This window comes from Peromyscus leucopus, chromosome 8b, assembly GCF_004664715.2.
Source record: "Peromyscus leucopus breed LL Stock chromosome 8b, UCI_PerLeu_2.1, whole genome shotgun sequence".
Lineage (NCBI taxonomy): Eukaryota > Metazoa > Chordata > Mammalia > Rodentia > Cricetidae > Peromyscus > Peromyscus leucopus.
In genome coordinates, this window is record NC_051086.1 from 62627094 (window position 1) to 63203809 (window position 576716).

At 44.9% G+C, this 576716-nt stretch overlaps 7 protein-coding genes, 2 long non-coding RNA genes and 5 other non-coding genes across 36 annotated transcripts in view; 5 read left to right on the top strand and 9 right to left on the bottom strand.

Moving 5' to 3' along the window:
- Positions 1–24393: 24393 nt before the first annotated feature.
- Wsb1 (WD repeat and SOCS box containing 1) lies at positions 24394–42926 on the bottom strand. Of its 3 annotated transcripts, XM_028866914.2 has the most exons (9): positions 42585–42926; positions 36493–36661; positions 34033–34301; positions 31569–31700; positions 29953–30053; positions 27499–27671; positions 26786–26899; positions 25923–26030; positions 24394–25489 (listed from the first exon to the last, which is right to left on the bottom strand). In XM_028866914.2, exons 1-9 carry the CDS (start codon positions 42622–42624, stop codon positions 25330–25332), a joined length of 1266 nt encoding a protein of 421 aa, XP_028722747.1. In that variant the 5' UTR covers positions 42625–42926; the 3' UTR covers positions 24394–25329. The 3 variants fall into 3 exon arrangements, with proteins under 3 accessions (XP_028722747.1, XP_037057510.1, XP_028722748.1); XM_037201615.1 differs by lacking the exons at positions 31569–31700; positions 34033–34301; positions 36493–36661; positions 42585–42926 and having other exon boundaries at positions 24570–25489; positions 28955–30046; XM_028866915.2 differs by lacking the exons at positions 29953–30053; positions 31569–31700; positions 34033–34301; positions 36493–36661; positions 42585–42926 and adding an exon at positions 28016–28765 and having other exon boundaries at positions 24570–25489.
- A 31849-nt stretch (positions 42927–74775) lies between these two features.
- LOC114691524 (crooked neck-like protein 1) lies at positions 74776–77107 on the bottom strand. The gene has a single exon (XM_028866917.2). The coding sequence runs from the start codon at positions 77038–77040 to the stop codon at positions 74959–74961; it is 2082 nt and encodes a 693-aa protein (XP_028722750.1). The 5' UTR covers positions 77041–77107; the 3' UTR covers positions 74776–74958.
- Positions 77108–155018: 77911 nt separating this feature from the next.
- Positions 155019–411823, top strand: Nf1 (neurofibromin 1). 12 transcript variants are annotated; one of them, XM_028866918.2, is made up of 60 exons: positions 155019–155481; positions 169488–169588; positions 194672–194815; positions 197763–197846; positions 201186–201376; positions 206668–206774; positions 225120–225187; positions 225415–225490; positions 226223–226380; positions 232288–232461; positions 233124–233246; positions 234225–234299; positions 235824–235853; positions 240542–240673; positions 247679–247813; positions 252510–252623; positions 259410–259489; positions 260683–260806; positions 263417–263578; positions 265465–265714; positions 266209–266282; positions 266500–266583; positions 268667–269107; positions 269487–269626; positions 269898–270020; positions 270637–270720; positions 271475–271591; positions 272357–272538; positions 273241–273452; positions 284896–285057; positions 285189–285292; positions 288467–288602; positions 293042–293104; positions 298197–298355; positions 299199–299296; positions 300630–300776; positions 302463–302609; positions 304198–304308; positions 367615–368047; positions 369208–369548; positions 373414–373616; positions 376744–376937; positions 377703–377843; positions 378412–378691; positions 379169–379383; positions 380014–380075; positions 380208–380322; positions 380990–381091; positions 382347–382487; positions 384877–385003; positions 386477–386608; positions 387485–387620; positions 390545–390702; positions 395038–395160; positions 396079–396206; positions 396531–396631; positions 399247–399389; positions 399730–399776; positions 401055–401271; positions 409618–411823. In XM_028866918.2, exons 1-60 carry the CDS (start codon positions 155445–155447, stop codon positions 409758–409760), a joined length of 8631 nt encoding a protein of 2876 aa, XP_028722751.1. In that variant the 5' UTR covers positions 155019–155444; the 3' UTR covers positions 409761–411823. The 12 variants fall into 12 exon arrangements, with proteins under 12 accessions (XP_028722751.1, XP_028722752.1, XP_028722760.1 ...); XM_028866919.2 differs by having other exon boundaries at positions 263420–263578; XM_028866924.2 differs by lacking the exon at positions 169488–169588 and adding an exon at positions 173687–173846 and having other exon boundaries at positions 155466–155481.
- Positions 189870–189974, bottom strand: LOC114691617. The gene has a single exon (XR_003734229.1). It is a non-coding gene; the product is annotated as a U6 spliceosomal RNA (small nuclear RNA).
- On the bottom strand, positions 309799–317831 carry LOC119087031. Of its 2 annotated transcripts, XR_005090461.1 has the most exons (4): positions 317773–317807; positions 316665–316711; positions 311802–314544; positions 309799–310846 (listed from the first exon to the last, which is right to left on the bottom strand). It is a non-coding gene; the product is annotated as an uncharacterized LOC119087031 (long non-coding RNA). The 2 variants fall into 2 exon arrangements; XR_005090460.1 differs by having other exon boundaries at positions 316665–317831.
- Omg (oligodendrocyte myelin glycoprotein) lies at positions 333334–336756 on the bottom strand. The gene is made up of 2 exons (XM_028866932.2): positions 336316–336756; positions 333334–335389 (listed from the first exon to the last, which is right to left on the bottom strand). Exons 1-2 carry the CDS (start codon positions 336319–336321, stop codon positions 334061–334063), a joined length of 1335 nt encoding a protein of 444 aa, XP_028722765.1. The 5' UTR covers positions 336322–336756; the 3' UTR covers positions 333334–334060.
- On the bottom strand, positions 346009–355144 carry Evi2b (ecotropic viral integration site 2B). The gene is made up of 2 exons (XM_028866931.2): positions 355006–355144; positions 346009–347750 (listed from the first exon to the last, which is right to left on the bottom strand). Exon 2 carries the CDS (start codon positions 347732–347734, stop codon positions 346370–346372), a length of 1365 nt encoding a protein of 454 aa, XP_028722764.1. The 5' UTR covers positions 347735–347750; positions 355006–355144; the 3' UTR covers positions 346009–346369.
- On the bottom strand, positions 359285–363535 carry Evi2a (ecotropic viral integration site 2A). 5 transcript variants are annotated; one of them, XM_028866937.2, is made up of 3 exons: positions 363283–363535; positions 361139–361197; positions 359285–360515 (listed from the first exon to the last, which is right to left on the bottom strand). In XM_028866937.2, the coding sequence occupies exon 3, from the start codon at positions 360493–360495 to the stop codon at positions 359812–359814; it is 684 nt and encodes a 227-aa protein (XP_028722770.1). In that variant the 5' UTR covers positions 360496–360515; positions 361139–361197; positions 363283–363535; the 3' UTR covers positions 359285–359811. The 5 variants fall into 5 exon arrangements, with proteins under 5 accessions (XP_028722770.1, XP_028722768.1, XP_037057319.1 ...); XM_028866935.2 differs by having other exon boundaries at positions 361134–361197; XM_037201424.1 differs by lacking the exon at positions 361139–361197 and adding an exon at positions 361473–361527.
- Positions 411824–424841: 13018 nt separating the features above from the next.
- Rab11fip4 (RAB11 family interacting protein 4) lies at positions 424842–537274 on the top strand. Of its 4 annotated transcripts, none has more exons than XM_028866938.2 (15): positions 424842–425079; positions 453657–453744; positions 455125–455213; positions 520676–520905; positions 525723–525917; positions 526442–526576; positions 526730–526765; positions 527252–527351; positions 527603–527706; positions 528775–528915; positions 531682–531763; positions 532387–532524; positions 532604–532759; positions 534157–534300; positions 535190–537274. In XM_028866938.2, the coding sequence occupies exons 1-15, from the start codon at positions 424921–424923 to the stop codon at positions 535304–535306; spliced, it is 1914 nt and encodes a 637-aa protein (XP_028722771.1). In that variant the 5' UTR covers positions 424842–424920; the 3' UTR covers positions 535307–537274. The 4 variants fall into 4 exon arrangements, with proteins under 4 accessions (XP_028722771.1, XP_028722772.1, XP_028722773.1 ...); XM_028866939.2 differs by having other exon boundaries at positions 424906–425079; positions 525792–525917; positions 535190–535306; XM_028866940.2 differs by lacking the exons at positions 424842–425079; positions 453657–453744; positions 455125–455213 and adding an exon at positions 498258–498569 and having other exon boundaries at positions 535190–535306.
- Positions 428870–428975, top strand: LOC114691609. Its single transcript, XR_003734222.1, has one exon. It is a non-coding gene; the product is annotated as a U6 spliceosomal RNA (small nuclear RNA).
- On the bottom strand, positions 469378–469484 carry LOC114691610. The gene has a single exon (XR_003734223.1). It is a non-coding gene; the product is annotated as a U6 spliceosomal RNA (small nuclear RNA).
- LOC114691612 lies at positions 474229–474335 on the bottom strand. The gene has a single exon (XR_003734225.1). It is a non-coding gene; the product is annotated as a U6 spliceosomal RNA (small nuclear RNA).
- Positions 537275–549212: 11938 nt separating the features above from the next.
- On the top strand, positions 549213–549284 carry Trnat-cgu. Its single transcript has one exon. It is a non-coding gene; the product is annotated as a tRNA-Thr (tRNA).
- Positions 549285–572566: 23282 nt separating this feature from the next.
- Positions 572567–576716, top strand: part of LOC119086942 — a 4395-nt gene continuing 245 nt past the window's right edge. Inside the window, exons 1-2 of one of the 2 annotated variants that reach the window (XR_005090355.1) lie at positions 572567–573746; positions 575338–576716. The exon at positions 575338–576716 is cut by the window's right edge and continues 245 nt beyond it. This is a non-coding gene — a long non-coding RNA (uncharacterized LOC119086942). The remainder of the gene's footprint in view (positions 573747–575337) is intronic. The other variant, XR_005090354.1, reaches the window with a different exon arrangement.

Consider the following 576716-nt stretch of genomic DNA (forward strand, 5'->3'; position numbering starts at 1 on the left):
CAGCCATCGCAGGGCCTTTGGCCCTTCTGTTTCTGCTAATTACTGTTGGCCCTTGCATCATGAATGCCTTAACTGGATACACAAATTCCCATCTGGGTGACGTTAAGGTGATGGTTATTAAATCCCAGTATGAACAGGTGCCCACCACAGACTCAAGGATTTGACTCAGGATACAACTCAAGGGGGGAATCTGAGGGCTACAGTTATGTTTTAATTACTGTACTTAAGAGATCTAGAAAACAAAAGTGTCTCTAACCCAGAAGCCCCACCTGCCCAAGGACAGAGAACTTTCTGGAATGCTGGGGGCTGCTGTTCATGTAAGACAACAGCCTCCATGATTTTGCTTCTGTAAACAAGCTTGGTTGCACCAGCTGAAGGCAGGAAGTATGTAGCCTTGTGGGTTTTGCCTTTCTAAGCCTAGTTAAATTGGTGCCATACTCTGAGAATCCCGGCCAGTGTCCATCATCCTGGCCAGGATTTCATAAAGCTTGCTTCAAATTTGGCTGAAAAAAATGTGGTAATAATCTTATCCTTGCCGAGTGGGATTACACTATCCCCCAACACACACACCATCCCTCCCACACACTCACACATTCCCCCGCTCATGTTCACAAATAATAATAATTTTTAAGTAATTAAGATTGGAATAAAAGAGCCTGTGCGTCTTTGCCAACTGTCAAGAGAAATTGAGATGAGTTGGCAAATTGCCACCAATGGAACCACCATAGATTGTGGGTTTTTTTTTTTTGGCATTTAACAAATTCTGGCATTGTGAGAAGTCGTGTGTGTGTGTATCTAAGTTTCTAACAGCACACTCAATCACACAACTAGCTGCACACTCAAAGTTGGGTGTTCATCTTGGGACCGACTTCATAAACCCTTCAATCTGCTTCTGGCCACTAGGGGGCAGTGCTGCACGGAAACCCAATTCCAGCCACCCTGAAAAAGGCCCCTTTCTCCTCCATCCCACATGAATCCAGCTGGGCAGGTCTGGAAGGCCTCTGTCCCAGGCGACTGCGGAGAAGCTCCTGAGTCACCATGGATGCTGGCTCTGGACCCAGTGCTGCCCCCGGGGCTTGGCAGATTGCACTGGAAAAACTGGGTCAGGCATGTGGCCTAGTTTGCTGGTTTGTAGCACAGGCCAGGGATGGACCGGGAGTGCGAAGGGCGTCTTAGTTTACTCCCTGGCTCGATCAAGTGACAGATGTCTGAGGAGTCCCTACGAAGTGCCAGGACTAGGTGGGTGAGGGGACATGCAGACAGCCGATTTCAGATGAACTTCCAAAGCCCAGGTCACATGAGTTCACTGTGTGTCATCTCAGGATCCCAGGCTGGGCTGCCTGGGCAAGTCACCAAGTCAACAGCCTCCCTTTCACATCTGCACTTTGAGTGCCCAGTGTGCAAGGGTGGTCTTGGCACCGCAGCTGTACCCCATTCTTGTCCAACTGAATCCCAAATTCTTTAACTCTCTAGGGCAGCCCTTTCCCAACGGAAGGTTATTTGAGCAGAAATAGTTTTACTCAGGGACCAGTGAAGGCAAGAACTTTCAAGTCAGACAGACAGACAGCTGAGCAAGTACACATACCAGCAGACGAAACCGTGATACCTGCTGCTTTCCTAGGCTAGGGAGGGCCAGGTTCATAAGGAGGAAGGACACTTAGGGATTTTCTGGAGTCAGAATTCAAAAAAGAAATTATTGAGTGTGCTGGCTGATCTTGGTTGCAGTTTGACTCCATCTGCAATCAGCTAAACCCCAAGCCACTGGGCATGCCTGTGAGGGGCTTTCCTGACCAATCACTTGAGGCGGGAAAACACACCCTAAATCTGGGCCACACCTTCTGGGTGGCAGCCCACTTAAAGGGATATGGAAGAAGGAAGCTTTTGCTTTTTGCCTGCTTGGCCTCACTCTCTATGGCAAGCTCATCTGTCCTGTTGCTGAGGTATTCCTTGGTATTAGGACCTGCTTCTTGGGGATTCCAGTGTAGACAGAAGACCAGCAGCTCCTTAGGAATCCTCCAGGACTCCAGCACCAGATCGGGACTGCCGAGATGTGCCGTCTTGTTAACAAAAAGGATTCTTGGCCTTCCCGAAGGGAGACAGCCATTGTTGACTATCCAGAACACAGTCTGTGAGCCACTCTAATAATTCATATATCGCTAAGGGGGTGCACAGCCTTAATCCCAACACTTGAGAGGCTGAGGCAGGTGGATCTCTGAGTTCAAGACCAGCCTGGTCTACAGAGTAGACAGCCAGGGATACTGCTGTGGGATGGTCTATATGTTAAACTGCTCTGTTTGGTCAATAAATAAAACACTGATTGGCCAGTGGCCAGGCAGGAAGTATAGGCGGGACTAACAGAGAGGAGAATTGAGGGACAGGAAGGCAGAGAGAGACACTGCCGCCATGACAAGCAGCATGTGAAGATGCCGGTAAGCCACAAGCCAAGTGGCAAGTTATAGATTTATAGAAATGGATTAATATGAGATAAGAACAGTTAGCAAGAAGCCTGCCATGGACATACAGTCTGTAAGCAATATAAGTCTGTGTGTTTACTTGGTTGGATCTGGTGGGTTAGAGAGATTTGTCCTGACTGTGTTTGCTCCAGTCTCTGGGGTTGCCATGGAAACTGTAAGTTGTCCTGGTAATGGTGAGTGGGAAAGAAGGGTGTGTAACTATGAGCTGGGTCTTGAACAGCTAGCTGGGGTCCTTTTGCCTTGTCTGAATGGAAATCCCCAATACACAAAAGACAGCCTTCCTCGGGGCTGGCAGTTCTGGGCCCTTGGGTGTCCCACGGGCTGAACTAACAAAGTGAGAGGCTTACGGCTCCACACTGTAGAGAGACTTAGCATTTCTCCTGCCTCTACGCCCTGGGTGCTGAGATTACAGCTATACTACAGCACACCTAGGGTACTTGGTGCTGGCAATCAAACCTGGGGGCTGGTGAATTTGAGGCAAACTCTTGACCAACTAAACCACAGTTGCAGCCTACTCCTGGTTCTTAGTATTAGTTTGGAATAAACGTAATTGCATTTTGGTCTTGTTTTGTTTTTTGAGACAGGGTTTCTCTGTGTAACAGCTCTGGCTGTCCTGGAACTCACTTTGTAGACCAGGCTGGCCTCAGACTCACAGAGATCCGCCTGCCTCTGCCTCCTGAGTGCTGGGGTTAAAGGTGTGCATCTTAATAAACAAAATTATGTTAATACATCATTTTAGTAAGGCTCTCTCAATTTATGTTAATTACTTTGTTTTTTTATTAAAATGTAAATTACTTGCTGTTTTTTAATATTGATTTTATGCTTTGAAAATGATGCAATCTTGCCTTATTGGTCGTGGTATTTGTTTTCACTCTTTTGGGGCTCCCGAAACCCAGCTACACAGCAAGCCACAGAGACAGAGTAAGATTTACAGAAGTAAGAGAATAGGAAAAGTCCAGAGGCAAAAGGTAGACAGGATAAGTTAAGTTAAGGAAAGCTGGCTAGAAACAAGCCAAGCTAAGGCTGGGCAGTTATAGTTAAAAATAAGCCTCTGTATATGATTTGTTTGGGAGCTGGGTGGCAGCCCCACCCCCAAAAGAATAAAAGAGTAAAAACCCCCAAAACACATTGGAGTTCAAAATGATTGTAGCCAAAGAGCTGACTGCCAGCACCAGCACCACCCTTGGCCCTGGGGCTGCTGATGGCCAGGCGGTGATGGCTCCAGAAGACTTTCAAAGGAGATGAGTGGCCGGCAGCTGCGGGTTGGCAATGTCCGACTGAGAGCAAGCCTTGAAGCCGATCTTTGACCGTGGACCAGTCAAAGAGGGTTCAGCATTCAGAGCCAACTGTAACGGTGAGAAAACCCACTAAGGGGTGGAGGACCTTGTAAGCTGACTGAAAGTTTTAAAAATCTTCCTTTTCAGCTTTCATCTGCTCTCTCTTCTCCCCCCTCCCTTCTTTTTCTTCTCGTTTATTTATTTGGACTGAAGAGATGGCTCAGTGGCTAAGACTACCAGCTGCACTTGCAGAAGACTTGGGTTCAGTTCTCAGCACCCACACAGCAGCTCACAACACCAGTCCTAGAACATGCCACGCCCTCTTCTAGTCTCCTTGGGTACCAGGAATGTACGTGATACACAGACATGCATCCAGACAAAACAGTCATCTACATAAAAATAAATCCTTTTTAAAAGATGTATTTATTGTTATTTTATGCATGTGTTTATCTGAATATAGCTGTGTACACCACATGCCTGCCTGTGGCACAAGGAGCCCAGAACAGGACGTCAGATCCCTGGGGCTGGAGTTGTAGACAATTATGCACCGCTATGAGGAGGGTGCTGGGAAGTAAATCCAAGTCCTCTGCAAGAGCAGCCGGTACTTAGAGTTGAGCCAGCTTTCCAGCCCTTGTCCACTCTTATTTTAAGGAACAATGAACCATTTTTAAGTCAGACTATAACACTAAAATGGGTTGTATACAACCAGCATCCATGCCAGGTATGGTGACACACCTTTGATCCCAGCACTAGGGAGGCAGAAGCTGGCAGACCTCTGTGAAGTCAAGGTCTGCTTGGTCTACATAGTGAGTTCTGTAACAGGCCCCCAGACAACGGACTCCATGGTGTACCATTCAGACCATAAAACTCAGCACGTAGACAACACCACCTGCCAAAATGAAAACAAAGACCTAATCCATCAAAGTCCATGGTTCTGGGAAAATCTCTAAATGTACTAACCGTGCTTTTTGGCTTCTTGTAGTTCTGCTCCTGACTAACTGTTCTTGTGAACTGAAGTATGTTAACCCAGGATGTGTGTGTGTGTGTGTGTGTGTGTGTGTGTGTGTGTGTGTGTGTGTGTGTGTGTTTAACTTAAAAGCTCACCCTGAGAAGGGCTCAGGGCTACACTGGGATCCAGAACATCAATGTAGCCACTAGCCAGCTAATTAAGACTTTCTATTGCCTTAAATCTGTGTTTGCGTAGTCTTCTCTGGTGGATACTTCACAACTCCAGGACAGCCAGGACAACATAGAGAGACCCTGTGTAACAAAACAAACAAATGAAACCCCCCCAAAACAAACAAACAAGCAACCAGCACCTTGACCAACTCAATGCATGGACAGAGAGGACTTGAAAACACTTCAAAGCAAAACCCATCACGCTCACTGTTTGATGGTCTGACCCTCGACAGCTGCCTGAATCCTGAGGTAACTTTGCATCTGTCAGCACATCAGAGGGTGAACACTGTACTGCCTGCAGCCACGTGGCTCATCACAAAGAACCCGATCATCTCTATGACAACACCAAGTGCAGATCAGCTTCAATAGCTAAGCCTTTACCTCCTCCACACGCTCACCAGACCTCTTGGAAACAAGTCAGTGACCACTTCCTGAAGCATCTGGACTGCTTTGCATGAGGAAAAGGCTCCTACATCCATCAAGGTACAGGAAGCACTTTCCAAGGGTTTGTCAAATCCCAAAGCATGGATTTTTTTTTAATAAATCTTTTAAAAAATAATTTATTTATTTTCATTTTGTTTGCATCAGTGTTTTGCCTGAATGTATATCTTGTGTGAGGATGTCAGACCCTGGAGTTGCAGACAGTTGTGAGCTGCCATATGGGTGCTGGGAACTGAACCTGAGTCCTCTGGAAGAGCAATCAGTGCTCTTAACCACGGAGCCATCTCTCCAGCCCCAAAGCATAGATTTTTTTTTATACTCCAGGAATAAATTATTTCCCATAGGCAAAAAACTACGTTGGTTGCAATGATTCCTATTTTGACGAATAAAGAAGTGAGCTTAGTTATGAGTTACTGTTCACAGTCTGAAACCACACCTTTGTGTGTATGCCAACCAAATAAATAGCTGCTGCCGCTCTCTGTGGTCCAGTGCCCACATGTTCTGCTCTTGGGTCTAGTGTGTAGCTGTTCTAGCTATGACCTTGAAGCACCACCCCTAATGAGGTAGCAGGTAACTGTTACTTACACTTGCCTATGACCTTGAAGTACATGCCCCTGGGGTATGGCTGCTCCAGGTCTTGGCTCCCTAATGGTTTTGTTTGTTGGAGACAGACCAGGCAAAAGAACGGCGTGGGACTGTGCCTCAGCCTTCCAGGACCCTGCAATAATTCCTCTGTTCTGTATTGTGAGTTTTTCTTCTCTAATAAATTCCTTTGCCCTTTAAGCAGACTCTGTGGATTGCTGGTGATATTTCTCCCTTTACTTCGGCGTTGGCCTCTCTCTGAAAGTCCCGTGATGGGAGCCTGCTGCTTCCTTCTCTCCCACTTCTCAATTCCTCTGCAGCCGCAGCCACCCTCTGCCCACGGCATCATGGGTAGGCAAGAAAAAGACATTTGGGAGAAATCTTTGGCTGGGCCTTACGTTGCAACGCCAGGGGACAGCACAGGAGGGCATCTCCAGCTGGTCAGCCGAGCCTGGAGTTCTAGAAGGTTCTCTCTGATAATACGCAGCTTCTGTTGTGCAGGAAGCAGGGGTGAGGTCATGGGAGATTGAAATGTGATCAGTTTCATGGGTTTTTGCTTTCTTTGTGACAAACTGGAAAATGCTGCTGGGGGTGGGGTGTGAACGGCACAGCCTGGGTATCTGGCCGCGAGGAATGTGCGGCCTGCGAATGTGGGCACTGATAGCTGGCACCAGCCACAGCTGTTTCCCGGAATTCTTTCTCTTTTAATATTTGTATTTGTCCGTGTACTTTGTGTCTGTGTGTGTGTGTGTGTGTGTGTGTGTGTGTGTGTGTGTGTGTGATGGATGAGTATATATTCTCGTGTGTGTGAGTACAGGTGTGTGAATGTGACCACAGAGTGGCTGTGCTGGTCACAGGTCAGCCTTGGGTATCCGTCCTCTCCTGCCCCTTGTTTGAGGCAGGTGTCTGTTGTTTGCCAATGCGCCGCATATTCCAAGGGGGCTGGCCCTCAAGCTTCCAGCAGACTCCTATCTGCCATCTCACCCTAGGAGTGCCGTGATTACAGACACACACCATTGTGTTCAAGTTTTATGTGGGCTCTAAGGATCCAAACTCCGGTCATCAGTCCTGTGTGGTCTGAACAATCCCTTCAACTTTTTTTTTTTCTTTTTAGAGGCCGAGTTTTGCTTGGTAGCCCAGGCTGGCTTCAACCTAATGGGCTATCTTCCTGCCTCAGCTCCCCAAATGCCAGGGTTACAGGGATGAGCCATCAAGCTCATAACACTACCAGCTTTATCAAGACCAGTCACCATTAAGTTAGATCCAGCCCTCCTATCTGTCAATCACAATCCATCTGTCAGTCACAAGCTTTTCTCTGAATCACTAGGGGAGTGTTCTTACTCCTTTAAACTTGCTTAAACAGTCTCTCCTCCAAGGTAGGGTGGGGCTCTGTGAAGCGGCTGCACACAAACCATTTAAAATTCATCCCGGGGGCTGGAGAGATGGCTCAGCAGTTAAGAGCACTGGCTGCTCCTCCAGATATCCAGAATTCTGTTCCCAGTACCTACATGGCTGCTTGCAATGTCTCTAACTCCTGTCCTAGGGGGTCCAATTCCCTCTTCTGGTCTCTTTGGGCACCAAACACATACACGGTGCACAGACATATATGCAGACAACACACCCATGCACATTAAATAAATAAATAAATAAATCTCATCTAATCTAGTATTGCCTAGGTGAAGTCACATGGGTGCAGGCTGTGACTGAAGAAAGGCCACCTGAAATCAGAGTTGTGTCTTCGACGGCTATCATAACAATGTCCCTTGTGACCAGAGTGCAGCTCTCTGTGTACAATTCCCCTTCTCAAGGCCACCAAGCCCAGTGGAAGCATCTGTCGACCAGCCCACAGCTCTGCAGAAAGCCACTAAACAGGACTGGGGACCAGGCTGGGCTGACAGAGTGCTTGCCTAGTCACAAAAGCCCTGGGTTTCAACACCCAGCATTGCATAAAATAGGCGTGCTGGCACACTCGCGTAAAATCCCAGCACTCTGGAGGTAGAAGCAGGTCATTCTCAGCTTTATAGCAAGTTCAAGGCCAGCCTGGTATAGGTGGGACCCCAAAAGGGAAAGTTGGGGGGGCTTTGCAGATGCTGCTGTCTCCTGCAGCTTTTTGCTGCAGCCCTGGCTGATCCAGCTCTGCTCCTCAACATGGCTCCTTCGAGCTGTTCACCAACAAAATTGCAAAGACAACAGGAAATGTCTGCTCTGAGCATAGGCAAGAAAGGATTTGGTTGTAAAGGTCCCTCCTTCCCTTCACCTAATTACTTCAGGACTCAAGGGCCAGGGTGATGACTTCCCAGGCCATGATGACACTCACTGGTGGCAAGTCTATCCATAGTGAGGCATTTGGTGATGATAACATCCTGAAGAATCTAGTCCTGGTACCTTGTCCAAGGTGAATGCTGCACCAAACACGAATGGGCCCCAGTTTTTCGTCTCACTGCTAAGCCTGAGTAGCTGGTTGGATAGCAGTCAAGTGGTCTCTGGGAAGGCAAAGGATGGCGTGAGCATCATAGAAGCCATGGAGTGCTTTGGGCCTAGGGATGACAGGACTGGCAAGATAGGTACCACTGCTGGCCGTGGACAGTTCTAATGACCACTGCTGACTGTGGACAGCTCTAATACTCCACTGCTGACCGTGGACAGCTCTAATACTCCACTGCTGACCGTGGACAGCTCTAATGCACCACTGCTGACCGTGGACAGCTCTAATGCACCACTGCTGACTGTGGACAGCTCTAATGACCACTGCTGACTGTGGACAGCTCTAATACTCCACTGCTGACCGTGGACAGCTCTAATGACCACTGCTGACCGTGGACAGCTCTAATGACCACTGCTGACCGTGGACAGCTCTAATGACCACTGCTGGCCGTGGACAGCTCTATTGACCACTGCTGGCCGTGGACAGCTCTAATACTCCACTGCTGACCGTGGACAGCTCTAATGACCACTGCTGACTGTGGACAGCTCTAATGCACCACTGCTGACCGTGGACAGCTCTAATGCACCACTGCTGACCGTGGACAGCTCTAATGCACCACTGCTAACTGTGGACAGCTCTAATGCACCACTGCTAACTGTGGACAGCTCTAATGACCACTGCTGACTGTGGACAGCTCTAATGACCACTGCTGGCCGTGGACAGCTCTAATACTCCACTGCTGACCGTGGACAGCTCTAATGCACCACTGCTGACCGTGGACAGCTCTAATGACCACTGCTGACCGTGGACAGTTCTAATACTCCACTGCTGACCGTGGACAGCTCTAATGACCACTGCTGACCGTGGACAGCTCTAATACTCCACTGCTGACCGTGGACAGCTCTAATGACCACTGCTGACCGTGGACAGTTCTAATACCCCACTGCTGACCGTGGACAGCTCTAATGACCACTGCTGGCCGTGGACAGCTCTAATGACCACTGCTGACCGTGGACAGCTCTAATGACCACTGCTGACCGTGGACAGCTCTAATGACCACTGCTGACCGTGGACAGTTCTAATACCCCACTGCTGACCGTGGACAGCTCTAATACTCCACTGCTGACCGTGGACAGCTCTAATGACCACTGCTGACCGTGGACAGCTCTAATACTCCACTGCTGACCGTGGACAGCTCTAATGACCACTGCTGGCCGTGGACAGCTCTAATGACCACTGCTGACCATGGACAGCTCTAATACTCCACTGCTGACCGTGGACAGCTCTAATGACCACTGCTGACCGTGGACAGCTCTAATGACCACTGCTGACCGTGGACAGCTCTAATGACCACTGCTGACCGTGGACAGCTCTAATGCACCACTGCTGACCGTGGACAGCTCTAATACCCCACTGCTGACCGTGGACAGCTCTGATGACCACTGCTGGCCGTGGACAGCTCTAATACCCCACTGCTGACCGTGGACAGCTCTAATGACCACTGCTGGCCGTGGCCAGTTCTAATACTTTTGACTCTACGGCATCTTAACCATTAGGCCAGTCCTTCTGTGGCTCAGGAGAGAGCCCCCACCCCCACCCCAGCTGCTTGAAACATCCCATAATCTTTGTGCTTTCACAAAGACTGTAGTTCCTTAGATGTTTCATTTCCCTCATTCCCCTCCACATCTAGCTGCATTGAGAAGTAAGTTTATGATTATAAGTAAAAACTGAATGAGAAAAAGGCCATTGAGAGATGGCTCAGCAGGTCAAGGGGCCCGCCCCAAAGCCAGACAACCTGAGCTCCATTCCCGGGTAGGAGAGAACCCAACTCATACATGTGCTATGGCATACATGAGGTTCCCCCCATACATCAAAATGTAGTGAAAATGTTCTTAAAAGAAAAAAAAGACTTAACAAAATTTCACTAACATCGTCAATGACATTTAGCACATTGTTCAGCAGTATTTAACAGTGAATGACTCCTGACCCAGTGGCCTCTAAGAGTTGAATCCCTTTGATCTAATCTTATTTATAAAACAGGAGGGTGACCAGTGGTCAAGATGGCAGCCATGTTGGTTTGACCTGGCCTTGTTCTGCCTGGCCTAATAATCTTCTTTCTTTATAGAAGCATACCACTGTGAAATAAGCAGGCGTTCTCTGTGCACATGCTCAGCATATGGGGGTTAGCTTGGGAGCCAGAGCTCCAAGCTTCCGGTTAGAAAGTGAAGAGGAAAAGTAGGGATTCCTGACAAAGCCATTGGTGGTCTGACCAGTTCCCATCGCCTTCATTCTGCCTTACTCCGTATTCTGTGATTTGGGCCCAGGATCTGAGTCTGTGTCCCAGCCTGCAGTAGCCACATACATGCCAGTCATGTTCATCTGGGGCCCATCACCTCAGCCTGGAAGTGTCTTGGGAGTGGACATTCCTTTTCCTCTCCCAAATTCTCAGCCTTTTCCAAGAAAAAAGGACACCGTTTCCACCTGGCGCAAAGTAGGATGCACTGTCGGATGTCAGCAAAGCCAGAAGCAGCCTGCATAGACCAGGTCTGTTCCGCTGGAGAGAGGAGGACAGAAGATGTCTGGAGAGACCTGGGAGGGGCGGAGGTGGGGGCTGCAATGGTCTGAGTGGTGGAAGATCACTGTTGCCTGATGGGAAGTCAGTTGGAGACTGATCACCCTGACTTTCCCTCTAGATGCCTCCTTTTCTGCCTCTTTTCTCTCCAGCCCACCCCTCTCCGGCCCCGCCCCTCTCCGGCCCCACCCCTCTCCGGTCCCGCCCCTCTCCGGCCCCGCCCCTCTCCCTGCCTTGAGGTCGGACTTTACGGGCATTTCCGTGTCCTGTCCTGCCTCGGCCTGCACTCCCATCTAGCTGCTCCCTCATCTGCCCCACCTGCTCACATGTAGGTCTGAGGCTAACCACCTCCAGTGGTGGTCAAGGACCGTCCCCCATGGAGTGCCTCAGCTCCCTACCACAGCCTGTCAGAACTGTGCCCAGCCGCTCCGGCCCCTGACGTTATGACTCAGAGTTCTACTCAGGAAGGATCAAATACCCAACCCTAATTACTTAATTTAAAAAAAAAAAAACCCACTCTATTAAAAACAGCATATGATTATTTTAAAAGGCTTAAGAGGAAGCAGGAAAGCGGGCTACATGGTGAAGGAGGACCCAGTCCAGGAGGCCAGGGCTCCAGAGAGGCTGTTCAGGGTCCAGATGGACTGGGCCCAAAGCTGTGGGAAGTTTAAAGAGGCCCAGCATGGGTCTGATTTGCATTTGAAGGGATAGAGTGGCCAAAGGCCACTGAGGACAGCATCAGCAGGAGTGGAAGCCAGGAGCTTATATCTAACAGAGAGCTTGAGAACAAAATTTGTACTCATCTTTCTCTGGGAAAGACTCAGATTCTATCTCTGTAGTGTGTGGGTTAAGAGGAGGCCTCCCTGGCCTGGGATGTGGCTCAGGAGTTGGGTACTTGAAGTTTATAAGATGCCCTGAGTGAATGGGGGGAAGCAGGCTAGAGTCTCCCTCAACGACTCACCTTAAAAGGAGAGAGATACACAGACACTTCCAGGAGGCAGCTGGGCCAAGTCCTCAGCAGCCAGCTCCCCGCTACAAGGAAACCCTCTGCTTGTGACTCTTGGCTTCCACTTTGACCTCTCTGGCTGGTTTGATTCCTTGTGTGTGGATGCAGCCTTGCAGCCATGCCCCCAGGGGTCTGAGAGGCATCATTCCAGCTGTCCTCTCTCCTCGGGCATGTGTCGGAGAATATTATTTTAAGGTGTGTTGCTTATGCTTATGTTGCATTTGTATTACGGTGCCTGTCTAAAACACCTGATGGTCTAATAAAGAACTGAATGGCCAATAGCAAGACAGGAGAAAGGATAGGCAGGGCTGGCGGGCAGAAAATATACAGAAGGAGAAATGTGGGAGGAGAAGAAGTAGCCAGAGGAGGAGGAGGATATAAGGGGCCAGCCACCCAGCTACATAACCAGCAACGGAGAAACAAAGAAAGGTTTATAGGAATAGAAAAGGAAAAGCCCAGAGGCAAAAGGTAGACAGGATAATTTAAAGTTAAGGAAAACTGGCCAGGAATAAGCCAAGCTAAACCCGGGCATTTATAGTTAAGAATAAGCCTCTGTGTGTGATTTATTTGGGAGTTTGGTGGCAGACCCCCCAAAGAGCAAAGAGTAAAAAATAACTAACAACAGGCATGCCTCTGCCAAGAGTGGGCACCCCCATTGAGATGTAAGAGAGGGGACTTGGCTGATAGCCCTGTCAAGATGCACCCCAAAGCCTGCTTCCTATGGGAAGCTCTTTGAACAACTTTAAGCCTAGAGGAGAGACCTCTAGCCTGGCCCCTTGGACATCTATGGAGATTTACACAGCAGAGATCTGCCAGAATTATTTAACTACACTGTCAGGTCTCGAAGTGCCTTTCAAGCAGATGTTACCCAGGTTCATCTTGTGCGCCTAGCAGAACTATGCTCCTGAGAGGCCCTGCACTGCCCACATTGAGCTGCCCTTTAGAGGCATGTTCTTTGATATGGGGATGGGCCTAAGGGCTGATTGTGAGTCACGGTTGTCTCTTTTTGCTATGGGGATGGGCCTGAGTGAACGGCAATTTTTTAATAAACATTAGCAGAAATTTTCTCAGCAACCCCAAACTTCAACTATGGTACAGAGGTTTTTTTTCCTCACAATTTCTTTCTTTCTTTCTTTTTTGTTTGTTGTTGTCTTGCTTGTTTGTTTTTCCAGACCAGGTTTCTCCGTGTTGCCCTGGCTGTCCTGAAACTTGCTCCATAGGCCAGGCTGGCCTCAAACTCACAGAGATCCACCTGCCTCTGCCTCCCAAATGCACCACCACTTCCCAGGCCTTTCTCATAGTTTCTAACAAGCCTGGTTAGTACACTATTTATCTTCCAGTTGTGTTGGAGGCAAGTACCTAAGCTAAAGTCAACTTTGTGTAACAGTATTATCCTTTACAGCGTTGTTTAGCACTTCAAGTTTCTCCTGCATCATATTGAGTATAGGGACGAATGAATGAAGAGTGCTGAGGCAGAGGGATGAACAAGATGATCCACATGAAGTCCAGGTTAGAGGAGCCAGCAACAGGGCACAGGCTCCAGTCCAGACCCGGGGGGGAGGGGGGGGACTGAGCCCTGTCCCTTTGTACTTAAGGGGCTCCCTAAATCCTCAACTTGCCTCAAGAAGTTCGTTCATGTAGTTGTTTGTTTTTGTTTTGTTTTGTTTTAAGCTTTTAAAAGAAGCATTTATTTGTAGTATGTGCATTACAGGAAACACAACACAAGAAGCCAAGAACAGCCCCCTGGTCACAAGCAGCTCAGCTTGATGTGTCCTTCTAGATGCTGCAAGTGTACACACATTTAGGGAATTGAGATTATACAGTATGTACCATGCTTTCCCCCACATTGCAAATATTCACCAACTAAAAACCCCACGCTACATGAGTATTTTGATAACCAAGAATGCACCATGCTATCTCAATCTGTCAGACAAAACTGTAATCCTGTCTTCCTTGGCAACAAAAATTTCATGGAAGACAAAAATGGCGGCACGCCTCTAGATAAAAGTACTGGCGAAGTTACAATTAAAATTCTGCATTCCTCACTGCTCAGCTTACAAGAAAACAAAGCCACAGACCACGTAAAGTACAGTATTCCTAAGTTTATCATCAGATCTACATACTAGAATATGAGGAAGAAGGCGTGTCCCTGCTCAATAAATGTGTTCCTATGGAGTAGCTGAAGATGCTCCTGCAGCAGGGCTTCTCAGGATGTCAGTCTCAACACAGCACAGCGCTGCAGATCTCACCCTGTGAGCCTCCCTCTGCCCCTCCACAGTCAGCCTAGCAACATGAATTAACTCACACTATCCGGACATGATTTAACAGTTCTATGCTCAAGAGGAATCTTTTCTGTCAATCTGTCAATGGTTTTTTTTGTTGTTGTTTTTGTTTTTTTGACCCTTTGGGGGCCTGCCACCCAGCTCCCAAATAAATACACAAAAACTTATTCTTACTTATAAATCGCTGGACTTTGCTTGGCTTGTTTCTAGCCAGTTTTTCTAACCTAAATTATCCCATTTCTCTTTAATTGTTTCACCTCTGGGCTTTTTACCTTTCTTTATTCTACATATCTTTCCTTCTTACTCCATGGCTGGCTGGTGTGTGGTTGTGTGGCTGGCCCCTGGCCCCTGGCATCCTCCTCTCCTTCTCCTTTTCTCTCTCCTCCTCTTCTCTTGTTCCTTTCTAACCTAGATTTCTCTTCCTATTTATTCTCTCTGCCTGGCAGCCCCACCTGTTTCTCTCTCCTGCCTAGCTATTAACCAGTCAGCTTTTTATTAGACCATCAGGTGTTTTAGGCAGGCAAAGGAACACAGCTTTACAGAATTAAACAAATGCAACAAATCTTTGCGTCATTAAACAAATACTTCATAGCATAAACAAATGTAACACATCTTAAACTAATATTCCACAACAGGTTCAAGTATTGGTTCTAGCTAAACTTCTTGTAAACCCCTTGGGACTACAGCCTGGTGGGCTAGGGCAGGATTGACTGAGGGAGCAGGCTGCTGGCTCCAAGCCTTGTGTTTTAAGGACAAGGAGCCAAGCTGGGCTTCCACCCACTTCTCTGCATCCCTTCCTCCCTGCCCGGCCCAATTAGCTGGCACTCACAAGATGTCCAGAGTGAGTATGGCTATTTTTTTTTTTTATTTTTTATTTTTTTTGGTTTTTCGAGACAGGGTTTCTCTGTGTAGCTTTGCGCCTTTTCCTGGAACTCACTTGGTAGCCCAGGCTGGCCTCAAACTCACAGAGATCCGCCTGCCTCTGCCTTCCGAGTGCTGGGATTAAAGGCGTGCGTCACCACCGCCTGGCGAGTATGGCTATTCTTAAGGCCATCAGCATTTGTTTCCAAGGAAAATACAAAACAAGGTATGAAACAGAACGCCTACTCTGTGGGAGCCCGTTCTCGGGTTCCTCGTGGCTTTACCCAGCAGGTCCAAATAGAGGATGATCAGGACCACAGGCCTGAGTGCAGGTGTCTGAGATGGTCTGCACTTGGCTGTACTGGGGGAGGAGGTCTTTTGCTCAACCCCTTGGCGTCTCTATAAAAACCCTGGGACAGAGACAGGGCATTGGAAAAGGTTCCGGGCCCTCTCAAGGCTATCCTTTATTTTCTGTTTATCTCGGCAATATTCTCCACAATAAATCCTTCTATCTAATATTTCCTGCTGCTTGCACTCAAGAAAACTCTGGGGAGCTGTGGGGTTGGTGGGTAAATGCCCCACACTACTCAATACATTAAAACCCCCAAATTCTCTGATTGGCCTCAGATTTGTATGGATGATGAAATTGTCATAAACACCCAAGGCCAGTGTTGCTGTGGAGATGCAGGCTTACACAGAATGAGTAATATTTTCTTCTGGGCTAAGGCTAGGCCCTGGGTCAAGTACCTCAGTGATATGACAAGCTGGGCTCTAAGTATGCCCAGTGTATCTGTTTCTAGGTAAGGGCGGTTCAGAGGTAAAGGGATTTGCTTACAGACAGTGCTAGGAAGCGGTGAGAGCCAAGATGTTTTAAGTGAATTTTATGTATGTGTATATCTCTGTGGGCGAATGCAGCATGTATGTGAGTGCCCACAAAAGCAGGAGAAGGGCGTTGGGTCCCTTGGAGCTGGAGTTAGAAGTGGCTGTGAGCCACCTAGCATGGGTACTGGGATCTACACTTGAGTCCTCTGAAAGAGCAGTGTTCCTCTTAGCAGATTAGCCATCTCCAGCACCTAGGGCAGAGGTTTTGTTCTGTTCTGAGACAGTGTCTCACTCTGCAGCTTTGCATAACCTGGAACTTACTATGAGGACCAGACGAACCTCTCACTCACAGAGATCCACCTGCCTCTGCCTCCCGAGTGCTGGGACGACAAGCATGTACCACCAAGCCCAGTTTATGTGATGCTGTGGGTGGAATCCGGGGCTTCACGAATCTTGGCAAGCATCCTACTGACTGAGCTCCCGCCCCGGCTCTGAATGTGCTTCACGATTTCACACATTTTGGTTGGTCCCCATTGTCATTTCCACCAACTTGCTTCATCCTCCCTCCCCCTCAATTGGCGGCCTGTCTCTGCCACCTTTTACTCTTGACAGTACATAGAATGTTCTACTGACTTTTAAATTATATGTAAAATGTAATGACTGGTTGGTTGTTTTGTTATGAAGACAGGGTCTTATGTAACCAAGGCTGGTCTAGAATCCCCGATCCTCCTGCCTCCAAATCCCAGAGCTGGATGACCAGCATGTTTTACATGCCTGGCTGCAGTACTGGCTTCTCCATGAAATCCTAGAGTCTAGGACCTAGACTCTACTGACTTTCATCTGCCTCACTGGAGACGATGTGTCATTTTACTGCACACCGTTTGAGAGATTTAGGTTTGGCTTTTGTTTTGAAAGAGTTTTTCTTGGAGTTCAGACTGACTCTAACTCTCTTCTTGTTTTGATCTTTCCTGACAGGGTTTCTCTGTGGAGCCCTGGCTGTTCTGGAACTTGCTCAGTAGACCAGATCGGCCTCTCTGCACCACCATACCTGACCTAGCTCCTTCAACTTTCTATCCTCTTGCCTTACTCTCTTGGGTGCTGGGGTTATAGGCATGTGCAACCACACCCAACAGGATCTTGAAAACCACGCTGATGACAAAATACATCTCAGTTTCAGAGATATTAAAATGTGATTGGGGGCTCGGAGGTTAAGAGCACTGGCTGCTCTTCCAGGGGTCCTGAGTTCAGTTCCCAGCAACCACATGGTGGCTCATAAGCATCTATAATTTGATCTGGTGCCTTCTTTTGGCATGTAGGCAGAACACTATATACACAATAAGTAAATTTTTAAAAACAAAAATAAAATGTGATGGAGGGGCTGGAGAAATGGCCCTTGCTTCTCTTTCACAGAATTCTAGTTTGCTTCACCACACCTGTGTCAGGTGGCTCAGAACTGCCTGTAACGCCAGATTTAGGGGGTTGGGTGCCCCCTTATGGCTTCTGAGAGCACCCAAATACATATGGCTTGTACATATCTCTCTCTCTCTCTCTCTCTCTCTCTCTCTCTCTCTCACACACACACACACACACACACACACACACACACACACACACAACACACACACACACACAAAAAATAGCTGGGTGGTGGCACACACCTTTAATCCCAGCACTCGGGAGGCAGAGGCAGGCGGATCTCTGTATTTGAGGCCAGCCTGGCCTACAGAGTGAGTTCCAGGACAGCCAGGGGGTAACAAACCAACAGAAATAAAAATAAATGAATAATCTTTTTATGTAAAGGAGGTTTTTATTTTATTGAGGTAGGGTCTCATTTAGATCAGGGCGTCCTCAGTTTACTTTCACCTCCAAAGTGCTGGGCACACTCATGTTCCATAATACTCAGCTTCTGGGAGGAGAATCCGAGTCTAACTTTTCATCCAAGAAGTGTGGCAAGAATGACTGAGCTTTGTTACTGTGTTTACCCCCACTCCATCAATAGCATCTGTGAGCTGGCACAGAGAACCGACATCCAGTCCAATCCAGCCTCGAGGACTCTGGTCCAGGTCATCTCCGGACCAGTGAGGCCAATCTTGCTGGTACACGAGGCTCCTGTGCCCTGGTCCGGTGTTGATCTTCAACGAGAGAGATGCGAGGCCAGCTCACTTCTCACCTTCAGCCCAGCCCTGCTGAATCCTGCTACCGCCTGCTTGAGTTGGATTGTCACGTGGGCAATAAAAATGATCTGTTTGAGTGAGATATGTGTACCCAAGGACAGCAGTGTGGGGGAGCCGACTAACTTCCGGTGTAATTTTCCTAGGCACTGAGCAAAGGGCAGGGCGCCGCGATAGTCCTTCCGTGTTATTTCAATTGCCTCGTTATAGTCAGGGTCATTCCTTGTTTGCTTTTTCCACAGTCCAGTGAAAAGGGTAGGGTGTATTGGGAAAAGGTTAGCCTGACATCATGGCTGGCCTCCCTGGGAAAGGTGGGGGGTGGAGGAGGGTTGGCAAGGACACTGTCAGGAGACTGACTTGTTTCCTTTCTAGAGTCCACTCACAACGATTATGAAGAGGAATGGGAGTCTGTAGTCAGCGCCATCTTGGACCTCAAGATCACCAGCTCATCTCCACCTGGAAGAGGGAGTTAGTCTCTGAGCTCGCACAGCCATGAAAGGAAGACAGTAACTTCCCAGAACTGCTGAAGAGCACCAGGAACAGTGAGATGAGCCTGTGGTCAATGCTCAACAACCGTCGGTACCAAATGTCAAGCAGCTGCCAGGACCTACCACTGCAGAAAGGGATTAAGAGCCAACGTCACCAGTGTGGGGAGACGTTATTACATCACTAAGCAGCCAAGCTAGCGATCACACGAGCCTTCTTCCTTAGGATAGATAGCAGCCTCTGTCTGCAACATCCTCTGGGCAGCAGTCTTGGGGTGAGGAGCGTGGCCAAACTGCTATAGGCACGCCCTTCTGCTGGGAGCCAGATGGGACCAAGCCCAGAAGCCTTGCCTTTTGCCAGGCGCTGAGTAGCATGACCCAGTTGAGGGACCTGCTTTCTCCACACAGCACAAGCTTGGTGAGTGGATCGTGAGTCTCTCATCCAAACCCCCGCAGCTTGGGTTCTGTCCATGTCTGCCTCTGCTGCACCTCATCCAGTCTTGGCACTGACAACCAATCCTTGTGACCCAAATGCCAGACACCAGCACCTCCCATGGGAAGGCTGAAGAATCTCCTCAGGTGTAAGGAATTTGCCTTTCTAAACAAAGACTCAACATCTAAGAATGATTAACTTATTCGAAACAGGGCTTTATTTGAAAGTCCAAGGAGGCGGTGGGATGGCCTCATAGAACTCAGGCACGACTGCAATGACCTGGGGCAGCTTATCTGGGACCCCCAAAGAGACCCTTTAGTTCACAGGCTATCCTGGGAGCTGGGGCCAACAAAAATGAAGACAACAAAACCAGGCTGAGAGGAACTAGAAGAAGAGGTGGGGACCACCTCTGACTTGTGGGCTTCCTGTTTCCCAGGTCCTGCTTGCAGACCCCTGCAGCGCAGATGGACCACAGAAGTCGGCTGATTCTCTGCCCAGCCCCACCAATAACATCCAAGAGAAAACCTGAAGTCCCTGCAGGGGCTGATAACACTGGGCGTGTCACTGATTTTCATGTCACTGTGACCAAAGTTCCCGACAGAACCAACTCAAGGGACAAATATCCCGTCTCACTTGGTCCGGCAGGCAGAGAAGGCATGGCAGTGGGAACACGAGGCCCCAGCTGTTCGTTCACACGGTGGCAGATTAGGAAGGTAGAGAGAGCTAGACCAGAAGTAGGGGTAAGATACAACCTTCAACATACCCCAGCATTCAGTGACCTGATTCGGCCAGGCAGACCCTACCTCCAAGAGTCTAAAACTTTTAAAATAACCTTCAAGCATTCAAAACAAGCCTGTGGAGGAATTTTCAGATCCAAACCTTGGTGGTGGGGGATGCACACAAGAGGCCAGCTTCATGCTTTAGCAGAGTTTATTCTTGGCTCACAGGAGGCATGCCTGCTGGTCTGTTTGCTCTGTTGTTAGAAAGCTCCCAGACTGGGTGGCTTAGATGCAACAAACATTTCTCACAGATCCAGGAGCCAGCACAGTTGGGGACTAGTAGCTTTAATAGAGTGGAGATATCTCTCTAGGGTCACTTTTTTTTTTTTAAAGATATATTTATTATGTATACAGTATTCTGTCTGCATGTGTCCCTGCAGGCCAGAAGAGACCACCAGACCTCATTACAAGTGGTTGTGAGCCACCATGTGGTTGCTGGGAATTGAATTCAGGACCTCTGGAAGAGCGGTTGGTGATCTTACCCACTGAGCCATCTCTCCAGTCCCCTAGGGTCACTTTTATAAGGGCACAAATCCCATTACAAGGGCTCCAATCCTCATGGCCTAAACCACTTTCCCAAGTCCCCATTTCCTAATATCATCCCATTAGGATGACCAGTTCAACATGGGGACGAACTGGTGGTCAGTGGCCAGTTCCTAACATATAGTAACTGTCCTTTTCCTCAGTAATTGCCTAGATGGACACTGAGAACCATACAACATCCTGCTTTCCATTTTGTGTTTAGGGCCTGTGGTTCCCCGTTTACATTCGCCTCAGTCCTGGCTCAATTCTGCATCCTCTTCCTTGGCATCACTTAATACATCCTTATTCTTTTTTTTTTTTTGAATAGTGTGGGGGTATCAGATCTTAGAGTTACAGACAGTTGTTAGCTGCCCTGTGGGTGCTGGGAATTGAACCCGGGGCCTCTGGTAGAGCAGTTGTGCTCTTAACCACTGAGCCATCTCTCCAGTCTCACATCCTTATTCTTGTGTGAGACTGACGCACGGCCTGCAGTGGTAAGAGGGTGACAATCCTTATTCACTACTGCATGAAAACATTGCATTATAAACCAACAACTGGAAAACACAACCTATTGGGATAGCAACTTCTGGCTATCCTTCAGATAGGGACTCTCACTGATTGGGGTAGAATGGCTGGCCAGTGAGCTCCGGGAACCTGCCTGTCTCCCTGGTCTCCCCAGGGATTACTGATTCATGTGCCAGGCACTCCGGCTTTTCACGTGGGTGCTAGGTATCAGAACTCAGGTCCTCACACTCACACAGCAAGCATTTTACTAACCAAGCCATCTCTCCAGCCCCAAAGTCTGATGTCTTTCTTATTTTTTTCCCTTGTGGTGCCGTGGGTTGAACCTGGAGGCCTCCGGCATGCTGGGGAAGCACACTCCCGCGGAGCTATTTCCCCAGCCTGAAAGTTGATGTCTGTCAGCAGGCCACAGGGGAAGATCAGCTCGCTGACTCCAGTAGGAACATGTCCTGCTAGAGTTAATAACAAATGGATCAAGTGACTGCCACAGAAAGCTACAAATCCCCTGGAACAGTCTCACTTTACCCCGGTGCACACCCAGTTCTTGCTTTTGGCTAAAGGCAAGCTTTAGAGCAAGGGATGTTGTAGTGGGTAGTTGTTCCAGCTTTGACCTTGAAACACTGCCCCTAGAGTGACAGCAGGTAACGGCCACACCTGCCTATGACCTGCCCCTGGGACGTGGCCAAGAGGGACCCCCTTAAGACTCTTAGATGCATCCGTGCTTGCTTTCTCTGGATACCTCGTGGTCCTGGAATCTGGATGGGAGATCAAGTCGGAGTTCTCTGCTGGGTGGTACCTCATCTCTCCTGGATCCTGTAACCCATCCCTCTTGGCTGTAAGTTATCCCAGAAATAAACCTCTCTTGATTACCAGATAAATTACGTGGACTTGCCTCATTAAATACAGCAATAGGATGTTTTTGTTCTGGGTTTTGTTAGTTTTTTTTTTTGTTTTAGATTCTATTTTATGTGTGTAAGTGTTTTGCCTGCATGTATGTATGTGTACCACAGATGTGCCTAGTGCCCAAGGAGGTCAGAGGAAAGTGTGGCATCCCCTGCCGCTGGAGTCACAAACAGTTGTGAGCTGCCTGTGGGTGCTGGCAATGGAACTCAGGTCCTCTGCAAGAGCAACAAATGCTCTAACCACTAGCCTCCCCAGGGCCTAGCAAAGATGTTTAATTATCAGAATACCTTACATAAACACACCAAGGATGATCATTCCTTTAGGTGCCAACATTTTGTCTGTTGTCAAGAGTTCTCACTTTTCAGAGATACAGGATTTAAATACTGCCCCCTCCCCAAAGCCAGTACACTACCACCAATACCCTATGTTCTTATTGAAACCATTATGCACTCATGTATACCTCTACTGTGCATCACAGAGATGCCTTGTCAGGGGATGCCTGAAGAGGGCATCAGATTCCCTACAGCTGCAGTTACAGACAGTTGTGAGCTACCATGTGGGTGCTGAAACTGAACCCATCCTCTGAAAGAGCAGCCACTGGGCTGGCCCTCCAGCCCACGGGCCCTACCTTAAAAACTGACTCAACATTTATCCCAATACCTTAAATCACCCACTTGCAGCTGCACTGAACTGAGTGCGGCTGCTGTGAACCGCTCACGCACAGATGTGGATTTGTGTGTGTGTACTAGGTAAGCGTTCAGTGACTACCGTATATACGCAAATACATCTGAAAATCTGGCCACTCCACAGCAGCTTCCCTTTTGTTTGGAAAAAGGTCATGTGTTGGACATAAGCCTCCTCCATTCTTCACATGTCAGATCTGAGTTTTGATCACCTGTATGCAGAGTTCTCAGTGTGGCATGTTGGTACTCTGTACTCATGGAAGCCTTGGAGCAATAGATCTGCTCCTGTGGCTCCTATTTATTTAGTGGTGGGGGTGCCCACAAGTGATGTGCTTGTGCAGGCCAGAGGACACTTGTGCCAATCAGTTCTCTATTCCCACCCTGCAGATTCTGAACTCAGGTCCTCAAGGCTTGGCAGCAAGGACCCTTCCCCACTGGGGTACCTCTCCAGCCCTGGAGTAATCTACGGGTTTATGATCTGCATGGTCTATAGCTAAAATGCACTTCGGTCAGAAGCTGGTGGGAACTGCCTGTATGGAATGCTGTGTCACCTCCAAGTATTCAGACTGACGGCCTCCATGGCTTCTGCCATGTGAGACAATGTTTAACTTCTCATGCCCTCTCTTTTCTTATCCTTGAGCTCGGCTGACAGCCAAGTCCACTGCTAGTTTCCTCCAGCCCATGGTAGGTCTCACAGTCCTTAGGGCAGTGCAGACCAGCCCAATCCAACTTTATCTCAATCACAAGCAGGCAAGGAATTTCAAGGATCATAAACTGAGGGTTTGCCAACCTAAGATCAGGCTACAGGCCTTAAAGTGGTATTCTATCATTATGATAGTATGAGACACTTTCCTGCATTCATACCCACCCTTACAAATACAGAGTGGGAAATCAGCTGGGAGGTAGGAATAGGGGGGTCTTGAGTTAAAGGCCACCCAGGGAGAGCTACACAGTGAGACTCTGTCTCAAAAAATGAAACCAAAAAACCTCCACAACTCCATGCTATCAAATCCTAATGTCAATAATCTCTTGCCAGTTCTCCAAATGGCATTGGCTTAGGCAAGGAATAAATATACAAGAAAAAAAAGGCCCACTTCAATCTAAAATCAGTTAGGATCTGACCCAAGAAAGAGCCCAACCACCTTTTTTCCTTCCTCCCTTTGGTCATGTAGAACCAGCATCCTGCGCTGCCTGTGTTCTCTAAGACAAAGGGAAGCTCAGGGATGTTCGCATTTGTCTTCCATTCGGTTGTATTCTTTTCTGTGGCACTGAGGTGCCAACACTGGGGCCATCTCAAGCAGAGTGGATCATTCAACTAAGTATCTTTCTTTGCATGACTGTTATTTGTGTGGTTCTAGAAAAGAAATAATCGTGTGGAGATTAAGTATAATTTTATATATTTAAATCTTAAAATTATAGTAAATAAGTGAAATTAACAAAGAGGCTAGAGGTGCTTTTGCTCCTTGTGTGATACAGATGGCACTCAGATTCTTTCCTGGCTTTCATAACCACTTCCATATACTTTAACATAGCCAACATAAAGAACTTCCAAATATTCTCAGTGGAGATGTCATATCCTGAGATCATGCATGGCAAATACTGTGTGGTTTTGCCTTCTCCGAGGACCTAGACCACCAGTCTATCATTTAACCAAGCAGGTTTAACTTGAGCCTATCAGTTTTTCTAATAGATATTCTTTAGCTCAGACGCTGTTTTCTTTTGTTCTACAGCTTTGGGTGCTTCTAAGTAAGTGCAGCTAGAGCAGTGTCCCCAGAGCACAAGGGCGTGCATGTGCTCACGAATCAATGCCTTCCTGTCACATGGCTTCTTTCCTCACTGTTATGCCTTCCTGTCACATGGCTTCTTCCCTCACTGTTTTTGTCTTGTGTGCTTGTGGGTCACCATTAACCTTACACTGCAGCTAGACAAAAGTATTACATAATGCAACACATGAAAGAAACATCTGCAATGTATTATTTTTTATATCTTTTAATTAAAAAAACTCAACAAAGATATAAAACAAGCATTTTACATAATGCATACATTCTCAACATCTGCAGATAAGATAAATAACAGAAGGCAAAAGCAGACACATTTTATTGCTTCTCTTTGGTAAGTCACCAATATTCTCTGCAGAAACAGAGTACGTGTTTGTTTCTTGGGAAAAAAAACCTTAAAATAACTGTCCCTTAGTATTAACAAAATATTTATCAATAATGCAATAGGTGTATTTTTCAAACTGACAAGAATGCATAATACTTTATTCTCTGAGGGGTAAGTAGCTGCTTTCCAAAATTAAGGCCTAAAGAGAAACAACTTTTCTAGCTACCTTTTTACTGGCTCTTTTTTTAAATGTCACATTCAAATTCCCTGACACCATTCTTGCAGAAAATCTTTGCCATATACAAAAATTCTCTTTCACCAGGCAGTTCCGACACCACCCATCCTAACCAATCCCATTTCCTATGAGGCAATTCTGCTTTAATTCAGCATCATCGAAACTCAGTGTCCCAATACAAGAGAACAAAAATTCCACTAAATTTGTTCCAACAAACAGCACATATATACACTATGGCTCTACTGAAGCAATATATACAGGTCAGACTAAGAGTTAGAAAACTAAAAAGGCCCATTCAATACATAGCAGCTTGTATCTAAATATGTACAGGTATGTATATGTTTTCACAGTTAATCTTTAAAAAAAATTACATGATATGTTCAGAAATATTTCTCCTATGGTCTATAAATAATGCTTTAAAAGTTCAACTAACAAAAGAAATGAAGTATAAGAGTCAATCAAATTAAATAAATCTTCCGAGCCTTTATGAACAAATGCTTAAGTTGGTAAAGCTTGAGGTGTGTCTTGTAAAAGTGTTCTGTCAGGCCCCACCAGGAAAGGCAGTCTTCCTTCTAAACCCGGTAGGAGAGAAACTCCAAAACTTTGGAAGGAACCGGAAGTTTCTGGACTTCTTGGGTGGGCATCACTCTTCGGATCGCCATGCGACATAAATGTTGAAGGCTAGGGACTTGCCTTGGAGTAGCCCAAAAATATACACTTCCGTCATGTGTCCTTAGAGAAATAAAAGAAACAAAGCCAGTCACCCAACTACACATATTCCACATCCCTACAGCTAGCTCTATTATCAGAACCACAATCTTACTTTAAATCTAGTAAGTAGCAATGATGTACTCCAGGACAAGGCAGTAACAGGATTTTAAGAGTTTGTTTAGGAAATTTACACGACTTCTGCTGTTAAGAAATGAAAGACGCTAGAGAGATGATTCAGCTGTTAAGAGCACTCGATGCTTTCCCAAGACCAGAGTTCAGTTCCAGTACTGACACGGTGGCTCACAAAAACACCTAGAACTCCAGTTCTTGATCACTCTTCTGGCCTCTATAAGCACTACACACTCACAGTGCACAGACATTCAAGCAAAACATCCATACATACAAACTAAAAAAAACAACCTTCAAAAGAAAAAGAACAGGAAAGAGTATTTACCCAGCAGCTAAAACACTGCCATCAGTAGAAAAGGCACAACAAAGACCATTGTTCAAGGGTGCAACTTGTACTGGACAATCCTCCTCGAGTCTCCAGAACCTCACCATTCTGGAAGGGAAATGAGCGATGGAGTGAGTTAGTAAGTCAGAAAACAATACTTCTGAGTTCTGAGTCACAGAGTACACACACACACACACACACACACACACACACACACACACACACACACACACACAATCACTCCAGAGATCACAGTGACTGGTTGAGACAGGCTCATATGTAACCCAGGCCAGCAAAACTCCATCTTCCTGCCTTTCTTTACTTCTCAAGGGCTGGGGTTACAGGCATGTGTCGTCTCCATCCAGCTAATAGTAATTTGTTGTTGTTTGAGATAGGGTCTCACTACATAGCCCAAGCTGGAATCCCCCTGCTTCAGCCTCCCAAAGTGCTGCAATTACAGGTGTGAGCCTCCACATTCAGCTAGCTCAATACTAGTGTACTTTATATACTATTTTATATTCTATACCATTTGGCAATCTGGATGAACTCCAAAGAGATCACAAGGCATGGCTTTGTAACCTCAGTGTTTGAAACTGTAATGTTCACAATTGGAAGCTTTCTCATTTTCTTACAGATAAAATAACATAATCTGCTTTATTCTTTTCTACACTGCCTAATCTCAAAAGTAATGGCCACCAATTTTACAGGTGTGTACCACCATAGCCAGTGAGGCAAAAAAGCAAGGTGTTGTCAAGCCCCACCCTCAAAAAACCTGAACCTCGCTAGAAAGGTGTTATGACTTAAAGCATGTTATCATTAAAGTATGAGGTTTGAATAGTCAAAACTACACCCCAAATACTTACTTATCATCAGCAAGGCTCGCAACATGCAGTCCATCATGACTGAAAGACACAGCTCGTACCCATCGGTCATTTGCTCCACCAGCAAATATTGGAGTAGGTGGGGGAAACAGGTGCCTGGGGTCAGAGACATAGTTTCAGTGGGTTTTAGAATCATTCAAAAAAACAAAATGGCCTTGGTATCCAAGTTCATTGGCCTTTGAATAAGATTTAAAGTGGGGCTCCAATGATACAACCAAGACAGAGGAGAGCTGTTACAGCCAGGCTAAATGTAACAGGAGGTTGTGTGCTCAGTCAGAAAGACATCGTCCCCAACAGGACTGTTCTTCAGTAACAGCGTCCCCAACAGTAACTGTGCTTCCCTGCTAGAACTGCCAACCAAAGCAAGGGCTTCTGAAAGAATCGTTCACCTCTTTTTCACACACGGCACACATTTAACATTCTGTCTAACCTTTTTCCACAGGCATGAAACTCCAGTATATTAAATTTCTACAGAACCAGACACTTAAACACCAAGACCCACCTAATAAGAGCCACATTTACTCTGAGTTTATCTAAAGCTTTGTGCATTACTCAAGTGATCACATAATGGGAAAAATTTTAATTTATGAGATTGTTAATTTGACATTTTGTTAGGGATTCTAATTTTTCACATAACTTCTTCAAAGCCATACTGATAGTATTGGATTACAGACTGGGATAATTCATGTACTCACCCGAATTCCATCAGAATGTCTCCAGTGTGTGGATCCCAGACATACACACGAGTATCATAAGATGCAGTAGCTAGCAATGCTCCATCAGGAGAAAAGTCACAAGCTACAACATCATGGTGATGTCCTTCCAGTTTCCTTATCATGGTGTATTTATCCATATTCCAAAGGAAAACCTGCAATAGTAAAAAGGCAAATGTTATAGATTCACTCAGACACAGAGGACAAAGGGGCATATCTTAAACTACAACTGCTATTTTAACATTACATTAAATTAATTACAAATTATGAGTAATTTAAAGAATATGCTCAGTGTCATAGATTAAAAAAATCAGTCTTTAAGTTAATTAAAGCAGACATGCAAATTTCTATTTCAAATGTTTCTGTTAAATGTTAATTTAAAAAATAAGCCTAAAGGGAAAATAAAGGCAATACAATTTAACCACATATTGAAATCCATTTATTCCAAAAACTAATTAACTAAAATATATGGAAATAAATAGGGTTAAGTATTACAAACCCCTTTCTCTTTTTTCCAGAAACTACCAATTTTTAAAAATAGATACAGACAGAAAATGTAATGTTAGCAAATTGTTACTCCATTGGCATCTCCCTTTGAGATAATCACTTGTTTACAAAAGGCTTGGGTCACCACCGAGAGCCTAGGAAGAGAAACAGATACTGCAAGAAAAGAGAATTTTCACAGCCAAATGTAATTTTGTTGGCAAACAACAAAGATGTTAAACCACATTACACAAATGAAAATGCTATTTTATAAAATAATATAATTATAATATTTTTGTAATTAACAGTCTTATTTTTCCAAACTGACTATAATCATTAGCCATTTTCAGCATAAAAGTTAAATTACTTCAAAACAAGCTCACATACAGTTTAGATTTTAAACATCCAAAGACTGTGCAGAGGGTTCTAAATAAGTTTTGCTGGGTTTTTTGCTTTGAAGCAGTGTCTCACCAAGACGCCCAGGCTGGCCTTGAACTAAGTAGCCCAGGCTGGTCTTGAACTTGTGATCCACTTGCCTCAGCCTCCCAAGGAGCTCTAGACAGGATTCTAATGCTTACTGCAGGTTGTTAGATTAAACATAAACTTGGAGGTTTACAGGAAGCCTGGTGAGATAGCTTCCTCCTCCTGTAGTGCAGTCTTTTCTGCCACGTCCTGTCTGCACACATTGTTTCCAAAGGAAATAAGCATAATAACTGGGCAGTTATCTAAGGTACTGCCAGTATCTTAGAAAATTCCAAAAAGCAACAGAGAAAGCACTCAAAAACCAATTTCTTTACATTAAATTGGGTTCAACTGTCAGACTCTCAATTCCATCAAACTGGAAGATCAATTTACTCAGGAGTCTGGATTTTACTGTGGGGGAAATTACTTTTTAAAGGGGAAAAAAAGAAAAAGAAAGAAAGGAAGAAAAGCAGAAGTGGACATCGACCAGCACCTGTGTACGTACAGTACACCTTGCAGCCGAATGCAAGGTTACTTCATCCTATGGTAAAGGTCGCCCCCAGCCCGGTAGCCAGAGATGCCACTCTTTCTGCCCAGCTAACACCATGTGCGCCTGTGTGCGAGTGGTGCCAGCATAACCTCAATCACACCAATATTGCTGCCACCACCTGTGACAGGGAAAGCAAGAAGCATATGGAAAACACACAGCCTAAAATAGCAACGTCAACATCTAGCTTGTTTTATGACTTAAAAAACAAAACAAAACAAACTAAGCTATTTTGTTCTAAACTTCTAACATTCACGACTATCATTTTAACATACTTCTTGGCAAAATAAAATGTGTTTTATCTAGCCACAACCCCCACCCCCGTTAGTCCAAAGTGTGCTGTAATCATTACACATATCTGGAGTTCAGCCACTTTCATAAATACTCAAGGCTACTGCTAAGCTCTTAAAACTACATTAACTCGGAGCTAGTACACCACAGTTCACTGCAAGTACAGCCCTCAACAGTCACTACTTCAGCTGTCAACAGGCAAGCTGTAAAACAATGTGCAGCTTCATCTACAATCCACTCTCGCACAGAAATGAGTGCTCATTTCACTATGGTTTTAAATTACTGTGTTTTTTCCAGTTAAATGTACAGAATCTACTTAAAAAAACAAAATAGCAAACTGAACAAAACAAAAACAAAGAAAATAATCAATAAGGAATTATCTTAACATATGGACTAGATCTTATCTATATCACATAAACTTTCCTAGATCTCACAAAAAACTTTCAGTTTATAAACATCTCTAAAAGCAATTCAATTTCTCAATTCACAAATAACTAATTTTCTACATGCAAATAAATTCTCTCCATCATGAAATAAAGCATTAAGATATTCATGACACCGAGCACAGACTTAATAGGTTGCTTAGATTTACAATGATTAAGCACACATTATCATCCAATTCCCAATACATGTCCAAGAACTTTGACACATACTGCTTTACTGGCTCCAACTGAACACAGCATGGACGAGTCGGGAGAGAATGCACAACTGTACACCCAGTTCTGATGTCCCCGCAAGACTTTCATCATGTTTCCTAAGAAAAAGAAGCAGCCGTGTCAGGGGAATTCATTTCCAATCAGTAACACTGCACCACCGTAACAGTTACCAAACACTTTTATAGCTGAAAAAAGAAATAGCGATAGACAGACAGACAGATAGATAGATAGATACAGAGGGCTTCAATATCTGCCACCTGTTGGCTTTCCTTCCTCCCTCCCTCCCTCTTTCCTTCCTTCCTTCCAAGGCTGGGTCTCTCTATGTAGCCCTGGCTGGCTTCGGACTCCCAGAGGGTAGTAGCTGTTGCTTCATAAAATTACATGGGACTTGAGAGACACTATTCCATAGTCAAGAGCAAACTCTGCTCTTACAGAAGAGCTAAGTTTGATCCAGCATCCTAATTGGGTCGCTCACAACTGCCTGTAACTCTAATTCCAGGAGATCCAATGCCTCTGGCCTCCTCAGGCACCCATATATGAATATTCCCCCCCCACACAGACACACATGAATATATAAATAATACATTTTGGAATGTAAAAGCTAGGCATGCTAATTTATCTTTAATCTCAGCACTCAGGAGACAGAGCAGGTATTTTAGCCTCATATACATTCACTTCTGTTTCTCTTAATGATAAAACTTTGTTAACATCAAGATACCATGTTTCCAAAAAAAACTGAGTATACCAACAGACTTTTCTGTGAGATCAGAGGGAAAAACATCACTTACTTTTTAATGAAATAATTTATGAACCATGCTTACCAGCATTTAACCACATTATAAATCCTGGTTTGTAAATCAAGCTATAATCTAAATTTTATTGGAGAATAAATCTGTTGCTTAGAGTCCCACTTCCAATTTTTTATTGAAAGTTTCATTTATCTAGTGCATGAGTGTTTTGGCTGCACATATGTCTGTGCACCATGTATGTGCACTGTCCACAGAGGCCAAAAGGTGTTAGATCCCTTGGAACTAGAGTCATGGATCTGTGCGGTTGGTTTCTGAGCAGTGTCAAGACGGTTTATAATAGTAACTGCTGGCTTAATCTATGTTTTTGTTTCCCAAGTATTAAACAGAAAGAAAAAAGACTCCTTGGTCACCAAGCCATTTGTTTGTGTTTTTCTGATACAGTGCCCTAGTAACTAGCCACTGTCTGGCCTAGAGCTCTCAATCCACCTGCCTTGTCCATTAGAGCTAAGATTACAGGTGTGCTGGGCTGCAGGGAGGGCGGGCGGCAACCCTGTAATCACTCTCAACAGTCACATCAAGTCAGGTGTGGTGGCACATGCCTTCAATTCCTGCATTCAGGAGACAGGCAGGTGGATCTCTGTGAGGCCAGCCTGGTCTACATAAAGATTTCCAGGCCACCCAGGGATACAGGGATACAGGGATACAGGGATACAGGGAGACCCGAGACAGAGACAGAGACAGAGACAGAGACAGAGAGAGACAGAGACAGAGAGAGAGAGAGAGAGAGAGAGAGAGAGAGAGAGAGAGAGAGAGAGAGGTATCTTATTCCTTTGCACAGCTGGAGCAAAGACAAGACATACATACCATCATCTTTCAGGTCCCACACTCTGAGAGTTTTGTCTCTTGAAGCTGATACAAGTATTAAGCTCCCATCTGGAGCAAAGGTTAAGTCTCTGACCACTTCAATGTGGTCTACCAAATTAAGGAGGAGCTTTCCTAAATGTGATTGAAAGAGGGAAAAAAGAGACAGGATCAATATTTCTTATTTTTTTACAGTTTTGTTAACTGTAAAGAATGAACAGGGGGCTGGAGAGATGGCTCAGAGGTTAAGAGCAATGGCTGCTTTTCCAAAGGTCCTGAGTTCAATTCCCAGCAACTACATGGTGGCTCACAACCATCTGTATTGAGATCTGGTGCCCTCTTCTGGCCTGCAGGGATACATGCAGGCAGAGCACTGTATGCATAATAAATAAACAAATCTTTAAAAATAAATAAATACATTAAAAACAAAACAAAAAAGAATGAACAGGCCGGGCGGTGGTGGCACACGCCTTTAATCCCAACACTCAGGAGGCAGAGGCAGGCGGATCTGTGAGTTCAAGGCCAGCCCGGGCTACCAAGTGAGTTCCAGGAAAGGCACAAAGCTACTCGGAGAAACCCTGTCTTGAAACACCAAAAAAAATAAAAAAAAAAAAAAAAAAAAAATGAACCGACATTCTTGGGTACCTCCTAGTTCTATGAACTAAATTATTTCACTTATTAATTAGTGGCTATTGTTATTTGTGAGGATTCACTGCTTAACAGATTTTTAAGTAATTTCCTCTCAAGATAACAAACACTGCATTTACTAGAAAAATGTAAAAGGAATGACTGAAATGTGAGCAAACCCCCAGATCAAATTAGCATCAAGAAAGCCCTATACCACTGTCTCTTCTAAGTATTTGCACAGATGACTATTCTGTATTTGTATTTGTGTGTGTGCGTGTGTCTGGGGCCGATCTCCTGGAGCTGGCTCTCTCCTGCCATGTGGACCCAGACTCAGCTGTCAGGCTTGGCAGCAAGCACCTTTAACTGTTGAAGCAGCTCACCAGCCCCAGTGTGACTTTAAAACAAAAAATACCAACTTTTCTCTTTGCTTTTTATTTCCTTGACCTTGGACTATGAAATGTCCCATGAAGTAAATATTATCTCTCAACTTTTAACAGTATCTAAACATTTAGTACTTATCAGTTACTGGAAGTTTTGTTTTCCAGAAAAACCTGTGGTTACCTTCATTTTTTTTTCTAATAAGGCAATCAAACTTTGCTTTTTGTCCCCAATTCAATGTCATTATTATTGTCTGTGTTCTGGAGTACTCTTGTTTTAACACCCACTTAAATTCTTTTATATCTCTGAACACACAGACTATGCTAGCAACCAGAGCAAAATCAAACTTTCTTTTCTCTTAAATTGCTGGGCATTGAACCATGGCTTGAGGCAATGTTCAGCTAACCCTTTACCACTGGGCTGCTTCCCTCATCCTTGGTGAAGATAAGGTCTTACTATGCAGTTCATGCTGCCCTCAACTGGCAATGTAGACCAGGCTGGCCACTGAGACTTCTCAGTGCTGGGATTACAGCTGTGTATCACCATGCTCAGTTTGAGCACTTCCTTTTTTTGGTTTTGGAGACAGGATCTCTTTACATAGTCCTAGCTGACCTAGAACTCACTATGCAGACCAGACTGGCCTCAAACTGAGATCGGCCTGCTTCTGCCTCCTGAGTGCTAAGATTAAAGGAGTGTGCCACCACACCTGGCAAAAAACTCAACTTTTCAACCTATGTGGTTAGCTATTGGATAAGGTGACCAAACTATTCTGAGGATTAGATATTATTAAAATCAGATTTGGGAGCTGGGCATGGTAGTGCACACCAGTAAAATTGGGAGGCAGAGACGGGCAGACAGATCTCTGTGAGTTTGAGACCAGCCTTGTCTACATAGTGAGCTCCAGGACAGCCATGAGTATAGAGTGACCCTGTCTGAAAAAGCTAAAAACAAAACAAAAACCCCCGATTTGTAGTTGATAAATGCTCAGTTGATAGGGTGCTTGCCGAGCATGCATACGAAGCCCTGGAGTCCTAGCACTGCATAAAACTGGGAGGTGTGAGCCAAGCCTGCAATCCCAGCTCTCAGGATGCAGGCAGGAGAAGCAGAGTTAAGGTCATCCTCTGCTACACATCCAGTTTAAGGCCTGCATGGGACACAAAAAAACTGATTTCCCTCAAAACCCTCTAAGCTATCATTGAAAATGCATGTAAGACATTTTTGCTGAGTCATAAACTAAAGCATTAGTTTATAAATAACTAAAATACAACCCATACATGCTTTGCATACTTTATCAAGCATGAACTCTGTATTATTCTCCTAAATTAAAATTATGAACTCAAGACTTATAACAATTATAAAGACACATCCATTTTCACCTTTCTGTACCTTAAAACCCTCAAATCATGTATTCCAGTGCTATTATAAAATAATCAGGTTCATCTTTGAAATTATGAATCCATACCTGTATATGCATCCCAGATTTTGATGCGGCCATTGTTTAATCCTGTAGCAAGGAGTAGCTGATCCTGTCCAAATCTGAACCGATGCCATTCTACATTAACACAGCGGCTCTGTTTTTCTGGAACTGAAGACCCAAAAGCAAGACTCCAGACTATGTCTCCGCAGTCTATAATGTGTTCAGGAGGCTTATTTTTCTGACCACCATTACTATTTTGCCTTGTCAACTTCAGACAGCTTGAATTGGTAACATTCTTGGAACCATGTAAAAGACTGAGGGGAGAAAGATTGAAAATGAATTCTCCTTTATACTATACTTCTGTAGACACTAACTGTTAACACTTGTTAAATAATTTCAACAAAACTGTAACACTATTTCTACAGATGGGAAAATTGGTACCTGAAATATGAGGCCAGACAAATTCAACTCATGAAAACTATTAGTGGCTGAGAAGACCTTCAATAAGAAAGTAATTTTGCCGGGCAGTGGTGGCACATGCCTTTAATCCCAGCACTCCGGAGGCAGAGGCAGGAGGATCTTTGTGAGTTCCAGGCCAGCCTGGTCTACAGAGTGAGCTCCAGGAAAGGCACAAAGCTACACAGAGAAACCCTGTCTCGGAAAAACAAAACAAAATAAAAGAAAGTGATCTCTAACTTGTTTTTCTTCCAAAGCATCTTCAACGGGCCTTCTTTAGCAGCAGTACCAGCCTGGTTCTACTGGAGTGGGTACTGTTGTCAGTGTCCAGCCCTGGCCAATGGATCTCAACCGAGACAGCTTCTATCACAGTGAATGTACCCAGTGGTGACACCAAAACCTGCAGCATCTTGTTTATGCTCAGAGTGATGATATGATGAAAAAAAATGGTAACTTTTCACTGTGAAACTTAAGGACTAATTTAGCTCATTTGCCAAAGTACTACATAATTCATCTTTTATGAACCTAAAGTAAATTGTTTCAAGAAATTAGAGGACAGAGACCTCAGAACTTTGAAGATGTTGTGAATATCCTTAATTCAAGCAGAGATAAAAGAGGCTCAAATAACAGAATTGTGGTATGATAGATAGGACTGGATTAAGTTCCTTCAGAAGGGTATCTTGATGAGAAATCATGAACCTCAGGGACCTTGGTGCTGTGAAGGGATCACACAAGTTTAAATAAAAAAAAAGTATTAACTTTATAATTTAAAAAGCAGACATATAAAACTTCGGCTGGATGTTGGGGATTTAGCTCAGTGGTAGAGCGCTAAGGCTCTGGGTTTAGTCCTCAGCTCCGGAAAGAAAAAAAAAAACTTCAGTTGGTAGAGCACTTTCATAGCATACATTGAAAACCTAGGTCTGATCTCCATCCCAGCATAAATGGGGTGTGGCGGCACACCCCCAGTCATTCCAGCAATTCTGAGTAGAGATGCAGGAAGATTAGAAGTTTAAAGTCATCTCAGGCTACATACTGAGTTTGAAGGTGGCCTACACTAAAGCCCCACCCACCCATCCTGATTAGCTAGGGTCTATGGTTCTCACACCTATGATAGCATCACCCAGGAGCCTGAGACAGAGAGAGAATCAAGAGTTTAAAGCCAGCCAGGCAGATCTCTGTGAGTTCGAGGCCAGCCTGATCTACAGAGTGAGATCCAGGACAGCCACCAAAACACAGAGAAACCCTGTCTCGGAAAAATCAAAGAGTTTAAAGCCAATCTAGGCCATACAGTAGGGCTATCTTATTAAAGAAAAATCTGTTTGCACACTACTGTTAACCAATAAAGTGTATGAAATCCACACTACTGTTAACCAATAGTGTGAAATCCAAAGTGAATGCAAAAAACTTCACCTAACAAAGATCATTTGATCTGACACAATAGGACATACACACTAATATGAGGCACAATTAATCTGTCTTTTCATACAAATACACTCAACAGGAGATAGGGATGTAAGTTAGTTGGCAAAGGATTGGCTCCAGCATGAGGCCCTGAGGTTCAGTGGGGGAGGGGTGGGAGCATAAATGTCTGAGAAAAATATTAAAATACTCTACAACGTACAAATTCAGTCTAGACTTTTTCACTCTGTAGACCAGTCTGGTCTACACCATGAGATCATCTGCCTCTGCTTTCCCAGTGCTGGTAGGTATTACAGGCATTACCACCACACCCACCCAGAGAATTCTTTTTTTTTTTTTTCTTTTTGAGACGGTCTTTCTATTATTATGTTGTCCTGGCTGTCCCAGAACTTACTGTGTAGACCAGGTTGGCCTGGAACTCAGATCTAGCTCTCTCTACGTCCTAAGTGCTGGGACTAAAGGGATGCACTACCATGACCAGCTCAGGTAATTCTTTACACAAACCTCCAGTGCATGGGTTCAAACTACAAACAAACTTGTAACATTTTATAAAGGGAAACTTAAATATTTTTATCACCCAACACTGAAAGACAAGAGTAAATTCTATAAATACAAAGAAAGAAGTCTTACAAGTTCTTAAGGCACTGGGACCACGGGACAAGCTTCACTATGCGATATCCTTGTGACCATGCAAAGTAGGAACCATCTGGAGCAAAAGCCACAGTCCAGTTCTCACCACCACATTTCTTGTCGAAAGGAGCTGCCGGAGCTAGAAGTTCCCCTATAGTACGCGATCTCACTAAAACAAAGACAAAAAACAAAACCAGGATATTATATACACCTACACAAAGACAAAACAAAACCAGGATATTATATACACCTACACAAAGACAAAACAAAACCAGGATAATATATATACCAACACAAAGACAAAAACAAAACCAGGATATTATATACACCTACACAAAGACAAAAACAAAACCAGGATATTATATATACCCACATAGATTTGAGATGCCCCCACATTTCTTTGGAATTTGCTGAGTTTTTTCTCCTTCTCTTTTAGTCAGGATTTATTCTGCTTTCCACCCACAGAACTTTAGAGATTTTGTTTTGATAAAGTGGTTTTCCAATGCAAGATTTAGTATGTATGCTGCTAGTGTGGTGGGTACACCTATCATCTCAGCACTTAGAAGGCTTAGGAAGGAAGATGAGGAGTTCAAGACCAGCCTGGGCTACATGAGACCTTGTCGCAAAGTTTCAGTGTGGTAAGGAGGTGAGGGTAGGATGACTTGGCTTTGAGACTAGCCTGGATTATAGAGGTAGATCTGAAGAAAGTGGGAAGGGGAATTAAGACTTAGATCTTTCAAGCATTATGAACCCTTCTGCTCAGTTGCTGTTCCTGCTAACATACAAGAAATCCTGGCTTCTATCTTCATCACAGCACAAACCAGGTAAAGAGGATTGGAATTTCAACATCACCCTCAGCTACATGGTCAGTTCCAAGCCAAACCAGGCTAGCTAGCTAAATAAATAAATAAATAAATGAAGATAGATCCAGCCATTCAGGAGGCTGAGACTCTGTCAACATAAGTTTTTTAAGAGCTGGAGGGCAAGGCTGGAGAGTTGGTCAGTGGTTAAAAGCAAGAATGTTGCAAAGGACCTGGGTTCGATTCCTAGCACCCACATGGAGGTACACCACCTCCTTGGGCACCAAGCATGAATGTGGTACACAGATGTATATGCAAGCAAAACACTCATATACATAAAATAGTAAAACTAAATTAAAAAAAAAGAAGACCAACAAAAATGGCTCAGTGGGCAAATATACCTGCTGCCAGGTACATGTAGTTCAATTCCTAGTACCTATACGGGACAGGGGAAAATCTTCTCTCAATTTGTTCTCTGACCTCCACACAAAATAAATAACTGATATTTAAAAAGGCAGAAGGGGAGCTGGAGATATAGCTCAATAGTAAGAATGCTTGCGCCGGGCGTGGTGGCGCACGCCTTTAATCCCAGCACTCGGGAGGCAGAGCCAGGCAGATCTCTGAGTTCAAGGGCCAGCCTGGGCTACCAAGTGAGTTCCAGGAAAAGCGCAAAGCTACACAAAGAAACCCTATCTCGAAAAAACCACAAAAAAAAAAAAAGAATGCTTACCTAGAAAGCATTAGGCGCCGGGCAGCAGTGGCTCACGCCTTTAATCCCAGCACTCAGAGGCAGAGGCAGGTGGATCTCTGTGAGTTCCAGGCCAGCCTGGTCTCCAAAGTGAGTTCCAGGAAAGGTACAAAGCTACACAGGGAAACCCTGTCTTGAAAACAAAACAAAAAAGGAAAAAAAGAAAGCACTAGGCCCTGGTATGGGAGGCAGGGAGATGACCCATTCAGTGAAATATCCAGTCTGTGTTGTGTTCCTCATCAGTAGCTAGTAAGACACCCAGCACAACAAGTGTTCAGTTAATATTTACTTAGCCAACAGGAAAGCACAAGTATGTTCCTGGCCCAATTTGATACATTAAGAAATGAGTATAGTTTAAATCCTGGAAAAGCCAGGCGGTGCACGCACCCCCCCCACACACACCTTTAATCCCAGCACTAGGGAGGCAGAGGCAGGCGGATCTCTGTGAGTTCAAGGCCCGCCTGGGCTACAGAGTGAGTTCCAGGAAAGGCCCAAAGCTACACAGAGAAACTCTGCCTTGAAATAAATCAAGCAAGCAAACCCTGGAAAGAAGCCTAATACCCATTTTTATACATTATTCTGAAATTTTTCTTCTTATATGACAATACCATGATACCCATCACTAAAGAGAAACTATTTTGCTTAAACAATTTTCCCTTTTTTAATAACTCAAAATCTGCTGGGTGGTGGTGGCATACACCTTTAATCTCAGCAATCAGAATTAAATCGGGGGCTGGCCTGGTCTACAAAGCTCCCACTTTTGAAGTCTTCCTTCTACCCTGCCCCCTATTCAGTCCTGATTCTGACCTGAGAGAGCCTAATCAGCAATCTTGTTCTCGTAGCATACTGTGATATCTGCACTGGAGTCTTCCAAGCTACAGTATGTCTAGTTTTTCCAATCATTTCTTATATTACAAAATTGAGTCCATTTTCTATCTTTTCCCACCTTAATTAGCTCCACCACATTTTCCTGGATAAATTCTTGTTAGTAGTGGCCCTTAGAAAAGTGGTACCCAGAACTTTACACTGTACTTTGGGGGGGTTGTCAGTGGTGGAGCACCCCCACTTACATTCATTCAATAGGCAGTCACATGAGCATGATATAAGATTCACAAGCTGGTGAGCCTCAGATGTTTGTAGAATGGTTTTAATGTGTGAACTTGAGAAAGAGCACACTGTTACAGGCTTCCTGCATTTTCCCAAGCATATAATATTACACGGTCCTTTCACTGGGGTTCTCTTCATATGCCAAGCCTCTCTTAAAACCTGGGATCCCAGCCAGGCAGTGATGGCACACACCTTTAATCCCAGCACTCAGGAGGCAGAGGCAGGGGGATCTCTAAGTTTGAGGCCACCCTGGTCTACAGAGTTCCAGGACAGCCAAGGCTACAAAGAGAAATCCTGTCCCAAAGTCAAACAAAAAAAACTGGGATTCTTGTTAAACCTCCATCCACTAGTCAAAATTCATTCATTTTAGTAGAAGGGACCTTGTTCACAAATAAAGGAAATAAGCTTTAAAATTTTACTTAAAAAAAAAAAGGCAATGGAAATATTAGGTTTCAACGAGAAGGCCCCCAGGTTAATCTAAGTATAACACTATATTCCTCGCACAAGATTTTTCGAGTTTGCCTTCTAAAGAAAAACAAAACCAGAAACCCTGGCCCAGTCACTTCTCCACTCTTCTTTATACAGTTAGTAAGGGATGTGGAACATGGCTGCTTCAACACAATGAAACAACAAGCTAACTCATCCTCAATGCAAGAAGTTCTAAACCATTATAAGAACTGAAAAATACATGGTACATGGTCAGTGTTTTTCTAATCTCCTTCATGTCTCCTTGTTGGCTAACAGACACACCAAATGGTTTTTATGCTTTAATCAGCTGTTTTAAATACTCAAGTACTGACTAGTAAAACATTACCAACCTTGAGCAACATTTATACTACAGTACTTTGAAAAAAATGTAATGGCTGCATCTGTTTAATGTTAGCATCATAAGAAATGTATGTATAATTTCACGACCCTGGAAAAGGTCCCAATGCTGAAGGGGCACACATGGGAAACTGGCCCTAAACTACACCGTGGTATCTGCACAGCAGTTACATCATGAGTCACCACTGAACCAGGCTAACCAGACTGAAGTTCTTTTTCACATTCCTGCCTCCCAGTTCCTAAGCAGACAGGAAGTGTGACAGCGTCTTGTTAAAGAGGGCAGTAGCTCAAGGCAGTTATGGCCTAGAATTCTTTACTCATTCATCAAGTCCTGCTTCTACTTTCATTCAGCATGTACATGAAAATCCAAACTTGACATGACTACAATTAATGCCAGGAGTGGAGCTGCTGTAATCATACACCCCAAGCCATACAGAGAGATGAGTAAATCTCTAACCTTGTCTCCAAATGACACCTCACATACAAAGAAATAAAAAATTGGCTTACAAAAGACCAAATTCGAAGACATTTGGCACTTAATTTATATTATATCCAGAAAATAAGGAGACATAAAAGGGGGGGCTCTTAATAATTAATAAGCAGTCATTTAATGAATGGTCCTACCTTAGCAGGTATTCCAAGAAGCACTATTCATTCCCTCAGAAAAAGAGGGCAAGAAAGTTTCCAAAGCACAGATACATTTGTACAGTGTTATGGTGTATGTAATATAATAGGAGGAAAAACCATTGGTCAGATCCTAAGAAGCTGAGGGCAGGAGATGCAGCTCGATGGTAGAGTGCTAGAAGGTCCTGAGTTCAAGTCCTACACTACTACCGCTAATAATGAATTCATTTTAAGGGTCTAAGTTCAAAACACTTACCTTTAAAATACAGTTGACAAAAAAACCAGACGCTAGATTAAAGGCGGTACTGGTGCACGCCTTTGATCCCAGTACTCAGAAGGCAGAGGCAGGAGGATCTCTGAGTTCAAGGCCAGCCTGGTCTACAGAGCTCCAGGACAGCCAGGGCTATTATACAGAGAAATCTTGTGTGTGTGTGTGGGGGGGGGGGGAACCAACCACCACCAACAACAACAACAACAACAAAACAGGCAGGAATTTTACGTTTTCTGTAGCTTTAACATGGCTTCAAAATTAATCAGCCATTCAACTTCATCCTTCAGAGAACAAGGCCCAGCCCAGTTCTGTTAATAGGTATCTGTGCACAGAAATTCATTCATGACTCACGGTGGTGGCGTGGCGGCGCACGCTGCCTTTAATCCCAGCGCTTGGAAGGCAGGCGCAGGCGGATCTCTGTGAGTTCAAGGCTAGCCTGATGTACAGAGTGAGTTCTAGGACAGCTAAGGCTACACAGAGAAACCCTGTCTCAAAGAAAAAGAAAAAAAAAAAGGAAATTCACCCCAGTCTCTCACACTTCCTAGAAATACCTCCTCCGAACATTTCGCAGTTACACACTTCAAGAGCAGGAAAATACAAAAGCTCTCTGCTCAGTGGCCACTACTTTTTTTTTTTTTTAAACTGGATTTCACTATGTAGCCTTGGCTACTGGAACTGGCTATGTAGACCAGACTGATTTCTCTCTCTCTCTCTCTCTCTCTCTCTCTCTCTCTCTCTCACACACACACACACACACACACACACACTCTCTCTCTCTCTCTCTCTCTCTCTCTCTCTCTCTCTCTCTCTCTCTCTCTCACATCTGCCTGCCTCTGCCTCAAGTGCTGGACCAACTTAAAAAAAAGTGATGTTCAGTGTCCTCTAATGATTTCACTCAATCCCATTCAAAGGCCTCAAAGGTGGCTCCTTTGAGAGGATTTAAATGATGCGAAGTACTTTAAAGGAGGCCACTGGGCAGGTCTGGCCCACGCGAACTTCCACTCCCATTGTCCTGTCTTTTTAGAGCTTGGCCCGTGACAGGGCTAGCCCTTTCCCAGATCTCATCCTCCTCCGTCACTCCGCCTATCCACACTGCTCCTCCGGGTGTATACAGGTAAAAACAGTTCCTCCTTTGAACCCTTCCCTTTCATAAGGCCATCCTTTAAAATAGAAAGGTTTGCCACGCCGCTGGCACCTCTTCAGGCTCCTTTCTCCCTACAGTGCCTGACATGCAGGAGCGGCTCCTCCTCCGAGGGCGCCTCAAAACACAAAAGTTCACTGTTTTTTCATCACCGACTTAAGAGATCCTAAGTCAGGCCACCCTGCCCACGCTGGTAGCCCTCCCGGATGACTCGACACCCAAGCCCCACGCTGAGGGAACCCCAGGATCTCGGACCCGTGCCGAGCTGCGATGGTGACTCTGGGGTCCGCGGGGCGGCGAGCGGCCAGCCCCGCCTCACGGGACCTCGGAGGCCCGCTCGGAGGCGCGGGTCCATTCACTCCCGGCCGACGCCCATCGTGGGGCCGCTTCCTCCCGCCAATCGGCGCGGGTCCTCGCCTCTCCCCGCTTCTCCTGGGCCTCGGCATCGGACTCCCCGCCGCTCCCGGGGCCCCCCACCCCACCCGCGCTGCTCCCCGGGCCCCCTAACCCCCTCGGCGCCAGCACCTTCGCAGCATGCCCGCCGTCCCCGCGCTCCCCCTCCACCCTGGGCCTCACCGATCTCTTTCTCGTTGACCCTCGGGGGAAAGCTGGCCATCTATGGGGCACCTTCTGATTCCGGGAACCCGATTCGGACGCGGCGACAGAGAAGGGACTCGGCGGGGGCTGAGGGGCGTGACGCGGGCTCGGTCCTGCCCGGGCGCGGGGACTAAGCCGAGAGCGCGGGCGGCCGCTGCGGCTTCTGCGGACTGCCCGGGGGAAGAAAATCACTGGACGGCCTGGGACCGAGCCACCGGGGGACACTCAGACAAAAGAGCCGGCGCGCCTTCCACTCACGGACCCACACGGCCAACCAGCAGCTTCGTCGCCAAACCAGACACTGAGACAAGATGGCGGGCGCCACTGATAATATCTGGGAGGCGGGGTGTGGTGCGTGACGTCAGGACAACAGGCCCCGCCTCCCGACGCAAGGGACGTGACCGTCCGGGCCCACTCGGTCAGGGGCGTGAGCCCTCCTCAATGGGCTGCTCGCAGGCGGCTTCCAAGTCGGAGGCCCTCTGCAAAGGACAAGCAGAGGATTGTATAATGCACGTGAGACCGAACCGAAGAAAGCAAATTAGACGTTTCAGGTGCTCAACTCCATGTAGCTTACGTCCCTGGCTTCTTGGTGCCCCGGGAACTGGAGCTTGCACTGATGAAAGAGATATGATGGAAATTAGCAGAGTGATGCTCCATTTCTCAGGACGTGAGCCAGCTGCCTTTAGAAAAGCCTCAGCCGGGCGGTGGTGGCACACGCCTTTAATCCCAGCACTCGAGAGGCAGAGCCAGGCGCATCTCTGAGTTCGAGGCTAGCCTGGTCTACAAAGCGGGATCCAGGACAGGCACCAAAACTACACAGAGAAACCCTGTCTCGGGAAAAAAAAAAAAAAGAAAGAAAGAAAAGGCTCAATTGATGGAGGAGACTCAGAGTGGGGAGGCCTCAGAGGTGAGGAGTGAGACTTCCTCTGTTCTCACTGGTCCCTAAAGTCAGGCCACCGGAAGAGCTGGCCAATATCACTTCCACCTCAGAATCTGCCCTTCCCCAGAAGTCTTAGTCTCTAGGAGGCAGCTAGCTATCCTTACCAGAGAGGATCATGGTGTGGGAGTGCCCACATGTCAACTTAAATACCATCTACAGCAGACATGATTGCATTTTAGTAGCCCTCGTGGGGGAACTCCTTCCAAAAGGTAAAGGCTTAGATTTTCTCAGATACTTTTGGAAGAGAGAGCTGCCTAGTCCCTTTGCCCAAGGGAGGAATTCTTCAAATTGTGAAATGATTAATAGACATAAATCATCTCCCCTCTTTTTAAAAAAATACTTGGCTTCTTTCTGACAACACATCTATCATGGACATCATACAAGGCAATCATCCTAGCTGCTGAACAGAGTGAGAGGGAAGAAATGCAAACAGAACATCAGAACATCATTTCCTCCTAATTTTGTACTTTATTCATTATTTATTTATTTATTTATTTATTTATTTATTTATTTATTTATCGTGTGTGAGGCATATGCATGTTTTTGCCTGAGTGTACATGTGTTTAAGTGCAGGCTCTTGCATGCCTAGGATGTGGGTCTCAGGATTCAGTGCTGTGTACACCAGGCTGGCTGTCCCTGTAACTTCCAGACTTTCCTATTCCTAACTCCCACCTTTCTGTCGGAGTGAAGGGATGACAGAGGAGTAAACTGTAATCTACTGCCTGCTGCCTGGGCTCTGAGGATCCAAACTCAGTTTCAAGGGTTTATATGGCAAGCATTTTCACCTCTGGCTATCTCCCCAGTTTAAATTTTTTTTTTTTTTTGAGTTTTCATACAAAACATATGGAATGTTTCACAAATTTGCAGGGCCAGAGTGGGAGGGTATAGCTCAGTTGGCAGGGTGTTTGTTTAGTGTACAGGAGGGGTGGATTCCATTCCCAGCACCTCATAAACCTAGTGTGACGTGCATGCCTGAATGCCTGGCACTTGGGAAGAGGAGATAAGAAGAATCAAGAATTTAAGGCCATTTTGCTACCACGTAGCAAGTATGAGGCCACCCTGGTTACACAAGATCTTTATCTTCAAAGAATCCGGAAAGCTTCTGGAATTTGTGAGTCATCCTTGTATAGAAATCACACTGAGTTTTTTTGATTTTTTTTTTTTTTTTTTTTTTTTTTTTTTGAGACAGGGTTTCTCTGTGTAGTCCTGGCTGTCCTAGAACTCACTCTATAGACCAGGCTGGCCTCAAACTCACAAAGATTCACTTGCCTCTGCCTCCCAAGTGCTGGGATTAAAAGTGTGTGCCACCATGGCCTGGCTAACACTGTTCTTGTTTTTCTGTTTGGTTGAATTTTTTTTTTTTTTTTTTCTGAGACAGGGTTTCTCTGTGTAGCTTTGCGCCTTTCCTGGAACTCACTTGGTAGCCCAGGCTGGCCTCGAACTCACAGAGATCCGCCTGGCTCTGCCTCCCGAGTGCTGGGATTAAAGGCGTGTGCCACCACTGCCCGGCGGTTGAATTTTTTTTTTCTGTGTTATGACTCGCAACTACGTACACTATACCATAGAAATTCATGCAAAATAACTCTTTGTGTCTGCTTGTAAATTATTTGAATGATTTTTTTCACAGAATTGTTTAACTTATACTTTATGTGACTTGCCAATAGATGCCTTGAACATTTCCTTAGCAAGCAAAAGTGAAATGAAAACCAGTTGTCATTAGTGTACTCCTTGGTGATTGCATCTAATATTTGTAGGGTCTATGCTACATGGTGGGCACTGTGCTGCATAACGACTTCATTAATTAACCATTCATGACATTGGTAGAACATTGCTCATTGGGAAGGTTAATATTGTCAACTTAGCAGGATCTAGAACCATCTAGAAGACAAACTTTTTGCTGTGTCTGTGAGTTTCTAGATCTGGTTGACTGAGGTAGGAAGACTCACCCTAAATTTGGGCAACACCATTCCGTGGGCGGGGCTTCTGAAGTGAATTAAAAAGACAAAGCTAGGGCCTAGAGAGGTGTCTCAGTGCTTAAGAGCGCTAGCTGTTGTTCCGGATGGTGTGGGTTCGATTCCCAGCACCCACATGCATGGTGGCTCACAACTATCCATAACTCCAGTTCTAAGGGATCTCTTCTCACACCCTCAGGCACTGCACACATGTGATGTACACACATACACTCAGGAAAATACTTACACACATAAAATTTAAAAAATAAAAAAATAAAAAACTCTGGTGGCGCACGCCTTTAATCCCAGCACTCGGGAGGCAGAGCCAGGCGGATCTCTGTGAGTTCGAGGCCAGCCTGGGCTACCGAGTGAGCTCCAGGAAAGGCGCAAAGCTACACAGAGAAACCCTGTCTCGAAAAACCAAAAAATAAAATAAAATAAAATAAAAAAATTAAAAATTTAAAAAATAAAAAACTCAACCACTACAAATCCATTCACTGGAGCTGGGCAGTGGTGGCGCATGCCATTAATCCCAGCACTTAGGAGGCAGAGCCAAGCGGATCTCTGTGAGTTCGAGGCCAACCTGGTCTACAGAATGAGCTACAGGACAGGCACCAAAACTACACAGAGAAACCCTGTCTCATCTAAAAAAAAAAAAAAAAAACCCCCCCCCCCCCCCCCCCCAAAAACAACAACAACAACAACAAAAATCCATTCACTGGAATCTCATTCTGGTTATTCCGAAAGAAACATTGCTCTGTGCAGCTGTGTGCTGTGCTGGTTACTTTGTGTCAGTTTAACCCAAACTACAGTCAATTGGAAATAGGGAACCTCACCTGAGGGGCTGCCTCCATCAGATTTGGCCTAGGGGCATATCTGTGGGCATTTTCTTGATTAATGATTGATGTGAGAGCGCCCTGCCCACTGTGGGCAGTGCCACCCCTGGACAGTGGTTCTGAGTTTTATAAGGGGGAAAAAAAGCCCCGGCCCGAGCAAGCGAGAATGTAGCATGCCTCCACAGTTTCTGCTTTGGGTTCTGTCTCCAGGGCCCTGCCCACAGTTCCTGCGGCCTTTCTCCATGATGGACTGTAACTTGTAAGCCAAACAAACTCCTTCCTCCCCAAGTTGTTTTTGATCAGTGTTTTATCACTGCAACAGAGAAGCAACCAGGACATGTAGTTAGGCCAGCTTTTCGGGGAGACTGGACCCAGGGCCTTGAGCTACAAACCAGGCCTTCTGTCCTTACTCTTTCCCTTCCTCCTTCCCTTCCTCCCTCCCTCCCTCCCTCCCTCCCTCCCTCCCTCCTCCCTCCCTCCCTCCCTTCCTTCCTTCCTTCCTTCCTTCCTTCCTTCCATTTGAGACAGAGTCTCCTTCTATACAGTAGCCCGGGAGTGGCCTCGAACTCACACTTCTCCCCACCCCACCCCCACCCCACCCCCACCCCCGCCTCCAATTCTGATATTATAGGCAGGTGCCAGCACACATGACTCAGGTTGACGGCCCAGTCATAAACAAGGTGGCCGCATTCCCTGATGCTGTGGCTATAAGCAGGTCACAACTGTGGCGCCTCTTCACCAAAATGTAGAGATACTTAAGGACGCATGTGCATATGCATCCATAAGCTAGTCCTTCATCTTCATCATCTGCAAATACCTTCTGGAATAACTTCAAGGGACACATATTTTGGCGCTCAGTTTTAGAAGGTCAGTCCTTGGCTGGTGTGCCCCATGCACTTAGGCCAAAATGTCATGGCAGCAGGAGCATGGAGTGGGGAGTGAGGGGGAGGTTTATCACCTCACTGTGAGCAGGAAACAGAGTGTGAAGAAGACAGAGAGCCCAGAAATGACCTTTAGAGGCACTCCTCCACTGACCTACTTCCTCCAAATAGGCCTTCCCTCCTCAGGTTTCCACAGCCTCCTAAAATAGTACCATTAGGTGGGAACCAAGTCTTCAACACAGCAGTCTGGGGGACACTTCAGATCCAAACCTCAACAACTTATGTAAGTCTCTGAAGTTTCAGACAAATCACTAAACAGGTTCTAAACTGGGCCAGAGTTCTAGGATTCTTCTCTCTTGATTGGGGGGGGGAGAACATATCTGTTTCCTGTAACTATGAGGATGTGATATTTACTTAAAGCAACAACCAGCTGAGACCAAGATAAAACAAGATAAAAGGTAATTGTCAGGTGTGGTGACCCACGCCTTTAATTCCAGTACTCAGGAGACAAAGGCAGGTTGATCTCTGTGAGTTTGAGGCCATCCTGGTGTAGAGTGAGTTCGGGGTCTGCCAAGGCTACAGCAAGACCCCATCTCAAGAAAGAAAAAGAGGAAGAGGCTGGGCGTGGTGGCACATGCCTTTGATCCCAGCACTCGGGAGGCAGAGGCAGGTGGATCTCTGAGTTCAAACCCAGCTTGGTCTACAAAGCGAGTTCCAGGACAGCCAGGGCTGTTATACAGAGAAACCCTGTCTCGAAAAGCCAAAAAGAAAAAGAGGAAGAGAGAGAATGCTAATAAATTGTACAACTGTCACTTCAGCCCCACTCACCACCACCACTTCACACTCACATGCACACACACACACACACACAAACACACACACACAGGAATTGAACAAACACAATTCTGAAATGTGTTATTTCCTATCATGATTAAATCTCAAAAATGAAAAAGATTGCCATGATTTTTTTTTGACTCTGTGCTGACCAGCTTGGAAAACATGTATTGGTGTGACACTCTGCGTGTGAGTGTGTGTGTGTGTGTGTGTGTGTAGACATAGTTTTACTACATAGTTAAACCCAAAGAGACACTTGAATTTGACAACTGCTTTCCCCTCCTGAGTGCTGGGATTAGAGGCCTAAGGACCACACTTCATTGAGTCTGTATAGTGTAGAGTAGTAGTTCTCCACACGTGGGTCAAGACCCCTCTAGGGCCTAATATTCATTTCATAGAAGTCACCTAAGACCATCGGAAAACACACGTATTTACATTACAATTCTTAACAGTAGCAAAATTATGGTTATGAAGTAGCAACAAAAAAACTCTGATGGTTGGGGGTCACCACCACATGTATTAAAGGGTTGCAGCATTAGGAAGGTTGAGAGCTGCTGTTGTAGAGCATAAAAGAATTGCTTGGTTTTGCTTTTGGATCTCTCTGCTGTTGGCACTATAACCCCTACAAGCTAATCCTTAGCTAAACCCAAGATTTTATCTAAAATTATCCAGGATTTGGAGCCTGGAGAGATGGCTTTGTGGTTAAGAGAGCTTGCTACTCTTTCAGAGGACCCAAGTTCAGTTCTCATCACTCCGGGCAGGCAGCTCACAAATGCCTATGACTCCAGGACCAGAGGATCTGACCTTCCTAGGTTTCTGCACTCACTAGCATATACCCCCACACCAACACACACCAACACACACCAACACACACACACACACACACACACACACACACACACACACACACATATGTATCTATGGTTTGGATTCTGGCCTAGGAGTTTCAAATACTGCAGTATTAAGTCTGAGATTCTAGATTAAAGAGAATACAGTTTCCTGATGATTCAGCTGGACAGATAGAATTTAAACACATAAATACATGCACCAACAAGTGCTAATAGGCACAGTGGTTCAGGCCTTTAATCCCAGAACCTGGGAAGCTGTGGCAGACAAATCTCTGTAAATTCGAGGCCAGCCTGATCTACAGAGCAAATTCCGGGACAGCCAGGGCTACACAGAAACCCTGTCTTAAAAAAAAAAAAAAAAAAAGAGGGTTGGCGAGATGGCTCAGCAGTTAAGAGCATTTAGGGGACTGGGGTTCAATTTCCAGCACCCACATGGCAGCTTACAACTATCTGTAACTCCAGTTCCAAGAGATATGGTACCCTCACACAGACATACATACAGGTAAAACACCAATACACATAAAAATAAATCTTTTTTAAAAAGGAAAAAATAATTACTACATTTTATTCTCTCTGTCTCTGTCTCTCCATCTCTCTGCCTTTCTCTCTCTCTCTCTCTCTCTCTCTGAGTGTGTGTGTATCTGTGTGTGTGTATCTGTGTGTGTGTGTATCTGTGTGTGTGTATCTGTGTGTGTGTATCTGTGTGTGTGTATCTCTGTGTGTGTGTATCTGTGTGTGTGTGTGTATCTGTGTGTGTGTGTGTGTGTGTGTGTGTGTGTGTGTGTGTGTGTGGCAAGTGCCTTACCCACTGAGCCATCTTGCTAGCTCTACAGATTTATTTTATTTCATGTGTATATGCTTGAGTAGGTGTATGTGTACCAGGTACACACGGAGGCCAGAAGAAGGTGCTGGATCCCCTGGAACTAGAGTTTCAGCTGTCTGTGAGCTACGTGATATGGGTTCTGGGAACTGAACTCTGGCCCTCTGCAAGAGAAGCAAGTACCCTTAACCATCTCTCCAGCCCTTTCATGTCATTCTGCAGCTGTTTTCCCACCCACAATTCACATTTTGAGACACACTGTCCTGTGGGGAGACTGTATTTACTGAAGGTGTGTATGGCTCTGAGTGGTCTTCCTCTGATAGCTATGTAGTTAGGCATCTAAATCAGCTCTTGTCTAACCTTGTATTTTAGGGACATGGATTGTTATTTCTTCATCCCAGAGAAATGAGCCTGATTCCAGTGAGGTATGGAGACTCATCACAACACAGTACATCAGTGTGACTAAGCCAGGGACAGCTAGGAGCTGGCATTCCTTCTACTGGGCATGAGAATCAGGATTCGAGGCATTTTTGAGAGTCAGATCCACGTATTAGCACAGGGCTGAAAGGAGCAGACTTCACCCCGTTCCTTTTTGGCTATCGGTCAGAGTGGCTCCTTTAATCCACCCATCAAAGGCATCTCCATTCCTCAGATAAGAAACTGCTGCCAAGTAGTTTCTTGAATTCAAATGCTTCTAGAAAGAATCGGAGCCACCACGATCCAAACTCCTATATTCAGCTTCTGAATTCCTGTGCTTCAGTCACACCGTGAAATGATGCACTTGGAGAGCTGGGTTATTCTGTCATCAAAGAGAAACATGATACTGGCAAAGATCCAAGGAACCTGACCATTGTCGTGTCTATTTATTGTCTTTTACCAGTCAATGGCTCTCTCTCTCTCTCTCTCTCTCTCTCTCTCTCTCTCTCTCTCTCTCTCTCTCTCTCTCTCCCTCTCACACACACACACACACACACACACACACACACACAAATCTACTAATTTTCATTTACACTGGTAAATTTAAAGACTTTAGGTAGTAAAAGGCAAGTTGAAAATCTTGTAGTTGGATACACAGCTCAGTGGTATAATATTTGCCTAGCATGCTCAAGACCCTGGGCTCCATTTCCAGCCCAGAAAAGGAGGAGGAGGGAGAGAAAGAAGAGGAGGAGGAGCTGCTGCTGGGACCCCCTTTCCTACCAATGTTGTACATTTATTCTAAAACTAGTGTGGATAGAGAGTGGCATACATGAAGCCCTGGGTTCAATTCCCAGTTCCATATAAACCAGTAATCCCAGCACTCACAGATAAAATCAGGAAGATTAGAAGTTCAAGGTCATCCTCTGCTATCTATAGACTTTCAGGCCAGTCTGTGCTACTTGAAAATGTTAACCCTACCAGACGAGAATAAGACCACTACCACAATTTTGAGGCAAACTTGAAGCTTTACTTAAATACTGACCGGGATGATGGACTCTGGCCAGGTCCATTCCTGAATTCCCAGGAAGTATGTCAATGAATCACATTTTGCAGAGACTTATAAAGGCAATCCCATAAGCCTCTTTATTTTCCACCAGGTCCAATCAGGGGCAAGCATACATCCTAACATATTTCCTGCCTATGCACCTCCTGCCAAGATGTGATCAAGCACATCCCATGCAGTTGGGTCAAATTTATTTAAGGGAGGGTAACCGTGTGGCTTGTTATCTTACATGAACAACAGCCTCCAGCTTTTCAGGAAGTATATGTTCTTGGAAGTATCAGTAAGGGGCTTACAGGTTAGAGGCGTTTTATATTTTATGGATCTCTTAGGCACAGTTATTAAAACCTAAAACATAACTTTGGTTCTCACAAAACCCTGTCTCAGAAACAATTAAAAGCAAAGCAAACTAACAAAAACTAGTAGTTATTGGCCACTGCAGACTGATTTTATTGATATCCAATTTTTTTTTTTTTCCGAGACAGGGTTTCTCTGTGTAGCTTTGCGCCTTTCCTGGAACTCATTTGGTAGTTCAGGCTGGCCTTGAACTCACAGAGATCCGCCTGGCTCTGCCTCCCCAGTGCTGGGATTAAAGGCGTGCACCACCACCGCCCGACCAATTTTGTTTGTTTTTGAGATAGGGTCTTACTACATAGCCCTGAGTGACCTGGAACTCTCTATGTAGCCCAGGCTGGCTGGGAACTCATGGAGATCTGCTTACCTCTGCCTCCTGAGTGCTACCATTCCCAGCCTGTGCAGTGGTACAGGCTTCTAACCCAAGCTACTGATAGACTAAGGCAAGAGGATCTCAAATTCCAGGCCCCCTACGGAGTAAGTTCAAGGCTAGCCTGAAGTATTTGGTGAGAGGGCTGGAGATGTAGAGCTTTTCGGTAGTATTTGCATAGCATGTGCAGTACAAGGCCCTGGGTTCAATCCCTAGAACTGGGCCAGAAATTCAAGGTCACCCTAGGCTCTACAAAAGGTCAAGACCAGCCTGGTTCCCTGTGAAGTCAAGAACAATTAAGTAAGTTTGTAAGGAACCAAATGAAACTGTGTAGTGGGAGCCGAATGGACAGAGATGGGAGTGCATCACTGAGAAGGAACCAGGGAGCTGAATGGACAGAGATGGAAGTGCATCACTGAGAAGGGACCACGGAGCTGAATGGACAGAGATGGGAGAGCATCACTGAGAAGGGACCAGGGAGATGAATGGACAGAGATGGGAGAGCATCACTGAGAAGGGACCATGGAGATGAATGGGACAGAGATGGGAGAGCATCACTGAGAAGGGACCATGGAGATGAATGGGACAGAGATGGGAGTGCATCACTGAGAAGGGACCAGGGAGATGAATGGACAGAGATGGGAGAGCATCACTGAGAAGGGACCACGGGGCTGAATGGACAGAGATGGGAGTGCATCACTGAGAAGGGACCACGGCCCCCCCAAAAAAATGTAGCTTTGGATCTAGAGCAACCAAGGCCTGCAAAAGTCTCTAACTTCAAGTATGAAATTTAGATCTCATTTCCTAACAGTTCAGCTGCTGTTATAATTTTAGAAATGCTTGGTAGGGGAAATGGACTCTATAAAACATTGTATATTCCTAAGAGGAAAAATAATATATGAAGACATATTGAATTACGATACTTTTCATTGAGCCCACAGCGTCTTCGCATTCACTAAGATTTATCTGGTGGGGTGGGAACGTAGTTCAATTGGTAATGCACCTGCTTAGAAGGCGTGAGATTCTAGTTTCAGTCCACAGCACCCACAAAACTGAGCACCCTAGGGGTTCGGCAGGCACTTTACCAACTGAGCTACATCATTAGCCCAGGTTTTGTTGTTTGTCTGTACATTGCTGTATTTGTGTGAGTGCTCCTGTGCTCTGCACACACGCACAGGACTGTGTGTGAGTGGAGGTCAGAGGGCAACGTGTGGGAGTTGGCTTTCTCCTTCCACCATGGGGGTCCCAGGGATTGACCCAGATCGCCAGGTTTCTCGGAAAGCACCTTTACCTACTGAGCCCGTGATTTTTTTTTTTTTTTTAAAATGACAATTCCTTTACAATTCTCCAAACTCACGGTTTGTCAGTTCTTTGAACTCGCAGCTCTGAAGGAAGCCTCTTCAGGGAGTTACTTTGTTTCAACGGCCTCTCAGAACTGGATTCATTTTAGCAAAGGGTTATAGATAAGAGAGGTGGCTGAGAAGGGAGATGCTGAGAAGGTTGTTAAGATTGTTTTCTTTGTAGCAAATGAGTCTTAAAGAAGATACCATTCTCTTATCTTTTTAATCCCAGCACTCAGGAGGCCAAGGCAGGTGGATCTCTACATGACGTGACCAGGCTGATCTACATATGTATCCAGTTCTAGGCTAGCTGCATAATGAGACCCTGCCTTTAAAAAAGGGGGGGAGGGGGGAGAGAAAGTATCATCCATCATCCACAGGGCAGTTTTTTTTTTTTTTTTTTTTTTTTGGTTTTTTCGAGACGGGGTTTCTCTGTGTAGCTTTGCGCCTTTCCTGGGACTCACTTGATAGTCCAGGCTGGCCTCGAACTCACAGAGATCCGCCTGCCTCTGCCTCCCGAGTGCTGGGATTAAAGGCGTGCACCACCACTGCCCGGCTCCACGGGGCAGTTTTACAACACAGGTTTTGCTGAGACCAGGAATATCTGATTTAACAGAAAATTTCCACAGAATCTTCCAAAAGAAGTTCTGCAGAAATTAATGAGAAGTGTTTTCTAAATGCTACCATGTTTTTGGAGATAAAATGAGACCAGGGTGGGTAGAGATAAGGTAGACTCCTGTGGGACAGCCCGCTGGGTCTTAAGTCCTGAAGAGCTTGGCCTCCAGTGAGGAACTGAGGAGATTGTCTGAGTAAAACCCAAGTGACTGTAGGCAATGTCTTCCCACCACAGTGGGGGGGCTGCTCAGTGCGATGGACTGACCCCATATCTGGAGCAAACCTGGTCATCAGGGGGAAAGGGGGCTGTGATTAGAGCTGAGGAGCTGGGAGGAAAGGAGAAGACTCACATATGACAGTAGATGACACTCAGTCTGGAGGGCAGTCATCCAAATAGCAGGGTCTCCCAGGACAGTAGGATGCAAAACAATGGAGCCCCTGGCTGGGATGGGCAGGAAGTCCACTAAGGCCCAGAAGCTGCAGGACGTGCAAAGATGTCAGACCGGCAGTCCTCAGACAGCAAGGGCTCTATGCAGAGTTCCCGCGAGAGGCTAGCAGAAGCAACAGCGAGGCCATGGTTACTTGAATGCAGACAGGATTGAATGCCTGCCCAATGCCTGTTCTCCTCTGCCTGGGATCCTGCTGGCCCTGGAACTGGAGGTGGAGCTGGGGAGGTGAGTGTTGCAATCGGCTGATGAGATTTGTAGCTCCAGAGGGCTTTTTTGAGGTAAGAGCTTATTTGGTCAGAAATTAAATCTCTGCTGACTCCCAAACAGCAGAGATTCACCTGGGGCCTCAGATCTCCTAATAGGGATGTGGAAAGCCATGGTCTGCATTCACCCAGAGACCTGAGGTTGCTGTCTGGGTGAGGAAATTTCTGAGGAAATTGTTTTTACAACCACCCTGATTTTCTGTGCTCTACATTTTATTGTTGTTATTGTTGTTGTTGTTGTTGGTGGTGGTGGTGGTGTGTGTGTGTGTGTGTGTGTGTGTGTGTGTGCGCGCGCGCGCGCGCGCGCACGATGTGTTGAGTAAGGGGACGTTGGCATGCCATAGACAACTTTATGGAGTCACTTCTCTCTTTCCACCTTCTCCTGGGATCAAACTCAGGTTGCCAGGCTTGCTCAGCAAGTGTTTTGCCCCTCTGAGCCATCTTGCCCCTACCCACCCACCTCCCCGTCCACACACAACATGGTGAAGACCACAGTGGACCAAGCCTTCCTTTTCTTGGTTGCCATGAGGGTTCACAGACAATACAGTCAATATCTGAGAGGGCTTACGAGGACCTGGAACCTAACTGACGTCAGGGAATAACTTACCAGAAGGATACTAGGTAAACATGTCTTATTTGTTTGTTTGTTTGTTTGTTTGTTTATTTATTTGTACTGGGAATCCAACACAGGGCCTCGTACCTGCCGGCAAGAGTTCTCCCATGCAACCACACTCCCAGCCAAGCTTTGCTTCTAAACTACTGGAGTCAAACCAAAGCTGCCACATCAGAAGTTAGAAATGTAATCAGGAACTTTTCACATCATTTAAAAATGGTAAGAATTCAAGATATTTCCTCAGCCCTGTTTTAAAAGCTGCGTGTTGGTTCTTCTTTGGAGCTCCTCCTACAAGAGTTATTTTTCACTTTCTCTTAATAATCTATGTTCCTTCCACTTGAAAAAAATCTGTGTAGGGCATTAAAAACGTTTTTAAAAATTGTGTGTGTGTGTGTGTGTGTGTGTGTGTGTGTGTGTATGTGTTGCATATGAGTGTTTGGGAGCACTCACTGCACTCATGAGGATGCCAGAGCAGGACATTGAATGTCCTCCCCTACCACTGTCTGTCTTACAGGCTTGAGACGCTCTCTCATTTAACAGAAGCTTGCTATGACTAAGCTGACCAGCCAGTGAGCTGGGGTTAATAGGCCCACATGCATCTATGCCCAGCTTCTTACGTAGTTGGTAGGAATTTGACCTCAGGTCTTCCTGTTTGTTGAACAAGAGTTCTTACCCATTGAACCATCACTCCAATTCCTAAAAAAAAAAAAAAGTGAAAACATAGCTGTGTGTGTTGGTACATGATTTCAATCCCAGCCCTGGAAGGTAGAGGCAAAGGCAGGCAGATCTCTTCTTGAGTTCCAGGCCAGCCAGGAATACCTAGGCAGAACCTGTCTCATAAAATAGACTTGTACATGTGCATGAGAGCTGGAGAGTGCATACACATGTACGCGCATGTGTACACACACAAACACACACACCAAACAAATGTATACCTACTTTTAATCCTAGCTCTCAGGAGGCAGAGGCAGATGGATCTCCATGAGTTCCAGGATAGCCTGGTCTACATAGAGAATTTCAGACCACCAATCAGGGCTACATAGTGAGACCCCCCCACCCCTCCACCCCCACCCCCCACCCCCCACCGCCAACTACACACACACACACACACACACACACACACACACACACACACACCTTAGTTAGGGTTTCTTTTTTGTTTGTTTTGTTTTTCTAAGACAGGGTTTCTCTGTGCAGTTTTGGTGCCTGGCCTGGATCTCACTCTGTAGACCAGACTGGACTTGAACTCACAGAGATCTGCCTGGCTCTGCCTCTCGAGTGCTGGAATTAAAGGCATGCACCCAGCTTAGTTAGGGTTTCTATTGCTGTGATAAAACACCATGACCAAAGCAAGTTGGGGAAAAAAGGGTTTATTTTGCTCTTGGTTCATCTTCAAAATCAGTGAGGGCAGGATATTGGGGTCAGGAGCTGTTGCAGAAGGCATGGAGGGGTGCTGTTTACTGGCTTGCTCAGCCTGCTTTCTTACAGAACCCAGGACCACTAGCCCAGGGATAGCACCTGTAGCCAATCTTTCTCTGTCCCATCTGCCAGCTCCCAAATAACCACACAGAGACTTCTTTTTAATTATAAAAACTAGGCCAATAGCATAGGCTTGTTTCTAACTAGCTCTTATAACTTAACCCATTTCTATTCATCTGTGTGTTGCCCCGAGGCTCATTTACCTCATCTATGTACTGCCTAGCCTGCTCACTCTGCGTCTCATGGCATCTCCGCGTGTCTCCGCCCTTCTTCTTCCTAGAGTCCTCTCTGCCTAGCTATTGGCCATTCAGCTTTTTATTAAACCAATCTGAGTGACAAGTCTTCACACAGTGTAAAGGAATATTCCACAACAAGCACCACTCGCAATGGGCTGGACCCTCCCCCATCCGATCGTCAAGACAGCCTGATCTGATGGAGGCATTTCCTTAGTTGAGCTTCCTTCCTTTCAGATGTCTTTTGTGTCAAGTTGACATAAAACTGTACAGCACTATGTATCCCTTGTTCTGACAAATGAGGCACCTGCCTGAGTGCTGGTGGCTGTGTTTTGTTTGTTTGTTGTGATCTCAGGATTTCACTATGTAGCTCTGGCTGGCTGTCCTAGAACTATGTAGACCAGGCTGGCCTCGAACTCACAGAGATCCACCTGCCTCTGCGTCCCAAGTACTGGGACTAGAGGTGTGTGCCATTATGCCCCAATATGGTGGCTGTTTTTAAAGCTTTTGCATAGGACCAAGCTGAGAGGTCACCCCTTCCCTCTTAGATCAGTAGACTGCCACCTCTATTTCCCTAACCATCCTGGCTTACTTCCCTCTATTAACTGACTGTCAACTAGTGCCCTAAATTGACAGTTTCTACAAATCACTGCTAGATGCAGCAATATACTTGAATCTCACAAGTACCAGGCTAAGCTGTAAGAGCCTGACACTGAAGAACCATACTGTATAGCACATCATATGACAGTTTTAGAAGAACCCAGATAATTAACCTACAGTGACAGGAAATAGATCCAGGATTTCCTGAATTTGGGTTAGGGAGTTGACTTCTAGTAGCAGAATGTAACTTTGGGGAGTAATTAAAATAGTCCCTAGTGGGGGAGGAAGAGATGGCTCAGCAGTTAATAGCTCTGGCTGCTCTTCCTCAGGACCTGAGTTCAGTTCCCAGCACCCATGGCAGACAACTCACATCTGCCTGTAGCCCCAGTTCCAGGAGATCCAACACCCTCTTCTGGCTTCTGAGGGCAACTCACTCACATGTACACCGTGCCTTACACAGCCACATATAAATAAAAATAAAGTCTTTAGCTGGGTGGCGGTGGTGCACACCTTTAATCCCAGCACTCGGGAGGCAGAGCCAGGCGGATCTCTGTGAGTTCAAGGGCCAGCCTGGGCTACAGAGTGAGACCCAGAAAAGGTGCAAAGCTACACAGAGAAACCCTGTCTTGAAAAACCAAGTAAAATAAAATAAAAAAATAAAATAAAATAAAATCTTTAAAGTTGTCCGTATTAGCCTCCTGGAGATGGCTCAGCCTATGCCAAGTCTGATGACCTAGGTTCAGTCCCCAACATACAAGTTGGAAGGATAGAATCAATCCCTGTAAGTTGTCCTCTGTTCTTGATAAGCACACCATGCTGATGTTGTCACACACACACACACACACACACACACACACACACATTCATGCATGCACATGCACACACATAGTAAATAAATATAGAAAAAAATCCATATTCTAGCCAGATGTGGTGGTGTACACTCCTTATCCCAGCACTCAGAATGCTAAGGCAGGAGGATTGCAAATTTAGGGTTGGCCTGGACTCCTGACTGAGTTCCAGTTTAGCTTTGGCTATATCTCAAAACAAAAACAAAAACAAAAAGCAAACAAAACAAATGGTCTCCAAGTGAGCTGATTGGGGCTTCCAAGCAGGCCTCATTTCCTGATGGACATCCCTGAGACTTGGCTCTCATGGCCAGTGCTGTGGGACTCCTTCAATCTGTCACAGCTGGCTGGTCACATGACCCGGGCCAGGCCTGCCCTGCCCTGGAGTTTTCATAGGAGAGAACTTAGGAGATCTAACCAGTCTCTTGTTACCTCATTGGCTGTGAAGCTGAGGGGCTGCCAGCAAGCAGGTTTGTCCTGTCCCAGACCAGACTCACTATGAGTACTGCTGCTAAGTGTTTCTCTCCAGATTGGAATGGGTATGGGCTACAAAGTAATCACTCCAACCCATGAAACCAAACCGTCCATCAGCTTTGCTGTCCCTGTGTTCCAGAAGATTCCAGGGACAGGACTTGGTCTAAGTAGTTTAATAGTGCCAGGGAGGATGTGAACAGAAGGTGGAGACTCCACAGCCAGAGTTACTCAGACGTGCCATCCAAGCCACAAGTGGGAGATACAGGGTGAGAGGGAGCTCACCTCCCTGTGCGTTACTTAATATTTACCGAGCACCTCTGTGTCCCTGAAACTCAGCCAGGTGCTGACAGGATAGGCGTTTTCAAAGCCAGTGAGGTCTCTCTGCTGGTTGTGACATCTCCTTGTTTTTGTTGTTTTGTATTTTAATTTTTTTTAGATTTACTTATTCTATTTTATATGCACATGTGTTTTGCTTTCTTTCTTTCTTTCTTTCTTTCTGTTTTGTTTTTTTCTTTTCTTTTCGAGACAGGGTTTTGGGACTGGAGGGATGGCTCAGAGACTTTGAGACAGGGTTTCTCTGTGTAGTTTGGTCTCATTCTATACACCATGCTGGCCTTGAACTCACAGAGATCCGCCTGGCTCTGCCTCCCGAGTGCTGGGATTAAAGGCATGCACTACCACTGCCCCGTGTGTTTTGTTTTCATGTATGTATATGAATCCTATGTGTGCCTGGTGCCCCTGGAAGTCAGAAGAGGGCATTAGAGCCCCTGGAACTGGAGTAATAGATGCTTGTGAGCCATAGCGTGGGTGCTGGGAACTGAACCCAGGTCCTCTGCAAGAGCAGGCAGTGCTTGTCCTTGCTCGTTTTGTCAGCTTGACCCAGCCAAAGTCATCTGAAAAAGGAGAACCTTAACTAAGAAAATGTCCCCATAAGATCTGGCTGTATGCTAGGCAGTAGTGGCACATGCCTTTAATCCCAGCATAAGAGAGGCAGAGGCAGGCAGTTCTCTGTGAGTTTGAGGCTAGCCTGGACTACAGAGTGAGTTCCAGGATAACCAGAGCTACACAGAGAGACCCTGTCTTGAAGAAAAAAAAAAAAAAAGATCTGGCTGTTTAGTATTTTCTTTATTGATGATTGACAGGGGAGGGTCCAGCCCATTGTGGGTGGGGCCATCCTATGCTGGTGGTAATAGCTGGAAGTTTTCCTGTGTCCTGCCCAGTCCTGCAGCAGCTCAGTCCCAAGTAAACACTTTATTAAATACTGTGTGGCCTATTGCTCAGGCTTCTTGCTAGCTAGCTCTTTTAACTCAACTCAACCCATTCCTATTAAGCTATGTGTGGCCATGTGGCCGTGACATTACTGGTCTGCTGGCATCTTGTTGCTCCTTGGGCAGTGGGCTGACATCACCCTTGACTCCACCCTTCTTCCTCTCCATCTTCAGTTTGAATATACCGCCTAACCTTATTCTGCCTCACCATTGGTCAAACAGCTTTACTTATCAACCAATGAGAGCCAAATATATTCACAGTGTACAGAAAGACATCCCACAGCAGGTGATCCTGGGTTCTGTAAGAAAGCAGGCTGAGCAAGCCATGGAGAACAAGGCAGTAAGCAGTATTCCTCCATGGCCAACACTAGCTACTGCCTCAAGGTTCCTGCCCCGCTTGAGTTCCTGTCCTGACTACTTTCAATGATGGATAATTATGCAGAAGTGTAAGCAAAATAAACCCTTTCCTCCCCAACTTGCTTTTGGTCATGGTGTTTCATCACAGCAATAAAAACCCTAAGACAGTGCTCTTAACCACTGAGCCATAGGTCTTGCCCTTCTCCCCCTGTTGTTTCGTTTTATTTTCTTTTGTTTGAGACAGGGTCTCATTATGTAGCCCTGGCTGGTCTGGAACTCACTCTGTAGCCCTGGCTGGTCTGGAACTCACAGAGATCCACCTGCCTTTGCCTCCTGAGTGCTGGGCTTAAATTCGAGTACCTCCATGGCCTGCCTTGTAATGCCTTCTCACACTGAAACAGTAAATCAACAGAGGAGAAAAGGAACAGTTCCCAGTAGCCATGGATACGCCCCAACAAAGTAAGACAGACAGCAGGATGAACATGGCTTCGGCAGAGAGCAGGTGCCATGGGCAGGGCAAGGCCTAGCATTTGAGGCGAGGCAGAGAAGTGCCGAGTGGCTGGACCTCTTTCCCTAAAGGCTCCCAGGCAAAAAGGAGTTTGGGAGATTAGAGAAAGTCACTGTGGCTGGGGTACAAGGAGCACTGCTCAGCCATTTCAGGAAGACATTGGAGTGTTACATTTTGGTTTCCAAAGGCTGCTGTTAGCCATTATGTAGAGAATGGAGCGTAAGAGATAAAAATGGCAGCAGGGGCCTGGGGAGGCAGCTCACTGGCAGAAAGCTCACTGAAGCAAGGCCCTGGATTAATCCCCAACACCCCCCCCCCCACACACACACACGGATCTGAGGGAGGGAAACGTTGCTGTTAATATAGTTGTGGTTTTAATGAATTTTTAATTCAATTTCACTCACGGATATGATGGATTTCGATCCTATTCACCCCCCACTACCCTCTTAGCTCTGCCCACTCCTCCTGAACCCCTTCCCCTCCTCCTTCTTCTGAGTGTGCCCTAGTGAGTTTAATTAGTGCTGCTCACACGGCCATGGGCACCAGGTACACAGGTGGTCCACTTGCACACATGCAAGCAAAACACCCACGCACATAAGGCAAAAGTAAATAAATCTCTTACATATTTGGTTATGAGCCTAGCCTTTAGCAGCTGAGCTATCCCTCCAGCCCGTAAATAAATCTCAAATGGTAAGAATGGACAAGATGACAAGTGGAACCTTCAGATATGAGACGCACTGTTACTTTTGGTAGACCTGAGTCCTAACCTGAGTGTCCTGTCCCTAGGGCCAGTGCTCCAAGATGGGTTCAAGTTCTGCCGAAATTCACTCCCCTCACTATTTCTAGTGTCTGAGCCGAGACTAGCAAGGAGATCACAGATCATTAGGCTTAGACTGCTTGGAATAATGTTCAGAGTTAATCTACCTGCTCCTGTAAGCAGGGTCTGTTAGTTAATAGAATCAATGAATTTTATATACAGAAAACATGGCTTCTCCTCCTCCTCCTCTTCTCCTTCTTCTTCCTTCTTCATCTTCCTTCTCCTCCTCCTCTTCCTTTTCCTCCTCTCTTTTTCTTCCATTTAGAGACAGGGCCTCCCCATGTAGCCCAACCTGGCCTTGAACTCAAGATCTTCCTGGCTCTGCCACTCAAGTGATTAGATTGCAGGTATGTATCACCAGGTTTGGCTCTGAACATAGTCCTGGGCAAGGGCAGACACTGGGGCTCTTTTCCATCCCTTTGCTCTCTGTTGTGTTTATGGTTTCTCTCTCTCTCTCTCTCTCTCTCTCTCTCTCTCTCTCTGCGTGTGTGTGTGTGTGTGTGTGTGTGTGTGAATGTATGTGTGTCTACTTCATCTCTCTCTCACTCTCTGTTCTAGCTGGTGTCTTCCCCTCTCATGTCTCCATTCTCTTAAGTTACACATACACCTGGCCCATTAGGGCCACCCCATCTTAACCAGAACCTCCCACCTCCATCTGCCTTAGCTACTCTAGATTCCCCAAAAGAAAATCTGGTAGCCCAGCTTGTGTTTTCTCTTTATTCAAAACTATTTTAATTGTGCGTGTGTGTGTGTGTGTGTGTGTGTGTGTGTGTGTGTGTGTGTGTGTGTGTGTAGGTTCCCCCGCAGAGGTCAGAAGATGGTGTCAAGATTTCCTGAGGCTGTAGTTACAGGTGGTGGACCTGTGAGCTGCCCCGTGTAGGTGCTGGGATCTGAACCCCAGGCTTCTGATAGAACAGTTAGTACTCTAACCCACTGGACCTTTTGTTTGATTTTGGGTTTGTTTTGTTTTTGTTTTTATTTTTTGAGACAGGGTTTCTCTGTATAGACTCAGCTGTCCTGGAATTCACTCTGTAACCAGTCTGGCTTTGAACTCACAGAGATCTGCCTACCTCTGCCTCCTGGGTGCTGGGAGTCTGTATCTCTAACAAGTTTCTCCTTAGTGGGCAGTTTCTATCTATCCAGACCCTTCTCTTTTCTCTCCTTTAAGGTCTATGATTTATTCATGTCTGTGTCAGCATACTTCTGTTCAGGCGCCTGATGACGATGCGGTGTCAGATCCCCGGAGGCCAGACTCGCAGGCAGTTGTGAGCCCCTCTGACACTGGGCTCTGGAAACCAAACTCTGGGCCACTGCAAGAGCAGCAAGTATGCTCTCCTCTGAGCCATCTCTGGCCTCTCGTCTCACATTTTCATCCTAGGCTACAAGCACTGACCAGGAATGGGCGTCATCGCTCCTGACATCTCTCCAGAGGATACTGTTATGGCCGGTGAGCTCAGGAACCCCGTGTGCAGCATGGCAGACAGAGGCAGCTGGATCCAGGGGTGCCAGTCTCCAGGACATGAACAGATGGACAGGTTTGCTGAAGTGTCTTTTAGAACAGCCTCCCCATTAGGTGAGGGAGCTCTCTCTTAGGCTGAGAATTTCCTAGGGGTAAGAACTTGTGGCTTGGCTTGTTCTATCCCTCTGAGCTCTCAGTTTTCACCCCAATATCTGGCTCCAGGTTTTTTATTAATAAGACTGTTTAGCTATTTGGTTTTTTTTTTTTTTTTTTTTTTTTTTTTTTGGTTTTTCGAGAAAGGGTTTCTCTGTATAGCTTTGTGCCTTTCCTAGAACTCACTCTGTAGTCCAGGTTGGCTTCGAACTCACAGAGATCCACCTGCCTCTGCCTCCCGAGTGCTGGGATTAAAGGCGTGCGCCACCACCGCCTGACCCTGTTTAGCTATTCGTATTGCATCTCCTTAGTGAGTGGTTTCTGCTCCTAGGACCTCACTTTGAGCAGTCAGAGTCAGTTTGTCTCTTTTAGTTCCAAGTGGCTTACATTCTGAAGAAGTTGCCCCACACACTGCTTTTTTGGTGTGTATGATTTTGTGGGGTATGCATATGTGTATGTATACATGTTCAAATATGTGTAGCTATCCATCAGAGCACATGCCTGTAGAAGCCAGAGGTTGATGCCAAGTGTCTTCCTTGATCACTTTTTACGTGACACATTAGAACAGGGTTTCTTGATTGTTTGTTTGGTTGGTTGGTTGGTTTTTTGAGATAGGGTTTCTCTGTCTAGTTTTGGCGCCTGTCCTGGATCTCACTCTGTACACCAGACTGGCCTCGAACTCACAGAGAGCCGCCTGCCTCTGCCTTCCAGGTGCTGGGATCAAAGTTGTGTGCCACCACCACCACCACCCGGCTACAGGTGTACCCACCAATTCGGCTGGCCAGCTTGCTCCTGGGGACCCCCTCTATCCTCTTCCAGAGTACTGGGGTGACAGACTGGGCACCGTGCCTGCCTGTCATTCATATGAGTGCTCATGTTTGTGCAGCGGAGCCATTTCTGCCGCCCCTAACCCTCCCTTCTAAAGGTGCTAGTCCTTTTCCGGTATGTGAACAGAGTAACCGGTGCATAGCATGTGAGAGTCAGAATCCAGTGTGCAAGCTGGGCACACTGGCACCCACTTTTAATTCCAGAACTTGGGAGGCAGAATCAAGAGGATCCCTGTGAGTTCGAGGCCAGCCTAGTCTACATAGAGAGTTCCACAACAACTAGGGTTGTACAGAGAGACACTGTTGCTGTGGGATGTCCTGTATGGCAAATGTGTTGCTCTGATTGGTCAATAAATAAAACACTGATTGGCCAATGGCTAGGCAGGAAGTACAGGCGGGACTAACAGAGAGGAGAAAAAAAGAACAGGAAGGCGGAAGGAGACACTGCCAGCTACCACCATGACAAGCAGCATGTGAAGATGCTGGTAAGCCACGAGCCACGTGGCAAGGTATAGATTTATGGAAATGGATTAATTTAAGCTATAAGAACATTTAGCAAGAAGCCTGCCACGGCCATACAGCTTGTAAGCAATATAAGTCTCTGTGTTTACTTGGTTGGGTCTGAGAGGCTGTGGGACTGGCGAGTGAGAAAGATTTGTCCTGACTGTGGGCCAGGCAGGAAAACTCTAGCTACACCCTGTTTCAAAAACCAGAGAAGATACGCAGACAGCTACATAGAGAGAGACCCCTTCTCAACAAACAAACCCAAACCAACCAACCACCACCAACAACAAAAACGCAAATAAATAAAACTCTGCAATCCCGGGGTGATCATCATCTCTGATGAGAGGATTTTTCTTTTTCTTTTTCCCAGGTAGTCTCGTGTAGCTCAGGCTGGCCTCCAACTCACGATGTAGCCATGATACCATTTGACTCCAGATTCTCCTGCATTCACCTCCCTCATGTGGGGATGACAGACACAGTTGGCTGATGTGAAGTATTTGGGCACTTTGCTGACTAAATGCAAGTTCATCTTCTCTTGCTGTATTAGAGAAATCAGAACACTTTCCAAAACTAATACCCAGCGGAGAGTAATTTCTGCTCTGGTGTTCTCAGGAGGCAAGCAAGGTTTTGCATTTCCGAGCAGACCCCTCCAAGGTCATAAGGACAGGGAATGTTTGTAAAAGCATCTCGAGTGCTTCTGTTCCCAGCCCACAGATCTCCTGGGGACACTAGACTCTAGTAAGTAAAATAATCCAAGCTGTGGGAGAAACAGCAGGACTTCTTAGGTTGGATGCTTCACAGCCTGGACATTGCCTCCAGACCAAGGAACTGGGTGCTGCTTTTTGGAGGGGTTTTTGTTTTTAATTAAAATGTATTATCTCTGGGGCTAGAGAGACGGCTCAGCAGTTAAGAGCATTCTGCTCTTCCAGAGGTCTTCAGTTCGGTGCCCAGTACCTGACTCTCACTATCTGATGCCCTCTTCTGGTCTGCAGACATACATGCAGACAAAGCACCTGTATACACTTAGAAGAAAATCTTTAAAAAAAAAAATGTGTGTGTGTGTGTGTCTGTCTGTCTGTGTTTGCTTTCTGTTGCTGTGATAAACACCAATACTAAAAGTGCCTTAGGGAGAAAAGTGTTTAATTCATCTTGTACTTCCAGGTTAAGTCCATCACTGAGGGAAGTCTAGGCTAGACTCAGTACAGGAACCTGAGGCAGGAGCTCATGTGGAGGCCCTGGAGGATGCTGCTCACTGGCTCACTCCTCATGGCTTGCTCAGCCTGCTTTCTTATACAACCCAGGACCGCCTGCCCCAGAGTAGCATTACTCACAGTAAGCTGACCTCCACACACAAACCATGACATATACATATACACACCAAAAACAAATGTTTAATTCCAGCACTTAGGAGATAGAGGCAGAGGCAGGTGGATCTCTGTGAGTTCCAGGCCAGCCAAGGCTACATGGAGAGACCCCATCTCAAAAAAAATTTAAATATTAAAAAAATGAGTAAATAAAAATAAATGTGGGCTGGAGAGATGGCTCAGTGGTTAAGAGCACTTGCTGTTCTTCCAGAGGGCCTGAGTTAATTCCCAGTAACTGTGTTGGGTGGCTCACAATCTCTGGTCACTCCAGCTTAGGAAAACCAATACCTCTTCCTGCCTTGCACGGATGCCCACACATACTGTCTTCTCCTGCCTTCCACAGATGCCCACACATACTGTCTCCTCCTGCCTTCCACAGATGCCCACACATATTGTCTCCTCCTGCCTTCCACAGATGCCCACACATATTGTCTTCTCCTGACTTCCAGGTATACCCACACATATTGTTAGACCAAAACAGGAGAAATCTACCTTGCAGGTTAAGAGTTCTGTTTGCAGTTAAGAATAAGCTCCTGTCTGTCAGTTGTGGGTTTTGGCATTTAATTTTTTTTTTATTTTTATTTATTTATTTTTTTTTTTTTTGGTTTTTCGAGACAGGGTTTCTCTGTGTAGCTTTGCACCTTTCCTGGAACTCACTTGGTAGTCCAGGCTGGCCTCGAACTCACAGAGATCCGCCTGCCTCTGCCTCCCGAGTGCTGGGATTAAAGGCGTGCGCCACCACTGCCCGGCTTGGTTTTGGCATTTTAAACCTCTGCAAGGAGTGACTTGTGGCCATTTCCTAGGAATCTGGGTGTGGACCTGCCCCGAGACCATCCACCTGGCCAGTATTTAATTACAGCTTGGCTCAAAGTTGGCTTTAAACTGTGGTAGTCTTGTTCTCTACTGGTAGGATTGACAACATGTAGTACACACACACATAAAGATAAAATCAGAACTCAATAAATGTAATTAAACTTTTTTGGAAGATTTATTTATTTATTATGTACACAGAAGAGGGAGCCAGATCTCATTACAGATGGTAGTGAGCCACCATGTGGGTGCTAGGAATTGAACTCAGGACCTCTGGAAGAGCAGTCAGTGCTCTTAACCGCTGAGCCATCTCTCCAGCCCTTAAAAAATTTTCAAGGCCAGGCAGTGTAACTGTTAGTAGAGAGCCTTAGCACCAAATAAACCAGCCACAATGGAATTCATCTGCAACCCCAGCGCTGGGGATTGTTATGCCCAGATCACAGAGACCCTCAAAAGACTACCACAGAGACTGAATCCGGCATGTAAAAGCAAAGAGCCTTTATTATCTTCAAGTTCTGAGCTTGGTCTCTCTGTCCAATGCAGTAGTGAGAGCAGAGAGAGCTCTGAGCCCAGGCAGGGTGGGATTTTTATCATAGCAGAGGTTGGGGTGAGGGGATTTCCAGGATCCAGGACCCTGATTGGCTGACAATTGTCTAGGGTATCGGTAAAGCAAAAATAGGTGTGTGCTAGACTCAAGGACATCTGGCCACCTTATCTAGTGGTTGGAGTGTTTGGGATGTCAGGTACTTCCTCATCCCTGGGTGGATCCCTGGGTGGTATCAGCTTAAGGCTTTCCCTGGATCTGGGTGTTGCCTGTCAGTAAGCTGGTCACAGAAGCTGTGTCTAGGCCCCTAAGCCTGTCATGGCTGTTATGTGGTCAAGCTGTTTTGGGGCCTCTCCACAGGGATCAGAAGTTCAAGGTCATTCTTGGCTACATAGGGAGTTCAAGGACAGCCTGGGATATCAGAGACCCTGTCTCAAACAACAATTTTTCCATGAGGCTCATTCAACTTTTCAGTGTTACAGGGGGCTACCTCATGGAGAAAATCAGAGTAGGGCCAGAGGTGGGGCTCCCTCTAGAGCTGGTGTGCGCCAAGCTAGTCACTGCAGACGTGGAGGAAGCTGGGTCAGATCCATCACAAAAGTCCTAAACCAGGGCCCCATCCATCAGCTCTGAGCCCGGGAGCCCTTCCTCTGCTCCTTAGTCTAAGGATCCAAAAAGTACTCAAATGAAGACCAGAGGGAAAGCATCAGGGCAGCATCTAGTTATAAGATACCAAGAGCTTCACCTCATCCTTGCCAGGGGCATGTAGGAACTTTAGCTGAGCCTCAGAGGAAAGCCACCGAGAAAACGAGAAGGAAGGGAGAGAAGGAAGCTGCAAGAGGGGAAATCCTAGTGAGCAATGAGTGTGCAGAGAGGAAAAGGCAGGCTTTCTGAGCCAAGTACGTAACTTCCGGTAGAGAGGGGGTGTGTCTTTAGGGAGACCCTACACAGAGCATGATTAGCTTTGAAGATGGTACTCAGAGCAAGACAATAACAGAGATTAAGCAGTTAAGCAGCATTGGTAGACTAGAGTGGGCTATAGGGAATAGGATCTGGGGAGTCCCAGGAAAGAAAGGACTAGAAGGTTAAAAAAAAAAAAAGTTGGGGACAGTGAGTGGATGTGGTGGTGTACACCTTTGATCTCAGGCCTAGGGAGGCCTAGGTCCACACAGCAAGCCCCGGGGCTCTATAGAGAGATCTCATCTCAAAAAGAATAAAGAAAGAAAGAAAAGGAAAGAAGAAAACTGGGGAGAAAGTAGGCCCTGGACAGAGAAGAAAATAAGCATTTTTTAAAAGATTTATTTATGTATTACAACATACAGTGTTCTGTCTGCATGTGTCCCTGCAGGCCAGAAGTCACCAGATCTCACTACAGATGGTTGTGAGCCACCATGTGATTGCTGGGAATTGACCTCAGGACCTCTAGGAAGAATAGTCAGTGCTCCTAACCTCTGAGCCATCTCTCCAGTCCCCAAAGAAAAGAATTTTAACCCACGGTGGTACATACCTGTAACCTAGCACTTGGGAGGTTAAGGCAGGAGGATTGCTTGAGGCCAGCCTGGACTACATCATGAGACCCTGTGAGTCAAAAAACAAAAAGAAACTTTGAAGAGTAAGTGGAGCACTGTGTCCTCTCATAGCATTTTACTTTTTTTTTTTTTTTTTTTTTTTTTTTTTGAGACAGGCTCTCTCTACGTAGCCCTGGCTGTCCTGGAACTTACTGTGTAGACCAGAGGCTGGCCTCCAACTCACAGAGATCCGCCTGCTTCTGCCTCCCGAGTGCTGGGACTAAAGGTATGTGCCACCACACACAGCTGTTGTTATTTCTAAAGATTTTTTTTTTTTAAAGATTTATTTATTCATTATGTATACAGTGATCTGCCTGCATGTATGTCTGCAGACCAGAAGAAGGCACCAGATCTCATTACAGATGGTTGTGAGCCACCATGTGGTTGCTGGGAATTGAACTCAGGACCTCTGGAAGAACAGCCAGTGCTCTTAACCTCTGAGCCATCTCTCCAGCCCCTAAAGATTTTTTTTTTAAGGTTCTAGTGATTTTAGATTTATTTATTTTGTATGTACGAATGTTTTGCCTACACATATGAAAGTGCACCATGTGTGTACCTGGTGCCTGAGGTTGGAAAAGGGTGTCAGGTCCCCTGGAATTGAAGTCTTCGATGGTTTTATTTTGTTTTTGTTTGTGAGACAGGATCTTGTGTAGCTGGGGCTGAACTTGAACTCCAGACCCCCGCTTCCATCTTCCAAATTCTAGCAGCGTAGGTGTGCACCACCATGCCTGACTGTGTATCCTACTTATTTTTATTAAAATCTGAGCATAGTTGAGCAAGGCGCTACATGCCTGTAATCTCAGCACAAATAAATATACAAAAAAGTACAAGAGACGTAATTAAGGGAAAAAAATGATAAAAATTCAGTTTTTTAGTCACGGTAGCCACATTTCAGGCGCTCACCGTTCACTGTGGTTGGTGGCCGCCATCTTGGACAGCTGGGGTAGGAGACATACCAGCATCACAGGAAATGCTTTGAGGATGGCTCTGGTCCAAAAGAGCCTCGTCTGAAACTCTTAGCGGGACTTGAGACAAAGGCCGATTGTTCCCAGGGCAGCTACATCTGGCCAGATGCAGGCACTGTAAACACGCCTCTTCCTGACAGAGCTTAGGGAATTCCTTCCTGACACACACCTCCTGCACTCAGGAGATGGAGCTCTTACCAGTTTCCTCTGGAATCTGTTTGGGGAGCAAGGGTAAGAGCTGGTTTCTGTTTGTATGGCTTTGGTTTGGATGTTTTCGGACAGGATCTCATGTAGCCGTTGGCCACCAACTCTTCCTTATTGTATTCAGTTACTTAGCTGGCTTGAGCGGACGGGTTTCCCCCTGCATCCCTGACTGGCCTGGTGCTCCATGCAGCTTAGACCCCCCTCAAACTCAAAGCAGTATTTGGCCTCAGCCTCCTGAGTGTCGGGATTGTAGATCTGAGCCATTCCTCCTTGAACCTCTGTAACTAAGGGTGACTTTGAACTCCTGATCTTCCAGCCTCCGTGTCCTAAGTGTTGAGAAAGAAACCCCGGGGTTTGTCACCAAGCTGGCTCAGTCTACACTGTCACCCCGTTCCCTGGCCCAGCTTGTTTCTTTGTTTGCACATTGTTGTTTTGAGACAGACTCATTTGTAGTCCACCCTGGCTTCAAACTCATGGTAAACCTCCTGCCCCAGACTCTGAAGAGCTGGGCTTACAGGCATGAGCTATTTTCAATGTTTTAATCCAATCTACTTGGAAAACTTTAGAACTGATTTGTGTATTTACTCAGTTCCACCCAACCCCCTCACAGACACATTAGTTACTTCTTCAGAATTCCAATAAGGCTATTTCCTGTTTACACAAATGTTTACTTATTGCATTAGCAAAACTCAAAAAGCTTTATAGCCAACAGAGGAGTCCCTAAGTCCTTGATGAGGCATTTTTTGCTAGTAAATAAACCACCACGTCTGGAAATACTTGACTCTAGAGTGTTAAGTGAAATGCTGTTCCAGCCCTGTGGGAACTGTGTCAGAGAGTGTCAGTGTCCCGCCTCAGGAAGAGCCTGCCTGACTGCCACCATGCTCCCACGCGCCTAGAATGTCAGGCAGGTCAAGCCCCGCAGGAACAGACATCACATCCAGCTGGCAGCTTGCCTGAAGTTTCTAGGAAAGCTGCCATTGGCTTCCCTCTGGCTTCCCAGAGGACAAGGATCCGGGGACACTGGGATGTGTTTTGGCACTTGAGGACTACAGAGGAGTACCTGTCTGACACCCAAGAGTCACCTTTGGACGTCACTGGTCTAGTTACTCATTACAAGTCTGGAGACAAGAGACAAAATGGAAAGACATACCCATGCGTAAACAGTCCATCTCTGGGGCTCCTCCTTCTGCCCAGTGGCACCAATCCTCTTTTGGTGATATCCCCACCCCTCTTCCCAGGTACCTGGACCTCCTTGATGATCTTCTGCAGGAAGTAGAATTATCCACAGCCTGTATATGATGGGCTGGCCAGCATGGGCCTCGAGAACCGAGGAAGCAGCCTAACTAGATGTCTGAAGCCATCAGCTCAGGCCGAACTTTTGGCCCCAGCTCTGTCCTCACACTTGAACATCTACGCTGAACCTAAAAGAAGACCAGGGCTCAGAGGTAGAGGGCTCACCTAGCACCCACAAGGGCCTGGGTTGAGCTGCAGCATCACATAAAGAAGGCATGGTAACACACCTGTAATAGCAGCACTCCAGATGTGAGGGTAGCAGCATCAGAAGTTAAAGACTGAGCTGGGAGGTTCACTCAGCATCAGGACCTAAGTGTGGATTCCCAACAGTCAGGTAGAAAATCTAAGTTTGGGTATGCACATGTAATCCCCGGACAGGGAAGGCAGGACGACAGATCCCTGGAGCTCAGGGTTTAGCCAGCCGAGTGGAATCAGTGAGCTTCTGGTTCAGCAGGAGACCCTGCCTCAAAAACCAAACCCAACCACCAACAAAATCAGTGGAGAGCAACTGAGGAAGACACCTGAAGTTAACTTCTGGCACGCACACACACACACACACACACACACACACACACACACACACACACACACACGAAAAGAAGTTTATCTTAGCTTTCTTTCTGTCGTCATTCTTTCTTGTGTATGTGGGGGTGGGGGTGTTGAGACAGTTTCTCTGTAGACCAGGCTGGCCTTGAACTCAGAGATCCACCTGCCTCTGCCTCCTAAGTGCTGGAATTAAGGCATACACCACCACCGCCTGGCCTTAGTTAGGGTTTCTATTGCTGTGAACAGATGCTATGACCGTTGTAACAGGCTTTTTCTTTTGTGCTACCAACCAGCTCCCAAATCATGACATAGAGACTTCTTATTTGTTATGAATGTTTGGCCATATCTTAGCTCTCATTTTAATCTGATTCTCTTTATGTTTTGCCTCAGGGCTTTTTGCCTTTCTTTCTGTAAATCTTACTTTCCTGCTGTCTCTATGTCTGCTGGCAGCTGCCTGGTTTTGGTCCTGGTGTCTCTTTCTCCCAGTTTTCTCCTCCTTCTCTCTCTCCTTTCTATATTCCTCCTTCTATTCACTCTCTCTGCCCGCCAGTTAAGCTTTTTATTAGACAAATCAGGTGCCTTAGGCAGGCAAGGTGGAACAAATGTAACACATCTTTACATCATTAACAAAGGCAGAAGAAACAAATATTACACACCTTCTCATAGTTAAAATAATATTACACAGCATATGTGAGAGCCAAAGTTACATTTTAAGTTTTAATTACTATGAAAGAGATTCATGTAGCAATGCCTCTCATCTGCAAGCCCCTTGCCCAAGGACAGATAGTTCTAAAATGCTGGAGGCTGTTGTTTATGGAAGATAACAGGCACATGCTTTTCATTCCCCTAAACAAGTTTGTTTGACCCATCTGCACAGATGTGCTTGATCACATGTGGGCAGGAGGTTCACAGGGTGGAGGTACGTCAGGATGTATGCTTGCCCCTGATTGGACCTGATGGGAAATGCAATGAATTATGGGTTTTCCTGCTTAAGCTGCTACAAACTCATGCAATGAGCACAGGACTTGGTCCCACTGCCTAGTTGCCTCCCAAACTGATCAAGCCAATCAACTGTCTCACCTATTCAGAGGGCCTGATCCAGCTGGGAGCCCCTCAGCCTTTGGTTCATAGTTCATGTGTTTCCATTCATTTGGCTATTTTTTTTCAATAATTGAGTAAAACTGAAATTTATTATATGCCACAGTCGTCCTAGGGACCTCCATGCTATATATATATAGCCTCTATGGTTCTATGGGTTGTGGTCTGATTGTTCATTTTATATCTAGAATCCACCAATGAGTGAGTACATACCATAACTGTCTTTCTGGGTTTGGGTTACCTCACTCAGGATGATTTTTTCTAGTTCCATCCATTTGCCTGCAAATTTCATGCTTTCATTGTTTTTCTCTGCTGAGTAGTACTCCATTGTGTATATGTACCACATTTTTTTCATCCATTCTTCCGTTGATGGGCATCTAGGTTGTTTCCAGGTTCTGGCTATTACAAATAGTGCTGCTATGAACATAGCTGAGCATGTATCTTTATGGTATGTATCAGCATTCTTTGGGTATATGCCCAAGAGTGGGATGGCTGGGTCTTGAGGTAGTTCGATTCCTAATTTTCTGAGAAACTGCCATACTGATTTCCACAGTGGTTGTACAAGTTTACATTCCCACCAACAGTGGAGGAGTGTTCCCTTTGCTCCACATCCTCTCCAACATTGGTTGTCATTGGTGTTTTTGATCGTAGCCATTCTAACAGGTGTAAGGTGGTATCTCAGAGTCGTTTTGATTTGCATTTCTCTGATGATTAAGGATGTTGAGCATTTCTTTAAATGTCTTTCAGCCATTTGTAGTTCTTGTTTTGTGAATTCTCTGTTTAGCTCTTTAGCCCATTTTTTAATTGGACTGTTCAGTGCTTTGATGTCTAGTTTCTTGAGTTCTTTATATATTGTGGAGATCAATCCTCTGTCAGATGTGGGGTTGGTGAAGATCTTTTCCCAATCTGTTGGCTGTCTTTTTGTCTTATTGACTGTGTCTTTTGCCCTGCAAAAGCTTCTCAGTTTTGAGAGGTCCCATTTATTGATGGTTGTGCTCAGGGTCTGTGCTGTCGGTGTTTTATTTAGGAAAATGGTCTCCAGTGCCAATGCGTTCAAGAGTGCTTCCTATTTTCTTTTCTATTAAGTTTAGTGTAACTGGATTTATGTTTAGGTCTTTGATCCACTTGGACTTGAGTTTTGTGCATGGTGACAGATATGGATCTATTTGTAATCTTTTACGTATTGACATCCAGTTATGCCAGCACCATTTGTTGAAGATACTTTCTTTGTTCCATTGTATAGTTTTGGCTCCTTTGTCAAAAACCAGGTGTTCATATGTGCATGGATTAATGTCAGGGTCTTCAATTCGATTCCATTGATCCGTATGTCGGTTTTTATACCAGTACCAAGCTGTTTTTATTACTATAGCTCTATAGTAGAGCTTGAGGTCCGGGATGGTGATGCCTCCAAGGGTTGCTTTATCGTATAGGATTCTTTTAGCTATCCTGGGTCTTTTGTTTTTCCATATAAAGTTGAGTATTTTTCTTTCCAAGTCTGTGAAGAATTGTGTTGGGATTTTGATGGGGATTGCATTGAATCTGTAGATTGCTTTTGGTAAGATTGCCATTTTTACTATGTTAATCCTACCTATCCATGATCATGGGAGATCCTTCCATTTTCTGATATCTTCTTCAATTTCTTTCTTTAGAGATTTAAAGTTCTTTTTTTTTTTTTTATTAGAAAAATTCCTTTACTTGCAATTTCCCATCCACATTTAACCCAAGAGTGTTTTAAAAAATAATTTGAAAGGTAGCTATCAAAGATGCCAAACAACTCCTTACTGGGTAAATATACAAAAACGTTCAGAAGTCAAAGTTCTAAACTATTAATTTATATAAAAAAAATTACAACATTTTAAAAGATGAGGATTCACTCTCATCAATGTCCTTATCTGGATCCTGTTCGGCAGCTTCTTTTTCTTGTTGCTGTTTCTTCCAAAGCTTGGCCATTGCCAGAAGCTTGAGGTTAGGCTGGTTGGCAGCATCCTCTGGAAAGATGTAATCATAGTATTCTTCCCACCCGGCATCAGACCCATCGTCGGCCTGGACCTTTCTTCTCTTCTTGACCTTTTCTGGCATGAGTTTGTCTACTCTTTCCTTGTCTGCTACTGTTCCAAATTCATCTTCAAAACCTCGCCAGGATTCCAGCAACATGAGTCTCTCTTCTTTTTCTTCACAGTTTCTCATGGTTTTATTAGCCTCTTCATAAATCTGTCTGCATTTAGCCACACTTCCTTCTTTCCCCAAGGATAACTCAAACTGAGCAAAACTGATCCATACCTTGACATGCTGTGTTCGCTGAAGCAATTGTCGGTAAAGGTTTCGTGTTCTTTCCGTTTCTTCCTGCTCAATCTCAAAATCAATATATGATTTCCAAAGTACCTCTGGCATGTCTAAGCGTGGCTGGCTGATGGCTAATTCATAGATTGCCCGGGCTCTATCAATATCACCAAGGATTGTCTCTAATTCTGCAAATTTAATCCATGAGGTACAATTCTCAGGTCCAAATTCCAAGAACTTTTCATAAAGCTTCCGGCATCTGTCAAATTCTCGAAGCTGTAGTTCCAGTTCTATATAACCTTTGAATAGCTTGTTCTTTGGACATTTGCCTATGGAAGTCCCCAAAGCTCTTCTGGAAAATGGCAGATTTTTCTGTCGTATCTCAAACTGTGCATAATATAACCACATTTTGGCAAATGTGAACTTTTTGTGAGGAATTAGTTCCAAAGACGCTTGATATACCTGTCTTGTCCTCTCAGGATCCTTGGCTTCCAGCTCTTCATAGAGTGCATAGTTGATCCAGAGATAGATGTAGCGCTTCCAGTGCCTCTTCTCCTGGATGGGCGGCACGTTGGCAATGGCCCTCTCGTAGACTTCCCGCACAGTGTCAGCTTCGGCATCACTTTCCACCAAGCGCAAGTAATCAAACCATGCGTCGTAATTGTGTGGATTAGCCTTCACTTCTTCTTCATACTGGAATCTCCGTTTGCTCACGATGATGTCTTCAATACCCCTCCGGTCACCAAACTTCTTCTCAAAGATGGTATAGTTTTTAAAGAGTTCTTGGGCCTCTTGTTTTGAAATTCTGTCCAGGGCATATTTGTAGATAACTCGTACCCTTTCAAATTCTTTCTGATTTTCCTCAAATTTGGCAAAGGCCACATACAGGTGTTCGTCCATATGCTCATCTCCAAAGAACTCCACTGCTCTCTCGTAGACTTTCCGCGCATGGGCAAAGTAAGCGTGCTTCTCCTCGAATCGGGCGTACTTGATCCAGTTCTTCACAGCAGGGTGCACGAGCACGAAGCGCTCATAAATGGTACGGGCCCGCTCCACCTCTTTGTATCTCAGCTCGAAGTTGATGTAGGAGTGCCAGGCCTGCTCCTCAGGCTGCCATTCCATCCAGCGCTCAAACACCTGACGGGCACCGGCAACATTGCCCAACATCTCCTCCATGTATGTGTACTTGTACCAGAACTGGTTGACTCGGGGCAGGGTTGTTATGGCTCGGTCCCAGATATTTCGGGCATGGTTGACCTGGCGGTTCTTCATTTCCATTTCCGCGTATTTCAGCCAGAGTGTAATATTCCGATAGTCTACATCTAAGGCACGCTCGTATATGGATCGAGCCCTTTGAATTTCCTTTAGGCTTTCTTCCCATTGTGCATACTTTATCCAGTTACTAATCACAGTCCTGTTTTTCCTTATGTTATCTTCAAAAGTCTTCCTCTTCCGCAGTTTGTAATCATTGAGCTCCTCTTCGTCTGTGATCTTCTGCTGAGGCGGGGGTGGAAGGAGCTCGAGCTCTCTTTCTTTAGCCTCTCTTAAGAGCTGCTCGGCGGTTATCTGTACCTCAGCTGGCGCTTTGTTTTTCACCTTGGCCACTTTGGGGATCCGCTGTTTCCCGGCCGCTGTAGAGGCCGCCATGTCTGCAGCCGCTGAACCGGAGCAACCCCGACACACACCTGAACCTCAGAAGACCGGCTTCGAAAACCAGCTCACACCAGAGAGCCGGCCCACAACAAACTAGATCCCGGAACCGGAAGCGGAACTCTCCAGGGCGACCTTTGACCGCCGCACGAATCGGGCGAAACGTCACGTCGTTTCCGTTAGCAACCGTTTGCGCGTCCTCTGTGTAGCGGGGCTGCGTGCTGGAGCTGCAGGTGAGGTGGGTATGGCGGGCGGCGCCGTTGGGACGCAGGACCCGGGAGGCGAGACGCAGTCAGGTGTGTCTTCCGTATGCGTGCAGCTGTGAGCAGTGGCACCTGCGAGGGACGTAGGAGCTCCTCGGTGGAGGAGGAAAGAGCGGCGAAAGAAACCACAACCCAGCTCGCAGCTGCTGACGCAGCGGTGCATGCTGGGCTTTATAGTCCCCCGAGTTCACGCCCCCTCGTCTTGGGCTTCTCTCTGATTGGGCCAAGATAATGATCTCTGGAACGCGGACTTTTAAATAAACAGAGGTAATCCAAAGCAAGGTGACCTGAACTTTTAATCCCAGTATCAACCATAGAGACCTGGAGGTCTGTATAGACAGGCAGCGATGAGGAAGTCATGTGGCTGGGTTTACAGCCAATGAGAAGGCAGAATGGAAAGGCAATAAAAAGACAGGACGCAGGAAGAAGATCTCTCTTTAAGAGGAAGGATGGAGCCAGGCGGTGGTGGCGCACGCCTTTAATCCCAGCACTCAGCAGGCAGAGGCAGGCGGATCTCTGTGAGTTTGAGGCCAGCCTGGTCTCCAAAGCGAGTTCCAGGAAAGGCGCAAAGCTACAGAGAAACCCTGTCTGGAAAAACAAAAAAAAAAAAAAAAAAAAAAAAAAAAAAGAGGAAGGATGGCGGCGAGTGGTAAGATAAGGTGTTCTTAGCCCTTGGCTACTGCTCTGATCTCTGGGCTTTTAACTCTTTATTTGGCTCTGTGTTTCTTCTTTAATAAGACCGTTTCATCTACATTACTCTTTGTAGATGATTGGAGTCGTGTCTTTTCAGATTGGCACCTTTCATTTAGTAACATGAGTTTAAGTTTCTGTTTCATAAAACATTTCAAGATTGCTGTCTTCCAGGGTTTCAGGTTCCGTATAGGTAAGCTCTTATTTGGAATGTAGCCACAGCTCGACACGTGGCTGGTGGCTTATCGGCGTCTTCACAGGCTGCTGGTCATGGCGGCGGCTGCAGCATCTCTGGTCATTGCGGTGGCTGCAGCCGAGATTTAAAGTTCTTATCAAAAAGGTCTTTCACTTGTTTAGTTAGTGTTATCCCAAGGTATTTTATATTATTTGTGGCTATTGTAAAGGGTGATGTTTCTCTGACTTCTTTCTCAGCCCTTTTATCATTTGTGTATAGGAGGGCTACTGATTTTTTTGAGTTGATATTGTATCCTGCCACTTTACTGAAGGAGTTTATCAGCTGTAGAAGTTCCCTGGTAGAGTTTTTGGGGTCACTTATGTATACTATCATATCATCTGCAAATAGTGAAAGTTTGACTTCTTCCTTGCCAATTTGTATCCCTTTGATCTCCTTTTGTTGTCTTATTGCTCTAGCTAGAACTTCTAGTACTATATTGAATAAATATGGGGAGAGTGGACAGCCTTGTCTTGTTCCTGAATTTAGTGGTATCGCTTTGAGTTTCTCTCCATTTAATTTGATGTTTGCTGTTGGCTTGCTATAAATTGCTTTTATTATGTTTAGAAATGTTCCTTGTATTCCTATTCTTTCTAAGACCTTTATCATGAAGGGGTGTTGGATTTTGTCAAAGGCTTTTTCAGCATCTAGGGAGATGATCATGTGGTTTTTTTCTTTCAGTTTGTTTATATGGTGTATTACATTGACTGATTTCCGTATGTTGAACCATCCTTGCATCCCTGGGATGAATCCTACTTGGTCGTGATGGATGATTGTTTTGATGTATTCTTGGATTCGGTTTGCCAATATTTTGTTGAGTATTTTTTGCATCAATGTTCATGAGGGAGATTGGTCTGTAGTTCTCTTTCTTTGTTGCATCTTTGTGTGGTTTGGGTATCAGGGTAATTGTAGCCTCATAAAAAGAGTTTGGTAGTGTTCCTTCTGTTTCTATTGTGTGGAACACTTTGAAGAGGATTGGTATTAGTTCTTCTTTGAAAGTCTGGTAGAATTCTGCACTGAAACCATCTGGTCCTGGGCTTTTTTTAGTTGGGAAACTTTTGATGACTGTTTCTATTTCTTTAGGGGTTATTGGTCTATTTAAATGGTTTATCTGGTCTTGATTTAATTTTGGTATTTGGTATTTATCCAGAAAATTGTCCATTTCTTCCTGGTTTTCCATTTTTGTGGAGTACATGTTTTTGAAGTATGATCTGATGATTCTCTGGATTTCCTCATTGTCTGTTTTTTTTTTTTTTTTTTTATGGAAGATGATTTTATTTATTTATTTATTATGAATACAGCATGTATGACTGCAGGCCAGAAGAGGGCACCAGATCTCATTACAGATGGTTGTGAGCCACCATGTGGGTGCTGGGAATTGAACTCAGGACCTCTGGAAGAGCAGTCAGTGCTCTTAACCTCTGAGCCATCTCTCCAGCCCCTCTGTTGTTATGTCTCCCTTTTCATTTCTGATTTTGTGAATTTGGGTGCTCTCTCTTTGCCTTTTGGTTAATTTGGCTAGTGGTTTGTCTATCTTGTTGATTTTTTCAAAGAACCAACTCTTTGTTTCATTGATTTTTTGTATTGTTCTCTTGTTTTCTATTTCGTTGATTTCAGCCCTCAATTTGATTATTTCCTGGCATCTATTTCTCCTGGGTGAGTTTGTTTCTTTTTGTTCTAGAGCTTTCAGTTGTGCTGTTAATTCATTGGTATGGGATTGCTCCATCTTCTTTATGTGTGCATTTAGAGCTATGAATTTTCCTCAGTAGTCTTATTCTTGATTGGTGGGATTAACACATAAGCAAATGTAACACATCTTTACCTATTTAAAATAATATTCCACAATAGTCCATGGTAACTCTTACAAGGAGAGATTTAACTGGGGCTGGCTTACAGTTCAGTCCATTATCATCATGGCGGGAAGCATGGTGACACACAGGCAGACATGGTGCTGGAGAGGTGGCTGAGAGTTCTACATCTAGATTGGCAGACAGTAGGAAGAGAGTGAGACACTGGGCCTGGCTTGAGCATCTGAGACCCCAAAACCCACCCGCAGTGACACACTTCCTCCAACAAGGCCATACCTCCTAATAGTACCACTCCCTATAGGCCTATGGAAGCCATTTTCTTCAAACCACTACAAAGTTCAAGGCTAGCTGGGCTGTATGAGATCAAAATGAAAGGGAGGAAGGGAGAATGAGAGGGGAGGGGGTAAGCTCTCTGGACTGAGACTGACCTACAGAAACTTACTAATTCATTGAAACCCACTTATACAGGCACAGTGTGCACGCACTGTACAAGCCTCGGGAACTTTGCACATGTCTCTTCCATACACTTATTGTTCTCCATAAACAGCATCTCTTGCCTGGAGCTGACTTATGATTCCCAATTGTTCCTTTTATCATTGTCTGTTTTTAATTGTTTTTTAATTAATTAATTTCTTTAACACGTATAGGCATTTTGGCTGCATGTATATCATGTATATGCCTGGGGCTCACAGAGGTCAGACGAGAGAGTATCCAGTCCCTTAGAACTGGAGTTACAGACAGTTGTGAACTGCCTTCTAGGTGCTTGGAACCCAAGTGTAACTCCAGTTCTGGGGGACCCTACACCCTCTTGTGGCCTCTATGGGCATTGTACACATGTGGTGCATATACATGCAGGCAAACACTCACACATAAAATAAATAAGTAAAATAAATAAATCTGGGGCTGCAGATGAAAGACCCCCAGGGGAGATCTTCCTTCAGGAGAGACCCCAAACCCAAGGAATACGCCGAAACCACAGATCAGATGCAAACAGCAAGAGGGTTTATTTAGATACACAGGTACCTGGGGCAAAGTCTCTCGGAGGACTTGCGCCCCTTCCTAGGGCAAGGGGGACTTTTTATGGGATCCCAGGGGCAGAGGCGCGGTTACAGAAGCGAGAAGCATAGTTACAGGGTTCCTATTGGTTGTTTCAAAGAAGGCCAGGGTGAACTTGGGGACGTATTTTTAATTCTCAGAAATTTGATGTGTGTGGCTGACTTGGCCTTGCCCAGGGTACAGTGGGTGTTTTTCCAGCCCAGCTGCTTATTCCTCAAGGCCAGGGGGCCAGCCATAAAATATCCTGATTTGACTCAACGGTTTTTCTCCCAAGGCCGGTGGCCGACCACAGTTATCTCTCTCTCAAGGCCGGATGGCTGGCCACAGCTGTGAACTCCTGTTTTTCTGGTTCCTTCAGAATGGCGTTTCTTAGGCTAAGTTATTGGGACGGGGGGGGGGGGGATTTCATCGGCCCAACGCCCCATGTCCTCATAATGGAGTGGGGGTCTTTCACAGAGATGGTTCAGTGGTTCAGTGGCTGAAGCACTGGCTTCTCTTCCAGAGGATCCAGGTTTGATCTCCAGTACCCATATGGTTGTTCACAGACATCTATAACTCCAGTGTCAGAGGATCCAATGTCTTCTGACCTCTGAGGAGACCTGGCACAGACATGCATGTAGACAAAACACCTATATACATAAAAATAAGTTAATTAATTAAAAAATAAATCTTTTTTAAAATGCCATTTAAAAATGACAAATAATTAAGTGGAGAGGTAATGGCATATACCTTTACTTCCAGCACCCAGGAAGCAGAGGCAGGTAGATCTCTGAATCTACCAGAGTGAATCTACAGAGTGAGTTCTAGGATAGCCAGGGCTACACAGAGAAATCCTATCTCAAAAAACTGGAAAAATAAAAAGACAAGTAATTAGACAAAAGTAGACAAAGACTTTAAATAGACTTTTGGGGGAGGGGGTTTCGAGACAGTTTCTCTGTGTAGCTTTGGAGCCTGTCCTGGATCTCACTCTGTAGCCCAGGCTGGCCTCGAACTCACAGAGATTCAGCTGCCTCTGCCTCCTGAGTGCTGGGATTAAAGGCATGTGCCACCACCGCCTGGCTTAAACAGACATGTCTACCAAGAAGATATATAAATTTCCAACAAGCTGACAAGAAGATGCTAAAAGTATATATCACAAGGAACCTGCTGGAAAAATGGCTTCGTGGTTAAGAGCACTTGTTCTTGCAGAGGACCCCATTTTAATTCTTAGCACCCACATGGTAGCTCACCACCATTGGTCACCTTAATTCCAAGGGCTCTAATACCTTCTTTTGGCCTTTATGGGCACCAGGCACACCTATAGTACACAAACATACATGCAGCTAAAACACACATACACTTCAAATAAGTTTTTTCTAATTCAAGGGGGATACCACCTCACAGCCACTAAGATGGCTACAACCACAGGCGGATAATAGCAAGTGTTTATGAGGATATAGAGAAACCAGACCCTGCATACAGTGGGAGGCGTGTAGTTCAGGCAAAGCACCTTGGGAAAGTATCTTACAGTTTTTTCAAAGGTTAGGCACAGTCACCACATGACCCAGCAATCCACTCCTAAGCATAAGCCTAATAAAAATGAGACTCCCACAAGACACACACAGCAGCATTCTTCAAACAGCCACAAGCAAAACAAGACAATGACAGAAAAAGCTGCCCTGCTGGCCCATGCCCATAGGCCTGGTACTTGGGAAATGGAGTCAGCAAGGCCGAGAGTTTGAAGCCAGGGACTTGAGAGAGAAGGCTCAATAGTTAGTTAACAGCATTTGCCACTCTTGCAGAGGACACTGGCTCTGTTCCCAGCACCCACAAGGTGGCTCACAACCACCTGTAACTCCAGTTCCAGGTGACCCCAATACCCCTTTTCTTGCCTTCACAGCCTTCAATCTGCACAAGGTGAACATACATAGCTCCAAGCCAAACAGTCATATGCATATTTTTAAAAAAGAGCTTGAGGCTAGCCTCAGCTAAATACCGTTGTGGGCTAATGCGAACGCACTCTGACACTCCCGAGACTGGCCATAAAGTTACCTTTGAATCAGAGAGCAGAGCTAGCGACTAGCTGACCAAAATTCACCATAGAGATTTTGGAGAACCAAGGACATATAGAGAGACACGGGAAGTAGTAGGGAGGGGTTTAGGAAGATTCTCAGTTCTTTTGCTGGAGGAAGGAGAGAGAGAGGAGGTCACTGACCACTTCTCCACTGTTTCTCTGATCATTCAGGTTCTTACTCCAATAACTGACTCTGAGTTTTTATTGATAACGAAAAACTAGATAACTACTTCAAAATACTAAGTGTGAAGCCAGCCAAAGCTACACAATGAGGGGAGAGTAAAAAAGTATAAATAGCCCAAATCTCTGTCAACCAATGAATAGATGAAATTTGGTATGTCAATGTAATGCGATATTATTGGACCACAAAAGGGAACGAAAAACTTGAAACATATTGATGAGCCACGAATGAAAGTGTTCTGTTCAGTGAAATGAAGCACTAACGAAGATCACATATTACATTCACAGGAAACGTGCAGAATAGGATAACCATAGAGATCAATAATAGTGCTTGCCAAGAGCTGAAAAGATGAAAGTGGGGTGGGGGGGTCAGGCTACTGTTGCCCCCTTTGTTTTTTGAGATGAGGTTTCACTATGTAGCCCAGGCTGGGTTTTAAGTAGTGATCCCCTCCTGCTTCTACATCCCCGGTTTTAAAATTACAGGCTTATGCTATCACACCTGGCTGGAGCAAGGTATTTCTTCGGTGGGTAATGGAAATGTCCTAAAATTGTTTGCAATGATTGTTGCACAGTTGTGGATATAGTGAACAACACTGAAAAGTCTTCATTGTTGGTGGTGTTGGGAGTTGAAACCAGGGCCTTTTACATGTTATGATCATACTGCACCCATCCCCAACAGCCTCAGCCCACTTGAAATGGGTTAACTGAATGGTCTTATGAAATAATAAGAAAATGAGGCCCGGCAAGCCAGCTCTCTGTTTCCAGGCAGAGATCTCTTGCATTTATTTTAGTTCATTTATCTTCCCAGTGAGATTAGAATCCACCCAGGCAGAAAACTCGTGCCTTGGGCCTGACATTTCCCCAACTAGGTCAACATCGGGGAAGGCAGCAGTACGTGCTCCTCTGACAGCTGGTCCAGAGCGACAGCATCAGGTTGTTGGAAGCGGGCAGGGAGGACGCCTCTGTCAGGCTTCAGCGCATAGGACACGAGGCCTTCCCTTTCCTGATGGGCCATTGTAAGCCAGCAAATAGGAAAGCTCTTAAGACTGAGCCTGCTGAACACTGAACCCAGCCCTCATACTTCATCTGCCTTTCTTTAGGTCCTGCCCATTTCATCTTCCAATGGCCTCAGCGGTGCAAAGAGGACGCTCACTGCTCCTGCTTTACCCATGATGCAACTCAAGTTTGTATCCGTTAGTAAAGATCACCTCGCTTCCGCCCCCCGAGTTCTGGGTTGGACTGTGGAGTCACGCATGTGTAAATGGCCATATCCCCGGCACTCCTGACAAAGACGAGGAGGATGCCCGTGCTCTGCTAACTTCCTAGCACTGTACCCAGAATTGGGGAGGGGCGTGGCTCGATGGTAGAGTGCCTGGCAGAGAGAGCCCAGGGCCACCGAGAGCGTGGTGCTCAGGGCCGGCCAGCTGGAGTCCATCCTAACTGCGGGGAAGTGGAAGGGAGGCAGAGCCAGGCTTAAGTCATCCTCCTGCTTCCTGGAGAGGCCAGAGAGAAGGGGTAGAGGGGCCACGAGGATGCCACCCTCCTGACACTCCAAGTCAGATGTGTGATTTCCCTTTCTCTCAGTTCAGGAGATCAGTTAGCAAGAATCGAGAGTCTGGGACTCAGGGCCTTAGTTGCTACCACAAGTGAATAGATTCCTCCCCCTCCCCACCCGGTCAGTCTCTCTTAACAGCACTAGAGACAATGCCCCCCCCCACTTCCTCCCTAGACATATTTAGACTTGATTTCTCAATTTCACTTCCTGTGTTGCAATTTCCCAAGCATGTGACTTACGTTTGTCAACTCTCAGCCCGTGGAGGTACTGGTACTCGGGAGGGCTAGACCCACCGGCCTTTTGACCCTGTCCAGCATCTTCTCCCTGTGTACAGCGCTAGGACCCATGCTTCTCCTTCCCAGCACCTATAGCTGAAAGGTGCATATCTTCTTGGTTTTGGCCCCTTAGCATTTGGACTCCCTTTTAAAAAATATTTAGAGGTGCCCCGCCCCTCCAGCCACCACCGTCCCACCACACACACATTATATGGTTTCTATTGGAAGGAACTTTTTTAAAATTCCATTTTATGTGCATTGGTGTTTTGCCTGCATGAGAGTGTCAGATCATTTGAGTTACAGACAGTTGTGAGCTGCCATGTAGGAGCTGGGATTTGAACCTGAGACCTCTGGAAGAACAGTCAGTGCCCTTAACCACTGAGCCATCTCTCCGGTTTTTAGGAAAGCTACAAATATTCAATTTTCTCTTTTTCAGACTCCCCTTTCCAAGAATCTGGACCTAGGATCCAGGCTGGGCCCACAGAGGGGCCTATATCACACTAAGTGGGCCATAGGGACTCTCACAAATGTCTCCTGGGAAGCGCAGGTGATGTAGGTACAAGGCGGGCAAGCTGGCTGGAGCACACGCAGGTTTCATTGCAGATGAGATCCCTGACTTTGAAGCCCACTTCTTGATGCTCTGTGAGTGGTCTGTTTATCCTTGAGTACATCGTCTGCTGAATTACAGTCCGTGCCTGGGGCTTGAAACTAGGAACCAGGGCGGGTCTGTCGTTGCTGAGCCCGTGGCTTGGTTCTCACTGGGAATGAAGGTTGACGCCAAGAGCTGGAAGCACATGTGGGAAGGCTCAGGTGTTCGCGCCCACTGCAGGCTCCCCGTCTGGGGTGGAGGAAGGTGACCTGAGGTGTGTGTTCAGTCCTGAGAAGGAACTTCGCCCTTTAGTTTTTACTTTTTCGAACCCTCCCCAGCATCTGTGGGTTTAGGCAGGTCACTTCCCCGCGAGAGATCAACTGTCACATGGTCTAGGAGACTCCAGGTCTGAAGAAGCCACGGTTTCCACATCATTGACGCTTCTAGCTAGAATCTCTGTTTACTGCTTCAGTTTAATGGAGTATATTATTTGTCTTTCCTGTAATAATGTGACTATAATTCAGGCAAGAAAGCCTGATGGTCTATTAATTTTTATTGCACCTGTCAGTCTGGATTTCCAAACATAGTCTCAGACATGTTCTGGATTTGAGAGTCCTGGAACCAGAACTCTGTACTAGAAAGAATAAAGGGTATGTGTACAGATTTGCAGAGGGTCTGAGCTTTGGAAATGATTTCTTCATCCTCCTATGGTTGGCATGCTCTTTCCTCATGCTGGATGGAGGCTTCTAGAGTGGAGCAGCTCACCTGTGGATTAGGACTCACTCACTACCCTCTGTGCATAACACACATGCACACACACACACACACACACACACACACACACACACACACACACACAAATATTTAAAAAACTGACAAACAAGATCTCCTGTGACCCAGGCTGGCTTTAAACTTGCTATGTATTCAAGGTTGGCCTTGAACTCTTGACCCTCTTGCCTCTACCTCCTACAAGCTAGAATAATACCAGGCCTAGCATTTAATAAAAAAAAGAAAAAAAGCAAGACTTTATGGTGATATGTATTTATCGAAGTCTTTATCTGGAAACATTCTGATTTCTCCATCTGGGTAGGAGAAGCCACATCACTTCTCTCTAATCCAGGAAGACCTCTAAGAGGAGGCAACTTCTGGCAGAGGGGAAGGGTCCTAAGGAAGAGATACCATAAGCAAAGAGAGTAAATGAATGAAGGTGTTGGAGGCCAGTATGTTCCTCATGTAAGAAAGAGGAGGAGGGATTTGTGGGAGGTGGGCAGGTCATTTACAGTTCCTACTCTGGTGACTTGGCTGGATTTGGAACTGTTGGGGGATTTTCAGCTCTGAAAGGACTGATCCTGTGTGCAGGTGAGCCACCCTGACAACATGGGGGTCCATAGCCATCTACTGGGAAAGGCTGTACTGAGGTGGGGCTCCCTGACCCACAGGCTGCTGACGTTAATGAGGTGGTCTCATCTAACTGATGGAAAGGTTTAGGACTGACTTCAGTTATAAGTCGAAGTATTTCTGACGAGAACCTGGGCTCTGCGGATTCACAGAACATAAAACAGCCAGCCCTGAATGAATGTGCTATGTCACAAACATACATGAACACATTGTGTCTGTCCACAATGTGAGCTTTTCTTTCTTCCTTTCTTTTTTTCGTTTTCTTTGTGTGTGTGTGTGTGTGTGTGTGTGTGTGTGTGTGTGTGTGTGTGAGATAGGGTTTTTCTGTGTAGTTTTGGAGCCTGTCCTGGAACTTGCTCTATAGACCAGGCTGGCCTCAAACTCACAGAGATCCACCTGCTTCTGCCTCCCAAGTACTGGGATTAAAGATGTGCACCATCACCTCCCAACAGAATTTTTTTAAATAACAATAAATTCAGAGACTAAGTTAGCTTGTTGGCTGTTTGCCAAGAAGTCCCACTTTCTCTGGAGAGCAAGTCATTAGCAAACACGGGTTCTTTTATTCTGATTTTAATGAACTCTCAAATCACATACTACACGTAGAACACAATAATTATATAGATATGTATACACGTGACTTTCCGAGTTGTTACAACAGATAGGCATGGTGGTATATGCCTTTTAATCCTAGAGCTTGACAGGCAGAGACAGACATAGCTCTGTGAGTTTGAGACTGCTCTGATCTACATAGCAAGTTTTAGGCCAGCCTGGGCTACATAATAAGACTCGGTTTAAAAACAAACAAACAAAAAAATACCACCACCACTCTGCCAAAAAAACAAAAACAAAAACAAAACAAAACAAACAAACACACAAAAAAAAACCCTAGGAGGACAAAGCAGAATTCAGGAGTTCAAAAGGCATTATTGCCACAGAGACAATAGTCACATCCAGATGCGAGTCACTGCAGAGGTTAGATGAGATGGGAACGGTCCAGTTGAACGCTTTTGGAGATGCCAGCACAGAGCCAAGATGCAGGGTTACAAGTTTAAGCTGAGCTTCCTGGTTGAGCCCGGCTGGGGAGCTGAAGGGAGGGGCCATGGGGCAAGGTACAGAACTGGTTACATATGGACAAACTGATGGGCGGACAGAAGGATGGATGGTGATTTAAATAGGTCACATCAGTAGAGAGGACCAAGCCAGGCTTTTCTGTCCTGCCCTCCAGTTACCAAATAACCACACAGACTTGTTATTAATTATAAATGCTGGGCCGATAGTTTAGGCTTGTCTCCAGCCAGCTCTTACAATGTAAGTCATCTATGCGCTGCCCCGACGCTCATTTACCTCATCCATGAACTTTCCATGTTACTTCTTCAGCATCTGGATCACAACTCTCGTGACTCACTGACTCCGCCCCTTCTTCCCAGCTTTCTCTCGGCTGGGAAAATCCTGCCTAGCTATCTCCCAATGAGCTTTCTGTTAATAATGAGAGCAACACATCTTCACAGTGTACAGAAGGATTATTCCACAGCATCCTCTGCCTGCCAGTCCCTTGATGCACATGGGAGGTGATCAGACAAGTCAATAGGGCCTGTGGCCATTGTGTCCTCCTCTTTATGGAGCCTAGGTGAGGGTGCTGGACCCTTTGTTGGTCTTTTGTGTTTGATACGTTCTCTGGCCTGGTTTTCCCAATAAGATTTTAATATGTCACTGTTTAATATGTTACTGTGGAAGGTTTATAGGATGATGTCATTTCTCCTTTTAGGAATAAATTATTTGCTAGCCTGCCTCATGGTTTTTTGTTTGTGTGTTTGTTTTGTTTTTTGTGGGTTTTTTTGTTTTTTTTTTTGAGACAGGGTTTCTTTGTGTAGCTTTGGAGTCTTCCCTGGAACTCACTATGTAGCCCAGGCTGGCATCGAACTCACAGAGATCCGCCTACCTCTGCCTCCCGAGTGCTGGGATTAAAGGTGTATGACGCCGCCACCACCGCCCGGTGCCTGCCTCATGTTTGCTGGACAGATGGTAGTGTTCATGTGCACAGCCAGTGGCAGATCATCCTGCTCTGCATATGCACTCCAAATGAAGTCCAATGCTGCTTGTAGAATGGACTCACCCAGGTGCTGGAGCCATAGCTCAGCACTTAAAAGCACTGGCTTTTCTCGCACAGTGCCTGGGTTCATTTCTGTCACCCAGTGCCTTCTGGCTTCTGAGGGCATCAGGCATGAACATGGTGCACAGATGTACATACAAGCAAAAAAAAATTCATAATGTGTAAAATAAAAATAAACAAATCTTAAAACAAAACAGGAGTAAGCTTAAAAGAAAAATAGTCAAGGAACAGCCTGAAAGCCACTGTTTTACACAATCCTGAGCAACAGAAGAAAGCATAGCCTCATCTCAGCAAAGCCTTTTTCTCTTGAGCATGCCTTGCAAGCGACTGAACACGCCTCTGCAATCTCAGGGATTCAGAATTCCTGAGGTACTGTGGAGGATTCCATTTGTTCTGCAAAGATTCTCTAAGCACAAAGACGTGGATGCATGAAACCCAACATGGAGGGGGCCGGTACCTTCAGGAAGGTGACAGAAAAAATCCCAGAGGGCGCAAGATCAATGCTGCCGTTCAAACCAGGGACTTTGTGTGTAGCCTAGACTGGTCTCTTCAAACTTGCCAAGGTCCTCCTACCCCCGCCCCAAGCACTGGGATGATTGTCAGTGGTTGCTCTGTAGGCTGATTGCTTCCAGGTTCTTGGCCTCTTGTCCAAAGAACTGGAAAGGAGTCCCACAGATTTGCAAAAGAAGCAAGATGGTTTCATTTTGAGTAAGCAGAGAGTTGGGGTTATAGAAGGACGCACTGTCAAGATTGACAGCAGACCCCCAGGAATGAGAGTACTCAAGGACTGAAGGCTACAGCCTGGGCTCTCTTTTTTTAAGGGGGCTAAAACAAAGGAGGTAGTTTGGGTGGTCTCTATTTTGATTGATAGCTTAGGTAATAGACTTGAATAAAACTGTCTAGATTTGGTTGTTACTAGGGGCCAGGATACTTATACTATTGGCCAGGAATAGGAATACATATAGTCTGGTGCAGATTTGTGTCGGGTTACAGGAGGCTCTGGGTTGCAGTGTGCACCATCTGAAGATGGTGTATATATACTTGGTGTGTCCCAGTGAAGGAAGTAGGCTGCCAAGCACATTATTATGGCTGTGTGTGTGTGGTGGCTTGAATAAGGAATGTCTCCCATAGGCTCGTGTGTTTGAACACTAGGTCTCTAGTTGGTGGTGCTGTTTGGGGAAGTTACAGAACCTTTAGGAGGCGAATAGATGGAGGAAGTACATCGCGGGGGTGGCCTTTGAGAGGTTATAGTCTTGCCCCACTTCCTGTTTCGTCTCTCTGCTTCCTGTGTGTGAATGAAAATGTCATAAGGCAGCTTCCTGCCTCTGCCGTCATGCCGTGTCTCCCCCACCACGATGGGCTGGATCCTTCTGGAGCCCTAAGCCAAAGTAAGCACTCGCTTCCTTATGCACGCTTGGTCATGGTGTTTTATCCCAGCCACAGAAAACTAAGGAATGCTTGCCTGTCTCGGGATCACAGATGCACTCCGCCGGGTCACCCAATAGATGCCCTTCTTGATTTCACAGATTAGTTTACCTCTTTTTTAAAAAAAAAAAAATTTTACAATTAATTTAATTCTATATATCAGCCACGGTCCCCTGTCCTCCCTCCTCCCACTCCCCTAGTTTACCTTTTTCCCTGAGGTCACTAATGGTGGCCAAAATGCTCCCATTCTCTCCCCTGCCCCTCTCTTTCTGTCTCTCATGGTGCTGAGGATGGAACCAAGGGCCTTGCACGCTGTAGGCTTGATATTTGGTCAAGACCAGAGCCATCCGTGCTGGACCACAGCCTGAGAATTCTAACTAGGAGGTTCCGGGCATGCCCCGAGGTCTGTTTCTCAAGTGTTTCACAGGACGTACGAGGAGATGACACAAACCCCCTTCATCACCGCCTCCAAACCTCCAAAGCTGTCCTGTCGGCCCCTTGTCATCCTTGTCTGTCAGTCAAGCTCTGAGACCAGGATGTTGACTGGGAAACCATGTTTCCTTCTCCTCCTCCTTATTCTCAGCTTGCTGCTGCTCCTCTAGGGCACCGCCCCTGAGCACTGCTGCTGCTGTCTTTGGGGAGGTGGGCGGGGTGAGGGAGTTGTTCCACCTGCCTGGGAAAACAGCAAGGAAGAAGCATTCAGTGTTTTCTGCTGCAGCCCAGCTTGTCAGGGTAGAGAGAAACAACAAAATTAGGGGATGGGGAAGAGAATGGAGCCCTTCTCACCAGCAGGGAAGCAAGAATGCCGGCAGTCAGCATTCGCCCTGAAGGCTGCCAACAGAGATAACGCTCCTTTCATGCGTCCATACTTGCTGTAAAGTAGTGATGAACCAGGCTTGCGGACTGAGTGTGCATGGCCTTGGGTAGGACCTCCTTCAGCTTCCAGACAGTTCTGGGAATCACAAACAAGACTATTAACTTTTTTGTTTGTTTGTTTCTAGACAGGGTTTCTCTGTGTAGCTTTGCGCCTTTCCTGGAACTCGCTTTGTAGACCAGGCTGGCCTCGAACTCACAGAGATCCGCCTGCCTCTGCCTCCCGAGTGCTGGGATTAAAGGAGTGCTCCACCTCCCTCCCGACCGAGATTATTAACTTTTACAGCAACCATATCCTCGGATCTACACAGCTATCTGCTACATTCTGTTGGGGACCCTGGGAGCCACCTGTGATCTCATTAGGCATCTTAGCAATCCTTTGACCATAACAGGCTCAAAGCTACACAGAGAAACCCTGTCTCGAAAAACCAAAAATAAATAAATAAATAAATAGATAAATAAATACCAACTCAGCTTCACACTGGCCACATGTGAAATTAAATAATTTATTCTGAAATTAATTATCCATTTGGGGTGTAAGCGTGCCAGCATTGTGTGCCATGGTGCATGTGTGGGAGTTGGTTCTTGCCTGTCACCTGATGGGATTGGGGACAGGACTCAGATCAGACTTGCCTGCTAGCGTGCCTCTGCCCACAGAAACTCTATTTTTGCATTGAGGCCAAGGACTCTGATTTGAGGTTCCCTAAAAAATTAAGGGAACTCCTCAGCTGCCATGGATGACAGTCTAGAGCTGTTCCTCTGTCCCTACCTAATCCTAAAGTCTTCAGCTTCTTGGCCATTTCTGAAACCCTCCCAGTAATGGCCCCCTACCCTGCAGCTAGAAAGAACTAGAAGATAGATGAGTCAGAAGGGAAGAACCCTGTTCAGCCCCACCCCAGTCCCCGTGACTTCCCTCATTCAAAGGATATCTGCCCCACCACCCCTCTCAAGAATTAGCCCTGGGGTAGGTGCTTGAGGGAGGAGATGGAGGAGGCGTGGATACACACACACACACACACACACACACACACACACACACACACACACACACACACATCAACCCAAAGAGACATTTCTTCTGGTTGAGTGCAGCAGAGAGATGAGGGTGGAATTCCTAAAGGATAAAGCCTTTACACCCTCCTTCCCCAGAGCCTGCCTTCTCTCTCCCCTTGTGTGGGAAGGAGGGGTGAGGTTGGCCAGGACAGGAACCTGAGAAGGAATTGGAGGAGGGAGAGATGTGAGCTCTTGCAGGGAGGGACTCAAAAGGGGGTTGCCAGTGGGCAGAGCCTTGCACCCAGACTTATGAACAGAGCCTGGTGTCTGGGGAAACTGAATTCAACATTCAGCAGCATGCATGTGTATACACACACACACACACACACACACACACACACACACACACCCCGAAGCAAAGCATTACATCACAGTGGCAGCCACAAGTGGTGCGTTAGGAGAAAGTTGGTGTTATTTACTAACAGTCACCGTTAATGCTGTTTCCCAGTGTTCAGACGCAGAACTTGCTGCTCCGTCACAGCAGCCCTCCGGTATAGGCACCCAGAGCCAGGCCACAAGAAAGAACATGGCTGGCCTTCGGGAAGACACTTGCGCAGCAGGAATTAGGTCTTTAAAAGGAAGCAGGAAGTTTCTCTTTGAATCACTTCTTCCTTCCACTTCTTGTCACTTGAGTAACGGCCAGTTGAAGGAAAAAGAGATGACTGTTTTTATTTTATTTCTTTAGAGTTTTGAAGGCTTTTAGGTTCTGCAGTCCAGGCTGACTCAGAATTCTGTGATCCTCTTGCCTCAGCATCTCGAGTGCTAAGATTCCAGGGATGTGCTACCACACCCAGCTGCCATCTTTGGTTTTGCGTGTGCATCTTGGGAAATCCCTTAAGGAACAGAATGTGACGGGTCTTGTCTCTGCCCTGTCCCTTGCCGGACTTTCATCCCCGGTAGGCCTGGGAATGGATGCCATGTCAGATGCAGCAGATGGGGGTCACTCACTGCCTCTCTGGCTAGCAGTGTACACATTTTTTGTAAGTTCAACATGACCCAGCTTCTCTCTCCAGCAGGCCAGATGTAGGAGTTCTTTATGGCTCTCCTCATAACCTAGTTCACCCTGTCTGGTAGAGCACAAACCTCATCCTGGAGAAGCTAGTCACAGCAGGGGACAGAATGCAGCAGTGAGTTAGAATTTCTATTGCTGGAATAAAACACCACGACCCGGGCGCTCGCCTTTAATCCCAGCACTCGGGAGGCACAGCCAAGCGGATCTTTGTGAGTTTGAGGCCAGCCTGGGCTACAGAGTGAGTTCCAGGAAAGGTGCAAAGCTACATAGAGAAATCCTGTCTCGAAAAACCAAAAAAGAAAGTGCCCTGCAAGCTTGCTTACAGCCTGATTTTTTTTTTTTTTTTGCTTTGGTTTTTGAAACAGGGTTCCTGGAACTCTGTAGAACAGGCTAGCGTCTGCCTCCCAAGCACTGAGATTAAAGGCGTGTGCCACCTCCACTCAGTCAGCCTGATTTTATACAGGCGTTTCTGAATTGAGGCCCCCTCCTCTCTGATGACTCCAGTTTATGTCAAGTTGACATAAACTAGTACAAGTGGCTAGACAAAACACACTCAGAGGTCAAAGGTGGAACCCTGAGATGAGCAGTCTTCCAGTAAGCAGGCCACTCAGAACAAGGCCAGCCATTGAGTGAGGCTGGAGAAACTGTCCCTAATCCTTGGAGAGGCCAAGTCTGACTCCGTGGTGGGTTGGTGGTGAAGTAAGAGCAGGCTGGCAGAAGTGATGGGCACTGGGCATCCAGGGCCACCTGGTGCTCTGTGAATCTGGGATGGAGGATGGGTCTAGTCATGTCTGGACCACCAGCAGGCCTCACAGCCAGGTCAGAGAACGGTCTCCTGCAGTGGCTGGGACATAGCAGAAACATGGAATCTAGTCTAGAACAGCCCTTTTAAGTGCCTTAGACAAAAGCTTAAAAAAAAAAAAAAGAAAAGAAAAGAAAAGAGAGCTAGGTTGTGGTTGTGAACACCTATAATCCCAGTACCTGGGAGGCAAAGCCAGGTGGATCTCTGTGAGTTGAAGGCCAGCAAGGTTTACAGAGTGAGATCCAGGACAGTTAGAGCTACACAGAGAAACCCTGTCTCGAAAAACCAAAAAAGAAAAAAGCTTGGTGGCTGGTGCATTGTACAAAGCTGTAATCTCAGCACGTAGGAGGCAGAAACAGGAGAGTTGCTGATAATTCAAGGCCAGCTTGGACCTCATAGTAAGACCCTGTCCTAGAAAGAGCACAAGAAGCCTGGTGATTCTCACCCCTGTGTGAGGAAGAACTTCCACGTTCCACAAGGGAACACACACACGAAGTGGAAGCATCTTAGAAAGGCGGCTTCTCTTGCAAAAAGGCTTCTCCAGAACCCAAGCTGGGCTAGCAACACGTTGGACTGGCCAACACTTAAGTCATGTTGACTGAGAAAATGGTGACTGTGTCTCATGCAGTCGGTGAGAACTCTGATGTGATTGGCCAGTTGGCACAAAACAGAAGAAAGGGAGAAGTTCAGGGAAAATGAGTCTTTTCCTGGCTAACGGATCTCTGTGACTTTAAGACTATCCTGGTCTACATAGCAAGTTCCAGGATAGTCAGGGCTACATAGAGAGACCCTGTCTAATAAACAAACAAACAAAAACAAACAGGCAAAAGTCCCTGTTCACACCTGTTTCACTAGAAGTGTACATCTGTCGAGCCAGCAAGATGGCTCCAGGTCAAGGTGCTTGCTGCTGAGCCTGAGGACCTGAACACAGGGCAGGCTCTTTGCTGACGTCTTTATATACATATGCATTGCCTCATCCATCTTCTCACTGATCTCACAGGGTGTTCTCAGTCTGCCTGCCTGTCTGTCTGTCTCTGTCTCTCTCTCTCTGAGCCAGGATCTCACTCTGTGGATGTAGTCCTAAGTGGCCTCGAACTCACAGAGCTCCGCCTGTGTCTGCCTCCCAAGCGCTGGGATAAAAGGCGTGCGCCACCGTGCCCACTCTCTTTCTCTCTCTTTTTCGGTTTTATTTTATTCTTTGAGACAGAGTCAAACTCCGCATCCTCTCCAGTGCTGGAGTTACAAGCCTGAGCCCTGAAGTCTGGTTTCTCTTGTGCCCTTTTCTTAAAAAAATGAGATTGATTTCATGTCCGTGCGTGTTCTGACGGTGTGTATGTTTGTGTGCTACATTCATGCCTGCTGCCCACAAAGGTCAGAAGAGAGTGTCACATCCTCTGGAACTCGAGTTGTAGGTGGTTGTGAGCCACCGTGTGGGTGCCGAGAATCAAACCCAGGCTCCTGAGCCATCTGCCCGGTCTTGTTCTTTTCAATAGCGTAACAATGCTCCTTTCTGGGCCTGGGCCATTATTGGTAGCAGTATATTTTTTTTGCTCTAGAGACAGGGTCTTTCCCTGTAGCTCTTGTTGGCATAATATTTGATAGGAAGCCCAGGCCAACCTTAAACATGCAGCAATCCTCCTGTCCCAGTGCCCAGAGTGTTGGGATTCCAGGCATCACCATCACATATAGCCTTTCAAATCATTTTTTTATGAAAATGGGAGAAAGAGAGAAAGAGAAATATTAGTTGTATTCCAGAAGAGTTTTGCTGAGGTAAGTATTTTTTTAAGTAGTAAATCGGGAGCTGGAGACGTGGCTCAGAAGTTAAGAGTATTTGGTGTCTTACAGAGGACCTGAGTTCAGTTCCCAGCACCTACAAGATGGCTCACAACCACCTGTAACTACAGTCCCAGGGGATCCAACACCCTCTTCTGACCTCCTATACACATGTGGTACACATACATAACACTCAGACACATACAGATAAAGTAAATAAATATTTTTTAAATAAAGTAAATCAGTAAGCATGATAGCATTTCAGGGATCCTTTGTTAAAAAGTGAGTTTTATCTGGGTATAGTAGTACACACCTTCTTGAAAAAACAAAAAAACAAAGAGAGAGAGAGTTTTGCTTCGTTTCTTTGAGACATGGCTTCTCTCTGCAGCCTTGGCTATCCTGGAACTCTCTCTCCAGACCAGGCTGGCTTCCAACTCACAGAAATCTACCCCTGCCTCTGCCTCCCTGGTGCTGGGATTAAAGGGGTGTGCCCACCTGGCTGAGAGAGAGTTTTCATCCCAGTTCTGAGCCAGGAGGATCACCCATTCCAGATCAGCCTGGGCTCCTCCCTCCATTGGGAGAGCCTACCTTCAAAACCAAAACCATCAGAGCAGTTTGATAGACCTGACTTTGCTGTGGTACGTCTCTTTGTTTACATTCACCCTGAGTATAAAACCACCCTACACATCACCTTCTGCCAGGCAATCTCCTTTGCCCATCAGGGGAGGGAGGTTTTATGTTTGACAAATAAGGCAAAAAACACAATACATGGCTAAGCAAAGTGACAGGGAAAACAGCCACAGAACACTGCAAACCAGGAAGACAGCTGAGCTTTAAGGGACTTCTCCTGACCTCTGCTGGCAATGTTTGGTATTGCACTGCCTGGGTGGTTTTTTTTTTTGTTTTTTTTTTTTCCCCCCCCCAAAGCAACCTGCAAAGTAAGAATTTTATTTATTCATTTAACTTTTTCTTAGACAGGGTCTCGTGCAGCCCAGGTTGGCCTTGAACTCACTCTGTAGCCAAGGATGACATGAACTTTCTGGTCTTCTCCTCTCAGTCTCCCAAGTGCTGGGATTTCAGGCTTGTGCCACCTTTGCTGGCTTGACATGGTACCGGGGACCAAACCCTGCATGCTAGTAAGCACACTACCAATTGAGCTAACTCTAGGCCCAAAGTAAGAAGTTTAAGAGTTGAAGCTTAATGGAACATCTCGTCTAAATCCCTCCTAATTTTAGGGATGAGAAAAGTACAGTTTGCTTGAGAGGTTCTTTCACGGTCCTGGAGATGAAGGTAGGCCTTGAGTGTGCCAGACCAGTGCTCTGCCACTGAGCCCCTAAGTCAGTGTTTGTGGAACTCACCCAGAGTCACCCAGTCAGTTACAGGGTGACAAACTAACAAGCTCAGGACCAGTCCCTAGAAACACATTACTGCTGGCAAACTCGGATTTTCAAATGGTGACGCTCTCCATTAGGGTAAGCGAGCAGGCTTTAGATTATCGGTAGAGATTCATCACTGTCCTAACAGCTGAGCCCAGTGTGAACACTACCCTGAGTGTGACTGCTAACACCACCAGACAAACAAAAACCCGCTAACACAGGAAATGTGGTGATCCAGGGTTAGAGTTAGTGGCTGAGGATGCAGCTAAGCCTTGGTTTTCACACAGACACAGACACACACACACACACACACACACACACGCACGCACGCACGCACGCACGCACGCACGCACGCACGCACGCACTCACTCACTCACTCACTCACTCACTCACTCACTCACTCACACCGCACCAGAAAGGAGGAAAAGAGGGAAGAGAGGGAGTGCTGGAGAGATGTCTGAGCGGTTAAAGCATGTACTTCAAGAGGACCCAGCGGCCTTTAACTCCAGCTCCAGGGGCTTTGACACCCTCTTCTGGCCTCCTAGGGCACCTGCACACACTCGCGCACACACACCCAATATTAAATAAATAAAAAATTCAAGTTAAAGTTTATGTTTTTTATCATGGTCATAGTTATTTTTGTAACTGATATGCCTTGATCCTCTATCTTTTAGTTATTGTTTGATGTTATAACACATAAAGTAATAGCACTGAGGTCCAGAGAATTCATATTCATAAAATTCTTTGGTTTCTGCCGGGCAGTGATGACGCATGCCTTTAGTCCCAGCACTTGGGAGGCAGAGGCAGGCGGATCTCTGTGAGTTCGAGGCCAGCCTGGTCTACAGAGCGAGATCCAGGACAGGCACCAAAACTACACAGAGAAACCCTGTCTCGAAAAACAAAAAACAAACAAACAAAAAATTCTTTGGTTTCCTTGATATAGGCTCTTGCATAGCCCCTTGGCCTCAAACTGGATACTTATTGAGGATGACCTGAACTGATTCTCCTGCCTCCACCCCCTAAACTCTGGGATTACAACTGTGTGCCACTTCACCCCATTCTTAAAAGCTTTTCATTAGTTTAGCTGGAGACGTCAATTCCTCTTTCTTGTAAGAAATGGTGACACACGCTTGTAATGCCAGCACTTGAAGTGTAGGCAGAAGAGTCAAGAGTTCAAGGTCATCCACAGCTCTATGACAGTTTGACATGGTCTGCATGAGACCTTGTCCAAACAAATAGATAAAAATAAAACAGAAAAACTCTAACACTCTCCACCCTCCTGTTTCTTTTTTCTTTTTTCTTTCTTTCTCTCTCTCTCTCTCTCTCTCTCTCTCTCTCTCTCTCTCTCTCTCTCTCTCTTTCTTTCTTTCTTTTTTGGTTTTCCGAGACAGGGTTTCTCTATGTAGCTTTGGAGCCTGTCCTGGAACTCACTTTGTAGACCAGGCTGGCCTCGAACTCACAGAGATCCGCCTGAGTCTGCCTCCGGAGTGCTGGGATTAAAGGCGTGCGCCACCACCGCCCAGCTCTTATTTCTTTTAAATCTTTTTTTTTTTTTTTTTTTTTTTGAGACAATGTAACTTATGTGACTATGACTGGCTTGAGACTGGATTTGTAGACAGGGCTGTTCTCCAACTCACAGCAATTCAACCTCTGCCTTTCCCTCTTCCCTAGTTCTGGGTACAGGCATGTGCTACCACGCTCAGCTGATCACAACCCCTTGTTGCCTGGGAAATATGCATGTAATCCCAGTTATACAGATGTACAAATTAGGCATAAAACTCAAATGCTGATAATAAATAATTTAAAAAATCAATTCTAAATTCTTTGGAGCACATGTAAGCTTACCATTTATTAGAGATTAAAGCAGGGTTGCATACTAATGAGGTGGATGTGTTTGCTTTTTTAAAGTTTGGGGGGGTTTTTTTGCTTATTTTTGCATAAACAGTCAAGTCTTGGCTGACCATGTGATATTGCAGAGTATAGAATCTCTTCGGAGTTCTTCATTTGACTGATGTGTGTGTGATACATGCAGGAAGTATGCTCACTGTGCGTGTGCACGTGGAGGCAAGGGCTGTGACTGGATGCTCTTAACTGATCTCTGTCTTATGTGTTTGTTTTTTCATTTTTATAATTTTGACATCCAGCAGTTAGTTCTCACCCTCATTGACTGTCTATAAATTTTAAATTTTATTTTTACTTGCATGTGTGTGTCTGCTAGCCTGTGTGGGCACCATGCGCATGCAGCCGCCCTTGGAGGCCAGAAGAAGGTGCTGGATTCTTTGGAACCAGAGTTCTACCCAGTGTGGATGCTGGGAGCTGGACCAGAGTCCTCTGAGGTCAGCAAGTGCTCTTCACTGCTGAGCCGTCTCTCTAGCCTGCCTGTAGATTTTTGAATATAGTAACAGGGACATAAGTCACAGAAGTAGAGAGCTTGTTTGGTGACTCCTCATCCTCATTGTGTTTTGTGGACAAGCACCCCGTTCCTTTGGTTCAGACAGCATTGTTGAGCCTGGTAACGGTGCCTACATCTGGAGTCCCCATCTCCTTTAAGCTATATTGGGGTCTCCTTGAGTGCCCTGGGCTGCTTCCCTAAGGATTCGGTGATGAGGGTATGTGCATGCTGGGCCACCTCCTCGTTGAGGCAGATCTACAGTTCTTTCCTCTTGTTGCATCTTGGCGAGAACCATTTTGCCAGGCTCAAGTTAGAATGCTCTACCTTATTTGAGATACGGCCTCTAACTAAATCTGGAGCTGGCCTTTCCACTAGTCTGGCTGGCCCATGAGCTCCAGGATCTGCCTATCTCCTTTACCATAGTGCTGGGGTGGGGGGTGTAGACACCCACCACCTCGCCCAGCTTTTTACATGGTGCTAGTGATCATGATGTCAGTGGCTGTCCTTTGCCATGTACCCCAGCCATTGCCATCTGGTCCTCTACCAGAAACCAACGCTGTGAACCCATTCAGACGAGTACTGCAAGCCTCCACAACCAAGAGATAAATCTTTGTAAGTTGATGTTTCAGGGGCTTAGCTTTGTAATCTTCTGGTTCTTGTTTGTTTATGTCTTTATTCTTTGGTTGGTACTCCAGAGCCTCAGGCCTGCCAGGCAAGTGCTCTACCCCTGAGCAGTATCTCTGGTCCCTATTTCAGGTATTCTGTTACAGCAAAGCAATGACCAATGCGCCCCCTGGTGGTGGTAAATTTTCTGGCTCTAGTATCCAAACATCCTTACTTGAACTTTTTTTGGGTGGGTGGGGGTGGGCCTTCGTAGTCATACTTTAAATGTCAACACCCAGGGAGCGGAAGCTGGTGGATCTCTGTGAGTCTGAGGCCAGCCTTCTCTATAAAGTACATTCCAGGCCAGCCAGGGATACACAGAAACCCGCCTCAAATTTTTTTCTTAAAACTTCATTTATTCTGCCAGGAGGTGGTGACACACGCCTTTAATCCCAGCACTCGGGAGGCAGAGCCAGGTGGATCTCTGTGAGTTCAAGGCCAGCCTGGTCTGTTACAGAGCGAGATCCAGGACAGGCACCAAAACTACACAGAGAAACCCTGTCTCGAAAAACAAAAAACAAAAAAGTTCATTTATTCAATTTGGGGGGGGGGAGAGAAAGAGCGTGTGAGCCCCTGTGTGGAGGTCAGAGGGCAGTCTGTGGGAACTGATGGATCATTCACACCCTGAGGACAGAACCCAGAGCCACTCCACTGCTTTTTTTTTTTTTTTTTTTTGGTTTTTCAAGACAGGGTTTCTCTGTGTAGCTTTGCGCCTTTCCTGGGACTCACTTGGTAGTCCAGGCTGGCCTCGAACTCACAGAGATTCGACTGGCTCTGCCTCCCGAGTGCTGGGATTAAAGGCGTGCGCCACCACCGCCCGGCTTTTTTTTTTTTTTGTTTAATTAAATTACAATTGTTTGTTTGTTTGTTTGTTTGTTTGCATGTGCAGACAAGCATGTGCCTGTGGATGTGTGCCACAGCGTATGTGTGGACAGAGAGCAACTCTTAGGAGCAGGTTCTCCCCGGCTCCCTTGTGGGACCTGGAAATTGAACTCGGGTCTTCAGGCATGCATGTAGCTGCCTCCACTGAACCACAGACAAGTCTTTACTTTTGTATTTAAAATTTAAAGAGTACCCAGTGAACTCCATATGGAGGGAATGAGAGTGAGCAGACACAAGCCGGAAGCTCGCTCTCCCTGAGCAGTCCGCTGACCAGGCTCACAGAGCTATCCAGCAGGGGAGCTTCCTGCCCGAAGAGCAAACAGGAGAGAAGATGCTGCCAGTCAAAAGTCAAGGACCACCCTGGAGAATGTCGCTCCCTGGAAAGAAATGTTCGAAATGGGCAGGAAATTTACCAAGAAGTGTCTGGTCAGCATCCGTCCCTGATCTTGCCTTGACAGTTGGCCTCATCAGTGGAACACAGGCCTGGGAATGAGACCCCAAAATGTTTCCCTGGAGTTGCAAGAGAACTGCCCTTTGACCTGTTGGGTTATAGAGCCAAGAGTATAGCTGGGCCTATCTCCTGGGCCACGGTAGGACAAATCTCTCTCACCTGTCAATCTGCAGCTGCTCGGACCCAAATAAACACACAGATGCTTATATTATTTATAAACTGTATGGTCGTGTGGCTCAGGCTTCTTGCTATCCAGTTCTTATATCTTAAATTAACCCATTTCTAGTAATTTATAAGTTGCCACGCAGCTTGTGGCTTACCGTTACTTTACATTTCCTCCCTCAGCCTACAACCTCCCAGAATTCTCTTCTCTCCTTATCCCTCCTACACTATACTTCCTGCTGGCTACTGGCCAATCAGTATTTTATTTATCATTCAATCAGAGCAACACATTCACAGCATCCTCAGCACAAGAGGGTATGAAATTGGCATTACCAGTGTTCCTGTCTCTAACAAAAGCCTAACCTGTGGGAAAACTGTGTGTGTGTGTCTGTGTGTGTGTGTGTGTGTGTATGTGTGTGTGTGTCTCCAGTTTTCAGTTTTTCTGAGGTCCTCACCACTCTCCTGCGCCTACATTGTAGTGGATATCTGTTCTATCTATGACCTTGAAGCACCACCCCTAGAGATGTAGCAGGTAACTGTCCTACCCATCTATGACCTTGAAGTACCTACCCCTCGGGCATGGCCTGGGGGCTACCCTTAAGACCTGAGATGCACCTACACCTCTCTCTTCAATCTGTCTAGGGCTTGGATGCTGGGAGGACTCAGGCAGAAGAACAGCGTGGGACTGTCCCTCGGCATTCCAGAACCCTATGATAAATCTGTACTTGCAGTAAGTTTTCCTTTAAGCAGACTCTGTGGATTTCTCATATTACATCTCTTCCTCCACCCTGTTCCTTTCCCAGCACCTCCAGCACTACCCAACTCCATGGGTTCCAGACTGACCTTGAACTCCTGATCCTCCTGCCTCAGTGTTGGGATTGTAGGCAAGTGCTACCACGTTCCTTCGTTTGTTTTGAGACAAGCTCTCACTCTGTAGCCCAGGCTAGTCTCAAACCTCAGGCAGCCAAGAATGACCTTGAACTCTTGCTTTTTCTTCCTCCACTTTCTCAGTGCTGGGATTGCACTACCACACTCAGCTTAGCCTCATTTAAACTGGAGAAGTAAGACAAATCTCTAAGAATACAGAAAAGTGTAACCACTCATTCATTGTACTGATTAAGTTACTGAGCTAAACTTAGGACCTTACACACAATAAGCAACATAGTCTTCATACATACATATTTATAAAAACTGACCACATTAAAGACCCCAAAAGAAGCCGGGCGGTGGCGGCTCACACCTTTAATCCCAGCACTTGGGAGGCAGAGCTAGGCAGATCTCTGTAGTTCGAGGCCAGCCTGGGCTACAGAAAGAGATCCAGGTCAAGTGCCGAAACTACACAGAGAAACCCTACACACAGAAAAACAAACAAAAGACCCCAAAGGAATGCTCCATTCCTTTTAAAAAGTGGCTTGACCAAGGCCACCCACCTGGGAGGCACTGGGATAGAAGCCTGACTCCGGCCTCCACCTCTTTATTTTTCCCAATAATCTAATATATTCTTCTTCTAGGGCAAGTCAACACTAATTCCTTTCCAAGTGCTAAGTGGTAAAAGGAGCCACTGTCTCAAAACCTAGAACAGTGTCAATATTAACCGGTGTTGGATGAATAAATCAACAAGCAAATGAACTCATAAAATGACAGTAGTCTGAATTAGAAATGCTCCCCGTGGGCTCAGGTATCTGAGCGCTTGGTGCCCGGTTGGTGGCACTCCTCGGTGAGGCTTTGGAAGAGTGGCCTTGTTGGAGGAAGTGTCACTAGAGGAAGACTTTGAAGAAAATTTAAAGACCCCCACCATCTTCAGACCCCTGCCATCTTTAGACACTCCCCGCCCCCCCCTCCCCGCCGCCACCGCCGCCGCCGCCATCTTCAGGTCCCCACCATCTTCAGCCTGCTCTCTGTTTCATGCTTTGGGTTCAAGGTGTGACCCCTTGGCTTCTGCTCCAGATGCCATGCCTGCCACCTGCTGCCCTGCCTCCTGGCCATGCTGCACCATTATCCTCTGGAACCATAAGCCAAACAAACTCCTCCCTCTGCTAGCTGCTTCTGGACGTGGGTTTTTATCACAGTAACAGAGGAGTAGCTAGTACAGAGACTCACCCTGGACGTTTGTATTGGACACGGATATACGCCAAGGTCCAGTCTTCGAGAATGTGCTCAAGACAAGGTTGTGGGAGAGAGCTATTTCTTTACAAAGTATGTGGTGTGACCGAGTAGCCATTAGAAACCATTAGAGGACGCATTAAGACAAAGATATACATGTGACCAGACTGCAGGAGAACTTCCCCAGGGGACAGGGGTCAATGGGGGACGGAGTCTGGAGGACCCTAATGGTCTTCACTTATTCTCCCTCAAAACCTTTTAAAGCATCCCTCACGGTGACCAGCCCCGGGGTAATGCACATTTAATTCAGCTTGTAATGCAGGGCAATCAATAGCATTGTGACAGAGACTGTTTATCACACGTCATCCGAAGTTTAACACAGAAATAAATCAGTAACAGACACAAACCAAGCACTTAGAAATTCAATTTGAGGTTTCATCTTTCCCCACAAATCAAAGTGCTTCTTATAGCTTATTAAATATTTCAGGATAAAGTAAAGTGGTTTTGGTTGTTTTTATTTTGTTTTGTTTTTAATCCAGGATGGAATGGATTGGAAAATTCCTTAAGGAAAAGAAAAATAAGTGTAATGGCTTTGGTTTTAATAATACTTTACAGTTCATAAGCTGTCTTCACATCCTATCCTGTTTTCATCCCCCTCTTCAGACTCTTGACAATTAGGACAAGTCAATGCAGCTGCAGAAGAGGACCCTGAACCGTAAGGAGAACTGTGAGTCTCCAACACTTGGTTGAGGATGGGATTGGTCCACAGAGAGATTTGGCTCTGATGAAGAAGAGGCGCCGTGACTCTACATGGTGTCCTTCACTGGAGTTCAGGCTTGTCGAAGGATGCTTCATTAGCATTGTTTGTTTGTTTGTTGTAGGTTTTGGGAGACTTCACGGATAGACTGTTGGGTTAATCACATCCCTTGGTGGCTGGAGAGACGGCTCAGTGGTTAAGAGCCGTCTCGCTTCTCTAGCAGAGGACCAACTTCAGTTCTGAGCATCTACACAGCTGCACACGACTGTCTGTTGTTCCAGTTCCAAGGCATCCGAAGCTCTCCTCAGATGTCTTTGGGGACAGGCACACAGGCATACCTACAGACAAAACATTAAAAAACAAAACAAAAACAAAAAACAAAAACAAAAAAAACCCCGCATCCCTTGGATGGCATACAGTCTCCATCAAGGAACTGCTCTTATCTTACTCATGGACTTTATACCCTACTCTCATTCCACCTATATAAAACCCAAAGCAGGCCAAGCTCTTCCCTCCACCCTCTACCAGGGTGGAGGAAGACAGGCACCTCCCCCTCCCCCCATGCCCATAAAGCTTAGCTTTTGTCTCTATAGTGAGAAGTCATTTACTTGGCAAAAATTCCTTTGTGTCATGTACTTAGGTTGTGTGTAGTTTTCTGTGTGTGATACTTTATTAAATTATTATACCTCAAAAAGTCCTGCTGCAAGCCGGCCATGGTGATGTGTGCCTGCAGTCAAAGCAACGTGTGAGGCCAAAGCAGTATGATCACTTGAGCCAAGAGTTCAAAATCCCTTTGGGCAGCATAGCAAGACTCTCTCTCTCTCTCTCTCTCTCTCTCTCTCTCTCTCTCTCTCTCTCTCTCTCAAGATTTATTTATGTATTTTATGTATATGGATGTTTTGTCCATATGTACATTTACACATCAGAAGAGGGCATTGGATCCCATGGGACTACAATTACATATGGTTGTGAGCCACCAGGTGGGTGCTGGGAATTTAACTCAGGACCTCTGGAAGAGCAGCCAGTGCTCTTGACCTCTGAGCCATCTCTCCAGCCTCAAGACCCCATCTCTTTTTATCTTTTCTTTTCCTTCCTTCCCTCCCTCCCTCCTTTCTCTCTCTCTCTCTCTCTCTCTCTCTCTCTCTCTCTCTCTCTCTTTCCCTCCCTCCCCTTTCCCCCTCTCTTTCTTTCTTCCTTTCTTCCTTTCTTCCTTCCTTCCTTCCTTCCTTCCTTCCTTCCTTCCTTCCTTCCTTTCTTTCTTTCTTTCTTTCTTTCTTTCTTTCTTTCTTCTTGTTGTCATTGCTTTTTGATTCAGGGTTTCTCTGTGTAGCCCTAGCTGTCCCAGAACTTACTCTGTAGACCAGGCTGACCTCCAACTCACAGAGATCCTCCTGCCTCTTCCTTCCAAGTGCTGGAATTAAAGACATGTGCCGCCACCACCACCCAGCAAGGCTCCATTTCTTTAAAGGAAAACATCCTGCTGGAATCTTGAACAGAATTATACAAATTATGGGTTAACTGAAAAAGAACAGAGAACTGGCAACTTAGGATTGTTGTCTTACATTGGGAGATTGCTCTCCTGGCATGTGACCCAGGGAGACAGATACACAGAAGAGACAGAGACACAGAAAGAGACAGAGATGGAGAAACAGATGGAGAGACAGAGAAAGAGAATAAATTAATGCAAAAGGAATTCTCTCCCTGTCCCTTCTTCCTCTACAGGAGCTTACCCAGGACTTCAGCATGGATCTTTTTCTTTTCTTTTTTTTTTTTTTTTTTTTTTTTTTTTTGGTTTTTTGAACAGTGTTTCTCTACGTAGTTTTGTGTCTTTCCTGGATCTCGCTCTGTAAACCAGGCTGGCCTCAAACTCACAAAGAACAAAGATCTGCCTGCCTCAGCCTCCCGAGTGCTGGGATTAAAGGCGTGTACCACCACCGCCCGGCTTTAGCATGAATCTTAAAAGGTCTTATTAACAAAAACAAACCCAGAGTCAGATTTTGGGGTGAACACTGAAAGACCAGAGAAACAGAACCAGCCACAGCTAACCTCACCTCGCCAGTTCCTCATCTGATCTTGTTTCCTCAAAAGGAAGCCTCTGTGTCCTCATCTGAATGGAACTGCTACTAAAAGCCTAAAAGCTTAACTAGGCTCTAGTTCCTGGTCCTCACACCTTATATACCTTTCTGCTTCCTGCCATCACTTTCTGGGATTAAAGGTATGTGTCACCATGCCTGGCTGTTTCCAGTATGGCTTTGAACTCACAGAGATCCAGACGGATCTCTGCCTCTGGATTGCTAGGATTAAAGGTGTGTGCTATCACTGCCTAAACCTATGTTTAATATAGTGACTGTTCTGTTCTCTGACCCCCAGATAAATTTATTAGGGTGTACAACATGTCAACCACAAAGCACCTCCTTTTTCTGAGGTTCTTCCACACTGATTTTCTTGATCTATGATGAGACGGCGGCCTCTGACCAAAGTGAACTGGGAACAGAAGCCGAGGATGAGAAAGAAGAGGAATCAGGTTGGCAATCTCCACCCCACCCCACCCCTGCCACCCCCACCCCCGGAGCTGAGAACCGAACCCAGGGCCTTGTGCTTACTAGGCAAGTGCTCTACCACTGAGCTAAATCCCCAACCCCAAAAGTCAGCCTTTTTTTTTTGTTTAATTCAGTCTCTTTTTTTTGTTTGTTTGTTTTTGTTTTTTCAAGACAGGGTTTCTCTGTGTAGCTTTGTGCCTTTCCTGGAACTTACTCTGTAGCCCAGGTTGGCCTCAAACTCAGAGAGATCCTCCTGCCTCTGCCTCCCAAGTGCTGGGATTCAAGGCATGTGCCACCACCGCCCCAGGTTGGCAATCTTGAGTGAATCTGCACAAGGACTTCTGGGAAAAAACTCCTGTTGGTGATTTATGCTCCTGGTTCTACCCTAGCGTTAGGTCCTGAGTCTACCATTCTGGATGGACTCACTCACTGTTCTGGCATCCCTGACAAGTGAACATCTGAGAGGCAGCATAGTGAGAGTAAGTGTCTCTCCCTGTGTCTATTACTGTGAGGAAATGCCACGACAAAGGCAGTTTATAAAGAAAGCGTTTAATTGGGGCCTTGCTTACAGCACAGAGGGTTAGCCGTGATCATCACGGTGGAGAGTGTAGAAGCAGGCAGGCAGGCTGGCAGGCTGGCAGGCAGGCACTGAAGCAGTATCTGAGAGCTCACATCTGATCCATAGGTTGCAGGAGAGAGTGAGACTGAGCCTGTTGTGGGCTTTTGAAACCTCAAAGCCTGCCCTCAGTGACACACCTCCTCCACCAAGGACACACCCCCTTTAACAATGACACACCTCCTCCTGTAAGGACACACCCCCTTTAACAATGACACACCTCCTCCACCAAGGACACACCCCCTTTAACAATGACACACCCCCTTTAACAATGACACACCTCCTCTACCAAGGACACACCCCCTTTAACAATGACACACCTCCTCCTGTAAGGACACACCTACTAATCCTTCTCAAACAGCTCACCAACTGGGAAACAAACACTCAAATATTTTAGCCTGTGGAGGACATTCTCATTCAAACCACCACAGTAAGAGTGCACAGTGAAATGACTTCAGATATTCAGGTCAAACAAAGCTCACACCATTACAGGTATGTAACTGGACAAATTCATTTACAAATTCATTAACACTTCCTTTTTGCTTGCTTCTTTCCTTCCTCCTTCCCTTCCTCTTTTCTTTCATTCTTTCCTCTTTTCTTTTTCCTTTTTCTTTTTCCCTCTTTCCTTTTTCTTTTCCCTTCCTCTTTTCTTTCATTCTTTCATTTGGGGGCATTGAACATGCTAGGTATAAGTGTTGCCGCTCAGAAGGGAAGGTATTCTGTCAGTAGGGAGCCTAGGAATACCATACAGTCATTGTAAGCTAGCAACTTCCAGGCCTGCTCCAGGGAAGGGTTTCCCCAACACGGGAGGGTTTCCCCAGGGAAGTTGCTACAGCTCTGCTCAGGTCCCCCCTAATGTAAGAACTCTGCTCCACTAGGGGAAAATTTCCCCATCAAAAATGTTACAGCTCTGCTCCAAGTTGTTACAGCTGGGCTCCACTCACACCACACAACAAACCTCATTCAAGAGATTTATTGGGAACAAAAACTCCAGGAGGGTGACTGCCTCTAAGGTGAGAAGCAGCCGCAAACTGAACAGGGTACAGAGCTTATATAGGATCAGGTGTGTGGGGAGGGTGGGGGGGGTGTGGGGAGCTTTCCAGGGTGGGTTGGGATTGATGGGTTTTTGTGGCCTGATTCTGGGACAAGATTGATGGGATTCTGCAGCCTGTCTCCAGGACAACAAGCTCAGGGTTTGGTGGGATTTCAAGCCCTGGTTCTGGGGTCAAGTCAGGGTCAGGGTGCTTTTCCTTGGCCCTTTTCACCCTGCACTAGGCAAGGGCTCTACCTCTAGGCTACATCCCCAGCCCAATGCTGCCGATAACATAGTAGACGTTACACTGCACTAACTGGTCAGCACTGGTTCTCTCATTATAATCTTTTTTTTTTTTTTTTAAGATTTATTTATTTATTTTGTATACAGCATGTATGACTACAGGTCAGAAGAGGACACCAGATCTCATTACAGATGGTTGTGAGCCACCATGTGGTTGCTGGGAATTGAACTCAGGACCTCTGGAAGAACAGTCAGTGCTCTTAACCTCTGAGCCATCTATCCAGCCCCCTCATTATATTCTTATAATCTCTTTGGAGGTTGTTTCTTCTCTTTGTGCCTGTCTTTGTTTGTTTATTTGTTTTGTTTTGTTTTTGAGACAGGGTTTCTCTGTGTAGCCCTGGCTTTCCTGGAACTCACTCTGTAGCCCAGGCTGGCCTCAAACTCACAGAGATTCACCTTCCTCCACCTCCCAAGTGCTGGGCTTAAAGGCCACCACCCTCAGCCTACTTATACCTGTCTTACAAGTAAGAAACCAAGGGGCTGGAGAGATGGCTCAGCGGTTAAGAGCACTGGCTGCTCTTCCAGAGGACCTGGGTTCAATTCCCAGCACCTACATGGCAGCTCAAAACTGCTTGTAACTCCACCTCCAGGGGATCCAACACCTTCACACAGACATGCATGCAGGTAAAATACCAATGCACATAAAATAAAAATATAAATCATTTAAAAACAAAAATAAGCTGGGCGGTGGTGGCACACACCTTTAATCCTTTAATCCCAGCACTCGGGAGGCAGAGGCGGGCGGATCTCTGTGAGTTCGAGGCCAGCCTGGTCTCCAAAGGAGTTCCAGGAAAGGCGCAAAGCTACACAGAGAAACCCTGTCTTGAAAAAAACAAACAAACAAACAAACAAACAAACAAAAAAACAAAGTAGAAGCCACAAGAAAAACAGCAAAAACAAAATAAACTTAATGTGTTAACCTCCCAGATGACCTCATTTTTCTAACCAGGTAGTATTCCTGCCTCTATGGAGTGTTGTAGAAATTAGAGTTTAGGTAGAGGCAGGGACATCTTGGAGAGTCCAGAGTGGACATGACCAAGCTGAGCTGGGCCATGTGGGAAAGGGGGGGGGGGGAATTAAGGGGCGAGATGGGAACTAGGTGCAGCAGCTGAGGGCCAAAGAGGTACAAAGAGGTTGAGTAACCAAAACATCTGGATTATATAGGGAAGGGCAGCCCAGCCCCTGGTCTGCAGAGTTCAGGGGAGGGGAGGGGTATGCCAGGCAGGAGAGCCCGGTACCAGGTAGGAACTGAGGGACTGAGGGAGAACCTGGCAGCCAGGTCACTTTGATATGTTAAATAGGCACCTCAGTCATTTGTCCCAGGATTGAAACCTAACAGAAATGGCACTGCGACTTGTCAGGCTTGGGTCACAAAAGACACCACAATCTCCTTCTCTTTCTCTGATGGCCTGCTCCCTGGGAAGCCAGCTGCCATATTGTGACATCACTTAGGCACTCATGGGAGGGAACTAAAGCCTCTTACCGACAGCCACGTGAGTGTGCCAGAATGTCATCTGCAGATAACCGCAGCCCTGGCTGGCATCTACAACCCACGAGAGATGCCAAGCCAGAGTCAGTCTCTTGGCCAGTCCTGAGTTCCTGGGCTGGCACGAGCTGTGTGAGCTAATAAATGTGGTGCTTCTTGCTGCTGTCTGCTGTTTGGAGGCCTCTATCTCGGAGCATCGCATGAGTGAGACATAATAAAGCTGTCCTCACTATTGTTATAAACACTTCCTGATTTTAGCTGAAGTCCAGTCTTGTCATGTCCGCCCTCTCTTCCACTTCCGCCTTTCCAAAGCCACATGGAAAGAACAGTCTCTCTTCCCCATGATTAAAATCATGGTAGTTTTCATGCAACTAATTCAACTCATCAGATACTGCCAAAGACCAAGCACATCACCGAACACTAGGGGTGATAAAACAGGCATGTCTGCTCAGCCACACCCTCGAAACACGGCCTCTCGTGTGCCAGGTGCTGTCCTGCAGGGGCCTGATGCCTGTATGCCAGGAGGAGGAGTTCATCAGGGTGACATGAGGCAGAGGACTTCTAGGCACAAGCCCACCCCCACTCAAGCCCTTCTGGGGGCCATTCTCTCTTTTTCTTTTCTCCAACTTTTTCTTCCAATACTGAGGTTTGAACCTGGGGCCTTGCATATGCTAGGTAAGCACTTCCCCACTGCGCTGGGTTCCCAGCCCTCTTTCTCACTGTTTGTATTGAGATAAGGTCTCATCAAGCAGCTTCAGGCAGGCTAGGGCTCTTGATCTCCCTGCCTCGGGCTTCCAAGTGTGTGCCACCACATCAGGCTTCTTTAACTTCTGAGGGCTCCCCCTCATCACCTCCTCCTCCCCCTTCTTTGTAACTGTCCTCAGAACACACCCTTTCCTGTCACGTGACGGGCCTTCAGACAGAGCCAGTCCTCCAGGGTGGTCTGACCGCCGCTAAGGCAGGGCCCGTCCGCACCGTCTTTTTCTGGATGCTCCTCCACTTGGTCCAGGCCTGCCCGAGGCTGTTGGCACCCACATCCTCCAGCTGACTCACGCTGGCCCCCCTGGCATCTGGGCTGCTAAGCTCCTTTTCACATTCTCCTGCACCACCACATCTCCCCCAGCTTTGGTTTTTTTTCTGCCTTTTTTTTTTCTTTGCAAAAATTCCCGGGGTGCTCTGAAGTTCAATAATTTCATCCGTGCAGGCTGCTAAACTCTGGTTGTTGACAGGGGCCACATGCAAGGGCTGTGTGCCTCCAAACAAGCAAGCAAACAAGTGAGAAATAAGCCCCACTTTTGAACAGGCCCTGGAAACAGAAAGTCTCTTGTTGTTGGCAGGCCATTGTGGTTAGGGGTGATTCAGCCTTGCGGCAGCTCCCGCCCGCCCTCAGTATCTCCGGGGCCAGTCTGGGGTCTGAAGACGCCTTCTATGAAGCAAGGGCCGGGGTGCCGGCTGGACGCTTCAGGGGAGCTGAGTGCAGAGGAAGGAAATTGGAAGAGGATGTTTGTCTGGTTCCGCATGGCTCCTACCTTCCCCTTCAGAGAGAATCGGGCCATTGTCTAGGTGCACCGCTTGGCTTGTTTACCTTCTCAGACTCCAGCTCCAAGCAAGGTTTCACTCTGCTCTCCTTCTACGGAAAAATGACCACAGGAAGAGCGGCCCTTGCCAAATGTCCAGGCTCTGATCTCCTGCCCCACTTCTCTGCCTCCCTCCTCACACTGCCTCTCGACAGAAAGCAGAAAAAGCAAGCTTACCCTGGTCTCATCAAAGGCAGCACAGAGTCATTTACTCATCCGTTCATTTATGCATGTAATCTATTCACTCACCTAGCATTTATTGAGTACCTACTGTGTGCCAGCATTGTTTTAGATACTGGTGATCCAAATAGGAAAGACACAATCCTTGACCTCGAGAGGAAGCCTGGCAGGATGAGAGGCCGCACAAAGAGGATGGAAAGATACAGGGGAGATACAGGGATGGAAAGATACCGGGGAGGAATCCGAAAAGGCTTCTCCGGAAAGGTACCTTGATTTTCAAGGTAAAATAAAAGTTAGCCATAAATAATAATAATTACTATGTTATTAAGCATCTTCAGTGTAGCAAGCACTGTGGTAACATTTGACATGGGGATTATTTCATTTGAATCCTCCTCACTAAGAAGGAGGGCGGCCCTGTAATTTTCCCAGCTTCCCAAATGAGGAAAGTGTGATTTAGAAAGGTCAACCGGCCTCGGGTTTTTAACTGAGAGCAATAGCAGAAGTGAGAGCTGGAGCCGGGCTTTCCCCGTTCTAGCAGCTGCTCTCTTACGCAGGGCCGCCTCAGGCAGTTGTGCAGGTTACACACTGCACACTCCAGGGATGGCCCTTCTCTCCGCGATGTGTTATGCACGGGTCTATGCATCAGGAAGGAAAAACCCTCCTTTATAAAAAAAAAATAGGAGCCAAGGGCTGCAGTCAGGAACCAGCAGTGCCCGGCAGCCAAGTCAGTGGCGGGACCCTCCTCAGAGAGGCAGCTCCGCTGTACCTACACAGTGGTTGCTTGGCCTTGTAGAACTTTTGCTGATAGCCTGAGGCAAGCTTTCAGCCAGGTGTGTGTGTGTTTCCCTTCTGAACTGTCGTAGTACATACAACAAAAGGCCCCAGGTCTCCAAACTACTCAGTGTCCTTTCAATGCTCAACCTGTATTTGGCTTCCCACAGCCTGTCCGGTGACACTCACATTGCCCGTTGGCCTTCTCGGGACTCAGGAAGAGGATAAACACAATGTAGCAGGTGAGTGTCCGGAAGCCAGGGGTACAGAAAAGCCATAGAGGCAGGAAGTGCCCATACTACACGGTGACAGAGGCCATTCACCTGTGAGGAATCAAAAGATAACCCTAGGGGCAAGAGGGGCTCCCACCACTCATGTGACCAGCCGGGCAGCACTCAGGAGCTGGAAGTGCCAGCTCTACCTGGGTGTGGAGACAGGTGGATCCCTGGGACTTGCTGGCTTCCAAACTGGGGGAAGCCCCTGGTTCAGGGAGAGTCTGTCTCAGGAAGCATAGGTGAAAGGACACCTCATAGGCTCTCCTGGGCCCCTGGCATGTGTGGGGGCATACGTACACACACACACACACACACACACACACACACACACACACACACAAAATTAACTAAATCTTTCAAGAGAGGGGAGGGGTTGGTGAGATGATTCCATGGCTAAGAGTGCTTGGCAGCAAGAGCCAGAGGACCTGACCCTGGAACCCAGAAAAAGGGAGATTCCCATCTGTGACCCCAGCACTCCTATGGCGAGATGGGTGGTGGAGACAGGAGACCCAGCAGGGAGCTCAGGGCCCAGCTAGACTGGAATGTGCAGACTGACAAAACAAGAGACCACCATGGAAGCAGAGCACCAACTCCCAAAAGTTGTCCTCTGACCTCCAGTGTGGACTGAACTCACCACATACACGCATGTATTAGTGTGTGTGTGTGTGTGTGCGCGCGCGCGCGCGCGCGCGCGTGCATGCACACTAATAACAAATTTAAAAATTAAGACAAACAAAAAAATTAATCTTTAGCTAGTTGTGGTGGTGTACGTCTATTATCTCACACTCAGGAAGGGAGACTGAGGAGGAGGATGGCCTTGGAGGCCAACCTGGGCTACATAACCGAGGACAATTTGGGTTACATATTAAGACCATGTCTCAACACCCTCCCAGAAAAAAAAAAATTTTTTTTTGACTGGGTGTGGTTATACATGCTTATAATCCTGGCATTGGAGTTAAAGGCCATCACAGGCCTACACAGGGGGTTCCAGACCAACCTGGGTATATGGAAAGGCTCTGTCTCCAAAGGGAAAAAAAGAAGGTAATTCTTTGCCACACATATATTCTGGACACACATATTCAGGTAAGAACAGGCCAGCTTAAAACCTGGCCATTTGAATGCACAGCTAGGAGCCGTGAGAGGCCCCAGGATCCCAATTAGGAAGCCTTCCTCCGTGTTTCTCAGAAAATGTCACCTTCTACAATGAAAATGAATGGTGCTTTTAAATTCTGGTAAATGACAAGTTATGAACTTGTTAATGTGCTCCTGGGCTTTCTCTAATACCAGCAAGGGACCAAGCCACAAATGGTGACTGTGATTCGATGTCTATAGCAGGCCAGTGAGATCACCCCTGTTGGGACAAGCATTTGTCAGTGTTTATGGATACCTAGCACCCAAGCCCTCCCTCTATCTGGAGGGACTTCCCACCAGGCTAGTCACAGCACGCCTCGCCTCCCACTGGGGAAGCAGAAAGGCCTACGGATGAACTTTTTTCCCTGATGGGTTCTTAGGCAGTGCAATGGCAAATGGCAGGCTGGCCAGTCACATGCTCTTGACCTAGAGTCTGGGGACAGGTTGGCTACAAAACAGCGACTACTTTGTATTCTGTTCCTTGGGCTTCCCTATCTCCACTTGTGTATGTTTTTGTTGTTACAGTGGTCATGGCAGCATATTTCAGGATATTGTCCCTCCCTCCCTCCCTCCCTCCCTCCGGTCTTTTCCCCCTCTCTTCCTTCTTCTGTGCTGGGGATGGGACACAGGGCTTCGCACATGCTAGGCAAGTCCTTTGCCACAGATCTCCATCCTCAGCTCTTACAATGCATCAACTAGAGTCTTTGTACTATACCCTCTGTCTTTATTTAAAAATTTAAAAATGTTTGTTTTGATGTATGTACGTGTGTGTGTGTGTGTGCGTGTGCGTGTGCGTGTGCGTGTGCGTGTGCGTGTGCGTGTGCGTGTGTGTGTGTGTGTGTGTGTGTGTGTGTGTGCCACATGTATGCAGCTTCCCGAGGAGGCCAAAAGAGGGTGATGGGTTCCGGGAAGCTGGAGCTGTAAAAGGTTGTTAGCCACCTAATGTGGGTGCTGGAAACTGAACTCCAGTCCTCTGGAAGAGCAGCCAACACTCTTGTCCACTGAGCCATCCCTCTGGACCTGTTTTCATTTTAATTTTTGTCTGCTTTTCCAGCTTCTGGCAATTTTTTGTATCTTTATAATTCCTTTTCTGTTTATAGGAATGAGTTGTTTTGAAACCAGGAATTGACTGTGCATGTGTTTGGGAATGCACACCCCCAAAACTGAGTTCTAGGTATGTGACACTGGGGTCAATGTTGTCTGGACACTGTACAGAGTGGGTGGGAACCCAGGCACTGCAGTGAGACCAGCTGAAGCTGGAATGGGCTCTGCCACTTATTAGCTAGGTGAGCTTCTGCATGCACCTCAACATTTCAGGGTATCATTTCCTCTTTGGCAGAGTACAGATATTACTTGCATGACTGTAATTGTAACAATGTGATGATGTTAGAATCCAGCCTCTGGGCGTGGGCATGGTGGCATATACCTTTAATCTCAGCACCTGGGCAGAGGTAAGTGGATGGATCTCCATGAGTTCAGGGCCAGCCTGATCTACATATTGAGTTCCAGGCCAGTCAAGGCTATAAGAAGACCTTGTCTGAAATCAATCAATCAATCAACCAACCAACCAACCAACCAACCAACCAACCAACCAACCAAACCTCTGCTCAGGCCAGCTTTCTCTCACAAATACCAACAGGTACCCTACAGAGACTGTTAGCATCCCTAGCTTACAGATATCCTGGGGCCAAGATTTCTCACCTGTGAAGTGAATTAACATCAAGAGGGCATTGGCAGCATACATCCTTCTCCCTGCTTCCTCTTGTCTGGGAATCAAAAAGCCTCACTCTTAATGTGAAACTTCAGAAAGCAGTAAGAACAGACCCCACACTTCAGCCCCATGGCCTCTGATTCTTTTCTTCCATGCTCTTGTCTCTGTCTGGCCATAGTGTTAATAAATTTTCTAATAAATTCCTTACTTCCTAGTACAGCATCTCAGTGTCCCGATGAATTTCTCCCATTTGAAACATCCCAGTAATGAGGATCAAACATGATCATGGCTGTGAAGGATTTTACACATTGCCTGATGAGAATACGTGTATGAAAACGGTTGGCAATGATGGTGGTGGCTTTTTCTGCCTTCCTTCCCTCTCCCTGTCTCTCTCTGTCTCTTTCTCTCCCTCCTCTAGCCAGGAACCAAACTTGCGCCATGGCAGTAGGAATACTAAATCTTACCTTCCTTAATTTACATTTTCTTCTCTTTCTTTCTTTCTTTCTTTCTTTCTTTCTTTCTTTCTTTCTTTCTTTCTTTTTTTAAGATGATGATTTTGTTCTTTGAGACAAGGTTTCATGTAACACAGGCTGACCTTGAACTCCCTATGTAGCTGAGGCAGGACTTTAACTCATGATCCTCTTGTTGCCTGCTGGGATTACAGGTGTGCCCACCACATCCAATGTGATTTTTAACATCAAAGAGCTTGTTGTCCTGTAAGTCTGACTCTTTCTCACTATTTATTCCCCAAATTCCAAGCAATGGACATGTAATGTCTTACCAAAAGGATTGTAGGATTGCCGAGGCAAAGAATCAGTGCATTCAGCCTGTAACATTCACAGACATTAACTCAGACACTCCCAGGCCCCTGTCATGCACTGTGGTCTTCACAATGCAGATTTCACTGCTCCCTAGTGGAAAAACAGGCTGTGTCTGGAGGAAGCATTCTTCAAGGGAGTGAAGTTACATTCACAGCCTCGAAGTATCTTATATCTATCCTTGCTACATCAAATGGCTTTTGCAAGTAAATCTGTTTTCTGGCTCTGTGGTTCCTGGGAAAGTAAATTTACTGTAAATGTGGTTAGGTGATTGTGACTCGTTTTCCAGATTCTGGGCTTCCATGAAAAATTAAGTTTCTAAACTTGCAGAGATAGAAACCAGATGCAGCTCCAATACCCGACCTGCGAAGAAGACTATTGGGCCTTCACTGTGCGCATGCTTGCACACAGCTCAAAATGTGTGTGGGGGTGGGGGTGGGGTGGGGGTGGTGGGAGGTGGGGGTGGTGGTGGTGTATGTGTCTGCGATCACATGTATATGTGCATGCAGAGGCCAGATGTCAACACTGGGTGTATTCCTCCAGCATTTTTAAAGATTTAATTCCTCTTAACCACTGAGCCATCTCTCCAACCCTCCTGGAGCCTGTCACTGAACTGGGCACTCACTTAGCGGTCTAGACTGGCCAGCCAGCAAGTCCCACAGCTCCTGCTGTAGCTGCCTCCCTGGGGCTGGGATTACAACTGTGCCCTAGCATGACTGGTTTTGGTTTGTGTTTTTGTTTTTTTATTTTTATTTTTTCAATGGATCCTGGGGATCAGACTCAGGTTCTCATGATTATGAGACAAGCATTTTACCCACTGGGCCGGCCATCTCCCTAGTCATAGGTTTTTAAAATTTTTAAAATTACACTCATTTGTTATTTGCATGGGTGGGGTGAGTGCTCTGTGTGTGTGTGGAGGTTAGGAAACAACCCGCAGGAATCCATCCTCTCCCTCCACCATGTAGGTTCCAAGGATCAAACCCGGGTGGTCAGGCTTGGCAGCGAGTGCCTTTGCCTGCTGAGTAATCTCCCTAGCCTCTCATTCTTAAAAAGCTGTTTATTTGTGTCTGTGTAGATGTGTGTGAGTGTAATATGTATGTCTATGTGGGTGCACAATATGTGTGCAGGTGCATGGGCCTGTATGCACATAGAGAGCAGAGGAGGAAGTTGGGTGTGGTGATCTGTCACTCTCGGCCTTGTTCCCTTGAGACAGGGTTACTCACTGAAGCTGCAGCTAGATCGGTGACCAGCAAGCCCCAGCAAATCTGTCTCCACCACCCTTGGCACTGAGGCTACAGGTGCACAAGCAGCTACACTTGCTTTTTATGTGGGTGTTGTCAGGCCAACCCAGGTTCTCATGCTCACATAGCAGACACTCTTTTTTACCCACTGGTCCATTGAATCCCAGTCCATGAATCCTAGTTTGTTTGTTTGTCTGTTTGTTTGTTTTCCAGAGCTGAGGACCAAACCCAGGGCTTTGCACTTGCTAGGCAAGCGCTTTACCACTGAGCTAAATCCAACCCCTCCTAGTTTTTTTTTTTTAAGGTTTATTATTAGTGTGTGTGTGTGTGTGTGTGTGTGTGTGTGTGCACATGCATGTGGATGACAGAAGAGGGCATTGGATCCCCTGAACTGGAGTTGCAGACAGTTATGAGCCATCCATAGTGTGTCCTAGGAACCGAAACTCAGGTCCTGTGAAAGAGAAGCATAGCCTTTAACTATGGAGCCATCTCTCCAGCCCTAGCCCAAATTTTAAAAAAGTAAATCTTGTATGTCAGGAACCATGCTAGGCACAAGACAAACATTAATAAATTGAATGGCAGGGCTGAGCTGGACATGGTGGGGCATACCTGTAATCCCAACATTCAAGAACCAGAAGAAGGAAGACTGCAAATTCAAGGCTGGCCTGCAGTACATGCTGAGTTGAGTTCATCCAGGATTGCACAGAGCGGCCTTGTCTCGAAACCCCATAGCCAACCAGAGCAGGCCTGGACTGGAGAGATGGCTCAGCAGTTAGAAGAGAGATACTGACACAAACTAGGAAGTTTGGGGAGGCTTCTATGAGGAAGAATATGGTGGTATTTTATTTGTACTGAAATGTGATTTTATTTGTATGTTCATAAATAAAGTTGCCTGGGGGTCAGAGCTAAGAGCAAGCCATAGCAGAAGCTGGGTGATGGTGGTGCAAGCCTTATATACTACACTCCAGCACTTGGGAGGCAGAGCTAGGTGGATCTCTGTGTGTTCAAGGATACAGCCAGCATGGAGACACACGCCTTTAATCTCAATACCAACCATAGGAGACCTGGAGGTCTGTATAGACGGGCAGTGATGAGGAGGTCATGTGGTTGGGTCTACAACCAATGAGAAGGCAGAACAGAAAGTCTATATAAAGACAGAGACACAGGAAGTAGACCTCGAGTGGAGAGGTAGGACAACAGCAGCAGTGAAGGGTAAGGTTTTTAGCTCTCAGCTATTGCTCTGACCTTTTGGGCTATTAACTCTGCATTTGGCTCTGTGTTTCTTATTTAATAAGACCGTTCATCTACAGAAGAACACATTTGAAACTGGGCATGGTGGCACACACCTTTAATCTTAGCATTCCAGAGGCAGGTAGGTGGATCTCTGTGTGTTCCAAGCCATCGTGGTTTATATAGTGAGTTCCAGGACAGCCATGGATACATAGTGAGACTTTGTCTTGGGGGAAAAAAATTCAAACACACACATACTTTATTGGTCATTTTTCTTAAGTTTTATTTATCTTGTTTTATGTGTATGAGTGTTTTGTCTGTGTGTGTGTATGCCACATGCATGATGCCTGGTGCCCTCAGAGGCCAGGAGAGGGCATCAAATTCCCTGGAATTTAATTACAGATGGTTGTAAGATGCCATATGGATGCTAAGAATTGAACTCAGGTCCTCTGGAAGAGCAGCAAGTGTTCTTAACTGTTAAGGCAACTCTCCTGCCCCCAAAACTGCAATCTTAGAGATGACTAGTAGTTGACTAGAGGAAGAGAGGATCAGGCAATACAGAAAGAGCATAAAGACCCTTTGATGGGGAAGAGAGAAACACATATTACTTGTAACAATAAATATTGGCTGATGTAACAGGTACTTATTTACCATTCTAGAGGTGGTGGGATCTGAGAGAATGGAGTCAATAAACGAGGTGAACTAACATCTCATGCAATAGCCAACTTTTTTTAAATGATTTATTTCTTTTTAATTTATGAGCATTGATGTATTTTTATCTTATGTGCATTGGTGTTTTGCCTGCATGCATGTCTATGTGAAGGTGTCAGGTTCCCTGGAACTGGAGGTACAGACAGTTGTGAGCTGCCATGTAGGTGCTGGGAATTGAACCGGAGTCCTCTGGAAGGACTCTTAATCACTGCGCCATCTCTCCAGCCCCGCAATACTCAACTTTATTCAGAGCATTAGACAGTTTATGCTCTGAGAGTTAAGAAGAGTCACATGAATGAAGCATCCAGTCACAAGGACAGGTCACACACGTGGACAAGCTGCATGGCGAAACAGCCAGACATGCTTTTCCGTGGAGGCATATGAGCAAATAACAACAGCCAGTTGTAATGAATGATCGGAGGTAAACTCACTCCTGTCTGCCACACCTGGGACGGGTATGAAAGCACATTCCAAGAACAATTCCCTGTTTTTGAAGAAAGTGAGGTCATAAGATTCTTGTCTTGCCAGGCAGTGGTGACGCATGTCAGCACTCGGGAGGCAGAGGCAGGCGGATCTCTGTGAGTTTGAGGCCAGCCTGGTCTACAGAATGAGTTCCGGGACAGCCAGGACTACACAGAGAAACCCTTCCCTTGTCTTGGTTTCTTGGCATTTTCTCACAAGTACTCAGAATTTTCCTCACACGACTCCATTCTTGGACCATGTCCTGACAATATTGTTAATAAAAACTGACATTTATGTGCTAGGGAGCTCTTAAAAGACGTTAGTCAGGTAAATTAACACTAGCTACATTAATAAAGAAGCCCCAAGTCTCTGGGATTTCCTGTCATAAGGATTCATTTCTTCCTCTCCATGGATGGGCAGCTTTCCTGGGCAGTCTCTTTCAGGCTGTGACTCGGGGATACAGGTTCTCTCACACGCGAGTTCTAGATTTAATAAAATAGACATGAGAGCAAGGAGGATGGGCTGGGAGAAGGCTCAGTGGGTAGAGTCACTTGCCAAGCCCAGCAACTTGAGTTTGTCTCCTGACCCTTCATGACAGAAGGAGGGGTGACGGCCATTAGTTGCTCTTTGACTTCTGTAGGGGGAAGTTTCTCGGTCCCACTAGATCCCGCCCGACCCGCTCAGTCCCGCCTGGCCCCACTGTCAGGATGAATCTCTCCCACCTGCGGAGGTGCCACAGCTGCTTATAAAATCAGCATTCAGAGGCTTATATTAGTTACAAACTGTATGGCCTATGGCTTCAGCTTCTTGCTAGCTAGCTCTTTCATCTTAAATTAACCCATTTCTATAAATCTGTATGGTGCCACATGGCTGTGGAGTTACCAATCTGATCTGCTGATGTTGCTCCTTCTGTGAGGGCTTGCATCCATCTCTTCTGACTCCGCCCTTCTTCTCTCTCTATCTCTGCTTGGATTTCCCGCCTGGCTGTAAGCTTTCTTTACTTTTTTTTTTTTGTTTGTTTGTTTGTTTGTTTGTTTGTTTTGTTTTTCGAGACAGGGTTTCTCTGTGTAGCTTTGCGCCTTTCCTGGAACTCACTTGGTAGTCCAGGCTGGCCTTGAACTCACAGGGATTTGCCTGGCTCTGCCTCCTGAGTGCTGGGATTAAAGGCGTGCGCCACCACCGCCCGGCTGGCTGTAAGCTTTCTTGCCATAGGCCAAAACAGCTTTATTTATTATCCAATGAGAGTCACATATATTCACAGCATACAGAAAGACATCTCACAGGACTTCCACACATGCACCTGCACACATACACAAACAGGTACACCATACCACAATGTGTGCCCGCGCACGCGCGAGCACACACACACACACACACACACACACACACACACACACATAAATAAAGTAAAGTAAAAACAATAGCTTTCATCCCAGCATGACACAGGTGGATCATGCATGAACTCAAGACCAGCCTGAGCTACATACAGAGTGAGTTCCAGGCCAGCTAGGGTTAGCTACATAGTGACATCCTATCTCAAAATTTAATACAACTGGGGCTGGAGAATGGCTTATCAGTTAAAGGTGCTTACTGTTTTTGCAGAGGACCTGGGTTCAGTTCTCAGTATCTACATGGCAGCTCACAACCACCTGTAACAGTTTCAGAGGATCTGATGTCCTCTTCTGGCCTCCAGTGCTCCCACAAGCACATGGTGCATATAAATTCATATAAACACAAACACAAACACATCAAAAAAAATTAAAAACCTTAACAACAACAACCAAAAGGAAGGGAAATGAGACTAGGAAAAGTATGTGTGAATAGGGAGAGGAGACAAGAAAGGCTAATAATGAGGGACGAATATAGCCAAAGTACATTATAAGAACACAAGAAAATGTCATAATGAAATATGCTATTTTGCATAATTAATATATACTAATGAAACAGAAAGAGGAAGGGAGAGAACAAAGAGGAAGAGGGGGGGTCATGGAGGAAGTTATGGGCCAGGCTTGTTAAGTGAATACACATCTGCCTGCAGTTGCCCAGAACCCTGTCACCTGGTCCCCAGTTGACAGCCATAGATACTAGGAAATGTAGTTGACTTGTGTGTAGTATGAATCAGAACCTAGTTTCTGAACCATTGTTTGCTAACAAATCATCAAGAATCAGACTGAAGTGCCTATCTGACAAGTTACCGTTCTGGATAGAATATGAATTGAATTAGACAGAAGTCACTAGATTTGGTACCTGTTAACACTCGAGGAGCCAGGTCTGGCCAGGAAACTCACAAGCAGCACATTCTAAGGAAGAAGCCCTTGAACACAGCATTGATCATTAACTTCCTGGGAATGGAGACACACCTGGGGAGAGATGCCAGATGTCGGGGTGGGGGGCACCTGTGGAGTTTGAGTAGGTGTGGTCTGAGGTGAACATTGTTTATAGATATTACGTATACAACATATATTGATAGATATTAACCATGCGGTCTATTTGCTACAAAGGTTTGAACGAAATTGTGTTAGGCATAGAAGATGATGCTTATACTGTTCAAAGAAAAACCAATCAACCAAGAAAACAATAACAAAACCCACTTCTAACAAACCAAACCAAACCAAATCCAAATCCAGTGCCTGCTTGCAGCCCCCAGGGCTCAGGGTCAGATCGTGTTGCAGGTTGGTGGCGAACCCATATATGCACCAACAGATTCCAGCATTGCCTCTCAGAGGGAGAGGTAGCCTGGTGGCTTGAGCAGGCTTCTGAGTGTGACAGGAGAAGTAAGGAAGGCTCACCAGGGCCTTCACTTACACGCACCACCATTTTAAAAATTTTTTATAAAAGCATTTTTAAAAATCATTCCAAGATTCCCTTGGGCTATGTAACCCTGTAGGTCCCATCCGCCACAGGTCACCATTGCAGGTGTTCTGGCTTGAACTGGAAATATTCCCTATGGGCTCATATCTTCAACCCTGGCACCCAGCTGGTGGTACTTTTGGGGGTGCGTTCTGGAAACTTTTGGAGGTGAGGTTGTCTAGCCGAGAGAAGTAGGTCCCTAGAGCCTGATCCTTGGAGTGTCTTGAGTGCCCCCTGTTTCCTGCCTTGCTCTCTTCTGCCTAGTCCACCAGGATGTGAAGAGCTGGCATCACATGTCCCTGCCCCCATGATCTGAACTTCTCCACTCTGTCTTCTTTCCATCCTGGGCAGAAAGCTTCTGAAGCCATGAGACCAGATGGATCGATCTTCCTCCCTCCCTTATTTTGTTTCCATCCGGGATTGTGGTCACAGCAATTCGAAAGCTAACTAAAACAGCAGAGAAGTTGCCAAGCTGGGCTTTGCAAGGGCCTTCTGTCTTCAGAGTCCTGGCAACAGTTGTTGCCTCTGAGAGGCTTCAAGGTTTAATTGTGTTTGTGTGGAGGAGCGCACAGGTGCAAAGGGGTAATTAACTTCTCTTGACATCCTAGACATCACATGCTTTCTCTTTTACCTTTGCTCTGGGCTCCGATTTGCAGAGAAAAACTTTTACATCCTTGCGAGTGTGTGGTGGGGGAGGAGCAGGTGTGGCATGCCGCTGGAGCCAGAGGAAGATGTTGAGTGTCTTTCTCTGTCACTTTCTGCTTTATTGCCATGAGACGCTGCTTTTCACTGAACTGAAAGCTATCTATTTTGGCTATCTGGCTGGCCAACAAGCTCTCAGGATCCACCTACTGCTGGTCCCATCCCCAGGGCTGGGGTTACAGGTGCACACAACCATACCAAGGTTTGTCTAAAAAGCCATAGGTTTTTACATGGGTGTCTCTAGTCCCCGGCCTCTGCATTCTGAAGGGTTATTTGCTTGTTTCCACTTGGGCCATTTGGCAAGGAAGAGCAGAAACTTCTAGAAAACTTCCACTCACCTTCAAAGTGAGCCAGGTGAGTAACGAGCTTCCTTCTTCTCAGAGTGACAGTTGCTTAATCCCAGCAATAAACTGCTTCCAGGGAGAAAGGACTGCTGGAAGGACTGTGTCAATTACATGGTGATTATGAAATTCATGATGTGACTAATCCAGTGGCTGAACCTATGATTATCTGACATGATCCAAGAATATTCAGCGTAACAGGCTCTTAGCTTCTCATTAGAGAGAAGCCAGTTGAATCTGCGTGTACCCTGGATGGCTTTCTCCTTTCCTGGTCTCTCTCCATGGAAGACAGTGAGCATCGATATGATGGTTTCTGAATTAAGCTCAGTGTCCTGGGAGCTTATATAAGGTCTAATTTTCATGGTGACTCGAAGCTTGGGAACTCCGGAATGTGGCTTTATATAACTTGAAGTACCATGAAGGTCTTTGACCTTGAAAACTTCCTTTAGTGACTTACATATGTTTTCCCATAACTAGAGTCTATGATTAGACTGTAGGTCATCCTGATAGGCCTCAGTTTTCCAAAGCACTCTGTGCTTGGGAACACTGTATAACCTTTTTAAATGGTGTGTGTGTGTGTGTGTGTGTGTGTGTGTGTGTGTGTGTGTGTGTGTGTGAGAGAGATATGTTCTAATTCCAGTGTATATTCCTGCTCATGTGGAGGCTGGAGGATCCCTCAGTAGGGTTCTCATTTATCAAAGTCTATCCTTCCTGTTTGGAGACACTCTGGTACTGACCTGGAGTCAGATCAGTAGACTAGGCTGTCCAAGGAGAAAGATCATCTCTGAATGGCCGTCATCTCCCAACTGTTTTAGAGAAAAAGGCCTATGGCTTCTATGCATTGGTGGATGTTGGGTGTGTGTGTGTGTGTGTGTGTGTGTGTGTGTGTGTGTGTGTGTGTGTGTGTGTGTGTTTTGTCTAGGTTTCTAGGGCAAAACTAATTGGCCACTGGTTCAAAAGTTGCCATCTGGGGCTGGGGAGATAGCTGGGCAGTTCAGATCACTTGCTGCTCCTCCAGAGGACCTGAGTTTGGTTTCCAGCATCCACGTCAGGTAGCTCACAACCAAATGTAATTCCAGCTCCAGGGGATCCAACATCTTCTGGCCACTGTGGATGCCCTTTCTATATATACACACACAAATAAAATAAAATAATAAAATAAAAAAGCTGTCATCTGTAGGTGGGGCAGTAGCCTGTAGATGAATTTCTAAATGGTCTTATTAAATTAAAAAAAAAAAAAACAGAGCCCGATACAGAGCCACATCACTTCCTCTTCCTACACAGCTGTCACTTCCTGTCTGTCTGTACAGAACTCTATACCTCCATGGTTAACTAGTGTTGGAATTTAAGGTGTGTGCTACCACACCTGGCTCTGTTTCCAGTGTGGCCTTGAACTCACAGAGATCCAGACATAACTGCCTGCCAAGTGATAAGATTAAAGGCGTGTGCTAACATTTCATGACTTCTGTGTTTACTTATAATAGCTGTTCCTATTCCTCTGATCTCCAGACAAGCTTTATTTATTAAAACACAAATAAAATATCACATTTCAGCACAAATAAAATATCGCCACAGTAGCCGATGAAACAGCCTTGTGCAATTATGGGAGGAAAAGGAGTTATCTTTCCAGGATGAGATCTGGGTGACTTGGTCTGTCTGCTAAAGATGCTAAGAACACTAAGAAGAGGAAACTAGAACCTTTCGCTCTTCCTAGACAGAAATCATTAATAGGCAAAGAACAGCTCTTTAGTGTTGGTCATTCTGGTCCTTGGGAACCAAAGACTTACAGATTGGGCTGACAGATTCCCAGGCGTATAGCTCCACACCTTGATAACTAGAGACATGGCTTAGCTAGAGACATGTTAACATTCTGACCTGCCACTGGGAAACCAGTGTTAGTATTCTGACCCACCCCTTGGCACCGACCCACGTCCTGATGTAAAAGCCTCAACCCCCCACCCCACCCCCCGACAGGATTTCTCTGTAGTTTTGATGCCTGTCCTGGATCTTACTCTGTAGACCAGGCTGGCCTCGAACTCACAGAGATCCGCCTGCCTCTGGCTCCTGAGTACTGGGATTAAAGACATGCGCCACCACGTTAAGGAAAAAAAAATAAATAAACCTCCCCTCCCCCCCTCTCTCTTCTGCCTTTGAGGTGTGCACCCTTGACCCCCACTTCCTCTCTCTTCCTCTCTCTATTCTCTCCTTCTTTCCTATCTTTCCCTTCGTCTCTCTATTACAATAAACCATTTCTGCCTGGATGCAGTGTCTGGGTTGTGAATGACTATCCACCACCACTGCCCCACCGCCATGCCTGCTTGGCGTGGGTCACCCGTCAGCCCACTGCTGTATCTGCCCAGCATGCCAGCATGTTTCCCTGCACATGCGGGATACCTTCGGAGTCCCCCGTGCAATATATCATAACATCAGCACCCATGACATCGGCAGGCAATCCCACTGCTTTCTCCTGTACCACCCACCATTTTTTCCCGACCGGAGCACTGCGGGGACTCTTCACCCTATCAGATGGGTAAGATTCCCCTCTTCCTTTCTGCCATTCCCCACAACTGAGGATTCATCTGGTTTTTCTCTAGCTGGCCCCAGAACCATGTGTCTTTCAGGCTCATAGTCCCAGCCCCTGGCCCCATGTCCCTGTGTGACGGCATATGGAGACAGCCTGTGCCCACTCAATCCCACAGCATCTGGTATGACGGTTCATTGGCTATCTTGTGCCATTCATTGGTCCTCGCTGACCCTCCGGGATGCTGGAGGTCAGTCCTTTGGACCTTTTTAACCTCACTGTGGAAAATACACCTACCCTCTCCTATCCCAGCTCCCTCCTCCACCGCACAACCCCCCATCCTCCTCCAGTTTCTGCTAAACAATTACGTCATCACCTGTTGCCAGGTTCCTTTCCATGGCATCTACACCCTTTAAAATTGCCCATGAGGCAAAGTTTGTTCTCTTTGCTTTTCCCTTCCTTCTAATTCCTCTCCTTGTCTGTAATTCTATCTCTTAAATATTTTCTCTCTGTGGCCCAACTCTGTTGCCAGGACCTCCTGTTCCTCCTGTGGGACTTTAGTGCACAGCCCTGAGCCCCGCCCCACCAAGAGAAAGGTGTAGTGGACTAGCTGCAGAAATGTCTGGTCACCGGTCAGGCACCAGGCTGAGCTCCGGGAATCCAACTGATGAGAGAGAGAGAGGAGAGATACTGCAGGCGAGGGACATCGAGGTCATGATGGGAGGACGTGTAGAGATGACTGGCCACACTGGTGGAAGCCCATGAACTGTGGACTGGTGGCTGTGGAGCCCCCATGGGACTGGACTAGGCCCTCTGGATACGGAGGATGGTTGTTTGGCTTGAACTGTTTTAGGGGCACCCAGGCAGGGAGATCCGGATCTGTCCCTGGTCTAGGGGTAGGCTTCTGGAATCTGGTGCCTGTGGCGTGACACCTTGCACAGCCTTGGTGCAGTGGGAAGGGGCTTGGACCTGCTTAGGCTCAGTGTGCTGGACTTTGCTGACTCCCCATGGGAGACCTCGATTTGGGGGATGTGGGGATGTGGGGATGTGGGGTGGCTTGGGAAAGAGGACTGGGGAAGGGAGGAGGGACGAGGGGGGCTCTGTGGATAGTGTGTGGAGAGAGCAGAAAATTTCTTAATAAAGAAAAGTGAGAAAAAGAAAAAAGAAATATCTGGTCACTTGACTGTATTGCTGCTGCTGCCGCTGCCACCACCACCACTGCTCATGCTGTTGGGGCAAACCAGGCAGAGCATAGCCCCTGCCCCCACCACTGCCGCTAACCCATGGCCTGGGTTTGTTCCTCTGTGGCTGCTCAAACTATGCTGCAGCCTGGGGGTCCCTCTCTCCCACCCGGCTGCACTGCCACTCCATTTCCTTGTCCCTCCACAGCTCCGCCTCTGAGCTCTATTGCATTAACCGTAAAACTCTGTCTTTTTTTTTTTTTCCCAAAAATTCTATTTCCTATGTGCAAATAGAAATGCATGATTCATGTGGCCGCCTGTATTTCTTTCTGATTGACTTTTAAATGCTTCAGTTTATATGTTCCTTATCTATTGAATTTCTTTTGGGAAAAACAAAACAAAACAAAAAAAACCACACATGACCATGTGGTCAGGCGCCATACCATATTTGATAAGGGCTATCATGTGGTCAGTCAGGCACCATCTTTAATAAGGTCAAAACAGACAGGTCATATGGCCTCACTGCCATCTTTACTAAGGGCACCATGAATCAGTTATGAGCGGGGACAGCACACTCCTATGCCAGGATAGGGTAGCAGCAGTAATGCTTAAGAGGTTTTAAATCTTTTTTAAATGCCATGTACTAGGTCTCTTGATAAATGATTCAGGATATAAGTACCAGTTACAAAGATATAAATAAATAACCTAAATGCTTCAAATTGCTTTCCCTTTCTATGATATTGTTATATTAAGATTTTTAAATTTCAGATTTTAATATTAATGCAATTCTGATACTGTTTGGGTCACAAGCTCAAGATTTTAAACCTATAGGTATGAGTCTATTCCTGAGAATGGCATTTTTCTCTCTCCTGGTTTCTAATTACCAAAACTACAGGTCTGAAAATTCCAAATAAGTTCATAAATTTTAACTCTTGTCTCTAGTCTGTATCTGTTTCAGTAGGCTTCCATTTGACTAACTGACACATCCAGGCACCAGCTACCAACTTCAACCTGTGACACATGGACTTGCTGAAGGTTGACGCAGATCAGTCCAGTCAAATATAAGTATTTCCTTTCTCGATGGCTAGGTCAGATGACCATATGCTGCTGATAAAAACCCCATTGCTTGGGTTCCCTCCTTACCTTTAACTAGCCAGAGTCCTGACCACCTGCGCCCCATTTCAGCTTGAAGCAGTTATGAAGAATATGTCATCCTGTGCTCCCTGTTCCTAGAAGAGTCGTCAGGGCTAAGTTAAGGATGGAACCCCTGGCATAGGGGACCAAATTGGCTACCTAATGCCCATTGACATACCAGGAAACTGGACCCATATTGTCAATTGATATTTATTAATTAAAATGGTTCTGCAATAAGACACTTGACCTTCTTTATGTAGAACAAAAGAGGTATTATATGACCTTAAGAAATTATTTCTATATAAATCATTCAGGATGGACTTTCTGGTCCACCAAGCAGGTCTTTTTCCTTTTCTCAGAGTTGGGCTGTACCCTGGTTCACAAGCCCCTTTTTCTCCTGTTCTCATTTGGCCTTGGGATCTTTCCCCTTTCACTCTTCTTGGCCTTCTCAGGAGACAGCAAGTCCTAGCCTTATGGAAGCTGCTAAGATATGAGAGATTTAGGGAATACTAACTGATAGTCAGCCATTCATGTGTAATAGAAGGGCAGTTTTCAAATGCTCAGAGATCTGCAGAATATGCCATTTAAAACATTAATCAAAAAGCTTATTATATCAAACAGAGACTCCCAGATCCTAACAGTGACCCAAGGTCTCCAAAGAAGATGTCTCCATCTGGATAATGGCAACACTGACCTCTGGACAAGATGTCCCATTTTATGACACCTGCCACCAGGACCTGGCCCAGACTGTGGACAAACAGCAGGACATCGGGGAATTGATTGCACTCCTTTTGCCTAGACAAAGTAAGATCAGTCTTCCCTATGTCCCGCTTCTATAGGAAAAACTCCCACCTCATGGTCCTGATGGGTTGAAGATTGATGCTGTTCTGACAACAATATGGAGATCTGGGTATGAAATGAATGAATTTGAAAGCTGCTTGGTCTGCACTCAGATATGATTTATCCTTCTCAGATCTCTGATTCCGTTTGATGACCAGGCTTTGCCTCAGCTGCTTTCTCAGTTCTCTTTATAAAATTCACAGGTCTCCCTCTCCCAGGGCTAATACTAGGTCTAGACACAATTTACCTTGTTACCAGATTAGATAAACTCACAGGTCAGATTCCTATATAACTTTTTACTATTGACGGCTCTCAGTATATCCTGGTTTGTTTATATGACGATAGGAAAGCTACCTCACTTCTTAAATTTTTCCTTCTCAGATCTGACAGTGTTTGATGACTAAGATGTATCAGTTTAACAGCCCCATCCCAAGACTACAAGCACCTTGATAGCTCATTAATAAGTTTCCTGTTAAAAATACAGACAGGTATGCCTCATTCACAAACTTCATGGTACAGGTTTTAGATATAACTCTGGAAGTTCAAAGTTTTAAATTCAGTTTTGATAAACTAATATAACATTGACTACAAAGAGTTCTTAAGAGTCCTTAAATTTCTATGGCTTTTTAACTCTTTTGCTGTGATGTAAATCTATTCCAGCTGTCTTACAGATACCTGCAGGTTCCTGGGAGAAGTTCTGCTACTGTATCAAAAAATCTGGTCTGATAAAAAGCTAACAATCTCCAGAGCCCATTTCTGACCCCACCTATTTTTTGAGCATATTTTGCAGATTCAATCTTCCTGTCTGACCTCCAGAAAAACAGCAGATGCTATGGCTTCTGTACTCCTGATTTGGCATGCCATTCCCCCAAGCTCCTGGAACATCACTGCTGCAACCTGCCTCCTCAGCTCCCTCAAGGAACAGACGCCTGGATCCCCCCCGCCGTGTGTGACTCTGGTTTCCCCCTCCCCACTTTGCCCCCTGTCAGCTTGAAGCAGTCTTGGGAATTCAGCACTCTTGTTCCCCCACTTGCTACCCATAACTCACCTTTTTATAATAATCAAAACAGAGGAATGTCAGTATTCTGACCCACCCCTTGGAAACCAATGTTAGTATTCTGACCCACCCCTTGGAAACGCGCCCCTTGGGGCTGCCCTGCATCCTGATGTAAAAGCCTCACTATAAGGAAAAACCCCCTTCTTCCTCTCTCTTCTCTGCCCCCCCTCCATTCCCACTAGGTATGCACACCTCCACTTTCCCTCCATTCTCTTTCTTCCTGTCTCCCTCTTTCCTATCTTTCTCTTCACCTCTTTATTGTAATAAACTCTCCACGTAGATGCAGCCCCTAGGAGTGAGTTATTGTTCCGTGGGCTGCTGTCCATTGCTGCATCTGCCCGCCATTCTTCCTTGCACATGTGGGATACCCTGGCCCGGCCAGCTGGGGTCCCCTGTGCGATATATCATAACACATGTAACTCTAGGAACTCAGGTTGGAGCTGACTCCTCTGGGTTCCAATTGCCAATGACCTTGCACTTGGCAGTTAGTGAAATCCTTGGCTCTAACCGGCCGCTAGCCACAGCTGCAGACAACTGTACCCCCAGTGGTACAGCATATAAGCCCAAAGGGCTGGGACTCTTTACCTCTTTAGTGACTATTGTCGCAGCGCGGGAGCTCGAAGCGCCAGGACCTCAGACGTCAGTGTTCTCCAGTCCTCAGGGGCTTCTAGGGGCCTTTCCAGTCCCTGCGACTGTCCTCTTCTCTCTAAGGCTGTAGCTCTTGGCCATCTTCCTTTTTCCTCCGTCTCTTGTCATGTCTGCCACCTCTGACCCTTGCCACTGTCTGGAACTCTCCCACTGCCCGCTTTCCATGGCTTCTGCTGCCCCACCATCTCCTCCTCATATTATGAGCTCAGGCCTTTCTACTCACCATAAAAATAAAAACCAGCTTGGGCGTGGTGATGCATGCCTTTAATCCCAGCCAGGAGGCAGAGGTGGGAGGATCTCTCTCTCTCTCTCTCTCTCTCTCTCTCTCTCTCTCTATCTATCTATCTATCTCCAGACCAGCAGGTCTACATAGTGAGTTCCAGGCCAGATAAGGCTACTTAATGAGACCATGTCTCAGAAGACCAAAAAATAAAAATAAAAATAATTTCAAAATAAAATAAAAAGCAGGCAAAGAGACCATTCAGGAAAGGACTATTTTATCCTGGAACTAGTGTCTAATATTGTAATATCTGGGAGCAGTACAGAAGACTATGGGTTGGTGGGGAGAACCCCTTGCCAGTCACTCAGCAAGAACCCAGTGATTAAAATAGTTAAATAATAGTAATTAATAATTAAAATAATAAAAATGAATAAAAGTAAAATTACCATAACGTCTAGTTATTCCTCTCTGCAAAGACTTCTGGCATTCTTTCTGAGTGTGGCCCCACTGACAACTCTCTTGTTCCCCTTTTTTTTCCACCTTAGATCCCTCTGGCTAGAGGTAATGACCTCTTCAAAGCAGATACGGGAACTTTCCACAGTGCTAATGAAGTGGCTTAACATTAGTGCCATGACAGGCTGCAAACTAACAATACTAGAACTAGGCCTCACCCTTACAATAAATAACCAGGAAAAGCCACCAACTGTAACCTGTGGGAGACCAATCAGAATTGAGACAAACAAGTGCTAGATGCTCCAGAGCATTAAGGATCGCTTACATCACTTGTCTAGAGGTTGCCAGTTTCCTTGCAGCAACGCCAGCACTGATCCCTGTTTGACAAGACTTCTGTTGCCCCACTCCTGCCCAATCAGGAGTTCAAGCCCCATCCTTTACTCCTTAAAAACCCTGCCTTAACTGAGCTCAGGGCTTTCCCTGATCCAACCGCTGTGTTGGAATGGACAGAGGGCCCAAGCTTGAGCTTGCAATAAAGGTTCTTTGCTTTTGCATATGAACTCGGACTCTGATGGTCTGGGGGGGAGGGGCTCATGACGTGGGCCTAACACTAAGCTAACAGGAATCGCTGTCATGTGCTCAGTGATCTTATTTTCTGTCTTTTAGAAGGGAGAACACAAGTAGTGGGTTTATGGCTTAGTTAAGTCCCGCGTTAGTTTCCTGTTACTGCTGTAGCTTAGTGTTTCCAGGACTGACTCCTGGAAGTTTCAGGGGAGGCCCAGTTTTCTGCCCTCCCACAGCTTCTCAAGGCCGGTGACAGTCTCTGCCTCCATCCTCAACCTCTTCTGTCCATGGTCATATGTCTCCTTCTACCGCCTCTGGTCCGCTGTCTCTTGGGAAGAAAGCTTGTGATTGCATTGTGCTAAGCTGCATATCCCAGGTTGTTCCCACTACCCGACCCACAATTTAATCACATCTTTGAAGTATGATTTGTCATATAAAGCAGTGCTGAGGACTAAAATTTATCCACCCTCCTGATCACAGATAGCAATGAACAGTTCTGGTTTTCTCAGTCAGAGGGGGTTCAATGTAAGATTGTACGAAGAAACAAGAACATAAAATCAAGAAATCCCACAGATATCTGGGATGCAGAGAAGGGTATCTTCAGTGCTTTGTGCTAAAGGTTCTAACAGTAGAGGGCTGCATCTGCACTTAAGGTAGTAGGGCAATGGTTAAGAACATAGGTAAGTGCCTGTAAGAATGGTAGCATTGTGTTGGGCTATCTTTAAGATTTCTTTGTTTGTTTGTTTGTTTGTTTTTGGTTTTTCAAGACAGGGTTTCTCTGTGTAGCTTTGCGCCTTTCCTGGATCTCGCTCTGTAGACCAGGCTGACCTCGAACTCACAAAGATCCGCCTGGCTCTGCCTCCACGAGTGCTGAGATTAAAGGTGTGCGCCGCCAAGATTTCTTTTAAATTTATATTTTTTATTTTATGTGTATTGGTGTTTTGTCTGCATGTATATCTGTGTGAGGGTGCTAGATCCCCTGGAACTGGAGTTACAGACGGTTGTGAGCTGCCATGTGGGTGCTGGGAATTGAATCTGGATCCTCTCTGGAAGAGCAGCCAGTGCTCTTAACTGCTGAGCCATCTTTCCAGCCCTGACCTCATTTTTAATTTTCAATTATATGTGTATGTGTGTATGTGTGCATGTGAGTACAGTGACATCAAGACTAGAAGCGTGTATGAGATCCCCTGGAGCTGGAGTTACAGGGAGTTGTGAGCCACCACACCTGGAGAGCAGTGTGCACTTTTAACTGCTCAGCCACCTCCCCTACCTCGTTTTGATTTTTTTCCCAGACAGCATCTCTCTCTATAGCCCTGAATGTCCTGGAACTCTCTATGTAGACCCAACTAGCTCTTTTATTTCTTTTGGATATTTCCTTCTTTTTATTTTATTATCATTTTTATATTATTATTATTATCTTCTGTTGTTTTTTTCCAGACTGGGTCTCTCTATATAGTCCTAGCTATCGTGGAACTTGCTACAAGACCAAACTGACCTCAAACTCATAGACACCCACCTGCCACTGTCTTCTGAGTTCTGGGATTAAAAGCATGTGCCAACATGCCCAATGATTATTGTTATTTTTAAAGATATGCTCTGTTATGTTGAGTGTTTGTTTTCTTCCATGTAATTTTTCAATGGTCTGTGGAGTAACATGCTAGCTAAGCACCCTACCCCTGAGAAACAGCCTCAGTCCATATTTCTTTTTAAATTTGTTTTTTATTTTACGCATATGGGTGTTTTGTTTGCTTGTGTAAAAGTGCACCATGTGTGTCAGAAGAGGGCAATGGATCCCCAAGAACTGGAGTTACAGACATTTGTGAGCAAACCTGGGTCTCCTGTAAGAGCTGTTAATGTTTTGTTTTGGTTTTTAATTTAAAAATATTTTTTTTTAAATTTCTATTTTGTGTGTATGGGTGTTTTACCTGCATGTATATCTGTACATCACATGCTTACCTGGTGCCTGTAGAGGTCAGAAGAGGGTGTTGTATCTCCTAGAACTGTAGTTACAGACGGTTGAGACCTACATGTGAGTACTAGAAACTGAACAAGTGTTCTTAACCATTGAGCCCTCTTTCTAGCCTGTAAAATTAGATTTATTCATTTTATTTTGTGTGTAAATGTTTTAGCTGCTCATCATCTGTGTGCTTGGTTGGAAGAGGGCATTGGATCTCCTGGGATTGAAGCAACAGGTGGTTGTGAGCTACCATGTGGGTGTTGGGAATTGAACCTCGGTCCCCTGCAAGAGCAAGTGTTCTTAACTGCTGAGTCATCTCTCCAGTCCCCTGTTTGTGTTTTTGTTTGGGTTTGGTTTTGGTTTTTGAGACAGGGTTTGTCTGTGTAACAGCTCTGGCTGTCCTAGAACTCCCTTTGTAGACCAGACTGACCTTGAACTCACAAAGATTCACCAGCCTCCACCTCCTGAGTGCTGGGATTAAAGGCGTGCACCACCATGGCTGGCTCTTTTTTTTTTTTTTTTTTTTTTTTTAATACATGCCTTTCTTCATTCCCAGAAGCCTGGAGATATACAATAAAGAAAGCCTCATTAATATAATTAGAAGAATTATTCTGATAATGACTGTATTGGTCTTTTTGCCGATGACAGAATTCACTGTCGTGAGTTTTAACCCCAAGGGATTACATCCTCATAGTTGGGAGATCACAGGATTGCCAGCAGTGTCTGGAAAATGGACTAACATTCTGCACAGCCAGACACAACCCTAGGAGAAAGACTCTATCTGCAACAGGCACAATCTCATGGAAATCCCACTGCCACTGCTCACCAGTTGGTATCTATGTGCTGGGGGCTGGGCAACAAACAGGACTTCTAAAGCTCTGCTACCGTGGTGGTTACAAAAAGGCAGCTCCACCTGCACGTGGCTGCCACTGCATCTGAGTCACATTGCCCTCCCCAGATTCCATGCTCTGCACAAGCTGGGTGACATGTAGCAGCCTCCTACAAGTAACTTCCAGCACAGTGGGCTTCAGAAAGGGTAAAGGTGGGTACTGCGGATCTGTCTGTGGAGTCTGCCATAATGACTGTGGTAGTTCGAATGTAATTGGCTCCCATAAACTCATAGGGGAGTGCACTATTAGGAGGTGTGGCTTTGTTGGAGTGGGTGTGGCTTTGATGGAGGAAGTGTTTCACTGTGGAGGTGGGCTTTGAGGTCTCCTATATGCTCAAGCCCTACCTCGTGTCTCAGACCACTTCCTGTTGCCGGTGGGATCAAGATGTAGCTCCTTTTCCACTCTCAGCTCCTTCTTCAGCACGCTGCCATGAACTGCCATGATGACAATGGATTGGACCTCTGAAACTGTAAGTGAGCCACCCCAATTAAATGTTTTCCTTTACAAGAGTTGCCCTCCATGGTCACGGTGTCTCTTCACAGCAATAGGAACCCTAACTATGACAATGACTGTACCTACTTCAGGAAACGTGTGTGACAGAATAGTGCTAAGGACAAGGGACATAGGGAAATTAATGTGTCTGGCACTGAGCTAAACACTTCATGTGCATTACCTGTGGGAGCCTGTGGGAGTCCAGCTCCGACCTGCCTCCACCTTTTAAAGGTTTCGTAGATGGAGGAGAGAGGAATGAGGCAGTATCAGATAGAAAGAGAGACCTAGCCCAGGAGAAGAAAGACAGAAACAGAGGATAGCTTCAGGAGAGCCTGGATCAATACTCAACAGCCTTGAGGCTTTAGTCAAAAGGTCTTTTTATAACAATGCCAAAGGGCAGGACAAAAGACCTCTCCCTTGCAAGATCATACCATACAGTCAAGTGTAGATACTTCCAAACACCTGCTAACCACACCTGTAGTCAAATAATGCCATTATGCAGCCCTGCTGGGTAAAGCAAGCCCCGATTCTCTGACCCTGAGTAAGTTCTCACTAGGAAAACTCTGTGGGTCTCCACAATTATTTAACTATCCAGGTAAACCTGTGAAGGCTATTTGTGCCCTTCAGTTAAAAATGAAAACACAAGGTGCTGGAGAGATGGTTCAGTGGTTGGGAGCACCCACATGGCAGCTCACAACTGTCTTTAATTCCAGTTGTAGGGGCCCAACACCCATGGCAAAACACTTGTGCATATAAAATTAAAAAAAAAAAAAAAACGAGAGCCGGGCGGTGGTGGCGCACGCCTTTAATCCCAGCACTCGGGAGGCAGAGCCAGGTGGATCTCTGTGAGTTCGAGGCTAGCCTGGACTACCAAGTGAGTCCCAGGAAAGGCGCAAAGCTACACAGAGAAACCCTGTCTCGAAAAACCAAAAAAAAAAAAAAAAAAGAGAGACACAAAAACAGAGCTTAATTTGCCTCAGGTTTTATCATAAGTCAAACCAGGATTCATTCAGCTGTCTGAGAGTCTGAGCTTTGAACTATCATATTAATGATATTTTATTTATATATATTTTTAAACTTTTACTTATTATTGGTGTGTGTGTGCATGCATGCATGTGCCTGTGTGTCTGTGTCTGTGTCCTCACAGGGGCCCACAGAAGGCAGAAAGTGCTTAGGATCCCCTGGAGCTGAAGTTATAACAATTGTGAGTCACCTGACCTGGGTGTTGGGCCTAGAACTTGGTGAGAGCAGTCCTTGATCTTAACTATCGTGCTCCAAGGCAGTGGGAAGCCTTTTAATCCATTGAACCATCTCCCAGGCCCCCAGCATTGTTTCAGCGCTTCTGGGACGTCTATCTTGCCTAGGTGATCTGTTTCCCAAGTTCCTGGAAGAGGTTGCCCACCGGGGACTTTGATGCTTATTTCTAACCAGAGAAAGGAATGAGATCTTGTGAACATGGACAGCAAAGAGGGTTCATCTGGCCACGTCCTATGTTATATTACCTTTTGTGTCCAATCCAAGGCAACGGGTCCCAAGGAGAGGATGTGTACCAGATGGAAAAAGTCAACTGGAAAGTTTTACTTATGAAGATAATGGAAAGAGGATCAAAGTCCTATAGCCAGGCCAGTCTTTCTAGGATGCTTCACCTGAAGGGGACGGATACTTTAAAGGGCTAATCCTAATTATAGGAAAACCTGAATGCATTTCCTCTCTTTCTTCATTTCTAAAGGCAGAGCTGTGCTGACAAGACCGGGCCTGTGGTGTTACACACAGTCCAGCTGTGTTTTCAGCCTGAATGCCCAGGGGCAAGTGTCATTAACATTCCAAGGTGTCAAGTACTTCCCCACCACAAAAACCCTGCAGCATCTTACTGTGTTCGAGGATTCACAGCACCATCCTCTCGGTCCAGCACACTCAGTATACAAGGATGTGCAGAAAATCAACGTTCTGAACCCCGACATTCCCCCTGTGGATGGAACCTACTGAGTTACAAAACGAGAGACACTTTGAAAGGAACATCTGATCCAGTGTCCTCCCACCTCTTGTTTCTAAATTAGAATCCCAAACCCAGATCCACTGGAGTCATGCTTTAATTTCATTCAAAACCTGTGTCATCCTGTTGAATTGGGGCCCACAGGAAATAGGGCCTTGGCAAACCCTGAATCTCCTGGAATTTGATCCTGACCCAGTACCTGGCCTGATCTGGTTTCCTTTGGGCTAAAGCATTTTCTTGTTTGCATGCAGAACAATATGTTTTACAATATAATATGGAAATGACTGCTGGTATGTAATAAGCATTAAACTGTATAAAAGCTTTTTATTTATTTACAGTTTTGCTATACAGTCTGTCTTCAAACTCCTGGGCACAAGCAATCTTCCTGCCTCAACTTCTTGAGTAGCTGAGATTATAGGTACACACTGCAGCACCCAGTTTATAGTGTATTTCTGTTTTTTGTTTTGAGGCCAGATCTCATGTATCCCAGGCTGGTCTCAAACTCCCTATGTAGCAAACAATGACCTTGAACTTCTGATCCTCCGGCCTCTCCCAAGTGCTGAGATTACAGGAGTGTGCCACTTTACTTGGTTTATGTGCTCCTGGTGACTGAATCCAAGACTTAGCAGTTTACCTGAGCAGTATCCCCAGCTCTGAGCCCAGATGATGAACCAACATTTTAAATTGTAATACTTTGTCTTATGTGCTATTAAGAAGAACATGGGGAAAAAAAAAAAACAAAAAACAAAAAAAAATGGTGCCAAGGGTGGCAGGATGGCTCAGCAGGTAAGATAGCTTCCTGCCAAGATTGATAATCTCCTTGATTCCTAGGACACAGTTTCAAAGACTGTTCATTCACCTAGTGGTTGGCAGTGATGGTCGGGTATTCCACTGGCTAAGCCAGGGTGATTTCCTTTTCATAGCTCAGTCATCTTTGCTGTGAGGGCTCTGTGTGAGGACTTGCAATGAACTCACTCACGTTCTAAAAACACTCTGGGTTCTTGGGGCCATGTTCTTTTCCTCCTAGATTATAGGTCTGACCTACGTCCTTGTTTGGTACTGGGGATTGAACTCATGGCTTAGCACAGGCTAGATCCTCACCTCTCTCCTGGGCTGTGTGTCTCTAGATCTATGAGTTAACGACTTTCTGATCCAGTTACCTCTCTGTTCTCACAGGGTTTCCTTTTTCCCAGATCTGTGACTAATTGGAACAATTTCTTCTCTCTCTCTCTTTTTTTTTTTTTTTTTTCCTCGAGACAGGGTTTCTCTATGTAGCTTTGCACCTTTTCCTGGATCTCACTTGGTAGCCCAGGCTGGCTTCGAACTCACAGAGATCCGCCTGCCTCTGCCTCCCGAGTGCTGGTATTAAAGGCGTGCGCCACCACCGCCACAGCCCTAGTCCTTAGAGAGAGGGATTCCTACAGGTGCTCATCAGTTCCTCCTCCTCCCAGATCCTTATCATTTCCTTTACAAAGGCCTGCACCTGAGTCTTTTCTTGGAGATTCTGCCCTGGGGCCACTAGAGCAAGTTTTCACCTTCCAGCACAGAACCTGCAAGTGCCTGGGAATTTTTTTTTTTTTTCAAGATTCCTTTATTACATGTACAGTTTTCTGTCTGCACCCTGGGAATTCTAATCCTCCTCTAGCCGCCCGTAGAAGACCAAGCATGAGAAGCTCCATGCCTTAGTTTGATATAGATTTGGGTGAGATTTTTATACCAGGGTCTCCTTCTGGGCACCTGGCTGGCTCTTCCTTCTTTCCACTTCTCTCACCTCCACCCTTTTCTCTCTGCTTTTCCTTCTCTCCTTTTCTCCCTCCCCCCTGTCTCCTTTGTGGATGTGTATGGATGTGTTTCTGTGGCTATGTGCAAGTGGAGGCCAGAGGTCGACGTTGCGTGTCTCACTGAACATCTCGTTCTTTGAGGCAGGGTTTCTCACTGGACCTGGAGATCACTGATTCAGCTACACTGGCTAGCCGGCAAGCACCAGGGAGCCTTCCCCTGGCCCTCACAGCGCTGAGGTCACACATGTGCACCATGCCAGGGTGTTACTATTATTATTATTATTATTATTATTATTTCATTTACTGATTGCATTGACTAATGTCAACTAATGTCAACTTGATACAGGTGAGTCATTTTGGAAGCAGGAACCTCAACTGAGAAAATGCCCTCACTAAACTGGCCTGTGGCCAAGCCTATGGTACACTTTCTTGATAATTGATGTGGGAAGGCCCAGCTCACTGTGGGCAGTACCACCCTTGGTTTGGTGGTTCTGGGTGCTATAAGAAAGCAGTTGAACAAGCCCATAAGCAGCACTCCACCATGGCCTCTGCTTCATTGAGTTCCTGCCTCCAGGTTCCTGCCCTGAGTTCGTGGCCCGACTTCCCTGGATGATGGACTATAAAATAAGCACTAAGATGAAATAAACCCTTTCCTCCCCAACTTGCTTTTGGTCATGGTGTTTTATCACAGCAGTAGAAATCCTAACAAAGATACTTATTTACCTATTTATATATTTGTGTGGGCACTCACATGCCACAGTGCTCATGAGGAGCTCAGAGGACAGCGTTCAGGAGTTACTTCTCTCCTCCAGTGTGTGTGCCCTTAGCTGCGCGCTATCTCACCAGCCCCGGGCCGGGGTTTTATGTAAAAGCTGGGTATTCAAACTCAGGTCCTCACGCTTGGGTTGTGAGCGTTCTGTCCACTAAGCTATCTCGGCAGTTCCCTGACACACTTCTCAATAACTTGTGTGCACGCATTTGCTCTTCTCAGGCTTTGGTTCCGGGAAACTTGGTTTAGAAAAAAAAAAGCTTTCGAAAACGTATGCTTTAAAGTTCACAGGGAAGGGTTAGCGCTGTTTTCAGTGTGGTGCGGCTGAGCCAGGCCCATTCCTTCTGCGCATCCTCAGTTCCTTAATGCTTGATTTATCATTTACATTCTCTCTCTCTCTCCCTCTCTCTCTCTCTCTCTCTCTCTCTCTCTCTCTCTCTCTCTCCCCCCCCTCCCTCCCTCCCTCCCTCCCCCCCTCCCTCCCTCCCTCCCTCCCTCCCTTCCTCTCTCTGATTTTTGAGACAGGTTTCTCTGTGTAATCCTGACTGTCCTGTAATTCACTCTGTAGAGGCTGGGATGTGGCCTCTTTGGAGGCAGAGGCAGGATCTCTGTGAGTTTTAGGCCAGCCTGATCTACAGAGAGAGCTTTAGGACAGCCACGACTATATTGAGAAACCTTGTCTCAAAAAAACCAACCAAGACAAAACAACACTTTTATTTTTTGTTCGTATGTATGCATGCCCATGACTACAGTTGTCTTTGAAGGCCAGAGACAGGGAATCAGTTGCCCTTAAAGGACTGAGTTATTTATTCTCTTGCCCCAAACTTTATCTTTTAGAAGAGACAGGGACTGGGAATGTAGCTCAGTGGTCAAGCACATGCTTAGAAAATGTGAGACCCCCTGGGTTCAACCTCTCAGCCTCAAAATAAAGAAACAAAGCGAAAGATACAGAAGTTTACAGTTACTGGATCTGTTTGTATGGTACATCCGTTCATCATTTAAAAACTTTATCAGTCACATCCTCTGTCTGCAAAATAAGCCTTGTCTTCGCAGTCCCAAATCAAGCCTATTACTTTTACTATGGTATTCATGTATGAAAAGGTTACCTCGCCATGTGAAGTTTTCTACTCTGAATTTTTTTTTTTTTTTTTTTTTTTTTTTTTTTTTTTGAGACAGGGTTTCTCTGTGTAGTTTTGTGCCTTTCCTGGAACTTACTCTGGAGACCAGGCTGGCCTCTAACTCTTAGAGATCCACCTGCCTCTGCCTCCCGAGTGCTGGGATTAGAGGCGTGCGCCACCACCGCCTGGCCTTCTACTTTGAATCTTTAGTTGTTTTTATTTGTTTGTTTAGTTTGCTTTGATTTGACACAGGATCTCAGTATGTAGTCCAGATGGACCTAGAACCCTAGATCATCCTGCTTCCACTTCCCGAGTGCTGGGATTTCAAGTGTGACTTGACACACCAGATCCCCGCCTGCCCTGCAGGGCTGGGGATTGGATCCAGGGCCTTGTGCATGCTAAGCAAGCACTTTACCAACTGAGCTACATCTGTAGTCCCCGTGTTTAATAATAATTCAATATGTTAAAAATAGCTTCATGCCTTGGAGGCAGGTAAGTTAAATGAAGGGAATAATTAAACACTGAGATAGCTCTCATTAGGAAACTTATCTGGACGATTATTGAACCTGTATGATTTGCCCACAAGGACTAGGGAAACCTATATCCTGAGTTTTCCAAGCTCCTGCTGCTTTAGACTACTCTTAATTTTTGGTTCTAAAATACAGCTATCAGACCTGGGAGAGCTTTGCTAAGAAATATCCTAAAGGATCATGAGCTTGCTCTTACCATTTGGAACTATTACATAGGGGTGAAGTTTGGGCCAAAGATGATCCATTTACTTGAGAAACAGCTGCCCCATAGAACTAACTGGACTGAGTGGGTTAGAAAGAGGAGGAGGAGGGTGTGAAAGTGAGAATGGTCCGTGTTGGGAGGGCTTGAGGGGGACAGTGGGAAGATGGGATGGATATGATCAAGATCCATTAACTTATCAAAGACTAAAAATAATTTTTTGAGACAGTCTCATTATGTAGCCCTGGCTGGCCTGCCTCTTTTTTTGTTTGTTTATTTTGTTTTTTAAGCATGTGGACCAGGTTGTCCTTGAATTTATAAAGATTCTTCTGCTTCTGCCCCTGGAGAGGTAGGATTAAAGGCATGTGCCACCACACCCAGCACAAAATAATACTTAAAAGAAAAACAAATAGAGGCTGGAGAGATGACTCAGCAATTAAAAGCACTGGCTTTCTTTCAGAGGACCCAGGTTCAAGTCCCAGCACCCATATGGCAGCTCATTACTATCTGTAACTCCAGTTCTAAGAGATCTGGAACATGCTCACACAGATACATGTGCAGGCAAAAAACGCCAATGCACATAAAATAAAAATAAAAAAGATTTAAAAAACAGAAAGAAAGAATAGGGTCTGGAGAAATGATTCCTGGTTAAGAGCACTTGCTGCTCTGGAATGAGACTCAAGTTCAGTTCCCAGTATTCACAGGGCAGCTCACAACCACCTGTAACTCCATTCCCAGGAGATCGGATGTTCTCTTTTCTCCTCCAAGGGTACCAGGCAATGTACATGGTGCATATACATACATGCAGGAAAAACACTCACATAAAACAAATATTAAAGAAAGAAAGGAAGAAATGGCTGCCCTAGCGTTCACAAGCATCTTAGCGTTCCAGGCCAGAGGTCTTGTTCCACAATTGCTTCTCTTTCTTCTAGTGCACTGTTTTAATGGTTCTGCTTCCCAGAGCCCTGCAGATGCTTAGGTGCCCTGCAGTTGCCTACAAACCAGATGGAGTCATTGTCAAACCCACTGGCCATAGCCCCCTTTCCCGAGGAGCGTGTCTGGAGGGACAGCTCAGAGGAACACACTAAGAGATGCTGACCTGCTTCGTGTGGGAAGCTGCCTGTTTCCAGCGATCTGGTGTATCTGGTGTGATCTTACATGAACACTAGTGTTTTCCACAAATATGGCTTCCCACTGCCATTAGGATCTCAGCCAGATCACCAAAGGAGAAACTTTCATGTGGTAAGAGCTGCAGAAGGAAGTGAATCCTCCTGGGCGGAGCTTCTTCACTGGCAACCCATGACAACCCATGAACCCACTTGATACTATTTATTAGTAAGAACAAAATGTATGGAAGTTATCTAATTTATTATCCGTAACACAGATATGAGGTAGATATTTTTATTCTTCCTTACTTAAAGACTTATTTTATTTTTAATTATGTGCCTATGTGTGGGTATGTGTGCCTGAGTGCAGGTTTCTGAGGAGGTAAGGCCTGAGGTACTTGGATCCCCTGAAGCTGTAGATACAACCTTGAAACAACAGCTTCTGGTCACGAGGAGCATACCTCTGGAGAAGGCAGGGGATGAGGATGAGGATGCTGAAGGATCCAGAGCAGCACTTGATGCCTGCAAATACTTCAGCAGGTGGTAGGAGCAGCATTCAGGTGTGGGCAGGTCAAGGAAAAGTCTTAGGAGCAGAGAGGAGAGTGACTGTATCTCTTTTTCCTTTCATAAAATCTCTCACTATGTAGAGTAGGGTGGCTTCAAACTCACAGAGATCTGCTTGCCTCTGTCTGTCACCATGTCCAGCTCACCCCTTAGAGGCAGGATCTTAAGTGTGCCGGCCGACCTCAAACTTAATGTAGAGCTGGGTCTGGAGAGGTGGCTCAGTGGCTGAGAAGATTTGCTGCTCCTTCAGAAGATCTGAATTCAGTTCTGTCACCTACACAGCAGCTCATGACCATCTATAACTCCAGATCCAGGGATCTGACAACTTCTTCTGGTCCCCGGAGGCACCGCACAACTGCACATATGTGGTACACAAACATGCATGTAGGCAAAATACCCATGCACATAAAATAAAAATAAACTTAAAAAACAAAACAAAACTATGTATCCAAGGTTGACCTTGGACGCGCCATCCTCCTGAGTGCTGGGACCACAGGCATATGCCACCATGCCCCGTTTCCTTTACTTCTTCCTTCCTAGCCTCGTCTTGACCTTGTAATCCTCCTGTCTCAGTCTTCCAAGTGATACCACTACAGGCTTATACTACCAATTCTTGCTGCTTCACTATGTTGTTCAGACTGACCTGGAATTTGGGTTCAAGCCATTCTCCTGCCTCAGGCATTTAAGAAGTTGGAACTAGAGTTATCCACCATACTTCACTTAGTTCCACTGATTTTTTTTTTTTTAGCATTATTTTATTTTGCATAGAAAAAGCTGAGGGTGAAAGAAGTTTAGTAACTGATGTGAGGTGCTCTGCTTTATTTTACTGATAGCAACTCTGTGCTTCAAGCCAGATCTGTTCTGAGTTCAGGTCACATGCTTAACTCACCATGTCCTGTATAGCTCACCCCCATGTGTGATATAAAACAAATAGCTGGATCTTGAACATATCCTTCAAAAGTCTACTGTCTTCAGATTAAATTGGAATAGAAAATTCAGTCTTTTACACAGGTGTCTGTTGTTTTGGCAGGTCAGGGATTATATAACACTAAATCTCATCCAGGCAATGGTGATGCACACCTTTAATCCCAGCACTCAGGAGGCAGAGGCCAACAGATCTCTCTGTGAGTTTGAGGCCAGCCTGGTCTACTGAGTGAGTTCCAGGACAGCCAGGGAAGGCTACACAGGGAAACCTTGTCTTGAAGAACCAACCAACCAAACCAAACCAAACCAAACCAAACCAACACCCCCCCACCCCCACTAAATATCCTTCCTATTTAGTGAGAACTCTACTTTTAGAGTTCTGATGGGAGAGTCCCTGCTTATGGAAGCTGGAGAAGGCCGAACCCTCCTGCCTCTGCTTCCTGGCTGAGCTCATGGGATGCTGTAGCCAGAAAGATGCTTAGAGGCGGACAGAGCAAAGACACAGGAGCCCTAGAGGGCAGCCATAGCAGACGATATGGAATAGACCGGCAGTGGCTGTGACTATGGGTGACGTTCCTGTAAGTCACCACTTTGGCAAGGTTTCCTGTTGACTCAGCTCCACTGGTTCCTGCTTGTTTCCTGGGATGAGTACCCCAGACTTCCCACCCATGCTGTGACCTCCAACATCCTTCTCACATGCTCCCGTCCTGTTTAGGTTAACTGCAGAGGCTGAAACCGAGAACTGGACATTACAAGACGATGCATGCATTTGCAGTTGCCTAGCTGCAGCCAAAGATAAACCTGCGTCTTTGACTCCTGAAGATGATTAAAAAACGTTGGCTTTTCTGAGACCCAAGCTGGGATGTAGCAGTGGTTTTGGATTTGGGTAACAGTCGTCTTTTGTACATGGGCTAGGAGCAATGAGTTCTAGTCTTTTTAGCCAGATCTCCATGGCTTTGCCCAGAATGCCTGCTTCATAGCCGTATTTTATAAAAAGTTTTCTCAAATGTAGTCAGGCTTTCTTTTGTGGGACCACCAGCTCCCCAATAACGACATGGAGACTTAATATTATGAAAGCTTGGCCTTAGCCGAGGCTTTTTTCCAACTAGCTCCTATAACTCCAATTAACCTCTTTCTCTCTCTCTCTCTCTCTCTCTCTCTCTCTCTCTCTCTCTCTCTCTCTCTCTCTTTCTCTTTTGGTTTTTTTCGAGACAGGTTTTCTCTGTGTAGCTTTGCACCTTTCCTGGAACTCACTTGGTAGCCCAGGCTGGCCTCAAACTCACAGAGATCTGCCTGGCTCTGCCTCCGGAGTGCTGGGATTAAAGGTGTGTGCTACCACCTCCCGGCTAACCTGTCTCTTTTAATCCACATCCTGCCACATGGATCAGTCACCTCTGCTCTGTACCAACTTCTTCAGAGTCCCTGACGAAATCTGTGGGCCTAGATTCCTCCTCCTCTTCCTTGTTCTCCCCAGAAATTCTGCCTCTCCTCTTCTGCCTATCTATCGGCCATTCAGCTCTTTATTAAACCAATCAAAAGGCGCCTTAGGCAGAGATACATCTTTACAGTGTACACAAATATTCCACAACAACGGTTCATATGTTGTTACCCAAATATTCCTTCCTCCTCCCAGCCAGTTTCTTCTAAGGCCCTCGCATTAGAGGATGCTTCCACATCTTAGGCAGTCTACTGACAGGTTACAGGATGATTTACCGCTGCGTCTGTGTCTACAGAGGACCACTATAGTGGCTTGTGGATGCAGTCCCCAGGCCTGATACCGTTCTCTTGCTCAGAGAAGGGTCTAGGCCTTTCTCCTTTGAGTCCACTGGGACCAGGAGAGGTGGACCTTGCTCTTTTGCCACAGCACCCAGATCGTGCAGATGGAGTAGCTCACTCTGTTGGACGTCTGGACGTAACTGGGAAAGTAGCTGAGCCTGGGAGCAGGAGGGGTGAGACTCCGGGGAGGACTGGGTTCTCAGAACCCTGAGGGGAATAGCAGGCGAGGCTTCTCCTATGGTCTGGCTTTGCATCTCCCACTTGAGAAGCGATACGACCTTGGGGGAATCTCTGACGTTGCTGGAAACCACTAGGGAGAATCTGTGCACCCTTTTCTCCCTTCAGACTGGGCAACTCAGCGGGACTCTCAGCCATGCCTGGACAAGCAAGTCTGAGTCTTTCTCCAGAGAAGTGGGAGCTGTCTGTCAAGAGGCACGGTCTCACCAGCATCTGTGGCCGAGGACTAACGGCATCACTGGACTTCCTCCTCTTCCCTTCATTGTGACAGGGCACACACTCCACAGCACGGCAGTGCTGTCCAGTCTGAGTCTTGGAGCAATAAGAGCCACCTGAGAAGAAGCAACCATGACAAAGAACTGGCTGTCTCCTCTCTTCTTGTGACTCCAGCCTCCATCCACGACCAAGTGGTTCAAAAAACCAGCCAACCAGGATCTTTTTTCTTTTATCTGATTTATTTATCTTTATTGTATGTGCACTGGTGTTTTGCCTGCATGTATGTCTGTGTGAGGGGGTCAGATCTCGGAGTTACAGTTGTGATCTGCCATGAGGATGTTGGGAATTGAACCTGGGTCCTCTGGAAGAGCAGTCAGTGATCTTAACCTCTGAGCCATCCCTCCAGTGTCCCAGAAAGCTGTTTCTAAGGAAAGAGAGTAGCTTCCAAGGCCCGATGCACATGTCTAAATAATTTCATACAGGAATATTCGGCACACCATGTACATGGCAGAGCAAAGCTGCTCCCTTAACAACCTGGAAGCAGAGATCGGAAAGAGCTGGAGTCCTGTACTCTCTCCTAGTGCCTGCCCCAATGACCGGAAGACCTCTGTAGCAGGCTTTCTTTTGGGCTACCAACCAGCTCCCAAATCATGGCACGGAGACTTATTATTAATTACGAATGCTTGGCCTTATCTTACACTTGTCCCACTTGCTCTTATAACTTATTTTAACCTGTTTCTATTTATCTACATTTTGCCTTGGGGCTTTTAACCTTTCTTTCATTCTCTATGTCCTTCTTCCTTGCTTGCTCCCAGATATTCTCTCTCTCTCTCTCTCTCTCTCTCTCTCTCTCTCTCTCTCTCTCTCCCCCTCCCCCATTCTTTCTCTCTTATTTCTGAGTCTAGATTCCTACTACTACTTATTCTCTCTATCCACCAGCCCGGCCTATCCCTCTACTGTCTAGCTATTGGTCATTCAGCTTTTTGTTTGTTTTTTGAAATAGGGTTTCTTTGTGTAGCCCTCGCTGTCCTAGAATTAGCTCTGTAGACCAGGCTGGCCTCAAACTCACAGAGATCCACCTGCCTCTGCCTCCCAAATGCTAGGATTAAAGGCATGTGCCCCTGTCTCGAAAAACCAAAAAAAAAAAAAAAAAAAAAAAAAAAAGGCATGTGCCACCACCCTGGCAGCCATTCAGCTTATTAGACCAATCAGGTGCCTTAGGCAGGCAAAGCAATACATCTTTATACCGTTAAACAAATGCAGCATAAATAAATGTAACACACCTTTACATAGTAAAAGTAATATTCCACAACAGACCTCCTTTGGGGCCCATCTCTTAAAGGCCCCGTAGCATCCCTGTAGTGCTACCTGGGGACAATCCTTTACCATGTGGACTTTTGGGAGACATGTGAGGCAAAACTATAAAGCTGGGAAAGCTGCATGGAAAGCTGAAGCAGGAGAATCATATGAGTCCAGTGTCTGAGACTTGCTTGGGAAACACAACAAAGCCTCATCTCTTGAATTAAAACAAGATCCAGCTGTAGCTGGATCCCATGTAGCTGCAAAGGTGTTCATGGATGAAGGAAGACATGAATGATAGAATTAGAGTTCTCTGAAAGGAAAGTTGGTGAGACTATGTCACTAAAGACTGAAGAGAAAACACCTCACCCCAACCACTGGATACCCGAGGAAGACATGTTTTTCTCAGCTATTCATAACTCCGTGTTTTAGTGTCTAGATCAACACTGCATAGGGATGAGTCTGCATAGTAGCTTTTGTTACCTAGGCATTGATGACAATCAGCCTGTAACTAATTGCTTCCAGCTGCTCTGCTTTGATTAATCAATCAAAACAAATGTATTATGGCATGCCTGTGGTTTGATATCTATAGAACTAGAAGCTTAGCAAGCCTGAGATGGGAACAAGGTGACTATGTGCTCAGCGGGTCGGGGGTGGGAGGACTGGAGTGGACAGAGCAAGTCTAGAGAAGGGGGAAGGTGGGATCTGAGGGACAGGTAAAAAGAGAGGACTTAGTGCAGGCCTCGACAAAAGGAGTGAAGGGCCAATGGAGTCAGTTTCTACCTCTGTCTCTCATCTCTCTTTGTACCCATTCCCAGCGGTGGCAGTGGTTGGGGTTTGTTTGGTTTTGACTAGGTCTTATTTTGTAGTCACGTCTAACCTGGAACTCACAATGTGAGTCCAGCTTTCTTTAAGCTTCGTAGAACCATGCTAGTAACCCATTAGCACCATTTCCTGGGGGCCTGGCCAGGATGTAGCCACCACAGTACAGGAAAGTGCTTATATCAATAAACTCTGTTTTGTTTAGTGTTATGTTTTCTCTTCTCAAAGCAATCTGGGGGCCTGATCCCAGGCTCTCCTAGCTTCTGTGCGCGCACACAGGCTTTATCTCCTTCAATATACACATTGCTCTTCCTCCATGAGTGGTTCTAACATTTCCTTGGTGGGATTATTTTGTGGCTTGACCTTAGTCTGGTGCAGGTGAAAAAGTATTGGTAGCTCCTGAGAAGGGCTTGTTTTGTCTTGCAAGGTAAACTTATGGATGAGAGATGATGAGGCTAGACTAGCCTTTAATGCAGAGGTCGGAGACACTTCTACACCCCTGAGCACTCAAGGTGATGGGTTTTTTAAGGTTTTTAGATGCATGGAAAAAGATGCCCTGGCCCAGGTGTCAGAGTCCCACTTTCCCAGCTGCTAGCCCAGACCTTGGCCAAGCAGACTTGCCAGAACTGAGAATCATTTTGGAGTTCTGCTGCCCTTGTCATGAAGCCCTGGTCTTGTACTCAGCTTTCAATGCCTTCTCTCAAGCTGGTGAGATGACACTTTGACTTTCATCCTCGGCCTTTGGCAATTAATCACGCTAAGACTTTTGTTATCTTTCTCCAGGGCATAGATTTACTACATCCATAGTTACACAATTTCATCTGCATGTGTTGGTGTTATGGGACACAGTCTCACTAGCTCAGGTTGGTCTTGGACTTGCTACTGTCCTGTCTTAATCTTCCAAGTACTAGGGTTATAGGCATGTGCCCCATTCCTGTCTTTAAATTACCATTTCCCAAGCCGGGCAGTGGTGGCGCACGCCTTTAATCCCAGCACTCGGGAGGCAGAGCCAGGCGGATCTCTGTGAGTTCGGGGCCAGCCTGGGCTACCAAGTGAGCTCCAGGAAAGGCGCAAAGCTACACAGAGAAACCCTGTCTCGAAAAACCAAACCAAACCAACCAACCAACCAACCAAACAAACAAACGCCTGCTGATTGCACCCACTGTTGCATTCTTCCATTGGTATTATATGCTAGTCTTCTAAAAAAAAAGTTTATTTTTATTTATTTGTATGCGTGTGTGTCTGTGTATGTCAAGGCCTGCAAGGTCCTGTTTTGTTTAGTGGGGCCCTCACTGACAGCTGGTCACAGGATAATGCAGCTTTACTGTTTCAGACCCCTCTCATGGGGGCCAGGCGGTGGTGGCGGCGCACGCCTTTAATCCCAGCACTCGGGAGGCAGAGGCAGGTGGATCTCTGTGAGTTTGAGGCCAGTCCGGTCTACAGAGCGAGATCCAGGAAAGGCGCAAAGCTACACAGAGAAACCCTGTCTCGAAAAACCAAAAAAAAAAAAAAAAAAAAAAAAAAAACCCAAAAAAAACCCAGACCCCTCTCATGGGCCTTAGTGTCCTTGGGATCAGCATCATGCAGCAATGGATGGAGTAGGATTGAGGAGAAATAGAAGCTGAATTAAATGTCATCATAGCAAAAGCTTCAGCCAATCATTTTCTTGGGAGCTGGTCCTATCAGGGAGCTCGGGAGCCCAGAGAGCCTTCAGAGTGGTCCCCCCCTGACCACATCTAGTCTGGCAAAGCTCTCCTGGAAGTGCTGTAATGTGGCATGAAGACGCTCTCTCCAGCTGAGGGCAGTTCCTGGAGTGGGATTCAGAGGGGTGCTGCTGGCCTCCAACCCTCCCAGGAAACAAGTGTCTCAGCTGGGAAGAGCCTGCATCTTCGTTCTTGGGTGTGCAGGGGTAGTGAGTGGGGAGGGGCTGTGACAGTGGAGATGGGGAGGGGGTAGAACAGAGGAAATACCTTGCGACTTTGAACAAGATCCTCGACGGGGCTGGAGAGATGACTCAGTGGTTAAGAGCGCTGGTTGCTCTTCCAGAGGGCTCCGGTTTGATTCCCAGCACCCACATGGTGGCTTACAACTGTCTGTTAACTCCATTTCAGGGGGTCTGGTGCCCTCTTCTGGCTCTCTCAGGCACTACACACACGATACTTAGTTATGCAGGCAAACCACACATACAGACAAAAAAATTAAACACTTTTGAAAAAAGTGAATTGGCAACTTTTTAAAATCTAATGGGGGGTGATGAATGAGGAGGATACATTTAAAACTATACTGAACACTTACATAATCCCTAATACTACTCACCTCTGACAGTGCAGAGTAGGGGAAGTTAGGATAGAAACCAAATTTTACTCAGAAGAACATGTCTTCCCCCAGGATTACAGCTAGTCCAGTAGGTTTCCATAAGCTACATTCAGACAGCTAACTTACTTTGTTTGGCTGTACAGCACTGAAAAATGTGAATTGACTGCCACTATGTAAAAATGAGAAGAATCTATACATAAATTTGGATTTCTACCTTCTCTGGGCTAACTGGAAGTTCTAGCAACATGGAGTCAACATTCCTGCATGGCAGTACTTGTCTGGAGCTGAGTGACATCATGGGTGGGGGCGGTCAGTCTATGCATCACCTTCGCTGGTGATTTGGGTAGACTCCCTATCGTACTACTATGTATTGCTTAAGAAAGTTTACGGTGTAGAATAGGCTGATAGATATGTGATACTGAGTTCATTAGAGAGGAGGCTGGGTGAAGGCTAGACCTCTGTTGGCAATGAGAGGCTCAGTGCACAGGGGGAGGAAAGAGCACTCTGTACACACGCACAGCAAGATGAATGAATGACCCAAGGCTGGATGGAGTCTGAGTAAAGAATGAAGAGCAAAAAGCCAGCATTTAAAGTTACAGAGGACCAGAGACTATCAGGGAAGAAACCAGACAAGGAGAGGAAGGAGACAGAGGAAGGACATTTAGCAATGGAATGTCAGTGGAGGGGAGGGAAGTCAGGGCTCAGCCATATCTAAGAGTTTCAAAGATGAAGACAAAACCCCGGGGCACAGAGGAGATAAGCAGGGCTTGTCAGAGGCAGGATGAGAAGAGGAAAGGGAGGTGTGGGGCTGGAGGCTTAGCAGTGAAGTAGACATGCTGGCATAGTATTTGGGTCAATGAGTCAGAGCGTTATCAGGGGTCCTAGACGGAGAGAGCACAGAAGGCTATGTAATATTCATCCACTCCTTTTCAGCACTGTCATCGTTTCTGACATCATCTACAGAAATTAGCATCCCTATTGCATCTTTTAAGAAGGGATCATGGAAACGGCCAATCTCTGTCTTTTTGTTTTAGTCGAATGAAACATTAATTTAATATGCACTTTGGACGATCACCAACCTACCCAGACTTGAAACTTCTCTTACAGATATATCACTTTGTATATGGGCTTTGTGGATTTTCTGTGGTGAAACGAAAATTGTGGTTTTGTTTCATCTTATCACCCAGTTGGTATCTTTCTGTGTGGCTAATGGTTGATTACTACAGTGTGTGCTCTGAGTATATACACACTTTTGTTTGTTTTTGAGACTAGGTGCCCTGGTTGGCTTGGAACTCATGAAGATTTGCTTCCCTCTGATAAAGGCAAGCACCTCCACACCCTGCCTGTGAACACATTTTAACATAGACCTAAGTCAAGTGCATTGAAGAAAAGTCATTTCAAAGTTCAATGTCGGCTATTGAACACACCCTACACTCTCCCACTCCCATCCCGGGTAGAGTTTCACCATGTAGCCCTGATTGGCCTGGAACTCCCTATGTAGAACAGGCTAGCCTCGAGCAAAATACCTTTCTAAAGTATCCTCTTTTGTAAGGAGTGCACAGCCAATTCCACATGAAATTCTTCTAACTCTGGTACTGGGCATTAGGAAGGCCCTGGTTTCTGGAGAAGATGATTGTCCTTAAAGCCGAACCACTCTGGTAACTATCAACTCTGATCTTGGGTATAACCTGGAACCTCCAGTGCCCTATTCATCAGTTAGGTATGGCTAGTGAGCCCTACTAGAAAGGTCTGCTGAAAGGCTGAATAAGACGATGTATGCGTGTATGTTAGGCCCTTTAAAGGCTTTTACAGTGTGGTGAATTAGTCTTCAATCTTACAAACCGTGCAAAAGTTTTATTAACTTGGGTGCCTATCAGTTTAGTAGAGGAATTTCAGGTTGGGGACTCTAGAATCTCTGAGAACTTGGATCGCCACTGGGTCTTGCTTTGGAATTTAAGCGACTTAAAAAAGAAAAGAAAAGAAAAGAAATCACGGAATCTCTTTTGGCCTTCCATTTTCCAGCAGCCGTGAGAAGCCCCCATCGACTGCGGGGCAGTGTGTGTCTTATATTTTTAAGCGCTGAAGGACGAGAGACCGAACACGGTCCTCAAGAGATCATCGGCAGAGATCAGCGCGCAGAGAAAGCTTAGCCTCAGGACACCCTAACTTCCAGCCCCGGGAGCAATCCAAGCCCGGAGGCCGGCGGGGGAAGGGCCGACCGAGGCGGCGGTGGCGATGCCAAGCCGACGCTCCGGAGTCGGCTCAGATTCTCCGACCGGAGCCCCGCGCCAGGCTAGAGGGGGAGACCGGCGGCGGTGAGGGACGCGCGCCTCCGGGCCCGGAGGAGTTAGGTGACGTCACCTCCAGGAGGACTCGCTTTTTCATTAATGAAACCGGCCGGCGCGGGCGCATGCGCGGCAGGCCCCTTCCCTCTCGCTGCCCCCCCCCACCCCCTTTCCCAGCCGCGCTCTCAATCTCGAGCTCGCTCGCTCGCTCTCCCTCTCCCCGAGCCGTGGAAAGGATCCCACTTCCGGTGGGGTGTCATGGCGGCGTCTCGGACTGTGATGGCTGAGGGGAGACGGCGCTAAGTGGGGAGAGCCACCCACAGGCGCCCTCCCCTCCCCGGGCTCCCCTTCCCACCCCTTCCCCCAGCCTCCTCGCCAACGCCCCCTTCCCCTGTCCCCCTCCTGGCGGGCCACTCGGGCCCCCGTCCCCACCCCCGTGGGAACGCTCGCTGCCCGCACTCCTCAGCTGCTCGGCTCGCCGCTGCCTTCACCCTCGGCGCCGGCCGCCCGCCCTGCGGCGGGTCCCGGACGCCGGCCCACCCGGCCACCCGCCACCCCCGGGTCGCGGGGAGGACATGGCCGCGCACAGGCCGGTGGAATGGGTCCAGGCCGTGGTCAGCCGCTTCGACGAGCAGGTAACGGGCCCGCGGCGGGCGGGAGGTGGGAGCGGGTGGGGGTGGGGACGCGGTGGGTGAGGGGAGGAAGGCTCGGCTGCCTCGCGGGCTGCGGGGGCGCCGCAGGCCGGGGGAGGGCCGGGGAGGGGGGACACGAGGGGGCGGCCCGGGGATTCGGTGGTGAGTCGGGGCTCTCCTTCCCTCCTAAACCGGGGGGGTGGGGCCTTGCCCATGTCCAGCCCTCCATCCCCTTTATCCCAGCCCTTCCGCTCGCTCTGGGGGTGGGGTGGGGGGGATGAGTGACCTGGGGGCGCTTTCAGGGGCGCTCCATCTGGATTTAATCGTTCTCTCTTGCTCCTCCCTTTTTGAAAGGAGGTAGGTAATACTAGTTAGGGTTTCCCTTTTCCATGAACACCCGCCAACCTCGTAACTGAGGATAACCGAAGGAAACCCCGGGTCTGTTTTGTGTGCGTACCCCCAGTAGGAGCAGGGTAATATCCCGCCCCACCCCCATTTTCTGCCCCTTAGGGGCAGGAGTAGGGAAAAAGCACAGGTTATCTTACTTTTCTGCTCCGGGGCGTCAACTTGCCTGGAGACTCTCAAGTGCACACACACTGAACGTCTTTTTGATGTCCCCCTACCAGCGTCCCCATAGTCCGAGGACACAAGGCTGCCCTTTACGTTGCTGTTTGCGGGGGGGGACCGTGGTTCTGAAATGATCCCCCCCCCTTTTTTTTTCCTTCCTTGATCATTACCCGCGCCCCCTCCAGTCCCTGCTTGCCAGAAGTCCGAGGATGTGAACATGAGCTTTCTAAGTGAGACTCTCCCCGGAGTGAGGGGAGACGGCCGAAAGGAAGCAGCAGCATTGGCTACAGACTGAGAGAGACCAGAGACAGCTGGGATGTGGTCCTAGTGCCGATAACTCTGCTCGTGGTGTGGTGTTGTTTTGACTGGCTTTTGACTCTCTCCACAAGAGAACTTAGTACTGAGACTGCTTGGGATCGAGGGAAAAGTTTTCGTAGTTTAGGAAGGTTACTTTTTATCCGCCGTGTTTTTCCACACATTAAATTTCAAGGAGAGGTAATCCACATGTAGTCTTTCCTCTCTGAGAGCTTGTCTAATTTTATGGCCTGTAGATGGTTGTGGCTGGATTAAAGGATGGTTGTTTTTGTTGTTTTGCTGTTCTGCAGGGGGCTTCCCCTGAGGGAAGTGTGTAAAATTGAGCCAATCTGTTTTGTTTATTGGGTGCAATCACAGAACTGATTATGGGAGCTGACAAGTAGAAGGGTTTTTCTCTTTAATTTGACCAGAAATATTCTTGTAGGACCCAATCTTTTTGACCTGACAGATTGTGACTAGGCATAGGGAGTTAAGAACCTACATAGAGCTGAATGCAGTGGTGCACGCCTTTAATCCCAGCGCTGGGGAGACAGAGGCAGGTGGATCTCCGCGAGTTTGAGGCCAGCCTGGTCTACATAGCAAATACCAGAATGCCAAGATTACACAGGGAGATTCTGTCTTAAACAAACAACTCTTCCCCCCAAAATAAAAAACCCTACATAGATAAAGTTTCATAGCTGTCAGACTTCAAGGAGTTGGTTCATTCATCCTGCTCCCAGAACAAAAGGTATCTAAAAAAATGTTCTAGTAACCCATCTGATGGGGTAGATATTACTGTGTAAATAGGTTGAATTATAGAGCACTAGATTTAAATAGAGCATTATGTAGTGTGTAGAAAAAACTTGCTGTGCAGAACTTTAAAAGTCCTTGTTACTGAGCAGAGGACCTGGGTTCCATCTCCATCATTCATATGGTTCACATTATAGTTAACAGTCATCTGTAACTCCAGTTCCAGGGGATCTAATGCCCTTTCTGATCTCTGGCACCAGGCAAACATGGGATGCACATAAATGCAGATAAAACACTCATACACATAAAATGAAATAAAACAGAGAGAGAGAGAGAGAGATTTAAAATGTGCATAGACCCCCCTTTGGGGGTCAAACAACCCTTTTATAGGGGTCACCTAAGGCCATGGGAAAACACATGTTTACATTATGATTCATAACAGTAGCAAAATTACATTTATTTATTTTATTTTATTTTTTGGTTTTTCGAGACAGGGTTTCTCTGTATAGCTTTGTGCCTTTCCTGGGACTCACTTGGTAGCCCAGGCTGGCCTCGAACTCACAGAGATCCACCTGCCTCTGCCTCCCGAGTGCTGGGATTAAAGGCGTGCGCCACCACTGCCTGGCAAAATTACATTTATGAAGTAGCAACAAAATAATCTTATGGTTGGGGGTCACCACAACAGGAGGAACTGTATTAAAGAGTTGCAACATTAGGAAGGTTGAGAACCACTGGCATAGGCCAACCAAAACTGAACTCACAAAGAGTATAATCTTAATGAAGGGTTGAGAATGATTCACCTTACAATTTTCCCTGATTTTAAAAGACTATTATATTTGTGTGTGTGTGTGTGTGTGTATGTATATTTATGTGTGTACATATATATGTGTGTGTACAGTACCCTCAGAGGCCAGAAGAGGGTGTTGGATCTGTTGAACCTGGAGTTATAGGTAGGTATGAGTTTCCAACTTGGGTGCTGGAAACCAAACTCTGGGTCTCTGACAGAACCACAAACAATCTTAACCATCACGTCATCTCTTCACTCCCACTCGTTTATCTTACTATTGAAGTTGGTTTGTTTGGTTTTTGTTTTGTGAAAGGCTGAGGCTGAGAGAGATTAAGAGACATAATAGACCCAATGAGCTTTAGTGTGAAAAATGTATCGAATGATAGACAATTAGGGGAAGGCTTTTTGTAAGTATCTCATAGAATTTGTTTTAACAACCCATCAAGTGTAGTTAGAAGAGTTTACTGCTTCATTTGGTTTGTTCCCCTTTTGAGACAGGGTCTCACTGTGTAGTCTTGACTGCTCTGGAACTCCGTATACAGATTAGGCTGGTCTCAAATTCACAGAGATCCCCATGTGCAATTGAAGGCATGTGCCACGATCCCTAGCCAAACTTTACAGTTTTTACCAATGGTAGGAAAAAAAGCATAGTATGTCCTGGTATTTGTAAATGAGAATCTTAGTTATTTCAACCTTTGTTTTTTTTTTTTAAGTTTTAAATTTTCATGTTGTCTGTAGTTGTTTTACTGGCCTCAAGGAGTGACCAGCTGCTTCTTATATAGCCAGCGTGTGTGTGTGTGTGTGTGTGTGTGTGTGTGTGTGTGTGTGTGTGTGTGTGTGTTGAGATGAACATGTGTAGAGACGATAGCTCAGTTGATGACTGCATGGATGGTCGTGTTGTACTTCCACTGTTGGATGCAGGGTGTGCAGCAGACCTGATTAAGACATATAGTATAGTCATCTACCATGGAGTTGCATCTCCAACCCTGCCACCTGGACTTGAAACATTTATTTTGTTCAGCCGAGCAGTGGTGGCGCATGCCTTTAATCCCAGCTCTTGGTAGGCATAGCAAGTGGATCTCTGTGAGTTCGAGGCCAACCTGGTCTACCGAGCAAGATCCAGAACAGGCAACAAAACTACACAGAGAAACCCTGTCTTGAAAAAAACAACAACAAAAAAAAAACCAAAAAAAATATTTTTTTTTGTTCATCTTGACATTTTTGAGCACAAATCCATGCTATATGATTATAATGCATGTAGGTGTAATGTTTATATCCTAATGAGTAAATGTTGCCAGTTTTAGAAGTAATTCGTTCCTTTATTGGAAAATGGCATTTGCTAAGATAGATAGAAACTGAATGGAACAGATACATATTCTGTTTCTCTTTAGTCTGCTTTTATGGTGTCAAATAAGTTTTGAAACTAAAACTAGTCCATTTTAAGTGTATAGATTGACCTTGTGGTTCAGTAGCTCTGTTTTTTAAAATTTCTTATTTTATGTGTATGGGTGTTTTACTGGCATGTTTGTGTGTGCTGACAGAGCCCAGAAGAGGGCATCTGATTCTCTGGTATTGGAGTTCCAGCAGGTTGTGAGCTTACATGTGTGTGCTGGGAATTGAACCCTGGCCCTTTGGTAGAACAGCCAGTGTTTTTAACAAGCTGAGCCCTCTCTCCATTAGCTCAGTTTCTTTTCTTTTTCTTTTTTTCTTTTTTTTTGGTTTTCTGAGACAGGGTTTCTCTGTGTAGCTTTGCTCCTTTCCTGGAACTCACTTGGTAGCCCAGGCTGGCCTCGAACTCAGAGATCCGCCTGGCTCTGCCTCCCGAGTGCTGAGATTAAAGGCGTGTGCCACCAACGCCCCAGCCTTAGCTCAGTTTCTTAACAGATTAAAACCACTGTGCATGTCTCACCTAGCTCTCTGTGCCTTGTTGGTTTCTGTGGTATTCTTTTCTTTTCTTTTTTGAGACAGGGTTTCTCTGTGGAGCCTGAGCTGTCCTGGAACTCACTCTGTAGACCAGGCTGGCCTTGAACTCACAGAGATCTGCCTGGCTCTGCCTTGCCACCACTGCCAGGCTGAGCATATATGTATTCTTTACCTCTTAGTTGTCTCTCCAGCCCTCAAGCATTATTTTCATTCACTGAGCTGACTCAGCAGGTAAAAGCACTTTCCCCAAGCCTGATGACCTGAGTTTTATCCCCAGGACCCACTTGGTAGAAGGAGAGAATTGATTCCCTTAAGTTGTTCTGTGACCTCCACAAGTTGCACTGAGGCACTCAAGTGCCCCAAAGTAATAAAAAATAAATAAATGAAGTAAAACACATTATCTTCCATATCTAGGCAAGTGAACCAATTATAAAAGTAAAAAATATTTATACTTTTTTACAGAATAAAATAAATTTTTTTCCCCTAACAGGTTCTGACTATGTAGCTCTGGCTGTTTGGGAGCTCACTGTGTAGATCAAGCTAGCCTTGACATCTCACCTCTCACCCCCTACTCCCACTGCACACCTTGCTGGGATTAAAGGTGTGTGCCACTGTGCCTGGATGTGTCAAATTTAATTTGTAAATTTATAATAGCATGCTCTTCATCCCTATACATTGAGTATTAATCAGAGTCCTTTGAGTGAGGTAGAGAGTTCGCATGTTAGACAGATATTTTCATTGTTACAAATCCCTCACTAATTGGCCACATAGATTTGTAAAAATTCAAAGCCCTTTTGGGTTAAAAAAAAAAGGATGTATTCTTCTAACTACTGGTCTGCAATTTTTATAAGGCTTTAAGAACATTAAAAATATATACTCTTAAGCTGGGCACACATCTTTAATCCCAGCACTCAGGAGGCAGAGGCAGGTGGATCTCTGTGAATTCGATGCCAGTCTAGTCTACAGAGTGAGTTCCAGGACAGCCAAGGCTCCACAGAGAAACCCTGTCTCAGGGTGTGTGTGGGATATACATACACACACACACACACACACACATATGTATGTATATATATGTATGTATGTATATATACGTGTGTGTGTGTATATATATATATATATATATATATATATATATATATCTTATGTTGAGGGAATAATGTTTATTGTTTTGGAATTCATCTAATTTTAAAGCAATTTCTTCTAGCTGATTGTCAATTGACATCCTGCTCTCCCTACTTGATACAGGATTTTCCTTTTCACTTTTAAACTTACATTTTCTTTCCTTTGGAAAGGAAATGCTTCCTTGTCCCGCAGTAGACTTTTTCTCTGTAAACTACTACTCTTCCTTTCCTTGCTAGACACTGCCTATCTCTACTGTTTGCTCACTCATCTCCTTTATGGCTGCAAAAACTGGCTTTGCTTTATCCCTTCTAGACTGCTGCTGCTTTCTTGAAAAGGATTTTTTTAAAACACAGTAGCCTTTACACAGTTTTAATAACCACAGTACTGCATCTCTCCCCCAGGTTCCTAAGACACAGCTCTTTCTTATATATACGAATTCAGATCCTTATGCGTTAGTGTAATAATCAGCTTGAACAGATGTTCTTCCCTTCCCCTCTCTTCCCTTTCCCCTTCCTCTTCCCCTTCCTTCTTTGAGATGGTCTTAGTACATAGCTGGGGCTGACCTTGAACTCACTAGGTAGCCAGAGCTGGCTCTCCAGCTTCCAGAGTGCTGGGGGTATAGGTGTGCACTGTCCTGGCCAGATGTGTGTGTGTCTTTTTCTAATAGGTTTGCCTGTTACTGAACTGGGCTTTCTAAGCAGGAGCCTGAGTTTGCAGTTATTAAGTGTTTCTGTTCATATGCCAGCTGTTAGTTCTCACACAGATCCTAGTCGTCTTCATCCATTGAAAAGGAACCCAGCAGAAAATCTTTTAAGGTTCTTTCAGGTTTATTTAGTTTTATTTTTTATTTTTTTGTTTTTCCAGACAGGATTTCTCTGTGTAGCCCTGGCTGTCCTGGAACTCACTCTGTAGACCAGGCTGGCTTTTCAATTCACAGAGATCCACTTGCCTCTGCCTCCCCAGTCCTGGATTAAAGGCGTGTGCCACCATGCCCAGGTTCTTATACGGCTTATTGACTACTGCATTTTCACTAAAGACAGTGACTAGTCTCTAGATATTTCCTGGAGTGTATGTTGGTTATTCTTTACCATTTGTTGACAAATACTTAGGGTACTGATAGCATCCTTTTATAATTTATGGATCTCAGTAATTGATCCATGTCTCCTGGTTTATCATCTAGTTTGTGGCATACATATGATACGGTCTTCAAGTTTGGAAAGTACAGTAAAATAAGGTTGTGTGAATTGGGCCAGCATTGGACCAGTTGTACTTTATTTTAAATAGTCTAGTTTTTTATACATAATTATTTGACTTCAAAATTCATTACTATTAGCTGAGCAGTGATGGTGCACATCTTTAATCCCAGCAGTTGGGAGGCAGAGGCAGGCGGATCTCTGTGAGTTAAAGCCAACCTGGTCTACAGAATGAGTTCCAGGACAGTCAGGGCTACACAAAGAAACCCTGTCTCAAAAACCAAAGCAAAATTATTACTATTATTATTAAAAATTTTTTTGTTTCTTTTTTCAAGACAGGGTTTCTCTTTGTGAAGCCCTGGCTGTCCTGGAACTTACTCTGTAGACCAGGCTGGCCTCAAACTCACAGAGATCCACCTGCTTCTACCTCCTGAGTATGTATGTATGTATATTATACATATGTATGTTATAGTGTGTGTGTACATGCGCATACATGTGTGGGAGCGTGCGCCATGATTTCCAGATTCAGGATAACATGTTGGAATTGGTTCTCTCTTTCTCTCATGTGGATTCCAGGGATTGAACTTAGGTCTACAGTCTTAGCAGTAAGTAACTGAGCTAACTCAACAACCCAGGATTATTTTCTTTATGCTGCTTTTGAAAAAATGTGTACAACATGAAGAATTTTGTTGTTAAAGCAAAAGCTTAGTATAGGATACATAGTAAGCCGTTATAATGCTTTATTTTTATATCTTTAAAGTACTCAGACTGTGCTGGGGCATTCTTATTGTAGCCTTCAAGTTGGTATTCTGAGGTTTCGTACAGGCCATATTGTTGAATTATAACAATATGTTTTTTTAAGGGTACGTGATGTTTTAATAAAAACAGGTTTTTCATTTGTATGTCATATTTATTTTTCGTTGAGAGTTTTGTGTTTGTATATGTAAGACAAGGAATGTGAAGTATAAGAAGGCTTTTTTTAAACGGAAGTTTAAGAAGGAGAATGTTCTATAAAAGAAGTGGAAGGGGAGATTTGTGGTCAGCTTAAACTGTTAAAAGGCTTAGGATCAATACTGAAGTAGAGTATGGGCACCTTAAGCTATTTGCAAGGGATTGACTTGTTCATAAAAGCATTGTGTTGTTTCATCTAACTTCTTCTAGAACACCCCCATTTTCTTAGGGAAGGAAAGATCAAAGTTTGACCTTGAGAATAGAGAAGTTGTATTGTAGTGAAGGTGAACTGATGGGTGGTTTCAGCGACTGTAAATCCCTGTATCATTATGGCACGGGGTCTGAAGTAAATAGCACTCAGAGGTGTGCCGAAGAAAAACCTCCCTGTTAAATTGTAAGTAATAACTGGCTTGTATTGCACCCCACTGAAGTGTCTTAGAGAGTGTGCAGTAGACTGGATATATATACATACATATATGTATACATATATATGTATGTATATATATATAATTTTATTTTATGTGCATTAATGTTTTTATGGGTTTTGGGTCCACTGGAACTGGAGTTACAGACAGTTGTGTGAACTGCCATGTGGATGTTAGGAATTGAACCCCGGTCCTCTGGAAGAGCAGCCAGAGATCCTAACTGCTGAGCTGTTTCTCCAGCCCTGACTGAATATATTTGACCACTTAAAATGTTCTCTGTAAGCTGGGTGTAATGGCAGATGCCTCTAATCTCAGCACTCAAGAGGCACAGGCTGGTGGATCTCTGAGTACAGGGCCAGTCTGGTTTACATGATCACGCACGCACGCACGCACGCACGCACAGACGCACACGCCTGTGAGATATACAGTTATGTGCTTTGAGTGTAAGTAAGTAAAAGTGACTTTTGAGCCTTTGGTTATATCATTAAAAGAACTGTTGAGACAGATAGCTCCAAGCTAATTTGCAGTTCCACCTAGTTATAATGAAGACTTAAAATGTTACCTCCCTCTCCCCCCATAAATTGTACTAATTACCTCGCAGTAGCAGAAACTTCTGGTGCTAACTTCTAGAGTGAATATTTTCTTGTAGACCGCAGTCTGGCGCTTGTACTTTGGTTGAGGTTTGCCTCTACAGCCAACAAGCTGTTGCCTGCCCTTACTCATATGTTATAGCTTTGGGTGTCTTATCCTATTGAATTTCAGAGAACTTATTTTTCCCGAGGAAATGGTCTCTTATTTCACCCGACCTCCTGTCCAACAACCAAACAAGATGGTATATCTAGTGCATGAGGCATAATTTTAGTTTAGTCAATAGCAGTACAATTATGATGAAAAAGAATGACTTAGTTTTATAATTTTATACCTAGATGATGACCCTTTGAGTAATTATGTCTTGTAACAATTTCAAGTGATGCTTTTCTGTTTAATTGTTGACAGATTTTCTTGGGTTGTCCTCAAAAGTAATTGGGGCATAAGGAAATAATTCTTACCGCCTCGGGTTTGCAGTAAACTTTGTAATAAGGAAAAATGCCCTTTACTGTGGAACTAACAGTGTGTGTGACCTTGGGTACTTTACCTCTGTATCACTTTTCTGTTTTCATCTGTAAAATGGGAAAAACACCTGTCCAACCCACATCTTGGGCTCATTTAGTGTTTTCAGCGTGACTCTTTTACGTGATAGGAAGCTGTAAATAGTCACAGGAATGTATCCGATTTGTGTGCTATCTTTTCTCCCCTTTCAAGTTTGGTGATGATCTTTTTTTTTTTCTTCAGAGCTGAGGACCGAACCCAGGGCCTTGCACTTGCTAGGCAAGCGCTCTACCACTGAGCTAAATCCCTGGTAATGATCATTTCTATACACAGCTTGTAAGATGTGGGATACCTTGAAACTGCTTCTCTGTCAGATGTGTCCCACATTTTACCTTTTATGTTCATGTTAGAATACTGATCCATTCTGTTTGGGTTGGCTGTGTATTAGAGGATTTAAACACAGAATCCTTAAATTTTCAGTTGAAAATATTTACTTCTGTTTGTGTGGAACTCCATGGGGTGTGTGTGGAGTTCAGAGGACAACTTTGTGGACTCCTTTCTCTCCTTCCATCTTTATGTGACTGAACTCAGGCTAGCTGGCCTGCATGGTAAGTGCTTACCTGCTGCGCTGTCACCGCGGTCTTTGTAAGTTTTGAGGTGGGTCTGCAGTAGCCTACGTTGGTCTCCAACTTGACCTCTTGCTTCTTCTGTATTGCTGAGGTTATCGGTGTATACAAATAAGTTGGTTAGCTGGTTTTCTTCTCCTTTTTGAGACATGGTCTTAGGTTGATGACCTTGAACTTCTGATTTTCCTGCCTCCCTCCTAAGTGCTGAGGTCACAGATGTGCAACATCACATCTGGTATGTGCAGTACATTTCTTGATTATGTGGCTCTCTTTGGTAGTATTAAAGTGCCTTCTGGTGAGTTCATGGGTGGTTTTGCTTTTTATTTTTGATTCTCTACTTTTTGGTTTTTATTTTTCTGTTTAGCAATTCTCTAGTCTTCATTTTTTTTTAAAGATTTATTTATTTATTATGTATACAGTATTCTGCCTGCATGTTTTGCCTGCAGGCTAGAAGAGGGTATCAGATCTCATTATAGATGGTTGTGAGCCACCATGTGGTTGCTGGAAATTGAACTCAGGACCTTTGGAAGAACAGCCAGTGCTCTTAACTGCTGAGCCATCTCTCCAGCCTTAAGAGATGAGAGACTTTTTTTTTTGTTGTTGTTTTTTTGATTTTTTGAGACAGGGTTTCTCTGGGTAGTTTTGGTGCCTGTCCTGGAGCTCGCTCTGTAGACCTGGCTGGCTTTGAACTCACAGAGATCTGCCTGGCTCTGCCTCCCAAAAGCTTGAAGAGAGCTTTAGTACAATGTAATCTCTCTCTCTCTCTCTCTCTCTGGTTTTTTGAGACAGGGTTTCTCTGTGTAGCTTTGTGCCTTTCATGGATCTCGCTCTGTAGACCAGGCTGGCCTGGAACTCACGAAGATCCACCTGCATTTGCCTCCCAAGTACTGGGATTAAAGGTGTGTGCCACTATTGCTTGGCTTCACTTTTAATTAATTAAGACAGGGCTTCTAACTTGTTCCATTCCTGAGGATGATCTTGAACTTCTGATCCTCCAGTCTACCTCCAGAGTGCTGAGATTGTGGTCCTGTGCTACCACCCCTGGTTTTATACATTGCCATATTTTTTTCTCTGGGCACGCTAGGCAAATATTCAACAAGCCTATTGTCTTGATTCTTAGAGTATTATTTTTATCCTGTTTCCTTTATCAATTCCTTTCTACTTTGGGGCTAGGAAAATGTGCTTTTATGTCAGGATCTTATTCTTTTTGGATAATTGATAAGGGAAAGAGAACCATTTGTGTTTCTTGGTATTGGTATTTCATAAGTGAATTTTCAGGGAATGGGGAAAGAAAATAGGTTTTATTTTGATCAAATGTTGGCAGCAAAAATCATTGAGGACGAGAGTTCTCATTTCTACCTTGATGTAAACTACCTTTGTGAAGTGTAAGTCTGAATTCTGAGACTGATATGGAAAGTGGAAGTATAATGTAACCTTTCAAATGCTTTATAATTCTTCAAATGGATTCATTTCTGTCTCTCTTTTTATGAGCTAGTCCTCTGAAAAAATAATCTCCATCAGTAATTAATTAGACACAGAGCGGTAGTTAGGAGTCTGAGATTATTTAAGTCCCATTTCTGCCATAGCTCACACAGATACTTGTCTGGCTTCTTAGATTAGAAGCAAAGTGCTAATTCATAGCTGAAGACATGGGAAGTAGAGGATAGTCCTAGGGGAAACGAGTTGTTTGCAATACCAAGACTTAGAAGCATTGTTCAGTATTTATTTATTTAGAGACAGGGTTTTACTATGTAACCTTTGCTAGCTTGGAACCTCTTCATTTATTATGTATAGTATCTGTTCTTTTAAAAATATCCTTACTGAATTTTGGGGGAGGGGTGAGAAGTCATGGATGTAGGCCCAGTGCTTTCTTTAGCAATGCTAGCCTTAAATAAGTTCACTTGAAATTGGTTTAAAAAGACTGGTTTTCTGGATCCACTAAACACCTATGCATTTTAGCTGTTTGGAAGTGGTTATAGTTCTAAAAGGGTCTCCGTAGTAGTTTTTATGTAAAGCTGGGCCTGCCAACCACTCTTGGGTTTCCACCTGCAGGGCACCTGGCCGTGGCTAGTATTTACTTAGGAGATGACATCACAACCACACACACCACTTCAGCGAGTTCAAACAAAAGCTGGATGAGCTTTAACAATCAGCAGTTCTGCCGGGCGGTGGGGGTGCACACCTTTAATTCCAGCACTCGGGAGGCAGAGGCAGGCAGATCTCTGAGTTTGAGGCCAGCCTTGTCTACAGAGCGAGATCTAGGACAGGCACCAAAACTACACAGAGAAACACTGCCTTGAAAAAACAAAAAACTGTTAACAACAACAACAACAACAACAAATCAACAGTTTTAAAAACACTGGAAGGCTTTTGAAGTAGTGAAGACCAAATGAATTAAACTTCCAGGGATACAAGAGAAATTTGTAGGTGGGCTGATTATGGACACATGCTGGAGGAAAAAGATGAACAAGAAATGAACAGACTCTTACTAAAATTGTAGCGTATCCTTGGCCCACTTGAAACACTGATTGGATTGCAACGATCACCCTTCTCACTCATTTTGCTTAATCAAAGTAGAGATTCTCACTGACTAGGAAGATGCATTCTAGAGTTTTAAGGTTCTTTTATTTGCAATATCCAGAGTATGACAGTTTCTAGAGACATAAAAAGGTGGGAAAATGTGGTCTATACTCAAGAAGCAAAGTAAACTGTAGAAGCAGATTCAGAAAGTTGGCAGCAGACAAAGACTTACCATCACCACCAAAAAAAACAAAAAACAAAAAACAAACAAACAAAAAAAAAAACCACCCATCTTGTAATGGGGCCGGAGAGATGGCTCAACAGTTGCTGTTCTAGAGGACCTGAATTTGGTTCTCAGGACCCATATTGGCCAGCACACAGCTGCCTGTAACTCTGATTCCAGGTGATCTAATGCCTTCTTTTGGCCTCAAAGACACCCCCTACACTTGTGTACACACACACACTGAATTTTTAAGACAAAACAAGACAGAAAACATGTAATTTGCTTAAGAAAATAGGGGAAAAGGCCAGTATGATGACTGAGAATTTCTCTGAGGAATTGGAATCCATAGAAGGGAATGAAATAGATGATTTAGGAATAAATAACAGTTACTAATTGCTTAAGGTCTTTCATTTATTTAATTACAAACTTAGGCCCAGGTCTCTAGGACTTGCTGTACTCTTCATTGCTGTTTGTTCATGCATTTGTATTCTTTTCCTCCCCCTTCCTCTGCCTTCCTCCTCCATCATCATCATCATCATCCGTTGTTGTTGGAAAATGGTTCACTTGAGCACATACTATTTAAGATACTTGAGATCATAGTCTCTGTTTTGTTCACTGTTGTATCAATGATGAATGACAGGGGGATCCCTGGTGTTCTCTGGCTAGCCAGTCTAGCTTAATTATGTATCTCCAGGTCCTAGTGAGAGACCCTGTCTCAAAAAACAAGGTGGGAGCTATGGAAGATAGATAAGTGACTCAGTGGGCATGAGCAGTTCCTTTGCAAGCATGAGGATTAGAGTTTGGAGCCCAGCACTGACATCAAAAAGGCCAGGGTGCCACATATATGCCTGTAACCCCAGCACAATAGGCAGCTGGAGACAGGAGGATTGTTAGGTGTAACTTTTTCTGCTGCTGCCTGATTCAGTACCCTTGACCATCATTTTGGACCATCTGGTGTGGAAATCCAAACCTTTATCAGAGGAGAATATGAATCTGTTGTGGGCATCTGCTTCATGTGTGTGTGTGGTCGTGCATGCATGCATTTGTGTGTGTGTGTGTGTGTGCGCGAGCGTGCGAGCGTGCTCTCGCATGTAGTGTTTTGCATTAAATTTTACTCTTACACGTAAGAGTTTAGAAACATTTCATAGATAGGGGTTACAGTCTTCTCTGTTCCCTTTCCATGGCAGCAATGCTTTATCTCCTTGATTACAGGCTGACTTATCCCATTTAATGGAGTGACCTTTGACTTGATGTAGTGCAGTGATTCTCAACCAGGGGTAGTTTTGTCTCCCAGAGGATATTTGACAGTGTTTGGAGGTATTTTTAATAGGCACAGCTTTGGGAAGATGATGCTCATGGCATTTTGTGGGTAGAGATCAGGGATCTGACCTGGATGTTGCTAAGCATCCTATGATGCTTGGAGAGGGGGGAGTGAAGGTTGGCCCTTATCTGGTCAAAAATGTCAGTAATGCTGAGGCTGAGGAGCCTGGTTTAGTGGCTTGGAGGCAGTAATCACAAAGCAGTTTCATCTTCTTTCAGTGGATCCTGGCGGAATTGTTTCTTCCTCGGGAATCAGAGCATCTGAAGAAGATGTCAAAGTTGGAAGTATTGGAAGCAAAACTGCCAGTAGGGTTTTAAAGGTGGATACTGAGAGGAACTACTTCTGTTCTTTATTTTTCAGTTTTATGTACTCTGGCTATGGAGAAAACAGTATTTGATTCAAAGAGTAAGTGCATTCTCTTAGATAGGAGCATCAACCCTGAGGAATTGCTTTCTTAACTAGCACTTTCTACTAGAACATCTGCTTTTGGGTGATGGACCATGGGGTGAGACCATGCAGTATAAGGTCCAGAGTCCATTTCCATTCCTTCTCTTAGGAAACGAGTTCTTTATACAGATGCACTTTTGTTGTTGTTGTTTTGTTTTTTTCCAGATAGGGTTTTTCTCTATAGCCCTGGCTGTCCTGGAACTCGCTTTGTAGACCAGGCTGGCCTGGAACTCACAGCGCTCCACCTGCCTCTGCCTGCCGTATGTTGGGATTAAAGGCAAGCGCCGTCGCTGCCGCCGCCGCCGCCGCCGCCGCCACCCATCTCAGAAGCACTGTTAACAGTGTATCTTGTCATAAAAATGTGTCATCTGAGTCCTTTGATGGTGCAGGCAGAAGCATTTCAGGAAGAAATGCAAATCTGTCTAGAACATGCTTATATGAGCATATGTGCTAGCTCTGTGTGTGTATATACATATAATTTATTGTCTCTTTAAAAGCATGTTACTATCTACTATTATTAGCAGTTAACTATCGTCAATGTTTTGTGAACATTTTATTTTTTAATTAAGTGGGAGGCGGGGGAGCAAGACCTGGCATGGTGCCCTCACCCATAGTCTCAGTACTCGAGATGCTGAGCAGGAAGAGTCTAAATTCTGGCCAGCTTGGACTGCATAGTAAAACCCTGTCTCAAAAAGAGAAAGAAAAACACAATAGTTAATAATTGTCTGACCAAGAAGTTTCTTATAAATTACAGACTTTAAAAAAAAAAGTTAAATTACGCTTTGAGCAACATAGAGCAGCAGGCTTTCCTAATTCTTTCTACTTGTTAACCCCTTTGACCAGAGAAAACTTTACACAGTCCAGTAATATAAATACATAAAATAGGTACATAGATGAAATACTTATTCCTAATAAATATAAAGAAATTTATTTTAAAAACAATTCTTTGACATAAATGTGATTTTGCTATTTATGTAAAATGAATGCAAATATGTACACTAGTGCAATGGATGTGATTACTTTTGCATAAAAGTAAACCTTGTAGTATTTGATACTATAGGACACAGAGTATCTTTATTGTATTTCAGAGTTGATTGATATTTTGATTTATAATTGTCATGTTGAGAATGCTGGTTTGTATAAACACATATGTAATCCAAAATTACAGAAATAAGTTTGGTGGCATTTCAGAAATTGTTGGAAATTCTTTCCTAGTTCCACACTAAAAACTTAGTGTATGTTTTTTGGGGTGGGGCCCCCGGCAGCTGCGCTGCGGTGCTAATGCTAGCAGCTCAGAGAGTGGTTAGAGGTCAGTGTCAGGTGTTGGCCTCAGTTGTTCTTAGCCTTGCTCTTTGAGATAGGATCTCCCACTTAAATTTGTAGTTTGTCATTTTGAGTAGGCTGGCTGGCCAGTAAGCCTCAGTGATCCACCTGTTTCCCCCCTTCGATGCTGAGGTTTCAGATGTGTGCTGTGGATGGTGGGATAGAACTCTGATCCTCATGTTTTCATGGCAAGTGCTTTACCGTAGACGGACCCAGCCGTAACCTCCTAATTGAAGAATTAAGTTTTGAAGTAAGACATTCTTAACACAATTCAATCTAAAGATATACTAATTTGATACTTGCATGCCGAGGGGTTATGGTAGACAACATGACAAGTCATTGTTTCCATAATTAAAACATTGTGTTTCTATAAGAGCAGAAAATTTGTATGGATAATGAAAAGACTACACTCCGTGCACAGTATTGCAGACCTGATCCAAGGTGTCCTGAGTGTGTTACAGTGGCATGGGCAGTTCAAAGCACACATTGTTGTGTGTTTCCAAGGCTGCAGTGAAGTTCGGTGGTGCAACAGGAGAGTGCTGCCAACTCATCTTTGGTTGTTGCACCTGAGAAAATTTTCCCTGTTGTCGGAGTTTTCAGGACCCTGTGACTCATAGTTTAAGAAGTAGCTGGGAGCTACAGTAAGTGTAAGCTAGTGTGTTTTGAATTATATGATTTTTACCCATACAAATTGATCATTATTGGCCGGGTGGTGGTGGTGCACACCTTTAATCCCAGCACTTGGGAGGCAGAGGCAGGAGGATCTCTGAGTTCGAGGCCAGCCTGGACTACAGAGTGAGATCCAGGAAAAGGCGCAAAGCTACAAGGAGAAACCCTGTCTCGAAAACCCCCCAAAAAAACCAAACAAAAAACAAAAACAAACAACCCCCCCCAAACCCTTTCTCATAGCGTACCAAATTTTAAAATTTTTGTATTTATTTATTTTATGTGTGTGAGTTTTTAGCCTGCATGTGTGTCACCATGTTTGTGTGTACTTGGTGAATGCAAAGGTCAGAAGAGGACACTGGATCCCCTGGAACTGGAGTTACAGACAGTTAAGAGCTGCCATGTGGGTGCTGGGAATTGAACCCAGGTCTTCTGCAAGAACAGAAGGTGCTCTTAACAGCTGAGGCATCTTTCCAGCAGCCCCTAGTCTACCAAATTTCATCAGACTTTTTTTTTTTTCTTTTTTACCAGGCCTGGTAATTTTCAATTGTAGCGTTGTGTATATGTTTCAGAAGAATAATATAGGTAATTGGGCTAAGAGCATCTACCTAGCCAGAACCTGTCTAGCCTGCCTGCTAAGGCATAGTGAGAATCTGGAAAGACTTGGAACTGAAGAACTTAAAACTGTAAAGTTCTTCTCTTCAAAGACCTATTAAAACATCATAACCACTTATAAAAATCTTATTGCTTATTAGGGGTAGGAAATTTTATTTTTAGAACTCCAAAACCGTTTTTGGCTAATTATCTTCTCTATTAAAACTATTCCAGAAAGGCGAAGATTTGCTTTCCCCCGACTGTTGTCTATGGTCCGTGTACATAGAGGAGACTCAGCATTACTGAATGCGTTTATGAAGTACGATTTTCTGTGCTCTCCAAGAGAACTGTCTGGCATATGACAAGTCTTTTTTTTTTTTTTTTTTTTTGGTTTTTCGAGACAGGGTTTCTCTGTGTAGCATTGCTGGAACTCACTTGGTAGTCCAGGCTGGCCTTGAACTCACAGAGATCCGCCTGGCTGTGCCTCCCGAGTGCTGAGATTAAAGGCGTGCGCCGCCGCCGCCGCCGCCGCCGCCGCCGCCGCCGCCGCCGCCCGGCCATATGACAAGTCTTATCAGATTACCTATAGCTCTTCATTTTTAAAAGTTTATCTTTTTATTTACTTTTGTATGTGTGGGGGAGGTGAGCACATGTGCCATAGCATGTTAGTGGAGGTCAGAAGGCAGCTGTGGGTTGGGTTTTTGCTCCCACCATGTTTTCTTGGGGACAAACTCAGGTTCTCAGACTTGCGCATTAGCACCTTTGTCCACTGGACTAGCTTGCTGGCTCTTCTTCCCCATTCTCATCTTGTTCTAACCAAATCATCATCAATACAATTATTTGGCTTTTTAAGAAGTAAATAAAAGTTTATATCAATACTTGTAGATTAGAGTTTGGTTGAATTCTAGAAAAATTATGCCTTTCAGATATGGTACATGTAGCCTGGAGATGGTGATGTATGCACATTTTTAATCCTAGCACTCAGAGGCAGAGGCAGGTGGAACTCTGAGTTCAAGGCTAGCCTGGTCCAGGACAGCCAGGGTTACACAGAGAAACCCTGTCTTGAGAAAACAAACTGACAAATAAATAATAAATATGGTCCATGTATTAACTAATAGGAGCTTGCTTTTACTAGGTCAAACTAAGTCAAAACAATTTGATCCAGTATTTTATGGTTTTAATCTATATGTTGTATCATGAATAAATGTTTCTAAATGCAGTTTGGGACCTAGAATTTGAGAGGACTTTTTATTTTCTTGAAATAATCACAAAATATAGTAGATTCTCAAAAAATGTCACTGGACATAAAATAGAGAGGTTTCAACTACAGTTCAGATGTTGGAAACTTTTTCTGGGAATGATTTATTTTGATTTTCTTATCTTACAGAAATCACTCTAGTCTGAAGAATGCCCTATTAATCCTGCAGACACAGCACAATTCTAGCTGAGATGGTTTGGAACAGGCAGTTGACTGTTGAATTGAAATTTCGAGTTTGACCTTATTGTGCATGTGACAGCGACTCATTGAAAAGCTTTAAGTATGAATGGTATGGTCACAAGTTTTCAAAAGCTCCTTTATGATTTTCCTGGAGATGGATTTGAGGGGACAGTGCTATAGACAATGAGAATAAGAAATTGTTGTAATGAGATTGAAGCTCTGAAGTAGGGAATTGATCATAGGAATGTAGGGGGCCTGAATGTGAGATTTGTATAGGAGATGATATTAGAGGGCTTGAGCAAGATGATTAAATAAGGACAGGAAGAAACTAAAGGGAGTAAGTTAGTTGAGAATAGGGAGAAGTTGTAAATAGTGGGGCTCTTTTTTTTTTTTTTAAGTTCTGCTGATGCGTGTTCATATATATGCAGGTGTGCACATGTGTGTGGAGAGCAGAGGTCAACCTAAGGTACCATTCTTCAGGAACTATTCATCTTTTAAAATTCCTGTTTATTTTTTGATAATTTTATACCTGAACCCCTCTCCCCAATCCTCTCTCACCTTCATGTCCTCTATCTCTCTCCCTTCCTTTCTTTTAAATAACCCACTGAGTCCAGTTAGTGATGCTGGTATACATATTGGTATAGGACCATATATTGGCATAGACAACCTATCATGGACCATACTTCAGAAGAAAACTCTCCCTCCCTGTCTTGTCTGTTGTGGTTTTTTGTTTTGTTTTGTTGTTTGTTTTTGTCAACTCGACACAAGCTAGAGAGTTAGCTGGAAAGAAGACCCTCAGTTGAGAAGATACCTCCCTTGGATTGCCTCTAGGCAAGCCTGATTAACAATTGATATGGGAGGGGCCAGCCCAGTTTGATTGGTGCCAGCACTGGGCAGGTGGTTCTGAATTGTATAAGAAAGCAGATTGAGCAAGCCGTAAGAGACAAGCAAGAAAGCAGTGTTCCTCTATGGTTTTTGCTTCAGTTCTTGCCATCAGGTTTCTGCTTTGAGTTCCTGCCCTGACCCCTCAGGTGATGGAGTGTGACTTGAGAGTTGTAAGATGAAATAAACTCTTCCTGAAGTTGCTTTTGGTCATGGTATTTTATCATAGCAATAGAAACCTAATTAAGACTTGCTTTTTTTCCAACAGTGTCTCTCACTGGGACCCGGGACTGGAAGATTAGGATAGGCTACTAGCCAGTAAGCGGCTGGGGTCTGTCTGTTTCCACCTTCCCAATGCTAGGATGCAAGTATCCCCCTTTGGCTAGATACCTCTCCCTCTTTGATTGTGGTGTTGGAGATGGAACTCAGAACCTGTTCATGCTAGGCAAGTGTTCTCCCATTAAACCACATCCTCAGCCTTCAGCATCTTCATAAGGAGTCTTGAACAGTACATTGTTTTATTTGGCTTGACTATATTTTGACAAATTCTCAATTTCATTCTTCCGCCTTCAATTGTTAAATTGTTTGCTTATGGTCTAGAGCATGATTCTCAACCTATGGCAAACCTTTATCTCCAAAAATATTTACATTACAGTTCATAATAGTAAAATTATAGTTATGAGGTAGCAACAAAAATAATTTTATGGTTGGGGTGGCATCACCACAACATGAGGTCACAAGCATTAGGAAGGTTGAGAACCACTGGTCTAGAGGAACATTTCCTTCTCTATAATTTCATTTGTTGGTTAGTTTTCAGGTAAATTAAATTAAATTAGTTTTCAGGATGAATGTATTATGTAAAACACATGTTTTTTGAGCAGGGAATGTTAGCTTAGTGTTAGAGTGAAAGGGCCAGGGTTTGATTTTGCTCTTGCACTGCAAAAATGTGTGTTTTGTTATTTCCAGCAATCAATTTCTCTCTCTCTCTTTCTCATTTGGTTTATTTTTTATGTTTTGGTTCTGAGGCATGGTCTTGTAGCTCAAGCTGACCTTGAATTGACATATATCTGGGGATTATTTTGACTCCTGATCCTTCTACCTTCACCTCTAAATGGTAGGAGACAGGCATGTGCTACTGTTGTAGAAACAGTGTATCTTCCCAGTGAGAAATCACTCTGTACACAGAGAAATTAATCAAGGAAAAGCTCTTTAATAGCACTTGTCCACCTCTGCTCAGAGAGGAGCCAATCTCAAATAGAAGATTTTTACTAACTTATGTACACATTAGGCTTATACATTCCACATACTTGTCATCCTTAAATCCCTTCTAGGACCCAATCCCAGGTTATACCTTCGAACAATTTAAACACAGGCAGGATCCTGCAAGTCTGGCTACTTGTGCAGATGGACGATTTACACAGCATTGTCAGATTTAGAAGTACACCAGTGTTGTTCTTTTCAAATAGTTGTTACCCAGAGTCAGCTTGCCCACCTGGCAGAATGAAGGTTTTTTTCTGTTAGGAGCACAGGGGACTGACTCAGTGGCAGACTGGGCAGACTAGCTGTGACCCTGCCCTGCCCCCTTGATCTGCTCTTAGAGCCATGTTCTTTGTATGGGCGTGGCTTCTAAGTCAGACTTGTCTCCTTTGGCTGTGGAACCTCATTGGAGGTCAGTTTTTTTTTTTTTTTTTTTTTTTCGAGACAGGGTTTCTCTGTGTAGCTTTGCACCTTTCCTGGAACTCTGTAGGCCAGGCTGGCCTCAAACTCACAGAGATCCTTCTGCCTCTGCCTCCCGAGTGCTGGGATTAAAGGCGTGCGCCGCCGCCGCCACCACCGCCTGGCTTTTTTTTTTTTTTTTTTTTTTAATTTTTTAATTAAGAGATTTTCTATTCATTTTACATACCAACCACAGATTCCCCTGTCCTCCCTCCTCCCTCCCTGGAGGTCAGTCTTGATGAATAAACATTAGCAGGAACTTTCTTAGCAACCCCAAACTTGGGTTATAGTAGTTTTCTTTCTCACAGTTTCTAACAAGTCTGGTGAGTATATGCATGTCCCAGTCATACTGGAGGTGGCAGTCCTTTAGCTAAATTCTTTGTTGTGTAACTTAATATTACTAGTTGCTTTTTTTTTTCTTTTCAAAACAGTATTTCTCTGTGTAGCCCAGGCTGTCTTAGAACTCGCTCTATAGATCAGACTAGCCTCAAACTCTGAGATCTGCCTGCCTCTACCTCTTGAGTGCTAGAATTAAAGGTGTAGGCCACAGTGCCTGGTGTAGTAAATATTTTATAGTCAGTTTGTCCATTTTACTACAAGTTTCTCATGTACACTCAGAACATGGCGGGGGGAGGGGGGGAGAGAGAGAGAATCTTTTTTTTTTTTTTTTTTTTTTGGTTTTTCGAGACAGGGTTTCTCTGTGTAGCTTTGCACCTTTCCTGGGACTCACTTGGTAGCCCAGGCTGGCTTCGAACTCACAGAGATCCACCTGGCTCTGCCTCCCGCCGAGTGCTGGGATTAAAGGCATGCGCCACCACCGCCCGAGAGAGAATCTTTTTAATGGATGCAGGACACACAGAATCTCAGTATATCCCTGGCTCCTAACTTGTAAATCCACCTGCCTCAGTTCCTTCCATTGACCCCAGCTCTAACCACCCTACCCCCCCAAACTCCTCATTGACTATAATGGGATTATTTGACATGATGATGTTAAAGGTAGACTAGTGTGGTAGTGTGAATGTAATTGGCCGCCATAAGTTTATAGTGAGTGGCACTATTCGGAGGTGTGGCCTTGTTGAAGTAGGTGTGGCCTTGTTGGAGGTAGTGTGTTACTGTGGAGGTGGGCTTGGAGGTTTCATGTGCTAAAGCCACGCCCAGTGTCTTGGACCAGTCAGCTCCTTCTCCAGCACCATGTCTTCCTACACACTTCCATGTCCTACTATGGTAATGATGACTGAACCTCTGAAACTGTAAGCCACCCAATGAAATATTTTCTTTATGAGAGTTGCCGTGGTCTGTTCACAGCAATAGAAACCCTAACTAGACAGCTAGTTAAAACCAGATTGATATCTCAATGTGAAGTGGAAAGGGCTTCTAGACTTAGGCCTGGAAGTTAAACTTGGCTCTGCTCTCCATGATTATTCCAAGTTTATTTTAATCTGATTCTTGCTCTTTTATGAATGAAGTTCTCTTTTATTCAGCCTGATAAATATCATGGCCATTAGGACACTACTAAATAGTTGCAGCTTCTTGTTTGAATCAAGTTGTAAACTTTGCATAGTGGCAGGTGCTTAAACTGTTATGAATGCCATGTGACAGCTAGCACATAGCATCTCTGTTAGTCAAAACCTATTTTCTCAACTACTGTCAAGGTGGTCAAACCTAGATGAGGATCTTTACTGTTACTTTTCTGAAGTTTTAATTTATTACAATTGATAAATTGTGAACTCTGCTATTGTATTTTGTTGTATCTTAAAATTTTGAATCCCACTCGTGCACAGCATCATTCTCAGTGTTTGCATTCCTCTGGTGTTTACCCTAATGTTGGCAACTTGTATTCTCAATTTATCTCTTCTTTATTTTGCTCTGGTGTGTGTAAATCTTAAAACACTTGAACTCCACTTGCCCTAGTTACTTGTGCCTCTTGGTAATATGCTGTCTCTTTTTCTCTGGAAAATGTGATTTCTGCTTTTGTATCATTAATGTTTTTCATTGTCTCTTCCTCATTGAATCAGACTTCTCTGTCTGCTGGTGTCCCACCCCAATCCCCAGTTCCTTAGTTGGAATTCCCCTCAGGGATGGGCATATTCCTAGTGTCTGTATTCACAAATGTCTATTGTACCTTTCTTCTTAGCAGACATTTCCATGGAATATACAGTTCTTGGATAATGGTCATTTTCTCTCAGGACAGGGACTTTGTTCCCTGCCTCTGGCTTTCTTTGCCTTTGGCAAAAGCTTAGGTGCCAGCTGGGTGTTGGTGATGCACAACTTTAACCCCAGCACTCAGGAGACAGAGGCAGGCAGATCTCTTTGAGTTCGAGGTAGCCTGGGCTACAGAGCGAGTTCCAGGACAATCAAGGCTATACAGAGAAACCATGTCTCTAAAAACAAACAAAAACAAAACAAGAAAAATTTTGAATCTCCTATGTTAGCTTTAAACATTTAACTGTCCCAGTTTGACATTTATAAATCTGATTAAATGTCTTTAGCCTTTCTTGTCAATCTTTTAAATAATCGTGAATTTCATTCCCCCTTTCCTACATGTGTGGTGGCCAGAGGTTGATGTTGGGGGGGTCTTCCTCAATTATTCTACCTTATTTTTTGGGACAGATGTTTGACTGATGGGCTGGCTAGTAAGCTCCAGGAATTCTCCTGTCTCTGCTTCCCAGTATTGGGATTATAGGTGGGTGTCACTGTGCTCAGCTTTTGCATAGGTTCTGGAACAATCAAACTCAGGTCTTGCCAGCATTGTACTAACTGAGCCATCTTTTCAACCCTCCATTTTCATTTTAACTTCAATGATAGGATATCTTACTTTTAATATGATAGAAGAGAGAAAGATCTTAAAATTTGTTGGCTGGCTTTTTAAATAATAATATTAGGAAAAAATATATATGAGTGAAGATAATTGAAGCATTGACTGAACTAGTGGTCTGGAAGCACCTTGTTTGGAAGGTCCCTTTGTCCATTTAGACTGCCGTAGGTAAGTCAGAAGGGTAGGAACAGTAACAGCTGACGTATTCCATCACATGCCGCCCGGTGACTGAGAGATGCAGCAGGGTTGGTGTCTGTCAAAGGGCCCATGCCTCATAAATGTACCTTCTTGTCCTTTCTCTACATGGGCCCATTTTTATTTTTGTGCTGCTGGAGGTTAACGCCACAGCCTGCACATATGCTAGACAAACCCTCTACCATTGAGCTACACCCCTAGCTCTTGGGTTTTTGAGGTGATATCCCTTAGGTTTTGCTTCTTGAACTTGCTGTGTGGCCGAAGCTGGCCCTTAACTCATGGTCCTCTTCATTCTGCCTACCCAGGTGCTAGGATTAGAGGTGTGAGCCATCATGTTCACGTCTCTTCGGCCTCTCAAAGACATAATCATTCCATGACCTAATTACTACTCCATGCTGTAAAACTATTGCATTGAGGGCTAAGTTTCAACAGATGAATAGGGGTGATGTAAAGCAAACATTCAGACCATAGTATTTTTTCCTCGTTGCCCTTTAAAATTCATGTTTTTCTCCTATGTAGGTAGAGTACATTTGCTCTTTTCTAGTAGTAGCACCAGGAGTCTGAACTTGTTCTCAAGTCTCTCCAGTGTCATTTCCATATCATCTCAGTGAGACATGGGTGAGATTCAAGATCCTGTATCGGTGTCATCTCAGTGAGGCATAGGTGAGATTCAAGATCCTGTATCGGTGTCATCTCAGTGAGGCATAGGTGAGATTCAAGATCCTGTATCGGTGTCATCTCAGTGAGACAGACATAGGTGAGATTCAAGATATTGTTCATCTGGAGGCAAATTGTCCAGCTGGGAATTCGTGAAATGTAGTTATCTGCTTCTAAGACACAAGGATGGGACAGGCAGAGGCTAGATCTATTCCTAAAAGATGAGAAATAGGAAGTCTAAAACCCAACAACACAAACAGTGTATCTTAAGGCTCAAGAATAACTAGTTTTACTTCACATCTTGTATTTCACATACCTTGAGGTGGAGTTTGGGCTTTCAAAGCTCTTGTCAGTCTTGATGTTAATGGCTTGCTGGATGGGTGCAATCTGTGTGGCATGGGTTGGGATGCTGGCCTGTGACTCTTGTAGGCTATAATTCTAAGTTTAGCTACCCAAACCCTTCTTTTGACATGATTTTTCCAAGTTTTGGCATTTTGAGCCTATGACAGGAGAAGTAGCACCTAGCTATAATTCCCTGAGATGCTTTTGTGGTCATTCTGTTATTTTGAGTGTTTCACACCTGGCTTAACACCAATCTGTTAAAAGCATGTTGTCACATAACTCTTGGGTTGCTTTCCCAGACATACATTTTCATTTTTTACAACATGGCCAAAATGAGTAATATCCAATATATTTGCTTCCCTTTTGATTATAAATTTCATCTCTAAGTAATTTCTCTCTTTGAATTTAATGTATGCAGTCAAGAGAAACCATACTGCTCTTGCTGCTTTTGTTTAGATATTTCATCAACCAAACAACTAATTTTATCACTCATAAGTTCTAGTTCTACTTTCTGTAAAACACCAGGACATGAACACAGTTCAGACTGGGTCTTTGCTTCCTTTTAATTTTATTTTTTCAGTATTGGAGGTGAAACCCAGGGCCTTGAGCATGGTAGGCAGTTCTCTACTATTGTGCTGTATCTAGCTGTCTTTGCCTTTTGGTAACAAGGGTCTGTGTCCTTCCCGTTGGCGGTGACATAGTCCTCATTTCCGAGACCTCATCAGAATGACCTTTACTGTTCATAATTCTATCAACATTTCATCCCAAAGCATTTCTGTAATCTCTGAAAAGACAGAGCCATTCTGTACAGTTCTCTTCTGTGCCTTCACTTCAGAGTCATCCTGAAAGCTCTGGTCACAGTGACAAGGCCTTTTCTACATGCACGTCTAGATTCTTCTAGCTTGTGCCCATTGCCCTGTTGCAAAGCTGCTTCTGTAGTTCATAACAACAACTCTACTCTTTGGTCCTACGTTCTTTGTGCTGCTCTAACAAAGTATGGAGATTGAGGAAACAATAAAAGTCGCAGGTGTGAAGGCCTGTCTGTGCTTTCTTGGTGCATTTTCACCATGTATAATAGTTCTCAAAAAATTCTGTTACATCTTTTCATGATATACCAGTGGTTTATATTGTTTTTGTTACTTTCTTGTGATGTTTTTTTGAGATGGGCTCTCCATATTTTACCCAGAGGACACCAAGCATACACATGTAGGTAAAATACCCATATACATAAAATAAAAATAAATAAATCTTGGGGGACTGGAGAGTGGTTAAGAATACTGGCTGTTCTTCTTGAGGACCCAGGTTCAAATCCCAGAACCCTCATGGAGACTTATAACTCTTCTTCACTGTTTGCATATGGTGCACAAACAAGAAACTCACACTTAAAATAATTTTTTTTTTAAATTTTTGGTTTTTTGAGACAGGGTTTCTCTTTGTACCCTTGGCTGTCCTCGAACTGTAGATAGGCTGGCCTTGAACTCACAGAGATCTGTCTGCTTCTGCCTCCTGAGTGCAAGGATTAAAGGCATACACCACCACCACCCCGCTTAAATAAATCTTTTAAAAAAAGATTATGTGAAATGTGTTTGTACAGTTTATAGCTAAACAATAGTACTGTGGACTCGTATTTTGATTAGGGAAGAACATTACTGGTATCTTAAACTCTTTGACCTAATCACATTTTTTTTTAAACTCACTATCCTGAACTGTGTTTAGAAAATTTCTTTGCTTTATAGTATCTCTCTAAACAACGTATTGGTTTGTTTCCTTGTCTTTGACTTTTTTTTTTTTTATATAATTGAGTAATACTATAGGTATTCTTATGTCTTTCATAGTTCATAGGTGTTTTGAGTGTCATCTGTGTTCTTGTGTGCAGTTCATTTCATTACTGCTACACAGTATTTCATATTTCACCATTTATGCTTTTAGTATGAGAAACATTTAGTATGCACAGTCTCTCCTTCCCTCTTTTCTGGTGGTGCTGGGGATCAAAGACTGGGGACTTGCTTGTTCCTCCTAGGCAAGTATTCCACTTCCGGGCTACACTGGAGTTGGCAGTGTGTTTTGCTGTTACTAACAATGTTGCTTTTGACCACTCTTGCACATCTCTCCTGAGCTTTTAGGAGTTGAGAATATATGTCTAGTAGGAAACCTGCTCAGTTTTGGGATATATGGGTGTGTTCAGTTTTACCAGAAAATGCCAAATTGTTCTTAAAAGTCACTGGTTTTTCTCCTTGTACTGCAGTGCATGCTACCTCCAGCATGTCTTTCTGGTGCTCAGCATCCTTGGCAGTACTTGGAGTTGTGTATTTAGCATTTGTATATACCTGCTTCGTAATATATTACTTTTTCCCAGCCGATAGGAAAAGATTACTTTAGTCATAGTCCATACATTTAGATGTTGGCATCTCATTTTTTTCAATTCTTAAATGTATTTTATTATTTCATGTGTATGAGTGTGTTGCTTGCATGTATGTATGTGTACAATGTGTAACATGGCGGTCAAAAGAGGGCATTAGATCTTTTGGGACTGGAATTATAGACAGTTGTGAGCCATCATGTAGATGCTGGGAACTGAACCCTGGTCCTCTGCAAGAGCAACAAGTGCTATAATTGCTGAGCCAATCCTCTTGATTCCCAATTTTTCTTTTAAAAAGAAATTTATTTATAAGTGTGTGTGTGTGTGTATGTGTGTTTACATAGGTGTCTGCAGAGGCCAGAAGTGGAAGACAGATCCCTTGAGGCTGTATTTAGGGCAGTGTGTTAGCTGCCTGAGATGAATCTGGGAACTGAACTCAGGTCCTCTTACCCACTGAAACGTCTCTCTAGCCTGGCTTTTTATTATTTTTTAATTCTAGGTATTTTCATTTTTTATTATGATTTCTTCTTTTATCCAGGGTGTTTTATTGTCTTGGAGATACTTTTCTAGTTATCTTTTGGTTGGTTATTTATTTATTTATTTATTTATTTATTTATTTATTTATTTATGATTTTTTTCAAGATAGGGGTTTCTCTGTGTAGCCTTGGCTGTTCTGGAAAACTTTCTGTAGACCAGACTGGCCTCAAACTCAAGAGATTTGCCTGTCTCTGCCTCCTCAGTGCTAGGATTAAAGGTGTGTGCCACCACCACTATGTAGCTTTATTTATTAATTTATACTTTAATATACAAGATCAAGCTGGCCAAAATGCCAGCACAGATAGGTGAGGAACTCCCCTCACCTCTAACCATGGAACTATTATTAGCAGTGGATAGTTACTGTAGGAAGGGGAAAAAAATCATTCTTTGGAGATTTGGCCATTGGTGGTTGCCTATGCTCCAGTAGCCTCATAGCCATCCACATATGTTCTGCATTAAATAGACTTAGTGGGTTAAAAAAAAAAAGTCACGAAGTTGTGGAGGTCCTAGGGTGTTGGAGGGGAGAAATGGGGGCTGGACATGATCATGCTTCATTATATACACATATGAAATTCTCAATAAAAATTAAATTAAAACATTTACATTTTAATTGTATTTTCAGCGAATGTGGTTTGTATGTTGCTAGTACTTTCAAATTTGAACTTTTTTTTTTTAAAGATTTATTTATTATGTATACAGTGTTCTGCCTGCATACCAGAAGAGGGCGCCAGTTCTCATTGCAGATGGTTGTGAGCCACCATGTGGTTGCTGGGTATTGAACTCAGGACCTCTGGAAGAACAGCCAGTGCTCTTAACCACTGAGCCATCTCTTCAGCCCCAAATTTGAACTTTTTATAACTGAGCATTTTATTAGTTACTATTGCTGTTGCAAAATTTTCCAAAATATAGTGCATATTAGAAAAGTACTCTATCCCTGAGCTATAGTCCTGATCCTTTTTAGTTTTTCAGTTTTATTTAAAAAAAAGTTGTTTTTTTTTTTTTTTTTTTTTTTCGAGACAGAGTTTCTCTGTGTAGCTTTGGTGCCTATCCTGGATCTCGCTCTGTAGCCCAGGCTGGCCTCGAACTCACAGAGATCTGCCTGGTTCTGCCTCTCAAGTACTGGGATTAAAGGCGTGTGCCACCACTGCCTGGCTACATTTTACTTTTTAATTTTGAAATAGATTCTAAGTTTCTTGGACTTGCTTTGAATTCACTCTAGCATAGGCTGGTGTTTAAGTCATTGCTCTCCTGTTTCAGCCTCCTTCGTAGCTGGGATTACAAGTCTGTACCATGTTTAGTTTAAAAAACAACAGGCATTTAATATCTCAAAGTTCTGCCCTTCCAAAATCCATGAGTGGCTTAATGAAGTGTTTTTGTTTTTATTTTTTGAGACAGGGTTTCTCTGTGTAAACACTCTGCTGTCCTGTAACTCGCTCTGTAGGCCAGGGTGGCCTCGAACTCACAGGGATCTGCCTGTCTCTGTCTCCCTAGTGCTGGAATCCAAGGTGTGCGCCACCACTGCCTGACAATGAAGTGGGTTTTTTGCTTATAGTTTTTTTTTTTTTTTTTTTTTTTTTTTGGTTTTTCGAGACAGGGTTTCCCTGTGTAGCTCTGTGACTTTCCTGGCACTCACTTGGTAGCCCAGGCTGGCCTTGAACTCAAGGAGATCCGCTTGGCTCTGCCTCCCCCCCCCCCCCTCCAGTGCTGGGATTAAAAGCGTGCGCCGCCACCACCGCCTGGCTTGCTCATAGTTTTTTTTTTTTTTTTTTTTTTTTTTTTTATAAGATTGCAGACAAGTTGCAGTCATCTGGAGACTTGACTTGTACTATAGCATTCACTTTCAAGTGAAATCATTTCCATAGCTATAGGCAGGTGGCTTCAATTTTTTTGCTAGCTGCATGCAAAAGGGCTCAGTTCCTTTTGATAGGCCTGCTTGTCACATGACAATTGGCATTCTGGAAGGCGAATGTTTTGAGAGAATCAGAAGCCACAGTTTTTTTTAGACCCTTGGAAGTTGATGTACCCTAACTTTTATCTTTTTTTTTTTTTTTTTCCCCCGAGACAGGGTTTCTCTGTGTAGCTTTGCGCCTTTCCTGGATCTCACTCTGTAGCCCAGGCTGGCCTCGAACTCACAGAGATCCACCTGCCTCTGCCTCCCAAGTGCTGGGATTAAAGGTGTGCGCCACCACCGCCTGGCAGCTTCTGCTATCTTATATTGCCCATGCAGAACAATTTTCATATAAGGTGCAAGAATTATCCATGATGATAGACATTAGAAGGTAGGAATAATTATGGGCCATCTTGGAGTCTAGAAAGTCATTTTATAAAGATTTATATGTTCTTGAAAATTAATGTATAATGTCTAGTTCTTGAGTATGATTTTTATGTGTTGTTTTGGTCAAGTTTAATAATTAAGCAGTGTAGCATTTCTAAATTATGATTTCTTTGTTCACTACATTGTGTAACTGAAAGAGATATATGTTAGGCAGTCTTGCACTGGATTTGGTTTTTTCTTTTATTGTGTGTTCATGTGTGTGTGGTATGTGCACACATGCCTGTGCCTATGTACATCCACAGAGGCCAGAGGAGGATGTTGAATGTCCTGCTCTGTCTGCCTAATTCCTTTGACACCGGGTTTCTCACTGAACTTAGAGCTAGGCTGATGGCCAGCAAGCCTCAGCGATCCTTCTGTCTTTACCCTGACAGCAGTGAGGTTAGAGGTACATGCACAGTAGAGTAAGGTCCGGCTTTTACCTGGGTCAGGACAGAACGCAGGCCCCATGCTTGTGCAGCAGGCATTCCCACTTTCTGAGCCGCTCTGTCCAGATACTGGACGTGTCAGTTTTGTGGTGTGTGTGCTGTTAGACGCACGGAAGGTAGAATGCCATGCTGTGAAGTCATCCTGTGTTTCGTTACTTTCTCGCCTCCTCCTCTCCTACCTCCACGTGCTGGACAAGCCACCTACCACTGAGCTACATGCATTCCACTTCTTGTTCAGTTTTCCTCAGTATTTGGTGGGTCTTTTTCCATTCACTGACCATGGATCTTTCTGTGTTTGTGTTTGAAGTTTTTCGTATAAATAGTACTTGTGAAACTAGTTTGACTTTTTCCTTCCAACTGGAGTGTTTATTTTATTTACACTAACCAGGATTACTGGTATATTGAACTTAGTTCTGCTACTTATTATGTCTTTTTTCACCCCCTTCCTTGAATATGACTTTTCTTTTAGGCTCATTTTTTCTTCTGCTTGAAGCATGTTCTTTAGAACTATTTTAAGTAACAGTCTATTGCAGTGATTGCTCTTTTTCTTTTCTTAAAAATATCTTAATTTCCTCCTTATTCCTGAGTCATAATTCCACCATTATGTAGAAATCTAGGCAGTTATTTTTCTCTTCAGTGTGTTAAAGGTACTATTTCCTTTTTTACTGTTGTTATTGTTGAGAATTCAGTTGTCGTTAGAATTGCCATAGGTGGTTTTTCTCTGGCTGTTTTTGAGTCGTCTCTTTTTCACCTTCTGTGTTACATTGATCTGTGTGAGTGTGTGTGCGTGCACACAGGTGTATAGGTCAGATGACACCACGTGGGTTCTGGGGATCAAATGCAGCTCACTGGGCTTGAGCGGCATGGACATGACTAAGTCATTTTGTTGGCCCATCTTTGTTCATTAGCCCATGCTTTGTTCTTTGTTGCTGTGTAGTTTCATAAAATGTTTTAGAGGGATGCATGCGTGCGTGCGCACATGCGTGCGTGTGCATGTGTGTGTGAGTGATTTTAAAATTCCTTGCTTTGGAGATTAAAAGCATATGCTACCATGCCCAGCTTATTCTCTTTATTTTTGAAATACCATCTTTTAATTTTTTTTTTTTTTTTGGAGCTGAGGATCAAACCCAGGGCCTTGAGCTAAATCCCCAACCCCTTTTAAACTTTTAAAACTGTCTTATTTTTGAGACGAGGTCTTACTATATAAGTCAAGGCTGTCCTTAAATACTGTGTCTCCTTGCCTCTTTGTTCTGAATGTCTGGCATTACAGGTTCTCATCATCATGCCCTTCATGAATATCTTCTAGATATTAATAAGTAACAATCTGAGATATTTCCTTAATTTCCTTAATCAATACAGTATTGATTTGTGTTTGCTTGAATGCTCTGTTTTATATTAACAGATTTTGCTTTTGTTTGATGGTTCAAGGCTGTGTGTGTTTTATTTATTTTTTTTGAGACAGGGTTTCACTATGTAGCCCTGGCTGGCCTAGAATTCAGAGATATGCTGGTTTCTGCCTCTGAATTCTGGGATTAAAGGTATGTTACCATACCCAGCTATCTTATCTTATCTATGTATCTATGTATCTATCTTTTTTAAGATTTATTATTTTTTGTTATGTGTATATGAGGATTTGTCTGTGGGTATGTGCACCTGAGTGTGGGTACCCGTGGAGGCCAGAGGTACTGGATCCTTCTGAGAGTGTAGTTACTGGCTGTAGGCGTGGGTGCTGGGAAACAAACCACTAAGTGCTGTACACCATTGAACCATCTCACTAGCCTTCTAACTTTACTTTTAATTTTTGTGGTGCTGGGGACTGAATGCAGGAACTGGCACATGATAGGCAAGCCTTTCACCATTAGGTACATCCTCCTCCCCATTCTCACTTGAGTATCTTCACAGATCTTAAATGTTCTTACCCTTGCCCTCTTACCAAAGGTGATTATGTTGGGTGTTGAATGCATTGTTTAAACTTGATTATTGTCATAGTTATTCTTCTATTGCTGTGATAAAGCACAGTGACCAAAGCAGTTTATAAAAGAAACTATTTAGTTTGGCTTATAATTTCAGAGAATTAGAGTCCATGATGTCAGAGTGAAGGAACAGCTAAGAGATCACATCTTGATCCATAACCCTGGGACAGAGAGAGAGAGAGAGAGAGAGAGAGAGAGAGTGCTGGGAATCTCTGGAGTCTTTTGAAACTTGAAAGCCCACCCCCAATGACACACCTCCTCCAGCAAGGCCATGTCTCATCCTTTCTAAACAGTTTTACCAACTGGGAACCAAGTATTCAGATTTATGAACCTTTGAGGATAATTTCATTCAAACTGCCACAATGGTTGTTATGATTTTGCAGTATATTGAAATCATGTTATAAAAGTTAAATACATAAAATTTTATTTGCTAATTACCCCTTAGTAAAGTGGGAAAACAAATGTAAAAGTCTACTCTTTAGTGAGGGTTCATTGGGAGCTTTTGTATATGTGCCTGTAGGTCAGGTTGGTAGGGAGCAGGTTGGTCGGGCAACTTTGTAGTTGTTGATCCTTCAAATGTAAGTCTTTCTGTCAAGATCCCACTTTGTCTCAGAGAATATACCTTATTGGTTGCCTGGGAAGTAATGGTTGATTAAAGGATTAAGCCAAGAGGCTGGTAGTTTATATTATGGAAATTTTCACATATTAAGGAAGTAATAGGATTATAGTGGAAAGGTTATTTTATAGTTCAGGTTTTAAAATATAGGCAAAGGAAATGATTGTTCAATCTTTCCCTCCTGAATTCACTGAGCTGTCTGTACTTTAGTCTGCAGACTAGCAGGGACCGCCTGTTGCTCTTGGACACAGTTTGAGGCACACTGCCCTGGGTAATAAAAAGATAGATGTTAAAGGCAGGAGGAAAGTCAGTGTAATGTAAATGGTTTATTCTTTTACTCAGCAAACATTAATTAATTGCCTTAAAAGAAAACCCTCCTAATCAAAGGATAAAATAGCTCCTGAGAAAGTTACCTTTCTTGCTCCTATGGAACTTAGAATGCATGAGTGATATGCATTAAACAGTTTATCATCTAGCTAATTGTATTTGTTAGAAGAATCATGTAGACATACTGGGGGGTAGCTTAGTTGATAGTATTTGCTTCTGTGCACAAAGCTGTACGTTTAATCAGTGGTATCTATAAAATTGGGCATAGTGGTACATGCCAGTAACTCTGGCAATTAGGAGGTGGAGGCTAGAGGATCAGAAGTTCAAGGTCATCCTTGGCTGAAGTAGTGAGTTTGAGTCTGGGATACAAGAGACACTAGAAAAAAAAAATTTTTTTTTTTTGAGCAAAATAAATTTTAAAAAGGTAAGGTCATTGTATTTGAGAGCTTTTAAATTTTTATTCTGTGGGTTTCTTTTCAATGAGCACTTACTATTTGTGGGGAAAAGTGAATTAAACTAAAAATATATTATGCTATATTATAAATATCTTTGGATATAATAGAATATTTATATATCTTTGGATAGTAGAATATAAAGGGTTTAGACTACATGAAGAAAAATAATTCCCTTTGAATTATGATCTCTATTTACAACAAATTATGATCTACTTAAGATAAAAGATCTTAACAAGTAGGGGTTTATTTAAAAGAAAGCCTAATATTAAGCAAAGCACTGTGAACAATGGGTAATTTGTTTCTAGTTTCACTCAGAAATTCTTCAAAAGGTCACAGGCTAAAATGTTTGCTTTTGTGTACATTCTAATGAGTTTCTAAAAGGCCTTTCAGACTATAATGGGGAGTAGGGATGACATTACATTTCACTTAGTGTACATACAGGGAAAAAACAAAGAAAATAAGCCTATGAGGAGGAAAAGCACCCGACATGTTGTCTTTATATATCAGGAAACAAACACATTAAGAAAGTGTATTGCGCAGGGACCATGCTAATCTTCTCTGTATCGTTCCACAGAGTTAAGAGCATTGGCTGTTCTTCCAAAGGTCCTGAGTTCAGTTCCCAGCAACCACATGGTGGCTCACAAACATCTGTAATGAGATCTGGTGCCCTCGTCTGGCCTGCAGGCATGCATGCAAGCATAATGCTGTATACATAATAAATAAATAAATCTTTAAAAAAAAAAAAAAAGAAAGAAAGAAAGTGTATTGCACCGGGCGGTGGTGGCACATGCCTTTAATCCCAGCATTCGGGAGGCAGAGCCAGATGGATCTCTGTGAGTTCGAGGCCAGCCTGGGCTACCAAGTGAGTCCCAGGAAAGGCGCAAAACTACACAGAGAAACCCTGTCTCGAAAACAAAAAAACAAAACAAAACAAAAACAAAAACAAAAAAAGAGGCAGAGACAGGCGGATCTCAGTGAGTTCAAGGCCAGCCTGGTCTACAAAGAGAGTTCCAGGACAGCCAAGACTGTTACACAGAGAAACCCTGTCTGGAAAAACAAAAACAAAAACAAACAAAAAGAAAGTATATTGGACTGGAAAATAGGCTGAGTGGTTGAGAGCACTCATTGCTGTTCCAGAGGACCTAGTTTGGTTCCCAGCATCCACATAGCAGCTCATGGCCATCTTTAAACTCCAGGCCCAGGGGTTCTGACTTCCTTTTCTGGCCTCCAAGGACATTGCAAGACATATACATTATTATTAATTATTAATCCATTACAAAATTAAAGTATACCCCCGGAATATTGTAGCTGGTTATATTAAGCATATTCCCCCAGAGGATTCTGTGTCTTTGGTTACATATTACATACATAATAGTGCTTTATGTAGTGCTTAATAAACTTAAAAATTGTGAAGTTTTCTTTTCATTTTAATGTCATTTTAAATATACAATTGACAATCAAACAAAATTAGTATTCCTATAACAAAGTTAAATGAAAAAGGTAAGCCAATTGTAAATTGCTAAGCCAGGAATAAATGGTACAGGATATGGCCAAGCTAATAGTATGTGAATCACTAAAGTTGGGCAGAATGGGAAACAACCTAAAATTTAATACTGAGCTCATGAAACAGAGATTACATAATCATGTAGATATTATAAAGACATCTGTAGGCAAAGGTATTAGCATGGAGCCAAACTAATTTTTGTCAAGAAATGAATTCTAGCTTTACACTCCCCTGAATGCTTAAGCTTTAGTTTATTCATTTTCTTGCTATTCTGAATTTACAGCTACCCAAATTTTATACAGTCCTTGATCCCTCCCCTCCCCTCCCCTCCCTCCCCTCCCCTCCCATTTTTTTTTTTTTTTTTTTAAAAGACAGGGTTTTTCTGTGTAGCCCTGACTGTCCTGAAACTTGCTTTGTAGACCAGGCTGGCTTCTGCTTTTCCCAAGTGCTGGGATTAACCATGTCCAGCAAGAAAGCCTTGATTCTTCAAGAACCTATTTATACTCAATTCACAAATGAAGAACCTATTTATACCTATTTACCCAACCACTATTGAAGCTCCAAAAGCCACTTCCCAAATGTTGTTTCTAGACTCTCTAGACATCTACCACCCTGGCTGGAGCCTGTTTCTTACCAACCTAAACTACAGTCATAATGTTTTCACAGAAAATGCTGGCTCCTCTGTTTCCTCCTCTCCCTCTATATACTCATTCAGTACAGAACCCATCAGGTACAGCAGAGCATGTAGGCGTCTTTGTACATGTTTGGGGAAGTCTGATCAGGGTGAAAAAGGCATTCCTGTGGAGGAAACCAGTATAAGGCAGAAAAAGAACGCCTATATGTAGCAGGCTCAGCAGAGTCAGACAATGACTGGGACAAGGAGAGACTACTCTGCAGAGGGAGATGAGGAATGGGGCATTGGTTCAACCAGGGAGGAAGGGAGTGTAGGTCACAGGATAACAACTCCCCTCCCCCAGATAAGGATGGAGTTTATAAGAAAGATATTCCTAAATGGGTGTCGGCACCTGAGTGAGCCCAGAACGGGAGTTTGAACGGGTTAAGGAGGATGTGCACATGGGAAAGCAATATAGGACAGGACATCCAAGCCTGAGCATTGGAGGAGAAGAAAAAAGTCTAGGGGCCTAGAAGATGACCGAGTAGCAAAGGTGCTTGCCACCAAAGTCGATGACCTGAGTTGTAGTCCTACAACCCACAGGTGAAGTTAATTTCATAAAACAGGGAAATAAGATGATTTCACTCTTTCAGAGTTCTCTTGGCTGCCTTCTTTTTTCTTACTTACCTTTATCTAATCCCATTTCATTTACCTATTTTCCCCTATGGTCAATCTGGAGTTTCCTTTCAGCATTTTCTTCTTACTGTAGGCTGCTTCTTAGAATAACTGATCCTTCAGTTGGATGGTTTAGAACTTTATTGCCTAGTGGAATTTGATAGCTGCATCATATATAGCTACTTAAAGTTAAATAAAACCAAACATTTGATTCCTCATATGTAGTAGCTATGTTACAGATGTTTACAATAGCCACATAGAGCTGGCTAGTAGCCTAGGTGCTGGTCATTGCTGATACAGAGTATCATTGCAGTAAATTCTTTTAGTGGTGATTTAGAATGTGCCACAGTTGTTGGGCAGTGGTGGCCCACGCCTTTAATCTCAGCACTCGGGAGGCAGAGGCGGGCAGATCTCTGTGAGTTCGAGGCCAGCCTGATCTCCAAAGTGAGTTCCAGGAAAGGCGCAAAGCTACACAGAGAAACCCTGTCTCGAAAAACCAAAAAAAAAAAAAAAAAATAATGTACCACAGTCTTCAGACTTGTCCATAAGCCTGCTGTACCTGTCTATATGTAGCAGTATACATCTCCATTTTGTTTCTAAATTGGCCTGCTGTGCTTTGATTGAGAATGTACGGCCATTGGAGAAATCTGGTTGTTCCATTCATCAGGCTTCCTGCTTCCTCTTGTGTATATACTTACACCACCCTAGTGTTGTATTAAGTGGGTCTTACTTGTATATGCACACACTTATTTGTTCTCTCATTTATCTGTGGATCTGTGCAAGCTTCAGCTTTACTCTTCTGGATTCTCTGCTGATTGTGTGGAGGGGCTGAGGAGATTCACAAGATACATTGTTGCCATTTTCATCTTCTAACATTCTCTTTTCTGAGCCTTCAGGTTTTTCCTCCGCAATCTTTATGTAACCCGGTAGCTTCCATACACTACCTCATCACCTCTGTACTTGGTGTCTCTTTGCTGTCAAATTAACCATGTCTTACTGACCTAGCAAAAGCGTAGGCCTGCTACTTGTTCTTCTCATCTTTACTCGGGCCTCTCTCTCTCTTTTCCTTCTTTCCTCCTTCCTTCCTTCCTTCCTTCCTTCCTTCCTTCCTTCCTTCCTTCCTTCCTTCCTTCCTTCCTCCTCCCTCCCTCCCTCCCTCCCTCCCTCCCTCCCTCCCTCTCTCTCTCTCTCTCTCTCTCTCTCTCTCTCTCTTTCTTTTTTTTCTTTTTGGTTTTCGAGACAGAGTTTCTCTGTGTAGTTTTGGAGCCTGTCCTGGATATCACTCTATAGACCAAGCTGTACCTGAGCTCACAGAGATCCACTTGGCTCTGCCTCCCGAGTGCTGGTAAAGGCGTGCACCACTGCTGCCTGGCCAGCTTGGGTCACTTTCAAGTGGAGATAGTCTCAGGTGTGGTTTTTCACAGAGGAGCCTCCTTGGTTCTCTTTCAGCATTGGCAGGATCTAATATGAGCAGTGAACTGAGGTCTGATACTTATGTACAGATTACACTTATGAGTTGTAGAGATGCATTCCTATGCAGTATAATTGAGCTCATCCACAGGTCAGTGTAAATGTGAGCCCTTCAAAGAGTATATATTCCTAGGAGATGAATTTCTTGGTTGCTTTGCTATTGCCTCAGTAGCATGATTGGTTATCTTTTATTTATTTATTTATTTTACTTTTTTGGGGGGAGTTTTTTAAAATCTTTTATTTATTTTTTATTTTATGTGCATTAGTGTTTTGCCTACATGTATGTCAGTGTGAGGGTGTTGGATCCCCTGGAACTGGAGTTACAGATGGTTATAAGATGCCATGTGGGTGCTGGGACTTGAACCCAGATCTTCTGGAAGAGCAGCTAGTGCTCTGAACTTCCAGGCCATCTTTACAGCCCCTGGTTGCTTATTTTAATTGGAGTCAGTTTTAACTCTGTTCCTGGTTTTACAGTTCATTATATCTGAACAATTGGCTGCTGTTCTCCATTGACTAGAAGTTTTCCATTGATTAGAGGTTTACAGCCTAGATTTCCTTGGTCTGTAGAGTTTTTGTTTTGTTTTGTTTTTTTCCTTTTTTGGCTTTTCGAGACAGGGTTTCTCTGTGTAGCCCTGGTTGTCCTGGAACTCAGTCTGTAGACCAGGCTGGCCTTCAACTCAGAGATCCACCTGCCTCTGTCTACTTAGTGCTGGGATTAAAGGTATGCTCCACCATCTCCAGCTGGTCTGTACTTCTTTACATGCTTGAGTTCAGTGAGCACAGTAAAGGATTATGTGTATTTGTTGCAGACTTTCTTTTAGATAATTTGTAGCTGTTTATTTCCAGAAAGAAAACAGAAAGTTGATAGATGATTTAGGATATTCTCTAAATTCTCTCTTGTATTGTAAATTAGAAGTTGAGATAGAAATATTGGTAGTCATGGTTGATAAAGATTTCAAACCTAAATTGTGATTTTTACTTGAAAAGAATATGTTAAGTAATTTTGAAGAGTAAAGTCTTAATATTTTTCCCTTTTAGCTTCCAATAAAAACAGGACAGCAAAACACACATACCAAAGTCAGCACTGAGCATAACAAGGAATGTCTGATCAACATTTCCAAATACAAGTTTTCTTTGGTCATAAGTGGCCTCACTACCATCTTAAAGAATGTTAACAATATGGTGAGTATTTGAGTTACTGGATTTTTGCTTTTTGGATAATTTGCTATATTTTGGTTCTGATTTGGAAGTTTAGAGCAGTATGTTTTAAAGTATGGGAATATTTTCTTAGGATTTAAGATGTGAGTCATTTCATTTTATGATGAGCACAAGTGTAACTTTGAAATTTTGACTTTTAATCTTCCCCTTTGAAGCTTCTCTTATTACTCTATTTCATTTTCAGGAATTAGACTTTTATATGACTTTTGTATTGTATGTAGACTGACCATCATATGGATTCCTTCCCCCCACTCCTCTTTTCTTCTTCCCTAATCTATACCTCCAGCTGTGTGGTATAGAATCTGTTTTATTTGCTTTTCATTAGCTGCTTCCTTGAATGACTGTCCATGTCCAAATTATGTGGTGTATAAACTGTGATCTTCACTCCTAAATTGTGGGATTAAGTTTTATGACCACATTAATGAGTTTCCTTTCCTCTTGCCATAACCTGTAACAGATTGGATAGTAGTTAGAGAACAGGTGTTAGAACATCTGTCCTCAGTTTCTCAGATGTTAACTGATTTCATCAGTGATTCATTCCACTGTTGAAAGTTCACAGTCCTCCTTCCTTCCCACCCCCACCCCATAACTGGAACACACTCCCCTGCTCTACTGCTGCTTCTAGCATTAGCATCTCTTACCTCTCTCAGGGACCTCCCTTCCTCTAACAATTTCTGATAATCTACTTCATACTCATCCAAACAACAGATGTGGGGTTTTAAACTCCAGTTCTCTGCACTTGTAATCTTAGTTTGTGTTGTTTGTGCTGGGCTGTGAAACAACCTCTGGTTGTGATTTTGAGGATTAGCCTCATTGTCTTATAGTCACATCATCCTTGGAGAATTTTCTCTTAAGAAAGTTGGTTAGTATCAGAGTTACAGAACTGATGAATCAGAGGTATGAGCAGTCCAATAGATTTTTTTTTTGTTTTTAAAATAAATTTTCCAGCCGGGTGTCAGTTACACACATCTTTAATCCCAGCACTCGGGAGGCAGAGCCAGGCAGATCTCTGTGAGTTCGAGGCCAGCCTGGTCTACAGAGTGAGATCCAGGATAGGCACCAAAACTACACGGAGAAACTCTGTCTCAAAAAACCGGAAAAAAAAAAAATTCCCCCTAAAAACATAGGACCTTTTATAAAAAGGTAAAGTTACTTACATAATGCATTTAATATTTTTCTGTAGCTCTTTTTGCCCACTGTGGAGCACAGTAATAGAATTTTATGTATGATATATGGCTACATTCCCAGTTATACTGCAGTATTTTTATATTTGGGATCATCTTTAAAACTATTGTGATGTTGGCATTCATTTAGAACTCACTGAAAAGTTAAAGGGCCTGTGAGATGACTCACACAGTGATTGAAGGTGGAACCACCTCCAAAAGTTGTCTGTCCTCTGACCTCCACGTAGGCACCATGGTGAGCCCACACTCACACTAAGACATGCATCAAACACATACAATAAAAATAAAACAAAAATAGAAAGTTATTTATTTATTTTTTTAGATACTGGATTTCTCTGTGTAGTCCTGGCTGTATTAGGACTTGCTCTGTAGACCAGGCTGGCCTCAAACTCACAGAGTTCCTGCTGCCTCTGCCTCCCAAATGCTGGGGTTGATGGTGTGTGACACTACCACCCGACAAAAATAGAAAAATTTAAAAGAAAAATTATACTATGAGAACAATAGTCTCTTGTTAGTAAGTAGATAGATGATATAGAGTTCAGTTTGAAAGTAATGAATGCTTAGGAGTCACTGTTAGTGATGTAGTAACATTCTGTTTTGATAAGAATTAAGAAATAATTGTTTTGTAGTAGGAAGGGATAGTTAAATGCTTAATGTAAGACTGGTACAGACCTCTAACTAATGAATTATTTTTAATCCTCATTGATTCATTACCACCTTACCCACTCCCTTCATCTCCTCCCTTCTTCCTTCCAGTGTTTTTTTTTTATCATGTAGTCTGGGCTGGCCTTGAACTTGCTATGTCCCTAGGACTAGGCTTGAGCTTCTAAACTTCTGGACACTATTCCATAGTGTTGGGATTACCAATGTTTTCCTACCATGACTGGCCAAATCATAGATATTTTAAAAACATAAAGCAGCATGTTTTACTGTTAGGTAGCTAATGGCAGGCTTTAGTAAATGCCTCTATTTCTATTTACCCAAGAATTTATTTTTTGAGTATTAGGGTAAAGTAAGAAATAATAAGCCGGGCGGTGGTGGCACACACCTTTAATCCCAGCACTCAGGAGGCAGAGCCAGGTGGATTTCTGTGAGTTCGAGGCCAGCCTCGGTTACCAAGTGAGTTCCAGGAAAAGGCACAAAGCTACACAGAGAAACCCTGTCTCGAAAAACCAAAAAAGAAAAGGGAAAAAAAAAGAAAAAAAGAAATAATAGACTTAAATATCATTGAATGGCGGGGAGGTGGCGGCTCATGCCTTTAATCCCAGCACTCAGGAGGCAGAATCAGGCGGATCTCTGTGAGTTCGATGCCAACCTGGTCTAAAGAGTGAGATTCAGGACAGGCACCAAAACTACACAGAGAAACCCTATCTCGAAAAAACAAAAAAATAAACAAACAAACAAACAAACAAATATCATTGAATGTAGAAGACAAAATGGAAGATTAATAAGTTTTTTGATCTTTAGTCTTTTTTTATTTTTTAATTATTTTGTTTTGGTTTTTCTAGATGGGTTCTCTGTTGCCTTAACTATTCTGGAACTAGCTCTGTAGGCCAGTGTGGCTTTGACCTCACAGAGCTCCACCTGCCACTGCCTTTCAGGTGCTGGGATTAAAGATGTGCACCACTGCCACTGCCCTGCTGATCTTTAGTCTTCTGTATTCCATATGTGCTAATTTGTAGTGAGTGGAATGTTAATCAAATTCTCTGGTTATATTTTTCTTTTAGAGGATATTTGGAGAAGCTGCTGAAAAAAATTTGTATCTCTCTCAGTTGATTATATTGGATACACTGGAAAAATGCCTTGCAGGGGTAAGTAAATTCATTCTAAAGTAAGTAGGTTCTGTGAAGTCAATCTTGAGAATAATCTGAGTACCAAAAGGTCATCATGGACACTGAGGACACACGAAGAGTCTTTGTCTAAGATAGATGGATATAAATTTTGTTAATACAGTTGATCTGCTGGTGCAGAATTTAGAAAAAATTATCACTTTTTGTAAATTACATAGATATTTAAGTTTACTTAAACTGTTGTTTGAGCCCCATTTTTGTCTCTAAGATTTTTTTTTAAGAAAAGATTTTTATGAAGAAATCACTATTTGCTTTAATTAATTTCTCACATCTTATTAGCCTTGTTGCATTGTGCAGCTGGAAGAATGTGATTCCAAAGAGCAAGGGCAATCATATTTTCCCTCCTTTATGAGTATGGTTTCCACTTTACCCAGGTCTTGACAATGGAATCTATCCTTCTGAGGATAGCTGCTACAGAACACTTGTATAAATGTGAGCATTTGTAGCAGGTATATAGAGGAGACACTTAGTACCATACAGTTCTTTCCCAGGTTCCCTCTAAGAGGCTGACTATTTATTTCAATTATGACTTTATTTGAACTTTTTTCAAGACATTTTCTGCTGTAGAAAGTGCTTATATTACTCACTAACCTTAATTCTTTCCCAAACATGGGTAGAAAACACGGGTAGATGTTTATGTAAATACATAAATGAAGATTTCTGCTTTAAAATTGTCTATGCCCTATATGTTAGTTAATACATTTTATTTGGCATAGGATACATAATTTTGCTTTTTTCAGTTTGTTTTGTTTCGTTTTGTTTTTTTGAGACATGGTTTCTTTGTGCCACCACCGCTGAGCCAGAATTTTGCTTTTATTCAGCATAGCTTCTCTTTATTTATATGTTAGCATTCTCTACAGTAAATCTAGGGGGAAGAGATTTAAAACAAGTTTTTGTAGATACTTTATGTGAATGAGTGCTTTGCCTGCTTGTGTGTATGTGCACCATGTGTGGGACTGGTGCCTGCAGAGCAGAAGGGGCGTCAGCTCTCTCTGGCTGGAGTTACTGGTGGTTGTGAACTGCCTTATGAATGCCGAGAGTAGAGTTCAGGTCCTCTGCAAGAGCAGTAAGTGCTCCTCACCACTGAGCCATCTCTCTAGCCTCAAGAAAGAAGAGATTTTTATATGAGGACTGATTGTGTTGTTGAGAAGAGAAAGAATGTTAGAAGTGGCAAGGATTAGGCAAGGAATTAGAAAAAAAAAAAAAAAACACCAAAAAGTTCACATTCATAAATAAACTTTTTCTCCAGGTAGGCTGTGGGCCAGAAAGAAAGAAAAAAAAATCTAAGCATAGTATTTATTAAAATTTTTAAGATAATTAATTTTTTTATTTTTTAATTATGCATATGTGTGTGTTTGCGGATGGGTCTATGCACATGAGTGTAGGTGCACTCAGAGATCAGAGACTCCGGATCTCCCTGGAGCTGGAGTTACAGGTGGTTGTGGCCCATCCAGCATGGGTGCTGGGAACTGATCTCAGGACTTTTGCAAGGACAGTGCATGCTCCCAACCACTTGGATAAATCTCTAGCTCCCAAAGTATTTTTTTACTTATGTATTATTGTGTGCGTGTGTGTTGGGGTCATGCATTCCATGGTGCGCCTGTGTAGATCAGTCCGTCTTCGGCTTTTACATGAGTTTTGGGGATTGAACTTGGGTTACCAGGTTCGTGGAGCCATCCTGCCAGCTCAGCAGATATCAAACCCTGAAAAATTTAGATGTATTTATTTTATGTGTATGAGTGTTTCATCTGCATGTGTGTAAGTATATGTACCATGTGCATGCCTAGTGCCTGAGGAGGTCAAAAGAGGGTATCAGATCCCCTGTGACTAGAGTTCCAGATGGTTGTGGGCCACCATATGGGTGCTGACAACTGAACCCAGATCCTCTGTAAGAACAAGTGCTCCTAACCACTGAGCCATCTCCAGCCCCCAATATTTTAAACACTTACTGCCCTCTGCCATATTCCAAAATTGTTGGGCAGTATTTGTAAGTTTTACACTTAAAATGATGGGAACTGTTTTAGCTTGGTGTCTTGTAAAATGGAGTAGAAGAACAGAAACATTATTATATAGTAGGGTGGAATTGGGAGGCTGGACATTTTTAACTTGGCAGAGGTCTTAGTACTTTGTAATTTCTCATATATCAGGCACACCCATGATTGAGTTGGGTAGGATGGTGTATTGCCTCTTTAAGTTCCCACAACTTTTTCTTTATTAACGTTTTTGATTGGGAGGTAATGTATCTTGGAGAGTGATTGCTCATACTCTTTGGAGATAACCTAATTCAAATGATGGTGACTTTCCATGGTATACCTTGTATAATGTTATAAAATACATGCTAGTTTGACTTGGTCTGCTCTTGAAATGACTTCTGGTTTCTGGTTTCTTTTCTTGCTTGTGAGTTAAGAGATTGTATTCAGGGCCTTGTGCATATACCACTGAGCCATATCCCTAGAACTGTTTCTGGTTAGTAAGTTAGGCCACCTAGGAAATAATCAAATAATCTGTAAGACAATTGGCACAGTTTTCAAAGTTAATTTCATGGAATGTAAAAATGATATATATATAGAGTGTATGGGCGAAATTACGCTAGAATAAAGAAACTGAAAGAACAGAATAGTCATGTTGTAATCTATGAATCATTTTTGGATCCTCATTGAATAAAAAACCATGGAAGACATTTTCAATGTCATAGAATATAGGTTGGGTATTAGATGATACATGGAATGGTATTATTTTTTGTATGTAATTAATGTTGAAGTTACATAGGAGAATATTCATTAAGATAAGCCGACATACATAAGGGCTGAAATATTATATTTATAACTTACTTTGAAGTGATTTAACTCAGTATTATTTATAGGGTATAATATGTGTTTTGGTAAGATTGTACAAAGGCAGTGGGATCCCTACCTAAGAATTTCTCTGGATGATAAAGACAAACGATACAATGTATTTACTAGTGAGTAAGAATATAGTCCATTGAGAACTCACAGGGAACTGCAGGTTTACCAAAAGGGGAGGGTCAACTGATAAACAGGAAGTGACCAGATATAAGGAGGAGCCTGTGAGGCGGGATGGAGGATTAGGCTTCACTTGCAATGACAGGGTGGAGATGTCTTCTTTATTGACCATAGATAGGTGAATGTGGTATTTTTGAGGAAATGATAACACTTGTTAAATTCAAGTGATGACTGTGTGGGTGTTCCTTCTATTTCAGCTTCTCTGTATGCTTTAATAACAAGGAATGTTTGCAGGTACAGTTAAAGTTTTAGAATTATGCGATTATTTCCATTTTAGCAACCAAAGGACACAATGAGATTAGATGAAACAATGCTGGTCAAGCAGTTACTACCAGAAATCTGCCATTTTCTTCACACCTGTCGTGAAGGAAACCAACATGCGGCCGAACTTCGGAATTCTGCTTCTGGGGTTTTGTTTTCTCTCAGCTGCAACAACTTCAATGCAGTCTTTAGTCGCATTTCTACAAGGTTAGTGTATAAATCATGTGGGGTTATTAAGTAAAAAACTTTTAGAGTTCTTGTTTGCATAAAGAATAGTTAATAGCTTGGGCGGTGGTGGTGCACACCTTTAATCCCAGCTCTCGGGAGGCAGAGGCAGGCGGATCTCTGTGAGTTCGAGGCCAGCCTGGTCTACAGAGCAAGATCCAGGACAGGCACCAAAGCTACACAGAGAAACCCTGTCTCGCAAAACCAAAAAAAAAAAAAAAAAAAAAAAAAAGAGAGAGAGAGAGAGAGTTAATATGAGTGATTTTTATCTGGGCATTTGTAGGAATTTTATGTGTTAATTTTCTTGACATTTTAATTGTGTAATATTGAAAATTATGTTGGAAATACTGATGTGTAGTTATGAGTACTGTCACAAACTTGGAGAGGATGCCTCCCATGGCCTGGCCCTTTTTATTTCCTTCTTGCAGTGCTGAGGATTGGATTCAAAACTACATCCCCAGCCCTGGTTTGACGTTTTAATCATACTCATTTAGATACAAATTAGGTAGAGTAGCTGAGAAGTATAGTGAGAATTCTAATAATCCAATTCTTATAACTACGCAATCATAAGATCCCAAGTTACTTTAAAAATAATCTAGACAAGCCGGGGCGGTGGTGGCGCACGCCTTTAATCCCAGCACCCGGGAGGCAGAGCCAGGCGGATCTCTGTGAGTTCGAGGCCAGCCTGGGCTACAGAGTGAGTTCCAGGAAAGGCGCAAAGCTACACAGAGAAACCCTGTCTCGAAAAAACAAAAACAAACAAACAAACAAACAAAATCTAGACAATATAGAAATAGAAGGAAGTAATTGCAAAGTAGAATTCTCTGGAAAGTGGACTGTGTTTTAAGTGTGTATGAAACAGTCCCATTTATTGAGTATTCACTAGTATTCACAAGTATGCTATCTTGCTTTTATTCTCATAATGACTGATGTTGAAAGATAGTTACAGGCAAACAAATTAATACCACTCAAAAGTTAAGGTATTGTGCGGGTGTGGTGGCTCACAACTTTAAAATCTCTGTGCTTGGGAGGCAGAGGCAAGAGGATCTCAATGAGTTCAAGGCCAGCCTTTACATAGTAAGTTCAAAGCCAGCCAGGGCTACACAGAGAGACCGTGTCTCAAAAAACAAAATAAAAAACTCCTACTTATAAACAAAAAAGTTAAGGAATTGTGTCAAATAATGGAAGACCCCAAATTTCTAAGCCAGGTGGGCCTCAGGATCTCTATTAGTTTCAGTATATCAGTTGTTTCCAGTGCTTTAAAAAATGTAAGGGTAAAAGAGATGGCTTAGTGGTTAAGAACATGTGATACTCTTGCAGAGAACCTGAGTTGGGTTCCCAGTACCTGCATGGTTGACTCACAGCTGTCCAGTTACAGGTAGTTCAACACCCTCTTCGAACACTAGGCACACATGTGGTGCACATACATACATGCAGATACCCATATACATAAAATAAAAACAAACTTTTAAAATTGTGATTTAAGTAAAAAAAAAAAAAGAAAAAAAAAACAGGTTGGAGAATTCACTTGGTGTAGCTAAAGGTGCTTGCTGAGAAGTCTCTTGGACATGGGTTCTGTCCTTGGAACCCTTGTAAAAACGGGAAAGAACCAACACCACACTGCAGTTACCTGACCTTCACACACATACTGTGGTACACATGCATTTTCCTTTATTTACACACACAATGAGTTTAAAAATGAATTGTAGAAAAAATGAAATAAAAATTACAGTTTAAATCTTTACTGATAAGTCAAAATCGTAGTCATGATATTATAGATGGGGAAATTAGTCTAGTCTGGTGTTCAGTGGGATGATATCATAAAGTAACTGTAACTTGCTTTCATGAAAATGGTTTGCCTTTCTTATACAAGTACTGCCAGAAGGGTTCTTAATTATGATCAAATACAAGGTATAACAACCTGCTCAGATTTAGTGACTACAGGACAAATACAAACAGAGAAAATAATCCTTTTGTCACCTTGGTTCGTCCATTTTTGACTTGTTAGTGTTTTGTGTTGTACCAACCAGGGCTTCAGTTGCACTCACTCTTGTTCCTAGCAAGGTGAATGAGAATATGCATCAAACTCTGAGAATGTTTGGTTTAGTGTGGAACAACTGATTGGCAATCTTTTTAATCAAAAAGATTGTTCTATAATTATGATGGTCGGTAACAATATTCTATCATATCCTGCAACCTTAACAGACTATTAAAAGAAAATTAAAACTTTATTTAATGATATATTATTGGTTAATGTTTATGTGACAAAACAACATTTCCATGGCGTTTTTGTTTTGTTTTTTTGACTAAGTACATTTTTATATTGAGTCACTATATGCTGATGGAGTGAGCAAGGTGACGAACAGGGAAATAGGATGCTAGAAAGTTATAGACAATAAGAACCCTTTCAATTAGGCTACTACTGGATTAGTTTTACTATCTGAAAAAGTAGCTTAAATTGAATATAGAAAACATTCAAGAAAAATACAGTTTCTTAGTCTATCCGTGCAGAGATTGTTAACATTTATGTGACAGAACAACATTTCCATGGAGTTTTTTTTGTTTTTTTGTTTTTTTGAGACAGGGTTTTTCTGTGTAGCTTTGCGCCTTTCCTGGAACTCACTTGGTAGCCCAGGTTGGCCTCGAACTCACAGAGATCCGCCTGGCTCTGCCTCCCGAGTGCTGGGATTAAAGGCGTGCGCCACCACCGCCCGGCTTTCCATGGAGTTTTTAAGTAAGTATATTGTTCTATAAAATGGAGCAAATGTGCCATCTTTGAAAACCCTAAGGTCACCCAAGGCTTCTTCCATGGGATTGGGCAGCATTAGTCTTGTATAGACAACTTTCGTTGATTTTTTTATTTTATTTTATTTATTTTTTTCAAATCTAGTTCACTGTTCATTGCCAGAATAGAAATTCTGGCTAGAGTTTCATTGGTTTTGGGGACACATTAGTCAGAAATGGGATCTATGAAATAAATATGTTTCATACAGCTATTATATATGTGTTTTCATTTAGTTAGCACCAGAAATAGGAGCTGGTCTTCTTAGAGGACAACTCAACTAACAGACTACTGTGATGGTTTAATTTAGATGGGGTCATCTTAGGATGTTGTAGCTAGGTGACCAACTATGCAAGTGACTTGAATAGCAGTTCTGAAGGTTGAGCTTTATATTTCATTTATAGTGAACGTAAGTTGAGCTTCACCAGTTTCCGTGTCCACAGTGTTCTTCTTTGTGTGGGGACGACTGCAGTGGAGGTTGAGCCCAGGCTTTAAATGCTCCACCACTGAGCTACAGCTACAGTAGTTTTCTTATTGTGAGAAAGGCCTCACCAATTCCGGCTGGCCTAGAACTCGCATTGTAACTCAGGCTACCCTTGAACTTGATATTGTCCTCCCTCAGCTTTTTCTGTAGTTGTGATGACAGGCTTGTACCACCAAACACAGCTTGTTTGGTTTTTTGTTTGTTTTATTCAATGAAAAATTATAGCAAAGCTTTATTTATCTAAAGGGTCTTGTGTTCTAGGCTTATTATGCTCTTTAAGAAAGATTTATTTTTATTTTGTTTTATGTGTATGTGTATGTATGTCATTGTGTGTCAATGCTTGTGGAGGCCAGAAGATGGTGTTGGGTCCCCTGAAGCTGGGTTTACATGTGGTTGTGAGGTGCCATGTGGAGGCTCGGAACTGGACTTGAGTCCTTTGGAAGAGCAGCAAGTGTTCTTAATCATGGAGCATCTCTTCAGCTCTCATTGTACTTTCTTATGTAGAAGATTGGTTACTTTACAGGGTTTCTTTATAATTGACCATTCATAATATTTCATTTTTTTTTCTTTTTGACAGGTTTCCTATGTAGCTCAATCAGTTGTTGGATATAGATGTTCTCCTGACTATTCAACATTCCCCATAAAACTTTTACTTAGCTGATAATCCTTGGATGTATTATTAATTGCAAATGATAACTGCAAATGATAAACTTTCTGTTTTGGGAGTGGGGTGGGGACTTTTTTTTAAGCAGGGTCTCACTATGTAGCCTTGGCTGGTCTGACACTTACTATGTAGACCTTGCTGGCCTGTCACTCGTAAAGATCACTTGTTTCTGCCTCTAGAATGTTGAGATTAAAGAAAGGAGTGTGCTGCCACATCTGGCTTGGCGCTATCATTCTTTATTTTTAAATTGGACTTATGTATTTATTTATTGGTTCTGTGATTGGGAGAATTAAACTCAGGGCTCTTCACATTAAATTATGCTTTCCCTTTATTTTCTCTTCCCTCTTTCCCTTCTGGTCTTTCCTTCCTTTCTTCCCTCCCTCCTCCCTCCCCTCCTTCCTTCTTTCTTCCCTACCTTCCTCCCCTCCTCCCTTCCCTCCCTCCCTCCCTCATTGCCTTCCTTCCTAGATAAGGTTTTACTGTGTAGCCCAAACTCACAGTCATATACCTGTTTTTGTTTCCTGAGTCCTTGGGATGATGGGCATGAGCTGAACTTGTGATTCCTGTAAAATATGTTTTCCTATATTATTTACACTATTGTTTTATAGTATGATCTACATAGGAAATAGGAAATGCAGAATAGAGACTTGTTCCTCCATTATTACTTTTTAGAATGAAGTGATTCTAAAACTTGCGAAAGAATACCTGTGAGTTTCTTCTCTAAGGAGTTACAGCCTTTTTTTTTTTTTTGACTGTGTGTGTTTCAGTTGTAGGAAAAAAATTGGGTAGGGGGTTGGTAAGATGGTTAAGCAGGTAAAGGTGCATGCTGCTAGCCTGACGACCTGAGTTCAATCCCTGGAACCTATATGGTGGAAGGAGAGAACCAGTTCCTACAGTTTGTTTTCTGATTGCCAATGCAAGCACACACACACAGTAAATAATGTAATTAAAAAAAAAAAAAAAGACAATTGGAGATCCCAGTCATACAGCTGTATGACTTTTGATGTGACTACAGTTTTTGCTAATTTCCTTGTCTTCAATTTCAGGGAGACCTAGACACATTTGAAAATGGGCTCCAATCTTAGAATTAACTAATTTTTTGAAAAGAGCTGTAGCTAATGTGAGAAATACAATTCAAATCTCAGTCTTAAATATATGGATGCAAAGTTTACTGGCATATCATTTTTCATCATATTCCTTAAATTGCTTGTATTGTTTAGTTTTTTAATAAGTATGTTCTTATTTAATATATCTTCATTCATAAACCCATCTTCTGTTGAATCATAACCTTGGACTGTTCTAAGACTTAAATTAGTAAATTATTTTTGATTTTTACTTTTCAGGTTACAGGAGTTGACTGTTTGTTCAGAAGACAATGTTGATGTCCATGATATAGAATTGTTACAGTATATTAATGTGGATTGTGCAAAATTAAAACGACTCCTGAAGGGTAGGTTTAAATGTATATCTGCAGTTAACATAATTAATCACAGTATTATGAATATAATAATTCTGCTTGAACTGGATATCAAAATAGATTGTATAGTGTTCCTGTGAAATGGCCAGTAATGCACATGGCTGACTGATTTTTGGACATTTGAAAATAATGTAATAGAGAACATGAATTTTATCATAGTTTTGAGACAGGGTCTCTTTGTTTATCCTTGACTGTTCTGGAACTCATTCTATAGATTAGGCTATCCTTAAACTCAGAGATCACCTGCCTCTGCCTCCTGAGTGAAGGAATTAAGGGTATGCACCACCATGCTTGGCTGAGAACATGAATATTTTAAATCTTAGCAATAGAAAGTTTTCTTGAGCTACAGTTTTTGCTTTTAATAAAGAACTTTGTGTCTTTTGGAATTTGATCCCTTAAGGTGACTCTAAGTCATAGAAGTTACCAATTTAGCTTTCCTGGTGCTTAAGAACATAGTCTTGAGCTGGTGAAGTGGTGCATGCTTATAATCCCAACACTTGGGAAACTGAAGGAGAGTTCAAGACCAGCCTAAACTATGTAGAGTTCAAGTGCATGATGGGCTATAGAGTGAGACCCAATTTCTAGAAACAAAACAAACAAACAACATCCCCAACAAAGATATTAAAATATCAAACAGTGGTTTTAATTTCCAAGAGTCTCCTAAGAGACTGAGCTTGAGTTATGTAAGGCTTAAGAATTTTGATAGTTGTGTAACAGTTTTCAAAATGCTTAATATTAAAAAAAATAGTATTAAGCTAGGTGTAGTTATGCCCAGTTTTAATCCCAGCAGTTGTGAGTCAGAGGCAGGTGGATCTCTGTGAGTTTGAGGCCAGCTTGGTCTACAGAGTGAGTTATAGCCAAGGCTTCGTAATGAGACTGTTTTGAAACAAACCAACAAACACCCCAACCCCAACCCCTGACAAAAATAAACAAACAAACAGAAAAGACACTTATTTTATACATGTGTGAGGACTTGTATGCTATAGTGCTGTTGTGGAGGTCAGAGGTCAACTTTGTGGAGTTGGTTCTCTCTTTCTACCTTGGGTTCAGGGAATTGAACACTAGCAGGCTTGTGTGGCAATGCTTTTATATTGAGCAATCCTGCCGGTCCTTCTTTGTTTTCTTAACATTTGGCTTTTTAGAGTATATCTGTATAGGGACAGTAATGTAAACTTCTTCAGTAGTCTTTGTTCAGATTTGTTATTTGCTTTTCTTTTCTTGCAGGACCTATACTTAAAATTGTGTGCATACAAGAGTGTGTGCCTAGAAAGGGTATTCTGAGGGAAGGATGAGATTTTAAGGGAGATGGGAAATGGAATTCTTACATGTAGTAAGAAGGGTGAAGAGAGGACTCACTGGGGGAGAAGAAACCAGCTGGAGAAGTAGGAGGATAGTGAATGAGAACACATAGGTATGAAGATGACACATTGAAATTCATTACTTGTATGCTAACCTTAAAGATTAATATTATAAAAGAATTTATGGGGCCGGAGAAATGGCTAAAACAAACAAACACCCAACAAAGAAGTGGTTATGATACCTTGGGATGTGGTTCAGTAGAATGTTTATATAGCATGAACAAAGCTGTGGGTTTGACCCCTAACATGGTCAAAAAAGCGATTTCAGATATTATTATTGAAAAATCAAGTAGTTTTTTAGTTTTACTCACACAGGCCTTACCTTCTCAGTTAAACTTGTTTGGAAACTCACTCACAGACATGCCCGGACCTAAATTTAGTCAGATTGACAATGAAGATTAGCCATCATAGTGACATTTTGGAAATAAATCTAGTCCAAGTTACCCATGAATAGGGTTTGGTTAAAACAGTAGTTTCCTTAGTGATGCTTAATCCATGATAAGTAATTGAGATGGTTCTATAAGTCCAAATAAGAGTAGAGAAGAATAATTTACATTGAGGCTTTTCCCAGTTTCTAAGAAAGATGTCATTTTTATTATTTTATTTATGTATATATGTTTGTATGTGTGCTTGTGGACTACAGAAGAGGGTATTGGATCCCCTGGAGCTAGAGTTACAGGCTGTTGTGAGCTGCCACATGGAGGTTCTGGGAAGCAAACTCAGGTCCATACAAGATCAACTTGTTTCCTAACCACTGAGCCATCTCTCTAGCCTCATATTTCTCCTGTTGAATCTAAGCATAGATTTAGAATATATGCAGATTAGTGTATAAAATATGAAGCCAATGTTAACTAGGCCATTGAAAGTTAACTCTGGGTGCTGGACAGTTGGCTCAGCAGTTAAGAACATTTATTGCTCTCATAGAGGATGTTGGTTTGGTTCCCAACACCCACATGATGGCTCTTGGCAGTCTGTAACTCCAGTCATATGGATTCCACCAGGCCTGTTTGTGATGCACTTTCATGCATAAATAGTAAATAAAAAAGTTAGCTCTAGGTGAGTATAACAAAAGAAATGGAAATTTTCAGTGGTTAATAATTACAGTAATAGCGTGTTTTAAATTCACTTCAAGAATTTTTTGAGACACTACATGTAATAAACCATATTAATTTCTTGAAATTGAGAGGTTAATAAAATTTTGAACATATCCTCAAGAAGCTTGTGCTTTGATCGTCATGTTTTCTCTGGAAACCAATCTGCAGTGTGGATTAGCAGAGGATTATGTGACATGAGCTTCTGTCATGGTAATGAGGGCATGTGGGTGTGGTAGAGGTCTCCATAGAATGAGCAACATGGGAGTTAATGTGATAGGTATTTTGGAGGTATAATCATAACTTTTGGTTAGGATATGTAGCATTTTGCAATAAATTTAAATCCATAAAATTATATATAGGAATCACAAAATATTACAGAGCATTTAGTTAAAGCAGAAAAGAGAAAGGATTGATGACAGAGAACAGAATGGCCAGCCAAATGATAAATGGAGCTTTAGATCTGCTTAGTCTCAAGTCTCAGTAATAGATCCAATAAAGAATTAAAGCACATGGCTGCAGAAGCAGCTTGGTTGGTAGAGTGCCTGCTCTGCCTAAAGCCTGGTTCAATCCCCAGCACCATGTAAACTGTGCTTGGTAGTGCATGTCTGCAGCCCCAGCACTTCAGGGGTAGAAGCAAGAGGATTAGAAGTTCAAAGTCATCCTCATATTCTCAGCTATATAAGGAACTAACTAGACTGAGATACATGGGACTCTGTCTCAAACAAAACAAAACAAAACAAACCCCCGAAAAACCCATCATAGAACAGAAGTAATTAAGTATACACACATTGGGATTGAGACTAAATTATTGTACACATTTATGAGTAAAGCTGATGAATGAAAGAAGATAAAAGGACTAAAGAGAGAAGTAATGCCATTGATTTCATGTCAAAGACTAGGAGTAAAGAAAAAACTGATTTGGGGAACAAGTTTTTTTCCTCATTTGTATTTATATTTGTATTTCTCCACTCTTGTTTGTATTTCCAGAAAAAGAAATTCACAGTTAAAAGATCAGTACTAGAGGACTCATCTCTATTTTAGAAACATTCTGTGTAAATGTAGTAAAACCTAGTATCCCTTCTTTAAAAGTCCTTGGGAGAAGTTTTGTTTTGCTTTGCTAAGGTACTATTAGGTTAGAGTGGTTTATAGAAGGGTCATTTTTTCCAGATAAAAATTTCTTTTTAGATGTGGTTGATAAATTTATGAAAGATGACTTAAAATGTATCCATGGTATTTATATGGAGATAAAATTAATCTTGTATTGAAAATGCAGTCCTGAGAATGCCTAGCGCCTGAGTCTGAGGACACTGTCATTCAAGGATAATGTAGAGTGGCAACTTGGGCTACCACTGATGTGACCAGTTGTGACCTTCACTTGCCTGAAATATCTCAAGTACTTTAAACTCCTGGTGTATATGAGAGGGGGAGGGGGCACTTTGGAAATCAAGAAAGTGAAAGGAGAGCTGAAAAGAGAGAGGAACCACATAGAAGAGAGACCACAGCTTCAGCTGTGCAGCTCCCTAGCAGAGGGAGGGGAATAAAAGGGACTTCCACGAGTGCATTGTTTTCTCTGTCCAGTGCTCCTGTGGACGGAGCCTTCCAGAGTAGGCTGCTCTGGAAGAAGAACCTCTCCCGATAAAACAGAACACAGAAATGCAAGAAACCTGAAAAAGTAAGGCACTATGGCTCCTCCAAAAGGTTGTATATCCTCAACCATTGGATATTCTTTCTTAGCCATTGGATTCAGAGATACTAACATGGGAAAATACCACATGATGAGTTTAAGTTTCCTGGTAAAAATGATCAGTGAGTGACATGAAAGAGAGAACAAATAAGCAGATGAGTTTAATCCAGGATCTGGAGAGGAAAGTCAGAAACATAAAAGAGCCAGCAGAATGGATAAGAAAGTCACCACTGTAAATGAAAAAGTCAGTAACACAGAAGAAAAATACAGCAAAGAATTGAGATTAAAACAAACCAAAGACATGCTGGAAAATGAAACAACGAAACATTAAAAAAAAAAAAAACACATTGAATGACATCACAGGTCCAGCTAGTTAAGCATAAGAAAGAATGTCAAGGATGGACAGCAAGGTTGATGAAATACTGCACTGAAACCTCAGTACAGGGGGAAAATGAGTATTGAACACGGTGTCAAGGGCTCTAGGATCTGATGAAGAGACCAAATCTGTGACTCTCTGGGATAGAAGGAGCTGAGGGAAACAATTAAAGGCGTGAAGAATGTGTTGAATAAATTTGAAACAGAAAATTTCCTAAATAAACATGACCACAGTATCTCTCCATGATGTATTATCAAGATGTGAAAAATACAAAGTAAAGAACCAATATTAGAAGCTCTAAGGGGAAAATGCTATTTCACCTGCAGAGGTAACGTTAAATAAGCATCCTTAAGTCAGAAAAGCATGGAATGATAATGGTGCAAGTCCTGAAAGTGAATATCTACCAATCAAGATTACTATTTCTAGCAAAGTTATCCTTTAAAATTGATGGAGAGGGAATGGAGAGATAGCCCAGCAGTTAAGAGCACATCTTGCTCTTGGAGGGGACTCAAGTTTGGTTCCCAGCACCCATGTCAGGTGGATTACAACTGCCTGTAACTCCATTTCCAGTGGATCTTATGCCTTCTTCTGGTCTTATCATGCAAATACCCACATATGGATACACATACATACACATAATTAAACAGAGAATAGTTAAAAAGTAAAATTGATGGGGAAATAGGAACATTTTTCAAGATAAGCACAGACTAACAAGCACATGACCATCAAGTCAGCATTGCAGAAGATACACAAAAGAAAACAGCCTCAGTCATGACAGTATAGGAAAGAACACATTTCCTGAGAGGAAGCAATGAACAAAGAGTGAGGAGGGAACCCTTTATGTTTAGTACAGTAAACTAGCAAACTCCTCGTACCAACGAGAGAAAGTAAAGAACAAACAGTAACCCATCCAACCAAAAAGACAGCCAGCAAAATTACAGGAATTAACAAATGTCTCTCAATAATAACTTTAAATGTGAATGGTCTCAGTTACCAATGAAGAGATACAGGCTGGCATACTGGATTAAAAATGACAACCTTTCCATTGTCGAAAAGTAACAACACTACACTAATAAAGTTGTCTGCAGATTGAGAGTCAAAGGCTGTAAAACTATCTGTGAAGCAAACAGAAGCTGGAAACAGACTCATGTATCTGTTCTGAGATCGGATAAAGCAGACTTCAAACCAAAACTAGCCAGAAGAGATAAAGAAGAACATTATACATAAATAACGAGGACAATTCATCAATAAGATAAATAATTATATATTATATCCCATGCAAGTTTACATATATATGTAAAAGCACTGGAGCTTCCATTTTCATTTAACAAAATACCAATAGACAGAAAATGTCTGAAACGTCCTGATAAAATAATAGTGGGTCGTTTTAGTAACCAGCTCTCTTCTGCACATAAGTCATACAAACTAAAAATCAACAAACCTCAGAGTTAAACTACAACATAAATTAAATGAGCTTAACACACATGCAGATTATGCCATCCAACAAATAGAAAACACACAGTCTTCTCAGAAGCCCATGGAACAGACCACATTTTAGGCCACAAATCAAATCTTAACAAATACAAAAGAATTAACACAAGACTAGAATGTAATAAGACCAGAAATTAATAGCAAACAAACAAATCCACAGAAATAAATATATGCATGGAGACCCAACAGTACATTCTTGAATGATGAGTAAATCATTGAAAACAAAACCAAACAAAACCAGGGATGAAGTTTAAAGATTCCTAGAATCAACATTTCAAGAGATGACTCAGGGTTTAAGAGTACTTACTATTCTGGAGAACCTGAGTTCCCAACCTCCACAGCAGGTGGCACACGGTGCCTGGAACTCCATCTACATGGGAACCAACTCCCTCTTTTGTGCCACATGTGGCAACGACACAGAAACATACACGAATAAGATATTACAGAAGGAAAATCTTAGAATCAAAAGTGAAGCGCAGTTTAACAGACCATTTGGAATACAGCAAAGGCAGTTTTTAAAAATTGTTTTCTGGTTAAGTGTGGTGGTGCACGCCTTTAGTCCTAATACTTGGGAGGCAGAGGCAGGTGGATCTCTGTGAGTTTGAGGTCAGCCTGGTCTACATGAGTTCCCGGAGAATCAGGATTATGGAGAGAGTCCCTGTCTCAATAAAACAAAACAAAAAAAAGCTTTCTTGCTTTTTTGTCTTTTAATTTAGTACACAAGTTTGATGTGTGATGATGGTGCCTTGAATTTTCTTGAAAGACAGTTTTAAGAGGAAATTTTATAGCCATGAGTGCCTACTATTAAAAAAAATCAGAAAGACCCCAGATAACCTAATGGTATACTTCAAGGTTTTAGAAAAGCAAGAACAATTCAAATCCAAGAGCAGTGGACAGCCAGACATAATAATGATCAGAGCAGAAATTAATGAAATGGAGAATGAGTTGGCTCTTGGAAAATTAAACAAGATTCACAAGTCCCTAGCTTGTCAAGACCCAGATTAGTAAAATTAGAAATGAACAAGGTGGGGTCATTACAGGTTCCAGTGAGATACAGAGAAACAGGGTATAGATTGAAATTTTACATTCTAAATAATTGGTAAATATAGAGGAAATGGATAAATTCTTAGAACTGTCAAAATTAAGTCAAGATGGTATAAACAACTTCAACAGATCCATAGCCACCAAAGAGACTGAAGCAGTCTCTCAACAGAAGTACAGGAGTAGATGGATTCCACTGCTGAATTTAAACAAAATTTTAAAGAATGAACACCTTTCCGTAAAAATAGGAAAGGAACACTACCATTCTATGAGGACAACAGTACACTGATACCAAAACTAGATAAGGCCACAACAAAAAAGAAAACTCTAGATAAATTCTGAACAAAATTCTAGCAAACAAAATTCTAGAACATTGGTTTCATCCCAGGGATGCAACATTGGTTTAACATACATAAACCAAGAAGTAAAGTAGCATGTAGACTTAAAAACAGAAATTACATGATCATCACAATTGATGTAGAAAAGGCCTTTGAATAAAGTTCAGCATCCTTTCATAATAAAAGTTCTGAAGAAAGCAGGATTAAAGTGAACACACTAAAACATAATAGAATATATATGAATAAAGCCTATAGCCAACATTATACTAATTTGGGGAAAATTAAGAGCAGTTCCTCCAAAATCTAGAATGAGATTAAGGTTCCCAGTCTCAGGCCTTTAATGCCAGCATTTAGAAGGCAAAGGTGACAGGTGGATTTCTGTGGTTTAAGCCTAGCTTGATCTAGTTCCAGGCCAGCTAGAGCTGTATAGTAAGACACTGCCTCGCAACAAACAAAAAACAACTTAAAAGTTACCAGTTTTCTTTTGAATTTAGTATAGTGTTCGAAGTCTTACCTAGGGCAGTCAGTCAAGAAAGAGCATTAGAAGGAATATAAATGGAAAAGCGAAAGTCAAATTATCCCAGTGTTGAGGCAGCACTATCTATTTCCTACTGGAGCTGAGGGGGGAGCTGGCTAGTTGCCATCGTGCTGGAAGGTGCAGTGCAGGAAGGCATCAATGAATCATGCACCACTGAGCTCTCTACTGACTAATAATACCAGTATGCAGGCAAGCTGTGCCCAGCCGTGCAGCCGTGGCATAGCTGTGCTCTAGGATTGGTGTGGAGGCCTGCTCCACAAGAGGGAGTCCACGGTATTGTAAACCTGATTCAAAACTCAAGACTGAGGTCTTTGGCCCTAAAGGGGAACTTACTATTATTGTTTAGCTAAATTGATACAGCACCAAGCAGCCTTAAAAGTACCTATGTTTGTGTTCATAGATTAAACACTACTCTTGAGTCTTAATTAAAGAAACATTGTAATGAAAAATGGTAAATGCAGAGATGCATGGCTGCTCAAGATACTGAGGCTAAGTGGCGGTCAAGTGCTCAGTCTTCCAAAGAACTACCCTATCCTTCTAAGGCTCAAGGAACCGTGTGGAAGGAGGAATGGGAAGAATAGAAGAGCTGGAAGATACTGAGAAGAGCTGTAAAGTGCCGTCTTGTGGCTGTGACACAGCCAATTATGATCTTACAGCAGCTGTCAGCAGTGGAGCTACACAAGACTGGCTCTTTGAACAGTCAGTCATAGATCTGGGAAGGGCCCATTTGGCCCTACCCTTCCTTACTTAACTATGAGCTACTAATGGATTTGGGGGTGGGGCAAATAATGTCCTCTATTGTTTACCACCTGATGAGCTGATCATGCTCTGATAAATAGTAGCAAACCATGGTCATACAGGTGACCCTAATTAAACTCAGTGGCTCACCAAACAAGAAAATGTGAATGTGTGAAAAGGACTTGTAGTGGGTAATGGGGCAATAGGGAAATAAGAGAGGGTGAAGGTGGTCAGTAGGCAGAATTAGACTACATATTATTATGAAATTATCCAAAGAACAAAAATAATAAAGTAAGATAATAAAATGTGAATAAATACAATTTTTGTTAAGAAAGAAAAGGATCCTAAGGACTCAATCAGAAAACCCTCAGACCTGATGCTTCCAAGAGGGCAGGAATGCCAGTCCATGGTGGCGCACGCCTTTAATCCCAGCACTTGGGAGGCAGAGGCAGGCGGATCTCTGTGAGTTCGAGGACAGCCTGGCCTACAAAGTGAGTTCCAGGACAGCCAGAGCTACACAGTGAAGCCTTGTCTTGAAAAACCAAAACAAGGGAAAAAAAAGAGCAGGAGATAAAAATGTACAAAAATGAGCTGCTCACTTAAGAGCACTAGCTGCTCTTCCAGAGGACTTGGGTTCAATTCCCAGCACCCACATGACAGCTCACAACTGTAACTCCACTTGCAGGGGCATCTGACACCTTCATAGACATACATGCAAGGAAAACACAATAAAATAAAAGTAAATTATTGTAGCTGGAAAGCTTCTCTCCAGGTCCCACCAAGCCCCCGCAGTCCCACAGCCCATGTATAAAATAATCACTTTATGTTACTTATAAATTGTATGGCTGGGGCAGACTTCTTGTTATCTACTTTTATCTTAAATTAACCCATTTCTATTAATCTATAAGTTGCCATGTGGCTTGTGGCTTACCGGTACCTTACATCTCGCTTGTCATGGCAGCAGCTGGCAGTATCTCTCTGCCTCAGTCTTCTTGTTCCCAGAATTCTCTTCTCTGCTTGTCCCGCCTATACTTCCTGTCTGGCTACTGGCCAATCAGCATTTTATATATACAGAGTGATATCCACAAATTATTATTTTTTTTTTTGGCTTTTCGAGACAGGGTTTCTCTGTAGTTTTGCGCCTTTCCTGAGACTCACTTGGTAGTCCAGGCTGGCCTCGAACCCACAGAGATCCGCCTGGCTCTGCCTCTCGAGTGCTGGGATTAAAGGCGTGCGCCACCACCGCCCAGCTCACAAATTATTTTTAAAAATCAGCTGCTTTTTAAGTACTAGTAATGAACTTACCAAGAGAGTAGAAAGAAATTTCCATTTACAATAGCTTAAAAAACAAACCCACAGCTCCAAAATAAAGAATAAATAAATCCTAAGGAGGCCAGGCGGTGGTGGCACACGCCTTTAATCCCAGCACTTGGGAGGCAGAGGCAGGCGGATCTTTGTGAGTTCGAGGCCAGCCTGGTCTACAGAGCGAGAGCCAGGCAAGGCGCAAGCTACACAGAAAAACCCTGTCTTAAAACAAAAAACAAACAACAACAACAACAACAAAAAACCCAAAACCAAAGTAAATCCTAAGGATAAACCTAACTAAGGAGGTAAAAGACCTCTATAATGAAAACCTTTAGGGACTGGAAAGATAGCTCAGTTGGTAAGGGCGTTTCCTGAATTCTGATCATAGTGCCCATGTGAAAAAAGCCAAGCATAGCTCTGGGCTCATCCCATTGCTGTGGGGACAGATAGGAAGATTGCTGTGGCTTGCTGGCTGCCAACCAAGTTCCAGGTTCAATGTGATTCTTAAAGTAGTAAGTAGAAAGTGCTAAGAGTAGGACACTTCCTCTGGCCTTACACACACACCTTTAAGACACTGAAGAAATAGAAGACACTGTTAATGCTCTTGGATTTGCAGAATTAATATTGTGGGTGATTTTTTAGAGTGGCTTACAAAGTGGTGGTCGGGGTCCAACAATGGTGGTTTCCTGACTTAAGGACCAAGAACCCAGTGGTTTAGTCCAGAGACTAGGTGTCTCAGCAGTCCCAATAGGATGCTGGAGTCCCAGGGAATTCTTAGAAAGTTCCTGATCTTTGGTGTACGACACCTATGGAAGCTGTAGCACCAAGAGACTTCCTAAAGGATCTCCTATGCCAAGGCCTGGCTTTCCTTACCTCCACTGGAGAAGCAATCCACTTCTTGGAAGTCTAGATCAATCACCTCTCCTAACACTGTTACTCTTTTTTTAGCCTGTTGCCTTAAAGGCACCAGAAGCCCAAAGTGGCCAGGAAGAAGTATGAGTTTCCAGTTCAATGGAATGTATGTTATGCCTAAAGCAGAATTCTCCCCCCCACCCCACCAAAAACTACTAGGCCACCAGACTTAAGGTCATTGTAACAGAAAGCAAAAATCTTCCTAGTGGTGCTCTCTCTAGAAGCAATATTGAGTGGAATCATTTTGATTTCCACCTGTTGATTTCTCAATCAGTAAATCCTGGCAAAAAAACTGAACCATATATTGGATGCGATACAAAGCATATATTGCCACTAGAGAAACCAGCCCCATCCCTCCAGGGTACTGTCACCTGATTGACATCATAACTGGGTCTTGCAAAAGCTGTTTACCATTCTATCAAACCAGGTGTTCCAGGATATAGGGGACATGCTAAGACCAGTGAATTCCATGAACATCAGCCCACTATTATTTTTCTATGGCTGCAAAGTGAATTCCTTGGTTAGAAGCAATTCTATATGGAATACCATGATGGTGGATAAGATAATCTGTAAGTCCATGGATGGTAGTTTTGGCAGTAGTAATACATACAGGAAAGGCAAACCCATAACCAGAATAAGTATCTACTTTAGTAAAGACAAAGCATTGCCTTTTCTATGGAAGAGCTGGTCCAGTGTTGTCAGACGACCAACAAGTCTCTGGCTGGTCACCTGGGGAATGATGCCATATCATATCAGGGGCACAGTGTTGGGTTTCTGCTGCTGGCAGATCTGACACTCAGCAACAGCTGTAGCCAGCTCAGCCTTGGTGAGTAGAAGTCCATGTTGTCAAGCCCATGTATAACCTTCTCTGCCAGTATGGCTACGTTGTTCATGGGCCCATTGGATAGTAACAGGGGTGATTGGGGGAAGAGGCTAACTGTCCACAGAATGGGTCATCCTTTCTACTTCATTATTGGACTCCCCTTCTGCTGAAGTCGCCTTTTGATGAGCATTTACATAGGACACAAGTACCTTCATATCTTTTGCCCATTTAGACATCTGTCTACAGACTTCTTCCCTGGTTGTCTTTCTCACTAATTTTTTACCATGCTCCTTCCAAGTCCCACCATCCAGCCTATCCATTGGCTACAGCTGGCCATTCTCATTCCAATCAGAAGATACAACCATATGTACTGCTCCAGGTTCTCACAATGAAGATTTCTCTCTCTGCTATCTTTTATGGTTATACCAGAAAAGGGTTATGATGCAGCAGTTGTCCATACTTAAGTGGTACTTGCATAATGTGTAGAAACATCAGTAAACCAGGCCCTAAACTTTCCTTCTTCAGTCAACTGATTGTTGGGAACACCCCATGAAACTCTAGGTGGCATGCTTTGGAGCAGAAGCCATTGTAACAGGAATAGAAACCATAGCGTTTGGACAACTTCATGTATCCTGCTTGTGACCTCAGGACCTATTTGGTCCTTATCACAATATATACCACTTCCATTTGATAATAGGTTGTTGGTGTGCGTATCCTACTTTATGGCTTGTTTGTCAAGATAATACTCAGCTCATGATAGGTAGCTGATAAGTTTGTGATAGTCAACTGTCATTCTTTACGATCCATCTGTCTTCTGCACTGGCTGGTTAGGAGAATTAAAGGGAAATATTTTGGGAACTACCATCTCTGCATTTTTAAAGTCCTCGATGATGGCACTGATTCCTCCAGGGATGCAGTATTCTTTGGTTCACTATTTTCCTTGGTAGAGGCAATTCCAGTCTCTTCCATTTGTCCTTTCCAGCCATAACAGCCCTCAGTCTGCAAGTCAGGGAGCCAATGTGGGAAATCTGCCAACTTCTAAGTATATATATACCAATTATATATTCTAGAACTGGGGAAATAACCATAGGATGAGTTTGGGAACCCACTGGACCCACTGTGAGTTGGACTTCAGCCAAAATTCCACTAAGCACCCGACACTCATAAGCCCCTCCTTTAATTGGAGGACCACAGTACTATTTGATGTCTCTTGGAATCAGTGTCAGTTTAGAAACAGTATCCAGTAGATCCTGGAAAGTCTGATTGTTTCCTTTTTCTCAGAGTACAGTTACCCTTGCAAAAGGTCATAGGTCCCTTAGGAAAGGATGGAAGAAAGGATAACAATAAAACTTTGAATTATTTTAGCAAGGTCCTCAGGGGGACCTGCCCTTCTCCTTATTCAAGGGTTTCTGGGTCTGCAAACTAGCTCAAGTCTGAAAATTGGTTTACAGGCTGAGATTCTCTCTTGCCACTATCCAGTGTAGCCTTTCTTTTCTTTGTTTGAGAATTTTTATGCCTACACAGATGTACAATAAACACAGAGTAGGCTTTTTATCTAATTCATCCCTGGAAACACCATGACGGATTAGCCAGTACAAAAGGTCCATAGGAGTCATGCTGTCCTAAAATCACTTTGTCTGTGCTGCCCATATGTCAATATGTTCTCCTTGCATTTGGCAGTTCAGTGCTGCTCCCTGGCCTCTGCTGCTCTGGGGGCCCAATAAAGCCCATCACATTTAACTTTTCTAATTGAGCATCAGTGTCTCCAACCTAAGGATCTGGCACAAGGAAAAGAACTATGACAAAGATTTTCAAATTGCTTATTCCCCCTCTTACAGTTTTGTGTTTTATAGGATTAGTGAAGAGACTGTCTTCTGGGCCTTTCCATTGTGGAGAATGAGGTTTTATATGGTAAACCCACTATTGCGATTTCTCTGAGCCCTGAAATCTCTTTGTCAGTACTAGCTAAGGGATGCCAGGTATCACCAGTTTCTTTTCAGTGACTGCCTTATGGCTAGTGCTTCAGTCGACCAATCAAACTTCTGACACCTTTTTTTAAACCATGCGAACTTCAGTATTAAACTTAGGACCTTCACTCAGTGGGTCCATATCAATAAACTCAGCTTGATCCAGTTTTATGTTTCTCCACCATTATTTCACATCCTTAATCATCCATTCCCACACATATTCCCCTCTTTAGTGGTGTAGCACACCTTCTTGTGAATTTCACCTCTAGGAGCCTGCTTATACTTGATTCTGGCTATAGTTTATAGGCTACTCTTGGTGGGCACTGAGGGACTTCAGCATTATCTTGCCTGTATTTCTCCTTAAGGGAAAGACACTGCCAGTTTGTAGAAAATGAAAGATTAATATCCTTAGGCAAAGGTACAGAAGGAAATATTGCAAGGGATGGGGATGCATCACCCACTAGGAGTTGGGTGACTACTTCTTCAGGTGAGACAAACCCTTCAGAATATAAGAGTTCAGCACCCTCAGCCTCGCTTCATGTAGGGCCTTTCTGTACTTCTCCATCTCAAGTTCGGGAGGATCCCACCCCTTACCAGTCAGTGCCATTAGGTTCTACCATTAGTGAGTGAATTACCGTAGCAACAGGAAGGAGTGAGGCAAGCAGACAAGAAGCAAAAGTTTTCTTCTTCCACGTCCTTTTATGTAGGCTGCCACCAGAAGGTGTGGCCCAGATTTAAGGTAGCTCTTTCCACATTGAATAAGCCTATCAAGAAAACCCTTTACAGGTGTGCCCAACTACTTGGGTTTTAGTTGAGTCCAGGTGTAGTCAAGTTGATAACCAAGGTTAGCCAGCACAGTAAGTTTCCGACTTAAGCTGTCAGAAACACAGATTGGAGAAAAGGTCCCCTTTAACAAGTGTTGCTGGCTAAACTGGATTTCTACATGTGGAATGAAAATAAGTCCATGTCTCACATTCCACAACAATAAATTCAGTATATCAAAACCTTAATGTGCCGGGCGGTGGTGGCGCACGCCTTTAATCCCAGCACTCGGGAGGCAGAGCTGGGCGGATCTCTGTGAGTTCGAGGCCAGCCTGGACTACCAAGTGAGTCCCAGGAAAGGCGCAAAGCTACACAGAGAAACCCTGTCTCGAAAAACCAAAAAAAAAAAAAAAAAAAAAAAAAAACCTTAATGTAAGCCGGGCGGTGGTGGCTCATGCCTTTAACCCCAGCACTCAGGAGGCAGAGGTAGGCGGATCTCTGTGAGTTCGAGGCCAGCCTGGGCTACGGAGTGAGTTCCAGGAAAGGCACAAAGCTATACAGAGAAACCCTGTCTTGAAAAACCAACCAACCAACCAAACAAAAAGCCTTAATGTAAGAAGAAGATGTAGGTAAAGCATTTCATTATATGGTCATAGACAAGAATTTTCTGTCAAGAGCTATAACATAGGCAAAATACCAAGAATTGACAAATAGAATTCCATGCCAAGTAAAGGAAACAGTCACTAGAGTGAAGTCACTTAGACTTGGGGAAAAAAATTGCCAACGTTACATTTGACTGGGGACTGATATCTAGACTATATAAAGAACTGCTAAAATTAAACACTAAAAGCATTCAGTCTATAGATAGGCTTATGAACGGAATAGACAGTCCCCCTATTAAAAGGAGGAATACAAATGACCTGTAGATACTTGGAAAAAGTGTTCAATGTTCTTAGAAATCAGGGAAATGTAAATTAAAACTGCTTTGAGATTCTTTCTCACCTCAGTTGAAATGGCTGTCATCAAGAAAACAAGGACAACAAATGCTGGTGAGGATGTGGGGCAAGGGGAATCCTTATTTGCTGCTATTGAGAATGTAAATTTAAGGGCTGGAGAGATGGCTCAGCCGTTAAAGGCTAGGCTCACAACCAAAAATATAAGAGAATGTAAATTTGAATAGGCACCGTGGAAGTCACTTTGGAGGATTCTTCAGAAAACTAGTAATAGACCATATGACTTAGATTGTGTAGCCACAGAAATACTTACACATCCATTTTTACTGCCACACTATTCACAGTGGCCAGGAAATGATACCAGAGTGAATATCTATCGGGAGAAGAATGGATACAGAAAATGTGGTGCAGTGAGTAGTGCTGGCTACAACAGTGGGCATTTGGGTGGCAGAGGGGAGGCAAGGCTGGGAAGGCTAGTGGGAAGGTCAAGGCTAGTTTCTTGCCCATGGAGAGCTGGGCTGTATACTTCCTTGTGGGCCATATCCACAGACAGCCGCTGCTGCTGTGCACAGTGCTGTGATTCTGGAGTACCTCACTGCTGAGGCATTGGAGTTGGTGGCTAAATGTTTCCAAGGGTTTCACAAGGAAGTTTATCATTCATTGTCACTTGCAACTTACAGTCTGTGGTGAGGAGGAGTTAGATTCACTTATCCAGGCAGGGGTAGTGTGATCCCTTACATCCACAAATCTCAGATTGCAGAGAAATGCCAGCAGAAAACTGCCTAGGAGTTTTCTTTTGCATTGTTCTGTAACTGGAACAGAAGATAACAATGAGAACATGTGGAATTTTAAAAAATAGTTTAATGGAAAAGTGTAGACAGTTATTGTAGTCACAATGAAAGAAACATTTTTTTTATGTTTTTTGACTCAGAGTTTGGTGAAATGCCTTCTCATGTGGTGACAGTTATGTGTTGATTGGCCAGATTTCTCCTTTATGTTTTTATTATAAAAAAAAAATAGAATCAGGGGCTGGAGAGATGGCTCAGAGGTTAAGAGCACTGACTGCTCTTCCAGAGGTCCTGAGTTCAATTCCCAGCACCCACATGGTGGCTCACAACCATCTGTAATAAGATCTGGTGCCCTCTTCTGGTCTGCAGTCATACATGCTGTATACATAATAAATAAATAAATCTTAAAAAAAAATAGAATCAATGAACCAAATTTTATGAAATAAAGAGGTAAAATGCTATATATATACAACAGACTTTTATGCAGCTATAAAGAAAAATGCAGTCATGACATTTGCAGGAAAACGGAACTAGAAATCATTGTTAAGTTAAATAAGTTAAATAAGTCTGATTCAGACGAACAAATCATGCTTTCTTTTTTATATAGAACCTAGATTTAAAGGAGTGTGTGGATCATGAGGGGTGGAGAAGATCTTAAGATAGGGAGAAACAGAGAGGGTAATGGAATACATGCAGCTTGAATGCAGAAGGGTGGATTGCCTGGTTTAGAAGGAAGGAAGCCTGCTAGGAGGCAGAGAACATGGGAGTGGGGTGGGGATAATGATGGAGAACAGCATATAACGACATATATTCATGAAATGCCATAACCATACCCATTTCTTTGCATAGTAACTTAAATTAATTAAACAATTCAAAGATAAATGTAATCTGTTTTAAATAGTCAGATTAGCAGAATTAAAACTGTACTATGCTAGACAGGGATGGCAAGGATGTCACAGAGATGGTTAGTATGTTGTTCAGTGGACAACTTTTCTGAAAAGCAGCTCTGAAGATTTTATCAAGAGTCCTTAGAAAATATTTGTCTCCTTGTCTAGACACTTGTAGACAATTGCATATCTTGTAGACAGTAATTACATGGGAAAAACTTTGTATAAGTCCACATATTTATCAGTGCTCCGTTTAATACTGAAATACTAGAAATTACTTAGATGTACAACTGGAAAACATTTAAATAACCATTTCCTCCCTCCCTTCCCTCCCTCCCTCCCTCCCTTCCTCCCTCCCTCCCTCCCTTCCCTTCCTCTCTGTTAGATTTGTTATGTGTGTATCTGTGCATATGCTGCAATGCCCTCAGAAGCCAGCAGAGCATGTTGGATCCTCTGAGGCTGAATTTACAGATGGTTGTAAGCCATCATGTGGGTGCTGGGAACTGTACTCAGGTCCTCTGAAATAGCAGCTCTTGATTGCTGAACCATCTCTAGCCCCTGTAGTTTTTTGTTTTTGTTTTTTTTTCTTGTTGTTGCTGCTTTTTTTTGGGACAGAGCTTCTTTGTGTAGCCCTGGCTGTCCTGTAACTTACTATGTAGACCAGGCTCAAACTCAAAGAGATCCACCTGTGTCTGCCTCCCTAGTGCTGGGATTAAAGATGTTGCCACCATGACTGGCTTCTACTTTTTTTTAAATATACTTAAAAAATAAGATTTATTATTTTTATTTCATGTGCATGGGCGTTTTGCCTGCATGTGTGTGTGTGTATCATGTTAGCGTCTGGTACCTGGTGCTTGCAGAAGCCAGAAGAGGGCTCCTGCTTCCCTGCAACTGGAGCTGATGGTTGTGAGCCACCATGTGGGTGATGGGTATCAAACCCAGGTCCTCTGGCAGAGGGTCTAGTGCTCTTAACCACTGAGCCATCTTTCTATCCCCATGTTTTATAGTTTTGTTTTGTTTTTTGTAAACCAATTTAAAAAAATAGAGCAAAGGGAAAACTTGAAGTTCAAGTCAAGTTTGCTTTTTACTTTTTTCTGTCTTTATCAATGTAACTCATGAGTTTGTGATTTATATTTATTTTTACTGTTAAATTACTTGTTAATAATATTGGAAGCAAAATAGTACACAAAATTATTTTATAGTAATTCTGAATTGTATTTGTGTTAAATAACTGAGTTAATAAAACAATTTTTTTCCCTCTAGAAACTGCATTAAAATTTAAAGCCCTGAAGAAGATCGCACAATTAGCAGTTATAAACAGCCTAGAAAAGGTAAGCTTCAGCCTCCTGGGTACTCAGATTTTGGCTTCAGTTATGAATTTTGCTGTATTTAATATCTTGAAGATAAGAAAGTCAAGACTTGTGTGGTAGTTTCACACCACCATAGTGGGAAGTATGCATTACAGTATCCTTATGAAGAAACTTTCAGTTCTGTGCTATTTAATATATTGGAAATATTGACTACTTTCTTATAAAAGCACATATTTCATTACTCGTAGGCCTTTTGGAACTGGGTAGAAAACTATCCGGATGAATTTACAAAGCTATACCAAATTCCGCAGACTGATATGGCTGGTAAGCTGAATGACTGTGTGGGGTGAAGGGATGTGTACCTTTGTTAAGCTCTCAGAGTAAAACATGGTGCTTTTCAGGTTACCTTGTTATAAAGGTGGTTTTCTATAGTCTGTCATCAACTGTCCTTAAATAGGAGTTGTAGGCTTCCTCTCCTAATCCTTCATTTTTTCCAGCCCTTTCCCCTTTGAGCAAATAAGTTTTACATCAAGCTCTAGTTTTTCATGTTGTATTTGAATATTGATGGCTCTCTCACAGCACTTACGTGTGTGTTTTAGGACTTTATTTTAGTTAGGTAGGTATATCCGATGAGGAAATACTATTTTTACTTTTGAATAAGATTTTGGGGGGTTGGGGATTTAGCTCAGTGGTCAAGGCCCTGGGTTCAGTCCTCAGTTCCGGGGGGTGGGGGGAAGATTTTTGGGGTGATACCTGCGTAGCAGAGAATAGAGACTCCTTGGGAACTGGAAGTTCTTTTGTTAAGCTGTCAATCTTTTATTCCTTCTGTAAGACCCTAATAGTGTGACAAAATATAAAGCCACTGTAAACTGAGGGCTTTTCTAGGATGGGTCAAGATAGCCCTTCTTATACATTCTTTTAAAACTGTGATCCTTGGTTTCTTTGTTTATTTGGTTGGTTGTTGGTTTTGTTTTATTTTTATAATTCTGGATTTTAATTTAATGCCAAGGGTTTTCTTATCTATTAAGATCATCTAATGTTTGTATTTTCACATAGAGTGTGCAGAAAAGCTGTTTGACTTGGTGGATGGTTTTGCTGAAAGCACCAAACGGAAAGCAGCAGTGTGGCCGCTACAGATCATTCTCCTCATTTTGTGTCCAGAGATAATCCAGGACATATCCAAGGACGCGGTCGATGAGAACAACATGAATAAGGTGAGGAGGGCAAAGGGTTTCTGTCCTTTCCTAATGGGAAGCACTTGTTTTACTTAAGGCATACATTTTATTTACAGCCACTCTGGGTCGAGCAGTTGGTTGACCTTAATAGCGACATATTCATGAGTTATTTTATTTGAAAGAAGAATGAATAATATAATCAATGACTGGAAGGCTCTGAACTCTGTTGTTTTCAGTACTGAGTAAACTAGATAATTTTTATCACTTAAACTTGTTCTTTGCTTTATTCATCATTAAAATATATTTAGAGATTTATAACTTAACTATATTTATGTGTATAAATTGAATACTGGCTGGCTATTTCCAAATAAATTACATAGCTAACAACGCATTTTCTAAAGCTTCATGGTGACTTTTGGAAATATTATTTAATAGATTTTTTTCTTTATGAAGCATAACTATCCTAACAATTTAATATTTGCAAAATTAATGTAAATTTGAAAGTTTCAATCTTTTCTATGGGTTGAAGTAACCTAATTAGACAAAAATCATTAGATTTTGATGTTCCCAAATTTTCCTTTGACTTTTGCTCATTAACATTAATTTAAAAATCAGGAGTTAGTTAGGTGGTGGTGGCACACACCTTTAATCCCAGCACTTAGGAGGCAGCAGCAGTCAGATCTGAGTTTGAGGCCAGCCTCATCTACAAAGTGAGTTCCAGGACAGCCAGGGCTATTACCCAGAAAAACTCTGTCTCGAAAAACCAAAAAACAAACAAAAACCTAGGGATTTGAGAGATGATTTATTGGCTAAAAACACTTTCTGCTCCTCCAGGGACCCTGAGTTCAGTTTCCAGCATCTACATTAGGCAGTTAACAACCTGTAGCTGGAGTTTTCCTGTGTCCACCCAGCTCCTGCAGCTGCTCAGACCCAAGTAAACTCACAGAGACTTATATTACTCATAAACTGTATGGCCGTGGCAGGCTTCTTGCTATCCAGTTCTCACATCTTAAATTAACTCATTTCTATTAATCTATAAGTTGCCACGTGGCTTGTGGCTCACTGGTACTTTACATCTTATTTCTCATTGCAGCAGCAGCTGGTAGCATCTCCTCAGTCAGCCTTCCTCTTCCCAGAATTCTCCTCTTTGTCCTGCCTATACGTCCTGCCTGACTACTGGCTAGTCAGCACTTTATTTATCAATCAATCAGAGCAACACATTCACAGCATACAGAGCCATCGATATCCACAGCAACAACCTCTTGTAACTGCAGCTCCAAGGGATCAAACACCCTTTTCTGGCCTCTGTGGGCACATACATACACATGACATTCACTCACACACATCTATACAGAAATGAAAATAATAATAAATCTTTAAAAAGACTAATAATGGCCAAAGAAACTGCTCAGGCACTTTCCACCAAGGCTGACACCTTAATTGGATCCCCAGATCCTACATGGTGGGAGGAGAGAATTGACTCCCACAAGTTATCTTCTGACCTCCATACAAATGCCCTGGTGCATTCTGACACATACACAAAATAAATAAGTGTAAAAAAGAAAGAAAGAAAGAAAACTTAGTAAGTTGAAACAAAGGAAATTTCACTTTACATTTCACAGACAAAGAAAATTTCATAGGCACTCACTGGAAAAAGCCACTTTTCTCTTTTCTCTCCATCCATCCATCCATCCATCCATCCATCCATCCATCCATCCATCCATCCATCCATCCATCCATCTTTGGCTTTTTTTGAGACAGAGTCTTGTCTCAATATGTAACCCTGGCTGTCCTGGAACTCTCTCTGTAGACCAGGCTGGCCTCAAACACAGAGATCTACCTGCCTCTGCCTCCTGAAGCTGGGATTAAAGGCTTAAACCATTATGCCTGGCTTTTATCCTCAGTTTTAAGATGGCTAGTATAACATAAATCTTAAAAGATCTTATTAATAATAATAATAAAAAAAGAGCCAAATATTGGGGCAAAAGCTAAAAACTCAGAGAAGCAGGACAAGTCACAGCCACTGGCTTACCTCTATGAAATCCTGATTCTTGAGAGAGAGTTCCTGTTTCCTATCGCCTTATATACTTTCTGTGTCTGCCATATTACTTCCTAGGATTAAAGGCATGTGTCCTTCCCAAGCAAAGACATGAGATCTTAAGTGCTGGGATTAAACATGTGTGCTACCATGCCTGGCTCTGTTCCCAGTGTGGCCTTGAACTCACAGAGATCCAGATGAATCTCTGCCTCCCGAGTGATAGGGTTAAAGGTGTGTGCCACCACTGCCTGACCTCTATGTCTAATCTAGTGACTGGCTCTGTCCTCTGATCCTCAGATAAGTTTATTAGGGTACACAATGTATCACCACAGGCTACTTATACTTATTTCTAGACTTAGAGTATATAGCAATCCATACTTAAACTGACACATTGATCACCTTTTCCAAGGTCTTTTGTGTTTATTGCTTTATGGAAGTTTTATCTTTGAAAAATTTCCATGTTTTTTATTTAAAGATTTTCATCTTAAAATTCTCTGATCAATTAAGAACACTGGTTTATCTATGAGGAGACCCAGGTTCCCACTTCCCACATGGCAGCTCACAACCACCTGTAGCTTCGATTTTGGGGAATCTGACACACTCTTCTGTCTGGCCTTTGAGGGCACAAGGCATGCACATGGTGTGAGGTACATGCAAGCAAAACACTTATACATATAAATAAAATGAAACAATCTGAAAAAATATTTTAAAATACTACTGGATTTGGCTTGCTCTGTGTGTGTGTGTTTTCTCCCTTTTTTTCCCTTGAGATTGGACTGTATTTTTGTCTTTATTTGGCTTTGGAATCAAGATACTTCTTAGCTTTACAGACCTGAGTAGGGGTTTTTCCTCCTTGTTTTTGGAATGAATTGTCCTTGAAAGTATGATCCTCCTGCCTCAGCTTTTCAAGTGTCTGGAACTTACAGGTATGGCATCATGCTGGCCTCACATTGAAGTAGGAAGTGTGCCTTTCTCTTTAATTTTTTTAGAACTATTTGAGAAGGATTGGTACTAATTCTTAAAATAGTTGGTAGAATTTACAAAATGAATATAAGATTCTGAATTTTCTTTTTTGAGAAGTCTTTTATTACTGATTCATTACTGATTCAATTTCCTTTTCTTTTCTTTTTTTTTTTTTTTTTAGTTTTTCGAGACAGGGTTTCTCTGTGTAGCTTTGCGCCTTTCCTGGATCTCCTCTGTAGACCAGGCTGGCCTCGAACTCACAAAGATCTGCCTGCCTCTTCCTCCCAAGTGCTGGGATTAAAGGCGTGCACCACCACCGCCCGGCAATTTTCTTATTAGTCATATCTCTGTTCAAGCTTTCGATTTTATTTCTTCATGGCTTAGTTTTGCTAGACCATGTACTTGTAGGAATTTGTTATTTCATTTTTATTCTATTTATTGGTGTACAATTTTTATAATATCTTTTTTTTTTTTTTTTTTTTGGTTTTTTGAGACAGGGTTTATCTGTGTAGATTTGGTGCCTGTCCTGGATCTCACTCTGTAGACAAAGCTGGCCTTGAACTCACAGAGATTCGCCTGGCTCTGCCTTCTGAGTGTGGGATTAAAAGGCATGCACCATCCCTGCCCGGCGATTTTTATAATATTTTATAGTCCTGTTTTTCAAAATCTGTAATGTTACCGCATTTAGTTTTGACTTTAGGAATTTCAGTCTGCATGCGTGCACAAGTGCTGTCTGTCTGTCTGTCTGCATGTGTGTGGTATATGTACACATTCATGGTGGCCAGCTTATCACTCTGAGTCTTACTTTGTGAGCCGGGTTCTCACTGAACCGAGAACTGACTGATGTCAATAAGCCCCAGCAACTTTCTTGTCTCCATTCCCTAGTGCACTTGACTTCCAGGAGTGGCCATGTTCATTCTTTTCAATGGTTCTGGGATCCAGACTCAGGTCCTTTTGCTTGCACAGCAAGTTCTTCTACCATCTCTCCAGCCACTGCCCCTCATCTACCCCCAAATTTGTAAATGTTGTTGGCTTTTTTAAAGTCAACTTTTTTTTTCTCCACTGCTATTGTATATTTTGTTCAATTGATCTCTGTTCCAGAGATTTAATATCTCTGCTGTGTGCGTCATCTGAGCTTAGCTTGCTCTTTTTCTCTAGTCCTGTGAGTTACTGATTTGAGAGCTTTCCTACTTTTCCTGGGTTGGAGCTTTACTCAGTGCTGCCTTTGCTTGATGTGTTAGACTGTTTGACCTGAAGGGGTTTCTAATTTCCTTGTACTGATGAGTTTTTTCCTTTCATTCACTATCTGCTTGTGACTTTGGTGAGTTTTTATATATTTGTGAATTTTCTAGTTTTCCATATGCTTCTGTTTTCCAGTTTCTGTCCCCTTTTTATCAGAAATGACATGTTGTTTAATTTTAACCTCTTTCAACATATTAAGACTTGTTTATTGACCTAACGTGGTTCGTTTTGGAACTATGCACCATTTGCCCTTAAGAATATGTATTCTTCTAGTTTTTGGGTGAGTTTAGCTTTTGAAATGTTAGACAGGTTTGAAGATATATATGGAGACAAAGTGGAGGTCTGAGGCTTTCATTTAGCAGAAAAACCAAGGGAAGAAATTTATAAGATACAAAGAGGGATTGGAACCGCAGAAATGTAATTTTAGGTGCTGGAGAGATGGCTCTTGCCGAGTACCCAGGTTTGTGTCCCAGCACTCATTGGGTGGGTTACCCCTGTCTATAACTTAAGTTCCAGATGCATGGTATACATACAAACAAGCAGGCATACAAACATACACATGAAATCAAATGAATATTTTAACAAGATAGACTTTTTTGGTTTATTATTTTTAAATTAAAAAAATATGTGCATGTGTGCATGTGCATTCCCATAGAGGCATAAGATCCTCTGGAAGTGGAGTTACAGGTAGTTAGGATCCATTCAGTGTGGGTGCTGGAAACTGAATCTTGATTCTCTGGAAGAATAGCAAGGTCTCTTAACCACGGAACCATTGCTCTGGCCCTGGATTTTTTATTTTAATTTTTTACTTTTTTTGTGTTGGTGCTGCTTTTTAAAATTGAAGCATACAAGGACAAAGGACTGGCACACTTGGTGATGATCAGCTCATCCAGTTGGTTCAGACCGTCTTCCTCCTTTGGTTGGTCAGGTCTGATTTCCTAGTGATCTTCACAAGGCTCTATAGTCATTTGACCCTGCCCCGAACAGTTCAGGACACATCGCAAAAGCAGCACACAGGTGACTGAACAACCTCAGTGGACATGGGCGTCGTCAGAGAGGTCTTTAGTATCATGTTAATCTGCAGGACTGCCTTTTCGTTAGCTGCCAAGTCCATCAAGGCCCTGGTGCTGCCTCCATCCTTGTCCAGATCTGTGTAGGGCCCTGTGCTCTTAGGAAACATCCTGTTCACAGCTGGCTTCGTCCATATCCCATGGCAAAGCGGGTTTTTGTTTTTTGTTGTTGTTCTTTTAATTTCTAGAAATGAAATGTAGAGCAACAGAATTTTTTTGAGTACATTATTTAAAAGGCGGAATGTTGAATATACTCTAGAGTAGTAGAAAATTATGAAATAATTTGACATATACCACAATCAAGGCAGTCATATATTTAAGCCTCAAAGATAATTCAAAAGGAAGATATGATAAATCTACACTAATGTTGAGTTCAAATGTACAGGAAGGAATGTTTCTTTTACCCCTATAGAAAGTCAACAGAGAAAGTAGAGAAAAGTGTTTTGTGTTTGTGTTTGTGTTTATTTTAACTTAAGAAAGATTAAGTGATGACTCCTTAAATATGAAATGAAAGCCAAATATAAACCATTCCTTCTTATAGTTTGAATTTTAATCCATAATTAGCTACTTTGTTAGCTAAGCCTACAGTAGTGTAAACTCGATTTCTTGTCTTCTTAAATTTGAATTCTGTAGAAGCTATTTCTGGACAGTTTACGGAAAGCACTTGCTGGCCACGGAGGCAGCAGGCAGCTGACGGAGAGCGCGGCCATTGCTTGTGTCAAGTTGTGTAAGGCGAGCACTTACATCAACTGGGAGGACAACTCCGTCATCTTCCTCCTCGTGCAGTCCATGGTGGTTGACCTGAAGGTAATATGCTATTCTTTCCCTTCTGCAGACTTCAAGGAAGTTATGTAGGTAAACTGCTAGTATGACTGTTCTGCTCAAGAGAATTGCTAGCTCTAAATTTGGAGGTAACTTTGATAAGTTCAAAGGACCTGCTTTTGTTGTTCCTGGGCTCATTAGTCTACCCTGAGAACATGAAGGATGATATGCAATCGTTCTCTCTCTCTCTCTCTCTCTCTCTCTCTCTCTCTCTCTCTCTCTCTCTCTCTCTCTCTCTCTCTCTCTCTCTCTCTCTCGTTTTTCCAAGACAGGGTCTCTCTGTAGCTTTGGAGCCTGTCCTGGAACTCGCTCTGTTGACCAGGCTGGCCTCAAACTCACAGAGATCCTCCTGCCTCTGCCTCCCAAGTGCTGGGATTAAAGGCGTGTACCACCACCGCCTAGCAACAGTTTTCTTAATATTTAAGTACTTGAGTCTTAATGTAGAAATTTGGCTTGGGAGGAATCATATGTAATAAGTCTTATATGATATTGGCAAACTATAGTAACCAGTATTTTGTGCTTTTTCTGGCAACTATAGTTTACTGTAATCGATGTGGATAATGTTGATTATGTTTATATACCTTGTTAAAGAAATAAATACTTGATGACTATTTAAAGGCCACTGTTTTCTATTGGGATTTTTATAGAACCTGCTTTTTAATCCAAGTAAACCATTCTCTAGAGGCAGTCAGCCTGCAGATGTGGACCTCATGATTGACTGTCTTGTCTCTTGCTTTCGGATAAGCCCTCACAACAACCAGCACTTTAAGGTAAGAAAATTGCTTTGTACAACCATGTTTATTGATACAGCTATAGTTTTTTTAATTAAATTTTTTAAAATTGATTTTACATACCAACTACAGTTTCCCCTCCCTCCTCTCCTCCTGTATCCTCCCCACATTCACCCCCACCCCCTGCCAGCCCCATCCACTCCTCAGAAAGGGTAATGTCTCCCATGGGTGTCAACAATGCATGGCATATCAAGTTGAGGCAGGCCTAAGCTCCTCCCCCTTGCATCAAGGCTGAGCAAAGCATCCCACCATAGGGAATAGGTTCCCAAAAGCCAACTCATGCGCCAGGGACGGATCCTGGTCCCGCTTCTTAGGGGCCCCACAAACAGACCAAGCTACACAACTGTCTCCCACATGCAGAGGGTCTAGGTTGGTCCCTTGTAGGCTCCCTAGCTATTGGTCTAGAGTCCCTGAGCTCCCACAAGATTGGGTCAGCTGTCTCTGTGGGTTCCCGTCATGTTCTTGACCCCCATGGCTCCTACAATCCTTCCTCGTCTTCAACAGGACTCCCAGAGCTCGGCCCAGTGCTGATGCAGTTATTCGTATATAATGCAGAGACTATAAATGAATGGGTGTACTTTTATTAGTGTTTCTTTTTTTTAAAAATCAGATTTATTTATTTTTATTTTATATATCTGGCTATTTTGCCTGCATGTATGTCTGTGCACCATGTATGTGCTTGATGCCTTCAGAGGCCAGAAGAGGCATCATATCCCCTGGAACTAGAATATAGACAGTTGTGAGCCAACATGTGGGTCCTGGGAATTGAACCCAGGTCCTCTCCAAGAGCAGCCTGTGCTCCTAACCCTTGAGATAGCTCTCTATCCTCTTTGTAGTATTTTGTGATATTCTATATTGATGCTAATTTCTAGACCTTAAATTTATTTTATTGAAAATAATTTAACTTTTTGCTGTTCTTTTGTCTTTTTTGTATTAATGATCCCCCCTCCCCAAAAGATCTGCCTGGCTCAGAATTCACCATCTACATTTCACTATGTGTTGGTAAACTCCCTCCACCGCATCATCACCAATGTAAGTCTAAAAGGTATTCTATATTACTGAAAAAGTAATTTTTCTTTCTTTTTTTGTTTTGGGTTATATATATTTTTCCACTTTAAAGGAAGATGCTGGTTTTAACAAAAGTTTTTTACTTAGAACTTTTAAAAACCAGGAAGCTTCTCTGAGGTGAATACCAACATTTGATATACAGCTGTAGCTTTTGTTTGGTCTCAGCCTGAGGCTTTTATTGTGAGGGATGAAGTTCATAGGTTCTTTTGGAAAGAGTAAGCCTAAAAATATTGTCATTTAAAGTTCAAAACCTGTTGAGAGCAGTACCATTGAAAATATAATGTAGTACTTTCATAACAAAGCATTTGTTACATCCTGATTTACTATCTTACCACTTACGTTTAAAGGAAGAATAATTATAATGTAGCCTAGTACGGCATATTTACAAAATGGAAAATTCTTATTTGATTATACCTTTTAACCCTCTTTAATTAGGATAAAATGCAAACATTTTAAAAGATACATTCACATGATACAAAAGCATATCAGTGAGTGAATTCATTAGGTATTTGTGATGACGAGTATATGAGGTAAAAAGCAGACAGTAAAACCTGACTATGTTTTTAAGGACTAAAGACTTTGTAAAATTGTGCTCCTTTTAGGAACAGTTGTATTTGGATGTTCTTTGCTTACTTTTATCCATTGACAGATATGTTACATTTATGAATAACTTGCTCACTTTGTTCTTGCCATTGTCCCTTAAAGTCTTTGATCACTGATACCTTGGTATATTTGTCCTGTTTATAGTTAAATTCTATTTATGACTTGCAAATTCAAAATAACCTCCACTTCTTTATTTGCCTTGGATATATTGAATTAAACCAAATGTTACCCCTCCTTTTAAAAAGATATCTTGCAGGGGAAAATGCCTGCTGATAAAGTCACCTAGTGACACATTCTTTTTGCTTTGTGGAGTGCTAATAGCATTTTAGAACAGTGGTTTTGTTTTTTAGCCTGGCTCTGTGCCTTGAAGGACATTTATCATTTGGGTGCTCAATTTCTGAAATGGCACCTGTGCTGTGTCTCCTGCATTGCGAACAGCTAAAGGCTCGAGGGGACAACAGTACTGCCTCAGTTGGCTATCACTGACACAGATTATAGGTAAACATTATAGTGAATATAATTAGTTCCATAGAGGATAATCTAATGAATCTCAGTGGAGATAAAATATGTTTATATGAAAAACTTTTAAAAAATTGTACATTTGCCAGTATAATGACTCAGACTATTTTCCTTCCAAGGTTCAGCTTTAAAGTTAGAAACAAACAAAAAAGACGTTTTTTTTTTTAATCTCACAAGTTTATATGTAATTAAAAAATAAGATGTTACTCCCTCCTTTGATTTAAAATATTGAAAGTATTCCACTTATTAACTGGATAACTTTATAGAAATGGTTAAAATGTAATAAATCCAAGTTTATAGTTTTTGACTATTCTGTGACTAGTCACTTTAATCGTGAACTATTTTTGTCTATAATTGAATACGTAGAGCACTTTCAAGCATGGACTTGGCACTGCTGTAAGTGGCTGAGCTGCTCTTTCCTGGGTTTCAAGCATGCCTGCAGTGTTAGTCCCTTGCATGCCTCAGTGTGCCTGGTGAAAGTGTGTGCACCCTCTCTAAGGAGTGCTGCATGTGTGAAGACAGAGTGCGTCTGCGTCCGGAGTCATTTGTGTTTACAAAGCTCCTATACTGACTCAGTTTTAAAAACTATGTATTAGCAGCTGTTCAGTGCAATAGCTTGTAAACAACTCAAATAATGTGGAAGTGTCTTTTTGTTTATTTGTTTTTTGAGACAAGGTCTCATCATGTACTATTAGGTGGCCTGAAACTCACTATATAGACCAGGCTGACATTATACTCACAGAGATCCACCTGCTTCTGCCTTCTAAGTACTGGAAGTAAAGGACTAAGCCACCACACTGGTCTTCCAACATGACTTTCAGGTTATACTTTAGTTATCCTCATCCTTAGAGATTGCTTGGTAAATTGTTTCTGTTAGATTCCACCCTCCACCCGGGCTTGAGGCTACAAATAGTGACTCTAAAATACTTTTAATTGTAAAGAACTATTTAAAACAGTTAATATGCAAATTTATGTAATCAAGTATTTAATAGAGTTTAACTGGGAATGTTTAGTAGGAAAATGTATATCTTCATGTCATATGAATTCTTTCTGAGAGTCATGGAGTTCAGATCTTAGACTTATTTATTTGTGTATATATGTTTTTAAACATACGTTGTTTTTAAACAGTTCAGTATTCCTCCTAAGCTCTCCTTTTCTTAATCCAGTTGACAGTTTTTTAAATTATTGTGTTCCCTTAAAAGATAAAAGTTTCATTATTTTTTCTGGTTTAATGTAGAATTAGAAATGATGCTTAGAGTTTTATTTTGCTTTTGTGAGATGTCCCCATTTGCAATTTATAATTACTGGGTTTAGATCTAAGACATTCCAATTTCTTTTGGAAATTTTAAAAGTCTATTCACTATTTGAATTTTGTTGCAGTGTAAGTTTTTAGCAGTTTCTAAATTGGTATTTGTACTGTTACTTTTTAAAAATGATGTGCACTAAGAAATAAACTATAGTTTTAAGATCTATGTTATATACTTTATCTGTATAAGCTTGCTTATCCATCCATCCATCCATCCATCCATCCATCCATCTATCTATCTATCATTTTTTTGAGATAAGGTTTCTCTGTGTAGCCCTGGCTGTCCTGGAACTCACTCTGTAGATCAGGCTGGCCTTGAACTCATAAAGATCCACCTGCCTCTGCTTCCAGAGTGCTGAGATTAAAGATGTGTGCCACTCCTGGTGGGCTCCTGTATAGGCTTTTTAAAGGTTAAATTAGATGTGCAGTTGGGAAAATAAGAAGTATACATGGACATGAACGTACTACATCTGGGATATTAGTTTATTGCAGATTTTTCCTTGTAACAATTTATTGTAGTTTGCTTATTAATACTTCATATACTGAAGGTAATCTCTGCCAAGAGGTTGTTAAAAAGTAATTTCCAGGGTATTTGAAAATAATTTAAATAACCTGTTAGGAATGTATAATCCACTTATATGAGTATAAATACTTTTAAATAAAGTATTATTAAGGGGAAATGTCTATTTAAATTGACTAGTTTCAGAATGGACACACTTAGTAACTGATCAAAACGCTAAACTTTTGTTTTTTTTTACTAACTCAATTGATGTCTAATTTTTAGTGCCTCTTTTATTTGAAAGTGTTTCCTTTATTTTGAAATAAATGGATTAATTCCTTATGAAAAAGGAAAATTATAAAATTAATAATTCTTAAGCCTGTTAGTTAATATAGAGTATATACTTATTACCATGGTACACTTTTACAGTTTTCAAAAATGCTTACATAGTAAGCTGGTTGTGGTGGCTTACGCTTATGGTTCTAGCACTTAAGAGACTGAGGCAGGAGAACAAATAGTTCTAGACTACTTTGGACGACATACTGAATTCCAGCAAGATCCTGTGTCAAAAACAACCAGATGAAAATAATAACCAAAACTGAAAACAGCACCCACTCCCAATAATTTGTGTAGGTTATTAAAAAGGATGCCTGTCTGTTTAGTGTATCAGTTTCTGGCAGGATTTTATGTAGTGTGTAGGAAGAAGTAGGAACTCACTTGGAGCACTTTAAAAAAAAATCATTCAGCATTTTTGTTACTTTGAGGTTCTTGAAAAAACAGAAATCCAGTTGCATTGATTGACTTGGGCAAGTCAGTGCCCCAAAGTTGAGAAATCTGTTCTATGACTGTGCTCATTAGTGTGGTCAAGTTTTTAAGATCTGCAGATGAGCCTTTGAGCATGTCTATGAGGGATTATCTAGATTGTGTTGACTCAGGTGGGAAGGACTGTGTGGCCCCAATCTAGGCAGTGGAGTAGAGAAAGAAGTTGGGTTCTAAATGTACGTGTTCAACGTTGCTCTTTGTTTCTGTTTATGGATTGTGGGTTTCATGTGAGCAGCTCTCTTAGGCTCCTGCTTCAGTGACTTCCTTGCCACTAAACCTTGAAACTGTGGGCTCAATAAACTCTCCCGCCCTTGAGTTGCTTTTGTCAGAGTATTTAATTACAACAGCATGAAAAGAAATGGAGACGGTAAACTTGATAAGTTTGTCGGAAGGACTTAGCTAAGTTAAATATCTGAGAGACAAACTTAACCATAAATCTTATTTATATTTTTTAATTAATTAATGAATTTTTAATGTGTACAGTTGTCTGTGCATCACATACATGTCTGGTGCCTGCAGAGGCCAGAAGAGGGTGTTAGATTCCCTGGAACTGGAGGTACAGACAGTTGTGCGCTACCTTGTGAGTGCTGAGAATCGAATGGGGGTTTTCTGTAGGAGCAGCAAGTGTCTTAACTGAACTTGTCTGTAGTCAGAAGTTTTTCTGTGTCCCCCCCCTCCCAGTCCCACAGCCACTGGGACCCAAGTAAAATATACAGAGGTTTATATTATTTACAAACTGTATAGTCTATGGTAGGTCTCTTGCTAGCTAGCTCTTACTATTTTTTTGTTTTTGTTTTTGTTTTTCGAGACAGGGTTTCTCTATAGCTTTGGAGCCTATCCTGGACTAGCTGTGTAGACCAGGCTGGCCTCGAACTCACAGAGATCTGCTTGGCTCTGCCTCCCAAGTGCTGGGATTACAGGCGTGTGTCACCACCGCCTGGCTAGCTCTTATATCTTAAATTAACCCATTTCTGTTAATCTGTGTTTTGCCACGTGTTCCATGGCTTATCCATCTGCTGGCATGTTGTTCCTTGGGTAGCAGGCTGGTGTCTCCTCTTAGACTCTGCCTTTCTCTTTCCTCTCTCTCTCCTTGGATTTCCTGTCTGCCTCTAAGCGGCCTTGCCATAGGCCAAAGCAGCTCATTTATTAACTAATGGGAACAATATATATTCACAGGGTACATACAGAAAGACATCCCCCAGCACTTCTCTGACCCCTATTTTCTTTCTTTTTTGAGATGAAGCCTTGCTGTGTTGCCCAGTCTACCCTTGAGCATCCTCCTGCCTCAGCCTCCCGTGGGTCAGGACTAACAGTGTATACCACTATGCCTGCCTTAGTTTTGTTTCTAGGTTTCTTGTAAATAGAGATTGAGACTCAAAATACTGTGAGGTATGAATGAGAACTTAAATGTTAAGACGAGCTTGATTTTGAATAAAAAATAATGAGTAGGATGTGTGAAGTTGTTAAATTACCTGTATTTACTATGCAAATATGTTATTATTCTATCAGATTTTTAACCAGAATATTAGCAATTGAAAATTCATATTTTAAGCATATTGTTTTCATATATAATCTATATAAGTGGTGAAAGTTTATCTGATCATTTTTCTATAAACTGATAATAAACATTAGTGAATTTTCACCATTATGTTTTGAAGCATTTAAAATTGAAATATATTATTTAAAGTAAAGGTCATTGAGGATACATTTTAATTGAAACAGGCTTCATAAGCTAGCGAGGTAGGCTAAACAGAAGTAGGAAAATATCTATATAAAATAATAATTTTAAGAATCTTTAACTTCGTCTGAGGATGTAGGGGAGTGGTAGACCACTTGCTTAATGTACAAAAGCTCCAAAGGCCTGACTTTAATCTCTGGGATTGTAAAAATAAAAGTACTTAGGTAGGATCGGCTGTCTTTGTTTATGGTGACCATTTAGTCTTCCATGTATTGTGCCATCTGCTTATCAACTTAAAGATTATTGGGTTACTAATGGCTTTATTTCATTTACTAATTTCATGTTGTTGATTATTGTTGTTTGTAAGCATTTAACTAATGGTTTACATAGTCTTTCAACATTATGTTGAACTACTAATTTCATGGAAAGCTATGATATAAAAAATATATAATATGTGCATGTGTTTCTGAAATGTGATAAACATTTTTAAAAAAAGACAAAGATTGGCTAAAGAATTTTCCAAATATTTTGGTTTTAAATTCAATATGACATTATTGAGAAAGGAAAGTCTCATTTGCACATGCTCATTATTATATTTTAAAATATAGTATGTCTGGTTAATGTTTGACCTAAAGACATCATTTGAAGACTTTGAAAATCATATTGTGTGTTTGCATGGTCTTAGAAAGTTTCTCACAAAGATTAAAAGCTAGAATTACAGTGGTAAAAGTATACAAGTCATGTGATTTTGTACTCTATGTTCTCTTGTTTTTCTCTAGTCTGCATTGGATTGGTGGCCCAAGATTGATGCTGTCTATTGTCACTCAGTTGAACTTCGAAGTATGTTTGGTGAAACACTTCATAAAGCAGTGCAGGGCTGTGGAGCGCACCCAGCAATACGGATGGCACCAGTAAGAAACCCTGGGTTTTGAGTTCACCTGTCCACTGCGTCTTCAGGGTCTTCATCTCATTGCTGCGGACTTGCGTTTAGAGGGTCGGCTGGCTCTTTCCTTCCATGAATGTTGTGTGTGGTGTAATACAGTGCCACTGCTGCTGATTAACAGGATCTGTTTTTCACTGTGTTTGTTAAGTGAGCTGATTTTCTTTAAGAAAAATTTCCAGAAAATGCTAATAATATCCTAGTGAATGTCACCTTTCTTCTGTTTTCACTTGAACTTTTTCTTACTCAGATGTTTTGATTTGTTTCTTACTTTCAAGGATGAGCAATGCAACCAGACCCGTGGGTTAGAGTGAATGTCCTGATGCTGAATAGTACACAGAAAATTAGAAACAGACTGAAACAATTTCTACTCAAAGATATATACATTTTAGTAAATACGATCATTCAGCAAAATTTGAGCAAAAATTGATAGGCACTTTGACATTGACTTTATTTAAGCTTAACAAAGGCATACTTTGAAATTGTGTTCCAAGAGATGGGTTAGTACAGAAAGCTCATGGGAAGTGAGTAGTTTCCTCAGCTAGTCAGAGTTGTATACGTGATTTCTGTCTGTGTGTAGGAAGAGTATTTACATGGCAACTCTTCATTGATTGGTGGTGCTTTGTCTTCTGCTTATTTTCTGTTCTTATTGGCTGCTGTCGCTCACATGGCCAGATGCCAACCAGTCACTGCTTTGCATGGCAGTGGGTTTCTGTGGCTGTAAGTATATATGACCCCTTGGAACTACCTCAGAAAAGTCTGTTCTTTCTTTGACTTTTCTGTGTATAGTTACCATTGTAGTCATATCATGTCATTTCAAAAGAAAATATAGTATGTCTTCACTTGTTGGTTTTATCTAATAAACTATCCATCTCACACTTGTAATTTAAACAGCTTCCTCCCTGGCATGCTTCTCTTTCCAAGTTCCTATCATCAGTATACAAAATACACAAAATACTTTGTTTTATACAGTTAGGTTCGTTCCTATCCAGTTGTAGCAGCAGTTTTTGAGGATTTAAAAAACATAACAGCTGTTCAAATGAAGACGTTTTCTATTCAAGCAGCTTTGGCATTATTTATCCTAAAAGCAATAGCTGAAAGGACAGGTCATGGTTTGATCGTTTGTTTGTTTTCCTTCAGTGCTAGAGATCAGTCTTAGGTTCCCCATGAATGCCAGACATATACTATACTATATCCCCTGCCCAGTGGTATTTTATTAAATAAAGTTTCATATGCAAGCTTACTTTAGTTGACTTTTTGTGATGGCAAGGACACAGTATCTTTTTAATTAAAAAATTTGTTACAGGTGTATATGTTACCATTAACATATATAATGGCTATGTAAATCTTATTTATCTAGACTTTATTTTCTTTAAGCTTTAGTAATTCTTTTGACTCATCCCCACCTTTGTTTTTGCATTAGGAGAGCATGCTAACAGTCAAAACTAGGGCCTCTACTATGCACACCTGGACCACTGAGCGGTAACTCCAATACTAGATTACTGTGTGTTGGGATATAGCTCAGTGGTTAAGTGCTTACCTAATATGCATTGGCCGTTAGGATCAATTTTCAACATTGCAAAGGAAGACTTTGTATTTATTACCTAAGTTTATTATACATCTTATGCTGGTAAGAGATATAATGGAATTGGTGAAAGTTTCATATTTGCTTCCTGTTTTATAGCTTGCTAATACCTCTGCCATTTAATTTTTTTTGAAGATTTGTTTATTTATTATGTACACAGAAGAGGGAGCCAGATCTCATTACAGATGGTTGTGAGCCACCATGTGGGTGCTGGGAATTGAACTCAGGCCCTCTGGAAGAGTAGTCGGTGCTCTTAACCTCTGAGCCATCTCTCTAGGCCCGCCATTTAATTTTTATGCATAACTGCTGACACAAAATGAACCTCATTCTTTTGAACAGTCACAGATTTGCTTGATAGTCTGATATATTTTACATTTAGAAGTTTCTTAGATTTGGTTGTTAGTTGACCCTATGAGCCCTATGGTATACTATGATCACTGTTTCCTTAAATCTGTAACTAGAGAGGATGGCTTGTGGTTCAAGAACATCAATGATAGGAATTTTGTTTTATGTCTATTCTTATTGTTATTTTTGGAAGTAGCAATATACATTTAATTTTCAGAATTACTTTTAAACTTCTTTTTTTTTTGAGATACAGGTCATGTAGCTTTGGCTGACCTTGAACTCACTGTCTTCCTGCTTCCACCACCTTCCCAGTGTTTTCTAAGAGTCATTTTTGTTATTTTTAATTACATGATTGTATGTGTGGGTAGGTGCACATGAGTGTAGGTGCCCATGGAGGCCAGAGGCATAAAAATCCCCCCCCCCCCCCCGTGGAGTTGCAGGTGATTGTGAGCCACCTGAGCCGAGTGCCAGGGATTGAGCTTGGTCTCCTGGTAAAGCTCCTAACCACTGAGCCATCTCTCTAGCTCTTCCCAGTGTTTTAACGCTTTGTATATTCCTATATATAGAATTTTGATTTTGTTTTTGTGTTTTTTTGTTGTTTTGTTTTTGTCTTTTTTTTCCTTTTTTTCGAGACAGGGTTTCCCTGTGTAGCTTTGCGCCTTTCCTGGAACTCACTTAGTAGCCCAGGCTGGCCTCAAACTCACAGAGATCCGCCTGGCTCTGCCTCCCGTGTGCTGGGATTAAAGGCGTGCGCCACCACTGCCCGGCCTAGAATTTTGAATGTGTGTGTGTGATGGCTGTAGGAAAATTTTCTGGTTATTTGTTTGTTTTGTTTTTTGAGAAAGGGTTTCTCCGTGTAACAGCCCTGGCTGTTCTGGAACTTGATTTGTAGACCAGGCTGGCTTTGAACTCACAGAGATCTGTTTGCCTCTGCCTCCCAAGTGCTGGAATTAAAGGCATGTATCACCACATGGTTAATATTTTTAATCAGAGAAAGTGGAAAATCACTCTGACTTACTTATATAGAGTAAGGAAATTTTAGAGTTTGTGAATCCTTAAGGTAAGCAGCAGTCCTCTCTGCTTATGTATGAATAGGCGACAGATGTGCCTGCTGCTAATGCTAGGATCATGGGCTATTTCTTATTTGCATTGCTTCAAATGATTTGGAGACTTAGGAATCTGGGCCTTCACTTTGCTGCAGAAGTAGCAATCTAGAAGTTTTGTGTAGCTGGGCATAATGGAACATACCTTATTCCCAGCTCTTGGGTGGCATAGGCAAGCAAATCTCCATGAATTCGAGGCCAGCCAGGACTACATAGTAAGATCTTGTTTCAAAAAACAGTTCTGTGTATCAAAAGGTAAACTAATATGTGTGTTTCAAAGCCTGACAACTGCCTACAATTTTGGAGGTAAGTTAATTGGTAGAAAGCAGTAGTTACTTGGGGGCTGGAGAGATGGCTCAGCAGTTAGAAGCACTTGTTGCTCTTAGAGAAGACCTGACTATGGTTCCCAGCTCCCATAAAGTGGCTCATGAAGATTCTTCTCTCTAGTTCCAGGGGATCTGGCACCTCTTCTGAACCTTGCCAGCACCAGCATGTGCGTGGTGCACATGCATACACACACAAGCAGGCAAAACACACATGTACACATTTTTTTTAAAGCCAAAAAGCTAATTACTTCGATTTTGTTTTTCTTCACCAAGATAAAAATAGGTTGTTACTTTTTGATTCTGCTATAGAGCAGCCCTGAAGCTGTTTTGAATAAACTTAACCAGTTTCCTAAGAGTTTTTATTATATATAGCTTGCATTGGATGGGATTTTATTGTTTCAACTCTTTGAAAATGTTTTGTTTGATTTGTTTCGATAACTAAGCAAACTAAGGCCAAATATTGTTAAGGAATTACAGTGTCACATGAATGGTCGAGCAGAGTTCATTCTGAGGGTTTTTTGATACCCAGCCTCGTCTCTGCTCTGCTCCTTGGTTGTTCTACCTCAGTAGCAGGTCATATCCACATTGGTGGATAATGAAGCTTGTGTGTGTGAATGAATCAGTGGATGAACTTCTTACTTGACTGAACTAAAAATTTCTCTATCTGGGTTATTTCTCTCCCACAAAACCAGTTTAAAATTTTAGATTCAGATGACCGTTTAAAGATTTGTCTTCATAATGTTTGTCTGGGTGCCATGCTTCTAAGGACTGTTTTAAAGGTTGCTTTTGATATGGGAACTCACTGGTTTCATGAGTACTGTTCCCATGTTTACTTCTTTTTTGTTTTTTGTACTTTAGTAGTATTTTTAAAATTTTGAAATATTTGTGTCATCAGTAATTTATATTTTAAAACTAGAAATATGCTTTAATAAAATTCAAAGGTGAAGTTTTTTACTTTTGTTATTTTGGCATAGATGTTTCTTACCATGCCTGTAAGTCAGTTTCATAGTCTTAAGTTAGCAGGTGGTTTCAGTTCCTAATTGACTGCCTGAACCTCTGCCTTAGGGGTTTCTTCCCTGGCATAGTGGACTGTCTTTCTCACCCAAGAGCATGTATCAGGTTAGATCCTAAAATGAAGGGTTGGTTTTTTTTCTTGTTTTTTACATTTCTACTAAAGAAACAAGTTTGTTTGTTTTTGTTTTTTGGGTTAAGCAGCAAATTATTCTGGACATTATAAAACCCACTAATGGCTATTCAATTAAAAGAAGTATTTGAAATTCCTCAAGTTTTGGCTTTCCTACTAGTCAGTCATACCATAGAACAAAATCTACATGCTAGTACCTGACATTCAACTAAAAATTACTTACTTACAAAATGATTACTAAATCAGAGAAAATTTTTCTGTCGACTGATTGTCCTCTGGTTGTGTGGTTCCTGTGCAGTGGTGATATCACATCAATTACATCATAGTGAATTTGTTCAGTGAAGGTTTCACCTTGATTCAGGCTAGACAGACAGACAGACACACTCATACATATCTATGGTTTAACAAGAACAAACACTACACAGAACTTACTAAATACATCTGATAAACATTTGCCTTGGTGCTGGAGAGTTTGAGTATTTTATTTCTTAAACACTTGAAAATTGAGAACTGTGTATGTTGTGGGATGTCTCATCTCTAATTGTTAATTGAAAGAAAACAGTCTGTCTGCAGAGATGTTTGTCATGGCTAAGTAAAGGCTGTATAATCTGCTGTCCCTGTATCTATCTATATGTGCTCACTGCCAGCTCCCAGGCCCTGTATCTATATGTGCTCACTGCAGTCACCCAGGCCCTGTATCTATCTATATGTGCTCACTGCAGTCACCCAGGCCCTGTATCTATATGTGCTCACTGCAGTCACCCAGGCCCTGTATCTATATGTGCTCACTGCCAGCACCCAGGCCCTGTATCTATATGTGCTCACTGCAGTCACCCAGACCCTGTATCTATATGTGCTCACTGCAGTCACCCAGACCCTGTATCTATCTATATGTGCTCACTGCAGTCATCTAGACCCTGTATCTATCTATATGTGCTCCCTGCAGTCACCCAGGTCCTGTATCTATATGTGCTCACTGCAGTCACCCAGGCCCTGTATCTACATGTGCTCCCTGCAGTCACCCAGGCCCTGTATCTATATGTGCTCACTGCCAGCACCCAGGCCCTGTATCTATATGTGCTCACTGCAGTCACCCAGGCCCTGTATCTATATGTGCTCACTGCAGTCACCCAGGCCCTGTATCTATCTATATGTGCTCACTGCAGTCATCTAGGCCCTGTATCTATCTATATGTGCTCCCTGCAGTCACCCAGGCCCTGTATCTATATGTGCTCACTGCAGTCACCCAGGCCCTGTATCTATATGTGCTCACTGCAGTCACCCAGGCCCTGTATCTATATGTGCTCCCTGAAGTCACCCAGGCCCTGTATCTATCTATATGTGCTCACTGCAGTCACCCAGGCCCTGTATCTATCTATATGTGCTCACTGCAGTCACCCAGGTCCTGTATCTATCTATATGTGCTCACTGCCAGCACCCAGGCTCTGTATCTAGATGTGTTCACTGCTACAAATTATTTTATTTTTAAAATTTTTTACTTTTATGTGCATTGGTATTTTGCCTGCAGGTATATCTGTGTGATGATGTCAGATCTTGGAGTTACAGACAGTTGTGAGCTGCCATGTGGGTGCTGGGATTTGAACTCTTGTCCTCTGGAAGAGCAGTCAGTGCTCTTAACTGCTTAGTCAACTCTCCAGCCCCTGGATTTTTTTTTTTTGGCTGACATCCAGTATTAATTATTTAATTGACCATAGTATCTCTGTAACTGAACCACATTGTCACTGAAGAGTTCTGTTTTACGAATAGTCTTAGGCAAAAAGTCAAATGCATGCATTCTATAACTTGAAAGAGGAAATGCCATCAAAACAAAAAAGCAAATTCATAACCAAGCTATAAATACAGAGGTTGCCTACAGAGAATGTTTCATGAATTCTAAAGAGTGTACTTTTACTTCTGTCTGAAAGTAGATGTTTATCTCCCTTTGTGCAGTATCCTGGGATTCAAAGTAGCCCTTCATTTCTTTTACTACAGACAAGAAGTGATGCATCTTACAAATGATAATGTTGCACAGTTTATAGGATATTTGTGTGTGTGTGTGTGTGTGTGTGTGTGTGTGTGTGTGTATGTATGTATGATAAGTGTTTGCTAATTTGAGTTCCCCAGTATGTATATGTGTGTAAGATATAGACCCAATATTTTTCCTTACATTTTCATATTTTGAAAGTCAGTTTTTTAACCCAGGAGCCAACTTGATATTATGCCTTTAGTCCTTTAGATTTTCATTAAAGCTTACTAGATTATTATATAAGAATAATGTAAATGCTATAAAATCATTTTTTCAAATGCAATGATAAATTTATGCTTATTAGCTTACATTTCTACTAATAGCCATTTGGTGGTATGAAATGTGTCTGTTTTCAAAGCTTTTTAAATAATTTCTTCTATAAAATATAGCTGTTATTCTGAATCTGATTCTCACTAAGATGCTGTCATGTTTTTGTTTTGTTACCAGAGTCTTACATTTAAAGAAAAGGTAACAAGCCTTAAATTTAAAGAAAAGCCTACAGATCTGGAGACAAGGAGCTATAAGTGCCTTCTTTTGTCCATGGTGAAACTAATTCATGCAGATCCAAAGCTTTTGCTTTGTGTAAGTATTTTTAATGAAATGCTTTGAAATTATTCCACTAATTTAGTTGAATTAAAAGGACAAAATCCTTTCTAATCATAAGTAACAACCTCTAAGACATTGCCAAGAAAACTCATTTCCAGAGAATTGTAATAGAATTAGACCACCTTTCCTAACCTTCCCCTTCCTTATCGTTGAATGACTTTAGTGGCATCATTGTCCTTGGTCTGTTTTAGATCATGCATTATGATCAGGTGTACTCCTGGGGTCAAGTGGAACAAGCAACTATAAAAGCAGTGTGCTCTGCATCTACACCACTCATGGTTTTTTCTATTACTGAGCAAATTAGCATTTATAGCTAGTTCCCTGTTTTCCGTCACCAGCCTCTATCACTGTATTAGAAGAGAAAGTAAAATGAGAGTGGTTATTCAGTTATTGCCGTAACTCTGCTTTTTATTGCCTCAGATGATACTAGATTCCTGAGAACATCACTTTGGTACACAGAGTAATACAATGTAAATACTGTCACCAAGTGATAGTTACAGGAAAGGATTAAATGTATGGGCTCTGAAGAAAGACTAGTTAGTAGCAGGTGGTTTACTTTAACCTTTGCCCCTTAGGTTTTTCACCTGAAATAGTAGGTAATAATAGCTCCTACTGCAGAGAGATCCTTCAGGAGAGTGAACTAGCATGTATAGAGCTTTGAGGAACAATTCCTGGCATATAATAAGTGATAAGGTTGGTTGCTGCTACTATTAATAAAAGACATTTATGTTCTTACTAATGTTCAAATAAAACTATCTGAATTGTTAATAGGATGATATGTTTAACATTTCTCAGGATCCCTAATCCTTGGAGAACACTGTCAAGTAACATTTCTAATTGGTGTACTCAGTGCCAGGCTTTTCAAATGCTTTGGTGTTTTACACTTTTGCTGCTATGCTTTTCAAATAACTAAAATACAGGCATTCATAACTAAATGCCTATGGTTTCAAGAATAATATGAACTCCCATGTTTGTGTGTGTGCATATGCTTTTTGAAACAGTCGTGCTGTGTATCCTGTGTTGACCTTGAACTCAACATCCCTGCTGGTAATACAGGACTATATCATCATGCTTCCACTCCAGAATTTTAAAAATATTTACACATGAGAAATTTTTCTGGTAATGACATAATAGAGACAGAGAGGCTGAAGTTCCCAAAGGATCAACCCCAAAAGAAAATCTCTGAGCTTTTTGAGCTTTTTTGAAAGCCTACCAAAATTTTGAGATTGTAATAGAATGGTTAGATCATTGACTTGGAAAAATTACATAAAATTTGTCAGTGGACTCTGAAATAATAACACTTCTTTTTTTGGTTTCTCTGGTGTGTGGCATGAGTTATGGCATCTCACTATGAATGCCACAGAATACTGGGGTTACTTTGTTTACATGGCTGTAATTTATGTTCAACAATAAACCAAACTCACCAGTGTTTTTCATGTTAAGAAGGTTATTGTTTGAAGAACAAGAGTTGAATTGTTTGAGGCAAAGAAGTTTAAGTAAAATTTGCTATTTTCCAAGAATTATGGAAATCCTTTTTGTTTTCCTTGATGATGTTGGGGATTGAACCAGAGTCTAGTAGTCTTGTAATGCCTGCAGATGCTCTACCACTGGCCTGACCCTCCTTGCCCTTTGTGGGGCTTTTGTTTTGTTTGGTTGAGTTGGCTGGGTGGGTGGGGTTTTGTTTGATTGGCAACTGTCACTATATTTGACAGCATCCTAGCTCCATGGAAATTGCTTCCTTTGCTGCCATCTAGTGGTTAAGTAACTTTCCCCAGTAACCATAGGAAAAAGAATATTTACAGATAAATTCTAAAATTTCGTTAATAAGAGAAATATAAACATGGTCTCAATCATGGTATTTTTAAAGTAATACAATTCTGTCTTCTCTTTTTACCATCTTTGTCCTGGTTTGTGTTACTCCATGTTTTCCACCTTTCTCATTAACTGCCATCGTTTCTTACATCTCTATCTCTACTCTAAGTTATAGTGTCCACTTTATGGAGACCTCACTGACTGGGCCACATTCCCAGCCTCTGAATCTCCTGGCAGAGGGTACTTTAATAGTTCTTACCTCATTTGCAGTTTGGTATTTATTTAGTAATTTAATTAATGCTTGTTTTCCTCATGAGACTATTGGGAGATAGGAGACATCTCTTTCTTTCCTTCTTTCCTTCTCTTTCTTTCTCTCTCTCTCTCTCTCTCTCTCTCTCCCTCCCTCCCTCCCTCCCTCCCTCCCTTTCTTCCTTCCGCTTTCTTGCTTTCTTCTCCTTCTTCTTCCTCTTCTTCTTTCTCCTCCTTCTCCTCTTTTTTGTCTTTCTCAGGCAATGTCTCTTTTATTATGCAACTCTCTCTGTACTGGAACTTGATGTGTAAGCCAGGCTGGCCTCAAACTCACAAAGATACACCTGCCTCCTGAGTGCTGGGACTAAATTCATGTGCCATCATGCCCGGCAGCATCTGTTTTTGTTTGTTTTTGCTCTTTTGGGGGGCCCACCACTCAGCCCCCAAATAAATCACACAAGAAGGCTTATTCTTAATTATGAATGCCAGCCTTAGCTTAACTTATTTATAGCCAGCTTTCCTTAACTTAAATTATCTCGTTCATCTTTTGCCTCTGGGCTTTTATCTTTCCTATTCCTGTCTACCTTTCTTTGTCTCTTACTCTGTGTCTTGCTCTGTAGCTGGGTGCCTGGCCCCTGGAGTCCTCCTCCTTCTCTGGCTACTTCTTGATCTCTCTTCAGATTTCTCCTTCTATCTACTCTCTCTGCTTGCCAGCCCCGCCTTTCTCCTGCCTTGCCATTGGCCGTTCAGTTCTTTATTAGACCATCAAATGCCTTAGACAGGCACAGTAACACAGCTTTACAGAGTTAAACAAATGCAATATAAACAAAAGTAACACACCTTAAAATAACATTCCCCAACAGGCATCTTTCTTTTTTATTGCTATGTCTTTGCTGTTCAACAAGTTCTGTAGAGTTATAAATGAATAGTGAACATCAGAAAATGGACAGGCGTTTGTAATTACAGTTATACTAGGTGAGAATATATGTTAGGTATTATAATGAAGAATATGTAATCAACAAATAAAATACAGATATAAATTCAGTTGGTTTTACTTAAATGAATCATATGTTCTTTTTCTCTTTGTTTTTCCAAATTAGGTCTCCCTGTGCAGCCCAGGCTGCTCCTGAACTCAGGAGCCGCATGACTTGGCCTGCTAATTGCTGGGACTACAAGTGTACACTCTCATGACATCAAACCATATATTATTTAAGTGTAAATAGAGTTTTACAATTATCAGAAACAGTTTGTTGAATAGGTAAACTTCATATTTAGGAAGAGTAGTAATTTCTTAGTACATGATGGCATTTTTCCACAGTGACTGGAGTATTGCTTTCTTTAGATGTGGATTCAAGTTTTTCTTTAACATGGCTATGTAGATTGTATTGTTTAAGACAGGGTTACATGTATCTCAGGCTGGCCTCTGATTCATTATGTAGTCAAAGGTGACCTTGAATTTTTGATCCTCTTACCTCTGTCTCCCAAGTGCTGGAATATAGCCCAGAGCTTTCTGTGTGCTAAGCAAACATTCTACCAACTGAGCTACATCCCCAGCCCAGCTGTATGCACTGAACAGGACTTAACCCTTGGATTCCTGATGTGTCCAGTTTTCTCTTTTTCCCTTGTGGTTCTGGGATTGAAATTTAGCATTCTAGTATTGATTTATATGCCTAGCCTCTAATATATTTTCTTAGTTGAAAAGCTAGTGTCTATTCAATTAGGAGTCTACTGATATGACGTTTGTTAACAGAACTGCAAATTAAGAGAACCCTCAATAAATCTGATTTTTAAAAAAATTATATATATAGTTTGTTGGTATTTGAGACAAGGTTTCTCTTTGTAGCCCTGACTGTCCCGGAACTCACTCTGTAGACCAGGCTGGCTTCAAACTCCCAAGTACTGAGATTAACGGCATGTGGCACCACTGCCTGACTTAAAAACAGTATATTTTTATTGAGTTATTATTCACATAACCACCACTGCCCAGCTTAAAAAAATTGTGTTTTTGTTGAGTTACAATTCACATACTATAAAAAGACATCATTTCATGGTAAGGTTATAGCTTGCTTCACATTTCGTGAATGAGGCCATAGGTTCAACCCTTAGTACTTACCCCCTCCACTCCTGTTTGTCATTTATAGAACATTTTCATCATCTCTAAAGGAAAATGTAGCTGTTTACAGTTGGTCTTTACTTTGTGCCTGATAATCCTACCAATACATTCTTTTAAAAATTGAAGTTTGAACCAGGAAGTTCAAATATGCCTTTAATCCCAGCACTCAGGAAACAGAGGCAGGCAGATCTTTGAGTTCAGGCCAGCTTGGTCTACAGAGTGAGTTCCAGGACAGCCAGTGCTACACAAAGAAACCTTTTCTCAAATACAAAACAAAATAAAATGAAATTTGAAGGAGCTGGGGAGATGACGTGGTGCTTAAGAGCACTTCCTACTTTTCCACGGTTCCTGAGTTGTGTTCCCAGCACCCATATCAGCTTCTGGGCATCCAACACTCTCTTCTGCTGCCGTGGCCCCCTGGATACATGTGCAATATACACACACATATATGTAAATAAGTAAATTCAATACAAAATAAAATTTGCTTTTCTCTTACAGAATCCAAGAAAACAGGGCCCCGAAACTCAAGGCAGTACAGCAGAATTAATTACAGGGCTTGTCCAACTGGTCCCTCAGTCACACATGCCAGAGATCGCTCAGGAAGCGATGGAGGTAAGGGGAAGTGAATTCTAGGCTCTTGAAAGAAAGAATGTAACTATTTCCATTCTTCTGTTTTCTAGGTCCTTTATTTTTCAAACAATTATTGGACCCTTTCTATATGCTTTTTAAAAACTATATTTAACAAATTTTTAAATTTTGTGTGCGTGTGTGTGTGTATGTGTGTACAAGTATAGTGCCTGCAGGAGCCAAAAAAAGGTGTTGGAATCCCTGGAGCTGGGATTACAGGCCATTGTGAGCCACCTGATGTGGGTGCTGGAACCTTCACTTGGGTCCTCTGCAAGAACCTGTACACTCTTAATTCCTGAGCCCGAGCCATCTCTCTAGCCCCTCTTTGTACTTTTTTGATGTTCTTTGGTGTATAGTTTCAGTGAGGAAACTGAAATGGATATCTGTTCTGGAAATGACATGTTTGTGTCTTTATGTTTTACAAGCTCTGTAGAGGGTCTATTTATTTGCTGTATATTATAATAGCAACAAAATAGCATTGTACTAATTATTGTAAATGGAGGCTTTTCTCTGTCCTGCCCCATCCCGCATCCATTTCCAAATAACCACTCAGAGGCTTATATTAATTAGAAATATTTGTCTGATGGCTCAGGCTTATTACTAGTAAGCTCTTACATTTAAATTAACCCATATTTCTTATTTGTGCTTTGCCACGTGGTTCGTGGCTTTTACTTCATTTTCTATGCATCTTGCTTCCTCAGTGGCTGGCTGGCATCTGCCCCGACTCGGTCCTTCTTCATCTCCAATTTGATTATACCACCTAACCTTATTCTGCCTGGTTATTGGCCAAAATAGCTTTATTTATCAACCAATGAGAGGAACACATATTCACAACGTACAGAAGAACCATCTCACAGCAAATTATTTTCTAAGACTTACTTACTTGATCATTATTTTGTGTATTGTTTTGTGTGCATGTAAATAGGTGTACTGTGTGTGTGTGTGTGTGTGTGTGTGTGTGTGTGTGCGCATTGTCTGAGGATGCCAGAAGAGGGTAGTGTTTTTGGTTTTGGTTTTGGTTTTAAATTGTGTGTGAATATGGAGGTCAGAAAAAACTCAGGTTTCTGGCCTTGGATGGCAAATACGTTTACCAGCTGTAACATCTCACCAGCCCCTACAGTTTCTTTTACATTTGTTTGTTTGTTTGTTTTTGGGACGTAATTTTCACTATATTTTCCTGTCTGGTGTCTAAATCCTAAAGCAGTCCTCCTTCATCTTTTTTATTAGTTGAAACTAGACTTGTGTGTCACAAGCCATGTTGTATTTAGATTACATTGTGTAAAAAATTTTGGAAGTGTATGGTTTCTTGATTCCTTAAATTGATTGTCATGTCTGCACATGATGGGGGTAGGGTGTGTGTGGACTTGCAGTGGCACACGTCTGGAAGTCGGGGCAACCTTGTGGGGTTGATCTTCTCCTTCCACCTTGACGTGGGTTCCAGGGATTGTACTGAGGTCTTCAGGCTTATGTAATAGGTACTTTTACGTGATGAGCCACAGGTAGTTGATGATGGACATTCAACATTATTTCTATTTGAAGGTTACTACAAATAATGCTGTTAAAGTTACTGTATCATCTTGTATTTTCATTAGCAGTGTACTAGTGTTTTGGTATTTCTCCATCCTTGCTGACACTTGTATTGTCTGTTGTAAAATTATAGCCAGTTTACCGTGTTAACAAAGTTGATTTTTTAAAAAATTATATTTATAGCTGGGCTCGTGCCTTTAATCCCATCACTCAGGATGCAGAAGCAGGTGTATTTCTGAGATTGAAGCCAGTCTGGTCTACAGAGTGAGTTCCAGCCGGCACAGCCAAGACTACACAGAGAAGCCCCATCTGAAAACAACAACAAAATTACCTTTAATTATTTATTGTGTGGGGGTGTATACATGTAGAGGTCAGAGGATAACTTACAGGAGTTGGTTTTCTCTTTCCACCACTGGGTCCCAGGGATTGAACTCAGATTGTCAGGCTTGGCTGCTAGTGTACCTCCTGAACCACCTCATCAGCTAGCTCAAAGTTCACTTTTCAAAGTTATTTTTAGATTGACAACTTAAAAGTATGTCTTTAATCTAAATAAAATGTATTGATGTATAATTTACATATAGTTACTAATTTAAGATTTAGAATCTTTCTATTCATCCCAGAAAGTTCCCTTTCTGCAGTTAGTACTCCTACTCTTGTTGTCCACATGTATTGGTCTGAGTCTGTCACTCTTGATTAGTTCTGCAAGTCTGTAGTTCATGAATAGAATTCATCAAATGTGATCTTACTTTGCCCCCCACCTTAAATTAGGAAGTAGTTTGTATTATTTTTTATAGTCTTATATATTGTTGCACATGGTCGTTCCTTTTTCCTGATTGTTATGAATATTCCATTCATTCATTGATGGGCTCATTGGTAGACAGCATCTACTTCTAATGAATGTTAACCTTATATTCCTTTGCAGTCCTCATCCTGTTTCACCCCTTGTCTGTCCTTGGCCTCCTTTGTAATCATTGATTTGCTCTATTAATGTAGATTAGTTTGTATTTTATATAGGGGGAATAAAAGTTCTTATTTGTAATTCAGCATAATTGCTGTGGCTATATTGCATTACTAGTTGATTTTTTTTAAAGGTTCATTTTATTTTATTCTGTTTAGTGTTCCATTATGTGAATATAGCACAGTTTGTTTTCTCATTTATCTGTTGATGATCATTTTTGTATTTTTGCTTTTGACTATTTAGAAATAGAGTTTTGCTGGGTGTGGTGGCATAAACCTTCAATCCCAGTATTCAGGAAGCAGAGGCAGGCAGATTTCTGTGAGTTTGTGGCCAGCCTGGTCTACATAGCAAGTTCCAGGCCACCTGGTAGTACAGAGCAAGACCTTGTCATCAAAATGATGAAGATAATAAAAAAGAAGATAAAAAGAAAATTTGATAGGCTCTATGTTCACTTATATATAAATCTAAGATGTGAACAGATTTTTCATTTTTCTTGAGTAAATTCCAACCAATGCAAAAAAAAAAAAAAAAAAAAAAACACAACAACAACATAAAAACAGCCTGGTATACATGGAGAATTCCAAGACAGTCAGGGCTACATAGGAAGACCTCGTCTAAAAGTAAAATAAAATAAAATAAAATGAGTTACTGATGAGTGCAAAAACTGGATGAATCTCACAGACATGATATTGAATGAAAATAACCAGTGTTGAGCAGGTAATGGTGGGATATGCTGAAATCCTCTGAGCTCTCCTCTCCAGATTATCTCCTGTACTTGTGCGTTCCTTGTACACACATTTGGTGTGTGTGTGTATCACTATTCATCCTAGAAACTGGTATATTGCTTGTATTCTTTTTGGAGGATCTGTTCAATATTTTCATTGTTTTCACCCAGATAATTAGTTATGTTTTCTCTTATGTATGTTATATATAATTCAAGATTAAAAAATACATGTATAATCCTCTTTTAATAGAGTATCAGGAGGACTTTAATTATTCATTAATAAGAGAATAGATCGGTATTTAAAAGTGGTATTTCAACTTGGCATGCTATTAAACATCCATTAAAACCTACTGAATCATTGAGAAATATTTGAAAATACTTACAAAATATTAAATGAGTGTAATGTGTTTGCAGCTTTGTTGAAGTAATCAGTCACGCACTATATAGCAGTATTTTCATCAATAATAAACCACAAATATTGAGGTGTTTCCCAACAAATTGTATCATCTACTTTCTCCGTAGCCATCTTAGTTTACATCAGCATGCTCTGTGATACTGGCATGGTGACAGATTCACCTTTGAGGCTCTTCTCAGGGTATATCTCTGTCAGTTGACACATGGCAGTTTGGAAAATTAAAACCGGACATGAAAAGGAATATAATCTCATCGAAATGGAAAAAGGATAATAAATTTTTGTTCCCATTAATCAGAAAATTTTATTAAACATAAAATGGGTGACCTAAAAAACGCTAAAATATCTGAATCTCACTCAAGGCCAAACCATTTGTAAATGACAGACATAAAGTTGGGATTCAGGGTCCAACTTCTGATGAGTGCTCTTTATACTGCAATGCCCTCTCCCCTTTACTATATGCATAATTTTAAGTCCCTCAAAAACATAGATGTGATTTGGCAGCTTAACACCCTCAAAAAAGAAAACCTTAGTATGCCTTGTTTTCTTTCCATATTCAGACATTCTCCAAGTTCTCAAAATGGAGAGCTAGAACCTCTGGAGCACTAGAGCCCGTAAGGATTGCTCCTCACTGCCTTTTGTCTTTCCATCTTGTGTAGATGTAACCAACTATCTTATTAAATAAGAAACACAGAACCAGTGCAAAGAAAAAAGCCAAGAGATCAGAGCTAAGAGCCTTACCCATCTGCTGCAGCTAACCTCTTCAGCCAAGAGACCTACTTCCTGTGTTTTTGTCTTTATATAGACTTTCTGTTCTGCCTTCTCATTGGTTGTAAACCCAACCACATGACTGCCTCGTCACTGCCTGTCTGTACAGACCTCCAGGTCTTCTATGGCTGGTATTGAGATTAAAGGCATTTGTCTCCAATGCTGGCTGTATCCTTGAACACACAGAGATCTACCTAGCTCTGCCTACCAAGTGCTGGGATTAAAGGCGTGCACCACCACCGCCCAGCTTTTGCTATGGCTCTAATAGCTCTGACCCCCAGGCAACTTTATTATTAACATACAAATCACATTTTAGTACAAATAAAATATCACTATATTTCCCCTTTTCTATTTTAATAAAAAGAAAAAAGGAAAAAGGCTACAACTAACATAAGAAAAACTATATACAAAAGTACAATAACTATATACAATATATACAAGTAATAAATACCTAAACAATGTCTAGTCCATTTTTATTTGACAAATTCAGACAAATTCAGAGAAAATAATTCCATTATCTATCCTGTTTTGGTAAGTCCAAAATGTATCTAATTCACTTTCTATCCTAATTAATCTTCAGCTATAACTAATCTTCAACTCCCTCAGAGAACCAAGAAGGAAAATAATATTACCTAATAAAAAATAAAAACAGGAAGTGCATGCAAGCAGCTTCCAAAAAAATTGTGAGTTGACAGAAACAGCCAGCTGCCTGGACAGTCACTTGAGGTTTCTCCACAGTGTTGGGGCATCATCTTCAGCCTATAGGCTTAGCGTATCTGACAGACTCATATGTGAAGTAGGATGTACGCAAGGTCAACAGTTCAACCTCACATTGGGTGAGAGCAGTCCATGTACCAGAAACACCTGAATTCCACTAGTGTCATGTCATGATTCAGGATTTTAAATTCTGGAAATTGTTCATGTTTTCTTAATTCAGCTGTCCATTCTTCTTGGCTCTGTGTGTGTGGCTTCATCTCAGCATCCCGTTCTTCTCCACATCCCTCTGTTAAATGCCAGTCTACTATTGAGAGGTGTGAGCTTAGTTACTCTTCAAGAATAACTGTTTCAGTTGTTGTTCCATTGCACATCAGAAGCCATCAGCCCACTGCCTGTTCAGCTGCCTTCGAATAAAAGGGCACTGTACCTTTTCCGGATTGCGAAGGTCACTTCAGGGATGGTGCCATATTGTCCTGGCCTCAGAAGATGCTGTTTGATAAAGCCATAACCACACTTTGATACAAATCACATTTTAGTATAAGTAAAATATCTCTATAATCTTGTTCACATGTATTTGTTTGCAAAGTTTCAATAGAACCAGAGAAAATGAATGCTTTAATTTCCTAATCACATCCATACCAATGTATGAAAAACAACAGAAAACCCTTAAGTACCAGCAAATTGTACCAAGTGTTTGTACAAGAATGGGAAAACTGAATTTGATTTGTGCTATCTCTTTAAAAGTGGAAACTATAAATTACTTATTTGTTCCATATAACATTTCATTGATGTCTTAGTAAAAAGAGCATAGAGCACCCATTTGTATATTGACCACTGACTGAATGTACTGAACACAATGGAACTTGCTAGGGAATGGGGAAACATTGTGGAATTGGAGTTTAGCTTGAGCAGGTATGAAGGAAGAGTCTTTGCTTTCATAATCTTTGATAGTTTTAATTTATGAAATAGTATATTTATATGGTAGTCACTTATTTAAAATGAGTCATTTAACTCCTCTTGGTACTCACAAAATACTTCAAAACAACTTGTTATTATATACAAAGTTTGCTTTTGTGACCCCTCTGTTAATTTTAGAAATTAACTTTTCTAACCAAAAAGTGTGTGATGTTAATTTCTTCTGTATTCATTGTGTGTGTTAATTTTGCTGTGTGTATTAATTTTAGGGGAGACAGTTTGTTCTAGAATTATTAATTATTAAAATCATATTGTTGATTTTTCTTTCTTTTTTCTTTTGGTTGTTCAAGACAGGGTCTCTGTGTATAGCTTTGGAGCCTGTCCTGGAACTTGTGCTGTAGACCATTTTGCCTGCCTCTGCCTCCCAAGTGCTGGGATTAAAGGCATGCACCACCTCCTATGTTTTTGATTTCTTAAAGTAGTTTTGTTTGTATATATTGTTTTGATTTCATTCACAGTGTTTTGTGTATGCCACTTAAAGAGTCAGAATGATGGGGCAAAGGCAGTTAGTTCTGGGTCTGTGATGCTCTAAAGAGAATTGTCTTCTCCAGATTTACTCTCAGAAAGGTGGTTTTCCCTGTATCTCAAGGCTAGTTACACAGCCCAGTTTGTTAGCATTTGCAAAATAATTACTCCAGTGTCAGTTTTCTAAAACATTTTCAGTGAACTCTCTCTTTCTTTAAATTTCAGGCCTTGTTGGTTCTTCATCAGTTAGATAGCATCGATTTATGGAACCCAGATGCTCCTGTAGAGACATTTTGGGAAATTAGGTATATGTGCTTTTAAATTTTAATTCAGTTTAAAATTTTAATTTTGTATTTTGTCTTTGAATATTAAATTTATAGTATTTAGTTCATTGTGATATTTATTCAGTTATACCTATAGATATTTTATGATTTGTATTTTATTTGGATTGAAAATATTAGAATATTTAACTGTCAGAGAAATATCACATATATGCAAAATAAAAGTTTTAAAATGATGCTAAATTTTATCACCCTGCTACAAAGTTCTGCTATGTCATGTATTATCCTGTATCATGTACTTCCATACAGTTACAATTGTGTTTGTTTCGAGATAGGATCTGTAACCTTGATTAGCCTGGAACTCTGTATGTTGACCAGGTTGGCCTTCAAGTCATACAGATCCACCCGCCTCTGCCTCTAGAGTGCTGGGTCTAAAGGTGTGTCCTAAATTTCAGGTTTTACCATCTTGTTATAGACTTGGGTGTGCTAAGTTACTTGGAAGTGGAGTTAAAACCTAAACTCTAATAAAATAATCATTGGAGCCACATGTAATTAACTTTTAATTTAACACATTATAAAAGAAAAAACTTAAAATAAATGCATTTTATTTAACTTGATGTATATAATATTTCAACATATAATTAATTTGAATTGTCAATGTGACATTTTATATTTTTGTTTTCATTAAGTCTTCAAAATCTGTAGTGTGTTTCACAAAGCCCATCTTAATTTGGACAAGCTTCATTTAAAGTGCTCAAGTAGTCATGTGGGTGGCTAGTAGCTAAACTATTAGACAGTACAATTTTAGTAGAGCACAGAGAACAAGTTCTCTAAAGGTTGGGAATAGGCCAGATCTTGGCTCATCCATCTGCTGTAACTCTGCACTTTTACTGTTGGAGCAAGGAAACAGTTATAGACTGCATGGGAACGAAGGAGTGTGCCTGTGTTCCACTGAAACTTCCTTTATAAAAGTTGATGGGGTGGCTGGATCTCAACTACTCTATATCTTTGCAGTCTTTGCTGTGTATGTGAACTTATGATTTCTTCTTACCCCCTCACTGCAAGGATGGATTACTTTTTAATTTGTTGTTGTTAACATTTGGATACAACCCATGAACAAGGGAGACTAATATTATGAAATAATGCCATTCTATGTATGATTATGTCTATATTAGGTTCTTGATGATTCTGTAACAATGAACTTTATGTTACTGCAGTTCACAAATGCTTTTTTACATCTGCAAGAAATTAACTAGCCATCAAATGCTTAGTAGCACAGAAATTCTCAAGTGGTTACGGGAAATTCTGATCTGCAGGAATAAATTTCTTCTTAAAAATAAGGTAAGCACCCTGACATTTCTTATATTGGAAATATTTGAATAGTAAGGAGATGTGTTAATTTGCTTTTGTTGCTATGATAAACATCATGATCAAAACTTGGGTTGGGGGATTTGGCTTTATATGTCTTGATGACAGTCCATCACTGGGGGAAGCCAAGGCATGAACTATGGAGGAATGCTGCTTATTGGCTTGCTGTCTGTGGCTTGCTAATTATACAACCCAGGATCACTGGGTAGCAGCTGCCTATGGTGAGCTAGAACCTCATATATCAGTCATTAATCAAGAAAATGCCCCATAGACATGGCCACAGGCCAGCCTAATGGAGGAATCTTCTTTTTGTTTTTGGTTTTTTTTTTGTTTTTTGGTTTTTTGAGACAGGGTTTCTCTGTGTAGCTTTGCGCCTTTCCTGGAACTCACTTGGTAGCCCAGGCTGGCCTCGAACTCACAGAGATCCGCCTGGCTCTGCCTCCCGAGTGCTGGGATTAAAGGCGTGCGCCACCACTGCCCGGCTTGGAGGAATCTTCTTAATTACGATTCCCTCTTCTAAGATCACTCTAGCTTGGGCCAAGGTGACAAAAAGCTAACCAGCACAGGACCAAATAAGAAGTGTTTATCAGCTAGATTATATCCCTCTTCAGCTTCTCTCTCAGTGAAGTCCTTAAGAGAAACGTAAGTATGTTTAAAGATTCTGGGCGTTGACCTGACCATCTGAATGTTAGTGGATTCTGGTTGACTTAAGTGGGACTCTGGGTCAGGCCTATGAAGACTGGAAGGCTACTATAATCATAGAAGGCTCAAAGAATCTGATTTCTCTTTATTCTTAAGTCCATACATACCATATTACTTGGCTCTCGAAGAGCTAAAGGGCAAAGGTTTAATTAGTATGCCCCTCCTAAAAGTTTGTCTTTTAGCTGGGTATGGTGGCACGTGCCTATAATTCCAGTACTGTTGTGGCCTGCATGAGTTTAAGGCCAGCCTGAACTGCAGAGTGGATTCTAGGCCAGCCTGAACTATATATTGAGATCTTGTTGCAAACAAGGCCAGGAGATGTAGCTTAATGGTAGAGAACTCTAGTACTATAGAGTCAGTAGATGATTTCATCTTGAAAAGATCAGGAATCTTCTTTTAATTGGAATAAAATGTTTAGATTCTGAACTTTTGAGACACGTTGGAGTTCTGGGGAATAGGAAAGAACCTTACATTTCTTTAAACATACAATTTTTATAATCAATTTAAATTTTTTTCTATGCTGGGCGGTGGTGGCACATGCCTTTAATCCTAGCACTTGGAAGGCAGAGCTAGGCGGATCTCTGTGATCCAACCTGGTCTACAGAGCGAGATCTGGGACAGGCACCAAAACTACACAGAGAAACCCTGTCTTGAAAAACAAAACAAACAAACAAACAAAGTTTTTCTATTATGACATAGTTTAAAGAATACTTGATTTAGTGAATTTTTATCCAGGCCTAAAATCATAGCTATGAGAAACCTTACCAAGCATTTTGATAAAATTTTGTAGAGGTGTGCTGATGGAGAGGGGCGGTTATTTGACTCTGGCGTATCTTGTTGTATTAACATAGTAAACTTAAGTTTATCCCAAAGATAAGATATTAAACTTAAGAATTTTATGTGGGGGCTAGAGAGATTGCTCAGTGGTTAAAAGCACTGGCTGCTCTTCTAGAGGACCCAGGTTCGATTTTCAGCATCCATATGACAACTCACAACTGTCTGTAACTCCAGTTCCACAGTGTGTGACAACCTGCCTCTCCAGACGCATGGCATATAAACAAAAATGCAGGCAAAATACCCCACACACACACACAAAGAAAGAAAAAAAAAAAAAGAATTTTGCATGCTGGCTTCGGTTTAATGTCTAACAGTCCGTGTTGGTAATCTAGTAGTGAGTCAGAAGTTCTCTGTTGAGGGCTTGAGAAACAGCTCAGCAGTTAAGAGCAGTCCTAAGAACCAAGATCAGATCAAGTAACAAGCCATGTAGGTATCCATGCATGATATAACCTTAGCACCTTGAGGATCTTGATCTCGAGGATCCTTGGGCTTGCTGGCTTTCAACCTCGGTGAGAAATAACCCTCAATTTCAGGGACAGAACTTGCCTAAAAGGAATAGATGGAAAGTGATAGAGAAGGTCACCTGACACCCATTACAAGTATATGTATACACTCTCACATATATACACACACAAAAATACAAAATACTTAACAAAAAAATTAAACATAGGATTACCATGTAATCCCACTACTGGTTGCAGAGAAAGGGAGAAGGAAGGGGTCAAGTGCTATGGCTAGTCAAATCAATGCTTAACTTAAACAATAAAGTTCTAATTATCTTGGCAAGGCAAAATTGTTATCTATAACTCATATAGTATTATAGTTTTCTTGCAATAGACTTTATTTCACTCAGCAGCAATGTTGGAGAGTAGACAACTGAGAGGCATTTGAAAGAAAGACATTGACCAAACTTTCCTTACTTCAAGGTGAAGCATTGGGGTTGAGAAGAAGCTTTCCGGGGCTGCCTTAGGCAGAAGGTCAGCCCACACTGAGTCCTCTTCTGTGGACATCAGTGCTTCAGTGGGACTCCCTTCTTTTTTCTAGCAGGCGGACAGAAGTTCCTGTCACTTTCTCTTCCTTTGTGGAGTAGGATGTGATATTCCTGCCGGTGGGAATAGCACTCAGATGTCAGTGGATCATGATGAGTTACTACGGACCTGTGCTCTTGGAGCATCTCTGCGGAAAGGAAAAGGGAATTCCTCCATGGTAGGTAACTTCCTTTGTAACTCCTGTACCATCATTTCTGCACTAGTTTTCTGAGTGGACTTTGGTAAATTTCAATGAAATAATTTTGAATGTTAGTTTTATTGCTGCTCACTGTGGAACCCTGGGCAAATTCTTCACAACTCTGTGCTCAAGTTTCTCAGATTTAAAATGGAAATACCAGGACATGGTGAAACACACCCATAATCCCAGTGTTCCAGGGGCTGAGGCAGGAGGATCACAAGTTGGTCTTTTATTTTGTTTGTTTGTTTTTTAAAGACAGGGTATCACTATGTAGCCCTGATTATTTTGGAACTTCCTGTGTACACCAGGCTGGTCTCAAATTGAGAGATCTGCCCATACCACCACCCCTGGCCTTTTAAATTTTGCTTTTTAAAATGTGTTTGAGTGTTTTACCTACCTGTATATTTGTGCCCTCATGTGTACCTAGAGTCTATAGAGGCCAGAAGAGGGCTTCTGATCCCATGGAACTGGAGTCACAGATGGTTGTGAGCTGCCTTGTGAGTGCCGAGAAGTGAACCCAGGTCTTCTGGAAGGGCAGGCATGCGTGCACTTAGTGCCCTTAACTATTGGCCTTATTCTTTTCTCTCAGAGGAAACAAGTTTGAAGCTGGCTTGGTCTATATACTGTGTTCTAAAAAAACCAAATAAAAGTGATTAATAATAATAGCTAATTAAAAATAAATCAAAAGGGTATAATCTTGCTCCAGAGTTGTTGGGAGGATTATACTAGGTGAGATGTCAATAGCACTTGATTGTTTGACACTGTGACTAATAGCTATAATCATTCTGACATGAACCCTGTCAGAAAGTCTGTATTCATAGGCAGAAGTTAAACTAAAGGAGGTTCAAATGGAAATTGAACCTGAAATTAAAACAAAATATCTATTTTGCTAAGTATTACAAATAAGTGTTTATTTCTTTCTCTCTTTGCTTTTATTTTTGCTTTTTTTATGTATATATACATGTGTTTATATGTTCATACAGTCTTGCTTTATAGCCCTGGCTAGCCTTGAATTCACTGTAATCCTCCTGCTTCAGCCTTGTAGGTGCTGTGATTATAGGCATGTGCAGTCAGTCATGCTTGGCATGTTTGAAGTTTTTAGACTGGGTCTCATATAGACCAGGCAGCCTTGATCGTCCTGCCCCTTCCACACAAGTGCTGAGATTATAGGTATTAGCACTATCCCCAGCAGGACATTTATTTCTATATGTGAATGTCCTTCAAATATAAATTGTAATATGAGCAGTTACCAAATCACTATGGAAGAATTTGTTTTTCAGACATAGCCTTTTTGTCCTTAAGTTTTACTGTAGCTGATTGAGCGGGAAAGCACACTAAGCCCTGTAGCAGCCGGCGTGTGCTTTGCCTGCGTACTTTGTATTTGCTCTGTAATGTATTTCTGCAGTTAATGGTTGGGGAACGTCAGATCAGATCAGTATATCTTGTGCTGCGGTGTTTAGTTTGTGGGCCATTGTTTCAGTCAGTACTACCATGTGTTTATTCCTTCCCTCTATGAAGTAGTGCTTCCTGTTGCTTCCTCTTCCTTTGTCATTTCATGGTTGACTCATAAGTGCATTAAAGTCTTGCTGCAGTAGACTCTGTGTTTTAGTGTCTCACTTGAATATTTGTTATAGATTTTATTTACATTTCTGGAATCTAAGATAATACAGATTTGAATTGAAACACAATACCATTTTGCTTTATAGTGGTTCATGTTATCTCATTTAGAGTAAGGTACACCAGGAAAAGATCTTATGTTTAAAAAGGAGAATTCATTTTAGTTTTGTGTACAGTGATAGATGGTATATTGTTGAGTTTGCAAGTAAAGTCACCTAAGTTGTAGATATATTCCCCCTGCCTCCCAGGATAGCACAGCAGGGTGCAGTGGAACCCCACCCATATGCCGACAAGCCCAAACCAAGCTGGAAGTGGCCTTGTACATGTTTCTGTGGAGTCCTGACACGGAAGCTGTTCTGGTTGCTATGTCCTGTTTCCGCCACCTCTGTGAGGAAGCAGATATCCGGTGTGGGGTGGATGAAGTGTCAGTACACAACTTCTTGCCCAACTATAACACATTCATGGAATTTGCCTCTGTCAGCAATATGATGTCAACAGGTAAATGTGGGTAATTTTTTTTCTTTCTTTTTAACTCAATTACTTTGACTGACATCTAATTATTTTTACAGTGGAGTGTATTTAAGACAACAGTTTGAAAGTTTCCAGGGCTAATTCATATCGCTTACATGAAATCCTTTTCTGAACAAGGTAGGATGAAATTAAGTGACATTTGAAATAGAATTTTTACTGAATGTTTTTGATGGACACTTTTGTTAATAACTGGCACTGTAAATTGCTTTTAGTTGTAGACTATAGAAATTACTCTGCTTGAATTGTAAATGAGGAGATTGGAAAACATAGGTGTGGAGATGGCTGTTTTTGTTCTAGTCTTCATGGACTTGGAAATGAGTACTCTTGTGGAGGCTGGTGAGAGTGTGTGTTCAGCTTGGTCATCCGAGTCAGTTCTTCCATTCTTTCACTGTGCTCCGTGTGGGGCTCAGCCCGTTCCTTGGCTCTAAGCACTCACTGGGTTTGCTGTTGTTTTTGCTTAGGAAGAGCAGCGCTTCAGAAGAGAGTGATGGCCCTGCTAAGGCGCATTGAGCACCCCACTGCAGGAAACACAGAGGTATGGCCTCAGCAGCAGCAGCAGCAGCACCCATTCCAGGTCCCTACCCTCATGTTAGAAGCCTCCTCTTAGCTATGTGATAAGCAGCAACTTCAGAAGCATATCTGAGCTTTGTGCATTTTGCTAGTAGGATATTCTACTCAAAACCTGGTAGTTCCATGTTGATTTTGAGTTTACCCCTAAACTTGCTTCTTAATGATAATTAACTTCATTTTAGGCTTGGGAAGACACACATGCAAAATGGGAACAGGCTACAAAACTAATCCTTAACTACCCAAAAACCAAAATGGAAGATGGCCAGGTGAGTTTGTGCAGTGAATTTTTGTGTATTAATTGATTTCTTGCTCTACTTAAGTAATCTTTGTGAGCTACTCAGAGTAGTATACTATATAGAATTGTTTTAAGACTACTTGTGGTTCATCCAAGTCTGTACAGCCTAATCTTGTAAGCCACATGTATCTGTTAGAATGTAAGTTTTAACTTGTTTAAGTTAAATAAATTAACTTATTTTCTCAGTTTTACAATAGCCAAAGTTGAGCATCTATTTGCTATGTTGGACAGTAGAGATGTAAAATGTTACATCACCACAGAAGTACTAAATGTCTGCTAGAAACCACTTAGCTGGGTCATTCATTTACTCTTTCTTGTATTTCCTTCAAGTATTTCAAAGAACTTTTAGAAAAGATGTAACAGCTGTAGATAGAGAAAAATAAAACTCTTAACAATCGCATGTTGTTTGTTTTGAGACAAGGTCTGGTTATTTCTTCTTGCTGCTCTTGAGCTCAGTTTGTAGAACAGGCTGTCCTTGAGTTTGCGGTGACCCTCTTGCCTTAGCTTCCCACATGTTGGGTTTCCAGATGTGTGCCACCCTGTCTGGTTACACCCTGCCTGGCTCATGACGCTGTATTGTTAGATACTCTAAAAAGGATCTAGTGGGCAGACAATTAGAACCCATTTTAAAGTTAAATGCAATTTTAAACTTTGGGCATTTCATTTAACTATTATTATCAAGTGTATTATTTCAATCCTCAACTATCACCAGTTATCTGTTACTCTAGCAATTAACAATTAATTGGTATTTGTGTATAATTGATCTGTATCATCCATAGTCTCTTGTTATTAGGTCTTTGAAAGAAACTGTTTAGGTTGGGTGGTGGTGACACACATCTTTAATCTCAGCACTCAGGAGGCAGAGCTAGTCAGATCTCTGCGTTCAAGACCAGTCTGGTTTGCAGAGAGAGTTCCAGGACAGTCAGGGATACACAGAGAAACCCTGTCTGAAAAAAACAAGAAAAAAAGAAAAAGAGAAAAAGAAAAACTGTTTAGACCAGGAAAGTCTAGGGTGGGAGTGGCAGGTTAGCGGTGTCAATTGGCATATAATTCATATACCGTAAATTCATAGCCTCTCTCATAAAGTGTCCAGTCCAGTGATTAGTTTAGTCACAGAGTCGTGTAACTCTCAGTCAACACAGTCAATTGAATGCATTTTTATCCTCTCAAAGAATACTCTCTCCCCCAAACCTGTGCCCTTTAGCTATTTCTAGCTCCGACTTGCCATTTTTCCTACCTTTCTATGTCCACACCTCCAGCCTTGAGGAGCTGCTAATCTATGTTTTATTTCTACATTTAAAAAAAGGAAATTGCTTTTTCACACCATTTCATGCAAAGGGGATCTTTGATTATGTGGGCCTTTGTGACTGACAGTGTTTCCTCTTGTTTTAAGATTCATCCATGTATATCAGAGGTTTTTTAAAAGAAATTTGACACTTCAGGTTGATTCTATTAGTCAAGCTGTGACAAAGATATATTAAATAGCTCCTAATAAGATATGGTAGGGCCTGGAGAGATTGCTCAGTGAATAAGAGCGCTGGTTCTTCTTCTAGAGGACCTGGGTTCCATTCCCAGCACTTGCATGATGGCTCAGAATGGCTTGTAATACCACTTCCAGAGATCCAGCATCCTTCTCTGTCCTTTTTGGGCACCAGGCATGCACATGGTACACAGATATACATGCAGGCAAAACATTTATATACATAAAATAAAGCTAAAATTAAAAAATAATAATGAATATGATAATTTCAAGCTTTGTTTTTTTTTTTTTTTTTTTTTTTTTTTTGGTTTTTCAAGACAGGGTTTCTCTGTGTAGCTTTGCGCCTTTCCTGGAACTCACTTGGTAGACCAGGCTGGCCTCGAACTCACAGAGATCCGCCTGCCTCTGCCTCCCGAGTGCTGGGACTAAAGGCGTGCGCCACCACCGCCCGGCTCAAGCTTTGTTTTTTAAAATGTAAGATGTACTTTTCCTACTGGAAGAAATGGGAAAGAGTAATTTGTAAAATTTTATCTAATCTATGTTGAATTTATGCTTTTCACAAAAATGTGTTTAGGCTGCAGAAAGCCTTCATAAGACCATTGTTAAGAGGCGGATGTCCCACGTCAGTGGAGGTGGATCCATAGACCTGTCTGACACAGATTCCCTGCAGGAGTGGATCAACATGACCGGCTTCCTTTGTGCCCTTGGTGGGGTGTGCCTGCAACAGAGAAGCAGCTCTGGCTTGGCGACCTACAGCCCACCTATGGGCCCTGTCAGTGAGCGCAAAGGGTCTATGATTTCCATGATGTCTTCAGAAGGGAATGTTGATACCCCTGTCAGCAGATTTATGGACCGGCTTCTGTCCTTGATGGTGTGTAACCATGAGAAAGTGGGCCTTCAGATACGGACCAATGTTAAAGACCTGGTGGGGCTGGAGCTGAGTCCTGCTCTGTACCCAATGTTGTTTAACAAACTGAAGAATACCATCAGCAAGTTTTTTGACTCTCAAGGACAGGTGAAGTCTTCTCCACTTTGTTTTTTACCCTTCCCTATGAGTACAATAATGTGTTTGAAATAAATGAAGACTTTCTTTCCAATTATTTAAATTAGGTACCAACAATGATAGTCCACTTACAATTTTTAAAAATTGACATAATTACAGAAAAAAAGAATCATGTAATCTAGGGATTAGCCTGCTTCTAAAGCACTCAGGCCTGTGGGTGTTACTGGAGTTAACAAATGTTGGATATAGGTATTAGTACCTGTGTATATCAGTGTGTTTGTGTATTTGCCTATGGTGTGCATGAATGTGATAGTTATGTCAGTTTCATTTTCCTGTGATCTGTTTTCTGTGCATTGATATAACACCACTAATGTATTTTGTTTTTGTGTAGGTATTATTAACTGATAGCAATACTCAGTTTGTAGAGCAAACCATAGCCATAATGAAGAACCTGCTGGATAATCATACCGAAGGCAGCTCTGAGCACCTGGGACAAGCTAGCATTGAAGCAATGATGTTAAACCTGGTCAGGTAAGCATTTGCTACTGAAACATAGCAGAGACATAGTTGAAGAGGTAAGACCTCTTATGCACTGGTAATGGGAATGATGAACTATTTTGTCATTCTTTATTACAGACTAGTGTAGACTATGACAATAAGGTAATCAGAAATTGTATGTTCCTACTGAAACAAAATTTAAATATTAATCATGTTTAAAGTTAAATTTACTTGAAGATTAAAGAATTTAGAATACCTTAATTTTTGTCCATATCTGATCATTTTTTATTCTGTGCTTAATTAGATATGTTCGTGTGCTTGGGAATATGGTCCATGCAATTCAAATAAAAACGAAACTGTGTCAGTTAGTTGAAGTAATGATGGCAAGAAGAGATGACCTCTCATTTTGTCAGGAGATGAAATTTAGGTGAGTTCTCAGAAGAGCAAAATCGGGTCTTTTATGTGAAGTGCTGTGAAGAAAAGCTTGGTTCTATGGGGAAGGGGAGGTGGGTGAAGAAGTGTTGTGCATATTTGTTTTCTTTCTTTTTCTGAATATCGTCCCAAGTTTCTCAAAGCTCTGCTCCTCTGGGAATCTGGGTTTTTTTTGGGTTCTCTCTCTCTCTCTCTCTCTCTCTCTCTCTCTCTCTCTCTCTCTCTCTCTCTCTCCCCTCCCTCCCTCCCTTTCTTAAACTAACTCATGGCACTAAAAGTTTAATTCTGTTTCCACATTGGCAATATAGGAAAGTGCCAGTGCAAAGGACCAGCATCCAAGTTGTATCTTTTTGTGCCCTTCTGACTTTTATTTCATTACATCTGATAGCAGTGTTTCTTCTATAAAGTCATACTGAATTCATTGACTGTTGGCTCTTTTGGTATATTGGCATACACCTGCAGTCCCAACAGTCAGAAGGCTAAGGCAGAAGTTCAAGGCCAGTCTGGGCTATACAACTATGCAATAAAACCCTTGTCTAAATTATCAAACTGTGTGTGTGTGTGTGTGTATTAAAAATTTGTTTATTCTTTTCCTTTTCATCATTCTGCAGGAATAAGATGGTAGAATACCTAACAGACTGGGTTATGGGAACGTCAAACCAAGCAGCAGATGATGATGTAAAGTGTCTTACAAGGTAAAGACAGAGAGACCTTTAAGAACTGTCATTTTTTACCTTACTCATGAAAACCACTACAGGTATGGCTGTTAAGTATTTATAACACACTGTATTTAACTTGTTTTGTTGGTGGTAAGCTTTCGTATTTGAAATATATAAAGTTCTTTCTTTTTTTTTTTTAATTTCAAGGGAAAGACTTAGTTGAAACAAATGTGAGAGAGGACTAGGGAAGTGGTGTTGGCTTAGGAAGAATGGTCAACAGTTATTGAGAAAGAAGGTGCATAAAGCATTAGATCGTATTACTTTATGATTAGATAAAGGTATTGATTGAGGACTGTAATTATGCTGAGTCTTTCTAAGGCATAATTGCTTAGATTTGCTTTAATGACAAATGATTGGTGCATATCAGAAATGATAACTATGAACAGTATGACAACTTCATCTTTTTCTCTGGCCAGGTATAACTTTCATAGTATATACTCTTTATTTGGTTCCTTGATTAATTGAATATTTTCATTTTTATACTGTGATGTTGGAGCTTGAACCTAAGACATGTAAATGCTAAATTGGACTACATCCTCAGCCCCATACTTTTGATTTGACATAGATATTATGTTAGAAGTTACGTGGCTAAAAGTTTGCAGTCTTTGTGTGTGTTCTAGGCATGGCATATTTACTGATGCTTAGGTTGTGCTTATAGTTTATCAAAAAAATGGAGAGCCCTAGAGTTGGTGTCTGGAAGGCTCATGGTTTCTACATTACTTTTTTTTAGGGATTTGGACCAAGCGAGCATGGAAGCAGTAGTTTCACTCCTTGCCGGTCTTCCACTACAGCCCGAAGAAGGAGATGGGGTGGAACTGATGGAGGCCAAATCACAGCTATTTCTTAAGTAAATTTCAACCACCAAAAATCAAAGCAAAAAAGCAAATATAGCTTCTTCCCTCCCAAACAAAGAAATGTAACTAAGTTGCTAATTATTGTATTTAAAAGAAGACCTAATTACTTTTGTATTGTGGCCATTGGCTGTTCTTATAAAACATACCATATCTACTTGTGCAATGATGGGGCCAAGATTAGAAGATAATTTTTTTTTTAAAGAAAATAATGTGATCATTGAATTTCTTGTAATAAATCTAGATTGTGTCATTAAGTCATTTAAAATGACAATGTCTAAGCCAGGTATGGTGGCACACACCTTTAATCCCAGCATTCAGGAGGCAGAGGCAGGCAGATCTTTGAGTTCAAGGCCGGTGTGATCTACAAAGCGAGTTCTAAGACAGCCAGGACTACAAAGAGAAACCCTGTCTCAAAACCAAACAAACAAAAACAAACAGCCCCCCCCCAAGACAAACAAGACAATGTCTAAACTATTTGGACCATGAATATTGTATGCTAAATATTAAAAATGACACATTTGCCAAGAAACCTTGCACATCTTCTGTGCCTGTGTCTTGAAATCAATACTGTACTTTGCCAGGATAAAATAATTCTCACAGCAATTTAATAATGAACTACATTGACTTCTTACTCCAAGATTAGAAAAGCATATATTCATGGCCATGCATAGTGTCATATATGATCACTCAGAATGCATGTTTAGCTTTCTGGTTGATGTGACCTTCACTGTGTAAAGGTCAGTCTTTGTATTTCCCAGGTACTTCACCCTGTTTATGAACCTTCTGAATGACTGTAGTGAAGTTGAAGATGAAAACGCACAGACTGGTGGCAGGAAACGTGGCATGTCTCGAAGGCTGGCATCCTTGAGGCACTGTACAGTGCTTGCAATGTCCAACTTACTCAATGCTAATGTGGACAGTGGACTCATGCACTCCATAGGTGAGATCAAATGAAAGCTACACATAAAACTGTCCCAGCATGGTGGTGCATGCCCTTAATCCCATCAACCAGGAGCAAACAGGTTGTTTGTGAGTTTAAGGCTTGCCTGGTCCATACAGGTTGTTCCAGGCCAGTGAAAGTTACACAGTGACCCTGTCTCTAAACAAACAAACAAACAAACAAATAAAAACAAAAAAGAAATACAAAACCCTAGAGAGCTGGGCTGGAGAGATGGCTTAGTGGTTAAGAGCATTAGCTGTTCTTCCAGAGGACCTGGGTTTAGTTTCCATCACCCACGTGGTGGCTCACAATCACCTAGGGAATATGATAGTGCCCCCTTGCCTCTGTGGTAACCAGGCACACATGTAGTGCCCAGACATACATGCATGCAAAAACACTTATACACGGCCGGGTGTGGTGGCGCACGCCTTTAATCCCAGCACTTGGGAGGCAGAGGCAGGCGGATCTCTGTGAGTTCGAGGCCAGCCTGGGCTACAGAGTGAATTCCAGGATAGGCGCCAACACTACACAGAGAAACCCTGTCTCGAAAAACCAAAACAAACAAACAAACAAACAAACAAAAACCCAAACACTTATACACATAAAATAAAAAATTAAAACCTAGAGTTGACATGACATGTAAAACAAAAATTGCTTAAGTCAGGCTGTGGTAGTAAATTTGTATCTGTCTGTCCATGTCAGGCTTAGGTTATCACAAGGATCTCCAGACAAGAGCTACATTTATGGAAGTTCTGACAAAAATCCTTCAACAAGGCACAGAGTTCGACACACTTGCAGAAACAGTGTTGGCAGATCGGTTTGAGAGACTTGTGGAGCTGGTCACAATGATGGGGGACCAAGGAGAGCTCCCTATTGCTATGGCTCTTGCCAATGTGGTCCCTTGTTCTCAGTGGGTAAGTTTATTGAGAAAGTAGGGAAGTAGAATGCCTGGCATATAGCCAGTATTTCAAAATAAGTTTGTTCATAAACGTTTATTAGGTGAATGGATAAAAATGTAAGAACTAGAAAAAGTATGCAATGTAGAGCTGAGAATGTAGCTCAGTTAGAATGCTTTCCCTAGCACCACAGAAAATCATGGTTGTGCATGCCTTTAATCTCAGCACTTGGATGGTGGGAGCAAGAGGGTCAGAAGTTCAAGGTCCTCCTTGGGTAAATAGTGAGTTTGAGGACATCTTGAACATTATAAGACTGTCTCAAAAAATTAAAGTGGACCAACCTGAGTCATTAAACTTTTTTTCTATGTATTTTGTTTTCATCTATAGAGAAATGATTGGTACATCTAGCCCCAACTAGTATTTTCTTTCTTTCCACCCCAATGAAAATGACCATTTACTCACTAATATTAAAGAAAATATAAAACCACTGATGTGATCTCATATCTTTACATAATAGATAAAGTAATTAGTAAATCTAACTTTAGTTGTTAGTAATGCTAAATCTTATAATCTGTGATTTATGCTGTTTACTGTCTCTGCCTTATATAATTTTGTTTTTACTTGAAGTATTACATACTCTCTTGCATTTGAAATTTGCATTTGAAGTTGTGCTGGTGTGGTGGCAGACATTTGTAACCCTTACACTTGGAAAGTGGAGGCAAGACAATCAAGAATCAAAGCTCATCTTTGCCTACATAACAAGTTCAAGGCCAGCTTGGGCTCCTTAAGACCCTGTCTCAAAACTAAATGGATAGATAAAATACTATAGACATATCTGGCTATTTGGCCTTCTAAATTTATTTTTTGTTCTCGGGATTGATGCCAGGACCTCATACATGTTAGGCAAGTGCTTTCTTACTGAGCTGCACCCTCCACCCATAAAACTACAACATTTTTAATACTACATGCTAAACTTTGAGAAAATTTTTGTTCATTTCCATTTTAAAAAGTCATGTGGATCCCTGTGTTGTTGCCTATCCTTTACTCTCAGCATTGGGGAGGCAAAGGCAGGAAGATCTGTGGTCCACATGGCAGGTTTCAGGCCAGCTGGAGGCCCTCTCTTTATTTAAAGCCATATGGTTTATTTTACAAAAAAAAAGACTTTAATAAGAGTAACTTGTAATTACTAAGGTATTCTTAGTTTTTGCTTAAAAGCTGTGATGGGAGGGTGAGAAACTGGAAAGATGGCTCAGCAGTTAAGAACATTGGCTGTGTTTCTAAAAGACCTGGGCTAGATTCCCAGCTCACAACTTGCAACTCCAGTCCCAGGAGATTGGGTGCCCTCTTCTGGCCTCATTAGGCAAAACAACCACTCACATAAAATTAACAACACAACCCAAGAAAACCTACCCATAGGAAGGCCTGGAGAGATGTTTTGGTGGTTAAGAGTGCTTGCTGCTCTGTAAAGGGACTGGAGTTCAGATCCCAGCACTCCATCGGACAGCTAATAAACACATGCTTACTAGCTCCAAGAGATCTGATATCCTTTTCTGGCCTCCATGGACACTCTCGCACACATGTGCCCATGTACACATAAATTGAAAATACACATTTAAAAACACCTAACATTGAAAACAGAGGCTTAATGATCATGTTTCTTATACCCGGAAATAAAACTCAAATTCTCTTCTCTGGCTTCTAGTCCTGTACCTAATCTGGGCCGGCCTTACCTCGGCCTCCATCTAAGGTTGTCCCTCTGCACTCTCAGCACTTCTGTTCCTCAGATGTGCTAACCATTTCTGCCCTAAGGCATCCTTGCCACCGCCGCCACTGCCGCTGCCGCTGCTTTCTGAGGTGCTTCTCTGGTTGTTTTGATTTGATTCAGTTGGATTTTAGTAAGACATGAGCTCTATCGTAACATGGGCTCTAGCCTCAGATTTTTTTTTTTTAAAGATGAAAGAGGCCTCACCTTGTGGCTCTGGCTGGCCTGAAATTCACTATGTAAACATCCATCTCAGGCATGCAGCTTCACATCTGGCTTACTTAGAATTACAATTTATATCCATTGATTAGCAACACTCCTAAATTATCTTTTTCAAGCCTAAAATTATGTCACACATCTTCCTATGTATCATAAATATTCTGAATTTTTTTTAGTAATTAAAAAATAAGTTTTTTTAAAAAAACTTATTTATTACATATACAGTGTTCTGTCTGCATATATGCCTGCATGCCAGAAGAGGGCACCAGATCTCATTACAGATGGTTGTGAGCCTCCATGTGGTTACTGGAAATTGAACTCTGGACCTCTGGAAGAGCAGCTAGTGCTCTTAACCTCTGAGCCATCTCTCCAGCCCCAGTAGTTTTCTTAATAAAGAATCAAGGTCTGGTGATGTTGCCTAGTGGTAGACTTCTTGTCTAGCATGTCTGAGACCCTATTCTTGATCCTTAACACAAGAAAACAAAAGTTGATTTGAGCCAAAGAAGCGTAGATTCATTTTGTTTTCTTGCAGTAAATATTTGAGCTTTATATTAAATGGCTTAATATACTTTTTATTTATTTACTTTTTTGGAGATAGGATTTCTTTGTGTAGCTGTGGCTGGCCTGGAATTCACTGTGTAGAACCAGGATATAGCCTCATTCACACAAAGATACTCTGCTTTCCCATTGCAGGGGTTAAAGGCATATACTACCATCCTTGACCTCAATTACTTAAATGTTTTTTTGAGATTTTATTTATTTTTATATTGTATGTATAGGTGTTTTGACTACATGTGTGTTTGTGCACTGTGTGTGTATGCAGTGCCCAAAGAGACCAGAAGAGGCTGTTGGATTCCCTGAAACTGCAATTAAAGTGGTTATAAGCTGCATGTCGGTGCTGGGAATTGAACCCGGGTCCTCTGGAGCAGCAGCCAATGCTCTCAACTGCTGATTCATCTCTCCATCCCTTTAAATTACTTTTGTTCTTTGACAATTTCATACATATAAAAAAATGTCTCTTGGTCATATACACCAGTGGGTCTCTACCTTCCTAATGTTGCTTAATACAGTTCCTTGTGTTGTGGGTACCCCAACCATAAAATTATTTTTGTTGCTACTTCATAACTGTAATTTTGCTACTGTTATGAATCTAAATGTAAGTATCTAGCCGGGCGGTGGTGGCACATGCCTTTAATCCCAGCACTCGGGAGGCAGAGCCAGGCGAATCTCTGTGAGTTCAAGGCCAGCCTGGGCTACCAAGTGAGCTCCAGGAAAGGCGCAAAGCTATGCAGAGAAACCCTGTTTCGAAAAACAAAACAAACAAAAAAACCCTAAATGTAAGTATCTGATATTTGACCTCTGTGAAAGGGTTGTTTGACTCCCGAGATGATCTACACTCTTGGCTCCCCATTCCCACTCCCTTTCTTTCTGTTTCTTTTTTTAAGACAAGATATCGATACAGCTTGGACCTCTTTTTAAAAACAAAACAAATAAGCAAACAACTCAGTATCATCCGTATCAGTTAGAGCTTCTGAGGAAGCATGGGTCCCTACTAACAATGGTTTTGTTGTTGTCGTTGTTGTTTTCTTTTGCTTTGCTTGGGACTCTTATGTAACTTGGCCTGGGCTCAAGTTTTTAATCTTCCTGCCTCCACTTCCAGGGTACTGGGATTACAAGTATGTTCTATCACATTTGTCAGAACTTTATCTAAAAGTGAACAAAAAATTAAAGTATTAAAAAGTAATTTGATTATGTAAAAATACATGTGTTAAAATTTAGTTTTCTAGAATTTCCAGGACTTAGGAGAAGAAAGGAGAGTAGAACACCATTTCACATGGCCCTGAAAGCAGCAGCTGCGGCTGTCTCTCCTTTCTGTTATGTTGGAATTGAAGCAGTACCTGGTGGTGCTAGATAAGCCCTCCACCATCAAGCTGTATCCCAAGCCCAACGACTTCTGATTAGTCCCTAAAGTCTTGTCCTTTTACTTAATTTCATAATGGAGGGTATGGTTTGTATATTATGTCAAAGAAGGATTGTATAACTATAAGAAATAAAGCAGACACTGAGTCTTTATAATTCTCTGGCTCCTGGGGTATTTGTGGTGAGGATTATTCAACCTTTCCCTTACTACAGTGTCTTGTTCTTTTAATCCTGGGACCAGGTCAGGCTGAGGAGAGGGCTCTGGTGTGTGAAGGTTGAGGGTTCTTTTTATCATAGATATCACTACTCTGTCTCTTCTTAATGTTGGGTTTAACAGTGCATTACAATTTTATCAATTGTATGAAACATTGTCTTAGCTAGGATTCCTAATGCTGCAACCAAACACCATGACCAAAAGGCAAGTTGGGGCGGAAAGGGTTTATTAGGCTTACACTTCAGCATTGCTGTTCATCGCTGAAGGAAGTCAGGGCAGGAACTCAAACAGGGCAGGAACCTGGAGGCAGGAGCTGATGCAGAGGCCATGGAGGGGAGCTGCTTACTGCCTTGCTTCCCATGGCTTGCTCAGCCTGCTTTTTTAGAACCCAGGACCAGCAGCCCAGGGATGACCCCACCTTGCATGGGCTTGGTTCTCTCCCATTGATCACTAACTGAGAAAATGTCTTACAGCCGGATCTCAAGGAGGCCTTTCCTCAGCTGAGACTCCTTCCTCTGATAATTCTATAGCTTGTGTCAGATTGACACACAAAACCACCCAGTACAAACAAACACACACATTCTCTCTCTCTCTCCTGTAAGGAACAAAAGGGTTATCGCACAAATAATAGAAAGGTTAACTTCAATCCTAACTCTTTGGATGTGTGTAAATTTGACAGAATTTGGGGATTGAATATCTAGCTGAGGCTGCACCCCACCTTTCTGATTTTTAAACAGTCCTTTAGTGTTTAGTGCATTTTTGTTGCTTCTCTGCCTTGGCTGTAATGTATTTAATCAGTTCTAAGAAAACATTCTGTGGAACTCATACCCTAACCCTGTAGACCAGGCTGTCCTCAAACTCACAGAGATCTGCCTGGCTCTGCCTCCTGAGTGCTGGGATTAAAGGCATGCGCCACCACTGCCTGGCACCAAAGTGAACTCTTCTTTTCTTTTTTCTTTTCTTTTTTTTTTTTTTTTTTTTGTGGTCTGATTGTTCTTTATTTTATATCTAGAATCCACCTATGAGTGAGTACATACCATAACTGTCTTTCTGGGTTTGGGTTACCTCACTCAGGATGATTTTTTCTAGTTCCATCCATTTGCCTGCAAATTTCATGCTTTCATTGTTTTTCTCTGCTGAGTAGTACTCCATTGTGTATATGTACCACATTTTTTTCATCCATTCTTCCGTTGATGGGTATCTAGGTTGTTTCCAGGTTCTGGCTATTACAAATAGTGCTGCTATGAACATAGCTGAGCATGTATCTTTATGGTATGAATCAGCATTCCTTGGGTATATGCCCAAGAGTGGGATGGCTGGGTCTTGAGGTAGTTCGATTCCTAATTTTCTGAGAAACCGCCATACTGATTTCCACAGTGGTTGTACAAGTTTACATTCCCACCAACAGTGGAGGAGTGTTCCCTTTGCTCCACATCCTCTCCAACATTGGTTGTCATCGGTGTTTTTGATCGTAGCCATTCTAACAGGTGTAAGGTGGTATCTCAGAGTCGTTTTGATTTGCATTTCTCTGATGATTAAGGATGTTGAGCATTTCTTTAAATGTCTTTCAGCCATTTGTAGTTCTTGTTTTGTGAATTCTCTGTTTAGCTCTTTAGCCCATTTTTTAATTGGACTGTTCAGTACTTTGATGTCTAGTTTCTTGAGTTCTTTATATATTGTGGAGATCAATCCTCTGTCAGATGTGGGGTTGGTGAAGATCTTTTCCCATTCTGTTGGCTGTCTTTTTGTCTTATTGACTGTGTCTTTTGCCCTGCAAAAGCTTCTCAGTTTCGAGAGGTCCCATTTATTAATTGTTGTGCTCAGGGTCTGAACTGTTGGTGTTTTATTTAGGAAATGGTCTCCGGTGCCAATGCGTTCAAGAGTGCTTCCTATTTTCTTTTCTATTAAGTTTAGTGTAACTGGATTTATGTTTAGGTCTTTGATCCACTTGGACTTGAGTTTTGTGCATGGTGACAGATATGGATCTATTTGTAATCTTTTACACATTGACATCCAGTTATGCCAGCACCATTTGTTGAAGATACTTTCTTTGTTCCATTGTATAGTTTTGGCTCCTTTGTCAAAAACCAGGTGTTCATATGTGCATGGATTAATGTCAGGGTCTTCAATTCGATTCCATTGGTGTTTTTATACCAGTACCAAGCTGTTTTTATTACTATAGCTCTATAGTAGAGTTTGAGGTCAGGGATGGTGATGCCTCCAAGGGTTGCTTTATCGTATAGGATTCTTTTAGCTATCCTGGGTCTTTTGTTTTTCCATATAAAGTTGAGTATTTTTCTTTCCAAGTCTGTGAAGAATTGTGTTGGGATTTTGATGGGGATTGCATTGAATCTGTAGATTGCTTTTGGTGAGATTGCCATTTTTACTATGTTAATCCTACCTATCCATGAGGATGGGAGATCCTTCCATTTTCTGATATCTTCTTCAGTTTCTTTCTTTAGAGATTTAAAGTTCTTATCAAAAAGGTCTTTCACTTGTTTCTCTGACTTCTTTCTCAGCCCTTTTATCATTTGTGTATAGGAGGGCTACTGATTTTTTGAGTTGATCTTGTATCCTGCCACTTTACTGAAGGAGTTTATCATCTGTAGGAGTTCCCTGGTAGAGTTTTTGGGGTCACTTATGTATACTATCATATCATCTGCAAATAGTGAAAGTTTGACTTCTTCCTTGCCAATTTGTATCCCTTTGATCTCCTTTTGTTGTCTTATTGCTCTAGCTAGAACTTCTAGTACTATATTGAATAAATATGGGGAGAGTGGACAGCCTTGTCTTGTTCCTGAATTTAGTGGTATCGCTTTGAGTTTCTCTCCATTTAATTTGATGTTTGCTGTTGGCTTGCTATAAATTGCTTTTATTATGTTTAGAAATGTTCCTTGTATTCCTGATCTTTCTAAGACCTTTATCATGAAGGGGTGTTGGATTTTGTCAAAGGCTTTTTCAGCATCTAAGGAGATGATCATGTGGTTTTTTTCTTTCAGTTTATATGCTGTATTACATTGACTGATTTCCGTATGTTGAACCATCCTTGCATCCCTGGAATGAATCCTACTTGGTCGTGATGGATGATTGTTTTGATGTATTCTTGGATTCGGTTTGCCAATATTTTGTTGAGTATTTTTGCATCAATATTCATGAGGGAGATTGGTCTGTAGTTCTCTTTCTTTGTTGCATCTTTGTGTAGTTTGGGTATCAGGGTCATTGTAGCCTCATAAAAAGAGTTTGGTAGTGTTCCTTCTGTTTCTATTGTGTGGAACACTTTGAAGAGGATTGGTATTAGTTCTTTGAAAGTCTGGTAGAATTCTGCACTGAAACCATCTGGTCCTGGGCTTTTTTTGGTTGGGAGACTTTTGATGACTGTTTCTATTTCTTTAGGGGTTATTGGTCTATTTAAATGGTTTATCTGGTCTTGATTTAATTTTGGTATGTGATATTTATCCCCAAAATTGTCCATTTCTTCCTGGTTTTCCATTTTTGTGGAGTACAGGTTTTTGAAATATGATCTGATGCTTCTCTGGATTTCCTCGTTGTCTGTTGTTATGTCTCCCCTTTCATTTCTGATTTTGTGAATTTGGGTGCTCTCTCTTTGCCTTTTGGTTAATTTGGCTAGGGGTTTGTCTATCTTGTTGATTTTTTCAAAGAACCAACTCTTTGTTTCATTGATTTTTTGTATTGTTCTCTTGTTTTCTATTTTGTTGATTTCAGTCCTCAATTTAATTATTTCCTGGCATCTATTTCTCCTGGGTGAGTTTGTTTCTTTTTGTTCTAGAGCTTTCAGTTGTGCTGTTAATTCATTGGTATGGGATTGCTCCATCTTCTTTATGTGTGCATTTAGAGCTTTGAATTTTCCTCTTAGCACTGCTTTCATAGTGTCCCACAAGTTTGGGTATGTTGTACTTTCATTTTCATTGAATTCTAGGAACTCTTTAATTTCTTTCTTTATTTCTTCCTTGACCCATTGATGTTTCAGGTGGGCATTATTCAGTTTCCATGAGTTTGTGGGTTTTCTATAATTTTTTGTTGTTATTGAAGTCTAACTTTAAGGCATGGTAGTCTGATAAGATACAGGAGGTTATTCCAATTTTTTTCTATCTGTTGAGATTTGTTTTGTGTCCAAGCATGTGGTCAATTTTTGAGAAGGTTCCATGGGGTGCTGAGAAGAAGGTATATTCTTTTGTGTTAGGATGGAATATTCTGTAGATATCTATTAGGTCCATTTGAGTCATAACATCTGTTAGGTCCTTTATTTCTTGGTTAAGTTTCAGTCTGGTAGATCTATCTTTTGGTGAGAGTGGTGTGTTAAAATCTCCCACTACTAATGTGTGGGGTTTGATGTGCGTTTTAAACTTTAGTAGTGTTTCTTTTATGAATGTGGGTGCTTTTGTATTTGGAGCATAAATGTTTAGAATCGAGACTTCATCTTGGTGGATTTTTCCCGTGATAAATATGTAATGTCCATCCTGGTCTCTTTTGATTGATTTTAGTTTGAAGTCTATTTTATTAGATATTAGGATAGCTACACCAGCTTGTTTCTTAGGTCCATTTGCTTGGAAAGCCTTTTCCCAGCCCTTTAGTCGGAGGTAGTATCTGTCTTTGGAGTTAAGGTTGTGTTTCTTGTATGCAGCAAATGGATGGGTCCTGTTTTCTTTTTTTTTTTTTTTTTTTTTTTTTTTGGTTTTTCGAGACAGGGTTTCTCTGTGTAGCTTTGCGCCTTTCCTGGGACTCACTTGGTAGCCCAGGCTGGCCTCGAACTCACAGAGATCCGCCTGGCTCTGCCTCCCGAGTGCTGGGATTAAAGGCGTGCGCCACCACCGCCCGGCTCGGGTCCTGTTTTCTTATCCATTCTGTTAGCCTGTGTCTTTTTATAGGTGAGTTGAGACCATTGATATTGATGGATATTAATGACCAGTGATTGTTAATTCCTGTTATTTTTTGTGGTTGTGTTGTGTTGTCCTTCTGTGGTGTATGTTGGTGTGGAATTATCTATTGCTTGATTTTTCATGGATGTGTTTAGCTTCTTTGGGTTGAATTTTCCCTTCTAGTGCTTTCTGTAGGGCTGGGTTTGTGGACAGGTATTGATTAAATCTGGTTTTATCCTGGAATATTTTGTTTACTCCGCCTATGGTGATTGAGAGTTTTGCTGGGTATAATAGTCTGGGTTGGTATCTGTGGTCTCTTAGTGTCTGCATGAGGTTTGTCCATGATCTTCTAGCTTTCATAGTCTCTATTGAGTAGTCTGGTGTTATTCTGATGGGTTTCCCTTTATATGTTACTTGGTCTTTTTCCTTTGCGGCTCTTAATATTTTTTCTTTGTTCTGTGTGTTTAGTGTTTTGATTATTATGTGGCGAGGGGACTTTTTTTTTGATCCAGCCTATTCGGTGTTCTGTAAGCTTCTTGTATCTTCATAGGTATTTCTTTCTTTAGGTTAGGAAAGTTTTCTTCTATGATTTTGTTGTATATATTTTCTGTGCCTTTGAGTTGGTATTCTTCTCCTTCTTCTATCCCTATTATTCTTAGGTTTGGTCTTTTCATGGTGTCCCAAATTTTCTGGACGTTTTGTGTTACGACTTTTTTGTCTTTAGTGTTTTCTTTGACTGACGAATCTATTTTCTCTATCGTGTCTTCAGTGTCAGAGATTCTCTGTTCCATCTCTTGCAATCGGTTGGTTATGCTTGTTTCTGTAGTTCCTGTTTGTTTAGTCAGCATTTCTATTTCCAGCATTCCCTCAGCATGTGTTTTCTTTATTGTCTCAAATTCATTTTTCAGATCTTGGAATGTTTCTTTCATCTGTTTAATTGCTTTTTCTTGGCTTGATTTGATTTCTTCCCATTTTTTGTTCAGTTTTTCTTTCATTTCTTTAAGGGAGTTTTTTATTTCCTCTTTAATGGAGTTTTTCTTTTCCTCTTTAAGGGAAGTTTTTATTTCCTCTTTAAGGGAGTTTTTCATTTCCTCTTTAAGGAAAGTTTTTATTTCCTCTTTAAGGTAGTTTTTCATTTCCTCTTTAACGAAAGTTTTTATTTCCTCTTTGAGGGAATGTTTTATTTCTTTTTTAAGGACCTCTATCATCTTCTTAAAGTCATTTTTAGGGTTGATTTCTTCTGTTTCTTCTGTCATGGTATGTTTAGGTCTTGCAGGTGTAGAATCACTAGGTTCTGATGTTGCCATATAGGTCTTTATGTTGTTGCCTGTATTTTTGCACTGGCGTCTACTCATCTCTTCCTCTGTGCAGTGCAGGTGGTGTCTGTGTCTGAGAGTGCCTCTCTTGTTCTAATTTTTAGTCTTGGTTTGGTAGAGGTTCTTGGTTAAATTGGTGCTATTGGGCTATTTCTTCAGGGGCAGCTGATTTCAATCGGTGAATTATATACTTATGATTCTGGTGATCTGGTTTGGTGGCTGGGTAGCGCCTTCTTCTGTGTTCCCAGGTCACGTTTTGTTCATTTGTCAACTCCTCAGCTAATCTTGTTTCTTCAGACTTTAAACTGTAGGCATCTGAATCCTCTCCCAGATGGGTTTCAGCTGAGCAGGGTAGACTCACCAACAACTCCCAAGTTGTTGGGTTTCACAGGATCAGCAGCTTGGCCCTGGGTTGTCCTCAGACGGAGTGTTCAGATTCGTTCTGGTTCCGACCCACGGAGACAGCTTCTTCCCCAGGTGTTGGGGTTAGGGGCTTCCCTGTTCCAAGCTGCGTCTGCTTGTCTCTGTCCCTGGGCCTGTCTACCTCTGCGGTCCGCCGCCGGGCCTGTATGTCTCTGCCGGCTGCTGCTGGGCCTGTATGTCCCTATCGGTCACCGGTCACCGCTGCCGGGCCTGTCTACCTCTGCGGGCTGCCTCCGCGAGCCTACCTGAGTCTGCTTGTCTCTGCTGCCATGCCTGTCTACCTCTGTGGGCCGCCGCCGGGCCTGTATGTCTCTGCCGGCTGCTGCTGGGCCTGAATGCCCCTATCGGCTGCTGCCACTGGGCCCGTCTACCTCTGCGGACTGCCTCCGCGGGCCTACCCGCCTCTCAAACTCTTATTTTCATGATGTAATTTGAGCCAAATCCTAAAGTCTTTCTTCTGTCTTTTGGTAAAGCCTGAATCTCTAATCTTTCCTCCAGTTAATCCTTGGTGTTAACAACTGTTATAAACACATTTAAAAAGTCACCTATCAGACAAATTTAAATCTTAGGAATAATTAGTTATCATTTACCTTGATTTAACGGGTGATTGTGAACTTTAAAATTGCCTCTTTTCTAACCTTTTTCAAAATTTTAAATCCACCTAAGAAAAAAGTAAAATTGTTCACACAAACACATTTTTTGTTTTTTTGTTTCTTCTTGTTGTTACCAGGATGAACTGGCTCGTGTTCTGGTTACTCTGTTTGATTCTCGGCACTTACTCTACCAGCTGCTCTGGAACATGTTTTCTAAGGAAGTAGAATTGGCAGACTCCATGCAGACTCTTTTCCGAGGCAACAGCTTGGCCAGTAAGATAATGACATTCTGCTTTAAGGTGTGTATCACTCACTTTGTGTGTCTGTGTGCACTGGGGTGTTGAGAAGAAATTCTTTACAGGATGTGTTGGGTTGATTACCTTTTTAATGCAGGCTGTATGGATCTGTGCCTAATTGTGTGTTTCTTTAGGTATATGGTGCTACTTACCTACAAAAGCTCTTAGATCCTCTGTTACGAATTGTGATCACATCTTCAGATTGGCAGCATGTTAGCTTCGAAGTGGATCCCACCAGGTGTGTCCTCTTTGTCACGGTTGCTCCCTCCATGTTACCTGCATTATGTCCACTGGGCTCCAGTATATCAACACTGAATTATAGCCGCAGCATAGACTCGAGTGTAGAAGTTTCCAGGGAAACCTGAAAACAAGAACACTAGAGGAAATGGACATCCACAGCTCCAGCAAACATTCAACGTAACTAACTCCCAGGCGGATCAAAGCCTTACACTGAAAGCCTGTTCACCTCAGTTCCTTGTCAGGCATCAGAACCAGACTTGGATGTGATGGGAATTTTGGAATTTTTACACTGACTATTTATAAAAATAATCATAGTTATTATGCTGAGAGCTCCAGTGGATGTGGGGGGGACGGACGGACAGACATGGAAAACATGAAAGAATCAGTGACTAATACAAGCAGGGAGCAGGAAAGCTAACAAGGAATACAAAAGCAAAAGATGCTAAAAAAAAAAAAAAAACATGTAACAGAGGAAGAATGATGGTAATGGGCTGATTAGTAGGTGCAGCAGAAGAATGGCCCCATGAGCTGAAGATGCACTACTAGAAAGTTCAAACTGAAATGAAATGAAAACACACCTTCCCAAGATGATGGAGATGGTGAAGAGGAACTTAGAAGCAGCTGTAAGGGGAGAAAGATCTAAAATTGATAGTCTAAACTCCCACTTTAAGGAATTAGAGGAAAGGAGAATGGGGAGATAGCTCAGTCTAAGGGCTTCCAGTGCAGGCATGAGGACTTGAAATCGAGCCCCAGAATCCCTGTGAAAATGTTGCTGGCTAGGACTGTTGGTTCTTCCTTCCTTTGTAGAAGTTTGCACGGTGCCTTCTGGATTAATGCAAGCTGATCTTTTAGTAGTGAGTTTTATGAGGCATAGTTCTCTCACTTTAGTCTTTCACTTATTGGAGGATTTCATAAGTGATGATTTCACTGTATTTGCATCATTTCCACTTCTCCTTCCGGCTCTTTCTGTGTTCCCTCCACTACTTCCTCTTGAATTCAGGATACCTTCTAGAATTATTTTGTTATGTCTGTGTGTGGATATATGTGTTATGTGTGTTTATATACACATATGCTACTGAATCCAATTAATGTTACCCTTGTTTGTATGTGTTTAAGGCTGACCACTCAGGATTAGGGTCTCATTTTTTTAAGTAACAGTGTCAGGGGGAAAAATCTGGTTCTCTCTCCTTCAGCGGCCATTGATTGTAGCTCTTCCTCTAGGGGTGGGGCCTTGTGAATATTTTCCTCTGTCCACATAGGATGTCTACTCATGTGGTCTCTGTAGGGTTCATGCAGTCAGCCTGAGAGTTCATGGGAACAATATCCCTGTCCTGTCGAAAAGACACTATCATGCAGTAGTTGACCAGGTCCTCAGGTTTTTTAGTCTTCCAGTCCTTCTCTTTCTTGGTGTTCCCTGAGCCTTAAGGATAGGGTTTGTGTTACAGATGGCCCATCTGGGGCTGGGCAGCCCACATTCAGTTACTCAGTCTCTGCATTTTGACCACTGTGGGCCTCTAATAACCTTTCAAACTACAGTACTGGGTCCGACCTGCTAAAGTTGAACATCCCAAAGTCAAAAAGGCTCCAAAAGCTAAAACTTTTTGAACATATAATTGGCACTCAAAAAGTTTCAGATTTTGGAACATTTAGACTTATGGCTGTTTAACTGGTAACGTTTTTTGGAGAAATACAAAATCAGAAAAAAATAAACACTTTTTGTCGAAACATTTTGCATGATATTCAACTTATACACCAAATCTGTGAGAATTCGAGGGAATAGGAATTCTTAAGCACTGTGGTAGAGATGTTACTAAAAGTTAAATTTGCATATGTTTAGCTACCAAGAAATGCCAGTGTTTGTTAATTGCTCTAGTGGAACTGTCGTGTATGTACAACAATGTTCACTGAAGTGGTATCTGTAAAAGTGTACAGAAAAAAAGTTTTTGGACAGTCTTCATGTAGCCCAGGCTAGCCTGAAACTCCTCTGCAGTTAAAGCTGGCCTTGTACTCCTGATCCTTTTGCCTCCACTTCCCAAGTGCTAGCATTATAGGCATGAGTTACTATACCTAGCAGAAGTGAAATTTTAAAAGATTCATTAGCAGAGCAGATAAGTCACTATATACAATACAATATATTTTTATGCTCAAAATGAATACATCTAATCTTCCTGCATGAATATAGATAATCTCAGAAACCTGATGTAGAGGGAAAGATGAAAGTTGCATTTTTTTATTATTATTATTATTATTATTATTATTATTAGTGAAGATTTTAAAAGTCACCATTTGTAGGTATATGTATTGGCCAGCGTGGTAATGCACGACTTTAGTCCTAGTACTCAGGAGGCAGAGGCCGGTGAACTCTGTGAGTTTAAAACTACCCTGGTCTGCATATTGAGTTCTAGGTCAGCCAGGGCTACACTGTAAGATCCTATCTCCAAATAAACCAACAAAAATGAACACAATCAAAAACATAGGGCTGTGGTAAAGGTGCCTACTCCTGTTCTTAATGACTATAGTTCTAGCCAAAGGTCCTACATAGTGGAGAGACATGACTTCTACCAGTTGTCCTGTGAACTACACATAGTGTAGGTACACACACACACACACACACACACACACACACACACACACACACTTAAAAATATATATAAAGCACCAGTATTTACATACCCACAAAAATGTTCTCTAATATCTAAGGCTGACTTTTGTTAAATTTCTGGTTGTCTCAAAATTGTTGTGGCTATTGTTGTTTTGTTTGTTTTTTACTAGGTCTCCTGTAGCCCATGCTTGCCTCAACTTGCTACAAAACTAAGACTGACCTTCAATTTTTGGTCCTCCTGCCTGTACCTTCTGAGTATTGGAATTTTCCATCTGGGGTTTGTTAGTTCTCAGTTTGTAGCCTGTGCGGCCTAAACTCACTGTGTAGTTCAGGCTGGCCTCAAACTCATGGCAGTCACCTGTTTCAGCCTTATGAATACTGAAATTAATGTGAGCCACCAAACCTTACAGCTGCTGCTGCTGCTGCTCTTCCTCCTCCTCCTCCTCCTCCTTCTTTCTTCCTTTTTTCTTTTCAAAACAAATTCTTTGTTTCAATCAGGATCAAAAAGTCTTGTGAGGAGTGATTTTGTTTCACCAGTCACATTTTGATTTTACCTTTCCTTTGTTACAGGTTAGAACCTTCTGAGAGCCTTGAGGAAAACCAGAGAAACCTCCTTCAGATGACAGAGAAGTTCTTCCATGCCATCATCAGTTCCTCCTCAGAATTCCCCTCTCAGCTTCGAAGTGTCTGCCATTGCTTATACCAGGTATGCTAAAAGTTCGAGATTGCACTCTCAATCCAAAGCAGATTAAGAGGAATACTCACGTTGTGCCCAGTCAGCTGCTGGCTGTCATCTGGATACATAATATAATATGGGGCTGGAGAGATGGCTCAGCAGTTAAGAGCACTGGCTACTCTTCCCGAGGACCTAGGTTTGGTTCCCAGCACCCACGTGGTGGCTCACAACTGTCTGTAACTACAATTGCAGGGGATCCAGTGCCCTCTTTTGACCTCCTCAGGCACCGGGCATGTATGTGGTACATACACATATAACTCATACACATAAGATCAAATAAACAAAATAAAATTGTAAAGAACTATTATTAGGTTGGCCTTGAAAGAAACCTCACATTTTCTTCAGAGATATTTAAAGAACTTTAAGGAAAATAAATTAATTTTCCTTGTGATAAAAGTGGTAATCCTACTGGTTGAGAATAAAACCACACACACAATTTGAGCCAGATTTGAAGCAAGCTTTAATTAAACACTGGTCAGGTTGATGGACTCTGGCCAGGTCCATTCCAGGGTTCCCAGGAAATGGCCACAAGTCACATTTTGCCATGACTTATAAAGGCACACCTGTAAGACCACTGTATTTCCTATCAGCTCCAATCAGGGGCAAGCATATATCCTGATGTACTTCTTCCCTGTGTGCCTTCTGTCTACATCCAGTCAGGGGCAAACATCCATCCTGACAGATTTCCTGCCCATGTACCCGAATGTGATCAAGCACATCTGTGCAGACAGGTCAAACCAACACAGGACAAACAGGAAGTTATTCTTAACTATCTTAACTGCAAACAGAACCTTAACCTGCAAGGGCAGTAGTTTTCCTGTTTTGGTCTTCCATTAACTTGCAAGGTGTATTGTTCTTGTTCTTGTTTTGGTCTCACAGAAAGCTGCTTAAAAGTCAGTGAGTGTACTGAAAGGAAATTTTGCTTATCTTTATCCTAAATTACTTACAGGATCTTTCACACTTGGGGCAAGTTCATTGTTTTTTGCACTGTAATGGCTTGATCTGTAATTTTGGTTTCTGCTTTAAGAGATCATTGGTGTCTTGTTTTCTCAGGACAAATCAATTGCACTGTGTATTTTATGTAGAAAGCTATTTGTAAGGTATACATCATCATCTAATAGCTAACAGACTTCCTAATACTGTCACAGCAAGTAGTACCCCTGAGTTCAGATGTCCACAGCAATTCCTTCCATGCTAAGAGAAAAAGGCCTGTAACTTCTGGTTTTGACTTCATATGCAGTTTTAGTAATAGTTTAGTTAGTTCAAAGGAGAGCCTATAAATCTATATTAACTTCTCAAAAAGGAAAAAAATACCGTAGGGCCTGGGGTTCAGAATAAGGGTGCAAATAGGGAAAGAATTTCCACATTTACCAAAACCTATGTATTTCTCTGATTTTGCAGTGTCATCCCAACCTCTTTTTTTTTTTTTTGGCTTGCAGCCTCAGTTGCTTAGAGACATTAACATCATCAGTGAAATCACCATTTTAAAAAGCGGGGTGAGGCTGCTGTGTGAATTTTCCTCCATTGCTATTTTAAAAGATGTATCTGCTATGTCTATAAAAAGAAAACTTGCATATATAGATATATGATAAAGTACACTTAGCACTGTGTTTCTGGGTGTGTTATGACTTCACTGCCATTTCAAAAAGCTCTAGGAAGCTCCACATAGTTTATTCAGCTAGGTAAGTGTGAGGCTAGAGAGTGGTTAGTTACAACATGAAGCTTCATGTGTTGACTATTTGAACTTTACCCTTAGATTTCTCTTTCAATTTAATTCCATTGTTTTCCTGTTTGTAAAATGAGGCTGACAGGACCCAGCATGCATTTAAAAGTCTGAGTCACATTCTTGGTTTTCAGAAAGAAAATGGGCTTCTGAAATGATAGTGTTTTGCTATAGTTGGTTGAAAACGAGTGAGAAATGTACCTGATTACATGGTCTGTCCTACTAAAATTTAATAGAACTCTTCATGTGACTGTCCACATAATGAAAAATGTGTTTGTATCATCAACAAACTTGGATACCAGTTTGAGAGCATGCTACTGTAATGTAAAAATAGGACTTGACACTTAGTAAGCATGCAGGAAATATTTCATAAAGAAATAAATTTCTCATTCCTACTACCTAAGTAAGCAGGCTTCTTGCCAGCCTTCCTAGTTAGGCACAGAGAGAAACGGCGAAGACAGTGAAGTCCTGAGTGGTGACTTAGCACCACTGTGTGCTGTGCTATGCATTGCTTTAACCATTACCATATTAAAGCTTCTCAGGACAACACAGTGCAAAGGTTACACTGGGCATTATTTTGTAATGGATAACTTAATACAGACTATTATGGAGCAAAGTTTTTGTTATAAGTAAGATTTTGTTCTTAATAAGCAAAATTTACAGTGACTAATCAAAGATAGAATAAAAAAGCTTTAGACTCAGTATGGTTTTTCATTGAGTCTTCTTCCTAACTTAGCTTTCCTTTTTGTTAGCTTTTGTTTTTATTCATTTTTTTTTTCTCTTGGGGCTTTTACTTACCCTTGTAACTTTGGCAGTGACATAATGGTACCCTTGTACTTTTATGCTTTGCTGGGAAGGATGGGAACCCATTTTCTTTTTCTTAGTAGACTTTATAGCTCCTGCTTTGGAGAATCTACTGGGGAAAATTTGAAAGCTAAGTGAGTATATTGCCAGCTAATTTTTACTGGAGTTCAGATTTTGGTCTTTAAGCCTTTTTTTTTTTTTTTAAATTTTGTAATCAGCTCTATTTACATGCTTTCTTTATTAAGAAAAGATGGTTAATACTATATAGGAATAGTGGTTAAGTGTAAATAAATGTTCAACAGACATAATTAAAATATTTTTAAATCAATGATTAAACTATTTTTATTACATGCTATTTCTTTTCCTTCTGATAAATTTGGAACAAAGAGAAAATATTTCTTTGAGTGGACATTCAGTTCTGGTAAGAAAATTAGGAAATAGCTACTGTGATTTTTAAGTAAACATCTTTCCTAGTAAAGCTTCTTCTCCAAATGAGTTTATACATGTTTGTTAAAGCTATAAATGGTAGTTACATATCTTGGCTGAAAAAAAAAACCCTGCAGATTTACATGGTTTTATTTTTGAAAATAGCCTTAAAGCCTGCAGCAAAGTTCCCTGATATGAGACTTTCTGTTGTTTTACAAACCTCTGCCTCCTTCAGCTAGGATGCTGTTGACATCTAGATATATAGGAGCTATTTGGATGGATGGATGGATGGATGGATGGATGGATGGATGGATGGATGGATTTAAAACTGACTTTATGCCCAAGTTATTATGGGTTTTAGTTTTTTTGTGCCTTAGAACTATTAGAATAAGATACCATGTGTCTAGATCAAAGAATTTATGTTATGGTTGAATTTTGTTGTTTTGAGAAGATATCTTTTGTAGCCCAAGCTGGCCTTGAACTCTTGGTTCTCCTACTTGCATCTCCCAAAGGCTGGGATTATAGGTATTTATCACCACAACTGGCTTTTATTGAGGTTTTTAAAATATTAAAAATATAATAATTGGCATACTCTAATCAGAAGTCTAAATTTTGGAAGAAATCTTTGGAAGATAGTGTTCTAAGTGATAAAACTGGACATCTGTGTGGGTTTGCATGAATTGCTTTTGTTTTTTGGATGGGAAGGGCATTCTGATAATTGGTCATCTATAATAAGTAAAGTTTTAATCAAGTTTCAATTTGATTCTATATTATCTGCAATTTCTTAACTTTGATATTAATGAACTTTTTCCCCTAGATATGCTAACATTCTTTTCCCAAATATAGCAGCTTTTTTAAAGTTAGTAGCACTGTTTCAGGGAGTGGTCTGCAGACACTGGAAGATGTGAGATTGTAACAGCACTCCTTACAGTCTCTCTAAAAGTTGTTTGCCACATAGCTAGCCATTTAATTTTTATTTAATAAAATCGTAATTAACTGCTAGGTATTGGAAAAATAACTTTTAGGTCAATTGAAGGATACACAGAGAAGTATTTTATATATCAGAAAAATTAATGTAGACACAAAACATTTCAGTGCGTGGTCTACTTCATAACAAACATTTTATGTAAAACTTATCAAAAGCTAGGAATTGACTCAAATGTGAATATTCCTCAGATTGGCTTGAGGACAGCTTTTCCGTGACTCATAGCCAGAAATAGTAGACATGATTGGGTCTCAACATTGCTTGCTGTTTATTTCGTGCTTGGCTTAAAAGTGGAATAAAATTAAAGTCCAGGATTAAACTTCATCCCTCAAAATGCAGTTGATTCCGACTTTTCTGTTGGTTCCATTTGTGGTCCATTTTACCATGTAATTTCGTGTACAAGCCAACATTGTTTTTGTTGCTGTATGTAGTCGGTGCTGTGACTTGTTTGTGCTCATCTCTGTTCTGTAGGCAACTTGCCACTCCCTACTGAATAAAGCTACAGTAAAAGAAAAAAAGGAAAACAAAAAATCAGTAAGTTTGGAGAACTTTTTATTAGCTGTTTCTTTGGGAGCAAACCCGAATCTTTGCTGTTTGTTAAGAACATCTTCACTTGAGCTGTTTGACCTTCACTGTGAAATCATTCTACTAATTCTGGCACAAGATAGCTCTCATTCCAATTAACCCTGGAATTAAGTTACACTGAAACAGGCTCTGTGTTCCTTTGGTGTGATTTATCCCAAAGGCATTTTGTGTGCATTTATTACACTGAATACCCTTAATCTAATTTTATTGTTATTTTAAAATTATAAATGAATGCAAAAGAAACTTAATTTCAAGGCCTTAGGGGATGCTGACTGTCTTCGTTCTTGCTTCCTGTTTGCAGGTCATGTGACTGGTTTCTTTTTCTAGAAACAAAAGCATTTCTTAAGAAATATATTGTGGGTGGGAATGTGTCTTTTTTCCCCCTCTGGAGCTAAACATCAAACTCAGGATTTGTACATGCTAGAGCTACCAAAAACAAGCATCACTTTCTAAATCTAATTTAAAAGTTGCTAAATTTTAATTTTTATTCTTTATATTTTTATCTTGGTGGTCTCAGCCTTCCATGATTTAGACATTTGTGCTTAGATTATAGAAATTTTAATGCTGAAGTTACTTCAGAGAAAAATATGCATTGTTACTTCAGTGAAGAGAAAACTCAGTGAGGTCATGTTTATACAGAAGAAGCACCTCATTGTGCAAACATGACTTGAATATATTGCCTGCTTCTGACTTTGTCTTCCTGTAAAAGGAAGAAAGTTATGGTCACCATAATTATTTTCTTCCTATGAATATCATTTGTTCACAGTATAACTTGCATTCATTTTAAAAATGACATCATCTGTGAATATTATTTACCCTTATCCAGTTTAGTCCTGTTTTGTTCACTTAATCCAAATGATTATAGAGAATGATGTAAAGAAAACTTTTTCAAGTTGGAAGTAGTTTTATTACAAAAGAATAATTTAAAGTCATGTTTGTCTGATTTCATCTTTCATTTCTTACTTTATCTTTACATATAATAAAGCTTTGCATTTATGGTTGCATTTAAAATTCAGAACTAAATTAAACTTTAGAGACTCATACTTTTATTATGTCCATTCAAAATTTTCTTTTTGAGTATATTAAGGGAAATTGATCATCTATGAACAAATGGATTGGATTGGATGACTTTCCTGCTTAAAACATTTTCCTCTAATGCTTCAGCCTTCTAATTTTCAGCATCTGTGGGTTTAACATTATACATCATCACTATGGAAATTAATTTGCTGTTTCTAACATTCTTATTTAATGTTATACTAATGACATTGTGTAACATAACATAATTAAAGCCAGGCTTTCTGTGTTTCTCTAGAGCATGTTTTATTGTTTTCCTAACATTTATTACGGTTTTATATAAAGTTATTCCTTGGCATTTTTTCATATATATATATATATATATATATGATATTCATACATATATATATTTTTTCTGGTAACACTGTATTTTTGGAATGTATTTCTCAGCACAGGTTATAGTCTTCAAGGAAATAAGGGGGTCTAATTGGCAGTACTTCAGTACAGATTCTATAGTATGAGTCATGCTAGTCATTGTAAAATTTAGAATGTCATTTTTTAAGTTGTCTAACAGAATCTAATTTTTTTCTTTAAAAAAAGCTGACTTTCTTTGTAATAAATGAAATAAGAAAGAAGGTTTCAGTTTCTGGTGTTTAGCCATGTTGACACATTACAGTTGATTCAGTTTGTATTCTTAACATAGTATATACTTAGATTAATGGGGAAGTTGCCTGCCTAATGCAGACTTCTCAGGATTTCATCTGTATAGCTGGTGATACTCTGCTGATGTGTAATTGATTATCTGATTTTTGTAGTTCAGCTTTACCAAGGGAAGTAAAGAGGGTATTAGCTGATCATTTGTCTCACCCAGCATTGACCTTACATATAGAATATCATTTGGATCCAAATTAGATTTTTATAGATTTAGAAATAAAGAACAACATGCTGGGCATGGTGGCGCACACCTTTAATCCCAGCACTCTTGAAGCAGAGGCAGGTGGATCTCTGAGTTTGAGGCCAACTGGGTCTACAGAGGGAGTTCCAGGACTGCCAGGGCTACGCAGAGAAACCCTGTTTTAGAAAGCAAAACAAAAACAAAGCTTGACTATGTAGTGTTGGATAAAATTACATTGATGTTAAGTGAGAAAAATTTATAAATTGGTTCAGGAAACTTTTTATACAGTATCCCTATTAGTATGAAATTTGTCAGGTTTTAGTTAAAAAAATATAGATATCACTATCAAAGAGATACGTATTTTATGATATATGAAACTTTTCCAGAAACATGAAGTTTTGACATGGATTATTTTTAAAGATGTGGAAAATGGTTAAAAGTTGAAATAGTTTTTCAATAATTTTATAATATTTTCTTGGGAAATAATTAATTCAGATTTCCTTAAGTTCAGAAGCTGAGTATTTTCAAATATAAACCAGGACTCAATGTAAGTTGTACTTTGTAAGCTCTTTTTCCTAGAGAAAACCAGCCAGTAGCTACCTTTTTTGTTTTCATGTCTTTGGAGCAGGTCTTACGTCATAACCTAGGCTGGCTTGAACTCATGGCAGTACTCTTGCCTCAGCCTCCTTCCTTCTGGGATTGTATGTATACACCATACCCAACCTCTTAACCAGCCACTCTCAGACATACATTTAAAGGCTGTCTGTGGGCAGCCATTATTGATACTTCCATGGATGTTTAATAAACCTACTAGCTCTTTTAAGCAAACTACGATGTTGGGCCTCTTAAAACTATATCAGGGTTTTAATGGGTTAAACTGAAATTATTACTATTTTTTAAAAAAACCTGCTTAAAATTGACTCTTAAGTATTTGGTAGACTGGGAGCCTGGATCCCCAAAAGGGAGTTTTAGTCTTCTTTCTTCTTAATGGTTTGCTCCCCAAATACTTTATGGTCTTGTTAGTTTATTGATGATTTTGTCTCTTTTAATTAAAATTTGGAAATTCTAAAAGAACTCAGTGTCAGTATTTGTCTTTTCACATTATGAAATGATGTGATGAATTTTGTCTTTGCTTTCTTTTTATTAGATTTGAGGTTCTAGTTCCCAAAGGTTCAGTTCTATCCTAAAGAGGAAGGACACTTGGATCATCATTCTGTATCTAGAACTACATTTCAGATACAAAAGACATCTATATTTAGCCAACTTTCCAGTTTCCCTGAATTCCTAAGGCAGTTCTCCTTGTGTGCTGTAAGCACACCAAAGAACTGGAACCCAGAGAAGCTCCTTGAGTGTTAGTGTAAGGAAAAGGGAAAGCAACTCACATTCAGCTCTGCTGCCAGTTCCTACGGCCACCCCAGAAAATCATTTTCTGGAATCAGAAGTGATAGAAAATTATTTTGAGATTACAGACACATTTAAGATACAGACCCTAGGCCTGGAAAGATGACTTAGTGATTAAGAACACTGGCTGCTTTTCCAGAGAATCAGGTTCAATTCCCAGCACCATCTGTAATGTCAGTTCCAGGAGATCTGATGCCCTCTTCTGGCCTCAGTGGGCATCAGGCATGTATGTGGTGTATAGACTTACATGCAGGCAAAATCCCCATGTGCATATGAAACAATGAAGTAATAATTTAAATAAGTAAAGATCCCACAAAGCACAAAATGGGCCAGAGTGATGTGAAATAGCCAGAGTTAATTTCAAGTCAAGCCTTTGAATTAATGACAAGTACTGGCACCTGGTAAAGAAAAGTGTTATATAATTCTACACATAAACCCCATTTTCTCATTTTCCCACCCCAAGAGCCTCTCAGATGCAGGTTTATCCTTACATTCCCAGAATTGTGAATGCTAGGCCTCCACCATCACAGTTAGTAATGTCAAGCTAGAATAGCTTTTGAGATTAAAGTATCCTATGTGGTTTTTTAAGAAAGAAATATGGCAGGTGGTAGCTGCATATGCCTTCAATCCTAGAACTTAAGAGGCAGAGGCAGGTGGATCTCTATGAACTCAAGGCCAGCTTGGTTTACAGAGCTAGATCCAGGTCAGCCAGGGTGACACTGAGAAACCCTGTCTCGAAAAATACACAAATAAATAAATAATAAAAATAAAGTTTTTCTATGATACATATAAAAATTCAATTCTAGAACAGTTCCTTTTCCATGTGTTGGCTTAAAGTGGGAGTTATTAGGAAGAGATGAAGGTCAGCCAATTCTATGATGTTTTTCCCAGTCGGGCTGCCTGCTCCTTTATATTCTCTGCAGAATGTTTTCTGTAGAGGATAGGTCCATTTACAAAGGCTTTGTATTACTTTTCAGAGTGGGCTCTTGGGGTGGGACTATTTCAGGGCTATTTCCTAAGCCCTGAAACTTTCTTTTTTACTTATTTGGCCGAAGAACAAATTGGTATAGACAAGGGGGTTCTGTCTTCTGGTGGGATTCTTTTTTCTTGTAGGTACCCAAGAGTTCCTGTTTTTCCAGTGGTTTAAATAATAGGTAGGTCCTTATATTAGGAAACATGCTCCTGAAGGAAAGTTGACTGGCAGGAACATGACTTGTAAGTTTTTTCACTCAGTAGAAATCTAAGAAAAGATGGATATGGTAAGCTGCACTAAATGTCTACTTTAACAGGTGTACAGAGTACAACTACTTCCTGTTAGGTGTAGTGTGTGCAGGAGGTGTGCTGCTAGAGACATGGATTTCAGTGCCTGCTAAAAGTCAGCTGCACTTTCATGTCTGTTGATCTTAGGAAATACATCAATCTTTGTGTGAAACTGAGTCTACTTTTGTTGCCCATAATGATTATAAATCATTATCTTTTTTCAGGTCTCTTCTTCTATGAGGAGGTTTTTCTTCTCTTTGAGTTATTTATTTGTGTCTTAAAAATCACCCATGATTACAGTTAAGGATAAATGTTATTTTCTGGTGTTTGGGGAGAAAAAAAAAGTTAAAAACAGGACATTGATAAGGTTGACAATTCATGTTTTGTGCAGAGTTTGACCTTCAAGCTTTTGTTTCCACTTCTTTATTTCAATGCCAACTGTCTACTCAAGTCTCAACTCCTTATTCTCAGGTGGTTAGCCAGCGTTTCCCTCAGAACAGCATCGGGGCGGTAGGAAGTGCCATGTTCCTCAGATTTATCAATCCTGCCATTGTCTCGCCGTACGAAGCAGGGATTTTAGATAAAAAGCCGCCACCTAGAATCGAGAGGGGCTTGAAGTTAATGTCAAAGGTGATTTATTTTGATACTCTTGCAATGTTTAATTTCCCTTCCAACTAAATTTTCAGTTTTTCATACTCAAAGTACTTTGTCTTCAGTTTGCTTTTGAAAGTCCCATGGTTTTCAGTTATGTACCTTTTGTTTTTATTTGTTTATATTACAGAGGAATTCTTTATATATGTACCCGATGGGCCCTGTGATGGGAAAATATATTAGCAATTAAATGTCTGTCTTCCAGTGAGGTTTCTCTGTGTCCCTACTCTGGAAAGTTTGAGTTGGAAACAGAAGTAGAGGTTGTAGGGTTTCTTTCTTTATTGTTGTTGTTATTAACATTTGAGACTGGGAACGTGGGTCACTGTGTCAGAGTGTTTGCAGTGCAAGCGTGAGGGCTGGAGTTGAGCTTCCCAGCACGCAGGTGAATGTCAGGAGCGTGACATTCAGCTCGAATCCCTGCACACTGGAGGCAGAGACGGTCCCTGGAGCAGGTGGCCGCTAGACTAACTGAATCCAAATACTGCAGGTTCAATGAAGAGACGCTGTCTCAATAGAGAGGATGGAGAGTGATGGGGAAGACATTCAGTGTCAAAATCTGGCCTCCACGTGCACATATCTCACACATGCATATGCAATAGAGAGATACTTTAAAATAGATTTTATATGTGTAACATCTATATATGAGAATGTTTCTATTTGAAAAGAATCAAAATATCTAGGGTAATTTTTATAATAAAGAATGATTAATTTGAACTACCAGTAGAAATATCAATGGAAAATTTATATTTTAATGACTATATTAATATATAAATTTCATATAGCAAATAATCTGATTACTCATAATCCTGTTTGATTGTTTAGATACTTCAGAGCATTGCCAATCATGTCTTGTTCACAAAAGAAGAGCATATGAGGCCTTTTAATGATTTTGTGAAAAGCAACTTTGACTTGGCACGAAGGTATGCAGCCTTGATTTGCCAGGAATTGCCATGCTTCCATTTCACTCTGGTCTGTGTATCTGGTCTGCATTCAATTCCTTTGTGGGATTTTATTTTTCCCCCTATCCTTTCTAGATTAAGAACACATTTTGTCTCATTTCACTATAAGAGACACTGTGAAAAATCTCTATAGCCTTAATTTCACGGTAGTTGCCTTCTTTGGAAAGTGAGTATGAACTGTTGACATTTCCTAACTTTAGCATTGCTGCAGAATGGGTTCAGATTTCTTTTATTAAAAACTAAAACCAGGGGTTTGGAAAGATGACTCAGAAGTTAAGAGCATTGGCTGCTCTTCCAGAGGTCCTGAGTTCAATTCCTAACACCCACATGGCAGCTCAGAACTGTCTATAATGAGATCTGGTGCCCTCTTCTGGTATGTAGGCAGAACACTGCATACATAATAAAATAGATAAACAAAAACCTAAAACCAAACGAGACAGATAATATATTAGAATGTTTTGGTGTTAATATTTTTTGTTACTTCAGTTTAGAAGTTTATCTGAATTTAAAACAATGCTCTTTAAACCAAATAAGACAAAAACAGAAGATTTTGTGTATGAAGAAACAAATCACTGTTGAAGCTTTAAGACTGTAGAATATTTTTCTGCTGGATTTCTATAACTAATTCTTAATTTTCTGAGTTGTTGCTTTATTTGTAACCTCGCGGTAATACTGTATTTGCCAGAGTTGCTTCTAAAGAAAGATTGTCTGGCAAAAAATGGTTCATGTGCTTTGTGAAGATGTTGATGTGCAGAAGTCGCTTTCCACCAGTAGAAACCTAGCTGATGTCACTGCTGTGTACACTGGCCTTCTGCAGTGGCTCTTCCAGTTTGTCGCCATTACAGCTCTTTCTGCTGAGAAATTGGAGCTGAGCTATAAACTGTTGGAGGGAAAGTGAATGGTATTTTCAGGTAGAAAAATAACTTTGTGACTAGTCATGAAGAGTTAAGAGAACCAAAATTCCAATCCTGTCCCTGACAGGCAGGCAGTGTGATTTTTAAGAGAGGTCTTTACCTTGGCTTTCATTTCTTCATCTGTAAGATACTAGCCCATTCTCCAGATTTTATTCATCTAAATTTGTTTTTCTCCAACTTCTGGAGCCTGCTTGGATGGAAATGGAAAGCCAACTTTCTCCTTGTGCTTCTTGTTTGGTTTCGGGACAGTTACTCTGGGCATAAGCCCTCCACATTTGCAGTCACAGTTACTGTATTACTATACTGGGTATAAATGTAATGCATATATAAGTTTGAATATAGCTGGTGTTAAAAACTCTAATGGTTTTGCATTTTTGAAGGTTTTTCCTTGATATAGCATCAGATTGTCCCACAAGTGATGCTGTAAATCATAGTCTTTCCTTCATCAGTGATGGCAATGTGCTTGCTTTACATCGACTGCTTTGGAACAATCAGGAGAAAATTGGCCAGTATCTTTCCAGCAATAGGTATGTTTTTCCAGTCTTGGGGGCAAATAAAACAGTTTTAATTGAATTAAGTTATTGATCCTGAATAAAGTCCTTTACATTGCAGCTTTTTCCCTTAAGAATTGTTGTTTGGAAAGAAAAATGCAGGTTTACATGCATATGGCAAAAACCAAGTCATGTTAAATAACCAACAGCACTGTTGTTGCTGTAGGGCTTGTGATACTATTAAGTGTATGTAAATAAATCTTCATGTAGAAAGTACTGAATCAGCCAGCCATGGAGCCATGCACTTTAATCCCATCACTCGTGAAGCAGAGGCAGGTAGATCTCTGAATTTGAAGCCAGCCTGGCTGGTCTCCATAGAGAGTTCCAGGCTTGCCAGGGTTACATGGTGAGACCCTGTCTCAAAAGAGAGAAGAGGCACAAGAGAGAAATAGGGAATGCCAAAGAGAGAGGGTAAACGCAAAAGAGAAAATAGATTCAGTAGCTGAAATTACTTTATTAGCTGTTTTAGTCAAAGCCTCTTATGTCATAAATTACATGCCGTCCGTTCTGAGAGTTATTTCCTTTTTAGTTATATAGGATTGTAAAGGGCTCCAATCTCTGTATCTGAGGAGTTTCCTTAACTGCTAATAAATATTGGTTTGCTCATTTGTGAGAAAGACAAGAGATCATAACAGTATGGCTGAACAATTAGGAGATGTGAGTTTAAAAGACAAGACTTTTTATTCCTGTGTGAATTATTAATGGATCAAAGTAGGCATGGACATAACTGACGTGCACCACTAAAATAGAAGGAAGTGCTTTATCCTTGTGACATCAAAATAACCTGGAAAGTTTAAAGATAAACATTATTTTCTCTTTTTGATTTGAATACATATTTGCAGTTTGATGCTAAGAGTTTTTTAAATGTGCTATTTAAAAATTGATACATATTTCATACATGAAAATATAAACAGTGATTTGACAATTCCATGTCTGCCAACTAGCTTGACATCATGTAATTTTGATATAATCACAAGTCTTTATAACATTTTATTTGCTGAGAAGGAGGGAAAAAAGGACAGAAAGAGAACAGTGAGTAAGTATTCAAATATATGATCCTCTGGAGCCATTCTTATTCATCACACTGCTCTTCCAGAAGACCCAAGCATGGTTCCCAGCACCCATGTGAAGTGCTCCAGACGATCTGACACCCACTTCTGGCCTCACAGAATATATAAATAACTAAGAAATAAAATAAATGTTTAAAAACATATACTTTTGAGCTGTGTATGATAGTATATACAGATATGATCTTAGAACTTGGGAGATCAAGGCAGGAGGATAATGAGTTTGAGTCCAACCTGGGCTACTTATAGTAAGACCCTGTTCCAAAAAAAAAAAAAGTACGTTAAAAATATTCAGTTATCTGGTTACATATTCCAATGTCCTAAACACTGTTTTCTCAAGATGGGCTATTTTTATCCTAGGAAAAAGTAGATAAGAATGTTACAGATAATAATTGTATAAAATAATTGAATTTAACAGTAAATTTTATAGGTGGGAAACAGTCATGTTTCTAAGATATTGAGAATTTTCAATACTGCTTACAAATCAGCAAGGAATAAGTAGTTAAAAGAAAAGCAACCAGTGATGGTCTAAGGAATGTGATACTGCCCAGTTAATGTGAAGTACCATTTCCTAAGCATCATCTGTTGTTGCTAGGGATCATAAAGCTGTTGGAAGACGACCTTTTGATAAGATGGCCACACTTCTTGCATACCTGGGTCCTCCGGAGCACAAGCCTGTGGCAGATACACACTGGTCCAGCCTTAACCTTACCAGTTCAAAGTTTGAAGAATTTATGACCAGGTAAAACAGAACTTTAAAAGATGATTGTATTTTGGGGGAGTTGAGAAACAGAGTTTACCACCAGATCACTTATTAAATATGCTTGTTTTGCATTAACATGACCATGTTTTGTTTGCTCTTATATATTGATTTTCTTATAAAAAAGAAGGGTGTCTTACCAAATGATAGTTTATCATCTAGCTTTAATAAGCTTTTGTGTGTGCGTTTTTTGTTTTTTTTTTTTTTAATATGATTGTTGGTTTATTTGTGTGTGCTGGTGTGCCCTTGCCTACAGCTAGTGTTGTGAAGTCAGAGAACACCTATGGGAGTCACTTTTCTCCTCCCATGTGTCCCAGGGATCAAGTCAGGTTGTCAGGGTTAGGGACAAGTACTTTCAGCTGCTGAGCCTTCTTGCTGGCTCTCTTTGACATGTTTTTCATTTCATACTTTTAAGAACATATAGATAACATTATTTTCATATTATAGTTGGAAAATACATTCTACAGATATAACTTAATTGACCTGGATTCACACCTGATTCATTTGAATTTAAATTCTGGATTCTATCATACTAATTTTTTTTAAGTCCTTCAAAAAGTTAATGGTTTTAACCTCTTTTAGAGTAAGACCCAGAAAATACAGTACATTCAGTATTGCTACAACACATGTTTCTGTGGACAATTGTTTTTGCATCTAATTTGGAGGAATCTAATATGTGAATTCAAAGATTCTCACTGTTAGACACACACTTGATGTTTGCTAAGTATGTACCTCTTTATATTTCGCAAATGCTACATTGAGGCTGTGAGTTGATTGTTTTATTCATAGTATGTGCCGAAGACAGAAAGAAAACACTCTCATCTGACATTCAGAAGTTAATTTACCAAAGTTAAGTTATATAGTAAGAGAGAGGAAAGAGAGGAGGCAAGGGGAAGAGAGGCTGGAATGAGAGGATCCAGTCCAGTGTATGTCTAGTAAATAGTACAGAAGCCACATTGAGAATAGGAAGAAGTAATGATACTGGTAGAGATAATGGATGTGAATTTTTCATTCATATCCTAGGGTTTATAAATAACTTAAAACTTACAAAAGAAGCATACAGAGTTTCAGCAGAATATATAAAAATTAAGCTCTTTCAGAAATTTATTTCAGTGCATATGGGAATTTAATGTGAAGAGTATTCATAACCAGGGAGACTAGGATGGACTTAAAATAAAAACTGAGTAATCATCGGGATAAAAATATTCATGCTGTTCGTGAAGATACACTTAATACAAATCAAAGAAGAACACGGGAAGGAAGGCAAAATCCATAAACAGAGGATTGATGAACTGAACTTGGAAGGGGGAAAAAAAACTTCAGAAACCTTTTATCTGGAAAAAAAAAATGTCATGAGTGAAAGGTAATCCTGAGCTCTCTCTTGTCCATCAGGATTGTTAGGTAGCCCTGAGAAAGCACTCATGTAACACCTTGACATTTTACCCTCCAGAAAGCCTGTTGCTTTGTCAGTATTTTATTATTCTTTAATGTTATTGTTGATTAAGCATATGATTTTTAGCTGCTCAGCAATCTGTACAAAGCCTCTGGGTGACTCTGCTCTTTCTTTTAGGCATCAGGTACATGAGAAAGAAGAGTTCAAGGCTTTGAAAACGTTAAGCATCTTCTACCAAGCTGGCACTTCCAAAGCTGGGAATCCTATTTTTTATTATGTTGCACGGAGGTAAGAAATATGTTTTCGTCTCTTTTAATAGGGTTTTTCAAATGATAACAAATGAAGAGGAATGGTTGGATTTCTTTGTTTCCTATTTGAATTAATAGCTTTTAAAGATGCACTTCCCTGGATAGTTAGCCATCTTGTTTTACAATGCTGCTCACTATCAGGTGTTAGTTTCAGACGGCTCGATTCACTTTGTTGTCACTTTGGTACATCGGATGTTAAAATGCCACCACAGGGAGTTGTTATTATCAAAGTGAAAGGTCAGAAAGAATCTTTGTTTTCAGGTATATTCTGATTTCATGATCTCTGTAACACAACAATTGGGCCCTCCCCCTTTTAAGAAGAAAAAACTTAGGCTTGTTTTGGAGAATTCTTAGCAATGTATTGTGTGAGACTGCATCAGGATGACTTAAGAAATCTTTCCAAGAGCTGTGGGAAATGGCTGTAACGATGGACTGGGGTGTCTTGGAGAATAGCCATGCTGTGAGCTTCTCCTCCTGCATGGCAGTGGGCTTGCATTGCCTTCCCTGCCATGGGAAACCAATGTGTGATGGATGGCACCTGGTTAGTCTCTTCCTCCCATCAGAACCGTGGAACTCAGGGTGGCTGAAGTTGTTTGCAGATCCAGTGATGCTACACAGTGGCTAGTGATGTGGCAATGCCAAGAGAAGCCAGCCCAGCAGCTATGGGACTTAGGCTTTCTGAGTTTCCCAAGCTTAACAGAAATTGAGTAATTATGTTAATTTACTTAATGGTTATGGTAGCAAAAACCTGGCAGTGGGTGAGAAATCATACGAAGTAGAAGAAAGAAGGATGGAAGATGTGGAGCTTGTTTAATTAGATACTCAGCTGTCCAGGGCCCTGGGGAACCAGGGACTTGAAAGTTATAGAAAATCGTGTTTGTCTTTGCCAGGCCTTTTTAACAACTTTAAGGAACATCTTATTCTAGCCAGTGTAGTGGTACATTGCTAATTACAGCACTCAGAAGGCTGAGGCAGGAGCATTGTGTTGAGTTAGGAAGCCACCCTGGGCTATAGGGTGAGACCCTATCTCAAAAAAAGCCCTACCCTACACCCCAAAAAATGGGAGGAGAAAAAAACCCTTATCATTCCATGAACCTCTGTTCTTGTCTCAGTTGCTCTTTCTAAAATACTTATCTTTTGCACTTACGATAAGCCATGTTTGTATTTCAACTTTAACCTTTAGTACTATCATGATATCTTGACTTTCCTTAACATATCCAAGTAGCAAGGACTAGTGAAGAGATAAGTAGATGTGTGCCTCAATTCCCAGCCCCTTTTGAATTCTTAGTAGTTTACAGTAGCAAAAGTTGGAGGTGTGCAAGCTGGATTATTTTTTCCTCCTTCAGAATAAGAAACTAAGTTTGTGTTCCTTCTCTGGGGTGGTCTAGCAGAGGCTAAGGAAAAGCAAATGGGCCTGGCCCTCAGTGGGATCGGTCAGTGGACTGTCTACAGTTGTATATGATGCCTATGTAGCTTGGGCTTGAAGTTGCCAGGGTATCCCATTCTGCTTCTTATTAGCTGTTCTGGACCCTTCATCTTTGAGAAAGAAGGAAGTGCACTTGTTAAACTGCTGTGTCTCTCGTATGATTTTGTAACAAATTAAGTTATATGGAAGTTTTCTTTTTTGATATGACCTTGACAAATCAAATTTTCAATACTTTGTAGTTTTAGTGTTTTGCTTTATGCTTTGAAATGGGACCCCACTCATGATCATCCTGCCTCAGCCTCCTGGATACTGGTCTTTTTTTTTTTTTTTTTTTTTTTTAATGTGTATGGTCATGCATGTTTATCTGTGCATCATAGGTGTGCTTGGTGCCTTCGGAGGCCAGAGAGGGCATCAGATCCCCTGAAGCTGAAGTTAGACACAGTTGTGACCTGCCTGCCATATGGCATCTTGGAATCAACTCTAAATCCTTTGGACAAACAGCTAGTGCTTTTAACTGTAGAGCTGTCTCTCCAGCCTCTGAGTGCTGGTCTTACAGCAATATGTCACCATGCCTGGTACCTTGTCATTTCTGAGACCTAGTAGAGTTCCTCCAGGCCCTCCTTTTTACTGGCTATGATGCTTAGCTCCAGGGTAAATGGGCACAGTAGAAAGAGCAGGGAGAGGTCTTTTTTTCTCATTGTCTGACAGTAAGTGAAAGCCTTATCTATCCAGCCATCTTGTCAAGGAGCTCTGGAGTCTGACTCTTTCGTGGGCATTCCTGTATTTCAGTGGCTTGGACTACTGTGCAGTAGGAAATGTTGTTGAAGTGTGAATTCCAATCTCTACCGACATTTCAGGGTTACCTGTCAAATTGGCCTCATGTTCACACCATGTGTTCTTTCAGTGTCCCTCTATTCTCTATCATGTAAATATTTCCCTTTCTTTCTTACTGTCTCTTTGTTGGTCACCAAGTCTTGATTTTCACCTGTGAGAGCTGATGTATCAATTCAGGTATTTTGGTTTAGGCTTTGGTTATTACCAAGTCTCTCCTATTTTCTGAAGAAGATGGGCCCAAAGAAACGCATGAATCAGTGGAGCCATCCCATATGTAAGCAGAACTAAAGCACTGTTGCTGCTAACACCAGTATACACTCTTTGTTTCTTAGCTTTGTGTTTAACTCCATTACATGGTTTTCTGATATCTATATCATTTTGACTTTAGCTCAGCCAGTGACCCCTTCATTACCTCAGTATTGCATACTTGAAGTTCCTAAGAGGAAATATGTTGGCCAGCTGAAAAGTATCTTTGCTAGGAAGACTTTCTGTGCTAGATGCAAACCAGTGAGCAGAGACCTGGCTGCTCCAAGCCAAGTACATATACCTGGCCCAACAGTCATGTAATTCAAAATGTAGCTATTCAGTGTTCATTAGTGACAGTCCTTAGATATAGGCTTTAATTATTTAAAATTGGATCTTCATGATTGAGTATTACCATCTGGTACTTTGCATATGTCTTTTTAAAAAAGATTTGTTTTTATTTTATGCATATGTGAGAGAGAGAGAGGGAGGGAGGAGGAGAGAGAGAGTTGTTCATTTTAATAAATCACACATGGAGGATTATTCTTAATTATAAATGCCTGGCCTTAGCTTGGCTTGTTTCTTGCCAGCTTTCCTTAACTTTAATTATCCTGTCTACCTTTGGCCTCCTTTGAGTCCTCTTCCTTCTCTAGCTACTTCTTTTCCTTCTAGATTTCTCCTTCTATATATTCTCTCTGTCTGCCAGCCCCGTCTATCCTTTGTCCTGCCTCACTATTGGCCATTCAGATCTTTATTAGACCATCAGGTGTTTTAGACAGGCACAGTAACACAGCTTCACAGAGCTAAACAAATGCAACATAAACAAGAGTAACACACCTTAAAATATTATTCTACAACATGTATATATGTATGAATGTATGCACACCTTGTGAGTCCTTGATGACCATGAAGGCCAGAAAGGGGCTGCAACTAATAGTGGTTTGTGCTCTCTTAGCCTAACAAGCCCAGTAGAAAATGCTTTGCCTAGTCACTTTAGCAGAAGTGCTTAGCTTTGCTGATTTGTCTTGAGTCCCGTGTCAGTTTTGAGGACGGTCACTTTAGCAAGGAAGATGGACTCTTTGACTCTTTAGGCCTGGTCATGAGCTTGTGCCTGGAGCTCAGTGGTAAAGCCAGGCTCTCATGGATGGCATGAACTGAAAGCAAGGAGGAAAGCAGGGTTTATTTCCCAGAGGAAAATTGGATTGCCAATACCGAAATGAAGAAAAGTGGACAAGTGAGCAGACAGAAGTAACAGAAATTCTCTACTGCACCTTTAAAAAAGATCCAGAAAAGGCTGAATGTGGTGATGTACCCTGCAGTTCCAGCACTGGGAAGGCCAAAACAGGAATTTCAAATTCAAGACCAATGTGGGACACATAGGTAGTTTGAGGCCAGTCTTGGCTGCCGTGAGAACTTTTCTTAAAAGCAAACAAACAAACAAACAAACAAACCCCAAAAAGATGACTCTGACACTTCCTTGCAAAGTGCAAAGTTGTGTGTGTTTGTGTGTGTGTGTGTGTGTGTGTGTGTGTGTGTGTACACAGAGAAATATACATAACTATACATGTTAAATTGTTTACATTTGAGCTGGGAGTGTAGCTCAGCAGTAGAGCCTCTGTTCAGCATATATGAGGCCCAGGGTTCAACACCCAGACACACACTGCCAAGCAAAACACTAGGACATTCACATGGCTCATATTACTTCTCTTAGGAGAATGAATGGGCCTGGGGAATGTAGGGGACCAATATTATATTTCTGTCACATTTGCCTCTTTTTTTTATTTTTGTAAGTAATTAAAAATTTAAAACCCAAGCATTTCAGTGGAGTTTCTTCTGCAAAATACTATGGTTCTTTGCAACTTTTTTTTTTGTCACATTAATACAGATTATAACTTGCATTTACTTAATGCTTTCTTTACAGCAGGCAAACTGCATATTACATAATTTTTGTTTAATCTTCACGATAATCTTCTGAGGGTAGTATTAATAATACTTAACTATCAACAGAAACTCAAACCTAGCGATCAGAAAAATCTAAATAACTAAACATTTTCTATGCCCCTTGAACGTCCACGTCAAATCTAGGGATAAGACTTAATTTATGTATTTAAACTGGCACCTGTAACACGAATTCTAAATGGTCTTTTAAATAAACAAAATCCCAGAGCCAGATACTGGGATAAATGCTGAAAGATCAGAGACAAGCCACTGCCCCATCTTACCTCTAGGACTCCTCAGCCTGAAAAAGCTCTCTAGCAGAAAGGCCTCTAGCCAAAAAAGCCTTAGTTCCCGTCTCCTCGTGCCTTATATACCTTTCTCCGCTCAGCTATATTACTTCCTTCTTAGTGGTGGGATTAAAGGCATGAGTGCTTCCCAAGTACTAAGATTAAAGGTAGGTGTGTGTCACCATTGCCTGGCTGTTTCTCTCTTAGACTGATTCAGTCTCATGTGGTCCAGGATGGCTTTGAACTCACAGAGATCCAGATAGATCTCTGCCTCATGAGTGCTAGTATTAAAGGTGTGTGCCACCACTGCCTGACATCTATGTTTAATCTAGTGGCTTGTTTTGTTCTCTGATCTTCAGGCAAATTTTATTAAGGTATATAATGTATCATCACAGGCACCCCAAATAGTTCATCTGTAGTCAATTTGTTTGGGTTCTCCTGGGTCATTTTACTCTTGGTAGCTCAGCTTGTTAGAATCATTACCTAATCTAAAGCTCCTAACCCACTGATAATAAAGCACAGGAATTGTTACTGTCAGCATACTAAGTTTGTTGAGTTAAACCCATCCTTGTATATGAACATAAAAATCCAACCAACATTCTTTTAATCTCAGCACTTAGTCAGAAGGCAGAGGCAGGCAGATCTCTGTGAGTTTGAGGCCAGCTTGGTCTACATAGTGAGTTCCAGGACAGCTGGGGCTGTGTAGAGAGACTCTGTCTAGGAGAAGGAAAGGAGACAGGAAAGGGACCAGAGGAGAAGGATGGAAGCAGGAGGAAAAGGAAGAGGAGAAAAAGGAAAAAAAATTCAATGAACAGTTAAGAGACATTTCTCTAGATAAAATGAGTTCTTAGTTCTAAGCATCTAATTTGAAAACAGTCCTTTGAAACACAAGTCAAGATTTACTCAAAATGCACTCTTACCACTGGATCAACAGTATTCTGCTTTAAAAATGTACTGGGATGGCCCATTGTTATCACACTCTCATGAAAATAGCATTCCACTGATGAGTATGTTTTATAAAAGACTGTTCTTTATACCATACCAGGGTTGTTTTCAATCTATTTGTTTAAAAATAATAAAATACAAAACAGCTTCCCCCATATCACTCTTCATCTCCTATTTCCTTCTTTCCCTTTGGTTAAATGCCTCCTACATAATTTCTTCTCATACATTTAATAAAAACATTTGAGTTCTGATTCTATTTTGCCCACATTTAAAACACAAATGTGATGTTTTGCTTATTTTGGCATTTAATAGGGCACTACACTTATAAGAAGGAAACTATAATAAACCCAAATCACACTAGAATGATAATTTCTTAAGCAGAAAATGAAAATAAATTTTATTTTTTTAGTGTGCTTACCATTTAGCAAATACTATGAGGGGCTGCAGTGAGCAGGCATTCCAGCTCATTTCTGCCTGAGTATGCACAACAGAGTAAAGACACTGCACAAACAGAGAGAGCGAGCACTGGGCATTGGTTTGTGTGCTGTGCCACCACCTGTGACCACATTTGTGCTAGGGCTTGATGACATGGGTTCTTGCCAGGTAGGCTTGGAGACGGGCTCTGAATGCTTTGTCCCAGCGTTGAGGCTGCTTCCAAGCTGTGTGGTAGTTGTAGGACTTTGGCTTGTTGTGGTCTGTGAGCTCATGGTAAGAACAGAGGACATCCCAGAAATTGAGCCTTCAGTAGAACTTGAGGTTGTTGATGTTGAAATTGTTCCCATAATAGTAGCATACATGAGGAGCAGTCTGATGATGAATGAATGCTTGATCACCATTTTCCTTTGCTTTAAAATGATTATAAAATTTAATATTCAGTTCACAAACACATGGACAATCATATATCCTTAATTATGTTTATTTAGTATATTCACATAATATAAATAGGCTTTTTTATTATTTATTTATGAACAAATAACAAGCTTCCCTTCTATACATCTCCTGAAAGAAGACCTGCTTTCTGTCTAGGTCACTTACTTCAGGAAAAAGCATTCTAAATATTAAGTTGAGCTTGATTTTGTTGTCCTATTTTGCAGATGAGTTAAACATGAGGCATTTGAAACAATAGAATGGGGGGTTCAGTGTAAAGAGCAGGGAAGCGGGGAAGGACAAGACAAGTTGGGAGAATGGAGTAGCAAAGGAGCCTGAAGCAGTGGCACTTCCTTCTTCATGTTTCTGTGACTTCTTGTTGGACAGTTGAAGGTCACAAATTAGAATATTACTTTAAATATTTATACCAAAAATGGAAGGGGCAAAAAATGTAAATCAAATGATTCTCCAGTGTGAGGTTCCCTTCATTTTACCTTCTCTGGGGGTGGGAATGAGCAGCTGTAGTAGAGTGTATTTCACAGCTTTTAAAGGGAAGGAAATCCAGGATTGATTCCATCAGTCTGTCATTTTACAGCTGGGTCTGCACAAGGGGCATAACGTGTCTAGAGATGCCTGATTCAAGTGAGCAGATCTAGAGCCCAAGTCTGAATCCTAGACCACTGTTCCTTAGCCGGTGAATACAGTGACACAGAGCAGATTTCTCTACCAGAGGGTTAGCACTGTTTCTAAAGTTAGGCTAGTTTTCTTTTAGCCTGTATTCAAATCTAATCTCTGATAATTCAACAGACCCCTCTTACCATGATTAAATATTATACTTTTTTTTATTCAAAGCTTAAACTTAAATTTTAGAATATATACAAGAAGTTCCATTTCATTCTAATACATAGTTAGACATTTTCAAGTTACTGTTACCTTTTGATTTGATGAAGTGTTCTTGAAGATTTGTAAATTCAGCTCTTCTCTAGTGTCCTGGAGAATGATTCTGAAAGGGGATCTCTCACTGCGTGCTGTTTAATATAGCTAGCAAGTCAGTCACATGCTCAAAGCCTTGCCTCTTTGGAAATATTCAGATGAGTGTTTCCCAAGCATCTAGTGTAAACAGGCAGACTTTGACAGAGATTAAGGAATTCATATCAAGTCTTTCTAAAACCTACTTATTTAAAGGATCCAGTGAATACCTCACTGGTTATCCTTTCTCTATACACCCTAATGGATTGCCTCATTGGACTGACTCTCTAACTAGATGAGTATATAATTTTGATATGTGATTATCATGATTTTAAACCAAGTAAGAATGTTAAAGATGAAGATTTAAAAATAATTTAGGGGTTTTACATTTTAGGAAGTTAAATGTTGGTAACTAAAAGGTAAAAGCAGCCTCTTAGATAAGAAGTTAAACTGTATTCATGTGGAACTTTAACAGAAAGGATTTTTTGTAAAAAAAAAAAAAAAAAAGTGATAGTGTTCACAAAAATTTGCTTTTTTAAAATATGTATTCAATCACTGATCTGATGAGATTAAGTAAATTCTCTAAAGGAAGCTCGTGTTCCTTTGCGGTCAGTTTTTCTCTGCTCGGTGTACAGGGAAGTTGGACTGTGTTGTCTAAGAGCGTCACTGTACTGGCATGACTGGGAGTGTAGCACGGACGGACAGTGCTGTTGACACACAACTGTCACTGCCTGAGCGGCAGAAGAACAAGTCAATACATGTTCCTTACTTTACACTGGTGTGAATTTTTCCCCCTTCTTTTGAATAAATAGGCAAATGCTTGCTAAATGTTTAGCTTCGCTTAACGGGGGATAGTTGTGGTCATGCTTAGGAAATAAACAAAAGAAGCTTGTTAGCAACCAGAGTAAATGCTAGAAGTCAGATGACTAAGATAATGCCTGCTACCATGCCTTACCTACTTGCTTGCTCATTCTGAGAATTTACTCTGGGGAATATAGTTGAAATGGTTGTAGTGATTGTTTTGTCCTTGATCTGCCTATGGCCCTGTAATTAATTATGTTTTTCTAATCCTGACCTTTTGATTTATCCTTTTCTTTCTTCCCCCGCTCCCCGATTTGAGACAGAATCTTCCTAAGTATCTTAGATGGCCTTAAATTCATCATCCTCTTTCCTCAACTTAGAGTGCTGAAATTACAGTGTGAAATACCGTGCCTGGCTAGTCAACTTACTATTGTACTTCTAACAACTCAGCATCACCTTAATTCAGTATTATTATTTCAGTATATATTAATTCAGTATATATTAATTCAGTATTTTCTCCTTGTTTTTCTCATAATCTCTTTGTTTTTTGAGATAGGGTCTCACTATGTAGCCCTGGCTCTTCTCATAATTTATTAATTGCACTTATCACCTAACCAAAATGGCTAGCTTGCTAACCTTGGGTTTCTCATTATCTGCTCTTTTTTATTAATCTTAACACTCCTAAACAAACTAAAATCAATCGCCATTACCCAACCCAGCCTTTAAAGACCTCCATATTGTCACTCCATCTGGACTGTTTTCCTTTTTTGCTTGGAATTCCTTCTGTGGAGGCCTCTGTTGCCAGTACCTTTTTTTCTATGTACGAACCTTCCCTAATCCTATAGAGAAGAATTAGTCATTTTAAGACATTGTAATTATCAGAGTCTGGTTTTTTTCTCCCACTGTCTTCTGGCTTTCTTGTGGTAAGGCACACTCCTTATTCTTTGTATTTACTATACCTTCTAGAATAGTAAGTAGTTATTAAAAATATGAGACAATAAAGCCCTGGATTCATTGAAAACCCATCAGTTTCTTCAGATCTGTCAGCTGATATCATTAGTAATGTCTAAAGTAGCAACTATTTGGTCATTTGACTTTTTTCTCTGTATCTTAAACATAGATTAGTCACAGGCCCAAGTTTAAGATCTCACTTTTCCTTTCCAGCTCCTGTTTTGTGGATTATAAGCATATTCATCTCTGACAACCTAAAGTTGAATCAATAGAAGTTTGACACCCAAATTATTTGGAACACTTTATCTCTGGGTTGGTATAAGACTCAGACTTCATATATTTGTGCCTCTTGCCTCCTTTGAGCATATTGCCATACCATTTCTAGCAGCCTTTACTTAAGTGGTACCATGTAGCTGAGTTCTGGAGACATGAGTTGTGTGACTTTTCCTGGGGAGCCTTTTTGTGTTCACTCTAGACAGAGGGAAATGACAGACCAAAGGAGATATTCTATCCAAGTTGAGCTTGGTACACTAGTGAGCTTATAGTGTTACAGGGACATCAGTGACTCAGTCTGCAGCATCGCATCTCTCTCTCTCTCTCTCTCTCTCTCACACACACACACACACACACACACACACACACACACACACACACCAAAAAACAAAAAACCAACCCACTCCAGTATCAGTGATGAATCTAAAAGTTCCATCGCTGGAGTCTTCTTCCAGCAACTACTTCCCCCTTATATATTGCTGAAGAAGGGGAGCGGGGCTCCTGAGCTTTCCCTCCTCCACATGAGAATGGTAACAGGTCCATTTTTATCACCACTGTGCTGATTCACATTGGCAATCATTACATCCAGCCCAGAGGAAGCTGCACATGTCCATCGCTTTCAGGCCTAGTGTTTGACTTTGCACCAATTCTCCAAAGTTCAGTAGAGGGCATCTCCAAAACCCTAGAAGACAATAGATCTAGATGACATTAGATAGGTGGTAAATAAACTTTTGTTGACATAGCTGGTGATATTTGGGGGCTATTAATAATAGAAACCCACCTGTGCTAACTATGTGCTAGATATTGTGTTCTACTTTTTATTCTGCTTTCTACCTGAAAGGCTGATCTGTATAGAGAATTGTATTGATCTTTTCTCATCTCTGAATTCCATTTGACCAATAGGGAATACAAGGAGACTGAAGAAAGAAAGGGTAGGTGGGGAATGTGCTCTCTTGGTCACTGGGGTCTGGCTACATCCCTCCATGAGATGATAGTTTTGTTTGGGCAATCCTCTCTCTATATCTGCTTCCTAGTAACTTCAGCTGGTGTTTCTGAACCTTTTGTAATTCTTAAGCCCTGCTTTGTCCTTTTTATGGAGTCTCTTGGATCCTAATTTGAGTGTTCGACCAACTATAATTATTATTTCTACAGATTATGTACTATATCTTCTAAAGTCTGAACTGTTCTGAATTCATAAATGTATCTTGCATCAAGGATTTCAAATCAGGATTATAGATCTGTACTAAATTTACAGCTTTATTGTATTAATTGCAAGATTTCCATGGACCTTACTAGAATATCCAGCAAATGGCAAGTAGGTAGAGCCACCATTAATTTAAGAATCTCATAAGTCCTTGGGTATGATGGTGCCTGTTTAATCCCAGCATTCAGGAGGCACTGGAAGGTGGATATTCATGAGTTTGAGGCTAGACTGGTCTACATCGTAAGTTCGAGGCTAACCAGGCCTAGATAGTGAGATCCTGTCTCAAACCAGACAGACAAGAAATGTAGCTCAGCAGTTCACTCTTGATCCTCTTGCAAAGGATCTACTGGAGGAAAGCAATTAATAAAATCATCTGGCTAATCATAATTTTATGTATCAGTTTTTTTGTGAATTTCAAATTATAGTTACAGTGCTCTAGAAACCAATTAGATTTAATTTTCTCTCTTGTAATTTTTCTCTTTGGACTTTGAGGGTTTTGTCTTGGGGAAAAAATACTTGGATCTTTCCTCAAGTGGTATTTGTGTGCATACTTTTTTGGAAATGAAATCGTCCTTTTTTTTTTTTAGTAACTCATATGCCATGTACATGATCACATACCAAGGCTTTATGTTCCTTTTAAGTAGAATTTTTAATGTTTAGAAATTAATTTATGTATGTCTGGTTATTCTAAATCACTTCAGATTTTTTAAATTAATTTTTTTAAAATATATTTTTGCTATTTTTTAAGTTATGTATAGGTGTGTGTGTGTACGTGCATGTGTACTGTCGCACACGAGTGCAGGTGCCCTCAGAGGTTAGAGGCATCAGATCTGCTGGAGCTGGAGTTACATGTACTTGTGAACCACCTGACTTGGATGTTGAGAGCCAAATTTGGGTCCTTTGGGAAGGTAGCTAGTGCTCTTAACCATTGAACCATCTCTCCAGCTGCCAGAATATATCATGCCTCAAGTGTTTGTTGTTTGGTTTTGGTTTTATTATTAGTTTGTTGGTTTATTTTGAGACACAATCTTGCTCCTGCCCATGCCAACCTGGAATTCTCTATGTAGGCAATATTTACTTTGAACTTAATGGCAATCTTCCTGCATCTGCCTCTCAAATGTTGAGATTGTAAGCAGGCACCACTATGCCTAGCTTATAAGTGGGTTTTTACTTACATTTAAAAGTCGAACATTTAAAGCATATTGGTAGTATATAGCATTGAAAAATGGCTTTTTGGTGTTTCCTTTTTTAAGATTCATTTCTGTTGTTTTTAATTATGTGTAGGTAGGTGTGTCTGCATGTGGGTATGTGTATGTGCTCAAGGAGGACAGAGAAGTCAGATCCTTTGGAGCTGGAGCTATAGGCATTGTGAACTGCCTGATGATGTGCTCTTAAGCACTGAGCCATCTCTCCAGTACAGTATTGCTTTTAAACAAATGACTTGAAGACTTCCTGACACAGTAGATGTACAACTATGCAAAAAGGCAGGCTGCTGTTAGTTATCCTGAATAACTTTTAGAATTGCACATAAACCGTCATTTACCTCTACAGTAAAATAACATCTTTGTTTAGAAATATAATACAGGAAAAAGACGTACTTCCCCTAAGTGAGCTTGAGACCACCATGGGATATGTGAAATCCTGTCTGAAAAACAAAACAAGCAAGCAAGTAAGCAAAAAACACAAACCATGCGTTCTAGTGCAAGTGACCACTTTCAAGCAAGTTTGTTTTCTTACCAGCATGAAACCATAAGTTTGTTGTCTTGTTTTGGTTTGTTGTGACTTGTTCTTCATAACTAATGTAAACTAACTCAATATTTTGTTAAGATCTTCTTAAAAAACTCAGGAAATCATAGAAACCAGGTTGATATGCAACTCATGTTCAGAAATAAAATCTTTTGGAATCATGAACGTAGGAACAAATGTGGACCAAGAGGACCTAGGTTAGAGAGGCAGTCCTTCCCTGCCATTGTACCCTAGAAAGCCAAAATGGAACACTGCTTGCCAGGGCCACATTAGAAGAGCTCTCCTGATCCACAATCCCATAGCTGCCTAGAGTAGCTAGACCAGAGACTTAGGGTCAGAGTTCAACCTGTTTTGATTTTTAAAGGATTGTCTTCTCCTTTCCATTCCCTTGTAGATGATGGTATCTCTGTCTCTTAAGCTTTAAATAGAGTTATTAACAACATTTTACTTCACATGCTTGGTAAGTTACTAAATGCTGTTGATTCTGCTTCAGAAAAAGTTGGTGCTGCATCTCCATACCATAGACTCATTTGGCAGCTCCATCCATCATCATATCTGCAATTGATAAACTTTTTTTTTAACCTTTTCAAATGAAGGACCAGGTAGAAAATATAAGAACCTTTAGTAGCTGGCTAATATTGCTAACTATGTTGTGCTGACCTCTAATTTAGGCTGTTGCTTTAGTCTCTGCATCCTTCCGTATTTCTTCCAAAGTGATCTCTTTCTTTATGGCTGTGGTTATGTACTTCCAGGTAGAACATTTTATTTTATGTTCTAGTAACGAAGGTTTCATATGTAAGCATTCATTTCCCATTTCTGAGATTTTTTTTGCCACATCTTCCTAGCTATCAATACTATTTTCTCAAAAATTTTATTGACTATTTTTTAAGAGGAAAATATGTATTGTATATGAAAAACCAGCAAGCAAAAATTAATAAGGCTGGGAGTAGTAGCACATACCTTTAATCTCAGCATTCTAGAGGCAGAAACAGGCCAGGTAGATTTCTGTGAGTTCAAGTCCAGCCTGGGCTGCATAGTGCAGTTCCAGGCCAGCCAGGGCTACATAGTGATATCGGTCTTTAAAAAAAGCAAAGAAAAAGAAAGAAAGAATCAAATTTTAATGTAGAACCATTATATAACTATTTGTTATACTACCTAACATAACAAAAACTAATGGGGTCCAGCCTCTTATAGCCTTTTTCCAAAGTCTATGGAAGAATCTACAACCAGCTGATGATCTAATCTTTGATGATAACAAATGAATCTACATATACAAAACTCTTTAGTTTATTTACTTTATTCTTCTTTTCTGCTTCTCATAATTAGCTTCTTTTCTGCTCTCATACTTAGCTCTTTTCTTGCTTGATTCTCTTTACATTTTTCTGCTATTCTTCTAATTTCTACCTTAATTCTCCCATCTAGTTCTTTCCCATATAGTTCTTTCCATCTTAGTTCTTTCCCGTCTATTTCTTCCCCGTCTTAATTCTCTATTCTAGTCCTCCTCAAGTCTCTGAGGTTTTCACTTATATATACCCATGTAATCAGCAGTGCTCTGGCCAAGGCAAGGTCACCAGGCTTGAAATCTTCCAGGGTCAAAAGGAGGAGTGATAAGATCCACACAAAGAGCAGTAATTGTCAGCTATCATAGCAACCCAAAAGGGAAGTGACTAATGGGGAATGAATCAACTGAGGGCTAAATTCAGTTAATAGATCGAAAAAGGGAACTTATGTGCTCAAACTATATCCCTAGAAGTGGTTAGGTAAAATGTTAGAAGTCTATAAGTCACTGAGTCATGAGTAGAAATAAAACTGCCTTTTTTTCCTTTGGTACTGCAATCTCCATGCTGCACTATTTTCTGGCAGGGTGGGGGAAGTGTACTTGGTAACTAGGAAACCTGCGTCACAGCTAGATGTACCTGGTATGTAAAAGTCCTTTAGTTCTGAGTTCATTGTTAAAGGGAGATCTAGAACTAAAAATAGCACTTGGAAGAAGGAAGGTTAAGCTCAATTAGCACATCCACCTAGCCTACGTGATTGTCTCATTGTAAATTTTTATCTTCCCTCAGGAACTAACAGTCTGGATGCTTATCTATCTGCAGTCTGTTCTTGGAAAGTCTGGGAAGTATCTCAGATAAAATACTTTTGTCTGGAGAGGGCCCTGGCCATATGTTGCTAATGATGATAATTACAGAAAAGTCTGAAATTAGGGGTCTTGGCTGTGTGACTGCTGTTAGCACAGTTAGGGAATGTTATCCAAATACTCCAATTGTATAGGGGAAATTGTACCCAGTGAATGATTCAACCACACTGTTAGAAGTTCTTGGGAAAAGAATCAAATGGGAAAGGTACAATAGCACACAAGAAATTCATTGCAGGAAACGGCTAATATATTCAAAAGCCAGTATCACCAAGACTCCTTGAGGCTTGGCTTTATCCTCTGGAAGAGCCCTGCTCTTCCTCCAGGTATTAGCTTTGCTGGAGTCAGCTGAATTCCTACTTCACATTTCTGCGGCTCACAGCAGTTCCCGTTTTTTCATTTAGTAAAAAAAGGAGAATGTTTTATTCTCTCTAGGGCAGCGAGTAATGTGCATAAATTAAAGTTTGGAGATGACTAGAGGAATGATAAGTAATGATTTTTAAATTAATAATCAGTAATTAATACGGATATTTAATCAATATTTGTATCAATAATATATATTTATTATCAATAAAATATATTTATAATCTATATAGATGGCAGGCTGAAAATTAGTTTAACAATCTAATAGGTATAGTTGTATATAATAAGAATATCTCTGTGTTCTCCCCCCCTCCAAAAAAAGGAGCAGAGGAGTAACATAAAAATCTGTCATTAGCTACTAATGGCATAATGTGGTCAAGTGTGTCTAAATATTATGATTTTGAGTTATCAAAAAGAAATAGTTAATTTATAATATTAACTCTATCTGTTAATCTTTGATTAGTGGTATTAATTTGGTTAATCTGTATTTTAATGAAGCATTGTTAGATAAAGAGTTAACCTGAATTAGTCACGAGCATCTGTGGGACCAAGGCTGCAGTTGAAGTTGACCTAATAATTCAAATTTGTAATCAAGGCAATATTAAACCATTTAGCTATGAGAGGGTCATACCATGTGTCAAGGATTTACATACAGGACAACTGTCGGAAGTACACAAGGAAAATGTTTGGTAGCATATACATTTCAGGATCATGGACAGAAATGTGTATGATTAATGATAAAACATTTGTAAAGGCAGTCCGTTCTCTGGGTAGGAAAGTTTTGTAAGCAAAAAGGAACAGGGGGAGTGACCTAGGAGTATAGAATTTGCTCATGGTTGCTTCATGCTGACATGGGGTCAAGTTGTGGGTTCTGAAGGCTGGAACTCAGTGGAAACCAGTGAAGAGCAGGCTTTTTCATGTGTTGCCCATGCAGGCAATGATGAATCAGTCTGTGCTGAGAGGCAACCAGGAGTATGCAGTGGTACCCCCTGGTGTGTGGGCTGTAGGGCAGGGTGCAGGGCTGCAGCTAGACCGCACATCTGTGGTCAAGAGGATGACAACCTATAACGCTTTAAATGATTAGAATTTTGGATGGAACAAATATAAACAGTAGAACATGCAGTCAAGAGGAAACTTTTTCTTTTTAACAACTTATTCATAAAACCAAGGCCCGATTATAAAGAATCTAGAGGTGAGTAACAGCCTGTACTCAGACTGACAGCTTTAGAGCACCTGTATTCTGGAGCAGACTGGCTATGTGGTCAGATCAAGCCATCCAGGATCTATAAAGGTGAGTCAGCATCTTTGTGGAAAGATGCAAGCATATCCATTTCCACTAACATGTATGTGCCACACTTCTAAAGCATGTCTGATTGTAAGTCCTTTGTTCCTTAGCATCTCATACACATCCTTTCATTGCTGTACTATTCTCCTTTCTCTAAGATTGTTTAGCTAAAGCAGAATGTCAGAAGCTGCTTTGGTAAGAGGCTATGTCCTAGCCTTAGCTCTTGAGGTCTGGCTCCTAGTAGATATGTGTGAGCTTGGATAGACTGTGGGAGCTATCATCAGGCCAGTTGTCAAGGAGACTATGGAGCATCAGTTCTCAACCTTGGAGTCACATATCAGATATCCTGCCTATCAGATACTTACATTATGACTTTTTTTATTTTTCTTTATTAAGAAAATTTCTACTCACTCTACATACCACCCACTGATCCCATCTCCTCCTTCCTCCCACCCCTCTAGTCCTCCCTCCCAAACCACCCCACATCCCCAAATCAAGGTCTCCCATGCACATTGAGCCTAGGCAGGTCCACACCCCTCCCCCACAGCACCAAGGCTGTGCAAGGCATCACACTGCAGGCACCGGGCTCCCAGAAGCCTGCCCATGCACCAGGGATGGATCCTGATCCCCCTGCCTGGGTGCCCCCCAAACAGTTTGAGCCAAATAACTGTCTTCCATATCCAGAGAGCCTAGTCCAGTCCCAGGGAGGCTCCACAACCACTAGTCTACAGTTCATGGGCTACCACTAGTGAGGTCGGTCATCGCTGCACGTCTTCCCATCATGATCTCGACATTCCTCTGCCTGCAGAATCCCTCCTCTCTCTCATCAATTGGATTCCCGGAGCTAATCCTGGCACCTGGCCATGGATCTCTGCATCTGCCTCCATCAGTCACTGGACAAAGGTTCTCTTAGTCTAATAGGGCACTCACATTATGATTTATAGTGGTAGCAACTTACAGTTATGGAGTAGCAATGAAATAATTTTATAGTTGGGGTAACTACAACATGAGGAACTGTATTAAAGGCTTGCAGTGTTAGGAAGGTTAAGGACCACTGCTCTAGAGGCTGGCAAAGCAGCAGAGTCTGCCCATAAGACTTAGAATGTTAAACACACACCTTATCTATCACCTCCATTGTGTGGTAACCAAGTACTGTTAAGACTGTTTTCCAGCTGGTTTTTAATGTCATGGTAGAATCCTTGTTAGTCATCATGGTGCATAGTAACATCTGTAAAAGAAAGTTCCATACTTGATACCTTGTCCCTCACCTTTGCTCCAGTTATACAAACCACCTCACCAGTGTCCTCTGCCTACCCTGGCAGGCTGCCGTGCCTTCCATTAATAAAGGCAAACTGAACTTTTCACTCGGCTTATCTCAATAACCCCAGTCTGAGTCCTCTAAGCAAGGTTGCTCCCCCAAAATAAGGTTTTATGTATGTGTTCCTGATTATAAAATCCATTCTTTTAAAATACACAGTTTCGTAGATTTTAGCATATTTTGAGTTGTACTTTCATCACTGCTAGTCAGTTTTAAATAAATTGATTACCCCCAAATAAACCTTAAAGCCATTAATGAGCACTCTCATTTCCTCCTCTCTCCCTAGCACCTGATAGCTACTAATCTGCTTTGTGTCTCCATGGGTTGCATATCATAGATATTTCATATAAGTGAATCATACAGTATATGTTCCTTTGTGACTTGCTTCACACATATTTTTCGAGGTTCCTCTGTGTTGTAATATATATATGAAAACTTCATTTTGTTTTCTATCTGACCAGTATTCCATTGTATTACTATAGGACAGTTTATTTTTCTTTTATCTGGTTATGAAATTCTCTCTGCTTTTTGGTCATTGTGCATAGCCCTGCTGACACTTTGTCTGTGTTTGTGTGGGGGATCTGTGTTTTCAGATTTTGAGATCTATATCTAGAAGTAGAGTTGTTGAAACGTAATCAGTTGTCAACCTCTGAGACCCTGACTGAATTTTCCCCAAGTGCATGTACCATTTTTCCTTCCTTCCTAGTTCATGAGAGTTCTGGATTCCCCACACCCTGAACATGCTTGCTGTTAGCTGTTTGTCTAGGCAAATTCTGGTAAATCCTTCCCCCTCTAAACCACAAAGGGTTCTGTTATCATTTTATAATGGCCGTGTCAAAGTACAATTTTCTGTTTCTACATTAGACATTTAGTTCCTGGGTTTTAAATACCTTTATGTGTGGATACACAGGAAATCGAGCCTAGTGGATGGAATTTCATGGAACAAGTAACAAATAGACCTCAGTTTTGTTTGTTGTGTTCTGTTTTCGAGATGGGGACTTGCTTTATAACCCAGACTGATCTTGAAGTCAGGATCCTGGCTCTGTTTCCTGAGTGCTAGGATTATAGATGTTGCCACCAAGCCTGATCTAACCAGTTTTTAATGGCACACATACACAAATTTAAACTTGCCCATTTAAATTACAGATATATGTATATGGTTTTGATTTGAAGAAAGAATACTTCATTTAATTAATGATTAGAATTGGAGTTCTAGCTAGGCATGGTATTGCAAACTTGTAATCCCAGCTACTCAGTAGTTTCAAACAGAAAACATGATTTAAGCTCAGCCTGGTCACCTTATTTCGATCCCACATCTTTTTTTAAAAAAGAAGGGAGGCCAGCCTGGTCTACGGAGCGAGATCCAGGAAAGGTGCAAAGCTACACGGAGAAACCCTGTCTCGAAAAACAAAAAACAAAACAAAACAAAAAAAAAAAAAAAAAAAAAAAAAAGAAAGAAGAAGAAGGAAGAGGAAAAAAAGTAGAATTGATGTTTTTTAAAGTGGGCTGGAAGAGTTCTTAAGTGGTTCTCTTTTCTGTGACCCTTGGTTTGTAGGAACAGAGTAGCCCTGGTGTTCAATTGCATTCCTTTACATGGCTGCTTTAGTGAGTGAGACATACGGACTGACCTGGCAGTTCTAACTTAAGGCGTGTTTTTAAAAAGTGGTTAGTGGCTATAAACCAGCTGCTACTTCATTAAAAACAGGTGCTTGAATCAACTGCTTTTTAGTGCATACAGTCCTTGAAAGTAAATAATCCTGAGAATATTGACAAGGTTTATTTAAAAGTATATTAAAAGTTAGAGCAAATATGTGAGAATAAATACATCCAATCGATGTTGGTCTCTACAAGAAGAGTCACCAGAAGAGATGATGGACTCCCAACTGTGCTACCTTTGAACACAGCATTTTAGGAGATAATTGGTAGAGGTGGAGGGAAGCACTGTCAAAGTCTGAAGCACATTCTTTTGGAAGATGGCAGAAAAACATGCTTGACCTCTTTTGTTTCGTTTAAGATGACAAAATAGTAAGTTTAGTTACAACGATGTTTGGTTCTTTTCAGTGTAATTTAAAAACTGCTTTTGTTGTCTTGGGGTTACTTTTGTTTTCTTGTTTATTTGTTTTTGAGAAAGGGTTAAAAACTGCCTCTTGCTGAGCAGTGGTGGCACCCGCCTTTAATCCCAGCAGGTGGATCTCTGTGAGTTTGAAGACAGCCAGGGTTACACAGAGAAACTGTGTCTCGAAAAGCAAAAGCAAAAAAAAAAAGCAAAAAAAATTTTTTTAGACTTAAAACTGCCCTTTCAAGTAGGTTGTTTGTTTGGGTTTGTTTTGTTTTGTTTTGTTGTTGTTGTTGGGTTTTTTTTGGTGGTGGTAGTGGGGTCCTAAAAATGGTTTTAGTTACTGTGGATCGCTGGAGTAAGTAAAATGACTTAACATGGTTGCTTTGATGAAATATACAAAATTTAGGTGTATCACATGATGTTTATGCTTAAAATTAAAATCTATTACTAGTCATTTTATGATTTATATTTTTTCCTAGTTTAAAGTGACTCCTTAATTCTCCAGTTACTTTGTTTGAAGGAAACTTTGCCTTTCATGATGTATCTGTAATTCATATATACTTAATGGCATATAGCTTTCTGGTACAATTTTAAGTCAAGACAAAAGACTTAGAATCTTTCATGAAAGCAAGAGAGCTGGGTATGGTGGTCCAAACCTGGAATCTCAACATTGTGGAGGCTGAGGCAGGTTAAGATAATGAGTTCAAAGTCAGCATGTACTGGATAGCAGGACCTCCCTTCTGAATCAAAACGAAAAATTGATATGCTGTTATAGAAAAACCATATCATGAGGTAGTATTAGCCTCTACAGTTAGATGAATTTATTTTTAAACAATTACTTAATTGTCATTGGTATGAGGAAATACAACTGAATATTGGGTATCTACACAATAGAGCTGGTAAATGGCTGTGGCTGTGTGCCATGTACTCTTATAGTACTTAATATCTCAGATGTGTTAGTGGTCACTGAGGCTTTGGTTGGCAAATGATAGCTTTCCCAGTGGTTATTGTGGTATATGGCATCTTTGTTTTCCCTTACTGATGATTTGGTGTTTCCTCTTCTCTCTACTTGATGAAAAGCCATTAAATCTGAGCTTATTTTCTGTTGAGGCAAGCATTTGGTAGTCATTCAAACTCCCTCAGCTTTTAGAAGGGTTCGTTGTATTTGAACTGTGACCATGGACAACAAAATAATGCAGAATAAAATATTGTACTTCCTATTGTGATTAGCCTGATGACCTGAGTTCAGATCCTCAGAACCCATACAAATGCTGATAGCAGTGGAGTCCAATGTACTCCCCAGCACTCATGGAAGGATGGAAGGTGGGAACAGGGAGAATCTCCTGGAAGCCCAGGAGCCAGTTAGGCTAGTTAGTGTATGCAGCACAGCAACAAACATGAGAAACCCTAACTCAAACAAGGTAGAAGTCGAGGACCAATAGGTGAGGTTATTTGACCTCTGTATAGCTGTACACACGCATGTGCGTGCGCGCGTGCGTGAGTGGACAGTTTAAATTATTTTTAAATTATTTTTTATGAGAAAAACAACAGATCAGCTATTTGAAATATAACTGTGAAGAGGAAATTATATGCCATTATGAGTTCAATCATTTCTCTTTCTGAGCTCATTAATGACCTAACATTTCTTACATAGGTTTAGATCTGGGCAGATGGCCCAGCAGTTACCAATACTGGGTATTCTTACAAAGGACCTAGGCTCAATTCTCAGCACCTACATGGCAGCTCTCAACTGTCTCTAACTCCCATTCCAAGGAATCTAATGCCTTCTTCTGGCCTCACTGAGTACCAGGCATACATACATGTGGCACATACAATATAGTGAACAAAAAAAACATACAGGAAGAACATCCATATATATAAAACAGAATAAAATTCTTGTGATTAATACAAGGGTTTGTGCAGCTTCCCCAAAGTGATTAATACATTTTATTTAACCCATCTGTGTGTGTGTGTTATGTGTATGTGCGTGCAGTTAAGCATATATGTGCACATGCATGCAGAGGCCAGAAATTGATGTTGGGTGTTGTTTTTTGTTACTCTTCACCTTGTTTTTGAAACAGTCGTTCCTGGCCCTGGAGTTCACTGATTTGGTTAGACTGGCTGACGAAGCAAGCCCCCAGGATCCTCCTGCCTAGGCCTGATAGTAGAGCATGCTGTCACACTTAGCTTTTTACATAAGTCCTGGTGAGCCAAACACAGGTCTTTGTGATTGCTCAGAAAGCACTTTACTGACTGGGCCAGCTCCCCAGACTCTAACCCAGTCCTTAAAACACCCTTGTAGAATTTATATGTTTTAAGCTACTTTTAAAATCAGAACACTATCAGTTAACAAGATAACAGACTTTAAATGACAAAACTTAATCCTACTGGGTGGTGGTAGTGAACGCTTTTAATTTCAGCACTCGGGAGGCAGAGCCAGGCGGATCTCTGTGAGTTCGAGGCCAGCCTGGTCTACAGAGCGAGATCCAGGCCAGGCACCAAAACTACACAGAGAAACCCTGTCTTGGGGGGGAAAAAAACCAACCAACCAACAAACAAAAACTTAATCCTCTTCTTTCTATTAAACTACAGTTTAGTGTACAGCTAAGCAATTTTGCTGTTTTTTTTAAATGTGTGCATATGTGTGTGCCTGTTTGATTTCTGTACTTTGTGAATAGCCTCAACAAATTCAGAATCTCAAGCAAGGGATTCTGATGAGGAAAAAATAAGTGTTTTTATCTAGTATTTCTCACCTAGTTCTTTAACACATTTAATGGATGGAAGACAATTGAACCAAAATGGCATTTCTTAAAAGTTGAGCTTCTTAAAGTCCTCACTTTGCTCTACAGTTGTTAGAGTGTGAAACAAATGAATCTCCTTAACACATTAATGCGTTGAGGTGACTGTAGCTGTCGCTCCCTGGCCAACTTCAGTTGAACAACTTGCTCTACTCAATTGTTCAGGAATTTCCAGAATGAATAGTAATTGACAACTATCTAAAATTGGTTCACATGTAACTCTACACTGCCCTGAACTAGTTTCTTGCATTGCAAGTAGTAGCCTAGCCAGAGCCTTGGTTTTGGTTTTATTTTCCCCTCTGAGGTGAGTGGTCTTGCTAAGCTGCTCAGGCTGACTTTGAGCTTGTAAGCCTTTTAAGTAGAGATACTATGACTATATTCTACTACACTCTACCTCCTTCTTTCTTAACTCTTCTTGCATCTCTCTCGGGACTTGGCTTTGACCTAAGTGGAGGAACCATAGATTCTAGAGCAGACTTGGCTTGTCATAAGTAGGTCATCATTAGTGCACTGGTCACTTCTTTGATCTGTTCTTTTTTGTTTGTTTGTTTGTTGTTTTTGTTTTTCTTTTTTTTTTTGTTGTTTTTCAAGACAGGGTTTCTCTGTGTAGCTTTGGTGCCTGTCCTATATACCGCTCTGTAGACCAGGCTGGCCTCAAATTCACAGAGATCCACCCTGCTCTGCCTCTCCAGTGCTGGGATTAAAGGTGTGTGCCACCACCGCCTGGCAATCTCTACTTCTTATTGCTTAGGAATTCAGATAAAGATTATCAATAAAAGAAACTTGAGAGAAAGAAGATCAAAACTGAAATACAAAGGATGAGTAGGGTTGCCAGCATAAGAAGAGGGGCATATAGCATCCCTGAAAGCCTGGTGGCCAAAGAGAGCGTAGTGAATGGAGAGACAGGTTTGGTTTACTTGGGCTACATGAGGCTATAGGAGGGTGCTGGGTTTTGATTCTGTCCAAAAGAATCATACAACAATGTGTAAATGTGGCTATTATATTGTTTTTTCCAGTACTGATTTTATTCCATAAGTTTTTTAAATTGCTTATTATTTTAAAGATTTTAAGACATCACATTATATTTTTATTGTGTTTCTCAGTTATATGGCCATATTCTCATATTTATTAATTGTCTTGTTTCCTATGTTATAAACATTCTGTTTTTGTCCTTTGCCCAGTTCTGGAAATTTTTTTATAGTAACAGTCTCCTTTATAGTATTCTATTTTAATATTTTTAACAGGCTTGATATTCCAACATAAAGAATTCAGAAGGTTTGTATTGACAAATATATTGGAGATTTCTTTTTAGTTTACTTTGTGGTGTGTATCACTTGAATTGAATGTTAAATTGAAGTGTCTCCCAATTTTCTTATTTTTTTATATATTTTTTTATGTGTATGAATGTTTTGCCTGCATTTATGTATGTGCACTACTTGTATGCCTGGTGCCCAAGGAGGTCATAAGAGGATGTCAGATCCCTTAGAACTGGAGTTATGATTGGATGTGAGCTGCCCTTTAGGTGCTAGGACTCAAACTCAGATCCTCGGCAAGAGCACCAAGTGCTCTCAACCACTGCTCCGTCTTTCCAATCTGTGTCTTCCAGTTTTCCTGCACTGCTCATTGAATCTTTCTCTATCCTTTTGATCTCCGGTTCTTTCTATCCTAAAGTCAACGATGCTTAAGAAATGGTGTGTGCTAGGCACTATTTTAGACACTGTGTGTCATCTTATTTTCTTCTTGTAACTCTACCTTGAGGCATAGAGCTGATTTTCTAATGTTACACAACTAATAGACAGCTTGTTGGCTGGGCATGGGGTTGTATGCTGGAAATCCCAGCACTTAGAAAGCTGAGGCAGGAAGATTGGGAGTCTGAGACCAGCCTGGGCTACAGAGTGAGACCCTGTCTTAAAATTCATATATGTAGGCCCAAAAGATGGCTCAGTGGGTAAAGGTGCTCACTCCCAAGCCTTATGACTTGAGTATGCTCTCCCAAACCCACTTGATGGAAGGAGAGAACTGACTTCAAAAGGTAGTCCTTTGACCTCCACACATATGCACTCTATGATTCTTATTCTCTCTCTCCCCCCTTTCTCTCTTTCTCTCTCTTTCCCCCTCCCTCTCTCCTTCCCTCCCTTTTTTCCTCTCTCTCTCCTTTCCCCCCTCAATAAATAAAATGTTAAAAATATTTTAGGAGCACACATGCCAAAACACACGTACAGAAAAAGTCTGTCATGTGTGGAATTCTTTCTTATGTACTCTGTGCACTGATAGTACTTTATGGTTCCTGTATTATGACTGTCCTAGTGTGCATCTGTGTGGTGAGTTATGTGCCTGTGTGCACATATACTGAGGCTTAAGCCCAGGGCCTCTTGAGCACATGCTCTGCTTCTAAGATAGGAGACCTCAGGCCCTTTTTTCCACTCTTACACGCCTACCCTTCTGTCTTAGTATGATTGATACTCAGGTATGTCTGTAATTTTTTCAAGATTTGGGAGTGAATTTTTTTACCTGTTTATTTTTCCAAGTGACCCAAGTATTTTATGTCCTATTTCAAAAAGATTCTCAATATAGTGCTTGTCAGAAAATGCTTAATTCTTAAATTATACTGTCAATAACTGCAATTTTATGGTAACTAGATGCATTATCTGTTTGTATCAAGATGTGTGTCCTGTATGTAGCCTTTGATATGTTCAGGATACCAGCTAAATATGGTTGAGTGAATGAATAAATTGGTATACCTGAGCTTATTACCTCACATTAATGTTTTCTGCATTCACCCATTTGGTCCTACAAATTCTGTGTGGATGTTATTTCTTTTTCATTATAGTTTTTTCCCTTAATTTTCTAATTATTTTGACCAACATATGAAGAAATCATTTATGTCTTCATATTTATTTTGTTGTTAAAGTTGTTTCTCAAAAATGTTCACAAGGTATGTTTTCAATAAGCAATTATTTTATCTGTTTAGACTAAGAATTTAGTTTCTTATTTTCTTAAATAGTTATCTGTTTATGTGTTTTGTTCTAGAGTATCCCAAATGATGGGATTTTTAAAATTTAAATAAATTGATTTTTTTTTCTTTTTCTCCCTTTTCCCCTCTTTGTTATTTTTTATTTAAATTGTTTTAGATTTTTGTATATGGCTCTTTTGCATGGAGGTATGTATGTGTATCATACATGTATCTAGTGCCCAAAGTTCAGAAGAGGGTATCAGATTTCCTGGAACCGTAGTTATGAATGGTTGTGAGCCACTGTGTTGGTTCTGGGATCCAAACCTAGCCCTTCTGCAAGAGCAACAAGTGCTCTTAACCTCTGGGCCATCTTTACAGCATCTGATGTGCTACATGTGCGCATGTGTGGATGTGTGTGTGTGTGTGGATGCGTGTGTACATGTGTGCCTCAGCACATTTGTGGAAGTCTGAGAACAACTGCATGAAATTGGTTCTCTCCTTCCACCCTTGCCTGGGTTCCAGGGATCAAGCTTAGGTCTCTCGGCTTGCACACGAAACCTCTTTACCTATTGAATCTTTCTCCCTAGCCCCAAGTATTGTTTTCCAAGTTGGCTAATAGTGGACGTCACTCACTCTTTGTTGTGCAACTGATATTTGCAGTTGCTTATCCTCCTCAGGGGCTTTCATGATGCTCTAGTCCTGTGCCAGTTGTACCCAAATGGGTGTCTGTGCAGCATAACTAATGTCAAATAGGTCTTTTTTTCTCCACTTAAAAATGAAACCAAACAAACAAAAGGGTTGTTTTTCACCAACATGATGTAAGCTAGTGGTTTACTACTTGTGGATAATGTTTACTTATTTATTTACTTATTTAGAGGTAGGGTTTCTCTATTTAACCCTGTCTGTCCTGGAACTCACTATATAGACCAGGCTGGCCTCAAACTCACTGCAATACACCTGCCTCTGCCTTCCAAGTTGCCGGGATTAAAGGTGTGTGCCATTACATGGGCTTTTAATTTTTTTTTAATACATAATTTTTAAAGTATAATCTTCTGAATGATTTTAGGTGTCTCTTCTCTGACTTTTTTTGGTATCCTTTAAAGGAATTTGTTGTTGATTCATAGCATCATCATACAGAATTATTTATAACACATGTGAATGCCAAGACACTGTTAAAACTTTATGTGAATTATGTCATTTAATTTTCGAGAAAAAAAAAAAAAGCAACACTATTTCGTCAACCCATTTCATAGATGAGGAGAAGGAATTAGAACAATAAAGTATTTTGTTGGTTGTACTGCTAAATGATAGAAGTGAGTTTCTTACAAAATTAGAACAAAGCCTCAGGGATGTATGTATAGATGTCTGTAGACTAGAGACTCTTTGACTTGGGACGAACTTATATCTCAATAAAAATCTTTGTTGGTTGATGATATCTTAAGTTGAAAATGTGTTTAATACACTTACTTTAGATATGCTCAAACCCTTATATTACTTTATAATTGGCCAAATCATTTAACAAAAAAAGTGATAAATCATCATACATGCTGACATATACCTGCATGTATTTATACACATGAGCTCTAGGAAGAGATACAAGTAACAACATTTAAAATATTTAGGGAGTAATAATGCATTGGAAAATTAGCCCTTTTTGAACCCTCTTTGATTAGTAATGATACAAATATAATTTCCTTAGAGGGGAAGTATTACCTAATTACTTTAAGGCTAGATAATACCTCTTCCTAAGACATAGTCAGTGTAGTTGACATATGTTGTACTTGTAAATTTACCAAGTTTTTCCTCTGCATTTTGCAGGCATGTCAGTCAGGATGATATAATCCATGGATGCTGCTAATGTTATACTCCATAATTATACTTTCCTGTTATTGTACCCATAGGAACTCTAAGATGTTTGGCATCCACAATGTAGAGGTTAGTTCTGAAGATTCTGGTCTTGTGAAACTCAGTGTGTCTCTTGAAAAAACCAAAACAGGGTTGGGGATTTAACTCAGTGGTAGAGCGCTTGCCTAGCAAGTGCAAGGCCCTTGATTCAGTCCTCAGCTCTGGGGGGAAAAAAAGACAAAAAAAAAAAAAAAAACATATAGAGCAGGCACTAAGCAGTTAGCCTCTGTCAGGGACAGTGAAGATTGTTTTGGAAGGGAGAGCAACAGCATGCCCATTTGAAGAGGTAATACATTTTAAAAATCATTTTAAGGGACTTTTCTTCATAATGAGATTACTTAATATAGTGAGACAAGTTTATAGAGGCAGAAAAATATTCAAAAGCTACTGTAGAGACAATATAAGGAAGGATTTTTATTGAAATATACCTGTAATTTTCTATAAGCGTAAGCCTTCTTAGAAACAAAGAAAGAAAAGGAAGGAAGGAAGAAAAGAAAAGAAGAAAAGAAAAGAAAAGTTAAGTTTTAGGACAGGCATGGTGATGCTTGCCTTTAATCCCAGCACTTGGAGGCAGAGGCAGGTGGATCTTTGGGAATTGGAAGCCAGCCTGGTCTAACCTACATAAGGAGTTCCAAGCTGGCCAGTGCTACATAGTGAGACCCTGTCTCAATACAACAACAATGAAAAAAGGTATGGAGAAGAGTTCAGTTACTGTTGTTACTTTCCTTTCTGAATGGAAATGTCCTTAAGTGGCTGAGGAGATGGTTCATTGGCTAAGAATCCTTGCTTGTCAATGAAGCAAGACAACTGAAGTTGGAGTCCCCAGCACCCATTAAAAAACCAGGCATAGCTGCATGGGCCTGTAAGCCCTGGCTAGCATTGCAGTTTGGGTGGGAATAGACAAATCCCTGAGAGCTCATTGGCCACCTAGCTTAGTCAAAATGGCAAGCTTTTGTTCAGTGAGAAACCATGTCTCAAGCCAGTAAAGCAAAGAACAATGGAGGAAGAGAAAGGTTAACAAATGTGTCCAGTCTCACATGCACACAACCCGTACATACAAACAGGGCAGGATGCAGTTGTAGTCTTCTTCTAGGAAAGAAGATTATCTGAATTTTTTAAATTTTTTTAGGAAAAAGCATACCAAGTTACTTTTGTACTCTCCCCATATTTAGAAATGCTTGAAGTTAGATTCTTCTTTGTATCTCACCAAGTGAGTGCCTTTTTTGTAGCTTACCCACCCTGGATGTGGTGTTTCCATTTTAATTTAGCCTACATGTAGGCTTCCTTTGTTGATCCTCAACTGTTAGGTTTGTTACTATTCATAAAGTGAAGTACTTTCCTATTGTGCCCAAAATTATCAATATTTTATTCTAGTTGGAGTCCAGTGCAGTGAATGTGGAATATCAAATCTGTCCCCTGCCCAGCCTTGTCGTTAGTCCACTTTATTGTGGCACCAAAGGAATCCCACTCACTCCTTCCTTCCCTCCATCCCACAGGCTCCCTCAGAATGACCCAAACTGTTAGACTCCATGGTTTGAACCACAAACTAATCTTACTTTAATTTGGTAGATCAGATTATAATTTCTGATTTTATAAAAGATAAATTTCTCCTATAATAGTAAATATTTAATTTTGATTAATAGTCTATTAAATATGCATAAACTCTTTAACAAGTTCTTAAACTAAAACTTTTTATCCTTTTTTTTTAATACTTTTCTTACATGCAAAACAAAGTTAAATTTTCCTTGTTAAAATGCAAAGCCAAGTGTCTCCTAGTCTTTTGAAGAGCATTTGTCCATTATATAATTTGTAAAGTAGCCAGGAGTTCCTCAGAAGCAGGACATCATTTAGATTTAAAACAATTCTGGCTTTTGTGTAAAATAATGATGTGGTGTAACCATTTACAGAGTGGCAACCTTGGTTTTACTTTAGTGGCGAAATCCTTGAGTGTCCCACATTTCATCCACCTTAAAGGCCTTATCAGAATTCCCTAGAGCAGAAATTGTTAGTTCATCTCGATTCTGCTAAATAGATTATTATGATAATGTCTAGACAGCCAAGCGACACAGCTATGAGCATAGACATTTTATTTTTTTCCCAGACATTGACAGTGTAAACATACATAAAATACATATTAAAGTTTAGATGCTTTTTGTGTTTTGTGCAATAAGTTGAAGCCTTAAAAAGGAAACATTTCATTTAAAAAAAAGTCATTAGTTTTACTTAAGACAGTAAAATAGCAGCAAGTACCAAGACATTGTGCACTTCTTTTAATTAAGACAAGTTACTTCATTTACATCAAACTCAGAAATACAAGACTGGCTTTCTTGAATACATAATATAGCTTGAATCACTGGTTAGATAGGGGCATATTTTCCCAACTATACATCAGAAAGGAAGGCCTTCCTTAGTTTCAGAAACTGCAGACCCTCAACTAGCCAGCATGACTACAGCATTGAGCATAAAGAGAAGTGAAACATTTACTTTCCAAGTACTAGCCACAGAAGGTAACTGGGTCTTTACATTTGCAGTGGTTTCTTCCCTCCGTAAGTTGAGGGTTGTGCTTTGTTGAGGATTTTCAGAGAAGTTATTTGGCATGCCACTAGTGATACTTAGGGTCATGGGTGTTGGGGATGACTTTGTTGCACTAGTGAGGCTTGTGTTGGACATCATTCCGTCTTGAAGGTGAATAGTAAGAGTTGCAGCTGCTGCTTCATGTGAATTGGTCATTTCTGTGGCTGTGTCTTCTGGATAGGGCACCAAAGCCTTATCAGTGCTAGTAAAAGTAGTATCTCTGCTTAGTGTGACACCAAATGTTGTTTCCTTTCCTCGATAGTGTTTGGGTATTTTGGTCACTTTGGGTTGAGTTACCATACTCAAAGAGTTAATGGTGTCCACAGTCTGCATCCCACTGATAGTAAATAAGCTTGTGGTAAATCCAGGAGGTGTGGGGTACATGCTCTGTTCCTTCAGAGAAGATACTTGGTCAGAACAAGGAGTCCCTATCACATGGGCTTTTGTTTCCATTATCCACTTCAGTAAGTAAGTAATGTTTTGTTTATGGTCACATGACCACCTGTTATTATGAAGCGTTATTTCTTGCAGCTGCAAGAGTTGGTCAAAAGACTGATCTGGAATGAATGTGAATTTATTGTTGTGTAGGTAAAGATGTGAGAGATTTGTCAGGTTTATTAATGTCCCTGGAAGGATTTGTGTCAGTGAGTTATTAGACAGGTCCACAATATGTAGTTTGGAAGGCATGTTGGTTGGAACTGTCCAAAGTTTGTTACTGCTGAGGTTCAGAACCTCAAGACTTCTTAGGGTATTTTTAATAAGAACAACTTTTTCCAGCATATTCTTAGAAACATCCAGGTATTTAAGGTTCCACTGATAAGCAGTATCAGATTTGTCAAGAATTTTAATATTGTTGTTAGCAGCAGACATGTTCCAGAGAGACCGAGGTAACTGAGCAGGCAGACTTTCAAGCCTGTTGTTTGAAATATCCAGGGTCCTCAGATTGGTATATTGGGTTAACTGGTTATGCAGATCAGTAAAGTGGTTATAAGACAAGTTTAAATATATAATGTTCTCTTGTAGTCCAGGTGGTAATGTAGTCAAGTTTCTGCCTGAACAGTCCACATGCCTGTGCCTCTCTGTGCATATACATTGGAGAGGACAAATGCATAAAATGCCAGGCGTGAGAAACAGAAGGATGAACAGGCAGGAAGACATTTTCAGTATCTGATATTCCATCAAAGCCTGAAAACAAACAGATACATCCTTCTTTTAATATGCAAATACACTTTCAGCATCTGCATGGGTCAGTTAGCATTCGCCAAAATTTTCAATAAACCTCCTTGTTGTTGAGTCCTTTTATAATTGTTCCAGTGATTAAACTAACAAAGCTGCCCTTCATTTATAGTCCAAATGCCTAATCCTTCAATTGGGGCTATGTGGTAGTTGGGGGTGGGGGGATTGAGGGAGAGAGACCGAGAAAAAAAAAAAGAGACAGAGGCACAGAGAGAGAGAGAAAGAGAGAGAGAGAGAGAGAGAGAGAGAGAGAGAGAGAGAGAGAGAGAGAGAGAGGCTCTCCTGCATTTTCTTCCTTATTTTTATTCCTTACCATATTTGTTCTGATTTATCTTCTCAAAGCCATAATAGGAAGAATAGCATTGTCTATAAATGAGGAGCTTTATAGTCTTACTTAGGCTGTTACTATTTTTGATAATATGTTTTCTTATTCAGAAAAAAAATGGCTGTCGTATCTGTTTTTCTTAAATCTCTGCAGTACTGTAAGACAGTATGTGTGTAGTTTGAGATGTTAAAACAGTTATATTAAAACAATTTTTGAAATTTTATCTTTTCATAGATAACTACATCCTGGTAAAACATTTTTAGTGAACTCAGAAAAATCAAGACTGATAGCATACCTTTAAACCTCACGTTTTGTAAAGTGATTTTTTTCCCCAGTATATTTCAGTACCGATTCTAAAGGAAAACTGATATATGTATTTACAAGTGAGTGGACATTAGAAAGAAAAGCTCAACTGTTACTGCAGCAGATTTTGGTGCATGCACTTGTTATTGAATATCTTCAATCCTAACATTGGCTTAAAAAACAAACAAACGAAAGACAAGGGTAAAAATCCAAAGTCAGTCTTTTACCAATTTAAGTAGCTGCTTACCATCATGTCGTCTTCAACATCAGCATCTCGTTTTCTCCGGGAAACTTGAGGCTTAAAGGTCGTCTTGTTCTGGGGAGTCAGAAGGGTTTCTGTCTGTGGGCTGTGCTTGCCTGCTCAGCTGCATTGTGTTGCTGTGAGCTGAAGCTCTGCAACCACCTGATCAGCACCACATAGGAGGACTGCAGGGCTGTCATTGGTGCTGACTCAAATTTATTGCAAGAGGTGCATACGCAACAAAATGGACATTTCTTTTCATCACAGGCCTGAAAATACCTTACATCGCTGCAGTCTGCTACTGGGTGGGGGCTTCATGCAGATGAGGGCTTGCCTTTACCTCTTCCTATGTATTTCTCCGAGCTGGGCTTGCACATTTAACATTTCCTTGCTGTAATTCTTGTTAAAGCCTCTACATTCTTTTCGTGTGTGAAAATGTTGAAAACGGAATTAACCTTCTTTGTGAATTGATTTCTAGGATACTAATTGAACTGTTTTTAATCTGTGCATTTTTGTTCTTTTCGAAAATGGTTCAATTGTCATGTAACCTTTTTATATGTCATGATAAAATCTTGATTTTTATGTCTTCATCATGCTTATTATTATAATACTTAATTAGCTTTTCAAATTTATCAACCACTTACATGTTTCATCTTACCTTTTAGGGAGCGCAGAAATTCTTCCATATGATTATTTTGTTTTTGCCTTCCTGATAGAAAGGATCATGTGACTAATGCTACCCACAAGCCAGCTACATGTCCCCACTCCTCGTGCCCTCCCACCTTTCCTTGGTGCTGGGGTCAAAGCCAAGATAAGCTACATTTAAAATGAGGATGCTAGCTAGACTTGAAACAAACAAACACAACAAAACAGGCTCTCACTGTGGATCCCTGGTTGGCTTGGAACTCACAGGAACTCAGAGAGGCCTGATTCTGCCTCTCAGTGCTAGGATTAAATGTGTGCATCACCACACTTGGCAGATACTAGGTTATTTTTTTCCTCCCCAATACCTGACTTAGCTATCTGTTCAGATGATAAAATGATAATATATTTTATATATTTGAGTTAGATGGAGGTTTTGTTTTGTTTGTTTTTCCCAGGAAAATTGCTTTGGATGGTATGGATAGAGTATTGCTTTCTCCAGAGTTATTGTTGGGACTGTACAAAAGACCATTAATTTGATTTATTTTATAACTAACAGTTTCAGAGCTGGAGAGGCAGCACAGACCTGTAATCCCAGCATTCAGGAGGTGGAGGCAGGAAGACAGGAGTTCAAGACCAGCCTAGAATAGATGAGACCCTGTCTCAAAATATAAAATAAAACCAATACTTTCTAATTATTTATTTACTCAGTGTTTCATATTTATATTTTATCTTTCCCAGAAAGTTAATAGGTTTTAAAATATATGCAACAATGTTTGTAAAAGCTAGAACCATAATCAAGAATTTTGTAAAATGAGATTAAATCTATGGTATCTTAGGTAGACTGATTATATAAATAATCAGTTAAAATTTAAATCTAATTTACAAAATGACCATTTTACTTTAGAAAAGAAAATGAGAAAAATTGTGATATTTATTTTCAAATTGTCACCATTTTAAAACCAGCAGTTATTATCATATTACATGAAAATACGTAGGTACTAAGTAGTTTTGTGTCCCCCTCCCTAAATTCTGTGAACTGTTATTTGTATCTAGAAAGGAACTGATTGTATTGAAATCTATAGCTTATCCTCTTAGAGCCATCTTTTAGATAAAACTAGTGTTCCTCGAAAAGGATCTATGCTTCAAAAATCTGCATCATTAGAGGTTGGTATCGATTGATTCAGTGTTTTATTGCCACTTTACTTTGAGTCTTCATTTGGACTTTAGATTCTTTGTATGGATTTCAGGATCTACTCATCAGTCGTGATCCTTACCAGTAACAGTAACGTTTGAAATCCTGCATTCAGCAGTGGTTGCTTTTGACAGCATTCCTGCTAGCTCGTGTACCCACCACTGCACTTCCAGGGAAAAGACTAGGATAATTTGCCAAACCCTAAAATCTCTCTTTGGAAGACACATTGTGCCATTATAGAAGTGGAATTGCCTATTCTACTTACACTGACCAGTACTTTGATTTGAAAGAGAATGTCAGGTCATAAATTAGTTAATGGGTTCAAAATTAATTTAATTTTAAGTCTGTATTAATGACTCTGCTGGCACTGAGACAGAACACCTGACAGAAGCGACTGAAGGAAGGAAGCATTTGTTCTGGTCACATCATCAGGGAAGACCTGGGGACGGGAGTGGCTCGGTCAGTGTCACGGCATCAGGTCATATCCAGTGGCAGATAGGAAGCAGAATCCAGATCAGAAGCAGGAGAGGCAGAACCAAGCTATAAGCCTCAAAGCCCACCCTTAGTGGCCTTGAGACCAGCGGCTGACCCCTGCTCCAAGGGTGTTATCACCTCTCCCTCAGCACTGCCAACAGTAGTCCCCGTGTTCAGGCACATTAGGATTGGATTCTGCTGTGCAAACAATGATGTTTTTCATTTCACATTTACTTCATAGTAGAGATGACTATGGCTTCTCTGAGAGAATAGGGGTTGTCACTTCAACGTTAATTAAATACAGCAATCTCATATCGTTAAAGATTCTCAGAAAATTAGATAGTAAATTACTCTGTTTGTTTGTTTTTTGAGACATGGTCTCTTTTATGTAGCCCTGCCTGTCCTGGAACCCAGTCCTGTAGAGCAGGCTGGCTACCTGCTTCTGCCTCCCAAGTGCTGGGATTAAAGGTGTGCACCACCATACCTGGCAAGAAGAGTAATTTTTTAAAAAACAAGTATTTGTTAAAACTTATCTTAGATGCTATACAGAAGCTTTAGTTACACTTTAGATAACTTCACCAACACCACAAACTGTATCTATTTAGGCAACTGATTTAGACTAAGAATTAAATTAGTTGACATATCTTTTGTGTCCAAGGATATATTGCTCCAGCATTGTAAAAGATCCAGCAAACCACCTGCCAGGTAGTAACCATCCCATTTTAGTCAACAGCTCCAGTTTTCCTTTATTCTTGAATTGGTAACATTGATTGTTCCCAGTAATTGTGAGCCAAAGTACTGTCATTGATGCAGGTTCTACATACCATTTCTTTTCTTTTTCTTTTTAGATTTATTTATTTTATTATTTTATGTGTATGAATGTTTTACATATATGTATGTCTATTCATCACATGTGTGTGCCTTCTTGACTAAGATCAAGAAGAGGACATTAGATCCCCTGGAGTTTCAAAAAGGTTATGAGATGCTATCTGATCCTGGGAATCAAACCCTGGAAGCTAGGTCACCTCGAAGAGCAACGATACAAATGTTTGGTTTTGGTTGTTTTATTTTTTGGTTTCTTGAGACAGTTTTTTTGTGTAGTATGGCTGTCCTAGAACTTGCTCTGTAGACCAGGCTGTCCTCGAACTCATAGACCCACCAGCTTCTGCCTCCCGAGGGCTGGGATTAAAGATATGTGCCACCACTGCCCCAGCTTGCAACAAATGTTTTTAACCACTGAGCCATCTCTCTGCCCTTCAGTAATCCCTTCTTAAAATGCTTGAGATCAGAAGTTGTAGTCAGAAGTTTTCCTGTGTGCTGCCCAGTCCCAAGGTCCTGCAGCTGCTTATAAATAATCACTCAGAGGCTTAGTATTATTTATAACTGCTTGGCCATTAGCTCAGGCTTATTACTGACTAGCTCTTACACTTAAATTAACCCATAATTCTTATCTATAGTTAACCATCTGGCTTGGTACCTTTTCTCAGTTCTGTCTTGTCATCTTGCTTCCTCTGTGTCTGGCTCACAACTCCTCATTCCACCCTTCTTTTCCCAGCATTCTTTTAGTCTACTCGCCCCTCCTGTACTTCCTGCCTGGCCACTGGCCAGTCAGCGTTTTATTAAACCACTGTACAAGAGCATTATCCCACAGCAAGAAGTATTTTCAAGCTTGGAATTTTTAAGATATGTATACACATACATATATATACATGTCCATCGACCTTCCTTTGGGTGAAGACCTGAGCTCCCCAAAATTTTTGAACACTCAGAGTATTTTAAATTTTTTGATTAGGATTGAATAGTCTATAATACAGTAAACTTTGGACTGAATTCCCTGCTGACAACAAATAAGAATATGGAATAAAATATTTTTAAAGCATAGAAGAACTGACAGAACAGAATTATATGAACATTCAATTAGATCACTATGTTTACCAGCCACCTCCTCAACTCCCCCCCCCCTTGGTTTTTGGTTTTTAGTTTTTAGTTTTCTCAAGATAGGGGTTCTCTTGTGGTATGATTGAGCATTTCTTGGGTATATGCCCAGGAGTGGTATAGCTGGATCTTGGGGGAGATTGATTCCCAATTTTCTAAGAAAGCGCCATATTGATTTCCAAAGTGGTTGTACAAGCTTGCATTCCCACCAGCAGTGGAGGAGAGTTCCCCGAGTTCCACATCCTCTCCAGCATAAAGTGTCTTCAGTGTTTTTGATCTTAGCCATTCTGACAGGTGTAAGGTGGTATCTCAGAGTTGTTTTGATTTGCATTTCCCTGATGATTAGGGATGTTGAGCAATTCCTTAAATGTCTTTCAGCCATTTGAGTTTCCTCTGTTGAGAATTCTCTGTTTAGTTCTAAAGCCTATTTCTCAATTGGACTGTTGGTCGTTTTGATGTCTAATTTCTTGAGTTCCTTATATATTCTGGATATCAGTCCTCTGTCACATATGGGGTTGGTGAAGATCTTTTCCCATTCTGTAGGCTGTCGCTTTGCCTTGTTGACCATATCCTTTGCTCTACAAAAGCTTCTCAGTTTCAAGAGGTCCCATTGATTGATTGTTTGTCTCAGTGTCTGTGCTACTGGTGTTATATTTAGGAAGTGATCTCCTATGTTAATGCGTTCAAGACTACTTCCTACTTTCTCTTCTAGCAGGTTCAGAGTAGCTGGATTTATGTTGAGGTCCTTGATCCACTTGGACTTAAGTTTTGTACACGGTGACAGATATGGATCTATTTGCAGCCTTTACACGTTGATATCCAGTTATGCCAGCACCATTTGTTGAAGATGCTTTCTTTTTTCCATTGTACACTTTTGGCTTCTTTGTCAAAAATTATATGTTCATAGGTGTGTGGGTTAATGTCAGGGTCTTCAATTCGATTCCATTGGTCCACATGTCAGTTTTTATGCCAATACCAAGCTGTTTTTATTACTGTAGCTCTATAGTAGAGCTTGAAGTCAGGGATTGTGATGCCTCCAGAGGTTGTTTTATTGTACAGGATTCTTTTGGCTATCCTGGGTTTTTTGTTTTTCCATATGAAGTTGAGTATTATTCTTTCCAGGTCTGTGAAGAATTGTGTTGGTATTTTGATGGGGATTGCATTGAATCTGTAGATTGCTTTTGGTAAGATTGCCATGAGGGGCCCCCAACTGGATCAGGCCCTCTGAATAGGTGAGACAGTCGATTGGCTTGATCTGTTTGGGAGGCATCTAGGCAGTGGTACCAGGTCCTGGGCTTGTTGCATGAGTTAGCTGTTTGAAACCGGGGACTTATGCAGGAACGCTTGGCTCAATCTGGGAGGAGGGGACTGGACCTGCCTGGACTGAGTCTATCAGGTCGATCCCAGTCCTCGGGGGAGGCCTTGATCTGGAGGAGGTGGGAATGGGGGGGGTGGGCTGGGGGGGAGGGGAGGGGAGCAGGAAGGGAGAGAACAAGGGAATCTGTGTCTATTATGTAGAACTGAATAGTATTGTAAAATAAATTAAAAAAAAATAAAGTAGGGAATAAAAAAAAAAGATAGGGGTTCTCTGTGTAACAGTCCTGACTGTCCTGGAACTCTCTTTATAGACCAGACTGGCCTTGAACTCACAGAGATCTGCCTGCCTCTGCTTCCCAAGTACTGGGATTAAAGGTATGCACCACTACTGCCTGGCTATTTTTTGACTTTTTAATGCTGAGTTATATTTTGGTTTTTATTTTTGAAAAAATTTTATATAATTGGGTTTTTCTTTTCTTTTGTTGCTTCTAGACTTTGAGTCTCAACTAGGAAGATGTTTTCCCATGTTCAGTGTATACAGGAATTCAGCAGCATTTTCTTGTATCATATCAACTTCATGCTTTCTGTTTAGATCTTCTGTCTACTTGGTTTTATTCTAATGTAGTGTAAAATGTGAATCCAATTTTCTTTTTTCAACTATCGAGTTGTCCCAGAACTTCCTCCTACTGACTTGGTTTTTTGAGTTTATCTCTGAACAGTCTGTTCTATTCACTGGTCTGTTCATACATAGCATTTCGATTATAAATTCCCAAGTATTTTGCTACTGCACTTTTGGAGCACAATTAAGTCTGATTTCTGACTGAGTCACTTGCTTTCCCTGGTTCTGTTTTTCTCAGCAGCTAAGGAAAGGGGGTGGGGGGAGTTCCTATATGATCTTCCAGACTGTTAGTGCAGGTCTGGTGAGAGCACCACTGGTATTGAGTATGCACTTCAGTCCACCTATTATTCCTATTGCCTTGTTATTTTTACATTCCTCTGTGTGTGTGTGTGTGTGTGTGTGTGTGTGTGTGTGTGTGTGTGTGTACACCACACGTGTTTACATAACTTGGCACACATTGTCAGGTTGGCAGCAAGCACCTTTACTTACTGAGCTCTCTCACCACCCCTTCCATTGTTCTTTTCTCTTCAGCATCCTAACTTTGTATTCTTTTCTCTGAGGTCGATTGGGGTTTTTTGTTGTTTGTTTGTTTTTGTTTTGCCACCTTTTCCCCAGCATTTTCTTCTTTCTTGTATTTGTTTTATTAGTTTACCTATCCTTCCTACTGACTAAGCAGGGACTATCACTGTTGGGCTGCTCAGTTTGCACTGACCTTAGAGGGAGAAATTGCATGCAGTAAATGTAAATTGTCTCGTGTGTGTGTGTGTGTGTGTGTGTGTGTGTGTGTCTCCTTGCCACCACACAGAATTTCTTTAAGCAAAAAATAAAATTTCAACTACCTCTACTATCTGATATACAGAGAACAGGAAAAAAGCTAAGAATAGCTCCTGACTTGTTTGCTTAACATTTATTTATTTGTGGGTGGGGAGATGAGTGACCAGTAAAGAGCCCTTTTTTTCTCACAGGGAACTCAGGGTCAGTTTCCAGCACCCACATGGCAGCTCAATGCATTCATAGCTCCAGTTCTGAAGTCCAGTGCCCTCTTCTGTCTCTGCAGGCACCAGGAATACAAGTGGTACACAGGCATGCATGCAGGCAAAATACATACATACATGCTCTAAGAATACATCCATCTCATTAATTTTTATTTTATATGTATGAGGGTCTCACCTGGATGTATGTGTGTATACCACTTGTGTGCCTGGTGTCTGTGGAGTCAAAAGAAGGGCATTGGCTCTGTGAAGCTGGAGTTATGAACAGTTTGGGCTGTCCTGTTGGTACTGGGAACTGGACCTGGGTCTCTAGGAGAGCAGCAAGCATGCTGAACCGCTGAGCCATCTCTCGAGCTCCTCCATTAACTCCTGTTTTATCTAAGAGGTATTTCCTGATAGCCATTTTTCAAGAGATCAGAAAGGAAGGTGTTGAAAGAAACAAAACTTTAGAAGGAGCCTTTGGGGGCTCTTTCATGTGAAATGAGGAGTTTTGATGATTTGTGGCATTTCAAACACGGACTGCTAGACCTCATTATTCTAATCAAAATACTTAAAGAACAAATTCTTAGAATTCCTATGTATTGCTGTGTAAATAAGCCTTATTTGAAGACACGTGAAAGAAAGTTTAGTGTGAACAATAGAAGAGAACCAGTGTGATAGGATGAAAAACCATCATGCTCCTGGGTGTTTCTGCAAATAAAAGTGTTAATTGTAAGTAAGAAGTGGCTTTCAAGAAATAAGACAAGTAGTGTGTATAAACTAACACTTAGGCCAGGTGTGATAGCCTCACGTTTAATCCCAGCACTTGGGAGACAAAGGCGGGTAGATCTCCGGGAGTTTTAGAAAAGCCTAGTCTATATAGAGTTCCAGGAAGGCCAGGGCTACATAGAGGGGCCTGGTCTCAGAAAACAGAAATAATAATTATAATAAATAAGTAAAACTCCCCTCCAAAAGGCTGTTTGTTTAATACCAGATGGTCTTTTTAGTATTTGAACACTAATGTTACGAATGAATACTTTATTATATTCTGAAGAGTCCCCAAATTTGAATTCTAAGTAATTCTCTTCCTTTGGACTTAAGATATTAAGAATAAGAAGGAAAAGAATGTAGTCTCACTGATGGCTGCACAAAGTAGGCCAATACCCACTTATCCCCTCTACTTTGACAAAAGGTGTGCCCATGCCTATCAGTTGTCAAGTGATGGTGTAAGGTTGAACCTCTATGTGTAAAAAGGGTTGCTTGGGACTAAAGCAGTGGCTCAGCAGGCTAGAGAGCTTGCTGCTGCAGGGGAGGACCCACGTTCAGTTCCCAGCACCCACGTTAGATGACAGCTCATAACCTCCTGGGACCTCAGTTCCAGTGTGTCTGACACCCTCTGATGGCCTACACACACACACACACACACACACACACACACACACACACACACACACGTATGCGCACACATAAGGATTTTATTTTAGCATTTCATATTGGGACACGTGCACATGGAAACTTACAGGGTTTTCTTTTTTTTTTTTTTTTTTTAACATTTCTAGATTAAAAAGTGGTTTTTAAGCAAGTATAGCCAGGCAGTGGTATTGCATGCCTTTGATCCCAGCACTCAGGAAGCAGAGGCAGATGGATCTCTGTGAGTTCGAGGCCAGCCTGGTCTGTAAAATGAGTTCTAGGACATCCTGTTACTCAGAGAAACCTTGTCTCAAAATACCAAAAAATAAAATAAAAATAAAATTCTAAAATAAAATAAGTATAAAATATATAACAAGAAACATACCACTTCAGTTAATAAAGGAATTCAGCAGCATTTTCTTGTCAGAATGCAATCAAAATATCAGACAACAGGTGCTTGCTGTCAGGTCTGATGACCTGAGTTCTGAATTTTGTCCTTGGGGTGGAAGGAGAGAATCAACTCCCACAAGTTGTCCTCCAACCTCCAAAGGCCACTTGTGTCCTTGCATATTCACCCTTGGATCCCCAGCATAGAAAAGAAGTAAGAACCATGCCATTTGAAGAAGACTGGGAGGAGGGAGGAGAGGAAAGGAGTCACAGTGGCCCAGTGGTTAGGAGCACCGACTGCTCTTGCGGAACTCGGATTCGCTTCCCAGCACCCACGTCTCAGTTCACAAACATCAGTAACTCCATCCAGTTCCAGGGGACCCAGTGCCCAGTGTCGTCTTCTGACCTCCCCAAGCACCAGGCATATATATGGTGCATATGTATACATCCAGGTGAAGCACTGTAAACATACAATTTTAATTATAAAAAAAGAAAGAAAAATTGTGTATTTTTGATAGGTCCTCGTTTTTTCAGAGTAAATGTTCCCCAGCACAGCACTCTGATTTCATGTTGTGTCTGTGTGTTTCCAGTATGGAATACTACTCAGCAGAGAAAAACCAAAACTGGAAATGACTTGTTCTTAGACATATATTTTAATTTCTTATCCCCATAAATTGAAATATTTATTTAGTATTTGAAGTATTAAAACTTAGACTATTTAAAACTTCTCATTTGTACTATACCCAAAATTTTGAGATGGAAAAACAAAATTTTATTTAGTCAACACAAGTTTATATACAGCTTCTCAAGGAGAAAATCTATTGGATAACAATAAGTATATATAGATTACATTTCCAAAATGGTTATGTTATTGACATATGTGTCATTCACATATTTAAAAGGCACTCTGCTTTAAAAATAATTTCTATGGCTGGTCATTATACCACTGTAATAATCTACCCGTGTACATGAGCTTCACTCAGATGTCAGGTAGGTCCTAAGCAGAAGTTGGTCAGCTGCTAGTTGTCATATTACGTGTGATGTACCATGAGCAGGAACAAGATGGAGTCATTTCAGGATGGAGGACAGGCTAGAAAGCAAGCTGTCACTTTACAGCAGCTCTGGAGGTGGTGGTGGCAGCGAGTCGGTAAGATCCTGATGGAAGTCAGGAGTAGAGAACTCCTGGCACTGAGTCTCGTGGTTAGACTCTTGAGTGTTTATAAAATCTCCTGCTAACATAGGCAGGTTAGAGTCAGAGGGTGGCAGAAATGGCTGTTTGATATTGGAATTAAGATCTTCACATGCTTGATTTAGACTGTCTGGAGATGATTGGAAATTGGTAGAATCATTTGGTAGAGGAGATACAATTACCATTGTGGGCTTGTCAGATAGGTTCCCATCCAGATCAAGAAGGGGAGGTGGCAGGGTCAGATCTGCATCGTCTGAAGAAGACACAGCTGTACCAATTGTTGACCGATCAGCACTGTCTTCTGATACACCATTTATTTGATCTTTTCCACTCTCAGTTTTGAGGTTATTGGTGTCATTGATGTGTTCACTTGATTCAAACAACTTAACTTCTAAATCATCTGCTAACAGTGTGCTTTTGCTTGGTTTCCAAGTCATAAGTGAAACAACTGATGTGCGTTTTGTGGATCCTTCACTCTCTCTGATGTTATCCATACACATGTCTGGTGTTTCTCCATCAGCGAATGGAGACCTACCCGCCCAGTTTTGATCACTTAAAACTGGTTTCCTCAAGTATTTCCACAGTATAATCATGAGTATAGCTACCAACATAGAAATTATTATTGCACCAATTAATATGGCAGCTATTGCATTGGGGTTGGTTTTATGTGCAGTTGTTCCTTTGCCTCTCGTTGGTTCCGAAGTGAATGGTGGTGTGTTCCTTGGTGAGTTGCTAATCCTAGATGTATAAATAGTTGGTGTTGGTTTTATGGGTTGATTATGAACAGTCTGTAGTACTGGTTTTCCAGAAGAGGTAGGAGCAGGTGACCGTGGCTGTTGTGTGGAAGTATAGACAAGAGGTCTTGGTGGTTGTCCAGTGGAATTATGGATAGAAGGTGATGTTTGATTTGCCAGAGTGAACCCAGGTAGTGATGTTTGTGAGAAGGAGTTGTTGACTGTTGATATTGCTTGTCTGGTGATGTTATAAGCAAGTGGTCTTGCAGAAGTGTGCAATACTCGTTCTGTAGAAGGGACATAAACAGCTGGTGTTGGTTGTCCAGGAGTGATTTTGGCAGGCAGTAATTGTTGTCCAGAAGAAATGTTGACTTGTGTTGTTTGACTTAAAACATTCCCTGCTGTGTTTTGAGAATTAGTTGTAACATACATTGATGATGTAAGTAGAGTAGACTGTGTTTGCCGCTCTGTTGTAATTGCTTCTGTCTCTGAGAAAACTGTGTTGTTAAGGTATTGGCATAGCAAAATTAAGATGAAATACTTGGAATCCATTTCAGAATGTTTCCTCCTTACCAGTGAGTTCATAGTGAAAGAATGAAAAAAAAAGAGAGAAAAGAAAAAAAAGACCGTTAGCTAACATCTAATGTTTAATTAGATTAGACTTATCATTACCTGAAATAGAGTGGTTAGGCATTTGGTTAGTATTTACTCTGGTTTATTCTTGACAGAATGTAATGTTCCAGTTCATAGTACAGAACTGGATTCCTGGAAAGTAATCTTAATTCTTTTGTAAACCCCCCACTTAACCTTGTAGCCCCTCTAGCTTCCTTAGATTCCACTCCTTCGTTTCATACCATGTGCTCTCCACTCCGTTCACTCTGTTCCTAGAAAGAAGTGGTTCTGCCTCAGTGGAGAACACTCAGTGACCATGGCGCCTTGAACAATTGTCTGTACTGTCTTTTTTTAAACCACATTTGACTGATCCTTCAACAACATTTCCGTAGTTCTTGTAATCCAGTCTTCCTTTCGTGTCACTTTAGTCATATCTTCTTTTTCTCCTGTCTCCTAAACATAGATAACCACTAGTCAGTCTCCCTCTTCCTCTCACTTTTCTTTATTCCTGTTCTATAAGTTTCCACTCTCACCCTTGTGCCATAACTACCAAACCTGCACATCCAGCCTACAACTCCTTTGTTCTGAGTCTATTTATATAACTTCTTTAGTGGACATTTCATGTGTGTATCTCATAATCAGCAAATTCAGCATATTTTTAAAAAAAGACTTCCCAGCTGGGCCTGGTAGCACACACTTTTAATCCCAGCAGAGGCAGGCAATCTCTGTGAGTTCAAAGCCAGCCTGGTATGTATATAGTGAGTTCCAGGATAGCCAGAGCTACATAGAGAGCCTCTGTCTCAAAAAAATAAGAGTAATTATAGTGAATTGATGTTTCCTCATACTCAGTAAATGAAGAGAGGAACTGACTTGGCCTGAGAGGACTTTGGGAAGGTTTCCCAGAGATGTTGAACGAGATCTAAATCTTAGACTACTATGAGAACCAGTTACACACATATATTTCCCAGCCCAGAAGGCATGCACAGGTGCGGCAGGGCACAATAGAGGCTTGGCAGCTGTCTTTTTGTGAGATGCAGTAGATCTCAGTTGTACACTGCCTGCTTAACCTTGCATGTAAGATCACTTCATTTTTCCTCACACTCTGAAGTGAGCCCTGTGCTGACGTTGTCAGCACAGAGTATAATGAGCCTGTTCTGGACATCACCAAACACAGTGTCAGCTGTCTGAAATAGCAGTGCTGTTCTTAACATTAAGGAAGGAAAATCTCAGACTGTTAGATACTGGTTGGTATATATAAGAAGCTAGTGACTCTGAAGGTATAATCAAAGATTTTGACAATTTGAGTAGTATTTATTTCCTTATCCATCTGCCACTAGTATGGTAGAATGTATAGTAGATGATAAATAGCGCCCTTCTTGGTTTTTCCTTCCCTCCCTCCCTCCCTCCCTCCCTCCCTCCCTCCCTCCCTCCCTCTGTTGTTGGTTGTTTTTGTGTTTTAAGACACTGTCTCCCTGTGTTGTCCGAGCTGGCCTTGTACTTGAGATCCTTCTGCCGTAACTTCCTGAGTGCTAGGATCACAAGCTTGAGCCGGAAGGACCTGGGCTTACAAGAAAAATAAGTTTTTTTTCTTTGTCTGTCTCTTCCTTTGTATTTTCTCTCTACTGCTTGAAGCCTAAAATTTAAAACAGCAGCTTTTGAATTCCCTTGCCCGGTGCTGATTAATTACTCTTAAAACATGTGTGATCTGGTTACTGCTTCATGTAAGAATTCAGTTTTTGTCTCGAGAAAAACTTACAACCAAGCTTTAACTTCCTTACATGCTTCCTAAACATTAAATTATGCCAGTTTTCACTGTCTACAAATGTGTTCTTTTTTGCCCAGTCCTATTCCCTGCTGACTACATGTCTGAACCTGTCTTTTGTTTTGTTTTGGTTGTTTCGTTTTGTTTTTCAAGACAGGGTGTCTCTGTAGCCCTGGCTGTCCTGAACTCACTCTGTAGACCAGGCTGGCCTGAACCTATCTTCATCTCGTAGACCTCTATTTAAATTCCCCTTCTTAAACCAAGTTTTCTGTAACTGACCATAGCCACAAATAGCTGTTCCCTGAATCCCCTCTGTTCTTACTGACTTGCTGCTTTCTTAGGATGTACCTTACTCTTGCTTCCCTTTGCCTAAGTAATAGTGAGGTTTTTTATTATGTTGTTTCACCTTTTCTATTATTATTATTCCCATCATCTCAAACAAGATTTAAAAAAAAAAAAATCCATAAAGGTAGAAAGAAACAAAGGAAGAAAATACCAGTGTAGAATATGCCATGAATTTGTGATTTATGTACTTCATGTCATTTCATTTTCGCAGAAGCAAATTGGGATGAATTGAGCAGTTTATCTGGGGTGTGACTGTTAATGACACCTGAGAATTTGTACCCAAGACCGTGTGATTCTAAAGCCTCCATGCTTTCTATTCCCCTACTGTCTCATGTTTTCTTATGTTGGTTGCCTATACCGTCTACATTAGTTGCTCAGTAAATATTTAATCCGTGCTGGGCCTCTTGGTTCTTTGTCATTCTACATTTATTTATTTATTCATTCATTTATTTATTTGCTTATTTGCTTATTTATTTGCTTACTTACTTATTTGTTTGTTTGTTTATTGTTTTGATTTTTCAAGACAGGGTCTCTCTGTAGCTTTGACTGTCTTGGAACTCACTCTGTAGACCAGGCTGACCTTAAACTCAGAGCTCCGCCTGCCTTTGTCTCCCAAGTGCTGAGATTAAAGGCGTGTGCCACTACCACCTGGCTCACTTTTACTTTTTATTAAGACTTCTACCATAATATAAGCAGAGAAAATAAAGTTTAAGTTAATTCTGGTTTTTATTCCTTTGTCAAGGTTCTTAAAAGGGAAACATTTGAAATTTTTGGCATGGATGTGAGGCTCTGACTCATCTCTAGCTGGTCATCGTTCATGCTGTTCCACGCAGTAATTTTTATAGGTTACCCAAAAAAGGCTTGGTTGGAAAGTGATGTTCAGGGTTTCATTTTGTAAATGTTTTTAGAAAATACTTTCCAAAGCATCAGAAGATATAGGCCATGAAGTGTCTCTAGCTAAAAATGTTTCCTCTTTTGTGACTTCGCTTAAAATAAAGAAACCATACAGTTCCTCTTTTTAGTTAGCTGAAAAAGGAAATAGAGGAGGAACTAGCCAAAACAAGAGCATAATTATAAAACCCAGTTCAGTTTGTAAGATCAAAGTTTGATTAGGTTCATCACCTCTGATGTCAGTAGGAAGTTAGAAACTTCAGTGTTAGGTTTCCACTTGTCAGTGGTAGTCAAAGCAAAACCCGGTTTTCAAATATCCCACCACTTTCTCCTGCTCCTCACTTAAATGTGTACCCTCGTAGGACCTGCTGCAGCGGAATACTAGAATGTTTTAGAATCTTACTATAGCAGTTCTGGATACTCTAGAAAAGAAGCGTCAAGACAAAAAGAAGAAAATTGGCATTTAATCATTTCGAGGGGAGGGGAGCTAACTTTTTCAGAGGTGTTAGAAGCCAGTGTTGTTATCTATAATACACAAAGTTATGAAAGTACTTGCCAACTATGTATTGGGTGTATACCTAAAGTGCACACTGTTTCTGCAGAGAAAGATGGTGGCCAGTTGAATTTGGAGCAGGGGATAGAAAAGGGATTAAAAATTTAGAATAAACCGAAAATGGGAATGGAAAAAAATTTTTTAAAGAACACTAAAGAAAAGTTCTACAGAAATTTTACAGCAGATATGTGGGAAAGGATCAGTTGATTAGAAAAAGGAACTGAAGGAAAAGAAATAGTTGGAAATGGTAGTTGTTTATTAATTACCAAGAAGTTGCTGAGGTGAGTAAAATGAAGTTGGGGAAAAATTGACCTGGGTCAAGAAGTTGTTGGGAATTGTCACTCCCTATCACTGGCCTTGTATGTAAGTACAAAGAGTTAACAAGAGGGAGCTGGCCCTCCCTGTCATTCCAGGATCCCTTGTCTGCTGCAAGGTCCTTAAGATTTCTTCCTCCCTCCCTTTCCATGAGACTACCCAGAGTACGCCTGCTAGCTACAAAGAATGTGTGTAGTCTATATAGGGCTTTTCGAAGAAATTCCTTAATCTTCTGCTCAGATTTCTCAACCTTGTTATAGCAATATTTCTTTCTATATTTTAGAATGGCACCTGAGGTTTAAATCTGTCATTTTGGTCCTTTTTTCCCCCAGAAATGTAATTTTTAAAGAGGGAAATGTGCATTGTTTTTGTGAGTCAGTATTTAAGCACAGTTACAATGAAGAAGGAGCTCCCTGGAATTAGGCATGTACTTGTCACATGCTGCCAGGCTGAGAGTGTAGCTCAGGGCTACAGTAATTACCTACCCATGCACAAGACCCTGAATTTGATCCCCAGTACCACAAAAATACCCAAGTAAAATTAATGCTGTTAAATTGGCTATGATAAGAAATACATCATTTTAATAAGGAATCAATGAACTTTGGAAAATATTCCTTAGGAAAAAAAGGCAAGTGTAGATAGTTGCATCAAAAGTTTTCTATATGAACTGTGCATGGTGATGCAGGTCTTTAATTCCATTAATTGAGGCAGAGGCAAGTGGATCTCTGAATTTGAGGCCAGCCTGGTCTGCTTTGGGAGGTCCAGACCAGCCATAGCTACACAGTGAGACCCTGTCTCAAATAAACAAAATATTGTGTCTTTCAGTTACTTAGATGTCAGGAAGGTAAGTTATAGCTGAGTGTGGAGGTGCATACCTTTCATTCTGGGAGGCAGAGGCAGGCAGATCTCTGAATGGGAGGCTAACTAGGTCTACTTGGGGGTTCCAGGCTAGGCAGGAGTGAGACCTGTCCCCAGAAAACACAAACAAAAACAGCAGCAGGAAAAATAAATTATAGTACACATATAAGAGATAAACACACATTATATTAGTGTTATTTTTAACTAGTGAAATTTTGAAATCATAAAAGGAAAAAGCAAGAAAAAGCAATTGATCTTGAATTCCAAGTAGTATTCTTATGGTCATCTTTAATCAGATGGCCATTACTGAACACCCAAAAAATTCCTAGCTAATAGGATCCATTTGCATGACCTAGGTTGTCATATTTTCATCTTCCAGATTAAAGGGGGGGGGGTTGGTTAATTGGCAAGCTGTCGCCAGTCTAAGCAGTGACACTAATGCAGAACCATGTACCTATGACTTCTGTAACATGCAGAGCCTTTTGTAGAGCTCGGCATGAGAAAGGCTTTGTGCTGGAAAGAGACTCTTTGGAAGTTTCTGGAGCTGTGTAAATAACTTTTAGAGCTAGGTTTACATGAAGGGTAGGAAAAGAAATGCCAGAAGACCCACATGAGTCACGGGGTTGGTGTGAACAGGTTAGGAGTTTTGAATGGTTAGCATATAAACTGTCATAATTACAGTTTACTGAGTATTTTGTGGTACTTTTTTTTTTAAAGATTGAGCCTTAAAAGGCATCAGATATTTAGCAAGTTCAAAATTACTCATATATTTCTAAGTAGAATTATGTAGGAACTTGTTGAAAACATAGAAACTATTACTTGAGACTAACCCTGTTTCAGACAAATCTGAGCTTTTAAACATCTTTTTTTTTTTTAAGCCTATGTAACATACATTGCTTAAAAAAAAAATTCAGCTGGGCAGTGGTGGTGCAAGCCTTTGATCCTAGCACTCGGGAGACAGAGCCAGGCAGATCTCTGTGAGTTCCAGGCCAGCCTGGTCTGCAGAGATGCAGGACAGGCACCAAAACTACACAGAGAAACCTTGTTTCAAAAAAAAACCAAAAAAAGAAAGAGAGAGAGAGAGAGAGAGAGAGAGAGAGAGAGAGAGAGAGAGAGAGAGAGAAAGGAAAGAAAAAGAAAGAAAGAAAGAAAGAAAGAAAGAAAGAAAGAAAGAAAGAAAGAAAGAAAGAAAGAAAGAAAGAAAGAAAGAAATCAAACCAGACTGCTAAAAGGGAAAGCTACGTTGATGAAGTGTTGAAATAGAGTCTAACCCCTTCCAAAATGTTTTTCCTTGGGATTACAGATCTGTGAACACTGCATGAATTTTATTGATTTGTAATTGCCCATTTATTCAAGGCAAATATCTGTTGTATATATTAACAACTTTTTTTTTTGGGGGGGGGGGTTCAAGACAGGGTTTCTCTGTGTAGTTTTGGTGCCTGTCCTGGATCTTGCTCTGTAGACTGGGCTGGCCCCGAATTTACAGAGACCCACCTGGCTCTGTCTCCCGAGTGCTGGGATTAAAAGTGTGTGCCACCACCGCCCGGCAACAACTTCTTACAAAATATTTTTTCTGTGGCTGTTTTTGTGTTTTATATTGTTCACTAAAAGGTCAGTTCAGAGTTTGTAGGGTAAGCACATGGATGATGTGAATATTGGCATACCCATTTTATCATAATAGGTTTGCCTTATGGAGCTTTATAAATGATATGTAATAGTTATATGCCATAATTGTTACTTAATATAAAATTCCTTTTGTATAAAAATACATGATAAATATTCATCTAATTTCTTTTTAAGTTAAGTCAAAATAAAGGTGACCATTCATAGTGTATAAACTAAAAGGGATAAACAAAAGTAATTTAGACCAGGTGTGGCGGTGCTTGCTTTTAATCCTAGTACTTGTGGCATAGAGACAGAAGAATCTCTGAGTTAGAGGCCAGCCTGGTCTGCATATAGAATCCTTAACTTAAAAAAAAAAGGAAAAAAATAAATTGATTAGATCATTTAAATCTATCTGAGAAGAATGTCTTTATAGAAAGTAAATGAGACTCTTTTCTCCTTGTGGTACTGGGGATCAAAGCCAGGACACTGCAGATGTAGGACAAGCTCACCACTGACCTCGAGCCCCAGCTCTAGAATTCCTAAACAATATTTTAAAGGCTGTCAATTCACTCATGGAATTTATTTTATTTTTAACTCTTAGCTTTTTAAAATTATTAAAGTAATGTTAACAAATGTTTTGACTTGAATAAACTTAAAAGGGCTGGTAATATTAAAAACTTGATGAAAATCTTTCAGACAATATCAACCTTGAACATAAATTTTTAAAATTCTTCATAGCAGAGCCACAAAAAACCTTCTGTAGACATCTTTAAGCTGTCAAGAACTGGATTCAACTGTAAAACACTAATGATATTTTGGTTTTTAAAATCAATTTCAGATGAGCAAAAATGAAATGAAACAGCCTTTGTCGGGTGTTCTTACCTGATAGCTCCTTTCGCAGAGTGTGACTCTTGTTCTAGCGGGACATGGTGGTGGTTCAGATTAAAAATGATCCTCTAGCACACTGAAATGGTTTCTGCAGCAGAGGAAGTTTATCAATAGCAGTTACAGGAAGTGCAATAAGCCACAAAATGACTAAGAAATGTACTCCTTCAACAGAGCGGATTTTGAAACGGTCTATATAACTTAAGTGCTTTTAACTGATGTTTGTAAATAAACATTTGTTACTCTCCAGTCATGTGATTACATAATCTAAATTCTTAGGATGGAGTCCTGCTGAGAAATCATGTATTCTAAGGAGAGCTTTATAGCTACGTGCTCCCCAAAGGGAGATTTTTTTGTTAGAAGTGAGTGGTGTTTACTTGTATGTATGAGGTTATATGCGTAACCCACAAAACTAAAATACCAAAGTCAAATTGTTAGAGATTACCTAATTATACTTTGGTTTGTGCTCTGCCTGCACCTTACTTGGGTGTTGCCAACAAGGAGATAGTATTAAAATGCACTGGTTACCATGTGAGGCATCATCTTATCCATTGCTCACAAGGAAACACCACTCACTAGACAACAGCTCTGTCTTTAGCCCCAATATTCTTTTAAAAAGAAGATCTATTTTCATATATATATGCCACATATGTTTGGATGCCCCCAGAGGCCAGAAAAAAGTGCTGGAGAAGAGGATGCTGGACCTCTTGAAACTGAGCTTCTCTTGGTTGTGAGCTGCCTCCCCTCAGATAGTGACACTGAACTTGGGTCCTCCAGAAGAATAGCAAGCACCCTTTAACTCTTCAGCTAGCGCTCCAGTCTTCCAAAACTTCTTTAACTAAGAAAAGACTAAGCAGAGTGACTTCTGCTGGCCCAGTTAGAACCTGCGGAGACCAGGATGGTGTTGCTCAAGAGTGAGCAGTGCTGGTCATTGGGCAGCGTGCTCGTTACCCTGAAGTATGATGGTCACACCAAACCCACTCCACGGAAGAGTTCTGTGGAGGGCCTCGGGCCTGTAGAAAACAAGCATCTGTTGAGAGCCACCGATGGGAAAAGGAAGATCAGCACCGTGGTGAGTTCTAAAGAAGTGAGTGAGCTTCAGATGGCCTGTTGAAAACTCCTGAGAGCTAACATGGATGGGCTGAAGAAGAGGGAGAAGAAGAACAAGAGTAAGAAGACCAAGCCTCACAGTGACAGCTGTGGCCATTAGCAACAGCTGGAGGGCGGTTTCCTGTGTTTGCTGCTTTTGGCGCCCTCTGATGTAACTGTTTTCGTGGAAGGGTGGGTTAAGAGAGAAGGGTTGGCTGATCTTAGGGTAGTTGTGGTAAGAAGCCCGTTTGTCTTAGATCTTCACTGTATGACTGAATATTCTTAGATTCCAGCCTTATCGTGTCTAGTCACTGTGCATCATTAACTACATTCACACTAGCTCTTTCTTTGCCAACCCTGTTTCTGACAGTAACTACTAACTCAGAATGATACAGTTTCTCAGTGGGGTCTTTTTTTGGGGGGAGCCTTGTCTTTGAGACTACTGTAATAGAAAATCTGACAGTTTTATTAAAAGTCATATTATTCTGTGGGTGGGCTTTTTACTTGGTTGTATAATTTAAAGAAAAATAATTACATTAAAAAAAAAAAAAGACTAAGCAAAGTAATTGAAATGTGAGTCTCTCTGGATGAAAGTTTCCCTAAGCAAGTTTCTCCTATCTTCTTTTTCATCTGAAAAGTAGAGACTCTAACTCCTAATTTATTGTGGGATTTAGATACATGTAAATGCCTCTCGGTGCATGGTATAGTAGATCAGTAAATATCAACACACGGGACTCTTTTCCTGGTCACTGCTAAGGAACATGGATTATTATGATTTAGTTCTTAACTTGAAGAGACTTACAACTTGGTACAGAAAGAATAACAGTGTAATAAAAATGTTACAAAACAATTTTTTTATTTGGGGAGAAAGTTTGTTTATTTCTGAGACAGGGTGTCATCATGTGACCTAGACTGGTCTTGAATTTTCAGTCTCCTTATTTTAGCCCCCAAGTGCTGGGGTTACAGGTTTGTGCCACCACCACACCCTGTTGTTACAAAGTTTTTACTGTAGTGTTTGTTTGCTTGTTTGTTTGTTTTCTAGACAGGATTTCTTTATGTACCCCTGGCTGTCCTGGAACTCGAGCTGTAGATTAGACTAGCCTCGAACTCATAGGGGTCTGCCTGTCTCTGCCTCCCCAGTGTTGGCATTAAAGGTGTATGCCACCACCACCTGACTTAATTTGATATTTTTAATTTACTTTTAAATTTTAGGCTAAGATGATAATCATTATATCTAGGAATAGAAAATAAAAATGGTTTTGTTCAAAATTAACTTGGGAAATTTTGAAGCTGTAGACATCGTTAACCACTCTTTTTCATAAACTCCAAATAGGAGTATCATTCTCAGGATATATGCTTTAAAACCAAGTATTGAGTAATAAAGTTTAAATATTCCTGTAGTACATAAAAGTCTTCTGTTTTGTTTGAAAATATTTGACCAATATGTTTAATATGAAAGTAATTTCTTAGTCAATTTCTTGCCTTTAGAAAAAGGTTGTTTTGTTTTAATTTCCTCTGACAAGTATTTGTCTATAACAGTTATCTCAAGGAAGATAACTGAGTTATCACTCTACCACTCAACCTCAGATATTTAATTTGCATGAAATGGGAGCTTTGCCCATAGTCGTGTCCAATCTGGGCTGTTTTACTCTTGAAAAGACAACCAGAATCTGGCTTGAGGATGCATGCCTGTAATCTCAGCACTTGGGAGGTAGAGCAGGAGGCTCAAATGTCTTGGAGATCATTAAACATAGTGACATTGAGGCCAGCCTGAGTTACAGAATACCCTTCACAAAAACAAAAACCCTCACTTCACCCACTTACCCCCAAAAGCAAAAGAACTAGAACAAAAGAACAAGAAGAGATAATAAGAGAAATAAAGATAATAGTGTACCCTGATCTTTGTGTTTCTCATACTTGACTTTTTCATTTTGTTGACATTTTGATTTATCTGGTGTAATATTATGATTTACTGTTTAGGGGATGAGCTTCTCTTTTTTTTAAACTAGTAGTAAATTGCTAAGAAAATTGATCTCTTAAGTTAAGAGCACTGGCTGCTCTTCCAGAGGAGCAAGTGAATTCCACCACCTACATGGCACCTTACTCCGTAACTCCAGTCCCAGAGAGGATCTGATGCCCTCTTCTTGCCTCTGTGGGCACATGTAGTGCATAGACACACATGTAGTGCATAGACGCACATGTAGAAAACCCATACACCCATACAAAACACCCATACACATTAAGAAAGCAAATAAACTTGATGTCATGTGCCCCTCAACATATGGTTTATTTAAAGATGTAACCTTGATATTTAAAGTAACAGAACTTGACAAAAGTGAATGTGATAGTCAAGGAGAATACCATCTAAGTAGTTAGGAAAAAATACCCAGTACTTGACTAGGAACTTAGCCCATTGTAACTGTGATCAGAAGTAGGAGATAGGAATTAGATATTGGTATTACATTTTTAAAATTTGATTCTGGCTGGGCAGTTGTGGCCAGCACTCAGGGGGCAGAGGCAAGCGTATCTCAGTGAGTTCAAGGCCAGCGTGGTCTACAAATTGAGTTCCAGGACAGTTACACAGAGAAACCCTGTCTCGAAATGCCCCCCCCCCAATTTGATTCTGATATGTAGCCAGGATGAATGATTAATCAAGAGGGACTGGAGGGATGGCTCAGCAGTTAAGGGCACTTGCTGCTCTTACAGAGGACCCAGGTTCTATTCCCAAAACCCATCTGGCAACTCACAACTGTTTGTAACTCCAGTTCCAGGGGATCCGACACCCTTTTCTGCCCTCTAAGGGTACTTACTGCATGCATGTGATGCACAAACATACATGTAGGCAAGACACTCACTTAAAATAAAAAAATAGTCTCTAGATCTTTTTAAAAAGGAACGTACTGCTCTTGCATAGGACCTGGGTTCAGTTCCCAGCACTCACATCAGGTGCTTCATAATTACCTGTAACTCCAACTCCAAAGGGGGATACCTGGATTCTGTGAACAGCTGTGCTCACACATGTGCACTCGTGCGCCCGCGCGCGCGCGCGCGCACACACACACACACACACACAATTAAAAATCTATTTTTATGTAGCTTTCTGCTGTAGATGTGAATCTCATCTTTTTTAGTTGTTTTGTTTTTCCTATTTTTATAATGTATTTTAGGACAGCGTTAATGCAAGATACACGGTCAGCTTTCATTTATTGTACAAAATTTAAGTTTTAATTTATTATTTATAGTAGCAAAGCACTTTGTCTTGTGCCATATGTAAAGGTAAAGAGAAATAGCCTAACATTAGCTGTGCTGAGATACAAACTGGTATGTATGCGTTCTACCTCATCCAGTGAGAACGTACTGTTGCATTACACAGTTCAAGTCTACGTATCTGCTTGGCAATATGGCATCTGCTTGGCTCTAAGGACTTAATAGAACTCGTCTAATTCAAGTACATTCAGACAGAGGTCACCTATTGCTGAACAGGAGTATTTAGTTACCTCTTGTTATTTCTGTTAGTTTCTTCAGCTGCTGTTTTATTTACTTTTTAAAAAATACGAAGTGTGAAACAGAAATGCAGTTTTAAGTAACTTCAGCACGTCAGATTTTTTGATCAGACTTCTGAACAAACATTGGTGTGAAACACCAGCAGCCAGCTTTATTTTCAGCCCAGCCTTCCTCATTGCTACTTTGCATTTCCCTTTCCAAACGCGTGGCCTAGTTGAGTTTTTCAGTTCCGTCTTCATGCTTCCTTTCCCTGGTAGCTGTGAGCACACCAGTAGATTGCATCAGGAGCTTGGAGTTTGTGAGCTCTTGCGCTCTTTTCCAAGTGTCCGATTCAGCAGTCCAGAGCCCACTGCTTGCCAGAAAGTCACCGTTGCTCCGAGGCTGGCGCTTGCCTACTTGTTTTGACCTTCTGAGAGATGAGACTTTGTTTGCCAGAACCACAGTTGATAGAAATAGAAGAGTACAGATAAGGAAAAGCACAGCGATTACAATTAAGCAAATCAGCATGGTCACGTTGCTGTTGTTTTCCTCACAGACATCCTTTTGAAAAGTTTCCCCATGACTTTTGCTTGTGCTGTCAACAATCGGTGTGGTTGGAGAGCCGTTTCTGAAGACATGGGGTCCGGAGGGCTTTGGTGTAGATGTAGGGACTGCAGACACAGGGGGAGATGGTACCAGTGTGTCTGTAGAACTCACTCCATGACCCGCTGCAGGGGTTGCAGGGGCTGTGCTCTCCTCCCTTTGATGGCTGCTTGTGCTGTTTTGATTAACAGAGCCCCAAGCAGTGATGTTGTTAGCCCACAGATGTGTGTAGTTTGCTTTTGTTCCTGGAGACAAGGAACACACTGTTGTCAAGAGGAAAACAAGATAAAGGTACTGTCCTGTGTGCTCCATGCCCACGGGTACACTGGTATCTGTTGAGATAGCAATAGCAATCATTAGTTTGTGGGAGAATAGTGACTGGAGAGTGGAGTTATGGGTAGCACTGGGGAATCAGAAATCCATGCCTACCATTTTCTATTGGATTCTTCCCAAATGAAGTTTTTCCTTTCATTTTTTTAACTGATTCCCATTCCTGTTCTTAGATTATATAAACATTTTAATTTTGTTGTACATTTTGATGCTGTAAGTTAGCATTACAAATATCTCTTAACCGTTTTTAACTGTATACCATAGCTTTACATATCTTCCTATTAAGGACATGTCATAGACCTCAGCTTGGAGGCAGCTGCTTCTGCTTCTGTGTTTATGATTCCTCATTTAAGGCTCTTTCTTACTGAAATGTCCACCCTCTGAGTTGCACGTCCTCATCTTGAAGTAAAGGAGAACTTGGCCTTGAAAGTTTTGTTTCAAGTATAAAAAGAAGTTGCAAGTGGCTTTTTTGTGGGAGAGGGAGGGTGGTGTTTTGTAGAGACTGAAAGCAAGTGTACATCAAGTAGAATTGGAAGTGCTGTTGGGCCTTTGCAGTTGGGACATTAGAGCAGCCGTAGAATCTCGACCTAGCATTTGTGAATGCGGCTTTGTATGCTTACCCCACCTCAAGTGCCTTGCTGACAGTGACTATCCAAATAGCAGAGGCAGAATTGTCCTTTCAACCTAGAAATCAAGAAGAACAAAGGATTTCTTCTGGGGCTGGAGAGATGGCTCAGCAGTTAAGAGCACTGACTGCTCTTCTACAGGACCTGAGTTCAATTCCCAGCGTCCACATAACAGCTCACAACTGTCTGTAACTCTAGTTCCAGGGAACCTGACAGCGTAGCACAGACATACAGGCAGGCAGAATACTAATGCATATAAAATAAAAATAAATAAATTATTTTTTTTAAAAAAAAAATTTCTTCTGGACTCATAGTTCTACATAAGGCAGCTACCTTTGTTGTCATTGTATAACTGGCATTCTCCCCACACCCTCATTTTGACACAAATCTGCAAAAGAAATTAGAAAGAAAAATTTTTAAAAATTGGTCAGCTGACTGTTGGTCTTAGAACACAGTGGCAGGCTGTGAGCGGCTTGTCTTCACATTAGAAGACTGAGATTCCACAACCAGGATACAGCCGTGTGGTGGTGCATGCCCAGTACTCATACCTCCCCCTCCCCCCCAAAAAAATTGAAATTCTGTTTTGGGCTCAGCTTCCTAGAAGCCAGTACATAAAAGGACAAAGTCTGTTCTTAGTTCCTGTTATCGGCCATCTGCTTAGAGATCTCACTGGGACTGTCATTTCTGTCTCAGGTACAGCAAGAAACATTTAGCACCTTTAGTGAAGTGAATTTCTTTGCTTTAAAAGATTAGCCTGCTTCTGCCTCCTGAGTCCTAGGATCCAAGGCATTCATGTGTGCATGTGTGCATGTGTGGCCAGGCCCAGCTAAGGTATTTATAATACTATGGCAGTTCTCCAGAGCAACTCTTGAGACAGTGTTTTATTCAGAGAATAAATATGAGGAGACTTAGAGCAAATACTAGATTGTTCTAAGACTTAATGAATGGAATTGTCTTGTTAAGAACCCTGTGTGTTTTATAGATGTTTTCACACTTGAATGTGTGAAGGGAGTCTTTCTTCAGGTCTAGGGTAGGGCCTGAGACTCTGTTTCTAAACCACTCCAAGTGGCACAGATGCCACTCTGCCAGTCATCCTTGAGCAGGGAGGTTTTCTGTGGGATAGTATATGCCATTAAACAATATCGGAATGCTAGTGAAGCACGCACATTGAGACTCACAGGTGTACTAAGTTGCACAGACAAAAACAGCATATAGAAATAATGTAACTGTAAAGTAACTTGTGAATTAAGTTTACACCGAGTGGAGAGGGGAAAAAACAAAACCTGTGCCTAATGTTGTGGGATCCAGATCACTATTGGGATTATGACTATTGGTAGACGCTTCAAGATACAGTACACTGACTTTTATGTAATAGTATTCAGCTTCAATCTTCAAGTTGAATGATAGGATTCTCTGGATACTTTATGAGTTGTTCACAAAAAAGAAGCACTTTAAATTGGGTTATTAAGAAATGTCTATCCTTTTCTACCAGAGTAGATTTATGCATTCAATGTTACAGTGACTTCAAGTATGTTATTCTAATCACATTAGTTCAGTCACAGTGCAGTATAAATCACTGTATTCTACATGCTAGCAGTGTGCCACGGGACAGATAATAGGCCTGCTGTTGATTGTCTTCAGCCAGATGTGCTGCCATACCCCAGTAAACAAGCTGCTGACAAAATGAGACTTTCTCTTATATTCACAAATGCCTAAGAACGGAGGATTGTTCCAAATCTCTGTTTTATGCCCTGGAGACCAGGTTGGGTTAGCAAGGTTTTGGCTTTCTTGTTTTGTTTTTTGTCTCATCATTTTTAGTCACATTTATACTGCCTAAGCTCTAGTAAAGAGAAATGTATTTCTCTAATTAAAAAAAAAACAAAAAAACAATTGAAGCTGTTCAACTCATTTGAGTCCATACTCAGGTCCTTCCTCATTCTCCTTTAAAACTTCATATTAATAATTTTTAATATTCCTTGCTCTAATCGCTTATGCTCTTTACATAATTTTCCATAGTAGGATAGAAAAACATAACAATTCTACTTTGTTAGATTTATACATCTTTGAAAAAACACTTCCTCAACACTACTCTGAACAGAGTTAGGAGTGAAAAGGGATGAGAAAAGCCACTTGTATGACCTACCTTTAGTGCTGTCACAATCTTTATTTAATAAACCACTTCTTTTCTTCTTTTCTTACTTAAAGTAGAGTAGTTTGGAGACTAGGAAACTGAAATCTGCAGTTTTTTAAGAGGATGCGTACAGCTAGCTTTCCACTTTGAAAACCAAACCACAGATGACACATTTCCTTTCCTCTGCAACTCAAGCACATGTCACGAGGGAAGGCAAAAGCCCCGACTGGTCTAGTCGGCCCTGGGATGACAAGAGGCTCTGTAGAGCGGACCTCCTCCCCCACAACGGGGAGGTTCCTGCTTCACTCCTCTGACCTTCGGCTCACTGCCTGGGCCCGCTATCTGCTTTGGAAATGAGTATTATTCAATGGAAGTTATCTGCTGACATCATTAATATGGCATTGAAATCACTTTTATACTTTTTATTTTATACCACAGAGAATTTAAAACATAAATGTGGAGTCCTTGTAGGAATTTGTCAGATAGGAGAATCAGTCACACACATAACTGACATTTCAAGCTGGGAACTGCAACAGTGATTTGGACCAGAGAACGCTTGCAGGGTGTGGTATGTGCACAAGTCCATCTGGCATCACCTTGGATTAGATGTGTCTGGAATGGATTACATTGTCTTCTGCGAAAACAGCTGCCCCAATGAGCTCCCCTGCTCCGTAGATGACAGCAGAGACCTGGATTACAACAGAACCTCTCAAATCATATCACACTTTGGATCCTTTCAGATTCTTGGATTTACTTCTACCTAGACTACTAAACATCTGTACTAGCCCCAAGTTCTTCATGTTTCTAGGCTATAACTCTTTGATTGTTTTTTTAAATGAGCACCACACTAACCAACTGAGTTAATTGTACACTTCCTTGTTTCTTTAAAAAACTTTGAATTTGCTGGGTGGTGGTGGTGGTGACGCACGCCTTTAATCCCAGCACTTGGGAGGCAGAGCCAGGTGGATCCTTGTGAGTTCGAGGCCAGCCTGGTCTACAGAGAGCGAAATCCAGGACAGGCACCAAAACTACACAGAGAAACCCTGTTGGGGGGGGGGGGGACTTTGAATTTACATAATTTATATTTTTAACTTATTTTATGAGTGTTGCTGGGGACTGATTAGTATCTCATACTTGCCAGGTAGGCATTTTACCACAAAGCTGTATCCTCAACCCTCTTTGTTTATTTTACATTTTTTATTTATTATTACTATGTGTATGTATACATGATATTGGGGCTGGGCAGGGGAGAGGCTGCATGTGTGTGCCATGGCACGATTGTGGCGATCAGAGGGTAACTGCGTGCAGTCACTCACCTCTTCTAGCTCTGTTTGTTCTGAGGTCACCAGGTTTGCATGGCTAACACCTTTACCTACTGAGCCATCTTTCTGACCTCCTCTCCTTTTTGAGTCAGTTTCATTAAGTTGTCCGTGATGGCTTAGAACATTTTTGTTGTTTGTTTTCTGAAACAGGTTCTCATGCAGTCAGAGCTGGTCTAGAACTCACTATGTAGCTGAGAATGACCTTGCCTTTATGATCATCCCCCCCTCTCCTCATGTGCTACAATTGCAGGCTTGTAGCACCACATTCAAATGCCAGGGATTGAACCCAAGCCTTCATGCATCCACTAAAGTGCTTTACCAACTGAGCAAAACCCCAGCTCCTCGCTTCTTACTAAAAGTTGAAAATTTTTCAAGAGTGATTCCAAAATACTTATATAAGATGGGAAGTTTGTTTTAAAACAACAAGAATGCCATGTTCCCAACGTATATTCATGTTTAGTAAGTCTATGCTGGGGACCACCATTTATTTGTATTTAGCCAACAGGACAGGTGGCCCTGACACTGGTCATCCACAGAACAGAACAGTGACCAAGCAAAACCTAAGGCCTGTGATGGTCCCTTCCTAGTTTTGCCGTCACTTATTTCCCATCTGCATATCTCAGAACTTCCCTATGTGGGCCCAATAACATTCCTGTGTTTTTATTTTACCTCTCTCCTCAAGCCGGATTTCTCTTTCTCGTTAAATTTAAACTTTCTTCTAGATTCCACCACTGAATCTTCAGTATGTCTACATAGCTTCCACTCACCAATTTATGCTGGTCTCTCCTCCTTTTAAACTTCATGCTGGTTTTTCCTCTCTGTTGTCTGTCTAGTGAGTGATGTAAAACACATCATGCCGACTGAAGACCCTTTGTCCAAGTACTTAAGTCCATGTATGTTTGCAGTTTTAGTTTTCCTTCAGATTTTGCAGTGTTTACATTTACATACACATACAATGAGATTTTGGGTGGGTGGTAGTGAATACAAAACACAAAATTCATTTGTTTCATATATACCTCATGCGTATAACTGAAGGCAAACTTACAATGTTAGTGTATCTATGCTTTGAGTACCAGGTTTGAATTTTCTACCCTGGCATCCTGAGGCACTCAAAAGTTTTTTTCAGAGTAGGAATGCCCAGCCTGTGTATTTTCTTTTATCTTTTATTATCTTAAAATACTCCTTTCATCTTAAAAAAAAATTTCAACTTGTCATTTTATTCCTTCACAGCAATATTAAAAATCCTTACACAAAGATATTTATCACATCTCAGATAATCAAGAGGTGGGAACAGTGGGCCTGAGTTGATACAGGTGTTTGGATCAGAGTCGAGCCCCGGGGCGGTGGTGGCGCACGCCTTTAATCCCAGCACTCGGGAGGCAGAGCCAGGTGGATTTCTGTGAGTTCGAGGCCAGCCTGGTCTACAAAGTGAGTTCCAGGAAAGGCGCAAAACTACACAGAGAAACCCTGTCTCGAAAAAAACAAAACAAACAAACAAAAACCACCAAAAACAGAGTCGAACCCCATATCCTTCCTAGCTTCCTTGCTGTGCCTGTTGAGTCTAAACAATCTATGATGGTGGGAAGCCAAGGAAGCCGAGTGAAAGTGTGACAACCAAGTGAAGTCCTGAGTGAATGAGGGAGTGTTGTTTGAATCCATGGGAGTGGCAAAGCCCCCGCCATCGCCACCACACACTCAGAGACCCATGGTGAGGCTCAGAAGCATGTGAAGCCTTCCTCTGGTCCCTGACGGTGTTGGCAGTGTGTCAAAGATGAGGTGTTTACCAATAAGTGACCAGTGCGTGCCAAAACTAGCAACTGCAACTTCCTTCTCCCTGGTCTGTAAAGCCCAAGATGGCTCACTACAGAGACCTCCGACCAAGACTAGCTAACCTGGGCTGTACCTGATAAACTTCTGAGGGTTCCAGGTTGTTGCAGTAGTTGTTGCAACTCCATCAGAGCATGCCAAGCCCACCTGATCCCAGTTTTTCTGTATGTGCATCTGTCGGTCCTTCCTTCATTCCCTCACTGCCCCGTCTGGTTTCCAGGACTCAAGCCAAGTGGATGTGGACTAGGGCCTAGTGTGGTTTAATCAAAGCATGGAACTTAGTGGCTTACACAGCTGAATAGTCTGGGAGAAATGTAACCATGGGAGAGATTTTTATCTATGACTCAGATTATGGCCAAGACCCCAGACTGTCTTGTCTTTTCTCAGCTTCTTCTCTGCAGGTTTTGGGGCATGCTTTTTCATCATATCCCAAAATCTCAGTTAACAATCCCCAGGGCTGTGTATTTTCTTAGTTACAAACCTGGGGTGAGGCTCTCAAACCCCAACAGTTTAAACTAACTGTGAATTGGGCCTCTGACTTTACTGTCTGACTTGAGTTTCGTGTTCATTGCTGAGCCGCCTTCTGTTCAAGGTCAGGTAACCATCAGATAAAGTGTCTAAGCATCTTCTCCAGCCACCCAGGGGCCTTCAGCCAGTTCGTCCGTCTGTCCGTCTGCTCGCTGACTTCCTTCTTTCTTGGTGGGCAGATTTGTTGTTATTTTCAAAATTCTTAAGGGGATTTGTCCCATCCATCTTTATCCTTATTGAGCACATGTCTGGAAAATATAAATATCAAGCTGCACTTTGAATAATTGTTTTATATCATTGTCCTCTTTAGAAAATTAATTGGGCCAGAGAGATGGCTCTGCTGTTAAAGTCTAGGCTCACAACCAAAAATATGAGAAAATTAATCATAAAGTTCTAAAAGGGGCCCGTGAGCTGGTTCAGCAGGTGAAGATGTTTTCATTGCAGGCCTGACAACCTGAGTTCAATCTCCAGAACATACATGGTAGAGAGAGGGAGCCGACTCTGGCCTCCACAGGTGTGCTGTGTTGTCTTCTGGTCTCCACATACGTGCACGTGCTCACACATGCATGCACACATAATTAATAAAGGTCAAACAAAAGAAAATAGATTTATATTCTGTGCATTCAGAAATCTTAACAATGTTTATCCCTTTTGTTGCCTTCCATAGGTTCAAAACTGGCCAAATCAATGGTGATTTGCTGATATACCATGTCTTGCTGACTTTAAAGCCATATTATGCAAAGCCATATGAAATTGTAGTGGACCTTACCCATACTGGACCTAGCAATCGCTTTAAAACAGACTTCCTCTCTAAGTGGTTTGTTGTTTTCCCTGGCTTTGCTTACGACAATGTCTCTGCAGTCTACATCTATAACTGTAACTCCTGGGTCAGGGAGTACACCAAGTACCACGAGCGGCTGCTGACTGGCCTCAAGGGCAGCAAACGGCTCATTTTCATAGACTGTCCTGGGAAGCTAGCTGAGCACATAGAGCACGAGCAACAGAAACTCCCTGCTGCCACCTTGGCTCTGGAAGAGGACCTAAAGGTGTTCCACAATGCTCTCAAGCTAGCTCACAAAGACACCAAAGTCTCTATTAAGGTAACTTCTCGTCTGTTTTGAATGATTTGGTTCCTTTCTTGACCTCTACAAGTGTTTTCATAGTTGCATGTCAGATATCAGTTACATCCAGATATGGGAAAACCAAGATTTCTGTCTTTATTTGGCCCTGCAAAAAGTGTGGAAAGTCTACACAGAAAAACCCTGTCTTGAAAAATTAAAAAAAAAAAAAAAATTTGGGCTGGAGAGATGGCTCAGAGGTTAAGAGCACTGACTGCTCTTCCAGAGTTTCTGAGTTCAATTCCCAGCAACCACATGGTGGCTCACAACCATCTATAACAAGATCTGGTGCCCTCTTCTGGCCTGCAGTCATACATGCTGTATACATAATAAATAAATAAATCTTTAAAAAAAAAAATTTATAGCCGGGCGGTAGTGGCGCACGCCTTTAATCCCAGCACTTGGGAGGCAGAACCAGGCGGATCTCTGTGAGTTCGAGGCCAGCCTGGGCTACCAAGTGAGTTCCAGGAAAGGCACAAAGCTACACAGAGAAACCCTGTCTCGAAAAACCAAAAAAAAAAAAAAAAAAAAGTGTGAAAAGTGCACACTTAAAAGACACTCTCATGGGGGCTGGAGTCCAGAGGTCTAGGATTCAATTCCCAGCACCCACATGGTGGCTGAACAACCATCTATAACTCCAATTCCTGGAGATCATCTGTCTTCTGTCTTCTGAGGGCACCAGGCACACATGTGATGCACAGATATGTATGCAGTCAAACACTGATACAATAAAATAGATGAACCTTTAAGGCAATGCAGGTCAGGCTAGGAGCAGAAGAACACTCTAGAGAGGGAAGGCAGCTCTTCACTGTGACTCTGCCCAGCAGTTAGTTGTGCAGAGTAGAAAGGACCCAGTGATGGGTCTTTTGATCAGTTCGTGGTTTTTCAGAGTGGTCACTTGACCCCTTCAAGCACTTGTTTATAGAATTCGTGGCCCTTTTTAAAAGATGATTTTTTTTTTCTGATGGAATTGGTTTCTTTTGAGAGTACTTATAAGTAATTGTGAAGTAATTTGAATATATAGTAGTAACATTTAAATGGCAAACATTGTGTTGGGGTGGGTGAATGAGTTGGTTTTGAAGTTTTTGAGAATTCTATATAACTGGAATTTAATTCTCCTGTTCCTCACTACCATTTTTCAGGTTGGTTCTACTGCTGTTCAAGTAACCTCAGCAGAGAGAACAAAAGTTTTGGGGCAGTCCGTCTTTTTAAATGACATCTACTATGCTTCTGAAATCGAAGAGATCTGCCTAGTGGATGAGAACCAGTTCACCTTAACCATTGCAAACCAAGGCACACCACTTACCTTCATGCACCAGGAGTGTGAAGCCATTGTCCAGTCTATCATTCATATCAGGACCCGCTGGGAGCTCTCACAGCCTGACTCCATCCCCCAGCATACCAAGATTCGACCAAAAGATGTCCCTGGGACACTGCTTAATATTGCATTACTTAATTTAGGCAGTTCAGACCCTAGTCTACGGTAGGTAGTTCTCTCCCACACTTCCTTTTTCTTAATTCTCTTTTAAGTTCACTTCAAGTTAAATAGTGTATCAGTGTTGTTCACTGAGAGTGTCATTGTTTAGAGAAGGAAGACCTAGAGTTTAGTGATTCAGATGCATTACTGCTGCCAACCTGTTTCATTTTAGTAAGGTTCTCTAAGAAATCTGATGTTGCTCTTGCCTTTGCCTCGGGGGCAGAAGCAACATGGCAAAAAGGATGTCATCCATTGGAAAGCGTCACAGTACAACACATACACTGTGTCACTGCTGTGGCCCTAAGTAGCCTTCAGATGACCGTGGCTGAGTGCAGTACAGTGTATAATTGAAGGGCTGGGATGGGGAGGTGTGGGATGAAGTGGAACGAGGCACCTCAACATTGTCTGTTGCAGATTCAGATGCGGGTCCCGTGAGGGGACAGCAGCTGAACCCAGGAGGGCAGCTGTGGTAGAAGCCAGTACATTTCAGGGTTTCAACCATCAGCCCTAAAATAAATGTTCTGGTTTCAAAACTGTTTTTAAGAAGAAAGAAAAAAGAAAAAAGTCTTTGCCTCCCTCTCCAATTTTCCTCCCTCCTTTTCGTTCCCTCTGAGCACAGTGTAGTTGGTTCTGTTCAGGCGCTGTGATCTGCTGTGATCTGCCCTGGCAGCCTGTAGAGCCAGCAGGTTGGGCTTTGGTGTGGAGCTGCTGCTTTGGATTTCGCATGCCTGAACTCTCCTTTTTGGTAACAGTAGTGTGCCTTCCTAACACCATCCCTGTAAAGATCTGAGAAGTAGCATTTGTGGTAGGGTAGTATAGCACTAGCAGGGAGTTTGTGTTTAATGAGCAGTTCCCCATCCCTTCTTTTTTTTTATTTTATTTTTTTAATATATATATATATTATTTTACAATACCATTCAGTTCTACATATCAGCCATGGGTTCCCCTATTCTCCCCCCTCCTGCCCACCCCCCATTCCCACCTCCTCCAGGACAAGTCCTCCCCCCAGGACTGCGATCAACCTGGTAGACTCAGTCCAGTCCCTTCCTCCCAGACTGAGCCAAGTGTCCCTGCATAAGTTCCAGGTTTCAAACAGCCAACTCATGCAATGAGCACAGGACTTGGTCCCACTGCCTAGTTGCCTCCCAAACTGATCAAGCCAATCAACTGTCTCACCTATTCAGAGGGCCTGATCCAGCTCCCATCCCTTCTTTTTTCTCCTTTGTTCCCCCTTTCCTTTTCCTTCCCTCTCCTTTTCATGTTTGGATGATTCTTTATCTTAGATATCTTGAATGTCAAGATTTTTACTATTGGAGATGGAACATTCCTAATCTAAAATCCAAAATCCTCCAAAATCTGAAATGTCTTAGGTGTTTTGTCCAGAATTTATAACATCATTTTTTATTAAGATGGGCTCTCATTATGTAGCTCTGGCTGGCCTAGAACTTGCTGGGATTAAAGCCACTTGCCACCACACCCAGCCCATTTCAGAGTTTTTAATTATAGTGCTCATTTTGTAAAATCTATGTAAATATTTCAAACCCAGAAACACATCTGATCATGGTCATTTGAGATGAGAGATACTCAACTTGTATCAATTCTCAGACTGAGGAACTCTTTCTTAGGATATAGCATAGCCTAGGTTTCATAGTGGGCCTTTTAGGCTTTCACATTTTCCTTTATTTAAAAGGAAAAATATGTCCAGCATGATGGCTCCATGGTAAAGGAGTTTGTCACCAAGCCTGACAGCCTATGTTTGACTTATATTGTGGAAGAAGAGACTGCCTCCCAAAAGTTGTTCTTTGACCTCCTTGTATGTATCCTGGCACATTGTGTCTGCACAGATGCAGACACACACAAATAACTAAATGTATTCAAAATTTATAAGACAGATGTGGTAGCATATACTTTTCACCCTGCAGGCACGAGGCACACACACAGATGAATCTCTGTCTCTCTGAGTTCTAGGCCAGACTGGTCTACATAGCAAACTCTGGTAGCCAAGGCTACATTGTGAGACCCTGTCTCAGGGGATGAATAATCAACAGAATTTTTTTACTTATATATCCTTCATGGAATCCCAGAAATGACTCACTAAATTTTATGTATGCTTGGCTTCCCTTATCCTGAAAGGCTCTCTGATACATAACCCAAGTTACGGGAGCCCGGGTGTTTTGTTTTGTTTTTTAATGACTTATTTTATTTTTATGTGTATTGGTGTTCTTCCTGCATATATGTCTGTGTGAGGGTTGTTGGATCCCCTCGAACTGGAGTTACAGACAGTGTGAGCTGCCATGTGGGTGCTGGGAATTGAACCCAGGTCCTCTGGAAGAGCAGCCAGTGCTCTTAACTGATGAGCCATCTCTCCAGCCCTGGGAGCCCAGGTTTTTATAGCTCTTAGATAGTGTAAAATAGCATCAGCATAGTATGACTTAGAGTTTCTGCAAGTCAGTGAAAGATCAACAAATTCATAAGCAGTGACATTAATGTTCTCATTTTTAGGAAAATTGAGCTATAAGCCTGTCTTTACTTCTCAATTCCAAATAGTTTTTCATTATTTAGAGATCAGGTTTTCTGGTTTTAGGGACAGGGCTCTAGCCTGGCATTTACAGTCCTCCTGCCTTGACTTCCTAAATGCTAGTATTATGTACAGTCCTGTGTTGCAATGCTTTGCCTTCTGACATCTTTGTTTAACAATGCTAATGGCTATATCATTTTTAGTAATAAAGCAAGCAGATAGCTTTCGTTTGTTGGTAAAGCATATCATACCAGAGGGGAAAAAACACTTAGGCAAACAAATTTCCATGGCTTTTTCCTTCTGTATCAATATGGCAAAAATTCAGAGGTAATGAAAACCTGGAATTTACTGAGTAACCCAACAGTTTGTTTTGCTGCATTTTAAAATTGAGCTTGATATGTGTTATTTGGGATGGGATGGGGTGGTATGGGATGGAGTAGAATGGGGTGGAATTGAGGATGGGTGCATTATTTTGGAATGCTAAGGATCAAACCCAGGGCCTCACATATGTAAAGAAAACACTCTACCACTGAAGTTCTTTAAACTTTTCTGATTTGCCTAAGTATATTTGTATATATTTATAACTAATTTTTTGTTCCAATAGCCCTAGATAACATATGATTGATTTCAATAGTTGTATATAATAGGATGAAGTCGTAGAGTGGAAGATGTAACTACATCTTTTTCAACTACAGTTAACTTTGGTTTTAACTGCTAGTTTGCAGTGAAAATTGTAGGACACATGGACATTTCGAGGATATGCTTACTTCAGCACTCCTAACATTATAATTTGATTAAATGCCTCCTCTTAAAAAAATAAAGTAAAATAAAGGTCTCTCGTTATGTAGCCCTGACTGTCCTGGAACGCTCTATGTAGACCAGGCTGGCCTCACACTCATAGAGATCCACCTGCCTCTGCCTCTGAGTGGCAGGATGAAAGGCGTGCGCCACCAGGCCTCCTCTCTCTTATTCTCTATTTAACTGGATCTACCTGAGAGTGACCTCGAGCAGAGTTTTGACTTCACTGAAAACATGGCACGCCTTTATTCTGTCATTTATTCCTATTGATCCATCTTAGACCCTAAATCTTTGCTGTTTCATGCTCCAGTGAAAATTTCTAGAAAGGCCTACTACACCTGCCTGTCTTAGGAGCCTCACGGGCTCTTCTGGTGCTGACTTCATGGATCTCCTGTTTGGAACTGATCTACATTCTATCTCTAGTCTGTAGTAACACTGAAAAAAGAATTAACCATGCTTTGCAATAAAATTTTGAGTTATATGTTGTGGGTAAAATGGAATTACAAAAAAAAAAGAAAGAAATTTTAAAACAATCTCCTTTGTGTTTTCTCTTAGGTCTGCTGCCTATAATCTTCTGTGTGCCTTAACTTGTACCTTTAATTTAAAAATTGAAGGTCAGTTACTAGAGACATCAGGGTTATGCATCCCTGCTAACAACACCCTCTTTATTGTCTCGATCAGTAAGACACTTGCAGCCAATGAGCCACACCTCACCTTAGAGTTTTTGGAAGAGTGTATTTCTGGATTTAGCAAATCTAGTAAGTAATAATTTTCTTTAATACTCAAAATGATTCTAAGACAATTCAAAGAAAACTTTTTTGTTTGGAAATTTACCAGTGGTCTTTTACTTAATATATTTTTACTTTTTAAAAACTTTCCTCTTTTTTTGTTTTTGTTTTTGTTTTGTTTTGTTTTTCTGGCCTGCGTACCCTGTAACTAAAGGAACTCTGAAAAAAAAAATCCTAGTGGGATGCACAGAGAAATCCATCAGGACTCTGGCAGGAAGCCCAGCTAGCAAGGGGGTCCTCTTGCCTGTGGGCTGCTTGAAGGATTTCCTTCCTTATTTCAGCTCCACGAACCTCAGTGTTTCTTTGCATAGACAAGAATTGCAGACATCTCCTTGATTTTAAGGAAATGGTTACCTCTCTTTTCTATAGTTGACTTTGAACTATGGTTTTTATTGGACATTTGTGTTCCATAGTGAAGTGGTGGATGATGCTAGATCTAGAGTCAGTCCCAAGTTTGTTCTAAAAAATCCCATTAGTCTACTCTTTCCCTGTCCACCTCCATACCGTGGAGTAGCCTAGATGGCTCCATTCCTGCTGTTTTCTCCTCTTCTTCTCCCTGGAATACATACAACTTATTCAAACACATTTCTTAACATTTCAGTGTTAGGTAATTAAATGCTTTTAACAAATCGTCAGATATGTTTTGTTCTAGTTTTTTTTTTTTGTTTTTGGTTTGGTTTTTCATCAAGTGAAAGATGTAGGAATGTAACTCTGATAAGAAATTGTGTAAGTTTGGCAAAAGAGGAAAAGTACAGTGCTTTATTAATAACTATAAAGGTTTGAAAATATTTGAGTGAGTGAACAGGCATGTTGTATTCTTGCATAAACAAATCTTCCAAGATCCTTTCAGATTTAATAAAGCCCCAGCAAAGTAGCCATGTAATTTGCAAATGATTTTAAATTCTGTTGAAAATGAATAGCTGAGAAAATGTTGAAAAGAAAGGAAGTACAGACTTGGTATTACAGATATCTCCACACTCTACATATTATAATGGCATGGTAATCAAAACACGGATGTTCACAAATCAGCAGACAGATCCATTTCAGAGAAACAGACAAACAGAAACATGAAGCTTCACAGACTGCTTGGGGAGATGAAACCATCTAAATGAGTTTGGGAAATCAATTAAAATAGGCCATCTACACCAAAATAAGTTTGGGCTATATTTAAGAATTGAATATAAGTCTAGAAGCATTAATAAAAGAAATGGGTACTAGTTGCTTTTATGTAAGTAGCATGGGTGAAACAAACACAGGACTTTGGAGTGAATGTGGGAAAATTGATGTCCTTAGCTGAGAAGAGCTGTGTAGGTTAGTAAGTGAATCACAGTAGCATACCCATCAGACTAAGAAAAGAATACTTTCAAGTTTGTTACTTACAAAATACATACTGGAAGTATTGTGAAATGGCTGATTAGGTATCAGATTGAACAATATTTTTAAAGATGAAATCCTAAAGGTCAATAGCATTGTAAAGGACAATTCTTCTAGAAAAACATTTAAAAGTGGATTAGACCCTTAAGAATAGTCACATCTTTTGGCATTATAGTTCCAGTTTTTAATCTTTTCCTGAAAAAGTAATGCTGAGGAGCCAGCAAGATGACTCAGCGGGTGAAGGCACTTGGCACAAAGCCTGCCAACCTGAGTTCATCCCTGGAGCCCAGGGAAAAGGAGAAGGAAGGAACCAACCCCATAAAGTCATCCTTAGACTTCCCTAGGGCTCTGGTCCTGCACGTGCGCGCACACACACACACACACACACACACACTTTGAAAAAGAACTAATGGTGAGGTGTTTGTAGCATACTGCTTTTATGTTGATATTTTAAGACTAAGGTTATCTTGTTATAGTAAAGTGTGTAGATATTAAGTGCGTAGGTATTAATTGGTGAGCTTTGACAGTGAGTATATCATGAAAGTATCTTTTAGATCACAGCCCACAACATTTTCTAGTATCCAGAAACCTCTCTCACTCAATGTTGCCCTCTCACCAAAAGTGACCTTTCATGACCTCCATTGTGGTATATTTATTTTGCCTACTTTTGAATTTAATAAAACATTACTTAATAGAAAAAAATTGAAATATCAAAGAGCAAACAAATTAAGTTGCTAGTTCTCTGTAGTGTGGAATAATATGATAACCATTAAAAGTGATTGGATCCAAAGTTTCAGTTTGGAAAAGTGAAGAAGTTCTAGTAATGGGTGGTGGTAGTAGTCACACAACAATTTGAATGTACTTTGTGTTACCAAACTATACACTTAAAAAGGTTAGAATGGTGTACACCTTTAATCCCAGCACTAGGGAGGCAGAGGCAGGTGGAACTCTTTGAATTTGAGGACAGCCAGGGCTATGTAGAGAGACCCTATCTCAAAAAACTAAGCTAAACTAAACTAAACTAAAAATGTTTGAAAGGTTAGAATGCTAAATTTTATGCTGTATCTCTTTTAGTACAATTTTTTGTTGTGTTTTTTAAAACAGGTTTCTCTGTTGCCCTGGCTATCATGGAACTCACTCTGGCTTAGTGTACACCAGTACTTCTGGTTTGGTTTACTGACTTTTAAAATTATTTCTTCAGCTGGGTGGTGGTGACACACGCCTTTAATTCCATCACTTGGGAAGCAGAGGCAGGCAGATCTCTGAGTTCAATGCCAGCCTGATCTACAGAGTGAGTTCCAGGACAGCCAAGGCTACACAGAGAAACCTTGTGTTAAAAAACCAAACAAGAAAAAAAATTATTTTTTCAAAGCTTAGTGTCTTTACCTATTATCAAAATGTTTGTCCAGGCCTAATTCAAGGTAACAATCTTTACTTTCAACCATTTCTTCATGATAAAATCATTGCTGGGGCTTGAGAGGTGGATCAATAATTAAAAGCCCTAGCTGCTCTTCTAGAGGTCCTGGGTCTGATTCCCAGCACCCATGGAATGGCTCACAACCATCTGTAACTCATCCCAGGGGATCAGACACCCACTTTCAGCCTCCGTGGGTATTAGTCAAGCATGTGGTACATGTATGTGTACACAAAATACTCATACACGTAAAAAAATAAAATGATTGTAATTTTCATTGACTGTACTAATGGAGTATTTTCTCCACAGGTATTGAATTGAAGCACCTTTGTTTAGAATATATGACCCCATGGCTATCAAATCTAGTTCGTTTTTGTAAGCATAATGATGATGCCAAACGACAAAGGGTTACTGCCATCCTTGATAAGCTAATAACAATGACCATAAATGAGAAGCAGATGTACCCTTCTATCCAAGCAAAAATATGGGGAAGCCTTGGGCAGGTATTGAATTTGCACTGATACTTATCTAGTGCCTCCTTGTGTTAGTAATTCTTGGTGCCCACGTTCGTTATACAGAGCACATCATTCTCTCCTTCAGAAATTATACCCAACCCTGTAAATAGCTAATGCATTTCAGAACTCTCCTTCTTGCATAATATACTGTTAAATATAGAGTTTAACTGTAGAAGCCTGTTGTCATTTCTAGTAAATATTGTTTAAATATGTACCCCAGTCCCTATATACCACAGATCTCAGTAAATGCTTCTTAATGCTATTGTTCAGAACATCTGGTTTCATTTATAGTTGTAGCATAGGCTACATAGATACAACTTTCCTTAATCTGACAAGGGGGTGCATATTATTCCTTCAAAATAATTGCTTAAGGAAGCAGATTCTTATTCAGACAATGCTGTGAATCCTCTAACTGATTTTAAATGACTTTGGAGCCAATTTCCTGGCTGTATGATGTCGTTAAAGTAATTAGATTGGTCATGTGTTACAGTCATAGAGGAGCACAGAGGTACTTTCTGAGCAGCTGAAGATAGGCATGTACAGATGTTTAAACTCTGATCACTGGTCTTACTCTGGAGGAATCAGGAAACAGCCTCATCCTTCCCTCTATGGTTTACAGATCCCTAAGCCTAGAACTTTGAAAATCTGAGGGAAACAGGACATTTCTGCTTCTTAGGCTCCTTTGAGTGTTTTTAATTAAAGGTTAAGCCATCAGTGTGCTTGAAAACAACAAGACTTTCCTTATTTCACCAGATCACAGATCTGCTGGATGTTGTGCTTGACAGTTTCATCAAAACCAGTGCTACAGGAGGGTTAGGGTCTATCAAAGCTGAGGTGATGGCAGATACAGCCGTGGCTTTGGCTTCTGGAAATGTGAAATTGGTGTCAAGTAAGGTAACCACTTTTTCTGTACCTCTTGGACTATGCCTTAGTATTTCTGTTTATCATCTTGAAAGTTTTTGTCTTATAACTAGCTAAGGTAAAACTTTGTTTAGTTAAGAGAAAGTGTGGGTGGCGGGGGGGGGGTGCTATGGCTGTCTGTGTGCACATATGTGCCATGGCTTACATGTAGAAGTCAGAGGATAACTTATAGGAGTCAGTTCTCTCCTTCCACCAGATGGGTCCCAAGGATCAAACCCAAGGTATGGGCTTGACAAGGAGAGCCTCAGCCTGCTGAGGCGTCCATCTCATCGAGCCTGAGTTTATTTTTCTTTTATGTGTGTGACTGGACACGTGTGTGTGCACCACATGTGCATTGTCTGCAGAGGCCAGAAGAGGGTGTTGGATCCCCTGGAACTAGAATTGCAGATGGTTGTGAGCTGCCATGTGGGTGCTGGCAAAGACCAAAGTCTTCTGCAAGAGCAGCCGGTGCTTTTAACCTCTGACATCTCTCCAGTTCTCTAAACTTTTTTTATGAAGAAACTTTTAGTCTCGTGTTTTTAAAACATGTTCTTCTTTACAGGTTATTGGAAGGATGTGTAAAATAATTGACAAGACTTGCTTATCTCCAACTCCAACTTTAGAACAACATCTAATGTGGGACGATATTGCTATTTTAGCGCGCTACATGCTGATGTTGTCCTTCAACAACTCCCTTGATGTGGCGGCTCATCTCCCCTATCTCTTCCACGTTGTTACTTTCTTAGTAGCCACGGGGCCCTTGTCCCTTCGAGCGTCCACACATGGATTGGTCATTAATATCATTCACTCTCTGTGCACTTGTTCGCAGCTGCATTTTAGTGGTAAGTTCCTAGAGGGCAGTCTTTTGTTTTGTTTTTCCCCTTTGGGTTTTCAAGCCAGGGAAAGTTGATCTTTTTTACTAGGTCTTTTCTCAGCTTTACCTTACTTGACTGTTGTAGGTTTCTTACTGTGATGGTATCGTCTCACCAGGCATACAAGCAGTATTTGAAACTCTATCTAACAAGAAAATAGTAAAATAGTAAAAATGACTTGTATGCCATGGCAAGCTACAGTAAAGGCTTTCTATGTTTGTCATGTAGATAGTTGTAATTAGCATATAACCTAAAAGCTTACTGTAAATTGATAGTGTTGCATTACTAGTGCCATTATGTTATGTAGCCGCTAATACATCTGGAGATTTGACTTGGGGAGCATGGTTGTGTGATTTTTTTTTTTAAACATATTTAAATGTTCTTGAATTCAAGATGAAACATAGCACTTTAGAATTAAAATATTGCTATTTTCTTTTTCTTTTACAGAAGAGACCAAGCAAGTTTTGAGGCTCAGTCTAACAGAATTCTCATTACCCAAATTTTACTTACTGTTTGGCATCAGCAAAGTCAAATCTGCCGCTGTCATCGCCTTCCGCTCCAGTTACCGGGACCGATCTTTCTCCCCAGGCTCCTACGAGAGGGAGACTTTTGCTTTGACATCCCTGGAGACAGTCACAGAGGCTTTGTTAGAGATCATGGAGGTACAGAAGGGAAAATGACAAGAAACTAAATTAAAATCATATTTTAAATATGGAATATGCAGGGTGTTGTGGCACAAGCCTTTAATCTTATCACACAGGAGACAGAGGCAGGTGGATTTCTGTGAGTTTGAAGCCAGCTGAGTCTATGTAGGGAATTCTGGGCCAGCCAGGGCTACATAGTAATACCTTGTCTGAAAAATAATTTTGTAGTATGCAGAGGAAATGCTGATTTGTTCTGTTATATTAAACATAGAACTTAAGGTATTTCTTTAGAATATGTTCATTTTTTAAATTAGATATATTTTACTTTTTGTGTATGAATGTTTTGCCTGCATGTATGTGTGGGCACCACATGTGTTACTGGTGCCCAAGGATCAGGAGAGGAGTTCAGAAGAGGAGGACAGACATCAATTTCCCTAGAACTAGAGTTACAGATGGTTATGAACCACTTTGTGAATTCTGGGAACAACCTCTATCTTCTTCAAGAACAACAAGTGCTCTTATCGGCTGAGCCATCTCCAGTCTCTGGAATGTGTTTTTATAACAAATATCACTTAATGACATGATGAACATTAAATGTTCTAGAAACCTTTGTGTACATATATGTATTCAGAGTATCCTGTTTTTCAGGCATGCATGAGAGATATTCCAACATGCAAGTGGCTGGATCAGTGGACAGAACTAGCACAAAGGTGTGTCCTAAGTGAACTAGAAACTGGAAAGGACGTGTATTGTTGAGAATAGCTATTGCAGCACAATCAGGCTTGTGTTTGTGTGCATAAACACAAAGATTTTCATAAGTTCTTTGGCTCTTTTCATTGCAGATTTGCATTTCAGTACAACCCATCCCTGCAGCCAAGAGCTCTTGTGGTGTTTGGCTGTATTAGCAAACGTGTGTCTCATGGGCAGATAAAGCAGATTATCCGAATTCTTAGCAAGGTACTTACTCCACTTTTCCTAAAAATTTTCCCAAATTACAAATTATACTTTCCAGTTTTAAAAACAATTAAAATTCAATTAAATCTATATTTTAAAACAATTTTTCCTTACTGTAATTCTTTGAAGTGATGAAATCTTGTCTAAGAAAATACCTTTAAGTTCAATGTGGTGATGCAGCCTTTAACCCTTTAAGTTCAACGTGGTGATGCACGCCTTTAACCCCAGCACTCTGGATACAGAGGCAGGTGGATTTATGTGAATTTGAGGCCAACCTGGTCTGCATAGTGAGTTCCAGGACAGCCAGCGCTACATAATAGAGGGAACCTGTCTCAAAATTACAAAAAAAAGAAAAATCTTTTTTAAAAAAATGTTGGCTCATTTCTAATCATGTACACTCAATAGTCTCAGTTTTTAAAGCCTTATAACCTTATGTAAAGCTACATAATTCATAATTAATATAATAATGCACTTCTTATTAGCATGTAATATAGAAATACTTTTAAAATAAAAAACCAATTGTACAGTGTTCACTATTATTAGAAATTGTTTGTCACATAAACTACTTGTCAAATACCTAAATGTTTCTCAGCTAAATCTGAGCTTTATTATAGGAACTGATGTTTTATTTCAATGAAAAGTGAAATAAAGATTTCTGTTTTCCTAAAAGGCACTTGAGAGTTGCTTAAAAGGACCTGATACTTACAACAGTCAAGTTCTGATAGAAGCTACAGTAATAGCACTAACAAAATTACAGCCACTTCTTAATAAGGTAATTATTGCATAGAGCATAAATTTATTCTTTTTGGGTATTGTTACTGTGTTCTTTTCTTGTACAAAGTTTAGAAAATGAGGTGATTAAAAAGAGATTATAAAGAAGAAATTATAGTCAAAGTGAGTCTCTTGTCGTAGAGTTAGAAAATAAGGTGGATTGGCCTAGCATGGTGGCCCACACCTTTAGTCCCAGCACCCATGAAGTAAAGGCAGGTCAGTCTCTGTGAGCATGAGGACAGCCAGAGCTACCTAGAGAATACTTGTCTCAAAGAGAAAGGAAGGATTAGGGGAGAAGGAGAGGGAGAGAGGAAGAGTGAGAGACTAATAAAGTATTTGTTGAGGATCTTCTGTGTATCTGGTAGTGCTTAGAGATATACCAAACCAAGTTAGTAAAGGTGTCCTGTATCTGGGACGGGAGTGGATGTTGAGAAGGGGACGGATAAAGTCAGTAAAGTACTACTTAGTGTGTTAATGAGCATCACTCTAGAGAGATATAAAACCAACAGAAGTATACCTGCTCATCAGAAGAGTTTGTATGTGTAAAATAAAATAAAATTAAATTAAAAAAAAAAAAGAAGAGTTTGTATGCTGGGCTAGAGGTGCAATCAAAGATAGAGCACTTGCTTAGCATATACAAGACCCTGGGTTCATCTCTACCAAGAGACAGGGAAGGGAATAAGGGAGAGATGGAATATATATGAGTGAATAAGAGTTTATACTAGTAAGAATGAAAAGTTGAAAGGGTAGAGTCTAACTAGAACAAGAAATAAGTAGGACAGTGGAGTTGTGGATAGACCATTCTAGCAGAGAGTCAATAGAGAAAATTGTAAAGATTGAATAGAATTAATCTGCTATTCAATAGTCTTCAGAAAGGAGTTTGGAAACTGCAGGACACAGGTGGCCCCGAGTGCACAGTAGATCAGGGAAGGAAGGAGTGCAGGCTGGAGGAAGGGCAGCCTGCAGATGAACTGTCTGGTGTCAGTGACCACTGCAGAAGCGTCAGCAAACCCTGGAGACTAGATGTGGCATCCAGAATTGGAGGGGATCCCAGAGGAAGCTCAGGCCCTAAGCCTAGTTGATAGTATTTTTCATTAGACACATGGAGGGGACCAAGTGAATCAGTCTATTCATGTTCCCCAAAGGAGAGAAAACCCAGAAATTAGGTGAGGTAACCTGCTTTGTTGATGCTGCAGAATGCAGGAAGAGATGATTGTTTGGTTTGCCACACTAACCTGGAGTGTCTCCTTGGCCAGGACTCCCCACTGCACAAAGCCCTCTTCTGGGTTGCTGTGGCTGTGCTGCAGTTGGATGAAGTCAACTTGTATTCAGCAGGCACTGCACTTCTGGAACAAAACCTGCACACCTTAGATAGTCTCCGGATATTCAATGATAAGGTGAGTAGGCATTCCTCTGAGTTCTGCATTGCTCACAGTGAGTCTTCTTTTCCTTCTCTTCTAGAGTTCTTTAGAAATTGAAAGTGACCCATAATCTAAACATGAATTTAATGCATCTTATTGTAAGTATAGTTCCTTAGTAGGTCACTAAAAACTACTTAATCCATAGTTCCAATATAGAAATAGCCAAGAACAATATGCCCTGCTCTTAGTGATTAGAATAGTAATAAGTAGGGCTGGAAAGATGGCTCAGCAGTTGGGAGCACTGACTGTTCTTCCCAGCATCCACTGATGGCTCACAACCATCTCTAATTCCAGCCCCAGAAATTCATTGCCCTTTGTGGCCTCTTTGGGCACTGCACACATCCATACATGGAAGCAAAACACTTAACGAACATAAAATAAGTAAATATAATTTTTCTTAATTTTAAAGTAGTACTGAGAAGTAATAGTAGCTATCACACCAAGCTCTGTGCATTCATTATTGCTGATTTTCATTCTCTGTCCCTAATATATATGTATGAGACTATATTATTATTCAATAATAAAGCTTATTTTTATTGAAAAATTATACTTCATAAAAATCTGTACAATTAGTAACAGATAAGGAAGTTGGAGAATATAAAGAGAAGTTTTGGATACTTAATTTTATTAGTTTTCTTCCCCCCTTTGCCTAATCTCACTTTAAAGTATATCATTAGTGGCCTCCTTCACATTTATTAACCTAGATAAGAGGTTGAATTTTGGCTCAGAGTATAGAGGATAAAATTAAACAGTATAAAATTGGCTAGGGATGTGGCTTAGCAAGGTGAGGTACTTACCACTGAGCCTGACAACCTGACTTCAGTTCCCAGGACTTACATAGTGACATAGTAGAAGCATGTGTGCACTAAATAAATGAAAAATATTGTTTCAAGCCAGTGCAAAATTATACGTTTGTTTTGGAGAAAAATGGAAAGAGCCTAAGAGAAAAGAGAAGATTGTTTTGAAAAGAGAATGTGTGTGTACATGTGCATACATTTGTGTTTGAAATGTCCTTGAAATGAAATGAACTGAGCTGTGGGGAAACAGCATGACCCAAGTATGAAGATGCCTGGTCTGCAGTACTTGTTCAGTGCATATAGTGTGGTATAGACCCAGAAGAGCTGGAGGTCTGGGAAGTGTGGGAACAAAGTGAGAGGTAGGAGACACCTTGAAGTTGATCAGTCAGACCTCGTCACAGAAGGGGAGGGAGTGAAGACGTAGGTCCTGGAATGTGTCTGGTTCTGAGCTAGTTCTTTACTCACTGTATTGTTCTACTCTGGAGTTGTCTGAAGATAATGGTGGGTTCCAGTAGTGGCTAGCTATTGGCTATTTGTACTTGGAATATTTACAAATAAAATACATATCTTTAAAGCAGCTGTCTTGCCATTTTCTTTCTTTCACATGTGCTTACGTGTTTGTTGGGGTAAGTGCATGTCACAGTATTTGTGGAGGTCAGAGGACAACTTGTGGGAGCCATCTCTCCTACCATGTGGCTTCCAAGGCTAGAACTCAGGTGATCCAACTTGGCAGCAAGCACCCTTAACTACTGAGCCGTCAGCTCCTGCCTTGACATTTTCACTTCTGGAACATCATAGGAGGGACTAAACCTTGATGCCAGGGCTTCAAAGTACTAGAAATCAGAGTTAATAAAGCTTTATTGAGGTCACCAGAATATTTTCTGGGATGGTAGAGTCAGAGTAATAGTGCATGCCTCTAGGTCCTGCTACTTGAGAGGTTAAAGCAGAAGTTTTAAACCTACATAGGCAACATAGTGAGTCTCTGTGTGAGTTTGATAGCAATTATCAGTCAAAAGTAGCTGGGCATTTTGGCTGATGATTATAGTCTTAGCACTTGAGAGGTATAAACAGAAGATGTTAGCCAGCCTTTGCTACATAGCAGGTTCAAGGCCAGCCTGGGATAGATGGGATTCCATTTCCAAAAACCAACATCAAAAAAATAAATAAAACAGTACCTCAAAATTGTATATTGTGGACCTGCAGATGTAGCTCAGTGATAGAGTGCTTGCCTAGCATACACGAGGCCCTGGGTTCTATCCCTAGCACACCCCAACACACACACACACACACACACACACACACACACACACACACACACCACACCACACACAAATCATTGTTGTTAAATCAAAGCAATTTGAGTTTTCCACTATCTTACTACTTATCTTTTAGACTATCTTACATTTATAGTACCCTAAATATTTTTGTAGGGGTTCCTATTTTTAAACAAAGTGTCTGAGCCAGGAATATAGATAGCTCAGTAGACTTGGGGTTCTAGTCCTGGAAAATGAAAAAAGACATTTCTGCGTGAACTCCATCAACTGTATACCCCTGGTTGTTTTTAATAGAGTCCGGAAGAAGTCTTTATGGCGATCCGCAATCCTCTGGAGTGGCACTGCAAGCAAATGGATCACTTTGTCGGACTCAACTTTAACTCTAACTTTAACTTTGCACTAGTTGGACACCTCTTAAAAGGTAAAGATTCCTTTGTCAGGGCGTTTCATGAAGTAGTATTGAGAAGCCAGAAATAACTAAAAGGAATTGATTACTGAGATAAATTGATGTAATCTAACCTATATGTTTTACTCTAAAATGAAAAGTATATCTGCATGAGTTGTTTGAATTAGTATTTAACTAGAACCTAATTTTCATATCAGATCTTAAAAGAGAAAGTAAAATTCCTAAATACTGAGCACTTAATTACTGTGTTATTGATTAACAGTACACTGAATATTTGTGTTATTTCATATATGTACATTACAGAATGTTATTGTACAGATTTAATCACAAAAGGCTTAGGGATTAACCCTTGTCCAAGGTTGGGTTCAATCTCCAACATTGCCAAGGATTAAAAGGAATTTCCAGTTTAGTGTGCATTGATATTCAGATAGGATCGTAGGTACTCTTCGACTTGTTTCTAGCATGTTCTCTATCAGCACTCTTGTACTGTGTACAAGTACTCATAGTACTATGTACTGTGTACCATTCTGGTATTGCTCTCTCTTGCAGATTTCATTGCTGTTTTGATAGCCAACCATCTCCGATAGACTAGAGCTAAGTCACTTTCTTACCTAGTTTTAGCTGCTCATTGCCAACTTCATAGCTCCATAGCCATGCTCTATTAAGGTGGGCAGTTTTCTATTAAATAAATAATAAATAAATAAATAAATAAATAAGTGTTAAGCTAGGCATGATGGTCCACACCTTTAATCCCAGCAACTGGGAGACAGAACCAGGTAGATCTCTTGAGTTCAAGGCCAGCCTAGTTCAGAGCTACATAGTGAGACCCTGTCTCAAAAATCAAAAGACAAAAAAAAAAAAAAAAAAAAAGAAGAAGAAGAAAAAAGAAAAAGAAAAAATAATTTTTAAAGATTTATTTTTATTTTATGTGTATGAGTGTTTTGCCTTTGTGCATGTATGTATAACACCTGAAAGTTTGTTACCTGAGGTGGCCAGAAGACATACTGGACCCCTGGAACTGAAAGTATAGGTGATTGTGAGCCAGTCTGTGGGTCTTCTGAGCCAAACTCTGACCCTCTGTAAGAGCAGCCAGTGCTCTTAACTGCTGAGCCGTTGCTCCAGCCTCGTGAAACACTTTTGAAGTAGTAGAGCCCTTACGTCAAATGAAATCTCAAGGGGAATGCTAATGCTTAGTTTTGTTTGTGTTTATTTCTAACCTCTGTGCTTCTTTAGGAAATGAAAAATCAATAATGCCATCATCTTTTCTAATGCCCTCTCCTTTAGGGTTCCAGGGAACAGCCTCTTCTACACGTGTGGGATACGTAATCTTATGTATAATTAACTTCACATTTTCATGTTTGACCTTCACAAATGGCTATTCTTGGAGGCAGGAATTCTCCTTTTGTGGTAGAGTTATTTGTCACAGCATAAGAGCTCAAGCATTTGTTCATGGACTAAGTTAACTTGTTATTTGTTTTCTTTTTATAGGGTACAGGCATCCTTCACCTGCCATTGTTGCAAGAACAGTCAGAATTTTGCATACACTACTAACTCTTGTTAACAAACATAGAAATTGTGACAAATTTGAGGTGAATACACAGAGTGTGGCTTACTTAGCAGGTAAAAGCACAAAATTGACAAAACTAGTCTAACTGTATCATTGTCTTAGGATCACCAAAAGATACCCATGCCTAGCTTTGGGTGTTTGCAGCTAGATCTTTGGCCAAATAGAGCATTCACAGTTTATTCAGTTTTGCCAAAACATTTTTGATTATAAAAGAATATCTGAAATGTCCTAAAATTGAATTGCCTCAGCCTATCATCCCAGGCCTTCACACCCTCTTTTCTATCCTCGATCTAAATTTCATGAGCATCTCTTTTTCATGAGCATATCTTTCCAAATGGACAGGCTATTTCAAACCAGTCTGCTTGCTGTCTCCTACTGGGCTTCCTGCCTCTTTAGTATTCATTCTTTGTGCTATTTTACCTGGGTGCCTGTCCCGTCACCACCATTCACTGAACTGTATAACTCTGTCTTATCTAGTATTTACTGCATTCTACTCAAACAGTATAGTTTGATGTGGTTTGATGGAAGATGCTATTCTCATTTTAGCAAACTTCCATTTTTTGCCAATTACTTTGTTTCAAGCATACAGCCTTGAACAAACTATTTTACATCCCAGAATATTTTTATCAGTGCATTTCAGATACATGCTCTGCCTGCTTTTTGTGATTATTGAAACCAAATAGGCGATCAAGTGCTTGAGACAGTAAGGTGTTTATCAAATTTCTTTGTGTGTTTCAGTTTATGCAGACTGTAAACTCTTGAGGATAAGTCTATCCTGTGTGTTTATACACTTCAGTCTCACAGTCTCCAAGGCTTTTTATGTGTACATGTAATAGTAATAACCTCTTAAGTTTGGAAGAAATGAATCCTGTTGTAGGTCACACGTGTTTTTCACAGTGTTTTTTATGTGCTTTTCCTTTTTCTATTAGCTCTACTCACAGTGTCTGAAGAGGTTCGAAGTCGCTGTAGCCTCAAGCATAGGAAGTCCCTTCTTCTTACTGATATTTCAATGGAAAATGTTCCTATGGATACATATCCTATTCATCATGGTGACCCTAGCTATAGGTATGTGGACATGGTATCATAATCACATAATTATAGTCAGCCTTCAATTTTCACACGATAGAGACTAGCAACAAAGTAATCTAGAAGGGGGCAGAGTGGCAACTCAGGATGGTCTATCAGGTGTAGAAGTAAAAGCTCCTCTACAGATGCACGCTAGTTTATATGGGCAGTATTAAAGTTATTCTAGTCTGTTCTGATAGTATCATTAGTTCACCTCATTAAACACAGACACTTGAATAATGAAGAAATACCATCTTGAAAGGTTTGGTTGCAGAAAAGGACCTGGAGAAAAAACTAACCTGAAATCATTGCATGTCTAAAAACTAAGTTATATGGGGCAGAAGAGTTGACTCAGTGGTTTAAAACACTTGTATTTTTTTTTCATCTTTTAGATTTATTTGTTTATTGCATAAACGGTGTTCTGCCTACATTTGTCACTGCAGGCCAAAAGAGGACACCAGATCTCATTACATATGGTTGTGAGCCACCATGTGGTTGCTGGGAATTGAACTCAGGACCTCTGGAAGAACAGCCAGTGCTCTTAACCTCTGAGCCATCTCTCCAGTCCAGCACTTGTATTCTTGTGGAGGACCTGGGTTCAGTTCCCAGAACCCAAATGGTTGCTCACAGCCATCTGTAGCTGAAGTTCCAGAGGATCTGACACCCTCTTTTGACCACTGTGGGGCACACACATGGCAAATATACATACAGGCAAAACTCACATACACATGAAGTAAATAAAATCTTTTTTAAAGGTGATATAGATTGATAAAAACATTTGCAAGCACTGTACAAATGTCATTAACATTAAAAACCTTTCTATAGTGTAGTTTTACTGTTGTTACTTTGATACAAGGTCTGGCTATGTGTCCCTGACTGGTCTGGAACTCAGTATGTAGAGTAGGCTGACCTTGAACTCACAGAGATCTGCCTCCCCCAAGTGCTGGGATTAAAGGCATTCACCACCACACCCAACTTCTGTAATATAGGTTTATATGATAGAATCATAAAATTATGTCTACTATTATACGTGGCTTTGTATAGGTTTTTTATTCCCCAGTATAACTGCTATCTTTGGGGGATTATTCTATAATGTGGATTAAACAAAAATATCTTTAATGTTTGGATACAGTGTTGAACATAGGAAAGTAATCTTTGAGAGGTCATGTCATTAAACTTACTAAGACCTTCCTTTTTCATTGTAAGAAGACCTTCTCATCACTTGACTGAGACTTCAACAATGCATGCAAGTTTTCCTGATAGACACAGTGTTTAGTAGCCTTATTTCTTAGTCATTCCCATGAGTTTATTTCTTCACCCCTTCTTTTAGTTATGCAAAGGAAAAAGTAACTTAGTTGCCTGTATTTGGGAAAGCTTAATTCTCAAACTTAATATTGCTGGGGTTTTTTTTTTTTTGGTTTGTTTGTTTGTTTGTTTGTTTGTTTGTTTTTGTTTTTCAAGACAGGGTTTCTCTTTGTAGTTTTGGTGCCTGTTCTGGATCTCACTCTGTAGCCCAGGCTGGCCTCGAACTCACAGAGATCCGCCTGGCTCTGCTTCCCAAGTGCTGGGATTAAAGGGTGCACCACCACTGCCCGGCAATATTACCGATATTTAAATGATGCAATAATACAATTGCTTATTTAGACTTTTATTTTCCATGATTATAAAATTCAATGCAAGCTGGGTGGTGGTGATACATGCCTTTAATCCCAGAGACAGAAGCAGGTAGATCTCAGTGAATTCGAGGACAGCCAGGACTGTTACACAGAGAAACCCTGTCTCGAAAAAACCAGAAGGGAAAAAAGGAAGGAAGGAAAGAAAGAAAAGAATAAGATTCAATGCAGTAAATTCAATAGATCTATTATTCAACATCAATTAATGACATGTATTTATTATATATTTGAAAAGTGCTAAGGTAAAAGATGTTAAGTGTTCTCACCACAATAAATGACAAATATATAGGGTAATACATGTCCTAAGTTAGCATATTTTAGGCATTCTATGTGTGTACATTTTTTAAAACATGTTGCACACAGTAGAAATAGACAATTTTTATTTGTTAAATTGAAAAGTTTGTTGCCATATGTGGTGGCAAATGCCTGTCAGTCCCTATAGGCAGGAGGATCAGAATTCAAGGTCATCCTTAGCTATGTAGAGAGTTTGAGGCCAGCCTTGGCTACATAAGTCCATGTTTCAAAAACAAACAAAATAGAGGCTAGAGATGTAGCTCAGTTAGTAGAGAATTCTTTTCTAATATGCATAAAGCCGAGTTCAGTCGCCAGTACTGCAGAATACTGACTGTGGTAGCAAACACCTGTCACCTCAGCACTTGGGAAGACCAGAAGTTTAGTGTCATCCTTGGCTTCATAGTGAGTTCCAGGCCAGCCTGAAACCCTAGCTCAATCAATCAATCAATATAGAAGTAATTTAGGGTTTAGAACACTTGCCATGCATATGTGAGGTTCAGGATTCAATCCCTGTACTGCAGAGGGAAAAAATTAACAAAACTATGCAGTATATAGCTCTTCCTATGTAACATTGATACTTCTGGGGATACATTAGGAGTTGTCTGTACAACTAAGAGCCAGCTGTAATGATACATATCTGTAATGCTAACATTCTGGAAACTAAGGCAGAAGGATTAAAACAAGTTTAATCCCAGCACTCGGGAGGCAGAGCCAAGCAGATATCTGAGTTCCGGGCCAGCCTGGTCTACAGAGAGAGATCCAGGACAGGCACCAAAACTACACAGAGAAACCCTGTGTGTGTGTGGGGGGGGGGGGTGTAGTGGGAGTTGTGCAGTTTTCAAATTAATTTATTATTGCCATCATTAGGAAATAGGATAGCTTTAGGAATGAGTGAACAGTGGTTATATTTGTCATCTTCTTGTTAATTACTTCTTCTAAATTGTTTAAATCTCTCAGGACACTAAAGGAGAACCAGCCATGGTCCTCTCCCAAAGGTTCAGAAGGATACCTTGCAGCTACCTACCCATCGGTAGGCCAGACCAGTCCCCGAGCCAGGAAATCCATGAGCTTGGACATGGGGCAGCCTTCTCAAGCCAACACAAAGAAATTGCTTGGTTAGTTTATCTTAATTTTGTATAAATTTTTACATGATTGTTACTGTGAAAAATGGTTTAGCTACTTTCTCTCTTGGAATTATTTTGAAACTATTTAGATTGCCAGCGTTTACTATTATGATGTAACAAAATCTTTTGTGACTTTAATTTTATTTATTTACTTAATGTGTGTGAGTGTTTTGCCTGCATTTGTATGGGTGTGTACCACATATGTGCCTGGTGCCCATAGTTGCCAGAAGAGTATCATATTTCTTGGAACTGAAGTTACAGACATTTGTGAGCTTCCTGTGCTTGCTGGGAACTGAACCGGCGTCCTCTGGAAGAGTGGCAAGTACTTTTAACTATTGAGCCATCTCCCCAGCCCTTGTATGGCTTTTATAAGGGAGTTTGATTTTGATAAATTAGCTGTATCTTTGAGAATGAAACTTTAGGATGGCTTTTAATTTGGTTTTTATTTCTGTGTTTTTAGTGTTCTATTTTTAAGTATTGTGGCTTTTGATTTTTTTGAGCAGCAGACAGTATAAGAGTCACTAGATACCTAGCAGAAGGGAAGCATTGATGTACTAGGGATCTATAAGGGTAACTTTCCCCAAATTGTCATTTTGGAAACAGAACATATCACTAAGATCTGAAAACAGTCAACCATATTTTCTTTGAAACAACAAAAAAGCAAGATACTTTTTTAATTAATAAGAGGCTAGCCCTTTTAGAAATTCATGTTTGTGTGTGCAGACACAGGTGGAGAGGAGAGGACAGCCTTGTGTTGTGAGATCTCTCCTTCCACCTAGGTATTCTGAGCATTGAAGTCAGGCTATCAGACCCTAAGACAAGCGCCTTTACCTACCGAGCCCTCTTGCCAGCCGTGATTCTTAACAGTTAATGTTGCTCAGGTCTATGAACATTCCTATGGGAAGTGGATGTACAGTGCAAGTTCTCTCCTGTCCGGTAACTGAGAAGTGAATTCCTGAAAGAGAACCTTCACTGACCCACAGAGCAAGTGGGAGGCAGTGTTTGCTTTTTACTGGCCGCCATTTTCCTTGTCACTTAGATCTAGTGGAGTGTATAGTCAGTGATCATGAATGTGAATGTGGATTTCAGTTACCCATGCAAACATACTTAGTATCTTGAGATAATATTGTGAAAACATTTGTGTTCATAAGGAAATTGGTGAGCAGACAACAAAGGATAACACAAATAACCTTCCAGTAAATGTTAAAAGGAGAAGTAACAAATGTCAGTCATTGTTACATAGATCTGTCACCTTCTATTTGAGTTCCTTTCTGTTAATCTTTTGTCATCAGTAATGGCAGGAGTTTCCTGGTTACTTTGTGTTTTGTAATTATGGATTTTTATACCAAGGAAGTTGTAAGTGAAAAATTAACCTCAGAGAAAATGTGCTATTAAATTCCTTCAAACTGTGTTCTAGGTAGAAAGGATAGGGTCTCTGTCCTTCAAAGAAGGGATTATTCTTTGTTAGCTATGACTTAAAATCAGCTGATAACAATAGTATATGTCAGATGACATTAAACTGATAATATTTCGATGAAGAAACAAAGAATCTTAGGAAATTAAGAGGTAAAATTTGAGCAGATGTAAGATGGAATACACAGTAGCCAGGCAGACTGATGAGAGGCGTGCGTTCAAGAGAGGAAGTGTGGCGGCTGAAGAGAGTGGGAGGGCGCCTGGCGGTAGACCAGTGTTAGAGGAAAGTCCACGGAAAATGAGGCTGGAGAAGGGCAGCATGGCCCTGAAATCTCTGCTGTGGCTGGGCCTGCTGGCTCAGTTTGAATCCCAGCACTTGGAGGCAGGGGTGCACGTCTGTGAGGCCAGCCTAGTCTACACTGAATTACAGAACAGCCAGGGCTTTGTAGAGAGATACTGTCTCACACAACAACAAAGAGCCTGCCATGATGAGAGATGTATCATATCACACATCCAACAGAGAGACCTTGAATTAAGGAACAAAATGTATTGGGGGGGCATTTTCCTGATAGCAGTGTGGAGAAAGGTCTTTTTCAAGGGGACCATTTATAAGATTGATTCTGCAGTCTAAGAGAAAAAAAAAAAAAAAAAAAAAAAAAAAAAAAAAAAAAAAAACAGTGCCAGCTCACGCTAAGGCAGAACCTTTGAAAAAATAGAGTCCAGTGTGAGGTGTATTTTCAAAGGAGAATGAAGAAAAGAGTTCATGCCTCACTGATGATGAATTGGGTGGGAAGAGAGAAAACTGTAAATGATGGCCTAGGTTTCTGGCTTCAGTCTGGCATGATTGTGCTGCCCCTGACTCTTCTGCAGTGGAGGAGGAAGGAGCACAAGCAGGGGCCAGCCTAGGCCACAGAACATGCTTCAGGCTAGCACGGCCATGTAGCGGGCCTGTTGAGAAGTAAAATAGAAATTAAACAGCACTTACCTGACTGGCTGGAACTACCTTCTCCACTACTGGATATCTCTTCAAAGGAAATCAAATCAGTGTGTTGAAGAGATAGCTGCATTCTGTGTGAATTGCAGGACTCTTTACAACAGCAAAGAAAACAGAACAACATCACTGTCCAGCTGATAATGAATAGATAAAGAAGCATAGTTTTAAATTCAGATCTACAAATAATAGCCATAAGTATGAAATACTGTCATTTTGTGACAACATGGGTAGAGTTAGAGATTGCTGTGTTAAATAAGCCAGGCACAAAAACAAGTCCCACGTGATGTCACTCACATGAAAGGTAAAATATGGTTCCCATAAGTGTTAAGGATAGAATGATGGTCACCAGAGCCTGGTGGGCACTAAGGAGCAAGAGGCCTGCTTTCCTGCTGCACATTGGGCAGCCATGGAGAGCAGCAGTGCATCATATATTCAAACCAAAAGAAAGATGTTTTGGTGTTCACCTTAAAGAACTGATAAAAGCCAGTACACCTTTAATTCCAGCAATTGGGAACTCTGTGAGTTCAAAGCTAGCCTGGTCTACATAGAATGTTCAGAGACAACCAGAGCTACACAATAGAGAGATTCTGTCTCAAAAAACAAACAGAAGCAAACTGATAAATATTTGAAGAGTTAAATAATTGAGCTGTAGGAAGAGAAGGAAATCACCCAGGAGCAAGCATAAGTAAAAGAAAAGAAAAAGCAGGCCAAAATCAGTAGAGTGACTAACTGCAGGCATTTTAGAAAGCACGAATGGGTTTCAGGAAAAGTGGAGTTTGTAGCCTGGTCCCTGCAGGATCCTTAGCAGTGTGACCTCAGGCTAACCAGTTAACCAGTCATGGCTTCTTCCGTTTGCACAAAAGGAAGAGACTGGACTAGATTCTTCTAGATGAGTTGGCCTTGATATTTGTGATTTGTGGTTATTTATTAGTCTTAGTACATGAAGTCAGAATATTGTATTTGTCAAATAATCACTTGTCAGATTTTGTAATGGCTTCAAGTTTGGCTTTTAAAATGAATTCATTTAAGGTATGCATCACAAACTTTTGTCTTTTCCTGTGTGTGTGTTTCGGGCATTAAACCAAGGTCCTACACTTGCTAGACAAGTACTCCACCACTGAGCTACACACTCAGCCCCACACTGTTTCTTAAACTGCACCAAGAGACATTCTCTGAGTGTAAAGAGCAAAGATAGATCAATTCCACATAATGTGGTATAAATACTTGTACTTTAAATAAGAGGAAGACATTTAAATACCAGTATACATAATTGGGGAGCTCAAGGCCAAGTGTGAGACAGGATTGCTTGCACTTTTGTTTTTTTTTTTTTTTTTTTCCAAGACAGGGTTTCTCTGTGTAGCTTTGTGCCTTTCCTGGAACTCACTTGGTAGCCCAGGCTGGCCTCGAACTCACAGAAATCCGCCTGCCTCTGCCTCCCGAGAGCTGGGATTAAAGGCGTGCACCACCATTGCCCAATTGCTTGCACTTTTGAAGTGTCTCCTTGTATATCTAATTTTTAGTACTTCTGAGCATGCATATCTTGAACAATTAATGTCAAACTTTAATTTTTACTTGTTATGGAAATTGTAAATCCATAGTGACTATTTCTTGACAACCAGATTAATCTCCATGAAGAGGCTGTTCAGGTTTTTCTATTGCTTCCACTGACCAAAATCTACTCTGTCTTTGTTACCAATATTTGCTCTTCTTGGTAGAGTCTAGTTTACCCTCAGGATAGTAGATATAATCTGAAGCTCTTTAGACCAGTAAAGATCCTCCTTTCCTGGAAAGCTGTTGGCCAGCCCTTGAAAAGGAATGTTTTCAGCTTGTTTTGGACCCTTAAGTGAAAGCTTAAATTACTAGAATATTACTATTTGTAGACACTGTGGTTAATGAACTTTTATAACTTCTGTTTATAGGAACAAGAAAAAGTTTTGATCACTTGATATCAGACACAAAGGCTCCTAAAAGACAAGAAATGGAATCAGGGATCACAACACCCCCCAAAATGAGAAGAGTGGCAGAAACTGATTATGAAATGGGTGAGAAACAAAGCTGATAAGTAATCTAGATCAGTGCAAACAGTGAAGAGTACTGGAAGGCACATTCATTCCAGCAGTCATTAGGATGTTTAGAGCACAATATACAAACATGTACTCTTTTATTTGTTTGTTTGGTTTGGTTTTTTGTTTTTCAAGACAGGTTTCTCTGTGTAACAGTCCTGGCTGTCCTGGAACTCACTCTGTAGACCAGGCTGGCCTCAAACTCACAGAGATCAGCCTGCCTCTGCCTCCCAAGTGCTGGGATTAAAGACGTGTGCCACCACCACTAGGCAGAAACATGTACTCTTGTTCCAAAGATAAGCTCTCTATATCTCTAAAAGAAATTGGCCAGTGAAATATGTTGAAGGGGCAGAGGCAGGAGGATCACAAATTTGAGGTCTGATTCAGGTGGTAGTGGGGCACACCTTTAATCCCAATACTCAGGAGGCAGAGGCAGGTGGATCTCCGGGTTTGAGGCCAGCCTGATCTACATAGTGAGTTCCAGGACAGCCAGTGCTACATAGAGAAACCCTGTCTCACAAAACAAAACTAAACAAAAACAAAAACAAAAAACAAATTTGAGGTCTGCCTGGGCTACACTTGGAGGAGAGGCAGGCGGATCTCCATGAGTTTGAAGACTCATCTCCATAGACACTTCCAGGCCAGCCAGGGCTACGTAATGGGACCATGCCTCAGAAAAAGTTTTATATATGTGATAGTACAGCACTGCCAATCACTAGCTGATTGTTATGTTAGTGCATAGTAACTGATAGTTATTCTGATAATTAAGATGTCTTATTTAAAGAACTTATTTAAAGAACTGTTGAATTTAAGATGTAACATTAAAATATGTTGAGTAAAGTAACTATAGATACTCTATCAATATGACTACTTACATTAATCTATATCCTACTGCAGAAACCCAAAGGATTTCCTCACAGCAGCACCCACATTTACGGAAAGTCTCAGTGTCTGAATCAAATGTTCTTCTGGATGAAGAAGTACTTACTGACCCAAAGATCCAAGCACTGCTTCTTACTGTTCTGGTAAGGAACTCCCACCCTTGTCTGTCTGTCTGTTGATTTACTTATTTATTTTCAAGGCAGAGTCTCACTATACAGCCCTAACTGTCTTGGAACTCATTGTGCAGACTGGACTGTCCTTGAACTCACAGGGATCTGTCTGCCTCTGCCTCCTGAATTTGCCACTGCTCCTGCAGGGCTGTCCCTTTTGAGGGGTTCCCCCTCAATTCTTACTCCAGTCTGCTCTTAACAGGCCCTTAAGCATTACAAATACGAAAGGAAGATGTTTTCATTTCACAACATAGAAAGATTCAGTCACAACATGTTGACTTTTTTGCATCTTGGCAGGCTACACTGGTAAAATACACTACAGATGAATTTGATCAACGAATTCTTTATGAATACCTAGCAGAGGCCAGTGTCGTGTTTCCCAGAGTGTTTCCTGTTGTGTAAGTATCTCCTGTTGTTTGTAGCTACCTCTGTGTCTGTCTTTGTGGCAGGGGCTCTGTAAAGGTGTGGGAAGTGTATTTCTCAGTGAGGTCTGCCATCTGCAGAGTGGGGAAGGGAGCCAGCGCTTTTAACCAGAGAGAGATGATTAATGGTTTAGGCTTTGGGACTACAGCTCCATAGAAGAACACATGCTTAGCATACACAAGGGCCAGGGTTGACCCCAGCACCCAAAACAAAAGCCACTATTGTGGGGCTGAAGAGATAGCTCAGTAGGTAGGAGGTGTACTGGTTTTGCAGAGGACCTGAGTTCCATTCCCAGCACCCTCTTCTGGCCTTAGAGGACACTGAACATGCATTCACATACCCACACACAAACACACATGCATACACATGATTGAAAAGAAAAATAAATCTTTTTTAAAATCAATACTTTAATAGTGGCTAAATTTCTGTTTTTTCCCCTAATCTTACTGATTTACTTTAGTCAGTTATCTTACTGAATACTGTACAGTTCCTCAAGAGCAAGCTGTTAGATTGCTATATTTAAACCAGCCTGCTTAGTTTTCTTTGGGGGGCGGGTGTCCAAATCATTCCTTTTAACTATTTTACTTGTTTTAGTGCACACATGCGTGTCTACTATGGCACCCATGTGGAGGTCAAAGGACAACTTTGCAGGGTCGGCACTCTTCCTCCACCATGTGGGTCCTGGAGGTCAGACTCCGGCCCTCACCCTTGACAGCTCTCACCTTCGTCTGCTGAGACGTCTTGCCGGCCCTGCCTCCTTTAGTCACAGCGGAGTGAAAACAGAAGGACCTCTTATCTAGGGCTGGCTCCACTCCCCACACTCGAACTTCCAAGGGTTTGCTCTAGTTTGATTTCTGTTGCTGCGATAAAACACTGACCAGAACAGCTTGTGGGAGGGACTGGAGAGATGGCTCAGCAGTTAAAAGCATGGCCGCTCTTCCAAAGGATGCTGGTTTGGCTCCCAGCACCCACATGGTGTCTCACAACTGTCTATAACTCCAGTTCCAGGGAATTTGATACCTTCTGGCCTCTGTGGACACCAGGCTCTCATGTGGTACATAGACATACATGTAGGCAAAGCACTCATACACATAAAACAAATTTTGAAAAAAGAAAAGGACAGCACCTTGGTGAAGAAAGGTTTTATTTCACCTTATGAGTTAGAATCTAATCTTTGAGGGAAGCAATTAGTTCCAGGGCAGGAACTAATAGAGAAACCATGGAAGAATGCTGTCTGCTGGCTTGCTCAGTTACCTTTCTTATACATCCCAGGCCCACATGCCCAGAGCTAGCACAATCCACAGTGGGCTGGGCCCTCTACATCAGTTAGCAATCTGGAAAATGTTCCCTAGATAGACCATTCTGATGGAAACAACTCTTCAGTTGGGAGTCTTTCTTCGTGGATATGTCAGCTGATAGATATGACAGAAAGTTGTTGGCAAATAAACAAAGCTTTGAGAAGGCCTTTGTGTGGAATGCAGAACAATAGGGAGTTGAAGGTGAAGTTCAAGATGGACATAGGGCATGGACCTGGTGAAAGCCTTTGTGTGTGCTATTGTTAAATACTGAGTTATATCCCTTTGTACAGTGCAAAGCTGTTGGGAGATCTTTAATTGGTAATAAGTTGCTATGGAAATATACTCTGGCTATTTTGTCAAGAATGAGTTGGAAGAAACAGTAGATTCAGAAAGATTTTAATAAGGAGACTATCCAAAAAGCCAGTATCTGGGATATAAGGAGAGGTAGAATTGAAATTGCGTTTAGGAGGTAAGAATTAGAGAAGTTGGTCATGGGTTAGGTGTGGACTAGAGCAGTTCCCTGAAGAGTATTTTTATGGTTTGCACATTACAGTGGATGGTAGTGGTTTCATAGCTGGGATAAAAATCTTGGAAGAATCCCATGCCTATGAAAGGGGAAATAGAATGACCCTGGGTTTGGACATTTTGAAACAATTTATGTCCAACAACTAAAGACACTATAGGCACACTTTAGTTTATAACCTGAGCACATCAGTGTAGCTTATTGAGCATCCAACATTTGTTGTTTAATCTCATTTCAAAGTTTCTGAATTTCACGTATCTAGGTGTTTTGTTCTTTTTTTTATAGTAGATTACAGCTGATTTGGAAATGGTTTCTTTGTAAGATTCCACATTCTACCCCTTCCCAACCAGTTGTGCTTTTTTTTTTTTTTTTTTTTTTTTTTAGCAAAATTGAGTCTGATTTGGCACTAGTTAATATTACATTTGATTTTAACCCTAAGTGCATAGAAGCAGACAGCAGAGGATATGGAGGGTATAGAGTGTGCTACCGAGCGAACTGAACCGGGCCTATCTTGAAAACACTGTGTCGTTTGACACGGCTGTGTGGTAGTGGCTGGTTGTTTGCTTTCACTGTGTTTTCCCTGATGACCTCACAAATGGAGGCAGTACCCGGGCTCTCACACACACACTCCTTCACTAGACACTGGAGAAAAGCACCAGAAACTTAAAAGCACTTGTCTTCAGTTTTGCCACGTTGTTCTAAGGAATATATATTATGCTTTCCAGTAAATCTTTTTATTTAATGTTCCTCTGTTTACTTTTTTTTTTAGGCACAATTTGTTGGACTCTAAGATCAATACCCTCTTGTCATTGTGCCAAGATCCAAATTTGTTAAATCCAATCCATGGAATTGTGCAGAGTGTGGTGTACCATGAGGAATCCCCTCCACAGTACCAAACATCTTACCTGCAAAGTAATTAAGTATACCAGGAGAGGATGCTTGATGAGCCTGCACCTGCGGCCCTGTTGTGGAAGCACTGACTAGCATTCTCTATAAGGGACAGGCTCGTCCTTCATGCTTCTCTCCCTTCATGCCATTTTCTGACTCGTAGTTATATGTTCAGTAAGATAACTGCTTGACCACGTTATTAAAATGCTAAGCCTATTTTAAGGAGATTTCAGTCATCTTTGACACTCATTGTAAAATGTCTTAAACATATACATAGATTCATTCTGTCGACTATACAGCCTAATTTCCATTACTATTTAAAGCTGCCTTGCTTGTTGTAAGAGTAGCATTTGATGTTTTACAGGTTTTGGTTTCAATGGCTTATGGCGGTTTGCAGGACCCTTTTCAAAGGTAAGAAAAAATATTTTTCTCTAATTTTTGATAAGCCAGAGTCTTTAGCTATATTTGTGAGCCTGTTTGAGAACACACGCTGTCCTCAAACCAAGGTACCATCTCAAAATAACACATTGTTTTAGAAAGATTTTTCCAAAAGAGGCAATACTTTTAAATATGTTGATATAAATTAATTTTTATTTTAAAATACTGAAGTTAGGCTTGACTTCTCAGAAGGGTGTGATAAGCCTTTATAAAACTTGTCTGCCTGTAGACTAGTGGTTCTCAACCTGTGGTTGTGACTGCTTTGGGGTGACATCAGATATTTACATTACAATTCATAGCAGTAGCAAAATTACAGTTATGAAGTAGCAATGAACTAATTTTATAGTTGAGGGGTCACCACAGCATGAGGAGCTGTATTCAAAGGTCACAGCATTAGGAAGGTGGAGAGCCACTGCTGTAGACCTCTATAGGTGGCAGTAACTCACACACTGTCTTAGGACTAGCAAAGAATATGATGCCTGTTAAAATCTACCTGGGGACACATTTTTACCTTCAACCATTATATTGAGTTTGTTTTTTGCTGTTCATTTTCTTTGACTAGCATTTGTTGGTGTATTGTATGAATTTGTATTTAATTTTTTTGTAGGTGGTCTCTTTTAAAATAATTGAAATTCCTTGAAGGCAGGACTTCTACCCTATCCCAACCCCCCCACACATACACACACAGTGTCCTATATACCAGAGTGTTAAATCAAGAGGAGCTATCTATACCTTGTTCCACTTTCAAGAGTTAGATTGAATTTATTTTGTAATATCTGTTGATATGCACAGGTTGTTATTAAAAAGATGGGCCTGAAGTCACAGAAGTGTGTCATGCAGAAATTTTTAACAGGTAGATGGTTGTTACCCGCTGAGCCCCTCCATGTCTTGCTGGGGGGATCTGAGTAGCAGCTGGCATGATGATGCTCTGCCTATTTTCTCTGCTTTGGGAAACTGGCTAGACATCATTGCTGAGGACTACATTGTCTGTTTATTCAAACCCTCTGTCTGGGCATGGCTTTCAGAAATTGCAGGTTCATCTGGAAGCTTTTAGGAGAAGCTAAATAAAATTTCAAGCTGTAAGTTCCATAGTTGTCGCTAAATACTACTCTAGTCCCCCCTCTTTAATGATCTAGAATACAAACAAAGGAAGAAAGCAAAATTAAGCCCCAGATATCAGTTAACCTTTTTTGGCTTCAGAGGGAATTTTTTAAAAATGGAGCTAAAATAATGTCCTATTTTCCATTACAGCAAACACAAATCCCAGACTATGCTGAGCTTATTGTTAAGTTTCTTGATGCCTTGATTGACACGTACTTGCCTGGAATTGATGAAGAAGCCAGTGAGGAGTCCCTCCTGACACCCACATCTCCTTACCCTCCTGCACTGCAGAGCCAGCTTAGTATCACTGCCAACCTTAACCTCTCTAATTCCATGACCTCACTTGCAACTTCCCAGCATTCCCCAGGTCAGTAAATGTGATCTTTATGTGACTTTGAGCAATGGAAAGGAACTCCCTTGTGGTCAGATTATAGCAGATTTTGCTCCTTTTTCTCTTGACGTTCACTCTACATTTCTTTACTATGTAACTGAATGTTGTTACTCATCAGAGCTGTCTGCTTTCCAACAAGTTGTATAAAAGAGAAGGAAATGTGTAGTGATGTTTAGTATCCACATACGTTTGGACCAAAAGCACAAACTGAGCTACATTACCTATAAATGAACAGAGCAGTAGTTCTTTTATCAGATAGACTAACATTACCCTAAGTACTTCTATGTCTCTGGTGCAGCATACTATAAAACACACACATAGAAAGTCTAGTTGTCACCCCTCTTTATTGCTGGTAGCAATGTCAGCTACCCATAAACCATAGGCTAGCCTGAAGATCTGGGATTAGGATGACCAGACCCCCAAAAAAAAGTCCTTACCAAAAAAAAATAATAATAATAACATCTTGGAGCTGCAGAGATAACTAGGTTGGTAGAATGCTTCCCTTGAGAGCCCAAGGACCTGAGTTTAATCCCTAGAACCCACAATTTAAAAAGCTACTTGTGGTGGAACATACTTGTAATCCCAGCACCCAGGAGGCAGAGGCAAGAGAATCCCTGGGGCTGACTAACCAGCTAGCCTAGCCTACTTGGTTCTTTCCAAGGCAGTGAGACTCTGTTTCACAGAAAGGTAGATTTGAGAAACAATACTACACCTGTGCACATGCGTACGCACAGAGGAAAAAGAAATCTTTTTTTTTTTTAAGATTTATTTATTTATATATACAGCATGTATGACTGTAGGCCAGAAGAAGGCACCAGATCTCATTACAGATGGTTGTGAGCCACCATGTGGTTGCTGGGAATTGAACTCAGGACCTCTGGAAGAGCAGTCAGTGCTCTTAACCTCTGAGCCATCTCTCTATCCCCCCAAGAAAAAGAAATCTTAAAACTCACCTTTATAATCCTACGATAGTCACTGTTGGATTGATCAAATGGGCAAAGCAGACCAGTGAAACTTTATTTTTATTTGTATTTTGAGACAAGGTTTCACTTTATAGCCCCAGCTGGCCTAGAACTCTTATGTAGACCAGGCTGGCCTAAAGTCACAGAGATCCACCTGCTTTGCCTCCCAGTGCCAGGATTGAAAGTGTATGCAATCATAGATAATAAAATTTAGAGGTCAATACACTGAGTAGTTACAGCTAAGAGCCCTGAGGTACTGAAAGAAAAAAGGTGGCCGAAATGGCATCTGCCCGACTCCAAGCCCAGTTATTGTCTGAAGGAATGGCTTCATACAGCTCTGCTTGACCCTAAGATAGTGCTCACTACAGAACATCAACACTGTTGTGTGAGTTGTGAAGACAGTGGGTAACGGTGAAAAGCTGATGTGTGGATCATGTGCTCTATTGAAAAGATTTTCTTCTAAGTGAGTTAAAATGTTTAAAAAGGATTCCTTACTTAAGTTACTCGACTTCCATTATCTGAAAAGGTCATGTGTGATACATCTCAGTGTAAGGAAATTCTTTGAAGTAGTGTACATAGTTTGTGTAAATGTTAGCTGTTAGCATGCATTTTCATTACACAAGTCAGACCATAACTATTCTGTGATGTTCATGATCTATAAATAGAATCTCTGTAAATAGTTGTCACAGTGTTGCATAAACATTGCCATGTACATGGTCGTTTTGAAGATTCTAAAGAATCAGGCAAGGTATAATACCCAACCCATATCATAAATATTTTGCAAAAAATTATATTCAATTCTTGTTTTGTTTTTTGAGACAAGGTTCCTCTATGTAGCTCTGGCTGCCCTGAAACTCAACTCTTTAGTCCAGGCTGGCCTTGAACTCATAAGAGATCTGCCTGCCTCTGCCTCCCCAAGTACTGGGATTAAAGGCATGCGCCACCACTCCACACCCCCAGCCATATTCAGTTCTTAAACTTGCTTTCTGAATTTACTTACCGATCAGGTGATCCTTTTCTCTTTCCGTAGTCTGCCCAGTTCCCCCATAACCAGTGTGTTTGCCCCATCACTTGTTGTCTGGGACAAGTGTGACCCACCCCAGCATCAGTATCAGTTGAGAGTAGGTACTTGAGCCTTCCATGCCTACGTGAAACCCCAAGCACAGAGCCGGTCAGACTCCTGATGAGGATGGATGGTTGTTGTGCATGCTGGGCTTTGAGACGCTGCCATAGTTTCGGTCCATGCTCCTAATGTGTGACTTGTGGTGCAGTCTCGCAGACTCCCTTACTTTAGCCCAACTGATAAGCAAAGAAGCTTCTATGAAAGTCATGTTGATCTTTTTTTCAGGGGTGGGAGGAGGGAGGTGAGCATGGTCTCACTCAGTATGTAGCCCTGGCTGGCCTGGAACTCACTATGTAGACTAGGCTAGCTTCAACTCAAAGAGATGCACCTACCTCTGCCTTCTAAGTACTGGGATTAAAGATGTGTGCCTGGCTGTATGTTGAATCTTCATAACTATTTCATTCCAAGTCCTCCGCCTACATCCTCTTTAGGTATCAGAATGAGTACAGTAGGAAGGTCCAGATAAAGGTTGAGAATGGAGCTCAGTAGTATAAGGTCCTAGGTTTAATCCTCACCATAAAAAGAAGGGTATAGTGGCTCATATCTGGAATCCCAGGCAAGAGAATCACTTTGAATTTGAGTCCAACATGGGCTACAGAGTGAGACCCTAGCTTTAAAAAATATAAATAAATAAACAGAACTATGTGTGCTTAATACTTCCTGAGAAGTAGTTGAATACACCCATTTCCAAAGCATTCAAATCGGATGTGTATTCTAGTATAGTGTCATCAATTTTTACATTATTCAGGAAACATTTGAACACCCTTTTCCCTGCCTTAATCTCTTGGCCGTCCTCTTGCTTCGGCCTCTGAAGTGTTAGGACTACAGGTGTGTGCCACCACACCCAGCTGTGAACACTTATTTTGTAAGTGTGCATTCCATACTCTCACACATTTAAAGAGTTTTCTTTTACAATTTTTTAGAGTGTATATGAATGTTTTATCTTATGTATGTATATGCATCATATGTGTGCATTTCCTGAGCAGACCAAAAGAAGGCATGGGACCCTCCAGACCTGAAGTTATAAAGGGTTGTGAGCTGCCATGTGGGTGCTGGAAATTGAACCCAGGTCCTCTGAGAGCGCAGCCATATCTCCAACCCTTAGTTCCATACATTTAAAGATGAGATGTCCTGATTACAAGGACTTGAGAGTTTTTGCCTGTGGGTGTCAGTATTGAGTTTTAAGTGAAAGTTATTTCTTTCCAATTTGTGGTGTTTAACAGATTCTAAGACACAGTTGTTTTTTTCCTTAAACATGTGATTAATACTGTATTGCTCTGTAGAAAATATCCAGAATTGGAGCCAATAAAAAGGCTCAGTGGAAGCCGGGCAGTAGTGGCGCACACCTTTAATTCCAGCAGTTGGGAGGCAGAGGCAAGCAGAGTTCTGTGAGTTCCAGGCCAGCCTGGGCTACAGAGTGAGTTCCAGGACAGCCTGGGCTACACAGAGAAACCATGTCTTGAAAAACAAAGAAACAAATAAGGCTCAGTGGATAGAAGTACTTGCATGCCTTTCAGTTCCCACAGTGTGAACCGACCCCAAGAGTTGTCTTCTGACATCCACACTTAAGCTGTGGGGCATGCATGACTACACACACACAGAGTCATTCTCAGCGAGTTCCAGGCAATCTGAGCTATATTATAAATCCAAAGAAAAGAAGAAAGCTCCATGTGTTTATCCTACATGTATTCACAGCAGCAGAGTGGCCTACTTCTGAGGGCTCTCAGAGTAACGAGGATGGCATAATATGTTGACATGACTGTTTTGATGCTTTATAATACTTCTCATGCTGTGCTAGGAACACTTGCTTGAGGGAGTCAGTAACTTCTACTTACCTACATATTGTTCTTAGGAAAATAATGGTTAGAGGTCCATAAATAAAGCCAGCTTCCTTCTGAAAACCAGGGATGGTCCTAAGTGTCCAGTGTCTAACAGCTCTCTCCCTGCTTCCAACTCTCTGGACATCATTCTTTTCATCCTTTCCTCATCCCCCTGGTGCTCCTCTGTGTGCTCTAAGCCAGGTGTTTTCAAGCAGCCATTCCTCATCAAGGCCCTTGTCTCCCCAACTTTGTACAAAGCATTGCTTCCTCCACACTCCAGCTGGGCCCCCGGCATGAGACTCCCCAGCCCCAGTCCTGGAAGCTCAGTGTGGCTTAGGTAGCACAGGAACTCGGAAAGCTCTTGCGGGATCAGGTCCCGGGGCTCACGGAACTGTATGGCCAGTGGGGCCTGTTTCAGTTCAGTTGCCACTTCTGCCTGCCCTGAGATGCTGTCCTGGCTTCGGGTTAGCACCCAGCAGGTTAACAGAAACTCAGGATATCAACAGAGACGCAGACTGTGGGCTTTATTGCCCCCCCCCAAAGCCATCCCCATCATAAGACTGTACATTCTGTCACTCATGTTTTAAAGATGAATATCATTAACTAACTGCAAGGACTAGGAAGAACTGTGGCACATCACTGCCTGACTTTGAAATGGTCTGCTTCTCCCATGTAGTCTTTGTACTGCTACCCAGAGAGACCTCAGAGGAAAAAGAAATGCCAGCATGAGGGAAAGCCCATACATTCGGAAAGTTCCTACAGTTAATTCTAAGTTTGTATATCCAGCTCAAAATACAGATATTTCTAAATATATACTTGGGATATCTCCATAAATATAGTCACTATAACATAAACATCAACTATAACTATCATACTTAGCTTTTCTTTAAGATGTTTTGTGCTCCTTACATTAGCTTTAGTAATTTTACAAATTCCAGCATTAAATTTGAGTCCTGTACATTTGTCCTAAAACTTCATTTGCTAGTTACCTAATCTCTTTCATTCCAGGTATTAGAAACATCTTAATTTATTTAAAAAACACAGTAATAATTTTATCTGTGCAATTCAGAAAAATCATGATTTTTCTGTAGATTGTTACCCAGTTTTCCTTACAGCCCTGTAAAACAGGCAATGTGTTGTCCTTAACCTTCCCAAATGAGAGCAGAAGCCGAGGGGATGGCAGGTAGTTTAGAGTTGAGTGCAAGCAGACTCTTGGTTCCATTTTCAGCATCCAGCCAGTTCATCCGGATAGTTCATTCTTACTCTAGAGGCAGCAGGAGTTCTGATCCGTTAGGACTGGAGCTTCAGGGCTGAGACTGCAGCTTGGTGGCCTGCACTGTGCAGCATGCAGGAGGCCCGGGTTCATTCTCAGCAGCACAGACTTCAGCTTTGTTCTTCAGTGTGGTTGCCCACTTATGTGGAGACAAGAGTTTTCTGGCAGGTTTGCCCTGCTGTATGTAGGAAACCGAGGGAGACAGGCAGGAACCCAAGTAGACTCCTGCACAAGTGATGGCGTTGGGGTCGGCCTTCACCTTGGGACAGATCGCTCGGTGTAGTTCCTGTAAGTGTGTTAGTATTTATTTGTTATCGCCACGCAGGAGCTATAGATCAGTAGTGTCAAAATAAGTAAGTTCCGATACCTGCACTCAAGGGGCTCAGGTTATAGTAGGGAGGCAGGCAAGCACCTCGACTAGAATCTGGCAGCCCTTCTCCCAACTCGATCAGTTCACAGTGTTGGCCCGAATGCCTGTTAGTGTCCATCTTCATCGGGAACCAGCCCGGCACAGTGCGTCTGTGCCCCACACTTGTAACTGGCTGCCTGTTGAGTGCAGCCTGACGGCGGGAGTTCAACGCAGCACATCCCAGCACAGGACCTTCAGCTTTGTTTCCTAAGCTATGTGGTGACTTGTGGTTTCTTCCTCATGGACCTTTGCTTTTGTACCCATGGGAGGAAGGAGGAAGGGGGAGCTGCTGCCTTAGGAACATGAGAGCACAGATACAGAGCTTCAGAGAGGCCCAGTGGAGGAGTGCCAGGCCAAGCCTTCCTCTCTAGTCTGAAGTAAGGCCTGTGCCAGCACAGGGCTTCTCCATGTGAGCAGGCTGCAGTCCTCCAGCCGCACAGGGAAGTGTTTCTAGAGTGCATTCTAGAGGTATAAAGAATGCTGCCACGATTTCAGAAGAAAAAGGACGGAAGTATCAGTTCCTTCTGCTGCCCTCTCTGTTGGTGTAAAGAGAACTCATTCTATTGCTTTTTAAAAAAGAAATCTCCCAAAATTTGTTATTTAAAACTACCTTTTATTTATTCTTTTATACACAAATACAGTGCTCTCCAAAATATTTATGCAGCTTTCTCCTTGATCTTTACAGTAAAGTATGTTTGTTTGGTTAGACTTAGGAATCCCATCACACTATTTTGCCTTCTGACTTCCTCATTAGGAAATAAGATGTAGCATATTCCTATTAAGGAAACAACCTCCATTGAGGAAATGCTGGACTTGAACATGCAGCTCCCTCACATGCAGATATCAGGGAATGGACACACTAATGTCAGGCACACTGAGAGCCTGTAGTCATTTCACAAGGAAGAAGGCTGCTAGGAAACGTCTCCTTCTAAGGCATGTGGTGTCATCCCGTGTGCCAAGTAAGGGCTGCGTGCTTCAGGACAGTGCACTGGAGGGCTCCAGCCATCGCATTGTGAAGGGGAGGAAACATTTAGCCAGCGGTGAAAGTGATTGGCTAGATTTGATAAGAAAACAAAAGTGAATGATAACTGGTCCCTCTCTGGGTGTTTCCACTCGAGCCAGAGAGCCGAGACGCTGATACAGGTGGTTGTAGGGAGAGAGGGTGGCTGTGGTGGGAGGTGGAACCATTCACCAGGAAGGACACGGAGGGGAGGGGACAGCAGACGGGAGCGGAACAGTATTGAATGGGGGGTCAAGTTCAAATGCAAGATATGGGTTCTAGAGAACAGTCACCCCCAGCTTCGGTTCTCTTCATGAGTCTACAAACTGCTGCATGGATCTGTTCCATTTCCTGTAACATGATAGATAACTCTTGTCTTGAAATAATGCTTTCTTGCCCCAGAATGGAAACGTTTCCATTCCCAAATGTAATGATTCTTTTTAAATTCCAACAGTATATACAAAAAGAAAGTTAAAGTTACACGTGGAATAAGTAAGCTGTCAGGGTATATAACATGTGGACAGATGTTCCCCTGTCTACCCACCCCCATTTGTTTCACCCTTCCTTTCTGTATGTGGACTGTCTTATTCTTGCTTTTCCCCCTTCTATACCTGTGAACATTTATACCAGCTACTGGAGTGCTTCCCATCAGTAGTTAGGCTAGAAATGAGTATAATGTCTGTTTGGGAAGCAAATTTTATTGAAGGATAATGGGCAAAAAAGTAGACAGATTATAAGTTTACAGTGTAATAAACTTTTTAGAAGCAAACCCTCTCAAAATCAAGATTCAGGACCAAGCGTAGTGGTGCAAGCCTTTGACTCCAGTACTCTGAAGGCAAAGGTAGACAGACCTCTAGAGTTCTAGGACAGCCTAGCCTACATACCAAGTTCTGGGACAGCCAGGGCTATATAAAGAGACCCTGTCTCAATCAGTTAGTCAATCAATAAATCAGTCAATAAGTTATCAATAAATCATTCGATAAATGATCAAGGTTCATATCAAGGCCTGTGAAGGAACATGCTAGCCGCCCACACCACTGCCCCCCCCCTCAGGCACTGCTTTCTTGTCTCAGTTGTAACCTTGACCAATATGATGAGATCTTTTTATAATCTCCCCTTTTGTTCTGAATATCTTGTAAAAATATCACTTAAGTTGTTTAGAAAATTCATTGTAAGACCCTGAGAGAGAGAAATGTCATCTGCTCAATTAAAATTGAGAAGAGTGTGGTGACCTGCCATGATTGGAAAGAGGCAAAGGTTTCAGAGCATGGCCCACGTGGTAGATGACCTTTTCAGGAAATGCTTTCATTCCTCCAGAACAGGCATTGAAGCCGATAAAATGAAAAGCATCTGCCTTTTTCTGAAATGACAGCTATGTAGAAAGATGGAGGCTGTTTGTGAATTTTACAGATATGTAGCTAGAAGCTGCCCTCTGCTGAACACTTCTGGTATGACTGGAAGAGAGTTCTCTCTAGGCTTCCCTGGTGGCCTCCCTTCAGCTGTTCTGGCAACTTCTCTTTTTCTCTTAAGTCTGTTTTACTGCAATGATAGCAGATTCAGCTTAGCAAAATGTGAGGTTCTGTACACGACAAGGCTTTTATAAATCTCCTAGCAGTTTACTATTCAAATGGAATGTGCTGGAACCATTCCCCAGGTTGTATCTCACACACAGTGAGATTTGGTCCCTGAGCCAGCAGCAGGAGAGAAGGAGTAATCAGCTGCTCTTTCTCTCTAGGAATCGACAAGGAGAACGTTGAACTCTCCCCCACCACTGGCCACTGTAACAGTGGACGAACTCGCCATGGATCCGCAAGCCAAGTGCAGAAGCAAAGAAGCGCTGGCAGTTTCAAACGTAATAGCATTAAGAAGATCGTGTGAAGCTTTCTTTCTTTCCCTTTTCAAACCAACCTAACCTGGGCTTCTCACTAGTGACCCTCCCTAACCTGGCCCCGCCCACACTGCACTGCTGCACTTCGTGTCTTATGAACCCTCCGGTCTGCCATGTTGCCAGACGATCAACTCTTGGAAGCAATGCCTAAATTTAATGCTGCTTTTCTTTAGTGTTTTCCCTCTACTTTGGCATGTGTCTGGTGTGAGCACTTGTTCTGACGCTGCGAAGAAAGCAGGCGGTCAGGAAGCGAGCGGAGAGCGTGGATTGTGGGAGCGGATGAGTCCTCCAGTGCTGCTGCCGCCAGCTGTGGGCCATGCATGGAGGTTGGCCTTCTTTGTTCCCTTGTCTCGCAGAGTGAAGTGGTTGTCTTAGTTACACGCTTTCCAAGTTTGGGGAGAAAGAATCTTTTAACCCCAGTGTATTTAATAATCTAGCTGTGGACTTTTTTTTACCTTATGAAGTTGAAGGAACCATAGAGGTCAAGCCTCATTGAATTTACACCATAAAGCCACAAGCCAGGTACTTGGGGGAGGGGATAAACTAGGATTTTGTAATGGATTCTTAAGAAATACTAACATTTGAGTATTAGCAATAATTACAGGAAAGTAAGCATGACTACATACATCTTAACATGCTGAATTAAAGCTATCGGTTCTGAGGCCTTATTCATACTTGGTCATCCAAACTAGGTAATTTTTTTTCCTATTGATTATCTTTTAATCTTTACATATGAAGGTGTTCTGTTCTTTTTTTTTTTTTTTTTTTTTTTTGTAAGTCGAGACTATACCAAGTATAGTAAGGACACTTGTTTTTGCACTTGCTTTCTCCTCCTCTCTCCTGAGCGACTCTGAGCAGGGTAATTAGCAGACAGAGTGTGGAGACCTGCTTCCAGAAGCTGGTTTTCATAGCTCTTTCCATTAGCTCCAAAGCAAAATGCAATGGTACGTGACTTAGGGTAGCTGATATTCTTATTTTGTTAAATAATTTTCCAAGAAACAGAATATGCTGTATATTATCATAAATTTCTTTGATAAGATGTATTTTTTAAATCTTTTAATCTTCCTTCTCTCCTCCAAATAAAATCAGGAATCTCTAGCAAAACATTTGGATTCTATCTGATAGGATTGCATTAATCACTGTGAAGTCTGGTCAGCCTGCATGGTGTGCGATAAGGGCCTCTAGAATTGCTGCTCTGCAGAATGGCACGGATTGGTGTGCCATAGGCCCTTCCAGGTGACGCACAGCCAGCTGCTTCCTGGCACCTGCAGTATGCAAAGCAAGTGATCTAGTGAGCGCAGTAGGATGGGGGTGCTCTCATTTAGGATTGAACTATATTTATTTTTCAAAGGTATTGTCCCTCTACTCCCAGGTTCCCTTCAGATATTAAGATATAATGGCTTTGGGAGGAACAAAAAGAAACGGGGGGGGGGGGGGGTCCTGTAGTGCTAGCTCACTAGTGGATTTCAGTAAATTAAACTCCACAGCTAAGTCAATAAATAATGGTACATTTAAGTGTTCTGACTTTAATAATATAACACATTTCACACTTATCCATACAGTAACAATGTAATATGTTAATGTAAATAAAATTGCTTTTGATATTCAGAAATAACAAGAATTTAATTTTTTTAATTTGTTTACAGTCCTGGGATAAGTAAGAACCATTTGCCAAAATAAAAGGAAAAACCCCTAGTATTAGTAGTGATTTTTACATAGACGCATTGGAAAACATTGAAGACAGAGGCAGCGAACTGAGCGTTTGTTTCCAGCTGTTGTAAAGGCTCCATCAGAAACCTGTGGAGCAGAGGAGCCAGGCTGCCAGGGCCTGTCTTCTCCCCCAGCAAGCTCTGGGGGCACACCCCCAAAGCTCCGGGTCTGCAGCCAGCCATAGGCAGGGGGAGGCTTTTCCCGCAACTTCATTGCTCACTTTTCCTCTAAAGAGACTGGTGCATCAGAAGGCGGCCATTACTGCTCCCTCACCTCTCAAACACAGGAAAACTTGTAAATGTGGCGCTCTTTCTCTAAGGAGTTTCCCATAGTACCATGCATGGTTCTTAAATGTCCCCCATTTGAGCTCCCCTTGCAAAGATCAAATGGAGCCACCTCCAAATTCAGAAATGCTTTTGATCAGTACGTCCAGTACTCCTGAAGGGTTTCAGTTTTATCTGATGTACAGAATTTCCAAGTTTTTTTGTTTTGTTTTGTTTTGTTTTGTTTTTTGTATTTTTGAGACAGGGTTTCTCTGTGTAGCCCTGGCTGTCCCAGAACTCTGTAGACCAGGCTGGCCTTGAACTCACAGAGATCCGCCTGCCTCTGCCTCCCAGTGCTGGGATTAAAGGCGAGCGCCACCACCGCCTGGCCAAACTTCCAACTTTTGAGGGAAGTCTGACTTCCCTAGCAGCTGAAGCTGAGGAACTTAAATGTCACCAGCTGTCCCCTCCCCAGGAGGAGAGCACCCCAGTTCCAAGTAATGGCCATCTTACATCATCGGTGTGAGTTCTGTGATTTGTCCTCAGTTTGTGTTTCCCTGACTTGAAGAAGAAAACAGGAACTCTGGTGTGTTTGTATTGGGATCACCCATCTGTGGCCTCCTGGCCTGGGCTTCCTTGCCCTCCACTGTGGGGACATAGCACTCTTGCCTGGGCATCACTGAGCTGGGGAGCTAGGACACCACAGTACAGTCAGCCTGCACCCCACCCCGGGATGAACGTCCTGAGGGGCGCGGGGCAGCAGCCCTTCCCTCCAGTTAGGGTTGCAAGTTTCCTGTGGGAGATTTGAGTTTTCTTTCTGGGCTTGGGGGGTTTTTGTTCGTTCTGTTTTTCCTACATTTACCCCCAAGCATACTGAGGCATGTCTTATTCAATATTATGCAATGGACTTATTCAAAAATCCACTTAGTGTCGGCCACCCCATTTTTTTAATGCAGTATATTCACCTGTACATAGTTTGTGTAAAATTTGACAGAAAAGTCTATTTACTACATTGTAAATACATGTGATGATAATATTGTATTATTTTGCTTTTTTTGTAAAGCAGTTAGTTGCTGTACATGGATAACAAACAAACATTTGATTATTCTCGTGTTCGTATTGCTAACTTCTTCCTGCGACTGCGTTACATCATTTAAAGAAATGCTGTGTTGTGAACTGACCTTGTATTTGGTAACTTCCCTTCCCTTTCAGGCAGTTCCCTGCCTCCAGCCTTGTTGATGTTGTAACCAGCAGGAGAAATTCTGCCCGACACACAGACTCCATCACTGTGGGGAAATCATAGAAATCTGTTTCAGATCGCTGTCCCCACCTCCTCCCCTCTGTGTATGTCCTCCCACCCCACCCACCCCCTTTTTTTAAGTAAAATGTAAATTCAGTCTCTAAACTGTGAGGAGTTTTTACTATGTCCACATGCATCAGACAGTTTTCTCACTTCCTCCCTGATCTTTTGAAACAGTGGGCCATTTCTGCCCTTCCAGGTGTGTTGTGGATTGCCTCACCCTAAGGGACAGTCATTTGGGTGGAACAAATGGAGGGCTGTCAAACACAGGGACTGTCACTCTGGGATAGGAGGCTTACTTCCCGAGGAGGACCTGTCATCGATGCCAGGGTTCTCTGACGTCAGCTGGAGTCTGTATGAGTGAGCAGTGCAAACCACCTCCCGTGAGTGGTCCGGGTCCCTCACCCTTCAGGGGCTACTGCTTTGCTCCTGAAGGAGAAGGAAGCCTCCTGGCCCTGGGAGAAACTCCTCACAAGAGGAAATGACCCAAATGTGCTGTCTGCTAACGCAGAGTGTCTTAGTGACTGCAGACCTAAGAGGGACAGCACCCAGACAGCACAGACAGGGACTCCCTACCTTCACAGCAGGAGTTCCCAAAGGAACCCTGGGAGTTGGTGCAGGGAGCCTCACCCTCGTACCGTGGGGGGCCATCTTTAAATCTGCTCAGGTATGAGCACGTGTGTATGCTCAGTTAGGAGTGCTCGGTACCTGATCATCAGGCACGTGTTTAAAAGATTTAAAAGACACCTGGCCAAAGGCGTCTTGAGAGTGCAGGGTCTGTCCCAGGAGCTGCCCCACTCAGCGGCTGACACCAGCAGGCAGGGGCTTCAGCTCAGTGGTCGGAGGCCTGGCATAGGTGAGGTCCTGGGTTGATGCTCAGTGCCCCAAAAGAAAAGGCTCAGGTGTGGTGCAAGTCCTCGGTCACAGGTTCAAGTTGGCCAGGGCTTCATTTCAAGACCTTGTCTCAAAACAAAAACAAAACTTTCTAAAAGTCCCCTTATTCTGGGGGCCTGTGTATTTCACATGTACACATGTGTCTAAGCTCCAAAGCAGCGTCATACGTTTTACCTAAATAAAGCCAAAGTACTGTTTGATCAGTTTGTATTATATCCAGAAGCATTTTGAAAATTTTCTAGGTCCTTTACCACATACAGATGCTGGGAGCTGCCCAGGTAGTGAATTAAGGCTCCAGAGTTATGGCCTTCAGAACCCCACCCCCTATGGGAGGGCCACTTCCTCTGGGTAAGATAAGGAAGTCACACTGGAGTCTTACCTAGGTCCTTTCTGCTCTGAAGTTCAGAGTGTAGCTAAGCATAAACCTTCTCATGGGGGAAAAATCGTCATCATCTGTAATCTCTACTGCCTCGATTCCTTTGTTCAAATAATTGGGCCCAACCCAGAACCAGACATTGCAAGAAGTGTGGCCTCTGCCCACTAGGAACTTTTGGTTCCATGGGGAAAACAGCCACATAACTGGTGGGCTTGTGTCCTAAGATATGGTTGGGGTTTTTTTGAGGGATGCAGTGGCAAACGGAATTGGTAACCAAGAACCAGGAAGTCTGTCCCAGTGCATGTGTTCAGGGACTAACAATGAGAAAGGTTTCGGTGTCTTTAGTGTCTGGGCTGTGAAGAAACTGTTCCCATCCGGAAGCAGCCACAGGGCTGAGTTCCCGTTGTCCTCCAGTATCTCAGTTAAGGACAGAGCTCAACTCCACTCCCCACGAGAAAAATACTTATAAAGACACACCTTAGCCCGAGTGCCATAGAAACAGGCACTCTTTCCAGATCTCTGATTCTCGAGGCTTCAGTCTGGCCCAGACTTGAGGTAGCATTAGCCATCACTAACTCGTTCATTTGGGGAGCAAAGGCTGAAGGGAGTGTACTGGGGATCTCTGCCTCCCCCCGAACTCCAGCACTACTGCCCATTCACCCTGGGGTTCTGCAAGAGACAAAAATCTTAGCTAAAAGAGATGGAGAGAGAGAGCTCAGTGGTTAAGAACACAGGCTGCTCTTACAGAGGACCCAGATTTGATTCCTAGCATCCACGTGGTGGCTCACAACCTTCTGTAACTCCAGTTCCAGGGGAATCTGATGCCCTCTTCTGACGGTCTTGGGTACTGCATGTACATGGTGCACTTACATACATGCAGGCAAAACACCCCCCATGTCTATAAAAATAAATCTTTTTTTAAAAAAAATCATCCCCAAAGCATGGAAACCTTTGAGTTTGGAGCAGTCATGCGGTGACTCCTATGCATCTGGTTTCCCAGACTAGACTGGAGCCTCAGCATCTCGTGGAAGTGCTCTGACTCCCACTGGCTGTGGTGACAGCCTGTCAGCTCCATCCTCCTAGCTCCCTGGTTAGACTGGGGGCTCAGACAAGGGAAGGTTTTGGCCAGAAATGCTCAGTAACACTTAAGAAGTAACACAAGGTTCAGTGTTGCAGGAGAGCTACACAGACAGAAAACCAGTGAAGAAGCCCTTATTCACAATAGCATATCCCCGCCACCGGGCGCACACCTTTAATCCCAGCACTCGGGAGGCAGAGCCAGGTGGATCTCTGTGAGTTCGAGGCCAGCCTGGTCTCCAAAGCGAGTTCCAGGAAAGGCGCAAAGCTACACAGAGAAACCCTGTCTCAAAAAAAAAAAAAAAAAAAAAAAAAAAAAAAAAATAGCATATCCCCAGTGCAAAATACCAAACAAAATAGAGGTGACCTGTGTAGATCTATTGAAAGACTCTAATCCTGGGGCCAGGGCATAGCTCCATAGTAGGCTGCATATTTAGAGACAGTAGTAAATCTTCAGTGTGTGTGTGTGTGTGTGTGTGTGTGTGTGTGTGTGTGTGTGTATGTGTGTAAGCCAAACTCTAGTGCACACAGAAGTTTCACTAACAGTAATTTCCAAACTGCTTCATCAACTTTCATAAACAACCACGCACATGGGGAAAGAAATATAATGTCATCACCCACAAAAAGCAAAAGGAAGGTGTAGTGGGCAGCCTTTATGCTTCAAAAGGCCCAAGGTTGCCTTGTGTTTATCCTGCTGCTGCACTGCCCAGTGTGTCCATGCTCACCCACTGTGAGTACGCCACCCCACGGGAAAGGACCTGAGCAGATACACTGATCGCTGAGCTGGGTGGCAAGAGGCATTATAGCCAAGCCTGGTGGCACTCACGTGTAAGCCCCAAGAGGCTGGGGCAGGGCTGGAGAGATGGCTCAGAGGTGAAGAGCACTGACTGCTCTTCCAGAGGTCCTGAGTTCAGTTCCCAGCAACCACATGGTGGCTCACGGCCATCTGTAATGAGATCTGGTGCCCTCTTCTGGTGTGCAGACATACACACAGAACACTGTGTACATAATAAATAAAATCTTTAAAACAAAAACAAAAGAGGCTGAGGCAGGAGGACTGCTGTGGGCTACAGAAAAATGAAAAGATTGGGCCCTCACTCTCTCTCATGTCTTACAAACAGAGCCTGACTCCCTACCCGGAAAATATCCCTTAGCCCCAGACCCCCAAAACCTTAGGAATAAGCAAGAACGCTGAGGGGAAGGCACTAAGGATATGTACAGGGAAACTCTAGAAGTAAGACAGATTTGAAAATATTTACAACTAGTAGAGTGGGAGCAAGACAGGAAGCGGTAATGCTTGGTGAACGTGGTCAGAATGCATGGTACACTTGGACAGAACCGTCATAATGAAACATCGTTTATACAATGAATATACACTAAGGAATTTTTTTAAAAACTGATAGTAAGGTCCTGCATTCAATCCCTAGCACTGAAAAAAGTCAAAACACAACGTACTGTTATAATAACAGGCCCACTTTATACTATGATTCCTATGTGCTTGCACACACAATTTGGTCCACTTCAAAGTCCCTTTTCTACCTTGCTGTGTGTCTGTCAATGGCCAGCAGGGGGCTCTGCTTAGCCACTTTTCTTGAGGCCCCCAAGGTAACTGATGAGTCAGAGCAAAGACCGGGCCTGCACTGCCCTCTCCACCCTGCTGAAATGGGACTGCACCACGTGTGCCCTGGGCAATACAGTGTCTGCCAGCCACAAGCAGCTGCTGAACATGTAACGTGATTATGAGGATTAGAAGTACTTTTTTTTTTTTTAATGGTATCACTGTCACCCCAACTAACTGGAACTCACTGTGTAGACCAGGCTGGCCTCAAACTCACAGAGATCCACCTGCCTCTGCTTCCTGGGATTAAAGGTGTGCCCCACCACACCCAGCTCTGTAAGTGAAGTTTTTGCTCCCTAGAGATGACAGTGGGTCAGAGTGCTTGCTCTCTTCAAGCATGAGGACCTGAGTTTGAATCCCCAGTCCCCACATAAAAAGCTGAGTATGGCTGCACATGCCTGTAATGCCAGCATTATGGATTCCCCAAGCCTGTTGGCCAGCCAGCCTAGCAGAATCCACAAGTTTTCCAGTTCAGTGAGAGACCCTGTCTCAGGGCGGTGAGATGAAGACAGATGAGGACATCTGACACCTTTCTGTCCTCCTCTGGCGTCAGCATGCACATACATGTACACAGACACTTGCACACACTTGCTCACATACTACAAAAAGAGGGGGAGATGTGAGAGGTGCATTTTCCACTCCGATCACGAGATTGATTAGGTGTGGTTCATAGCTGCCAGGCTGCACAGAACACCACCACAGAGGCTCAAGACCACACGTCTGCTCATAGTTCTGTACTTCCTCTTGCTTCCCCAAGCCATGCGGGTCAGAAGGAACTGTCCTCTGCCCAGAAGAAGGTGTGCCGGAAACACTGGCTCAGACGACACCAGTTGCCCCCATGGAGAACCTTAAGTCTTTTCAGCGGAAGACATCCTATCATGCCTGCTTTGACTGCCTCACAGGCTCCGATGTCCTCAGGCCCAAAAAAACAAAATCCCATGCCAAAATTAAAAGGCTCTTCATCAGCCTCAACAAACAGTTCAATGAAAATCAATTTTAAGAAAAGACAAAGGTAGAAAAACTGGGGAAAGAATATGAATGAGTAATCCGCAAGTGCCACACACTGCTAAGTACTGGATGGTGAAGAAGTTCACGTCTGTTAGTAACAGGGAACATGTACTGGCTAGTTTTATGTCTACTTGACACAAGCCAGAATTAACTGAAAGGAGGGGACCTCAACTGAAAAAATGCCTCCCTAAGATCCTGCTGTGGGGCATTTTCTTAGTGATTGATAAAAAGGACCCAGCCCATTGTGGGTGGGGCCATCCCTGGGCTAGTGGTCCTGGGTTCTGTAAGAAAGCAGGCTGATCTCTGTGAGTTTGAGGCCAGCTTGGTCTACAGAGTGAGTTCCAGGACAGCCAGGGCTGCACAGAGAAACCCTGTTTCGAAAAACCAAAAAGAAGAAAAAAAAATCAAGAAAGAAAAAAGAAAGCAGGCTGAGCAAGCCAGTAAGCAGCGCCCCTCCACGGCCTCTGCTTCAGCTCCTGCGTCCAGGTTTCTGCCCTGCTTGAGTTCCTGCCCTGACTTCCTTCAGTGATGGACAGTGTGAAAGTGTAAACCAAACGAACCCTTTCCTCCCCAAGTTGCTTTTGGTTATTGTGTTCCATCACAGCGATGGTAACACCAGCTAAGACACAGAGCAAGCTGGAACAGTGGGATACATTGTTATTTTCTTGAGATGGGGGGATCTTGCTTGCTCTGTTGAATTCCTGGGCTGGGACTACCAGTGTGAGCTACAGCACCTGGCTTGGATACCCTTTCACCTGTCAAATGAGCAGATAGATGATTAATACCTAGTGATGAAGCCCACCATGGGGTAGTGGGCTCGCATGTGCACTGGGTACCATTTTTCTGTGTCACCGGCCTTAAAGGCATCTCCCATTGCCGTGGAACCAACCACTCTAGGAGTAGAACACAAGGAAGTAAGTAATGAAGAGGCTGTGACTCTGATGTTAGAACCCCTGAAGACAACCAAAATGTTAGGTTTTCTACATTCATCTAACACAGTGGTTCTCAACCTTCCTGATGCTGCGACCCATAATACAGTTCCTCATGTTGTGGTGACCCCCAGCCATAAAACGATCTTGGTTACTGCTTTGAAACTGTAATTTTGTTACTATTATGAATGGTAATGTGAATATCTGTGTTTTCTGATAGTCTTAGGCAATCCCTGTGAAAGGGTCATTCAATGCTCCCAAAGGGGTCAAGACCCACAGGCTGAGAACTGCTGATCTGTTTCCAGAAGCTGGCCATTTCCATTATGTGGCCTTTGAAAATGGATACATCCTGAGGGTGTAGCTCAGTGGTAGAGCGTTTTCTTGTAGGGCTGGGTTTGGTCTAGGACTGTAGAAAGGGAGTTCCAGGACTGCAATTCCAAGAGCCCTGGCTGTCCTGGAACTCACACTGTAGACCAAGCTGGCCTTGAACTCACAGAGATCAGCCTGCTTTCTTACAGAACCCAGGACCACTAGCCCAGGGATGGCCCCACCCACAATGGGCTGGGTCCTTTCCTACCAATCACTAAGAAGATGCCCCACAGCAGGATCTTAGGGAGGCATTGCCTCAGCTGAGGTCCCCTCCTTCCTAGCTTGTGTCAAGTAGACATAAAACTAGCCAGTACACGCTTCCTGTTCACTATCAGGCATGTGAACTTTGTTTTGTTTTGTTTTGTTTTTGAGACATGGTTTCTCTGTGTAGCTTTGCAACTTTCCTGAAACACTCTGTAGCCCAGTCTGGCCTCGAACTCACAGCGATCCGCCTGCCTCTGCTGTGAACTTCTTCATCATCCATCCAGTGCTTAGCATCAATAACATTTCTGTTGAGAGGGAACACTTCTAAAACATTCAAGAGTGTTAAAGTTGCATATGAACATTAGTCCCCAGTTATATAAATAAAAAACTGTGTCTACACAGTTTAGAGGATTTCAGTGAAGATTACGATGAAGGGGAACGCTGCCGCGGTAATAATGATGGGTAAGTTTCGTTTAAGTATTTGCTTATGTTTTTACAGGAAAATTGACAGCTTTAAAAGTTAAAGTCAGTAACACATAGGTATGAAAATGAAACCGATTACTTTATATGCTAACTTTAAGTTTTCTTAAATAAAAAATTTTTAAAAATCATTAGGTTGTTCTTAACCATCCTGTAAGACAGTCATGATAAAGGAGTTGATTCAGATGGTGGGTGAACCACCTTGTCCTGATGCTTTTTGTTTCTTTCCTCCTGTCAAAAGGTAGGTTTTTATTGAGCATAGTGGTTAATCCCCGAGCTGGGGAGGCAGGTTCCTGGAGGGTTGCTGGAGCTCACTGGGCAGCTACCATAGCCTATTGTGGCAAGTCCTAGGTCCTAGTGAGAGGCCCTGTCTCCAAAAAACAAGTTGGAGCCGGGCTATGGTGGCGCACTCCTTTAATCCCAGCACTCGGGAGGCAGGGGCAGGCGGATCTCTGTGAGTTCGAGGCCAGCCTGGTCTACAGAGCAAGTTCCAGGTAGGCCCCAAAACTACACAGAAAAGCCCTGTCCTGAAAAAAACAAAATCAAACCAAAACAAACAAAAAGATCAAGTTGGAGGATCTGGAGTAATGTGATGGCTCTTGGTTAAGGCACTTGCTGCTCTCCCAGGGGCCCTCACTTCCGTCCCTTGCACCCATACTGGCAGCTCACGATGGCCTGTATGCAACTCGGCATCTAGGGATCTGACATCCTCTTCTGACCCCCTCAGGCATCTGTAGGCTTGTGGCATACCCTTGCCCAAGCATATACACATACACATAAGTAAAAATAAATTTAACAAGGAACCAAGATGGCTCCTTAGGAATGAATTACGCATGCCCCACAAGCATGCGTGTGCACGTGCTCACACAGGAACACTCGCATGGTGGGTTTTTAGCTAGTTTAGATTCCAGGGGTCTGGGTCTGTTCCACCTTCTTTGGGGGAATATTGGCAGGAGTGACATTAAGAGGGCCTGGCAAAGGGAGCCAGGAAGGACAGCCGTCCCTACAGCCCTCCCCTCCCCTCCCCTCTCAGGACTTCTGTCACAGCTCACAGGCTGTCTGCATTGTCAGCCTGGTGAGACAGCTCTCAGGCTGCTGAGGGGCCTGGAAACACACACGTGTGCCGCAGCACCCAGGGCCGGGTGTGCACTTCTGAGCCCAGGCGCCCTCCTCAGTTCTTTGGGCTCCCAGCCCTGCTGTCCTCCCATCCCCCCTCACCTCTCCGAGGGCACTGCCTGTCTGGGTCTTTGACTTTTTTTTTTCCCCTGCAACAATCTTTCCGAACTTGAAACAATCCCTTCAGCCCTGAGAAGGGGGCTGGTGTCCTGGCCAGGACAAGGGGAATGGATGGGCAGGGCCTCACCGCTCGCCATGAAAACACTTGTGAAGAAAGGGCCGAGTGTCACTCTGTGCCGGCGGAGCAAGGGGGCAGCTGGCTCAGGAGGGCTTCTTGGATGAGGTGACCAAGGATGGAACGGAAAAGGGAAGACCAACCATAGAGAGGAACAGCCTGTGGCGGCCGTGAGTGTCTACTGTAGATGTGGAAGGTGGAGGCGGCACCACGCCGTCCTGGTATACAGTAATTGCTCAGCGGCGCAGAGCCTGTGTGCGCGCACCAGGGGCTCTGCTCCGAAAGGGGGCTTCAGCCCAAGCTGAGGACTTGGAGGTTTCTGTTAGGCAGAAGGAGCAACAGAGGAGACTGCAGACCTATGCAGCCTTCCGGGGGGCAGAGGGGTAATCTGCATGGGAAACTCTGAAGACTCTAGAGGTAAATAAATGCTAGGGTCCCATGCCACAAGGCACCTTCAGGGGCCCTCTCTGCAGCCAGTAACCGGGTGTAGAGCCCAGTGGAGCAGAATTTGGAAGGTTTTGCCATTTTCCCTTAGAATCTTTAAAGGGACAGATGTGGTAGCACGTGCCTTTAACCCCAGAACCCCTGGAGCTGTGTAGCCCAGGCCAGCCAGGGCCCATCCCCCCAGGGCCTGCTGTGAACTGGAAGTGTGTGTGTGTGTGTGTGTGTGTGTGTGTGTGTGTGTGTGCGCGCGCGCGCTCTGCAGCTCAGGACAGGTGATGAAGGGAAATAATTTTACCACCTTCTCCTCTCCAAAGTGATAATTATTCATGGTTTGAGAAATATCTGCAAGCTGTGAGGAGGAAGAACGTGCGAGTCCTGCCCCATTTCTGGGCAGCCTGGATGGTGAAGTGAACTCGTGGACTGACTGCAGCAGAGATGCACCCCTTTGGGGCTGGGATGAAGCTCAGTTGGCGAACATGCAAGAGGCCCTGAATTGCGTCAACAACAACATGGGACAGCACAGGCCTGGAGGTGGAGGCAGGGGGATCAGAAATTCAAGATCATCATTGACTACATAGCAAGCTGGAGTCGAACCTGGGCTACATGAGATCCTGTCTCAGCGACACATTCCCTGTAGACTGGCTCTGAGCCTGCCTACACGGACACATGGATAGGCCACGGTGTGCCAGACCCTGGGCAAGACACAATGCACACAGCTCTCGTGAAATACCCCCCAGATCTCTGCAGAGTGGAAACTATAACCCCTGCTTTCCAGACAGGAAACCTGACAGGAGCATCATGGGTCTGAAAGAGCACCAGACCTCTGCTCGGCTCGGCTGTTGATATGACTTAGTATCGACAACTCACACCGTGTGCTGGTAATGCCCACGGCTGTTGGGCTGCCACAAACCACCCCAAGCTTGGTGGCTTAGAAAACAGAAATGCGTTCTCCTTTCTGGAAGTCAGGAGGTCACGTGCATGTGGTGACAGAGCTGCGCCCCTGCAGAGGCCCTCAGGAGAGTCTCTCCCTGGTCTCTTTAACTTCTGGTGACTGCTGGCTTCCTGAGCTGTGGCTGGAGAGCTCCTGGTTCTACCTGTGGTCATGATGCCCTCTCAGGTTGTCGAGCTCACCTCTGATCCTTCACGAGGATTCACGAAGCTGCAGTTAGGACCCTTACAAAGGAGCGCGTAGATGCGACCAACCAGACAAGGCTTCCTGTAGGAGATGCCATCTCCACAGAATCTGGAAAGGAACTGGCCACAGGAAGTGGAAGAGGCAGTGGAAGAGTGAGTGAAGGTCTGGAGGCAGGAGCTGGGGAGCTTCCAGTGGTTAAGGAGAGGCAGGAGTCAGGTGGGGTGGTAAAGGCCTTTGATCTCCGCCCTGGAGAGATGGCAGGAAAATTGTGAGTTTGGAGCTAGCCTGGGCTACAGAGCCCAAAACTGTCCCAGGAGTCTGGTAAGGGGGGAGCTTTGGGATTTGCTTCCATTCTGCCTTTGTGGAGAACTTGGAATGTGGCCGTGGGCTTCGGACTTGGTTCCCCTGGAATCGACCCGAGGCCCCACCTAAGCCAGTTGAGGTGAGTGAGGCCTCCTGCTTCCCAGGTCTCCCTTCCGGGGTCATGTTGCAAGAGTGGGCAAACCCCAGCTGCCACCTGCCTCTCATTTTATATTCATTCATTCATCATTCATTCATTCGCTCACTCACTCATGTGTTAGTACCTCACAGAGAAGCATCCAGCTACCAGAAAAAAACCCACTTCTCAGAACAGTACACCTCCCTCTCCAGTGGCTGACATCATGAACACACTACGCCCTGACCCTCAAGTCCTCACACCTTTCTTCCTAGGGAGCTCTGACCTCAAGAAGAAGAAGAAGAGCTGGGAACAGCCTGCTTCACCCCCGGAGTCAGGACTCCAGGGAGACTGAGCAATCCCGGCACAACATCCATATCTGAGAGTCGCCCTGAAGGTCAGAGTGGAAACCGAGGCTGAGAGAGGGGAGGACCAGCAGATCCTTGTGCAGAACTGGATCAAAGTCCCCTGCGCTCCCCTGTCCGGGACACGGAATGCTCTGGGCTCCTGTAGGGAATGGGGCTGACTATCTGCTCTGGGCTCACACTTGGAGATCGGGGACATGAGGTGACTGACCAAGACCTATCATGACCTTTAGCATGTCTCCCACACGGTGAGGGGCATGCTCACTCTAGCAGTTTCAGAAACATGTGGGGGTTTGGAAGAAAGGCTCAGAACTTAGGTGAAGCAGAAAGACAAGGCCTCCCCGAGGAAGAACACTGCTGATCTGGAGGTGAGCTCAGGCCAGGTGTGTGGGCGAGTAGGGACAACCTCTCCGGAATGGCTGATGTGCTGAACAAGGTGGGAGCCCCCCGACTGCACCTGGGCTCTGCAGGGCCGGGCGAAGCTCAGCTGAACTTCACCAAGGAGGCAAGATACAGGTTGGGTCACCACACTCAGGATGGACTCCTGGGCTCTGAGCCTGAGGAGCTGCCAGCAAAGCGCGAGAGGACAGGCGCTCCGGGGTCCCAAGCCATAGGTATCCCGGGGTCCTGGCGACACCAAGCCTAGCGGAAGCCCTCCTTCTTCCTCCCTCCCACCTACTTTTAGTCCCCTCCACCCGCCACCCTTCCAGGGTCCCCGCACCGCATCCTCACCGCGTCCCTCCCTTGCCCTCAAACAAGCAGCGTGGCCTCTAGGCAGCATCTCAGCTTCCCGGGAAGGGAATGGTGGCAACCAAAGGCACTAAGGTAGAGAAACACCTGCAACACCCGGAACCGACAAAGAGGACGTGTGCACCGGCCAGTGGCGGGGTGCACGGGCGGCGCGGGGAGCCGGACCTCCCCCACACCGCCTCTCCCCCACCCACCCCGGGCTCAGGTCTATCTAGGAGGGGCGGGGCCTGGGGCGGCTCGGGTCCTTTTGTCTGCAGCCCCGCCCCCCCCCGCCCCGCCCCCACGCGGGCCCGCGGCGCGCGGCAGACACGAGCGGCTGACACGAGCGGCCGCCGCGGGCGGAGGCTGCGCGCCGCAGACCCGGGCGGTGCGAGCGCCATGGCGGCGGCGGCCTCGGCGGCGGCCTCGGCGCGGGGCTCGGGCTAGCTGCGGGCGGCGCGGATGGCGGGCGGCGCGGGCTGGGCGGGCGCCCCCGCGGCTCTGCTGCGCTCCGTGCGCCGCCTGCGCGAAGTGTTCGAGGTGTGCGGCCGCGACCCCGACGGCTTCCTGCGCGTGGAGCGCGTCGCGGCGCTCGGCCTGCGCTTCGGCCAAGGCGAGGAGGTAAGGAGCTGGCTGGCCCGCGCGTCCCCATGTTGGGGGGGAACCGCGGGGACCCCCCCCCCCGTGCTGTGCTCACACCCCGGGGGGCCTGGTGCGTCACGTGGCACCCGCCCCCGCGGTGGCCGGCCTGGCCACCACCTGCCCTTCCCTCCCGGCCGTCCCCAATCCGAGGAGCTCTCACATCGAGCCCCTGGACGCCCCCTCCCACACACATCCAGTCGCAGGGGTATGTGCGCCCCGCACCAGGCCTAGGGGGGACAAGGACAGGTCCCTAGCTGCACCTCCCCAACCTAGAACAGGAGATGTCTGCTTGGGGGCCACCCTGGAGTCTGGCCCAGTTCCTGGTGACCTCCCACTCAAGCTGGATGGGCAGGCCTGACTGGCCGCGGGCTGTGCTGGCCGCCGCCGGCCAGGACCAAGCTGAGGAGTGGTGAGCTGAGCCTCTGGTGGTGGTGTAGGGCCGCATGGGTGGCTCAGAGCGGAATTGTGGGGGCCTTTAGCCGGTCTCAATGGCAGGATCTGAAGTGCCAGTGTGTCATGAATAACTACCCATTGGGCTAGTGTCCTCTTGCTACCCACACAGGTTGTGTGTCCGTGTGTCCGTGTCTGAGGGGAGGACAGGTTCATGTAGCCGTGCAGTGGTCCGCGTCTTCTGGATTCAGAAGCTCCGGCTGAGCTTTGGGTCCCCAAGGCCATCTGAGACCTCAGGCCCTATGTGGGGAGCTTGGGACCTTGGTTTCAGATGTGTACTGGGTGGCATTCTGTTCTCAGGACAGACAGATCAAGGTGGCATTTTCGAACATGGGAGGAGCTGGGCTATGACCAGTCGGCCTGATGCCTTCTTGTCACCTGACAAGTGGGAGGTAATAACTATCCCTTTCTAGGTGTCTGGGCACTGGCCAGAACCTGGGAATCCCCGAGAGCAGGAGGTGGAGGAGGGAGGCAGGTGTAAGGACTCGGGTCCCCCATCCCAGGGAGCTTACTACTGTTCCCTCCTGTTGAAGCCCATTCTCTACCTCGTCTCTGCTTTGCTGGGGGCATCTGCTGCGGCTGTGGCCTCCGCCTTTCTCCTACAGAGGTTAGCAGAGTCTCTCTTTTTGGCCAGCATCTCCCACCTGAGCAGGCCGAGCAGCCCCTAACACAGGAGGAGGCCACAGGCCGAGCAGCCCCTAACACAGGAGGAGGCCACAGGCCGAGCAGCCCCTAACACAGGAGGAGGCCACAGGCCGAGCAGCCCCTAACACAGGAGGCTGCAGGTTGCTGGTGTGAAGCCTTCTCCTTGCTTTGGTTGAAACCTAGAATTCTAGACTCAAGGGACCCTGAGGCGTGGGAATGGTCTCCTTGCAACCCCTGGCAGGAGGCCAGAGCCCTGTGACCATATCCCCAGGCTGGACAGACACCTCCTGTCCTTAGACCCTGCTCCCTCTACACTTGAGAAACAAACCTACTTGTCTCTTAGTCGTCCTGTTTCTGCACGGGGACTCACCTGGGCTTCCCTTCTGCACTGTAGCCTTTAACGATGTGAAAACGTCACTCCTCTGCCCCCGTTCCTGCTTACCCTTTCACCCCTGTCTGAAGCCTGAAGCCATTTCCAGCCCATCCGGCAGGGGCCAGATTTCTACAGATGTCATTGATGAATTGTCTCACTGTTTTCCTAGCACTAATAGGGCTGGACCTGGTTAACACACACGGGGTGGGAGTACCTTTTCAGTGGTTCCACACGCTCTCTACTCACACCAAGTTTCTGGCTACTAAAACCTCCAGGGATCTGTTAGAAAACTTCTGACTAGGCAGCGAACCTCCACCCTGGGTCTGGCCAGTGATTCCTTTATTTACTAAATGATTCTTATATCATAGCCGGAGTTTCTGAGGACTAGAGTAGGTTGCAAATGTGGACAGTCAAAAATAGATCTATTGTATTCCTGTCCCCTAGGGAGGTGACCAGAGCGTCCCTGTACTTACATGTAGCTTTCTGCATGAAATGAGATCATACTGCACCATGCATTCTAACCCAGCTCCTCCCCCAAATGATCCTCACATTTGAGCTGACATAAACTATCAGCATATTTGTTATGGAGACCCTTTCCACATTTCTCTATTTAGCCCCAAAATGTCTACTTCTGATTTTATTTATTTATTTTTTTAAGCTTGTTTTCTCTCTCCAGGACTGTGCAGTGCTCCCAGTCCACGTGACTCCGGCACAGTCCCCTCCAGGATCCTGACTTGTTAAAGGGGTCAGGCCTCTTGTCTCTCGTTAGTTTCTTAAATCTAGCCTGTGGCTCATCCCACATTCCTACTCAATTTCGTCGCGGTTCCTCCTGAGCGCCTCGGTCCTTCCTCTCTGCTGCTGTGCGGGAATCCTCCGGCTGAGGGAGAAAGGACGCAGGGCAGGACCACGGACAGGGCCTGAGGCTCGGTGGGGCTCTTCTGCTATCTCTATACAAATTCTCAAATACAGCAGAGCACTGTTCCTCAGAGATGGGGTTCCTTCCCAGTGCTGTGGGCTCGGACTGTTTTTGTTTACACATCTGCCTGTGACATTGATTTCCCAACCCATTGGTGCTCTAGAGACGATGATTGATTATTTCTTAGACATGAGGTTCACTGTCTACATTTTACTAACTGCCCTGGCTACCGGGCAGATCAGGATCAAGCACAGTAGGTTTTAGAGTATGAAATAAATATCCATGAGAGCATAAATGAGTAAATGAATTAATAATGCAAAAAGCCCCCGTACAGGAGAAATCCTGGAGCCAAGAATATACTCAGAAGGTAAAATGCTTTCCTGGCATGTATGAACCCTGGATTTGATTTGCAGAACTACATTAAAAACAAAACAAAAAAAAAAGAAGGATATGGCTGCATAAAATTGGGCCCATCAAAATCCTGCCGTGGGCTAGGGAGGAACTCACAAGGCCCCAGCTCTCCGTTAACATTTGTAGGCAGTTAATAGTAGCCATGGGGGAGGGGTTCGTGAGGACTTTCTCTCCCTAGAGATCTATAGACAGTTAATGGTTGCTGGGCGGAGGAAGAGCCATATTCTTTAATGATGTAGCCACTGGTAAGGTGGCTGTGCTCCTGTAAATAAAACCTCTCACCCATGTTCCTGTCAGCAACCCTAATGAAACTCATCTGGTCTCCAAGAAGAGAAACGGGGTTGGGAGAGGACATGAGAGGAAAAGGTGGTTTGTTGGGAAGAGGATGATCAGTGGGTGGAGGGCAGGGGGTTAATGGGCGATGAAAATGATCAAAATACATTCCATACATGCATAAAATATCGTAACAAATCCCAGTATTATGTATATTAATACAGGTTAATAAAACAATTTGGGGGGTTCTAGACAGGGTTCCTCTGTGTAGTTTTGGTGCCTGTCCTGGAACTCACTCTGTAGCCCAGGCTGGCCTCGAACTCACAGAGATCCTCCTGCCTCTGCCTCCTAAGTGCTGGGATTAAAGGCGTGCGCCGCCACCGTCGCCCAGCCAATAAAACAAAATTTTAAAGGCGTCACACACCTGTAACCCCAGCACTTAGGAGGTAGAGGCAGGAGGATCGGAAGTTCAAAGTTGGGGCTGGGAAGTGGCCTGAGTGGATCCCCTAGATCCCACAGTGGAAGGAAAGAGATCCGGTTCCTGAAAGTTAACCTCTGAGTGCCACGCATGTGCTGTGTGTGACACCTGTGTGTCCACACACACCGGAGAAAAAGAAATTCAAGGCCATCCTTAGTTACATAGGGCGTTGAGGCCAGCCTGGGACAACGAGACCTTGTCTCAAAAAGAAAAAAGAAAAAAGGTGCTCGCTTCGGCAGCACATAGACTAAAATTGGAATGATCCAGAGAAAATTAGCATAGCCCTGCGCAAGAATGACACACAAATTCATGAAGCGTTCCCCATTTAAACTAAATAAACATATGACTTGTGTGAGATAATTCCTCATCAAGGGGGGAACTTGACCCCTCACCCCTTGGGCAGGAGTTATGCCTTGACTTCCTAGGAGTTCAGTGGGAGAAGAGGGGAAATTGACAGTGGAGAAACCTGACAGATGCCACCCCAGAATGTCACCAAGGTCAGTGTCAGCCCTCACTGAAGGGACAAGAGTGTTTCACCCAGCTCACAACTATGGTGGTCGCGAGAGAAACAGTGGACAACCCCCAACACCACCTGAGGACATCCCACTGGGCACTGACCAGAGCTCCTTAAAATGGCCAAGGAGAGTGATGAGTGTCTTGTGGCATCCTGGGTGGAGTCCTAGGACAAGAAGAGGACGCTAGTTAGACAGTCAGGAGGTCTGAAGGATGGACTTCATTGATCACGGTGTGTCTACCTATAGACTGGTCTCCTGTAGTCCCCTGATTTGATGACTGAAGGTCTTGGTGCCACCCTGAGGCCTCTGTCGATGGACAGGAGGAAGCACTCAGGTGTGGGGCTTTGGCCGGTGCTAGGCAAGCGCCTGCCTCTCTTGTTGGGATCTCTGCAGGATGTGTGGACCTGTGATGAAGGAGAGTTTGATTTTCAGGCTTTCTAAGCAGCCGGAGGTGCCCTTGGAGGGTGTAGTGGGTAGGGAGCCCTGAAGTGAGGAGGCTTCCGTGAGCTCCCCTGCATGTCTGGCATGTGGGTTGGAACTTCACCACATCCTGCGTGGGTGCGGAGCGGCCTTCAGTCCCAGTCCAGCGCTTAGGCCCAGGAGCTCTCCCCAGCACCTGAGCGGAAACCAGAAGCAGAGGAGGAGGAAGGAGATGAGACTGTGGAAAGAGGCGGGCAGAGGGGATCTTAGCCTGGGGAAGAAGCACTGAGAGCGAAGCTGGGCCAGATGAATCCTATGGGTGCCCAGGTCTGACGGCCCCACAGGGACACACCCCCACAGGGACACCCCGGCTGCCTCTCCGTCCTAGGGTCCGTCAGGGAAGAGCCATGGCGAGCATGTTGTTTGGGAAGGAAACAGAGTTACCCCGGTCTCCCTGACACCCATGCACTGAGACCCACTGCAGGCAGGACCACTGGTGTCCCCCAGTCTTTATATGGGGTGTGGTAGGAGGGGTGCAGCTTTGACTCTGGGCTGTGTATTGAGGGCTCCTTCCCTCCTACCCCAAGCAGTCCTACCAGGTAAGGTAGAGAAGGGAACCTGTACCCTGCACAGCTGTCTGGGATGGAGAGCCGAGCCGAGCCGAGCAGAGCTCAGGCAAGGTGCAGGGAGCAGTGGCCTGGACGCACCCTGCTGTATGCATTCCCACCCCTGTCCTATGGAGTGTGTAACCCCGTATTTTTTATAGAATACGCATTCTGCTTTTGATTTTTGTTGTTTTGTTTTATTTCTGAGACAGGGTCTAATTCAACCTAGGCTAACTTCCAACTCACTATGTAGGTGGGCATGACCTTGAACTCCTGATTCTCCTGTGAGTGCTGGGCTTTCAACATGTGGCCACGCCCAGCTCTACAGAGTGATCGTGAAGGATGTCTCCCACACCATCACTCTTAGCAGGTTTCTGGCGAGAGGCTCTTTGCACTCCCTTTTCCTCTTGTGTCGCTGCTGTGTGCCAGGGCTGGGAAACAGCGGGCTGATGGGGCTTGAGCCATGACTAGAAAAGAGACTGGCAGCCAGGCATGCTGGTGCACGCCTTCAATCCCAGCGCTTGCTGGGGCAGAGGCAGGTGGATCCCTGTGAGTTTAGGCCCAGCCTGATCTACCTAGTGAATTCTAGAATGAGAGAGAGAGAGTCTGGCAGCTTAAAAGTGGACACTCTTTGGGACCGTGCTAAAGATCCATTACTCACAGCTTCTATGATCTCAGGGACAGGGTAGCAGAAGAAAACAAGCCCCCAAAATTTGTATACCAGGCCTCCATGTAGCCACAGCCCACGTTATGGCTGCAAGAATCTCTCTTCTTCCCTTTGGACTAATGCCCTGTGTCCAGCCCACATCTTACTGCTCATAGCTTAAGGCACAAAACTCAGAAAAGATTGACAGCCTTCTTTAGACACAGGTCATGTGACCTATAGTGGGCACCGTCCCCCAGAAGGCCCCAGGCTAAAGCCAGTACCTGGGCAAGGCTGCTATAAGGCTCATCTGCACAAAAACAAAACCCGAGAGGGGAGGAGCTCATTACAGTTATGAAGCAGCAACCAGAATCGTTGTATGGTTGGGGGAATCGTATTGGGTGGCAGCATTAGGAAGGCTGAAAACCACTGTTCGAAAATAATCCTGCGGAGAGTTAGGGACTCACCACTTCCAAAGCCAGGCCGTTTTGTATAGGGAAGGCTGTCTGAGGTCTCTTTCATACAGTGACCTGAGGCTGTCTCCTAGCACTCCATCTGCTCATCCTTCTATCCACCCATTCACCAGTCCACTCTCTAGGGCATCCATTTATCTGGCCCTTCTTCCATCATCTACCCGTTCATCATTTCCAGTATCTGGGCACCTACTTTACAGATCCATCCATCTGCCTAGCCACCTGTCAGCAAGACCTTCATCCATTCCTCGTTCACTGTGTGCTCACCCACTGTCCTGGGGTTACTATTGCTGTGGTGAAACACCACAACCAAAGCATCTTGGGGAGGAAAGGGTTTATGTGGCTTACACTTCCATATCACTGTTCATCACTGAAGGAAGTCAGGACAGGAACTCAAACAGGGCAGGAATCTGAAGGCAGGCGCTGATGCAGAGGCCATGGAGGGGTGCTGCTTACTGGCTTGTTCCCCATGGCTTGCTCAGCCTGCTTTCTTACACAACCCAGGACCAGCAGCCCAGGGGTGGCTCAACCTACAATGGGCTATGCCCTCCCACATCAATCATTAATTAAGAAAATGCCCTGCAGGCTTCTGTACAGCCTGATATTAGGAGTGCATTTTTTTTATTTTTAAATGTTTATTTTATGTGTATTGGTGTTCTGCCCACATGTGTGTCTATGTGAGGGTGTCAGATCCCCTGGAACCGGAGTTATACAGTTGTGAGCTGCCATGTGGGTGCTGGGAATTGAACCTGGGTCCTCTGGAAGAACAGCCAATGCTCTTAACTGCTGAGCCATCTCTTCAGCCTAGAGGCATTTTCTTAATTAAGGTTCCTTCCTCTCAGATGACTTTAGCTGTGTTAAGTTGACAGAAAACTATCTAGGACACCCACCCTTCTCTAGCCATCTGCCTGTCCATTCATCCACCCACCAATTCAGTCTTTTTTTTTTTTTAAAGAATTATTTATTTATTTATTATGTACACAGAAGAGGGCGCCAGATCTCATTACAGATGGTTATGAGCTGCTGTGTGGGTTCAGGGAATTGAACTCAGGACCTCTGGACGAGCAGTCGGTGCTCTTAACCTCTGAGCCATCTCTCCAGTCCCCAGTTCAGTCTTTACTGCTGTAGGTGCATCAGGCCAAGTACAGACTCAGGGATAGGCCTGGCATTTCCGTCGGGTGCCAAGCGGCTGTGTGTAGTAAAGTCACAGGAAGGGCAAGGAGAGAGAACTCAGGCCGGAACAGGGGCAGATGGTGACCAGAGGGACGAAGCAGGACTGTCTGGTTCTTAGGTTTAGAAGGACAGCAACGTCCCGGCACAGGCTGTCCTGGCTGGCATGAACTATCTTGATAATTTCTCACTTCCGCAAGCTGTTGCTGGTGGTAGGGCTGGGGTCATCCTGAGAAGAGCTGCGGCCTGGATTCTTTCTAGGGGAGCTTGTTAAGACGGACGGACCTGCCTGCTCCTCTGTAAAGGGGAGCTCCCGGAGCTGAAGAGTTGGCTTCATGATGACTGCCTTTGCAGAAGACTCACATGGCAGCTCACTGCCCGCTCTAACTCCAGTTCCTCAGGATCCAGCACCCTCTTCTGGCCTCCTTGAGCGCTAGACCTGCACACAATACACCTGTTATGTGCAGGCAAACACTCATACATGTAAAAAAAAAAAAAAAAATTTCCAGAGCTGAGGACCGAACCCAGGGCCTTGTGCTTGCTCTACCACTGAGCTAAGTCCCCAACCCCTAAAATTTTTTTTATTGCTTTTCATGTGTATGGGTGTCTTGTCTGCATTCATATCTGTGTATTTGCCTGGTGTCCAAGGAGGCCAAAAGAGGGTATGGGATTCCCTGGAACTGGAGTTATAGACAGGTGTGAGCTGCCATGTATGGGTGGGAAATGAACCCGGGTCCTCTGGAAGAGCAGCCAGTGCTCTTAACTGCTGAGCCATCTCTCCAGCCCAGATTTGTTTTTTGGTTTTTTGAAACAAGGTTTTCCTGTGTAGCCCTGGCTGTCCTGGAACTCACTCTGTAGACTATGCTAGCCTCAAATTCAGAGATCCACCTGCCTCTGTCTCCTGAGCGCTGGGATTAAAAGAGTTTGCCAAACTGCCTGGCTTAAAATTATTTTAAATAATTTTAAAATAATCTTTTCAAAAAGGATTCATAAAGTGGAGGTCAAGGCCATTCTTTGAGGGGCTGTTTGGAAGGCTGGAGATAAACACACACACACACACACACACACACACACACACACACACACACACACACCAGCATAGGCTTACTGCACCCTGTGTGAGTGCCCTGGACTACTGAGGTGTCTCTGCTGCCCTGGGTCCCAGGATGCCCCTCTGTCCCTTTCTTCTTTTTTTTTTTAATTTGTTTATTTTTGTTTGTTTTACGTGCACTGGTGCCTGCATGTATGTCTGTGTGGGGGTGTCAGATCCCCTGGAACTGCAGTTCCAGACAGCTGTGAGCTGCCCTGTGGGTCCCCAGGAAGAGCGGTCAGTGCTCTGAACCGCTGAGCCATCTCTCCAGTCCCCCGTCCCTTTCTGCATGGTCCTTTCCACCGCAGGCTCCCTGGTGCAGAGCTGAGCTCTTCCAGCCTGCACTGGTGTTTTCTGTGGACAGGAGGAATAAGGAACAGACAGCGCCCTTGGGCCAGCCTTGGTGTTTCTTCATCCTTCAGCAGCCAGGAGCTCTGGGAGCCGGAGTGACTTGGGCAGCACCCGCGGTGAACACAGGTCCTTCTGGTTCCAAAGCCTCCTTACTGCCTGCAAGAGCTGGGGTCTTAGGCGCGCCGAGGTGGGGGATGGGAGAAGCCGCAGCAGAGGAGGATTCCTCTGGCCTTCCGAGGCTCCAGTGGCTCGGTTGGAGGCAGGACTGAGCGGAAATAGGCCGGGATGTGTGAGCCCTGTCGGAGCGCAGCAGCCACCTAAGTGTTCTGGGGAGACCGGAGGCTGGCCTCCGTGGAAGGCCCAGGGGCCGCTGGACTTGAGGCTTGGGGTTGGGGGGCTGCCGGTGCCCACATCCCGTCCTGGTTCAGACCATGGTCAAGCAGGCCCGAGAAGGTTTTCTCAAGTTTCTCAGCACCTCTCTGCCTTCCCACCTGCTTACACCTCAGCTGGCAGCCTATGGCCGTCTGCATCTCAGCTCTAGCCAGCTGACTCCCCCTTCAGGAGGGAAGGGGCGCCGGCTGCAGGCACCTCCCCGGCTGTGGTACTCCAAGAAATCACTCTGTGCTTCCGCCCCCTTGCTGCCGTGGGGCTGCTGACCGCAATGCTGGCCGGGTCCTTTCCACTGTGCCTGGCACACAGTGAGCGCCCAGGTGACTGTTACTCCGAGCGAGCGCAGGCTGTGGTTTGGTGGGGAAGGCGTCCATTTCCCTTTCCACGTGCCTTTTCTAGCGCCTGCTCCATGTCACATTTTGGTGGCTACAGGATCCGCAGATGAACAAGACATTCCTTTCCATTGAGAGATTTCCCAACGGGGCAGGAAGGCTAGGGGAGAAACCTGCGTGGTTGGGTTTTTTTTATTGTTTTTGAGGTGGTGGGTTGGTGGCTTTTTTAACTTGTGTGTGTGTGTGTGGTTTTTATTGACAATTTGTACTTGGAAATGTTGATGGGGAGCAGTGTGACACTCCAGTACATACATGTTTTGAGGAATGAGCTAATCGAGCTAACTAACCCACTTCCTCCGTTCTCGGCGCTTCGATTTGGCGAGCACATCGAAAGCGCACCTTGGCACGTGCAGTTGCATTGTTATAGCTGTCGGCACCTTGCAAAGCAGTAGACGGTCAGAGCGTAGTTCTCCTGTCTAACTGGACCGCGTCCTGACCCCTCCTTCCACAGTGATCCCTTTGGCTGGTGTCACTCAATGAACTTGGCCCTGGCAGGGTGAAGTCCCAGGGCGCAGCCCTCCACGGGTGACACCCTCCAGAGGGTGGAAGGATGTGGGGCTGTAGCTGAAGCTGGGGCCGAAGAGAGGACTCGTCTGTTCCCACTGGGCTGGGCTCCTTTGGCCTGCTCTTGTCCCTTGTGCTTGGCTGCTAGCCAGAGGATTCGACTGTGGTGTGGGTGTCTCAGAGACCCTGAGCCCGAATGCACACTGCCAGCCACCTCCCCCCCCACCTCTCCACTATCAGGATTTAACCCAGAGTCTTCAGTGTGCTAGGCAAGAGCAGGGACAGTGGGCCACACCCTCAGCCCTAAACGCTCATGTTTAACTGCTGCTGCTGTGACTGTTGTTACTCTGTGTGTTTGTGTGTGTGTGTGTGTGTGTGTGTGTGTGTGTGTGCACATGCCTGCATGTGTGGAGTCATGCATTGCTGAGAACTTGGTCAGCTGTTGAGCTGTCCCCACTCGGTCTTCCGAGGTTCCCCCCTGACCCCACCCACACCCCAGCTCATGGATTCTTTCCTTTCTGATAGGCTGTAATCCAGGTCACTGTTCTTCTGGATGCTCAAAGGTTTCCTTCGCTTTGTTTTAGTGTAGAGTTGTAACATTTTGATATTTTTATTTGATAGTTTTTTTTTTTTTATTTATGGTGCTAAGGATGGAACCCATGGCCTTTACCACAGACCCACATCCTAACCTGTCACTTCCTGGCTTTTTGTTGTTGTTTTGTTTGAGACAGGGTCTCATGTGACCCAGGCTGGCCTCAAACTGTAGCCAAGGATGACTTTTTATTTCCAGTCTTCCTTTCTACACCTCCCAAGTGCTAGGATTACTGGCATGTACTACAGATTCTGTTTAGGTGCTGCAGATGGGACCCAGGCTTTTTTTCCCCCCTGAGACAGGGTTTCTCTGTGTAATCTGGCTGTCCTGGAACTCACTCTGTAGCCCAGGCTGGCCTCAAACTCAGAGATCCTCCAGCCTCTGCCTCCCAAGTGCTGGGATTAAAGGCGTGTGCTTTTATCAGTCCCTTTTAAAGAACTCCCTGAAACTAGAATTGTATCTCAGTAGTAGTGTGTTTGATACCCGGACTGTGACCCCCAACACCACAAAGATGGATAGATAGATAGATAGATAGATAGATAGATAATAGATAGATAATAGATAATAGATAGATAGGGCTCTGACATTCTCTGACATTTATGGAATCCATATTTATCTATAGACAAAGTCATGCTGTGTCATCCAGGCTGACTGTGAACTCGCAATCCTCCTGCCTCAGCCTCCTGAGTGCTGAGATTACAGGTGTACACCACACTCCTGTCTCCATCAATAGATTTTAAAGTACATAGCACTGTTTCAGGGTCTTTGATAAATATTATTTTCAACCTACTAACTTAGACGGTGCTGCCTTTTCTGTATATCCAGTCCTCATAAGAGCAGAGTATTAAAAATTAGTATCTTAGGACTATGCTAAATTAATGCTAAATATTTAATGTGCTGTTACCACTGAGAATAAAGTACTTTCTTCACTGTTTATTTTTAAATTAATGTATTTTCTCTTTTTATGTGCATGGGTGTTTTGCCAGCATATCTGTCCACCATGTACACATAATGCCTATAGAGCTCAGAAGAGGGCATCAGATCCCCTGGGAGTTACAGACAGTTGTCAACCACCACGTGGATGCTGGGAATTGAACCCAGAACCTCTGGAAGAACAGCCAGTGCTTTTAACTGCTTAGCCATCTCTCCAGCCCCCATTGTTTATGTATTTATTTTTCTATTTTTGAGACAGTGTTGCTATGTAGCCCTGCTGGCCTCAAACTCACAATAAGCGCTGGGATCAAAGGTGTGTGTCACCATATCTGGCCCCGTTATTGTAGCAGGCTCTCTCTTGGGCCACCAACCAGCTCCCAAATCATGACACGGAGACTTATTATTAGCTGTGAATGCCCAGCCTTAGCTTAGGCCTATCCCCCTAGCTCTTATAACATATTTTAACCTGTTTTTCTTCATCTACATTTTGCCTTGGGGCTTCTTACTTTTCTTTCCTTCTGTATGCTTTACTCCATGTCTAGCTGGCCCCTGGTGTCTCTCTCTTTCTCCCTCATCCTCCCTCTCTCTCTTCTCTCCTCCTACTTATTTTCTCTGCCCACCATCCCTACCTATCCTTCTACTGCTTAGCTATTGGCCGTTCAGCTTTTTATTAGACCAATCAGGTGCCTTAGGCAGGCAAGGCAACACACCTTTATGTCATTAAACAAATGCAGCATAAACAAATGAAATACACCTTTACATGGTTAAAGCAATATTCCACAACATACACAAATATATCTTTGCCTAGTTAAACAGACATTCCACAACACATTTATTATATTTATTATTATTATTACTTAGCTACATGTTACTGGCATATAGGAATACGATTTATTTTTGTCAGTTTATCTCTTATTTCACCATTAGTGTGAATTCATTTATTCTGGTGATTTTCCAGTTAATTTATTTGGATTTTCTAGGTAAACCTGTCCTCTTCAAAGGTAATTATTGCCCTTCCTTCTGAGATGTGAGATGGGATGAACATGGGAGGCATGTCCTTTGTGAGAAGAGGGAGAGAGGCATGCTGGGACATTGGCTACATGGCCCCATCCAGAGTCAGGAGAGCAGGCTACGCTCAGGCAGCAGTGGGCGGGAGGCGATGGCTCCTGCCGAGGTTGGGGGCTGATGGGAAGAGGGCCGGCAATAAGCAGTCGGGTGTCTTTGTTGCAGATCTGCTGAGACTTCAGCACATCCAACAAGACATCCAGGACAGAAGTGCAGAGGAGGAGAATGGACAGGGTGATCTGGGCTTGGGTGACAGGCACTAGCCTTGGGTACAGAGTAGGCCTTGGGCATCCAGAGCAGCTGTAGGGCCCAGGCAGCTCCCTGACCTCTGCAGTGGTCCAGACTGTTGGGAGAGCCAGCAGGTGTGAGGGCTGGTGGGGACAGTCAGGACTCCATCGTTCTTTTCTTACCGTGTGAAAAGGGGGGTGGGCCTGAGAGATGGTAGAGACACTTGCATGCAGGCCTCACAGCCCTGCATTGTATACGGTGGCAGGAGGGAGTTGACCTCTGACCTTGCAGCTGCACACACACACACACACACACACACACACACACACACACACACACTTTTTAATGAGGTGACTTCAGCGTACCACCATTAAGTATCATGTTGGTAGTTGGCTTCTCCAGCCCTGGCCTCCTTTGGTTTTATTGCAGAGCAGAAAGTTCTTTGTGGTAAATGACTTCTCAACAGCTCCTAAATGTTTTTTGCCATGATTGCCATTTTTCAGTTGACGCAAAGAGTTGGTGAGTCCGGAGTGGGGGCACGTGTCTGTGTCTCCAGTCCTTGGCTGGTGGAGGCAGCGGGGTCGGGAGTTCAGGGCTGTCTTTGACTGTGTATCAAATCCCAGACCAGGATGAGTTACACAAGACTTTGTCTCAGAAAAAAAGAAAGAAGGAGGGGGAGAGAGAGAGGGAGAGAGGGAGGGAGAGAGAGAGAGAGAGAGAGAGAGAGAGAGAGAGAGAGAGAGAGAGAAGGAAAGTTCTCATCATCTACTGCTCACACACCTGAAGTCGGGGTTCGCCCACCAGGTGGCGCTGGGCAGAAACTACAGGTGTGAGGTCCTGGCCTGGAAGCAGGGGATTGCTTTCCTTTGGTCGCTCTCTGTGAGAGTGAGCACAGGATGTACCAAAGGCATGGGCAGCCTTAGATGAACACCTGAGCGAGCGATTAGGTGAACTGCCAGGGCTAGCCCAGAGCACAGCCTGCTCGGTGTGGTCCTGACAATGTGGGGTTCACAAGCAGTTTCCTCTGCGTCCCCAGACACCAGTGAAGCTTTTGGGAGGCTAGAGGGTGTTGGGGGTCCAGGACTTGAGGTCTGGGATTGGAGAAATGACAAGTGGACTCTGCACTTTCCAGCTTGCTGACTGTGAGGTGGGGTTCCCCTCTGGGGGTGTGGGGTGGCACCAGGCGGGTGAGTGAAAGGATGAGGGCAAAGTGCTTGGCACAGGACAGAAGTGGCATGTCCTGAGCACCTTGTTCGGGGAGTGTCACTGTGGTCGCCGTGGCCTTAGACACATTTAGAAGAGGCAATAATACCACAGGATGGACGCAGGCCCTTGGGGATGGGCCACTGTGGCACTGTTTCTACAGGTGCTGTGCTGGGCCAGCCAGATGACCCAGGTGGGGGTTGGGGGTGGTGCCACCACTCGGCATGGCAAGTGCAGGGTAGGTTGAATCGGTGATGTCACATAGAGGAGACAGCTCTTGTGAGTTCCAGCTTCACTTTCTAGCAAGTTGGTAACAATTTGTCCTTGGTGTCCTCATCAGTGACAATGGGCCTAACTAATAATAGAAACTACTCCACAGGCTCATGGAGTGTATCTGGATTGATTCAGGCAATGCTCTTAGGAGTACCAGGCTCAGACTAACTGCTCCGGTTGCCAGTTACTATTGTATCATTATTATCATTGCTGTGACTCTGGGGACGTTACTCTGTCTGGGGAGCTTGGTGTGGTGGGAGGGCTGGTAGTAGGTGAGTTAGCACATACCGAGGTGGAGGGTCGCAGTCTGCCCTAGGGAAGGTGGCTGAGTCGGTGATGGCACAACCCCTCTGTCTTCTGTTGCTGCTGGAGCTAGTCCCCTCCCCACACCCAACTGCCCTGGAGTGAGCTCCGAAAACTTGAGTATGCTCAATGACCAAGGCCCTCAGAGGAGGCCAGCCCTGCCACTCCCTGCCTGCAGAGTCCAGCAGCTGCTCAGCCCTGTTCCCTTCTGGGGCAGGGAACTCCTTAGGGAGCTTTGAACCTGCAGATTCCAGGGGTTCCCTGCTGGCTGCCAGGCTGGGCAGATCTGAGTTGGGATTTATAGCATAGAGCTGAGCCTTCAGCACAGGAGCAAGAGAGCCTGGAGCTCACTGCTTGCCTCTCTCCCGGCCTGGAAGGCCTAAGGCTGTGCCCTTGTGTGTTAGCAGGAGCTCTGCAGCTGAGTTGTTTCTGGTCCCTGGGACCTTCTTGCTCTGGCCCTCCCTCCCCCTCCCCAGCCTCCAGTCTACATGCCTCCTTTGGGAGAGAGATCTGAATTATGAATCAAGGCTTGAATCATGTATGAGGCCTCTCTCAGCCCATTTGGTGTTGCAGAACTTGCTGGAAAAAGGTTTGCATCTGCAGAACAGACCTGAACCTTTCCTAGTCCTTAAGGAGCTTTCCCAGCTGACTTCGGGGCCTCCTGCTATGGAGAAAGGCAGGTGAAGAGGCCGCCCTGGGTCCTGGCCCTGGTCCCTTGCAGCCATGTTGGGGTGTCCAGACCACCAGCTTCTTCACTGAGGAAGTTGCTTGGTCACAGAGACCACCTAGAATCTGTCCTCCTGAGGTGTGTGTGGGGTGGAAGCTGCCCTAGGAGTTGCTGGCAGCGAGGATGGGCAAGTGGATTGTATGTCCTCACTAAGAACCAGCAATCCCCCTCACCCAGATTCTGTTTCTGCTACCATAATGGCCCACTTAGTGTCGTAGACAAAGGGGACCGACTCTAAGGGGCAGTGCCCAGGACATGGAAATCCTGTCCTTTGGAAGTGAGAGGAAGCCGTGTGAGCAGGGCCTGGAAGGAACTAGTGGAAGGCTCTGACTGGCCTTGTGTGTCTCAAACTTTCTAATCTGAGAAGGGTGTGTGTGTGTGTGTGTGTGTGTGTGTGTGTGTGTGTGTGTACTTGTTTATGTAGATGTGTGCACATGTTTGTGTGTGTGTGTGTACTTGCTTATGTAGATGTGTGCACATGTTTGTGTGTGTGTGTGTACTTGTTTATGTAGATGTGTGCACATGTTTGTGTGTGTGTGTGTGTGTGTGTACTTGTTTATGTAGATGTGTGCACATGTTTGTGTGAGTGCACGTGCACACATGGGGACCTGCATGCTGAAGCCTGAGGTCATGTTCATATATATAGTTTCATTTTGGGGGGAATTTCGTGTGGTGTATTTGATCATATTTACCTCCCCCCCTCCCCCACTCCTCCCAGGCCCGCCCGACTCTGTGCCCTCTTTTTACATTTTTATGATTATTTTTTGAATACTCTTGTGTGGGGCCATCTCCTGGTGCCATCCACTTGCAGGGGCCACATGCTCACAGAAAGCTGCTGCTCCAGTGTCCCAGCTGCTAGAGTTGCCCAGGGCTCCCCAGCTAAGCGTAGGGCTCCTCTCCCACCCCCTGCTGGGATTCTGTCTGACCTGAGCGTGCACAGGTCTGGTGCACGCTGTCTCAGCCACTGTGAGCTCCTGTGTGCAGCTGCCCTGCTGTGTGCGGAAAACACCATTTCCTCCTAGTCACCCACCAGCTCTTACAGTCTCTCCTCACTTCCAAAATGGTCCCTGAGCCTTGGAGGAGGGGGGTGTGACACAGGGGTCCTGTTTAGGGCTCAGCTCAGTCTTTTTTTTTTTTTTTTTTTGGCTTTTCGAGACAGGGTTTCTCTGTGTGGCTTTGCGCCCAGAACTCACTCTGTAGCCCAGGCTGGCCTCGAACTCACAGAGATCAGCCTGCCTCTGCCTCCCAAGTGCTGGGATTAAAGGCGTGCACCACTGCCGCCCGGCTTCAGCTCAGTCTTTTATGCTCTACCCCCTGACAGGTCCTGGGTCTCTGTGTTAATTGCCACTTGCTACAAAAGAAACCTCTCAGATGAGGGTTGAGAGATTCGCTGATCTATGGGTATAGCAATAAGTCACTAAGAGTGGGTTCAATGCCTTCCTTAAACCTGAAACTCTCTGATTAGGCTGGGCTGGCAGGCCTTCTTCTCCCTAGCCCTGGAGTTACGGGCACACACGGCCACACCTGGCTGAGAGAAGGCTTTTAGTTGTGGTCGGGCTGGGGGTGGAGTCCAGGCTCTCCTCCTGCATGCTAAACTTGTGCCCTGCCACTGAGCCGTGGCTCCAGCCTCTTGAGAACCCTTTGCTCTGTGATACCTTGACCTTCTCAAAGACACAGCCTCCTGGAGACCGTCTGCAAGGGGCTCAAACCTCTCTGGGCACAGCTTGCCTCGTGAGTGAAACTGGGCCCATCGTCTCCCCTTGCCTCATAGGATGACCGATGGGAACTGCTGGGCCAGCTTAGTCTCTCTTCACTTCTGGCAAGTCTGAGGTGTCACCTTGGTGTCCCCAGCAGGCCTGAGTTGCGAACCCATCATGGGACGGAGAGGTTCCCGGAAATGGGCCCTCTGGTGGTTTGAACGAGAACGTCTCCCACAGGCTGGTGTGTCTGGATGCTGGTCCCCAGTTGGCAGCACTGTTTGGGAAGGATGAGGAGGTGTGACTTTTGTTGAAGGAGATATGTCACTGGGGGCAGGCGTTGAGGTTTCAAAAGCCCACACCATTCTCAGTTAACTTCCTCTGCCTCACACTTGGGGATCAGGATGTGAGCTCTCAGCTACTGCTCCAGCACCACGCCTGCCTCCTGCCATGCTCCCACCATGGTGGTCATGGACTCACCCTCTGGAACTGTAAGCCTCAGATGAACTCCTTCATCTATGAGTTGTCTTGTCATGCTGTCTTATCAGAGCAATACAAAAAGTAACTAAGACAGGCCCTTTGGGCCCATGGACTGGTGGGGACAGGTCCTCTACCTGGCCTACAGGCAGTGTGGTTCCACTTGGAACCCCGTGGGGTTTCAGGTGAACAGAACATCTTCCTCCCAACAGCCTTCCGAGGGGCCTGCCTGATTCCCGTAGGACCCTTAATAAACAATAGCTTTCAAGTCATTCTCTTGGTCTCCATGGTAACAGTCTGAGGTGGCCTTTGCAACCTGCCCGTTTCACAGGAGAAAACCCCGGGTTCAAGGAGGCTTTGGTGTTTGTGTCTGGGTGGGTGGTGAGGCTATGTTTCTCCCACAGATTTAGAAACTCTGCTGTGGGCTCCCAGAACCTGTGGCCTTTCATTTATCACGTGGAAGGAACAGCACCAGAGCTTCTGGCTGGAGATGCCATAATTTGCATTGCCCCGGAAGCAAAAACATAATTCCCGGAAGGCCGTGAGGTCTTCGGTCCAGTTGCAGCTTCTGAGGAAGAAAAGAAGGCACAGGGAGGGCATTTCACTCGAGTTTGGGAGAAGCTCCAGCAGAAGCCCAGGATGAGCAGCTGCTCCAAGAATCAGCAGTGTCCACAGGGGCCCTGACCCTGAGCTACAGGACACCAGGAACCACACCATCCATGCCATGGCCGCCAGTGTGTCTCTCCCTTGCAGAAGCCCTGCCCAAGCACAGGTGTCCCTCCCCTTACAGGGTGAGTCCCCAGAGGGGAGCACGGCATTGCTCTCGGCACCTCTAGCCTTCCTAGCGCCCCAAAGATCCAAGTGACGGGCATAGATTGTACTCTCCTGGACTCGCTCGACTTCAGAATTCAGAAAGGTCCGTCCACAGGTGTCAGCTCGAGCTTTGTCGGCCCTGGATGGCTGGGATTGGCATCTGCTAGGAGAAATTAGAAAGACAGGCTCAGGAGGGCTGGGGGTGTGGCTCAGTTGGTCTCGCTCTGATCCCAACACTGCACGAGGCCAAGCAGAGCAGTACAGAGTGGCAAGTAGCTCTGACCCCAGCACTCCACGGGTAGACACAAGATAAGGAGTTCAAGGCCAACCTTTGGCTACCTGAGACCCTGCCCAAAAAGGGCAGAAATGCAGTCTCAGGCTCCAGCCTGGCAGAACGGGAACCTCCACCCAGCCAAGAGGTCCAGCGTCTCCAATCTCTGTTCTGTCAGCAGCCCGGAGTGGAGGTTTCCATGTCTTCCCTGCCCACAGAGAGAACAGGCCTTGGTTCCTGTGCCTTGTACCCAGCTGCCCGCACCCTGTGGCCCTCATAGCACACCTGGGGCCTGGTGCTGCCTGGGTGACTGGGAGAAGAGGCCGTGCTTGTGGCCGTGAGGACAGAGCTTCTCCTTCACGTTCCTCCAGAGCCACCCCTGTCCGCCTGTTAAGACGAGTTCCCTCTTCCGTCAATCTGTCCCTGGAGAGAGGTCAGTGTCCTTAGTGAGGCAAATGGAGCCGGAGCTTTTCTGGTAGACTGGCCAGGAGCATCCTGTATCTGAGAGTCCTTAGGGACCTGGATTCGTGGTCAGGCAGACATACCATCCTGGCTGACCAAAACCCACCCAGTGCCCCCCAGGCACACCAGTCCCCATCTCCTTGTCTACTCAGACCCCTGAAATGACCCCCAGCAGTCCACCTGGCCTCCCTGTGTGCATCAGACTAAGCAAGGCAAATGCACTCTCCTTTCCAACCCCACATGGCGCTGGCTCCTCTTCTGGACTGTGGTAGTTTCATCATGGTCTCTCTGCCTTCTCCCCTCCAATCATGAGCTTCCAGCACCTTCCTAGGTACAACCCGGGGTCCCTGGGCCCATGCTAATCCCTACCCTCACCCCCACCAGAGGAGACAGTGCCTTCATGGCTGTTCTCCGTGGCCAGCCTTCCGCCCTCCATGTCCTCCAGCTACTAAGGTGGCTGCTGGGCCCCCACCTAACTGGTACCACCGGAGCCTGCCTGAGCTACTGTCCACCCCTCCCGTGTTCTACCCATCTTTTCCCTGGTCCCTCTGGCGTTTCCCATGGCTGCATGTTTCACATCCGCCCTCTCGGCCCAGCACAGCCACCTCCGCTGGCTGGCCCCATGTGTCGTCCCCAGCCCTCTGGGCTCCGCTTCCCTTGAGCTCGGGCCGTCAGGATTCAGGAACCATCTCCTCTTAGAGGTTCCGTTATGGCAGCTCCTGTCTTATCGAGCCTGAAATAACTGTGGGCCTTCCCTTTTCAAAGAACTAAATGGCTTTACTGCCGCCCGCACCCTGCTTGAGTTTTAAGACGATCCGATTCCGTTTTTAAATGCAGCGGATTGAAAACTCCTGTGAAGAAGCAGGAGGATTAGCCACCCGGCCTGTGGAGATAGCTATGCGGAGAGCGGCACCGTGGCCCGGGTAGGGCTGCTTTCCTGGAGCCTGCATATTTCTAAATCCCCGCATGTAAGAGCGCTCCGAGGGTGAGTCATTGGTCTTTGCTCACGCAGCTGGTGAACGGAAGGGGGGGGGGGTTCCAGCCCAGCTCCGTCTACCACAGAGACCAGGAGTGACATACAGCCCAGACGTGGGGGAGTATGATCAGTCGTCTACATGTTTTATGCGCTTCCCGGGGCTATTTTTATTTTACTCATAATGTACAGCGGGATATCGGTCCTTTCCCTGGGAGCCTCCTGGGAGTTTGTCACTCTCCCCGTGGGGCTGACGAAGTGTTTGCTGAAGGCAGGGACAGCGGACAGAGACATGCAGAGGCAGTCCTCTCCAGGGGCCACCCACACGTCTGTCCTTCTCATTACTATTCAGCCGCTAAACAAAGCCCTCGTGGGTGGCCAGGGGACTTTCACTGTAGCAGCTCAGACTGATTGAGGGGCTGCTGGTCACACCTGGACACTCCCGAGTCTTGGAAAGGCTCCAGCTGTAGCTCAGAAGAGGCTACACTGCCCAGGACGGGGTGGCCATGGTGCCAGGTCTGGGCCATGGTACCAAGTCTCCTTCTTGATACCTGACCCTAGCCAGAGATGCCCCCAATGCCCCATAGGCCCTCTTTACCATGCACTGAGCACCTTAACTCGTGGGATTTCTTTCTGTCCCCATCTTTTTATCCAGCAGGTCCTTGGTGTGTGTGTGTGTGTGTGTGTGTGTGTGTGTGTGTGTGTGTGTGTAGGGGTGCACACGTGAATGTGCAGACCAGATCCTGTGCGTGTGCAGGGAGGCCAGAGGAGGAGGCCAGGGGGTGTCCTGCTCTGTAGCTCTTCCTCATTCCTTTGAGACAGGGTCTCTCACTGAACCCGGAGCTAGGCTGGTTGCCAGCAAGCCCTGGTGATCCCCCCAACTCCACCCCCAACAGCACTGGGGGTGCACTGCAAGCCATGCCCAGCCTTCTCCAACAGAGTTGTTGGGGTCCAAGCTCATCAGGTCCTCATGTGTAGGCAAGACACTCTTCCCACTGAGCCATCTCTCCAGCCCAAAGAGAGTTCTTCATCAGGGACCCTCAGCTTTGGGAACCAGAACCCCATGCATGGTTCAAATGCTGAGCAAATGCCCTGCATGCATGCATGCATGCATGTGTGTGTGTATGCATTATGTATGGAGGGGGCAGACTACTTCCTTGATGCTCAGAGGCATCATCCAGGACGAAGCCTCCCTCCATTGATCTTCCCCACGTAGCCTGTGATGCAGCCTCTCTGTATGACTCACCCCTTCCCCATCAGAACCCCCTGCAGATTTCTCTTCCCCTCTCATTGACCAGAGGCTTAGCATACATTTGCCTAAACCAAACACTGACCAGATAGGAGTCCGCCTGACAGGTCTGGCCCGATCAGAACTCCTGGCCCTGACGGAGGTACCCTGAAGCACCTGGTCAAACAGGAGCTGGACCCCTGGGCCCCGCCAACGCTGCCCTGCCCAGGAGGGAGGGAAGATGGGCAGCAGGCTCTTCGGTTCTTGTCGTTATTTGGGGCTTTGGTTGAGTAGTCACTGCAGGGCTCAGGGCAGCTGCCTTGGAGGGAGAGGTTGGTTTCTCTCCACTCCCCTCATTCCCTGTTTCGATAGTTTTCATCTCTTCGCTGGCCTCATGTGCACCCAAACAGACCCGGGGAGACATTCCAACCACATAGACTCCCAAGACTGGTATTAGTGTTATTCAGTGCTCTCATTTTGCAACAGGGAAACTGAGGCAGGCACACGGAGAGAGGAGATCTCCAAGACTTCTCATCGGGGAGATTGATGGCGGAGTTATAAAACCGTCTACCTCTGCCAGTTCCTCCCAGGATGTCTTACTCTCCATCTCTCTCAAGTACCCTTTGCTCCTGACACATCCTCGCCTAGCATGTCTATAATGTTCATTATTTGCTGATCCTCACCCTGGCCCTAGGAATCAGCACTCTAGATGATTAGAAATGGGCTTAGAGGGCTAATATGGCTGTTGACACACAGTTGTCATGCTCTCGGTGTTCGTGGCATGTAGGCTTTGGAATCAGTGATTAGGACCTGACAGCGGGATGACTGGACTCTTCAACCTGGCTTGGGGTGTAGGGACCGGCAGAACTTTTTTGGAAACTCTTCCCTCGCTCTGTCTGCACCTGGCTTTGCCGAAACTCTTGCCCAGCCCCCCTCCCTCCCTCCCTCCCTCCCTCCCTCCCTGAGAATTAATGGAGAGAGAGGTCAGTGGCTGCCTGCACCCTTTGTCTCCTGGACTCTAGAACACAGGCCTCATTGTGTGCCTGACACCAGGCAGCTGGGCTGCCTGGGAAAGTGGATAAACAAGCAGCTGGGGCCCGAGGCCCCTGAGGAGGGCCGCAGCCCTCTGGGTGGGTGGTAGGAGGAGAGACTGGCCTGCAGGGAGAGCCAGGCCAGGGGTGTTGAGAGTGTGGCCTCCTCTACCTCCTCTAATGATGGAGGAGGCCAGGGCAGGAGAGAGGAAGGACCAGCTGTTTCTCTACACCAGTGGTTTTCAACCTTCCTCATGCTGTGAAACCCCCCCCCCCACAACCATAAAAGGATTTTCATGGCTACTTCATAACTGTCACGTTGCTACTGTTATGAGGCGCAATGTAAATATTTTTAGAGATAGAGGGTTGTCAGATGGGTCACAACCTACATGTTGAGAACCACCGCTCAGAGGAAGAGGAGGTGCCAGACACCTAGAAGGTCATTCTGTGGGATAAAGCACGCAACCAGCCTGCTGGCCAGTGCGATCCTCAGACCCTGGGTAACCTTGACCTTCTCCTCCTGAGTGCTGAGGTTACAAGGGGTCTCCACTTCCAGTTCATGCAGAGGGTCTAACTCAGAGCTTCCCATCTTAGCTGTATCTCCAGCTTCTGGCCTCAGATCTCGGGGACAACCCGTCCTGTTAAGCTTCAGCCATCCCAGGCCACCTGCCCCTGCTGGACCCCCCCTCTCCCTGCTCCCTTTGCTGTACCTACTTCCCCTCGGCTAGCTGGCTCCCCGCACCCTGTACCACTGGTCCAGGGACCAGTGCTGCCCCATTCTGTGTTCGGTACCTGAGTCCTCAGACCTCCATTCTGACTGCTCCCCTACTCCCAAAGCGTTTCTGAGGACAGAATCATTAGGGTCAGCAGCTGCATGAGCCATCTCTCTAGCCCTTACTTTCTTTAAAAAATTATGTGCATAGGTGTGTTACCTGCATGTATGTCTATATACCACTTTCCTGGTATCTGTGGAGGCCCGAAGACACAGTTAGATCCCCTGGAAGTGCAGTTACAGATGGGTCAGCCACTGTATGGGTGCTGGGATTGAACCCAGGTCACCTGGTAAGGCAACCAGTGCTCTTAACCATGGAGCCATCTCTCTAGCGCTATTTATTTTTATTGTGTGTGTATGGGTGTTTAACCTGTGTGTATATGTGTGCACCATTTATATCCAGTACCTGTGGAAGCCAGAAAAAGATGGCAGATCCCTTGCAACCGAAGTTACAGATGTTTGTGACCTGCCATATGGGTGCTGGGAATTGAACCCTGTTCCTCTGGATGAGCAGCCAGTTCTTAATCAGTGAGTCCCCTCTCCAGCCTCCCCTTTAAAAAAAGTGTGTGTGTGTGTGTGTGTGTGTGTGTGTGTGTGTGAGCATGGTGTGGGTTTGTTTTTAATTAGGAAATTAGTCCAATTAGGTGGAAGCCTGGCATCCCCACTTGTCCTCTAAGCAGCTGTTCTAACTTAGCCAGTTCAGGCCCCAGAGCCTTTGCCAGGCTCTTCAGGGCCCAAAGGATGCACACCTCTGCAGCTCAGGTCAGGGCTCAGGACTTCAGCCGCGCTCTAAGGGTCTTCATCCACTCCCGAGCTCTGCCTTCTCAGTGTCCTGCCCTGTCCAGTTCCCAGGGCCTCCTTTTCCTACTTTCACCCCCACCCGACAACTATCCCCCACTGCTCTACCACGCCATGCTCACATACTGTGTGGCTGCTGCCGCCACCTGAGTCTGCCTTGTGGGAAAGACGAACTAGCAAGACAGAGAGAGAGAGAGAGAGAGAGAGAGAGAGAGAAACAAACAACTAGGGCGTCTTCCTCACTTCGTGTCTCGGACGGGACCTTCCCCAGCCTTGCATCAGGAAGAGGGCTCCTTTAGAGCCCTCTCTCTCTCTTCACATCTGCGGCACAGGAAATAGGAAAAGTAAAGATCCCCCCCCCCCATGCAAGCTTCCCTTTCCCTCAGTTCACCTCGTGCAGTCCTATCTCCCTAAGTCCTCCATGCCATGCCCCGCAGTGGTCGGTGGGAGAGATGGAATTTGGGGTGCCTGCTCTGGCTCACCCAGAGCTGGGCGTCTTCCCTTGGTTGATTTTATTTGTGTCTGGGGGGGGGTTGCTTTGAGACAGGTCTCTCTGTGTGGACTAGGCTGGGCTGGAGGTCACAGCACATACCACCACGCCCTTCTTCCTCCAACTTTAATGTGGGCATCTCTGTAACAGATTTGAAGTCTGCAGTCTGTCTGGGATGCTGGTTGGCAACCTTTCTTTTAGCAGTAATTTTTTCTTTAATATTCAAATTCTTAAGCAAGGGTTCCCTGTACTGGTGCCAGTTTTTCTAGTCAAAATTTCTTTGCTTTGTTCTTTCTCTAGTTGGAGCAAGCCCCTGAACTTATAAGTAATTATAATTATTTCAGTAGCAATAATTACTGGGGGTCGCCTGGGCTCAGCTGCCTCCTCATGGTTGTATGTCCTTACCTCGGAATGCCTAAGCCTTGCATATTTCCTCATCTATGAAATGGGAACAAGAATTCTGTTTGGGATCCAGAGGCCTGGGAGGCTGAAACCACTCTGTCTAGAGAGTGACGGAACAGTGCCTGGCACAAAGACACTTGCTCTGGTAGGAATGGCTAATATTTATTCAGTGCCTGGAGGTGCTGAGAGCCACAGCTAAGCCTGCTTATCTCCTTGTTCAAAGAGGCAGCTGAGACCTCCAGGAGCAAGGCTGCTTAGCCTTCCGCCAGCTTGCCAGGCCTGCATGGGGGAGGTGTGGGAGGCCAGCCAGGGTCAGGAGGAGATCTTGCTGGTAAGCAGACCACAGTGTGGCTCACAGCTTCACAGCATCCTTCCATCAGAAAGATGTGACTGTGAGTGATGAATGGAGAAACTCAGCCTGAAGAGAGGAGCAATAGAAGGGGAGGGGGAAGCCTGGTAACTGGATGGTTCCCAGTACGAAAGACCCGCAGTTCTCTGCCAGCAGAGGCACCAGTTCCCCTGGCAGCAAGCTGCTGGTCCAGCTGTGCGCACTCAGCTGTCCCTGCCATCCCTGCCAGGCCTGGAGCTTGCTTTCTCCTCCCGTGGGAGCCAGAGGCGCCCAGGACTGTGTGACATCCACACCCGCTGGGTATCCGTGTCATCTGCTGTACTCCCTGCCAGGAGGGAGCCCCCTCCCCTCCCTGGGACTTGGCTCCCTCGCCAGGTCAGCAGACACAGCCCCAGATGCAGTGCAGATTACCAGTGTCAAAATCGGGCATGCACCCACCCCCTTTCTGTGTGTTTTTAGGGTTTTGTGTGTTTGGGTTTTGCTGGCTTTGTTTGTTTTCTGAGACAGGGTCTCTTTGGTAGTCTAGACTGACTTCAAATACAGCACCTTTCTCTTCCTTTGACCATGTTAGGGAGAGAGGTCAGGGCTTGCACATACATGCCCACACAGTGACACCCCAGCCGAGAGCTGTCTTCTTCATAGGCAGAGTTAGGGGAATTGGATCAGTACTTGACACACACAGGCCGGGGAGAGCCTGGCTCTGGCCCAGCAGAGGTCACACACCTTGCATAGGGCAGAGTAGCAGTAGATTTCAGCGGCTGATACTCCAGGGTCAGGAAGACCTGGTTCAGGAGCTGCCACTGCTGGTGGCTGCCTAAGGGGCTTGATTTATCTGATCCTCAATGTCCTCACCCGTAGCGTGGGGACTGTCATAGCAGCTACTGTTTCAGTGGCTCGCGGGGAGCCCTCGTGGGCCGAGCAAGGATTTTTCACCCCTTTCTACACCACGCTGCTCGAGTCTCATTTAAAAAGCCATTGTAACCACTGCTGTGGTCTTTATGGATGCTAACTGCATGTGATATAAAAATTTACTCATTATACTGTCTCCACAACGCTGTCTTATAGTATACGTGGCCACTTCCCTAGGACTGCCATCCTTGAGAGCTTCGTGGGAGTAGCTGTAGAGAAGGGAGTCATAGAAATTGTGAGCTCCTAACTGTAGCCTGGAATTTATTCATAGATTCTCAACCTGTGGGTCCCGACCCCTTTGGGGGAATCAAAAGACCCTTTCACAGGAATGCATATCAGATATTTACATCATGATTCATAACAGTAGCAAAATGACAGCTACAAAGTAGCAACAGAAATAATTTTATGGTTCCACAGCATGAGGAACTGTATTAAAGGGTCACAGTCTTAGGACGGTCGAGAACCACTGCCGTGGACTATTTGGTGGTTCTTAGACCCTCACATCTATCTGTCTGTCATCACACCCCCCCCCCAGCCCCCACCTCTGTACTAGCTTTCTCTGGAATTCAGAGGATGGACAGCCTGGCCCAGTGAGGTCTCCAGACCCAGGGGATTAAAGACTCCCAGTCCCCTGGATTACAGAACCCTGCTGTGCCTCATAGCATGTGAGGCTGGGGCTCCCCTTCAGCCACTGAGCACTCTGGAGTAAGTGCCTTGGGCTTGTTCCCAAAATAATTAAGGTATAGCCCCTGACCTTGGGGAGGGCTGTAGGGGTAAGGTCCTAGAGGCTGGGAGGGGGGAGGCGGGGGTCAGGGTGTCCCAGGCCCTCCTTACATTCTCGGGCTCTCTGTATGGCGGGGAGGGTGGCAGGAGGAGAGGAGGAGGGTGGCCAGCTGGAGCCGTGGGGAGCTCCCCCACAGCCTGCAGGTGGCACCTGGGCAGCGTTATTCTCAGAAGCCATGTCATTGGCAATGTCAGTGGCTTCCGTGGTAGTGGGGGTGGGGTCGGGCTGACAGCTGTAATGTGGGGGTGCTCTGGCCAGGCCTGAGCTGGCAAAAAGCCTCTTCCCTCTTCCGTGGAATTCTACAGCCCCGTGGAGACTGAGGGGAAGGGGCTGGGACTTCCTCAGCCACAGGTAGTGCACAGGGCTATGGGTCTCTCTGGACCTCTGCGACAGCATCCTACCCTTAGAGTTGGGGATGCCTGGATCCGAGGGATGGTCCACTGGGTACCAGGTTCAGAAACATCTTAGGACATTGCATAGCCTCTGGGTTATCCCCCAGTCTCAGACTCCGCAGAGTGGAAAAGCAAGGCTAGCTGGAATAGAGGTGCACACAGCCCCCATGCTCGGGGATGGAGAGGTAGCTGTGGTAGGAGCTGGGCTCACTGAAGCCCACTGGGCCCGGTCCCTGATTCTGGACTAACTACGGGACCCGGGCTTCAGATGCCTGCTGCAGCTGCCATGCTGTGGATGGGCGGGAGGACAGTCTGTGAGCAGTCTTCCCACCTGCCTGTGCTTTGCCACAGGTGGCAAGCACAGTGGGCTGGAGGACAGGCCTGCCTGCGATGGCGCCAACCCCACAACAGTGACAGGTCCCTGTCCGGCATGCCACGTCTGTGTTCCCAGTACGCTCTCATACCATCACCTGCAGCACAGCCAGAGGGAATTCCAGAAAGAGCTTTGTCCTTGTTTTGTGAACCTTTTCCCGAGGAAGATAGACACACAACACCTGTTCTGCATGGTGTGGGTCACCAGGGAGCCACCGAGTTTATATTGGGCTTACCTACAAAGCATGGGTAACCCCAGAGCCACTGCATCACCAAGAGCCTTACCCTGCCATGGATGATGGTTTCCAAAGATTGGCGATGACTAGGGGGATGTTGCCTAATGGGGTGCATGAGTGTGGGTGTGTATCCATGTGACCATGTGTAACTAGCTAGCTACCACCATCAACATTAGTCAAGTATCAGACAAGTAGGAGGCACGCAGTGATCAGTTGTTTAATGAATGAGTAAATGGCTGAATGAGTGTTTTGGAAAGCTGTTACCAAGGTACAAGCTAATTTGGAAAAAAAAAAAAATGTCAAGAAGCTGAACTTCATAGACTGGAGACCTAGCTCCAGGAGAATTCAGTTCTAAGCTAGCCTGGACTATATACCCAGACCCTGTTTACAAAATAGACAAACAGTGACCTGGTAGCAGAGTGCTGTCTTTGGAGCAGGGTCTGGAGAAGCCTGTGGGACCACACCCTACACGGATGAGGCCCTCTTTACTTTTTCTTACTTAAATCTTAAACAGAGGGGAATACCATGATCCCAGGCAAAAAGACCAAGTTGGTAACACTGGTGTCCCTTTGGCTTAATTGGCAAGACCCACCCCCTTCCGTTCCACCTTTTGCCCCAATGTCCTGGACTTTGGGGTGTCCAGGGTGCTTCACGCCTGTCCTCTTTCCTCCCCAAAGGTGGAAAAACTTGTGAAGTGTTTGGATCCCAATGACCTGGGCAGAATCAACTTTAAGGATTTTTGCCGAGGAGTGTTCGCCATGAAAGGTGAGGTCCTCTTCGGGGTCCTATCCGGCTAGGAGGCCAGCACATGGGGGTCCCAGAGCCCAGGTGGGTCCCAGAAATGGGCTCTGTTCCTAGTGACCCATGCGGGCTGAAGGGAAAGGTCTTGGGCGTGGGTAGTGCATGGCGCCGTGGCTCTCTCTCTGAACCCCTGCCACAGGTCCCCAACACCAGGGGCAAGACGGCCTTTCTGCCCTTCTGGAGAACTGCTCTTCTCGGCTTTTCTCCTCTTGACACCCTCTCCTGCTGGCATGGCTGTGCTCCAGAGGAGTTTCCCCGACTTCCCACTCCAGGGGGAGGGCTGGGGTTTGCTCAGTCAGTGGTCGAGAGCTTGCCTAACTAGTGCAAAGCTCTGGGCTCCCCAGCCAGCAATGGGAGGGGAAAAATAGTCAAATGAATCCAGGTCTGGCCACAGCTGGGTGGAGTTGGCTGCCATGTCTCTCTTCTCTTAGGGGCCCCTTATTTATTAACTGCCCTCTCTCCTCTTAGCCCTTCCTAATTCCTTCCTTCCCCCATTTCCCCCCCCTTTTTTTTCTTTTCAAAATTCCAAGGTCAGTTTTGAGAAACTTGTAGAAATCAGAATTTTGGTACTCAACCTTCCATCACACTCCCTCCGGCCCCTGAGCGGCCAGGAGGACTTCTGAGGCCTCCCCCTGGCCCGCCCTGGCCCCGGGAGAACATGCAGCTCCTTCCAGAGAAATCCTGTCACCTGTGAAGGCAGCCAGGCTCTCCCTTCTGTGGTGAGGTCTGGGGAAGCGCATCCCTGCAGCATCCTCGGAGTTCCAGGAAGTAGGAAAGGAGCAAGAATTCTGAAGCAGAAGCAAGAGGGGAACAGAGTTCGCTGGGGAAACTGAGGCAGCACAGAAAGCCTACTAAGATTTCTACAGAGATTTGTTTGGTTCTGTGGGCAGGCTCAGACCACTCCTGCCCTGTGCCGGGCCCCTGGTCCACCTGTGTGACGGGGCTCAGCAGGATGTGAGAGCCTGCCCACCTCCTAAGGGAGGCCCTGTCTAGCGTTTAGGGGCTGGAGTCGGTAGGGAACGTGGCAGGTAGCCCCTGTACGCAGAGGGGAGTACTTCCCAGCCTAGGTGCTTCCCTGCACTCGGCCTGCTTCTGCATCTGTGTCTCCTCTCTGTGTCCCCACTGGGATTAGTCCCACAGAAGAAGTTCCTCATCAGGTGCCTTCCCGACGCCTTGTGTCGTTCCTGAACCAGCCCCGCATAGCTGGGCGTCTCCTCCCCTGACACCGTGTTGGAGACGTGGGCCACCTGTGTCCTCCATCAGTTCCTTCCAGGGCCCATTAGTGAGAAGAAGATCAGCCATGCGGACTGAGGCTCATACCACTCACTGTCTGTCTGTCCACAGGGTGCGAGGAGCTACTGAAGGACGTGCTGTCAGTGGAGAGCGCGGGGACCCTGCCATGTTCCCCAGAGATCCCAGACTGTGTGGAGCAGGTAAGGGCCGTGGATGGCCTCGGTGCCTCCTGCGCTTGGCTATCTATCCTTCTTGCCATTGGCACCGGGGCTTGGCTGTGCGGCATCTCCAAGGACTGGGACCTCCTCCGATGGCCCTCTGGCATCAAAGTCAAAAACCCACGTTGGGAGAGCTGGGTACATGCCTCTAATCCTAGCCCTTAGGAGGCTGAGGCAGGGAGATTGCTACAGGTTTGAGGCTAGCCTGGGCTACATAGCAAGACTGTCTCAAACTAAAACAAGAAAAGAGATATCACTTTGGGACAGGCGCAGTGTAGCCCTTAGGGAGGCATGGAGGAATAGGAACCGGGGCCACGCAGTATCTTCCTCCATCTTACCGGTGTTGCTGAGGAGAAACTGAGTCACTGAACTGTTTTTGCAAACACGGCTTTGTAAAATGCACTGTCTGTGGTCTCCAGGGAACCTTCCTGCTGGAGGAGGCCCGTTTTGGTTCCTCACCCAAGTCAGCCCCAAAACCTGTCTGGCCCTGGGTTAGTACTTCATCCTGAGGCCACTCCCCCTGGAAAGTGAAAGAAGCCTAGGCCACACTAGCTGATGACCAGGACCTCTGGATGCTTCGGGTGGTGGAGTCCAAGTGAGCTTCAGTGGGCAGGACTTGGGGGATGGGAACCTGTAAGGGGTCCCACAATGCTGAGGGTGGCCAAGCAGACTGTTGGAGAAGGCCAAGGCACTGTCGAGACAAAAGTATAAATAATCTAACGTGATGATCAGGGCTGGGGTGTAGCCTGGTGGTAATTGTTTACCTAGATTATCATGATTGATCCTGTCAGCCTCACCAGATTGAGAAGTACCTAGATAAGGAAGGGCCATGTCAGGGTGTGTGTGGGTATGGGGCGTGTGTTGGTTTTAAATACGTGGTTCTGGTTACCATGGGAGAAAGGTCACGAGGCACGACAAAACCCAGTATCAGAACTTTATTAAGAGGAGGTTGGGGGGTGGGGTACGGGACAGAAGAGAGTGACCAGGCCTGTGAAGGACATGTGCAGGAGAAGGGAGAGATGGGGGAGGAGGAGAGAGCGGACGAGAGAGGAGGAGTCTGTGACCGGCTTTTTAAGGATTCTCCTGCACATGCTCCTGTGGGTTTACAGAGCTACGCCACGGATGCACAGATTGCGTGACCACGCTGTCGTGTTACGTAATCATGCAGCGCATGGATGACATAAGACTTAAGACCCCTTAGCTTCTGAACTGTGCGTGTGCAGCCATATAGCTGGAGGAGTGGCAGAATCCTAACAGGGTGGTGTTTCCAGAGAGTGTTAACTAAAAGGAGCTCTGCCCTGGATAAATGGGCAACACCATCCCACAGGCTGGAATTGAAGGACAAGGGAGGGGAAAGCAGACAGACCAGGTTCCCACCCGGCACACACCTTTCCCCATCCCTGCAGGCTTCCTGGCCACCATGAGGCTTGCAGCCTCTGCCACACTTTCCTGCTACCACGTTGCTCTGTCTTACCTCAGACTCCAAGCAATGGATCCCAGGGAGGCTCCGAAACCATGAGCCAAAATAAGTCCTTCCTTCCTCTCTCCCTCCCTCCCTTCCTTTCTTTATTTTCTTAGGCCTCTGCCACAGAGACAGCAGGTCTAACACACAGGTCCAGGGCAGGAACAGTAGTTTGTAAGGTGGGAACTGCTACCAGTCTGGGGTTGTTCAGAGATTCACCAGTCTGACCATGAATAAATTTTAATACGTAAGAGGCTTTACTAAACACTGACTAGGACCATGGATACTGGCCAGGTCCATACCTGAGACTCGTGCTCAGAGTATGGCCCTGAATTACATTGGACAGAGGCTTATCAAGGCAAACCCCAGGAGACTACATACTTCCTGCCTTCATCCAATCAGGAGCAAGCATGCATTCTGACATACTTCCCGCCTATGCACCTCCCTCCTTCGTGGGATCAAGCACACATCCTGTGCAGTTGGGGCAACTAAGCTTCCTTACAGAAGTGAAAGCACCAGCTTGTTGTCTTACATGAACAGCCCCCAGGGTTCCAGGAAGTTATCCTTCCCTCGGCAAGTGGGTTTACAGGTTAGAGGCTTTTTTTGTTTTATAGTTCTCTTAAGCACGTGTAGTGTTTAGGTATCACAGGAACAAGGAAACTGAATAGTAGGGACAAAAAGCTGATTGGCCAGCCTCAGACTGCTGTTTTGAAAGGGTTAAGGGAGCAGGGGATTTCCTTATTGTGCCAGCTAAAACTCTCCTGGTTTCTGGGGAGGCCACATTGGAGCTTAGTCTCAGTTTTAATGGCGTGAAACATCATCACAAACCAGGCTCTGTAGGTCCGGTCTGCTTAGCGCAGAGGCCTGGTCACACACACCAGGGGCCACCTGTAAATTTTATTTAACAGTCTGCGGGTGGCAGAGACTAAAGCCACAGCCTGTGTGGGGCCAGGGTAGGGGTCAGGTGTCCAGACTGTGCTCAACATGACACCCCCTTCAAGGCGGGCCAGGATAACTGGGGCTCCTGTGCAAGCTGAGGGTTCCAGGTCTGTCTTACTGGGCCCAGTGCATGGGAGTGGATATATTTGGGGCCAGTGGAACCAGATCTGGGAGCAAGAACCCCCAACACGGCAGACACTAAGTGACCCGGGAGTCTTTTGGGGTCCGGCCTTTGTGGAGGGTGCAGGAGTGAGTAGGCTGTACCATCATTTAAAATGGGGCCCATGCCTCATTTTGGCCACTGGCCAGCCATGCAGCCTCAGCAAGTTCCCCTCAACATATCAGAGCCGCAGCTTCCTTGGCTGTGAAGCAAGACTTGCTCAACCCGTCTAGGTCTGACTTAACCCCCCTCCGCTCCTAACCCCCAAGCCTCTTCTTCATCCCTTTTGTCCCTGGGTTCCGATGTTTCAAAAGCGTGTCACAACGGAGCATGTGCTGAGACATTGGGAAACAGAGCACTGAGGCCCGGGCTCCCCAGGCGCAGGGGCATGCTCCCGTGGCTCCAGCTGCTTTTGTGGCAGCACCCATGCTGTCACGACCACGGCCAGAAAAGATGGCACATTTAGTAAAGAGAAGTAGGGTTGGGGGTCCTGACCCCCCCCCCCCAAGAAGGAATGTTTTTGTAAAGCGGTGTATTTGTTGTTGTTGTTTTCCAAAATCCAGAGGTTCCAGGGAGGTAGAAAGAGGGGGGTCAGACATCACAGACACCCCCACTCTTTCCCGTGGGATTGTGTAATGTGAGTGTGTGTGGGGCTCTCCTGGGGAACCCCCTTGCTGTCCTCCACACGGCTCTGGGGCTAACAAGTGGCTCAGCTGGCCAGAGCACCCAGCTGAGGTGGTGGACATGGTAGGTGACCTGGTTTGTTCTGCTGAACCAGACAGGATGGTGGACCTGGGCCAGCTCCTTCCTGTGGGGCTCCTGAGTGTCGCCAAACCAGCCAGATGGGGCAAAACCAGAGCTCTTCCGAGGCAGGATCTTCAGAGGGGGCCAGCTAGAGGCAAACCCTAATGCTCTGGGCCGGACACCCAGCACCTTGCTGTACCCCAGCTGTCCCCTAGGGGTCAGCCTGAGGCTAAGACCAAGAAGCTAGCGGATTCTGGTTCCCCTGGATTTCCAGTGTGTCCCTGGGGAATACAGATCTGAGCAGTGTGGCTTGGGGAAGTAGAGGATGGTACATGGCTGGCTGTCAGGACTGCAGCCGAGCACCCTTAGTAGAGGGAGGTGAACCCTTTAGGGTGTGGACGTCACTTCCAGCATCGTGGCTTGGAGTCACCTTGAGTCAGTAAAATGCTTTCCCGTTGGCTGTGTGGTAGGCCTCTGCCATGCCCTCCTTCTTCCAGGTCCCATGGAGCCCCGGATGCCGGGCACCACCCTGGGTCTTTGAGCTGGGCAAGTGCATTCTGGATGTTTCTCTAGGCTTGCCTGTGCAGCCGTGGAGTCTGACTGCAGAAGACTGTCCTCAGAGCCTGTCCCACCTGTCAGGGAAAGCGTCACTGAGTGCCGCCAAACATGCTGTTGCACGTGTTTCTCAATTCAGGGAATGCCGGTCTGGTGGGAGGATGCCCAGAGGTGTCCGGGGATGGTGTCTCCCGGACAAGTCCCTCCCGAGCCCAGTCTGCTCCAAGGGTCTGCCTTTTGTGGAGCCCCCATTCCATGTGGTGAGGGGAGCTGGGGAGACATGGGCCCCCAGGTATCAAAGTAAGAGGATGCTGGCCAGGGGCTGCCATCGCCCCATGGCAGGCAGTGAAGCAAAACCTAGCTCAGCGCTGAGATGAGGCAGATTGATAGGGAACCCATCAAGCAGAAGGGCGTCAGGCCACCAGCTCCTCCTGTGCCAATGGCAGGATCTGGTGTTACCGTTCACCTGAGCCCAGGCCAGCAAGTCACCCCTGGTGTCCTCATAGGCTGCAGCCTCCAGTGCTCTGCTCCCCACAACCCTCTTCTATCACAGCCACCGCCAGCCATCGCCTCCTGGTTCCCTGCTGTTCTCTCTCCAGAACCCCAGGCCACAGCTGCAGCATGTGGCCCCCCTCACATGGGATGAAATGATACCTCCGGTCCCACCTGCCTCTCACTGTGGTGTGTCTCACACCCAAAACTGGTGGCGCCAACCCTCTCCTCTTTAATTTTGTTGTGTGAATGTGTGTGTGCTTGGTGGAGGACAGAGGACAGTGTTCGCTTCGATCACTGTTATCCCTTTGAGGCGGGGTCATTCCCTGAAAAGAGCTGGAGTTTCCTGTCTCTGTTTCCCCCAGTGCTGGGGTCACGGGTGTGGCTGGGATTATGTCCAATTTGTTATATGGGTGCTGGGGTCACAGGTGTGGCTGGGATTATGCCCGGTTTGTTAAATGGATGCTGGGGTCACAGGTGTGGTTAGATTTATGCCCCGTTTGTTTCGTGGGTGCCGGGATCTGAGAGCCGAACTTCAGACCTCATGCTCGTGCAGTCAGCACCCCTGACCACTGACCCATCTCTCCGGCCTCCATCTCCTTACTTCCTGGGGAGGCTGTGTTCTGTCTCACCTCCAGACCTTTGTGAGGTTTGCCTTTCTTCTGGGCCATCCCTTCTGCCCACTGCCACAGGTTGCCTGGTATTTGTGTTTTAAAACTTCCTCAGCATCCCTTTCTCCAGGCGCCCTCTGCTCCATCCGGGAGGAGGATCTGCACCGGGCTCCCTGGGGACCTGGGCCGGTGGCAGTCACCGCCTCAGTCTTACTCTTCAAGTGGTTCCATGTGCACTGTGGGTGACAGCGATGCCAGAGTAGCAGGGCGAGACCTGGGTCCTCCAGTGTTTCTCTAAGCATCTAGAAGATTAGATAACTAGAAACGGAATCATTATAGCAAAGAATGTGCAGAATTTTTTGCTATTGTTTCTTTGAGACAAGGTCTCACTCTGTGGCTTTAGCTATTTTCAAACTCAGTATGAAGCCCAGGCTGGCCTGGCATTCACTGCGTAGCCCAGTCTGGCCTTGAAATAACAGTGATTCTTCTGTCTCAACCTCCCAGTCCTGGGATTATAGACTTGAGCCACCAATCCAACTTAAAATAGATGTTTAAGGCTGGAGAGGTGGCTCAGTGGTTAACAGCACTGGCTGCTTTTTCAGAGGACCCGAATTGGGTTCCCAGCCTCACATGACAGCTCACAACCATCTCTAACTCCAGTCCCAGGTGATCCAGTACCCTCTTCTGACCTCTGTGGCCACTACATACATGAGCTGCAGTACTGTCTTTCCGAAAAAGTATTCTTCGAACTTCAAAGTGCAGTCTGTCCTAAGTGGCCTTAAGAATATGCCTCCGGGTGGATGGGTGAAGGGATGTGGTCTGGGACGTTCAGGGTCTACGCTGAGGGATCTGAGGCGTTCCCAGGCTGGGTACAGGGCAGAAAGGCCTGTCCTGACTAGATGGGCTTTGGCCAAGTCTCCTCTGAACGGGAGTGGAAGGCATTTGGGGTCCGAGTCCTGTACCCCCCCCAACCGCCCCCCAACCCCATCTGCTTTGCTACTGTGTACATTAGGGGAGGGAGGCTGTGTGAGCACAACCCTGCAAGGGCCTCAGGACGACCCATGGGGGTGTCCCCTCTTCTACCTGTGGGTCCTGGTGGTGGGACTCAGGTAGTCTTGGCAGCAGACGCTATCCACTGAGCTACCTCAGCAGCCCAAGAGAGAAGGATTTACTTACTTTTCTTTTGTATGTAGACATGTTTGTCTGTGTGTGTATGCATACGTGCTGCATATGTGCCTGGTACTGGCAGAGGATGTGTCAGATCTGGAGTTACAGACAGCTGTGAAGGCCATATAGGTGCTGGGAACTAAACTTGGGTCCTGTGAAGAGCAGTCAGTGCTCTTAACCACTGAGCCATTTCTCCAGCCCCAAGGGAAAAAAAAATCTCTTAATTGCCAAAAATTGACACCAAGAAGTCACTTTTTTTTTTTTTTTTGAAACAGTCTCACTATGTAGCTTTGGCTGGCCTGGAACTTGATGTGTAGACCAGGCTGGCCTGGAACTCACAGAGATTCGCCTGCTTCCACCTCCAGATACTGGGATTAAAGGCGTGTGCCACCATGACCTGCCGACGTCCAACATTATTACAATCCAAAAGAAGGGTTCTAACTTCAGCCTCTCAATTTTGACTTGGAGAAACCAGCAACACCAGTGTCAACCGGTGGGCAGCTGGGGTGCCGGGGAGCTCAGGAGGCGGGGTGCCGGGGAGCTCAGGAGGCGGGGTGCCGGGGAGCTCAGGAGGTGGGGGAGCTCAGGAGGCGGGGTGCCGGGGAGTTCAGGAGGTGGGGGAGCTCAGGAGGCGGGGTGCCGGGGAGCTCAGGAGGCGGGGTGCCGGGGAGCTCAGGAGGTGGGGGAGCTCAGGAGGCGGGGTGCTGACTCAGCAGGTAAAGGCACCCACCACCAAGCCCAACAACCGGAGTTAGAGTCCCAGGACCCACATGGTGGAGGGACAGAACTGACTCTGTCCCCAGACTTCCACACGTCCACTGTGGCCTAGGTGTAAAACACACACACACACACACACACACACACACACACACACACACACACACAAACAAACAAATAAATAAATGTAAAAACAGTAAAACCAGGGGGCTAGAGAGATGGCTCAGTGGTTAAGGTCTCCTCCTGCCCTTTTAGAGAGCTAGAGTTTGGTTCCCAGCCTCCATATTGGGCAGCTCATAACTAACTGTAACTCCAGCCCCAGGGGATCAAATGCCCTCTTCTGGCCTCTGTGGGCAGGTGTACAAACCCACACATATATACACATAAACAGAATAAAAATGAAATATTTCTGAAAAGGATCTAACGAAATCTTGAGCTTCTCAGAGAGGAATTTGGTGGGTATATCAGGTTACTTGATATTTGTATCCTTTGTACGAACAGTTTGTACTTGGGGGACTCTTTCCGTAAAAAGCATCAGTGCGTATTTCAGCTTCTGCAGCCGTACAGACGCAGAGGCAGCTACCGTCCACGTCTTGCATTGCATGGTTAGGAAGCAAATGCTGGAGGTGTGGCTCCGTGGGAGAGCATGTGCTTAGCATATTCTAGGCCCTAGGTTCAAGATGGTTCCCAGCATCAAGCCACACCAGCAAACAGACCAATGAGAAGGCGGCAGTACTGGACACACCCGGGCTTGTTTCCGCGCCCTTACTCCTAAAGTGTGAGCTGTAGTGGGTATTTGCATAGCATCTGCATTGCTTTGGTTATTCCAAGGAACTTGGGGGTGACAACAGGAACATCAGAGGATGTGCACCGGCTGTATACAAATGCCATTTTAGACACTGCGCTTGAGCACTCATAGGTTTAGCTGTCCTTATTGGTCCTGGAATCAATCCTCTGCAGATACCAAGGGTTGTTTCTAACCCACATCTGCTGTCATGGTTTAAAAATGGGCTTAGGGCTGGGTGTGGTCCTGCACACCTTTAGTTTCAGAGCTCTGGAGGTAGAGCAGGCTGATTGACCTCTGGTCAACCTGGTCTACATAGCCAAGCTAGCCAACGCTACATAGAGACTCTGTCTCTAAACACACAAACAAATAAGTAAGTAAATAAATGAATAAAGACACAGACATTAATCAAATAGAAGCAAGTGGACATAGTCGAATAAAACTTTATACAGTCAAGTCTTCGATCCACCTTCTACTCTTCCCTTTTCTGTATGTGCTATCCAGTTTTCTCAGCATCATAAACTGAAGTGACTATTCTCTTTCCACCTCTGTCGGGAGCGAGGTCGGCTGCCCATGTGTGGACCTGCCCTGGGCTCCCCGTTCGTTCTACTGCTGTCTGTTTTCACGCCAGGACCTTGCAGCTTTGTAGAACATTTGAGGACTGTGGGGAGAGAGACTTGGGTCTAAGTATGATTATTACATTGCCTCTGTTAGTCCTCAACATTATCTTAAAACGGGTGCGTCAGCCACAGGGAATACTAAGCAATAATGAGTTGCCTTGGTGGTTCTGTTGAGGGGAGACAGGAGAGGGAGACTGCAGCGGCGTGGTGACAGCAAGGTTGATCGAACCGAGCAAACAGCACTTGGACAGAACACCGTCTTTGTATCATACAATTGGTAAAATACAATCAATACAGTCTTCTTGGCTGCACTCATTTTAAAAAAAATTACATAACTATTAAAGATTGTTGGAGGTGGCATCCCATGTGTGTGGTGTGGCATGAGAGGAGAGGATCTGTCCTCGATGGTTTCCACTTGGGTGTGTTCCCTGTCTTCATTTCTTTGTTCCCACAAATGTTCCCTCCAAAGACAAAACACCCTGCTTTATCTACGGCTCAGAGCTTCCAGAAGAATATCTTTAGGAAGTAGTCGAGCTCTGAGCCTGACGTCTGGGCCGAGCAGTACAGGTAGAGGCCCCTTTTCATTCACTCAGCCCAGCCCTCTGGGCTGCCCCCAGCCATCCAGCCCCTCACCTCCTGCTCCAACCATCCCCTGGGAAGCCTGAGCTGAGCTGGCCTGAGGTGGCCCATGACAGCCCCACCCTGATGTTCGGGTGGTGCATTTTTATGACTTAGACTATGGCAGGGCTCCATGACGCTGTAGAGAGTGGGCACATAGGTTCCATCTTTTCTGAGCCGGGTAGACAGAAATGTTTTGGTTTTGTTAACCATTTACGTGTCCGCCATGTTGTCTCCCTTCAGCATGTGTTCTTTCTCAGACCATGCATACTCTGACCCCCTTTCTCCCGTGAACCTGCTCTCTCTCTCTTCCCTACCTCCCCTCATCAGTGAGCTCTGACACATGTGGGAAAGCATGTCGCACATGCATGCACACATGCCAGAGGTTAGCTCTCAGAAACACCACACCACAGCCTGAACCATTCTTCTCAGGCCTGGCTGCACACTGGAATCAGGAAGGAGCTGTCAAGAAAACACAGGTAACTGAGTCCTTCCTCATAGAGATTCTCATTTACTTAGTTACCTTCTCTCTCTCTCTCTCTCTCTCTCTCTCTCTCTCTCTCTCTCTCTCTCTCTCTCTCTCTCTCTCCCTCTCTCTCTCTCTCTCCCCCCCCCCTCTCTCTCAACTCCCCAGGTAATTCTAACAGAAATTCACTGTCTAAGCCAGTGTCCTCAAGCCTTGGGGCATGTTAGAATGACCTGGGAGCTTGTGAGAGTCCCCATACTCAGGCTGCGCCTCTGACCCAGGAGGCGACCTCTGTGTTTTGAAGTCCCCCAGGGCAATAGACTCTGCCCTCTGGCCAGTGCCTGTCAGTGCTTTCTCTGAGGATGGAAGAGGAGGCTGGGCTGAGAAGAGTCTTGTCCCTGGCAAATGGCCACGGCGTGCTCCAGCTGTGTGCTCACCAGTTCCTTCCATTTTTATAGTCCTGTGGTTTGGTAGATATCCTCTGGCCACAGTTTGGGATTGTACCCTGGCCCAAAGCATTCGCAGTTCTATAGAACCAGTTGAATGGATTCTTAGCTTAGGAAGGAAGCATTCCTGGTGTGCAGTGAGCCATGCATTGGCTTTCCAGAGGACTTCAGGAGTCACGGGGATGCTGCGCTCTGACTTTAATTCAAAAAATTTTCAACTTTTTGAAGAATGATAAGAGCAAAAGAAATACATTTATTTAAACTCTGCAGTTAGCACATTGGTGCGCGCGCGCGCGCACACGCGCACGCGCGCGTGTGTGTGTGTGTGTGTGTGTGTGTGTGTGTGTGTGTGTGTGTGTGTGTGTGGTGTTTATTGCTGGGAAATTTGTTTGCCTATTTTGGTGGGCCACATAAAAGTTGCAAGCATAATGACATTTGATTCTAAAGTTTGTTATTTGTTTGAGACTGAGTCTCATATAGCCCAGGCTAGCCTCAATTCGCTATATAGAGGAGGGTGACCTTGAAATGTTGATCCTCCTGCCTCCTCCTCCTGAGTGCTATGTACCACCTCACCTGGCCTTAATCCTTAAATTCTGGATGGTCCCCAAGTCCAAGGGTCTTCCCCCACATAACCACAGCAATCTTGTCACTTGCAGGAAATTTAGGATGAGTGTGACATAATATCTACCATAAACTGTATTCATATTTCCCCATCTCTAGCTTCTAGTTCCAACCTCAGACCTCAGCCAGAAGCTCACAGTATTTTGAGCCGTCACATCCCTATAGTGACCTTCAGCCTAGAATAGTTCCTGAGTCCATCCCCACCCTCCTTTGGGCCATGCGTTCTGAACTGTCTTTCTAGCAGGGCCATATCTCCTCCTCCTCTGAGCTGAGCTGAGAATATTGTAGTAGGTCATAGAAAACTGTAAGACACGACTTGTCACAGGGACCTCCCTGTGTCTGGCGGCTTATCTGAGGTGTCATAGGACAGAATGCAAGTGCCCACCGCAGCATGGCGGATGGTGCCTTTGCAGACATGTGCCCGAGGGAGATCTGGTCAGTCTACTCCAGTCCTACACCCCAGGAATGGACCTCTTAGGTTCCCCATTTAACTGCTCAGATCAAAGGTCAGTTGTCATTAATCAACCCATCCTTGCTTTCCCTTCCCTCTTTTTCTTCCTCTCTCTTTTGGAGTACTGCAAAGGCCATGGATTTGTTCTAGAATATGTCTCCAGCCACCTGTGCCCTTCTCCCGACCTTTTCAGAGCCTGTAGCTGCCTTCCAACCCACATCTTGTTTGTTTGTTTTTGTTTTGTTTTGTTTTGCTTTTCGAGACAGGGTTTCTCTGTGTAGCTTTGCGCCTTTCCTGGAACTCACTTGGTAGCCCAGGCTGGCCTGGAACTCACAGAGATCCGCCTGGCTCTAGGTGTGCGCCACTGCCACCTGGCCCAACCCACATCTTATTCTCTCTTACCTTTCTGTGACAAATTTTCCATGCAACTACCAGAATTTTCTTCTAAGCCCTTAAGTCAGGACCTGGAAATATCGAGGGGGACAGAAGCAGGAGGACAGCTCCACTCTGCCCAAAGCAGCCTGAGGAGTTCCCTAATCTTTTAAGGGCCTCGGTTCAGGCCAAACTGGGATTTGTGGCTTTGACACAGAAACGAATGTCAGGATAAGCCCTATGAAACAGAGTTGATCTTTTTATTATACAACATTTTTAATACAGATTTTAACCATGAGGGTTATGAGGGGGGTTGGTTGGAAATATGGATGCACGGGTGTAAGGTTCTCTGAAGGACTCTTACTTCATAGTCTTTATATAGTCGTAGGTAGGACTTTGGTGGGGTGTGAGACTATTATCTCAACCTTCAAAAGGTTGCTAAGAAACCCAAATGAGATCACAGGATGGCTCCTGATGGACTCCCGATGGGATTGTAGTCAATGGGGTCACAGAGATACAAGGAGGTAGCAAAGTTAACATCCTTGAGATCCCCGGAAAACATCTGGGGGGAGGAGGGAGATCCTGCTCATGCTCACCAAGGCTTTGATGTTAATCCAAGAGTCACTGATGTTAGCGTCAACGGTCCATATACAAAAGGGACAGTGACACTGTGCCAGCAACCCCACAGCAAATGTTAATTGTGGGGGGGATTCTTGCTTCTCGATGGAGAGCCTTGAGCTAGGCTCTAGAGTGAGGGGCTCTTTAATCCCAGCACTCGGGAGGCAGAGGCAGGTGAATCTCTGTGAGTTCGAGGCCAGCCTGGTCTACAAATTGAGTTCCAGGAAAGGCGCAAAGCTACACAGAGAAACCCTGTCTCCAAAAAAAAAAAAAAAAAAAAAAAAAAAAAAAGACCTTCCCATAAGTCCGAGGCCAGATTCCCTACAAACACAGATCCTTCCACCTGCCTGGGAAAGCCATGCTGGAAAGGCACGATGCAGCCATACAGGGGCACAGCAGAGAACAAGCGCCCCCCTGAGGATGCTACCCTGAGATGCAGGTTGACCTGGAGGAGGAAGCCGGCCAGAGCAGGGGGTGTGCTAGTCTTGGTCCGACTGGCTCAGTTGGCCATCATCTCAGCTCTTGTACTGAGAGGTGGCTTCAGAGATCACCCTGCTATTGCTCCAGGGAGCAGCTGGGCTCCCAGGAGATGGCTGCTCCCACTTAGAAGGGGAAGAGCAGTTTTAGTTCCCATCTGCTTGGAGGGGTGGGGCAGGCTCATCACGGATGGTCAGTCCGCTAGACTTTTTCCAGAATCCAGATTTAGGGCAATGACTGGAGACTTCTAGTCGCTAGCTACTCTAGGGGTCTGGAAGAGGATGCGCAAACAGCCAAACTTCCCTGTTATTCTTATCTCGGAGCCTTGAGTCTCAAAGAGGGGCAAGATAAGTTAGGTCAGGGCTTACTTAAGCTGACATCCTTGTGTCACTAGTGTTTAGACAGACACACTCTTGAGTCATTAACATGCTGATGGGTAGCAGAGGTCTGACCCAAAGTTTTAAGACCAAGGAGACAGACACAAAGTAAAGCAGAGAGGCCAAACATTATCTTGCTGTTAATCTCATCTGGCCCCTACAGGCCCAAGTGAAGAGTGATACTCTTTGACAACACAGCCTCCAAGTCCCTGTTACAATCTCCCTTGGATAAAGTCCTCACCCTACCTTCTCACCACATCCTATGAGGTTTCACTTCTGCCTGAACCGTGGACCTGCCGCCTCTCCCGGTTTTCACTGTCCCAGCCATTCTGGCCTTTTGGTCTTCCTCGGTGTCCTGCTTTGCCTTTTATTGCTGTGATAAAGACCATGACCAAAAGCAACTCAGGGAGAAAAGGGTCTGTTTCATCTTACAACTCACAGGTCACACTCCATCACTGAGAGAAGTCAGGGCAGGAACTCCAGGCAGGGACTGGACAGAAGCCATGGAGGAGTGCTGCTTACCAACGTGCACGTTCAGGTGACTCTCCTACCCAGGACTCTGTCCCTCTACCCTTTATAATCAGGTACCAACACCAGTGCCACCTCCACAGAGAAGCCTTCCCCGCCCGTCCACACCCCGGTCACATCCATCACACTGTGTGCTCATTTCTCCAGTCTCTCTTGTCCACATCCAGGACCTCCCCTGGTTCCCTGAGTGTGTGCCTCCAACACCAGCACACCCTGCCTCGTGCACAGCGGGCCACACTGGTGGGGTGGATGAACCCCAGATGGGAAGGTCACCCCTGTGCCAGGGAGGGACTGGTTCCAACTAGAAACCCAGGAGCACCTAGGAGACAAGCTCAACGATCTCAAAACGCACACCGCACATAAGTGCTTGGGAAAGAAGTCATAGAGAGAGCTAGGGAGAGGCCCAGCGCCCCGCCAGCTACTCCCCCGGCTCAGACTTTGTCCTGGGCATGGATCCTCTCCTTTCTTGGTATCTCTAGTGACAGTGGCTGCACTGACCGAGCCTTACCTGCACCTCAGTGACTTGGAGGCCCTCTCCCTGGCCTCACCCTTAGATGCCGTAGACACTGCTGGAGGAATCCCTCCCCCCTGCTCTCCCCCTCCATCTGCCAGCATGTCATTTCCAGCCTGGCTGTCACTCACATGCAGTGAGGCCCTCGGATGCCTGTCCCCACCTCTCTGCTGCTGTGACAGACAGCCCAGACTCTGCCAGGAACGGTGCCCAGCTTCTCGCCTCTGGGTCTGATCTGCTTTCTCTCTCTACCTCTCAGCAGACTCCTGGGCATAAGCCAGGCTCTGTCACCGCTGGGCATTAGAAGGCGGTGCCTACCAGTCAGTTGACAGCCCTTGGTTTGGGGAAGTAGACAGATGTAGGCCTGTTTGACTGGCCTTGGCGGCTGAGTTCATTCATGTTTGTTGGTTTTATATATGGGATCCTTCACAAGTCTGCATGTCATCCTCGCGCAGGGGCTGTGCTAATCTTCTCTGTATTTTTCCAGCTTTAGTCTATGTGCTGCTGAAGTGAGCATTTGTCTTAGTTTGTTTGCGATGGAGGTTGTCCAGTCTGACTTCAGACTTCTGCCTTGGGCAATCCTCCTGCCTCAGCTTCCAGAGTAGCTGAGACTATAAGTATGTACCACCATGCTGGGTTCCGAATTGTGATTTTTTTTTATAAGAAAAATTATTTTTTAAAAAAGATTTTCCAGGAAAGGCACAAAGCTACGCTGAGAAACCCTGTCTCGAAAAACCAAAAAAAAAAAAAAATAAATAAAATAAAAAAATAAAAAAGATTATTTATTCATTTATTTAGTTAGTTATTTTGTTTTTTGAGACAGGAGCTCTCTATTATTGTAGCTCTGGCTGTCCTGGAATTCACTATGTAAACCAGACTGGCCTTGAACTCAAAGAGATTCTAAAATCCTCTGGAGTGCTGGGATTAAAGACAAGCACCACTATGTCCAGCCAATTTATTTATTTTTATTTTATGTGTGTGGTGGTATTCTAATTGTACTGAAATGTGATTTTGATTGTATGTTAATAAATAAAGTTGCCCGGGGGTCAGAGCTATTAGAGCCATAGACAGAGTGTGGCGGTGGTGGCACATGCCTTTAATCCCATAGATCTCTGTGTGTTCAGGGATACAGCCAGCATTGGAGACATATGCCTTTAAGACCTAGGGGGCTGTACATTCAGACAGTGATGAGGCAGTCATGTGTTTGGGCTTACAACCAATGAGAAGGCAGAACAACATACTATAAAAAAAACGAACAGACAGGATATAGCTCTCTTTTCGGGAAGCTGGGACACCGCAGGCAGAAGGGTGAGATTTTAGCTCTGAGCTCTGACCTCCCGGCTTTCTCTTTTACATTGTTTCTGTGTTTCTTATTTAATAAGACGGTTGGTTAAATCAACATATGTGTATGAGTATTTTGCCTGCATTTATGTGTACCATGTGTGCAGTGCTCACAGAGGCCAGAAGAGGGCATTGGATACCCTGGAACTGTAATCTCTTGACGGTTCTAAACTGCCATGTGGGTGCTGGGAATCCAACCCAGGTCCTCTGGAAGAGCAGCCAGTGCTCTTAACCACTGGAGCCATCTCTCTACCCATCTACCCTCCCCAAATTGTTAAACTAAACTTGAGAGCAAGGCTTTGGGCCTGAGGATGCTGGGTTTACCTCTTGATCCTGTCCAATACTAGTTGGGCTGAAAGCAAAACCCCCAACCTCCATCTGCATCCTTTGCTACCTGGGAGTGGTCACTGGTGTGTTCCTCCAGGAATACCTGCAGAGCACAGGGCCTAGAAAATGCTGGAATTTTAGGCTATAAAACAGATTTTAATTGGCTGATATCTTCTGCCCCAGGGGTGCTGACCTCCTCCGGTGGCCAGGCCTCTATCCCTGACCTCTACTCATCCTTGTCCCCCTCCCTCGGCCTTGGGCCTTCCTGCAGGGTGGGGACCATCTGATCTCAGGGGAGAAATATTTCGAGTTCCTGAGAGGTAAAAGCTGAGCTCATCTTAGTCTCTGCTGCATTCTTCTTGACCAGGAAAACAAAAGTGGCTTAAATTGCTATGATACGGCATAAGCCTCAGGCTTTGTGTGGGAGCAGGCTAGGGACTGACCCCGGGACCTCTGGTAAGGCAGTGCAGGTACTAGCCAGGTTAGCCCTTCCTCACACTGGGCGGGGGGGGACTGGGCTCTGTAGAGGAGAAGGAATCTTACCCTCTATCTAGAGCCACAAATGAAGCTGGCAAATGAAATCTCAGTAGCTCTCAATCTCCCTCCCCTTCTCTCCTCTCCTCCCCTCCCCTCCCCTCCCCTTCCCTCCCCTCCCCTCTCTCTTTCTCTCCTCTCTGACCTCCCTCTGGTCTCTCTGTCTGTCTTAGTCTCTGCCCCCGCTCCCACACACTCTGTGTAGCCCTCAGCTTGGAACTTGCTTCATAGCCAAGGCTGGAGATCCACATCCTTGCTATTCTCCTCGTGGCACAAATTTACAAATTCATGTCATCACTTCCCTCCTCCTCTTTTTTGATTGATTTTTTTACTTTTTATTTTTCTCTCTTCTTTTGAGATGAAGTCTTACTGTAGCCTAAGCCAGGCTTGAGCTCATAGCAACCCTCCTGCCTCAGCCTCCTAGGGGCTGGGATTACAGGCATGAACCGCCCTGCCTGGTTCAGTCTTCTTTGTGAAGGGTGAGGATGTCTGACCTGCTTCTCCACGCATGGTGCCCTGCTATTTCTCTGCTATCTTTAACTCAGAAGAATCCTGTATCAGCCCGGCATGGCGGCGCACACCTTTAATCCCAGCACTCAAGAGGCAGAGGCAGGAGCATCTCTGAGTTCAAAGCCAGCCTGGTCTACAGAGACAGTTCCAGGACAGCCAAGGCTACACAGAGAAACCCTGTCTCAGAAAAACAAACATACAAACAAAAACCACGAAACAATCCTGTGTCAAAGTAGCATATTTGGGGGTGTGTTTTGATCCCATCAGGTCCCTGCCTCAGTCTCTCTCTCAGGCCCTTCATACACATAGACGCCTCCATGTCTACTGAACTAAGTCCCATGGCCCAAAGTGTAGGAAGCTGAGTGTCTGGCCTGCCCCGAGGGCGTGGCTTCCAGTGTCTGCCTTGCTCACCCCAGTTGTGTCTTCCCTCAGCACTGGAGTTACTGGAGCACTCTCCTGAGGACTAGTTTGTTTTTCAGGTTTACTTTTTTAAGACAGAGTTTCCCTGTGTAGCCCTGGCTGTCCTGGAACTCACTCTGTAGACCAGGCTGGCCTTGAACTCACAGAGATCCTCCTGGCTCTACCTCCCGAGTGCTGGGATTAAAGGCGTGAGCCACCTCTGCCTGGCTTACTTACTTTTATTTTGTATGTGTGGGTATTTCATATTTGCATGTATGTCCCTGTACCTCGTGTGTGCAGTGCCCAAGGAGGGCAGAAGAAGACATCAGATCTCCTGGAACTGGAGTGAGGAATGGTTGTGAGCCACCACAAGTGTGGGTGCTGGGAACTGAACCCTGGTCCTCTACAAGAGCAACAAATGCTCTTAACCGCTGCACCATCTCTCCAGCTCCCAAGAAGGAGGCTTTTAATCTAAAGTGCTGTAAAGATGGGTGACAGGTGAGGCATGTGGACTGGTGGCAGGTGAGGCATGTGGTCAATGTGGACTGGTGGCAGGTGAGGCATGTGGTCAGCATGGACTGGTGGCAGGTGTGAGGGGCATGTGGTCAGCGTGGAATGGTGGCAGGTGAGGCATGTGGTCAGCGTGGACTGGTGGCAGGTGAGGGGCATGTGGTCAGCGTGGACTGGTGGCAGGTGTGAGGGGCATGTGGTCAACGTGGACTGGTGGCAGGTGAGGCATGTGGTCAGCGTGGACTGGTGACAGGTGAGGGCATGTGGTCAGCGTGGACTGGTGGCAGGTGAGGCATGTGGTCAGCGTGGACTGGTGGCAGGTGTGAGGGGCATGTGGTCAGCGTGGACTGGTGGCAGGTGTGAGGGGCATGTGGTCAGCGTGGATTGGTGACAGGTGAGGCATGTGGTCAGCGTGGACTGGTGACAGGTGAGGGCATGTGGTCAGCGTGGACTGGTGGCAGGTGAGGCATGTGGTCAGCGTGGACTGGTGGCAGGTGAGGGCATGTGGTCAGCGTGGACTGGTGGCAGGTGAGGGGCGTGTGATCAGTGTGGACTGGTGGGTAGGTGAGGCATGTGGTCAGCGTGGACTGGTGGCATGTGAGGGCATGTGGTCAGCGTGGACTGGTGGCAGGTGGGGGCATGTGGTCAGCGTGGATTGGTGGCAGGTGAGGGCATGTGGTCAGCGTGGACAGGTGGCAGGTGACTCTCCTTCCCACCTGCAGGGTCTCTGCCCTGACTGTAGGCAGGAGCTCAGCTCCAGGTGACATGGGACACCTGGGGACAAAGTAGAGCCTCTTCCTTTAGGGCTCCCATCTCTTTCTTGACATCCTGCTCCAGGATTGGTAGTCTGGGCGCTCTCTTCTCTATGGGGTCATCATCACTGTGTGTGAAGCGCCCTGCTGGCGGGAGTGGTAACTGCCTGAGAGCTGGCACTGGAGCCCTTTGCCCGGTCTGTATCTGGGCCCTCTCTCCATACAGCCTGCTTTGCGCCTGACCTTTCCTCATGAAATCCTCATCGTCGTTGTCAGAGGGTGAGAATCACTGCAGCTAACACAAGCTCTCCCTGTGATGTCTGCGAGTTCACATGCTGTCTGTCATGTGACTGCTGCCCTCCTTTTCCTCTGTGGGTTATTTTTATCTTGTTGGTCCCACTCTGAATGTGTCTTTTATCGTAAATAATTTTACAGATGTCAAGGGAAAAAAATCCACAATGAACTCTAATTAAGGAAGAAGAGAGTGTGTTGGAAAAGGAGTAGTGAAGTCTTCGGCAGGGAAGAGGCTGTTGCCATAGGGACGAGACTGGACCCGAACAGCGTCTGCCAGCATTACCAGGGGCAGCTGGTTTGGGGTTGGGGGTTTCCCTTTGTTTTTAAAGCTAGGTCTCAAGTGGGCATCCTGGCCTGGAACTCACTGTGTAGACAAGGATGATCTTTTAAAACTTTTTTTTTTTTTTTTTTGGTAAGGTACATACTTTTATTAAAAATATGGGACACTTGCCTGGCAGTGGTGGCGCACACCTTTAATCCCAGGACTCAGATGGCAGAGGCAGGTGGATCTCTGTGAGTTTGAGGCCAGCCTGAGTGAGTTCCAGGATGGCCAGGGCTGTGACACAGCGAAACCCTGTCTGAAGAGAGAAAAAAATAAAAGGGGAACACTTAATGAATTTATGTGTCATCCTTGCACAGGGACCATGCTAATCCGCTCTGTATTGTTCCAGTTTTCGTTTGTGTGCTGTTGAAGCGAGCGCCCAAGGATGGTCTTAAGCCGGCCCCCTCCCCCTCCCCTCCCCTCTTCTGAGTACTAGGATTACAGGTATGTTACCACCACACCAGATGCTAGGCAAGCACTCTACCAACTGAGCCACATTTGGTACATTTGAGCCTTTATAGGGTGGAGGTGGCCTTAGGTGGAGTAGGAGGCAGGGTCACAGAGCACTGTGTCCCTGAGGCTGGCTTCTTAGGACAGTGGGGGGTGGGCTTGTCCTGTTCAAAAATAATTCGGAGGCAAGTGCTTTGTTCCAGGTAAAGAATGAGAGTTTGAAGTTTGCAAGTGCAGAGCCTACTGGCCCCTGAGACAAGCTTGCACCCTCTGCAGAGGCGGGACCAGCCTCACCGGGGCTCTGTCCTGCCCAGCTGTCCCATGTTCGTGAACTGAAAGTAAAGTATTGCTAGAGAAAAGGCTGGCCCGCCCTAACCTGCAAGGACAGGAGGATCCCTGTTGTAGGGCCTCACCCTGCATCCGCCTCAGTTGCTGTGGCCTGGCTTCTTGCAGTCAGTGCTGTGGGCCCATCTCCCGTGACTACTGCCTCCCGTTTCCGCCATGGGAAGTTGACAGGGGTTACCTCATGGCCCCCCAGGAGACCCAGAGGGGTTGTTCAGGGCTGTACTTGTGGAAGAAGCAAGTCAGAGGCCGAATGTCCGTTTGCTGGCCTGGCCTCACTAAGAAACCACACACTTGGTGCTGTCGATTTCTCCTCCCTCTCTTTCCCTCCTTGCCGAGTCCCCCATCCCTCTCCATCCTGTCTTTCTGCTGTTTCCATCTGAGCGCAGGGCACCTTCCCTTTGGAGCCAGGTCTCAGCAAGAGGCAGACACAGGGCAGGGTGGGCTGTTGGGATGTTGGCAGTGCCAGCCAGGTGCCCACACTGTCCATGGCTGACCTCTGACTGCCACCCATCCTTTCTGCTTAGACCCAGTTGTGCCCGCTGCATCGTGAGGAAGCTGAGACACTGAGAGCCGTTAAGGCCCTCGTCTAGGGGAAGGGCTTAGAGATTTGGTGTGCAGAGCTGAGGTGGTCACACCTGTCTGAACCCAGGACTCCTGCCAGCCAGCTTCCTGTCACGTGTCCTGTGGCTTCTCTGCATCCCGGTCTCTCTTCGCCCCTCTGTCCCAGCCTGGGAGAAAGGAACAGCTGTGCTAAGAAGGACTTGCAGAGCTTGTCCTGGTTCCTCCTCAGGAGCATGCTGCTGCTAGGAGACAAGCTGAGCATCACAGCAGCCCCCAGGTTGAGTGACAAGGTGGATGAATACTCCTCCAAGCCTGCTTTGCTGGCATTACCTGGACACAGAGGTCCTGACCCCAAGACCTTTGTCTGGCTATGGAGCAGGGAACTGTGAGGTGAATATAAATAAGAGACCCCAGAAAGGGCCTCCTCTACAGGGAGCCTGGAATGACCTGGGCTTCTTGCTTCTTGGCCTCTGAACTTCATGACATTTATTTGTGTGTGTGTGTGTGTGTGTGTGTGTGTGTGTGTGTGTGTGTGTGTACACACATGGAGGTCAGAGGACAAGCTATGGGAGTTAGTTGGTTTTCTCCTTCCACCATGTGACTCCTGGGGTCAAACTTAGGTCATGGGTCTTGGTGGCATCTCTAATCTGCTGAGCCACTATGCCTCTGGACTTGGAATGACCCTAGGCTCCTTAGGGACCTCCCATCTGGAAGAGGTACTTTACCAACCTTATTGGCTCTTGGGACCCCTTTACAGCCCAGAATCTCTGCTGCAGAAATACACATCTGTAGCTAGAGTTTTCCTGCCTTGCCCACAGTCAGGACAAATCTTTGTCACCCGCCAGTACCACAGCCCCTCAGACCCAACCAAGTAAACACAGAGACTTATATTGCTTACAAACTGTATGGCTGTGGCAGGCTTCTTGCTAACTGTTCTTATAGCTTAAATTAATCCATTTCCATAAATCTATACCTTGCCACATGACTCGTGGCTTACCGGCATCTTCACATGCTGCTTGTCATGGTGGTGGCCGGCAGTGACTCCTTCTGCCTTCCTGTTCTTTCTTTTCTCCTCTCTGTTAGTCCCGCCTATACTTCCTGCCTAGCCACTGGCCAGTGTTTTATTTATTGACCAATCAGAGTAATTTGACATACAGACCATCCCACAGCACACATCCAACTGGCTCAGGGTTGTGCCATGTGTTTGGGCCTGAGCTACCACTTCCTCCCCTGGAGGAAACAAAACTTGTGATAACAGAATGGGTTTGGTTGACAGCTATTACTCAGAGACCGAAGGCCTTGTCTCCGCGCCCCCAATCAGTCATGTGCATTTCTTCCCTCGTCTATCCATCCCACAGAGCCCCTGGGCTACACAGCTGTCTCCTGGCAGTCTGTGGGAATGCCACCGCTGGGAGTTACTGCGGTCCACGACCTGCGCCGCTGAATGCGGCAGCCCCAGGCCCAGCCTTCTTTCGTGATCATTGTCTGGTTACTGTGGCAGCCCCTGAGCCGACTTCCTGTACCCACTGGTCTTGCCCAACCCTCTCCTCTGTGTCATTACCCCGTCCTTCCCTTAGGTCCTTCTCCCTCAGCTCACTACAAACATTGTCTACAAATACAGGGACCCTGAGAGGAGAATCCTGCCTGTGAGATGGGTAGGCTGCATGGTACTGGGCAAACTACTTAGCTTCTCTGAGGCCAGTATCCTTATTTGGAAAATAGTGATAAAATGCCTATCAGATTATAATTGTTTTTATTGTTATTAATCACTAGATTCTGAGCTTCAGGGGTCAGGGCTCTCTCTGGTTCAATCTGCGCCTCGAGAGATGAAGGCCCCTGGCTGTCCCTTTGACCAGAACCCATCTATGGCTTATATACAGAGCCCAGCACCTCCTCCCATCTGGGACTTAGTGTCTCTGGCAGCAAGGTCCTCCCACATGCAGTCTGGTGCTCCCTCTCTCTTAGGCAGTCCTCCTACTGCCTCTGCTGTGTTCCCTGGGGGCAGGTTCTACCCCAGCAGGCTTTGCAACCCCCTGTACTGACCAGAAGCAGCCCTCCCCTGCATCAGGACACTCCTGTCTAGGGCATCCTCTGTATTTGAAGCACAGGGACACATCATTGCCATGCCCTCTTGGGATTCCTAGAGCTGGGGGTCAGGGCAGATGCCCCGAAATCAATGAGTCCTAAGACTCACTCGTGCATTCTGGGCATTTCCACCTTCAAGGTGCACCTTCCCAGAGCAAAGTTAGACGAGTGCCACAGTGCCGGGCTGGACGGAATTAGTGGCTGTCGCCTCCCCAGGCCCTGCCCAGTGTCTACAGCCTTACTGGGTTTGGGGTAGGGTACTTCAAGTTCATGTGTAAGGTATCCATTGAAAAAATCTGCCTTCAGGCTGGGTGTGTGGTACAGGTGATCCCAGCCACTGAGGCCGAGGTAGGAGGTAGAGAGTTCTGGCCAGCCCAGGTTAGGAATCAGGGACTTGTCTCCAACAACAGCCAAAAGGTAAGTGAGTAAATAAGTGAGTAGTCCTGGATCAGATGGAGAAGGAACACTGGAGACCGTGTGACATCTTAGCTTTTGAAAAATGGGCATTTCAAGTTCTTAGTTTAGGATGGACTACAGGGAGCAACCAGCCATGTCTGTGAGTCCTGCCTGGATGGAGGGGCAGAGTTTCCCTACCCGTCAGAAAGGCCCAAGTCTGAACAAAGCCTGCCCTTCCAGGTAAGACAGGCAACCTCTCCAGGCCTCAGCTTGTCTGGGAAGTGGGTGCCATCTGCCTGCACCCCTGGGCCTGCTGGAATGGTTCTAGGAGGTGTAGCTAGGGCCCTTCCGGTGTTAGCCAGGGAGTGCTGGCCCCTGACGGCGACGGATGGTGGGAGAAATGTAGGTGACTGTGAACGTTCATGCTTCAGTTCGGTTTCCTGTTGGCTGGCTCCACTTTCTCCTATGACTCGCTACAGATGGTGGCTTTATCCCTAGGACTGTTTCCCACAGAAACCAGGGGCGTGTGTGTGTGTGCGTGCGTGCGTGCGTGCGTGTGTGTGTGTGTGTGTGTATGTATGTGTGTGTGTGTGTGTGTGTTTTACTATGACAGGCAGTAGCCCACGGGACTATAGGAGACGGCACTGTGTTGCAGCTCCCAGCTGGGGCTCTTGCTGAGCCCTCCTCTGCCACTTGCTGCCCACAGCTCCGTCCCCACCCCAGGCTTTAACAGCCTCTCCAGCGGGTTCTCGGTCCCCATTCCCCACAGCCCCACCCCAAAGGTACAGGTGAGGCAGTAAAACCCCTTCCAAGCCTGGCCTGGTCTCTGCCTCAGACACCACCCACTGCCAACACCTCCTGCACCCCATGGACCCTTCAGATAGTCCCTAAAGCACACAGCTAAAAGGCACTATGTGACCCCAGGATACTTCCAGGAACTTGGCTGTACAAGGCATTCTGGGAATCCTGGTTTCCTCAGCACAGAGCCCCTCAGTGCTGTGACAGACCAAGCCTCTCTGGACTGTCGAAAGGAACAGGGAGGGCATGCAGCGTTCACACTCACATTGACCAGGGAGGCCATTCTCCACTGGAACACACTTTGGGACGTGGCTAGGCCTCGCCTCTGCTCTTGTGACTTGTACCCATGTGTGTGTCCTGGTAGCTAATTAGACCACCCAGTCCGGGCATGCACCAATTCCTGCGTTCTGACCTCCAGGCAGTTTATGCACATGCCCAGTCTACTGGGCACTCCAGTAGGTCACACACTGGGCCCTCACCTGGGGAGCCTTAAAACCTCCAGATTTAATGGGTCTGCAGTTTCACCGGCCAGTGGGAGTTGGCCAAGCCGCCCTGGTGATTGGAAGGTGCAGCCAGCTATATGGTTGGGTGCACAGCGGACAGGGTCAGGAGGGTCCATTTGAATTTGAAATCTTAGAACAGGTAAGGCCGGAGGAAAACGGGACTGTCTCAAGGTCCCAGCACTGGCTGGTTGCGGGGCCCGAACCAGGATAATGCTACTCCGGTGCTAGTTGGTGGTATAACTCATGCCACACCATGGCCTGGAAAGTTCTCCTTCCGGAGTCTCGGTGTGTGTGTGTGTGTGTGTGTGTGTGTGTGTGTGTGTGTGTGTGTCACGTGGTGGGGGGACGCGCGTGTGCCATAGTGTATATGTGGAAATCAGAGGACAACTTTGGGTTCTCCCCTTCTGCCTTTCCATGAGTACTGGGGATCAAACTCGGGTCTCCAGGTTTACACGTCAAGCCCTTTTACCTGCTGAGCTATCTTGTTGGCCCCTTAGCCTTAGCTTTTGGACACCCTCCCCCCCAATAAAAAAAAAAGCCTTGTTTGAGCCTGATCATGACGTCAGCTCTGCACTTGGCCACTGCCAGCTCAGGATTCCAGTAAACTGTCCCCCGGAAGTGTAAAGCTCAAGTCCTCAGGGCAGGGAACCCATGGGGAGTTCCTGTTACAAAACCAGCGCCCTTCTGAGGGAGACCCTGGAGTCTAGGCAAGGGCGGGGTAGCGCTTGGTTGGAGTGGCGGAGTTGTTGGGGGCTCTTGTGTCAGCGCTGATGCAGGAGGCCTGAGGTTCTCGGCTGGCTGGAGAGAGAGCAGCAGTCCCTGAAGTCCCTCCATCCTGCAGAGCAAACTGCACTTGACCTTCTCCTGGTCCATCTGTCTCTCCTTGCTGGACCCCCAGCCGGACCGCCATCCCATTGTCCCTTCATATGTGAGTGTGGCTAGGAGAAGCCCTGTGTCCTGTGTGAGGAACTCCCTGGCCCCCCAGGGCCCCCCAGGCAGCACCTCACCTGCCACAGCTGGTGGCGGCCTTCCACCGCGTGGGCTCACTCCTGACAGGGCGGCTGCTACTGCCGCGACGGTTTCTCTTTATTCTTCCCTCTGAGAGCGTGTAATCAAAGGGCAGCGTCAGCGCTGCTGCCTGTCACTGGGGGCAGAGACGATGGGTGCTGTTCTCAGCCAGGCCCTGGAAGGGAGTCCGTGGTTGGCACCATTTGGGCTAACTGAAAGGGTATAAGGTGCTGGTTTGGTCGGCGGCGGCGGAAGAATCACGAGCCATGGCTACCAGAGCTAGAAAGGGCTTTATCAGAGAGAAGAGGGGACAGGACAGAGAGAGAGACCGAGAGAGATGCAGAGAGAGCACGTGAGGGTACACATCCAGCTTTTAATCTGGGACACAGCCACCCGCTGATGACGTCATAAGGCGCCAGATGAGACCCCGAGCTGGGCGTCTACAGAATCCTTACAGTAACACTTTCCTCTCTCAGATGGGGAAGCTGAGGTTCTAGAGGACCTACACCTTCTCCAAGGTTGCTCCCTTGAACTCTGCTCTAGACCAGGGGTCTTCCCCAGCCCTGCGCCAGCCGTGGCCAGGCCAGCACTGAGAGCGGCACCCCCTGTCCTCATGCCTTGGCTGACGGAGTGCAGGCTGCAAGTCATAATGCTCTGCTCCATAACCCTGGGTAGACTTGAGACTCGGAATCCCACCAGGCTTGCCTGACTGAGCACAGGTCTAGAGCCACTGCTGTGGGCATGCTCCCACTCCCGCCCCAGGTTCACAGTCTCCAGGCCTGCGGCAAATTCAGCCCTCGGGCCTCCCAGCCCTGGCCAGTCTGCTTTCGCTCCCAGTCACTTACCAGCACACCTGACAGTCCTGGAGCGGGGACAGTTAGACACCTGGTTCACAGTTCACGCCTTTATCTGCTGCCTCTGGTTCTGTGACTTCTCTTTTCTCACCTGCAGAAGGAGGGTGGGACCCCCTCCCCTCCCTCCTGCTGTTAGGCAAAGTGTTGTTGCCAAAGTTAGCTTTGTTAAAACGAATTTTAGCAGTCGGTTTTGGTTGGTAGAGAGCTTACTTAGCGTTCACGAATCCCTGGGTTTGATTCCCAGTGTGACATAAACCACACCAGGCCTGGTGCATTCTCAGCACTAGAGAGTGAGATTCGAGAGGCAAGAGGATCAGAAGTTCAAGGCTACGTAGACATAAAAAAAACTCAAGGCTAACCTGTGCTACGTTAGATACCAACTTTAAATTTTTAATTTTAAGAAAGGATTTATTTTTATTTTATGTGTATGGGTGTTTTGCCTTTACATGTGTATGCATGTACACCATATATGTGCCTGGTGCTTGTGGAGGCCAGAAGAGGGTGCCAGGTTCTCCTTGGATTTGGAGTTACAGTCATTTGTGAGCTAGCATGTGAGTTCTGGGAACCAAACGTAGGACCTCAGCAAGTGCTCTTAACCTGCTGAGCCATCTCCTAAGCCCTAACATGTTAACCTTTAAAAATAGTATATATGTATGTATGTATTTGTTTATTTATTTATTTATGACAGAGTTTCTCTGTGTAGCCTTGGCTGTCTTGGAACTCCCTCTGTAGACCAGGCTGGCCTCAAACTCACAGAGATCTTCCTGCTTCTTTTGGTGTTTTATGACAGGCTTTCTCTCTGTAGCTCAGGCTAGCCTTGAACTGCCTCATTCTCCTGAGCTGCTAGGATTATACCTGCCTGTTGAGCCCGTTGTGGGGGTTGAAAAGTTGCTGGGAGAGGCGAAGAGATTTTTCCCAAGGTTACCCAGGCACTGACTGGTGGGGTTGATCATTGTCTGCCCTGTGAGAGGGAGCCATCGCAGCCCTGCTGGCCAGCCGAAGCTCAGCTGGTGGCTTACACAGAGCGTGGCCTTGAAAGCCCCTCCACACTCCCTCCCATCTGCCCTTTGCTGGCCACACACACTCTGGGTTCCGACAAATTCCCAATCCCATTAGCCAGGCCGGAGCTGTCTAGAGAAAACAGGTGGCCCTACAGAGCAGCAGAGCTCAGCTCCCCAAGGGTCTGAATGTCCCTCAGGGACACAAGGCCCCAGGGGAAGCTGCCACCCTCAGTCTGGAAAGCTGGACATTTGTTATGCTAATGTGCATCGACACACAAAACTTCCCCCGTTTCTGGAAGAATTCACACTTGGAATCTGCCTTTGGTCTCAGCGGCCTGCGAACTTCACCCCCGTCTGGTCTGGCGCTGGGTGGGTGCACCAGGACCCTGTGCTAGTCTTCCCCTCAGCTCCGAAAAGCTGCTGCTCCTAGGGTCTCACTGTCTCCCTCGGCCTTCATTCCCTCCTCTGACTGGTTCTCATGCTGTGTTCTGTTTGTGGAGGGCCACCTTTGTGAGCTTGTCCCCGACGACCCTCGGAGAGGGCTTTGCGTCCTGTCTCTTTGGGTTGCCCATGGAGTGTCCAGCACTTGTGCCCACTGCCCACTGCTCTCCCATCCCAGCTGCTCAGGACGGGCAGCTCCTTTGCGACCCTTTTCTCTGCTTTCATCCCTGCTGTGATGGACCGGGTCCAGGGGTCAGTGGCAGCCAGCTCGGGGCCCATTCTAATGAAGGAAACTGAATGCCTGGGCAGCCGAAACTGGCCCCTTGCAAACAGCCAAGGGAGAGCCTGCCCTCACCGAGAGCGCGCCAGCTCTTGTTTGCCCCAGCCTGGTATTCTTAGACACAGACTGGGCCATGGGGCCCCAGGGGATGGGCCCAGGAAGGGGAAGGTGACAGAAAGCAGGTTTATTTAGGGTGAGTGGTGCCTTCCATGGCATGGCGCCTTCAGAAACTGGAAGAGCAGACGGTACATCCGGGGTAGGAGTCAGGACTCAGATCTAGCAGGATTCTGATGCCACGGACTCTGGAGTTGGGGCCCTTCTGATCAGAAGTCCTCTCTCCCTCCCTCTTCACAGGAGGCCACACAGCTGCAAAGCTGCTCCTGGGACAGCCACATACTGACCTATCCAGGGCCACATACAGCCACATACTGACCCTCTCCAGGGCCACATACAGCCACATACTGACCCTCTCCAGGGCCACATACAGCCACATACTGACCTATCCAGGGCCACATACAGCCACATACTGACCTATCCAGGGCCACATACAGCCACATACTGACCCTCTCCAGGGCCACATACAGCCACATACTGACCCTCTCCAGGGCCACATACAGCCACATACTGACCCTCTCCAGGGCCACATACAGCCACATACTGACCCTCTCCAGGGCCACATACAGCCACATACTGACCCTCTCCAGGGCCACATACAGCCACATACTGACCCTATCCAGGACCACATACAGCCACATACTGACCCTCTCCAGGGCCACATACAGCCACATACTGACCCTCTCCAGGGCCACATACAGCCACATACTGACCCTCTCCAGGGCCACATACAGCCACATACTGACCCTCTCCAGGGCCACATACAGCCACATACTGACCCTCTCCAGGGCCACATACAGCCACATACTGACCCTCTCCAGGGCCACATACAGCCACATACTGACCCTATCCAGGGCCACATACAGCCACATACTGACCCTATCCAGGACCACATACAGCCACATACTGACCCTCTCCAGGGCCACATACAGCCACATACTGACCCTCTCCAGGGCCACATACAGCCACATACTGACCCTCTCCAGGGCCACATACAGCCACATACTGACCCTCTCCAGGGCCACATACAGCCACATACTGACCCTCTCCAGGGCCACATACAGCCACATACTGACCCTCTCCAGGGCCACATACAGCCACATACTGACCCTATCCAGGACCACATACAGCCACATACTGACCCTCTCCAGGGCCACATACAGCCACATACTGACCCTCTCCAGGGCCACATACAGCCACATACTGACCCTCTCCAGGGCCACATACAGCCACATACTGACCCTATCCAGGACCACATACAGCCACATACTGACCCTCTCCAGGGCCACATACAGCCACATACTGACCCTCTCCAGGGCCACATACAGCCACATACTGACCCTATCCAGGACCACATACAGCCACATACTGACCCTCTCCAGGGCCACATACAGCCACATACTGACCCTCTCCAGGGCCACATACAGCCACATACTGACCCTCTCCAGGGCCACATACAGCCACATACTGACCCTCTCCAGGGCCCCTTCTGCTGGAGTTGGAGGGGCTGTGCAGAGTGCAGAGGGCTTGGAAGACAGGCAGGCTAGCATCCTGGCCCCGCATGTCCTCTGGCTGGCAAACCTTTCTGAGTCTCAGCTTCCTCATCTGTGAAATGGGAAGAATAGTATATACTCAGGTACACCCACCCCTGCAGCTCTTTGGAGTCAAGGCACAGCAGCATATCCTCGTTTTGCACGGGAAGACAATGGCAGGCCCCTCTCAAGCATTTGAAAGGTCTAGGAGCTAAAGCTTGGGAGACTTGAACTGCATATGCAGCTAGCTGAGCCCTGTCTGGTGGACCCGGGTGAGCAGGGTGGACCCGGGTGAGCAGGCTGACTTACACCAAGCTCCTTCCAGCCCCTGCAGAGTCAGCTCTGGGAAGCGCTCACTTTGGTCACTGTCACCCCTCCAGCTAGGGCTGTGACCATCGAACACACACAGCACCCTCGACCCCTGCCCTGGTGGTCTCACCTCAGAGCAGCACCTGACCTACGGTGAGCCCCAGCAAACAGTAACAAGGAACAAGCCTCTCCCCAAGGTTCCCACGGGCCCTGCAGAGGGGAAGTTGATAGCAGCTATCATGACTGCCATGAGGAAGGAGCTACCTTACAGGTGGGCAGCGAAGGGACAAATGCTGTTCCAGCCAGTAACCACCATGTGACTGGAACCTGATCCTAAATGCTCTCTGTGTGGTAGGTACTTTTCCACCTTTTTTTTTTTTTTTTTTTTTTTTTTTTTTGATTTTTTGAGACAGGGTTTCTCTGTGTAGCTTTGCGCCTTTCCTGGAATTCACTTTGGAGACCAGGCTGGCCTCGAACTCACAGAGATCTGCCTGGCTCTGCCTCCTGAGTGCTGGAATTAAAGGTGTGCGCGCCACCACCGCCCAGCTATTTTTTCCACCTTTTTTTAGATGGGAGTATGAGGCACTAGAGTCCCTCACCTGGCAGTCATGTCGGCCACAAAGCTGCTTGCAGGTTGTGCCTGGTTTAGATCTGAAATCAGGTAGCTTTGTCCGGTGGTTAGATGCCGAGCCTGAAGCAGGGAGAGGCTTCCTTGCCTGAGGCCAGGTCTCCGGACCTTGGGCAAGCGCATCACTAGGCAAGCCAGACTTGGACAGGTGGGATGATCAGGCCAAGCCTGGTGTTGAGGGGGCCCCATGAGGAAGCAGCCAATTCTGCCCTGGGAGCGGGGGTCAGAGCAAGCTCGGTGGTGGTCACACTAGGTCTCTAAAGCTTAGTCACGGTTGTCAACATAAAGCTTCATCGGGAAAGAAAATACTGCATGATCCCTCTTATCTATGGAACTTGAAAAATATTTTTTCAAGGAGCTGGCCAGATGACTTAACAGTTAAGCTGCTCTCACGGAGAACCCATGTCAGGTAGGCCACAACTGCCTGTAACCCTGGCACTAGAGGGTATCAGGGCGCTTCTGGCTACCTCGCACACCAGCACTCATGTGTACATACCCACACGCAGACAGACGGACATACAACACATAATTAGAAATCATAAAAATAAATATTTTTAAAGGTTGGGGCTAGGGTGTAGCTCAGTGGTAGAACACTTCCTGACATGTTTGAGACCCGGGGTTTGATGCCCAGCACCATGACAGGAAAAGCTTGGCTATGTAGGGATGGAGAATAGAATCGTTCCCAGGACTGGGTGGGGAATCCATGGCCAGAGGTGGGTCAGGTGCAAAGCAGCTGACGGGATGAACAAGTCGAGGAGCAGATTGCAGAGCCTGCGGCTGTGGCTGGTGGGAGTGGATCTTAGGAATTTTACTTCAAGAGGAGATTAAAGTTGCTTTCGGGATGGGGTTGGGGGTGTGTGGCATGATAGTAATTATTCCACTATAGTGGCCATGGTACTAGATATGTATCTTACATGCAATATATATTTCCAGTTTGTGCGGGAATGGGGCCGAGGGGCAGCGGGTTTCAGGGGAAACCAGGCATCTGGTATGTGGATATGTTCCCTTTGGATGCCTCTCAGATACCGGGACCATGTTACCAACAAGTGGAAGTAGACGGTCAGATCCCTGTGGGTTCCAGGCCCTCATTCTTCAGAAGTGTGTGCTGCCGGGCGGTGGTGGCGCACGCCATTGATCCTAGCACTCGGGAGGCAGAGCCAGGCAGATCTCTGTAGTTTGAGGTCAGCCTGGGCTATAGAGAGAGATCCAGGACAGGCACCAAAACTATACAGAGAAACCCTGTCTCAAAAAACCAAAAAAAGAAAAAAAGAAATGTGCGCTGTAGTAGGCCCTCCCCGGGGCCATCTGGGATGCCTTGTCAAGGAATTGCAGTCGCTCCTGGAGACACCTGTGTTTCATGGCTGGCCAAGAGTGATAACAAAACCTCTACCTTCTTGCTTCTTTATGGACCACTTGGCAAGATCGTTCCTGCTCCGGAGCCCTGTGAGGTCCGCTGAAGCCCGTCTGCTTCCAGTTCTCCTTAGACTTTCCCAGGTCTGGTGGCTAGGACACTCTAACAGCTTCCTCCAAGCAGCTGGGTGAGGGGTCTAGAGCTCAGGACAGGGGCCAGGCTGGGCAGCAGCATGCAGTGGAAGTTAAAGCTACAGGTCAGACAAGACCCCCAACCCCAGAGAGGAAGAGAAGGACAGGGCTTGAAGCCCAGGGTGGACCACATTTAATGCTGAGGCAGGCATAATCGGAAGTCTGTACCTTTGGCAGGGGGAGGCTCAGGTGCTGAAGACTGTTGCGTCATCACAGATGTATTCACTGATTCAGGGCTGGTGGCAACTTTATTTTATTTATTTATTTATTTTGGTTTTTCTAGACAGGATTTCTTTGTGTAGCTTTGCACCTTTCCTGGAACTCACTCTGTAGACCAGGCTGGCCTCGAACTCACAGAGATCCACCTGCCTTTGCCTCCCGAATGCTGGGATTAAAGGCGTGTGCCACCACCACCCGGCACACTTTATATTGAGTGCAGCCACTGCAAGTCACAAGAGGGGGCTGGATATGGTGGTGTGTACCTGTAATTCCAGCACTTTGGGAAGCTGCAGCAGGAGGGTAAGGATTTAAAAGCCCTGTTTTAACCAAACAAGACGAAAATAAAACAGAGGCTGAGGGTAGCTCAGCCAGTCGAGTGCTTGCCTAGCATGTGCGAGGCTCCTGGGCTTGATTCTTAGCACCACATAAACTGGACATGATAGTGCATACCTGTACTCCTAGTGCTCAGGAGGAAGCAGGAGCATAAGAAGTTGAAAGTCATCCCAGTTACATATCCAGTTTAAAAACAGCCGGGGACCCGTGGTGGTGGTGGCGGTGGTGGTGGCGGTGGCGGTGGCGGCACATGCCTTTAATCCCAACACTTGGGAGACAGAGGCAGGTGGATCTCTGTGAGTTTGAGGCCAGCCTGGGCTACAGAGTGAGTTCCAGGACAGCCAGGGCTACACAGAGAAACCCTGTCCCAAAAAACATAAAAAACAAAACAATCAGCCTGGAATATACAAGGCCTCCAAAGCAAACTAGTAGTCAGGAGAGATGGCTTAGCCATGGGAGACTAAAGACAACCAAAGAGCAAACAAAACCAAAATCACAACAGGGGACTGAACTTCGGTCCACCTTGCTGTTCAGGTGAGAGCCCCAAGCTGAGAGACTAGGTAAGCACAGCAGAGGGACTGTTGGGGGCTGTAGCCTGAGCAGAGTGGATGCCAGGGGACCTCACCCCTATGAATGTGGCCTTGTGGTTAAGTCAGGGCAGCAGGAAACCTGGCCTGAAAACAGCCTCTTTTTAGGGCACTCCCCCCACCCCACGGGCCTCCTCTGGGCTCAGCCTCTCCAGTTTCCACCTGAACACAGTGGCTCCTTCAGCCCTGGGCTGTGGTTTCCTTGAGTAGGAAGAACAGTGGCTCAGTGTCTGGAGGCCAGGCGTCTTTGGTTTCCCTTTGCTGAGCCCAGCCCTGGCAGAGAAGCCACAAAGAGCTTGTGTGTGTGTGCCGAGAGAGGAGAGGCCAGCCCCAGTTCTCCGACCAGCCTTCTGTTTATCCAGGGATAGATTGGACAGGCCCAAGGAAGCTGTGGCATCCGGGCCTCTTGGAGTCGCCCCAGGCTCTACCTTCCTGATGCTGGGTCCTAGGCTCAGTGGCTCTACTGCAGAGCTAGGCCTACAGGCCTCCTGGTGTCTGCTGTGGCTGGGGGCGCGTTTCCACCGAGGTGATTAAGGAGACAATTTTCAGGGATTTGTTTGCTTTGAAAGTGGAATTATAAGCCTTTTAGTGTCTTCTGACCAGAAAAATCAGTCTACGCTCATCCATATCCAGTAGTTGTTTGGGGGGTGTGTGTGTGTGTGTGTGTGTGTGTGTGTGTGTGTGTGTGTGTGTGTGTGTGTGTAAGTGTGTGTGTGTGTGTGTGTGTGTGTGTGTGAGAGAGAGAGAGAGAGAGAGAGAGAGAGAGAGAGAGAGAGAGAGAGAGACTAATGACAGGCCCCATGGAGTGTCCCTTGCAGAGGACCTCATTTTGGGCTGAGAATGAGGCAGATGACTAGAAAGGACAGGGAACAGGGACATGCTAAGGGGTGTTGGAGGGCCTCATGTGAGAACCAAGCCTGAGCATCCATCCATGGGACTGAGGAGAGGCTGAAAGTGGACACAGCTGAGGCACAGTGGGCAGGTCCCCAAGACCTGGTGTGAGCTGCGCCTGCTGAAAAGCCGCCCAGCTGGACAGTGGACACCTCCTGACAGAGGTGACAGAGAGGGAAGTGGAAGCTTGCCTGGCCCAGGCAGGTCAGAGGCAAGTCTCAGCTCTGTCCCCAGGCCTTGTCACTGGGCCTCATCTGTGGTATGGATCAGCCACCGCTGCTGTGTAGCTGGTGAAAGTGAAAAGCGTGGAGAGGGAGGCCCACAGCAGGCAGGCAATAATTGGTAGTTCTTACTAAGAATAAGAGGCCAGGGGCGGGGTGTGCTGGTACACACCCTTTAATCCAGTACCTGGGAGGCAGAGGTGGGTGATCTCTGGGAACTGGAAGCCAGCCTGCTCTACATAGCAAGTTCCAGCTACAGAGAAAAACTCTGTCTCAAAAAACAAACAGCGGGCTGGAGAGATGGCTTAGCGGTTAAGAACACTGACTGCTCTTCCAAAGGACCCGGGTTCAATTCCCAGCACCCATATGGCAGCTCACAACTGTCTGTAACTCCAGTTCCAAGGGACCAGGGGACCTGCACACAGACAAAACACCAATACACATAAAATAAAAAATTAAAAAAAAACCCAGCAATTTAAAAAAAAAAAAAAAGGAAATTATCCTCATTGTGGTCTAGGCCCCACCTCACTGGGGTTCAGGCCCTGTGGGACAGAGCGGGTCTCCCAGATCTGTTCTGAGGAAAGGCTGTTAGGTCTTGAAGGAGGCCTCTTTGATACCCTCAGCTGTCTCCTGTATGTCTTGGAGCTGGCCTGGTGTCACATGCCTACACTCAGGAAGCAGACGACAGTAGTAGGGTCACCACAGGTTTGCCGCCAGGCTGGGCTACACTGTGAGACTCCGTCTCAAAAAGCCTACAGATATGTGTCTGAGGAACTCTCCAGAAGGTTCTACTAACTCACACCCTGGCAGACTCTCTGCTCTCCACAGTGTGTGAGTGAGTGATTCTCTGTCCAGACACATAAGGAGCTGGAGTCCCAAGACAGCCAGGGACATGGATCCTTGTCCTCGGGAACTACAGTCTGGTTGGGAACCTGATAAAGGCCAGCATACATTGTCTGCATCACAGCAGCTGGTCTTGGGCTTCAGGCATAGCGATCGTGACCCAGAGAATCATTGTCCCTTGACCAGACAGGGGAGTCTTTATCTGGAGGTGACAGCTGAGTGGAGTTTTGCAGGATAAACAGGAGTTTTTCTGATAGCCAGAAGGGACCAAACATTTGATAATAAAGCAATAGTCTCAGTCTGCTCCCATCGCCTCAACCAAGCTTTGTGATTAGGGGAGAGCCATTTTTTTTATGCACGCTTCAATTCCCCACCTTTCTATTTCCTCTTTTTTTTTTTTTTTTGACACTGCCACCCTTTTGAGACCAGCCCCACTCCCCCCGCCCCCCCCGCCCCCCGTTTGTTCTTACAAACTGGGAATTGAACCTCGAGTCTGGCACGTGCAAGGTCAGTGCTCTGTACTGAGCTACACCTCAGCCCTTTATGGCTTCTCAGTATTTTGCTCGCCCTGGGGCCGTTGTGTCACCGAGCCAGGCCTGAAGACCACTCACCTCTCACAAGCTCGACACCCCTGGGTGACTGCATGGACAGAGTCCTTGAGGAGCCACGTGCCCAGGCCTGGCCCTGGGGTGGGTGTGCTGATGAGAGGCAGAGGGCTGGAAAGCAGAGCCTGAGGTGAAGGAGGCCTGGCCTCTGCCAGAGTTGTAGCTGATGAGAAAGAGGCTAGCAGCGGCCCCGGACGATAGCAGAGTCACAGCTGTCCAGACAGCAAGTCGGTATACAGCGACCCTTTCCAGAGGCAAAAAACACATTGCCTAAATCCTGGGGCTGACAGCCTTTGCACCCCAGAGCCTCTCTATCCCTCACCCCGCCTTGTTTTCCCGCCTCCCTTTCCTCCCTCGCTCCTCTCCTCCTTCGAATGTGTTGGTTTCCATGTTGTTCTTGAGATAGGGTCTTGGGCTGTAGCCCTAGCACTCACAGTGTAGCCCAGGCTGGCCTTGGCCGTGTTCTTCAGAGTTCATGCTTGCTCCCCTGACCTCTCTGATACAGTACCAGTCTGTAGCACCCGACCAAGACTTTGCACTGCTCTCCGCTGCACCCACAAGACCCACAAGAGCGCCGGGCACATAGCACATCCTCATCCTTTAGGAAGGAATGAAGGAACGAAGGACACCCTCAGCCAGGATCATATATATGCCTTGCTTCCGCGGACTCACCATCCACGAGCACCTGGCTTTGCCATTTGCCTGGAGTTGCCAGCAGCCAGTGGACAGTTGTAGACTCTGAGTCATCAAGGAGCAGGTGCGGGTCAGGAGCTGCTGCTTTCCCTTTCATTCTGAATGCTTGCCCAGGTTGGCAGTGAATTGATCTGGGTGGTGTGGGTGAGCCAGCCCCAGTCCAGGGAAGGTGAGAGGTGAGTCTGGGAAGAGGAGTATTTATACTGCCGTGGGTGTGGTGGTCAGTTACCTGATGTCACCAAAGGAAGGAAAGGAGTTTCCCTCCTAGTCCTCCCTATTCTGAATCAAAAGGAACCTTGTCCCTCTCCCTTCCCCAGCTACCTCTTCCTGGTGACTGTGTGACTCAGAGACGTGTGTCAATGAGGAAACATGCTTTGCTCACCATCATCCCCTACTATCCTGGGTTTGAATGACTAAGAAAACCCACTCTTCATGTGGGCACTGGAGCTACAGGCCCACCATGGTGGCGCACGCCTTTAATCCTAGCATTTGGGAGGCAGAGGCAGGCAGCTCTCTGTGCATTAGGAGCTAGCCTTGTCTACATAGTGAGTACCAGGACCAGGGCAGCTGGAGTTACACAGTGATACCCTGCCTCAAAAAAAAAAAGGAAGGAAGGAAGAAAGAAAGAAAATGGAGCTGTGTACCCTGAAGACCCAGTCCCACCCAAACCTCACAGGGTCTGGCCAGACGTTAGGAGGGAGCCTGGCCTGGGGACCTGATGGTTGCAGAGGACAGATACTTGTTGCAGGGTCTATCCTGGAGTAGCACAGGGTGTGGTGTGGAGGAATCTGCATGTGGGCTGTGCAGCCCCAGCTTTGCAGGGGAGACTTTGTGGACCCGGGGGAGCTGACCAAGGATAGGGAGCGGGAGAGGATGATCCTGCTTCCCAGGGAGATGCTGGGCCCGTCCCAGCCCCTGGCACAAACCCAATAGAGAGGAAGGCAGGCTCAGGCTTCCAGGGGCCTCCCAGGTTTCCTGAGGAGGAGATTGGAAATGACTTTCCTCTGGGGGGACAGGCCACTGCCACTTAGGCTTCTGCCTGCCTGCTTGTCTCTCTCCTCTTTTCCTAGGCCACCGTACCGTCTTGATTCATCCACTGTATTCTGGGACTGGAAGCTGAGACCTAAGTCACAGCTGACACTTTCTATGTGTGGACTCTAGGAACCTCTGAGGAGAGGTGACAAAGGTCAAGAGCGTGTGGTACAGTTCCAGCAGGCTTTGCTGCACAGCCACACTGTATTGAACAGGAGCCATGTCCAGGGTGTGTGTGTGTTGACAGAAGCAACCCACTCATGTGACCCAGCATGACTGATGTTGACAGTTCTGGTTAATGACTGATGTCCATCCTGGAGCGCTGGAGACTGGGAGGGGAAGGGGAAGCCTGGCTAAGATCCTGGCTGTCACAGGTGGATCGGACAGCAGGGAGGAGCAAAGCCATTCCCAAATTGGGGCTGCTTTCGGGGTGTGGTTCATGGGAGAAGAGGTTGTAAATGTGGCCTCACGTGGAAGACCATATGCCAGGTAGGCAGAAGCGAAACTCGTATTTTTTTAATCTTAAGAAATGTTATTGGGGCAGTGGTGGCACATACCTTTAATCCTAGTACTTGGGAGGCAGAGGCAGGTACATCTCTGAGAGTTCCTGGCTAGCCTGGTCTACATAGTGAGTTCCAGGACAGCCAGGGCTCTGTAGAAAGACCCTGTCTCAAAAAGTTTATTTTAATTTTTTTTATTATATTTATTTAGTGTGTGTGGAGAGCAGAGGACAGTCTGTGGGAGTCAGTTTCTCCTTCCATCATGTGAGATCCAGGGATTGAACCAGTCTTCATGGCAAGTGACTTTACTGGAGGAGCTAACTTGTTGGCCCTTTACTTATTTACCTGCTTGTTGGCTTGTATGTGCATAATGCTGGGTGGCGTGTGCCACCAAGTGCATGTAGACGTCAGAAGGCAACTTGGTGAAGCAGGGCTTCTTTTAATTTTAGAATTATGTGTATATGTATCTGTGTGTGGATATGTACATGTGAGTATAGAAGAGGGCATCGGAGCCCCGGAGCTGGAGTTAGAGATAGTTGTAAACTTCCTGCTGTGGGTGCTAGGAACTGAACTGGGGACCTCTGCGAGAGCAGTATGCACTCTTAACCATGGAGCGACTCTCCCTCTTAGCAGTTGCTTAGAGGATTCCTCTCTCAGGCAGGGTCTCCACTGAACCCAGGGAGGTTCAAAGAACCAAGTGTGAGACACCCATCGCCACCCCCCCACCCCCCCACCCCCTGAGGCCAGATGTAGTTGGCTGTTTTCTATCTGCTGTCAGCGCTCAGCTTCTCTCTGTTCACTCAGCTAAGGTTGGCAGGCATCAGATGCTTGGGTAATGTTAACACCAAGTAATAATGTGCCCCTTTCCTGCTGGGTGCTGGCAGCGGAGAAAACGTGGTTCTAGGAGAGGAGGAACATGCTGACCCGAACTGACCATCCTCTCTTCATCTACACCACCCAAACCATGTGGTTCGGGAGGGCAGGACTCCTGCTCACTGGCATGTTCTCTGCCAGCTTCTACCAACTCTGGCATCCAACTTCATAGGAGTATGGTGTGTCCAGCCCGACAGGAAAGTCGGTCCCATGACAGAATCAATCGTTCAGAGTGGCTGGGCCATCCAAAAATTATTCTTGGATACATTCTCCGGAAGAATTGTCTGGAACAGGATTTGGTTTGAATGTTGGTTTTTTCTCCTCAAAAAGAAAGTCAGGCTGGGCAGTGATGGTGCACGCCTTTAATCCCAGCACTCGGAGGTAGAGGCAGGCAGATCTCTGTGAGTTCAAGGCCAACCTGGTCTACAGAGAGAGTTCCAGGACAGCCACAGAGAAACCCTGTCTGGAGAAAAAAAAAAAAGAAAAAGAAGGAAGGAAGGAAGTCAGTCAGTCAGATCCCTTAGGAGACTCAGTCTGCTGGGCTAGCCAGGTGGAAAAGCAGAGCAGGAAGGCTAGGGCTCTGACTGGCAAGCAGCATCAGGACCCCAGCTCTCTCTGAGCCTCAGTCTCTCTGCCCATAAAAGGGGCAGAAGAGTACAGGAGCTACTTATGCACAGTTTCCCACCTTAATACAGTTTGACTCCGCAATATATAAAACACAGCCATACGTAAGGGACGAGGGAATGCTAACTGAAGACACCTGATGTCCCCAGCCTCAAGGACAGGGGCAGGGTGCTCTGCTCAGGAGCAGAACTGTATTTCCCCTCTAACTCACTCTTGGGTACTCTCTTGGGTACCCAGTGCTGGGTACTGAACCCAGGGCTTTGGGCATAATTGACAAGATATCTTCCAGTGGTGTCACATTGTCAGTTCTTTTCTGTTAATTCCTTCAGCCTTTTGTTATTTGGGGGGCTTTGGTGTTGTTTGATTGTCTTTGTTTTTGTTCTGTTTGAGACAGTCTCATGGTGCAACCTTGGCTGGCCCAGAATTCCTACATAAACCAGGCTGGCATCGAACACCGAGAGATCACAAGCCTCTGCACCACCATCCTGGGCTTTGTTGCTGTTATTGTTTTGAGACGGTATCACTTAGCACAGGCTGGTCTTAAACTCCACAAATTGGAGCGATAGGCATCTGCCTCCATTCCTGGCATTATAGGTATCTTGTTGTTGTTGTGGGTTGTTTTGTTTTGTTATAGTTTCTTTATGTTTGTTTGATTTTTTTGAGTTAGGGTACACCCCTTCACGATCTAGCTGAGGATGACCTTGAACTCTTTATCCTCCTGCTTCTACCTCCCAATTGCTGGGCTTACACAGTGCATCACAGCTTTAACCCCCTTTGGCCCAGGGACACAGAGATTTGCCCTGAACTCTTGGGTCCCCACATGTTATTCAGTCCTTAAAGTTACTCAGTCTGGTTACTACCTCGACCTCAACATCATTGGTCCCCTGAACCCTGCTGGCAGGTGCCAGGCCTCTCCTGGAAGATAGTGGTAAATTCCCCCCACAAGTCCTTTCTGTTCCTCCGTGCTCTCCTCTCAACCCCTTGCCGGAAGGATGGTGTTAGATGTGGGTTAGTGGAGGTGAGGAACCCCTCTGCACAATTATTCTTTAATCAGAACAATCAGGGAGTGGAGACTGCACCTGGGTGAATGGGGCTTGGAGTTTTATAGGGCAGGAAAGATTCTCGACCGCAGACCTATTTTCCCGCTTTCCCAAGGTCGTAAATTCTGGTGGAGGCCCTAATCACATTGGCATCTGCACCAGGTGTCCCCAGGCATGCTGACCCTGCTCTGGAGCCCCCCTGCTCCTGATTGCCCAGGGAGCATGTTAAATCTTCCTGCAGGGAAGTTTCTCAGGTGGCCTGAAGCTTCTTGGCTATTAACCTCTCGTATAGTTAGTTAGCAATGACTTCTATTTACCGAGTGCCTTACGTCCCAGACCCCATGCTAAGAACTGTTTGGTTTTATTTTGAGCTTCCCAACATTTAATAATGTCTAGAATTGCTGGGCAGTGGTGGCATATGCCTTTAATCTCAGCACTAGGAAGGCAGATCTCTGAGTCTGAGGCCAGTATGGTCTACAGAGCAAGTTCCAGGACCGTCAGAAAAAGGAAAAAATGCTTTCTTGAAAAACCAAACCAAACAAACAAACAAGTTTAAAATTACCGGTCTAATCTAAAATGCCCATTGCTGTTACCTCTTAAATCCTGAAATGTCAGTTTCCTTACTGGTGTTCTCTGGAGTGTGTAGATGAGTTAAATACAATTCGCTCAGGTCTTTAAGCCATGACCCTTGGTTCTGGGGCCCACACCCCTAACACCGAGCTAGACAGCTGCCGGAGCTCCCGGGTCATGGGGGCTGTCAGCATGTTAATGTGGGGTGATGGAACGTTGGTGTGACAAGCGTTGCCTTGGACAGGTACTTGGTTGTTTCATCCAAATCTCACACCTGAAAGAGGAAGTGTCTTATCTCTATTTTATAGAGGAAGAAAGACACTGAGGCTCCAGCACATTGGGCAACTTCCTGCTGGTAACAGAAGGCGGTAGCCATGTTCAGTGCGTCTGAGCACCGTTATCACTTGGCTTTTTGTTTTTGTCGTTGTTGAGAGGAAGTCTCACTTTGTAGCACAGACTACCTTCAAACTCATGGCAATCCCCTGGCCTCAGACTCTGTTGGGGTTACTGGCAGAAACTACCATGTCCAGCTCACTTTGGTTTTCAGGACAAATAACCTAACCCACTTCCTGTGAGAAAAATAAAGAGGGCCCCACTGACATCACCCACTCCATAAAGGTCTTAAACATGTTATCCAAGAAAAAAAAAATCAGAAAAGAGTGTATGCTTAACATTTAAAACATTTTAAAAGCCATGGCTGGGTTTCCTGGCTTGGGGTGGACTAGGAGGGGCTCGCCAGGTAAATTTTCCCCGCTGTGTTGGTTGAATGGCAGCAGAGGCCCAGAAGGAATGATCGCCTTGGGTCCTGCTCTCTGGAGTATCCAGACTGCGGGCCTTGGAAGCAGAGAAGCCAGGGTAGATCACCTGGACTCAGCCACATCCCAAACCACTGGAGGCCGCTGAGCTCAGGTCCCAGGGCCAACACGCAAGCATTTGAGAGTCCTGCCTTTGCCTAGGGCTTAACAGTCAGTGTGCCAGGAGGTGGAATGTGGTGTTCCCTTCTTTCAACCGAGTCTCAGAAAGGTAACGGAAACTCCCAGGACAAAGAGCTGACAAACAGGACCCAAACCCAGGCCTGCCTTCCTCCAAAGCCAAGATACAGTTCATTGATTCTGTGTATCCAGGACTGTGAGGGACTTAAACAGAGACAGCGTGAGAAACAGCCATGGTGTCTGCACACAGTTCCAAAGGTCATACAGAAACTACAAGACATAAATTTAGAGAAGGCCTCAGGGGATGGAATTTCCCCCTCTCACAGACCTTAGCAGGAACTTCCCCCTCTCACAGAACTCTCCCGCTAAGGCTGTCCAAGCACACCTGCAACTCTGTGGGCTTTGAGCAGGTAATGGAGAACGGGATTTACTGCAGGGCACACAGTGTGTGGGGGGGAAGCTGAGAGCAAAGGGTTAGAGCAGTGGTCCTCAACCTTCCTAATGCTGCGTCCCTGAAACACAGGTCCTCCCGTTGGGGTGACCCCACCCCCAACCATAAAATTATTGCTGCTACTTCATAACTGTAGTTTTGCTACCGTTATGAATCATAATGTAAATATCTGATATGTGACTTCTGTGAAAAGGTCGTTCAGTGGCGACCCAGAGGTTGAGAACCACTGACAGAGCACGTGGGCAAGCAGCAGAAAGGGGTGTGTGTGTGTGTGTGTGTGTGTGTGTGTGTGTGTGTGTGTGTGTGTGTGATGTGATGTGATGTGATGTGAGGCCACCCTGCCCATACTAACCATACCCAAGTGCTTGTGTCACTTTGTAGAGCAGTAAGAACTCGGCAGGTGGCTTGAGGCCTGTCAGGAGAGTAATCTGCTTTCTCCAATTACGTGAAACACTACGAAGTTGAAGGGAAACTTCCTTCTTAACGTTTTGCTGCTTGGCTTTTAGTCCTAACATTTCTGCCTTGTTTAAACCTGAGCGCGATGGCGTTTCCGATGTAAGCCCCCCCCCCCTTTTGCTGTGTTCTCCAGTTCTTGTTGCCACTTGTATCTCGGTGCTGGACGAACTATGGCCAGCTTTCGCTTGGCGTGAAGAGAGAAAAGTTGTAGGTAGGACCGAGGCTAAACAGATCAGACTCCAGCCGGTGGTAGGCTGGGGCAGGGTTTGGCAGGCTTTCCGTCCGTGAGCTCGAGCCGGGCAGTGCGGCCTGAATCTCGCCCAGTAGTGACATCAGTGACACTGCTTCGGAGCCGGCGGGAGAGTAAGCGCAAACTCCGGACTTCTTTGATCACCCTCCACCCGCCTCCACCCTGGGCTGCAGCCGCGGCGCGCCCGGGAGAGCTCCACCCACCCAGGCGCCGACCCTGAGGCCATTGGCGGACGCCGCCTCCGCCACCTGCCCCTTACCTTGGGTGGGCGGGGCTACCTGGGCCCCGCCCCCGCGTCTCGGGTTCCCAGGCCTCCCGGGCCTCAGGACCCGCCCCCTGCACGGAGGCCCCGCCGCCAGAGCCTCGGGAGCACGGGCGCCTCGTGATGTCACGGCAGCTTTGATACAAAGAGCCCCTTCGGCCCACGCGGGTCTCCCGGCAACCGGTGCGGGCGGAGGCGGGACCGGCGGCTTCAACTGGTGCGGAGCAGCGCGCCGCCCGGATTGTTTTCGGAGCACGGTGCTGGCTGGGTCCCCGCGCGCCCCGCCCGACCCGGCTCCACAAGCGCCTGGCTTCTAGTCCATCTGCAGCGGCCCGACCTGCGGCCGGTCGGGGGATGCACACCCCGCCGGCTCCCGGATGCCAGGTAAGCGGCGGTCTCGGGACGCACCTGGCCTGGACCCGGGAAGTTGGAGGATCCGTCGGTCGCGTCCACCCTCTCCACGCCGATCAGGGAGATCGGGGTACCTGCGCTGTCTGGCGGGGGCTCAGCGGCGAAGCCACCGACCCCTCTGTCCAGCCCCGGGCCCTCTGCCCAGCGCCCAGGTGGGAGCGTGAGCAGAACCAGTTCGGTGCCCAAGGTGGGTGGCCGCGCTCCCTGCTGCGCTGTTTCCAGAAGTGTTTTAGGGGAATTTGGTGGGGTTGGGAAGGGCGCTTGTCAGCCCCCCGCCTACCCCCAACATACACATCAGCGCCCTGCTCTTGGCTGGGCTGCTTCTCTAGGGAGCTGTGTGTGGCGAAGTTTTTCCGTAGGTGATGGCGACTGCGCGGAGCCGCTTTCCTGCTGCTCCTCTTTCTCGGGGTATCTGAGGGGTCAGAAGATAAAGCCAGCCAGTTAAGGGTTTTGAAGCAGGACCTGCTTCCCCTCAGCGAGATGCTGCTATGGGTGGAGGTGTGCGCAGGCTGCCAGCTTCGGTCCTCAAGTTCAGTAAAAGCCCACAGTCCACCTCGGTGCAAGTTGTTGACACAACTGCTTCTCTGCTGCGACAAGTGTCTCCCAGGGCCTCTGTAAACCTGGTTCCAACAGGGCCCTAGACCGTAATCCGTACCATTTGTCACGCCTCTCCATTCCTGCCTCTGGTCCTGCTTTTCCCCAAAAGAGCTAGAAATGACTTGTCCCCGGACTCGGAGAGACTCGCCAGTGTTCATTGATTTATAGGCCCCCTCAAAGGAGCCAGAGGGATGGGGTGGGGGGGAGCGGCGTCCTGCCTTGTGCCTGGTTCTCACATTCCTTTGGGGTTGGGCCCCAGGTTGCACTGGTTCCTGGTGATCTCCATAAACCTCTGCCTCCCTCCCTTCACAGAGCGGGAGGCAGGTGATAATTGCTTGCTTTCCCTCATTCCCTGGGGCAATTTCGAGGGCCCTCCCCCCCCCCAGGTGAAAGATGGTTTCTTTGATTGCTGGGGAAAGGAGGCTCAATGGGGAGGGTTTTACAGCCGCAAAGACTTTGGCTATTGGGCTATCTCCTCCACCCACCTCCACTAGCTGAGATCTCACGTTTCAGCCCCCACCCCCACCCCAGGTTCTGGTACTGCGACAGTGACCCAGACCTTAACCTGCTCATTGGCCTCTCAGGAAATGCAGGGTTAAATGCCTAGGGAACTTTATATGTGGGGCACACAGTCCTTGCCCTCCCCGGAACCTTGAGTTCCTAGGTCTAATCTGACACTGCCCAACTATCTGGAACGCTTGGGCCAGTTCCTGTGGGTGCTTTTGAGGGCGAGTACAGAGTGACCTGTGGAAGTGGGGGAAGCTGGTGAAGAATGTGGGGCGGGCGGGCACACGTAAGCCACACAGCTTGGTTGGGTTGGCTGTCTGGTGGAAACCACTTTGGAATTTGGGTTCTGGGTTTAGGTGTCGGGATCAGAGTAAATGACAAGGTAAACCTGAGAGATAAGACTGGGCTTCAGGGCAGGGATGGTTCAGTCGCCAGCTGGAAGATCTGACCTTTGCCCCCAGACTGCCGGGAGCCTGTCCTTGGAAAGGTCTTTTAGCCAGGGAAGGAGGAAAGGCTGAAGTTAGAGGGACCGCAGTGGTTTGAGCGGTCTTTTGGGAGGCTCGACAGGGCGTTACATGGGGGCAGGGGAGGTTCCCTCTGACAGCCTGTGCCAGGCCTAAAGCAAGCTGGCACCTCCCGGCCTCTTGCTGTCCGGGGAGGCTCTTTCTCTTGAGCTCTTCCCTGGGGGCTGTCACAGCTCACTCCTCCGTCCTTCCCAGTCTGGTCGTGGTGCTGACTAGGTACCTTGTTTTCAGGGGCTGGCAGTCCCTCTTGGTAGCCTGGTGTGGCTCTGGTTTCTCCACAGTGAAGCTTGCCTTGAGGATTTCAGGGTTTTACTTGAGTGTATTTATTTTAGGTGAGGGTCAGGAGGAGCTGGGCTGGGAGAGATTTCCCATGAGATTGCAGATGGGTGGGCATCTCTGGGAGGGAGGGGTGGAACAGCCTAGGCAGAGAGTTCCACTCTACACTCTGGCCCGTGCTGTCTGCTGGCACAGGGTTTGTGTTTCAAAGGAAGATTCCTTGCCCGGCCCACCATCCGGCGTTAGTGAGTCTAGTGCCCTGGCCTCACCAGGTACACAGGACCCTGGGGTGGTGGTCCGTTTTGCCCGGGTCAGCTCTGCAGGCTCTTGGCTCAGTAACTAGGTCTTTATGGCATCAAATCACTGGCCGTGAAATGAGGAAGGCCGCTCAGGTATCACTGCTAGATGAATGGGGTCCTGCCCTGACCAGCTGGGTGTACTGTTCCGTCATGCCCGACTGGCATTTCCCTGGGCATGGTGATCTGCTTTCCTGGATGGCAGTCTCCTCTGTCGGGTGGCGATTCAGGGCAGAGCACTTTTCCTACAATGCCTGGCACAGGGCAAGTGCTGCTTTGTTCGTTCATTCCATAGAAACTTGGGTATCTGGTTTTTAAAGCCAGCTTCTGTGCACAGTGTCGGGGCTCTTGTCGGTGAATGAAATGGATGTGAATCCTTGCTGCGGTGTGGAGCTACGTTACGGGAGTGAGGCAGGACCAGCCAGAAGTCAGGCAGCCTGTGAGACGGGCTGGAGAGCAAGCAGGGAGGAAGAGGGAGGAGGGGGCTGGGTTTTCAACACAGTGGCCAGGGAAGTCTTTGCTGAGAAGGGACATGGTGACAGAAGAGGAACAGGCAGAGGGAACAGCAATTGTAGAGACCCCGAAGTGTGCGGCCTGTCTAACACGGTGTGTCCAGCAGGGTTGCAGGCTTTAGCTGTGTGTGCATGGAGACAGAGCAGGGGAATGAGCTCTGCGGTACCGCTACCAGGCGGCAGGGGGATAGGGTGAGAGCAGCGGTGGCCTGGACACTAGAAATCGCTGCCCAGGTCGCCTGACATGGCTCTGCTGTCTTGCAGTCCTTGGAGTTGAGGGGTAAGTGGCATCTCTCAGGGAAGAGAGGTGTCTGTGTGATGCTGCTCTCAACTTCCTGCCCTCAGCCTGAGTCTGGTCAGATAAGCCTGTCCACGTGACTGTGGATGGTTGCAAATCATGTGTTTTCCACCACACAACTGAAACCAGTAGAAGCCTTGCTGGTGAACGCCGGTAGCTGTGTCTTGGAGCCCATTTCCTGGTTCATCCAGGTCAGCTCCTATCAGGTGGAGCAGGACCAGTTACAAGACCCACTAAGTAGACCACATGCTGACATCTTCTTTGGCTCTGTCTCCATCTCTCTGCAGATCCTGTCTGGCCCCAGGTGCCCTAGACTTCCCTCTACCTGTCTACTGTTGGCCACATAATTCAGGGCACCTATCCCTTAAGGATCCCAGAGAGGCCTTCACACAGCTTTGGGGTTCATCTCTATCTGAGGTTCAAAGTATGTGTTTTAGATACCTCTCCCCATCCATTTTCCCAGTGTGGGTGTGACTAAGAGTTAGGGTGCCTGCCATTTGAGTTCCCAGTGGCTGGAATGAGTGAGTGGCTATTTCTCCTGGGCAGGACTGTTGGCAGCTTTTAACTTGACCTCATTTCAAAGCAGCCTGCTCCAGAGGCTACAGTGGGGGTCAGATTATGCTCTCCAAAGCCTGGGCTTGGAAGTCTGATTTTTCTCATGCCAGGTGTCGGCACATAGCAGTCACTACCAAGTGTCTAGGGCCTCATCATACTACTCTTAGCTACATGGATTTAGCATCAGCCAGTTCACACGTGCCTATTAAAACTGGTGGATTCTGGGTGGCCCAACCAACCTTACTCAGGATCCTACAGTTTTGTTAAGGAGCAAGAATGTGGATTCTCAGAACCTTCATGGGTACCAGGGGAGACTGTTGTTCCCTTTCTCACTTTTTCCAGTGACCTAGGAAGGGGTCGATGGGGCAAAAGCAACAGCCAGGGATGTGTGTATCCTGGAAGGGTCAGCTGGAGGTCAGGGCCCTCTACAGTGGCCCAGAGCCATAGCTGTCTGTGTGACCTCCAGCTCAGCGTCGTCCAGCAGGTAGGCTCTAGTGATGGCCGCATGTCTCACCCTTCACTTGACTTCTTCAGCAGAGAGGAGATGCTCCCTTGCTGGTCAGAGATGTAAGTGATTCAACTGGCATTGTCTTCTCAGACAAGCGAGTTCTTTCCCAGCCGGGTCGACATTATTCAAATGAAATCAGAGATCTGACAGTGTGGTGGTTTGAAAGAAAATGGCCCCCCCAAGGGAGTAGCACTATTAGGAGGTATGGCCTTGTCGAGGAAGTGTGTCACTGTGGGGGCGGGCTTTGAGGTCTCTTCTCAAGCTTCTCTCGTGTGACAGTCAGTCGACTTCCTGTTGCCTCCTCTAAGTCAAGATGTAAGGACTCTCAGCTCCAGCACCATGTCTGCCTGTATGCTGACATGCTCCCTGCCATGATGATAATGGCCTGAACCTCTGAAACTGTAAATGAGCCATCCCCATTAATTGTTTTCTTTATAAGAATTGCCGTGGTCACGGTGTCTCCTCACAGCAATAGAAACCCTAAGACAGACAGTTACTAAGATCTGTGTCTTTGTTTGTGGGAGCCTTATCTTTAAAAGTTTTTTAAAGCCAGGTGGTGATGGTGCACACCTTTGATCCCAGCACTCAGGAGGCAGAGGCAGATGGATGTCTATGAGTTTGGGGCCAGCCTGGTCTACAGAACTAGTTCTAGGACAGCCAGGACTACACAAAGAGACCTTGTCTTGAAAAAAAAAATAATAATTTTTTTAGAGTATCTTTTGTTTTTAAGGTTTATTATTATTCTTAGTTATGTGTAGGTGTGTGTATCTGTGTGGGGGTGTGTGCATGTGAGTGCAAGGTGCCCTCAGGCATCTGATTCCCCTGGAGTTGGAGTTACAGACAATTGTAAGCCACCTGACATGGGTGCTGGGAACCATTGAGCCAACTCTCCAGCCCCTGAGTTTTTTCTTTAAGTGGGTGTGCACATGCATGTACACTTGAGTGCAAGTGCTTGCAACTTGCAGGCAGATGTGAGCACCTGACGTGGGTGCTAGGAATCCAAATTCAGGTCCTCTAGAAGAGCAGCGCATGCTCTTCACCTCTGCGATGTCTTCCTCTTTGAAAATAAAAACCAGAAGAAAAAACAAAAGCCAGGACCTCTCTGTGCAGTCCTGGAAGGCCTGGTGACTGTTCCGTGGACTAGGCTGTTAACTAGGGTGTGGGAGAAGGCAGGGTGTTCTCTGGTCATCTTGTCCCTTGCCCCCACGCCCAGGCCTGGAGTCATAAAAAGAGAACCCACACACTTTGTAGCCCAGCTCGCTGGAGTGGAAAGGGGTTAGAGCCAAAGGTAGGGGTGTGTGTCTGTGTGTCTGCCCCTGGTTCCCAATCTAAGTCCCTGTGTTCAGGCAGGAGAGCATAGAAGTTTTCCCTTTGTTTCTACTCACTGGTTTTCCTGAGAGAAATGCCTGTGTCAACCCAGCCTGTTCCTGCTCCTCACACACCCACCTCCTGTTTGCTTAGGTAGAAAAATAGGTTTGGGAGCCTGAAAACATCTGAGTATAGATAGACCTGGCTCTTGGCTCCATCCCTCACGGCTTGAGGTAGACTGTTGGATTCTCTGTCTCAGCTTCCTCAGCTTTGGCGTGAGGGCACCACAAGTGCCTGCCTCCCAGGCATGCCTGCCCGCTCACAGCAATGCCTGGTGACTGTAGGTGCTGGCAGTGAAAACCCTGCATGCTTCCCAGGTTTCTCTCGGGATCATCAGTCCCCCAACAGGGTGGCTAGCAGATATTGTCTTGATGAAACAGGAAATGGGGGGGGGGATGCCACCTCCTGAGGATCTGTGCAGGAGAAGCAACGCCCTTGCCCATTGCCTTCATTTTTAAAGAAACCAGCTTGGTCTCTGCACATCAGCCTGGAGGTCCAAGTGACTGGCGCCTGCGTGGCAATCTGTGAATGAGATGCAGAGCATATTCTGAGGTGACAGCCTTCCCTCCAGGGGCTTGGTGTGGGGCTGTGTTTGGTCCTTGCTCTCAGAGGCTGCCCGCTCTGCCTAGCTCTACACAGGCTGCAGTAGTGTACAAGGGAGAGCAGCCCTCTGTCCCTCCGCCAGACCACCCCCCAACTCAGGGGTGATCTGTCTGTGCCTGCACCTGTTCCCGGGGTAAAGGCTCACTTGGAGCAGTACTGTCTGCCCAGCAGCCCACAATCCGCCTTATTACAATGCTGCGGCTTGAGATAGCTGCAGAGGCCGCAGGAAGTCTGGAGAGGGGCCAGGCTAGAAGGTGCAGGCTGTGCCGCCACTGGCCACATTAGGCGACTGTCCTTGGTAGTCTTCCAGGGAGCCAGATGTACCTGCTTGTCCAGCTTGGCCACTTTGAGCTCTGCAGCTCCACTGAAGTGCAGCCAGACGGCCTGACTTGGCTGGTACAGTGGGTGGTGGTCAGAACAACTTCTGCCTGGCAATCAGGGTAATAACCTTGAGGTGACGGCCATGTGGTGGAGCAAGGTCCTTGTCTGCAAGGCGGGCTTGGCCGGCACATCTTTGTGTAGTTATCTGTGCCGCTGTACCAGTTATTAGCAAAGGCTCGAAGGCTCTTACAGCAACAGTGATAGGGGACACTGAGAACATATGTGTGTGTGTGTGTGTGTGTGTGTGTGTGTGTGTGTGCATGCTCGTGCACAAGTATGAATGGAGTCGTCGACCACCGTTGGTACACACAGGATAAGGAACACTGGATCCCCATCCCGCTACACTCAGGTCAGATTTGGAAACACCCTTTTCCTTTTGCATGTTGACATTTCAGATTGGTGTGTGTTGTACACTTGGCGGTGTGTGTGAAACTTAGCTGATAGCACCTTTCCGTTCTTGGGGCACTTAAATGAACAGTGCATCTAAAACTGGGGTGTCTTGGATTTAATGAAACATGGAAACTAGGTAACCTCTGGAGAACTTATATAATTTGCCCAGTTTCTGCAAAGCAGAGACAGGAGAGCCACCTGTAGTGGTAGCAGAATTGATTGAGGCACAGTGTAATGTGGTTCAAATGGGCACGCTTGCATAGGACTCACTGGCTCAGGTCCCAGTGGGCTCTGCAGCTGTGTGTCTGAGCCTCACTCAGGTTCCTCCCCGACTACATGGGACCATGAACCCCGAGTTGTAATTAAGGGGGGGTGTCATTGATCAGCTTACTCTCTTCTGCTGGGTATTGTCTACACACCCCTCTTCCCCTAGATTAAGAGAAGAATGAGAGCGGGGAGCTGTTATTGACCTCCCCAAGGTAGCAGTGGGACACTGATGTGACCAGAGCCTTTTACTAGTTAAATTAAAAATAAAGAATTGTGTGTGGGTGTTTTGCCTCCCTTGTATGTCTCTGCATTGTGTGTGCCTGCTGCCTGCAGAGGCCAGAAGAGGGCGCTGGATCCCCCAGGACTGGAGTTACAGAAGGTTTTTAGCCACCTCGTGGGTATCTGGAATTGAACCCGGGTCCTCTGGAAGATCACCAAGTGCTGTTAACTGCTGAGCCATCTCTCCAGCCCCCTTGACTAGTGTGTAATCCGTGGGCAGACCCTTCCAGTCCCTCATTTTCTCACGGTGTCTGAGCTTTTGTTTTTGCCCATGCTTCCCTTCAGCAGCTTGAAGATCTCTCCTTCCCTCTTTCCACATGGAGCGTCTTGGGAGTTTCCTGGGGAAGGGAAGGACAGGAGGATTACCCTTGGGTCTGTGCCGTCGGCTCTGCACCTTCTGCCCAAGTCCCGGTGCCACCGACACTCCTGGTTCCTGTTTGGGCAGCCTGCGTGTCTCAATTTCGGGTTTTCCTGTGCCCAGAGTTGTGCACTGCGGTGTTGGACAGTCACCAAGAGTTTGGGGACTTTTCTGAGGCCGCCTCACTGTGCTAAAATCAGACCTGATCTCAGGCCTCAGCCCTCATGGCTCTGTGATTGTGTCTGAGTTTCCCCTCTGAGTAGACGACGCGTGGTAGGTGCTTAGCAGATGGCCCTTCTCACTTGGTTGTGACGACTTTGTGCTTCCCTAAGTGACAGGGATCACAGAAGGGTGCAGACGGTGCTGTTGTATCGCATGCCCTGAGATGGATGAAGGAGCTGGGGGCAGGGAGCAGTGGTGCAGTCACCCCCGTGTGCCGAGTTACCATGGTTTAGGGAGGACTGGGCTTCAGACGCTGGCAGGATGGAGGTGGAGAGTGGGCCGAGTCTGGTAGACAATGTGGATAGCTGGGCCGGGACACTCACTGAGGTGGGAGCAGGGTTTGGGGGCAGTGGACCATGGATGGTCCCAAGACCTGTCTTCCAGGACCTCTAACATGGTCCAGTGCCCCCAAACCCTGCTGGCTAGAGACTGGCTTTAAGAGTAAGTGGCTTCAGAGCTTGTTTCCTTAGGTCTGGTCTGCTCTCAGACCCTTTCCTGTCTTCTCTTAAAGTTCCGGTAGCCATTCTCCACTTTCTGGGCAGTCAGGGATTCACAGCCCCCTCTTTCAGGTGGTAGCTATAACATCCAGGTACTGCGGAAGGTGGGCGAGATGACAGGAGCTTGGGGCATGTCAGAGGAAGAGCCCGTGGAAGGGCTTGGCTGCCGATCTGAGGAGCAAGACCGTGGTTCTATGAGCAGGTTCTTTGAAGGCTTCCAATGTGAAGGCTCCTCTGTGAACCTTCAGCCTTTTGAACCCCAGGCGATGGCTGTACTCAGACCTAATGTCCTCTTACCTGCCCCGTACTGGGCAGGAGGGCACTAGCTGAGGCCACAGGACAGGACGGTGTGGAAGGGCACTAGCAGAGGCCACAGGACAGGAAGGCCCTCAAATCAAGCCTACAGGAGGAATGCTGGGCCCCTGAGCTGATGAGGTGCAGGACAGAGCAGGGGTGGGTTCTGGATACAAGGCCCTGGCCTAGGTGTGGTGAAGGGAGGAAAGCCCAATGGGACCAGCCGTCCCTCTCGTGAGCCTGCTCCTCTGTCTGCTCCAGACAGAGCCTCCCCAGCAGCTGTGGGTGAGCACTGGCACCTCACTGGGCCGTCCATGGCCTGAGGGTTTCTGTGGCCCAGGGAGGAGGGTTGGTCCCCTTTTGGCTTCAGGTTTCAGGCTATGTGTCACTCCAGCCGGGGACACGTCCCTGCAGTGGCCTCGCTGGGAGTTCCACATCATCTCTCCTGAGACTACCCACGCAGAGGGCAGAGAGCTGGCCACTGCCTCCCAAACCTTCACCTGAAATCTGGGCTCCTCCTGTCACAGCGGTAAAATATAGAGCTCCCAAAGCCAGCCCCCAGAGTGCTGGGCCATGTGAATAATTAAGCCCTCACTTCAAACAGCCACATCTTTCAAAGCTATAATTTGTAGCCCAAAATAGCTGCCTGTTCCAGGAGCCAGGAGAGCCCTTGTGCGGGCTCCAGTGTGGTGTGCATTTGCTTTGACGATAACACGTGAGCTGTCCCGGCCCACAGTTTCTCGGGAGAGCCTGAGGCACGGTGACTGGTGGGAACAGAATCTTCCCAGGGTGCCTGGGGAATTTTCTTTTGAGAGCTTGGGGTCAGATGTAGTGGCATGCCTTTCATCTCAGCACTTGGGAGGCAGAGGCAGGCAGGTTTTTGTTAGTTCCGGGCCAGCCAAGCGTACATACACAGCAATGTCTGGTCTCAAACACAAACAAAAAAGGGAGATAGATAATTTAGATGGGTATCTGAAGTCAGGGGGTCCAGATTGAGGTGCATGTGGCCCTTACTTGGTAGATGTAGATGTAAAGAGAGAAAATAGCCATCAATTGAGGGAAGCCTGGACTGCACTTGGAGTATGGTTCTCTGTAGTGATGATGTCTCTGTACAAGCTATAGGGGAGAAAGCAAGAATTCTCTATGATGCATGGAGCAGGGTGGGCATGGGTGGTCTTATTTTCTCCAGGTGTGGCTGTGGCTCCCCAGGTCCCCTCCATGTGTGTGAGGCGATTTTCTGTGTGGGAACCCCAGGTTAACAGGAAATGCCTCCCTGGACCCTCTGCTTCTCAGTGGCTGGCATGCCTGGAATTCTTGGGGCTAGCTGCCGCTTTGGTTTCCAGATGTGGAAGCAATTTAAATTCTGTTTTCATAAACCCTGGGAGTTTGCCTCCGAAGCCCATGTGCTCATTTGAACAAATCAAGGTCGTTGATTCTGACTAGTAGGGAAGGGGTAGACCAGATATCTTCTTCGAATCCTTCTTATTAAAAATTAGTTTCACTGGAGTGCTTGGATATGAGACCCTGGGTTTGGGGACACTCACACCTCATTCAGGGCAGAGTTGTAAGTGGGTTCACCTTCTCTCCTGTGAGTTTTTCTTGGTGATGATTCAGCCTCTGCTGTCTCTTTAGTCAGCATCACTGATCCTGGACGACCGTGGGAGCAGGGAAGGAAGGCCCTCAGGAGGCTGGCATCACAGTTAAGCAGGGTGCCCACGTGTCCCCAGCGTGGTAGAGGCCCCCCTTCCTGTCGTGGCCACAACAAAGAGAAGAAATCTGCTCTGGATTTTAAGTAGCCAGAAATACTGTCTGGAGTGGAGAAACTAGAAATATCTTGCTCAATTACCAGGCCCTTCTGGCCACAGAGGTGACCGCCCCAGGATTAGAGGCTGTGAGTACAGGCCTGTGGTTCTGAGGCTGCCTGCCATTTCTGCATCTGTTAACCAGTCACTATTCACATCTGTTTTGTAACTCCAGGAGCAGGATTGTGGACAAACAGAATCACCTTTGCTCTGCACTCTGACGGCACTGGCAGGGTTTTTTGTTTGTTTGTTTTTCGTGAGACAACGTTTTTCTATATAGCCTTGGCTGTCCTGGAACTCACTCTGTAGACCAGGGTGGCCTCGAACTCAGAGATTGCTGGCCTCTGCTTCCCAATTGCTGGATTAAAGGTGTACACCACTCTTCTCAGCCTTGGCACTATCAGTTTTGAATATCTATGATTGATTATTATGTGTGTGCGCGCGCACAAGCACACGCACACACGCACCTGTGTGCATATTTCTATAGGTGTGCTCATGTGGAGAGCTGGGCAGAAACATCCACTGATTGAGGATCCCTGTAGGCTTCCCTTGAAGCAAAGAAAAGGACTATCATATCAAAGTACTTCAGGCCTAGTGGTTTAGATACTTGAAATAGATTTTCTTAGGATTCAGGAAGCTACATTTGAGACCAGGATGCCAACAGAACTGATTCTTCCAAAGTCTCTGTGCTTGTTTGTGTGGTACCACGCTCCTCCCCCTCCATTTTCATTTCTCGACAGTCTTCCCTCCTGGTTGTTTTGAGTTGTTTTTTTTTATTTATTTGTTTTGTTTAAAGTAGGGTCTCATGTAGCCCGGGCTGGCCTCAAACTTGCTGTGTCATTTTCGTGGACGGCTTTGAATTCCTGGCACTCCTGCCTCTGTCTCCAGAGTGCTGGGACTAAAGGTGTGTGTGTGTGTGTGTGTGTGTGTGTGTGTGTGTGTGTGTGCGCGCGCGCGCACGCGCGTGCATGCGCACCACCACACCCAGCTGGCCCACAGGTATGGATCGCCATGTTCATAGGACACCAGCTATGTTGGAGTAGAGCCCACCCTGAGAACCTTATTTGAGTTTAGCTGCTTCCTGTACAGACCCCAGCAACACCGGAAACATACTCTGAGGTGCCCAGTGTTGAGTTTTCCACAGAAATTGATAGAGGTAGCTGAAGAGGGCTTTGGGAGTCTCCCCCGCCCCCAGAGAGAAGAGGAAGTGAGGGCGAAGGGAGCCTGAGACCGCAGGAGAGCCTCAGTGGAGGGAGCTATCCCCCCTCCCAGGGAGGGGCCCGCTGGGGATGGCTCTGGATCAAATGCTCCATTTGGAATTGGTGGCAGGAATGACCATTAGAGTCACCTCAGCTATCATTGCCTCTTTGTCTGTCATCAGTTAGTCTTGCAGGTATTTGGTCCTCCGGGCCTGGTGTTTCTGGCATTCTGACCCTGGGGTGGCTTTGCTTATTTATGTCACTTTTACTTTATTTGGTGTTTTTTGTTTTTTTTTTTTTGTTTTTTTTTTGTTTTTGTTTTTGTTTTTGTTTTTGTTTTTGTTTTTTTGAGACAGGGTTTCCCTGTGTAGCCTTGGATCTCGCTCTGTAGACCAGGCTGACCTCGAACTCACAGAGATCCACCTGCCGGTGCCTCCTGAGTGCTGGGACTAAAGGCGTGCGCCACTACGCCCAGCTGCTTATATCACTTTTAAATGGTGCACAGTTCTGCTTTTCCATAATCAGTTGAGCACATTGAGGGCAAGCTGTCTTCCTGTTTCCTGTCAACTTGAGCTGTTGTGGCTGCTGTCTGGTTGATGCAGAGACTGAACTGAATGTGGGGACCTGCGTAGGGTGAGAACAAGTGTTCCACCACTGAGCTGCATCCCCAGCCCTCCTTAAGCTTGCTTCCAACACACCCTAAAAAGGAATGTCCTACACGGTGGTGGTGCAGCCGCCACTGTCTACCCTGGAAAGCTGTTGACGGTAGGGCCTGGTCACGTTTTCAGCTCTTGGCTCAGCTCTGGGAGGGTTATAGTATATCCCTCCCTATCCCTATCCCTATGGCTCGCCAATACGTTGTTAGAAATGCTTTCATTAACCTCTCTCAACTTGGAAATGCACATTTCCAGACCTCCTAACCAGAGACAGACCCCATCTGAGTTTAATGCCCCACTGTGTGACTTGATGCGACCCTGGCTGGTTCCATGGCATTCCCTTTATTTGATTTTAGGTAGGGTTTCACTCTAGCCCAGGCTGACCTGGAACTGTGTCCGTAGCCCAGGCTGGTCCCGGCCTCACAGTGCTCCCCTTCCCTTAGTCTCCTGAGTGCTGGGAATGCAGGTGTGTGCCTCGGCCTTTTCTTTCTGTGGTCCACCAGGCAGTTGTGTCATAGAAGGGACTATGTTAGTTTGGTTTGGGTCCGTTTTTCCTTAGTTGACATGTAATTTGTGCTATGTTCCTTCCCATTGAGTGAATTAGATGCTAGGGGTTGAATAGATGTTAGCCATTTTATTAACTGTTTTGCTGAGACCCTCATGCTGTGGGGTGTCTGCTTACCTACATGAGTGTTCATCTCTTCCCATTGCTGATGCTGTTTGATTTCTGTGTTAAAGGAACAGTCACCTGCTTTCCTGTGATCTGCAGTGGGGAGTGGGATGCTCTGATTCCCATCAGCCTCTGATCTGTTGGCTTTGTTTTTCCGGCAGTCGCTGGGAAGTGTGCTGTGTGAGACCCGATAGATTGGTGTTCTCATCTTCTGTCTTCCCTCTAGTCCTCCATTATTTGTTCTGTCCATGCCGAGGGAGAAAACGTCAAATCTCCAGCTCTCAGCTCTGTGAAGTTTTGCTGTGTGTATTTTGAAACCACTAAGAGATGCATAAATATATATGTGGGAGGGTTACATCTTGGTAAATGGATCCCACATCATTTTTAAGTGCCTCCTACCTCTTGAGGTCCTTCTGAGATTAGCGTGGCCCTGCCAGCTTCCCTGGTTGGTGTGGTGGCGAGGGGCACGGCGCTGTTGGTGACGGGGTGCCTGCTTGCCTACACGAGGCCCTCCTGAGTTCTGCTGCACCAGAAGGGAAAGAGAACGCCAGAGCAGCAGCCACTTCCTTGGCAGTGCCAGAGGTGCCCTGGCCAAGGATGCGGGCAAAGACACTGGACTCTCCGGTCACAGGTTTGGCTGGCATTGGTTTCCAGCTCAGGCACTGGCTGGGCCAGACTACACAGCCTTCTAGGTAGTGGGACATACTTGTCAGCCCGACGATACATACCCCTGGCCAGAGCTGCACCGCCTGGGCCTACCTCAGACCCTCCTTGATGCTGCCCCTTCCTCCGGCCCTTCTGTAATGACTTGGCTCTTTTTTTTTTTTTTTTTTTTTTTTTTTTTTGCTTTTTCGAGACAGGGTTTCTCTGTGTAGCTTTGCGCCTTTCCTGGAACTCACTCTGTAGCCCAGGCTGGCCTCGAACTCACAGAGATCCGCCTGGCTCTGCCTCCCGAGTGCTGGGATTAAAGGTGTGCGGCACCACCGCCCGGCGACTTGGCTCTTAGGTCCCTTAGCACTGCTCATGCCTCTGTTCCTGTGGGGAATTTGCCCGTCTCTGGGCTGCTTTGGGCTATTTGCTGTCTCTAAGTTTTTCTGAGAGCTACAGCATGTTTCCCTTCCTAAGTCCTCTGCCATTTCCTGCCAGCAGGTGAGAGTTGAGTGTGGTATGGAATTGGGGAGGAAGGCCGTTGAAGTCGGGCTGGAAGACTATGTGGGCTTCCACATTTGTGGCTGTGGCTTGGGCAGTGGCTGGCTAGTTCTGAGTGCTTGTGCTGTGTTTAAATAGCACTGGAGGCTGGAGAAACCCTGGCATGACATTCTCTTCTGATGTCACTCAGCACCAGGCAGAGGTCCCACATAGAGCCTGCCTGAGCAGCCCTGTCTCCCCTTCCATACATGAAACCAATGAGGAGATGCCCACTGTTGCTGCCTTACCTGGTCCTGGGACTGCAGATCCCAGTGAGGTTGACGGCAACACTGGAATCACTGCACTGAGACAAACTCCTGGGGGCTCCTGCTGAGCTAAGATGAGACCCTCTACCTTCTCTTGGGGTTCAGGAGCAGACATGGACCCAGGGCCCAACCCCTGCCTTGGCTGCCCGCCCTTGGAGTGGTGGGTAGTGTCTGGGAAGGAACCTGGCGGTATGGTCTGTTGTCTGACCTACCTCTGGTGCATGAGGGCAGGAAGCTACAGAGCTTTGATCTCACAGGATCAGGCCACTCTCAGAGCAGCAGAGATGGCTTAGTGATCAGCTCTCCCGGGAGGTCCCTTGGCCTTGGAGGCAGGTCAGGGTTCTGGTCTGCTGTGTAGATGCCAACCCCAACTCCTCGGTCCCACCTCTGGCCTTTGATTGGCACTAGGTAGCCCTTTGGGGGGGGGGGCAAGCTTCTCATCACCACTGATGAGCATCTGGTCACTGTGGATAGCAGGACTGGCGGCCACGGCGGAAGTAAGTTACAGTCAGGATGCTTCCCAGCACCATTGCCGCCGTGTTTATGTGAGGAGACCAGCCAAGCCGTGGTGGGCTCTGAGGGTCTGTGTCCTTCTAGGCAGTCTCGTCTCACCCAGAGGAAAACCCCATTCTGACCCTGGCCTGTCCCATGTCTCCAGGCTGTTAGGTGGCCAGATACACAAAAGATTCCATTGCTGGCCTGGCCCAACAGCCATCATACTTCTCCTCAGTGTCAGGCTTGGCCTGTGCCTACCTACAACCTCTTCTCTGCAGTGGGGGGTCCACGTGTACCCACGGGTGCCTGGTTTCAAGGGAAGCTGAGATGTGCCCGCCCAGGCTATTTTTACCCAGCTCTGTCCCCACAGAGCTTTGCTTTGGCTCCAAGTCACCGCCTGCGGAGCGGAGCCCGTTGCCAGGGCTGGGGGTGGATGAGCCCGCGCCTCAGGGCCTCCTGGACTCCCTTCCCTAGGCGGCATCTCATCTCAACACTTATTACAGGGTGTGACTAATGTGCACACAGACCTGCCAAGACAGTGGGCAAGAGAGGGCCCTGGTGCAGGGAGGAGGAGTGGCCTGGCCTCCCCGGGGTTGGAGAGCATTCAAGACGCCCAGGTGTACCCCTGTGTGTCGTCCTTGAACACATTGATGACAGTAGCAGCTCACATTTATCAAGCCCTTCCCTTCCCGTACATTCTAAGACTGATTGCTTAGAACACTTACCAATTCACTCAGTTCTTATTGTGGTTAGCTCAGCTGCATACATGGGGAAACCAAGGCACTGGGTACTTCAGTAACCTAAAGGCCTCGGTGCTCATATGTGGTGGCGTCTGACTTGAACCCACTCCACATCATGTCCTCCACACCCGCCATCTATCTCTCTGCTGTGTTTCCAGCATCCTTAAGAGGTGAGGTGCTGTCCTAGAGTAAATTCTCTGTGCCAGGCCTGCCACAGGTGCTCAGCAGGGATGCTTTTAGATGAGGCTGCCTCATCCAGTAGTCACCGTCCCAGGCAGGGACCACCCCAGAATCGGCATGAGGCCTTAGGTGCTCTTTTGTTGGTGATCATCAGGTTCCATGACACAAAGCAGTTTGATTCAAGAAGTGCTCACTCGCCGGGTGGGCGGTGGTGCACGCCTTTAATCCCAGCACTTGGGAGGCAGAGGCAGGCGGATCTCAGTGGGTTTGAGGCCAGCCTGGTCTACAGAGTAAGTTCCAGCACAGCCATCTCTCCAGCTGTCTCAAATAAAGAAGTGCTCACTGGTCACCTGCCCTGTGCCTCTGCAGTGCTGGCTGCTGGGTGCAGACGTAGACCTCCCCGTGGCCACACCTCCAGTCTCTTTGCTCTTTGGGGGAACGGAAATACGTAGTCACTCTGTACAGTCGGTGTTCTCTGTACATCGCCTGCCAGGAAACTCAGGGTACGTAACCTTGAGTCTGCTCCCCAGCCTCTCGACTCCCCACACCAGACCAAATGAAGCTGTTTAGTTTGGGTCCTGACACCTCCTGGCTACCCCGCAGGGACAGTGAGCCTTTGTGAGCCTCTGTGAGCCTCTCTGAGGCTTGGACGCTCCCTCCCTCCCCACGTGTATTGATACTTGGTCTTTTCAGCAGCCCTTGAATTCAGCCCTTTCCAACTCCCTACAGAGGAAGGGGTGGCTGTGGGGCCTGCTGACGGGTGAGCACAACTCTTGAGACTGAAGAGAGGCTCCACGGGCAGGCTGTGTGCCTGCTGGCAGCCTCTTCCAGCTGAGGACAAAGTGGAGAAGTGGAGGTGGGGACACCCCGGGGATGCAGCCGGCTGGGTCCTATTTCCCTAGGCTTGGACTCAGTACCCAGACTCCAGCAACCCCTGTCCTTGGATTAGTCTCTCGGCCCAACCATGAATATCTGTCAGGATCTTGCTAGCTGACCAGCCAAGGATCCAGGGCGGGTGGGACGATCTAGGCTCTGAACACACAGCCAGGCCTGACTTTAGGCTGCCACAGCTGCTGACTGGTGCTTATATAAATTGCCATGCAGTCTCTAGGGCAGAAATGACAGTCCCTGTTCTCTAAGGGAAATTCCAGGGGCTCAGAGAGATGGCCCAGGCTCCAGAGCTGTGCCCTCCACCGGTCCCAGCCACACAGGTTCCCCAGGGCTTACACAGCGGCGTACTGCATGAACTTGACCTCCCACCACCCCTGTGACCTCAAGGCTGGGAAAGAAGGTGTCCCTGAGATAGTTTTGATTGACACAGGCACGCCATGGTGTCTAATGGGGGTGTTGTCCCTGTGGCCTAGGACAAGAGCTCTGCTTAGGGTCACCTCTTTGTCCTCAGGGACAGAGCCCTAGGGAGCTAGATTGGGCCAGACAGAGCCACACTGCCTCCTGAGGACTCTGCCCTTCTTGAAGCTTCCTAAAGACCAGACATAGCCTTTCTATACAGACTCTGAGGAGGCCTCCATAGCCCCAGGCGTGGACTTGTACTGGATGCCAAGGCCACTGCGTGATGACTGGATGCTCCTGTGTAGTCACGCCTTCCTCCCCCTCCCCCCCCCATTGGTGATCAGGGCAAGAAAGGAGAGTTCTGGGCACTAGAGTCTCGGAAGCTTACTCTGGGCAGTGACATTTCTCATTGGAAACTCAGTCTCCTGGGACATCCATTCCCTGCCCTGCCAGCCCTCTGGGCGGGTCCTGGGCACCCTGAGAGATGCAGGGTGTAGGTGTATTCTTTCTGGGTCTCCAACCAGCGTGCTGATCAGGTGGGCTGATGACAGTTGTCTCCCATCTCCCCACGTATAGCACTTTTGGGGGAGCCTCTGACCACAGGGCGGGGTGGGGCGGGGCGGGATGGAGGCCCGCATCTTGCATCAGCCTGAGTAGAATCTACATGGCATCCCCAGGCAATTCATCCTCAGCTCCTACATGGTCCCCAAAGCTCTCCAGTGCACAGCAAGGCGGTTCTCTTCTGGGTCCCGGCCTGAGTAGGCATAGCTGGAGGGTGGCTCAGAGCTTCTGCAAGCCCACACCCCCAGTCAGCCGAGAACCCTGTCAGGGTGAGGACATTCCTAGGAGAAGCTTCCCTTTGCTCTGCATCATAAAGGAGCGTAGCTGGCCCAGGAGAGGGTCCTGTGTGACTTGTTGTCCCTGCCTGAGCAGAGGGGCACAGGTTGGGGGTCAGAGGCCTCTCTGTGCCTCCCAGAACTGCTTCCCCTTCTGAGGTGTTTGGGGAGGGAGCTGCTGACCCAGCACTTCCTGACCCGGCTCTGGGGCCTGGACTGCAGGGTGAGCCGGGCTGCGTGGGGACAGACGCCGCGTGGGGACAGACGCGGGCCAGTCCCGTCCTGCTCACTTTCTTCTTGCTGTCTTTCTATTACTTTAATTTGGGGGGAAGCTGCAGGAATCGGTTTTGAAGTTATAATTAAAATTTCCACTTGCCTTAGGCAGACAATTGTGGGTTGAATGAAAAGGTGTTAATAGAGAAGTTAATTTTAAAATAAAACGCTGTTGAGCAAGTGTGTGGGCATACACCTGCGGACGGCGCTAGGAGGCACATGGCGCTCCAGACTTGGCGCAGCAGAGTCTGGCTTCGGATCTTAGCAGAGCCCTTTGTGAGCCCGGCGGCTTCAGCATCCCCTGGCCTGCTTTGAACCTCATCTCTCTCCGGCATTAGATGTGACAGGAATGGGCATCTGTGCCCTGTACACCTCATGGCACTCTCACGGGCTGCTGTGAGAGATGGACAGAGCTCGGTGAAAGATGACGGGGGGGGGGCTGGGGGGGCAGGCAGATGTGTGCTCTGCTCAAAAGTCTGCCTAGGAGGAGGGATGTCTAGGGCCTTTCTCTGTCCTGTGATGGAGATAGTCCCCTTGAGACCCTTTTCCCTACCCTGTCAGGAGCTTGTGTGGTTCTCGGGGTGCTGGGTGAGCACTGGTGTCCTGTGGGCTCTGTTTTAGTGAGACAGGGCACCCTGACTCCCAGGTAAGGCCTGTCAGCTAGAAAGGGTGAAAGGAGGTGAGGTCCTGGGACGAGGTGAAGGTCAGCGGCAGCTCGCGCCTGTAGCCAGACAAGCGTATGGCGGCACTCCTGGCAGCTTGTCCCGTGCTCACCTTGCCTGCCTGTCAGGTGAAGTTTGCAGGTTGTCACAGTGGGGAAAGGCATAGAGTACTCACACTGCTCCCTTGAGGGATGGGCCACCTCCTCACTTACCCCCGTGGGTGTCTGTGCTAAGCAGCGTCTCCCGTGGGGTGGCAGGGTGCACGTGGAATGTTGCATCAGGAGGGGGCATTATCACTAGCATCTAGTCCCTAGAGAGTGACTCACCACCTTGTCGCATCCAAATCTGAAAACCAGTAAGTGTGAAGATAGCAGTGATAAAGGAAACGGAGTACATGGCAGCCAGAAGCAGCCAGGGCCCTCTGCCCATCCTACCAGACAGAGAACTCTGGTGGTTACTCTTTGAACTCCCATTTCCCCATCAGTAAAATGGGAGGAAAGACAGCCGTCCTGGAGAGTTGTCCCCAAACAAAAGTAGGACATTGCAAACTCTACCGGTCTCTGGTATACCTGAGGCTGCTCTATTGCATTGGTCTCCGCTGTTTGGGGGTGAGCTTTGTGCGTGCTGAGAGAGAGGTTTGATGAGTTAGGAGCCCTGTGTGATGGAATAGTAATGCGTTGGTGCGGAAGACCCCGTGAACACTGGGATGACTCTGATTGTTCATCCCTTGACCTCTGCCCGTGGGACTGCCTGGTGCTGACTTCATTGGTCCGTCTGTGTCAGCTGAGTTTTGGCACAAGTAGGAACCAACTTTGTTAATCACCCTCTCTTCATAGCCCCCAGGTCTCCTCAGGGCATAGGCTCAGCCTGTCTCCAAGTAGCTTCCTCTGGTATCTTGGAACCTTTTCTTGTGGACATTCTTCAAGGCTTTCATGGCTATGCTTCTGGCCCCCTGGCAGCCCTGGGATATGAGGGAAACATTTTTTTAAATCATTTTTTTTTTATTTATTATGTACACAGTGTTCTGCCTGCATGTATGTCTGCACACCAGAAGAAGGCACTAGATCTCATTATAGATGGTTGTGAGCTATCATGTGGTTGCTGGGAATTGAACTCAGAACTTCTGAAAAAGCAGCCAGTGCTCTTAACCTCTGAGCCATCTCTCCAGCCCAGGAAACATTTTTAGTAGAGTTCTCTGGCAGCCCTAGACATGGATCATACCCTAGGACATGTAGAAGCAGAGCCGTTGGGAGTGCCCACCTCCTCAAAAGCCAGGAAGTGGTTTCCTGAGCCTACTCCTCCAGTTAAGGTAAATAAGCTAAGCCTGAACTCTTGTATAAGATGTTGTCGGCAAGGGGCACAGACAAATCTTGTTGTACACCAACAGCATATAAGGTGTAGTCTGGGCATTGGACTGTCTGTCTCAAGCCCAGACGTGAGAGATCCTGGCTGGTGTTGTGTGACAGACTTCTGTCTATTTACTCTAGATAGGACGCCCACGACAGGCCAGAGCATGGACACAGATACCAACAAAGGCCATCTCCTGAACCGATGGGTTTTATTGGGGTTTCTTACAGAAATATCACCACAAGTCTACCCCCCAAATCTGGGACCCTGGAGCACACTGCACAGCCCACAGGCAGCCCAGGAGGTTGGACAGCGGCCTTTCCAGGCAGGTCCATGGTCTCTTAGAGGCTGCTTAACTGGTCTGTTCGTGTTTGAGCTTGGCTTGTCTGAGAGTGACTCTCAGCCGGTTGTCTTGGGAGGGAGGGGCCTAGAGAATCTGGTCGGTTTCAGGGAGTTCCTGAAACTGTTTTGAGTTGTTTACTTTCTGGCCTAAAGAGGTTACCTGGGAGATGGAGTGTTTCAATTTTGAGGAAACTGCTATACAACTGCTGACAACATGGCTTATGTCAAAAAAATAATAATTCTTATTTTCTTTCTTGTGAGACAGGATATCACTGCAGAGTCCTGTCTGGTCTAGAACTCACTATGTAAATTGTGCTGACTTCAAACTTGCAGCAATCCTTCTGAGTGCTGGGAGTGCCTACTGTGTGCCACGGGCAAGCAGGAAATACTCAGTGGACACAAAGGTCCTATAAGGGCCCATTGCCATTCTTTGGTTTATTTTTTGAGACAGGGCCTCACTGTACGTGTTAAACCTCTGAGGGGGGAAGGTCTCCCCAGTGGAAGTGTTATAGCTCTGAAGGGAAAGGTTTCCTGGCAATCGGGAGCCAAGGAATACCACAAAGTCACACGGCCCAACAAGCCTCAGGCAAGAGATTTATTGGGAAAGACAGTGGCTGCCTCTGTTCAGGGGAGAAGCAGCAGAGAAGCAGGCTTATACAGGGTTTCTTGGGGCCGGAGTTTTCCAGGGTGGGGAGCTCAGGGATGGGTGGGATTTCAAACCCAAAAGTGAGCTCAGACTTTTTACTCTACACTCACTGTGTAACTTTGGCCGGCCTGCAACTCCCTCTGTAGAGCAGGCTGACCTCACACTCACAGAGATCAGATCTTTCTGACCTGGGATTGAAGGCGTGCACCATCAGGCCTGGCCCATGGCTGCTCTTCAGAAGAGGGCGCTGAGGTTCTAGGGCGGTGCAGGGTCTTGGAGAGTGCACCCTAGCTGCAGATTTCCCTGCACCATCTTGCCTCAGGTTCCTCCTGTGAGGTCAGGGTTGCCCCTGTCAGCTAACTAGGGTGGGTCCACCCTCAGTGCAGATCACCATGTCACCTGACTAGGGTGGGTCCACCCTCAGTGCAGATCACCAGAAGCCTTCACAAAGGTGTGTGGCTTCCTGTGCAGACTGTGATGAGGGCCCCAACATTGCCACTGGTCCTAAAAAGGTAGTTGTCCTGGGTGTGGCTCTTCTCAGGATGGCTCTACCTGGGAGACAAGCTCCTCACTGGGCCCTCATGAGTCAGCTACCATGAGAGGCCCTCACGGCTAACCAGACAGACATCCTCATATCCGGAGTCTCTAATTCTTGGCCATCCCGAACCCCAGTGCCTGCAGATATCCTTATCGACTGATGAGTGCTGAGTTCCAAGGAGCCCACCTCACTCATTCTGTCCTTCTGTCTTTGCCAGGGCAGCGACATCTCTAGCTCTACCTTTGCTGATGGCGAGCTCCTCCCCAGGGAACCCGGCTTCTTCCAGGAAGAGGAGGAGGAAGCAATGGCACTGGCCTTGCCTGAGGGACCCCAGGAGTTAGAAATGGACAGCCCCATGGAGAGCAGCCAGGGCCCGGAGGGCTCTGTCCGGAGTCCTGACGAGGAGAAGGAGCCTGAACTGGGGGGCCTGTTCCTGCAAGAGGACAAGTGAGTGAGCAGAGTCGGCATGTGGCCCCAGGGCCAGGATCAGCACCCGAGATGTTACCTCCCCAGGTTTCTGGATAGTAGGGATGATTCTGGAATTTCAGGCCACTGTGCAAAAGTCAGCTTTCTTTGGTGGGGTCTGGGAGATTGTTAACAGTGTTTCAGCATGTATCCCTGACTAACCTAGAACTTGCTATGTAGACCAACCTGGCCTTGAACTCACAGAGATATGCCTGCCTCTGTCTCCTGGAATTAAAGGCGTGCACCAACATTTGTGGCTTTCAGAACTCTACTTCTATTTATTTATTTATTTATTTATTTATTTATTTATTTATTTATTTATTTATTTTTTGGTTTTTCGAGACAGGGTTTCTCTGTGTAGCTTTGCGCCTTTCCTGGAACTCACTTGGTAGCCCAGGCTGGCCTCGAACTCACAGAGATCCGCCTGGCTCTGCCTCCCGAGTGCTGGGATTAAAGGCGTGCGCCACCACCGCCCGGCCAGAACTCTACTTCTAATGGTTGCTTAGTGATGTGGGATATATGAACTCACTTAGTTTTAAAAAGAAGGTACATGCCGGGCGGTGGTGGCACACATCTTTAATCCCAGCACTCGGGAGGCAGAGGCAGGCGGATCTCTGTGAGTTCGAGGCCAGCCTGGGCTACCAAGTGAGCTCCAGGAAAGGCGCAAAGCTACACAGAGAAACCCTGTCTCGAAAAAACCAAAAAAAAAAAAAAAAAAAAAAGAAGGTACATGCCGGGCGGTGGTGGCACACATCTTTAATCCCAGCACTTGGGAGGCAGAGGCTGGTGGATCTCTGTGAGTTCGAGGCCAACCTGGACTACAGAGTGAGCTCCAGGAAAGGTACAAAGCTACACAGAGAAACCCTGTCTCAAAAAAACAAAAATAAATAATAAAAGAAGGTATAAGACAAGGATGTAGCTTAGTGGTAGAGTACTTATATGATTCCAGCACTGTGTTTAAAAAAAAAAAAAAAAGCTCATTACAAAAGATGTCTTAGGAAATGCCTGGTTTTGTTTTTTTGTTTTTGTTTGTTTTTGTTTTTTGTTCTTTATTCCTTTGGGTGGCCCACTGTCCAGCTCCCAAATAAATCACACGTAGAAGCTTATTATAAATGCCTGTCCTTAGCCTGACTTGTTTCTTGCCAGCTTTCCTTTACTTAAATTATCTCACCTACTTTTTGCCTCTGGGCTTTTTCCTTTTCTTACTTCTGTGTATCTTACTTTCACTCTTACTCCATGGCCGGTGGCTGGGTGGCTGGCCCCTAGTGTCCAGTTCCTTCCTCTCTTGTTCCTTCTTTTTTCCTCCCAGATTTCTCCTTCTATTTATTCTCTCTGTCTGCCAGCCCTGCCTATTCCTTTCTCCTGCCTTGCTATTGGCCATTCAGTTCTTTATTAGACCATCAGATGTTTTAGACAGGCACAGGAACACAGCTTCACAGAGTTAAACAAATGCAACATAAAGAATGCAACACATCTTTGCATCATTAAACAAATATTCCACAGCACGAACAAAAGTAACACACCTTAAAATAATAATCTACTACAGCCTGGGAAAATGATCTTAAAATTGAGCAGCGATGATTTCTAGGAGGTGGGTGGTTTATCATTTAAGTTACTTTCCATAGACCATATTTCAGTGTTGGTGAAGAAGTGTTTTAAAAACAGTAGTAAGGCCTGAGTGGACTGGGCCATGTCTGTAACTCATTGTGTCCCAGCACTGGGAGAAGGAAACGGTGAACATTTTCCTGGCTTTTTGGTAGAGCAGCAGTGCCGATGTTCAGTTTGGTGTCAGTAAAAAGGGATTTCCTTGGGAGGGGATTTCCTTGGGAGGGGAAAAGGGGGGAAGGAGGAGCAAGCCAGGAGCTCTAGCAGTCGCTGAACCACACAAAACTGCCAACGATTTTGATTTGGTTTCGTTTGGTTTTTCAAGACAGTATTTTCCTGTGTAACCCTGGCTGTCCTGGAACTCACTCTGTAGACCAGGCTGGTCTCAATGCAACGCCTGCCTCTGCCTCCTGAGTGCTGGAGTTAGAGATGTGCACCACCACTGCTGGGCAAATTGCCAACTTCTAATCATCTCAAACCTCATAAAAAAAAGTTAACTTCCGCTTTATTCTTCTAAGTCAGAATCTCTGCACAGCTTCAGTTCCGTCCTCAGACTTAGCTGCTCTCCTGTGCTCATCATTGTTCTAAGTTCCTTCATCGTCCTTCTTCGGTCCTCTCAAGACTGAGGTTTTCAGTTATAGACCCATACAAAGTAGTGGTTCTCTGCCAAGGCCAAGTCACCCAGGTTTAAATTCTTAAAGGTCATAAAGGCAGATAAGAGTTTTCCTCAGGCAGTGACTGTCAGGCTTTCTTTTACAACCCAAAAGGGGAGTGGTTAAAGGAGGTCTGGTCAACTAAGAGCTGAAATCGGTTAATATATCGGGAAAAGGGAATTTATGTGCTCAAACTACATTCCTAGAAGTGGTTAGGCAAAATGTTAGGAGTCTACAATGTTAGTATAAATCATGAGCAAAATAAAACTACCTATTTTTCTTTAGGAGCCATAACTTGATGCACCTGGTATGTGAAAGGTCCTTTTGTTCTAAATGTAGAGATACCACTAAGAAATCTAGAGATATCACTAAGGCTGTGTAAGAAAGGAAGGTCTGAGCTTAATTTGCACAAGAAAAAAAGTTATGTACTTAACATTCGCCTGGCCTAGGTGGTATGTTAAATATCGAATGGATATTTACCTTAATTTAGGAGACTAGCAGGTGGTCTGGAATGCTTGTTCTATCTGCCATTTTTTTGTCTTTGGATATGTGAGAGATAGCTCAGATAAAATGCTTTTGTCTGAACCTGGCCCTGGCCTTGGATGCTAACGAAAGGAGATACCTGATTCCAGTGCTAAAACAGAGAAGAGAAAAAAAAGCCTGGAAAAAGGAAGCCTTGTCTGTGTGACTGTTATCCAAATACCTTAGTTGTATGGGGAAAAACTATGCCCAAAGAATGACCAATCCACACCGTTAGTTCTTAGGAAAAAGAATCAACTGGGGAAGCTATAATAGAGCACATGAAGTTCAAGCTGATGTGTTCAAGAGCTAGTAGCACCAATACTTCCTTGAGTCTTGGCTTCCTCTGGAAAAGCCCTTGGCCCTTACAGGTAAATGCTGTCATAATCAGCTGAATTCCTACTTCATATTTCTGTGGCTCATAGCAATGATCTGTGGATGAGGAGGGATTTTGCTGTGACTGTGGGAAGATAGATTCAGGAAGGCTATGATCTGAGCCCCTCTTTCCTCTCAGGTTGTAGATGGTCCCAACCAGGCCTCCATATATCATATGGGTTACCCATGAGAGGTCAGAGATCAGTGATTCTCAACCTGTGGGTCAAGACCCCAGGGTTGTCAAATGTCCCTTTCATGGGGATCACATATCAGCTATTTACATTACAATTCATAACGGTAGCAAAATTACAGTTATAAGGTAGTAACAAGAATAATTCTGTGGTTGGGATCACAATGTGAGGAACTGTATTAAAGGACCCCAGCATTAGGAAGGTTGAGACCCCACTGGTCTAGAGTCTGGGGTCTTTGACAGATTTAGAATTCAGTGTCTTTGGACTAGAAATGCCCCTTATAAATTGGGGGCTGGTTCTCACCTGGTAGCTCATTGTTACTTGTCATGAGGTAAGATAATGGAGGCCAGAGAGCTGGCTCAGTGGGTAAAGGTGCTGCCAGATGACCGGAGTACAGAACTCACGTACAAAGCTGGATGCAGTGGTGAACATCTGTAGCCCCAGCACTCCTACAGAGAGACAGGAGCATCGAGCAGGCGAATCGGCCTGGAGGATGCCGCAGAATCAACAAAACAGGCTGCTGTCCCCTGACTCCACACATGGACTGTTGCATGGGTATGCCTTTGTGCACATATGCACACACACACACTAATAATAGTAATAATAATTTTTTAAGCGATAATTAAAAGCTGGAAAAAGTGAGATTGGGAGAAAATAACCAAGACCCTTAACCCAAGCCCTGTTACCATGTTCCTGTTTGTATTTTTATTCTTCTTTCCTTTTTTAAAGACAGTGTCTTGCTGTATAACCCTGGCTGGCCTGGAATGCTCTATGTAGGCCAGTCTGGTCTTAAATTTATAAAGATCTACTTTTCTTCTGTCTCCTGAGTGCTAGAATTAAAGGCTTGCACCATCACTGCCAACATAGTAAGACCTTGTCTCAATATAAAAAAATTTAAGCTGGGTGGTGGTGACACACGCCTTTAATCCCAACAGCACTCAGGAGGCAGAGGCAGGTGAATCTCTGTGAGTTCAAGGCCAGCCTGGGCTACAGAGTGAGTTCCAGGAAAGACTCCAAAACTACGCAGAGAAACCCTTTCTTGAAAAAGCCCAAATAAATAAATAAAGTTTATTAGTTGCCTAAGTCTCAAAGTTTGTATCTAACTTATCATTGATACTTATTTCTCTGCCTTCTTGCCAGTATTTGTATAAGCCTTTCAACCAGCATCGATACTCTATAATTTAATAATTTGAATCACTGGTACATATTCTAATATAGTAACTATAATTATAGTGTAATATTAATCTATCTGTTGCTTAACCATCGTAGTAGCCAAGGTTTTGTTGTTTTCTATGGCAGAAATTTCTATGCGGGATGTTCCCCTTAGGATGAGGTTCCCCAAATCAAAAGGTCTAGACTTGGCCAGGCTCCTGCTGTATATAGGGGCCAGGCTGGTTTCCCTCAGGAGCTGTAGGTCGGGCCCTCTGCCCTTCACTAACTGGGTGCTTACCCTCAGGTCCCTGGTCCTCACTCCATCTATGACCACATCAGACCTTTCCACTCACTCCACCGCCTCTCTCATCAGCAACGAGGAGCAATTTGAAGACTATGGAGAGGGGGATGACGTGGACTGTGCCCCCAGCAGCCCCTGCCCTGATGATGAGACCCGAACCAATGTCTACTCAGATCTAGGATCGTCAGTGTCTTCCAGGTGGCCCCTTTGCTCCGAGGTGGTATTTGGAGTCCAGGGAAAATGGCAGAAACAGTCTAGCCTCATCCCAGTGGGTCAGACAGGCAAAGTCCGTCCTTCCCTCTGTCCGGGGCTACATGGCTCTGCTAGCATGTGGGCTGCCTCCTCCTCCTCTCCTGATTGGGGGTCAGGTTTGTCCTTTTATCTTGGGGAGGAAACAGTTAACTGGTCTGTGAGTCTGCAGACCCATGGTGGGTGTCTGTCATCGTGCTTCCCAGAATTTCCTTCCTAGAGTGGCCCCTTCTCACCTGCCTGAGTCACTCCTCCCTGTGACATTAGCTCTCGGTATGCCTCGTCTGTTACTTGGGATCATTTCCCCAGCTTGCTTTGACAACCATGGGGAAGGGATGCTCTGGTTTATTTCCATTCCTCTGTCCCAAAGTAGAAATAAAAGCCTTGGGGAACTAGGTAGAGCAAGCTCGGTAGGGTGGGCAGGGCAAGCCTGCCAGCAGCGTGGAGTGACACCCTCTCCTCCTCTGGCCCAGTGCGGGGCAGACCCCAAGGAAGATGCGGCATGTCTACAACAGCGAGCTGCTGGATGTGTACTGCTCTCAATGCTGCAAGAAGATCAACCTGCTGAACGACCTGGAGGCCCGGCTGAAAAACCTGAAGGCCAACAGGTGAGGCCGCAGCTCAGAGAGGCTGTGTGTGGGTGTCCCCGTGTCCGAGGACTGGGTGTTTCCTCCTGCAGCATCTTGGCACCAAGCTGATGAGTGATGTCCCTTCAGACCCAGTGCCCCTCTGGTCAGTGACTGTGTCTTCCCTCTCTCTAGCCCCAACCGGAAGATCTCAAGCACAGCTTTCGGACGGTAAGACCTTGGGAGACAACGAGCTGAATGCTTTCCACCTTCACTTGCTTCTGCTGTCCTGGGGCAAGGGCTCCATGGCGGCAGCCCAGATCAGCCTGTGCCCTGTATGTAGCCAAGCCAGCAGACTGCTGTGAGGCCATCCCCAGCCGGGGGTCAGAACTCCTTTCCTGCTCTTGCCACCTCCTTCCCACTTAGCAGGGCCAGCATCTGTAGATACTCACTGCTTCGGCTTTAGTGGGCTTTCTAGGGTGCCCTGAGGACCACCGTCTAGCCCATGGCTGTTGGTGCCTTCCCTTCCTTCTGTGCAGGACCTGGGCTTGGGGCGTGTCCTGACCACCATCCTTGGAGTAGACAGTCACTGGGGTGGGAAGGTCAGGTGGAGTGTTTCTCCGGGCAGCCCCGGGACTGAAGACTCTCCTAGCCCATAGCCTGAGTGGGGGCCCCAGACGGTGGCAGACTCGGCAGGCAGGTGCCCTCCCCCCACAGGCAGCTCATGCACAGCAGTAACTTCAGCAGCAGCAATGGCAGCACCGAGGACCTGTTCCGAGACAGCATCGACTCCTGTGACAATGACATCACAGAGAAGGTGGGCCCGGGGGCGCTGTGCATGTCCCTGGCATGTGTGGGGGTGGGGCTCCAGGCTGCTCTCTGGGGCCTTGGATCCTGTGCCCACCTCGGAGTTCAGGGTGAGAAAGGGCAGTGGTATAGGCCCCTTCATCCCCAAATACGACTATTCTTCTAGCAGAGTTACTTGGAGAGCCTCGCCATGAGCTCTTCTGGAGTCTCGGTTCTGTGGCTTCAAGAGCCTTTACTAATCTGTTACCCCACATGCTGCAGGTGAGCTTCCTGGAAAAAAAGGTAACCGAGCTGGAGAATGACAGCCTGACCAGCGGGGATCTGAAGAGCAAGCTGAAGCAGGAGAATATGCAGCTGGTGCACAGGTCAGGGCGCGGGGCTCTGGGGAAGGGGAAGTTGTCGCCGCTGCCAGCAGAGAAGCCTCAGTCTTCCTGGCTCTGAGTGAGGCACTTGGCCTTGATTCCAGACCCGATAGATCCTGTTCTGGGTGTACAGCCCAGAGCCTGTGACTCTCACTGCTTAGAGCGGTAGTTCTCAACCTGTAGGTCTCGACCCCTTCGGGGTCACATATCAGATATCCTGCACATCAGATACTTACATTATGATTCATAATAGTAGCAAAGTTACAGTTTTAAAGTAGCAACGAATTAGTTTTATAGTTGGGGGTCACCACAACATGAGGGACTGTATTAAAGGGTCTCAGCATTAGGAGGGTTGAGAACAACTGGACCAGAAGAACTAGAACTTGACTTCCCTTCCTGGGAACAGGCCCTGAGGTAGGGAGTGGAAGGCAGGAGGGCCCAGGTGGTACTGCGTATGGTCAGGTGATGGTGTGGATGGACAGCAGGGACACTGGGAAGGATGCTACCCCGTGCTGGCTGGCTTCCCCAGGTGCAAGAAACTTGGTAGACTCCTCTGGGTCTGGGTCTGGTCCCCCATGGCATTCTTGTATGACCCAGCGCAGCCTGATGGAGCGACTGTTGGACAGACACAGGCTTCCAGTGGTCAGGGTTGGGTTACGACTCCGGAGGGGCCTGACCTTTTCCTCCCTCTGGATTTCTTACGGCCATTTGCCAGGATGTGCCTAAGTCATGGGAGGAGTGCTGGGCAGGAAGTCCCTAAAGAGAGAGTAAGGTCTAGAAGTCATTCTTGTACTGTGGCCGGGCCTGCTGCCTTCTGTCTCCTGTGTGGCCTCGCTGCTCTAGGGAGCTCCCTCACTAGATCTGCTTCTCCCTCGAGTATGGTTGACACACTTCTTGTCAGAAGTCACAGTGTCCCTAAGTTACCCGTCAGCCAAGCTCATGGCCCATAGGCCTGGCAAACCCTCCGCGTCACCGCGGCTATGTGAGGGCCTTTGGCGGGGTCCAGGCCTTCTTGAGTGGCGTGAGGGTGCGTGAGAGCGTGCTGACGGGAGCTGTGTGTGCCCACCTCAGGGTGCATGAGCTGGAGGAGATGGTGAAGGATCAGGAGACCACGGCAGAGCAGGCACTGGAGGAGGAGGCCCGGCGGCATCGTGAGGTCTACTGCAAGCTGGAGCGGGAGAAGAGCACTGAGCTGGAGCTGCTCAACACCAGGTAGGCCTCAGGCCTTCTGCCCCGGGCCCCTCCTGGCCCCTCGGCCCTGGCCGCCCGTGGGTAGTGCTGGTCCCAGGCGTTTTCAGTAAAGCTGAGCCTCCCATTCTAGCACTTCTGCTGCAGATGCTTTAGCCTTGTACAGGCCTGTTGTTAGGGAGCAGGCAGGATGGACGGACAGTCCTGTAGCCCTGTCATGGAGCAGAGGAAGATGCAGAGGTGGAGCAGAAGGCAGGGGCTGATATCTAGACCTGGAGCGCCCTCTGCTGTCAGATCCTCCCCTGTATTTGAACGTGGGTAAACTGAGCCTGGAGCCCCAGGCTTAGGGAAGTAGAAAACCAGGTCCCTGGGTTCTGTGGCCCGCTTTATCCTTCCATGCTGGAACCCAGGCAAACCAGGAGCGGGAAGAGCATCACTGCCCCGCTCACATTGGCTTTTCCTGCTCTGCGGGTCCTGTCTACTGCCCCCTCCCTGCCTGCCCCACAGCCCACACAGTGTGCACTGTGACGAGGCCGTGACCTGTCCTGGTTCTCCTTGGGCTCCAGGTATTTAAGCAGAAGGTTCTAAGCCCAACCTGGGTCAGGGAGGGGTTGCTGGACAAGGGCTGGGTCAGGCAGGCCCAACCCAGTGCAGTTTGGTGAGGAGACCTCCCAGCTCTCCTGCGCTTGAGACTCCCCACCCCTTCCCAGAGTTTCCCATGCCAAATTTGGACTGGTATTCTAGAACAGTGGTCCTCAACGCTCCTTATGCTGTGACCTTTACTACAGTTCCTCATGTTGTGGTGACCCCCACCCATAAAATTATTTCACTGCTACTTCATAACTGTCATTTTATGCTAATGTATGAATGGTAATATAAATATCTGATATGCAGGATATCCAATAAGCAAACCTCCAAAGGGGTCTAGACCCATAGGTTGAGGACCATGACTCTGGAGGCTGCTATTTGGCTCTGGGGCTGGTATCCTAAGGGCCGTCTCACTTCAGTATTCCTGCTTTAGTGACTGCAGGCTGAAGAGAGGTGGCTGGGACCGAGAGGCAGAGGTGGAAGGATCACAGAAAGAGCGGCAGTCATAAGAGCAGTCCCACTCTCCTCTCCCCCAGCTCCAGGGCTTCCTGCTCCTGTGGAGGCATGGATGGTGCTTCCGGCCATTGGCACAGATCCCCTCCTTAGTTGCTCACCAGCTCCATGCTGTTTACCACAAAGGTCCAGACTCCTCTCTGGCCCTTGTCTGGAGGCCTCCTTTGGGTGTCCAGAATGGGACAGTGTCTGGGGTGGAAGTATTGGGAGAATCAGACCTGGCTCTGCACAGTTGCAGCCATCTGACCTGCCTGTGAAACCGCCTGAGTGCAGCCCCATGGGGGTCACTGCAGGACAGCCGTCTGCAGACGCTCCTCCAGGAGAGGATTGCTGCTTCTGAAGCAGAGAGGGCTGCAGTGAGCTCTCGGGATTCCCGACAGGCCTGGGGGTGGAGAAAAGAGAGCAAAGCATGGTCACTGCCTCCAACTGCACATGTTAACAGAAGCCCGGGCATACCAGACAGAGGAAGACTGCCCCACCACCTAGAGGAAACCCTTCCTCATTGTGTGTGTACATGTGAGTTCACATGTATGTGTGTGTGGAGACCAGATTTCAGAAATTTTTAGATTTTGAAATACATATTCGCTGGGCGCTGGTGGCACACGCCTTTAATTCTAGCACTCGGGAGGCAGAGGCAGGCGGATCTCTGTTGAGTTGGAGAACAGCCTGGTCTACAGAGCAAGTTCCCCCCAATTTATTTATTTATTTATTTATTTATTTATTTATTTATTTATTTATTTATTTATTTATATATATATAATTTTCATATATATAATATGTAATTATTTTCAGGCTGTAAGTTACTTTTTAAATTATGTATGTGTATACGGTGTATGTGCATGGTTCTGTGTGCCACATTGCAAGCATGGAGTTCACCTTTACCTTGTTTCAGACAGGATCTTTTATTGGTTTTGCCAGGCCAGCTAGACCTCCAACTTCTGGGGGTTCCCCTATCTCTGCAGCAGAACACTGTGATTACAAAAACACACTGCTGTGTCTAATTTTATGAGTTCTGAGGATTCAAGTTCTTCTGTGGCAAGCACTACCTACTGAGCCATCTCCCCAGCCCTATAAGCTATTTTAGAAACCAAGGGGTGGGGTGATGTGATGGTGACGCACACCTTTAATCATAGCACTGGGGAGGCAGAGGCAGGCGGATCTCTGAGTTCAAAGTCATCTTGGTCTATAGAGTGAGTCCCAGAATAGCCAGGGCTACACAGAAAAATCCTGTCTTGGAAAAAAAGAAAAGAAAAAAGGAAGAAAGGAAATTTCATGTTTAGATAGGGTCCTATCTCTAAGATATATATACATGAATATGTTCTTTTGTTTTGGTTTGATTGATTGGTTTTTTTTTGAGACAGAGTTTCTCTGTGTAGTTTTGGTGCTTGTCCTGGATCTCGCTCTGTAGAGTGCTAGGATTAAAGACATGAACCATCACTCTTGGCTAATAATTTTGCAAATGAAACAGTTCCCTGATAATAGGGATTTTGGCTTGTGGCATCATGCCATTGCTCAAAAAGGTTTAGATTATAGAACAGTTTGGATTTTTGGATTAGGGGTGCTGGGCCTGAATTGTCTTAACCTTTCTCTCGGTTGGTAGTTTCTCTCTTCCGGAAGCGGAGACTGGCTGCCGTCTCTGTAAGGTCATTTCCACTCTAGCTCCTCAGATCTGCCGTTTTTCTTTCCCAGGGTGCAACAGTTAGAAGAAGAAAATACGGATCTGAGGACCACAGTGACTCGGCTTAAGTCACAGACAGAGAAACTGGATGAGGTGAGCAGCAGGTCCCAGCAAGGTGCTGAGTCCGTAGAGAGGTGACGGCGGTCAGAGGCCTTCCTTCCGAGCGTCGTCTCCGGGACGCTGAAGTATTTCCCCACAGAGAAAACAGAAGTGCCAGGGTCTGGTGGCACACACCTGCCATCCTAGCACTCAGGCCGTGGGGGCAAGAGCATCAGGAGTTCAGGGCCATCCTTTGCTACATCATGAGCTTTGAGGCTAACCTGGGGTACATGAGAGTTTTGTCTTAAAGATAAAAATAAAAGTTTTAATTAATTAAAAAGGGAGGAAAAGTGAATAATGAATTTCATTTCTGAATTTACAAAATTTCCAAGTTTTCTACAGTGAAAAAATAATCTGTATTATATATTGTAAATGTCTTACATTGTGGATTTTTTTTTTTTGAAGAGGGTGTTTGGGCTAGCAGCTTCTTCTCGGGTTCTGCCTGACACCACTGAAGGACATCTGGGCCCAGGGCATTTCCTGCTATGTTTCTAGAATGTTCTGGGAGAGCACTCCCCAAGGTGGTGGCTCTGCCTGTCCATTTACCACACCGAGGTCCTCCAGAGCTTGAGGACCCTCTGGGCACGCTTGCCCTGATGAGGTCTGCCTGACTCTAGGAACGGCAGCGCATGTCTGACCGTCTGGAGGACACCAGCCTGCGACTCAAGGATGAGATGGACCTTTACAAGCGCATGATGGACAAGCTGCGGCAGAACCGCCTGGAGTTCCAGAAGGAGCGGGAGGCGACGCAGGAGGTGAGTCACGGGCCGGGACCCCCGGGGCTTCCCTCCATGACCTTGCTGCTGCCAACAGGCTGCTTCTCTCCCCCGGCAGCTCATCGAGGACCTGCGGAGGGAGCTGGAACACCTGCAGATGTACAAGCTGGACTGTGAGCGGCCAGGTCGGGGCCGCAGCTCATCTGGCCTTGGCGAGTTCAACGCCAGAGCCCGAGAGGTGGAACTTGAGCATGAGGTCAAGCGTCTGAAGCAGGTAGGCCCTAGAGCTACTGTCCAGTGGCTTTGAAGAGGCGGCTGGGTCAGCCATGTGGGCCTCTGTTTAGAAGTCATAGGGAGGGACACAGAGTGACCCAGTCTAAGAAGGGCAAGGATTCCCTGTACGCCCAAGGAAAGCGGCACTATGATCGGAAGCAGAGTGGTTCCCGTGGGCAGACAAAGCCAATTTTCCGAAAGAGGGCCAGAACCACAAAGAAGGTTGTGCTCAGGCTTGAGTGTGTCAACCCCAACTGCAGATCCCAGAGGATGTGGGCATTTGAACTGGGAGGAGCCAAGAAGAGAAAGGGCCACGTGATCCAGTTCTAAGACTTGTGTTTTCTGAGAGGAAAATACCGAAGCAGTAGGAAGAAATTACCCGTTAGAAAATCAAGTTTTTGTTACTGAAACCAGAAGAAGTGATGGGGAGGGAGCCGTGCGCGGCAGCACACACCTCCGGCCTCCTCTCCTGTCTGCTCTTCTCAGTAACCTGGTTGCCAGGGCCCGCCATCCCATCCCACACTCAGGCAAGCGGCTTACCTCAGGTTACAGCCAACGGTTCCTGGGCTCATGGGTCCCTGTCCTGTCCTGGGTGAGGATGGGGTGAGGAAGCCATCTCCACCCTGCAGATGCAGGCTTGGCTGGGTTGGGGCCTCGGGCATATAGGGTCTAAGTCCTGAGACTTCCGCTTCTCACAGTGTCCCATCACTCTGTGGTTGCAGCCTGGGTTAAGCATGGCATCAGGAAGGGCAGTGGCTCCAGAAGGGAGTGAAACCCAAAGTCAGGCAGGCCTGTGGGCCAGATTCTGGGCATGGGTCACACCTGAGCTCGTTTGCCCAGTAGAAGTTCTAGTGGCCATCTCCTGCGGTACAGCTAACCCATCACCCACCCAGGAGGGGCTCCCAGGTCCCTAGGGTGAGCGATAAGCAAGAATTGAGGGGGCACCTGTGTCCGCTGCCTTCGGGGGCAAGCTGTCTTGAGACAGCTCCCACTAAGCAGGTTCCAGAACCTGGCTGTAGGAGGAGCAAGGGAAACCAGCCCTCCTTCCTGCGCAGAGAATCCAGAATGGCACTTGCCTCAGCCAGGTCCAGGACGGCCGGCTGAGCTGCCTGGTGGGCAGTTGCTCCCCACAGGACCCGAGAGGGGAAAGACGTCCTGGTTCTCCCAAACAGGGCTGCAATTCCCCCTTCTAACTGAGGACTGTGGCATGCCACACCTCTGGGCCAAGCCTCAGTTCTCTGACCTCCGTGGCCCTGCAGAGGCCATGTCACCTCCTTTGTCTATCGATGATGCACTGAGGGAGGATGATGGTGGCCTGAGGACACAGACAGGGAGAGGTGCGTCCCAGCAGGCTCAGTGCTCCCCTTAGCTCAGGTTGCTTCTGATCCGCTGCCACAGGAGAATCACAAGCTGCGGGATCAGAACGACGACTTGAACGGGCAGATCCTGAGCCTCAGCCTCTACGAGGCGAAGAACCTCTTTGCCACCCAGACCAAAGCCCAGTCTCTGGCTGCAGAAATCGACACAGCATCTCGCGATGAGGTAGCCTTGTCCCTTCGTTCCCTCGGGCTCACTCTCACATTGGTGACTGGTCCCCATCCCGTGGGTCCTGGCCCAGCCCCCACCACCATGAACCCCAGGCCACACAGGCTCTCTGAGGCAGGCCAAGGCCTGGTCCTCATGCTCCTCCGCCCACTGCTGTCACAGTAACCGCAGAGCTGAGCAGGGGGCAGCGCAGGGCGGAGCTTAGCCCTCTTTCCTCCAGAGCCCTGGCTCAGAGTGAGCTCAAATCAGAGATCCTCCTGGGACTTAACCCGATGGTGGCCAGAGTGTCTTAAACACTGACTTTTGCACACGTGTGTACTTGGTCTCTTAGCTCACAGCTTCATAAACACTTCCCTGTCACATGTAGAAATAGCCACGCGGCTAGCGGCGGGAAAGGAGCCCGGCTCCCCAGCACTGTAGGCCATCTTTTCTGCCTCAAGTACAAAAATACTCAGCTGCCTTCTAATGTGAAGCTGAGACCCCGAGTACCTGAATCTTGCCTCCACCTCAGACTCAGAGCTAAGGGCCGACCAAGTAGATCTAGGGGAGCAGGTAACTCCGAAGAGTTAGAGCTGCACCTAAATGTCATGGCGAGAGCCGCTGAGTAAGGCAGGGCTGGAGTGAGGAGAACACTGTTCTGGACAGAGGAAAGGCTGGCGGCCCCAGGCATCTTCTGGGCCCAGGGACTGTACATACTAGCCCTGATTATAAGTACATCTGGCCAGTGTTCCCAATCTTTGTGAAAATTCCCCCAGGCTTTTAGCCCCTCCCCAGGTCAGTGAAATTACCTGCAGGCTGATCTGGGGTCCCTCTGTCATTGGTCACCGGCCCCCTGGAAGCCTAGCCTGGGCCCAACCCTCTGACCCACCTTTCTCGTTCCCTTCAGCTAATGGAAGCCCTGAAGGAACAGGAGGAGATCAACTTCCGACTGAGACAGTACATGGACAAGATTATCCTGGCTATACTGGACCACAACCCCTCCATCCTAGAGATCAAACACTGAGCCAGGGTTGGCTGCGGAGCGGCCATTGGACCTGGGACCTAGGGACAGGCCTGCCGGAGGAGGAAGATGCAGGCGGGACCCCACACTCTCTGTAAATGTGCTTCCAGCCACCCTGTGTGTGTGTGCTAGGGTATGTGCGGGAGACCGCACACACAGACAAGGAGTGAGCTGGGGGCCATGGCTGTGGGTGACAACCCGTGATAATCTGTGTGTGCACTTTGCGGCCCCTTTGTGAGGGGCTGAGGGGAACTGGATGTGGGAGGAACACTCTCAGGAGTTGACAACAAGGACTGGAAGCTTTCATTTAGGATACTGATGAAATGATTCTACCTCTGTGGATAAGGGTTAGAAGGAGCTCTCAGGAGATGGTCTCCCCACCCACCTCGGAGTAGGGACAAAACTGTTACGTTCTCCATAATTTGGTGTCCTATCAAACCCAGGTTTTTTAAGCTCAAAGAGGAGGAAGGGGTGTTGGGAAGAACAGGGACCCCTGTGGGTAGCCTTTGGGGTACAAGTAGATGGAGTCCAGTGGACTCGGGTTTACAGAGCAGCTGCGTGCACTGTCCATGCCCCTGGGTTGAGTCCTTTGAGTTTTCTGTGCCCTTTCCAGCCTTGGTTTCCTACCTCCCCTTTCTGGTTGGCCTTCAGTTAGTTTTGAAGACAGGAAATACACACAGCACTCACTTGGGGGTAGAAGAAAGGCCAAGAAGAAGGGTGGAGTGTCCAAGACAGGTGTTAAGTTAACACTGGGGGCCAAAAGGAGCGACTGCCTGGAAGAGACGTGTTCCCGTGGCTGCCTCTTACGACAGATGTGCCTTGGTGAGGGCAAGCCTAGGGAGGTGTTTCTACTGGACTCCTATGGGGAGGTAGCCACACCCCTTCTTACGGCCTTCAGACACACCTGGATCTGGTCCCTCTGTTAGAGAGCAGACTTCCTGGTGGGGGGTCCGGGAGGAACATTGTGGAGGAACCTTGGTCTTCCGTTCTGTGACTACATGGTGGGAGCCCCCCCTTTCCTCCCCTGGATTTTTTAAGAATGCAGTCTTTTGTTCTAGGCATCTGGGCTGTTCCTGGACTGTTACAGTTTATCTGAGTCTTATATGGCTCGTGATTGGCTTCCTTATCTCCAGCCCAGATAAACGTGGATGGTCTTAAGTCTTCCCTTCCGCTTGCTTTCTTAAGCACATCTTGTGTAAGAAGGAAGGTTTGGGCATGTTGGGGAGGCTAGTGAGCAGAAGTGGGGGGGCAGTTGAGGGTAAAGGGGAAGGGACCGGAGCCTGTCCCCTGCTTGGCAGAGACAGGGCTGTGGCCAGTCTGATTTCAGTCGGCTCGCTTCTGCTTTCCTTGGCTTTTCAGATCCGTTTTAATGACGCGCATAGAGCTGTCTGGTGCTGCGTGGATGGTGGGTGGTTTGCCTTGCCCTGGGCTGCCTGGCTGAGCCACATCAGGAAGACGGGAAGGCTTGATCTTGAGGCGCAGGTCTCTGGGCATTCCCTGGGGTCTGGGAAGATGGGGAATAGAGAAAGGCTAGGTGGGCAGTCTTGAGGACATGAAGGGAAAATAAACTTGAGGTTGGTCTAGGTGCCATGCTGGAAGGAGTGTGGCAGAGGCCAGGTGAGTCTCGGTCCTGGTCTGTAGGGGCTGCCTCGGGGATGAGTGTTCTGTACTTGAACTTGTGTGGGCCTCCAGTGTCACGGTGTGTAAGTTCCTAGAGAAGGCCACAGAGGCCAGAGTCACAGCATAACACGAGGAAGGGAAGGCTTTTGGCCAACGTTGGGCTACAAGAATGGACTCCTGGAGGAGATGGCAAGTCTGGAAGCCCCGTGGACCTGGACCCTTGCTGTAGGCCTCTGGAAGAGGAACTTCCGAGGGTGGGGCCGGCTTCCATACGACACACCTCAGGCTCATCCAGCCTTCTTACTTTCCTCAGCCAGAATACACTCCGAAAACTTGGTCCACTTGGCCTAAGATCATGTTTATTGTTTCTTGTAGTGGTGGCAGTAGGTTTTTGTTTTCTTTTTTGAGACAGGGTCTTACACTGTCGCTCTGGCTGCCCTGGAATTCAAGGTCATCCCCCTGCCTTAGCCTCCAGAGTGCTGGGATTACAGACAAACAAGTGGTTTTAACTTTTAGAATCACGATGTTCCATGACGTACTTGATGCTTCGGGAGCTTTTTAATATTCTGATCCTTATGTGTTCTAACAGTTGGTACAGGTGTGGCCCGGGCCTTGGAATGTTCTAAGAATGCCCCAGGTGATAACTAATTTAGCTAAGTGTCCTGTGAAGGGGTGTTGGTATTGCCAAACTGGACAGCTCCCTCGGGGAAGGGTCAGCATTAACTTGCCAAGATCCCAGCAGGGTGGGGGCCATGCAGGGGACGCCCTTTTTATGTGATGCTAAACCGTCCTCACGTTCCATTAGAAGTCAAACAAAATGGGCTAATGTCTTCATGTGTCTGATTCCTTCTAGCGTTGACTCGGCTAGATTTGATTTTAAACTGGTAGCTTCCCTTGAGATTCTACAGAGGAAATTGCTGTTGTTGTTTTCGAGACAGGGTTTCTCTGTGTAGCTTTGCGCCTTTCCTGGGACTCACTTGGTAGCCCAGGCTGGCCTCAAACTCACAGAGACCCATCTGCCTCTGCCTCCTGAGTGCTGGGATTAAAGGCGTGCGCCACCACCGCCCGGCAGGAAATTGCATTTTTAAAATTTTATTTCTGACACACTAAAAACACAAAGCTCAAGAACCAAGCAGAACACCAGGGCCTGAGACTGGGTTTGCCAGTTTGTGTGCTGGTGTCACGGGAGGAAGTTCTGAAAACACATACAATGGCAGGCTTGGAAATGTAGCACAGTCGTCGGGTGCTTAGTGTGAGGTTTTGTCCCCGGCATGAAAGTAGGTTGAGGATCAGACCGACTCTGAGGTCTCCCGTTGAACTGGTGGCGGGGGTCACCACATTCGTCGGCGTTTGTCCTCCCCGGCACTGGTCATGCACAGTTCAAGGTGGAGGCTCAGGTAGAGACGCCACATGAAATGTCTCCGAGCTCAAGCAGGGCTGGAGAAGCTTGCCTTTGACTGAGGTGACCAGAAGATGGCTGGCTGGCTTTGGTAATTGTGCCACTGAGTGGTCCTTGCCCCAGGAGAGGGTCCCGCTGCCCTCACTGGCCTGGAAGTCTGTGTCCCTTCATGGCTCTCTGCCTGGGACCCCTGGAATCACAGAGAGCAGGTGCCGGCTCATCCTGGGTATCGGCTCTTTGCAAAGTGGGGGCAGATGGTTGAGAGCTGGGCCTCGAGGGCAGCTTCAGGTGCTGTGGTCACTTGCCTGTGGGTTTTGTCTGACTGCAGTCAGGGTGTCCCAGTGGTTTCCCGGTCAGTGTCAAATCAGCACCCAGTTCACACCATGGAGACTCAAGGTGATGGTCCTGTGGCTAGTCTGAGTTGTGATCCATACTGGTTCTGATGGTCCAGGGGGTGTCGTTACACATGTGGCTCCCAGGGGATGTGGAGGCTCCACTACAAGGCCCCAGGAAGCAGGAGGACTTACTCTCCTGTGGGGCGTTGGCAAATGGACGCCTGTCTCTAGACATGACTGATGGGATCTGGGAAGGGTTTAGGGCAGTCAGCAGACCAGCCTGACAGATGCCCAGTGACTCTGTGTAAGTCCAGGTGAAGCTCTTTAGGGCTTCAACACTGCCCCTTCTCCCCAATCTTTCCTCCTACCCCCAACCCCTTCCGGGGCCCAAGGACATGCCTCTTGGTGGCTCCTCAGCTTGGCATCACTAACATGTTCTCACCAAGGGGCCTCAGGTTGGAGTGGCCAAACCTTCCCAGGACCTCCCTCTCCTGACTTCTATGTGGAATGTGCATGTGATGGGTGTGTCCGGAAAGTGGAGTTGGCATCGCAGCCTGCCTTAGCTTCAGGGCAGGACAGCTCTGTGGCTCTGTCATCTTTTAGCTGCTCCGCTAAGAAAATAGGCACTTGTAGAAGGCTTTGTCTCTGAAAGCATAGCAAGGTGACAGTCCTTGTCACCCTATCCACCAGGAGCTGGGTGTCTTTGCTGTACCTTCCTTGTGGGCTCCTTCCTCTTCCCGTTGTGACTGTAACGTAGGGATGTCTACCCGAGGGCTACCAGCTGGGGGCAGCATCGCGGGCCACCTCTCCTGCAGGCCTAAGGTCTGCCGCCGGCTCGGCCTCTTGTCAGGACAGTCGTCTGCTTCCCTCTTCTGCACAGGCTGGTTTTTGTCTGCATGGTTTGGGGTCCTTGTGCCTTTTCCCCCTTGTGGCCACCACACAGGTTTCTGTTACCCGCTGCCCCTTTTGTACACCCCCTTGCCGGTCTTCCCCAGTCCTGTGTGTACTCACATGTGCGACCATGTGCCTCCACTGAGGCCCGCTGGCAGACCCTTTACCCCGGCCCCCCACCCCCAGTCAGGCCCCGCTTCCCCATAGGTCCCCCAGCCTCTGTTGACGTGCTAACTTTTCTACAGGATCTTTTGTTACAGTCTTCAGCATAGGAACCACGTAGTCACCGTGTACCTGCAGCTAGTTTAGAAGCCCTGCGTCCCAGACAAGGGCAGCTTTGTGTAGACCAGCTTCTCCCACAAACCTCTTCTGTGTGGATGTGGATGTTCATAGAAGACGGACCACCTGGCCCCAGCAGGGAGGGTGCAGGTCTGCAAGGCTCCATGCATGGCTCTTCTGGAGGAAGCCCCAGCCACGTGGTTTCCAGTGCTTGCAATACATTTGGGTTTAGGGCCACTGTGTCTGGTGTCTCCCCCCACGTGTGCTGGAGGAAGTCATTTGCTACTGTCCTGCCTGCTATGATCACCTGTCCAGCCCTTCCCTGCCTGCTGGTGCTCAGGCCAGAGTGCCATTAATCACCAGACTGATGTCAGGACCTGGATGGGACAGTGTGTGCTGAGGACACACAGCCTGCTGGCTCCCTCCCGGCTTCAGCTTTTCATGCTCTGGGGCTGGGCCTTCTGGGGACCGGGTGAAAGAAGCCACAGGTTATGATTTTCCAGGGATTACATCTGGGGCTCTGCTCCAGAAGCCAGTCATTGCGAATGGCCCTAGCTTTGGGGCTGGAAAGGAACGTCCACTCTAGGCCCCAGGGAGGGGGAAGGGGGGAGTCCTAGGCCTGAACTGTTTGCCTCCAGCCTGTTCTCTCCTGAAACAGGCTTTTAGTGCAGACACCTTCCAAGACCTGTAATGTACAGAGCAGTGTAAATAAAGAGTTGGCTTTTTGTTCCTGACTTGTGTGAACTTCTGTGGGGAACAGGGGATGGGAAAGAGGACGGAGGAGGTGGAGGGAGAAAGGCAGGCTTGTGTCCTGGCTTCGGGGTGACATTTCCCTTAGGAAAAACCATCTCTTTAGGAATGCAATAACTGAGGGTGGCTAGTGCTGCCCCCTAGAGGAAGAATAAGGCGGGGCCTGGCTCCAGTCAGCCCTGGCCTGCTTTGCCTGGAGATGGGGCTCCCAGAAGCTCCCATGTCCCCCCATTCCAGCCTCAGGACTGTGATTGAAAACTGCCCCCGTGCAGCAGTGTTCTTCCTCAGCAAGGGCCCTCCAGGGCTCGAGGGGTCCCTGGGTCATGCTCCTCCCATGTCAGCCACTGTGACCGGGCTCGGGTCCCCCCTTCAACTCCTTTCTTTCAATTGCCTGAGATGAATTCTGCTGTGCCATGGGTCACGAGGCAGCTTAGGATTGTGTGCTCCAGGACCCAAGGTTTCTACCTTTGTTTCTAGATGTGTTTTGAAATTCCAGGATGAAAGGGTGTCACTGGTCACCCAGGCCAGGTAATTGGCCCATATATCCCCCCCCCATGCAGGCCCTGTACACGCAGGTGCTCTGGGGTGGACACGCAGCTCTGCGCTGGACAGATGGACCTGCCTCCTGGGCCCATAGAGCCAATGTCAAGGGCAGACTTGAAAGTTCTGCGTTATCCCCTCAGTGTAGTCTTGTCTTACTACCTGGAGCCTCCGGACAGACACAGACTGATACAGGACAACCCCAAAAAGTTTACTTGAATAAACTTGAGCTCAAATAATCCAGTGAGCCTATGGGAATTATATTACATCTGCATGGGCCCAAATAAGGCCACGTTCAGTTCACAGGTACATTGTCTCTGAAAGTCGCCCCCACTGAAGGGGTCACCACCTCTGCTACAGTGTTAGAAGGCGTGGCAGATGGAGATGGACCCACCCGTGGCTCACCGGCGCCTTCCATGTGGCTGGTCTGGCAGCCTGATCCTGGCCCTGGAGCATGAGGAGTTTGCTGCCTCTGGACCTCCGCTCATGTGATCCCAGCATCTTCACTGCTGGTCGGAAAGGAATGTCAGGATAAGTCCGTGTGACAGAGCTGGGTTTATTAAGTAGAGATGGCAATCAGAGGTCTGGACATTCAGAGGAAAGGGAAGGGGATGGGTCTCTGGGGCTTAACAGTAGCTGTGTGAGTGATCGTGTGGCTTCTGAAGTCACAGTGCTCAAAGAGTCATTTACAAATTAGGTTCGGTGTAGGCTGGGCATGGAGGCACGTCTTTAGTCTTAGCCACTGGGAGACGGAGGCAGGCTGGCCTCTGGCTTGATAGTGCTGGGATTAAAGGTGTGTGCCACCACATCCAACTTCAAACAAAAGGTTGTTTAAAGAAAGTAAAAATACACAAACTGGTTTGCTGGTTTCTCATCTTCAGAATTCTGTTTGCAAATGAAATGGTGCAGTGGTTTCTGGAGCACATTGCTCAGGTTTAAGGAGAGGGGCATGCTGATAATGTCCACAGACCACACAGGCAAGCCAGGAGACCCATCTGTAGATCATTTCTCAGAGAAGGAACTTCTCTGCCACAGTCTCGTCTGTCAGTTTTTATTTTATTTTTCTCCATGCAGACAATAAGAACTACAAACTAGATTTGGGGGTAAGGGACCCCTTTCCTTCTCATGTCCCCTTATTCTTCCATCTTGTGGTTGTACCTCAAGTCCAGCTTGCTGCTCAGCCCTTTCCAGACCATGGGGGCGGGGGAGGGTGGGGGTGGGAGGGTGGGGGTGGGAGGCCTCATCCTGCTTTGACCCAGGTCCCTGTACCTACATTGTAAGGCTCCGGTGGAGTTCATACCACCCTCTCCTGGGTTCCAGGGCCCCCAGCAGACACCCAAGCCTGCAGGTGCTAAAGTCCCTCATATGAAATGGTGGAGAACTACATGTAACCCAGCATGGCCTCTCAAACATTTAAGGTCTCCTGGATTACTTTCCCTTACAGTTTCTTACATTTATTTGGGGGAGGGTATGTCATGGTGAGTGTAAAAGTCAGATAAGAACTTGTTTAAGTTGGAGCCCACCACCGTGTGGGTCCTGGGAGTCAAACTCAGGTTGTCAGGCTTACTGGCAAGTGCCTCTACCAGCTTGAGATTTCTCGTCGGCCCTAGATTACTTTTTAGAGATTTATTTATGTGTATGGGTGTTTGGCCTGCATGTATGTATGTGCACCTTATGTGTGTCTATGGATGGCTGTGAGCCACCAAGTTGGTGCTGGGAACCAAACCTGGGTCCTCTGCAAGAAGAGCAAGTACTCTCAACTGCTGAGCCATCTCCAGCCCCAGATCACTTTTAATAATACGAAGTAAATGCTGTATAAATGGAGTTATGTTAGGGGATGATGACAAAGAAGAGTCTGTATGTGTTCTGTACAGATAGAGGGATTTGGTTTTGAGATAGGGTCTCACTGCATAGCCCTGGCTGGCCTGAAGCTTGCTATGCCAATCAGCTTGCTCTCAACCTGCAGAGATCCTTCTAAGTGCTGGGATTATAGGCCACACGTAGTCTCAGATAAAGGCTACATACATGCTGTTAGGCTGGAGAGATGGTTCAGCAGCTAAGAGCACTGGAGTACCTGGTTCAATTCCAGCATCCATATCAGACAGTTCACAGGAGATTGAGTGTCTCTTTCATGCACATATCCACACACACATACATATAATTAAAAATACAACCTTGCTGGGCGGTGGTGGCACACGCCTTTAATCCCAGCACTCGGGAGGCAGAGCCAGGTGGATCTCTGTGAGTTCGAGGCCAGCCTGGTCTACAGAGTGAGATCCAGGAAAGGCACAAAGCCAAACCCTGTCTCGAAAAAACCAACAAAATAAAAATACAAGCTTAAAAATATTATTATGCATATGTGCCTTCCTGAGTCCAGGAAAGGGTGTCAAATCCCCTGGAACAAATGCTTGTGGGTGCTGGGAACTGAACTCGGGTCCTCTGCAAGAACAGTACGTGCTCTTAACCACTGAGCCATCTCTTCAACCCTCACGGCCCAGATTTTTCTTGTAAATATTTCCAGGTCAACAAGAAGGCTCATTGGGTAAAGCACTAGCCACACAAGCCTGACAACTGAGTTCTGTCCCTGGAACCCACGTCCATGGAAGGAGAACTGACTGAATAGTTGTTCTAACCTGTACACGTGTGCTGTTGCACACACATACCCATATTAAAGTTTTCAAAGGACATTTATGTGTATTGGTGTTTTTGCCTATGTGTGTATATATATGTACCACGTGCATGCCAGGAGCCTGCAGAGGGAAGAAGTGGGTGTTGGGTCCCCTGGAACTAGAGATACGTACGGATGGTTGTGAGCCACCATGTGGGTGCTAAGAATCAAACCCAGGTCCTCTGGAAGAAACTGCCAGTGCTCTTAACCATGGAGCCATCTCGCCAGCCCTGTGATTTTTTCAGTCTATGATTTGCTTTATCTACATCACAGAGCTCACAGAAGCTGGGTACAGAGGGGGCACCAGGTAGTGTTGAAGTGCTTTTGGAAGGTTGGCTCACCACCAGATGACACCGAACCACTCCAGGGACCCAGCTTGCCACAGTTGCCCAGAATTCAGGCTCTGCTGATAAGGAGAATCATCACAGCGGGACTTGACTTGTTGTGAGGGAAGGCCTTAAGAGGCAGAGCTGTCCTGGAGAGGCTTTAAGACGGCAGAGCACATGTGGAGCCCTGAAGTTGGGGCACCCCTCCCCAACAGGGCTGTACAGAGGGTGTGGCAGGAGGGGCTCAGGGAGAACAGGTCTGGGAAGGATGGTGGGCCCAGTGCAACCCAGCCTGGCTGTCCAGGTGTGCGGAGGGGGTCAACATTTGGCCTGTGCCGCCTGGCAGTTCCCAGGAGAGAGTGGGAGTGGGGGGAGGGGTTTCCCCTCAGTCCTTCCACCCTGCTCAGCCCTGGTTCTTGTTCTGAGTTCAGGTTTATTTATTTATTTTTTTTTAAGATTTATTTATTTATTATGTACACAGAAGAGGGCACCAGATCTCATTACAGATGGTTGTGAGCCACCATGTGGGTGCTGGGAATTGAACTCAGGACCTCTGGAAGAGCAGTCAGTGCTCTTAACCACTGAGCCATCTCTCCAGCCCCTGAGTTCAGGTTTATAAGTTGACTTTGGTGTTGCAGATTTTGACTTGGGAACTATGACACTACAAACATGACTCTTGTGTTTAATTGGTCTTTCTTTCTTTCTTTCTTCCTTTCTTCCTTCCTTCCTTCCTTTCTTCCTTTCTTTCTTTTTCTTTTCTTTCTTTTTTTAAGCTTGGCATGGTGCTCATGACTTTAATCCCAGCACCGGGAGGTGGAGGCAGGCCAACTCTCTGTGAGTTCAAGGCCAGCAGTCTACAAAGTGAGTTTGAGGCCAAGCAAAGCTACACAGAGAGTCCTTGTCTCAACCCTCCTCCAATAAATACAAATTTTAAAGTATTGGAGGTTAATCCCTTGGTGTGTTTGTATAGCATGTGTACATGTGTGTTCTTACATGTGCATGGTGCAGGCACACACAGGCACGTGCTTGCCAGGCTTTCCCCAGACTTCCCCTCAGAAGCTGCACCTTTCCCACCTGAGTACAATGGTCCCTGATGTCAAGTGAGCTGAGCTCATACTGTCCAGGAGCTCCATGAGCAATCCTGTCTGCCACTGCAGGGTCACATTCAGGGAAAGACTCCCAGAGCCTGTAGCAGCTGTGGTGATACTCGCAGAGGATTCTAGAAGCCTTCTCTGGGTCTCCTGAGAGCCCTTCTCTCCCCCTTTAAGTGTGTTGATAAGTACATACCACAGGAATGGTGGTACACATCTGTGATCCTGGCATTGGGGAGGCTGAAGCAAGCAGGAGAATCGGAAGTTCGAGGCTACATGAGACCCTTCCTAACTTCTTCCTTCCTTTCTTCCTTCCTCCCTACCCTTTCTTAAAAAGGCAGTGGAAGAGAACGAATACCATACCATTAAGTAGAAAAATCAGGGAGAGACTAAACTATGCTCACCACAGTGTGAAAAGCAATCTCAGGAGTCTGGAAGTGTGGCCACCAACTCTCCCAAGGCTGCACGTTGCACCCTGTCCCTGCCCCAACATCAGCAGGCTTACTTGGAGCCTTGTGGTGTCTGGGAAATTTGACCAATGGGCAAAGTGTCAGGTTGCTGTAGTACCAAAGGAAAAGGGGTCAAGCTGGCCTTTCCCACTCCTGGGAACTAACCTTAGCAGTGGGAAGTGAAGCAGCCTCTTAAACTGCATTTTTATTTGTGTGCATGTGTGTGGGTGTGTGCATGCCATGAGTGTGTGGAGGCCAGAGAACAGCTTGCAGGAGTTGGCTCTCTCTTCCTCCTATGAACTCAGGTCATCAGGCCTGGCATCAGATGCCTCTCCTCACTGAGCCACCTCTAGTCTGTTTCCATTTTTTCAGAGTCTCAAATAGCCCGTGCTGGTCTTGAATTTCTGATCCTCTTGCCTCAACCTCCGGAGGGTAGGATTACAGTCATACACCGTGCACAGCTACTGGTTCTATTTTTAATTCCCGCAGGGCCAGGGTTAATGGCTAACACCTGGTCATGGCCTTACCGTATGTACTTACCATAAAGGCGCATGGGCTGAGTGTGACCTCCCCGTCAGTGTGCTTCTATTACCCCTGTGGTTCACAGTGAGGATGGTTCACATTTCCCAAGTCGGAGTTCAGCTGCCAGGCCCTCCCTGCTGGCTGTGTCTGGCTCACCTCACTCTCACTGCTGAGTTCCTAGAAGGCTACCTGGGCAGGATCCTCCCCTTTCTTCAGATACAAAAATTAGCTCAGCACAGATTGAAAGGGAGCTAATATCCAGAAGAGATGTTTTAAAACTATAACTCAGAAACAAAAAGAATAAACAGCCCAATTTACAAAGGACTTGAACGGGCATTTCTCCAAAGACACACAAATGGCCAGCAAGCCCGGGAATTGATGCCACATCGACATCAGCACATCTGTGAAGATGGCCACTCTCCAAAACAACACGAAGACGGAGTGGCAAGCGCTGGCTGGCAAGGAGGTGAAGAAATCAGAACCTTGGGCACGGTGGTGGGCATGTCAAATGGTGGTGTCGTTACGGAAACTGTGGAGATTCCTTTAAAAATAAGCCTGGTGTGGTGGAGCACGCATTTAGTCCCAGCATTTGAGAGGCAGAGGAAGGCAGACCTCAAAGAGTTCAAGGCCACTCAGGTCTACAAATCGGGAGTTCCAGGCCAACCAGGGCTACACAGAGACCCTGGCTCCCAACAAACAAAAAATTAAAAATAAAAGGATTACATAACCCGGAGTGCCGCTTCTTAGTGTGTAGCCAAAAGAACTGACGCAGTATCTCAATCAACTTGCACTCTTCCCACTCAAGCACTTTTTTGGTTTATTGACAACCTGGTGGTGGCAGTGGTGCACACCTTTAATCCCAGCACTAGGGAGACAGAAGCAGATTGGTCTCTGAGTTCAAGGCCAGCCTGGTCTACAAAGCGAGATCCAAGACAGCCGGGTTGTTACACAAAGAAACCCTGTCAGGGGAAAAGAACCAAAACAAACCAAAACAGTCCACCAGGCAATGAAAGGTAAAGAGAATGTGGCATATGCCTACTAGAGAATAAGGGCCAGCCTTACAAAGCCAGGACATCCTTTCGGAAGTCACAAGAAAGTTGAGGAGCTGCCTGAAGTAAGCCAGTCCCCACCAGATACCACATCATTCTTCTTATGTGGCATGTCTAAAGTTGCCAACCTCTTAGAAGCAGAAAGAATGGCTGGCAGGGACCTAGGGAGAAGGCGAATGGCGTCTAACGGGCAGGGTTTCTGTTGTGCAAAATGAAGCCGCCCACCCTGCCCTGTAGGGTAGCCTGGATCACACGTTCATGGACTGCTGGGCTCTAGAGGGAGTTCAAAGCCCTGAGGCTGGAGAGTGCCAGCTTGGGCAACTCACCAAGACTCTGCCTCCAAATATTATAAAAAGACCTGGAGAGATGATTCAGTGGTTAAGAGCACTTACTGCTCATGGAGAGGACCCGGGCGGGTTCTTTTCCTAGCACTTACCCACGTGGTGGCTCACAACCATCCATAACTAGTTCCAGGGAATCCACGCCCTTTTCTGACCTCTACTGGTGCAAGGCACACACTTGGTGCACATGATTACATGCAAGCAAAACACTCATAAAATAAAAATAAATCGAGAGAGAGAGAGAGAGAGAGAGAGAGAGAGAGAGAGAGAGAGAGAGAGAGGTGTATGGTGGAGAGCTAGGGATAAATGTCAGTGGTAGAGTACTTGAACCAGGGTTTAGTCCAAAACAAATGCAAAAAAAAAAAAAAATCTGTGTTGTACAAGGTACAAATGTCCAGTTAACACTATATGTAAACTTAACATAGTTATGATAAATCCTGTGTTTTTAACACAGCCATAAAAAAATCCTTAGGTTTTTTTTTTTGTTGTTGTTTTTTTTTTTTTTTTTGTTTTTTGTTTTTTTTTACAAACCTCCCAGTTTTACACTTTTAAAAAAGTTCTACCATAAATAAGGGTGAACGTACTGATTATAGCATCCCTCGCCATAGCAGGAACCCTCTTGGGTGGGGAGGCGTTTCCTTCGCCAGGCTCTGGTGTGCTACTGCAGGTGGGCACTTGAGGAGGCTGGTAAATGAGGCCTTTGACTGCCCTGTGGGCATCGCAGCCCCGCACCAAGAGAAGGGCTTCTGTCCCCCTGCCTGGCCGCCTTCTCCTCCCTCTTGGAACAGATGCAGTGGCCACAGGACCCAGGTTCCTAATTCCCTCTAAAATGTTTTAAACTAATTTTTAAATTAAATATTTAAATAATAAAACTAGGGATGTAGCTCCGTCGTCAGTGCTAGTAGAGCACACACGGAACCCCGGGTTCGATCCCCCGCACCCGGTAAAACGGGCGTAGTGGCCCACGCCTGAAATCCCAACCCGTGGGAGATGGAGGAAGAAGGATCCTTAGTTCACTGCCATCCTCGGTTACAGAGTGTTAAGTCAGCCGGGCTCCGCGAGCCTCTGTCTCCAGCAATATATGACAAAGTACAAGACCAATAAAAAGTAGGCAGTGGTGTACGCCCTCACCCCCCAAAGCCTCACCCATTCCTTTCATAGACTTGAACAAAGCCTCACCCTACTAAAGTCCCGTTGTCCCCCAATCCGGGTCTCCCTCTGGTGTCCTTTCTCCCCCCGCCCCCATCTCGGTGGTCTCCCCTGCTTGGCCTCCGTTAATCACCCCGGGCCTCCGCGCCGCGCCCGGTCCCCGCGGTCGGCAGGCTGGGCCCCCAGCTCTCGGGGACGCGCAGACGTTCACGGGCCGGGCTCCACGCCCAGCTCTGCGGTCTTTCCGGGCTCAGAGACGCGGAAGGGGAAGAGGAAGGCTCCGGGGTAACCGAGGCGCTCCACCGGCCGCTATCCCTGAAACGCGGGCGCCGGCTAACCAGACGCCGGGCGGAAGGAGGCCGGGAGGGCGTCAGTCACGGCCGCTCAGTGGGCGGGCTTTGCGCAGGGGCGGGGCCTGAGCGAGGGGGCGGGGCCTGGCCGTCTCCCCGCCCGTACCACCTCCCCTCCACTGAGAGCCTCTACCACTAGCTCGGCTGTCAGGCGCGGTGGCCAAGTGGTAAGGCGTCGGTCTCGTAAACCGAAGATCGCGGGTTCGAACCCCGTCCGTGCCTGCGCTTCGGGGCAGAGCTCTATTGGTACTCCCGTGGTTTTCGCTTAAATTTCGCTCTCCCGTCTTTTTTGTTCAGGAGTCTTCCAGCCCCTCCTGGACCCGTGCCTTCAGCTGCGGTCCGGATCGTGAGGAGAGAGGCGTGCCTTCATTCTTACCTACAACGTGCATGTCGCCTCTTTGTCCTCTACCCAGCCGACTTGAATCACTCACTGTCCCCCGGGGAACTTGACTCTATCTCTATCTCGTTCCAGATAGTTGTGGCACTCCTAAGATATTTGTGGCACTCCCAAGTCATCAGTAAGGTAAACAGCCTGATATCACGTGACAGGACACCCAGTGCTTCAGGTTCCTGGTCTCATTTTGTTTGTTGTTTTAGGATAGGGTCTCCCGTATAGTGCCAGGATTACCGAGGTCTCTCTTCGAAACTTTGCTAAAGGGTAGCTAATTGTCGTTGTTGTTTGTTTTGGTTTTGGTTTTGGTCTGAAGACAAGGTCTGTCTAGCGATGCAGCTCTAACTAGCCTGGAACTCCCTGTGCAGACCAGGCTGGCCTTGAACTCTCCGCCCACCTCTGCCTCCCCAGTGCTGGGATTAAAGACATGGGTTACTATGCCTGAACCTGAAATTTTCAATTGTAACACTTAGCATTGAACATACTACTGCAGTTTCGTGAATAGAACTCCACCCCTTTATTTCTATCCCATACTTCTGTTAATGTGGCTCCTCCCTCTGCCCCTCCTCCCCATTCTTTCCCAGCTAAAAACATATTCCATTCCCCCGTGCCTCCCTCTGCCCCTCCCTTCCATTCCTCCCCAGCTAAAAGCATATTCCATTCCCTAGGTCTTTTTGCTTAGCTGACCATGGGGTGAACTGAGGATATTAGATATTTACAGTAAGGTCCTAGTAAGTGGAAGAAACACTTGGCTTTGGAAGGCGTCAGTGTCTTCATGAAATTGTTACTAAATACAAAGAGGATTTGTTTCTGACAAGGCCATAGCCGGCCAGCCTAGAAATCAGGGATAGGATGGAGGGCAGTCCTGTGGTCTCGGGTGTAGCCTGTACTTCCGCCCCTCCTGGATTCCTGGTGAGAAAGCACTCCTAGGCTAGACTGGGCTCTTCTGCAGTAGCTGAAACAGAATTCTGGCCCCACAGGGGGGAGGGATGAGACAAATCAAAGTCAATAGCAGAGGTACAAGGTACAGAAAAGGTCAACACACAGATACTGGGGAAACATGCACTTCCCCAAAGGTGAAGGGCCAGCGGCAGGGGCCAAATGTGGATCCCGGACCAAAGTCTGTGAGGTCAGAGGCTAGCTAAGCAAGGCAGAGTCTCAGCTAGGAACAGAATTCTTGCAATTACCCTGTAAGTTAGCTGTGTCCAGACTGGCCTGGGGGTGCTGGAGGCTTAGCAGGCCAGGGCAGGAGTAGAAAGGAGACAGCTTTGCTGAATTTATGGCATGACCTCCATGAATCCCTCATAGTCCCTGGGTTTCTGTTACTTCCATTGCTAATTCTAAAGCTGATAAATGCTTCCCAGGGCCAAGAATAGGACTCTTGGCAGAGTTCTCGAATAGTATGCAGAAAGCCCTGGATTTGATCCCTAGCACCCCATAATCCCAGCATGATGATGGTGCAGGCCTGTAATCACAGCCCTGGGGAGGCAAAGGCAGGAACATCCCAAGTTCAGGGTCATCTTTAACTACATAGGAAGTTTGAGGCCAGCCTGGGCTACATGAGACCCTGTCAAGGAAGGAAAGGAAGGGGTCTTTTCCAAATGCCTTGTGGCCTGAGATTCTTAGTTCCCACCTCAGAGCTAGGGCCAAGCCAGGAACCTCAAGCACCCACAACCTCTTTATGGCCAAGCAAGGGACCTCAAGAACCCACAACCTCTTTATGACTGCCCTCTGTACCATCACATCTAGCCATTGTTAGCCCATGGTAAGAACTACATCCCACCCACCGCCACCACCGCCGCCGCCGCCGCCGCCGCCGCCGCCAATTCAGTCAAAATCCTCCATGATAGCAGGACTAGAGCTGCAGACTCTCTTCTCCCTCACTGAGTCCCCAGCCGGGTCCTCTCTGAGATGTATTCAGGGTCTAGAACAAACCACAGCATCAGTACTGCAGTGCGAGAGCCACTTGCGGTGATAGTGTGTGGGCAACTTGACCTCCAGGAGATTTTAAGCAATACAATAGCTGCCAGGCCTCTTCCTTCCTGTGAGAGAATACTATTTGACTACAAAGCAGAATTTTGCAACTGTATCTTTCATGCCTCCGGCTGTGAACTTTCCTCCAATATCCTGCCCCTGGAGAGACACAGTCTCAAATCTTTTATTGTACGAAGAAATACAGATTCCCAAACTACCCAAATCAGGTGGATATGTTAATAAGTTCTAAGGGGTCCCTGTCCATTCAGAGACTTTTAGCAGAGGCTGGCAAAGCTCTTTTATGTGTCCCCTCCGAGTTGCCACCACAGAAACACAAGTAGCCATTTTCTCTGCTTCAGGGTCTTCCTCTGCTTTGCGCTCTCAATGGGCTTGCCTTCTCCTCCCAAGTGCTAGTCGATGTCCTTTACATCTGTTTGGCCATCTCATTTTATTTTACTTGTTTATTTTTGTTTTTTCCAGACAGGATTTCTCTGTGCAACAACCCAGGCAGTCTTGGAACTCTCTTGGTAGACCAGGCCTGCCTCAAACTCACAGGCATCCACCTGCCTCTGCCTCTAGAGTGCTGGGATTAAAGGCGTGAGCCACCACCACTCGGCTTGTTTGCCTATTTTAAAATAAATGTATCTTTCGAGCTCCTGTCAATCAGTGGGGTTTTTCTCCTAACTCTGTCCGTTTCTAGTTGTAGGTGTATGCCATCATGCTTGTCTTCATGCGGTCCATCCTTGATACTCAAATATGATGAGCCAGGGTCTGTGTAAGCAGGCAGAGGTCCTCTTCTTCCCCTCTCATACAACTCCCACAAACTACAGGACAAATATATTTTTGAATAAAGATATAAACACTTCTTCTCTACAGATGTTTATAGTCAGACTCTGAAGGTCCAAGCCCATCCTTGGGGACAAAAGTTAACCTAAAGCTATCAGCCAATTGGGCCATTTTATAGCCTCAGAAATGACAAGAGAAGTGATTTGTTTCAAGGTTACCCAAAGTCCTTTGTGGTTTGTTTTTCAAGTCAGAGACTCATGTCTCCCAGGCTAGTCTTGAACTCATGACCCTCCTGTCTCCATCTCTCCAGCGCTGGGATTAAAGGCACATGGATACATCAGCACGATGCCTGGTTTTATATGGGGTTGGGGATCCATCCCAGAGCTTTGTGCATGTTTAACAAGCACTCTACCACCCAGGCTTCGCCTCCAGTCCCCAAATTTAGCCCTCTCCAGGAGAAACAGAATACTTCTTAGAAAAGCTCTGGATACTGTTACTTGACTCTTGCATCCATGTCTTTGCCAGTTGTGGGCCAAGCAGGCACTGTACTTGTCTGATAGACTCCTCTACTCAATAGGGACCTCAAGGTAGTTACCAAACTAGGTAGGTAGTTACCAAAATCACCAGAATCAGCCACTCTAGCCAAGGAAGAGACACAGACACACTGGCAAAGGCTGCAGAGGCCCAGAGGGTAGGAAGCAGGTGTGGACAGAGGCAAAGACTGTCCCCCCTAGATTATTGGATGTGAGCTGGACTTTAGACCAGGTGGTTCTGATAAAGGGTAGTTTCATGGATGGTTGCATACCCTTCCTACAAGGTAATAGGTCACAATGACCAACATAACACACACACACACACACACACACACACACACACACACACACACACACAGCGTGGGGGGGGGTAGTAAAGGCAAGAATCAAGCCAGGCCTCCAGGAGGCCTAGTGGCCCAGGCTCATAATTCCAATTTACTTGAAAGCTGAAGCAGAAAGATCCAATGTTCAAGACTGCCTGGGCTACAAAAAAATTGTTCAAGGCCAATCTATGCAATTTACTAAGACCCCCCCCCTCAAGAAAATTTAAAAAACTGTCTTAAGAGACAAAGATAGAGCTCAGTGCTAGGGCACCTGTCTTATCATGAGACCCTCGGTTCCATTCCCAGTACCATTAAAAAAAATTCGGTCTTTTTTTTTTTTTTTTTTTTTTTTTTTTTTTTTTTTTTTTTTTTGGTTTTTTGAGACAGGGTTTCTCTGTGTAGCTTTGCGCCTTTCCTGGAGCTCACTTGGTAGCCCAGGCTGGCCTCGAACTCACAGAGATCCGCCTGGCTCTGCCTCCCGAGTGCTGGGATTAAAGGCGTGCGCCACCAACGCCCGGCAAAAATCGGTCTTAAATGGCAAGAGCAGAGAAGAGACTGGTAGAACTCTGGCCAAAGGCTTGGCCTTCCATCAAGAATTCTAGAACCTTCCAAACAACCTACCATAGAAAGTCATTCAGAAACTTCCAGGTCAGCAGCAATATTGTGTGGATGGGGTCACCAATGACCCTTCCTGCCGCTGGATCTAGTCAAGCTGGGGGGGAGTCACAGAGGGAAACACTTCCCAACTTGTCAGTGAGGAAACAGGCCCCCAGGGAGGAAATTACACGTGGAAGTCTGCGTGGGCAGTGGGGAATTGAAAGAGGTTCCACACGCTGACATAACTTGTGATCCCAAGTGAGTTTTCCTGATATAAAGGGTTCACTCCTGGATTTTGGGGGGGGGGTTCTCCCTCATAAAACTATTTGGGCCAAGAGAAGAGAATAGAGGTAAATTGCTAAATATGAGAAAAAAAAGAGAGAGAGAGGGAAAAAAAAAAAGCTCCATGCTGTCCATGGGCCCAGGTTTCTTGTGGCTCTTTGCTCTCTGGACACCAGGTGACACCAATACTTAAAACAATTAGATTTAAAACTCTTCACTGCTGGGTTTTTGTTTTGTTTTGTTTTAACCTACCCCTCTCTCCCATGTGACTGACCGCCAGTGGGAGGTGCAGGGGGCATCAGGAGCCCTTGCAAAGATGGAGCCAGCAGACTTGGGGGAGTCCCTTCCTTCTCTGGGTGCCCTGCTGGCCCTGGAGGCAGCCCCAGCCTCACTGCCTGGTTTCATCCCGTCCCTGTGTTCAACTTTCCTGTAGGGCCACCCTAAGAGGAAGGGAGCTCCCTTGTCCATGTGTGAACCGCCTGGCGGTGGAGACAGGGTGCTGGCCATGTACTGAGAAGACCAGAGCCTGAGTAACTGCCCTTCTCTTGTGTACTGCGGTCTTGCATCCTGCCTGTGGCTACCCTAAATGTGCAGAATTTCCTTTCTTGTCCAGCTTTGATTCCATTGATGGGATTAGGCATCCCCCACAGCCATGTCCTTTGATGTGGTCAGGGGGTAGCAGGGGGATTTCAGGCCCAAGTAGCAAATCTTAATCTCTGGAGGGCTTCTCCGGGATCAGTGCTTGGGTAAAACCCCATTACATCTCTGCCCTTTCATCCCCCCAGGACACTGGCTCCTCCAGGCTCCCGAGTCTCACAGATCCGAAGGGTTTGTCAGAGAATCGTAAAGTGCCTTCAACTCAGGCAACTTCACCAGCCATGCTAGGGTATCCTCCTTTCTGCCCCTCTAATCCAGGCTCCGAAGTAATTGGGGGTTACAGAGGCCTGAAGCCTGCGACTGTTCCCTTGAGGGCACAGAGCCTTTTCTGTTCTGGAGTCCCTTCAGAACTGCTGTCCTTCCAGCACCTGCCCCTGTGAATCTGTCTGTCCTGCAGGGGGTTGAGGGGGAGAACATCGGTGCCACATGCAGAGAAAGCTCTCGGTCCCGCCGCATGATTTCAAGCATGCTTTGGGTAGTGGGGCCAGGAAAGAGACGATAGGAAAGTAGCCAGGATCCAGAGCAGAAGTGTCACATTAAGTTAAATGACTCCAAGCCTCCACCTGAAGATGGTTAGGGAACTCAATCTCGGTGATTATTTGGCTTCTCTATGGCCCCTGGAATCAATCTTCGGCTGACTTGTTTTGGCAGAAGCCTAGGGATGGTCCACACCGGCCCCGGATAAACACACAATTAACCACTCTGGTAATTAACCGCGCTGGTAGAGAGGGAGGAGACAGGAAAACAGGTAGCCGGTCAGCTTCGGGAAATGCTCCTATCTGTACAGCAGCAGCTTCTCTGTCTCACCCTTCACGGAACCCAGCTTTTCAAGAGGTTCTCTCCCCGAGAACTGCGCCGGGTACTTTAAATATACCATCTCCTGGGTCTGCCACGGAGCCCTCAAAGGCTGTCCCTGCCTAGGTGGAGGGTGGGGAGGCTGAGGCCGGCTGCAGGGCGCTGCACCGCGGCGGGGGCGCGGCCTGAGAGCAGGGCGGCCGGCAGGGGGCTCCCGGCGCCGGTCTTCGAGGGAGGAAGCGCCGGCAGCGGATCGGACCGGCCAGAGGAGGAAAAGGGAAAATTACTGGGGCTCGGGGTAGGGGGCGGGAGGTGGGAAGGGCTGCGTGACTGGGTGGAAGGCACTCGAGACTGTCGAGTCGAGCGTCCAGTGTCCAGATCCTCGGCCCAGGGGCGACTCTGGAGGGGGAGTCCCCACCCCACACTCCCCGCAGGGTCTACCCGCTTGGGCCGCGAGCTGGAGCAGGCGTCTCGGCCGGGGGCGGCGCCGGCGAGGGGCGGACGGAGGGGCGGGCTGGGGCGGAGCGCGGTCCGCTGGGCTCGAGGAGGCTGTGCTGGGCGGGCGCTGGTCGTGTCGGTCCTCTGGGAGCCACGGAGCGCGCAGCCTTCCAGATGTGTCACCAGCACGTGGAGCCAAGTCGCGCCGAGAGAGCAAACGAGAGGAACCCCGCAACTTTCGAGGGGTCCTGCGGCAGCGCACACGTCCTCCCCGGTGCGGCGGGGGTCCCGCGGCGGTCCCCAGGTCCCTGTGCAGGTCTTGAGAGGCCGCGGATCCTCGGCCAGGCGCGCACGGAGCTACGGGAACATCGGGGCGCGCGGGCCGGGCTGCGGCCACTGTGCGGGAAGAAGCAGCTTGGGTTCCGAGGCGCCGCGGTTCGGTCCCGCCTCGCCCGCCGGGCTGGGCGCAGGTAACAGGGCGGCTCGCAGTTGGGCCTCGCGGGCACGGCGTGCGAGCGCTGGGAAGTTTCTGGGTGTGCAGCCCTCGCGCTCGGGTGGATATAGGGCCGGGGGCGCACACCTCCTCCCGCGTCCCCAGCACCGTCTTTCGGGCCGCGTGCGCTGTGCGTCGTGTAACCCTTCGAGGGCTGGTTTCGGGCCCGCGGGCCGAGGCCGGGCGGGGCAGGTGGCTTTTTTGCGGAAGGGTCCCTGAGCCAAGATCGAACGGCGGGACTCAGCCCCGGGCAGCCCATCAGGGCGCACGGCACCCCGAACTCCAAAGCGGACGGGAGCTGAGAGCTGGGTCTTTGCGGGCAAGATGAGGGTGTCAGTTCAACTGGCCTACAAAGTCCCAGTCCTCGGTCCCCAAGACCGGCATTTTCTCCACGCTCCTCGCCGCCCGAAGCCGGCCCCTCTTGGTCCTCTTGCGCTCCGGCTGGGCCTCCACCTCCCATGTCCACTAGGGTGGAAGGACTGGGAAGGCGCGCGCCGCGGGGTGTCTCTGCGGTTTGGGGGGAATCTGTGCTTCGGCAGAGAAATAGCAACGCACTTGAAAGTGTGAGTCGGCAACCTCCTGGCAGAGCTGGGACCTTGCTGGGGGTGATCTGGGGTCGAGGGAGAAAGGGCTTTTTTCTTCTGGACCCGCCTGCCTTGCTGTATGGCGCCAACCTTGAGCTTGGGGGTGGGGAAGATAGAGCCTGATTTCTCGACTTGCTCCTGGGGAAGCGGCCTGGATGCTGAGCCCCTCCGTGTCTTAAATGCTGAGTCTGTGGACACATCTCTAAGCAGTCTTTTGCCCACTTTCATGTAACCTAATACTGAGCACCATCAAGTTTTATGCTGAATAAAAGCTCCTTCTTCCTTAAGCGCTATTGCTCGTAAAACTTTGCTTATCCCCCCCCCCCGCGCGTGCACACGTGTGCGCGCAGACACACACACACACACACACACACACACACACACACACACACACACACACCCTACACACACATACACACAAATCCACGAAAAGTCTTGAAATCTCGGGTTCCAGAACCTGGCCCCTTTTGTCTTTAAGTGTTGTGTGGCTGTCTGGGCAGCTTTGAAAGAAACATTTAGGAGCATGCGCTTAGGAGACTTGAACTCTGTGTATGAAGGGCAGGTTGACCAAATAGGGCACCGCTGGCCCCCTTCTTCCTGGCATTGGGAAATGAGAGAGGTTTCTAGAAGCTTAGAGGCAGGAGAAGGAAGAAACCAGGTTGGCCCACCACTTGGACAGTTGTACAAAGACCATATAAGAGGTATCCCCCCCCCCCCAGGCTCCCCACGCCTGCGGGCCACGTGCAAAGCTGTCCCTGTACAAATCATATGCGGGCTGCTGTCGCTGTCCCTTGGTGGCACGTAGCAGTGAGAACAGGAGAGGGAGACAGGTGTGGAGAGAAGTCAGGATTGGGCCGGTGAGTCCCTGCAAGGATCATAGCCTGAGTTTTGTCCACGTAAGCTTCGTCCTTCAGGCTCTAGGTGGTGGAATGTGCTATTGCCTGAAGTATGGAAGAAAAGAGTTCCTTTGACCATGGTGTAGATTTCCTAGCATCTTAACAAATTCCATTTCGAGACGAAACTGTTTAGGAGTGGAAATGGTGGGCGCTTTAACTGGAAGCCTGGTTCCTAATTAAGAAAAATGCTTTCTTTGGGGTTGCTGAATCAGGCTGGAAAAAAACATGTTACCCTGTTGAACCAGTGCCTCTCCCAGCCCCCCGGCATAGGTATCGAAAAGTAAATGACGTGGAAATCTCCATAGTATTTTGTGGTCATAAACCATCCGCAGACGTGAGCTGGAATCGTGGGATGCAGAAAAGCCGGTGGATCTGGCTGCTTTGCATCCACCTTGGAGGGGACAAACTTTGGAATGTAGGACATAAGTCACTGGGACACAGAACCCCTCCAGCATCAGTGGCCTCTAGTTCCTCCTCAGGCCATGGCTGTTGGGGAGTTTTTTTTAGGTAATTATTTGGTCCTTCATTTCTTAGAGGGATGTGAATGATTTTCTTTTCTTTTGGGGTGTGTGTGTGTGTGTGTGTGTGTGTGTGTGTGTGTCGGGGGGATTCCTTTACAGGAAAACAAAAAGGATTCACTGAACTAGGCACTAGGCTGGGCTAGCCTGCCCTCCAGCAGCAGCTGATTTCTGCTTTGATTCAAACAAATGCACTTAGCAAAAGTAAAGGTTACAGTTGAAGGCTTTGCACTCGGCTGTCTACTGGCAGACACCTCCCTCCTGGCCTCGGCACCACACCCTATTCCATCCTCGGAAAATGGGTACCTCAAGGATTCTCCAGAGGAAGTGACTGGATGGCCAGGCTTGGTGTGCTGGAACCTTCTTCAGGAAGCAGCTAAATGCAAGGTGGAAAAGCCAATGGGAGGATTTTAGCCAGACCTCCAGGGAGACCCATGCTGGACTCAGGTACTGCTTCCTGGGAGGAAACTTTCATTCCCTCAACTCTTAAGTAAATTGCAGCCCTGTGAATAATTAACCTCACCCTTCTGGTTTTTTTTATTATTATTATTTAAATAAAATCCCAACTTATTAAAGATTAAATATCAGTTTTTGCCTAGCAGGATAGGAATAAAATAAGATATATTGGGAGAAGCTAGTCCCCTAGTCTTTACCTTCAAGTCTCCTGGCAACTTTGAAAGCTTTTATTTTTATTTTTATTTTTTTTTTTTATTTTATGTGTATGGGTGCTTTTTCTGCATGTATGTCTGTGTATCACATGCATGCCTGGTGCCCGTGGAGGCCAGAAGAGGGTGTGACTGGAGTTACAGATGGTTGTGAGTGGCTTTGTGGGTGCTGGGAAGGAGCAGCCAGTACTCACTGCTGCTCAACCATATCTCCAGCCCCAGAAGTCTAATATTTAGAAATGCTCCCAGTGTTTTGTAGTTGACTACGCTACTGGCCTCTGAGTTTCTTCCTGGGCTCTCTTCACTGCCTCTTTGTCCAGAGTGAAGCTGTCTGAATGCTCCAGGATAGTGACATTCTGCCCCCACCCCTGCACCCCCTTTACCTAGCAGCTGCTTGGCCCTTACTACTTCACGGGGTTGACTCCCTCCCAGGCTGCCCTGCTTTCCTCTGGAAGGCCGGGAAGTATTTGGCTAGTTTCAGGATGTTCAAACAAAAGCATGGAGCCCCTAATCAGTGATAAGTCCCTGAAAGAGAGCTGTGGGAGGAGGGAGGGACCATTTTAATTTCCAGAGGCCACCAAAGCACATGGTGGACTTGGGTATATTGAGACTCCAGTTCTGATCCCTCTGTAGTCAGGGTGGCCTTGGCTCGATGGCTTGACTGTACCCCAATTTCTCCTTTGTGAATCAAAGGTTATGAGTCTTACCTTGGGAGGGTGTGGTGAGGCTTATATTTTAAAATGTGTACAGTGGCTGGCACAGCCTGGCAGCTCTCCCACGGTTAGTCTGTACACACACACACACACACACACACACACACACACACACACACACACACATTGTGAGGTCGGGCGTGTTCATGGTGGTGTGGCCACGTGCCCCACTTGTTTTTTAATATCCCTGTTTCTGTCTGTTGGTGAAGTGTGATGGAGACCTTAGGCCTTTGAGTCTGGCAGGTTCTCCTAATGACGGTTGTTTGCTGACACATACGGCCTTGGGGAAGTTACTTGGTGTACTTCGGGAAGTACACCAGGAACAGTGGCTTCTTGATCAAAAGCTGGGGGTAATATCTGGGAGCCTTTCCACTGCCTCAGACTCGGTCCTTTGCTTTTTAGAAAAAAAATTAGCATATTTTATTTATTTGTTTGTTTATTTATTTATTGTATATATGCGGGTGTGCCTTCTATCATGTGGCTCCCAGGGATCAGAATCAGATCATCAGCCTTGGCAGCAGAGGACTTGACTTCATTCTTCCCAGCCCTCCTGTTGCTTTTTAGTGGCTGTCTTCCTCTATGTGCTGAGGACTGGACCATCTGTGAGAAAGCTGGCCTCCCCCCTCCATCCCCCCCCCCCACGGCTCACACTGGCTTTTCTGCCAGCCCTGAGAGCAGATGAGGGAAGTGTGGCGGGAAGGGCTTCTCCCAGGGTCTCACAGCTGGCCTTGGTGGCACAGCGTGGCTCAGCAGCCAGTTCCCTGGCCTTTCTGGGTGTAGCTCCCAGGTCAGGAGGCAGCAAGCCTGAGCTCCAGCCCGGGAGGTGGGAGGTCTGAATTAGCCAGCACGGACCTCGAAGGAACCCTGGCTTGTAGAGGTGGTCGCTTTGCACTGTTCTGCACAGGAGTCCATCAGCCGGACAGCCTGAAGACTCCTCTGTGGGGGACCAGCCCCCACACTGATTGACCCCAGGAACTCTGGGGGAATGAGGGATAAGAGACTTAGTTAGAAATAAGGAGAGAGAAATAGAAAACACAGGACAGACTCCTTCCCTTTTCCACCGGCCCAGAACTTTATTCCAAAGGTCTATTATAACAATGCCAAGGATGGAGCAAAAGACCTCCCCCTTGCTAGTTAGACCCTTCCAAACACCTGGTACCCAGGCCCATGGTCCAGTCAACCTCCCATGCAGTCAGTTGTGCTGGGTACAGCCACTAGGAGACGTATGGGCTCCAGCACTCCTCCATCTCTGGCCCCAGCACACTTCATGAAAAGCCCCAAGAAAGACACCTCAGTTTCTCTGGTGGCTCCGGGCTGGCTTCCTCACTGGCTCAGTCACAAGTTCAGCATACTCTATAGGGGAACAAAAAGTTTGCTGCATATATTTTTTAAACTGAGATAATCATCAGATTGGTGTGTGTGTGTGTCAGGATTTCATGAGCCTCTGCTTCCCTATGGCACAGTAACGCTTTTATTTCGAATTTCTAAGGCTTTAACTATGCTTCAGTCTCTAGCTGCCTTAACTGGCGCTGCGCAGAACGGACAGGCAGATGACTTCTCACCCGCTGTGGGTGTGCCCTCCCTCCTTCTGGCATGTTCTGGGCAACTGGGGAATTTGGAAATCACTCTGCCGCCAGCCCAGGAGGACTGAGGAGACGTGCCCCATGGATCCAGCTGTTCTGTGATTGTGATTTCAGCACTGCCACCCTGGGGCCTGAAAGTGCCTCCTCTGCCCAGCAGGGAACTGGACTGAGTACACTGTACTCCCTGGGGACTCAGCCCTCCTGAGTATCCTGGCTGGGAGGTGCAGATGCAGGGAGAGGACATGGCAGAGCGGGGATGGGCTGCATGTGGGAGAGCGGGAGGGGCGTGGGAGGAATTTGGAGAGATGCAGCTGTGAAGTTTGGAAGACTTTGTGGTGCATGCTCATGCAACCCGCTTCCTCTCACTGGGCTTCTGCCCTGGGGAGTGTGGGGTTCAAGGGCAGGCACTGACTCCTCGCTCTTAAAGGCTAAAATCCCAGTCTTGCGAGCACATGCGGTAAGAAATGACCCTCCAGGGCTGGCAGGATGGCTCGGTGGGTGTGCTGCTGAGCACACCTGAGGTCTCAGTTTTATTCCCTTGAACCCATGGTGGAGGGAGAGAACTGACTTCTGAATGTTGTCCTCTGACCTCCATGTGTGTGCTGTGGCATGGATGCATCTGCATTTTACACACACCCACACCCCAATAATAATAATTAATTTTAAAAAATAACCCTCCACCTTTTCCCTCCTGTCCCTCTGAAAACAAAGAAAGGGTATGGTGCTATTTGCTGGTAGCATCTTGCTTTCTAGAAGGCTGTCGGGGAATGTGCCCTTCTGCTGAAGACGAGGCTGGGGAGACCGTATTTCAGATTTGGAAGCTTGGTCAGTGTAGACACTGGCTGGATTGGGCTGGTAATGCTTCCTAATATGCAGTTTCCTGACTCTGCCCAAGCTTGCTTTGTGGGGCATTATGAAAAATGAACAGAAATGCCCGTGGGAAATGCTAGGCCCAAGGTGGAGGCTAGGACATGGATACTGTTCCCAAGCGTTGTCGGAGTGTACCCCTGGGCTTGTGGGGCCAATGAGCAAATTCTGGGGAGGCCAGAATAGGACAGCCTGCGGCTGGCAAGCCTGCTTGCTGACTTGATATCTGGAGAGAAAACTCTAGAAGGAAAGCCTTTGCCAAAGAGGCTTACCTGAAACAGGGTTGGGGTGGCAGAAGTGCCCGGTTTTCCAGAGGACTCCTGTGGTCACTACTGGAGACTGTTGGAAGGGACAGGTCAGTGGGAGGGCAGGGTGATGTCTGACCCCTTACTACTGACCTTGCTGTTGTGGGCTTCAGTACGTAGAGGCAGGAGCCGATTTATAGGAAGAAAATATGTCTTTGCTTTTGGGAGGTTTTTGTTTGTTTGAGACAGGGTCTCGCTGTGTAACCTTGGCTAGCCTGGAGCTCACTATTGCTCTTGGAAGTTTGAGAGCAACAGATACTTGGAATTATGAACTTAAGTATAAGCAGAATGTTAGGGTTCAGTGTGCCTGGCCAGACCTCTCCACATCTGGGAGAAGCCATCACACCACTAACTCCTACCTGGTTGGTGTGGAAGGTGAGCCCTCCCTTCCCAGAGCCTCTGACTCACACACCCACTCACTCACTCACCCTCACACTCTTCTTCCTGAATCTCATGGCAGCAAGTGCTCATCCTTGGCCAGGTCCGAGGGCGGGCATACACACCACAGTCACGCTAACCTTGGCCAGATTTTGAAACGTCTGGCAAAAGATCCCATTTCCACAATGTGTCTTTTCCATCGAGAGAGGCTTAGAGCGGGCAGGGCTGCCATGCTAGGAAAAGGGTCTGGGATCCTAACTTGGATGTGAGGGTGGGAGTAAGGCAGGGGTCAGCCTCTGAAAATAGAAATAGCTAGAAAATCGGCCTCTTCTTGCCAGGTCCCGAGTGGGGGAGGGGGCTGTTGCCAGCCTCCCTGGCATTCTCCTTGCCTGTCCTCTTGCTGGCTTTTTTTTTTTTTTTTTTTTTTTTTTTTTTTTGTAATTAGACAAGTTGTGACAAATATCCCATTGCTCTCTGGGCTCTAGACTTGTGAGGAGCCCTGCCTGGAAACCCAGCCTCATTCACTTGGAGCCATAATTAGGCAAGAGAACAGTTCATGGGCCTCTGATTCAATAAAGACTCTTTTATGATGTTGGTTTTTCCCAGAAAAATAATACCACTTTGCCCCATTTATTGCATTTGATGTGTAATCATATTAGAGGCAGGCAGCCCAGGGGACTGAAGTTACGGATGTGGAGGGTTTTGGTTTTTTTTGTTTTTTGTTTTTTTTCACTAAAGTCTGTCCGTGTCTTCAGAGAGCAACAGTGTCTCCAGAAAGAGAGAGAAAAAAAAGTGACACGGGAACATTGTTGCATGTCTTGGAGGATTTTTCTCTCTTGTCCATTCAAAAGATGTTTTCTCCCTTCAGGGCGAGAGGTGACCCGGGAATAAAACCCAGAAAGTGAAACTAGCGTGCCTGGCCCTGGGCACCGCCACCCTGTTGCCTCTGGGCCGTCCCATGTTGCTTCCCCCCAGCAATGCATATGCTCCTCATGTGCCCCTGCACTGTCCGCGTTTGCCCTGTGGGCGACACGTGTGTGCTGCGGAGGGCGGGGGAAGGTACCCTCATCCTTTCTGTAATCCCCTGGCGAGCGAGAGCTGCAGGCACCGCTGTGGCAGGGTGGCTGGACCAGCTAGCCTTGACTAAATATAGCCAGGAGTTCCCCAGCAGCGTTGGGTTTATCAGCAGCTGTGACAGCCCCCCCCCCCCCGACACTAACAGGACATCTGTCCCAGGTGCGTGGTGTTTGGAGGGTATGCTCTTCCACGTGCAGGACCCCTCCCACCCCCACCCCACCCCCCAGCATCTCCTTTGCCATCTTGTCCCCAGAGCTGTTCTCATGTTTCCCAATCAGGGAGCAAAATGATCCCACAGATCTGCCCAGTGCCAGGGTAAGGTGGGGGGTGGGGGTGGGGGAGAGAATCACCAATGGAATCAAGAACTTCTTTCCCAATTTGGGGTTTAGAAATCTCAGGCGATGAGGAAATTGCTGGTAGTCATTCGTAGGAGTAGTCTTAAGAAAGAGGGCATGACATTTCAGAAAGCTGAAACTGGGTTGCATTAAACGAGAGAAATCCATTTAATTCCAGAATGCCGGGGTGAAGCCGTCCCCCAGCAGCCTCTTCAGACGTGCTATAGTGGAGAAAGGCCGTGCGTTTTCTAGGGGAAGGTTTGTCTGTGTGTCATGAGGTCTGTTGTAGTAAATACGCCTAATTTGGGCTAACAAAATGGATCAGCAGGTGAAGAATGCTCCCGCCAAGCCTCAGGACCCGAGTTCAATCTCCAGGCCCCACGTGGTGGAAGGCGAGAACTAACTCTTGAATCTGCTTTTTGCCCTACAGGTGTGAGCGCGTGTGCGCTCACACACACACACACACACACACACACACACACACACACACACAATTAAAAAAAAATTCTTACTCTAAGATTATTTTTGCAAGGTTTACCTTAGGTTTTCTGGATGTTTTACACTTTTGGAAGAAGTCCTGTTACATTTTATATTTTTATTATATTTTATACCCCTCCCACCAAGGAGTATAATTAGAACATCTGAAACCAGATTATCCAATTAGCACATTTTTTTTTCTAATTAGCTTCTAGGAAGTTGTGATGAGAGAAATCATTTTAGATTTCCAAATGGAGCTTTGGCCATGGGAAGCCTCTGAGGAAGGACACAAGGGAAAACAAATGGGGTCTGTAAAGTTTGGGGCTCCCACCCACTCCCCTGCCCCTGATCAATGTAACCCATCATGCCTGCCCCTCAGACAGCAGGAGTGACAGGCTACGGGACAGTTTATTGTCCTTGTCCACATAAACAGAGTGGGAGAAACTATTCATTCACGACTGCTGCTTCCTCCTCCTGATAATACTGCGGGTTTCTCCACTTTTTAGCCAAGTCAGGAGCTGTTCTTTGGAGGGAAGAGATGTCTGGCGGTATGTAGTCGTTCAGTGTGTCCTTACCGAATGCCTGTGTTTGCTTTCTTGTATCTACTTGCAGTGAAGGCCGCTGGGCCAGGGTCAGGAGTGCTGCCCAGCCAAGGCCAGCAACGTGAAGTCGAGACACAGTGTCTGCACTTTGTAACTGTTGAGCTGCAGGCCCACACCCTGTCTCCCAAATTCTGAACTCGACAGAACTTTGAAAACCCCTAGTTGCAGCTTCTGTAACTAAATCTTTGGGAAAATGTGACCCAAACCGACCTCAGACTAATAGTCTATATTTATCCCAATGTATGAATATTCGTAAGTCTCACTGCAGAGGTATTAACATGTTTGATTACTGTTGCTGTCCCACTGGGGTATTGTGTAATGTGTGGCTTAGGCGTCACGTTCCATCTGAAAACCTGGAAGGTTCACAAGGACATCTGGCCTGAGACACTGGGGTAAGAGACTGTGGCTCTGAATCCACTTCATTAAGGTGACAACAGTGGTGTGCCCGGAGCTGGGGGCAGAGAAGAATCTGGCTTTCTAGGGTTCCTTTCTGGTTATAGTAGGAGCCAGCCAGCCCGCAGGCAGGCTGCCCAAGTAACCACACTTCTTCCAGTGGCGGTGGCTGGGCTCCGCTGCACGGCCCTTCCAGCTGTTCCCTCACAGACCTTGAGCCACAGTCCACAGTCTTAGCTTACTTGTCTTCTGTATCAGCACTGTGCTTGGTACATGCCAGTAACTATGGCTCGGGAACCAGCAGAAGCATTTTTTTTCTTGTATAAAAGTTCAGATTACAAGTATTTTATGCCATGAGGGCCATCCATGTCTTATAACTAAGAAAGTCTCTGCCTTAACAATGGTTCAACCATTTTACCATGATGGGCCACCGTGTTCTGAGAAGAAAGTGTCCTGTATACTTAAGAAATCAAGGTTGATTTCTGAACCTTACAAAATGTGTGGGAGTAATATACTTAATATGTGTCCGTCCATCTGTCTCCTCCAACTCAGGGTATTGTTTGTGGTACCATAGGAAGAGTCTGGGCTAAGCTACATCACTCTGTCCAACCATAAGCATTTACTAAAAACTTGCCCTTAGAAGTTTTTTATTTTTTAAGATTTATTTTATTTATTACGTATACAGTGTTCTGTCTGCTTGCAGGCCAGAAGAGGGCACCAAATCTCTCTATAGATGGTTGTGAGCCACCATGTGGTGCTGGGAATTGAACTCAGGACCTCTGGAAGATCAGTCAATGCTCTTAACCTCTGAGCCATCTCTCCAGCCCCAGAAGTTCTTTCTTTGAAGCTCTTTTCTCATATGTATATGTTAGTGCCCATATGTGCCACGTGTGTGCTTTGTGCCCTCTGAGGTCCCGAGAGCACATTGTTACAGACTGAGTTGGGCTGTGTGGGTGCTAGGAACCAAACCTGGCTTCTCTAAGAGCATCGAGTGCTCTTCTTCACTGCTGCGCCATCTCTCCAGCCCTGCCCTTAGAATCCTGACCTTTTCCTGGGCTAACCATGTGCAGTGTGTTTCTGTCACAGTACTGGACAGTGGCCGTGAGCTGCAGCATCCAGCCAGCCCCATAATCTCAAAGAAGAAACAGCCCGCCCTCTGCAGTGGGCTGTTGCTAAGTGAGGAAGTCCAGTAGGTTAGGCGTCGCACACACATTTCATCTTATGATGCCCTTAGCTTCTGATAGGTGACTGGCATGACCCCATGAAAGCTGAGGAACGTCTCTAGTCTGTTCTGTTATTGTGGCCTGACAGCAGCCATAGAACATGCATCAGTGGATGAACACACCTATGTTCTAATAACACTTTGTAGAAACAGACGGCTCAGTGGATGAGGCACCTTTGTGCCGTTTGGATCCTTAGGTAACCCAGGTAAAGGCTCGACAGGATTTTACATCTATCCGTAATGCACTCGCTGGTCTGGAAACATGAGTGACCAGCACTGGGCTTGGGAGCAGATGTGTGTATGTATATGGAAAGTACATCTAGGCTCAGTTCCAGCTGTGCTGAGGGGCACCTGGGTCTTCACCCTCTGGGGGCTGAGCTTGTGCCCCATGGCGTTCCAGCCATCAGCACAGGCCAGACAGCCCTGCGGCCGGGGGAGCTGGGGAGGAGCCAAGGCTCTGAAAGCGAGTGTTCTTACCAAAAGAATGTCTGGCAGAGAGATTGGTTATCATAAAGCCAGCGGCTCTGATGGATGGCTTTTAGATCTCCTGGCTTGTTCATCAGAGGCCAGAAAGACCAAAAAGACTTTTCACTGCAGCCCAGGATGAAATCCAGCGGAGCCTCTGACCCTCTGACCCCCACCCTCCTCCACAGCCTCCTGGCCTGGAACTGACTCCTTAGGAGAGCTGGACGGAGCCGCAGGCAACCGGCCCCTGCCCGCAAACCTGGCCTCTGTCGGGCTAGCCCTTGCCCCGTGGCTTCTCTCTGCAGGACAGGTTCCCCTCATGACTCCTTGGGCCTGGCGCCCTCTGCCTGGACCACTTTCCAGCCAGGGTGGGGCTGGTACATAGCTTCCCTTCTCCATCGCATTCCAAACAAGGGCTGATATCTAGTTGGCTTTTCTTTCCCTTCTATCATGGTTTTGTGGGTGACTGGCTATTTTAGGGATTCTGTTTGATGGGAACGTCCCTGCCTTCCAGCTCCCTGTAAGCCTCGGTGTGGGTCATCAGCCCCAGAAGAAAGGCGTAGGCCAACTCTGTCAGGAATTTGTGCCCAGCACGGGCCCACACGGAGTGAGGACTTTGGGGAGGCTAGTGGCACTGGGTTGGGTGGCCAGTGTTCAGCAGTGGCAAAGCCAGGCCTAGAGGTGTCACGTAGGCTAGCAGGGGGGCGTTCCTCTGGCCACTGCCAGCGGTCAGACCCTGCCTTCGTTTTGAGCTCCTGCACCAGAATGGGAAGGACTTCCAGGAATCCCAGGGGAGACTGTGGCCAATGAGGATTCCGGGCCGCCTCGTGAGATGGTGATGAAGGTGCTTCTGGACCATTTCCAGATGGGGTAGACCAACAGTGAGGCGTAGTGTCACACAGTGTGATGTGTGTGTTCAGGCGGGAGAGCAGAAAAAGATTCCGGTCCGGGGAGGGGCTGAGGTCAAGAAAGGTCACCCAGAAAAGGTGAGCTAAGCCTTGACGCACAGAGCAGGGAGGATGGTGGTGATGGCTGGCCTTGACCAAACCATCTCACTGAGGGCACAATTCTGAGTCCCTTACACAAATGTCTTTTTTTGGGGGGTGGGGTGGGGTGGAGGAGGTTTCCTCCAGACAACCTGTGAGATGGGCAGACCCAAGGCTCACAAGCTCAAGCCTAAATCTCCAGGAGGGAAGTGCCATCCTAGGCTTCTGTGGCTAGTAGGTGAGGTAGCAGGTGGCCCCGGCAGGCTGCAGGGGCTGTGGGGATGGGCTGCTTAGCAGAGGAAACATGGCATGGTCATGTTCAGAGCTGTAGATGACTGAGATCCTAGTGTTCGGGGCCCATTTGGGTTTTTGATTTACTAATGGAGTATATGGCTATGATCTTGGTGAGGGCAGGAAGCTGGGCTTGCTTCTCTCCGTGTGAGCAGGGAAGAGACCTGGAGCATGGGGAAGAAGGTATATTGGCAGTCCTGGGGCACAGTAGGGCACACCTGACCCCTCTCCCCAGTCCTCTTAGTGGGCAAGAGTTCTCCCAGTTCCGCCCAGCCCTCGGCACAAAGTGGGGTGTATGTGTTGAGCCTGCCAATCAATCACTTTGTCTACTTTGGTTCTTTCTAACCTCACATTGCCCTGCAAAGGGGGGTTTATTATTCCTGTTGACAGATACAAAAGACAGCCAGGCAGCAAAATAATCTGCAGTCACACATTGAGGAAGGTGTAGCCTCGGGTCTCTGTCTTTCTCAGGGATGCACTCTTTGCCATTATGGGCCACAGTGTTCTGAGAGGAAAGTGTTCTGTGTACTAGACAGAGCTCATGGACCCATAGAACTTATCTTAGCTGGATAAGGTAGACTCCCATTGGCCAGTGGCATGGATTCTAGCCTTGCTGGGAACCTGGGTAGAATGGCCTGGCACCAGGAACCAAGTGTCCTGTTGATGAATGGCATTCAGTGAGAGACCAGGCTCTGTGGAGTGGGGTCTGTTTGGATCTTCCAGGGTTACAGCAGGGTGCTGGGAGTTAACCCTCTGTTGTCAGGTGGCTCCCCCAGGCCTGAAACGGGGGAAACCATCCTGTTAAAGAGTGTCCTGAATAAGACCCTGATTCCGGAAGATTTTACACTTTTATGATGTGTATGTGGGGGAGAGTGTGCACATGCACGTGCATCCTTGCAGAAGGCAGAAGACGGTCTCCAGTAGTGTGTTCTCTCCCACCGTGGGTTCTGGGCATTGAATTCAGGCCACTGGGCTTGTGCTCCGTGTGTTTACCTGCTGAGCCATCTCACTGGCCCTGAAAGGTGTTTGGTTTTGGGTTTTTTTCTGTTTCCTACAAGGTGAAGGGCGGGGCAGTTACTGGCCTCTTCTTTTTGCCATTTTCTATCACCCTTCCACCCTCTCAAAGCCTACAATTCCCTGCTGAGTCAGTTTTCCACGGTTTGAAAATGTGTGGACCATTCCAGAAGTCCGTCTTTGCCCACTGTTTTGGTGGATCCACCTTCGTACATGGGCCCACCTAAAGCTCTGGACTGTGTGCAAAAGGTAGGGCAGGGTACAACAGAGAAGCCAGAGGGCTAGCCTGTGCTACCTCTCCCCCACGTCCTCATGTCTTGGCCACTTGCGTTACTTACTCAGTCACGGACAACCTGCGATTGATGGTATGCCTCCACTAGCAGTCCCGAGTCCAGTGATAGAGAAGCTATCTCATTCCCTTTTTATAGATTATGTGTGCGCATGCAGGGATGCGTGCCTGGTGGCAAGAAAGATCCCTGGAGCCGGAGTTTCAGGGATCTGTGGGACGTGTGACTGGTGACGTGGATGCTGGGCTCTGAACTCTGGTCTCCTGCTTGCACAGCAAGCGATGTTGACCGCTGAGCCATTTCTCCAGCCCCGGGTTTGTGGGTTCCACGTTAAGACAGGGTCTCATGTAGCCCAGGTTGGCGTCCAGCTCACTAGGTAGCCAAGGCTGACCTTGAACTCTTGCTGCGCCTGCGACTCCTTGTCTGGCTTGTCTTCCTTGGGTTGTTTTTTTTTTTTTTTTTTAGTGGGAGCTGTCACGGTGGGGAAAGTTCCTTTACCCTCTCTGCAGGGGACCCCAGGCTGCAGCGCTGTTAGGAAAAGCAGGGCAGAGCCCAGCTGCCGTCCCTCAGGCTCACACCTGCCATCCCTCAGGCTCACACCCACAGACCGATCTTCCACAGAGCTGGCTCCAGGGTCCCTGGGCTGCTGTCCTTCTCTCCTGAGTCAGGGCTGGCCTCAGCAGGGGCCTGTCCAGAATAGGCTAGAAACCCCTCTTCCTGAGCCGTATCAGACCCGAGACCCTCCCTTGACTCCCGAGACCCATTTGCCCCAGGGTGGATCCAGGTCCACCTGTGAGAGTCACATCCCTCAGTTCAAATCCCTGGATCTCTGTGGCAGAGTGCACCATTTGGGTTCTGGATTGATTGACTGGGGAGGGGGGGGGTCAGTGGGCTAGGGCTGGGTAAGGGACCAATGTCTCTACCTCTCCTCACCTGGGCCAACTGGATGACCGACCACCTTACCTGGCGCGTGTTCAAGGACAGCAAGAAAAATGAGGGACTTTCAGGGGCAGCTGTGGTTTCTGACTCAGTCATAATGCCCCTAAAAATCCTTATTGTTCTTGCAGTGTGCATCGGGCGGCTGTGGTGGCGGCCCACCCGGCCCTTCGAGGATGGAAGCAACTTCCTGTTGTTAGATTGGAATGTTACCCACTCCCCACCCCCCAAATGAGGAGGGATGGGGACATGCTGGTTGTTGAAAGAGTTAATGTGGCTCACACATTCACTTGCATACATGTACACTTTTGGGGGAGGTGCTATGGGGGTGGGAAGGGTTGGGGGACATCCCTGTTTCATATGAGGTAAAGGTTGTTGGGGGAAGAGGTAGATGTCTTGCAGGATTCCCCCTCCTGTGTCCTGAGAAGTGGGGCAGGTACCTGGGTAGGAACTGGTTTTGTTTGTTTTTGTTAAAGCCTCCAGTGAAGAGGTTCCAAGAGCTGGTAGCCATGTTCATCCGGGCATTTCCCCTCTGCTGTGATCACAGAACTTGCCTATTCTTAGGTGGACATTCTCTATCCCGTTACTTCAGAGACCATCTCCATGTTCACCCGGTGAATAGGGGGCTGCAAAGCAGCATGCCTGCTTTTAATCCAATCATTTATTCTTTTTTTTTTTTTTTTTTAAACAGGATCTCGTGTAGCCAAGATTGGCCTTGAACTCCTGATCTGTCTGCCTCCACCTCCTACGTGCTGAGATTGTAGATACTCAAGCTACCACCCTGGTATGGTCCAACATTTTGTGACATGCTCCTCTTCCTTTCCACTGCCAAGTCACAGAGCTGTCACCAAAAGTCAAAGCCAGCTGAGGCTGGGCTGGTGGCTTGTCCCCAGATGGACGGGAGAATGAGCAGTAAGCATCATGGGGCCTGCTACAGCAAGTCACCCGGTACCCCGCGGACCTCGCGTCAGCGGGGGACAGTCGTCTTCAAGATGTCTTCAGGAGCCAGCTTGGAAGCACTTGTCATCGACAAGATGGTGTCGGTGCTTGGTGTATGCTGGACCACCATGACTGTCCCGCCAGCCCTGGGTCTGTGGGCTCCGTGCCCCCAACTCTGCGAGAGCTGGGTTTGTTCAGGAGCAAACTGCTGGCGTCTCACCGAGTAAAGGTTAGACCGGATTGGCTCTCACCGGGTGAGAGGTGAGTGAGGCTCTGATGCTGAGATTCCCACACTCGGGATGGACAAGGGCGACAGCTGTTCCTTCAGCTCTAACAGCTTTGCTGGCTCTTGCCAACTTCGGTCACCACCTACCTCCCCTGGAGCCTCTTTGCCGGTCCCTGCCTCGTTCCCCCCCATGGTCCTCATTCTTTACCACAGTGCAGGGCTGGGGAGATGCTTGTCTTGTTGTGGGTCCCTTCCTGAACACTCAGCGGCTCGCCTGTGAGCTCACGTGGAGAGGCAGAGATGGTTCTGTGCGACCGGCCAGCCAAAGCCAGCTTCAGTGAGACACCCTGTCAAAGAATAAAGGTGGAGAGCGACTGAGGAAGGCACCCTGAGGTGGGCCTCTGGCCTCCACACACATGAGCGCGAACATACACACACAAAGACAACATACATCGGGTGGGTTTTTTGTTGTTTTTTCAAGAGAGAGGTCTCACTCTGTAGACCAGGCTGGCCTCCAACTCACAGGGATCCACCTGCCTCTGCTTCCCAAGTGCGTTCAGATACCATAGAGCAATGAAAACATGAGACTTGCTCTCAAATGCTGTCGGGAATGCATTTGGGAGGAACAGGGCTCATCATGCCCATGCCTGACTCCTCTGTTCTGAGCCCTGTCTTCACGCTTTCCTTCTTAACAGGATGGGGACTTTTATCGGTGGGGGAGGGGCACAAGCCGTGGGGCACGCAGAGGGGTCAGAGGGATCAAACTTAGGCCATCAGGTTTGGTGACAAGTGCCTTTACTTGCCAAACCATCTTCCTGGCGCCTTTTAAAAATGTATTAGTTTCTCTTTTCGTCTTCATAGGGGTTCCTGGGATTGAACTCAGTTTGTCAGCCTTACAGAGCTAGCACCTGTGAGCCAGAGAGGGACATTTTATAGGAGCCACAGGGCTGTGCCTTCAGGAGCCCAGATTTCTTTTTTTCCTCTCTCTCTTCTCTCCTCTCTTCTCCTCCCCTCCCCTCCCTTATCCTCTCTTTTTCTTTTCTCTCAAGGAGGATGTGACTGTGCAGGGTCACTGCTGCCTTCCAGCCAGGAACTCGGGAGATCTTGCAATCTTGCTGGAGGGAATCTGAGGTGAGGTCCTCAGTGAGGATGTCCTTGACTGACAGCTGTCAGGCTTTTTGACCCTTGAATCACTTAAGGCAGTGGTTCTCAACCTTCCTCATGCTGCAACCCTTTAATACAGTTCCCCATGCTGTGGTGACCCCCGACCATAAAATGTTTTCGTTGTTACTTCATAACTGTCATTTCGCTACTGTTATGAACTGTCATGTAAACACGCAGGGTGTCTGATGTGGGACCCCCCCCCCCAAAGGGGTTGCAGCCCACGGGTTGAGAACGGCTGACTTAAGGAGTGATAAGGGCCTGTAGCTGGGTATCAGTTGACGCAAACCAGATCAGAGTTGTAGGGATCAAGAGGAACCTGGGGTGGGTGCCTTGGCTTGCTGGTGGCTTTTTCTTGCATGCCTTTGTGTTCTGTTTAGCAGCCAGGAGGAACTCTCAGGCTACAAGCCTGCCAGAGGGGAAGGAAGATGTTCCCTCCAACTCTGCCTGGAGAACCCCTTGGAGGATGGGACCCCTTGCCTCTGGCAGGCTAAGGTGATCAGGGTACTCCCTGGGGACCCAGCCAAGAAACGGCAGAGCCGTGATTCACATCTGCAGTTCTGACTCCAAGATCAGCGACATTTCTGTCATAATAGTGATAGTCATTTTTAGCATATAAGAAACCAAGTACATTTTTTAATATGTTTGTGTTTGCCTGTATGTATGTGTGCCATGTGCATGCTGGCACTCACAGAGGCCAGAAAAAAGATGGTCAAGACCCTGGGAACTGTATGTGTATGTATGCATGTATGTGTTCCATGTGCATGCTGGTGCTCACAGAGGCCAGAAGAGACGGTCAAGACCTGGGGACTAGAGTTATAGGTGACTGTATATAGCTGCCCAATGTGGGTGCTAGAAACGGAACACCTCTCCAGCCCCCTAGTGTAGTACTGAATAGCAACCACTTGATCGTAATATCCAGAGGTGGGTGGGAGCAGGTGTCTGACCCACAGGAGGGTGGGTCACTTCCGTTAACTTCCAGAGGGTGAGTGTACATGGGCCTGGATCCTCGGTTGCCATTCAGTCCGTCACACTATTTTTTTTTTTTTTTTTTTTTTTGGTTTTTCAAGACAGGGTTTCTCTGTGTAGCTTTGCACCTTTCCTGGAACTCACTTGGTAGTCCAGGCTGGCTTCGAACTCACAGAGATCCGCCTGCCTCTGCCTCCCGAGTGCTGGGATTAAAGGCGTGCACCACCACCGCCCGGCTCAGTCCGTCACACTATTACCAGTCCGAGCTCCAGATAGGACACAGTCACCTGGTTGCTGGGTGACAGCTGCCCTGCCGTTTCTCTGCTTAGGGACAACCAGGAAGGAACCTAGCCATGCTTGGGGCTTGTGTGGAGGGAAAGCCCCTGGTGCCGGGGTGTCATGGTCCTTGGCAGCCTGCCCCTCCTTCACTTCCAAGTAGCCCCAGAAGCACGGCCTCGGGACGAGCTGAGTTGGCCGTCAGTACAGTGAGCTGACCATGGACGCATTGTTAGCTCCAGGAAGTGGTTAGCTATTTTCCAGAAGGTCTGCAGAGCCGGACAGCCAGCCTGCCTTGGAATTGGCGGATGGGAGTCAAGAACACTGCTTTCCTGGAGCCCCTGGGCTCTGGGCCAGGCCCTCAGGCTTCCTTTAGAAGTGGGGGGGGGGGCAGTGAGCGAGTGAGCCATTCTTGCCCAGCTTGGCACAGGCCCTCTCCCCTCCTCAGTCTGCCTCATGCCCCTCTCCCCACCCAGCCGCCTCTGCAACAGAGCGCACACTCTTGGCAGTGGCATCCCCGAAGCCTGCTTTCCAGAAGGAAGGGCTGCGCAGGCCAACTCGGCCAACACCTCAGCGGGGGAATTACACAGCATGGGCTCTGGCCTGGGTAGTGGGGCTAAGAGGAAGCCCCCGGTTGCCTTGTCGGACCCGAGCCACAAACCCCTGCCACAGTGGAACCGAGAGCTCTGAGCGCAGGTCCTGGGGTCTGATCGAGCGCGGCCTTGGGGAGGCTTGCGGCCTCCCTGGGCCTGTTGCCCACTTGATAGCTGCAGAGTCCTGTGTAGACCGTCTGTTTTGCATACAGATCTGACACTGTTTCTGCCTTTCTTTTCCCTTGCAGGACACTCGTGCGGGGAATGCTGCTCCCTTGGAGGGTAGTTGCACTGCCTGACCCGGAGGTGACATCCGAGTGAGTCTTCATACGGTGGATGGCGTCTTCTACTGTTGATCCTGCAAGATGATCTTTCCTGACAGTTTCTTCTCTGGCCTCTGGCCCTGGCTGAACCAGGGGCTGATGACTCTGGATTGAGGGGCAGTCCTTGCCTCTGCCCTGGATTCCCTGAGGTTTGGGTCACTGAAGCCCAGGGCCTGAGGAGGTATCCTTCCCCTGGGAGTTTCAAGTTCAGACTCCTACAGCTACAGGGCTCTGCCTTAAGCCTGTGGCTTCTGCCCAGCTCCCCCTTGCCCTGCCAAATGTCTTGGGGACAGGCACCCAGCAGCTTCCGGGTCTGCCTGACTGCTGGAGAAGCAATACTAACCTGCCGTCCTATTTTTATTTTTTGGTCCTGGTGTTTGAACTCAGGGCTTTAGACATACTAGGCAAGTGCTCTATCACTGAGGTACATGCCCAGCCCCTTTTTTTTGAGACAGAATCTTGCTATGTAGTCCAGCCTGGGCTTGAACTCAATCCTTTTTGCCTCCATCTCCAGAGTGCTAGCATTATAGCTGTGTACCACCATGCCCATGTGGCTTTCCTGTTTGGACTTCTGTGTCGGGAGAACAACCCTGATGGAGGTGGGGTCCATTCCCCATGGCTTGGCCATTGCAGAGCTGTCTGGACATAGGAATGGGTAACAGCATGGTACACTGGATAGGTAGAGGGACGGGTTAGTTTTCCTTGGACCTTGTTTCTGTTGATATATTGTTTACTCTGTGTCACCAGAGTCCAGGTAGGGCCAGCACCATCCCTGGCTTTAGGGGTAGGCATGTGTTCCAGGCCTGGACAAAGACTGCTGGGTTCCTCCTCTCCCCAGTGGGACATCAGCTGCATCTTTTCATGGGAGTTAAGTTGACAAGATGTCAGCTTGGAATTGCTGGTGGCCGACTTATGCAGCTGAGGATGAAGCCAACAAAGAAAGAAAACACAGATTATTCCATGTGGACTTATTCCTTGCTACCCAGCAAGTCCCTGAAGCCAGCAGTTGGACTGACCTGGTTATATGAGCCAGTGTATTTTTTCTAAAACAAACTCATCTTGGGTTTGTGTTACAGAACGGATCCTAGTACAGCCTGTGATTCCTACCTTCCTTTCTCAGAACAGCGTTGTTGAGCTGTTCTTTCTTTACATGCAACAAAATTCACCAGTGTTAAGTGTACGATTCCTAGTTTTTCAGGAACACACGCCCTTGTAACTATCATCATCAGGTTGGAATATTTCTTAACCTGCCCTAGAAGCTCCATCGATCCCTTGATGGTCAGCCCTCCAGCCGTGGCCCACCG

Bases quoted from the DNA above. Each gene is read 5' to 3' on its own strand.
- Evi2b (XM_028866931.2), bottom strand. From the start codon at position 347,734: ATGGATTCCAAGTATTTCATCTTAATTTTGCTATGCCAATACCTTAAC.
- LOC114691524 (XM_028866917.2), bottom strand. From the start codon at position 77,040: ATGGCGGCCTCTACAGCGGCCGGGAAACAGCGGATCCCCAAAGTGGCC.
- Rab11fip4 (XM_028866938.2), top strand. From the start codon at position 424,921: ATGGCGGGCGGCGCGGGCTGGGCGGGCGCCCCCGCGGCTCTGCTGCGC. The intron at 527,707-528,774 runs GTCAGGGCGCGG...TGCCCACCTCAG, and splicing joins AATATGCAGCTGGTGCACAG to GGTGCATGAGCTGGAGGAGA. The intron at 534,301-535,189 runs GTAGCCTTGTCC...CGTTCCCTTCAG, and splicing joins ACACAGCATCTCGCGATGAG to CTAATGGAAGCCCTGAAGGA.
- Wsb1 (XM_028866914.2), bottom strand. From the start codon at position 42,624: ATGGCCAGCTTTCCCCCGAGGGTCAACGAGAAAGAGATCG. The intron at 34,302-36,492 runs GTAAGACTTCTT...TTCTCCCCTCAG, and splicing joins TCCCAGTGCCTTAAGAACTT to TCTTTTACATGGTTCCAAGA. The intron at 26,900-27,498 runs GTGAGTACATGA...CTCTGACCCCAG, and splicing joins GACATTCTGATGGAATTCGG to GCACCTGTTTCCCCCACCTA.
- Evi2a (XM_037201424.1), bottom strand. From the start codon at position 361,515: ATGAGGGTGTGGGGAGAATGCCAGTTATACAATGACAACAAAG. The intron at 360,516-361,472 runs GTAGCTGCCTTA...CTATCTCAACAG, and splicing joins GTTATACAATGACAACAAAG to ATACCAGTGTACCCGTGGGC.
- Nf1 (XM_028866918.2), top strand. From the start codon at position 155,445: ATGGGTCCAGGCCGTGGTCAGCCGCTTCGACGAGCAG. The intron at 386,609-387,484 runs GTAAAAGCACAA...TTTTTCTATTAG, and splicing joins GAGTGTGGCTTACTTAGCAG to CTCTACTCACAGTGTCTGAA. The intron at 390,703-395,037 runs GTTAGTTTATCT...TTCTGTTTATAG, and splicing joins CAACACAAAGAAATTGCTTG to GAACAAGAAAAAGTTTTGAT.